Raw genomic sequence first — 522,766 nt, 5'->3', positions numbered from 1 at the left:
TAGGTCAGTGGAATAAATCAAATCAAAATCAACGTAAATGATTTGTCGCCAATCTGCTAAAATACTCTGAACGCAAATGCAGTACAGATATCCACTTTTCCCAAATATCTGATCCCGGGCTGTATCGTAGTGGTATTCAGGACAGACCTTCGTTCGCCCCAACAGTAGGACGCACTCTTTTTCATGTGGATCCATTTTACTACCAAGAGCTTGCAGCACGCTAAGGATTGGTATCAGAAAGCCCGTTTGCTGGTAAATTCGTTGAACCCATTGCAGCATTTCTTTAGGATTTGGCAAAGGATACTGCAGTTCACTGCAGATGTAATCGTATACCTTTACACCTTGCATTCGGACACCAAATGCCTTCTGCATTTCCTCATTGTTCCATGTGACAGCATCTGTACTGCAAAATACTCTGCGGATTTGATTCTCCGTATAGTGTCCTTGGAGTAATTCCTTCACTCGGATGTTCAGATTGCGATTTTCGATGTCCTTTAGCTCTTGCAGTGCAATTGTAATGTTGACCATTTCCGTTTTTGCCAGATTGATTTTTTCGTTTTTCTTCTCTATGAGTTGCTCCAACTCGTTGATTTTTAATTTTAAAGCCCTGTTCTCCATGTCGAGCGATTTAAGGCGCGAATCTTCCTTCAATGGGGACCGTACCGTGATAACGTTCTCAAACATCGTATTTGCATTTTGAGCCTCGTTCTTCGACTGACCTTTGCTGCTGGATCTAGTAATTGATTTCGAGCCTTTATCTGTGTGTGATTTTGCTCCTGCAGTCTTTTGACGAAATGGATTAGTAATTGGTTCCGGTAATTCTCCACTCAAGAGCTTGTCAACTTCCGCTTTTCGTTTCTTGCGCTGTTCCTCCTCCGATTCCTGTGAACTCTTCCGTTTTGGTTTCTTAGGTTTTTTGATAGTGGGGATAGCTGAAATGGAACAAAAATAGAAATTATATTATAGTTGTTTGCAAACAAGTACAAAATAAAAAAAAGATTGCTAAATAACTGTTATGTACTGTGGAGTAATATTTACATCCGTAGACTGTATACCTTGTTTTGTGAGAATCATTCTTTTAACTCCGTCCAATAATTCCGACTTCAAATCCCGCTCCAGACAGTGCTTCTCGAAATGATCACTGCAAACAAATTTGTTGTTTATGTTGTCGTTTTTAGACATGGAACAAAACGCGAGCCATTTCCTGTTTCTTTCACCGCTTATGGGGATCTTGTGGTAAGTAATCTTCTGTAGAGGATCCACTATCTCGCGATCAGTATCAGAAGCCCTATTGCCACAAACCACGCAAACTTTAGTCATTTTTAAAGTAAAATTTACAAATAAAATAAACGTAACTTTGTTATTGCTGTGCGGACGCTTCCTGCAGCTTGTAAAATTTTCTTCTGATGCGTCTGGCCTGCGAGAAAGTGAAACGCGTTGACATCGAAAAATGTCAGTCGAATGTCGACTTTACACACTAAAAAAGTTTAACATATTAATCCCCCATTGCAACACTCAAAGATAAATTAAATCAAAAAAGCTTAAAAAGTATGCAGATTCCCGCTTCACCTTATTGAGTCCGAGCCATGATTACTTCGGTAGTAGTCATGCATGATTAAATTCGAAATAATCTTTCCAGTATTGAATTTTATTCTTTTTCAATACTGATATATAATCAAAAAATATTAAAATTCAATAAAAAATTATTAAAATAGAATCGTCTAATGCACACACACTAGCGGGAGCAATGCCGTGTAAAATTGTTTATTATTTTCCTCTGACTAACCTAAAAATGAGTTTGACATCGATTTGTTATGTATTTTCCTCGGATATTCACTAACACGCTCCCACATATCGTACCAATACAACCGGACGTGAAAATCTCTATAGCTGTCGAATTTTCTTTTGGGAATAAAGCGCTGTGCAGACTGAGCAGTTATAACATGTTATAACGGTTATCAAATAATTGCAAGACAGCAACCACCATCAAGATAGCGCTATAACATGTTATAACTCTGTAGTCTGAATGTACTATAATCACCGACGAACCGACATGACACTGGAGCATTTCGTTTGTCCGCAATTCAATTTGTCAAATGAGAGATTTAATCTGTCCAAAGGGCGATCAGATCTGTCAAATGAGGTGAGATGCAAACCAAGTCAATATAAATTTAACGTGTATTCGTATCCTTGCTCATGATATGTCACGATCGGTTGAGTAGATGGCAGTAGTGTTTAACGTATTTTAAATATGGTGTCTTGGGCAAGATTTTGAAAGTAGCTTCTATGAGCTGTCACGTCCAGGGTTGTAATTGCCCATTACAGCTAAAATGCTATTTTTCGTAATTATGAAACTATGCGATACTATAATGATAATTTTAATTCGTAAGAATCAAGAAGAGGTGGAAAAGTTTGTGTATGACAAATAAAATTTGTCAATTTTGCTTTCAGAAGGTCACAACTAGCGATTTTATGATCGCTGATTAATCGCTCATCGCGTTGCTCATCGATACAGCTAATCGCTATTGTGACCATCTGAAAGCTAAATTGACAGGTTTTATGATTCATACACACACTTTACCTTCTTTTCTTGCATCTTGTAAATAACAATTATCATTAAAACATCTCATAACTTCATAAATCCGAAAAATAGCATTTTAGCTGTAATGAGCATTTGCAAGCTTCGTCACGGCGGTTCGTCGGTGATATAATCCTCACTTAAAGATAAATTTAATCAAAAAAGCTTAAAAAGTATGCAGATTCCCGCTTCACCTTATTGAGTCGCTCGCATGATTACTTCGGCAGTAGACATGCATGATTAAAATCGAAATAATCTTTCCAGTATTGAATTTTATTCTTTTTCAATGCTAATATATAATCAAAAAACATTGAAATTCAATCAAAAATTATTAAAATAGAATAAAAAATGATTAAAATTTATTAAAAAAAAAAGATAATCTACAATCTAATCAACCATGATTAAACTGGGATTAATATCAGATGCTTATTTTTTAGAAAGAGAGGATTAATTTTTAATCATTCGATATGATTAAACTGAGTTTAATGTCAAATTGATTAAATTTCAAGCAAAATGGGAATAGTTAAATTTATCAGTGCTCATAAATTACATATTTCACGCTGAAAATTACATTAGGTCCTAAGTAACATTGACAGATTCTCTTCGTCGACTTTCTCTTTGTATCCCCATGGCCATTTAAAAACATTCCCAGGTATTTTCAGCACACAGTTCGATAAAAGAATCTTTTACGAGATCTTTTATCTAGCATTCAATACGACAAACACAACAAGAAACGGTAATGTGCTCAAGTTATTAACGAAAGAGAAAGTCGACGAAGAGAATCGATCAATGTCACTAAGGACCTAATGCAATGTTCAGCTTGATTTCTGTTTTCTTTTCAGCTGCGTACACTGATAAAAATTCAATGATTATTTTTATGTGTCCCACATGAATTTTTGTATTGTGATAAACAAATGATATATCTAGATAAACATTTCAAAAGGTCCTATTTGCATTTAACGATTCTCTTATTCGACTTTCTCTTCCATTAATAACTCAACTTCAAAAGCATTCCCTGCTGTGTTCAACGTTCTAAGCACAAGATATGAACTGCTGCTATCAAACTGTGTGGCAAAATTAGCACCAAATGCATTAGCGTAGGCGTGGTTATCAAAAGAGAAAGTCGATGAAGAGAATCGATCAAAGCAGATAGGACCATTTGAAATGTTCATCGAGATATATGTGTCTTACACTATACATACTATCAGTGATTTCAGTTAAAGTTTAGCATGGATTATAAACAATTTTTAACCATTTTTGGTGAGGTCAAGCATTGTTTCTCATTTATGCGGGAACGTGTTGATGAACTTATTAACATATTTTTATCTAATAAAAGTGTATTTTGTGTAATAATGTATTATTTTGAACTTTTTGAATATATGTAATTTTCTGTGTATTAGAAAAAATAAAGGTGTATTTTTATGTATGAATCCATTGAAAATCATTTATGCGTATATTCTGCCATTTTAGTGTTTATGTTTACCAATAACGTTTTTAAAAGGTCCGGGCCAACAGGCAGCAAGACATTGCTGACATTGCTGAGCCTTCAAGTGACGACGTCACTCTACCATAACATTCCATACTGCGAACAGTGAGATTTACGTCACTGCGAACAGCTGTTTCGTGTAAAAAAGATAAACATTGCAATGAAATACGAACACCGCTAAACCACTAAACATTTGCACATTTCTCTAACACCAATAAGCCTGTTGTCCCGGACCTTATATAAAGGACATTGTATGTTTACCACTCGAACCCTAAGAGGAAGAGGAGACAACTGACTTCTTACTCTTTTATCTCTATCTATATCTCTATCTTACGCACTTCAAATCGGCCAATCACACGCTGGTTCACGTTTGACAGAAAAGTGGTTCGTTTTCGCCCCCGTATTGTCTCCACCGACAAACCGACATGAATGATCATAGCAAAAACAATAAAATTTCTGACCAAAGCACAATACTGACGTCTGGCTCCGTGTTCGCGGGAATTATTTAGCTAAGCCATGAACCGGCATGCAAAAGGAATGAATTGGTTTGTGTCTGATCTATTCTGGACAAATTATTTTTATCTAGATAAAAAAATCGTATGATTTTGGCAGTTCGGATCACTGCACATTTAAATCGGCCGTTTACGATTTTCGGGCATAAGTCAGAATTAAGTGTCATGTCGGTTTGTCGGTGCTGGAATTATTTTAAATCAGTACGATTATATTAGCAAAAATCACCATGTTAGCGCCCCTTGGTGGGACTTTGTATGGAAGCGAGCTGTCAACGAATAGATTTAGCAACCGGTGAACACTCGTGTTTATTTCAGTTACCGTGGGAACGTAATTTGTGATTAGTCCCGGTCCCTTTCAAATTTTATCATAATTTCAGTGCCAACATTTCAAAAGGGGCGTAATTGCATTTGTAAACAATGGCTTTAGCCGTCGATTTCTCGTGAATTAAAGCTCACTCATAAAAAATAATGACACCAACAGATAGATAAATGTTTCCTCTACCAGCTAGCATTGTTATTTTGGAGGGGTGAGATTTCATTCGCGAGGAATTGACGGCTAAAACCATTGTTTACAAAAGCAATTGCGCCCCTTTGAAATGTTGGCACTGATTTATGTACGTTCCTTATATTTGAAATAACGTTTCACATTCATCTAGTGACGGCCGATTTTCATTCGAATAATCGAATAATCGATTAACGAACTGAAAAGTAAAATATTTGTAATCGGTTATATCAACCGGTGAACACTCGTATTTATTTCAGTTACCGTGGAGACGTAATTTGTGATTAGCCCCGGTCCCTTTCAAGTTGTATCATTATTTATGTACGGTGCATATATTTTAAATGACGTTTCACATTAATCTAGTGATGGCCGATTTTCATTCGAATAATTGATTAATCGATTAACGAACCGAAAAGTAAAATATTTGTAATCGGTTATAGCATTAACATCTCCAGAGGATCATCACCGATCGTTTCAAACATGTGCTGCACTCTCATTGGTAAAAAAATAGCAGCACAGCGAACAAAAAAAACGATTTGTTGTTAATCGAGTAATTAAAAAATGGGACATCTCTGATTTTGGTGTGTTTGTTTTGATAAAAAAGAGCGCAAAATTTCATCTCTACCGAGGGGGCAGCAAAACCACAAAATTACCTTGTATACGGGGGGTATTCATTGGATGAAAGGGACCGTGAAAGAGGACACTAAAATAGAAAGTTTTTCTTCTCACGGTTTCATCTTAGTATTCATCTTTGGTTATATCATGCTGATATGAGCATTAACTTCTCCAGAGGATCATCACCCATCGTTTCAAACATATGCTGCACTCTCATTGGTGGAAAAATGACAGCCCAGTGAACAAAAAATAATCGATTAGTTGTTAATTGAATAATTTAAAAAATGGGACATCTCATGGGTGTGTGTGATTGATTCGATAAAAAAGAGCGCAAAATTTCGTCTCTACCGTGGGGGCAGCAAAACCACAAAATTACCTTGCATACAGGGGGTATTCATTGGATGAAAAGGACCGTGAAAGAGGATATCTTGATTTTTTTTTTTTTTTTTTTTTTATTATAGAGATTTTTAGCCATAGGCTAGTTCATCTCTTAACATCTTGATTTAAAAATTGAGACAATCTTGATTTAAAAATCGAGATGAATAGCTACGGAATCGATAAAAATATTGTTGTGCTCAGAAAACGAAGCTCTATCAGAAGATGTATAAAAATCGATATATTTTTTAAAGTTAAACAACCCAATTTTACCCATTTTGAAGAATAGAGGCTTAACTCATTAACTCATTACCTCGCTAAATTGATAATTGTGAGCTTTAATATATAGTTTTACGCTGGTTTTTGTAGCAAAATATTAGATTATTGTGACCAGTGCTAATTTCAGAACGATATTTCTGAAAGAAAATGTCAAGTTTCCAAAATTGTGTTCATGTTACATGATGCACCTAAGTTTTAAATTTATAAATATCACCAATGATTTGGTGCAGCATAAAGAAAAATAGAAATATAAGCGCTTTTTCAACAGCGTGTTTTGGCTGCCGTCGGGATTAAATATGCCTTCTGCAGGAATACAGCAAGATCCACTAACCTGGAGAAAACACTTATATTTAGCTTGCATTGCCTTAGTCTTCATCTCCGTCCTACCCGTGATTCATTATGATTTATTGAGTTTCTAAGATATAATTCACATAAACAAGTGACCATCATGAAGAAGAATATGAAATAGTGATGTTATAATAATTTTAATCGGTCTCTACTCCAATGCTACATGGACTAAAACTTTGGTCATTTCTTTTCATAAATAAATGGTTTAAAACACGAACGAACATAGTTTCTCCAACACACACATCTGGGACCTTTATTAAACTGTGATTTTGGATCATCCAACCTTCGATTATCGAATATTTTCCTCGATATTTTCATTCAACAGTCAAGCGAACAAAAGGGCATTTTTTCGAAACCAGTCTGCAATCATATTTTATTCGATAAAAGCTCAATGTGCCACATAACAAAAAAATCATTATGAACTGAAAATCTGATCAACCAAGCATTACACCTTTATCACAGAGAACAGACATGGAGGCTCAAACAAAATTTCTCTAAAAACTTGTGTAAAGATTTCTATTCGACTTAAGCGCCACTAACGGCGACTTCCCCACTTAAAAACCCTCTTTGACAACATGATGGCGCTGGCGTTGAACAAATTACACTAGACACTAAGTGCTAGTAGCGCTAAGTGGCAATTTTCAACAGAAAATTTATCGATACTAGCGCCAAATTGGTCGAAAGTGGAAAATTTATAGAGAAAATCAGGAGATGCTAACACCACGTAACGGCGACGTTCCCACTTATTTTACACAAGTTTCTGACCGAACTTGAACGTCTGTTCTCTGTGCCTTTATCTCGTAAAATTATATAGATTAGTTTCCAACAAAATACGCTCAAAAATGCTTTTCGAAAAGCTGAATTAAAATCATAATTTTTGTTTGCGTTTTTCTCATCTTCTTCGACCGTCAACTGATAGCGCACCTTCTCTATGGGCTGACATTGGCTGAATATTTATTTAACTTGTATAAAATAGCAACTATCATTTCGAATTTTCCACACCGTGTCGTTGTCATCGAGTGCGGTTGGTGACAGAAATGTCAAATCTGGTATACAAAATGGTGTTTGTTGGATGCTTATGCTGCATGGGTACATCTATTCGATATTTCCCGACAGGTTCTCTTTGTCTTAATTACGGAGTGGTTTTAAAATTTGGTTGCTCTACATAATTCTTAAATTTGGTGTTAAAAATATTCTCAAATTTGCCGAACGGTTGATCCAGACGACTACAGTGAGGTCATTGCGACATAATTAAAATGCCCAGTCTGAAAATGATAGAAAACAGCAAGACCAGCACCCCGGAGTCCTTCGGAAATGCTGTGGAAAGTGGTGGTAATGATGAATGCAATTCTTCGAAGGAAGCCAATCACTCGCAAATCGTTGCTAATTCCTCGGGCAGCAATAACGGGAATGCCAAAGAACAGCCGGCTAATCCGTTGCAACAAATTATACTGATTATCGAGCATAAAATTCGCAATTTGGAGAAACGTAAGGTATGTATGTATAACATGTAAATTAGGTAAATTCGTGTTATCGCCATCTTGCTAGTTTCTGGTTATGAGTATCAAACAAGCCCCTTGCTAGCCCCTGGTAATACGCATTAGGATATAATTTAATTTTTTGATAATATTTAATACTTTCAACGTACACAAGTGCGCTTGTTACTTAATTCAAGCTTTCTTACCCATATCAGCTGAGGAGTGGCATCAACAGTCTTAAAATCAATCGTAAAACCGACTTCCCGAGTGTTTGCCGGAAGCTTATGTTTCTCCGTGTTTTCTCTTCCGTCCGTTCCAGAATAAACTGGAATCCTACAAGTCAATCGAGAAATCCGGCAAGAAGCTGACGGGTGACCAGAAAATTGCTGTGTCAAAGTATGACGAATGCTTAACATCCCTGGAATTGACGAGAGAGCTGTGCAAGCAGTTCCAATCGATTGTAGCGGCAGCAAATAAGGAGGCGAAGAAGGAAGCAAAGCGAGTAAGTCATTTTTGTTTGTCTGGTCGTAATTGAAAAGCAAAAGGTTCGTCGCAATAAGTATTTATAAATAATAATCGACACTATCAATGTGACGTCAAATTTAATACCCAGCAGTGATGAGAAGGGACATCTTACCATTTATCGTTGGCAAAATATTTATAATTTTTAGAATTATTTCAGCAACAATTAAGCACAAAATTGTGTATTTCTCTGAGAAAATAGTGAATGCGTTGTAAATTTTCTCATAGTTCACAAAGGTTAGATTAGATAAGCCAGTAAGGTCAATTTCTAAGACTTTAGATTCCACCCAATTGGTTTTCAAGAATAAACTAATATTTCCAAAAAACTTTTCGCTTGGAATGAATAAAAATTGTAAAAAAATTTCTAGATCTGGAAATCTATCTAGGAATTTCTCCAGCAAGGTTTATAAGGTTTGATGTGACCCTCTAAACAATTTGTGTTAAAATTTCAAGACTTGATGGGATACATTGAAAAAATATTAACACAGTTCCTTCTTTACTGGCGGCTCAAATATTTCAGTAGGATTTCATGGAGTATTTCATCTTCAAAAAAGGAAATACCATTATGAATAAACATGATGAAAATTACCATTCAGCTGTGCAGGTTATCACGGAAAAATTTGTTATACCTTACTTGATTATGGTAGGTAGTAATGTGCCATTACAATAATTGAAAGCAGTGTTTCGTGGTTTCATTTAAGTTCAAAATAGTTTGATGCCATAGAACAACTTTGATTGTTAAGCTGAATGGCTCCATGTCCAATGATTTGTAATCATAGGAATTCCAAAAGTGCCTAAAACGGATACAAGTTCACAATGCTGTCATGTAATGGAAGAAACACTTTTCGGGGATGAACCAACCTGCGGCTGAAATTCTCTTAAATAAAGGAAATCAATCAAGAAACACTCAACTTAAATAATACTGCTCATACGACGAAAATGACACATTTTAAAACTTATGTTGGATACTCTTTGCAAATTCATGAAACGCCAAGGGTTAAACAATGTAGTCTGCACATCGAACAAAGATCTCCAAGACGATTTGGACAATCATAGATTTTTCGATAACATATCTATATATTGCACATGAGGCTCCATGAAGTGATAATGCAGTCTGTAGGTCGTACAAGGAATCATTGGCCATGTAGAACTTGGAAATTTCAACAGCTGGTTGAATTATAGAATCAGATTAACACAACAATTTGTACCACAGAATGATAATATTTAATGGACTTTAATGGAAATCTAAAGAAACAAAATTTAGACTGATCATTTGTAGAAAATTCTTTGGATTGATGTGAGTTCCTAATTCCATGAGGTTTTGCAAATCCAGGTCATTATCAAATTAGTTCGTGTTTCTCCACAAAACCTTGGAACTTGTTCCATATGTTTCCAAGCTCTCTTACTTCTACATAGATATCAAAGCATTTATGAACATTAACGTGAAGTTAAAAAAAAGAAATGCAAAGATTTTCACTATAGGTATTTAACAGAAATTCGCTGAATTTCTATATAGTTCTATAAAGCACTACAAATTTCACTGAACTTTTGCATAATTTGCCGAACTTCCACAAAATTCTCTGTACTTCTTTCTATGAAGTTCACTGAAGTACTTCGAAGTTCGCTGAGCTTCTAATAAGTTATACGGAGATAAACTAGCCAGTTGGCTAAAAAATTTAATAAGTTTGCTGAACTATTACACGATTTGTTACACTTCTAGACAGTTTCCTGAACTTCTTCGCAGTTTCCACGAAGTTCCCCAGACTACTAACTTTTGTCAACATCTGTAAAAATTTAATATTATATAGGGGAAGTGTACCAGTTACGGCACTAGTGGACCTCTAATTGCCTATTTATACGGCCTAAAACGTTAAATTTTTCATAAAAATCAAAATTTCTTCCACATGAAGCTGTTCTGCATGCCTACGTTGAATAATATGGATTATTGTGAACATGAGTTAGGCCAAATGGCTAATGAGGGGAGCACTAGTCCCATAACTGGCACAATTCCCATATTTGAACAAAACAAATGTATCGGCATGATATAGGATACCAAAGCTACAGCAGTTGTCCTACCGGCTAATGAGAGCAGGAAGCGTCCTCAAGGGGAATATACTACCACAGAACTCGGAAGCTTCTAAAGTTTAGTTATGGTCCAACAAATTATTTTCTTTTTATAGACCTTCCGCATATCATACTACTCCGTGTTTCAATAATTTAAGAACAACAGATTAATATTTAATTTCCATTCTCCTCTATTCCAGAGCGTGTTCGTTAGAGCGCAGCAGGAAAATGCGAAAATCCGTGAAGTGCTGATCATCCAGGACGTCTTGAAGCGTTTTACCGAGGCTAACGTTCGCGAAGATTTCCGCCAGGGGACTAACGGAGCCTGCAAGATTGCCGATAGTGACCTGATGCTGCTGGAGCAACTGTATGAGGAAACATTGGCCAAACGTCCGAAAACCTCTGCCGAACCTACGTTTGTTACTGCGGTCAAACAAGCGGCCGATCATTTGTCCGCCATAGTCGATGGTCGTAACAAACCCTTCGCCGATGTTACTTACGTACACATCAAGAATGTCCTTGCTGAGATTCAAAACTGCGGATACTTTGATAAGGACATTATTACCGTAGAGGAAGAGGAAACTGATAATGCTGAAGATAAGGACACCCCGACTGAAGCTGACGAAACTGGCCAGTCTGACGAACCCCAAGAAGAGGAAAGTTTGCTGCTAGCTGAGCAAAACAGCCAACCGAAGGTGAACATGGATCCATCAATTGCCCCCGTGTTGTCGGGTAATGAGGCACCCAGTATGAAAGTATTTGCCGAAGCTCCTGCTGCCACAGCAGTTCCGACTCCATCATTTCCTACTCAACCTAGCATGGTACGTCAAATTGCACCAAATCCACCTTCATCTTCGGTTCCGGATGTTGGAACTGCTCCCACTTTAGTAGCGCCACCGGTTCATATGCCAACCCAAATCATCAATGCAAATAATGGGCTTTCTCCAGCAAGCACGCCGAATGTCCATTCAGCTGCTGCTATCATTGTTCCTACTGGACCAGTAACTGTTCCTATGATGCAACCCACAGCCACACCAATGCCGCCTGTTCCCGGACAACAGCTCAATGCAACTACTGTTCAAGCTGTAGAGAATGCGTACTTTAAGCAACACTATATTCAACAGCAGCAAATGCGTCCCATCCATGAAGTGATCGGTACTGGGAACTTTTTCTTCTTGCAAGAATCAGAGATCGACAAGCCGGATGTAATTTCCACGTCGGTTCCATTTGGAAATCCGTTGACCTCTACCAATGTTACTGCTCAACAAACGCATCCGCAACAAGTCCTTATCGGACAGGCAACCAATTCTTCCAACCAACTACCTGTAGACCAGCAGGGTGTGCCGGCTCAACAAGCGACAATGATTGTCCCTCAGCAGCAGAATGTGATGATGGGCGCGCAGCATCCTCCTACCTTCAATAATCAACCCTTCCAGAACCTGACATCACCTGCTGCGAAATCATTCAATCACTCGATGCAGCCTCAAGCAATGGAAACGAGACAAATAAGTCAACCGATGAATGCCGTCCCACATTCGCGATCACCGGTTGTGTCAAAATCTACTGACCATGGTCATATTCCAGGCTTTACGACAAAACATACGACAGTTGTGGCCACTCAGTCCGTTGCACCTAAGGAACAAAGCCCCATTGTGGTGCAACCAGCAATTCCAGACGAATCACAAAACAACGCACAAAGGCAGTCCGTGCAGAAAGCTCAAATGCCACAGCAAAAACCGATGGTTGCCCAACAAGGCAGTGCCTTGAATCAACCATTCAATGCTAATCTACAACAGTACCCTTCGTTAGTTCAAAACATACATGAATCCCCAAATCAAGCAGTGTCTAGTAACTTAACGCAAAATCTTCCCGGCCTAATGGTAGACGGCGGCACGGACAAACTGAAGGCCTCTCTAAACCTGTCCGACAAGTTTCCGCTCAATCAACCGCATTTAAACCAACAGCATACCAAGCTGCGCCACGATGAATGGAATAGAGGATCTGATTTTCCACCCAACACGTCCAAGTCTGAAGACCAGTGGTCTAATAACGCGATGGCCAGGACCAGTGCAGCCGATAGTGGCTCGAATAACAAAGGACAGTACACCTTGTCCAACCAAGCAAAACCGCAACCAGTGTCTATCGCCAACGAAAACAGTGTTCCCAATGCCACCGGTCCCGTGGTAAATGAAACGAGCAAACGGCATGAACAAAATGATAATATGACATCCAACTATGTTCAGGAGTTGCAAGGCACCCATGGAGGCTCACACCAAGCACAGCCCACGTACGGACATCGTAACTCTCGTAGTGCCTCAAATTCGCAGTATCAACAGAATAACGGAACGAATGGTTAGTTGAACATTGATAGGATTAGTTTTGTCATTGTAGGTTACCTAACTAAACTATCGCTTCATCTGTTTCAGCACGTTTTGATAACGGAATAAACAATTCTTCGTCAACGTTCTTCAAAAACAACGAAAGATTTTACCAGCAAAATCAAACCAGTAACTACGGCACCAACAAGTCGGACTCGTCTTATCACCAGCGTAGCTCAATGTTCAAAAACCGGAACGACAACAACGGTAATCCTCCATCTCGTGGTGCGGGGTACAGTTCCTCAGTTCCATCCGGTGGCACAGCACCTCCGAGCAACAATGGCAACAACAGTGGAAACTTTGGTAGCGGTATAGATTACCGATCGAATGCTCGCCCAGTGAACAGTACAAGAAATACGGGCCCACCTTCATCGCGGCCACATCAACGTAACCATTCCGGAAACAGCTATGGAGGTCCTCGTGGAGGATCGAACACTAGAGCGCCACAGTCTTCTATCAATGCATGAACGCTCTGAAAATGCGGACTAGCAAACATGTTAAGATTGAAACGCATTGGAAACTAATGATCTACGCGTATGTATTTGCTGTATTTGTAGTGACAAGATATTTTCTAAGCAAATAGAAATACTTCATAATAATTTTAACACAAATATTCAAATTAAGTCGAATACATCTTATACATCATGCTAATTATTCAAATAAGTCTACCTTGCTTTCCATTGAACTCTGTATTATGTAAGCAACGTATAGCAGATAATAATAAACACTTTGAGTGTAATCAGCAATTTCACCTGCAATCGTTTATTCTGAGAACACTAAAAAACGCCCTGGGGGATAAACAGTTGTAATGCTATCAAGGGGTAGGTGAACTAGGACCAAGAAGGCTAATCCTATGGGCAATCGCACCAATATAACCAGTATACCAGTATGTCTATCATGGCGAATTTGATCAATTTAATTTATATTTATCAGCATCTGATGTCCAAATCTTTATAGCTCATTGTCTCTCATCCCAGCAGGCCTGGGTTCAATCCAATTCTGAGGCATAACATCTCTGATCACGCCTTCCTTCGGAAGGGAAGTAAAGCCGTTGGTCCCCGGTTCATGAGTTGATAGGTCGATAGGTAGGGTCCAGGTGTGGGAGCTGCCTTCCTGGCGTCGGTAGCATTGGTGCTCAGCACGGAAAACAAGATCGACGGAAAAAAAAGCAGGGATCTTTTGGCAATGTCACTGGTAACCATGTTTCTTCAAGTGGCTTCAAATGACTTTCATACAGTGCCGCAATGCTGTTGAGAAAATTTGAACGTACGACCGGAACTGAATAAAAATGGAGTGCGCGGCAACATTTTGAAAAATAAAGCGAAGACCAGAGACGGCAGTCACTCCATGACAATATAACTTTTGTCATATTCTACTGTTTTGCTTGCAGCGCAATCATTTTTATTACCATAATACTAAATGAATCGTTCCGATTCGAAATTGTTTTTTTATCACTAATAAATGTTGCATTTAATTGAATCAACAATAAATAAATAAATAACAGATATCAAATATTTCGTGAAAATAATTAAACACTTTTTTCATCATGGAGAACAATAGTCCTTTCTGGTGAATTGAGCGAAGAGTAAGGTTTATTTACTTTGCTCGTTTGGTTCAGCGTTTGACGGTTCGTTTGATTCTTCTTGCTTCAGTCTATGTGTGTCTCTATTCAACGTCTCTGCATCTGATATTATTATTTTCAAAACATTGATCTTTGTCTTCTTCGCATTTCAAGCTTATTGCATATCGAATATTTGCTCATTGCGTGCACTCAACTTATAGCGAATTCGTTTATTATCGGGGTTCCAGTTACCAGTTCCAACCCAGTGCGAAACCGAACTTTTTGTCAGTGTGAACCTCAACCTGAGCTAGGTTTTAAAAACAAACGATCAAACTGACGTTTGTCAGAAAACAAGCAGACCCAATCTTGATACCCGATCCAGGTTGGAACTGAATAATAAACGAATTCACTATTAGTGTTCTAGTTGCACTTCTAAAGTTATTAATTGAGAGCTTTCGATGCCTGTACCATTTTTGCATTAGTATAATTGTGTGGCAAATCCAATCATACTTCTATGCCCAGGGAAGTCGAGAAAATTTCCAACCCGAAAAACTCCGAGACCGGACCGGTCACACTTGCTACAGCTCTGTTATGCAACATATGCAATAAACTACCCAAGCCCACTAATTGTCCATTTTCAAATATAACGCGTATGTATGACTAATATAAAAGTAGAAAGTTCCGAAACCCTCAAACTTATATCGCGAAAATGGCGATTATCGAGCAGTTGGTGGTTACTTGGGTACGCGGTGTCCTTTCTTATAATATTATATTAATTGTATATCCAATGAGACACCTGCTTAAAAAGAAACAAATAAAAAATTCGAAGAAATACAGGTTTTAAAAATAAATATATTGTGTCTTCCGGTTGTCAATCAATAATCGTTCTGAATTGCGCCTTCCTAACATCTATGCACCACCCTAATAAATATGTTATGGTTCTGTTGCTTAAAGACGTGTTCCGGGTATCATCCAAATTATTTATGGAATAATTCTATTATTTGGGTTATCGTTCGTATATGATATTTTTTAAGGGCGCCCCTCGATCACCACCAGTTAATATTAAATAATACATCGAAATACCGATTTCGGTGAACGAATGATGCCCATATTTGAAAAATAGTTCTGGCAACTCTGAACACAAGCGTGACGCAGACGGCCCAATGACTTTGTATAAAGTCCACCCGAACAGGCAGCTTGCTTGTGTTGAAAGCAAAATTATTGCTTTGAACCATGAACGTGAAGTCGTCGCTAACAGCTGTTTCTGTGTAAAGGATAAACATTACGATGAAACATAACATTATGATGAAACATAAACATAAAACAGCACATTAAAAAATGCCTTTTCACTAATACCAATAAGCCAGTTGGGTTGCACCTTATGGAAATACATTGAGCCAGGCCAGCTATCAAAACTGAGTTACACCGCCCGTCAGCAGTAAAGTTTTACGAGGAACTGTTCAGTGCATTATTTTCTCGTTTTGCAGCGAATACGTTCAGCGAAAACCTTTTTAAAAACATGGAAACTCGTAAGCTGAAGAAGGTGAAGGAAGAGATTGTTCCAGGACCATCGTTCGAAGAAGTAACCGTGAAGGAAGAGCCGCAGGATGTGCTGCACCAGTCCGTCGAATTTCACGCTGAAGAAGGCACAGCTAGTACATCTCGCAAAAGGACCAAAGCAGTCAGCAGCACAAACACGTAAGTAATATTTTATAAGAGAACATGGGGTAAAACGCGCCCGTATACGTAGACGATCGTTTTTTATTACACATTAAATCAATACTTCTCATCGAATGTATCCATTAGATGAACCTACTTGAGTTTTCCGAAAAGCAGTGGCGTCGCCATAACTTCTATTCTATTCACTAACAGTTGCTAAACGTAAGCAAATTATGAAAAATTCTTTAAATGAATACAAATCAGTGAAACTAGGCCTGCGTTTTGGAACCGCGTAAATTTTGAATATGAATATGTTTTGGTGAACGGGAAAAAAGTCGAGTTGCGTGACGCCAATGCCGAAAACTTCATATGAATATACGCAAGTGCCTATCTACAAATGACTCGAAGAAAAAAAATATGTACCTATTCGAAATAGCTAATTTAGATGTTGTGTTTTGGGGTTTGTTCTGGTACATTTTAGATAATCGAAGATTCTTAAAACTACAAGTTAATCTACAACCAAAGATTACTCTTTTTCATTGCTGCTCGTTCTTTCGCATAGAATTATTATTTTTGTGACTTGTGAAAATATTTCCTTCGGATATTTAATGAAGCAGGGACCATTCCCTTTGTAAATTTCATGAAGAAAATAATGTTTCTTTGAATATTTAACAAATGAAATACACCATTTGAATATTTATGCATTGTACGTGAGCGATTTGAATATTTGTTTGATATGAGCTTTGGCTAATACCGTGGAGTTAAAAACGCTTCAAGTTTAAAGCAGTTTGAAAAAATAAAATTAATTTGCAATGGATTTTTGTTTCTTTAAGCGTCATGCTATTGTGTATTATTTATTTTGCATAACAAATCTTTACAATCTTACAATATTTTAAAAACTTAAATCATATTAAAACTGTAATGGTTTAATTGAACCTAATATGCCTACTACCGGCCTAATAAAAACAACCATAAGAAAGAGTCGACAAGTTTGGGAAATCATCAAAACCATATTTTGTGGAATAGTTTTACCAGTCGGGTTACCGTTTGTTTATGGAATCAGTTTATTAGGGACGCACTTGGAAAATTACACTTTGAACGCACCATGAATAGAACTTCTCTTTCTTCCACTTTGAACGCACCATGAATAGAACTTCTCTTTATTCTACCAATTTTTATTTTGAGCAACCAGTTGTAAAATTAGCAATGCCTTAGTAAAGATAACTCGGTCTAACATTTGCAGTAATAATTTAAAAAATAAATAAATTTACGTAGCAAAATATTCAAGTTAGCCGTCAAATCCACGGTATTAGGTGCTGCGCGGAATTAGAGCAGTCACGGTACCTTCCTAATAAGATTTGGGCATCAGATTCTGATCTTGACTGTGGCAACAACACAAAAACAAATCCAAAAACTACCCCTTTTCTGATGTTCCTAATAAAATACCATAAACGAACGATTACCCAAATGATTGAACTATTCCACAAATTGTTTGGATGATACCCCGAACACGTCGTTAAGCAAACTAAATATAATATTTTTTATTAGGGGTGGCCAGCAAACCGGAAATTCGAAAACTAGCCAGGCAAACTGGGATAAAGTCCTAAGTCTCATAAGTCTTTCTGTCCTGAGGTGGTTTACCACATATAATGGAGTCCGACTCGTGCCGTGCGAGTCTGGCTTTCCCTTTTGAAGGGAAACTTAGACCAGGATCTTATTTTTTTGTTAGCATAAAATCTCTCAAAATTAAAAAAAAACCAAAGTGAATATACCCCCTACATTTCAATGCCTGAATTACCCAGATAATTCGCAAAGTTTATATAATTCAATTCTTTATAGGATATATGGATTTTTTCAAGTATTTCCTTAGAATCACCCCAAGATGTCTTCAGAGTTGCTTTCAGGATTCCCCCGAATCATCTTATAATTCTTTCTGGCATTCCCTTGAAATACTCGTCCTTAGAATCCACAATACAATTATCATAGTATTCTTAATAATTCTCGTGATAATTCCTTTAAAATGCTCTCCATTATTATCTGTAAAAGTTACGATTTGGAAATTAATCTTTGTAATATTCCTAAGAATTTCCATGGAATTTATCTCAGAATTGTCTTGGAAATCTCAACAAAACTGATTTTTTTCAACAAATTTCTTTAGCTTAACATTATCTCATCCTCTCGGGATTCCATTTAAATTATCCCTATAATTAATTTCATTTGGATTGCTTGCAAAAATCACGTTGAGATTCTTCTCAAAATTTGTCAAGCATTCTTCTTGAAATTTTCTTGTAATCCTCTTCAGAAATTCTTTGAAAACTACGTATTTTGATCTTACAACTACAGACTGTACACCTATGGATCAAAAGTTTTCCGGAATTATAATCTAGGTCTGTCGAAAATAACAATTTTGGTTTTGTCATACTGTTGGTAGATTTGGATTTGGTCTTTAAAACTTCGATAAAGCTTGTAATATTACTTAAGTTATTTCATCATATTGAGCTATTTCCATTAAACCTGGAAACCTATTTTAAATAACCGGGAATTTTAATTCCTCATACCAATGGCCACACTGCACAATGTCAGCCTCTACAAAACATATGATAATGAAACTGGAACTTCACACTCTGCGAAATAAACGAAATGCGAAACAGAAATTCTAAATATTGCCTTATTCATTTTAGCTACAAGAAATTGGTGTGATTTGCCTTATTTACACACGTCTGTCAATGCTTGGATAAGTAGAGAAGCTAAAGGCATATGATATCTTGTACAGACATACAGAGTATAGTCAACAATCAATACGAAACTAACGATTTTAAATTGGCTCACCACTTTAGTAGCCTATTGGTCCCAAGCAAACGATTAACGTACCCTATTCTAGTCGAAATTCTAGTACTATGCAATGTTTGTTTTGATTCGCTATGAAAGTTTGACAGATAAAATGAGGGGTTATTGGTTTTACCTATGTTTCGAGGGGTGATTCGACAAGCTTGGGACCGAAGATAGTACCAGAGTTGAGCCAAAAAGTTGAGCACGTTTCTTCGGGACCTACTTGTCTTAGAGTTACCTCTATGGTATAGTCGCTATATTCGTAGTCTGGCAGATAGAATCTCGGGAACCAATTGAACTGTCAAATAGCAGAACTAATCGAGCAAATCACGACCAACAACAGAAAAGAGCACATCAGCTATTGCGAACAAATCTAAGGAAACCCTTTTCTTGTGACTCAAGACTCGTCTACGCAAACTAACACCATCTTTGGGTTGGGGAAAGTTTCCCTTATCCGATGATGCTGGTAATTTGCGTTCGATTGGCGAAGAAAGAATAATCAACGTTTTGTTTATAAAAGTTGATAGTACCTTTTCAATTGTTGGTCTACAATATATTGAATTGGTTCCACTTTTTGATAGATCGAAATTCTATCCGCCAGACTATGAATATAGCGACTATAATACAGAGTAGTACCACAGACCAACACTAAGACCAAGGAGTCTCGAAGAAACATGCTCAATCGAGAACGGGGTAAGCTTATGGATGTACTTGTGACCAACTGGCTAGTCAAGTAAATGAGTCAATTTTCGTGTTGATTGTTGGTAGTACAGCTTTAATTTAGTACCCCAATTGAGTTGTGCTACCCCGTTGGGCCACTTCCCTGACAGCGTCAGAACCTGGCCCAACTATTACTGTATTCAAACAGAAGAGGACAATGAGGAAAAATATTCACACGAAATCAAACTTTTTTGATTCTTCTATTGGACAATATTTTTGCTCGTGTGGTGGGCGTTTTAGACATACATTTACACGACAACCGCTTCGCATATAAAGATGCGTGTAGGGACCACTCAAAATAAATTATTCGTGTTTCAATATTTCCCCTCATTTTTACTTTCTGGTTGACTACAGCCAGATCTTGAGCATCTTTTGTCAGGAAAGTTATTATTTGTCTCGGTCGGAACCGATCCGATTTAACAAATATAGTGAGGAACATTTCCGGCGCCGGTGGTGTAGTGGTAAGCGCTCACCCCAATGGGTCTGGGTTCAATCCCAGCCAAGGTCGGTGGTATTTTTCTGAGGCATAAAAATCTCAGGTCACGTCTTCCTTCGGAAGGAAAGTAAAGCCGTTAGTCTATGCCCATGTGTGTTGAATGGGTGTGATATCCTACGCAGGTACAAGATGGCAAGCCAATGTGCAGGAAGGCAGTTTACAAAAACTGCCTTCCTGCACATTGGCTTGCCATCAATGGATGGCAATGTTCGTCGGTGATTGGCACTAGATTGCGGAACAAAGACCCACGTTAAATAGAGGAATGAAGAGTAGTGAGGAACAGGCCCAGTATTGATAATCCAGCTAAAAACATTCTGTATCTGTAAAATGATTTTCAAACGTATTGCTTAAATAGTTCTTTGGTCATTGGTTCACTTAAACATGATCTGCATTGCTCTTTGAAAACAATTTTCATTAACAAAATTACAAGAAAATATGCAAGAATTTAATAGGCGGACATTTTGAAACAAAAGAAGGAACGTACACAAATTGTTTAAAAAGAAGGGCATGTCCTCCTTAACAATGCCATCTGGTAACCTAAACCTTAATTGACTGAGCTAAACAGAGGTATTATGAAAGGATCAAATACGCTCTTGGGATAAGCCTGTGGCATAGTTCTGTAAATTAATGTTATGGACATCTCCAGCAGTGCATACCTACAAACACACTTTTGATTTTAAGCGATTAAAATTTTCTCGATTTTGGTTCTGAACACAGTTTTCCGATGATATTTTTGTTTCAACTATTTTCAAAGATTATTGCATTAAATTTAATCGAAACTGAACATAAAACGAGTAAAATACTATTATTTTTAGACCTAATTCACCTGATAGGCAATCAAGTCAGCAACCGAAAACGTCAGTACGTATGAAAAATCGTTACACGCAAGTAATTCCCGAGGACATAGATCTAGCCAATATAATGAGATTTAACCAACTCGAAAGGCTCGGTGGAGACAAACCGATTGATCCGACCGGCTTTGACGAAATCGTTCCACAGTGCCGCCTCTGTCTGCGTAGAGTTTCACGTGAGAATCTCGAGATTATCGTACGCAAACATAAGAAAAAAGCGAAAGTTGCTTTTCAAATTCGTATTTTTCCGCACGATGCTTACCCATTTATTTGTTTAAACTGCTTGAGTCTGATGGATATTTTCATTGAATTTAAAAATGCCGTGACTCATGCGAAGAGTTTGCTCGTCAACGAGAGAGCTTATTTAGAAAGCGACGGGTGGGACGATCCAGATTTTGTCGATGCTTTGAAAAAGTGCAAGCAGGTTGTCGAGCTTCATCGGAAGCAGATTGATTCAATGTATGAAGAAAATTCGAAGCCTCAAAAGAAAGAGAACGAAGATTGTGTAGGGGGCAAAGTTGAAAGTGACGATAATGTCGAAAATGACGCTATCAATGAACCAGTTGATGAATCTACCATACAGCCAGAATGTATTATAACTGAGGACTTCGCTCCGTCACACTCCTCGAATGCAGACAAATCATCAGAAAATATTAAACAGGATGTGGAAGAAGTTGCACAGTCGGCTACTGTTGACTCTATGGATGTGGATTCCAGTTCAGAGGATAAAGATTTCAATCCAGAGGATAAAGATTTCAATCCAGAGGATGAAGAGGAAGATGACGAAGACTATAATCCGAAAGTAAAGAAGCTAAAGATTAGAAAATTGGACACGCATGCGCGTAAACCACCGGCTCTTGGATATAAACAGGTCGTCTCAAAACAGTTGTGCGATTTCTGTGGCGCATCCGTTCGTCCAGAATCAGTGGAAAGTCATAAAAATCGTCATCTAGGTAAATAATTCATTGTTGTTTTCGGCTAAATTTTAATGATGGCTTTTGCTGTTTAGGTGTCAGACCATACGTATGCTCTGTCGCAGGTTGTGGATTAACATTCTTAAGTCGTTACTTGCTATCCAGACACAATAAACGTTTTCATAGTGAAAGCGGGGTGCTGATCAATACCTGCAATATATGTGGCAAGCAGATTCGAGGTTCAGTTGCAGATTTGAAACAACATCAAAAAAGGCATAATATTGATCAGAAAAATCATATATGTCTGGTGTGTGGTAAAGGTTTCACCATGAAATGGTATCTTACCCAGCATTCCATTATTCACTCCGGAGAATTTCCGCACAAGTGCAAGTATTGTGGAAAAAAGTGAGCGTACAATGGGTGTTTCAACTGATGTTTAAATAATTTGGTGTTATTTTTTCAGATTTAACAACAAATGGAGTATGAAAACACATGAAAAGAACATTCACGAGAAGAAAAATCAAGTTCCAATTGAAGAAAAGCAAACGTGGGATCCTGAAAGCGTCCCACAGGTCGAGCAACAGCCAAACACTTAATAATTTTAATGATTTCATCTGGATTGATCAATAAATAATATTTTGTTGTTGTAATAAGCAAGTCATCAGTCTTATCATTCTGATTATACATATTATTGGTTTAAAGCCATGTAAAGGAAATCTTGACATGAGAAATTTAAATGTTATTTAGCAATGGATTAACGTAAGCTTTAATCTCACAACTACTGACTGCATGGCACAACCTTCTTTCTATGGGCAAACAGTTATTAAAAAATATGTATGGAACATTTTGATTTTTTTTTTCTCAAAGATATCGATTTTAGAAGCGAACACAGAAAAAAATTGGTTGGCCACTTGTATTTTTTCGATAAAGGTTCTAATTTCGTAAAAATCAAATTAAGAAAAATTGTATGCGAAAATCTTTAAAAAGCTATCAGTAACGCTAGTGTGTAGTCGATTTGCTTTGTGTGTAACAAATATATCTGTTACCTATTTTTAGACCTAAATCACCTAATAAGCAATCAAATCAGCCACCGAAAACAGCAGTGCGTAAGAAAAACCGCTACACGCAGGTGATTCCAGAAGACATTGATCTTGACAATATGAGAAAATTTAACCGACTAGAAACGCACGGTGGAGATAAACCGATTGATCCAACCGGTTTGGGCGAAATAGTTCCTCAGTGCCGCCTCTGTCTGCGTAGAGTTTCACGTGAGAATCTCGAGATTTTCGAAGGCAAACATCAGAAAAAAGCACGAGTTGCTTTCCAGATTCGCATTTTTCCGCACGATGCTTACCCCTTTATTTGTTCAAACTGCTTGAATCTAATGGATATTTTCATTGATTTTAAAAATGCTGTAACTCAAGCTAAAAGTTTGCTCGTCAACGAGAAAGCTTATTTAGAAACCAATGGATGGGATGACCCAGATTATATCGATGCTTTCCAAAAGTGTAAGCAGGTTGTCGAGCTTCATCGGAAGCAGATTGATTCAATGTACGAAGAACTGGCGAATCCTCCAAAAAAGGAGTATGGAGATCAAGTGGATGATGATAAGACTGAAGAAAACATAGTTGAAAATAACGACATGGATGATCCAGAATATGAATCCAACATGGAAGATGTTTCGTCGCTTTCTAATGAAAATCCTCATGTCGAAGATAGTGAACAGAAAGCGGAAGAAGTTGAAAGTCCAAAAATGGAGGTGACCGAATTATTAGCCGATGACTCTATGGACGAGGATTTCATTTCGGAAAGTGAGGCGGAAGATGATGAAGATTACGATCCAGGAGCAAAGAAGCCAAAAATAGTTAAGATGAAAAAGTCTACTACGCCTGCAAATGCTTGTGAAGATAAGCCTGTTCATGCAAATAAGCCGGTAGTTTCAAGACAGTTGTGTGATTTCTGTGGAGCATCCGTTCGTCCAGAGTTAGTTGAAAGTCATAGAAATAGTCACTTAGGTAATTGGAATTCAATTCTTAATAAGTTTTATGTTAATAGTACATTTTTTTTGTCTAGGGCTCAGACCATACGCATGTTCTGTAGGAGATTGTGCAGTAAGATTCACAAGTCGGTACAATTTGGGCCAGCATATTATACGTATCCATAAAGAAAGTAAACTTCATACCTGCAATATATGCGGCAAGCAGATTCGAGGTACACTTGGAGTTCTGAAATATCATCAAAAAAGGCATAATGACGACAAGAAAAAACATATCTGTCAAGTTTGTGGTAAGGGTTTCACAATGAAATGGTATCTTACCCAGCATTCCATCATTCACACAGGAGAATATCCGCACAAGTGCAAATACTGCGGGAAAAAGTGAGCATACTATGGGTATTTTGAATGATTTTTAAATAACTGTGTGTTATTTTTTTCAGGTTTAACAACAAATGGAGTATGAAAACACATGAAAAGAACATTCACGAGAAGAAAACTCAAGTTCCAATGGCAGAAAATCAAACATGGGATTCTGAAAGCTTCCCACAGGTCGAGCATCCGACAAACCTTCCATAATGCTGATCAGGATTTTAACGATTTCTTGTGGATCAATAAATATGATGTATTGTTGTAATAAGCACTTTTTTTATCCTTATGATACCTATAATAAGTTTATAGAAATGTATAGGAAATTTTGACAAAAGGTATTGAACAACTGGGCAAATCTTTATGTTCTTTGTTTGTCAGAAATAGCCCCTAGATCGGTTTAGGTGGATCCGATTTTAAAAACACCTCTCATAAAATAAAAGGTACAAGCATTCCATAGTACCCCACACCACTTACGAACGCATACTGCATATCTCTGCAGTCAAACCTCTTGTTGCGGAGATCTATTTAAATAAAAATTTTAAAATAGGCATTCGAAGTTTTGTTTACGGAAGCTGATACGCCATTTTCAATTATTGGTCGAGATATAATATTTGCACTCAAAAAGTTTATCACATAAGCTATTGTTGAATCTAATGTTGACCTAATCTCAATGCGTCATCTGCATAATATAAATGGATATTTTTGGTTGCTAGTGAAACCAGTTTCCTACTACTTTGTCTATGACATCATTTCAATTAGATGAACCGTTTTCGTGTTATGATTTACTTAAACTTTGTTTATTGCCTCTAGCGAACAGTTATGCGAAGTTTCATGGAATTCTAAGAGGTAGAATCCAAAATTTGCTTGTTTTTTCGCTATTTGGCCTGGAACAGCTTAACTGCAAACATCACCACGAAATTACATGAAATTACACTATGTGGTCAATGAAATCAATATTAAAAATCAAGTCTACCCCGTTTTGTATACAGTTGTTTGGCATAATGCCGTGACACATAGCTTTATTTTTATTTTTATCAAAACAAACAGTGGTATCACATTTCCTGGAAAATAATTTGCCGTAATGCCATTTTTCGATATTGCTTTTCCCACAATGAGCTTTTCACCGGAGGTCTATTTATTATTTATTATTTTTATTAAAATATATTCAAAAAAGAAATATTCCCTTTATAAAAGTATTCCAAGAAATCCCATCTTTATTGAAATTTTCGAAAAAGAGAAATATTCCTTCTTTATCAAAAAATTGTTTTCCGGAAATAGACTTTCCGGGCAGTTGCATTCGAGGAAATGGACACCATTCAAATTAGTTTATTAATATAATTAGATTTAATTTTAGCGCTTAACAAGTATTATGCCAAACGGGATCGATCCTGAAAAGTCATGTGATCACGTATATGTAATGTGAAATTCAAATGTTTTTATTGAATTAAAATCATGGGCGAAGCTGCATTGGGAAATAAAAATATTAATCAACGAAAACAGAAAACTACTATAACTTTAGTGTGCAGTCGTTTGGCTTTATGTGTAACACATATATCTGTTACCTATTTTTAGACCTAAATCACCTAATAAGCAATCAAGTCAGCCACCGAAGACAACAGTGCGTAAGAAAAGCCGCTACACGCAGGTTATTCCAGAAGACATTGATCTGGACAATGTGAGAAAATGGAACCGACTGGAAACGCACGGTGAAGATAAACCAATTGATCCAACCGGTTTGGGCGAAATAGTTCCTCAGTGCCGCCTCTGTCTGCGTAGAGTTTCACGTGAGAATCTCGAGATAATCGTAGCCAAACATAAGAAAAAAGCACGAGTTGCTTTTCAGATTCGCATTTTTCCGCACGATGCTTACCCCTTTATTTGTTCAAACTGCTTGAATCTAATGGATATTTTCATTGATTTTAAAAATGCTGTAACTCAAGCTAAGAGTTTGCTCGTCAACGAGAAAGCTTATTTAGAAACCAATGGATGGGATGACCCAGATTATATCGATGCTTTCCAAAAGTGTAAGCAGGTTGTCGAGCTTCATCGGAAGCAGATTGATTCAATGTACGAAGAACTGGCGAATCCTCCAAAAAAGGAGTATGGAGATCAAGTGGATGATGATAAGACTGAAGAAAACATAGTTGAAAATAACGACATGGATGATCCAGAATATGAATCTAGTATTAAAGCGGAGTGTATTACTACTGAAGATGTCATTCCATCACTTCCTACTGAAAATCCTAACACAGAAATTATGGAACAGAATACGGAAGAAGTTGAAAAACTAAAAATAGAAGTGGCAGAATCAATTCCTGATGACTCTATGGACGAGGATTTCATTCCAGACGATGAAGAGGAAGATGAAGATTTTAATCCAAAAGTTAAGAAGCAAAAAACTGTCAAGATAAAGAAGGCTGCCACAGCTGCAAATGCTTGTAAAACATCTGGAAATAAGCAGTTAGTCTCAAGACAATTGTGTGATTTCTGTGGAGCATCCGTTCGTCCAGAATCAGTAGAAAGTCATAGAAATGCTCATTTAGGTAATTGATTTTAAAAATCTTAATATGTTGTCTATGTTAATGAATAATTTCGTTGCTAGGGATCAGACCATATGCATGTTCTATGCAAGATTGTGCATTAACGTTTACAAGCCGGTTCAATTTGGGCAAACACATCAAACGTATTCATAAAGAGAGCGAAGTTCATACATGCAATATATGTGGCAAGCAGATTCGAGGCACAATTGGAGTTCTGAAATATCACCAACAAAGGCACAACGTCGACCAGAAAAAACACATCTGTCAAGTGTGTGGTAAGGCTTTCACGATGAAATGGTATCTTACCCAGCATTCCATTATACACACAGGAGATTTCCCGCATAAGTGCAAATACTGTGGAAAAAAGTAAGCATTTGATATGTATACAACGACCTTCTAATAATTTGGTATTACTTTCGAGATTCAACAACAAATGGAGTATGAAAACGCACGAAAAGAACATCCACGAGAAGAAAACTCAAATTAAAAACGAAGAGAACCAGTCATGGAATCCTGAAAATTTTTCGCAAACCGAACCTCAGCCTCATATAAAATAATTTATTTCAAAATTTAAATATACCAATTTGAATGGCTCAATAAATAGTTTGCTTTTGTAAATGTATTCTACGGTGTGTAATTGGCACCGTTTTCAGTGTTCTTTGCGATCGACGAATAATTAAATCCGTGGTACATGTAGGTGGGTAACCAATAACTAAATGATAAAAAAAATAGTGTAATAATCCTTTGCTATTTTCAAAGCCACTTAGATTTTTGGTGAATTTTCAGAGTGCAACTTAGTTTTCATTTTTGTGAAGAGCTTTGAGTGGGTTGGTTTATTTCCTTTAAATTCCGTTATAATTGCTTATCTTTTGACAGATACGCGTATTTCGTCTACTACTTGCAGACTTCATCAGTGCCAAGTACTCAAGGAATTTAAAGGAAATAAACAAACCCACTCAAAGCTCTTCATAAAGGGATTCCGTTAAGAGGTTCGACAAATTTAAAGGATTCATTTTTGTGTTTACACAGCAAAGTTGTCCAAAATTACATCCATCATTGAATAGGGTTTCGATTCATTGATGAAAAATAAATTTCCTTATATTCCCTAATTTTCCAGTCGATTTGAAAAATTGTAGACAGGGTTGGAGTGATAGACATAAAGGCAATCAAAAAATAAATTAAGCTTACTGATTTAAATTTCATGCATGAATCTACAGTAAAAATAAAATGTTTTAGATTTTTAATGGGAAAATTTACGGGAAACCGAACAAAGCTATTCACAAGGTGGCCAAGAATTTGATGGAAATCATACAATTCTTTATTGTATCTATATTAATCGAATTCTGTTAAATTACACTCGAAGAGCGATAACACATCATAAACATCGAAATTGCTTACAAGCTTGTATACAGTATCTCAGATTTATGCGAAATTGCGCTTAAATTGACATAAAACTACGCCAAATCCAGCGTCAATAACGTGTGTGCCATATATCGCAGAAATTTATGAACATGATTTTTTTCATACGGCGCTGGATACCAAAAATAAGTCTGCAATCCAATTAATATTATAGCAATGTCCCCCATGTCTACGTAGTTTATGGATAGCCCCTTTCTGTTACACTTTTCTGAACTTTCTAACTCCATAATATTACACAGTTTTCAAAGACCAGAATCTTGAAATTTGTTCTCCATCAAAGTCTCAGAGCGATAAGTTTTTTTTTTTTTTTTTAATCCTGGATATTTAAGATCTATGTATGGAATCTTGAAAATGTTCCAATGTTTAATAAATTGTTCCTTAGGAACTCATCTATGGATTTGTTCAGAATCTTTATAATTATTTTTACTGTCATGATTATGATTATGACCGGTATTCCCTAGACATTTTTTTCCATAACAGTCTCGGAATTCTATGCAGAACACCAATGCATTTCACCAAGAAAACTCTTGAAATGTATGCTTAATTACCTTCACATTCTTAACAGTCAGAATACCAATGGTGCAAAATGCGTGTCGATGCTGCGAGCAAGCTCGCTTCTGGGCAACAGGACAGGCATGCAGAGTCGCAGTATCCACACACACGACTGGTTATAATTCTAGCGAAAATTTGTTTAATTTATCTCCATTATTTACCTTAGAATTCGCTTGGAATATTCCTCAGAAATCTCTTGGAATTAATGTATTCTCCCTTGGATTTCACCTCATAATTCTTCTCAAAATACCGTTCAAAGGATTTTTCCTTGCAGCACTCCTTAAATTTTCTCTTTGATTGATCAACATTGAAGAGATTTTCAGCCGTAGGTTAGGTGATCATTTCTGGATTGTAGGCATGTAGTCAAGTTTGCTGTAGAGTTAATTCACTTTAAAGGAAACAGGTTCCGAATTGCCTTAGAATGCTCCCTGAAAGAGTTCCGTGGAACTTTAGTCATGTTCCGTATAATGACTTCTTCACCTTTCCTTCTTTCTTTTATCATACTAAGTAAGTAAAGTCTTTATCCATATTTTATACACTGTATAATATGTTTAATAATATTATTATCAATCATATTCCAAAGCATGAGTTGATCGCAGGTATCATTTACGAACGTTTTCCATGTTTTATAATGTGTTTTTTTTTAGACTGACCATATTGCCCCATATACCCTATCATTGTCCCGTGCACCAAAGAATACTAGGTATAACGATGAATTAAGCCAGTGGTTAACAGTCGATTAGGATAGGTTGGTCGATTCTCTTCATCGACTTTCTTCATCTTCATAACAGTTACTGGTTCCAAACGTAAACAAGCCATAAGTAACAGACAGGGTTTGTTTACGTTCGGAACCAATTTCATACCTCGTTTCATACAAGAATATGAGTAGGCTGATTTGACAGCACGTCCCCCCTCCCCAGTTTTTAGTAGCTTGTACAAAACTGACAGCATTTGAAAATAATCAACAAAGTTTAACTGTGTTGGTGCGCGATTGACTTTGATAAACTTTCTGTGAAATAGTTGGTGATTGCATCTATTTTCGTTCTTCGAATAAACGAAAAAAAAAAATTGTAAATATGATAACCCGTCGTTGTAACAAGCCAAAAAGCCCAACAAATGTTGGACTTTCTTTTGTAGAAGTGAAGGAAGAACCGGAAGTTAAATTGTACGACCTCAGTGAACTGCTTCAACCTCAAAGGACACTGAAGCGTACACCAGAAACAATACACAAGTATGTATGGATCGTTAATATAGAATGCGTTGCAGGGAGCACTGTTAGATAAATTACGGATGGACGGAATAGTAAATAATACCTTTTATGAAATAAGAAGCAAAACTAATATCCTTACCACCTCGTACTAAGACGCGTCGGTGGATGTCCTTATCATGGACATTATGATAGTCGTCTGGTTTGAAGTGTTTGGAGCACACGAAAGCCAGAGGGACGTCATTGTTGTGGTTTGTGATGCCACAAAAATCCAACCACATTTGCCGACGGCTTCCATCCTTTGGAATTTGATGCAATTTAACTTGCAGTTTTTTCTGTTTGATTTGATAACTGTTCACTTCACAATTTTTCACGGAACACGACACCATTTTACAACTCAAAAGAAAACCGTAAGATCAACAACTTCGTAAACAAATTATAATAAAACCCGCACAGAAATTTATGGACAACAATCGACGTGACGTCGCCACTTTTACATTGTCCGTAAGAGCAAGCCGAGGAAGCAAAAAGCAACGCGATGACACTACTACTGCTTTAAAAGCTAGCGTTCGGAATCATACGGACCTAACTATGGTAATCGATTCATTCCATCGCTTTTCTCTTAGCATTACTAGATAAGTCGGTAAAGATGGGCACTTTGCTGCTATTTAAATCATACTAAAAGCAAGGTTACTTCCACTCACTTGCTATAAAAAAAATGTTTTTCAGAATTATGAAATCATTAGATGTTATAATGATAATTAATACTTTTAAGTTACAAGAAGAGGTCGTGAAGTATGTGCTTGGCACATAAAATCTGTGTGTCAATCAGCGATCAGCTCACTCTGAGTGAACGCGCACGAATAATAAGATCGCTGATTGTGACGCTCTGAAAGCAAAATTGACCAGTTTTATGAGTCAAACAGATACTTTACACCCTCTTCCTGTTACTTACAAGTATTACATATCATTACATTATCTAATGATTTCATAATTCCGAAAAACAATTTTTTATAGCAAGTGAGTGGAAGCAACCCTGTAAAAGTATGCAGTGCTAAATTTATTTCAAACAGATTTTTTAATTAAAGTAGCAAGTGTCCATCTTTATTATCATTGAGGCTGAAAGAGCTCAATAGGGACACCAATATAGACAAAATATGGTTAAAATAAAAATCCAGCATGCCACACAGTGTAATCTAAAATAAACTGCAATTACACTTACAAATAATGTTCTACTTTTACAGGCATAGTTCTACATTACAACCGAAAACGTCTGAGCAAAAATCATGCAAAACTAATTACAGTAGAAGTCGTGCCACACAGGTTAATTCAGAAGACATTGACGCAATAAGCGTAAGAAGTTTAGATCTGTCTAACGTTCAAGCTGAAAATAAACCAATTCTACCTATCGGAACCGAAGTGACTATCCCACAGTGTCGGTTTTGTCTGCGAAGAGTTTCACGTGCAAATTTGAAAATCATTCTCACTAAACATAAATCAAAAGCACAAGCCGCTTTCCAGATACGTGTATTCCCTAACGATGCCTATCCATTTGCTTGTTCTAACTGTTTGAACTTGATAGACATTTTCCTGGACTTCAAATCATCTGTCACGAAGGCACGGAATCTACTTCTGAATAAAAGAATGCATTTGGAAAATGACGGGTGGGATGATCCAACACATATAGAAGCTTTCAACCAGTGTAAAGCTGCCGTCGAGCAACATCGAATGCAGATAGAGGCTATCTATGATGAGCAAATGACTAGAGAGGAAAGACGAAATGAATCCGTATTTGAATCAAAAATGGAGCAGAATGTTGCAGAACAAGAAATACCTTATACTAACGATGATTTTGATGACGAACAAAGTTCAGAAACAACAGATAAAATGGCGATTGAACCAGCTGTTGAGTTAGAATTGGAATTTGATATTAACGAAGCGAAACATATGTTGATGTCCCATCGCAATATTAATGAGAATATTGATAACGATAGTGAACTAATCACCACTTTGAATGCTGATATAACTCATGAAGCACATGTTGAGAATGAGAACTACACTACTTCAGTTGATGAGGACTACGTACACCTATCGAAGAGAAGAAAGGCAAAGGTAATCAAATATTATACCGAATCTGAGCAAGATTATGAAGATGACGACTACACTCCAGCTGAAACGAATTCATCAGATGACAATGACTACATACCAGAAACATTAGAAGATACATCAAAGAAACCCAAAGCATCATCAGATTTCGAACAGAAAACAAACGATGATATTTCCATACCTGAAGAACTGGAAGCTAACAATAAAGGTAAATCTCCACGTTTGTCTAAAGCTAAAGCGAATCCTAGAAAAAAGGAGTCGACATTGAACAGACCACCGGATTGTAAACCGTCTTCCATCTTGCATGTATTATGCGACTTGTGTGGCGAAAAGATGCGCCCTGAAACGATTGAAGGCCACAAAAATCGTCATCTAGGTAAGAAGTTCAATGAGAGTTAATTGTAAAACAGGGTTATATTGTCTACTTTCCTCTTCTAGGAATTAAACCTTACATATGTCCTGTGGATGGTTGTGAGTGGACGTTCTACGGTCGAACTAACATGTCTTTGCACATGAGACGTAGGCACCCTGAGAATGGCGTCCCGTATCAGAAATGCGACGTATGCGGCAAATATATCCGAGGAAATCGTAGTATCTTCAATCAGCACAAAAAACGACATTTTCTAAAAGAGAAAAGCTATGTCTGTCCAGTGTGTGGCAAAGGCTTCACGCTAGACAGATACCTCAGACAGCATTCGATCATTCACACAGGACTGTTTCCGTATGAATGTAGCTACTGTGGTAAAAAGTAAGTATCTATTTGCATGCAGGAACTGCTATCAGTTAGGGGCCTCCCTTAAGTCAGTTGGTAAAGGTGCAACTATAACGTTTGGTTGCTGGAGGCGGCTGGAGTTCGATTCCCGGTCCGGTCGAGGAATTTTTCGTGCCGAAAATTTTCGCGACTTCCCTGGGCCTCGAGTATGATCGTACTTGTCACTCAATAATACTAATGCAAAAATAGTACAGGCTTGGAAAGCTCTCAATTAAAACAACTTTGAAGTAAAAAAAAGTGTCCAAAGCACACTAAGTTGAGAGGTGGCGTAAAGTTCCAGTACGGTCATAATAAATCAAAATAAGAAGAAGAAAAAGCTATCGGTTAAACTCTGACTAACAATCATTTTCAGGTTCAACAATAAATGGAGTATGAAGACCCATGAGAAGAATATGCACGAAAAGAAGAACCAAACATCAACTGGTTATGATCTAGACCCGATTATAGATGCGGCTGCATCTGGAACCAATTATGTACATTAAATAGTTTGTATAGCCTCGCAAATACTTTATACCACAGACAAACAGACGTAGCTTTCAGAATAAATTGCTCTAAATCATCCATCGCAACGGAGCTTGCCAACGACACCTCGTGAGCTCTCCGCGGAACATAAATCTGTTGATCTAAAGTCGCAAAGAATGTTGCTTATGCAAGGTAAATTGATTATATACAGAAACGTCTAGCGCTACGGCAGATGATCCATGCAACTAATAATAAGCTGTCAGTTTTGATTCAATAACTACTGACAGAATGGCGCCACCTTTATATGAGCAAAAAGCTAAAGAATAACGTATGCAGATTTAATTTTTTGTTGAGTTACGTCTATTTGTCTTTGGATTTTTGATAATTCATGAAAGAAAATTCAATTCAGGCGTTTTTTACTGATTCAGGGTATCATCTAAACCATGTTTGGAATAGTTCAATTTTGTGGGTTATTTTTCATTTATGGTATTTGTTGTTCATTTATGGTATTTGTTAATTAGGAGTAGCATTAACCAGATTTTATTAAAATAATTTATTCGCAAAAGTGGCTTCATTTATTTTTGTTAACACTAGCGCACCTAGCGGTAGGAGGCAAGCTTTACCTGCCGTTCACATGGTCAGCGTGCTTTGATGGTGTGCGTGCCCATAGAAAACCCGTGTGAAACGTATACACAAGCGTCGATTGGTGATCAAAAATTGTGTCCCACTTTTTGATACAAGGATTCGTTCACTCTTCGATTTATGTTCTGTGGCATTAGTTTAAGTTGGATTCATCAATGCAGTATAGCCAACGAGGGGCGATCAACTTCATAAATCAGCTGAATTGTAAATACACACTTCGGAAAAAACGCAAAAAAATACGTAAATGCGTACACGCTGAAATTAAAATATCCTAATAAAAATACTAAAAAATACCTCAAAATTACATTTTATAATGAATTTAATACACTTTAATACAAAAATACACAAAACTTAAAAATACATAAATACGAAAAAAAAAATACAAAATACACCTTTTCAAGTCGGGTAGATGAATCGAAAATACTCAAGTTGACAGCCCCTCGGTAGCCAAGTAGCCCTTAAGTTTTCTACTAACGTCTATAATAAAATTTAATTTTTGATTAAATGACGTTATTGCGCAGAATGAGTCAAAACCACTCTGTGATATTTTCAGCCGGAAGTTTGTATTTTTATTTGTTTTGATAAAAAATGGAAATTACCAGCTCCAGATTCATTTAACAGGAGCTGAAGACGACTGAAACCGTCTACCCCATACAATTCCTACTTACCTTACTTTCGGCCGGTGTTATACAATAATTTCGCCGTTTCTTAAAGCGTTTGCTCCGACACACCTGACATTTCAGTGCCAACATTTCAAAGGGGCGTAATTGCATTTGTAAACAATGGCTTTAGTCGTCGATTTCTCGCAAATGAAAACCCACCCCTCCAAGTTACAAATGCTAGCTGATACAGGAAACATTCATCTACGTGCTGGTGTCTTTCATTTTCATGAGTGTACGCACAGAGGACAAACGAAGGGAAATTAAACACTGGCGGAGACGGGAGATCGAAATCCGGACTGAAAATAATGGAATCGAATTTGTATAGCAAGCGGACTGTAATTTTATTCTTTACTGGTTGACGGTTACACGTGTATTGAATGGATTTTATGTTCTTCTTTTCTCTCGATGCTCGCTCGCACAGCGGAAAACCAATTTATGCACCGGCCGCTGGTATTCCATTTGTCCTCGACGAAGGGTCACGGTGCGTACGATTCCGTAGCGATCTGGATGTGTGTTCACAACACGAGCAAGATCCCAAGCTGCAGGAGGAGTATTCTCGTTCTTGATTAGAACTAGTTGTCCCGACGTAAGGTTCTGTTGTACTGCATGCCACTTGTTCCGAGGTTGAAGAGTGGCTACATATTCATCCCTCCAACGGTTCCATATAGCTGTTGTATACTGTTGAATACGTTGCCATCTATCCAAACGATTCTCTGGAATGTGGCTGACGTCGGGCTGGGGCAGCAGATTCAAAGGTTGACCAATGATGAAGTGCCCTGGAGTGAGGGCTTCACAGGAGTCGATAGATGATGACAGCTGGCATAGAGGCCGAGAATTCAAACATGCCTCGACTTGGCTTAATACCGTACCAAGATCCTCGAACGTCAAAGTTTTGTTTCCGACGACTGCCCTTAGGTGCTTTTTCATACTCTTAACCGCTGCCTCCCAAATTCCACCCATATGGGGGGCTGACGGTGTGATGAACGTCCATTTCACTTTCAAATCACCGAGATATTGACCTACTGCTTCGTTGAACTTTTCGGACTGTAAGTACCTTCTGATTTCTCTGTCGGCACCCACAAAATTAGTGCCGTTGTCGGACCAGATATGATGACATAATCCACGACGACTGGTAAAACGCTTGAGAGCAGCAATAAATGCATTTGTAGACAGGTCCGTGCCGCCTCCAAATGTACTGCCTTTGTGGATAGGCATACAAAAACGGCCACATAACCTTTGGATGTCTTCGCTGCGCGTAGATTGCTGGTGCGAATAAGTATTGGACCTGCGTAGTCGACGCCCGTGTGAACAAATGGTCGAGTTGGCATCGTGCGGACACTTGGTAGGCTTCCCATTAACTGCGTTGAAGTTTTTCCTTTCATCCGACAGCACTGCACACAACTATCGACGAAGGCACGAACGACGGCTTGACAACCGATGATCCAGTTCCGTTGATTTAATGTTGCGATCATCAAGATCGGTCCAGCATGTAGATTTCTCAAGTGGATTTCTGACAGCAGCAGCTGCGTATACCGATGTAACTTCGGTAGGATAACTGGATGACGAATGTCGTAAGGTTGAGCAGAATTCTGTAGTCGGCCACCTACCCTTAGAGTGCCACAGGAATCGATAAAGGGGTACAGTGTCTTGAGCTTACTGTTGTTCGGTAGAGTGGAATTTCGTTGTAGTGACTCTAACTCCGATCGAAAGGTATCCTGTTGAGCTGCTTGAGCCAGTTGCAGACAAGCGTCGTCAATCTCTTTGGGAGTCAATGGTCCACTGAAGCTTTGAGTACCGTACAATTTAGCTTTGAGGTTCGTGGCAACTCGGTTGACCCAGCACAAAATGCGTCGAATGCGATTCAAATCTGAGTAACGATTCAGCAGGAAGTTTTCTATGTCATAATTGCGGTTTGGAATGACATTAGTTGACAAACACGTTACTTTTGCCCGTCTTTCCAACATCTCTTCATCCTCAAATATCTCGTCTTCATGTGATGATACCCAGGTTGTAGTAGTTTCCTTGAGCCAGCTGGGGCCAGTCCACCAGAGAGCGTGGTTCACCAACTCGATCGGTGAAACACCTCGCGAAGCACAATCGGCGGGGTTTTCCATAGATGCAACGTGATACCACCGATTTCTTGGAAGAAAGTTGAGAATTGTCGAGGTACGATTAGCCACAAAGGTCTTCCACTTTCGAGGATGCGACGACAGCCATTGTAGAACGATGGACGAATCCGTCCACGCGAATAACTCAACTTTCAGATCCGAAAACGAATCCATGAGTCTTGTCATCAAGTCCACTAGCAAATCTGCTGCCAATAATTCTAGCCTTGGTAATGAAATTTGCTGAATTGGTGCCACCTTGGTCTTAGCAGCCACAATATTAACGCATACTTTTCCATCTTCATCCATAGAGCGAGCGTAAACCACGGCAGCGTAGGCCGCTTCAGAGGCATCTGCAAATCCATGGAGCTGTAGCCTCCCGTCTTGATGTGAGATCCACCGATTGATGCGGAGCGTTTCGATGTGGTGAAGCGTTTCTTTCATTTCGATCCACTCGTCGCAAATACAGGCAGGCAGCGGATCATCCCATTGCAGGTCATACAGCCAGAGGTGCTGGAAAAGTATTTTCGATCGCACAATCACTGGAGCGATTCACCCGAATGGATCAAATAACTTCGATGAATCAGATAATAACTGACGTTTCGTGTTTACACTGTTGATGTCGAATGAAACCTTGAAATAAAAAATGTCATCCTGTGGTATCCATCGTATCCCGAGAGCCTTCACAGTATCTTCTTCCTGCGGCAACTTGATCGAAAAGATTTCCTCACTGGCTACAGATCCCAGGAGCTGACGTTCGTTGCTGTTCCACTTGCGCAGGTTAAAGCCTGCAATCGCCAGAACATCCCTGATTTCGTTCCGAAGATGTATAGCTTCCTCGATCGTATTCGCCCCAGATAGCAGATCATCAACATAGAAATTTTTTGGTATTCGTTCTGCTGCTAGAGGAAACTCCTCCTTGTTATCTTCAGCGACTTTTCGAAGGGCAGCCATCGCTTGATACGCTGCACACGCTGTACCATATGTCACTGTTAGCAAGCGGTAATGCTCCAATGGCTCATCTGGATCACTGCGCCACACAATCCGTAGATAATCGGTGTCTACTGCACTAGTCCAAAGCTGCCGGTACATTTTTTCTGCGTCAGCCGTGAACGCATATCGATAGGTACGCCAACGACAATAAACATTGAAGAGAGGTTCGTTCACGTTGGGTCCAACCAGCAAACGGTCGTTCAGAGAAACTCCAGATGCGCTCCTACTTGACGCGTCGAAAACAACGCGTAATTTTGTTGTCGAGCTGTCTTCTTTCCACACGGCATGATGCGGAAGGTAAAAACATTTGTTCGCTGGCACGGGAACTTCCGCAGGGGAAATCTTCTCCATATGACCAAGCGCCAAGTAGTCAGTCATGAACTGCGTGTAGAGCTGCTTGAGTTGTGGATCGATGCTGAACTTCCGCTCCATTGCATAGAAGCGCCGGATGGCAGCGGTAGCAGATTCACCAAGCTCCGATTTCGTGTCGTCGAAAGGTAAACGAACAACGTATCGTCCATCCGCACTTCGTGAGACGGTTGAATTGAAATGGTCGATTGCACGGCATTCGTCTTCAGTCAGTATTTTGACATTTGGTATTTCCTCTACTTCCCAAAACTTCCGCAACGTTTGATCCAAGTTGACCTCGGTAACTAGGTTGATCACCGCGTTGCTACGAGCATTTTGCGATGAAGCTTCAAAACGGCCACCCACCAAGTAGCCGAAGACTGAATTCTGGGCCAGTGGAATGCCGCGATTGTCTACCAGCTTTCCTGGCTCTAGAACGGAGAAGAACACTTCTACTCCCAATAACAGATCGATTTTACCACGTTCGTTGTACTGTGGATCTGCTAAGGGTGCCTCAGCGAGGGCGCCGGTATCGACGGTGAACTTTTGGCACGGTTGATCTGAAACAAGTTGGTTGAGAATTAGTGCATCCACCACGACAACAATTGTTTCGTCGAATCGCGATGAGATCTGCAGCGTTACTGCTCCATCCGCTTTGCTGTGTTTTCCTGGAGTGATTCCGCTGACCAGAACGTTGGCATTTCGCTTCTTCAGGCCAAGACGTTGAAAGGCGTGCTTGGTAATCATCGAACTCATACAAGCAGAATCGATAATCGCCCGTACTTCGTGAAACACATTGTCCTTTCCCAGGACCTTAACGACTGCTGTTGGCAACATGCTTACGAAGTCAGTTGAACGACAGGTCTCCAAATTCGTGACATACGATGCCACAAAATCCTCAACTTCCGACTTTGGAACTAGGATTTCTTCGTTATCACTGGCCACAGGAGGTTCGATACGCTGGGCAGAATCCTGTACGTTGCTTGTATTTACCAGACACAGAAGAGTGTGGTGTCTCTGCTTGCAATGTTTGCACACTATTGCTGACGTGCAATCCTTTGAGATGTGTGATGGCTTGAGACAGTTGTAGCAAAGCTTGATCCTCTGGACAAGTTCCCGCCGGTCGCCTACTACAATTTCTTTGAAGCTGGCACACTGGTAGATTGTGTGAGCTTGAGAACACATGGGACAGGACAACTGAGTGCTTGCATGGAAGCTTTGAACCACTTTGTTTGATGGAACGGCCTTCGTACTCTGCTCTCCCCTTCGTTCAGAATCCTTCTTTACTGCTACTTCGTTCCCCTTCCTGGTGAAAGACGCATAAGTCTCCATCGCGTCGCATCTTCGCTCGAGGAATGTTAGAAATTCCCGAAAGGTTGGATTATCCAGATCGACTACCTTTTGAGCCCACATAGAGCGAGTTTCACGATCGAGCTTATCTACGAGGAGATGGATCAACCATGGATCACGAGATTCGTATTCTGGACCGAGCGCTTTGAGCTGCCTGACAACCTCGTCTGCGGTCGTGACAAGCTTGCGAAGACCCGTGAAATCGACGACTAAAGCCATTGTTTACAAATGCAATTACGCCCCTTTGAAATGTTGGCATTGATTTTTTGTTCTGTCCCGGATTTGGCTGACTGAGTGGCTTTTACTCAGTTTGACATTTCTCGTTTACCAAGATTTTGACAACCTAATGCATCAGACAAAATTGAATACGATCGACTCACCCGGTGAGTGAAACGCTGTCCAGACTGGAGAGTTATAACAACAATCAATACGAAACTAACGATTTTAAATTGGCTCACCACTTTAGTAGCCTATTGGTCCCAAGCAAACGATTAACGTACCCTATTCTAGTTGAAATTCTATTACTACACTATGTTTGTTTTGATTCGCTATGAAAGTTTGACAGATAACATCAGGGGTGTGTGGATTCATGCAGAACATGCAGGGGTGAGTGAAATAGCTTGGGACTGCTTGGGACCGTTGTTCTGGTACTGAGTGAGCCAAAAATAATAATGATTTTCTTCGGGACCCAGTGGTCTTAGAGTTACCTCTATGATGATACTCTATGTCCAGCAACATTGATTTACCAATAAAAAGTTCCAAGATTTAATTACATATTGTATATAGTGAACATACCGCGCTAGTCGCGAAATGAATCAAGTTAATCGAATGTATTATCGACAAATGGACATATCTCGTGTCACTTTTCAAATCGACCAATGTAACAAATGTAAACAAACCGAGTTAAGCGATACAAACTGTTGCTCTTCTATCATTGTATGTCATACAAAAACATCCATCCAAATTCACTTTCATTTATTTAAGATAATCATATGTAAAAAATTGTACAATGTACAGTTTGAAATTATGGGTACATGATTGTTACTTCGGTCATTCGGACTGCCTAACATGATTGGTGCTCATTTTTCAAAGGCGGGGCCAATCTAAAGTTAGGTACTATACTCTGAAATCTGTGAAAGGGAATCTAGTATCATGTAGACACAACGTCCAATGTAACACTCATTGATTATGTCATTGAGAAAAATCGTCCAATGTAACATGTCCGATGTACAACTCGACTTGTCAAAACGTCTTATGTGGTTTTTTCTATGTTGTAGCATGAAATTTAAAGTAAAATTGTGATTTTACTGTTTCTTCTGAATTTTCAACGTTATTTTACACTGACTACATTAAAAATAATATTGCAAAATGTATTGTTTTTAAACAGTTAAATTAATAATCTGTCGAACTTCAACTTCGATTTTCTCAACATGGTGGATATGTTACATTGGTCTATTTGAAAAGTGACGCGAGATATGACCTTATTCAAAAATTCAGTGCCAACATTTCAAAGGGGCGTAATTGCTTTTGTAAACAATGACTTTAGCCATCAATTTCTCGCGAATGAAATATTACCACTCCAAAATGACAATGCTAACTGGTAGAGGAAACATTTATCTACCTGCTGGTGTCATTATTTTCATGAGTGAGCTTTTATTCACGAGAAATCGACGGCTAAAGCCATTGTTTACAAATGCAATTACGCCCCTTTGAAATGTTGGCACTGAATTAATCACGCATAACAAAAACATCGATGCAGTGAGATGTGAGAGAGATCGAATTTAATACGTTTTCAGTAGCGGGAGCAAAATTGACAGCATTTAAACAATCAACAGTTTAGGCTGTGAACCATTTGCCGAGTTAAATTTAACTCGTGGTTAAAAGTGACATTTCGAAAGTTATTTTCTACACGGAAATGAAAAACTACCCAAAATTGGCTTCTTTTGACTCAACCTTGTACTATCGTTCAATAAGGTAAATTTGGGTAAAAGTAGATATACCTAATTTTGGGTAAATTGGCGAAACTTCCTGCTAGGTAAATTGATGCAGTCCCAAAAAAGCCACCGTTGCGTAAAATTAACTTACCGGTAGGTAAAAGAGATTCGGAGAAGATCCAGCCAAATAAAGCCAGCAAATATAGGTGGTAAAAAAGATCAATAGGTGACGTTTTCATTGAATTTACGATATATATAAATCTGTAATAATTTCTTCAGACAATGAAGAAGAACCTAGCGGAAAAAGAAGCTGTTTCAATCATCAAACAAATAAAAATACAGTTTATAAAAGTTTTAATTGACCACTAAAAATCAATTTTTATTGACCAAATCAATATACAAAATTTTTCACATTTCATTCGACTGTTGAATTATTCAAAAATTCCTTGTATCGCACAGTTAGCTCTGTGACGGATTTACATTTACTGTAATGTTTCGTTCCCCAGACATTTACCGATATCATGTCATTGAGTTTCCGGAGCAACATTGGTACTTTCAAGCCAAGCACAGCAAACGATTTGAACAAAATCTCGATAGCCCGTGTGCTTGAATCGCCACAAGGAATGACGTTTTGATTGAAGACAACGTACATATTGCCTTGTTTGTATCGATCAGCTACGCAGATGATAAGTGGTCCAACAACTGTTGCGGATGATTGTTTCACCGCAAGCTTCTCATCAAATCCAATGTCTGTTTGCGTGTATTTAGTCCATCTAATCAACGGTGCAGCGGTAATTTCCTCCATGCTAGCATTTTCCATAATTATGGTTCGCTTGATGCCTTTATTTGACAGCTTTTTCATCAGCCTCAAAGCTCCTCTGACAAAATCTGAATAAGGAAAAATAGAAATATATAATTTTAACGTGCGATATAATAATTAGCTTTCTTACCATCTTCTACCATATTCCAGCTAGTAGTGTCGAAGAGCAGTCCTACGCGAAGTAGTGTTTTCAAATCACCAGCTACATAAATATTTGCCTGGATTCGATCGAATGCCTGTATGATCTGTAAAAAAAACACTGTTAATAAAAATGTTATTTCATTTTAAATAATCCTTCAAATTGTAAAAGTAACAAATTATAGGCGAAGGGTCAATCCTGATTGAGGTAGAAACAAATTTAGGTTAAATTTAAGACAAATGAGAGTAAATAGTAAATAGATGGTTTACAAAGCCGGGAGATCACTGAAGCACAAATAGTGAAATTTGTTTTGAGCTGATGTATTTTAATACTCTCCCTAATAAAAACTACCATAAACGAATGATATGCCAAATGGTTGAACCATTCTACAAATGGTTGAGATGATACCCGAAACACGTAGTTAAGCAAAATAACCATAACAGTTTATTAGGGCTGTATGAGATCTTTTTTGAATCAAGGCCTTGAAAATACGTGAGTATGTAGTAAAACAAACATCTTAAAATAGTTGATTTTAAATAAAAACATATCACACTTACCAGTGAGCTTTTCATAGGAACCGCCGTCCAATTTTTTTTGCAGCCGTTCCATTCCGTGATATCATCAATTCGAAACCGTTTGACGTTTGATTGGACTGTACGCCAATCGGAAGCTCAGACAAACCGAAAAACCACCGCAAGTGAAATGCGCTTTGCGCAATCCTTCTACCAATGCTGCAGAGAGAAATTTAATATATAACCTAAAATCAATCAATGTTATTAAAATAACATCATACTTACAAGATACTGCCAACTAGAACGGTCGGAGGTTTAGCCAAATCAGCAAGGGGCTCAGCCAAATTCAGAAAATCCGCCGCAAGGGAAGAGGAAGCGTAAAAATTACCGGGTACTGTTGTCAACTGGCTGCTTCCACTGCAACGCCTGCCAGGAGCTCAGTCAAATCCGGAAAAATCACCGTAAGTAAAGTGAAAGCGAAATCCTTCTACAACTGCTACTGAGAGAAGTTGATTTTATAATTAAAAAACAATCGTTGTTGTTAAAATAACATCATACTTACAAAATACTGTCAACTGGAACGGTTGCAATGTTATCTGTCAGAGGTTAAGCCAAGTCCGGAAAATCCACCGTGAAGTGGAAGTGTAATCCAACTACAGTTGTCAACTGGAATGGCTATTGTTATGTTGCCAGCCGGATGCTTAACCAAATCTGCTGGAAGCTCTGCCAAATCCGGAAAATCTGCGACAAGCGAAATGAAAATGGAACTGCTGCTGCAGAGAGAAACCTAAAATTAACATAGAATTAAAAATTAACCAATGTTGTTAAAATAACATCATTCTTACAACACTAACCCGGAACGATTATTGTACTGTAGCCGAACGGAAGCTTAGCCAAAGCTACCGGAGGCTCAGTTAAATCCAGGAAATCCACCGCCAACGTTAACCAGGGAAGTGGTTAACAACTGGAACGGCTGTCGCACAACCACTCTACGCCTGCCGGAAGCTCAGCCAAAACCGAAAAAACCACCTCAAGCGAGGTGAAAGCGCAATCCGGCTACCACTGCTAGAGAGAAGTTTAATGTTAAATTAAAGATAAAGCAATGATGTTAAAATAACGTCATACTTACAAAATACTCTCAACGGCAAGGAACAATACCGGTATTGACCGGAACGGTCGTATTGTAGCTGGCAGGAAGCTTCACCAAATCTGCCGGACACTCGGCCAAATCAAGAAAATCTGGTGATCCAATTACAAAACAGCACTGATCCTGCTGTAAGCTCGAACGGCTATCACACAACCACTGCTAAGCCTGCCGGAAGCTCAGCCAAATCTAGAAAAAAAACACAGCAAACAAAATCGGAATCCACTGTTGCAGAGAGAAGTTTAATATAGAATTAAAAATCAACCAATGCTGTTATAATAATATTATACTTACAAAATCAATCAATCAAAAATATCAGGAGACGAGACAGGAGTTGTCCACGAATTTTGTGTTTAAAATAATCCTTAAAACTGAAAAATATACAGAAACCAACTTGCCTTGTCAAAGATCGAAACAATTATGGCGCCGTAGTTTGCAATAACACTGGAGGAAATTTTCATCCAATTTTAAGTATATTTTACGCAACGTTAACTATACTTGATAAACTTAGCGTTGGGTAGTTTTGGACTTGCTTATTTTGGGAAATATAAAATAAAGATCGATAAGACATATTATAATATGCAATTAATGCGAAGCACCTATATTCTCGAAAAGCGAGTGTTTTAGAGAATGTCGAAGAGAATCTAGACTTATGTATTTTTTTTTTTCAATATTTTGGTATCACCATGATTATGATAAGGGCATAATTACAAGTTTTTTTTTACTCAACGCTAGGTATTGTAATATTTACTCAACCTATGAGTAAAAAGTATTTACCTGTCAGTTCAACTTTTACCCAACGAAACACTTTAAGCAATATACTCAATTTTGAGTACTTTAAACCTATTTTTTGGGTATTTTTTTATTACCGTGTATGTTCGAAAATCCCCGTGCTGTTGATCGATCGGTTTTCGAGCCACAGTTGTCAAAATTTAACTTCTTGTCTGTCAGAAGTAACCACGCTCGGATAGCAGGGTTAATCGATAACTTTCCATCTGTCAAATTTTAACCAAAAGTTAAAATAATCCACCAAATGGTTCAGAGCCTTAGGCTGTGAACCATTTGCCGAGTTAAATTTAACCAATGAGCTGGATTACCGAGGTGAAGCAATCACTCACACAACCACTGTACGATACAGGCAAGTACACGCAAGTAGTGACGTCACTACTTGCGTTTACGTTGATTTTTTGGTTTACTAATACAACCCTATTTCACGATCTGCTCCACCTCTCTCTGTACCTCATTGAAATTTAACTCGTGGTTAAAAGTGACATTTCGAAAGTTATTTTCTATGTTCGAAAATCCCCGTGCTGTTGATCGATCGGTTTTCGAGCCACAGTTGTCAAAATTTAACTTCTTGTCTGTCAGAAGTAACCACGCTCGGATAGCAGGGTTAATCGATAACTTTCCATCTGTCAAATTTTAACCAAAAGTTAAAATAATCCACCAAATGGTTCAGAGCCTTAGTAGTGTTTGGGGTAGTGTGAGCGTAATACTGTATATGAATATTGATTTTGATGATCTGTCAGAGAAATAGGTGGTGTTTGCATCTATTTTCGTGTTTCAAAGAAATTAACAAAAATCAGTAAAAATGGAAACCCGTCGGTGTAAAAAGTCAAAAAGTCCAACAAATGTTCGACTCTCTTTTGTAGAAGTGAAACAAGAACCGGACGATGGATTGTACGACTGCACTGAACTGCTTCAACCCCAAGGGGCACAGAAGTTCACACCAGAAACTGTAAACAAGTATGTATGGGTCACTGATAAAAGCCGTTCTAGGAACAATGATGTATTTTCGCTGCTAAAATATAGCATAATATGTTTTATAAAACTTTTATTAATATATCAAATAGTTTTTTCCCTGACCTGTTAAAAGGTACAACTAGCAGGGTAAGTTAATAATACAAATAATTTTCCGCTTTTACAGACACAGTTCCGCATTACAACCGAAAGCATCTGAGCAAAAATCATGTAAAACTTATTACAGAAGAAGTCGTGCCACACAGGTCAATGCAGAAGACATTGACGTAATTAGTGTAAGAAGTTTAGATCTGTCTAACGTTCAAGCTGAAAATAAACCGATTCAACCTATCGGACCCGAAGCGATTATCCCACAGTGTCGATTTTGTCTGCGAAGAGTTTCACGAGCTAATATGAAAATCATTCTCATGAAGCATAAAACAAAAGCACTAGCCGCTTTCCAGATACGTGTATTCCCTAACGATGCCTATCCATTTGCTTGTTCGAACTGCTTGAACTTGATAGACATTTTCCTGGACTTCAAATCATCTGTCACGAAGGCACGGAATCTACTTCTGAATAAAAGAATGCATTTGGAAAGTAATGGGTGGGATGATGCGATATGCATAGAAGCTTTCAACCAGTGTAAAACTGCCGTAGAACAACACCGGATGCAGATAGATGCAATCTATGACGAGCAAATTGCTAGAGAGGAAAGACGAAATGCATCTATATTCGAACCGAAAATGGAGCTGAATGTCGACGAACAAGAAAAAGCTCATTCTAACGATCTGAATTTCGATCACGAGCAAAGTACAGAAACAACAGATAATATGATTGATGATCCTGCGGTTGAGTTTAGATTGGAATCTGATATTAACGAAGTGGAACAAATGTTAATATCCCACGCGGTTGATGGAAATGGTGATAATGAAAGTGAACTAATCACCACTTTGAATGTTGATGTAAATTCTGAAGGACCTGCTGAGAATGAAAAAAATGCAAAGATTGCTTCTTCAATTGATGAGGACTACTTACCCCTCTCGAAGAGAAGAAAGGTAAAGGTACTCAAATATTCTACCGAATCTGAACAAGGACTTGAAGATGAAGACTACACTGTGACGGATTTGAATTCGTCGGATGACGATGACTACAAACCAGAATCATTGACAGCAACGTCAAAGAAATCCAAAACCTCATCAGATTCCGAACAGGAGACAGACGATGAGATTTCCATACCTGAAGAACTGGATTATGGTAATAAAGGTAAACCTACACGTTCGTCAAAAGCTAAAGCGAAGGGGAAGAAACCTAGAAAACCTAGAAAAAAGCGGGAATCGACATTGAACAGACCACCGGATTATAAACCGCCATCCATCTTGCCAGTATTATGTGATTTATGTGGAGAAAAGGTGCGCCCTGAAACGATTGAAGGTCACAGAAATCGTCACCTAGGTAAGAAGTTCAACGAGAGTTAATTTTATAACACGGTTAGATTTTCTACTACTTCCTTATCTAGGAATTAAACCGTACACCTGTCCTGTTGATTGTTGTGGGTGGACGTTTTACGGCCGTGCTAACATGTCTACGCACATGCGACGTATGCACCCTGAAAATGGTGTTCCATCTCAGAAATGCGACGTTTGCGGCAAATATATCAGAGGTAAACCTGGAATCCTGAACGAGCACAAAAAACTGCATTTCCTGAAAGAGAAAAGCTATGTCTGTCCAGTGTGTGGAAAAGGCTTCACGCTGAACAGATACCTCAGACAGCATTCGATCATACACACCGGACTGTTTCCGTATGAATGTAGCTACTGTGGTAAAAAGTAAGTGGCTCTCCAAGTGATGTTGACACATTTTACCGTGACGTTTATTATAAATTTTTTGCTGTCATAAAAAAAAACATGCAAAGCAACCCCTTAATATTATTGTAGATTTAAAAGGTGCGTTAAATTTCCTACAACAATTATTGATCAAAAGTATCACGTATCATTTTAAATGAAAAGGGCCTATACATTTTAGTAAATAAAACTTGTAAGGTCTTTTTTACGTGAACCATGGATGAGAGAAAAGTTATAAAACGCTTATGTTTTTCGAACTAGTAATTTTAAATTAATTTGATTGTTTTTGTGGGCGATAAAAAGTCGAAATATACCTATTTGAACGACTTTCATCAAGTATTAAAAAAATCGAATATTTAATCTAATACGTCTATTGAGTAAAACCGAAGACAACATATTGTCTTCGGTAAAACTTAGCTGTTTTGAGAAATAGAACCATTTTAAAATGTTAATCCCATCAGGTAATTCTTTGATCAATAATGTAAATCGTTAAATCTGCGTCAAGCCTTTTTTCAATATGTCCGCAAGAGGCCAAGTTTTTAAGGCCTATACGTTTAGGTGAGCGGAGATGTAGCGTGATAAGCTACTCAAATTTCAAACTTTTGATCAAACCTTATATAAAATTTACCGTACTTTCCAAATCTGCTATTATATGTAGGGGCTAGTTACAGTAAAAAAAAAATGTTAACGGAACCAGTGGTAGAATGTGCCTGTTGCTGATTATCAGAGGAAATTCTAACTAGTGCATTTTCAGGTTCAACAACAAATGGAGTATGAAGACTCATGAGAAAAATATGCACGAAAAGAAAAATCAAGCATCAGCTAGTTACGATTCCGATCCGATTATAGATGCCGCAGCATCAGGACATAACTATGCAGAATAAATAGTTTCTATAGCCTCTGAAATACATTATGCTGTTTTTTATTGATCATGAAAGAAAATTATATTCATATGGTGAGTGCTGTTAAAAACTGTGCAAAGTACCTAGGCCGATTGGTCAGTGCACCACTTAACAGCATTCTTCTTCGACTTAACTACTGATGACAGTTGGTTTTTGGTGATTTTTGTCTACTGTTTACCCAGGTGATACCGTTGACTTAAGGTGCATAATTCGTCAAGAGAGCGCAGAGTAATTAACAAATGAGTGATTTGTGCGAGTCATACCCTGTCGTCCGTTTTGTTGAACGTTCTAGGTATTATCGGTAGAGTTGAAAAACGGAGAAAACTTCACACGCGACAATCTATTTTACTCGTGTTCTGTACGTTAAACATAGTGTTGGAAATAATGCACTGTATTCGCTACAATGCGCACTATGTTTAACGTGCATTATGCGCGTTATGTTTAACATACAGAACGAGAGTAAAATCGAATGTCCCTCCCGATGGACATGGAGGTTCACAGCAAAAAAATGTAATATCGATCAATGTAATTCAAGCTGATGTATGAAATAATGATGTAATAGCAAAAAGCAGATACAATATTACATCAATGGATGTAATTTTGTTCGCAAAATCGATGTACATCGTACAACGTTATATTACACAACCGATGGATTGACCTGGTTACAGCAGTTTGGATGTAATATTCAACAACTTTTTTTTTCTGTGTTGACGGTACTGAAGCAAAGGGCTATGTCTCTTTATTTTTGCAACTATGATGACTTCCCATAGTGAAAAATATCTCCTTCCTAATGCTTCAGAATGCCACAAACGATTAACTCTTGGTTGTCAATAGAACTTCCATGATGAAATCGTCTGCTTCATGCAGACTGAGCAATTCTTACTATAGTATCAGATTTGTTCTGTATAGACTAAGAGGGCTTCAGTGTTGAGAAAATATCAAAAAATCAAATCTCACCAACGCTCAAGATCACGCTTGATTTTCGTAGACAAAAATCAACAAGCAAACAACTGTGGATGAGTTTGCAAGCTGTGATATCGCAGCTCGGAATATCAAGCTATCAAAATTCACGAGCTGCAAATCTCAACAAACTGTGGTGAGATTGAGTTTCATGATTTTTGCTTTACACCCGAACGCAACCGAAACATCCATAACGGCTGGCAGCACTCACTTCGTGTCTGCCATCGGTGAAGAGTAAAAAGAGATAGCAAACTATACTTTCTCTTTCTAAGAAAATGATGTGCAACGGAATCATTTTTGTGTCGAGTCAACTCTCGCTTGTTTTTTGCACTTTGTGAATAGTCTCGCAATATCAAAGGAGCTTGTAAAATCAATATCAAGCATGATATTTTGTTCCAATATCACGCGTGATATTGCGAGCGCATGAGAGCGGAAAAATATTAATTGATTTCTGATTTTGCCAACACTGGAGGGCTTATTAGAAACTTCTCACCAATAAAGTAATGATCTTGTAAATTTAGCATAACATTTTATTTTATTTTAAGTTTCGAAGTTAACGCATGTCCATAGGCCTAATATAAAGATAGGTAGAAAGAAAAATTATCATGGAGAATGGCTGCGTAAAATACATTTGTGAGAATATATATTTTGGCTAACGTAAAGACAATGACAGCCGGCGTCGGTGGTGTAGTGGTAAGCGTGACTGCTTTCTCACCCTAATGGGTCCGGGTCCAATCCCAGACGAGGTCAGTGGGATTTTTCTGAGGCATAAAAATCTCTGATCACGTCTTCCTTCGGAAGGGAAGCAAAGTCGTTGGTCCCGGCCCATGTGTGTTTTGAATGGGTGCGATATCCTACGCAGGTGTGGAAGCTGCCTTCCTGCACATTCAATTGCCGTCAATGGATGACTTCTTCTTCTTTCCTTTATTTAACGTCAGTCTCTGTTCCGCAATCTAGTACCAATCAACGACGGACATCGATTGCCATTGACTGATGAATCAGATTGTCGAACAGAAACTGACGGTAAATCAAGGAAAGAAGAAGAAGAAATACAATGACACTGATTCTCGAAATTTCCAAGAAGATAATGTGAGCTGATTTCGAAAGCCCAGTGGTTTTTTGGAGGCGAACCAGCCTAAGGCTGAAAGCCTCCTAAATAAAGCTAAATAATAATAATAAGCCCAGTGGTTTATCAGCCACCCCACCATAAACTAATCCGTCCGACATAGTCGCTTGAAAATTTCCACACACGAGCCCCGATCATTGTGATCCTATGGGGATAATACCATAGAGGTAACTCTAAGACTAGAAGGTCCCGAAATAACGTGCTCAACTTTTTGGCTCAGCTCTGGTACTCTCTTCGGTCCCAAGCTAGTCGATTCACCCCTCGAAACATAGGAAAAACCAATAACCCCTCATTTTATCTGTCAAACTTTCATAGCGAATCAAAACAAACATTGCGTAGTACTAGAATTTCGACTAGAATAGGGTACGTTAATCGTTTGCTTGGGACCAATAGGCTACTAAAGTGGTGAGCCAATTTAAAATCGTTAGTTTCGTATTGATTGTTGATAATACCCCGTTCACATTACAGCGTATATCAAAGTGATATACGGTGTCTTGCAATGAGCACATACATCTAGTTTTCACTGGAATTCCTATGTATGAGCAAAGGTGAATACTAATACCTTGTACAGACATACAAAGTTCACTGTTGTACTACCGTTGTACTGCTTTAAGCTAGTACCACAAATTGTACGTTTTGAGGTACTTGATTAAAGGAGTACAACGGTACTAATTTGTATGTCTGTCTGTGGTATAAGATGAAACTGTCGGAAGAAAAACTTTCTATTTTATACCCCGTTCACATTACAGCGTATATCACGTGATATACGATGTCTTGCAATGAGCACTCATAAATCTAGTTTTCACTGGAAATCCTATGTATGAGTGCTCATTGCAAGACAGCCTATATTACGTGATATAGGCTGTAATGTGAACGGGGTATTAGTGTCCTCTTTCACGGTCCCTTTCATCCAATGAATACCCCCCGTATTCAAGGTAATTTTGTGGTTTTGCTGCCCCCTCGTCAGAGGTGAAATTTTTCGCTAATTTTTTATCGAAACAATCACACCAAAATCAGAGATGTCCAATTTTTCAATTACTCGATTAACAACTAATCGATAGTTTTTTGTTCGCTGTGCTGTCATTTTTCCACCAATGAGAGTGCAGCACATGTTTGAAAAAATGGGTGATGATCCTCTGGAGATGTTAATGCTTATATCGGCATAATATAAACGATTACAAATATTTTATTTTTCGGTTCGTTATACCCCGTACAGACTATGGCTTATATCATGTAATATAGGCTGTCTTGCAATGAGCACTCATACATAGGATTTCCAGTGAAAACTAGATGTATGAGTGTTCATTGCAAGACAGCCTATATTACATGATATAATCCATAGTCTGTACGAGGTATTAATCGATTAATCGATTATTCGAATGAAAATCGGCCATCACTAGATGAATGTGAAACGTCATTTCAAATATAAGGACATCATCAATGGATGTAATTTTGTTCGCAAAATCGATGTACATCGTACAACGTTATATTACACAACCGATGGATTGACCTGGTTGCAGCAGTTTGGATGTAATATTCAACAACTTTTTTTTTCTGTGTTCACGGGTTGGTGTTCCATCGTACACAGCAAAAAAAAATGTAATATTGATCAACGTAATTCAAGCTGATGTATGAAATAATGATGTAATAGCAAAAAGCAGATACAATATTACATCAATGCATGTAATTTTGTTCGCAAAATCGATGTACATCGTACAATGTGATATTACACAACCGATGGATTGACCTGGTTGCAGCAGTTTCGATGTAATATTCAACAACTTTTTTTGCTGTGTACAACTTGGAAACATTTAAAATTAAATGCCGCAGTTCATCACCACGTGTGGAATTTGAGTGTTGGATTTTTCTGAGTGTATGTGCATCTGTTTCGATGAAAAAATAAATATAAAACGACTTTGTTTTGCTGGTACTGCAATCGATTGTATTCTTGTAAAATCGCCTATTGCTGTTGTTGGCAACTTCATTTTCATTCCAAATTTTAGAAAATTGAGACGAATAAGTGCAAGTGAAGTGATTTTTTTTGCTAAAAATCAGCCCACCTTTACGTATTTTGAATCGTTCATCGTAGTAAAGAGAATTAAAATTAATTTCGTTTAGTGATAGTGAAAATGTATACGTTTCTATAGTGTTGAATAGAAGTGGAAGTTTCTAAAGAAAAAGCTCCTGAAGCGACAACTGCAGCCAGCAGGAGGAAGTCGATAGAATATCGGGAAAGAGGTAAGCATATTTTATTATTTATTGCTGAATATATCTAGCTGATTCTTCATCAATTTCAATAATAGTGAAATAATCGGATATTGTTGAATTCATGCGATCTGTTACCGCCGTTTAGACAACATTTTTGTTTACGTTCTTTTAAAAGATGACAGGGATGCCAGATTATTTGATGGAAATTGCGTTAAAATTTTAAATGTCTGGGAATAAAAACAAGGTGTAAAATCGTTTTTGACCTGATATTTAAATCAATTTAAATAAATCGACAGCAAGCATGCATAAGGGCGTATACGCGATGATCGATTCCCTTCATCGATTTTATCTTTGCATTGCTACAGCTAGGCGAATCAATTTTCAAGAATTTGTTCAGTGCATAGTTGTAACAGGTTGTATTGTCTATCAAAAGCAACAGCAAACGCACCGAGAAACGGCGTTTTATAGCGAGTTATTACCAAAAGAGAAAATAGACGAAGAGAATCGATCATCGCGTTTACGCCCTTATGCATCATTACTGTCGAAATCTCCTACTTATGCTCTAAAAATTATTACCGATCACCAGAATTCCTAATTATTTCCTATAAATTTTCTTAAAATGTCGTTGGATCTTTCACCACAATTAATTTGCCTTGTAATTTTCCTCAGAATTCCTTCGAAAGTATCCTTCCTAATTTCCGTTAAATTCTTTTCAAAATGCCCATTGGATTCTTCTTTACTTGCCTTTCACAACTACTAAGGAATAAATATAAAGAAAGCGAGAAGTTTAGTAATTTTCATTTTATTTCACTACCGTATTTGCTTATCTTTGACAAGGTAAGTAAATTAGGTAGTGAAATTAAATCGAACTTACTAATTCTTCTATCTTTATGGATGCAGAATTCCACTAAGACGCTCACATTAATGAGGATATACCAAGGAATGCTCCTTAGAATACACTGGCAATTGTCCTCACCGCCCTCACCAGATGTGGTAGATGAACATTTTTACTGCAGAGATATCATCAGTAAATTCTATGGGGGAAACTCATGTCACGGTATTTTTTTCAGTCTTATATTAAAAAGGGCCCTCAATACCCCGAAACGGGCTTGGTGGTTTCTTGGCTGGTCCTTAAAAATTCTTTATAAAGAATTATATTTTAAACTAATTATATTATATAATTTCAAACTAATTTTGAGGAAAGTTCTATAGAATTTTCCTGAACATTTGTTCGGAATTCTAGTCATAACTCTTCTGTGGATTTTTTTTTACTATCGTGCAAAATCAGAGGATGGATATGGCTGTCACATCGCTTAAGTTTGCTGCGTACCGAACATCTGCAACGTTGTCAGTGGTACCATGATATGTTTTGTTGTTTTGATGTTGAGCTATATGTCAATCCCCTGGGCAAAATAGGCCAAATCTAGATTAACATATGAAAAAGTGGAAAATCCAAAATGTACAAACCATATTTTGCCCTCGATTTGCCACATATAGAGAGAACAGTTTACAAACTACTCGATAAACACGAAAAAGTAGAAGAAAATATCATTTCAAATAATCAAAACCGTTTCCTATTACATGGCGTATTTCCAATGTTCAACTGTATAATGAATCTGGTTGTTACGCCTTGCACCAGAACTACGAATTATATTGTATAATGCCAACCAAATTGACCCTCCTCTTGGCTAGTTTTTGCACCTTGTTGCTGGTGGGTGGGCTTAATTTCATGCTTTATACTGCCGCTATTCGCATAACAGTCCTATGTAGATAGAAAATCCATAGGACATGGGACTGTTATGCGAATATCGGTAGTATAGTGGAGTGTTGGAGACGGTAGGTTTATGGCCGGCGTTGCTGGCTCATGCCGTGATAAAATGGCGCCATGGGCAGGCAATGGGGATTACTAAGCTTCCCCTCTCTGATGAACCACTGCATGAGAAAACCAAAGATCTAGACTAGCAGTGATAGTATCACACTTGTTACTCCTTTGTTTGAGAGCCGCGTTGTAGGACGCTTACGTATAGGCAATGACGTTGGGTGCGATACTGGCGGCTTTTTCGCAAATCACTCTTATTTATTTTTACGCAGATAGTTTTATTTGGATTTGCAAGGGAATTATACTATTGAAATATTTCAGAAAGTGCCCAACAGTGCTCCTTCTATTTGTGTGAAAAGCTTTCATTGTTGTTTTCAATGAGGTATTACTCAGGTCGAACTAAGATTTTTTTTTTTTTTTTTTTAGTTCTTTATTAAGGAGATTTTTAGCCTATGGCTAGTTCATCTCCGAGTCGAACTAAGATATAATAAATAGGTATAGGTCAAAAACAAAAGTTCTTGAAACACGTTTAATTTTATATTACAAGGATAAGTGCAGGTACTTAATAAAGTATGGGTTATTATTGACTAGGTGAATTGGAGATTTCAATAGTTTATTAAATTAGACTAATGAGATATCATAATCATCAAATGACCTTAAATAAGAAACTTCAGAAAGTCTAATAACATTAAGTTGATAAACAAACGAATTAGGGTGCAGCGGGTCCGCTTAGAGAGGCAACTAACATTTAAAGTTGCAGAATATATTTTCCTATTTAGTCTTGAACTTAAATAAGAAAACGCAAGCAGACCAATAGCATTAAGCAGATTAACAAGAAGAGGAATAGTTTAGGAAATAGGTGAAAGTGGAGGTACGTGACAATTAATTAACATCAACACTAACCGCATATCTGTATCAGCTATCGAGGTAAGAGAAAAGATTATCGAAAACAGCACATACACCCATACACAAACAGATACACAAACACATCATGACATTAGACAAGAAAACATCCAGACATTAAAACTGACGTACGAATGAGAAGAAGACATAGACAAAGACAGACCAGCGATTACCGAACCATAAAGATTTTCAAGAAGATTATGATTAAATCAAGATCGTGAGTCCATAGACTAATCCGTCCGGCATCGTAGTCACTTGAATTTTTTTCTCATCAACCCCGATCATTGCAATCCTATGGGGAAAAATGCCAAACGTTTTGATTGAATAGTATCTAGTCACGCCCGATTCATTTGAAATGCATCCGATTGATATTTCACGTGTAAACAAAGAACAAAAAGAAGACAAAAAAAAAATCTCCGGGCATAATTCTACCAATTCTACTCCCACAAAAATTGCGAACGAAGAACCAATAATGTAATGTAATAGCTAAACCACTATTTGTCACTATTTGCCGTGGCGTATAAATTTCTTATCCTCACACTCATAGGCTCATTCTCTCACTTTCCTTTTGCCATTCCATTCTAAGTCGATCGAAACGAAAAAAAAGAAGATGATTCGCGTTACGGACAAACTTTCGCGTATATATAATATATACGCGAAGAAGAAGAAGATAGAAATATTTGTTTTAGATATTAATCATTGTGAATGCAGATTTATTAATTAATTTTAGAATATCAGAATTTAGTCATATACAGTTAAATCATTCATTGAGAGTAGTCAATCGTTAACGTTCCCGGCTGTTTCAAATATGACTATCTTCATAACTTATAAATGTTTCCTTCAAATTCTGCATGGCCTTTCTTTCAATTTCTGCAAAATAAAACATCAATCCCCAGATTTAAAATCAATCATAAAACATGATACGAGTTTTAGTTAGTTTTATTTATATATATTTGAACATTTAGTACTGTACAAAACCGTTTAATTTGAATTCATCTCATGTTCAGATTTGGTACACAGCAGAAAATAGATTTTAATATTACATCCAAGAGGATGCACTTCAATCATGTCGAAAATCTCATGTAATTTTTATGGCCACAAAAATAAACATATGTAGTAAAAGTAGCGTAGCGTCAGTTCAATGATATTTTTTCTTTTTCGGCAAGTAATATTACACCATATTTTCGACACGACTGAAGTGCATCCACTTTGATATGATATTAAAATTAATTTTTTGCTGTGTATCAATACTTCAGAATCGATCGAATTTGTTTGGTTGCATGAATATTCGGGTTTCTCTTGTTACATTTTTTTTTCAATTTGTTAGTTTTCGCGATAGCTAGAAGTACTTGACCTCATTTCTAGGTTTTTTTACCGATTGTTAAAATAAAAATTCAACTATCTCAACTATATATAACTACACTACGTTATAACTGACTAGTACAATCTCCTCATCGTATCTTGGTTTGTTGTTTGTGTTTACAATGCAAAAAGCGTGTGGCCTGAAAAACGAAGAGAATTGTTTGTTCTCCTTCTTGGGATGAGGTTCCTCCTCGCTTTTCGGTAATATTTTCTCGCATGGAATTAGTTGAGTGTCGCGCCATATCCAACCCAATTTACCGAAGACGTGCCTGGCCTGATTTTAGTAGAGATGCTCTGCCGCTCGCCCATGATCTTCCAGCACAGTGTGTTGTGTTCTGCTTTTCGCAATTCGATTAACCGAGAAGCCTCGCTCAATTCATAGGAAGCTTATGTGCTTTTACTAATGGTCGAGTGGTTGCATGGCTTTCGTTGATGAATACTTGTTATACAAAATTACACTGTTACTGTAAATAAGAGACAGTTCTCAATGCAATGAGGAAATTTTGCTTTTTTAGAAATAAGGAAATCATTTTCTTGCTTCCAGTAGCTCGTTTGATTTTGGGTGAACCGTTCATCGTGTCTTTCTAAATTGCTTTATGCTCGTTTGCTAATGCTCTTTCATTTCGATACGGTTAGATATTATATCATTTGAATTAGAAAATTGGGCTCAGAATTTCTTATTCAAATGATTTCATTCCGATGGTTGCAGATGTTGGTTTGTTATTCAACTGTTTCGTGAACGTTTTCTTCGTTTGCAGTGCCATCGATCCTAACTCTGTAAGGGATCTGAAGGACGCTGAATGACGCTGAATGACGCATTATTATATTATCGTACACGTGATATTAATGATCCCATTCGTATGGGAGCGATTAAACCACTGAGCTTGTTATTTTTCCTTTCCACGAAGGTTGGTAACAGTTGTTCTGTTTTCTTTGTCACATTGAAATTGTTTTTCGTCTATCGAGTTTGTTTGTCCATGAGTTAGGCAACGGTCTGTGAGTCTGAAGCAGAAGCGGGCAATAACAATTTTTCAATTATCTCTTGAGTACTCTTTTTATAATCTCATATCTGTCTCATTTGCATTTTCAGAGTGATTTGAGATTAGGGTAAAACTCCCTTTGCAAACACATTGGCTATTATTCGTGAAAAATCGGCGATTGCATTCTTTGTTTTCAAAAGTGGTTTCGCCCTTATCTCAAATCACTTCGGAGCTCTTAAACTTCAACCAAGCTTGGTGTCCTTCTATGGGAAAGTGATTTTTGTATGTGGCTTATTATGGCATAAGTTATTATGGCAATTAAAATTCAATTGGAACTCAGTTTGTATTTTTTTTTAATTGAAACCTTCTGTAGCGAGTTTTTTTTAATTACGAAAATGGTTTGACCAATATTAAATCATAACAATAGAACCAGCTGAAATTGACCCTTTTCTAACACCTTCATATTTCCGGAGTGATTTGAGATTTGGGAGTAATTGCTTTTGTAAACAAACACGTCAATCGCCGATTTCTCGTAAATAAAAGCTCAATCTCGTAACAAGCTATGCCAATAATAGAATATAGAAGAATAATTCCTCTAGCTCGTAGAGTTATTAGATTTCAAAATTGAGCTTTCATTCTCGAATAATCGGCGATTGACGTGTTTGTTTACAAATGCAATTACGCCCAAATCTCAAATCACTCCTGATTTATTTTGTTTGTCTATCAGTATTTTATGATGCTTAAGAATTAATAAAAAAAAGTGTCAATAGTTCAACATTTCCTCCAGATTGCAAGTTAATGGGAACTTTCTGAGACACGGGTAATGTAACATTCGACATCGTTTACTTAATTCTTCGAGCACCACACCGATATCACACTTTTTCCAATTTTTGTAATATCTTCGGTAATTTTAAACGTATTTTTGATGTTGTTATCTTGTTGGAAATTTGATTTTTCTTTTTTGTTTTGATCTTATCACATTGTCAAATCGGTAGACAGCAAGTAAAAACGTATACATTTTTCCTTTCATATTGTTTCATGAAAGCTTATAAACATATATAATAGAATGCATCAGAATTAAATTTTTAATTGCACTGTCATAGTAGCGATCTTTCGAAAATTTTGTTAAAAAATAAATAGTATGCAATGCGGATTTGTATGTGGATAGTATGCAATGCGGTTCTACGACAACCAGGTACAACTACATGTTAATAAAAGGTTGAGAAAGGGACTTATCCAACGGAATAAAAAAACAAAATAACGGATAAATAGAATCCGATATACATTATTTTGACAAAATTGTCGAGTTTATTTTCAGTGTGGTGCTCGAAAATTTAACTGAACAGTAATTAGCATAATCTTAAAAAACAGGAACGGTATTACCATAGATTACTCGGTTTGTCTGTGATATTACTAAGCCGGAGGCGGTAGCTTCGATTCCCTGTCCGATGCTGAAAATCTTTTGGGTTGGATGTTTTCTCGATTTCGCACACGGTAACCGCAAAATACTCAATAATATGACTATAAAGTATGCATTTTTGAGGGAAAATGGGACTATCAATTAAATGAGTAAAATTTTACCCTTAAATGAGTAATTGTTACTACAGAAATGAGTAAAAAATACTCATAAATGGGTCAACATTTCTCTCATTGTATGGGTACCGTAAAATGGGGTAACATTGAATTTTCTGTTATGCCAAATATTTTTCACAGCAATGAATGTTTTTCAAACTTATTTTTTTTTAAACAAATACTGAGGATCCTGGAGTCAATTCGTTAAGGCCCAAACGCAATGTGGACGGAAGTGGAACGGAAACGGAATGTTTGACAGTTGTCACAAATAACATCAAGAAGCCTAACCGATGTCGATTTGGTTCTAACTAGTTTTCAATCGGAAAGTAGGCTTACTCAGATCGGGCTTTTCCGCTGCCGCTGCCGTTCCGCTTCCGCTGTCATTGCGCTTGGGCCTTTAATAATATGTTTAACGGTAATTATAGCATTTGCACTATGTTTTTAGTCTTGTGATAGAACATCAGTATTTTTATTTGGGGTTACTTTGATAATGCTCGATGAATGTAGAAAAACATGCGTCAAACTCAAACAATTTAGTTCAAGAAATATGAAACTTTGAATGAGTATGTAATCAGAAAACATGAATTTGTGATGGCTATATCCGAAATACATTTTATAAGTGTATGGAAAATATGTAAGACATACTATATAAAAACTCTATACGATATCAAGGGCAATTCCCTAAGGTACAATATGGAATCAATGTTTCCAATTAGGAAAAAGTGCAGAGTGTAAGTCTGGGGGCCTCATAGCCTAGTCAGTAAAGGCACGGTATTACCAAGCCGGAGGCGGCGGGTTCGATTCCCGGTCCGGTCGAGGGAGAATCCTTCGGGTTGGAAATTTTCTCGACTTCCCTGGACATAGAGTATCATTGTGCTTGCCACACAACATACAAATTCATGCATTGGTATTGGCATCGAAAGCTCTCAATTAATAACTGTGGAAGTGCATTTAGAACACTAAGTTGAGAGCACGCAATAAGCTAATATGCGCTAAGCAATAATCTTGAAATGCGAATAAGAAGAAGAAAAAGCAGAGTGTAAGTTTAATCATTATTTTCTACTATCAAATCTACCCGCATTTTCAATGATACACCGTTTTACGGTAGTCCCATTTTCCTTCGAAAATGCATACTTTATCAAAAAATCAAATGTCACCAAAGAGCAATATCACGCTTGATTTTCTTAAACAAAAAATCAACAACCAAACAACTGCGGTTGATGTAGCAAGCTGTGATATCGCAGCTTGGAATATCAAGGTAACAAAACTCATTAGCTGCAAATCTCACTAAAATGTGGCGAGATTGAGTTTCTTGATTTTTACTTCCATAACGGCTGGTAGCAGTCGCTGCGTGTCTGCCATCGGTGAAGAGATAGCATTACTATACCTTCTCTTTCTAATGAGATGAGGTGCCACGGAATCATTTGTGCGTCGAGTCAACCTCAGCTTCAACTCAACACGTTGTGAATTGATATTTTGTTGCCGTCTTTGAAGGCGAGCATTTAAACATTTGGACTACAAATAGTCATTCCAGGATAGTCGGAATAAATTTCCGGGGAATGTTTTAATTAGCTTCTGAAGCCAGCCGAAAAAATTTCCAGAGATAGAAGAAAGAAACTCTTCTGGAGAAAGTTTGATGAAAAGGTGGAAAACATCCAGAGAACTACCAAGAAAAATATTGAGAAAATTCCGCGGAAAATTTAAAGAATGTTTAGGATGCAATCATGACGTCTAAAGGAAGCCATGAAGGATTCACAAATTGATAGAAGTCGGAAAAAACCCCCGTAAGGAGCTCATGGAGAAACTTTCAGAGGAAGATAAAAGAAACTTCTGGGAGAATTCGATAGATACTTCCGATTGAGGTTTAAAGGAACTTCCTAGAGAAGACGGAAGAAGCTTCCCGGAGGCGCTGGAAAACCCGGTGGAAGCCAGAAGATTTTCGGGACAGTCGAAAGAAGTTAGGAAAAAAAATCCGGAAGAAAGAGATTTCTGGTGGAAGTCGAAAAATATTCCGTGGGAGGTTGAAAAAACTGGCGGGAGAAGACCGAAGCACCTTTCGAGCGAAGAAAGAAGAAACTTTTGAGGGAAGCCGAAATAATTTTCCGGGAGGAATCAGAAAATAACTAACGGTGGATGAAAATTCCAGAGGAAAGTTTTAAGAAATTTCCAAGGGCAGATTGAATAAACTTAAGAAAGTAAAAAAAATCTGTTGAACCTTTTTGGACACATAAAAAATATTTTTTTTTTACGATTCCCAGGAATTACCGGGATGGGTTCAGCGGTTTATCGATGCCTGATAAGCCAAAAACGGTAAGGAAATGCAACATTATACATAATTTTTTTTTATTTTAAATTTTTCCGTCATTTTCTCAATAAACGTTTTACAAATGTGACTGATATGTAATCATACATGGGTAGCACTTGTGCGAACAGAGTGAGTCCGAAGAATAAGCTAATTATTTGCCTTGCAACTTCCCTAAATTAACCTTCTTTGTTTACTTCGCGTAGTGCTGCGAATCATTAATTGTTCAAAATTAAAAGCACTCCTTAATCGTGTATTACCGTTGCATAAGTCATGAATCTGTATTATAACGTTTCGTTAGTTGTTGATAAAGTGTTAACGCCGCTACGTCTATTACAGCACCGTTTCGTTGGTGAACGTTCTTGGTCCGTTAACTAGCGAATAACGCGAAGAACCACAGTCTTTCTTTCCACCAGGTATCTGTTTGCTTGATTTAACAAAAATTTCCTTGAACGTCTCTCGGAACTGGCGCGACATCCCGCAGTAAATTGCAAAATTGATTGGATAGCTAACGATGAGGAAAAAGTTTGCAAACAAAATGAATAGATTGGCTATGTAGTAGTTAAGGAACTCGTAAATAAGCGAGGAGATGATGTGTAAGGCCGTAATCACAGCAAGTGGTATTTCCACGACAAGGAAAACCGTTACCACGACTATCAGCATCAGCGTGGTGCAGTTGGAGTCCCGGACCCGTTTGCATTCCCGCTTTTTGGCCGTATCTTTAAAGAGGCGCTCGCGTTTCTGTTGCGCTTGGCGCATTGCCTTGAAAAGGAGCACGTTGAGGGCAACTAAACTCCCACACGGTATAAGATGCACGAACAATATCCGGAACGAGAAGTAGAAGGTGTAGTACACATCCTCGCCCACGTAGTCGTGCACCCAGCTAGAGGTCTCTATGTGGCATACCTCCGTCGAATGGCCGTTCCACTCGATTGTCACCAGACTGTAGGACCTGAAAGAGGATGGAAGGGAAAGCAAAGTATTTTCATTAGTCTATATGTTTTACCGAGGTTTGCAACGTGTCGTGGCTCAGAATTTTCATGAAGACAGAACAACACGTGAACTGGTGGTGAACATTATTGGGGGATAGTCGTATGCAATGAGCGATTTTATATATATATATATACAGAAACAAATTCTGAATTTTACTTGTCATGTAAAAATGTATGCGTATAAACTTGTATTTCATTTGTATTTCACTTTACACGATATATAATGTAAACCTCAGGGCTGGTAGCAGGTAATTTTTTAGTGGCTAGATCACTATTTTCAAGACAGTCACAAAACAGTTTTTTTTTTCACCAAAATGTCACTAAAGTTACTATTTCTTAAAATTTAGTCACTAAATTCGCTTTTTACGACCAATGTAAAAAATGTGTATTAAAAACACATTAAATCTCAGCATGATTTGATAAAAATTGTGTGAATAATTAATAAAAAATCCGCCTGAAAAGTCTGACAAGAAGAGTTGCGAATAGACGGAACTATCCAATGAACCATTTTGTCAAGCAGTTTTGGCGTGACTTTCTACCAGAAAATGAACAAAATTAGACCAAAAAATTACTATCTAGAAGAAAAATTCTCTAGATATTATTTTATTTCAAAGTTCAAGTTGTAGTAAGCGTTAACTGCTCGAATGAAGTGATGAAAAAGCTGAAGTTTTGACAGAACTATGCTGTGGCTACCACATTTGATCGTCCATATACAGTAGCGCCAAAAACATGCCGTGGTGGGTTCCAAACTTGTCCATCTAAATTGATGTTCACGTAATCACTAATATTTTGAGTTTTTGTCCAGAAAATATTTTTTTCTCCATGTGATTGCATGTGATCTTAAAAGTTTTCCAAATATAAAATGTCAAGCTTTAGAATTTGTTTAGAGACCATAATTTTTTTAAATCTTACAGTAGCTTGAGTTTTTTTTCTAAGTTCATTAAGTTGTATTCTATTTTTCCGCACTTCTTATCTGGAACAAAGATTAAAAACAACAAATTCCATGTCCAAAATCTAAAAATGTTTTCTATATTTCAGAAGCATTTAAATGTGTCTTGGCCTGAACTTGCATTCTATATGTTCAAAATATCAAAACATATTCCAGGGTGATTTTTCTGAATAAATTTCTTTTAGAGATCACCTATTAAGTCTCAGCCAAGGTTCCAATGTTAAAAAAAATAGTTCATAATCTCGAAAATTTAACACGGAATCTTTACTTTTTCAAGATCGAATTTTCTTAGAGTCCTAGACGCATGCAAAATTTTCTTTGTCCGTGATCTTTAAATTTTAGAAAATTTTCCACGTTCCAGTAATGAGATTTTTCCTTAGTAGTCTAGGTCCCACAGTAATGTTTTTTCTTCTTCTATTTTTAAGGTGTTACAGAAGTTTCTATATCCTAAATCTTCAAAATGGATTGCCTTAAAATTGTCAAACAATTTCTAAGCCCGAATCTGAACCTAAAATCAACTTAAAAAAAAATCCAGGTTGAAAAATAAGTGCATAGTGAGGAAAACAGATTAGAAATTTGACCGTGCTTTGACGTTGATTGTTCAATTAATACTGAACCCCGAAGTCCCAACCAAATTTAATGTAAAACCGTAGTTTTGTAAGTGTTTAAATTGCATCAATGTGCAAGAAAAGACACGAAAGAACTAAAGCAGGCAATGTTTGAATGTATTAATTGCAATTATATTTAAATGATAAATGATGTCAACCTTGAGGTGACCGTCTTACCTTGTCTTGTCTACCCCAATGTTAAAATTTAAAGATAACTAACCAACTATGTTAAAATAGTAAAGTTAGTATCTTCGTTGGTCCACAATTGTTTGAATATTAACCTAATCTATTGGGATGCTGTTCAAACAGTTTTAGATAAGTAAAACATAACAGGAAAACTACTAATCAGGCTATAACCAGTGTAAACAATTCCCATTAATCGAACTACTTGTCACAAGCACGTGCTGCATTTTAATGTGGAAATAAATCCCATTTGTGATTGTTAATTTTCCGGTTGACTAGCTTAGCAATTAATTTTTAAACAGATATTAATTGTTTTACCATCCCAGCTGCTGCGTTGCCTGTGTCACTTGCATCACTCTCAAGCAAAGCAACTGTAATTTTTCATTTTATTACAGAAACTGTGCGTGCATCGTTGTAGCTACATTATTATAGCCTTTGCCCATATCACCGGTCTGAGCCAACTACCGAGCAAAGTTGAACACCATCTTGTGTTAATGGGTCAAACAGGAACAGTGTATAGCGTCCAAAGTCCTTGCTGTGCTCTATGGAAAAGGAAATAAATTTGACAATTCATGCGAACCACTGTTTTGTCAGCAGCGTCGTGTCGTGATGCTTTACCACCTAGTATACAAACGACGCTAGGTAAAGATATAGTACAAAGGACACGGTTGCCTGAACTCCATAGTCGCAAGACATTTTCCATCTCCTTGGCTTGACTTGCGTGGGTCAACAGTGAACACGGACAATTTTCTCCTTGGTGTTGAAACCTGATGGTAGGCATTATAAAATGTGGATTTATTACGTGCTGAAATGAGCTGTTAAGTTTGTTTTTCCAAATGACTGCCGCGTTTTGGTTTTGTCACTCGAGGTATCCAATTCATCAGTTGTAAACAAGTTAAATTACGTGGGAATTTATTTGAATTAAGCGCAAGGAACAATTATTCTGTCGAGTGGTATCTATCTATCAAACGGTCTCGAGCAAAGTTTTTTGACGAATTAAACACCTCTTTTCACAGTATCTCAATTGATGGTGCTTTTACAAAATCATCAGCCTTGAATTAATCAAGATTGTAATCGTCTCCTAGGGTTCATCTGTATTTATTCGTAGCAATTTAATTTTGCGTCTATTGAATTTCAGGAAAGCGTTTCCTGCTGAACAAAAGCGATTTGAGCCTGAGCTAATGGTAGAAGAATTTAAATATGCTTTCAATGGAAAACAATGGCCTGGAATTCTTCTGATATGATAATGCGTTCTCGTTTGAATCATTGATAGCATATTTGTTGTCAAGCCTGATTGGATGTGAATATCAATCATTGCTGTACAGTTGGTAAGTATTTTACGGTTTCGAAGAATTCCTGTAGATCAAAGCAAAAGCTAGTAGTACTCTGCAAGATGATTCTTATTCTTTGACTCTTAGTTGAGTTGAGCAATACAAATTTTTGTAATAAATTTTAATCAATTTTCAATATCCAAAATGCATATATAATATAATTGCATGTTTAGCTAATTTGTAACAGATTTCTTTATAACAAGTATTGCAAATAAAGAGGGACGATAGATGGTAATTTCCATTTCACCGGTTTATTATTGACAGATACACGTAGAGGAAATGTTTTACTTTTATCGTCAGGGGGGTAAACAAAGTCCTAGAGCACTCAAATTTGGCCAATAGATGCTCTGAAACACAATGTATTCACATGCCAAAATTGAGCTTTCAAGTACGATAATAGCAAATATTATAAATTAACAATATGGTTCACTTCCAGAATTCCCATATGTTTCTGAAAAGACGCATAAGTAATACCCTCTCCCGGTGAGAAAGGTGACTAAAAACATTCGTGGCCTTATTATTTAAGTGTGTAATCAATTCATACGTTTAGTCAAATAAAAGGTGTGGCAAACAGTATTAGCTTTCTCATGCATGTTACACGCCTACCCTGACGTCATGACATTGTACTACGTTCAGACTATAGTTGATATCAATAACGTAATAACGTTGTATAATATGATATCATATTATATTATATCATATCTAAATAACGTGATATCTGCTTTAGTTTGAATGTACAAAAGGCTTAGAGGTAATCCAAACAAATAAAAGAAAATGCAGATTATATCTGCCATCCCTCTTTACATACCACTTGGCAACTGACAGGAGGAAAACTTTCAACACGCTAATAATCGTTAACACAATTTTGGGTAATAGATTAACAAACACGGTAAGAAAAAAACACTAAAGAACACTTGAGTTTTAAAAAAGCTAAAAAAAAAAAAAAAATATAAATGAATTCGATTTTAAGTTAAAAGTACTCAACCGTCATGTTTTCACCATTGGGAAATTTTTAACTTATTTTTGGATGAAAATCATAGCAACTTGCGCTGCCTTTGATACTGTCATTTTTGTGTGCTTCATCGTCTTCGTTGGTGCTCCATTATTGGCGTTGACGGCACCGTCGAAAAATGGTCTCTTCTAGAAATGATTGACAGTTTCTAGTGGGATTTTTCGGTGAAGTAAAAGGATAGTACCATAGAGGTAACTCTAAGACCAGAAGGTCCCGAAAAAATGTGCTCAACTTTTTGGCTCAGTTCTGGTACTATCTTCGGTCCCAAGCTAATCGATGCACCCCTCGGAACATAGGAAAATCCACGAACCCCTCATTTTATCTGTCAAACTTTCATACAAAATCAAAACAAACATAGTGTAGTACTAGAATTTCGACCAGAATAGGGTACGTTAATCGATTTGCTTGGGACCAATAGGCTTTTCCAGTAGTGAATCAATTTAATATCGTTAGTTTCCACCGGTTGATAGTACGAAGTCCGCCATGTTTCACGCACAGTCTGAAGTTTACTTATGGAGTTTAACATAGGAGTAAAGAGCTACAGAGTCGCTGTCAACGCCAATTGCATTCAATTGATGGTTAGGTAATTTTCACTCAATGGATTATTGATGAGGATTTCTCAAAATTTAGTTTTCATAATTTATTTAATTTTACCTAGCCTCATGATGAGTGAAAGTGAACTCAATTTTTAACTAACTTTAAAGTACCCATTATTGGGTAAAAAATATAAATTTTAAAGATAAGTGACTTACCATTAAATTAGCAATTTTTACCCATTAATGAGCAAATGTTACCCATTAACGGATAACAGTTACTCATTAATGGGTAAAAAACTACTGATACTAGTTTAGTCACTTTTCTTCAAAATGGACCTTTTTTAACTTATAAATGGGTACTTTCAAGTATGCGTGTTGGATACCTCGTTCTACATGCAGCAACATGTACAAAGGCATAAAAGCCAAATGTATTCAATGCATTTAAACGTCGGTTGTTCCCGAATTGCAACATGCCCACTCAAACTAACTATATCATCTGATAGAGCAAATTATCTCACAGATGTTGGTGTCAGTTTGCCAGATTGAGTCAACAGTCACGAGAAATCGTTCAAAGTTATTGTTTACATTGGTAAATAGGCTTTTTTTTTACATGTTTCTCTACTTACTAGCTTTCTCTGTTAAAACCATCATAGTTCTAAACAAAAATTATAAAGTTGAGTGTTGTGGACTGGACTATGGAGTGTTTATGTGCAATCTTTGGCAATTTATAGTGGTTGTAAGAACTGAATACTAAAGAGCCTGAATTTATAAAGAGGTGACATCTTATCCATTTGACAGGTCTTCTGCTCGATTGGAATTACTTTTCCTAGAGTCGGTGTATAATGAGTCACGCCAAGAGAAAAATAGTTGAACTCGCATCACGGCTTTCGAAAGATTTCCTTTCTTTTCACTTGGCAACAGAGGACTTCTACATCAACTTCAAATGACTTCTAACGAGAAAAAAAAATAGCGGCTGTAGTAAATCATTATAAGTCATTATCAGTGATTTTGTCAAATTATCTTAACAAAAAATAGTAGAAATTCTCATTACTGATCATTACCAAACGTATCCCATGACAATAGAATGCTCACTGCGTGTTTATTATCATTTCTTCGATTATATTTTATATTTTATTGCAATACCTTTCGTGGACCTTTCATAGCATCGTAATGTTTGTTTACTTTACACGATAGATAGCTGGTTTGACAATTCGATAGGTAGACTTGGCTTCACTCTTGGCGTGACTCATTATACACCGACTCTAACTTTTCCTATGACTTTGACAGACAATCGATTGTTCCAATTTTGACATGTCGTCTCTTTATAAATTCAGCCTCTTTACTAAATACTATAGAGATTTAACAGAGATTTTTTTTTCTTGATTTGTTTTCCGTCTATCGTGTTTTCCGTGCTGAGTTTACTGCAGTTTTACTTAAATTTGAGTTGTTTATACTTTAGCTTTGGGTAAGTTTCATTTTCTCCGTACCCTGAGACTGGGTAGACGGTACCCATTCTTATGTACAGTAAGGAGTTGGCAGAATCTGAGTAAACCAGTTTTATTACGATGAGTAAAATGTACCCAAATTCTGGGGAAATGGTTATAATCGCATATTTAGAATGGTGCAGGTATAAAAGGGAGATTTCTGCGGTGTCCAAATATCCTACAATACGGTGGACCCCGCTTATCTGAATGACACTTCGTGCATATTAACGGGGTTTATTTTTATTTTGAACTTCTTGTAACCCTATGACCATAAGAAATTTGAGTTTCTGGTAGCATTATTTGTGGTTTTGTTTTGATTCTGCTTTCCATTTTGCATCGTTTCATTCCGCTTTATTATTTATTACGCAATTACAGTGGAAGCGGAACGGCAGCGCGAAAAGCGGAAAAGCCCAATCTGAGTAAGCCTACTTGTCAGATTGAAAACTATTCAGAACAAAATTGACTCTGGCTAGGCATCTTGATGTCATTTGTGACAACTGCCAAACTGCTCATAAAGACGACTCGAAAGACGATAATGAATAAAAACTGAAAATGTTCATGCATTTCCAAATGGTTTCCCACCATTCCCATATATTCGAAAGTGACTGGCCCTCTGGATGTGGATGATGTCAAAACAACAAAACATGATTAATTGAGTACATGGGACTTTACTTACTTTTGGCTTCCCACATAGTACCTAGTTGGGTGAAATAAACTTTTTTTCGTGGATTTGTTTTCCGTACTGAATACCAATGCTACCGACGCCCGAGAAGCAGCTTCCACACCCATCCTTCATAATCAGAGATTTTGTACCTCTAAAAATCCTGGTGGGGCTTGAGATATAAACTTAATTTTGACTATTTTTTTCTTACCGTGTGTTAAATTTTAATCAACAGTGAGTTGTTTTTGATAGCCTTGTTACGCTCAATTTACAGTGTAGTAGTCACCTTTCGCGTCACTAGAGCCGCTAGTGTCGGGAAAAATCGTGTCTTGGGGATAATAGAAGAGTGAACCATATTGTTAATTTATAATATTTGATAATAGGTTAAGGTATTGCCGAAGCCAACATTTCCCCTGTTTCATTTACAATCCGCAGACTTCTTCAGTTTATTGTACAACTACTCGACGTTATTATTACACTTGAGCATAACATGCGAAAGGCGGTGGTGCACCATAGTAACCATGAGCGGGAAAAAGTTAACATAGGTATTTGTTTTTCCTTGCAATAATGAAAAAACATCTACCTCACAGGAATCTATCTCGTACGTTCTATAATGCCGAAAATAATCAAAATACATCTGGTTTATGTAGCGCAACAATTTTCCGCTTACATTTCCCATCTCAAACCATTATGGTTGATAATGAAGGTTGTACCACGAAACAGTTGCTAAACTTCAAAATTAACAATTTAGTCGCTCCTCTTGTGTGTTTAGCTCACTCTCCAGTCGAGTGGAACTTTGTGTAAATTGTTTTTCTAATTTCCACTACTCATGTAGTGGGCAAGTGTAATGCTCACTCCGGGAATAATGGCACTTGATGCAACAGAAACTGGCTTCATCTCCTCCTCCTACTGAAAACATCATGCCTGAAGTGAGCATCTTCCGTTGATGACTGCCATCACGGACATTCCTGTACTTTGGTATCGCTAGCAACGTTGTTTGCATGAAAATATTCTCATTTCCATGTTAAATTTCATTCATGCAACCTTAACTGCAAACTAGATGCCGACTGAGTAATAAAAAAACATACTATTTTTATGACGTGAATATTAAAATATTTCGCATCGTTTGCTTTTTACTTTTTAATAAACAGTCGCATGTTTGCGCTCACGACCACGCGGCTCCATGAAAAGCAGTGAAACTTGCTATAGAGCATTTCTAGCTCAAATCGTTAAAAAAAATGTCAATTTTGTCTCGACCCCTTCTGATTTGAATGAAACATTGCTCACGTGTTCGCTGCTACTAATGGTTGCATTTTTCATTTAAATATGATTTTTTCCTCCAGAGTAACTTTTGAAAAGGGCGTATAAAAAAATTGATTATTTTTTTTTCAAAAAATCATAACTTGAAAACTGTTGATCTGATCAAAACGACATATGAGAAGAAGTTTTAGGTAGTTAAATTATCTTTGCGCAAAAAATACATTGAAAGAAAAAACTTCGTAAATTAGTATTTAAAAAACGTAAAACGATGATTATCTCAAAACACCCCCCCTTCGATCTTTATAATTTTTTTTTTCAAGAAAATTGATGGAATACTCTTAAATTTCGTGAAAAGTGTATGCTGGTAACTTCCTTAAAAAGAAATCTATAGTTTTTTAAATTTTTGTTGATTTTTACAAGTTGATGAAAATGCATGTTTTTTTGAAAAATAACAATTTATTTGGATTTTACGCATAATTTTCGATAACTTTGCATATAAAAACTTTTTTCCTAAGTCCAGCCGTTCTCAAGTTAATGCAAATTAAAAAAATATAATTATAACAATTTTCAACATTTTAGGCCATTTTCAAATGTTCGTCGAGATGTCCAGCAACGAGATTTTATTTCATGATTGTATATTAAAAAACAAACAGTTCATTCTCAGATATGGTAGCTGTCAGACTTACCCGTTTCTGTCTAGAGGCAGCGGAAGAGAAGCACGTTGATGTGATCAAATGAAAGATTTGTTGAGATAAGAAACAGTATATATTTATTATTTTATTTTACAACTCATATTATTTGAATACATTGAATACTTTGGGTGTATCGTTTGAATTAGAGAATATTTTTACTGCAATTTGGTTGTTTGAAACTGGAATATAGCAATGATATTTTCGAGTTCCAGGAATTGGTTTCACTTTCTTAAAAATTGGATCAAATTCCGTGTCAGCCTTTTTGTATTCTTCCGTAGAAACATAACAAAATGACATTTTTGTTTGAAGATCTTCTTTACGACTATTTGCCCAGTCGTACAGTTGTTTAGGGTTCGTTATAGGGTGCTCGTGTTGCTTAGCTAAACTTGCTCTGGTTGCCATTCTCTTAAGGGTACCGCCAATCGCATCACAAGGACCTTTGCCGTGTGAAGTTGCAAAAAAATGCCATTCAATTTCTACATTATGCTTATCTTTAAATCCACAAATGCTAGCAACATTTTTTATGTTTTTGTATTGTGATGCTGCTCCATCTGACATAAAAATACACTTTTGAACTGTTATTTGCAACTTTAAAAATTCTAATAATTTTGAGATAAGCAACTGAACTGCTACTGTGTCATGCTTTGAAATTGATTAAGGTAGAGGTTTTCAACACTTGAAATTGTTATCCATCGTAAAAAACTACTTGCTTTTTAACTTGAAACGCTAAGAGAGATGAACTGAATGGAACAGGTGAAGATCGTCCCAATATATATATATATATATATATATATATATATATATATATATATATGTAGCAGAATAATTACAATGTTGACATTATACCTATCTTCATTAGGTACAATTGATTATAGCAAACTTTTTTAAGTGTGAGTGTAAGAAGCCTCCACGGGGTGCCTTTTTATGTAGTTGTGATATCGCGGGATGAGCTCTTAAGGCACAATATGGTATACGTCAGAGAAGTACCTAGAGAATTTATCTCAATTACAGGTTTAATAACATATTTGTTTACCTGTTTATGTTTTGAGCCTCTGTTATGACATACCCAATTCTATCCAGGTATACAACTAATAGAGGACAGAAAAAAGGCACATGAGTGGGTTTGTTGATTATTTGGGTATATTTGAGAGTATTTACTTATAAACTTGTTTCTTTTCCGCTGCGTCTAAATAGAAACGGGTAAGTCTGACAGCTACCATATTTGAGAATGAATTGTCTGTTTTTAATATATATTCATGGAAAAACATCTCGTTGCTGGACATCACGACTAACATTTGAAAATGGCCCAAAATGTAGAAAATTATTATAATTATTTTTTTTAAATTGCATTAACTTGAGAACGGCTGGACTTAGGAAAAAAGTTTTTATATGCAATGTTTTTGAAAATTATGCGTAGAATCCAAATAAATTACTATTTCACTAAAAAATATGCAATTTCACCAACTTGTAAAAACCAACAAAAATTTCAAAAATTATAAAAAAATTTTTAAGAAAGTTACCAGCATACACTCTTTACCAAATATTAGGGCATTTTTTCAGTTTTCTTCAAAAAAAAAATTATAATGATCGAAGGGGGGGTGTTTTGAGATAATCATCGTTTTACGTTTTTTAAATATTAATTTACTAAGTTTTTCTTTCAGTGTATTTTTTTCCGCAAAGATAATTTAACTACCTAAAACTTCTTCTCATATGCTATTTTGATCAGATCAATAGTTTTCAAGTAATGATTTTTTGAAAAAAAAATAATCCATTTTTTATACGCCCTTTTCAAAAGTTACTCTGGAGGAAAAAATCATATTTAAATGAAAAATGCAACCATTAGTAGCAGCGAACACGTGAGAAATGTTTCATTCAAATCGGAAACACTCATGACCAACGGGTTTGCGTTTTGGGCTGGAAATGCTCTATATGATAACCCAGAAGACTGTAACAGCATATAGGCTGTAGGCGATTGCTGCGGTAGAGGATCGAGGTCGACGCAAAGCAAGCCAAAATTTAACGTGGCAATTTTAGTCGCTTTACTAGAGCACTTTTTCACTTCGTTTGAGTGTTTCTCGTTTTAATAAGTGTGAGAGTTTGTTGTTATGTATCACTTTGGGATTTTCCAGCCTGCTGCGATTGTTATTCAAATGAGATGAATCATTGGCAGTGGTACTAAGGCTTATTTCGCAACGTGTTTACTGCTCTTTCTTTCTTTTTTTGGGTGTCTTTTTTATGCAAAACAATATCAGCATTATTCTGGTCACGTTTTTGGCATAGACCTATTGTGTATAATGGATTAAAATTGATATTTTGTTTTTGTCGATTCAACGAAAGCGATATTCTTGTGGCGTGTGGACGAGGAGTAATGGTAGTTGGGCTGTGTCAACCATACTAGAAGCTACAGAGTTCTTGACTATCACTATCACGTGGTTGAGCATTTTGAAATTAGTTAAAAAAAAATTTCATACCTGAAAATTCTGCTTGATTCATAGGTTTTAAGAATGTTTAATGGTTGATGTGAAATATTTAAATAAAAATATCTTTAAAAATAATTTTTGGTTCCTACTAAATCCTAATAGGGGAAATGGCTCTAACGTTGGCCTATGGATCTAAGATTGGGCCCATCCCTAAAAATCTGCTATTTATCAATTTTATCAAGATGAACGCATCATTGAGACGGTAGGGTTTTTGATCTAATTTCCGTCCTACTAAGCACAACCCGCGCTTTACCTCTCTTTTCTGAACGAGTTTAAACAAAAACTAGAATATTTCTATCAAAGATGACTTTTAAATTTATTCACCTTTCCATACGTACCGTTGGATTTGATACAGAGTCACAAATTGTTGAGATATTGATTAAAAACTAAAACTGCTTTTTGATTCTAAATTTGTTCTACAAGTTTCAATTCCGTCCTAACGCATTGAAACGCCATTAGGAGCGCTTCTTCTGTTTTGGAAACAATGAGCGTAAATATTCATACAATGCGCTCAAATAGGATTTATGTTGATGATGAACTAACGCATCCGAACAAACCTATTATTGATTTGTGCACGGTGAAATCATTGATATTATTGATCTTTTATGATTGATAGAACGGAAATGGGCGATTACGACTAAGTACCCGAGCAAAGCTGAAGATCAAATTGAAATCAAAATTTGCTGTTAAGATGTAACTTATTCTGAATACTCCAGTTGATCTCATTTTGGTTGACTTAACGGTTAACACAGCAAAAATGAGAGCAAAATTTTACACTGTTGAAGCAAACGGAAAACTAATCCTGCTTTCAATGAAATCAATTTGTTTACTGATTTTGCATTCATAATGTTCAACTGAATACGAGCCATGTTTCTCAAGCTGAAAGACTTGGGCTCCAATCTCACCCCGGGCAAGTCACGAATGACCTAAAATGTGTTTAACAAATCAAATAAACAATAATCATTAGTTCAACGACAGATGAATTTAAATTAAATTTTAAACAAGACGTAAACAGCAGAACTTCAAGTTAAGTTGCTTTCATTTAAAAAGTCTTGACTGCATAATGAAAGCACAATATGATATCAGACTTATGTCGCAACATTTGAAATCAAAATGAGTTTTCATTATGATAGGAGCTGCACACTTTAATATCGATTTGCTTTCATTTTGTTAACCGACTTTGCTCGGGTAGCGCTCTACCATACTAATGGATATTTTTGGTTGCTATTGAAAATTTAGTCGATTGCTGAATTTATGTATTGGCCCAAATTAGGGGCGTTTAGGCCGACATTATATCTATTCGCCTAGTATATGTTTTAAAATGTTTGCAAGTATAATGTGCATCTAACAGTCGGTATGTTATGTAGCGATACTATGAACACAAATTTCAATGAATTCTCGTAACCGTAACTGGTCACAGTGAAAATAGTGATTCTATTGTCTGTTTTTTGCAGACAGACTCCGCACCCAGAAGTGGAATGGAAACTTTTCGCTTTTTCTGAACGGTTTTCAGGCGATACATTACAGATTGGAGATTGCTCAGCTAGACAACAAAAGGTTGGCATGGCATTTCATTTGGGGAAAACAAAAAGAATGTTTCTAAGGTAACTAGAGCGAAATTACCATCCTCTAGGCAATCTCAGCACACTCGTGAAAGGGCTTCCTCAGATACCTTGATGTGATGAGGAAGAGAAAACATCCCACATTCCGTTAAAATTGTTGTTACTGCACCCAGAAGTAAAAACGTTTTGCGGCAGTAGTTGTAGCAATTCCGGCTACACGTGCCGTGTTATGTGGGTTTTCTTCCTTTCATTGTTGCTAAACCAAGCCGGATTCACTAGTTCCTTGGTACCGAGATATATGTAGTTGAAAAGCACCATTTCGCATAGTTTAACCCACGCCGGGATATAAATTGCCATAAAAACCTTGAATTTATTTCAAACATCTTCGTCGTTTGGATCATTCGCTTCATGATTATCGTTCGTGTATGTTTTCTTTCTCCTTGGAAATGCAGCCATGTGTGTCTGTATATGTATGGTAACTTTACATATTGTTTAACCTTTACCTTTAAAGGAACAACTTGCGGATCAATGATTTTTTAGGAAATTCATTGGACCATTTTTGACATGAAATTTGAATGTTTCCTCTGGTGGTTCATTCGTTGATGATTTGTAGATTTGTCAGCTTCAAATTTTAATGCAGATTTTTCTGGGTATTCACAGCATAAGCTAAAGATAAACATGCAGCTAATGGAGAAAAAAAAAACGTTGTTTAAATATATATTTATTAGGTCATGAATTGTTAAAACAGTTGCTAAGGGGTCCATAATAGGCTAATTTACCCTATGTGAGCAAAGAATGAACCACACAGGCAGTGCCGGAATAGCATATGAGCCTTCCCGCCTGTCTGTAATATCACGACATCGTAGCAGACAGGAGATAGTGGGATGTTTTAACCACGTGAAGAATGATGGCCTTTTTGAAATGCTTGGATGCAGTAGGGATGACAGTTTTACAGCAACACATGAATAAACCTATTCATCATTCATTATCATCAGTGGCCGTTTAGTTTAAAAGGATGATAATCCCTGTTAGGAGGATTGTTTTTTGTGAATTAATGATTATTTTGAATTGAATACCCTTAGCGTGTTATTTTCTTATGACCTTAAGTAATTTTGTATTTTTCTTCAGTTGCTTAAAAATATGGCTGAAGTACACGATCCATCAAATTAGGATCTGTCCTAACGAACAAAATCTTCTGGGCAAAAGCTAGGGGATAACCGCTATAGCGGATAAGCGGATAGTCACGAATGACTATAATAAAGAGAAAATATAAAAATAAACTTTTTAATATTGATTATACACTTTTTTGAATTTAAATATTTCATATTTTAAAACTTATTTCAGTTTTTAAAACTTTTTTTTTTAATTTTTACTCAAAATAAAAATAAAAATTACCTTGTATAATTTTCGCAGATTGACTTTACTTTTCTAAACAACTTTGTCTCAGACGTTATTTCGATCAGAACTGACGTGTTAGTGCTACAATTTATTGAAAAATGTAAAAGACGCCATTTTGAATAAAATACAAGATCCAAATGGCCGTATTCTTGCACAAATTTGAATGATTGCCCAGCCTTAAATTTTTATTTTTGCATCCTATTTGGCTTGGAACTGGTCAAGGGTTAAATCTCATCTCATTGAATAGTTTTTCAGTTGACTTATTTTTTCACGCAGAAAATACTTTTAGGAAACAATTGCGACATATCAAACTTCATAGTTTTTCAAAACTCGGCGGATAATGGCTTTATTGAGATGCCACGGCCACATTGACCATCCCGGAAATGGTATAGTGCCCTAGGGGAAGTGGCCAATTCTCAACAAGAATTAAAACGCGTCGTCAAACTTCATGGTTATTAAAAAAAACTTGACCGGCAATGGCCTTATTGAGAGTGCAAGGTCACATTGGTCCTCCCGGATATGTTCCGTTCCGGTGTCCTCAGGGAAGTGGCCAATTCTCTACTAGAAATAAAACCCGTCGTGTGACACATCAAGTTCCATGATTTTGCAGAACTCGGCCAGTAATGGCCTTATTGAGAGTCCACGGTCATATTGGGTCTCCCGGGCATGTTCCAGTGCCCCCATAAATGTGTCGATGCCCCGGAGAAATTGCTAATTCTCAACAAGAACCGTATCTATATCGATGATGCTCTCACATTCAGAACTTGTGTCACATGATTAAATGACAACTGAATATATTTGGCACACAGGACTGAAACGTCGTCCATCTGCAAACAATTCGAATGAAATCAAATTTCCAATTTGTTTTGGTCTCCATTCGTTCATATCTCTTTCAATCTCATGGAGAAAGGAGACAAAAAGAAAAGTTAGCTTTTGCGTGCAGTGTTTTTTTGAAGCTCTGATGCTAATTTGACAGCTCCTACTGTTCGTTTACGATTATTCTGGCACAGACAAACAGACGTAACACTTCATTGTGTATCTTCGTTCACACATTTAACGATTGATTTGAATATTATCAGTTGCGCGAACTAGTCGCCGCAGCGCTGGCATCGGATCACTTTGACGTTTCTATACATGCTATAGAACTTGTATGCAATATTATTTGCGAGTTAGCGAGAAAGCTTGTTTTCCGCGAGCAGCCCGAGATATGTCGTTACTGAGGTCCTATGTTTTAAGATACTATGTTTTCAAGAAAAACTTTTTCCAAGAGTTACGTCTGTTTGTCTGTGCTTTTACCCTCAGAATGGCTATAACACTTTTTTTTCCGACGCAAGGACCAGTTAGCTTGTAACTGATGTTTAACTGGATATGTTGGCAAACATGCCGCTAATGGAATCCACAGACGCTTTTGTAAATCCTCCAAGCGTAGTTCATCGCATTTGCTGCAATGCATGCATGCCGAACATTGTTCAGTGAACAACCGTAAATAGCATGCTTCTCCCCAATCTGCCGGAATGTCTTTTTGAGTGCATCTGTCTGAATGGTTCTAATCTCACGCTATACTGCAATTATGTTTTTCCAAGTCATAAACTTTACCACCCACTGCATTAAGCGTAGGTTTTTGTGGAGTTGTACTTACTTATCGAAAAATCTGGTGCTCTGATGAATTAGGGCTGCTATACAGATGTAGGCGATACACTTTTTCACCCGGGGAATTGTACACCACGTTCTGGCGATGGGAGCATGGCAAACATACACGTACCTGCATGGAGTGTGAAAGGAAAGATAAAATTCAATAAACGTTACGAACAAAACAAAAACAAATAATGGTAACATCTTGGAAAGTTGATAACGAGATTTTCGAGTTATTGTTTTGGAGGATTCCGCTGACAATTTTCCATGCTAGAGGGATTGAATATTGAACGATAACAGCTTAAAAACTGTTGACGGTTGGTTACCTCAGGGAGGATTTTTCTATATTTTTGGACAAACTTGAAGCCAATTTTCGAGGATTTTCTATGACAAGCTGCTGGATAATTGAATTTGATGTTTCGTAACTTTAAGAGACTTTCCATCACTTATGTTTATGCGAATACTTGGTGTTTCGGCATGGCCATCAATAATAAGAATAAATGCGTTGATTTCATACTAAAGTGCGTGTAAGGACAATAGAGCCATCTTAAATCTTATTATAATTAAAAACATTGTATCTTTGTTGTTTGTTAACCAATCTTTATGAAATTTTTAGGACTTATGTATAAAATACCAAAACGTCATCGTTTCTCAGAATTACACTATGTTTCAATACAAAACTCCTGAGATATTGGGGAATATGTAATATTCGATGACCTTCACTGAAAAAGTTGTTTGTCTTAATGATGTTGATATACTTTTCCAAAAAGATGCCCACACATGATCAAAACACTGATGAATACCACATGAATTAATTCACAAAATTGTTATATTTGGCTCACTGAAAGTTTATAACAAATATTGTAATTTAAGCTTTTCAAGTGTTTCTTCATCAATCGAAGCAAATAAAATATTTTGTCATTCACACATTTATGTACGAGCGGCGCTGGTGGTGTAGTGGTAAGCGTGATTACCTCTCACCCCAGCAGGCCTGGGTTCAATCCCAGTCGGCGCCGCAGGGATGTTCTGAGGCATTACATCTCTGATCACGCTTTCCTTCGAAAGTGAAGTAAAGCCGTTATTCTCCGGTTCATGAGTTGATGGGTCGATAGGTAGGGTCCAGGTGTGGGAGCTGCCTCGCTGGCGTTGGTAGCACGGAAAACAAATCAAGGGAAACAAAACAAACATTTATGTTCGTCAAATATTATCATATAGCAAAATTTTTTATTTTATATATATCACCGTCTTCGACTAGTCGTACAGACTGAACTATTTTCTTATAAACTAAAGATTGCTTCTAATCCTATTTCTAAAAACATTTTTGGTCAAATTAAAATCAAATTCGTCACAAACAACATTGAACGAGCGAAGGCACGAATCGAACGGGTTGTTGTATCCGTAGTTTGTTCTGTGGTATGGAACTGCTAATAAAGGTGAGTTCCGAAACCGTCGGGGAGGAATGTTTAGTGGGATCTGTGCGAGAAGTTCAGGACAATCAATAAATCCTCCGATGACATCAAAAATAAATAATCGCTGCATCGTAACTCGTCTGGTAGATAGTGGCTCCAATCCTATGAGCTTACATCGGTCAGAATAGGGAGGAAGATTAGACGGATCGTTCCAGGGAAGCTGTCTCAATGCAAAACGTACGAACCTTTTCTGTACCCGTTCAATGGTAAGAACATGAACTACATAGTAAGGGGCCCAAACTGGAGCAGCGTACTCCAGAATGCTACGAACCAACGAACAGTAGAGAGTTTTTAACGCGTAAATGTCGGTGAACTCGGACGCATGGCGACGGATGAATCCCAGCACAGAAAAAGCTTTGGCAGTCATAATTCCCACGTGTTCGTTGAACCTTAGTTTCGTATCGATGGTAACACCGAGGTCGCAGATGGACGAAACTCGTTCTAATTCCGCCGTTTCCATCCTGTATTGATGCAGAATGGGGCTATTGCAGCGACTGAAGGAAATAATTTTGCATTTCTTGTTGTTAACTCGCATAGTGTTGATATCCTCTTGCAGAGCAAAGCAGTCCAAGAGAGAAGCTATGACACGATAGAATTTAAGGTCATCAGCGAATGAGAGCTTGAACGAGGAAAGCCGCAAACACAGATCATTGATGAAAATGTTGAATAATAGTGGTCCCAAAACGCTTCCTTGGGGTACACCAGACGTGATGTTGAAAGAGCGGGAACGAGCCGAGTTGATCACAACATTTGCGGTACGATCACATAAGTACGAAGAAATCCACTCCGTAATCCAATCTGGAAAACCTATGTGCCTCAGTTTCTCAATGAGCTGAATGTGCGGTACGGTATCAAAGGCTTTCGCGAAGTCAACATACACCGCGTCAACTTGCCGCCTCTCTTCTACTTCGCGGGACACTGTGGTGACGTAACACATGAGGTTCGTTGTTGTAGAGCGATGCTTCATGAAGCCATGCTGACCTTCGAAGATAATCGGAGACGCTACGTTGTATAAAACATTGTGCACCAGTTTTTCAAATATTTTACTGAGACAACAAAGAATAGATACTCCGCGATAGTTTGTCACCTGGTTACAGTTGCCTGACTTGTGTATAGGAACAACGTAAGCAGATTTCCAAGCCGCTGGAAAGGTCCTTTCACGAAGCGATTGATTGAATAAGTGAGCAATTGGATTCGCCAGTTCTTCGGAACAGTTTTTCAGCAGCAGAGGAAAAAAAAAAAGATTACAAACGTTTTGAAAATAGTATTTAATATTAAATAAATAAAACATTGATTAAGCGATTAAATGACCCCCGAAACATCACTTACTGCAGTTGCTGCTTCGTTTGTCAGAACAAGTTTTAAAAAGCGAGCATTTCGATTCGGTACACCATTAATCTCCGTGAGGCCGTGCATTTAGAAACCATCAGTTTGAGGTTAAACTTTCTAAGACCCATGTTATAATCCCGAAGAAACCCAACGTCTGAAACATAAGACAACAGCACTAGGATTTTGTCTTGCTTAATTCCCATCCTGGACCACTGTGCAATGGTTGGTATTCATTAGAAAGAGAGTGTGAAAGATTCATTGTGTTGTCATCATGAAATACAGGCAATACAGGTGCCATATTAAAGATGAAATTTTAATGACACTTGTGGCCCGCGGGTCACTTTGATAGTCACTGGATTCAATGGCTAAATTAATGAAACTCATAAAAATGATAGTCAACTCTGCACACCTCAATCTGTGCCAAATGTCTAAGCAGTGCCGAAAGCTGTTCCAAACTCTGTGCCGAAGCATACCAATCAAGTATCCCATGAGTTTGGCAACCCTGAAGTTTTAGTGACTTTTTTGATTGTTTGTGATTGTGCAAGGAAACGTAGGTTGCTGTATCTAACCTAAAATCATTGCGGCAGCACCGAAATTTCACCCGAATAATCAAACTGGGAATAATGATCCAAGATTCGAGCTGTTTAAGATCAACAAAACCTAAGCCGGTTCTGAAGCTCAACACCGTCGGATCCTGATAAATCCGGAAAAGCGCGTTAAACACGAGTGGTTCTACGTCCATGGAATTCATAATCAAACAGTACAACAGCGATAACAACTGCGAGGCATTGGTGGAACTGTTCAATCGGCTGTAAGCGGAGGACGGCTACCTCAAGATTCGTGGGGATTTTGAAAAAAAAAAGTTGATAAATTTACTCGAGGTGAACAAGTACGAGGTTCCAAATGTGGTTCTGTGTTGTATGCCAAGAGGATTGTTTGGGGGGTTATTCCGTGAGTCGAAATGATTTTTGTCACTAGTGAAGTCACATCAGTGACTCTCCATTTGATTTGCACAGAGAGTCACGTCACCACGACGTGACTTTTCTAACTTCACTAGTGACAAAGTTACTTCGACTCTCGGAATAACCCCCTTGAAGTGGTTAATCATCAGGTTCAAGTTGTTTAAACTTATATTGTTAGGTAAATAAAACGAAACTTTATTTTTTTTTTAAATAAAGCCTATCTAATAAATTGTCTAAAAATGTACAATAGGGTAACATTTTTTTTAAACTTTATTTTTGAGATTTTTAGCCAATAAATAACAATGATATGTTCAGATAGAATACGTTTTATGTCAAATTAGGTTTGTTGGAATAGAATTAATTCTAGAAAGAAAAAAAAAATACAACATTTAAAGAAAAAATAATAAGAAATATAAGTGATCAAATTGACCCCATTTTGCAGAAGCAATATTCTGAAAAACCGGCATTCGTTTACATTACCCGCAATTTTCTACAATATTATCAACTTTTATCTTCCACTCTATGATCTATCTACAGTAAGGTGTGCGTGACCTTTTTTTTGTTTGCCTTCATATAAATACAAAATGTTGACCGGTAGTGTAGATGCCGGCTTATCCTTTATCTGCGTTGTTCAATTTAAAATCAATATCTACTAGAGTCAATTTATCTCAACAGCATGGCACTTCACTCGGCATCTGTCGAACGATAATGGTAATTATACTGCGTGACTTGCTGCTATTGTACGTCAATCGCTTGTTTGCAGCGTTATAATTTTGCACAGCAGTGGCAGCCAATCCTGCTCGGAAGTGAGTAAATAATTTAGGAGGCTACTTACCTTTGTACGGCTAGTGCCAACGTTAACCAGACTGAAGCTGTATGGAACATTGCCGGTAGAAGCTGCAATATAGAGAAAATGAATAGATTAATTTTAGTGGTTGATTTTCAGCTTGGTACAATACACTTGCATAGATATCTTAAGTCAAAGTCCAACTACTCATCAGCTATTATTTAGTGCTGATTATGAGCTCGCAGATCGGAAAATTTGCTCATCGTCCATTCATGCAAGTATACTTCGCTCTACCCTTCTTGTATTATGCAGCAATCCAACAGAGCTCGTGAAAATGGCCCTGTAATCTATCGATATGTCATTTGATGTCTTCAGTTCTTCCCACCCAGTTGTGCGAAGTTGAGTTGCTGATGCAAAAGGGAAGCAAATCAATCAATAAGAGCGAACGTGTTATTGGTAGTGTCGAGCTAAATGAGTAGCAAATGAATCACGAAAAATGTATTACGGAAAAGTTTGCTTCATATGTCGCCCTATGGTAGAATTAGTTTATTACTGACATAAAAATGACATCAATAGTTAATACCAATCGATCAGTGTTTTGTATTGTGTTTGGTTTTGTCGTTTTCTTTGCGATTTTCATTTATAACTGAGAGTATGGCATTGATATCTTGCATTGGTGGTAAAATAAAATGTTTATTGGGTCCCAGGGGTTTGCTTCACATTCGATTAATCGTATGGTATAGATAGGTACGTTAAATTTTAAATAACTTCATGAGGAGAACTACATTGAATCATTCATTATTTCATATTCATAATCAGATTCGAGTAAAAGCAGCGTTGCTGTCATTTATTTCGCTTTACAAAATGTTTTTTGGAGGGACGGTCTCGCTGTAGTGGCTACCACCATACCCTTCTAGCCAAAGTCACATGTTCAAATCTCATCCTTGGTCAAGTCAGGAATGACCCAAGAGTGTTAAGCCATAATATATTTTTTTGAATTGATGATTTGGAATGATTTTATATTAGATGTTATGCTAATATTTCGTGCTTGTAAGTTACAAGAAAATGTTGTTTGGCAAATGAAACCTTGTTGTCAATTTCGTTTTCAGTGAATCAAAGTCACAACGATTGTATGTTCGGTGAGTATTCACTCTTCCTGAAACTGATTATAAAATTGTGACTCTATGAAAGTGAAATTGATAGATTTCATGTATGAAACACATACAATATTGAAAAATTCAAGTTATCATCATAACAGTTCAGTTATATCATCATAACATCTTCAAAATAGTTCAAGATATCATCATAAAATCGTATGATTTCATAATAACGAAAATATTTTTTATAGTCAAATGAATGACAACAAACTTGTGAAACAGTATCATCATTCTTCAATTAAGGCTCGCGAATGGAATCTTGTCATAATTATTCACAGAATTTGGACACATTGTGGGTATTATTACAGACTGATCGACATTCCATCGCACAGTGATCGAAAATGGCAAAATCATGAACTTAATTGAATTGTGTATTAAACTATGGACTTAATCAAAAAAGTGTGTTCAGAGGAATTGTTCAAATTAGTATTGCCCACAATTGAAGCATTTCAAAACTTTATCATGATCTTCTATGAATAAATTGATACACCTATTTTTTCCCCTAAAAAGATAGACAGATACTTTCTTCGGAAAAGTTGTTAAGCTACTCAAAATATGAAACTTTGTTGAAAATACCAGTCATATAACTAATAGTTTTAGATATATGGGCCGTTTACTTTTTACATAATAACTTTTCAAACAAATTATGTTCTAGGCAAATATAAACAAAGTAAAATTACATGTTTTTGCTTAAGACAGTATGTGGTTATGTGCAAAGTTATAGCACTTTAAATCTTATATTATTCTCTTTTTAACTGCTTATAGGAGAGAAGGTGGCAATCGGGACATAATATCAACTAAATACTCTTCTTAAAGCTTACACTTTGTAATACAAAGTAGTGAAGGTTTAGTAAGCGCCAATTCATAAATAAGTGAAACAAGTAGCTTGTGGAATTGAGTAGCAGTTAGTCCAGTTTGACTCGTTTTTGTATAGAAAATGAAAACACGCGAACATTCAACGTGACCCTATTAACTCAAATCTTACTTTTTAGTACAAAATCTAAGCTTTAAAAAGAGTAGTTGATATTGTGAGACACTGCCAGTTTGCCACCGTCTCCCGTATACGCAGCCAAAAATAGGATAAAATAAAGATAAGAAGTGCTATAACTTTGCAAGGAATACACAAATTGTTATTTTCAACAAAGTTTGATATTTTGAGTAGCTCTACAACTTTGCCGAAAAAAGGATCCTTCTACCTCTTTAGAGGAAATGGTAAGGTTTTGAATTTTTTTAATGGTACATTTTTGAAATTGTAGAATGGTGGACAATAATATGTAAGTGAATAATTCCTTTAAATACTCGTATACCTCAACGTGCAAAATTTAGAAATCATCATCATTTTCATAGTTCTTCTATTTTCCACGGGGCCAACTTTGATTTGATATTCGTTTATACACAATTCAATTAAGTTCGTGATTTTTCCATCCCCGACCACTGTGCATCGCGCTCGCTCAAATTTCTATTTCCGCTTCAACCTGAAACTGAGCTTCCAAAATACGTTAATTTACATTTTAATTAACCACCCACCTAGTTCTATCAACGTCAAAATCATCATCTGTGTCTTCCGATAATGAATGACCCTAATGACCTTCCATGATAGACTTCTTTTGGAGGGCGGTTTCTCGTTTGAAGTTACTCGCTAATCGCAATCGATTTTTTCCCAAGATTATTATCCTGACCAAATACTTTTAGCTTAATGTTTGCCTCAATAATTAATAATTGACGCCACGTTTTTCCCAACCCAGATGTTACTTTTCCGGTAAAAGTGCATGTTGAAAACGTAATGAATTTTGAAAGCAAAGTTAGCGCAATTTGAATGCGGCTTGCACTTCAAATTAAATTATGCCATAAATTTCCCCGAGAGACAAAATGAGTGCAAAATTGATGGCCCAACCTGAATCATTCGCGAATCCTGCACGTTCACTAGGAATCTCGAATGCGACCAAGTTTTCAATACAGTGCCTTCCCGTTTTTGGCAACACGTGTTTTTTGGTCACTATACATTCTGTAAAATGAATCTAATACTAATTTAAATTTATGACATTACTTGAGCGTTTTTGGATCAGAGAAGGCTGGTAATGTACTATTGTCATATTCCCTGAAAAATCCACGCCATTTTCCTCAGATGAAAAGCCGCAGCACTCATGACACCTTATATTATTTGATTTAAACGAAGTACAATCATCGTAGCCTTTTGAGAGGCATGGCCGTTTATTGTAGAAGGCAACCTCAGCGTGGAAATTGGGTTTCTGGAACGCCGCGCGACATACTAGATTCAATGAATCTACAAGTATAATAATAAATACAAAACTGCAAAACAATAAAAGTGATGAGGTCGTGTTGCCAAACGTGAGAAGGTACTGTATCCCTGTGCACGAATTGTGGCACAATGAAAAATTCCGGCTATTCTGCAGGAAACAAATCTCATTTGACTGCTGGCTTTCAGGTGTCCATGTGTACGCTGGTAAACCAACAAACCAACGCAACGTAGTCAGTCTACATATAGGTAGGAATAGCGTTACATTTCCATGTTATTGCCAACAGTCAAGCATTGAGGTCGGCAAAGCACACCTCAAATGATTATTAATAAGCCGTCGGTTTTCGGAAATGCAAACTGAACCTATATATCTACACCCGCTGTGCACTTCCATTAATATTGATTACTACTTGCTATTGCAGTTGTTGTGCTTCCGATACGTTGGAAACGGTGGGTAACAATTATCGGATATTCTACAGCCTCGGCGGTCAAATAAATCAGCTATCGATGGATGCTTCCATATTATTTATGCTTTAGTGGTGAGGGTTTCGCAGGTCATATTAAACTGGTCATTTAATGACGTTGTGTTATGAGCCGTAGCAGTCTTCTTTCATAAAATGCGTTGGAATAGTGAGGATTAAATGAAAATGGCATTTTTAATTTAGCGCACAGGCCTTTCAATCTATGCTTCTTTAACCCTTTTCAATCGTTTATATATAAAGAATCTTGAACATTTCACCGTTTAAAAAGTCGTTTATTATGTTAATTTTCCTCCACGTAAACTACCCATGTAACAATTTTGGATTTATGAGGGTTCCGTAGACCATGATTTAGACTTGTACACAGCAAAAAAATAATTTTGATATCACAGCAAAATGGATGCACTTCAATCGTGTCAAAAATATGGTGTAATATTACTTGCCAAAAAGGACATAATTATCAATAATACAGTGCATGAACTGACATTACGCTGCTTTTACTGCATTTGTTTATTTTTTTGGCCATAAAAATTACATGAGATTTTCGACATGATTAAAGTGCATCCTCTTGGGTGTAATATTAAAATTAATGTTTTGCTGTGTAGAATGCTTTAAAACCATGCTAAAACTTGCAATTTTGCTTGGGTAGTAACTTTTGCAAAAGGAAATTAAACTGTTCATGGTTATAAAGAGAGAGAGAAAGATTAGTAATTTCCATTTAATTCCACTACCTTATTTGCTTATCCTTGACAGATACGCGTATTTCGTCTACAATGTGCAAACTTCTTTAGTGTCTTGTACTAATACTCGACTGAAGAAAAACATCGCATTTTACCGAATATATATTAACACAGTTACAAGACTCTACTACCTATATTTAACACAGGATGTCAGCCCTTCAAGAAATATTCCCAATCGTGTAGTCTTCTCCGATTTCGGCAATTCAGTGAATTTTGATTTATCTATGACGCAGGAAATCCGCGGAATTCCAGAGCATCATCGTCCTATGATTGCTCCGTCATTATACGCTGCAAAGTTTGGCCATGTTGATTCTGCAAGAACGTTTTTCACAGATGGATCTCTAATAGAGGAGTCCGCTGGTTTTGGTGTATTTAATGAATTTCATAGCGCCTCTCGAAAACTTGAAGCTCCTTGTTCTGTGTATGTGGCTGAACTGGCAGCAATTCACTACACTTTGGAAACTATTGCTTCACTTCTTCCAGACCACTATTTTATTTTTACGGATAGTCTCAGTTCTGTCGAGGCTATCCGTTCCATTAGGCCGGTAAAGCACTTCTCGTATTTTCTCTTGAAAATACGAGAACTGCTTAGTGCTTTATCCGTGCGCTCTTTCATCATCACCTTCGCGTGGGTCCCTTCGCATTGCTCAATTTTGGGCAATGAGAAGGCGGATTCACTTCCGAAGGTGGGCGCTATGGAAGGCGACATTTATGATCGACAGATCGCCTATAGTGAATTTTTCTCTATTTATCGTCAGCAGTCGCTCGTTAGCTGGCAACATCAATGGAGTGAAGGGAGCTTGGGACGATGGCTACATTCAATTATCCCTAAGGTGTCGAAGTTTGCATGGTTCAAAGGGTTGGACTTGAGTCGAGACTTCATACGCGTGATGTCTCGTCTCATGTCCAATCACTATTGTCTAAACGCTCACTTGTTCCGTGTGGGGTTGGGAGACAGCAATCTCTGTGAATGTGGACAAGGTTACCAGGACGCTGATCACATCCTTTGGTCTTGTGCGGAGTATCGTGGAGTCAGATCACATTTTTATGATTCCCTTCGGGCTCGAGGTAGACAACCTAATGTTCCAGTTCGGGAAATTTTGGCTAGACGCGATCTGGAGTTTATGAAACTCATATATGTTTACTTTAAGGATATTAACCTTAGATTGTAAGTTTGATTAACCTTGTGTTTAGTTTGTGTTTTGTACGTCTGGGGTTTTTTTTTTCAATGTTTGTTTTCAAGATGAATAGAAATAATTTCATGCTTTAGGATTAATTAAATAGTTATATCGTAAACCACATTTAAAACCTCCTTCTTCCCTTTTCCCATCCAAAAAATTGTAAATCTCCACTAACCTCGAGACGACCGCGAGTACTCGGTCCAGTTCCTTTAACTTTAAATATAAGACAGTAACAATGTATAACGCAAAGGATAACTCGGCTCTGTAAAGTTTATTCGATTGAGCCTGTACAAATAAAGTAATTACAAAAAAAAAAGTTACAAGACTCTAAAGAAGTCTGCACATTGTAGACGAAATACGCGTATCTGTCAAGGATAAGCAAATGAGGTAATGGCATGAAATTGAAATTACCAATCATTCTCTCTCTCTCTCTCTTTATGCAGATATTCCACTAAGACGCTCACATTCATCAGGATTCTGTTCATGGTTCTTTTTAATAGTAATAAATGTAAATGAAGTGGACGTATTAGTTTTTTTTTTAAATCTTTATTTGAGAGATTTTTAGCCGAAGGCTACCCTAATAAAAAAAAAACCATAAACGAACGATAACCCAAATCATTGACCTATTCCACAAATGGTTTGGATGATACCCAGAACACGTCGTTAAGCAAATTAACCATACAATTTTTATTAGGGTAGTTCATCTCTACGGACGTATTGGGCCTATTCCGCATATTATTGCTACTATTCGGTACTTTATTGAAGAGCATGTAATGACAATATAAAAGCTCGATTTGTGACTGTCTTCCAACAGTTCACTAGCACATTAACCAAATAATTTATGTTTGGATAAGGCTTGAGAGAAAAAGAAACTTTCGGTGTTTTTATCGCCATAAGATATTTTTCTAGGTTTTTAAGCATTTAAGAATGTCGAAACTTCATAAAACATGCTAATTTTACACAATTATTTGAAAAGTTTTCCGACGGCAATACTACAGCATTTATATGTGTCGTTATTTCTTATAAATTCTGAACATCATTCTAAAAAATATTTGTAAGAGAATATTACATTCTCCGGTTGCGTGTATGGAAACTGTTTGTTTACATGAAATGTTCATCTACAACAATGCAGTACACTGAAGCCTTTTTTCCACGGTTTTTTTTACGCGGTTTTTTTACACTTTTTTTCGCCATTTACACGTTACGTTTTTAACGATTTTTCGACAACGATACAACCAATCGACGTGATTCCAATCACATTATCCGTTTTTTTTTTCACACGGTACATATCCCCCGTGTAAAAAAAGACCTGAGTGTACTATATTTCTGCTAGGTAGGTACACGTTGAATATTCAGCTGGTTTTGGTCACGGGCAACCTGTTTTCATATATTTCATCGATGAACGGAGTCACAGCGAATAAATCTTTGTCATTGTCCATTTCGCTCTGCCAGCAGGCTAATTCGAAAACATTCCTGTTTCAATGTGCCAGCGAATACGACCATACCGACAGGGTGCATATGAATATTTGATATTTCAGTATACCGGTGGGTATTCTATGGGTGATGCATAATAAAAATTCCTCACCTGCAGGACATTTTCAATGTTCCAGGTGAACGGTTTCTCGTGCAACCGACTATAGAGGAATAGAATATTTTTCAACAATGTCAGACACGTTTATATATAGCCACCGGAGCCATAAACTCAACCAGAACAATTTTCAGGGAATGGCTAGAATGTGCTACAGTAACCACATTTCACACATTTTTCGTAATATCCCACCAGTAAATCGTGATTAATGTTCATAAGGCTGATTCTGTACCTGTCTCTGACGGTTATTATTCCACATTTGATAAACGTCTCGGTGCACATAACTTCCATGTTTCATTCGAGTCCTGAAACGATAGAATCAATGAACCAGACCCAGAGTGACAAAAATAACCTATCGTGTTCTGAATCTGAGCAGCTCACAATCAGATTCGAGCACTGAAAAAGTATCATTCTTCAATTTCGGTGCGAAAATGGGATCTTATATTGCCTTCCGACCGGAAGACGCTTATTACAGGAAGCAGTAAAAATTTTCACAAGAGGAAATTGTACACCTTGTTTCCACTTGTCCATTTTGCTCGACAGAGATCGCAAATCAAATATAATACCATTTTCGCACACGATGAAAAGTGTCATTGAAGAATTCTACTTCAATAGAAAAAAAAATGTTCGGAATTTCCTAAGCGATTTTCTTATCACCATTCGTGCTCCGTTTTAGGTGAGCAAGCATTTTTTACTTCCTTCTATGCTTCGCAATTCACGTCGTACTGGCTTTTTGACCTCTATAGGAGGTAATTTCCTGCCCTGTCATTAATATGTCTCTTGGCTGCTATGCAGTGTGCTTCCTACTGTCAGGCCTAGCCGGCAAAATAATCCGGAAGAAAGGTAAAAGAGTGTTGCCAAATCAACTTAGGTGATGATATCGGTGCTCTGACTACCGTGATCATCATGACTTTGATTTACAATTGGTGGATAGTGAACTGTGAATAAAAGTTGAAGACGACAAAATCCGGACACACTAAAAATGCTGCCATTAAGGCATTTTTTGAGCATTTTTTTTTCAATATTCCTTTGAATGAAGTTAAGAGTGTATAGAATCACAGAAGGCATTGGTTGTCAGGATAAGTTCATTTGTTTACATCATGGCTTGACCGAAGCAAGCACGTCGTGATTTGTCGTGAAAATACCGGTCTATCCGCTGGCACTTAACTTTACAGCACTATTTAAATAAAACAACTGATTAATGTTATCTACACTTTACTCCAGGAGTTCATGAAACATATTCTAGTAACTATTTTTTGTATATTCAAGGTATTTGCATCAATTGTTGTTGTTGTTGTTTTTTTTTATTACCGGCACGTTACATCTGCTGATGCATTCGTGTCTTTAAGAAATGTTAGTGTACAGTGTGTTTTATGAGGTGGTTAGTGTTAATTGTTAAGTTCACACTTTGCTCCGGTCCAGATTTCATCGCTTCTGCTACTGCCACTGCTACTTCTCTATTTCATTAATTTCTTCACCATCATAGATTAGGGTAAGTGTGTCAGTTTTGGTACTCCAGTTTTTTACCCGGGGGCCTCATCCAAATTTAAAATGGCAATGCTCTAAACATATATTGAAATAAATTTTGTAATGAATGAAAAAAATGTGAAATTTAAGATAGGGCTAATCATGTAGGGATGATACCTATAAAAATGGTTGTAAAACTTAGGGGTGAACGAGCCTACGGCAAAAATTCTAAAAAAAAGTAAAAAAAAGAAGAAAAATTAAAGTTAAGCACCTATTATTTCTCAAAACAACAGCGGCGCCGGTGATGTAGTGGTAAGCGTGATTGCCTCTAACCCCAAAAAGCCTGGGTTCAATCCCAGTCGGCGCCGCCGAGATTTTCTGAGGCATAACATCTCTGATCACGTCTTCCTTCGGAAGGGAAGTAAAGCCGTTAGACCCCGGTCCATGATTTTGATGGGTCGACAGAAAAAATCTCAAAACAATTGAAATTTCTTTATTTCTAAACTGTTTTAGTTTATCCATGAGCATTTGAAAGTTTAAGATTGTTTTTTTTTTATTTTAATCGGGAAAAAGTTGGGTATTCTAACCTTAAAACTTAGTGGCCACCCTGGATGTATTGATTTTGGTAGTTTGTTGGATGAATGAGAGATTTTATCATCCATTAAAACACACTCCTCCATTGAATCATCGAAATTTGCACCAACTCAAGTCGTTCGTCTGAACGACCACTTCTTTCAATGACAGCTTGTCGCGGTTTGGGTAGTAATAAATAGAAAGTTGTAAGTAGAAGAAGCACACAGTATCATTAACAGCGAGCAATGAAGTGCCACTCGATCGAACCGTGTCACGTGTGTTTGTCTAATTGTGAAGTGGGCCACGTAGCGCACAATGGAGGAGAGTAAAGCAAGAGAAAGGAAAAAAAAAACGAGCTGCGATAGCGATCAACGCTAGCATTAATGGTAGTAAAGTTAATAGCGTTTGTGCATTACGAACAATAAATAGAATAATAAATTGCGTTATTCGCGCGCTACTGGGATCTAAGATAACGCGTATCGTCGCCAGCAGCAATAGTCGCACGTAGCTAAATGGTTTGTTGTTGGTGGACACCGGAGCCACACTCTTTCATCCTCAGCGTAAATCACTACAAATTTCCGATTTTATGATTTCCATATATTCAACAGTGCACATTCGCTTCAACAACCGGAGATAGGGGAAACGGCCTAATTTGGTCTCATACATAAATTCAATAATCGACTAAATTTTCAATTGCGACCAAAAATATCCATTAGTATTAGTTTAAATCCGTTGTTTACCTTTGGCTCATATGTCCTCTGCACATATTGCTCGAGACTAGGTAACAGAAGTGAGCATTATTGACAAATAAAGAGCCGACGACCAAGTTGAGTTGTGTCCGACCAACACAGAAGCTTCTTACATCAACTTCTACCTCGAAGCAAGGTGCTGGTATGATGCAATTTTCTGTCCGACCACGGACGACAACAACTCTTCAAGGGTGAAATCATCCACCTACCAACCAGCATTGAGGGTTTGTTGAGATTATCGTTTAAGTTGAACCGGAAGCTCGGTGCCGACAAGTTTGTCGTCGCCCGTATCCGTACGTGATGCCATGAGAAAAACAGGGAAAACACAACATAACACCTCGGTTGTCGTATGCGGTAGCCCCATGGCACGGGGGTTGTAGGTCTTCTATCAGCAACTTACAGCTTGGCACCCAAGCGAGCTGCTGCTACATATTATGCTTAGAGATGGAGAAACTTGACAATACAGTGTTAACTAAAAGTTTAATCCTTGCAGGTGTAATCCCTATTAAAGAAGTATGCTTTCATCGTTTTCCTTGTTGCATATTTTAGCGTAGTAAAGTAATATTACTTTTAAATTTAATGTTAATTTTTCATCAATTATGTAACTAAGTGCAACCTCAAAGTCGGATGCTTTATGCTTGGAATAATGTAATAAATATACCACAAGTTGGTGCTAGTTGCATTGCTCTCCTCCATCTTGTATAATCATTTCGTGTTCACCACGATGATGAGGTATTGTTCGATCAGGAATAAACCCGTACGGTATGAATACAACTACTAAGTTAGACTACACGTCGGAACACCAGAGACAAGTGCTCCCCATCTAACGAGCGTTAATTAATGCTATTATCCACTTCTTCTTGGCTTTTCACATCACCTCCGACACGTATTGTGGATATGTACGCAGCGAAAATTCGTTTAAGGATGAAATATTGCGTTTAATAAGTTATGCAAACTCGGTAATTTAATAATTGTCCTATCAGGTTCGTAACGTTGTCCAACAAGCTGTGGGAATGATAGTTGAGAAAAATTTCCATTAAAATCGCATATTGGCTGCATGGAAAAAAATCTGAGTTTTAACCATCATTTAAAATCTTCTCTCGTTCAATTTTGAGCTATAATTGGCAAAAAAAAACGAAATTGTTTACAAACTCGTATACAGCATTGCTGATTTATGCAATATTGCGCATAAATTTACGTCAAATCTAGCGTCAATTACGTGTGCACTATATTTCGCAGAAATTTACATGAATTTTGGAAGTGAAGGTGAAGTTGAATAAAACCATGTCAAAATTTGTTGGCTTTTTTGCGATACAATCACGCATAGTTCAGGCTTCAGAAAATTGCTTATTGCTGATTCAAATATGACGTCCACGCTTGAGGGAGTTGGGGGGGGGGGGGGGGGAGGGGGTGGTCTTAGAATTTGTGAAAGTACGTTTAATAAGAGTGCGAAAATGTGTGACACAGTTTGTCATGTATGTTTAAAAAAATACAATAAATTGAAGCTGTCCTATTTAAATTGCCCCTAGGTAAAGCCAGAGATGAACCAGCGTCTGGCTGAAAATCTCCTTAATAAAGACAACCAACCAACCAACCCTAAGTAAAGGAGGTACACAATAAAAATTGTGGATATCTTTACTATGCCACTGATTGACATTAGGAATTTGTGATGAAATTCAATCAATTTTTTTCATTGAGCAGTACAATACTAATAAAGTTCAATTTAGAAGTTTTTACCTTACACAGCAAAAAAATAATTTTGATATCACATCAAAGTGGATGCACTACAATCATGTCGAAAATTTCATGTAATTTTTATGACCACATAAATAAACAAATGCAGTAAAAGCAGCGTAATGTCAGTTCATGCATTGTATTAATGATAATTTTGTCCTTTTTAGCAAGTAATATTACACCATATTTTCGACATGATTGTAGTGCATCCACTTTGACGTGATATCATAATTATTTTTTTTGCTGTGTATATGTTCCTTTCAACCAGGCCAAAAAGCGACTGCCTCTCACTCCAGGACCTGGATTCATTCACAGTTCCCCAGGGAAGTGAAGTCGGTCCATAATGTTGAAGTTGATGGGTCGATAGGTAGGGTCCAGGTGTGGAAGCTGTCTCCCTGGCGTCGGTAGCATTGATACTCAGTACGGAAAACAAGATCGACGGAAAACAAAAAAAAACGAAGAAGACTGCACACTAGACTGTTGTAAAATTTGAAATTTCCGCTCCACATAGCTCAAACGGTTCCAAATTGGGTCCTGATTAGCCTCCCAAAATTGGAACTCATTTAGTGAGAAACTGACTTGGCACAAACCATTTGAAGTTTAAATGGGAATTACTATGAAGAAAGCATAATTTCGGTTCATATCTAATTCAAAATTCACCACTTAAATCTACTTTAAAAAATGATATCTAAGCTTGTTGAAAATTTTCCCAGCTACAACTTTGTTGAAGACCACTTTTCGATCAAATGTAAGGAACAAAAGTTATTAATGATTCAAGTCACTGATGTCTTATGATTATGCTCAATCAACTGTTCAGCAGGCAACATTGGTGTTTATAGCGCGTAGAATAGAGGACAAAAATCATGGCTACTATGTCACACTGCAGATTACAGTGTTGCCCACAATACAGTTGCTTAATCTTGCCATAAGATTATCAATCTCTTAAACAATTAATAACTATTTAATTTGACGTTTGGCTGAAAAACGATTTTCTGCAAAGTTGCAGCTGATAAAAATTCTCATAAGAATAGCAATAGACTTTGTTAACAATACAATATGTAAAAAGGCTAGAAGACAATGAACGAAAAAATTTGTTTTTCCATAGTAATTTCCATATCAACTTCAAATGGTTTGTGCCAAGTCAGTTTCTCACTAAATGAGTTTAAACTTTCGGAGGCTAATCAGGACCCGATTTGAAACCGTTTGAACACTGTGGAGCGAAAATTTCAAATTTTGCATCAGTCTACTGCACACTTAGAAATAACTACTTTTACACGAGACTTAATCCATATTGGACGTAAATCTTGGAACGTAAACAAACATTTCATGTAAAATTGAGTGTTCTCAAACCGAAACATAAGCAAGTCGACGAAGAGAACGTTTGATTGAATTGATTTTCTCGTTTCTTTAAACTGATTCTTTTGTCAAAAGGGCCGCTTACATGTGTCGCTCTCAGGGCACCGAAATTTACATGCCTTTTCGTAGTGTGCGCATAATTATTATGCAAAGGAAATAAGTTAAAAAAGCCGAATTACTGGACAAAGGCCTAGTGCAAAAACAAGTTGACAAAGTGAAGGAACACGGTCGCTCAGTTGAACATGAAGCTTATAAATACGATTGTTCCAAGCTGGCTATGTTTTACCAGCATGATTTAAACGTTTTATTCCACGAGCAATTTTAAGTGTGTGTATTCAACCTTAACCAAATCGATTTAAGCCATGAAGCTTATCCTACCAACAATTATTCGAATCTATAAAATGCAAGCTTCATACTTGGGAAAATTAATGTATTTATTTGATATGTGGGCATTGCGTTATTAGGAACTTTTCGAATTAATTAAAACTTGTTCAACTATGTTGGATCAATTTCAAGCGGTTTCGTGGGCTCGTTATGGAAAGTCAACACAAGCAGTAGGTTCCTATGATAATAACTTGCTCACCGAGCGAACCGCAACCACACGTGCACACGTGCGTCATTTGTTGTCCCGCACCTTGCTAGCGTTCATTTACCTAGCTGAACATTTCAACAGGAGAAGGTTCTAACTTAATCAACTGCCAATTTAGTCTGGCATAATTGACTGATGAATTTTCCGCTGGTTGGCTTTCAATGAACCATCCCTTTTTATCTATGTTGGAATCAGCAGGTGTACTGAAATCCCTGTGTTGCATTATACCATGCTATCGGAATGATGTATGTCCAAACGCTGGCTCTGCTCTACTCAACTTGGAAAGGGTAATGGGTTGCCAATTGACTCGAAATAGCAACGTTGCCTTCTGTGAAGCTCAATCGAAAAGCTAACCTAGTGAAGTGTTTAATTGGTAAGAGTAATTGATTTTTCACCTTTCATTGTATTCTTAAAATTAATCAAACCAGTCTTGTGGAAAAATGCTGGTACTGCTTTACTTCCATTCCACTGTACTGAAGCTGTATGAGGATGAGCATGATTGGCAATATACATTTTTCACAAATAAATTAGATCAGCGGTTCTCAATTATTCCATTCGTGACCCACTTCAAGCAATGTCATAATCTCGCGCTTATCATAAATAATAAAAAAAATGCTTATTCATCCATTTTAGCGTAATAGGTTAATGATTCAATTAATTTCTAACCTGAATTTCTACACCCTTCACCTTTTTTCCCAACATCACTGTTACGTGAACAAACCATTCCATCCATGAACATTCATAAGGAAAGTTACGATTAAAATCATGGATCGCAAATAGATCATAAAAACGAATTTCGGGATGTAACAGACTTAAAACAGAGATTGTTCAGAAAAGCATGTACAAATTGAGATGTCAATATTTAGACAAAAATTCATGGTAGGTATCTGAATTTGATTTTTTTTATTCTTCCAAAACTTCTGTAGACATAGAATAGTTTCTATAACTCTGGGACTTCGGAAAAAAAATCGGGATATGAAACATATTAATTTTATTAATTAAATCTGTTCAGCTAAGAAATCTCTTCACTTCATCATTTCATCTCATGGGTTAAATACAGATTATTTTTTATTTTGCTAAATGTTAATATAAGATCGTGGAACTTAAAATAATCGGCATTTCTCGAACCTTCACTATTCGCAAGAGAGAACTTTTCCCGTCTTGTTTTGACTACCATTATATTTTCATATGGGAATAATCAATAATTTTTCTCGATATTTTCCATATTGAGAAGCCTGAGAGAAAACTGACCCATAGAGACAGGTGCTCAAATTGACCCTTGTGTGTGTGTGTGTTCAATCTAACCCCCACTGGCCGGCAGTGGTATTATGGAAGAAATTTGCTTACAACAATCCTTGATGTAATAATTTAAAGCAAATTTAGTCCGGGAGTTAGAAAGCGATAGCTCTACTGCAGATTCAGTAACCCATTTCAGAATGCCTGGTAATTCACGTCCATTCCGAGGTTACTTTCACATACAATAAGCCCCGCATGTAAACACTACCGTTATCATATGAATAATAATACTGCAAACACACTTCCACACTTCGAAATGTGAAGTTCCGAAATCTGACGCGTATTTAGTATTATATGGCAATATGCATTTATGATTGATTTATAATCAGATGGATCTCACCAAACTCTGCCTCCGTAAAAGCACCTCTTCACTCGCGGTAATCTAAAAATTCTTCCGCGTAGTTTTTACTACCGAACACAACATTTTGAATCACATGCGAAGTTTTTCATTTGCACCGAACTTTTGCCTAACACCTCATTCGCGTGTATCATCCGGAAGGCAGAACAAGAGCACCAAGAAAAGAAAAAAAAATACTCGGTAGAACTCTTCTTGGGAGGGAGACAAAGCACAAAAAATAAGCGAAAAGAAAAACCGATCAACGTGACACCACAGCTACTCGAAACAAATTCTTGTCCCAGAGCTTTCACGTTAGTTACAATATCACTAAAAAGCTTCTTAAACCGTGATAGATCCTAATTTACGCTTATCCACACGTGAAAACTCATATTTCTTTTTTTATGGTGTACAATTAAAAAAATATGTGGAAAAAAGATTCAGGTGCTCAAATTGACCCTTGTATGAAAAAGCGGGGCCTCCCTTAGCTCAGTCGGTAAAGGCAGAGATTTTGCAGCTATTCATTTTTCCGGATACCGTGACGCTTGAGCTCCAAGAATAAGGATGCTGACCGCATATCGTATCCACATTACCGAAGCCCAAGTATAAGTGATCAAGGGATCCGTAAAAAGCAAAAGCAGTAAAAATCCTTGCGCAAATAGGAATTCCCCTCTAAATACGGGAATTGTGGCTTTCAATCAAAGCAACCATTGGTATCCATCATCAAAGAAAACTTTAAATCGTTACTTTGAAGTCCATAAGCAAGATCATGCTGGAGGTGGCTGGGTTCAATTCCCGGTCCGGTCTAGGACTTTTTCGGGTTGGAAAATTTCTCGACTTTCCTGGGCATAAAAGTATGATTGGACTTGCCACACAATTATACCAATGCAAAAATGGTACAGGCATCGAAAGCTCTCAATTAATAACTATGGAAGTGCATCTAGAACACTAAGTTGAGAACACGCCATAAACTAATATGCGATAAACAATAAGCTTGAAACGCAAAGAAGAAGAAGAAGAAGAAGAAGAAAAAGTGCCCCGTTGTTTTTTTCATTAGCAGTCTCTATATGACAAAAATGCTATTTCGAATAAAAATTAAGATATTTTTTTTTTATTTTGGAACATGGAAAAACGAGATTTCAGACTTTTTGTTGAAAAAATCTAGACAAATTATAATGATACCGGATTTGGACATATTTTCAAGATCAAGTTGGATAGTAATCACGATTATGGGATTGCATTTTATAACCGTTATGCATGCTTTAAATTATTTTTAATATTTTTAATTTCATTTTTTGCACCGAGAAAAAAATAAAAAAAAAACTTAATGTGCATGGATGTGCCCCTATTTGCTAGATAATCACGACTGGATTTATCTCTACAAAAGTTGATTGCAGTTTTTTAGTAAAGATGGTGAATAGTATTTTCAGGCCAAACAGCAAACATAAAATGGATTGCACACATGACGTTCTTTATCTTAATGACATTTTGCATAATTGTTCGTTATCTGTATCATTCAATTTTGTGTTGGAATCTGGCAGAGTGGCCACTCAACCTGGAAATTTGGAAATGAACCGGAAATAGAAACCAACGCACAAATTCAGATTACTTCACATTCCGTACAATATGCAACATTTTATTAAAATCGCGTCTCATCGATTCGTCAGTTTGCTCGGAAAAGTTCTATGTATAGCTTGAGTTCTTTCTAGTTACTGAACATAACATTATCGACTGTTTTTCGATAAAACTTGCAATTTAATATCCTAGAGATTGTAATCCAACCACAGGAAGGAACCCACAACGATCAAACTAGGCAAGTGGATTACATCGTTTCAAAAACTGTCCGTGGGGTATCCTGATTGTACCCTTTCTTCCCAACTGACAGCAGAAGACGGGCATACCCACTTCTCCATTATTGGCTTGAATAGGTCTGATACTGTGACTGTAATGCCCCTAGCTTCCCGTGGGTATTTCCGTTGTCTCTCCCAATGTCGTTACATGTATAGTCGAGGCATTCTATTGAAATGCAGTCTCTGCTGGTATGCCCATATTTTCCACTTCGCTAGAGATTGTACAAGTAATTGATAATGTGATTACTCTTTTTGTCCTCTACTGGCTCTTTACGCTTTTATCGTCAGCTTGTCCTACCCAACTCCTCACGTTGATAGATGGTCCGGAAATGTTTTATGGACGGTGTGTAACAGTAAAGTTGACGATGTTGAAGATTGGTGGTGTAGCAACAAGTTGTTCGTTAGGGTTAAACAAGTACTAAGCCATGTTAGCCATACAGCTTTTGAAAAGACAATTGACACCGTCTTCAACCAAAGGCTGTACATTGTAACAATTACGAAAGAATTTTCTTGAATAACCGCTGATTTCAAATTTGAGACTGTACAGCATTTTTTAGACATTCATGACTATTACTCGAGTCGAGATAAAGCACCTCTCAGACTTTCATAAACAATTATATGTGTACGTTGCATAAAAATCTTCATTAAAATTTAAAGTCATATGTTATAGAAGTTAAAAAGTTACAGCTGTTTATGTATGTGCCATTTTAATCAAATACACATATATCAAGTTCCCAGGACCACATTGGACACATGCTTGAACAATTCAGTCGAAATTTAAGAAGAATGGTGAGAATGGCCAGATCTCACGATGTTTGAATAAATAAGTTTTTTTTTATTGTTGATAATACGACTATTTAAAATAATGTTGTGATGACAGTTGATTAATATTTTAAGTGTAGCTCTAATTAATGGAGTAATTTTAAATTTATTTAAGTTAACCCGTACTATCGTGAAAGAATCATAATAATTTTTGCTGGAAACTGACTTTTTTTAACCGAAAAATAACAAGATTGAGCACTTCCAGACCAAATGACAAAACGAAAACAAATTTCAGACTGACGCTGATTTCCATAAACATTTTGCATAATAATTCGCTACGGGCGAACAACTCACGGCTCGTTTGCGTAAATTTGCGTATTTGACATTTTCAATTAATCATAGCACGGAAGCGTATCTTCCAATATAAATGACGTCTGAGGCAAAATTGTAGTTAAATAGATAACCTTTCCAAAAAAAAAAAAAAAAACACGGTTAACAGAATATGAAATTACGACGATAAAAAAAACATGTTTAAATGAGCAGTTCTAAGGCTTTGTGCAGTGAATCTGGACGCAAAATTTATTTTATATATTTTATTTTACTACAGGCACTGTACAGACTTTCCACGCTTGTGGTTGGATCTTTGGAGGCGAACCAGCCCAAGGCTGAAAGCCTCCCTAATAAAGTTAAATAATAATAATTGTGCTTGGATGCGGAGTGGATTTTGTTGAATAGGACATGAACCCACCCAATAGCCTAAAATTCCGCCCAATCAAATGTTTGGGAAATTATTATGCGGAAGTTGGCAAGGTGTCTCGAATGCTGTAGAATTTGCTTGCAGCAGTCGCTGCTGAGACATACTGAGGTTGACCAGAAGAGAGCGCATAAAAAATATTTTCAGTTTCAATAAAAGTTCATGATTTTGCATGAGCCTAATGGAATAATTTTCTGACATTTTTTTAAACTGATCAAAAAACATTTGTACATTTGCTTCAGTTGAATTACATAAATTTCAAACGATCAGAGAAGTATCGCCACAAAATGAGCTCAAATTTTGGGAGAATGGTCAGAATCTAAGGTGGTAATCAGGCTGGACCTGATTTTAAGCTGGGTGGAGAAAAATCGAAATTTTGAAACACTAATGCATATAAAATCAAGCATCAATCCAATTGCTTGCCCCGATATTTGATCATGCATTGAAACTCTCTGAAAATTGCAATCTCCATTTTATAATCGCAATTTACTCCTTTTTAATTGTTTATTTATAAATCAATTTAATGAACACACCGCCTATCTCCACGGCTGCAGAGTACATTTTTATTAACCATTTGGGTTATGTTGTGACATACGACATCGCGCGTAATCAATGAACGTATGTGCATTCGCTTTAATGAACTGCAAACATGCCCCTCCTCCGCATTCTGCTGATGACCATAGGAGTCGGAAAACTTACCTCGTTCAACGCGTTCCACACGTAGCAGGCGGCAATCGGCGATAATGGTTTGTAGTGATTGCCAAACGTGTACATGTACAGCAAGCCGGGCGCCGGGAAAAGCAGGGTAAACATGTCGCAAAGAGCCATCGCTGTGAAATGAAAACAATGCGGAAAAGGGAAAACCCGGAAAATAAATTAGTAACATTATTAATTAGTAGAAAGTTGGAAACAATTGTGCTGTTGCTTTCCATCCGTTGTCAGTCCTATACATCAACATTGAACACAAATAAAAACAGGTGTTCCGACCTTGAAACAACAACAGCAACAACAAAAAGTTGGTGTTCATGACAACCCTTTCAGTTTAATTTCACAGTCTACGGTTGCTACCTCTTGTCCGGGGTCTGAGATAAAAATGGGTTTCTCGAACAGCAGTGCGGTGGGTGTGCATCGCATCCGTTGCATCTGTTTTTTCTTTTTTTTTCTGGAAGAGTGAGCATCATCCTAGCTGGCAGTTATTTCCTTCATATCATTCGTTACGCTTGACCTATATCAGTGTGTGTTTTATTAGAGGATCAGTAACTTTACCCAGCACCTGCTAAAGCGATAGGAGCTCGGGGTAGAAATCATACACTTGGTTATTTCATGCCGATGAGTGTTTCTGATAATCTGCACTTCTTACTGGATACAACGTTCAGCGTATTTTTGCTGTAGTTCCAATGTATCGACGGGGGTAAAAATCATGCTCTGGAAAAAATCATTGTACACCTACAATCTCCACCCTAGAGGTAGTTGATGTGAGGTGGCAGATGCATTTCACCACTGCATACTACCAACTGACAATGCAATGGTACATCTGACAGCGCTCCTGTATACATTTTTTGGCTACTATACAGGGTGAAGAAAAATTTTCCCCTTTCAATGATTTAGTCTTAATTTATTAATTTTATTACTAGTATATTAAATTACAATATATTTTGGGAAAAGTGGACACACTAAATTATTTCGTAAAATTTGGCTTCATCCGTTTAGGTAGGTTGATCCACGATGAACGTTCGTTTTTCTACAGATAAAACATTCCAGGCCTTGGTCAGGCTTGTTTTTCACACGATCCAAGGATGGTTGTAACAAAATTTTGAAGTTCATCATACCGTTTTATTGTACCTCGAACAGTTTATATTGGCATTTTCAACATACTAGTGATACACACCGGACGAATTTCTTACTTGTAATGCTCGATTACTGCACTGCGTGTTGGTCTTGGCTTCATTGCGGTACTACTCGTCAACGGATTCTAACGAAACTTTGCACGTTTGCTTACAATGAACCAAGGCCCAGGTGTGGTGAATTTTTAGCCTCTGGCAAATATGAGGCGGATGATTTTTCCCCACCCTGCAGTGAATGCGCATCGAACCGCTCTGGAGCTTTGGATGCTGGCCAAGATTACCATGGGCTCACGTCACTACGACAACCCGATGCTTCCATGCAAATAAAGCGAATGACGTTGGCATCAAGTCCAGAAGCAATTTTGTAGCAATTTCGGGTCAATTAGGACTTGGTTGGTGAAAATGCAGTGAGCCTGAAAAAAATTGAACATGTATGGAAGGTTGCTATCGCAGACTTCCAGTTGAAATTGTTTCCTGGATTGCGGCTTCGTTGTGCGGTTGTTTTTGTTAAAGCTGTAAGAGCATTTTGCTGTAGGATCGATGCATTAGCAGATTATCGGTGATTGTTAATAGTTGATAATTTTCAAAATATTTCCGTTCACACTATTTCGGTTCATACTATTTCGGTGCATTTCTCCTCGTTTGCTATGAATAACCCGCTTTCGATCATGTATTTTCATGCGAATTGTGAACATCAAATTTGCAACTCAAGCATTGGTGTTGAAATTTCACATGCAAGCAATTAGGGAGCGCGGGCACGTTTCAGCTACGTGTGTCATAAAAACGGATTGCTCACGTTAACAAATTGTCCGATCGAATCAGGAGTGGGATGCTGGTGTTATAAAACCAGTGTCGTATCTTCAGTCACATGTATCCTCTGACGGAACGGCCAAAGCAAACGGTGATATGGTGTGAAAAACTGATTTCGACTGATGGGTGGCATGTGCTTGCTTAGCAACGTTCGCTCGTTAAGGTGAAAGTAGAAGATTCTATTCATTAGTTGGAATACCACCTCGTGTTGTGTTGGTTAGCAATAAACTCTCAGGTACACGGTGGAAATAATTAATTTCCAAGAAAAAGTGGGTCATTAGTGCTTAATTTTGTTTCTTATTTCTTAACGGAATGCATCCTAGTTTTTCTTTCCATTCTCAGTTTTTCTTTCCATTTTCAGTGGTTCATAGTGAAAATTTTAATGTGCTCATTAACTGGTTTTCTATTAGCCGGTGATTGCTTTTAGTTACATTTGCTTCGTTATCGTGGGCTATAGTTTTTTTTTTATCGTACACTCATGCTCTACCATCGCCTCTCTCACACAGCACGAGCGGTAGAACAACATTCGCATAAAAGGAAAACTGCCAAATAACTATCATATCATCAGCGTCATTTCGTTCTAATTCTTCTATTTTGTGTATATTTTAACTATTTCTGATCAGCAATGTTTCCTCTCGCTTATCTTTTCATTTTATATTGATAGTTATCACAAGCGCCGGTGGTGTAGTGGTAAGCGTGATTACCTCTCACCCCAGTAGACCTGGGTTCAATCTAAGTCGGCGCCGCCGGGATGTTCTGAGGCATAACATCTCTGATCACGGGAAGTAAAGCCGTTGGTCCCCGGTTCATGAGTTGATGGGTCGATAAGTAGGGTCCAGGTGTGGAAGCTGCCTCAGAACGGAAAACAAGACCGACGGAATACAAACCAAGGAAAAAAACAAGCACGGCATGAGCTGCTCTCATAATGAGAAATAAATTCAACACGAAAGCGTAACATTCTTCGGCGGCACGATCATATGAGAGCCATGTCATATGACATTTCAGTTTGGTACTGTTTTTTGATAGCTTGAGCTGCGAGTGTCAAAAAGAAAGGCAACGGATTATTTCAGAAAATACGTCGACTGCGGTGACCGATTACACCACTACTCGTGATATTTGAGAACTGATATTCTTACGCTGTCATGCAAATTTTGATATCACGATGTCGAATGAAATTTTCAGTTGCTATATTTTTTAAACGCGTGCAATTTTTATGATGGTCTGAGAGGTGTTTTATTCCAGTGAAAACTAGATGTATGAGTGCTCATTGCAAGACAGCATATATCACGTGATATACGCTGTAATGTGTCCGGGTATAAAAGAGAAAGAGGCTACCTAAAAAAATCGCTACATCAACTTTGCATCAACCAGGTACCAGCGTTTAAACGCCACGATAGAATGTTGCAATATTGCAATCTGAAAAATCCGTTGTTTATACCGAGTTTAGCTCAAAATTACACAGTTAAAGTTTACACAACTACTAGAATTAGTATCAGGTTTATTGCAAGTGCAGGGCTGGTAGCGAGTCACTTTTTAGCGACTTGGTCACTTTTTTTTAAGCCAGTCTCTAAAAAGTCTCTTTTTTAAGGACAAATCACTAAAGTAACTTTTTCTTGTAATAAACTTGTATTTCAAACTTTTTTAAACGTGAATTTATTTCAAGATTGATCATTCATCTGGATAGGCCTATATTTTGTTCTATTTTTGAACAATCCGAAGTTCATGACCTGATATAGAATTTGGTACGTTTAATCGTTCTTCTCTATCTACAGGGTGTCCATTCATTTGGCTAAATAAAATTCCCTGCGTTTCCAGGTTTTTATTCCATAACTTTGGCGGATGATTTCCAGGTAAGAATGCTATTTATGAAATGCGTGAAAAATATGTTTTTAACGCAAACGTTTTTAAGACATGACAATCAGTTTTAAAGAAACGAGTTTAGCTCAAATCCATTAAATTTTGAAGTTGAGCACTTACTTCATTTTACTAAGTCTAAGATTTCAACATTTTTAATGTCTTGACGTTTCGTACTATCAAAATTGTGGAAACTATAATGAAGTTCTATTGACCTCAGAAAAGCTAGATCTAGAGATCTTTGGGGGATTCCAGAGATCTTAAGGGGAAGTCTCCTAAACTTTAGCCCAGACTATTATTTATTAAGTTATTTGATAAGGCTCAACCGAATTAACTTTACAGAGCCGAGGATTCTTGTTCACTATGCAAAACATCCTTAAACTATAGTCAAAAGGTACAACACAATAAACACTTTATCTTCAACTATGCAATAAGCCTCCTGTATCAGAACGGGAGCCGCTTCCAGTGGTTTCATTGCATGGCAGTATCGCCAACGGGGGGCCGAGCGCTTCCATTGCATCAATGGACGCAAGACGTGGTCAGCACTCACACATTCATCACGAAACGTTTGCTTTCCAAAGTCGACGACGCATCGACCGAAAGAACTGCTGATGAAGAACAATCGGGAGGACCACACAATGGCTGCTGCGGAGTAAACAAACGATGGCGTGACACACATCGAGAGTGGCCTTCTTCTGTCGATAGTCGAATGAACACTCAACCCTGACTATTGAATTGGTTTAAAAATCTATAAGCGTGAGTTTAGACAAATGCAGAATAGTTCCATGAGGTGCTGAAATAAAATCGAGAACCCTTAAGATATTTCGAGTGATTCAGTATAGAGACCTTCAGAAAATTTATGAAAAATTCAGAAATTTTTCAGGAATTTCACAGAAATCCAGAGAACTCCAGGGAAGTTTAAAGATATTAGCGAGAATTCCATTTATTTTAAAAGCAGAACTAAGATCTTCATTCGAGTTGAGAGTTTTAGGAAAGCTCCGAGAACATGAAGACAGATCAGAGAATCGAAGGACCGTTCAGAAAATTTCAAGGAAATGGCAGAAACCGGAATTTCCGGAAACTTCGGTTTGCTCAGAGAAAATTTCTGGAACGCAATAAAAATTATATGAAAATCCGGAAAATGTGAGAGTATTTCAAGGGTGTTATATCCTGAAAATTTCAAGATCTATAAAAAATTCGAAAATGTAGCTTAGTTGATTAGAGAACATCAACGAAGTACTATTAATTAAAAAATGCGAGAACTTTTAGTAAAACCCGATATTTTTGAGAAATTCCAGAGAACGTTATGAAATTTAGATATTTTTGATTGTTTCATTATATTCAGTGAAGTTCCGAGTACTTCGAGGACGATTAGATAACATCAGAAAAATCTCATTAACTTAAGGACATTTGCAGCGACTTACAAGGAGTTCCTTGGAATTATGGGATATTCCAAGAATTCTCTGATTGATCCGAAAACTTTAGAAGCTTAATGGAATTATAAATATATATCAGAAAATTTACCGGAACATTTGATCAATTTAGAGAAATTAAGGTAAGCATTCTTCTTGCAGGGAAAATTAGTGATTTAAGGAAAAGTTCCGTGAGCGTTTATAAACTTTATAAAACTTAAGGAAAATTGTAGAACTTAAAGGCAATTTAATCAATTCCATTAAAATGGTGGATTCTTTAAAAAAAATACTAAGACATGGCAGTCTAGAGATTTTTAAGGAAATTGATAAATATTTTGGGCAGTTTTATAAACATCAGGAAACTCTAGACTATCGAAGAAGCTATGAATTAGTTTCGATGATTTAAACTTCAGACAGATCTTGAGACCTTCAGTGAAAATCATAGAACTATATTAATTATTTCGCTGCGGAGTGCTTATGGGAATCTAATTGAATAAGCCTAAAACATCAAACATTTACTTGGTATGCCATAAGAACGACTAATTTTCTTCCCTTACGTCACTTTTTAGTCACTTTTTTACAACTTTAAGTCACTATTTGGTCACTTATTTCTTCAACATGGTCACTAAAATCACTATTTTTGACAGCATTGATCGCTACCAGCCCTGCAAGTGAAAGTGACCCCGGATTGGTCGTACATTTCCAATAATTCTGAAAAGGATCGTAAAGAAGCTACTGCAACCAATGTAAAAAAGTTAAGGAAGTTTTCCTGACCCTTGTCAAATGGGCATAATTTATCTTTTTTTTTTTATCAATTCTAGTCCTTCTAGTGAACTTAGTCACTGTTTGATTTTTAATAATTGCGAATTTTAAAATTAAGCTAAAACTACTTATACACAGTTTATATTTTGAGGAGGGGTCCATCTGATAGTTTCATTCTTGTTAGTAAGTATTTTGGTCGTTTACTCGTGGTTCTCTCGAGGCTCGTAAGGTGAGATAGCCTCACTTAAAAGGGTGAATGCAAATGCCAATACAACATGTGCTTCAAATTTAATGCAACAACATCGAATGAACGATTCTGAGACATTGATAGAACAAAAGCAAAGCTTTCAAATTTGGCAGTTGTTTTCATTCCGCCGGCAAATGAGCTATTCCTCTCTGCTCTGGTTTAGAATTTGAATCCTTTTTGTAAGGCATAACCACAAAAACAGATTGTGTTACGTGCAGCTTTTAGGTTTTCCGAATAGTGTTCATTTATGCTAGTAGCTATAGTACCTCGTTGCGGTAGCTAAAGTTGTTGTATGTGTAATGTCGGATCATGTAACACGAAACACGTCGAAGGTTCGCTTTGTGCGTGACCTACTGAAGCTTCTAACGCACCTGCGGATACCCGAGAGTGGAAATCAAATTTGCCAACTCTCTTGATTAGTCGTCTCGCCGACCTCTTCATATTAATTCATTGTGTTAGTTTACAGTTTGTGGAAAACCGCTCGTGTAACATTACACAATGTTAAGCAGCGTAGGATGAGGAGATATACATAATTATCTTCGAAACGCTATCCCCCCGGTATCAAACTCATGCTGCAATAAACAGGTAATGACATTTATGTTTGATGTTGATTGATTTAGTGAACATTTGATTTCTAGTACAATATTATGACATCGACAGTGGGACAAATGCCCTGATGTTGTTGGTTGTATTGAATTACATGAATATTTGATTGGAAAATTAAGGCTTGTACAGATTGTAATAAATAGGAGGCTTACATCATGAGAAAAACAAACATCAATGGACATTTAGATTGAGGAAGGCCGGGTGATGTCACAATAATGAAGTTTTTGTCCGTCTCTGGTATTAACCTAGATAGGAAAAGAAAAAGACGGCAGCCATCCAAGACTCAAATGTCATTCGTTGGCACGTGATCTGGTTTCGTCACTGGTTATTTTCTCAATTGAATTGTGCTTGAATATTTACGAAGACGATTTCTCATGAAACATAAATACATTTATAAGCTTCAGTAGCCGTAACCAGAGCACGATGACTGTTTCAATTCCTAGTGTTCAATTTAAGTAATTTTTTTTATCTATTATGTTTTTTTTCTAGGGGGTTGGAATCCTGTTCCAACCAGTCTAAATTTTCGTAAAAAGGAAATTTCCCTGCCAGTCAACTGGATGTTGAGCGTTGTCCGTTTTCAAGGATAAGTATAATAAGGAACACAGGACACTGATGAAGACTGCACATTGTAGTCGAAATACGTATCTGTCATGGATACCAAAATTAATTAAGTGGAATTAAATGGAAGATAACCCTTTTTTGCTGTTTTATATTATCATTGTTTCGAAAAACGTGATCAATTTCTCTAGTGTACTAGATAAGACATTAAAGAACTAGTGGCGATCTTGCCTAGACCTGTGCCCCGTCATACTCATAGCACGGATCGGTTGAATGAACGTCAAAACGAGCTCGCAAGTTGTTATGATCTGTTTTGAGCTCTCATTAAACAAAGCTTCCAAATTAGATCAAATTACTGGTCGCAGTAAAATCAAATCCAAGTATTGTTTGGAGTAGCTGATTGGAAGTTGACATTAAGTAACAACTGCAGAAAGCTCCATGAATATCAGAAGAACTGTTTGCTCTTTCGATCAATTTGAACTCTTCAACAGTTTCCCCACTTTTCACGATGGGTGTTTTCCTTCGCATAACAAATCATAAAAATCAATGCGTGACCCGCAGTGACAGATACCGTAATGCACCGAATACCGGACGGTTCGTTAATCTGAACATTTATTTTAATATTAAATATTACGTCTACTTTCCAACATAATAAATATGTATGCTGATTATCAACTATGCTGAAAGTCTATAATAATACTCACGTGCTATTTTTCATAGAAGACAGTGGTATCAACCTTTAAAAGTGTCCGGATTTTGAGCATTTACGATATCTCAAATGAGCGCAATTTTTCCACTGATATCAGCAATCTGTCTCTACCGTTTCTAACGAACTCTCGCAAGATGTGCTAAGGATTATCTGGCACTACAATGCTTTGAGGTCACGTTTCACATGGCCTGCTTCTGGTTTGTTGACGGCCAGTTTCGTACTGATTCCACCTAATCATAAACATAGGTGTGAATAAAAAAAACATGGAATAACCTCGTGTGCACAGTCATTAATCATCAATTCCCCAAGCTCAGCCCTGCACGTTCTTCAATTTCATGTGCTTTGTGTAGATTTTCTGCAAAAGCCCATTTAAGCTGAACTACCGAAACAGGATAGAGGAAAAACTGTCGGTAGCATTTTGTATATATATGTTGTTGGATGAATCTATTCCGTTGCGCGGAGGTTGGTAACGATTTTTTTTTTGAATGTTCCATGGTGGTAATGTATCAAGTGGCAAACAACTGTCACAAGTTTATCGAAGTGTAACGAAGAAAAGCAAAATAGATTGTGCAGCTCAGACACCAAGAACAGTGTGTACGTGTGTCTCTTCTTAGCATCTGCGGGAAGATGGTTAAAATTCATCACAGAAACGAGGAGCTTCGCGATATTTCCCATACTCACCTTTGAGTGGTCGAGCCCGGGGCGATGGGAGGATGAAAATGGAAGCTCAAGCACGTCGTTTTATGCTTAAGGCAAGGTGTAAGTGAGTTTTTTGTTGTGCTTTCACGGAACAATATATATTGTATTCCATAATACATAAAAAACAGAATGGTTTACGATATGTCTACTAACCGAGTTAGTTCCTATAAAATCTGTTTGCCAAATATGTGTAAACTGGTAAACTGTCTGTTTACCAAATATGTGTAAACTCTAGTAGCGTACTTGTCACATGACGGTTGTTTCTGCTTTTGTAACTTAATTCAATCAGTAGATGACGGAAATGTGTTACTTAGAAAATGATATGCTTAAAAATATGTCAGTAAAACTTCCTAATTTCACGAAATTTAAACGAAAAATAGCTTATGTTTTAATTATAAAAATGTCATTCGGTTTGGTTAACGTACAGCTTATCGGCCTTTATATTTTTTTGCTAATAAACACTCGTTTGAGCATTGATGTCAGTAGCAGACGAGGAAATGTATTAATATACAATTAATTATTGGTTTTGACATCACTTCTATGAGCTTATCCAATTCTCTGGAATACATTCAAGCACCTGTTATTCGTCTTCCTGTTCCGGAGAAACGTGAAACATACATGCCACTGTCAGAATAGCAAAAAGAATTCAAGATTGCTACAGCAGCAACCTACCGGAACAGTTACGATATTTAGTAGCGTTGAGAGCATATTTTATGGGAATTTGATTCCTTCCTTCTATATAGAAAGATGAACATCAAGAGAAAAATGAAACATCTCCGCACCGGAACCGCCTGTATAACCAAAGAAGAACATTCAAGTCAGTTTGATTATTTGATTAAGACTGATTTATTACTTTTATAATTAGCTTCTAAGGCAAACCCGTCGGGACAGCAAAGCTGGAGTTAATTTTAGGATACCGAACACGAAACTTACCCATCAACACGAAGTTGGTTGGCGACGCCATGCTGCGTTTGCTGAGGACAATCACGATCAGCGAGTTGGCAGTCAGTGTAATTAGGATGAAGATGGGTGTACAGTAGCCGTACAGTGGTATGCTGTAGTTGAGGATCGTTTCGCACGACACGTTCAGATAGGAAACGTTACCGTCTATTCCCATACAGCCTTGATAGTAATCATCTGCGTACGGTAGTGTGCCATTGTGGCTTCCTGCATAGCCACCGTAAGCGCCTGGTCCATTGATGTAGTAAAAGTCAGTCTCATTTTCCGCCTCTACCGGATTGTAAATGCCAGGATCCAGTGAGGAGTACATTGTGGAGGTTGTGATATTTTCTCCAAACGAGAGTGCCCTCTGTTGGTGTTGGAGGCTGTAAAATTGTTGTTTAGTTGCCGTGGTGTCATCTTCGCTGCCGTCGAAGTAATGCAGCTTTCGCTCGCCTCCACCACCTCCATTTGTGGCAAGTGCTGAACCTGCTCCGGCTCCAGAAACGGAAGACGATAATCGACTGAAGACATTAGAGGCATCACCAGCACTAGCAGCTACAGCAGCATCAATTGACATATTGATTATTTCAGTCGTGGGACATGATGCTACCATAAATTTTCCTTTACAGTAAATCTAGCTGTGGAATAAAAGAATCGGAAAGAAGAGAAAAATCGTATGAGATACAAACTCAAACACTGGAATTATTCCGGAATCTAGGTTAGCAGCAATGGGAATAGCATACACACATGTCGTCTCTATGTGATGGATGGACTGAAAAGATGTGATTGCTTAGGAATCCTTTCGCCACTCACTGTGGAACGTGGTGGTTGGTCAGATCTTTTCCTCTGTGAGAATCTATTTCAATTTTATCGCGTTCATGTTTCCACATGTGTTATTTATTAGGTATCCTTATTTAGGAGCTAGTGCAGAACATGGACAATAATTGGCATGACACGCTGACGCTTCGGAACGATTTTCGAAATAAATTACCAATCGCTAACCGCTGCTGCAAATCCCGAATTATTAGAGTTTTTTTATGCTGATGTAGGCTTGCATGTACCATTTGACAGTGTCAGCCAATCCGAGTTAAAACAGAATTGAAAGATTTATGTACCAAACAATGCAGCGGGAATCGAAGCTGTTATTCCCATTTGGTTTAATTTCAGCTGCAGTGCGTCGTGGATAGGCAGCTTATCAGTAGAATACAATCGAAAAGCATCCAACGGTCAGTAGAAATTATTAGGATAACTAAACCATCTCAACCTGCTATTGCTGCTGATGAAACAATTCAGTAGTTGGGTCAAAGTTATGAATTTGTTGGAATTAGCATGGTAGATCAATGTGTGTATTTAATTTGAATATCATTTGCATTTAGGGACCTCAGTTGAGGCTGACTATTTTAACAAGCCGGAAGCGGCGGGTTCGATTCCGGTCTGGTATAGAAAATCTTTCAGGTTGGGAATTTTCTCGACTTTATTTTTTATTATAGTAATTTTCACACATTTAAGGTCATTAGTGACATGTCCGGGGATCAGATTTGAACTCGTGACCTTATGCGTGAGAAGTATGGATGCTAACCCCTATGCCGGGCCCGTCTTCAGGTGTCAACATTGTTATTAAGTGATGAAATTTTAGTATTTTTCTATCTGTATTTTTTTTTTTATTTATGAATAATTGTTCGATTTCCAAATGCAAAAATATACAAGAAACCAGTTTGACGTTTTATACTTATAGGACGAAAATAGGCGTTAAGTTGACATCACACGCATCAATATATTGATAGGAAGGGAAATTATTATCAATACCCCTCCCCATAGACATGGAGGTAGACGTCACTGAAGCAAAGGGGTATGTTTAGTCTCTGTATATTTGCAACTATGATAATCATACTATCAGATTTGTTCTGTAAACAGAGGAACTGGGAGGGCTTATTAGAAACTTCTCACCAATAAAATAATGATTTTTTTTAGTAAATTGAGCATAAAACTTTATTATTATTTTAATCTACACTTACCCTACAGTGCGCCAGTTTTTCCCCTGGTGGTTTGGCCCTATCTTAATTTTCAAATTTTATCATTCTTCACAAAACATGGTTAGAAGATATATTTTGCCGTATAGGGTTACGGTATGTAATGTGGGTCTAGTCCTTTCATTCGGCCTATCACGCAAATAAATAATTAATTAAGGAATATTACACAAAAAATAAGGAAAATATTGATCACTGATGGTTGATAAATGTGTACCACACACAAATCAATTTATATCACAACATTTCAATACATTTTCAGCTCTCGTAAGTAATAAAACTGGTTGAGAATATCACAATGTTCGGAGTTTTTAGCCGCCATGACTTATAAGGTTAAGATGGGAAGGTTGACTGACGATCATCAAATGGCCTGATTATGGCATTTATTGATTGGAATTACCTGATAATACACACTAGACGTAAAACTTACAGTTGCTGTTTGAATATTTTATGTTTATTTTAATTGTTTAACAACGTTTTCACAAGTAAAACATGGACCCAACTTTAGGGACACATTTCTTTTCTATGTTCCTAACTATGGCCCATGAAATTCATTTGACAGCATATAGCAATAAGAGTAACGTCAACAATGTTGTTTTGCATTTGGATGATAAGGAACGAACAGGAAGGGAGATTTTTTCTGCCAAACCTGTATAATGAACATCACAATGTTCTGATTTAGATATTCTGCGGTCAAAAGACGATAAGCGAAATTTTTAATTTTTAATTTTTAAATTGAGTGATTTAATGTAGTTTTCGTAAAATTTTCTCTAAGAAATGTTTTGAGGAATGAAGAGCATTAAGTTAACAGTGATAGTGATAAAAAAAATACATCAGAAAACGTTACCAAGAGCGTTTTTTTGAGGATCAAACAAGATAGGACGAAGTTGCATCCATAAATAGACCCAATTTGGGGACAATAGACCCATATTACATACATTTCCCTCGTGAGTTATTGTCTTAAAAAAAGTAAGTTTTTCAACTTTTCGTGGTTTCTGATAGCAAACGACATGATAAGCATATCTAAGCATACCATTTAGCAGTAGAATATCGTTTGCAGGTAAATTCATTGATGAGTTATGATTAAAAACGTAATCGATGGCTGCATATTAGACCGAGGTTAGGGACCTATATACGCAATCCTATACCTATACCCTATATACGCAATCAAATCCATGAAAATTAATTTCAAATTTGATTTAGGCCAAAAGCTGGATCACTAGTACCAGAACTAGCTCACTTACCCTATATTATTTGTGTTCCTGTCAATTAGCATACGATACAAGAGATTCAATATTACTTGCTCGTTTTCGCGTAAACGAATCAGTCATTTGTTGTTTTCATATATGTACCTACCTTTGGAACGTTTTAAGTTTTTGGTTTTGTTTTTTTTTGTGATCTGATAGATGTCCTAGATTGAATAGAAGCTTCGAAGCGAACGCATGTCCTTAGGCCTAATATAAAAATAGGCAGCAAAATGTGTATCATGAAGAATGGGTGTGTCAAATATATTTGTAAGAATATCTTGTTGAGATATGTGTAGTCATGTTTTGTCTGTAGCCAATATTTTATTTTATTGTTTTCTGTAATTATCGTAAATAATAATTATTCAATAATAGATAATTCAGCCATATACCCAATAATGAATTTACGAATAACTATACACCTCTGACACCTTAGAATTAGACAGAATCAGTAGCAAGAATAGGATGCGGAGGATGTGGTACAGGTACCGGTTTTACCGGTGATTTTCTGGTATCAAATTACCAGTACTGGCATGAGAAAATACCGGTTTTCTTCGGTACCGGTAATTTAAAAAAATATAAAGCGTGAAAATCTCTTTAATAAAGTTATAAAAAAAAATTATAAACCAAATTGATACCTTTTATATGTTAAAGCATTTTTAGAAGCACTGTCAACGAGTAATAATGTTTAAATATTTTATACAACCTCGTGAACAAAGAAGCTTTAAAACTAAAGAATTGTAATGAAAATATTTCACAATGCTTTTCAAACCATTAGGTACGGTTCGCCCAAAGGTCAAGGCAACTTAGATATATTCCCAAATATTTTTAAATATTTCATAAAATCATCGGAAAAAAATCAAAAATTAATACATGTAAAAGATCGAGCTTTTTGAGCTGATCAATGTTTGGTCTACAAAATTGTTCGTTTTTATGGTTACAATTGTTTATTATTTATAGGATAACAATAAAAATACTCAGGATAAAAGAATATTCAGCAAGTTTAATAAATAAATAAATAAATAATATCTTTTATATAATCGCTTTAACTTTTTTAAGTTATTCGTGATTTGTCTTGAAAAAAGATTTGAAGTACTGATCGTTGAATGGATGTGTAATTTATTAGGGGAAATGTTGGCTTCGGCAATACCTTAACCTATTATCGTCAGGGGGTAAACAAAGTCCTAGAGCACTCAAATTTGGCCAATGAATGCTCTCAAACACAATGTATCCACATACCAAAATTGAGCCCTCAAGGACGTTGTTTACCCCCCTGACGAAATAGGTTAAGGTATTGCAGAAGCAAATATTTTCCCTATTTAGTTTGTATTACTTCATGCATGAAGTTAACTATTGAAGATGCTAAGCGTCAAATAATAGACTTAAAGTGGTAATTTTATATCATCTGTCATATGAAAATATAGAGTTGATAGTTTCGTTAGAGGACGGCAGTGTGAAAATTGTTTATAGAGAGTAGAAAGCGAGTAAGGACAACTTTGAAGTAGGTAAGAATCTGGTTGATCATCTCTCTTTACCAAACTCCCCAGTTGGAGAGGGATGGTAAGGAGTGTTTTTGCTCTTTTGGGGTTTTGTCATTACTTTTAATTATAAAATGCTATCATAAAATGCAGTTCAATTTTCAGCCGGGTATAACCAATCGTCCCCAAATTTTGCACAGTTGTTTGTGACTCACAATGAAACCAAAAAAGATTTGTTCTCGCTTGATGTGGTCAAGTTTACGTTTTTCCATACAACAGTGGCCCACCCTAGTTGGCATAGAAAGCTTTCAATTTATAACCGTGGATGTGCATCTAGAATACTAAGTTGAGAGCCGGCAAAACGCTCGCAAAAGAAGCCTAGAAAAAGAGTTCAACAGAAAAACTGTAATCAATTTTATTTGTTTATGATGATGACAGCCTTAGAGACACCACGGCGAACAGGTTAAGTATTTGTAGGGTCATCTAATTACAGCAACTTTCATAACTCGCCTCAACGCAATTCTCCCCGTTGCTGTAAATTGAAGCCCATACTACAAAACAGTACTCTTATGTGGAGCGAACAGCGCACAATAGAGTGTTGTTAAACAGAACATGTCCCTAAAGTCTTAGGCGAAAAGTAACTAATACATTGCTTGTCAAAGTTCAGAACGAGACTCGTCATTATTGAGAATTCCGCTGTGGCACCCATTTTTTCACTTCTTGTTGTTACAGTTTTCTTAACCGCGGCTCTCCTCTTAGAGTGTAACATATTTAATGGATCAACAGCTGCTTATTTATTTAAGCTTTTTGCTGGCTTACTTCATGTAGTCAATTCTTGTGCACATTATTTTCCATCTGTCCGCTGTTGGTGCCTTTTTAAAACGACGGAAATGTTTGACATCGTATACACTCGCGATGCTCATCTAGCTTTATGTGGGGGTGGAATTCCAAGCAGAAATGTTATCCTAATGAAATCATCTAGGTTTGATTTGGGCAATTTAAAATAAATTGTTTATGCCATCTTTTTAGCCTCGAAAAGACGATAGATGACGCCATTTATCATTTTCCTTCCAGCTTGAGCATGGTAGCTTGAGCATGGTAGAGAAACAGACGAACGACTGGATGTTCATCTGCTGGACGTTACTAGTTGCCTGCAGGTGATGATTTGACCCTGGCACACAGCAGTTTCTAAATCTCATGTTTTCGAATTACTCCTTATTCCTTAGCTCCAGCTGCCGAGTCTCGAGCAATATTTGTTTCCAACAGACTGAACCATGATCACGGTCACTAGTGCTTCATTATAAATAGATCAAGATAATTTACGTGATTTTTATGGCGCAGCAAGCGAACAGCTTTTGTCCGGTTTGTACGCATTTTTTTCTATCTACATACCTACACCTCACGACACGCGTATGTCTGGTTTTTGCAACATAGTTATGTACGTCTCGGGATGTAATAAAAATGCTGGAAAACAACATCTCACCGAAATACATCCACATTCTACACCCAACAGCCTAACCAGGAAATAAATATTCTTCCTCTTCTTCTTATGGATTTTACGTCCCAATTGGAACTGCTGTTAAGTTTTTCTTTTTTCATTCTTGCAATCATTTGTCCACCCCTAAAGTTCCTCGAATCGAGCCCGCGGTGCATGGCCGTGCTTTATAACTGCACCTTTAAGCGACTGAGCTTAGAGAGGCCCCAAAGTGCCCATATTCATGGTATGTATATTATGAATGGATTAGACAAGCAACTCGTAACAAGCATAATAGAGAATGACGGTACTCGAGTCTGATATAAATTTCCAATAAAAGGATAACGATGATTTGGTATCTATTACTCCTCAGTACTGCGAAGCGGGAAGCGTGGCTAACGAGCCGTAGCAGATATGTACGGACGTGTATATGGTAGATAAAAATAATTGGCCCATTTCCATTTGGTATCCTTTCCGCATACAGGGCGTCAGAAAGCGAACAACACACGCCAGAAGCTGAAAACAAATTCATCTCGGTCGAGTAGATTTGCCATTCGCCAACAACGAAAGGTGTGTTGTGGGTGTATTACCACTTACCGCAGAGCAGACCAAAGCGAGCCAGCCAACACAACGGAAGGATACCGCACATCAACAGGGTATTGAAGTATTCAAAACATGTCGAGGTTTTGCTATATGACTATATCATGGTCCCCGTATTCTATGAAAAACTGGGGAGCATTCAACGTTGAATGATGTTTACTTGGGATACTATTTTGTAACATCAGCAGTGACGATTACAGATGTGCTGCTGGTAAACACAGTTTTATGGAGAACGAAGGGAATTGGAAAAGTTTTCGGGTTGTATTACGTTGCAGCAGACACACTATTAGCATAGTGCTTTGTTCAAGAAAGTGCGACAAGTTTTAGAGTTGTTGTTGACTGGTATGAACTGTCATTCTTTTACTCGAGCTACGATCTCACGAGAGCAAGTACGACAAGTTAGACGATAAACAACGCTGAGTAGTGGAATAAGTTTTAATACATTTTGCGAGTGTATGTAGTCCTGAAAGTGCTGAGCTGGGCCTTACTTGTGATAGGGTTTCGTGGGGGCGCATGGTTATTTGTAGGACAGTCATCCGAAACTGCATTAAAATTTCTAGCAATCTTATAAAGTTGTTGGTAGGGTTGCTTCCACTCACTTTACTGTCTTTCAGAATTAGGAAATTATTAGGTGTAAGATTTACTCCTATTGGTCGTTCTGCATATCAAATGTGTATTTAAATTAGTACTGAATCGAGCCTAAACTTCATATATCAATAGTTCATTTCTTTATGATTGTATTGTTTATATCTATTCCTTGTCACTATGAAAGTGTGTCTAGAATCATGTTACGATGCAAATACAAATCAAAAGTTTTTTAGTTAGCGAACGTTGTATTTTGTGCGGGATTTGGGTTATTTTAGTGTTTCAAGCTCGTTTTGATCGTACAATGTTTGCCAGCCTTCAATGTCGGCGGGTCACAAGTTTATGGGATTTCTTAACGGGAAGCATACAGCTAAAAAAAAAAAAAAATAAATTCCTAGCACATTTTTTTTTAAATATTGGTAAAAGATACCTATCCAAAATCTAAGAAAATTAGTTTTTACTCAGATTTTTTGAGAAAAATTACATGTAAGAACATTTTTTCTATCGCACTCAAAACAAATCCAACTTTTTGCCATAATGACATCGATAACATGTTTTACACGTAAATTCTCTTTAGAATTGGGAAAAAAAAAGATTATTTTCAGATTTGCTATATAGGGGAAATGAATGTAATGTCGACCTAAATGCCCCTAATTTGGGTCCATACATAAATTTAGCAATCGACAAAATTTTCAATTGCAACCAAAAATATTCATAAGTACCGTCTCAAAGACGCGTTCATCTAGATAAAATTGATAAATAGCAGATTTTTAGCGATGGGCCCAATCTTAGATCCATAGGCCAACATTAGAGCCATTTCCCATATTTCCCTAACATTTTTAGAAAAAAAAACAAAAGGTATTTTTTTGAGACGATGAGCTTCCCGTTAACGTGAGTATCAATCAATGGTTCGGAAGTATGACTTGCGACTTCCAAAGTTACCCATCATGACTTTGCATTGTTTTTATTATTGTTGACCTATGTGACAGTATAAATATAGAGAAGGATAAGTAATTTCCATTTCATTCCACTACTTATTTGCTTTTCCTTGACAGATACGCGTATTTCGTTACAATATGCAGGGTTCTTCAGTGTCTTGTACTAATATACTCGACTAGGTAGTGATATTAAATGGAAATTACTGATCCTTCTCTCTCTATACAGGTATAGCGTTAGCATTGTTATGATATACTCCGTAGATTGGATACTAGCGACACTCACGTCTCTTCTGAAATTCTCAGCTAGACTACTTTCAGGAATAATGCTGGGGAGTAAACATTGGTTCCAATCTAAATAAGAGTAACAGAAGCGTGACTGTCGCTATTCCCGGCCACGCCCATCTTTACCATAACTAGGGATATGGAAGGAAATGTTGATGTAGTACTTACTTAACGAGAGGCCACCGACTTAGCGACACCCTCATAAGTGCTACGGAGTTGGAGGGTTGGGTAGGGTATTTGGTTAGGATTCACCACAAGTTGGCGATGCAACCAAAAGTAAGTATTGTTTATTTGTTGTTTATTTAATCTCTCGATAGTCGGCTATCGAAAGAACATATTCATTTTGTTTAGTGATCATGAATTTTAAGAGTCATGACGGCGAGCTTGAGATTAAACCCATGATTTTCTGCTCAGTAAGCAAAATTGATCCCTCCAGGGTCATCGAGCATCTCATAATCCACAGCGCTTCGCGTCAAAGTACGAATATATGGATGAACTATCTATTATTTACGATAATTACATGAAATAAATAAAAAAATTATCTACAAACAAAACGTGATATTCTCACAATTATATTTCACGCAACCAGGAATCGCAAAACAATTAGACGCTATAATGATACTCTGCATATGTTAGACACAAGAAGAGGCCAAAAAGCAAGCGTCCGACACACAAAACCCGCGAGATCCACTTGCAGTCACAATCAACGATTCTACGAATCGCGAGCGCTCACGAATCATAAAACCGCCGACTGCGGCACTCTGAAAGCGAAATTGACAGGCTCTATGCGTCAAACACCCGCCACCCAATCTACTCCTGCATCCAACAACACAAATCTCCATTACAACATCTAACGAATTCAAAACTCCGAAAATCACTCATCTATAGCTAGTGAGTGGAAGCAACCCTGAATGCAACCATTCTTCATGATACACTTTTTCTGTTTATCTTTCTATTAGGCCTGTATAAATGCGTTCGCTTCGAAACTTCTAACCAAATTGAGAAAATTTTCGGATAACGAAAAAAAAATAAACAAAAAAAAAATAAAAAAAATAAAAATAGAAAAAAAAAACTTTCAAAGGTAATTAAGTAAAATAAATATTCTTGTATCGTATGCTAATGCTAATTGACTGTAATAAAAATAATATGCTTAAATAAAATAAAATATTAATAAAATTATATTCAAAATTTACTAGAAGATCATTACTTTATTGGTGAGAAGTTTCTAATAAGCCCTCCCAGTTCCTATGTATACAGAACAAATCTGATACTATAATCAGAATTGCTCAGTCTGCATGAAGCAGCCGATTTCATCAAGGAAGTTCTATTAACAACCAAGAATTAATCGTTTGAGGCATACTGAAGCATTTAGAAGGTGATATGTGTCACTATAGGAAATCATCATCGTTACAAATATAAAGAAATTAAACGTAACCCTTTGCTTCAGTACCGTCAACCTCCATGTCCATGGAGAGGGACAGGTATTCCACAAAAACTCCTACGTTCATCAGGATTCAAGTGTGACAGTTCTTTTGCAGCGCTACGAGTCGTGTCGGAAGTCAATTAACTAGCGACAGTTATTTTTGATTTAAATGCACAATATACTAGGTAGTATCCATATTTCATTCCGAGCTGTATATTTCAATGCAACTACTTTTTTTTTTCATAGAAAACCAATCGATAGTAGAATTCTTAAAAATAGTAACTCGTCTTTCTTTCATGTTCGTTTCAGGTGTTTCATAATACGTCCATCTTTATTAGACTTCTACTAGTGACGAATATTTGAACAAAGGTAATGTTCGTTTAAAGTCCTGGCAACAGCATCCATATGGAGTTCTTCTGCCCAGCAAACCCTGACTTCCCTGTTTTTCTATGTACATTGACTATTGATCAGAGATTTTTGTTTTTACTTGGTTGAGCATCAATCACCGTGCGCTTGAAATCTATGTAGGGTTATATTAATTAAGGTGCACGTATAAGGTTATACGGTGCATTGATAAACGGCAAAAAATAATGAAGTGCATTGGGATTCTAGTGATTGATGTATACGTCGGGCCATTCGTCGTGATTGCCATTTAATGGAAGTTTGATATTGAATACTGCACCCGGAGTCGCGTTGGAAGCTAATGGATCACTTTCCACTGTTCAAAGAGAACGAACTACAATTTTCGATTTATTAGTTTGATGTGTTGGTGGAAATGTTTTTACGCTCCTTCATTCCCTTTCGAGTACGGTAGTTGGGTAAGTGACCCAATAGTGGAGGAACTAACTTGTTTTATTTATATAAATTGAAAGCAATCCTCCTAGCATATCAGAAATCTAAGAGATGAACTAGCCTATGGCTAAAAATCTCTATAATAAAGTATAAAAAAAAAAAAAAAAAATTTCAGAAATCGGACTTGTTGATTTTCTTCTCTTTTTTGCGGGAAAAATGCTCGCGATCCTGACAAATTTACCTACATCTATACAAAGTTCTAAAAAGTAGTATACATTTTTATTCAATATGATGTATATAAATGGAGCGTCATTTATCATACAAGATTACATTATGGATCATATATATGTGAGATTTAATTAAATATTACTATATTGTATGCAACCGTCCACCTTTGTAAGCAATACTTCGTGCATGTTGTTAGTAATATTAAGATTTTTGTTCTGTGAAGGAACCGAGTACCCAAAGTTTCAGTTTTTAATTCTTTTTGTTGCGGTACCGACCAGTTAATGTAACATCACCACCTTTTTAGGCCAATGAGGCTACACATTTCAATAATAAACATTGCACATAAAAGATGGGGGCCTCCCTTAGCTCAGTCGGTAAATTTCGTTTTTATGGCTTTCTCAGTCTAGGGTAATTCAAACAGTTAGTTTTGCATTGCCCGACGTTTCGGCCGAAACGTCGGGCAATGCAAAACTAACTGTTTGAATTACCCTAGACTGAGAAAGCCATAAAAACGAAATCTCCATAAAACCAGTCGAACAACTAAATCAATCAGTCGGTAAAGGCGCAGCTACAAAGCAAGACCATGCTGGAGGTGGCTGGGTTCGATTCCCGGTCCGGTCTAGGAATTTTTCGGACTGGAAAATTTCTCGACTTCCCTGAGCATAGAAGTATGATTGGACTTGGACACAATTCTACCAATGATAAAATGGTACAGGCATCGAAAGCTCTCAATTAATAACTGTGGAAGTGCATCTAGAACACTAAGTTGAGAGCACGCAATAAGCTAATATGCGATATGCAATAAGCTTGAAATGCGAAGAAGAAGAAGACATAAAAGATGGTAGCACAAATATTAACTGCGCCAAATGCGCTCTAGACTTTGATCACAGGCACAATATTTATTGAACCCGCAACTATAGGTACACTACCAAAACTATAAGTGCAAAGGCTATTTTTTTTTTTTGGGAAATTTGTTTTAGTATTCTGCTTTTTACACTAACTTAAGTTAACGATTGAAACGTTTTAAATCTTGTTATAAGAGAATAAGTTATCGATCAAACATGCATTTTATCACACTTGTCTTCAAAATCAGCATAAATTCCAGTACCGCAACATAAGGAGAACTCACAACTATAGGAGCCTTTACCCTAGCACAGAACGATAAATAACTTGTAACTGAACAAAGTAGCACCAAGTTAGTGACGAAGTGATGCAGTACAAGTTGTGGTTGTATTATCACATCGAACTTCAAGAGAAATCTAGTTTTTTTTTCTCGGGAAATTCCACCACAGTCAGTTGCGTAACTAAAACCAACCTGTTGCAGCAAAACGGATTTTTATTTTATTGAGTTTTTCTTGGATTTTATTGGTTCGATTTTATTTCGCTTGACCTACCTCGTACGGCATTACATTACGAACTTTGTTTGATGTTAAAGCTCTTATTAGATTAGTTCCATGAAGCCGAGTTGTGTTCCATTAAGCAACTTTTTTTTCCTTGATTTGGTTTCCGTCGATCTTGTTTTCCGTACTGAGTAACAATGCTACCGAGCTCCCACATCTTGACCTTTCATATCGAATCATCAACTCATGGACCGGGGACCAACGGCTTTACTTCCCTCCCAAAGGAACGCGTGATCAGAGATTTTATGCCTCAGAAAATCGCGGCGGTGCCTCCTTGCATTGAACCCAGACCCTTGGGGTGAGAGGCAATCACCCTTACCACTACACCACCGGCGCCGCTTTATATTTAGTTCGAGCTATCCAAATAATGAAAGATTCACCAGGAATAAATTATTTCATTAGAATTTTGAATTTTTTATATTCAGGGATGATTGTAGTGTATGTATCGATTATCACTTCTGATCAAACATTAATTGCAAAAACCGCCGGTGAACAAAATAAAATCGCACCACTGATTCCGAGCGTGGAGAAATGAATTCCTACGTTTCCCAATGTTTGCTCTCACCATGGCAGTAAATCGTTGATTCCACTTCCAAAATTGCTTTTATCCATTACCGAGAAAGAATGAGTGTGAATATACGGCTGCTATGCATTAAGTAATGATTAATTTTTCCACCGCTGTTAGCATACAATTACTCTGCTTGATGACATGCTGAGCTGAGGCATGGGATGCAGGAAACCGTGAATGGATGTTGACATTACTGGGGTTCTATAAATGCCTAATCATACCGTGTCAAGCGGGTTCTTCCCCACATCGAGTGCTGCCTGTTAAACGTTTATGTTTATGGAATTTACATAGAAACCGGTAACATTCCCAACTGTACCGAGTTAGATCATGAATCAAATTCTGTTGGATCGCTCATTAATTTTAATCTTCTCGTCAAAGGTGACATCGTTTCCATCCTTAAACTGAAGTTGGAAGGAAATAACGGTGGCCGGGTGGCCAATACAATGTGGTTGAATACGTTTTGTGTTCCTTCAATTACAACCTGCTCAATCATTCACAGATGTCATTCTCGTCACTGGTTGTTGCAATGGTCAAACTTGTCATTGGTAATATATATCAGGCATAGTCTAGGCAAAGGTGCAGTGTACTGCTGGAGGTGCCGGGATCGATTCGGTTAAGGATTGTTCTTTTTTTCGATTTACCCGTGCTTGATACACAATATACGAACGCAAAAATGCAGGTTTAAAAAGCTCTGAATTGACAATTCAAGCACAACCTGTGAAAAGGACGACTTTACTTCCCTTCCGAAGGAAAACGTGATCAGATATGTTATGCCAGAACATCCCGGCGGCACCGACTGGCATTGAACCAGGCCTGCTGGGGTGAGAGTTAATTACGCTTTCCACTACACCACCGGAGCCGCTTAATGAATAGTTGATTTTCACTGTTTTTGTGAGTATAGTTTTTTTTTCATGAAAATTAACAAAATTTAAAGTATTTTTAGTTTAAAAACGTTTAAAAGCGTGAAAATGGCTAATCTAATCATAATCATCGGATATAATGTTGTAGGAAACTGCATTGTCTTTTCAGAAAAAACATGCACACTGTAAAAAATAATCGCAAATTTGGTAAAAAAAAAAATTAAAAAATACATACATTCTTAGGATGGCAGGAAATAAACAAAATCTATATATCGATATATAATATTTCAATTTATAAGAACAGTGTTACTTAGAAACTTGACGAGTTAAGACATACCTGCAGGTCTGGTGGTAGGTCACTTTTTAGTGTCTAGGTAACTAAAAAGTAACTTTTACACTTAAAAGTAATTAATTAAATCACCTTTTCACAAACAATATAGTGTCAAGGATTTGTAATTGATAAATATAATCAAAAGGCTTAAATTAACTTCTTGATACTAAGGAAGTTTTTGTGATACAACCGCTGGAAATTTTCATAAAATCGTAGAAAATAACTACATGGTTACACTACCTAAAATATCAGGATCCATGTAGTTAACGCAGGATAACGAGGATTTACACTTTTACGATGCGCTTTGTGAATACCTCTATTGAAAATCTGATACAATAGGCCTCAGAAAATTATGATATTTAGGTGTTGTACAAATGATTCCACGTTCTCAAGGCTCACACAACTGAAGGCGGTAAATAAGTTCAGCTGAGAGATATAGGGGAAATGACGGCTTCGGCATGACAGACTATTTTCGGCAACCCAAATTGAAACACTATTTTCACTGGATTTTCTTACGAAAACACAAAAGCATAAAGAATCGTTTGCATGCATTCAGCAAACGATTCTTTATGCTTTCAGCTTCAATTTGACTATATTTTTACCACTGAGAAAAAGCAATCTAGCACGGTTTTCTTGAAATAAAACACACGCTCTTCAAATTGTAGCTGATTTCGAGTTGCCGATAATAGAACAGCCGATTTACATGCAGTTCAAATGGAACGGTTGCCGAAGAAAAACTGGTTGCCGACAATACTCGCTCTCACTAGAGAAGATTGGAGCTTTGTAAAAGCGTTTCAAAGCAGTTTTTGACAATTATTTCGACTGAAATTGTTAGAGCAGCTGGCAGCAAAAGATTGTAAACAAACCAATACTGCATATGTGTGCGTTCCATAGAGAAAAAGGCTATAGAAAGAAGGTCGCTGCTTAGGTTGCCGAGAATACGTAAATTCCCCTATAAGCATAATCAAAAAGTACACATGCGTGTAAACACATGTGTGGATGTGCTTAAACGCCAAAATTAATGTAATGTGTTAAGGAACGGTCCTGGCGTAGAGTTTTACATCCATACCTCTCACGCCAAAGTCACGAGTTCAAATCCCATCCCCGGAAAAGTCACGAATGACAATAAAAACAAATAAAAAATTTGATGTATTTTGTGCTAATGCTGCGTGATTATTAAAACAAGTGTGTGCATTTTCATCTTTCAATTGAATATGCGATGGACTTAAAATTGTAAAAATAGGTACTAGTGAGTACCTATTTTTCTACAGACATGCGCGTAAGATGCATTCAATTTAATAATCCTTCTTGTGAGACACATCTGTTAAATTGCTATCAAAATTGTGTAAATTTTTTCTTTAGCTGTTCTTACCAAAAATCCATGATTGATATACAGCTATAGCAACAGTACACTTTTCAAATTGCATCAAACTATACAAGCAGATTAGTTCTTTAATACCTGGGATTATCGGCTTCCTTGTGCGGTCTTTCTCCATACTGCAGTGCGGTTGGAAAACTTTGCTTGAGGGAAAAGTTCTCCATCATTCCTATTCAGGCACCCGTACGATAGGAGATACGTACCCCAAAAATTCATCTCACTATTTATTATCTCTCAGCTTGATGTTCCTAGTAGAGTTTCTTCAGAAAGCGGTCTCTTTTTCAACTGCACAGATTATTCGTACCTTGTAAAAAAAAAACAGTCTGTAAGCAAATCGAAACGATACGTACTATCTGGATCCAAAAGACAAGGAGAAAGTTGATGGTGGTTGTCTAGAAAGAATCAAAGGGATGGGATGGAGCTTTGGACATTCATATCGAGAAATATGTTTGTGGTTTTTATATCAGTGGTACAATTCTGATTCCAATGTCAAAGGGATGGGATGGAGCTGAGATCAACTCGTTTCGATCATTGTTCTCGGGACTAGAAATGAAGGGGGTAAGTACATTTTAGCTGTGAATAGAGTTGTTTTTGTTTTCGGGATAGTTTTTTGTGTTTAATGGGGCTATCACACGTTGAACGAGTCCGCTTACAATTGATGGGTGCTTATAGTACAAGCAATGTAAGTTTGCAGAAGGGGAAAGTTTTGTCAAATGCAACATTTGTTTGAAACCTGGACATCCTTTACGTGTCACCGAACAAGGTTAGAATAAATAGTTTAGAATTTAGATTTTTTTATCACGGTTGTTTGAACGTCACTTAGTAGGGCTTCAGCTTGCGAAGGTGTTAATGGAAAGGCACAATAGATATCTCGCAATGCTTAGTATGAGTACAGTGAGTGGTTGCTCACAACGTTTTACGTGTTTTTTTTTTTTGTAGTTTTTGGTCAAAAATTGACACATTGGTCTTTTAACGTCGCATATTAGGCCTAGCCTATCGAGCAAGTGTATAATTCAGCCATACATCGCAACTTAAATTAGACAAATACATTCAGTGCTCACTTAAAATTGCGATCCGCAAATGATACATTATTTATGAGACGAATGTGCTTTCTATTCTTTTTTAAACAGAAACAAACAAACAAAAAACAACAGCAAATCGAAAGCGGCGCCGGTGGTGTAGTGGTAAGCGTGATTACCTCTCACCCCAGCAGGCCTGGGTTCAATCCCAGTCGGCGCCGCCGGGATGTTCTGAGGCATAACATCTCTGATCACGCCTTCCTTAGGAAGGGAAGTAAAGCCGTTGGTCCCCGGTTCATGAGTTGATGGGTCGATAGATAGGGTCCAGGTGTGGGAGCTGCCTTTCCTGGCGTCGGTAGCATTGGTGCTCAGCACGGAAAACAAGATCGACGGAAAACAAATCCAAGGAAAAAAAACAGCAAATCGAAATCAAATTTGATATTAACATCAAACAGAAATCATAACTTGATATCAGTTTTCGCTATTAACAAATTTGATATCAATTTTATTTTCAATTTGCTGTACATTTGCTTTTCAAAAATATTTTGTTGCAGTTCTGTTTTCATTGCCTTTGCAGAATATAAAATTACGTACTTGTTCTGCTTTCAACAGGATAAATGTACATCAAATTGAGTTTTCAGTTTGCTCTCACTGATAGCAGAATTAGTTTTCATTTGAATGCCACATGAAGATTTAGTTTATCTCAACTTTAATATTTTAAATGTAAACAACCCAACAGCAACCTGAATAATTATTATCAGCGACATCACAACATCAAATTAAGTTACCAATTTGATCTCAGACTTTGCTTGGGTTCCCTTTTTGAAATGTACTAAATTCGTCTCATAAATAATTTCTTAATTGCAGATCACAATTTTAAGTGAGCAGTAAATTTATTTGTATAATTTAAAGTGCACACTTAAATTAATTCTCGAGCTCAGCAATACATATAACCGAGGTAGCACGGCATAAATATAATTTACTGAGAATTCAGCAAAAACATTATTTAAACAGTGATTTAGCACTATGTACTGCAAACTGAAATTTCGGCTTATTTCATATTTTTTCCCGAAATTCGACAACACCGCCGATGTCGAGAACCAAAGCAAAAAACTATTTTTGCTGACCTCGGTAATGAGATATGGCGAGATTTCGTTTTACCATTGCTTGTTTACGGAGATTCGGAATTCTTGCTTTCATCCGCTATTATATTCCATTCATTAGAAAATCTTCGCTTGTTGCGTACAGTGGAAGTGCTTGTGACAATGGGCCGCATACTCGGAGCACTCCAGCAGGAAGATGTAAGATTGTTCAAAATCGTTCGTGGGTATAATTAAAATACGTGTTTATATTCAATTTCAGCCAATTGCATCTAGCTCAACTTACTTCTTCTGCCATGCAAAATTTGTGGGCCATGTCGACGAACTGCATCGGCATATGAATAATCATATCCAGAACATACAATTTACACTGTCTGGTTCCTAAATGTAGGTCCAGATGTGATCATTTTGAGTATTTAAAAAAAGCATATTGCGCAAATAAATAAATATTGACTGATTGAAATTTTACTATTCAATTTATTAGAATTTATTAACTTTAACTGAACTTCCGGTAAAGTTCATAAGAGATTGTTTACATTTGTTGCCGATATTTTAGTTTAATTGAGCCGAGATTTTAGTTTGCCCATACCGAGATTTGCAGCAAAACGCACCAGCTGTCATTTTCTAACTGAGATTATCAGCAAAACATTGTATGTCGAAATCATTGTCGAGGCTGTGCGAATCTCGTCAAAAAAAACCGAGCTATTCGGCTAAAAAATCTAAGTGTGTATTTTTGTGCATTGAAACAGCACCTTTTGATAACTGCAAGTATGATGAATTCGGACTCGTGTAAAATTAGTTGCATATTTCTAAATGTGTGTATACCCAGCTTTTAGTGCTGATATTATTCATCCAGTAGATTTTCACTCATCATTCTTTGGGGAAGGGGAAGATCTATGCACAAAAAAGAGCGATATTCAATGCTCCGGTATACATAATCTGTAATGGCTTACAATGAATGGTTATGGTTATCTTTATTATATAGATTTTCAGCCGTAGGCATTAATTTAGCTGTCGGAAGACTTATCAAACAATTTTATAAAATTAAGCATTGATAATTTTATATATTTTGGGGATTTTAAATTTTTTAAATTTAAAAAAAAAAGGTGCATTCAAACATCTTTATTTCCGCTCAACTTCTCGCCTATAGGAAAGTAGATTTAAGATCAAAACTGATAGTGGAAACCAACACATTTAACATAGCAAAAACTTCTTGTAAAGATTTTTTTTATCGATAATGTTTATTTTAGAAAAGTTGCTTGTTCACTATAGTCTGTTGTAATTACAACTATCATTGCATTTCCCGTAAGAAACAAATACAAGGGATATGAGAAACTTACACTTACATTCTCAGTATATGTTGTTTATTACTCAGGTTGCGCTCATTTTGATCGTTTCAACGGTCAAAATAACAAAATTGTGTGTAAAATGTTCCTCAGTAAATATCAAATGAAGACTTTTTTATACGTGAATGAGGGCAAAAATGGGGAGATGTTCCAGTTAGAAAATTACAGCAAAATGAAAACAATATTATTTAATAACTCTAGTTTACAGCATATTTGAACTGTGTACGCTAATGGTCATTTATCGTGTAAAATCATGCGCAGAATCCAAAAATGTAGTCCACAAAAATTTCAGTAGGATAGTTTTCGAGATAGCATAGCATAGCATAGCATAGCATAAACCAGGTTGCACAATGTCGTAGGTGGTACGAGCTCCAAACTGTTGTTAAGAAGGAGACCTACCTCCTCTTAGATAAAGGCTGTGTCTCCCTCCAACAGACCAGTGCTGTCCTGGCCACGTCCTTGCATCTGATGGGGAAAGGGGAGGAATGTTAGTCCGACACTTGCTTAAGAGAGATGCAGAGAACTCTACGACCCCTCATAAGTGTCACAGGAAGGGCGGATTTTTGTTAGCAGGGAGAGTGGTTATAGGATACGCCCAGCCGGCAATCGTTATATCAAGCATTTAATAAAAAGAAGCTGTAAATAGTTTGTCTGTTCGTTGTTGCTGCCCATTACCTAAACATATTATTCAAAACAGTCTTCAGATTTTGGAATTAAGAAACGTTATCAGCTCGATCCTGTTGCTCCTTTGCGCCTGAAAATGTTTGTTGAACCTAAACATATGCACAATTCATTCTGATGTGTAAAAGGTTATTAATAGTATGTGGAATCGTAGATTAGAATGAAGATTCGCCCTTTGCCTAACTCCAACTATCTGGCAGTGGCATTGTGGATAAAATCTGCCTGCAATCATTTCTTATGAATGCAAAGAAGCTTGAACCCGGGAGTTAGAAGGTGACAGCTCTACCGCAGCTCATTCCGAAGCTATTTTCACGCATGAAAAGCCGCTCCAATACATTATCGATGCAAATATACACCATTGATAATGTACTGAAACTTTCAATCAAGCAGTAGTGCAATACTTGATTGACACGTTTTTAGTAAGTTTTGAAATAATCGTCTTGAATTAGATGGATATTTCCTATCGAGGACAGAGGAACGAAAGGGTAAATAAACTTAGCTGAGCATAGATTAGAACAGTCGGCACCACAGGCAACGGATAGAATTTTCACTTAATGCACTTTTCAACATCACCTCTGTACTTTCAAATTAACACTTTTTTAAAATGAAAATTGTAAATTTATAACATTTTCACTAGAACGAAAACGACGCAGCAAAACAAAAACACGTCATTTTCGCAGCGCGGCCTACTTCGATCTTCAGTAGGATAGTTTTTGAGATATAGCTAAAAAATTAAATTTCACTTAAAAAAAATAATTAAAACATCTCCGATTGTAATGAAGTTATAATAATTATTTTAACTCCAAATTAAAGATGATAAAATTAGCTTTCAATTGTTTGAACACAATTTTTCAGTGAGATTAGTGGTACAATAACGGCGCCGGTGGTGTAGTGGTAAGCGTGATTACCTCTCACCCCAGCAGGCCTGGGTTCAAACCCAGTCGGCGCCGCCGGGATGTTCTGAGGCATAACATCTCTGATCACGCCTTCGGATGGGAAGTAAAGCCGTTGGTCCCCGGTTCATGCGTTGATGGGTCGATAGGTAAGGTCCAGGTGTGGGAGAGCTGCCTTCCTGGCACGTCGGTAGCATTGGTGCTCAGCACGGAAAACAAGATCGACGGAAAAAAACAAACCAAAGGGAAAAAAAAACTAGTGGTACAACCACTACAATCAATTTTATTTACACTGCCTAAAACTTAGCAGATATTGATTTTTTCTGGAAAAATGCAAAATATAAAATAAAAATAAACAAACTATTAATTAACAACAATACTACTAATCTCGCTGACAATTAATAATGGGTTGATTGAAAGAAAAATTTCGTACCTTTAATTTTTTGTTAAAATAACTGATATGGTTTCATTACAACCGGAGATATTTGTATTTTAAAGTAAATTTTAATGTTTTAGCTGTATCTCGAAAACTATCCTACTGAGATTTTTTTGCCTACATTTTTGGATTCAGCGCACAATTTTACATAAGAATCATTAGTCAAAGATTCAAGTTCATTTTTTACCTTTTATTTGTAAACTAGTGTAATCATTAACTGGAATCAGATTTTGATTTCATTTTGATGTTGAAAGCAAAACTTATTTTCATTTTGCGTTCATTTTAATACTCTAAAACCAGCCTCGAGTATGGTTATGCTATATATAGATGCACCTTTACCGACTAGGCTAACGGAGGCTCCCCAAACTTCAAATTACGCATAGGTTTTCTGTTATTAATTTTACGAGCATTTACACTGTGTTATACAAATACAAGTCTGCCAAACTGTGTGTATGAAATTCTCAGATTCCAAAGAAATATGGCTATTTATATAGATAGAGAGCGTTTTCGCTTTTTATATTTACTTTTCTCATAGTTGGAAGCTTCTGGCAGCTCACTCGTAGTCGTCTACGACTGGCAGCATTTTTTCTCGTCCTTGAATTTTCTGTGTGTTTATAAAATCCTTCTGTTATATGAAACACCTTAAGGTATCCTGTTCCTTCGTTCCGTCGACAATTGTTAACTTTTCATATTCACTTGGTACTATCACACTGTTTCCTTACTTGTGTGATCCCACAGCGGTATGTTTTCACCTACATTCCAGTGGTCGGCACTTCTTCAAGCAACAAGTAGAACACACATCCACACAGTTTCGTTCCTGTTGTGTCGGTTTTTGTATGATTCAGCGGAACATTCGTACCGAAATGAGGGATTAATTCTCACTCGTCTACCATCAGAAAGTAAGCAGTAGCACCATCCGTTGAAATGAGGGACAAACAAAAAGTCTAAATTACGGAACCGTCCCTAGTCGGTGACACCGCAGCCCGTCCTCCAAGAACCGCGTTAGAAGGAAGAATCAGCTTCCGAGTAATCCTTTCGTTGGTGGCTTTTTGTTGGTTGCAAAGGATTTCTCTCTATTTCTCATCAGTAGAGCTATGTTCCACCTCCTTTTGCTAGCACGTCGTCGCCGAGGAGAAGCGTTGAATGAACAGATAATTTACACTAATATGTTTTTATGCACCGCGTAGTGGGAGTGTAGCAAAAGAGCATAATTTCATGTATTGTGCTTCCATTCACTTTAGGTATCCCCTTGGTGATAAAGTGGAAAGTTTCAACTATTAACGAGGATCCATTCTATTGTATGCGCTTTTATTCAACAATCACTAAATTTATAATGCAGTTCCCTTTTGTTTACATAGGTCTTATATTTAGCACCACTTTAATCACATTTTCCTGCTTGTTTCAATATTGGCAGAGATTCGCTTCCGTATAATTCATATTAACTTTATTTACTCCAATAACCAGCTTGCAAATTATTCTCGGTTGGCGTCTTTTTTTTCAGTCAAGTCAGAAGTTCATTCTGCTCAACTTATCTTCTTTCCTTTCACTTGTCCTATTCCAGGGAATGACAAAATGATTGCATCTATCCAAGATCATACAACGCTAGCTAACGACGTTTCTGCGATGTTGATTTTCTTTTTTCTAGCGACAATCGTTTTAACGGTTTATCCAAGCCAACACTCAGAAATCTTTCTTTCGGAAGAAAGCGGGAGCAAAACTTCGAATGTGACTAGTTGCGGGCACAGTTCCGGACCAACTGATCCTCGCTGTGTTAAAGAGTCCACCCACTAACGTCTCAGATGCACTGCACAGCCACCGTGAATCGTCGTCGGAAGAAGGTCCGGCATAGTACTGTTCGGTGTGAAACAGCTACATTAGTTGATTTCGGATTGATTCGGGTGAAGGGAATAGAGACTTGCGCAGTGCTTCAGAACGCGCGTGTTATTTTAAAAAAGATGCCTTCGATACGTACCTCGTGGATTGTTTTGGCTCTGGACTGGTGCTTCCGGTTCAGATTTTAGATGGTTTTATTCTAGCTTTGGCGAAGACGTAATCATTTTCGAACTAATCAATCGAACCAGTTATTTATTGCTAGGAGATCAATGGGCAGTTTAACATTGGTCTGGGCTGACTTCGCCAGACCCAGGTTTTATGTAGCTGCAGTTTTTATACTTCTGTATTGAGTGCGCAGTAGGCTCTGGTTGGTTTAGTTTTAGCTGTCGCTGATTTTGTGGGTTTTCCGAGTATTTTTCAACTTGTACCTGCCAAGCGAAGATCGCGTTTTAAGTTCCATTTAATTAATATTGTATTCAATGTGAAAACTCTTGGATAATAATTTGGTTCGGGTCGCTGTATTACTGAGGCGACTCGTTAGTTGGTCGGTTGGTTTTTCTTTTCGCTTGTGTTGGTGTTAAGTATCTTTGGGTGGAAGTACCAACCGCGATAGAGCTTGCATAGGCAAAAGTGTGACAATCGATGTAGATGAGTTCGGATCGTTGGTGACGTGGGATAACAATTGTAGCAGAGAAATTCGGAGACGTATTATTGCCGGAAGTCGTGCTTACTAAGGACTCCGTAAGACCTTGAGGTCTGGTAAAGGACTGCCATACTAAGCGTACCATGTACAAGACGCTAATAAGACGGTTTGTCTGTCTGCAACCGTTCATTTCAAATGCCCTTGTCTTTACTATATTTTACTATACAACTACTAGAAAACCGTAAATAACTTAAATCTGATCATGGTGTGTCAAGTGTAACCGGCCATATAGGTCACAACTCCCTGCACCCAAATACTCTTCCGATGTGTATTGAAGTCTCCAACAACTGTGCCAAATTTAAATGAATCTGGATTTAAAGTTTGTATAGGAACATGTAAGGGAAGCATTAGTTCATTCTCATTTGCTTGACAAAATTTCACACATTACTCAATATTGCCCATACCTAAGACATAGATTTAGTAAACTATGAAGATCAATTTTGTCGAAGACCGCAAATCAATTCGACTTCTGTGCAAAAAGTTTTCGAAGTCTCAGGTATGGGCTATATTGAGCAATGATCAAGTAACCTGCGAATTTGAGTGAAAGTTGAACATTTTCTCTTCTCTTAAAGTCTTTTTTTATTTTTAGTTTTTGGAAGAGCGTACTAAGAAGCCCATAGAATGATGCACAATCATATGGAAGTGTGACTTGAGAAACATTCTGTGAAAATAATCTGGCAACCGGTGGGATTTGACACCACCCTATCCCAATCAGCACAGTTGAACATTTTTGAATTTGAAGTAAGTAGTGTAAGATCGCACCATAGGTTAATAAATTAAATTTTTTTACGATCGTTGATAGGTTTAACCATTTTCAGCCCTCCTCTTCCTCCCCGTAGCGTTTTTTGTTTTACCTTATCACAGCTTCCGCAGACTCCCCCTTCCCCTAAATGCCACGTCATTTATTAATGTTCCCTTATATCGTAACAGAATAATATTGATTATTTTTTAATTGTATTGATTTATAATCAGCAATGTGTGAGTTTTTCAATGTTCAATGTTCATCGTTCAAGATTTTTCAGATAAAGTAGGTACGTATTGATAGTGTGTGGTGTAGTTTAGTAGTATAATTAAACTTGCCTCAATCCATAATTGACACACAGCTGCATCAAGTGATGCACAGTGCCTGCATCTATTCTATGGCTTCTATCAGCATCAATCTCAACATCACCGTTAATATATTGGTTATATAGCGTTGCGATGCACTCGTGTATACATCTTCATATGTATACCACTCGACCAGGTTTGATTTATGATAATTTCGTGAACCAAGTTCAGCAGACTACGTCCGATAGAAATTTAATATATTGCGAGAAACACACATATGTTAAATCTATCCTTATCGTTGCCACTCGCTTCAAGATTATCTCATAATGAATTGATCAAAAGATTCAATACTTGAACTCACTTATAGATACAAGCAAAAGTAAAATTCGTTTCATTGGAGGATTACGATTAATGAATTTCGAAATCTATCACTGCAGGGGGGAGGTGTTATTTGGCGAGGGTAATTTTTGTTTGTATATATCTCCTATAAAACCTTATTGAATTTTATCCCGATCGTACATTTGCTTCCGGAAATATGAACAAAAACTCTGATAATCCTCCTACCGGTTTTTTTTTTTGTGTTGAAAAGCAACATTGGAAAAAAGTACTTAATAATTTACCTCCAAGTGCAAATAAATTTTCCTATTTAATCATTTCGTTTCACCCAGACCCCTGGGAAACCAGTACATATATAGTGTCTAGCATTGAGGTGCGCTTGCGATAGAAGTACAGCTATATAATGTTATACGAGAAAGACACTTGCAACCGGTAGGTTGATTAACCAGGATTTTTTTTCCTTAATTTCAAATATACTACATTAACAATATAGTCCAATACACACTTTTCCATTCAACACGCTATGGACAAAAATTTAACACTATCTAGCGTCAGGAAAGGTCGGCAACAAGCGTTTTATTACAGCCCAGGGGTGTGAATAGTTATAATTATTACACAAGAAAAAATCAATTTATTTATTACAAACTGAGAAATAAGTTTGGCATGTAGACAACAATTGGAACATGATAATAATTTTTAAAACAAGCTTGTGTTCCCTCCTTTGATGAAGATTTGAAGCATTCATCGCAATGCCTTCGGTCTCATTTTATGCTGTCTGCAACGAGTTTGCATCCGCCCCGCGGGTTGTTCTATTCTCGTTCATCGTTGTCAGACAAGCAGTTCTACGCCAAATGACGAATCTGAAAAATTTGAGCTTCTCTGATTTGCATGAAACTTTGCAGAATTGTTTGTTTTGGGCAATAATTCATATTTTAGCAAACAAAAAAAAACATCAAAATAGTGCTTTTTGATTTGTTTTTAAATGGCGCCTTCGAAATTTAAAAAAAAAATGTGGCATGGAAACGGCACTTCTGATCGGAATGACGTCTCAGACAAAGGTGTAGAGAAAAATAATGTTGTTCTGGTAAAAATAAACATATTTTTTTTTATTAATTTCAAGTAAATTTGTAAATGTAAATGTATCATCTCAAAATGTACAACCCAATTTTTTTTAAAGATTATCAAAAATGCAAACTTTTCGAATGTTCAAAATTATGGACACTTAAAAATTTACAAAAACATTTTTTTCATGTAATTTATACTTAGAAAACACTGTTTGAAACGTTTTAAATCATTTTCTGTGAACATATATATTTAACAAAAAAGCGTACTAACAAAAAGTTCAACATTAACGGCGCCGGTGGTGTAGTGGTAAGCGTGATTACCTCTCACCCCAGTAGGCCTGGGTTCAATCCCAGTCGGCGTTGCCGGGATGTTCTTGAGGCATAACATCTCTGATCACGCCTTCCTTCGGATGGGAAGTAAAGCCGTTGGTCCCCGGTTCATGAGTTGATGGGTCGATAGGTAGGGTCCAGGTGTGGGAGCTGCCTTCCTGGCACGTCGGTAGCATTGGTGCTCAGCACGGAAAACAAGATCGACGGAAAAAACAAACCAAAGGAAAAAAAAAAAAATCAATTTCCTGTTATGATTTTTAAAATTACGTGATGTTCGGGAAATTCCAAAAACTTAAATTAAAATTTTACGGGAATTGCCCCGAATTTTTTTTTCTTTATATCACCATAAACTCTACCTGGTAACATTTAATAAAATTGTGAGACCCTTTGGCTTATTTCGTCGCTAATAAAAAAATTCCATCAGCCAACAAACTAACTGAAAAATGATGTCCAGTTGATCGAAAGCAGATTGTCTCACCTTTAATTAATAAAAATATAAGTAATATTGCTTTATTACAGCCGGAGATATTTGTACTTAGAAAACAATTTTTTTTAAGTGAATTATCGTTTTTAAGCTGTATTTAGAAAACTATCCTACTGAGATTTTGTTTTGACTAGATTTTTAGATTCAGCGCACAATGTTACATAAGGATCATGAATTCATTTGTTTTTTAATTTTATTTGTAAACGAGTGTTATCTGGACTTGCAATTTAAATGCGGTCTTCAGCAAAGTTGTTAAGAGATGAACTAGCCTATGGCTAAAAATCTCTATAATAAAGGAAAAAAAAATAATTTTACCATACTAATTCCCATACAAACTTCAATGGACCAGTGCAGTATGAGTTCGCATCCAAATGGGCTCAAATATTGAGAGAATTATCAGGACCTGACTTGAAATCGTCTTGGTGAAAAAAAAACAATATTTTGAACCACCCTAATATATATGTTACCAGAAGGATGGAACCTGAATTTCATTTACTTCAAAACATCACTTGTTACTTTTCCTCATTATGTTCATTCCTTCACATGCTATTAAAAATAACATTTCTCTCGCTACTTTTCAAATAGACCACTCAACATCGGCTCTCTCTTCGTTAATATCTCGCTTAATAATACTTTGATTTTAACAGACTGTGTAGAAAAGTTAGCCCGAGTTATTAAAAATTATTTTTTTGGTCTTTTTTTTAAAGTGACACGAGATTTGTGTGTTTTATCTCCTAACCTTTTTCAATTGATTCGCCATGAGTAAGGAAAAAACAGGAATACTGAATCCCGTTTTCTGTCTTCCTTGTGGTGGGCCTCGATTCATTCGATCACAAAACCATTCTACCGTAAAACTTGTCTCGTTAAGCTAGAATCCGTTATTCGTCGCGAATGGTTCTTCCAATTTCCATGTTCAAGGAGTTTCGTCAAACATAACGGCAGGATTTTTGTTTATTTTGAATGTCGGTAATATACAACCATCATGCACACACCAAAGCAGTACACCGTACTTTCATGTTATTTCATGTTTACGTCCCAACTGGAGCATTGTGCTTGTGAATTTTTTTGAGCACGACCACAATTGTAATTTTTTTCTTTTACCAATTTACTCAGACATAGTTTTTAATTTTTGCACAAAAATGTCCAAGAATCGAGAAAATTTACAACCTATATTTTTTTCGGTTGGACTGGGAATCGAACCTGGCGACTCCAACATGATATTGCTTTTTATCTGCACATATATTGACTGAGCTAAGTGCGAGCCACCGCAACGTACAACTTGTTTTTCGCATGCTAGAATCCGGAAGAAAAATCAAGCTGTTGAATTGGATAACCGTGTGAAGCTGTGTAAGGAAGCAGGATAACTTTTTTTTACTTCCATCACAAAGAACAATATACGCAACGCACTCACACTCGCTTATTCTACGGACATCCGGGGCGACGGCACTGTTTGTTTCAATACACTGAACGAAAAGCTCCGACCAAATCTAATTAGATGGAGCCCTATAACAACTATAATAAACTATAATCTAATCCTAGCCCATCTTTATCATATGTATCCCACTTTAAAAACAAAAAAAAAAATTCAGTATGTAAACAGCAGCCATCACAAATCAAAAGAAAATTTCTTACATAAATTGAATGAGCCTGAAACCAAATTATTTTAGTTTTAACATTTCATTGCTTTTCTTAATATTTTTTAATCCTTTATTAAGGAGATTTTTAGTCTATGGCTAGTTCATCTCTGTTCTTCAAATTAGAAATGTAATTTGACATTTTATATGCATAACATAATAATCCACCAGCTCAATTAATGGTCAAAGACTCAGCTAAAAAAATATATTTTTGCTGAGATTTCAGCTAACAAATAAAGTAAATGCTGAGGTAATCAGCTACTGGAGATTTTACCGAACTAGATTGAATGTGTAGCTCCAGAATTTTGCTAAAATCGTATCCTATTATTCACACACACGTATGCTCATTCCATGAAACACCATATTGAAATTTCCGAATTGCCTGGACGTACAATCTGTGATTTAGTAAGAACTGCAGTGTAACGTGATGATATGGAATCTAAACAAAATTACTTTCAACTTTACTTCTAGTTTCACTTTAACTTACCGAAAATTTAAGATAAAAATTGGAAAATGTACTTATTTATTTATTTATTTGTCAATCAATCAAATCGTAGACTACATATTAACATTAGGACTTGACAATTGATCAGCTGAGTCAATGCGTTGCGCAATGATATTGTTTAATAAATAAATCTTTGCGTAATCCCGGCTACATGGAACATGTCTGCCAGTCAGCTTCTTCTCTATTTCTCATTTCCAACTTGTTTTTTTTTTATCTGCCAAAAAAGCCATTAGTAAAATGAATGATTCTCGTAATGGGGCTCCAATTAATAATTTAATTTTCAGATTTGATGTGATGATATTTTGTTGTGGTATAGTGCGGTAATCAAACGTTAAATGATGTAAGATTTAGGTTCGTTATCATCTTCTCAAAGGATGATTTTCATTTGATGCTAGGCATCTGTATCACTTTCATGAAAAAACAAGAATCTGGCATTTGATAACACTCCGTATGATGGATCATTAGATATTCGGCATGACTTTTCTTTCAGTGTAGGTTCTGCTGACGTCGAGTGTTGTCGTAAGATATTATTCAATATAGAAGGTGATCTCTCTTGCTCACTTTGTGGAAAAAATCAGGAGTAGGCTAAGCTGCGGTGTGAGAGGAAAATATACATATACTGAGTCAGAAAACGCAACTAATGTATTGTATAAATATTACGAGGGATGCTTCAAAGCTACAACAGAGACTTAAATCAAAACTTGTTCAAGCAATTATTTTCGTGTAGGCAGTGATGGATCGCTCTTTTGCCGCTCCTTTGCGGCTTTTTCATTAGTTTTTTTTTTTATTTTAGAATGTTAGAATTTTCAGTCAACCTGTATCTTTTGTTCCCCTCTTCTATTAACTTTAGTATTAAAAAACATTGCAACAAGTATAATGGATTTAGACTCCGCAAAGTTTCCACATTTAAGCCTTGATAAATAAATGCATTTTTAAAAACACTGTATTTTTCACAGGTTTTTGAGGTAGTGGATCTTAGAGTGTACCATCTCCAGCATAGAAGCGGTATTGTGATATAAGAGTAGATAATATACTATAAAACATTTTATTAGTTAATGTTAACAACTTGTCTTGAAATGATTTTGGCAGATGTTTATTTCAAACTTCTAACAACTTTCATTTTAGATAATTTCATTTTAGAAAAAAAAACATGACAACCACCCTTCCAGTACGATGCTTTACCCCAACAACATAGTAAAGATTTATGAATATCGTTCAAAAGGTTGAAAGTTTGTATAGTGATTAATATGGAATTTTAATTTCACTAATTTCGTTCTAACGTTAGTTGTAGTTGCCCAAATACTGTTAAAATTAACCTTTCAATACTCGCGCCAACTTTTGGACAACACTCAACACTCGCACATTGTACAAAATACAACAGTATTTTATATTCACCTTGAGGGCACTTCTTAAAACCGGACATTCTCCAATGTATTCTTCGAGTATAGGTCTATTGGACCCAGATATTAAATTTCATGAAACGTGTTTAGTTTCGCGTTGAGCAAGTTCCAAAGTTAGTAAGTTTTAATTTATCTATTTTTACTTTGTACAACGGCGCGATTAGTGAAAGATTTATTTTTTTTCTTTATTTAAGAGGTTTTCAGCCTAAAGGCTGGTTTGCCTCTGATAAGGTAAAAGATTTAAAAAATCTACATTTTCAATGACGCAATCATTTGATTTTTCAAAGTTCTCAATCTCTAATATTTTTCGAAAATGATGGACACTTCTAACAAAATTGTTAACGTCATTCAGACGTAGGAAACACTTTCTACTATATTTGAATTACCTTAACAATTTTGTGTCAAATCATTGCAGATTTTTTCCAAAGTTTTCCTGAAATTCTCTTCACATTTCCCGTGGAATTCTCCTAAAAAGTTTTGAATCAAAACTACCTTGGAAATCTATCTATTTATAGTACTATTACCACTATTCCTTAAGAATTCTGCTCAGTATGTCCTAATAAATTTGATAAGTTGTCCAAAAATTAATGGTCTCCTTAGGTTACCTTTGGGACTGTTTTCAGATTCAGATTTCCTTGGAATTATTATCGCAAATCTCTTGGAATTTATGTCAGTTTTATGAGCTCTTTTCAGATTTTTTTTGGAATGGTGGTAGAATATCCCATGGAATTGTCATTTCAATTGTCCTCAAAGTTTTTTTTTTAATTTTTTTTTGACAGAATTTCTTTGCAATCCCAAAGGAATTCTCCTTATAATTATCATGTAGGGTAGGTGTACTGGTTAGGACACTATTCCAGCTATTCCATATTCGTAGGCCATTACTGATACAGGTAACTTTTATTTATTTGTCGTCAATCAGTGTAGACCGTTTTACAATAGTGCTGTTGCCTTACATGCTATTTTAAAACATACGTTTTATTTGAAATTGTCAGCAAATGTAGACTGCATATACAAATATCTAAAAAAATAAAAATTGTTTTAAACTTAACGAGATGAAATCCTAGCAGTTAGTGTTCTCCTTACTGTATCTTTAGACACCGTTAGATCTATATGCTCACAATAATTATTATACACTCTCATCATTCTATTAATTGGTCCATTTTTACCATAATTCGTTCTGTGAGGTGACAGTTGAAATACATTTCGAGTTCTTAACATGCGTGATGGTACGTAAAAATTTAATCTTGCTAATATTTTTTCTGAATTTACGCGTTGTGAGATAATATCATTGACAAAGGAAATCATGGAAATTTCTCTTCGTTTCTTAAGTGTTTCAATGTTTATCAACATGCAACGGGACTCATAAGAAGGAAGGGGAAAAGAGGTCCAGCCTAGTTTCCTAAGAGCAAATAACAAAAACTGTTTTTGAACTGATTCCATACGATTTATATAAGTTTCATGGTATGGAGCCCAAACCACACTGCAGTATTCGAGAATTGATCTCACGTAAGCTATATAAAGTGTTTTGATGGTATATGGGTCTTTAAAATGATAACTAAATCTTTTTATGAATCCCAACATATTATTTGCTTTGTGAATTGTGGTATTCACATGATCTACAAATGTCAACTTCGAGTCAAGAATTACTCCTAAGTCCCTAATTTTATCGCACCTTACAACCAGCTGGTTTCCTAGAGTACATGTAAAATCTAGAGTAGTGTTTTTTCTGGAATATGATATAATATTGCATTTTTTAACATTAATATCCAGCAGACTTTTAACGCACCAGTTGTAGAAAACATCAATTTCATTTTTTAAATGTAGCAAATCAGAATTGTCAAAGATTTCCATGTACAGTTTCATATCGTCAGCATATATGAGCACATTTAAACGATTTAACACAAACTTCACGTCATCCACAAATAAAATAAATAATAAAGGACCTAAATGAGATCCCTGTGGAACTCCCGAGGTAACATTAACTGGCGAAGATATTTTTCCTTTAAAGCGGACCATCTGTGTTCTTTCTGTCAAGTATGATCCAATCCATTTTAAAAGTGTACTTGTCATACCTAAACGTTTTAATTTAAAAAGAAGTAAGGGAATGTCTACTCTGTCAAAGGCCTTACTAAAGTCAGTGTATAAGGTTTCAACGGTATTACCTCTATCCATTGCTTCAATAGAAAAGTTTACAAATTCCAACAGATTAGTAGACGTTGACCGACCTTTAAAAAAACCATGTTGATTATTTGAAATGCGATGCTTAACCTGGTTAAATATTTTCTGGTTAACAATTGCTTCAAACATTTTAGGAATGCATGACATAATTGCAATACCTCTATAGTTTTTAATATCTGACCGTTTGCCAGATTTAAATATTGGAACTAAAAATGATTTCTTCCAAATTTTTGGAAAATCACCTGTTTTGAGAGATAAATTGTAAAGCCAAAACAATGGTTTAACAAAACTTGTTGCTATTTTTTTCAATAAAAATGGAGGTATTTCATCAGGACCAGGTCCTTTGCCAGCATCGAGACTTTCAAAAGTCATAAAAATTTCTTTAACAGTGATATTTTTAACTGATACGTCATTTTCCCCTTCATGTAGGTAAGAAAAATAGTTCAAATCGAGAGCATTACTGGATTTCTTATATGTGTTTTGGAAAAAACGAGCAAATAGGTTACAAATATCCTCACTATCAGTGCTATCACACTCTTCAAACTGCATGCGTGATGGGAATGTACATGACTTCATTTTTTCGTTCGCGAAGTTAAAGAACGTTTTGGGATCTGATTTTATATTGTTCTCTACTCTTGAATTGTAATTCTCATATGCTGACGATATTTCTGCCTCAAGTGCTCCGCAAATTTCAACGTATTTTTCTAAATTTTGTGACGTTTTAAACTTTTTATACGCCTTGTGTGCTTTTTGCTTCCTGTTTTTAATATTTCTGATTTCTTGTGTATACCACACAGGATATTTGGTGCTGTTCACTATTCTCTTTTGTCTTTTAGGAACGAATTCTTCAATAATATTGTATAAGTTAGTATAAAATATGTCAACAGCCTTGTCCATGTTGTTTTCATCTTTTAAAAGGTTTTGCCAACTTATGTTATTCAGTCTGTTGTTAAATTTAGGAACATTTGCATTTTTAAAATCATAAACTAATTCAAAATCAACAACGTTTGGGCGTGACCGATGCGAGTCTGTGAACACTGAATATTCAATAGCCGTATGAAATTTTTCATTCTTCCATAATGGAACTGCTGCTTCTACAATACAAAAATCTTCTGTACAATTAGTAAACATAAGATCCAAATAGGAATTGAGCTGGTTACGAACATGGTTAATTTGATGAAGTCCCAAGTGGCTGCTTTTATCAAAGATGAATTGCAAAGTATCGTTTTCTCCTACAATTGGTAACAACAGAGAATCATTATCACTATCCTGTATAAAATTAACAGTATTCTGGTTAAAATCTCCATAAATATGAATTTTGGTTCTTGGATCTTCTCTTTGAATTTTCAGTTCTGCAGCAGTGAAAAACTTTTCGTAAGCTGGTTTTTTGGAAAAGTGTGGAGGAAAGTAGACAGAAGCGAAAAGATGTTCTTCGTCGTTTATTAAAATTTTAACCCACACATCTTCAAATTCTTTTTGGCTTTCACTAACAATTTGTTCAGCTTGAAATGTAGCATTCACAGCAATAAGTACACCACCACCTGATTTTTTACCTGATAATGATAAATCGCGGTCACATCGAAAAACACAATATTTACTACCAAAGACCTCTTCGCTATTAATGCTATCAGACCAACTAGTTTCTGTTCCAATTATTATATCATATGTGCATCCGCTTATTTTATTTTGAATTTCATTTATTTTATACGCACTACGCATACGGTTAAAATTTTGGCAATAGACTGTTGTTTCACTTAAAAAAGAGCTACTTGATAAACTAGCGACATGGTCACTTACGTCGTGCTGGTCAGGGGGTGAAGTGGCTGCATCCTGTCCGAAATCCCTCAAGTTATGTGAGATGCCATGATCCTCGGGCTCAGCTATGTTGTCATATTCTACCTCAGGTGAGTGCGTCAGTGGTGCCGCAAACACGCATGTCTACATGTGCACGGCTGACACGATGTAGAGGAAGAATTCCCCGGAGCCATACCATGTGAATTCTGAAGACCGCTTACTGGGTACGGGTTTATAGTTTCCCTTTTTTCAAACTGCATCGTAGGTTGATAATTAACCGGTGGTTTGTTGAAGACATTTTTTGCTGCTGAAAGCAGCTCTCGATCAGGTGGAAGAAAACGGGGGTTGCCATGATTTCTGATGTGGGCCTGGTAGGAACTGTTGTTTTTGTTATTGCTATTAATGTTATCCTGTTCGTTATGTCGAATGATGCTCCGGTGACCGAAAATATTGCTGTGATTGGTACTGTAACCGTTGTCGGAATTCATGTTTCGATGATTACGATGCTTTAAACTGTTGCTGTGTATGTTGTTCCTTACGTTAGAATAATTTCGTGCTGTATTTTGTTTCCTTTTCGTTCTAGCTTTTTCAGCATGTTTTTGTTGATTTAGCCGTCGTGATTTGCGCGCGTCGTAATCTGACCAGTCTGCCTTCCAGACCCTCCTCATGCCCAAAAGACGCCACCCTGAGTCATCAACGTTTTGCTCATTGTTTAACTCTTCCAGCAAACTGGGGAGAGGGTCAGGTGATGGTGATATCACTTCGTATGGGGAGTCTGGCATATTAAGTGTGACACAGTTAATTTGGGTTTCGATGTTGCCAATACCAGCCGATAACGATTTCAGCTCATCTAATACAATACCTAACCCTAGTATAGGGTTTTGTTGCATTGCAACAGTAGAGCACAGGTCAGAAGTTATATTGCTGATATTTTTCAGCTCGTCCTTGAGAAAGTTAAGGTCTTCGGAAATTCCTGCTGTCATTGTTGGCATTGAATTTGCAAAATTTTCTTGTGAAGCTTTCATCGCTATGTCAAAAAGCGAGGTAATGTGGTTTTTAATAGCACTAACGTTGTCAGTAGAACCACTGCTTCCAGTTGCCGTCAGCTGTTTTTTTATATCGACGAGTAAAGCATCGAGTCGGTCGATCGCTTCATGGACAATGTCAGCATTATTTTGGTGAACCGTGGAGCGATGAGTCACCTCCGTGTTTTTGTTGACTTGGTCGACCAGCCGCGCTTGTTGCTCCACAAGCGCGTTGAACTCAAAACTAGCCGTTATCATAGTTTGGCATGAGCTACAGCATGGTAATACATAAGACAAAATGTTTCTAAGTATATTTCATGTACATTTTTAGCATGTAGTGCTTCCCCTTCTTTTACTCATAATTCCAATGGAATTCTCTAATTAATTCATCTAAATGTCTACTCCCAAGCCCATTGAATTCTTTCTTTAAAATTTTCAGACTATTTTCCAGAATATGTGATGAACCTACGGTTGAAAATCACAAAAATAAAGCTAAACAAATCCTGAATTTCCAGGGAAATGCCATTGAGATTACGCCCATAGTCAGTGAAATGTATGTCCTAAAAAAAAATGCTTGACAGAAACTCTTTGAATTTGCTATATGAAATGAACCAGCAAAATGCTAAAAATCTCAGTAATAAAGTATATAAAAAAAATCTACCTAGGTCTTGTCGCCCTTGGCGGGTGCCATTTTTTACCATCCCCTCACTACGTCGCTGTTTCTACAATGCAAACATGAAAAGTAAACATACATCGATGTGCTCAATTCCATCTAATTTAAATACATTCGAATAAAATTGTATTCCTTTCGTGACAATATAATTTTCGATGTTGTTGAAGGGCATCCTCTTTGATTTGATATGATAGTAATTATAGTATATTTATGCTGTGTAGTTTGTAGTTAATGAACTAATACTCAATTGTCCAATGCCAACTTCATTCTGAGACAGCGCTTTTTAAATGTGATTGAAATCTATGTTTGTTTGTTTGAGATATTGTGATTCATTATTTTCAAAACTTTTACATGGCCCTACAATATTCCTGTATAGCTCTACAATGACTATGCTACGCTGCTCTTGTTTCCAGACATGACCCCAAAAGTGTAGCAAAGGAAAATCGTTATTTATGCTGGGCTAATCCATGCACGTTTTTGCCGCCCAATGTTTATGGATAATTGCACAAGTCAACCGTAAGACGTCCGCTTCAACGTTTTGAGTTTCAGTCAAGCATGAAAAAGTAACGAAAAAAATAAAAGCTTCGCTTCCATCCGGCGACTAAAAGAAACAAGAAGAAATTTTACCAGCGCCCGACGAATTCCAGAAAGAAATCCACTGGATTAACGGCGGTAATGGTTGACTTTCGGACTGCTGGCTTCCGCTTCCCGCGGAGTTCATTTGGCCACCACATCCATGGGATTCGTGCAGGCATCCACTTTAAATAAAGTTTTCTTTTACCCAACTCTGTTTGCTTCCACCGTTGATCCATCATGGTGCCGGAAGACGACGGTGGCCTACGATGCGCCGGAAAGTTTTTTTTATTTCTATTTTCTTCTTTCTATTGTCTGTTGTTATCGATTCAAAAATGTTCAAACTTTCTCCTCGGAAAAGTTTCAAGCATGGGCCCGTTGCAGAGTAAATGCTTACAACCTCTATAAGCTGAATGATGACGGTAACGGAGTTCCATTCGCGTCTATTTTAGGTTTTTTTATGACTAGCATTACCTCATCGAGAAATGCTGTACTTGCAGAAAGAATGAAAAAGTTCTTTGAAACTTTTCACGCTCTTCACTGGAATCGTTGGAGGATTATAAAAGTATTTTGAGGGAATGTAAAACAATGTCACATTTGGTTCCACCTCAGAATGTTGGTGAATCCTTTGTCACCATCAGAGTTGTCGATTAAGGATCATCGCTGTAAGAATATTACGTTTTTGTCTTCAATCGTGAATGAAAGTTGAAAATGTCATATTTTGGAGTTGTTTCACCCGAGGAGATACATATTTCAAATGAAATTATCTATTATCTAACGGTTACGAAGAACTGAGATGGAAACGAAATCCTTATTTAACCCTTTGATTTTTTTAACTAAGATGAAACTTGCTAAGAATTGTTTGCATAATTTTCAAGTTAAGCTTTTGAACTTTCGAATTGATCAAAGAAAGCTGCCGTGATTTAACTCTTCTTGGAAAAGTGTCGGGGAAAGTAATTAGTAAGATTTTGCCTCAATGAGAACACTGTTGACTCAACTCATTGATGGTATTAAAAAAATATTTCTCCTCACTCAACTTTGGTCTACAGCAAAAAAGTAATAGCTGCAAATCAACGGCTTTTTTGCTTGTTTCAACAATCAATATCTTCTGCGTTGCCATGATGATGGGTTGATGGTGGGTATCTACTATCTGCTAGATTTTCTAGATACCCGGCACATAGTAACCAAACGTGTCAAAACGAAAATTGCACAGATTGATATTAGGTGGTTCCTTAGCAAACACGGTTGGTAGTTGAATCGTAAAATTTTCTCGGAAGGCTCACAGAAGCCAAATCAGTCACTTCTGCGCTGGCATAATCAACTTCTTGTGTGTTCACTTTATTCCAGGAAATTCTATCATTATGCTCTTTGAAAGTGGCTCTGTATCAGATCAAAAAGATTATCTTCGTTTCGATCTATAGTTGTCCAGAGACTTACTTGCAGTATGTTTTCCGAAGGGTTTATGTGTGCACAGTGGTCCAGAGAAAAAAAAAATACAATTCCACCAAGGTTCCAAACAGGTCCCCTAAAATTAGAAACTCTAAATAATAATTAAAATTTTCTCATCAACTTGACATTCAAACCATCAACAGATACAAGAATTACAAATAATTTCTAGATAATGCAACAAAGTAGCCATCTCTTTTTGTTGGGAAACTATAAACGATTTGCTTAAAAAAAAAACTATGTTTATGGGCATACACAAATATAAATGTAAGTATTTTTCAGGAATACGGTTTCCTTTCACTTACAAAATGAGCATTGAAACAACAACTTTTTAATTGCTGCAAGAAGTGCATCTCCCTTCTTCACTCAACTGATGATATCAAAAATGTGCTATTAAATGAGTGGCAAAAAGTTGTAGACAACAACTTTCACGTATAATTTGAAATAAAAGAGTTATGCTATAAAACTATTTTTTTAAAGGGACACCCTATTTTAAATCATAAAAATTGATATATAAACATAACCATAAGTTATAAATTTTATTGATTTAATTACGTTATCTACAGCTTTGCAGTAGGTTTCATCATGATATAATCAGAAATAAAATATAAAAAAAATGATTGTAGTCATTTTAAGGACCACCCTATTTACAACTTTCAACAAAATAAATGCCACTTCTGGGTAAAAATGTTTGTATCCTCTTAATTTTCATTTTTGGACCACTGTGCACTGTTTGAACGTTCGATACACGGAAAAGGCGTTGTTTTGATATTCTTGCATCCTATATTAAGCTCATGGTTCATACTGCATAGGTGACCTATGATGCATGCATACGTGCGGCAACCAGAGGAAGTAGTTCTGTTTCCTTTCCACAGCAGTGCGAGGACTGCATTTGGGTATCTGAGTTACATTGATTGTTGTCTATACAAACTTGTGCATACGGAGATGGTGCCACTTTCTTCGAAAGTACCAACAGATGGGAAAATGGAACCCCGTGCTTACATGCTCAATTGTGCAGCGTAATTGTATAAGCTGTACTAGCAAACAAATTATGATTATTTTTAAACTACAAGAAGTTCATAACTTTGCGGGATAGTCCATGAGTAAATTAGTATAAGTAAGGTAACATCGATATTTCAATATTTCAGAGGGGTAAATGAAGTTCTTGAGCGCCCGTTTTGTGCACGAGGATACATCATGTTTCAGAGCTTCGTTTTACACCAAAAATTGAGCACTTCACTTACCCTTTTATGCCGGCACCGGTGGTGTAGTGGTAAGCGTGACTGCTTTCTCACCCCAATGGGTCTAGGTTCGATCCCAGTCGAGGTCGGTGGGATTTTTCTGAGGCATAAAAATCTCTGGTCACGTTTTCCTTCGAAAGGGAAGTAAAGCCGTTGGTCCCGGCCCATGTAAGTTGAATGAATGGGTGCGATATCCTACGCAGGTGTGGATGCTGCCTTCCTGCACATTCGATTGCCGTCAATGGATGGCAATCGATGTCCGTCGGTGATTGGCACTAGATTGCGGAACAGAGACCGACATTAAATAAAGGAAAGAAGAAGAAAAGAAGACTTACCCTCTTAATAATAATAATAATAATAATAATAATAATAATAGTTGCCGAAGCCGTCATTTACCCAAACACAGATTTCTCCAGAATGTAGAGGAAACCCATCATTCCGTTCAGTTTTACCCGTTTGAAACGTTCACCTCATCGCCGCAACTATACGCTACTCTTCCGCCTCACCACACACCACACACACAATCTTGTGCATGTAGTACCGGTCATAAGTATGGAATCGCATTGCAAAGTATTGCAACACTCACACTAAATATTACATCAATTAACTTCAAGTGTCATAGGACTTTCCTTCAAATGTTTTTTGCAGCTTTTATTATTATTATTATTATTATTAATATTATTTTATTAGCATCTTTTCTGGTGTAATTTATCCTCCGATAGTTTGCCATGTATTTTTTTTTTTAAGATGTAGGTCATTTTAGTGTTTTAAAGCCATTGTTAGGCCACTTTTTTTTACGTATTAAAGATTATTTTAACGTTTTTTTTCCGTCGATCTTGTTTTCCGTGCTGAGCACCAATGCTACCGACGCCAGGGAGGCAGCTCCCACACCTGGACCCTACCTATCGACCCATCAAACTCATGAACCGGGGACCAACGGCTTTACTTCCCTTCCGAAGGAAGGCGTGATCAGAGATGTTATGCCTCAGAACATCCCGGCGGCGCCGACTGGGATTGAACCCAGGCCTGCTGGGATGAGAAGTAATCACGCTTACCCCTACTCCACCGGCGCCGCTTATTTTAACGTTTAAAAAAGCCATTTCAGTGTTTTGAGGCATTTTTCAATGTTTTGTACCATTTTTTACCATTTCATCATTTTAAGATTACTTTCTAGTTATTTTTAATACATACTACACTGAAAATATATTTTCGTTAATTCTCTTACGCTCGATTCGTAAAAATGGGTTTCTTAGATAAAACACAATTTTCTTAAATTGTACGAAACACTCACGTTGCCTGTCATCATCTGGCAAAATGCTAACATTATGCCTTATTCGAACTGAATTTCGTTCGGTCCAAAAAATTGCTGCTCTTCTTGTCTTTGAAGATGCCTGTTCATATTTGTGTTGCTCCTGTTGCTGGTGGCGGTAATGTACTGAAAAGCTGTTAATGCTGTTGTCATCCTGCTCATATTTGTTGTTGCCGCGAGTGATGCGGATGTGCATGCTGGTGTTGCTGGAGATGGGATTAAGAGACGAACTTTTAAGATAAAAATCGTCCAGCTAAAACTTTTGTAGGGTGTAGCGGTAAGCGGGACCAAAAAAAAAAGACCCATTGGCATTTTAGCATCTTTTTTTTCACCAATAATCCGGAGCAACTTCCGCCGGCTTCTCGGGAAAGATGTTTCTAATTTCCGTTGAAGGGTCTTTTGCCATTCTCCGAATGCTTCATCCGACTTCTTCTCCTTCTTCTTCTGCTTATATTTTAGGTTTTTTACGTTTCTTTTGCGAGCTCTCAACTTAGTGTTCTAGATGCATTTCCACGATTATTAATTATGAGCTTTCTAATTGAAAATTAATTTGAATATTGTGTAGCAAGCAAAATGATATTCTATGTCTAGGGAAGTCGAGAAATTTAACCCGAATGATTTCCGCGACCAAATCGGGAATCGAACCCATCGCCTTCGGCTTGGATACCATTCCTTTACTGAGGCCTCTATAACTGCTTGGCTGCTGAATATAAAAGATTTACCTAAACGTTTTGATATGGATTTCGTAGAAATATGAAATGTAGAATTAAAGTTCTCAGTTTTGAAACTCAAAATTTGAGTAAAAAGACCCGAAAGTTGTGTTCAGGATAGTTCAACATTGAGAAAATATGTAAATGGGTTTCCGGATGGTATGATTCATTTTCTTTTCTTTGAAAATTTTCTTTAGCATAGGAATTAGCTCGTTCCCGTGAAATTGAACCAGTTTTCCGGGAATTGGGAAACATTATTTTTGATATTTTTCCGAGATGTCCCGACTAGAAAACACTGTTAGTATCATGTATAGGTAGAAGAGTATGTTTCCACAACGGATCTTCTTGTTTAGAAGACATACCCCCTTATTCTGCGAGTCACGTGACTCTCTCTGCAAATCAAATGGAGAGTCACCTCACACGAGGTGACTATTGTCACCTCACCGGTGAGAGAGAGTCACGTGACTCGCAGAATAGGGGGGATAGTAATTTTTCCGTGTTTATTGCACCGTACTCGAGCGTGTGTCAAACCAAACATGCATACATTTCCCATGACACCTTAACATACATTACATTACAATCGATAGCAGTTCTCCTTTCCTTATTCATGCCTGTCGAAATTCAAGTTCAAGAGAGGAAACTGACAAATTGAGACAAACTAGCCTTGATTGTAAATATGATCTGTTCACCAGCACTGCTGATGACGTGCACATTCCGTCGCTTTCATGCATAGTGCAGTCCTGAAAGAGGAAATCAGTCATCACACAGTTGACTCCGTTTCAATAAAGACATCTTAATTAACGCCTGTCAGCGTCAACGTACATAAAAGAGCCCACACACAATGGGTGTACCAGAATGGAAACATGAACAGTGTATGTAGGTAGGTCCCATACATGTGCACACGAAATGCTAGAGGCTGTATTATTATCCATATTTCTCCATCATCGCCATCGTCACCGATTTCGTTATTCGGACGGCATCCTTCCAACTTGATTGCCCTGTTGCAGTCCTGTAGGTTGACATCCTGATTCGGGCTGTTATGTTTGTGTGGATGTGCTCTCACTAGAACCGACAGTAAATATTACATTTGATGAGAAGCAACACAAAGCGTTGAAAAAATGACGGCGAAGTGTTTGCTGTTTACTTTGTGCCTTTTTTGTGGCCTCAATATAAAAAGCGTCCGAGCATACGTCTCGCTTTAGCGCCCAAGAATAAGGGGAAGTTTTCTCGCCCTTTGCTGGTGCTGGTGTTGTTTTCCGCTCTTCGTTCGCTGGGCATCCCAGGAAAACGCCCAACAGATAAACTTTCCCATTAAGTCTACTTAGAGCTAATTAGATTAAGTTTTGTGCTGATGATTGTTGGGGAATCGTTCAGCTAGGGTTGAAAAAGGGTTTTAAAGAAGACCCAACGGAAGAATTAATGAAGTTTTTTTTAATAGCTGTTTTTACGAGTGTTTCTCATTGGGAATCATGTAAAAAATCATAATACCAGATTGTTTAACGCGCAGCACACCAGTTTCACGTACTACATAATACTTTTAAGTAATCCATTCCATGTATAAGAAGCATTCAAACTTATTTGACTTTTAATACTTGGGTAGCAAAAAGCATCTTATCATTAAGTTGCTTTATTGTACAGTCAACTTTCCCTATCTCAATTTTCCATGCCACTTTTTTCTATAAGGGTTCTCAATGGATTTCTCAGTTCCTCGTAACGATATGGTATGCTAACTCAAATGGATATCTCTCAATTTTGATGGTCCCTTCTATAGCATTGCAGTAAAGAAAGTTACTTGTTGAAATGATGAAATATGTGTTGTTTGAATATTAGTTTGTTTTGAGTAAACCCCTAGTAAAAGACTTCTCATAAGCGACGGTTTTCAAAACTTTACGGTGGTTTTAATGTTTGTTATGAACATTTGAATCATTCGATTGCTATAACAGATAATTTTTACTGTTTCTTTTTTACATTATTGCATAGAGTCAGCAAGCATTAATAGCTGAATTTTACAAATAAAACGTAATTTAATGTCTATAGAAGTATGACTTAATATCATCGTAAAAAAACACGCTTTCTAAAATCATCGTTAGACAAAATTACTCATACCGTTAAAAAAAAACTTAGCAAAAAAACGTTCTAAATCAACTTTAGTGTATTTAGTTTATTCTTCATATTTATTTAATAAAGAAAGATTAAGAATAAACTAAATATGTATTAAAAAAGCGATGCCTCATTATTACACTCAGAATCAGCCATGGTATGCTCAGCTGTGATTTTTAATAGGTTTTGCGTTGGACAAGTAAAAATGAACGAAAATAAGGCGGAGTATGCGTGTAAGCGAGTGGTAAATGCAAACTAAATCGATTGTTTGCTGTCTGGTGGTCAGTAGTAAGAAGATACAAACTGACAGTAATCTGTAATTTATTCAGTCATACTATGATGTGCTTGTGTTCATTGCATACAAATGTATGTTTAAAAATATATTGTTCATAAAATACTAAATTAATTTAGAGTGGCCTAACTTCAACTTCATTTTTTCTTGTGCACCAACTTTAAAAACCTGATATTTAACAATATTTATATCCAAATCGATTGCAAAATACACATAGCCTTTAAATTTTCCTGATATTTATCCATTGCATTTAATATTTTGGCATTAAGTTACGTTTTGAAACGTACGTGGTGTTACACAGGTAGATTGAGGTTGGGGCGACGGCACTGTTAATTTTATTTTTTTTTTTCTTTCTTGGAGCACTGTATGCTATCAGTTTTATCTCACCACTACTGACAGTATGGCACCACCTTCCGTTGGGAAAACCGGAAAAAAATAATGCATGAGGATTTGAACATTTAACCAAAAATATCGATATTGGAAGTAAAAACAGAAAAGAAAACCCGAATGTATCCCCCTATGGTGTGATCAGACCCTTCTTACTTATTCAAGTTTATTTATTTTATTGTCATTATCAGTGACCAAGCCCCCCACCCCCGTGTCATCCAGTGACGCTACGCCACTGCCTGGGGGTACCCGGAATATATCTGGGTGTAGTCTATTTGGTGAGGCTACCAATCACCTTATCATCGTATTTTAATGTGATTTAACGGGTTTTAATTCAATTCATATTCAAGCAACTTCCCCGGGGTACCCGGAACATGTCCAAGTGTGTCCAATGTGGTCTGGAACACTTAACACGACTTGCATTGATCTTATTTTTGAATTCTGTAGTAATTTGATGTGGCGCAGGATGGTTTTGATACGTTTTCCGTTAAATCCAGCGTGAAGGCCCATATTTACCGGATCTTATTCCGGTCATATCTCCGGAACCGGTTCACCGATTCCAAAACCGTTCAATAGCGTTCAATGGGACCCCAAGACCTATCATTTGGCGCCGAGTTTGTCCAAATCGGTTGAGCGGTTGCTTAGAAACGTGAGCGCATTCATTTCGTTACATACACACACACATACACACATACACACATAAACACACACACACACACACACACACACACACACACACACAGACATGTTCCGATCTCGTCGAGCTGAGTCGAATGGTATATGACACTCGGCCCTCCGGGCCTCGGATCGATAGTCGGTTTTTCAAGTGATATCTATACCCTTCTTTGTGGATGGTTTTGATACGTTTTCCGTTAAATCCAGCGTGAAGGCCCATATTCACCGGATCTTATTCCGGTCATATCTCCGGAACCGGTTCACCGATTCCAAAACCGTTCAATAGCGTTCAATGGGACCCCAAGACCTATCATTTGGCGCCGAGTTTGTCCAAATCGGTTGAGCGGTTGCTTAGAAACGTGAGCGCATTCATTTCGTTACATACACACACACATACACACATACACACATAAACACACACACACACACACACACACACACACACACACACACACACACACACACACACACACAGACATGTTCCGATCTCGTCGAGCTGAGTCGAATGGTATATGACACTCGGCCCTCCGGGCCTCGGATCGATAGTCGGTTTTTCAAGTGATATCTATACCCTTCTTTGTAAGAAGGGTAAAAACGGTAGGGGTATTGTTTAAACAATTTAACCAGCACCTATACCGTTTTTTTAAAAGGTCCACATTTCGCTAAAATCAACATTTTCTGCATACAAAAGTAATCTCTGAAACTTTTTTTTTGCTAGCGACATCCGTTGCAAAAATCAACCAAGCTTTTATCAGTCCGCATCGTGCTCTCTTGCCGTGCGGATCTATTTGCTTTTTGCTGAAGGAAGTGTTACTACTACCTAAAGCTACAACAAATTTAAACAGCACTTTTCAGTGCTCAACCTGTAAAAATTTTCTACCTTGTTCAACTCTTATTCCTCTTCGATCCTTGTTTGGACCCTACCCGAGGTAATCCTTCTTGGATATCGATTTGGAAAATTCCTCTTCGATCCTTCAGATTCTTATAGTAATCTGCTTGGAAGTCGATTTGGATAAAAATTTACTGCCGCCATGGCGCCTAAACGCAAAAGAAAGGGGCAAACTCTTGACCCCCCTTCTGATGAAATTAATTTGAGTAATCAATTTGATTTGCTCACGGATGATGAGAATGATTCATCATCCAAGAAAAATTCTAGTAAACTTTCCCGGCTTAATGCCAAGAAGGAAAAGATTCCCCCTATTGTGATAACCACTACCGATTTCCATGCTCTTCGCATGGAACTTTTGAATTTCGTGAAAGTTAAGTTTTCACTACAAATTGGACGTCGGGGTGAATGCCGTGTATTGGCTGAAACCTTGGACGGATTTAAATGTCTTCTCAAGTATCTTACTGAGAAGAAGCACAAATTTTTTACTTACGACACCAAAACTGAACGTGTGTTCAAGGTTGTCATGAAAGGACTGCCCAGTGGTGAATCCCTGGATCAGATCAAAGATGAACTGGCAAAATTACTTGGAGTTGTGCCACTCCAAGTAATCAAAATGAAAATGAAATCCCGTCCTGGCGATTCGCGCAACGGGATTTCTAATGATTTTTATTTAGTTCACTTCAAGTCTAGTGAACTAAACAACCTTAAGGCCTTAGAAAAAGCTAGCCTTATGCTCCATGTCCGAGTGAAGTGGGAACACTTCAGGAAGACTGGAGGAAATTTCCAAAACCTCACCCAGTGCCGTAAGTGCCAGGGATGGGGTCACGGAACTAAAAATTGCTACATGCCAGCTAAATGCATGAATTGTGGTGATTCCTCTCACGCAAAGGACGACTGTCCTGTGAAGGAAGATCCTAAGAAATTTAAATGTTCAAATTGTGGTGAAAACCACAAATCCAATTTTTGGGAATGTAAGACTCGCAAAGCGATCCTACAATCTCGTTCTAACCGACAGGTAAGAAACGCTCCACGTTTCCGACCAGGTACAAATTCCTCTGCTGTTAACAACGGTCAGCGAGGAACAAATTCTACATTCGTACCCGTAGGTACAAATATCACCCCTGCTTCAAATTTTTCATCTGTACCTACTCCCCTCGCTGCTAACAATGTTCAGCGAGTTAATGGAGCTACCTATGCTGCTATTGCAGCGGGTAGAAATCAAAATACTAACCAACGTTCTAACGGAAATTTTGACAATTTTGACTTAGGAAGCATTACTGCCCCCAAAATGGAATTTTTACAGAAATCATTAATTGACATGATTTCTGATATGCTTAAATCTAACTCCATGTTTGATGCTATTCAAACTGGAGTAAAATTTGCAAATAATATTGTCATGACTTTAAAATTCAGTAATGGATTTTAAAGCATTAAATATTGTAAATTGGAATGCTCGATCTCTTAAAGATAATGAAGACGAGCTATTTAACTTTTTGCGAGTTCATAACGTGCATATTGCCGTTATAACTGAAACGTTCCTTAAACCTGACCATAAGGTTAAGAAGGACGCAAATTACTTGATTTATAGAAATGATCGTCTTGATGGACCCTGTGGTGGCGTTGCCATCATTATTCATAGGCGAATCAAACATAAAATTCTTTCTTCATTTGAAACCAAAGTTTTTGAAACTTTGGGAGTTTCTGTTGAAACAAAATTTGGACAACTTACGTTTATAGCTGCCTATTTGCCATTCCAATGCGTAGGCCAGCAAAAGAATTTTCTCAAGGGTGACCTCCAGAAACTTACCCGTCATAGGTCTAAATTCTTCATTATTGGTGATTTTAATGCAAAACACCGCTCATGGAATAATGCTCAAAGCAATTCCAATGGTAATATTCTGTTTGATGATTGTTCTGCAGGTTATTACACTATTCAATATCCAAACAGCCCAACATGCTTTTCTTCTGCAAGAAATCCCTCCACTATTGATTTGGTCTTAACTGATTCATGTCAACTTTGTAGCCAATTGGTTACCCATGCTGACTTCGGTTCTGATCACCTTCCAGTAACTTTTGAAATATCCCAAGAAATAATTTGTAATCCCAACAGCTCTACTTTCAATTACCATAGAGCTGATTGGGAGCAGTATCGAACATTTATGGAATATAACTTCGATCCAAACATTCCTTTGCAAACCAAAGATGAAATTAATTATGCTCTTGAATCTCTGACTACTTCTATAGTTGAAGCAAGAGCTGCCTCAGTACCAAAATGCGAGGTTAAATTCGATTCAATTATAATAGACGATGATCTTCAGCTCTTGATCCGTCTTAAAAATGTCCGTAGGAGACAATATCAAAGAACACGCGATCCTGCCATGAAGGTTATCTGGCGGGATTTGCAAAAACAAATTAAAAAGCGATTCTCTGCCCTGAGGAACAAAACTTTTGAAAATAATATTTCTAAATTAGACCCGAGTTCCAAACCCTTTTGGAAACTCACAAAAATTTTGAAAAAACCTCAAAAGCCTATTCCAGCGCTTAAAGAAGGTGGTAAAATTTTGATCACAAATTTGGAAAAAGCTCAGAAACTTGCTAAGCAATTCGAGAGTTCCCATAATTTCAGTTTGGGTCTTACTAGTCCTATTGAGAATCAGGTTGCTCGGGATTATCTGAATATTTTCTCTCGGGATAATATTTTTGATGATTCCTGGGGGACTGATTTGGACGAAGTAAGGTCTATAACTAAAAAGTTTCAAAATATGAAAGCTCCAGGTGATGATGGAATTTTCTATATCCTCATCAAAAAACTCCCAGAGAGTACCTTGTCTTTCTTGGTAAAATTATTTAACAGATGTTTCCATTTGGCATACTTTCCTGATAAATGGAAAAATGCAAAAGTTGTTCCAATTTTGAAGCCGGATAAAAATCCAGCTGAAGCTTCTAGCTACCGTCCAATAAGTTTGCTTTCTTCAATAAGTAAACTTTTTGAAAAAATAATTTTGAATAGAATGATGCTTCACATCAATACGAACTCAATTTTTGCAGATGAGCAGTTTGGATTTCGCCATGGGCATTCAACTACTCATCAACTCTTAAGAGTTAACAATTTAATTCGTTCAAACAAATCTGAAGGCCACTCAACTGGAGTTGCACTTCTTGACATAGAAAAAGCATTCGACAGTGTTTGGCATGAAGGTTTGATTGCTAAATTGAAAAAGTTTAATTTTCCACTTTATATTATGAAATTAGTTCAAAATTATTTAACTGACAGAACTCTGCAGGTAAATTATCAAAATTCCAAATCTGATCGACTACCTGTTAGAGCAGGAGTTCCTCAGGGTAGCATTCTTGGGCCTATATTGTATAACATTTTCACTTCGGACCTCCCTGATTTGCCTCAGGGTTGCCACAAATCTTTGTTCGCTGATGACACAGGCATTTCCGCTAAAGGAAGAAGTCTTCGTGTTATTTGCAGCAGACTGCAGAAAAGTATAGATATTTTCTCTTCTTATTTACAAAAATGGAAGATTTCTCCCAACGCTTCCAAAACTCAACTTATAATATTTCCACATAAGCCTAGAGCTTCGTTTTTGAAACCTAGTAGTAGTCACATAGTCACTATGAACGGAGTTCCAATTTCCTGGTCAAACCAAGTGAAATATCTTGGATTAATACTTGACCAAAAATTAACTTTTAAAGATCACATTGAGGGCATTCAAGCCAAATGTAACAAATATATAAAATGTTTGTATCCTCTTATAAACAGGAAATCCAAACTTTGCCTGACGAATAAACTTCTAATATTTAAACAAGTTTTTAGACCGGCCATGCTTTACGCTGTGCCAATATGGTCTAGTTGCTGCACTACCAGGAAAAAAGCACTTCAAAGGATTCAGAACAAAATTCTGAAAATGATTTTGAAGTTGCCTCCCTGGTACAGTACAACCGAAGTACATAGAATTTCGAATGTTGAGACTTTAGCACAAATGTCCAACAAAATAATTAATAATTTCAGGCAAAAATCGTTGCAATCCTCAATTGCAACGATTAATTCCCTTTATACTTAGATAAGATTTAGTTTTAGTTTTTAGTTTTAAGATATCAATTGTTATACTGACATGCAGGTTAAAAAACCTGTTTAAAATACTGAATTGCCAAGACATGAACAATGTAAAAACACTTAGATATATATCATAACAATTAAGGCTGGTACGTTACTGCAGTAACTGGAGCACCTAGGTTAAAATGAAATGTAATTTATTTTGAATTTGGAACAAATAAAGAGTTAAAAAAAAAAAAAAAAAAAAAAAAAAAAAAAAAAAAAAAAAAAAAAAACCAAGCTTTTAATCCATTACACCTTGGCGAAATTGGCACAATGGACGGAGCACAACGGAGAAGCAAACTAGAGGCATACTTAAATACCTTTTGAGTAGACGATAATCCAAACACTATAAATCCCATATTTCCTGTTTTGTTTTAACGTACTGAAAACACCATGTGTGTCTACAAACTGTGGTCCATTCGTTTTAAAATGATTTATTTTCTCCCACAATAGACGTCACTAAGCGACTGTAAACATACATTTCGCTCGCAACAATTTCAGTTACTTCAAAGTATATATACATCGACAACGTTCCGCACTGGGTGGCTGAGCTATTTCGTATTATTATCCAAATATAATGGCCATAGACAAAATATAAAAGCCGACCTATATCAAGCAAACGGCTGCTATGTCATGGAAGAGGTTAGATTATATTCAAGTTTATAGACCGCATTCTCGTGCCGTCATATCCTCTTCTCACACATTTTTAAAACCAAATTCAATTAGGCTGCAGGATCGTAATGCTCATTTCATCCTAATTGAAATCGGAGATTCGCTTTTCTCGTTGGCCATTAATAGGATTTATACATGAAGCCATTAAGACAATACCAAAATACTCTACTCTCCACAATTGGTATAATCGCTACTCCTGGGGAGAGACTTTAACCTTCGTCAGAGGCACCTTAGGGAAGGGTCCAAACAACAAGTAACAAAATAGCAACAAAGAGCTCTGTATGTCAGAACAAGCATCATAGCACAGTGCTGCACTGGTGAACTATATCCAACCCATAACAGTGCCAGTGGTCTCTCGTATGTCGTCTGGTTTTGCTGGTTTCGTTCTGTGCGTGTCACTGTACAAAACTCTTTCGGGAATTTATATTTATGGCCGGTGGGCGTTTTGAAATTATTGTTGCAGATACTCGAAGATAAATTTATCATTTTTCGGACTATTGAGTCAGTGAATTGGCCTTGGAACATTTATGTACACAGATGATTTGCTGCTGAAATGCAATAGGCCAAGGCGTCTATGTGAATTTATGTTAGAAGGCTTATAGCTCAGGCTTTATGATTGATTTTATGGTTGAAAATCAATAAAACTAGCGTTAGCCGACGCGGATGCTATATATTTTCATGGCAATGCGTATCGTAAACCACATTATTTAACAGTAACTGCTTCATAATTTTATCAAGGGAACTGTGATTGGATAGCACTAAATCGACATGTATCTATGCATGGAATAACTTATTTAGTAGTAGGCTCAGGCTAGAAATATGTGAAACTCGGATTTATCATTTTTTATGTGCTATGATGTACGGTTCCTTCTAATAGCGATATCAATATGTGATCAAATGTTTTATCTCAAATTACTGCTGTAAGAAAACTGAGGGGTGCAACCGTAAGTAGAGGCATAACGCGAAATCTGCGGTAAAAGATAATCTCCTTCGAACAGTAACATCTTATATCATGACATAGCAAATTACAGTGCATACTAGGATTTCCGTCTGATGGTTTGTTTTAGAAGGGTGCGTCAAACTCATTGTAAATTGTCAGCAGCCATATTCTTCTCAATTGAGCAGTGGAAAAACCCGGGAATTCAACGCGAGACTCGGAAAAAAATAATAAACTTTAATAGGTATATGTTAACTTAAATTGTATTTTTTTTTTTGTTTATGAATGCACAAGTTTATTCTAACGGGACAATCCATAAATAACAAAGCAGGAATTTTTATCCCCCCCCCCTCTCTTGCCCCTAGCAGCGTATTTGTATATACATAATACATGGCCGGTAACAATTTCTGAAACTCCCTCCTCCCTTGCTATTATAAAATTTATTAAAAATAATTTTTTGAATTGCCATAATCTATTAGTCATGCAGATTTCAACTCGATCTACTAATATTCCACATTTCCGAATGGTTTAATATTAACAATCAATAAAAAAAAATGTTTTGTTTATTACCTTGGAATTCTAATCAGAATAATCATGGGATTATCCTTAAACTCACAAGAAAATATCATTGGAACTCTTCTCGAAATTCCCTTGAAACTCTCCTAAGAATTTCCCCGGAATCCTCCATAGAATTCCTTTCACCTTCCTAATGCATTGCGGTCATTTTTGACTTGGAAACACTGTGTAAATTTTTCCTAATACATTAGAATTGTTAATATTATGCGGAGAATTCAATTCCTATGAAAATATTTTTAAAATTTAAAATCAAAACTCTCCTAGGGAATCCTAGTATTGTAGAATAGACTGGACTAGATCAGAAATCAAATTATCTTCAAAACACCATGCCGAAATTCTCTTAGGCTTAAAATTTACGCCATTCTCCTCACGATCACCATTAAAGTCTATTCAGAATCACTTAGAGATTCTCCTTGATGTTATTTTCGCAACTTCCATTGATTTTTTGTTGTTGTTATTATTATTATTGTCATTTTAACACTTTTGGGTCATTCGTGACTTGTCCGGCGGTGAGACTTTAGCGTGAGAAGTATGGATGCTAACCACTACGCCGGGGTCGCCCTCCATAGAATTAATCTAAAAATTACCTAGGAATTGAATTCAGAACTTTCTTTCTTCCCATAAACTAATTGGAACTCATCACAGAATTCTTTGGGACATTAGCTCAGAATTATCTTGGAATCCTTTTGATTTTTTACTGGAATTTTGCAGTTAATCTTCTCAGCATTTCTTACCAATTAACACTTAAATGCCTTTTGAATTCTCCTAAAAAATCCATAGGTGTTTTCCTCAGAATTATATAGGTTTCTTTAAATTGCTTAAGCCCTGAATATGTTCCAAGTTGCAGAGCCTTGAAAATTTCCCCGGGCCAACATAATGATTTTTTTTTTAAATCTGTGATCTTGTAAGTTTTCTATTATTCCACATTTTGAGTATTTGTCCCAATTCCCAATTTAAAAGGTTTTTGTTTTATATCTAAGGTCCAAGTTTTTGAAAATATTTAACAAATTTTAAAAAAATATCATAGTCTAATGCTCATCAAACATACTAATCTCAAAGCTCAATCTTGAACATTGTCTTACTCCCATTTTTAAAGATTTATTTTAGTACAGACTACAGAGTGTTCAAACATTTTCTTACTCCTAGATCTCCAACAATTTTCCCTAGATCTTTTTTGGATCAAGTTAAAGATTTCTTATACAATTTCTTGAATGAAATATTTATGGTAGTTGATGATTCAGTCGACACATTCTTGATAACTTATCCAATAGAAATCACGTCTATTTTGCCGCTGGACTTCCACACTCAACTCAACTTCATCATTGTCATAGATATGTAAAAACGGAAATTTATGTTTCAGAGGCGAACGCCCAAGAAGGATAATATCTTATAAGTCAATACAAATATTTATTACAAAGCGACAAAAGGATTGGATGAGGGTTGACCCGAGAGCCGACAGCCGTTGATCGATTTACACATCACTTTTAATGTTTAAATGTTGGTCAAAGGCATGTACCTATTTTGATTCTAATCGCAGAGAGACGATGCAACTGGTTCGGTCACTTGAGATTAACAACACGTGATTTTTGTGTTCTTTGCTTTCTATAAAATGCATTAAACGCTTAATTCAATTTGTGATTTTACTGGACATAAGGATTATAGTAGAATGCCTGCATTTTATGACAAAGAGTCCAGAAAAACTACCATAAATGTGAGAAAAGCAATAGATGATTTGGTCGTGTTGCCAAAATGGTAAGGAATTTAATAATAAAGTCGTGTTTGTGAACTGCTCCAATTATTTCGGTTTTTATTATGATACGATGATAATAAAATGACAGTGGCATAAAGAATATTTTAGTCTGATATTATGTACATATATGATGATTTGTCAAAATTTAAGCATTTTATATAGTTAAATTGGCTAAGGGTGCCCTTAGCTTAGCCGGTAAAGCCGTAGCTCTAAGCGAGATCATGCTGAAGGCAGCTGCGTTCGATACTCGGTCGGGTCTAGGAATTTTTCGGGTTTAAAAATTTCTCGGCTTCCCTGGGCATAGAGAATGATTATACTTGCCACACAATTATACTAATGCAAAAAAAGGTACAGACTTAGAAAGCTCTCAATTAACAACTGTGGATGTGCATCTAGAACACTATGTCGGCGTAAAGTCCAATATAGTTAAATTCATAAAATAAGGTTGTGGTAAATGCTTATTCAACAGTTGCACTTGAAGGAATATAGTGCAACTATGTCGGGATAAAATTTATAATAAGTAGGGTTAATGCCCCTAATATTATGGGCTTAATATTACGAAGGATAGCATTTTTTTGACAATGTGTCACTAGCAACTAAAAGGAAGGAACATTTGACAGTTGTTGTTATTCACATCGTCGTGATTGTGCGCTGCTATATTTGTCGATTTTTTATCACACGGGCTATCGTTATTCGTTTTTTTTTTTCCGTTCGGTATACCTGTAATATTGTACTGGTTGTTAGTGGAAAGTGCAGTTCGTTGCGATAATCGTCTAATTAGAGCATATTTTGTGTTGTGAAAACAGTGAAAAAGTTATCCAATCAGACATATTGTAGTGTATACTGTCTAGCATTGGGCGATCTTGAGAATTCAATTCCTCTTTGCGTATTAGAGAGCATCTCCACCGCTGTTTCTAAATCAGTTTTGGAAACTGAGTCAGCATGACTTCCGCCTGTGACCAATGCGCTAAACCAGTTAAAGGCGATGAAGAATCCGTCTCATGCATGGCTTTTTTGCGACAGGATGATTCACCTAAAGTGCGGGTGCAGTTTCGAACGCCTTTGGATACGGTTGTGTTTTAAGTTTGTTCTCTGTTTTGTGCGTGCGTTCGCTCTCATAGTTTTCGGCTGCAATTGCCGGATTATCGCTGGCGCTTTGCCTCCCGGACGTTTATACGTGTGTGATTGGTAGTTTTATCGCTTTCCGGGAAGTTGTAGAATAGAGAAAGAAAACGTGATTCAACATGTTTGCAAGCATCAGAAGAGATGTCGCGATCTGCGTTGTTTGATTTTCTCCCGGACCAGAAATTAGTGGCATCGCGAGTGATAATTTTTAATTTCAGTTTATTTACGCGCTGCAAGGTGCGTGAAAGAGCTCGGCACAACCGGTGTTGATGTTGGCTCGCTTGTAACTTTTTTTTGTTGTGTTTTCGAAAGAAATTGATCGAAATTGTACCAAAAGTGCTTCTTAACGTGTTTCGCAGTTGGGTGTGGTGAAATTCGTGAATTCGCGGTTTATGTTCAGTGAAAATTCCGTGTCACAAAATTGCTCACCGAATTTCCTTGTTTTGCCGTTCGACGACGACGGGTTTGCGAGAGAAAAAAAAACATCGGGAATTTGCTCCAGGATGTATTGATTTGGTGAGTACGTTCCAGTTGAAGATTGTTCTTATACATATCTCGATTGCATTTTCGAGGGGACGTTCGGAGAGCTTTGAGATTTAGGCGTTGTTGCATTTGCGGGCAGATGAGTTGGTCGCCGGTAAGGGCCAGTAAGTGCTGCCAGCAGATGAATCAAGAGCTATTCTAAACAAAAATGATAAGAAATGTCCTAGGAAATGTCCATCCAAATCGATTTAATACAGCTGAACAAATTTCAAAACTATATAGGTACGTGCCAGATTTGGAAATAATATTTTTTGAATCTGGAAGTGTGTTTATGATACCATTATCCATTTGATAAAGGTAGAGTGAACATGCGGGGCTTATTGTAAGTAAAAGTGACCTCGGAGTGGTCGTGAATTACCAGGCATTCTGAAATGGGCCACTGGAGCTGCAATAGAGCTAACACCTTCTAACTCCCGGACTAAACCTGCTTTAATTTAGGGGTACTAAAAAGTAGTTTTCTTCCATAATGGCACTGCCGGACAGTGGGGGTTAGATTGTACACACACACACACACACACACACACACACACACACACACACACACACACACACACACACACACACACACACACACACACACACACACACACACACACACACACACACACACACACACACACACACACACACACACACACACACACACACACACACACACACACACACACACACACACACACACACACACACACACAAACACACACACACACACACACACACACACACACACACACAAACAAACACACACACACACACACACACACACACACACACACACACACACATGTGTCACTAACAACTAAAAATATCCATTCGTAATGTCCATGATATTTTTATTGGTAGGCTCAATCTTAAGATCCATAGGCCAACATTAGAGCCATTTCCCAGTTGTAAGGAAAAATTGTCGTGTTAAAAAATCAAATCCAGGATGAAAATACGTACCCAGGAGCTTTACAAGTAAGCAAATTTTACGACGTGGTTTTTGCTACGATCAACCTGATTGTGTGGTCTCGCCTGGCCCTACCATGTACGTTTGAATTTCAGATACTGCTTCCAATCGATAAACCAACAATTTATGCTTTTTCAATAATTTATCGCTTTGGCTGCCTCAATTAGCTTGACGAGGGCACAACAACTTTAGCGGCAGTTTTTACTATATTTATGCAAATTGCGGCATCCGAACTGACAACGAAAAAACTTGTTTATGTCGAATTACTATTTTGAATCCACTAGCAATAAAAATAAAATGCTTCCGCTCGCAAATTTTTTTGGAATGAATGGGAAAAGTTTCATCTTCCAGCTACGTATAACAGTTCATAACGTATTTCATCAGGAAAAGTAGGTAGGTACTCATTTTACTATAGCTGTTGGATGCAGCGACGGTTGTTCGGGTGCGTGTCCTATCAATACTTTGCCAATCAACGAAATTGAAACTTGAGACAGATCGACGGTTTCCTTCAGGCATACTCGGATGCATCACCACAGCTTTCGGTGGTTTGTAGAGCAGCTAGCATGGCTTCCGCCACCCTTTGCTTTGAATTACAACCTATCCGCCACACATGTGTACTCCTATAGAGCAGTTCCAGGCAAAATGCGAAAAATAAATTTAATTTTTGAATCGACCTTCTTCGATTTGTATGAAACTTTGGGCAATGATACACATTTTAGGAAGCGGAATTTCTGATCGAAATAACGTCTGAGACAAAAGTTGTAGCGAAAAATAATTTCTTTCTGGAAAAAATAAAAAAAATGTTTTTTTTAAACTTATTTTAAATAAAAAAATAAAAAATAAATGGTAAAAATCTAAATAGGGTACATGTTGGGTTCGGCACCCATTGACTGTTTTCGGTAACCAAAATTTAAACGTTAATTTCACTGTGTTTTCCAATCAAAACACGTCTTTAAATATATTCAAACGATTATTTAGTCGTTCAGCTTCAATCTGAGCAATTATTTCTTTAAATGAAAAATACGCACTACAAAATGCGGCTGATTTCGAGTTGCCGATAATAGAACAACTGGTTAACACGCAGTTCAAATGGAAAAGTTGCCATAGTAGTCACACTCACCTGAAAAGTTTGAGGCTTTGTAAAACCGCTTACAAACAGTTTTGGACAATTCTGTGGATATGAATGTATAGAAAAACAAACAGCAAATAAACGTAAACAAAAAAAACACGTCAGCTGCTTAGACTGACGAGAATACGTAGATAAATACGAAAAATAAGTTTATGAAAAATGCAATGTTCAATACACAAACAACAAAGTACAAAGTAACATTTTTGTACTTTTTAGTAGATCGTTTTATTGTGTATTCACAGAAAATGATTTCAAATGTCTCACACATTGTTTTCGGAGTATAACTTGCATGAAAACGTTAATTATGGACACAAAAGGTTCAAAACTTCGACCAAAAGTTCTTGTTCTACGATTTTTGTCAAGTGTTAATAATTTTAAACATTCCAAAGTTTGTTTTTACATGCGATTTTTTTAAATAAAAATTTCAAAAATCAGACAAAGACATTTTGAGATGTTTTTTTTTTACTTGAAATCACTATTAAAAATATTTTTATATTTTTCCCGGAAAAACAAAATTTTTTTCTTCAACTTTGTCTCAGGCGTCATTTTGATCATAAATGCCGTTTTCGTGCTACAGATTTTTGAAAAAATAAATAAATAAATAACGCTGTTTTTAAAATTTTACAAGATCTAAAATGCTCGAATTTTAGCAAAAATATGAATCATGACCCATAACAAACAATTATGCAAAACTTCATGTAAATCGAAGAAGGTCGAGTTTTTCCGATTCGTCCTTTTGCGTGGAATTGCTCTATCTGTTCATATGCTTTGGGTCATGTGAACTTGTCGCAAAAGATTCGACGAGTGAGAATTTTATGGAGGAAAACTTTGCCATTCTCCATAGCAACTGTGATGAAGGTCCTCGGCATCGTTGTCGTTGGCAAAGGCGAATGGTTCAATTTGGAGAAAGTTTCAATATCGCTTTGTGTGGAAGAAAATTTGATCACATAAAGTTGCCATCCTGGCACACACATAACCGTACTAGCTTGAACGCGTGATTGAGGAAAATGAAAATCTAATTTCGCTCGTCAGTCGAGATGAATTGTTTCAGAGCAAACCGTAATCTAGAGTGTCTTTGGATGAAACTATGTCGTGAAGAAGAACCGCGATGATCTTGCTGATCTCTATAAAAATATTATCCTAATAAATTTCATAAGAATCGCAATAGTCTCGTCAGTAAAGGTGCAGCATACCCAGGTTCTATTGCGATTGTGTAATTTTGTTGTTTTCATAGTTCCGTCTATTTGTCAAGGCACAAATGGGCTTCTTAGGACAGGATCAGACTATGAATTTTGTATGAAACTTGTATCAATCTTGGTCGTTGTATACTTCTCATTACACACCATAAAGGTACCCCTATTGCATGTACACCACATCCTTTTATTAACTAACTTTTTTGATTTTATACGAACATGTTCAATTTCGCTAAAGACAGAATTGACCACTTTGTCAAGCAGTTTTGGCGTGACTTTCTACCAGCGATTTCACAAAACTGGACCAAAAAATATATTTTTTTTTATGAAACGCACAAATGTTGGCTACTTTTCTCGAGGTTCTAGAAGAAAAAATCTCAAAATAATGTTTTATTTCAAAGTTCGAGTGGTAGTAAACGTCATTTTAAGTGCTCGAATAAAATTGTTTTTTTTTTTTTTATTTTTTTTTTATTTTTTTTTAACTCTTTTTAACTTTTAACATTTCATTTTTAACCTAGGTGCTCCAGTTACTGCAGTAACGTGCCAGCCTTAATTGTTATGATATATATCTAAGTGTTTTTACATTGTTCATGTCTTGGCAATTCAGTATTTTAAACAGGTTTTTTAACCTGCATGTCAGTATAACAATTGATATCTTAAAACTAAAAACTAAAACTAAATCTTATCTAAGTATAAAGGGAATTAATCGTTGCAATTGAGGATTGCAACGATTTTTGCCTGAAATTATTCATTATTTTGTTGGACATTTGTTCTAAAGTCTCAACATTCGAAATTCTATGTACCTCGGTAGTACTGTACCAGGGAGGCAACTTCAAAATCATTTTCAGAACTTTGTTCTGAATCCTTTGAAGTGCTTTTTTCCTGGTAGTGCAACAACAAGACCATATTGGCACAACGTAAAGCATGGCCGGTCTAAAAACTTGTTTAAATATTAGAAGTTTATTCGTCAGGCAAAGTTTGGATTTCCTGTTTATAAGAGGATACAAACATTTAATATAGGGTATACGTCCCTAACCTCGGTCTAATATGCAGCCATCGATTACGTTTTTAATCATAACTCATCAATGAATTTACCTGCAAACGATATTCTACTGCTAAATGGTATGCTTAGATATGCTTATCATGTCGTTTGCTATCAGAAACCACGAAAAGTTGAAAAACTTACTTTTTTTAAGACAATAACTCACGAGGGAAATGTATGTAATATGGGTCTATTGTCCCCAAATTGGGTCTATTTATGGATGCAACTTCGTCCTATCTTGTTTGATCCTCAAAAAAACGCTCTTGGTAACGTTTTCTGATGTATTTTTTTTTATCACTATCACTGTTAACTTAATGCTCTTCATTCCTCAAAACATTTCTTAGAGAAAATTTTACGAAAACTACATTAAATCACTCAATTTAAAAATTAAAAATTAAAAATTTCGCTTATCGTCTTTTGACCGCAGAATATCTAAATCAGAACATTGTGATGTTCATTATACAGGTTTGGCAGAAAAAATCTCCCTTCCTGTTCGTTCCTTATCATCCAAATGCAAAACAACATTGTTGACGTTACTCTTATTGCTATATGCTGTCAAATGAATTTCATGGGCCATAGTTAGGAACATAGAAAAGAAATGTGTCCCTAAAGTTGGGTCCATGTTTTACTTGTGAAAACGTTGTTAAACAATTAAAATAAACATAAAATATTCAAACAGCAACTGTAAGTTTTACGTCTAGTGTGTATTATCAGGTAATTCCAATCAATAAATGCCATAATCAGGCCATTTGATGATCGTCAGTCAACCTTCCCATCTTAACCTTATAAGTCATGGCGGCTAAAAACTCCGAACATTGTGATATTCTCAACCAGTTTTATTACTTACGAGAGCTGAAAATGTATTGAAATGTTGTGATATAAATTGATTTGTGTGTGGTACACATTTATCAACCATCAGTGATCAATATTTTCCTTATTTTTTGTGTAATATTCCTTAATTAATTATTTATTTGCGTGATAGGCCGAATGAAAGGACTAGACCCACATTACATACCGTAACCATATTTGTTACATTTAGCTTGAATGCCCTCAATGTGATCTTTAAAAGTTAATTTTTGGTCAAGTATTAATTCAAGATATTTCACTTGGTTTGACCAGGAAATTGGAACTCCGTTCATAGTGACTATGTGACTACTACTAGGTTTCAAAAACGAAGCTCTAGGCTTGTGTGGAAATATTATAAGTTGAGTTTTGGAAGCGTTGGGAGAAATCTTCCATTTTTGTAAATAAGAAGAGAAAATATCTAAACTTTTCTGCAGTCTGCTGCAAATAACACGAAGACTTCTTCCTTTAGCGGAAATGCCTGTGTCATCAGCGAACAAAGATTTGTGGCAACCCTGAGGCAAATCAGGGAGGTCCGAAGTGAAAATGTTATACAATATAGGCCCAAGAATGCTACCCTGAGGAACTCCTGCTCTAACAGGGAGTCGATTAGATTTGGAATTTTGATAATTTACCTGCAGAGTTCTGTCAGTTAAATAATTTTGAACTAATTTCATAATATAAAGTGGAAAATTAAACTTTTTCAATTTAGCAATCAAACCTTCATGCCAAACACTGTCGAATGCTTTTTCTATGTCTAGAAGAGCAACTCCAGTTGAGTGGCCTTCAGATTTGTTTGAACGAATTAAATTGGTAACTCTTAAGAGTTGATGAGTAGTTGAATGCCCATGGCGAAATCCAAACTGCTCATCTGCAAAAATTGAGTTCGTATTGATGTGAAGCATCATTCTATTCAAAATTATCTTTTCAAAAACTTTACTTATTGAAGAAAGCAAACTTATTGGACGGTAGCTAGAAGCTTCAGCTGGATTTTTATCCGGCTTCAAAATTGGAACAACTTTTGCATTTTTCTATTTATCAGGAAAGTATGCCAAATGAAAACATCTGTTAAATAATTTTACCAAGAAAGACAAGGTACTCTCTGGGAGTTTTTTGATGAGGATATAGAAAATTCCATCATCACCTGGAGCTTTCATATTTTGAAACTTTTTAGTTATAGACCTTACTTCGTCCAAATCAGTCCCCCAGGAATCATCAAAAATATTTTCCCGAGAGAAAATATTCAGAAAATCCCGAGCAACCTGATTCTCAATAGGACTAGTAAGACCCAAACTGAAATTATGGGAACTCTCGAATTGCTTAGCAAGTTTCTGAGCTTTTTCCAAATTTGTGATCAAAATTTTACCACCTTCTTTAAGCGCTGGAAAAGGCTTTTGAGGTTTTTTCAAAATTTTTGTGAGTTTCCAGAAGGGTTTGGAACTCGGGTCTAATTTAGAAATATTATTTTCAAAAGTTTTGTTCCTCAGGGCAGAGAATCGCTTTTTAATTTGTTTTTGCAAATCCCGCCAGATAACCTTCATGGCAGGATCGCGTGTTCTTTGATATTGTCTCCTACGGACATTTTTAAGACGGATCAAGAGCTGAAGATCGTCGTCTATTATAATTGAATCGAATTTAACCTCGCATTTTGGTACTGAGGCAGCTCTTGCTGCAACTATAGAAGTAGTCAGAGATTCAAGAGCATAAATAATTTCATCTTTGGTTTGCAAAGGAATGTTTGGATCGAATTTATATTCCATAAATGTTCGATATTGCTCCCAATCAGCTCTATGGTAATTGAAAGTAGAACTGTTGGGATTAGAAATTATTTCTTGGGATATTTCAAAAGTTACTGGAAGGTGATCAGAACCGAAGTCAGCATGGGTAACCAGTTGGCTACAAAGTTGACATGAATCAGTTAAGACCAAATCAATAGTGGAGGGATTTCTTGCAGAAGAAAAGCATGTTGGGCTGTTTGGATATTGAATAGTGTAATAACCTGCAGAACAATCATCAAACAGAATATTACCATTGGAATTGCTTTGAGCATTATTCCATGAGCGGTGTTTTGAATTAAAATCACCAATAATGAAGAATTTAGACCTATGACGGGTAAGTTTCTGGAGGTCACCCTTGAGAAAATTCTTTTTCTGGCCTACGCATTGGAATGGCAAATAGGCAGCTATAAACGTAGGTTGTCCAAATTTTGTTTCAACAGAAACTCCCAAAGTTTCAAAAACTTTGGTTTCAAATGAAGAAAGAATTTTATGTTTGATTCGCCTATGAATAATGATGGCAACGCCACCACAGGGTCCATCAAGACGATCATTTCTATAAATCAAGTAATTTGCGTCCTTCTTAACCTTATGGTCAGGTTTAAGGAACGTTTCAGTTATAACGGCAATATGCACGTTATGAACTCGCAAAAAGTTAAATAGCTCGTCTTCATTATCTTTAAGAGATCGAGCATTCCAATTTACAATATTTAATGCTTTAAAATCCATTACTGAATTTTAAAGTCATGACAATATTATTTGCAAATTTTACTCCAGTTTGAATAGCATCAAACATGGAGTTAGATTTAAGCATATCAGAAATCATGTCAATTAATGATTTCTGTAAAAATTCCATTTTAGGGGCAGTAATGCTTCCTAAGTCAAAATTGTCAAAATTTCCGTTAGAACGTTGGTTAGTATTTTGATTTCTACCCGTTGCAATAGCAGCATAGGTAGCTCCATTAACTCGCTGAACATTGTTAGCAGCGAGGGGAGTAGGTACAGATGATAAATTTGAAGCAGGGGTGATATTTGTACCTACGGGTACGAATGTAGAATTTGTTCCTCGCTGACCGTTGTTAACAGCAGAGGAATTTGTACCTGGTCGGAAACATGGAGCGTTTCTTACCTGTCGGTTAGAACGAGATTGTAGTCTTGCGAGTCTTACATTCCCAAAAATTGGATTTGTGGTTTTCACCACAATTTGAACATTTAAATTTCTTAGGATCTTCCTTCACAGGACAGTCGTCCTTTGCGTGAGAGGAATCACCACAATTCATGCATTTAGCTGGCATGTAGCAATTTTTAGTTCCGTGACCCCATCCCTGGCACTTCCGGCACTGAGTGAGGTTTTGGAAATTTCCTCCAGTCTTCCTGAAGTGTTCCCACTTCACTCGGACATGGGGCATTAGGCTAGCTTTTTCTAAGGCCTTAAGGTTGTTTAGTTCACTAGACTTGAAGTGAACTAAATAAAAATCATTAGAAATCCCGTTGCGCGAATCGCCAGGACGGGATTTCATTTTCATGTTGATTACTTGGAGTGGCACAACTCCAAGTAATTTTGCCAGTTCATCTTTGATCTGATCCAGGGATTCACCACTGGGCAGTCCTTTCATGACAACCTTGAACACACGTTCAGTTTTGGTGTCGTAAGTAAAAAATTTGTGCTTCTTCTCAGTAAGATACTTGAGAAGACATTTAAATCCGTCCAAGGTTTCAGCCAATACACGGCATTCACCACGACGTCCAATTTGTAGTGAAAACTTAACTTTCACGAAATTCAAAAGTTCCATGCGAAGAGCATGGAAATCGGAAGTGGTTATCACAATAGGGGGAATCTTTTCCTTCTTGGCATTAAGCCGGGAAAGTTTACTAGAATTTTTCTTGGATGATGGATCATTCTCATCATCCGTGAGCAAATCAAATTGATTACTCAAATTAATTTCTTCAGAAGGGGGGTCAAGAGTTTGCCCCTTTCTTTTGCGTTTAGGCGCCATGGCGGCAGTAAATTTTTATCCAAATCGACTTCCAAGCAGATTACTATAAGAATCTGAAGGATCGAAGAGGAATTTTCCAAATCGATATCCAAGAAGGATTACCTCGGGTAGGGTCCAAACAAGGATCGAAGAGGAATAAAGTTGAACAAGGTAGAAATTTTACAGGTTTGAAATTTTACAGGTTGAGCACTGAAAAGTGCTGTTTAAATTTGTTGTAGCTTTAGGTAGTAGTAACACTTCCTTCAGCAAAAAGCAAATAGATCCGCACGGCAAGAGAGCACGATGCGGACTGAGAATAAAATGGTTAATTGGACACAGAAGCCCGCCATGACGGTAGATTTGCGGAGCCGTAGTTCTATGTTAATAAAAAAAAATCAATATAAAATTAGTAAAACAGATTGAGGTTACGGACTACTATCATTATACAACAGGATGGAAGGGGACTGAGGAAGAAGTTTAACGTTTTAATCTTCATCGCCGTTGTATTGCTGCATTTGTAGAATGACTCTGGGAGATGCTCTGGCGGGTACTTAATAAAATCACCGGTATGTTCGGTAGGGTAAGTGCACCAGTATTGGCCATAGTTTCCTATTTTAGCCATACCTCAGAAAAACGATTGAATCACAATCTTCGTGCATTTTGTGGACGATATGTATGTGCACTCCGATAAATATTGATAAACAAAAGCAGATGGCGAGTTGAAGAAGAAATAGAGACGGTGGCTTGCTCTTTTATTCGGCTGCTATTTAATTTTTGTTTTACCACGATCGCGCGTGGCCTATTGTTCAGTTGGTGCGGCAGGCACGGTTGAATACGTGCGTTAAGGAAGGCTTTTTTCACGCGAGTGTGGTGCCTTAAGGAAAAGAGTAGGTATCATTATCGCGTTCGAACACACAGGATTGACTAATTGGATTTTGTTATGTTATGAAGGTTAATATTCATAGAATAGTGAGGATGATCATTAATTAGTAAGCTTCGATAACATGGACAGGTTCGCTTGGTACGGATAATTCGGGTGAGACCTTTTCTTTTTATTTATTCAGTAATATTTCTATGTAAACTTTACCATGTTACCCACTTTAACAAATTTCCCCCTCTCGTGACATCTATGAATGTTGTATGGGATCCATGCAACTTCTTAAGTGGATGTTGTTTTGAAAATTTGGTTGTGTGGGGAAAATTACTAATCCCCACTAATGCTTTTTCGCGATACACACAATTTCTGCAAAAAGTATTAGTTGACCATTATAATACCACCTACGATTTGTACAATCGCATATGCTATGCTAACAATACAATCATTCAGCACACAGAGAGCATTAGAGTAAGGTGAGACAAAAGTTCGGCCTTAGTTGAAAAAAAAAAACTCCAAGCATTTGGAATCAAACAAAGGATCCCTCTTTCAAGGATTACAACTTTCTCTTACAGGACTTTAATGAGTTTTCGGTCCATGCGTAGCTAGAATGATTTTTTTTGGAAGAGTGCTCAAAACGAAATTTTGCCCCACTAAATGGAGCAAAAGTTCACACGGTAGATTTTGAAAAGTTTTGCCACTGCAAATTTTTAAATACCTCATGATAGTGTGAATGACGTACAGAAATCACATGTTTGTGCCCAGATATTGTTAGAACTTGGCGAACAACGTAATCCAGTAAAAAATATTGTTTTTCTGCAATACAGTGATGACCCAATTTTGTCAGTTCGATTTTTTTTTAATCTTTCCAACTGTTCTAAGAAACCCATGCGCTTTTTCAGTGGTTTTATTGCTCCAAAGTATACCTTAAATATCCACCTTGAAGATGAATGAGAAAGATTTGGAAATACGGTTAAAAAATTATTCAATCTCTCATTTTGCTCCATTTATCCAATGTTTAAAATCCGTAGGCCGAGTTTGGCGTCAAGAAGCAGTGTTGGACTTTTGACAATATCTCAACGATTGGTTTCTCGTTTTCAAATCTTATGGTACGTACGGAAAGGTAAATAAATTTGGAAGCCATCAGTGATAATAACAGTCTGTTTGGTGCTAAACTGATCTAGATTAAGAAAGACTAAGTATGGGTTGTGCTTAATAGGCCGGAAATGGGGTATTTAACCCTACGCTCCCAAAGTTAGAAAAAATGTTAGAATTTATCATTTATCACACTTTTGCCTATAATTCTTCGAAAACACCACCAATTTTTGTGGTTTTTTGTGGGAAAGTCTGGCTGTAAAAGGTCTTCCAGACATGTGCCAAAACAATGAATTTTATTTTGCACAGGTGTCGAAAACCTTAAAACGAACAGTTGCCACACCTCACTCTATGCGTTTTAACATTCCGCTGAGAACGAATTATGTGTCCTAATACCGAAAATGATATCTCCGAATCAATGGATGTTGGTTTGATTGCTCCCATCTTATCAAATAGCAAGCTGAGATATTTTGCTTTATCTCCTTAGGTTTAATAGTAAGCGAACTCTGATCTAATAACCTTCATCAGTGGACCACTTGTCGACAAATATGATCTTGAAAAGGCCCTTGACGGAAAGTTGTTGCATGCACTAAAGCAGGTAGTTCCTTGATTATTGATTACTGCTAGTTTTCCATCATAGGCTTGGATGTTGAGATTTTTTCCAAAAGAAGTTGTCGAACTCGCTTATTGATCAAATAAGTGTACATATCAGCAAGATAGTGTCCCTTTTCCATGAAATATCATCTTCATCCTCGCACCCGTCTTTGGAATGACTAACTTTGGCTGGTCCGGCGTACTTCAGGATTTGACCTGCTGTCGTCGGAATTAATCCTTTCATTTAAAGGATTCTAAAGTTTAACAACCTTTTTCCAGGGTAATATAAAATTGATTTACACATTCACATACCAACATATTATAGGTAGTCAAACTACCTGCATCAACATGGGATTGGTTCATCTTATACACAACCGAAACAGTGACGAGATTAATTAAAAGAACAAGGTATAATTGATGCTGCAGCGTAGAAACCCTTTCCACTTTTCTCATGACTTTTGCAAAGTCCGTTGTAACAGGGACCACTTTGTTAGTGAGAGAAATGCCGAAATCTGATAGCTTGGCAAACAATTCCGACAGAGTGAATGAGTTTTTAAATTTTTCAATTTTTTATAATCATATTTTATACCAAAAAATACCACACATACACCGGAATTCCGGTATTTCATATTTGGACGGTTTTACGGTATCAGTAAAACCGGTACCCCAAACTTCCCAACCATACATAAAATTATAAAATGTGTATTTAAATTGAAATATTGAAATCCAAATCCGGGAACGACGAATCGTCGGAACAAGATAATTGATGTTCGTTTAATACGTTTATAAAACTGCTGATCCAGAATCCGAGAAATCTACTTGAAATTCATCTAATAATGCATACTATGTCATGCGTCTTGACGCTCTTCTCCAATTGATGAAATCTAGATAGAGCTGGAATTAGGGCGAACAACCTACGTATACAATGATTTCTAGGAATTCAAGACATGGCTACAACCCAACATATCCATCGGGTAGAGGAAATCTTCCCCTACTCGATAATGATGTAGAAATAGCTTATAAACCTAAACTTGCGTCAATGTTTCGTTGAGCAATAATTTGCTCTGAAGGTACCTAAGTGCATCCAGGTGCGCTTACTTCCTAATTACATTCTCACTAGTGATAAGTTTGATCATAAACATATGGTCGCTCCTTCGAACAGTTTTCCAGCAATCTTGTAAAGCAAACAAGTTGGCACAAGTTTACGCCCACTATAGGTCGAGGGGCGGTTCATATTTGCTTGCACACATCGCTAATGCATATACCTCCCACATTTCTGCCGGGAGTGCTGGTGCACGAGCCGGAAAACTTTATCCTCAATTCTTCCACGTTGGAGGCAAGCTCCAAGTTCGAGGGCAAGTCACTCGCCACACATATATTCTCATTTGCAGTTGCAACAGCAACCACATGTGTTGTTGTTGTTTTTGGGTCTTATGCATATTGTTCTATATTTAAAATACACACAACAGCTGGGAACTCTCGTAACAACACTATGGACGCTTTTAAAGGAAGTGCATGGATCCAGTGCTATTACAAGGATCCGAAGAAGCAACAGCATTGCTGCAGTCGGTAACCCGATATTCAATTAGTGAATGCAACTATCAAGGATGAACACTTCTATGTATAAGTAGGTCCTCCAATTTCATGTTCATGTTCAGTGGAACTCACGCTAGACTTAACGTGGTCAAACAAAATTATATGAGATGGTAGAGAATCAGCGCAGTTAATGATTACCACCAGTTTGCCTTCCATCCCCTACGTTGAGGGCAATGAAACGTATTAGATGGGTTTAATTTGCCTTGATTGACGTGTGCGTTTGTTTACTCGGCTTTTGTGATTTACCATTACGCTGAATACGAATTAGGAATCTTACCTGTCGCTTCAAGCATAATTTTGCTCTATGTCTGCATGGCGCCTTTACTAACTTTGTAGGCTAAGGGAGGCCCCGGGTCGTGTCTCCAGTCTCCCGATACATCTCTCTGCTATAAATACCAACCTACAATTGAGAAAATCGAGGATGATAAGCCCTGTTGGTGGCAGGCTACGTATCCTTACATCATTGCCATCATCATCATCATCATTATCATCAGGTAGTTCATGAAAGACAGATATTACATTAATTACCCGCAGCAGGAAGGTGTGATAGCAGAGCTCAAGAGGGTAATCGTCCTTTGCTAATTTTTTTCTCATTCACCTGGCTGATGTAGTTTGGGGACGTTCATACTATGGGCAAAATCGGCCTTTTTCCGTGAAAACACAGTTTTTTTTTATGTAACGCCTAATTAAAATCCAAAAATGAGTTTTTGAGAAGATTTTTTGTATAGATGTAGGGGTTTATCACGAGTATTTATTTGGGCCCAGGTGCTAGAAAAATGTCTTAATGCAGGATCATTTAACGTAACTCTGCTAAACTTATTGACATCAATGTTCTCACATATTCAACAGTGCGAATCTATTGTGTACGTAGTGGCCGATTACGTCTTCTTGGGAATTATTTGATCCAGCACACCGTGAGGTGCACTGCTCATAAACGAAGATGTGGCTTAAATGTTAAAACCATAATTCAGAGAAAAATTGATCTTTTTTTTGTAATAATTAAGGGACTATCGTATGCTGTCAGTTTTGATCCCACAACTATTGACAGAATGGCACTACGTTCATAGAGGCCAAAAGGGTAAATATAATTAATTATAAAAAAACACGTAACGTTGAAAATTAAATTTATGAAAATATTTCTGTGGATATAATTCTTTTTTTTCTGGAAGGGTATTTTGATTTTTGTCTTAAAATTCTTTTTTTTTTATCTTTCATTATAAGGCTATGAATACAAATCATACTAAAACTAACACCGTTATGGTGTTTTTAACAATTTGACATGGGCGGCATATTAGCCGTATCTTCGTTCATGCAGCACCGTAGGAGCTCTCGACAATGGCTGCAGGCACTGACTAAGGACAGCACTGCCATAGAGAAGTGCATAAGGGAAACTAACTTGTTGACCTATTTTCCATCAGTCAGTAGAGCGTAGAAGTGTGTGTTTCTGTGTGGTAGACGAAAGCTGATAGAAGCAGAAAAGAGCAGCTGTCGGGTAAGAAGATACTTAATTGCCAAGGAGATGCAGCGTTGCTGTAGTTGTGTCTTCATAAAATGAAGACATTAGCAAAAGTTACTCTTGTCCCTATCGCAACTTAGGGACAGAGGTTTGCGCGAAAGGATGGGCACATGTTGCACCCTTTTTCGCTAACTACCAAACGAGCTGCACTTTATCTCTGAATATTTATCGTGTCATCCAGCATCCCTGGTGGGGATGCAAGAATGTCATTAAGATAAAGCAGTTATGCACAACATTTTACGCCGAATGAGTTGCTCTTTTCATCTGTCGCGAGTGGAGTCTTGCAATACATCAAGCCTAGGTATTTTTTTGGATTACACAGAATCGTACAAACAAGTGTTAATTAAATTTGACTGTAAACGAGTTAAACTTTTACCGCTTGATTTTTTCTCTGCCTCGCCACTCTAAGCACCAAAGTATACATAGTTGAAATGTGATGAGCTTCGCTTCGCTGCAAAACTTTACCATGAGTTCGAGGAAGAAGAAACAAGATAGATTACGTTTTAAAACCACGATATTTTTTTCCTTTTAGAAGCGATTTTCTTAAGTCGTTTGATTCTGGATTGAAAAAGTTATCCTCAAGTGCACTTTCCATGCAAATTATATGCACTTGAGATGTAAATGCGATTGAATCTAAAGTATCGAACTTTAATAGAATTGGATTTTTTTTAAAGATCGTTTCCGACTATCATGTCACTTGTGCAGGGATGAAGTTTAAACTCCTGTCTTACAGGATGCGAAACATGGACTCGTATGGTACTGATACAGTACCAGAACCAGTGAAATTGCACAGAGAATATTGCCTACACCTGAAATTAATATGGAGAATATTGCCTACATCTGAGACATTGTAGGACATTACCCGAACAATGTTGGAGATCTAATTGAAATTAAAATTTGCTGTTTTAATGTTACACATTTTGGTTATGTACTTATTTTCATCTCATTTTGGTTGAGTTGACGGTTAACACAGTAAATAAGAGAGCAAAATTTTACACTGTTGAATAAAACGGATAACTAATCCTGCTTTCAATTAAATCGATTTGATTACTGATTTTGCATTCATAATATTTAACTGAATATGAACCTGGCGTAAATGTCACTAAAAAGTCATTTTTTTTTTCACCAAAAAGTCACTGAAAATGTAGCCATTAAAGTCACTTTTTACGACCAATGTTAAGAGTGAAGGATTTGAATTTTAAAAATCAAATCAAATCTCAACTTGATTTGAAAACAAATGTGTGAAATATTCTTTAAAAATCAGTCTGACAAGAAGAGTTGCGAATAGACAGTAATGTTTACTATCCAATGGACAATTTTGTCAAGCAGTTTTTGCGTGACTTTTTACCAGCGATTTAACAAAACCGGAAGATCATATTTCTATTTTTTATGGCATAAATTTTGGCTACTTTTCTCGTGGAATAAAAATATCGAAATATTGTTTTGTGTTGAAGTTCAAGTGCTAGTAATCGTCTGCTCGATTGAAGTAGTTAATTGGTGTACATGGAATTACTAATATTTTGATATTTATTATATACGTGATCTAAATAGTCAAGTTTATTAGCTTCCAAATTTGTCCAGATTATATTTGTTTTCCTGTGATCAAGATATTGTCAGACTATCATCGATTTTCTGAGGTTAGGACAAAAATCTCTGGTCCCTGCTTTTTTACTTCGGGATCAAAGAAATTTTCCAAACCTATAATATCGAAAAATGGCCTTGAAAGATATTCAAGCTATAGAAACCAGTCATTTGAAAAATATTTGAAACCCTTTGGTATTTGATCAAACATTGAGAACAAAAATCATGTCACAGAGACTTGAGTTCTTTTCTAAGTCCATTAAGTTGTATTGTATAGACAAAATAAAAATACTCCATGCCCAAAATCATGCTTTATAACCATTTAATTTAGTCATTATTTCAGGGTAATTTTCTAAATATATTTGTTTAAGAAATCTCGAAGTCCCAGCCAAGGTCACAGCCAGTCTTGTAAGTGGTCACGGTAGTCGACACATTTTCTGTGCCTTTGAAGTTTCACGCTAAGGCTTCCTTAGAGGATCACCTTAACTGCCTTTGCCTCCGACACTTGCAAAACAAGCTATCATTGTACAGTACCAAACTAAAATTTCATATGACAGGCTCTGTCATACGACACTGTCGCTGAAGACCGTCACGAATGTATATATTTTAGTTTTTCTCATAATAAGAGCTGCTGATGGTGTGCTTGTGTGAATTCTGAAAATAGCAAGCAATGATGTCCTAGTAATAATATTTCTGATCAGAAATGGTTTGATTTACACCAAATTGAGGAATTAGATCCCACTGCGACCTAGCAAGAAGTACAGTCGACTTGTTTCGCGCTCCGGTATTTCGGAAGTTTTCTCGATATTCGGTTGGTTTAAATTATCAGTTTTTTCTCGCTTAGTGATTACTGGCATAGTACCCGGCTAAACAATTATCTGAAAGTGAGTTTTTCTGAGAAGAAAGTGGTTTTCGGCGTCATCGGAAAGAAAATTGTTCACTTGCAATTGGATATTCGCAAACCAATTTGCGCTTCATCGGTGCGTGATCACGCATACCTGCACACAGATCATCGTCATCGAGTGTCAGCATCTACCTCCGCATTTATACCGGTCATCCATCATCGTGTGTCCAGCTGAGTGCCGAACCTCATACAAGCACACCACTACAAAGATCGCCCGCACACGCGCATCGAAGGTCACCCACGCTGCGCGTCGCTCCGCTGCTGCTGTGTAATCACTCGGTGGTAGTAGTATAGCAGATAAGTTTTTTTTCCTGTTTCTTTCTCTCGCCCATCAGTTAAATTTAATTTTGTGTTTCTGTGTTTGTAGTTTTTTTCTGTTTATTGTGTCTGTGTGCTTTTAAGCATCGTTTCAGTGGTAGAGCGTTTACCGCTCCCACTAGTACGGCAAAATGGACGTCTCGTCAGAAGACGATATGGACATTTTGTCGGAAGATGACACCAGTTTGCCACTCGATGGCAAGAAAAGACGAAAACGTCCTGTCATTCATGGTTCGTCTCAGAAAAGCCCCCGATCGCGAGCCTATCCAGATGACTCGACTGGGCCATGGGTTGTCTACTTTCAGCCCAAAAACAAACCTTTGAACTTCATGCAAATTTCCACTGATCTGACGAAGCGATACTCGGCCGTGACCGAAATCACGAAGGTTAGGCATAATAAACTTCGTGTTGTCGTTTCTAACCTGAAGCAAGCTAACGAGATTGCTGCCTCCCAGCTCTTTACGATTGAGTACAGGGTTTACATACCAGCTCGTGATGTGGAGATCTTGGAGAAGCAGGCGGTTGGCCGTTTCAAGAACCCCTTGCTCCCCCCGGTGAAGATACTGGATGTCCAAAAACTGGGCTCAGTATCTGTCAGCGAGGGTAAAAAGAGTTTTACCCCCACAGACTCGCTTCGCGTGACCTTTTCTGGTTCAGCCCTTCCTCAGTACATCGAGTTGGGAAAACTTCGGGTACCTGTGCGCTTGTTTGTTCCTCGGGTCATGATCTGCCAAAACTGCAAACAGTTGGGACATACGGCCTCTCACTGTGGCAGCAAGGCACGCTGTTCCAAATGCGGGGAGAAGCACGAGGATGGCGCCTGCACAGTCACGGCACCAAAATGCGTGTACTGCAAAGGATCTCCTCCTCATGGTCTCTCGTCGTGTCCGGTGTACAAACAACGCGGGGAAAAACTAGAGCGCTCTCTTAAAGAACGTTCCAGGCGGTCTTTTGCAGAAATGCTTAAGACAGCCAAGCCATCGACCAACGAAACAAGTCCCTTCGCTCTTTTGTCAGATGACGAGTCTGGCTCTGACTTGGCTGAGGAGGGAATTTCTTTCAGTTTTCCGGAAGGTTCTGCCCGGAAACGAAAACGCATCCGTTCGCGGAAAGTTGCAGATCAAGAACCCCAAATCAGCTTGCCCAAATCAAGGAGTGGTGGAAAAAAGGAGACTTCTACTCCTCCTGGATTCCGCAGAACTGATTATACCCAGGATTTCCCACCTCTCCCGGGGACATCCAAAACCCCCGATGCCCCAATTTTCAGAACACAAGCCCCTTCTTCATCTGGGTTGTTCTCATTTGATAACATTGTGGACAGTATCCTCAATTACCTCGATATTTCTGATCCTCTGAAAAGCATTGTTCTGGCAATGCTTCCTACTGTGAAAACCCTCTTGAAGCAGTTGACATTGAAGTGGCCCCTCCTTGCAGCAATCATCTCCTTCGATGGATAATTTTCCAAACGAGGTCGGGGATTTGATCACTGTTCTACAGTGGAATTGTCGAAGTCTTATTCCTAAGATAGAATCGTTTAAGTTTTTGGTTCACAATAATGATTGTGATGCATTTGCTCTATGTGAAACTTGGCTCTCTCCAGATATCGATCTTCCTTTTCATGATTTTAACATTATTCGACTGGATCGTGAGGATTCGCGTGGAGGAGGAGTACTTTTGGGGATCAAAAAGTGCCATTCCTTCTATAGAGTGAATCTTCCACAATTTCCAGGTATTGAAGTTGTCGCATGTCAGGCTTTTGTCAAGAGCCTTTGTATTGCTTCTGTGTATATTCCTCCCCGAGCTTCGATTAGTCAAAAACAACTTTCAGATATCTGTTCAGTTCTTCCTACTCCACGGTTGATTATGGGAGATTTTAATTCCCACGGTACAGGCTGGGGGGAACTGTATGATGACAACCGTTCTACTTTGATATATGACCTCTGTGATAACTTCAATATGACAATTCTTAACAATGGAGAAGTAACACGTCTGGCTGGTCCATCCTCAAATGGAAGTAGATTAGACCTCACACTTTGCTCTAATTCATTATCGTTGGATTGCACGTGGAATGTGATCCAGGATCCCCACGGTAGTGATCACTTGCCGATCGGCATTTCGATTGCTAGTGGGTTCAATTCGTCGGAATCCGTTAACGTCGCGTACGACCTCACCCGTAATATCGATTGGACAACGTTCAAGACCGCGATAGATGAAGCCGTGTCGTCGGTAGAAGAGCTTCCACCGTTGGAGGAATATAACTTCCTCTCCAATCTGATCTTGGACAGCGGTTCCAGGAACGTCTTTTCGTAGGAAACCTCCTACCCCTTGGTGGGACCAGCAATGCACTGAGGTTTATCGTAAAAAGTCCGACGCGTTTAAGCTTTTCCGGAAACGCGGAACACCCGAGTATTTCGAAGCGTACTCGACTCTTGAACACGAACTCAAGAGCCTCATCAAAGCCAAGAAACGCGGATACTGGCGGCAATTCGTGGACGGTTTATCGCGCGAAACGTCGATGAACACGGCGCGAAGGATGCGTAACCGGTCTTCAAACAACGAGAGCGAGGAGTACTCGGATCGGTGGATTCTCAAGTTCGCGCGAAAAGTATGTCCTGATTCCGTGCCGGCACAGATGATTCCTCGCGAAACGACGAATTCGGTAGACGAGATCAGCCAGCCTTTTTCAATGCTAGAGCTCTCACTCGCGCTCCTTTCGTGTCGCAATTCGGCTCCGGGGGCTGATAGGATCAAGTTCGACTTGTTGAAGAACCTCCCAGACGTCGCTAAGAGGCGCATGTTGAACTTGTTTTGTCAGTTCCTGGAGTTCAATATTGTTCCAGATGATTGGAGGCGAGTGAGAGTTATAGCCATTGAAAAGCCTGGAAAACCCGCGTCAGATCATAACTCGTATCGTCCCATCGCGATGTTATCGTGCATTCGAAAATTGTTGAAGAAAATGATCCTTTTTCGCCTCGACAAATGGGTTGAGACGAACCACCTACTCTCAGATACTCAATTTGGTTTCCGTAGGGGTAAGGGAACGAACGACTGTCTCGCGTTGCTTTCCACAGAAATCCAGTTGGCTTTTGCTAAAAAAGAGCAAATGGCTTCTGTGTTCTTGGATATTAAGGGGGCTTTTGATTCAGTATCGGTTGAAGTCCTTTCAGACAAACTCCACGCTTGTGGCCTTTCCCCATTAATTAATAACTTTTTGTACAATTTGCTGTCAGAGAAACATATGAGCTTTTCTCATGGAAACTCTACAGCTTCTCGATTTAGTTACATGGGTCTCCCCCAGGGCTCATGTTTAAGCCCCCTTTTGTACAATTTCTATGTCAGAGAAATTGACAATTGTCTAAGTGACAACTGCACGTTGAGACAACTTGCAGATGATGGCGTAGTGTCTACGACAGGGCCCAAAGGGGTCAACCTGCAAGGACCCTTACAGGATACCTTAGACAATTTGTCTACTTGGGCTATCCAGCTAGGTATCGAATTCTCCACGGAGAAAACTGAGTTGGTCGTTTTTTCTAGGAAGCATAGCCCAGCACAACCAAAGCTTCAACTTTTGGGTAAACCGATCACTCATTCCATGTCTTTCAAATATCTTGGGGTCTGGTTCGATTCCAAATGCACCTGGAGATCCCACATTGAGTATCTGAGACGAAAATGCCAACAAAGGATCAATTTTCTCCGAACAATTACCGGAACGTGGTGGGGAGCTCATCCGCAAGATCTTCTAACGTTGTACCGGACAACGATTTTATCGGTTTTAGAGTACGGTAGTTTTTGCTTCCAGTCGGCGGCTAAAACTCACATCATCAAACTGGAACGTATCCAGTATCGATGTCTTCGTATCGCGTTAGGATGCATGCACTCGACTCATACGATGAGTCTCGAAGTGTTGGCGGGCATGTTGCCACTATCGGATCGGTTTTCGGAATTGTCCCTCAGGCTCCTCACCCGTTGTGAAGTTATGAACCCACTGGTAATCGAAAACTTTGAGAAGCTTCTTGAGCTAAACCCTCAAACTCGTTTTATGTCATTGTACTACGTGTACATAACTCAGGATGTCAGCCCTTCACAGCATAATCCTCATCGTGTATGCTTCTCCGACTTCGGCAATTCTGTTCATTTTGATTTATCCATGACGCGGGAGATTCGTGGGATCCCAGAACATCATCGTTCCATGATTGTTCCGTCAATTTACGCTGCAAAGTTTGGCCAAGTTGATTCCGCAAGATCGTTCTTCACAGATGGATCATTAATAGAGGCGTCCGCTGGTTTTGGTATTTATAACGAATTTCATAGCGCCTCTCGAATGCTTCAAGCTCCTAGTTCCGTATATGTTGCTGAGCTGGCGGCAATACATTGTACGCTAGAAACGATCGCCTCACTTGCACCAGATCATTATTTTATTTTTACGGATAGTCTCAGTTCTGTCGAGGCTATTCGCTCCATGAGGCCGGTAAAGCACTCCTCGTTTTTTCTCATGAAAATACGAGAGCTTCTAAGTGCTTTAAGATCTTTTGTCATCACCTTTGCATGGGTCCCATCTCATTGCTCGATTCCGGGCAATGAGAAGGCGGACTCACTTGCAAAGGTGGGCGCTATGCAAGCGATATTTACGATCGACAAATCGCCTACAATGAATTTTTCTTCATTTATCGTCAACAGTCGCTCGCCAGCTGGCAAAATAAATGGAGTGAAGGAAGTTTGGGACGATGGCTATTCTCGATCATCCCTAAGGTGTCGAAGAGTCCTTGGTTCAAGGGGTTGGATGTGGGTCGAGACTTCATTCGTCTGATGTCTCGCCTCATGTCCAATCACTATTCGTTAAACGCTCACTTGTTTCGTGTTGGGCTGGGAGACAGCAATCTCTGTGAATGTGGACAAGGTTACCAAGACGCCGATCACATCCTTTGGTCTTGTGCTGAGCATCGTGGAGTCAGATCTGAGCTATGCGATTCCCTTCGGGCTCGAGGTAGACAACCTAATGTTCCAGTTCGGGATATTTTGGCTAGACGTGATCTGGAGTTTATGAAACTCATATATGTTTACTTTAAGAATACTAACCTTAGATTGTAAGTTTGATTAACCTTGTGTTTAGTTTGTGTATTGTGCGTGTAGTTTTTTTTTTTAATGTTTGTCTTCAAGATGAATAGAAATAAGTTCATGTTTTAGGATTAATTAAATATTTGTATAATAAATCATATTTCAAACCTCCTTCTCCCTTTCCCCATCCAAAAAATTGTAAATCTCCACTAACCTCGAGACGACCGCGAGTAATCGGTTCAATTCCTTTAACTCTAGATTTAAGACATGAATCATGTATAATGCAAATGATAACTCGGCTCTGTAAAGTTTATTCGATTAAGCCTGTACAAATAAATTAATATAAAAAAAAAAAAAAAAAAAAATTGAGGAATTACAACAAATAATTTTCTTTTAGCTCGAATGTTATTCTACCGCTCGTGTTGTGTGAGAGAGACTACGGTAGAGCATGAGTGTTCGAATACAAACAGGCTGTCGCGCACGACAACGAAGCGAGTGTAGTAAAAAACGTCAACTGTTTCAACCCCTGGTCACAGCATTAAAAAAAGGTTCATAATTTCTCAAATTTATCCCGAACCAACATTTGCTATGTCCGTGATCTTTTCACTTGGAAAATTTGCAACATCATATATAATGCGATTTTTCCGTAGTAGTCTAGGTCTCAGAGTTATGATTTTTTCTTTGATTTTTGAGGCGTCACAGAAGTTTATATAACCTTGATCTTTAAAATTAATTGTCTTAAAATTGTCTTAAAATTATCAAAATTATGAAAAATTTTCTCTCATTCAACAACATTTTTCAATACTCATCAACATTTTTCACCAATCTAAAAATCAACTTGTTTGTTTTTAAAAAAATCGAGTTTGAAAAATGTGTGCAAAGTAAGAAAATACAAGTTAGAATTGATCCGCGTTCTTGCTTGTTCAATTAGTACTGATTTTTCGAGAACAAATTTATGGAATCCTTAAACCATTTGCGCTCTTTGTGCCGGTACTCTAAGAGATGAACTAGCCAATGGCTAAAAATCTCTATAATAAAGGGTGTGTCTTTCTTCTCTTCACCGCTGTTACGCACTTACTCAATGAGAAAGGCTAGCAATCGTCGTGTTTGACTGTTTTTAACATTGTTAATGCCAGAAAATCGGCGCACTGCTCGCATTGAGTTATGCCATGGTGTGAGCTTATAAAATTTCTCGAAGTGGGTTGTATTCAATGGAACCATATCTTTCCGATTAATAAATGTCACTATTGTTCACTTTTTTTTTTTTAAGTCACTATTTAGTCACTATTTTTGTTATTTTAGTCAATAAAGTAACTACTATCATATAACATACATACTCTTCACCAAAGTTCTTGAAGAGTTCTATTTCGTCTTATAAGTTCAGATATTTCCGAACTGGAAACGATATGTAGTTTTTTTTTTTTTTTTTAATCTTTATTTAAGAGATTTTTAGCTATAGGCTAGTTTATCTCTTAACGATATGTAGAGGTGGTAACTTATTTTCTTACGATAAAAATAAGACACCTTTAAAATATGGATATGTCCGGATCGGAATGAAGTTTAGAGGCATTATCTCTGCCACCGTTTTGAAATCCAATAAGGCTACTAGCAGCGGACAAAACCATTTAATTGTAAATATTTTATTTATAGAAATCGATATGCGATCTAGTTTTGAGATCCAAGATGGCAACTCCCATTTTGTAAATAAGCTACAGATAACTGCAAGATAGGTATTTTAAACACGGAAAAAAGGCTTAACTACGTACTACCAAATTAAAGATCTAACTGTAACTCAAAAACTCGAGAAAATATCCAACCCAAAAGCTTTCCTCGACTGGATCGGGAATCGAACCCGCCGCCTCCGGCTTGGTTATACCGTGACTATGTTGACTATGTTATCTGAGGCCCTTGAGCGTCCCACACATCCTAGATCTTGATCCACTTGGTCTAATTTCGTACAGGATTCTGAAATCAAGGTTAACTTTCTTTCACAGATCTATGAAGAATTTACAGTCAAATGAAATACCATCGATAGACATGATTGTACTAACGTTTTACTTCTTTAACCTAGTACGTTGATTGTGGTACTAGATTATATAAGTACAATGATACTACAATCACGTCTGTCACAGGTATAAGATAGAAATAATGATATATTGCAAACGTATTCAATCATGAGAATCAATATTCAGTACAAACAGAGTACACTGGAGTCGCTTTTTACGCGGGTGATACGTCCCGCGTAAAAAAAAACCGCGTAAATTCCGGAATCCGCGTAAAAAAAACCGCGTAAATTCCGAAATCCGCGTAAAAAAAAAAACCGAGTAAAAAAAGACCGTGTAAGAAAAATCCGCGTAAAAAGCGATATACCGCGTAAATTCTGAAATCCGCGTAAAAAAAAAACCAAAATCCACGTAAAAAAAACCGCGTAAATTCCGGAATCCGCGTAAAAAAAAACCGCGTAAATTCCGAAATCCGCGTAAAAAAAACCGCGTAAAAAAAAACCGTGTAAAAAAAAACGCGTAAAAAGCGACTCCAGTGTATGTATAAAGCATATCCGTCATCCGCACCATATCTCTCCTAAAACAGCACCATTTCTCATCTGCTATACCATTCGATTAAATCGCTCTGTAAATTCTGCAGCTTGGCAGCGAATAAGTAATCCTTCTCCTCGAAATGTCCCGAGGGAAGCAAAATATAACCAACAACACGAGACCTTTCAAGTGTATCCTTTTCATGAAAAGTGCCAAATGCTTGTTGGGTATTAGAAAATCGTGATCTGCAATTAACAATAAGGAAAATGATAGATTTCGGGTCTACCAGAGGCATCGTTGTATTTGTGCAAAAATGTTAGAATTCAGAAACCAGTCATAATCAGATTACTCGTCACAGTTCGTTTTAATTTCGACTCAAATTAAATACCTTTCAAACCGCAGTCCCAGATGTGGGGACGCAAGATGAAAACGAAACCGGAAAATTCCATCATCTGCAGATGAGTGGTGAATCGAAAAAGAAGTGATGCAATTTGTGGTATTGTGGATAAAAGTAGAGCTGCTCACCTCAGTTTCACTTCGATCTATATTGCCATATTTAGCTATGAGTATGTATGTACCTACACGTACATAGACACAGAGATCCTTCTTTAACCTCAGGCGGAACTCTTTTCATTATAGGCGTCTCTTGAATGGGAATTGACGATTGAATTGAAAGCAATCAAGAAGCTTCTATACAAAATCCCATTCGATGAGATGTGATAATTAAATTGATGGCGTCAAGATTTAACTTATTATAGTTCAGTTGCTTCCTTTGCTTTTATGTTGAAATTGAAAGCATACGTACGATTAAACGAAAAATAGTACTAAAAGCTGTCACGCTTTTCCTCATAGCTTCAATATCCACGCTATAAATTCGAACCAACAAAGCGCCGTAGCTTGGTTTCAAGAAAAACGGAAATTCCGTCGGTTGTCTGTCTGATTCTGAGTTTTATAGCTGGTTTATTCATCGGGAAAAATAAAACCTTTTATCATTTTACTGTCTATTACCACCGTGGGAGCACGAGGGTTCTCTTGTGTCTATTGAAGCAATTTGGAAAAAGGACTATATTGGGAAAAAAAAATGAGAAAGTGGGTGGAGCATGGTGTGGAGTTTATGGTGGATTTTCAAAGACTGTTGAATTTTCCTATGTTCGCGTCTAATGGTGGGTTAGTTCAAAGGATCTTAAATTCTCGGAATAAAATAATTAACATTTGTTTGAGTTCATCGTAAGGCTCATTCTCTTCTGGACCCAATAAATAAGTGGATTATTTAATGCTTTGTATTTGAATTGCAATTGCTTTCATATTGTTTAAACTCGTTGCATTATACATACAACTTTTCAAACGATAAGCCGTCATACTGTCGTATACTGTTGAATCTCAACATTTGATTAAGGAAGTGGTATTCAAACATTCGTTAAATGCGACCCACTTTTAAAAAATTTAGTTACAATATTAGAGACCATATCATATGTCTAAAGACGCCAAAACGGCGTAAAAACTCCATGTTCACACATGTTCTAAAAGTTTATAAAACCTTTGTATGACTTGTTTTGCTTGTATAGCAGTTTACTCAACATAATTCAATGAATTTGTGTTACTTGGGTAGGTCCTTGTTATGCGGATAAAAAATCCCAAACAAGTTTTAAAATCGAAGCGGCGCCGGTGGTGTAGTGGTAAGCGTGATTGCCTCTCACCCCAAAAGGCCTGGGTTCAATCCCAATCGGCGCAGCCGGGATTTTCTGGGGCATAAAATCTCTGAGCACGCCTTTCTTCGGAAGGGAAATAAAGCCGTTGATCCCGGGTTCATGAGTTGATGAGTCGATAGGAAGGGTCCAGGTGTGTGAGCTGCCTCCCTGGCTTTGATTTTTTTTAGTTATAAGTTTTAAAATCCTTTTTATCTTAAAACTCTTAGTCATAATATGCCGAAATGACGTAATAAAACCTTTCGTGCGTGACGTATTCTTTTTTTTTTCAACCGTGTAATTCAAATAGGGATGAGCTAAGGCCTGGATACCCTTTGCTGTACACATAAACCGCAACAGACGCAACGGTTCAAAACGCTGTCAACATGGTCAATGGTCAACATAATTTTAAATCACCAAAACGCCTTGAAACTCCCAATAAATGCTGCAACACTTTTGATTTTAATTATTTCCATGATTTGCAAAACTGGAACTTATATTCCTAAATGGTTTTGAAACTTCATAATATTAAAAGCTATTCTATTGAATTCAATCCTTATTTCTTATCTCACTCCAGAAGCTCTTAAAGAAGGATTTCATTCAGAACTTCATGCTGTAAACTTTAATTTGAATGTTCAGAAATTGCATATTAATTATAAATTTAAACTGTAAGAGCAATACAAAACAATTAAGTTATTTTAGCTCAAAATTGATTATCTCAACATGATTCTTGATTAAGATAATTTAAAAAAGCTTTTGTCACAGTTTTTTTTTTGTATTATACTCACTTATAAACTCATTTTAGGTCTTTGTCCGGGGATGAGATTTGAACTCGTGAACTGTAACGTGAAAGGCATGAATGCGCTAGGTCCGTCGTCATTTTTGACCAATCGGTGGGTCGTGATCAGTAGATTGAGAACCGCTGGTGTCGGTAATGCATATGGAAGCTGTTGTATAGCCTGGTGAATGGAGAAAACAAAGTCAAGCACTCCCAACAACGAAACGTGTACATTAGACTGATGCAAAATTTGACTTTTTCGCTCCACAGTGCTTAAATGGTGTCAAATCGGGTCCTGATTAGCCTCCCAAAGTTACAACTCATTTGGTTAGAAACAGACTTCGCACAAGCCATTTGAAGTTTACATGTAAATTACTATGGGATATCTCAACTTTTTGTTCATTGCCTTCCAGTCTTTTTCCATATTAGGCTGCGAAACAGTTCGATAGCTATTATTATAGAAAATTTTCTCAGCTACAACTTTGCTGAAGATCGTTTCTATGTAAAACAAGACAGGAAAAAGTTATTAATTATTTAATAGATTGGTAAACTTATGACAAGATCAAGCAGCTGCTCTGTAGGCAACACTGTATTTTGCAGTGTGACATAGTAGCCATGATTTTTGTGTCCTATTCAACACCCCAGAAACACCACTGTTGCCTGCTGAGCAGTTGATTGAGCATGATCATAAGACATCAACGCATTGAACCATTGATAACTTTCGATATTTGCATTTAATCAAAAAGTGGTCTTCAGCATAGTTGTAGCTGGGAAAATTTCCTACAAGTACAAATGAAAGTTTTTGAAGCAGACTGATATGGTGAATTATCAGATAGACATAAACAAAAATCTTGGTTTTACCATAGTAATTCCCATACAAACTTCAAATGGTTTGTGCCATCTCAGTTTCTTACCAAATGGGTTCAAATTTTGAGAGGTTAGTCAGGATCCGATTTGGAATCGTTTAAGTATTGTGGAGCGAAAATTTCAAATTTTGCATCACTCTAGTGTACATTCAAGCAAGAGATGAACTAGCCTCAGGCTAAAAATCTCTAAAATAAAGATTAAAAAAAAAAAAAAAAAGTGTACATTCAATCCTGTTTTATCGCGATTTTTGTTTTCGTCCGTATGTTATACCGTGTGATCTAAAGTTACAACCAAATTCAATAATTAGATTTTTTAAATGTAATGCTATGCTACATAATGCTATGCAATCCTATTTAATGATGAAATACATAGTTCATTGAATCGAGATTGCACATGTCAAGTCTGCGGCTGAAAATCTCCTAAATAAAGGAAATCAAATCTATAATTAAATTAACCGCAATAGACCGACCGGGACGATATGATCTATTTGGGTTAACCAATCACAAAGAACTGTGACGCATCTAATTATCTAAATTAAATCAATTCAGATATGAAAATAAGGTAGTGAAGGATGTGAGCGATTTATTAGTTGATAGCTCCATCATTAATTATAGACAACAAACTGTCGAATGAGTGGACAGTTTCCGTAATCTTCCCTTTGCCGTGACTTACTATACTGGTTTCTGATGTGGATATTCAAATCATTTCAACAAAAACAAGGGATAATCCATTCCAGGCACTAAAAAAGAAAGACAAAGCACCCCGTTCAGACGCTTGGCAGTAAAACAATATATCTCGCCTGACTTTGGGACCGCCCGAGCTGTCCGTATCATCCTTCCGTTCTAATTTTCTCATAACTTCTTACTTTTCGGTTATGGGTTTGTCCAAAAATGAAACACCCGCGGCCAGTGACGGCAGCAATATTAGTATAATTATTAGCTCGACCCGGGTTGGGCTCTCAACATCATCAGCCGTTTACATTTGCATAGCTCCTCCCTGGTGCATGCAAAAGCGGATATACGCTCCATAACCCAAACGCATTAGAGAAACCGCTCAGGGTCAACCCCCTGCCGCCGGTGAGCCAAAAAATGTCCCCTTATATGGCGGCAGAAGAGAAAAACGACTTTTCGTTGTTCGGTGATAAAAGCTTTTTTCCACAATTGTCTTTGTTTTCGCTGAGCCTTTAAAAGCAACAGAGAGTCGTTTGACCAACATAAACATGCACACTTTGCTGGTTTACGCTGGAGTGAACTGCACGAGGCTATACCTTTATAGTCTACGCGGATCATTTATTTGCACAAATAGTTCGCCTAATGTCGTTTGGAATTCAGTCATCGTTGAGCAAAGCATTCTTTTTTTCACTCTTATTAATTTCTGTCGCTTTGTTTACTTTCTTTCACTTCAGTCGGAAGCTCGTCCTTTTTTATGAGTCTTTATTGTATATCCTTACACGTGGAGCATAAGAGGGGAACTAAAAGAAAAATGGTTTTTAGCTCAAGAAAGACTGTGCCACATGTGCTATTCTTCTAGGCGCACACCAACTGGGAAAACGATAAAAGAATGAGTTTGAGATGAAATGATTTACTCGTCTGACTGTCTGTGATGCGAATAAGCTTTGTTTACAATTAGCAATTTTACACAATAAACTTTATTTGTTCAATTTCTACAAAAAGTCTAAATTTCTCTGATTAGAAGAAAAACATTAATTTGTCTCAGAATGTATCGGATACGGATACCAGTAGAAAAGTGGCGTTAATAGTATCGCTACTGGAAGGAGATTCAAATTTAATGATTTTCGCCCACCGGTGCAGCGCTTTGTCATCTATCTTCCACCCAATTAAGTAAATTAAATTGAAATTGAATGTTGGCTGTTACGAGGCTGGGTGAGAACGAATATTTACTCGAGGGTTAGAGACTTTGAAAAAAACATCAATTAGGATTCAATATAGGTCATTTGGTTCATTCATACGCATTTATTTTGCTCTTTGTAATTGTGAATAAAAAATATATGTCTTATGCATGTCTTATACGGGAAATGGTTCTAAAGTTGGCCTATGGATCTAAGATTGGGCCCATCGCTAAAAATGTACTATTTATCAAATTTATCTAGATAAACGCGTCATTGGGACGGTACTAATAGATATTTTTGGTCGCTATTGAAAATTTAGTCGATTGCGGAATTTATGTATTGGGGCATTTAGGCCGACATTACATCAATTTCTTTTTTTTTAATACTTTTATTTCGTCATTTTAAGCCTGATTTTTTTTTTTCTTTTTTGCAGAAATGTTTTCTTAACTAACAAACTCTTTATCACATATAGCAAAAGGTTAGACTCAAACCTCATAGTTTTCATTTAATTTATGACTAAATATTATTATATCCAACAAGTCAAAAAGTAAAGTGATTATCTAAATCTGAATTTGAAAAAAAAAACTATACAATTAGTTTGCGCTATTTCTTTTGCAACGCTAATTTATATTGTATGTAGGTATATAAAAAAAGCAAATGAATCATTTATTTGCGAAATCGGTTAAGTCCATTTGATACAAATGCTAGAAATCAGCAAAAAACTGAACCTATGTTGCACTACAAATTAATATTTTGAACTGTTTTTAAATTTCTCTCATTCGACTTTTCTGATATTTATAGGAAAGGTGTATTAATATAAGCGGATCCAAAATCTGATAATAGGTCACATTCAATAAAAATGTGATTTATGCGGTTCCTCAAATAAATAATCCAATTATTTAAATTGTTTTGTTTTGTTTTCAAAGAAATCCATCTACAGTCAACTCTCCACAACTCGATATTCTTTAACTCGATGGATCTGTGGACTCTTCATTTTCCCATGCATCGTACTCTCCATAAGTCGATTTTTTCTACAAGTCGATGCCTTCTTTGAACGATGATCTACGTAGTGTTATTTTGATTATATTACTCGATATGTCAAAGATATCTTCTGAATTCTGTGATGTTCATGTTAAAATCAAAGGAACTTTAACATAATAACTGGTGAATACCCCGAACCCATCAAACACATCAGAACATGTTCCTACTGTTTTGGGGAAATGGTCCGTACTTTTAATTTATAGTAGGACCTATCATGAGATATATAAAACAGGTTACATTAAATGCTGAGGGTGGATGCTGGAATATTAGGTTAGACCGAAGTCAGTAGGTAAAATGGTCTTTCGGCCAAATCCCGAAAAATATTTTTTTTTTACTTGCAAAGAAAATTTGCTTTTTTCCTTGATTTGTTTTCCGTGCTGAGCACCAATGCTACCGAAGCCAGCGAGGCAGCTCCCACACCTGGACCCTACCTATCGACCCATCAACTCATGAACCGGGGACCAACGGCTTTACTTTCCTTCCGAAGGAAGGCGTGATCAGAGATGTCCCGGTTGCGCCTACTGGGATTGTACCCAGGCCTGATGGGGTGAGAGGCAATCACGCTTACCACTACACCACCGGCACCGCTTAGAAAACAAAAGAAAATTTGCCGGCTTTTTTTTTTAATTCTACTACTTTTGTATCACTTTCACTAATTCACTTTCACTCTTTACTTTTACTGTCACTTTGAACTATAACAGATACGTATTTCGTTTACTGCTTGCAAACTTCTTCAGTGTATAGTCATAGAGCTATCAGTTGCCACAAATCGTCGATTGAAGTGATCGTTTATAAAATCAGATACGTCGATTTTAATAATTACGCTTGATATGGTTGTATTTTGTATGGAGCTTATATAAACTAGCACACCATATTCAGAAAAGTTGTAGAAAATATTACATTGGTGAAGACGCTATCTATTTATTTGCCAAGAAATAGTCAGCTTTCTACACTCCGAAAATAGCAAATTTTTTGAACCATAGGATTTTGCTTCTAACTCTTCGATCTTACAAGGAGCAACATTGGTGAGGATACTATCTATTTATTTGCAAATACATTGTCAGGTTTCTACACCAGAAGAGAGCAAATTTTTTGGACCAGAGGATTTCGCTTCCAACTCTTCGATGTATCTATCGAGAATCATCACAAAAACTCATATATTAGAATGAATTCTAGAGTCAACACCAAGGTATTTCAGAGAAAATGTCCTAGGGTGTTTTGGGATGAACTTTAAGAATGTTCTGACTAGCACTCCAAGTCAATGGTGTAAGTTCGGAGTATTTTTTTTAAGTGGCTCTAAAGGGTGTCCACGATGAAATTGCCACACACAAAATTGATTCGCAAAATTCGAGTTTTCATCCGATTGCCATTAAATTTTCAGGGATTGAGAAATAACTATTAAACTTCATTTTACCATTTTACTCGTATTTTATTTACAGTCCATACGCAAATGCCCGCACCTTGGCCTTAACCCCGGCATAAGATTCTGCACAACCTGTGAATCAACGGTTTTTTGCATGTAAACCCATACTTTCTTCAGTTCCTCGACTGTCTTCACTACCTTAGGTCGTTTAAGAAGGTGCTGCTTCATAATCGCCCAGTACTTCTCGATGGGGCGGAGCTCCGGAGTGTTGGGAGGGTTGAACATTTTCGGCACGAAATTGACCTTATTGTCCGCATACCACTTCAACACGTCCTTGGAGTAGTGGCATGAGGCCAAATCCGGCCAGAAGATTGTTGGGACGTTGTGGGCCTTCAGGAGAGGAAGCAGCCGCTTCTGGAGGCACTCTTTTATGTACACCTGTCCGTTCATCGTGTCCTGGGTCACGAAAGGTGCACTCCGCTTCCCGCACGTGCAGATGGCTTGTCAAACCAGGAATTTCTTCGCAAATTTGTACATCTTCTGAGTGCGGACATGCTCCGGAACGCTGAACATATCCTTGGCCGTGAAAAACAGGTTGCCGGGGATCTGTTTGAAGTCGGCCTTCACATATGTTTCGTCGTCTATGATGCAGCATTCAACTTTCGTCAGCATGTTGAGGTACAACTTCCTGGCACGGGTTTTGGCGGACTTGTTCTGCTTCTCGTTGCGATTAGGGGCCTTTTGTACCTTGAACGTTCGAAGCCCAGCCTTAGTTTTGGCCTTCTGGACAAAACTTCGGCTTAGGTGCAGCTTCTTAGCCACATCCCTAACGGAGGCGTTCGGATTTCGGTTGAAGGTCCCAACTACGCGGTTGTGATTTTTGGTGTTGTACGGAATACTTTTTCCTTCACTTCTGGGCTTCCGATCGGTGGTCAACCGTTCCTCGAACCGCTTAATCACTCGCGACACCGTGGAATTCGCGATTCCCAACGTTTTAGCGATGGAACGATGCGAGAGATCCTTGTTCTCGTGATGAATGCGCAAGATTTTATCACGCACGAGCTGTTCTTTCGACTCCATTTCCGCGAGTTTTGATCACAGGACTTTAAAACTTGCAGGATGTAAATAATGCACTATGAACTAAATCCACCCAAATTTTCATTAAATTCTACCCAACGGTTAAAAAGTTAGAGCAATTTCATAGTGTGGCAATTTCATCGTGGACACCCTTTATGGGAAATTCCATGGCAATTTAAAGAGGATTCCAGGACCCGTGTAAGGGAAGGGAATGGAATTTTGATGTTACAATTCCAAAGGAAACATCTCTGATCAGTAAAGCCGTTGGTCCCCGGTTGATGGGTCGATAGGTAGGGTCCTGGTGTTTTGAGCTGCCTCCCTGGCGTCGGTAGCATTGGTGCTCAGCACGGAAAACAAGATCGACGGAAAACAAATCAAGAAAAAAAAATTCCAAAGGAATTGTGTGAGGAGTTTCAAGGAATAATTCCAAGGGCATATCGAAAATGATTCCTATATCAATTTAAGAAATATATATATAACCCAAGGCGCAATACCGTTGCTATTCTTGTTTGGTAAAAAAAATCATGAAGTGTTTCTGGAGCATTATTCCTCGAATCAGACACATTCGGCCGCAATCGACCCTCTAAAAATGAATTACTATCCACGTCGACTGATGCAAAATGATAGCGGAGAGTAAGGTTCGCAAACAAGCATTCATCATGTTCTTTGCGTCTGTCTCAATAGCACTGACGGCTCTCGATTTGTTGATCTTCCGTTTCGTCCGGAACTGAGTGAATGTATGTAATCTTGCAACCAGCGAATTCCAACGCAAACTGTTGCTATCGGCAGGCGGTACAGGCCACTGGGAAAAGTCAATAATGCTGCTCAATAAAGATTCACCAAGACTCGTATAGAGCTTATCCATCTTTCGCGGAAGTGAAAAGTGGACCGGCCGTCTGGTTTGGTTATTCATTTTTCTCCTATATGGACCGGGGAGAATTATTTTCTTTATACAGAGAAATCGAATCCTGAATTTGTATAGGGCTGCATTTGTAGTAGGGGACAACGGTCCATAATGCACCCTTGGAGTAAAATGACCCCGCGCGTTGTTTTATTACTTTCAGATTACTAATTCTGGGATTTTATGTTCCAGAATGCTAGTTCAGGTGCTCGTTAAATCCGCGGATTGATAATCCGAAAGCTATGATAAACAACCCCAGGTCCCAGGTGTGCGTTTTAGACCATCCTACCCTACTTACTGTGGCTGTACAGGATCAAGACGTTGTTCTCTTACCTTGTTGCATATTTGGGCTTACAATTGTGGGATGCTATTGGGGAGGTGTGCTTGCCTTGCCTCCACCCACCATGCTATGCTACTGTATAGTGGGATCTGTGATGCCCATGCAACCGATAGAAGCGAACAAATGTCGCTTGTGGCAAAAGTAGAGGAGAATGCAATCTTTGCGAGTTATATGGAAGCAAAAATGTCAACTTGAATGTTTGATCTCGTTTTATGCACACAGAAGGTAACAGTGGTTTCCTCTAAGGATTATGGCACCATTCACCTCTTGCCGAGGCCATTCGAATTGTTGTATGTGACGGTTTTGCTGGAGCCGAACAGTTTGTCTTTCTCTTGTTCGGTTGGGATTATCACAATTTTTATATTGATAAAAATATAAATTTACATTTTTTTTTTGCATTGATTTGAAGTATGGAATTTATTTAAAATTATACGAGATAGACTTTACGCGAAGAAGATCTCGGGATAAATTCTCTTGATGCCAGATTCTGAAACAGGTCAAGGATTTTTTTTTCAGAATCTAGGTCATAACAATAAAAGTTCTTGGATACTTTGACTTATAGTATTTTTCATAGTCCTGATAATAAAATAGATTTGAGCTTAACTATTAATTCTACTATGCCCAACTAAGAACTAAGAATCGTTATTAATGGTTTATAGTCTTTAAAAAAGCGTTGGTTACTGTTTCAATCATCGTCAACCTTTCATCCCAGAGTATGGTATCTTCATCAGGAATCGATCTCGATGTTAATCAGCCTGTATATTTTGTACAAATACAGATAAGGGTATACACATATTCCATAAATCCGAACTCTTTTAAACGTTGATTATCAAGATCAATTATGATCCGAATGCCACGTAAATGTTATGATGATCCTTTGGTGTCATCCATGTTCATCTAGAACATAATTATTATGTTGCCAAGTGGATGTAATATTGAATTCAAAATTTAAATTTCCGGAATAAAAGACTCTCCGGTATTCGGTGAATTACGGTACATATTGCTTGAAACCCCGGCTTTTCATCCGAGGCCGAGAACGAATGGTGAGCGTCATTTACCAATCGACTCAGCTCAACGAGATCCTTGTAACTTTATAAACACTTGCAAGCGTCCATTTTCTTCCTGGCTTTGACGCGGCACGAGCTTTCGCCAACTTAGTGTTCTTTGAAGCACTTCCACAGTTATTAATTCATAGTTTTCTATACCAACCACGGAGGCGGACCAGCTTCAGGCTGAAAGCCTCCCTAATGAAGAAAACTTAACTTAACTTCTATACCAACCTATGCATAAATTAGTATATTGTGTGGCAAGTACAATAATGTTCTATGTGCAGGAAAGTCATGGAAATTTCCAACCCGAAAGATTTCCTCGACCGGATGGAGAATCGACTAGATTGATTGACTAGACTTTTGGGGGCATCCAACGAAATGCATGAGTTCTCAAAAACATGTTGATCCCGAATAATGCATTTTGAAAAACTGAGAGAGCTTGATCGCATGGCTTCCTTTTTAAAGATTTAGATACATAGTTACACACGCACATTCCGGGATCAAGCGTGAGCCAACCATTGGGGATCAAGTCTTCCCAATCTGAGTTATACACTTCATCTCAACCTGAACAAAAGATCAAAAGAAACAGTATCAATCCAATGATAACATTTGATTTTACTTTGTGTGAAGTTTTGTGTTGAACATTTTCATACTGGCATAAAACAATATTATATGTGTTGATCAAACTAACGTAAATGTCTAGATAAAAAATGTTTCTCCAAAAGCCAAACCAAAATTTGCGATTCAATCTTTTTTTTAAGCTTTTTGTGGAGATTTTTGTGTGTGTGTATTTTTTCTTAATTAAATTTCATAGTCCTGGAATTATGAAAACTTTTAAGAACCGGTGTATTTCTTTCACGATCTATGAAGAAATTTGTTCTGGACAAGTTGGATAAGTAATTTTCAATCCGGTTAGCGGGGCTTATTATATATGAAAGTGACTTCAGAACGCATGTGTATGAGCAGTCATTCTTGAAATGGGTCCTTTGATTTAAAGGGTGTCCACGATGAAATTGCCACACTATGAAATTACTCTAACTTTTTAACCGTTGGGTAGAATTTAATGAAAATTTGGGTGGATTTAGTTCATGGTGCATTATTTACATCCTGCAAGTTTTAAATTCCTGTGATCAAAACTCGCGGAAATGGAGTCGAAAGAACAGCTCGTGCGTGATAAAATCTTGCGCATTCATCACGAGAACAAGGATCTCTCGCATCGTTCCATCGCTAAAACGTTGGGAATCGCGAATTCCACGGTGTCACGAGTGATTAAGCGGTTCGAGGAACGGTTGACCACCGATCGGAAGCCCAGAAGTGAAGGAAAAAGTATTCCGTACAACACCAAAAATCACAACCGCGTAGTTGGGGCCTTCAACCGAAATCCGAACGCCTCCGTTAGGGATGTGGCTAAGAAGCTGCACCTAAGCCGAAGTTTTGTCCAGAAGGCCAAAACTAAGGCTGGGCTTCGAACGTTCAAGGTACAAAAGGCCCCTAATCGCGACGAGAAGCAGAACAAGTCCGCCAAAACCCGTGCCAGGAAGTTGTACCTCAACATGCTGACGAAAGTTGAATGCTGCATCATGGACGACGAAACATATGTGAAGGCCGACTTCAAACAGATCCCCGGCAACCTGTTTTTCACGGCCAAGGATAAGTTCAGCGTTCCGGAGCATGTCCGCACTCAGAAGATGTCCAAATTTGCGAAGAAATTCCTGGTTTGGCAAGCCATCTGCACGTGCGGGAAGCGGAGTGCACCTTTCGTGACCCAGGACACGATGAACGGACAGGTGTACATTAAAGAGTGCCTCCAGAAGCGGCTGCTTCCTCTCCTGAAGGCCCACAACGTCCCAACAATCTTCTGGCCGGATTTGGCCTCATTCCACTACTCCAAGGACGTGCTGAAGTGGTATGCGGACAATAAGGTCAATTTCGTGCCGAAAATGTTCAACCCTCCCAACACTCCGGAGCTCCGCCCCATCGAGAAGTACTGGGCGATTATGAAGCAGCACCTTCTTAAACGACCTAAGGTAGTGAAGACAGTCGAGGAACTGAAGAAAGTATGGGTTTACATGCAAAAAACGGTTGATTCACAGGTTGTGCAGAATCTTATGGCCGGGGTTAAGGCCAAGGTGCGGGCATTTGCGTATGGACTGTAAATAAAATACGAATAAAATGGTAAAATGAAGTTTAATAGTTATTTCTCAATCCCTGAAAATTTGATGGCAATCGGATGAAAACTCGAATTTTGCGAATCAATTTTGTGTGTGGCAATTTCATCGTGGACACCCTTTACAACAGATCTTCAGGGCAAAAAATGTAACTCATCATTAACCGAACAGATTTTTTTAAAGTATTACTCTTAAACTTGCGACTGAAATATAAACACACTTATAGGGTTTAATAGTTTGAGTAATTGTCAATCTGTAAGGCAGTAAACCCAAACGAGTTAGGAATTCGCCCAAAGTAACTTTTAGTGAAGAAAAACCCGACGACATGGAAGTTGACTAATTCTCCATTTCGAAAAAAGCGTGCGACGATCGCTGCACATAGGCACGGATACACTGCAAGGCAAAGATTTGTTTTCACATGAGCATCCCTACCGTTACAATGAATGCAAGTAACCTGTTGCCTGTACTTTTGCAAACTAACAGAGGTGAAAAAGAAAAACAAATCGTACTTCTTCCTCAGTCGATGGAAGGAAATACCAAAGTTACTGTGGAAATGGCATCAATCGTCTGGCTGAAAATGTATTTCCGATATTTAGATTGGAATTGTTTCTAATCTAGAAGAGCTTTCCGTTTCAGGCTATTGAAGTATATCTTGTGAAAGTTTCCATCTATATTGCTCCGTAGCCAACATTGCCGATTCAAAGTGTAAATCTAATGAGGTTTCATGCATTTTTAAATCAATTCAAATGTCTTTGTTTCAAGATATGGGATTTCTGCTACGGATGGTCATCCATTTTTAATGACTTAATCTGCTTTCTGTGTACATCCGGCAGAGTGGTTTCGCTTGCAAGTATATAGTTCCGTGGTTTTACCGTTTCACAGAATGAGTTGTATGCTAACCACTGCTCACTGCTGTTAATAGTCCTTGTGCTGAAAAGGGGGTAAAATAAACACGCGACTGTAAACATTGGAGAAACTTGAAATTGAAAACGACTAGCAGTTTGTGCGAGATTAACAGTGTTTTAGCAGGAAATTACAGTTTTAATTAGCAATAAAAGTAAGGCACGTGAAAAAAGGAAATTCTGTTCACGCAATATTTGGTTGTTGTGCACCCCCTGCAGAGTTTTTCTGGCGAGTATGAAAATGGAGTGTGAGTTGAGTTCTACTTTAGACTGAAAAAAATGCAAAACTACTTTTTAGGTTTGGATTTTCCTTAAAGGTTTTTTTTTGCAATGTTCATGAAAATACTCCATGGAGTGTTAAAAATAGGTTTTGATCAACCACTTTCAGGAGCCTTCGTATCTTTACAAATACATTCGAGTTATATTTACTTATCAAAAACATTCAAAATAGAGTATTTTCTTTTTGAGATATAGATTTTATATAATTAATTTAATATTTCCAAACTTGATAGGTTAATCTATCTTGGGTTGCTAGGCATCGTCGAAAATATCCATCTGGTTTATTTGATATGGACATCCCAAGGATTAAGTATACATTCATTTGGGATTTCGTTTGCTATGTTCGACTGATGAATGCCGAAGCCATAATCGTAATTGGAAAACATAACTGCATGCCAGCTGGGTATCAATCACAAAACTAATAATCGGTCAAACCAAAACCAATCCACCGCAAATTATCCGCTGTAAAATGCAGAGGATAATGGTGTGTAGTGCACACAAAGTGAGAGGATGTAAATTCCATATTTATGGAATTGTAAAACAGCGTCCCATAATAACCCGACTCTGATGATTTTTGCTGAAATTTGATTTCGAATTCGACGCGTAATCATTGAATGATGGATCACTTGTCTGGGTTTGCTGCAGGAAAAAGCTGAACGACGAATTTATGACCTTAATCTTTCGTTTATTTTTGTCTCCCTTGCATGCAAGTGCGTCGTGGGGCATCAAATTTTTATTGAACCAAGATATTAAACCCTTTAATCCGCATCCTATACGCAACAAAGAACTCTTGACTTGAGTGGCAGAATAGCACACTAACAAAAGGGGTCTTGACCGATAAAAAAAAGTAGATTGAGACGACGAGAAGCTGCATGCTTCTTTCTATAGCTACTTGTCATTTTAGTGTCGCATGATTATGACCAAAAATATTCATGCATGACGATGCTCGAACTGAGCGACAAGAAAAAGTATTCATCGTCGAATAATCCTGATATACCAACGCCAGTGGCCGGTTCAGTGAGCGTGCTTAGTGGAATTTTATGTCGTCTCATGTGAAAATTTAATTCTTTCCATGCTTTCTCTCGCGTGCTGTTGATAGTTACAGCGCCAATTTTATCTAATAGAACTTGACATCCCGCGCAAAAATGTATTTTTTTTTTTAATTTAGTGTGGACCCTGTTAGCAACATCAACCATACTAAATTGTGAGTGAGATTTGTTCAGGAGCTGTTAATTTTTATTATTATTTTGTATCGGGTGCGCCAGACAGCAGACCATTTTCTCGGCTCGCTAATTCCCATCTTATGGTGCAGTATCCATACATCCGGCGCTGCAATTCCAGATCATCATTGTGGCAGTGAACTGCATCCTTTTCGTTTTGTTTCCTTCTTTCGAAGGAACATACACTAGAATCCAGCTGGGTTTCGTTTTAACTCACCTACTCTGCCCTTGGTACACATAAAAAGGGTATAAACACTGCTTACAAACATGACGTTCAGAAGAACATTAAGAAGAGTATTGAACTAATTGATAAAAGGTGACGAGGTGTGTTAATGAAAGAAAATGAAAGTAAACTAAAGTATTTTTTACACGATTTTTTTACGTGATTTATTTTAACACGGTAGGTACCGCTAAGCCGCAATTTACACGGTACGTTTTTATCAATTTATCTATAACAATACAACCAATCGATTTGATTCGTAACACATTATTAAATGGCATACTTAAAAATAAAATCACGATTTTTTGCGTAAATACATTTTTTTTTAATATCAGGCGTAACATTTGATAACGGCACAAAAGCTTTTGTAAACAAACTTGTTTAGGCCCTTTACACGCGAACCGAAGTACGCTCTGGCAAACCAACAACATCATCGGATAGGGGCAACTCTCACATTTCCGAAAGTGGTATTGGTTTGCGTGAATTTTAACTATCGCGTAAAATCTCCCTTCGTTTAATTTTGAGCTATACTTGGCATAAACAGTGAAATCGCTTAGAAGTTTAAATTTATGCCAAATCTAGCGTTAATTTTATGTGCGCTATATCTCGCAGAAATTTACATGAATTTTTCAACCGGTGTGGCGATGAAGATTAAACAATAATTATTTTAATGTATTCAATGTAAGTATATTTTTCATTTTCAGAAAAGCTTGCCCCTTGACAAAACTGTTAAAATGAATTATATCCACTTACTTCGTATTGTACCTTATTTTCATGAAGTTTTTCTATTCAAATATATCGATAAATGGGCAGAATGAGGATACTGACCTTTTTTTTACCCGACCAGACCCAGAAACTCAGTGGAACAAGTCGACAACAGGGACAAAACAACCAGTCAGAAATTTTGCCATAGCTAGACATGTTTTCCTATCTTCACTGAGAGTATCACATAAAATTAGGATATGGCAGTTTTTTAAACGTGTCAGATCGAAATGGGTTAAGATCACATTTTACTGGGCAAAATGTATATTATTTAATATAACTAGGTACTTGAAAACAGCTTTTTAATACACATTCATCACATAGTGAACAAGAAAAGTTGTTAAGTGCTGTTGTGTTGATTGCTTTCGATTTTTTTTTTTCTAATATGTGTTATTGTTGAGTCTGTATCTGGGAGTTTGGTTGTTTTTCTTACGTTTCACCGTACAATCCAGCCAAAGCCAGTGCTTTTGCTACGACGTTTGGCTGTTATTACACAAAATCGATATCTCCGAGACTCTTCACGCTCAGCAATCCACTCCATTCGCATGCTTGCTGAGCCAGTGAATACGGATCCTTTCCCCCTGATGATGCTGTTGATGCTTCTGTTATGCGCTGGGAGGGGTTTTATCAATCTTCGTTTTGCTTTGCCTCCCGTCTGAATCGCGGTCCATGCCGTCTGCCTAACGCTATAAAAACGGCTAATAGTGCTAGATAGAGCAGTAGAAAAATCCGATTTCAATAACCGTATCTAGTGATATCGGTCCGTTAGTGCTCCTGGAAAAGAATTGGAATTCGTCTTTTCATTTGTTGTTGTTGTTCTTTAGCTTCAGTTCTAGCCTCGTGCTGTATAGGTTGCTGTTTTTTTGAACGCTTTCAAGCGTAGTGTACATAAGCGGTTTTGGGGACCCATTCCCAGAGGACAGCATCATCGATGTCTGTCAGCCTTGCAAAGCTGCGGGGTGTTTGTTTTTCTAGTGTAAACGGATGATGAGACCGACTCAACATTGTGTTGAATTCGACTCAATTTTGTCATAAGTGAATTTGCTAGAAAAATGATTGAAATTTTCCTAGCTTTTCCAGGAAATTTTGTACGAATATAAGGAAAGTCGGTGATAATTTTTCGAGAAGTTTTTCCTGAAAAAGCTCGGAAAATTTGACTCACTTTATGAGCAGATCCATTTTTTGTAAATTTGAGTTGAATTCAATTCAATTTTGAGTCAGTCTTATCGTCCGTATACGTTATTCCAGTAGGTAACCTTTTTCTGTGGGATTTCTTTTCGTAGGATGAAGGCTAGGGTGGGTCAACTTTTTATCGTGGAACACTACTCCCTGCTCCTCACTGCCATTTCGATTTTTATTGAGGTCCTCAACAACTGTGCCAAATTTAGTGTGCTCTAGTGCTTTAAAGTTTGTAAATGAAAAAGGGAAATGGAAACGAAATTGTTTTTATTATAATTATGTTTGACACTTTACCATAGGCGTGTATATGAGCTTGTAGGATTTCCTAATAACATTTGTATGGTTATTTTGCTTAACGATGTATCATCCAAACCATTTGTGGAATAGTTTTGTCATTTGAGTTATCGTTCGGGAATCGTATTTTTTTATGAGGGATGCACGAAGCACTTGTCCTAAAGTAAAAAGTTAATTACTTTTCGCACAGAAGTGTCAAATCAATTTGCGATCTTCGACAAAGTTGTTCTGCATAGTTTTCCCAATCTAAGTCTCACGTTTGGTCAAAATTAAGCAGCTCTCCCGCAAATCCATATCATAACCAAACTCGTTGAATCTGGGCATACACAGTTTTGGCCACGAACTGCTCATTTGCTAATAACTTTGCACACAGTTGACGAAACATAGTTCTTTTTGGAAGCAGTAGATAGAATAGACTTTAAGCTTGTTATAGATACGTTAAAGAAAGTAGATTTTAACTCTAGTAATAAACTATATTTGTTTTTTTGCGCTGTAAAAATTAAGTGAGAAATACTCGCTTCACACCTCGGACTTGAAGTGTAAAAATTCATTGGAGTTGATTCAAATGTTAAGATTTACCTACTCTTTGCATATCTGCAGTAAAATATGATCCTAATCTATCAAATACTTTGAAGAAAAACAAATTTCAACAACTGAGAAAAAAGTTATTAATAAATGAGCAGTTGGTGCCAAGCACGCCCACTTCTCTTTAGATCTGAATTGAATTTCCCCAAAATTGTACCAGCATGAAAGTGGGGACCGAGGGGTTGAAAGTTGACCCACTCTAATGAAGGCACTTACCTTTAAATCTTTTGAGGTAAATATTTTCTTGTCGCAAAGATGGCATTTTCACAATGTTATATAGAATCGAATTTTTGCTTTAATTGCAATATGATATCTTTGTGCTTAATTCTACTTCGTAAAATCGCAAGCAACCACGGCTGATTCAGGAATCATTCTCGTAAGATTATTCAAGGTGATATCATAATCGTCGCTGTCGTTGGAATTTATTTCACCACGAGTTTCACCCCAAAAACCACCATGGTTCCACATTCCACTTCTTCTCAACCAGATCACTTGGAATCTTTTAAAATCAGGGTCGTGTTTAGAATTTTTTGAGGAGCATTCGGCTTTAATGAAAGTATGTATATAAGGAAAATTTATGTCGCCTGTATACATGGTACTGCGTGTTTTCATAGGAGTGGTGATTATGCTTAAGCACGGCACTCACAGCCTAAGGATTTACGAAGGATCTTTCGTGATGGTTTGAAGATGGTCTGACGGGGGCGTATCATCGCAAATTGATTCACATTATTTGAGTGCGAAAAGATGATTCGCCTAAGTGGAGAAATGTTTTGATGTTGAGGGGTTTAGCTACGAAGAAAGCATCTGTTCTTCATTTGATGATTTGCCTGAGTTCTCTTACGAACCTGTGAATTTAAATGAATAAGAGAAGTTCATCAGTAATAAAATACTCTAAAAATAATAGCACAATCAACCACCTACGGATATTTCCGCAGAATCCAATTAAACTTGCAGCATCAAAATATCTTGGCGGAATTAATTTACTTTCGACTGAAATCAGACAACCTAGCAAATATCAAATAGCTACCGCCACATCAGCACTGATTCGAACACCAGTTGTACATCTTTGAAGCCTGTTTTCACATGGCTGATGCTGATGCCAATTTTTAAACCATTATTCCGGGAAGGTGGTGACGGGTAAAATGGTTTTATTTTGTCAGAAAAGGAACAGAACACCCGAAAAAGTACTATCACAGGAAAGGTGATTTATGCAAAGAATTGATAAAACTGGTTGTTTCTGTTGGGAGCCATGGTGTGCAAATTAGGTATTCGGGTGGTTTAATATATCTATTTTTTCCACCGCACTCGACCGATTCTAAATCAGGTCCTGATAATTCTTCCAAAATTTGGGTTATAGCTCATACTGCACTGGCCGTTTGAAGTTTATACAGGAATCATTTGTGCTCATCGTTGTAGCCTTGTTTCATAATGACGGGTAAACTTGCCATCTGTTCTTATGTAAAATTAAATCAGCTACAACTTTGCTCAATACCACCTTTTGATTGAACTCCAAGATAATAAGCTATTAATTGATTTCGAAACCGATTACACCAATGTTGCCAACAGCCAGTCAGAATAATACCACCTTCTTAATTAATTATTAACTAATTATCCATACGTTAAATTAAAATGTGGGCTTCAGCTAATGTGAGAAAATTTCTTATAAATGCAGATAGCAAATTCGTACATAAATCATTATGGTGAAAGGCTAGGACGCGATGAACAAAAAGTTCACTTTTTCCATAGTAATTCGTAACCAAATAAGCTCAAATTTTGAGAGAATTATCAGGACTGGTTTAGAGATGATTGAGCTGAGTGGAACAAAATCGATATTTTGAACCACCCTATTAGTCTAGCTTTTTGGATACAATATTGCTTAGAAATAAGACATAAAATGTAGCGGCGCCGGTAGTGTAGTGGTAAGCGTGATTACCTCTCACCCCAGCAGGCCTGGGTTCAATCTCAGTCGGCGCCGCCGGGATGTTCTGAGGCATAACATCTCTGATCACGTCTTCCTTCGGAAGGGAAGTAAAGCCGTTGGTCCCCGGTTCATGAGTTGATGGGTCGATAGGTAGTAGGGTCCAGGTGTGGGAGCTGCCTCTCTGGCGTCGGTAGCATTGGTGCTCAGCACGGAAAACAAATCAAGAAAAAAAAAAAAAACATAAAATGCAATTATCATTGTATCAAAACGGTCTACTCTTGATTGACGACAAATAAATAAATAAATATTAGCTAACCATATATATTAAAGCACATTTATACTTCGCAATTTTATGTGGATCTGAGTTTAACTGGTTAATCATCATTCAATGTTGATTAAAATGGAGTTATTGTTGAACGCTGGAGCAAAACTGATTGGCCGATCTAAAAATTCTCTCGAATGGCCGAGAAACGCCATAAGTTCTGCTACACTAATGGTGGCTAGGCTAAAATGTATAGCTAGAGATTAAATTAAATTAGGTTCATATTAAGTAATGCAGCAATGCTTGAATTGGTAATTTATAACCGCGCCTTAACTTTGTTCGTATTCTTTATTATGCTGAAGCTTTAAAATGAAGACGCATAGTACATTGTGAATCAAAGGCTTTGTCAGTAGTTACCACAGTCAGGCATGGAAAATCATTTACATTCCTTTTTCGTTGATTTTTCCATTTAATTCTACTACTTTTGTATCACTTTCACTTTCACTAATTCACTTTCACTAATTCACTTTCACTAACTCACTTTCACTAATTCACTTTCACTAATTCACTTTCAATATCACTTTGTATATATATAACAACTATAAGAGATACGTATTTCGTTTACTACTTGCAAACTTCTTCAGTGTCTAGTCATAGACTGACTGGAAAAATCGATGGAAAAGGTATACAATTATTCTACTAAAACGCTCATCAATCAATTTACATTTACAGTCATTTCGTGCATTCATTTACATTCATTTACCTCTAACATTATTCATGCCACGTAACGTGGGTAGATCGCCTTTTCGTGGTACGTTACGGGATGTAAGATCTACCACCGATTCCTAGTCCTGACTACTTCAAACTAGGGGAACAGGACTGTTTTTGTAATCAAAGGAACACATCGTAGTCCTTGTTACTTTTTATGCCTTGTTGATAGTGACAAGAGTCGGCTTTGTCCACCGAGGATGATCTTAATACAAATAAAAAATGACTTAGTTAGTCTTCATCTAGGGTTAACTACCCCATTTCCGGCCTATTAAGCACAACCCGCACTTCATCTTTCTTAATCTAGCGCAGTTTAGCACCAAACGGAATGTTATTATTACTGATGGCTTCCAAATTTGTTTACCTTTCCGTACGTACCGTAAGATTTGAAAAGGAGAAACCAATCGTTGATATATTGTCAAAAGTCTAACACTGCTTCTTGACGCCAAACTCGGCCTACGGATTCTAAACTCGGCCTAATGCATTGAAACGCAATTGAAACGCCAATGAATTCACTTCGGCCTATCGGATGAAGATAAAAATTGATTCGGTCGGAGCGCTTCTTTTGTTTTTGCTAATAATGGGTGTAAACCTTCATATCACGCGTTCTCATTGACTTCTTTCGGAAGCTTATTAACTAAAGTATCGTACCAAACGCATAATTGACTTGTTAACTCTGAAATCATGGATTTATTTGAAGTTTTCTGCTCGATAGGCCCGAAACGGGCGATTAGGCCGAAGTAGTTCTCTTATGTGATTCCTAATCTTCTATTCGTTGTTCCCTAGTTTGAAGTGGTCATTATCGGTGCTATTCCTTAAGTTTGTTGCTAAGGAATCCAATTTTGACTGACAAAGGGGCGTGCCTTTGGAGGGTGTTCCAACACTCCGAAGGGTATAAATAGCGGGTCCTTTCATTTAGAGTCGGATCCTTGCGATAAATGCAAGAATGAAAACTGTAAAAAAATCGAATACTTCATCATTTATCAATAGTGATGGAGTAATACGACATGCACTAAACTAAGGACACGGGATGTACTACAATAGATTAAATTACTAGCCGCAGTGGTGAAGGTCCCGAACAGAGGGAAAAAACCTTATTCATAAACAGAGTTCCGTAAAATGATGTATGAAGCTTTTGTATTTTTTTTTATTATTTATTATTGACATTTTTAGCCTTCATCTCCGTAGAATATTTTGAAGGTTTTATATTAATTACAACTTTTGTGAATAATCCAAACCTTTATCTCTTATGCATGATGAAATAGAGCAAACAGAACCCACCATTTTTTTTTCAGTGAATGTAAATTACATTCACTCAAAAACAATAATAAGTTAGCGTCATCGGTGATGTAGTGTGTAAGCGTGATTGTTGGGATTTTCTGAGACTTAAAATTTCTGATCAGAAGGGAAGTAAAGCCGTTGTTCCCCGGTCGATGAGTTGATGGGTCGATAGGTGGGACCAGGTGTGGGGAACTGCCTTCGTGGCGTCGGTATCATTGGGACTCAGTACGAAAAACGAGATCGACGGAAAGGCTGGTAAGTTACTGTAGAAACTGGAGCACCTAGGTTAAAATGAAATGTTCTTTTTTTTTTTTTTTTTTTTGTTATAGTCACTTTAACGCTCTTGGGTTATTCGTGACTTGTCTGGGGATGAGATTTGAACTCGTGACTTTGGCGTGAGAGGTATGGATTCGAACCACTACGCCGGGGTTTCCCCTTAATGAAATGTTATTTATTTTGAATTTGAAACAAATAAAGAGCTAAAAAAAACACTAACGCAATCTGATAGGGGAAATGACGGCTTCGGCATGACAGACTATTTTCGGCAACACAAATTGAAACACTATTTTCACTGGATTTTCTTACGAAAACACTTCGCTGAATGCATGCAAACGATTCTTTAGGCTTTCAGCTTCAATTTGATTATATTTTTACCACTCAGAAAAAGCAATCTAGCAAGGTTTTCTTGAAATGCAACACACGCACTACAAATTGTAGCTGATTTCGAGTTGCCGATAATAGAACAGCAGATTTACATGCAGTTCAAATGGAACGGTTGCCGAAGAAAAACTGGTTGCCGACAATACTCGCTCTTACTAGAGAAGATTGGAGCTTTGTAAAAGCGTTTCGAAACAGGTCGGCTATAGAAAGAAGGTCGCTGCTTAGGTTGCCGAGAATACGTAAATTCCCCTACTATCATAATTTTTATGTCGACGGAAACAAATCAAGGAAAAAAACAATAATAAGTTTTGTCCACTGTAGGTCGTCATACATACAATAGATACAGATTTGAATTATTCACAAATGTTGTAGTTAATATGAAGCTTTTGATATCCATTATTTTACGGAATTCAGTTGATGAAAAAGTTGAACGCAAATGTATGTCAATAATTGTCCATAATTGTCCATCCAAACCATAGTAAGCTTGTAAGTTTTTAGCTACAATAGAACATAAGATGAGGTCATATCCATGAAATAAGAAAATTAGCGCACCAGAAACAAGGTTTCTGAAAGAAAAGTGCCAATTGTTGGCTTATGTTTTACCGCTACTTAAACAAGTTAGTAAAAGACAACGCTAAAAAAGCTCATTCCTAAGTATTCGAGCACAAACCGTGCATTGTTCCATTTTCCCCAGAAGGGAATTCATTTTCATTTTATTGTTTGAAATTCCCTTGCCCAGCTGCTTCGATATCATTCCGTCCAACCGCATTTTTTTTATTTTTTCCTTCCCCTTCATTTTAATTGCATTTTCCACCGGGATCGGAAGGTCGTTTAGTTTGTTAACGCAAGCGAAATGTGTTTGAACCAAGTTGAATTTTAGTGGACGGTTTCTGTCTGAGCTTGCATACAAAAAATAGATCGGATGAGATGACTGGGCAAATTTTCCACCACATCAGCCAAGCTTAAGGTATAACATCAACTCGTCTGCACTACTTACCCCTTACGATGGAAGAAACCCAATAAAGTTGTTTTTGCGACTTGGAGCAAGCGTAATTTTGGCAAAATGTGTAGGGTACATCCCTCCAATGATTTCTATCTGTCTGTCTCGAATTCTTTGCCTGGTGTGAATGAAACTTACCAAAACGTAAACCAAAAATCGTGTTCTGCTACCTAAGCTTCTCAGAATGAAAACTTTTTGATTTATGTTTGTTATTCGACGGTGAAATTTGCTTCCCTTTAAAATATCCATGTTTGTGGTGGAGGATTTACTTAGACCGGTAAAGCTCCCCGTCGCCCACCAGCAATCGGAGACAATCACCTTGGCAGCACCGGTTTCATCCTCCGGGCATGGCAAGTTACTTGGCAGTGATAATCATTGGTGTAGATTGGGGTAAAATTTTGCTCACGTCTGACCGACAATATCCGTTCCTTTTTGGTGGTATAATTTATTGATGTTTGCTCAACGATTGAATCGAACGCAAGTGGAAACAGTAATGATGTCGACGGGTCCTTAGAGATACGAAAGAAAGCGAAAAGTTGCTAACCAATAAGCGGAAAAGGGAACTTTTGCTACAGTTGCTCTCAATGGTCAAGCGATGAAAATCAATAATGTTTAGAAATCGAATTCACTTTCGAGTGTTTGTGGTTGTTTCCTTCATCGAAAAATTGTCTATCTGCTATAAGAACGTTTTCTCTGGCATTCTGTGTTGGCTTCTAGGTGCAAAATTTATGAATTTAATTTTGGCAATATTTATTGGAACTTACTTAATTTGTTATTTATTAAGTTTAGAATATAATAATAGCAAAGGTAATGGGTAATGGGTTGTTATATTCTATCCAACGGAGGCGAAAGGTAATCTTAAAAATTTCCTGTTGTGACAGCGATAGCTATGAAATATTCAATTTAAATTTCGCATGAATTTCAATAACATTAATCATGCAAGCGTACAACAAGCTTCGGTGCTCACATTAATGAATTATTGCAACTTGGTGCGTAATTCCCTTGAGATAACGTTCCCGGAATCATTATGCCTTGCGTCGCGAGCAACTGACAGAACAAAACAAAGTGGATGGATGTTTTGCATAAAATTTCAATTCGGATGCATTCCCGGAATGCCAGAAACATGCAGGCAGAAAAAAGTGTTACCATGAGACAGCGACTTTATCGCATGAAACTATTTAGTTTTATTTACTCGATGCTTTTCCTTGAGCGAAGCTGTAGTGATACAATTCATGACAGCGGAAAACTTTGCACGGTTTAGAGTTTATCTGGCTCGAACACAATATACTGATGGCTTTCGGAATATACCCTAGCATAAATATTTAAAATATCAAGCAGAGCGTCATTCGCATGGAACAAAGGCGACACATAGCTCGAAGAAGAAAGACGCTCTCCGTTGCATCAGATATCTTGGAGCCATCGTTATTTACAACTGATTCGTCTTGGCAGCTCCGGTATGTGTTGCTTTTCAGACATGGACTGATGAAGCTAGGTTGGGACCGCGTTATAGCTGTCATATTTTCATGACATTGAAACTTGGCAACGGAAAAATACTGGTGTAACATTCTGTTTCCTAATTATTATTTTTTTCGTAGAATCAAATAGAAGGCAAAGCGTACGTTACAATGCCTGCAGGATTATTTGGTTTTTGATCTTACTCCCCTTCTGCGTAATGCTTTTTCTCATATATATTACACGCACTGCCACTAATTCCAGGACCCCCTCCCCTCCTTAAGAGTGAACGTCATATTTGTATCGCCCCTTACCATGTTTGTAAAAGCACATATTACAACATGTAATCGAGTTGCTCTTTTATCTATGTGTGGCATATATTGTGTGTTTGGAAAAGTCCCAGAACTCTTCGAATGATGTGGAATATCACGATTCAATGTTGTTTCTTGTGAGACGGGCATGTATGTATGATAAATATATCGAAACTGCATAAGGCATTACTTTTCCATAGTAATGAGGTACTATAACATGCACTGAATAAAGAACACGGACCTATCAGAAAAGATAAATGTGTTGGTCGCAGTGATTATGACCCGAACAAAGGAGGGGAAAAACCGGAATCATACCGAAGAAGCTCTGGTAGCTTTGAAGATAGAGAAGGAATTACCAGCTATCCAGAAATTTCACTCAGCACCTGATCAATCATCCGAAACTTCCTAGTTCATGACTACTTCAACCCGGTCCCAGATAAGTGACCAGAGTAGTGTATTTACAATACAATAACCTGTTGTGTGTTGAATTACATCTTGTCTTTGTACCGTTTCAAACCAAATAAATGTTAGTGAAACAAAACAAAAAATCTAAAAATGTTTTTTTTTTCAAAATACTACACACTAAGAAATTATTTTTTTTACACGAGACGTAATTCAGCTTTGACGTAAATCATGGAACGTAAACAAACATGGCATGTAAAATTAAGTGTTCTGAAACTGAAAAATATGCAACTCGACGAAAATTCCGTGTGATTGAATTGATTTTCTCGTCCTTTGCAACTGATTCTTATGTCAAAAGGGCCGCTTGCATGTGTCGGTCTCACGACACTGAAATTTACATGTCTTTTTCGTAGTGTGTAAGGCGTGAGGATTTATTTAAGATTCTGGGAAAATGTTTCAATGTCTACAACATGGAATAATTGTCAATATCATGCAATAATTAAAACTCAATAATTTGGGACTAGACTATCGATTAAGGATACAATCAAACTACTAGGAGCGATTCAAATATGACGTCCACTCTTGAGGGAGGAGGAGTCCTTCAATTTTTGATAGTACTTGTAATAGGTATGGAATAAAGCGTGGGGGGGGGGGCGGATTGGCATATATATAGAAAATTGATTCCTTTAACAATAGTAATTCAAGGAGAAAGCAATGAACATGTTTACCTAGTGGATGAGTACTTAAGAGGGTTAGATTTTGATAATGGAATGACACTGATGAAGACTGCACATTGTAGTCGAAATATGTATCTGTCATGGATACTAAAATTAATTAAGCGGAATTAAATGGAAGATAACCTTTTTTTTTTGCCGATTTGAATTTGAATTCCGATTTGGTTTTTATAAACTCTCGAACTTTTCTTCGAATATCACACATCATATTTTGGACACTCTGTTGGCTAACCTGAGCGACCGTTTTATTCCACCATCTCTTCATCTCTGTCGCATCCAGAGACACCTTTCCACTCTTCTTCAACTTCTGTTTGACAATTGCCCAATACCAATCATTTTGCGCACCATCGGTGCGTGGTCACGCATACCTGTGCACACGGATCATCGTCATCGAGTGTCAGCATCTGTCTCCACATTCAAACCGCTCATCCATCATCGTGTGTTCAGCTGAGTGCCGAGCTTCATACAAGCACACACCAACGAAGACCGCCCGCACACGCGGATCGAAGATCATCAAAGCTGCGCGTCGCTCCGCTGCTGCTGTGTAAACGCTCGGTGATAGTAGTATAGGATTATCAGATAAGTTTTTGTTCTTGTTTCTTTCTTTCTCCCATCTGTTAAATTTTAAGTTTGTGTTTCTGTGTTAGTATTTTTTTTTTCTTCGTGTATTGTGTCCGAGTAATTTTGATTATCGTTGCAGTGGTAGAGCGTTTTTCGCTCCCACTAGTACGGCAAAATGGACATTTTGTCGGAAGACGAAATGGACGTTTTGTCGGAAGACGACACCACTTTGCCACGCGATAACAAGAAGGGTCGAAAACGTCTGTCATCCCAGAAATCAGATGATGCCATCCCTGCTTCGTCATCTCAGTCTGGTAATGGACAGGGACAGATAAGCCCCCGATCGCGAGCCTACCCAGAAGACTCGACTGGCCCATGGGTTGTTTACTTTCAGCCCAAAAAGAAACCTTTGAATGTAATGCAAATTACTAATGATCTGACGAAGCGGTTCTCGGCCGTGACCGAAATCTCGAAGGTGAGGTACAATAAACTTCGCGTTGTCGTCTCTAACCTGAAACAAGCTAACAAGATTGCTGCCTCCCAGCTCTTTACACTCGAGTATAGAGTGTACATCCCAGCTCGTAATGTGGAGATCGAAGGTGTGGTCACCGAAGCGAGTCTGACCCCCGAGATCTTGGCGAAGCAAGCGGTTGGCCGTTTCAAGAACCCCTTGCTTCCCACGGTTGAGATACTGGAAGTCCAGAAGTTGAACGCAGTATCTTTCAGCGAGGGTAAAAAGAGCTTTACCCCCACAGACTCGTTTCGGGTGACCTTTTCTGGTTCAGCCCTTCCTCACTACATCGAGTTGGGAAAACTTCGGCTACCTGTGCGTTTGTTTGTTCCTCGGGTCATGAACTGCCAAAACTGCAAACAGTTGGGACATACGGCCTCTCACTGTGGCAGCAAGGCACGCTGTTCCAAATGCGGGGAGAAGCACGAGGATGGCGCCTGCACAGTCACTGCACCAAAATGCGTGTACTGTAAGGGAACTCCTCATGGTCTCTCATCGTGCCCGGCGTACAAACAACGCGGGGAGAAACTAGAACGCTCTCTTAAGGAGCGTTCCAGGCAGTCTTTTGCAGCAATGCTAAAAACAGCCACACCATCAACCAACGACAAAAATCCCTTTGCTGTTTTGTCTGATGACGAGTCTGACTCTGACTTGGCTGAGGAGGGAGTTTCTTTCAGTTTTCCGGAAGGTTCTGCACGGAAACGAAAACGCATTAATTAATTTAGCTTTATTTAGGAGGCTTTCAGCCTTAGGCTGGTTCGCCTCCGACTAAACGAAAACGCATCCGTTCGCGGAAAGTTACAGATAAGGAACCCCAAATCAGCTTGCCCAAATCAAGGAGTGATGGAAAAAAGGAAGTTTCAACTCCTCCTGGTTTCCGCAGAACTGATTATAACCAGAATTTTCCATCTCTCCCGGGGACATCAAAAACCCCTGATGGCCCATTTTTAAGAACAGAAGCCCCTTCTTCATCCGGGTTGTTCTCATTTGATAAAATTGTGGACGATATTCTCAAGTACCTCAATATTTCTGATCCTCTCAAAAGCATTGTTCTGGCAATGCTTCCTTCTGTGAAGACCCTCTTGAAGCAATTGACATTGAAGTGGCCCCTCATTGCAGCAATCATTTCCTTCGATGGATAATTTTCCAAACGAGGTCGGGGATTTGATCACTGTTCTACAGTGGAATTGTCGAAGTCTCATTCCTAAATTAGATTCTTTTAAGTTTTTAGTTCACAATAATGATTGTGATGCATTTGCTGTTTGTGAAACTTGGCTCTCTTCAGATATCGATCTTCCTTTTTATGATTTTAACATTATTCGACTGGATCGTGAGGATTCGCGTGAAGGAGGGGGATCAAAAAGTGCCATTCCTTCTATAGAGTGAATCTTCCACAATTTCCAGGTATTGAAGTTGTTGCATGTCAGGCTATTATTAAAGGTAAGAGCCTTTGTATTGCTTCTGTTTATATTCCTCCTAGAGCCGTTGTTAATCGCAAACAACTTTCAGATATCTGTTCGGTACTTCCTGCTCCACGGTTGATTATGGGAGATTTTAATTCCCACGGTACAGGCTGGGGGGAACTGTATGATGACAACCGTTCTACTTTGATATATGACCTCTGCGACAACTTTAATATGACAATTCTTAACAATGGAGAAGTAACACGTTTGGCTGGCCCATCCTCGAATGGAAGTAGATTAGACCTCACACTTTGCTCTAACTCATTATCGTTGGATTGCACGTGGAATGTGATCCAAGATCCCCACGGTAGTGATCACTTGCCGATCAAAGTTTCAGTTGCCAGTGGGTTCAATCCGTCGGAACCCGTTAACGTCGCGTACGATCTTACCCGTAATATCGATTGGACAAAGTTCAAGAATGTGATAGAAGATGCCCTAACGTCGGTAGAAGGGCTTCCACCGTTGGAGGAATATAACTTCCTCTCCAATCTGATCTTGGACAGCGCGCTTCAAGCTCAAACTCGGCCGGTTCCAGGAACGTCTTTCCGTAGGAAACCTGAGGTTTATCGTAAAAAGTCCGACGCGTTTAAGCTTTTCCGGAAACGTGGAACACCCGTACATTTCGAAGCGTACTCGGTTCTTGAACGCGAACTCAAGAGCCTCATCAAAGCCAAGAAACGCGGATACTGGCGGCAATTCGTGGACGGATTATCGCGCGAAACGTCGATGAATACGCTTTGGAATGCGGCGCGAAGGATGCGTAACCGGTCTTCAAACAACGAGAGCGAGGAGTACTCCGATAGTTGGATTCTCAAGTTCGCGCGAAAAGTATGTCCTGATTCTGTGCCGGCACAGATGATTCCTCGCGAAACGACGAATTCGGTAGACGAGATCAGCCAGCCTTTTTCAATGCTGGAGCTCTCACTCGCGCTCCTTTCGTGTGGCAATTCGGCTCCGGGGGCTGATAGAATCAAGTTCAACTTGTTGAAGAACCTCCCAGACGTCGCTAAGAGGCGCATGTTGAACTTGTTTGGTCAGTTCCTGGAGCTTAATATTGTTCCGGATGATTGGAGGCGGGTGAGAGTTATAGCCATTAAAAAGCCTGGAAAACACACGTCAGATCACAATTCGTATCGTCCCATTGCGATGTTATCGTGTATTCGAAAATTGTTGGAGAAAATGATCCTTTTTCGCCTGGACAAATGGGTTGAGTTGAACCACCTACTCTCAGATACTCAATTTGGTTTCCGTAGGGGCAAGGGAACGAACGACTGTCTCGCGTTGCTTTCCACTGAAATTCAGTTGGCTTTTGCTAATAAAGAGCAAATGGCTTCTGTCTTCTTGGATATTAAGGGGGCTTTTGATTCAGTATCGGTTGAAGTCCTTTCAGACAAACTCCACGCTTGTGGCCTTTCTCCTTTAATTAATAACTTTTTGTACAATTTGCTGTCAGAGAAACATATGAGCTTTTCTCATGGAAACTCTACAGCTTCACGATTTAGCTACATGGGTCTCCCCCAGGGCTCATGTTTAAGCCCCCTTCTGTATAATTTCTACGTCAGAGAAATTGACAATTGTCTAAGGGACAACTGCACGTTGAGACAACTTGCAGATGACGGAGTAGTGTCTATGACAGGACCCAGAGAGGCCGACCTGCAAGGACCCTTACAGGATACCTTAGACAATTTGTCTACTTGGGCTATCCAGCTAGGTATCGAATTCTCCACGGAGAAAACTGAGTTGGTCGTTTTTTCTAGGAAGCATAGCCCAGCACAACCAAAGCTTCAACTTTTGGGTAAACCGATCACTCATTCTATGTCCTTCAAATATCTTGGGGTCTGGTTAAATTCAAAATGCACCTGGAGATCCCACATTGAGTATCTGAAGCGGAAATGCCAACAAAGGATCAATTTTCTCCGAACAATTACCGGAACGTGGTGGGGAGCCCATCCGCAAGATCTTCTAACGTTGTACCGGACAACGATTTTATCGGTTTTAGAGTACGGTAGTTTTTGTTTCCAGTCGGCGGCTAAAACGCACATCATCAAACTGGAACGGATCCAGTATCGCTGTCTTCGTATCGCGTTAGGATGCATGCACTCGACTCATACGATGAGTCTCGAAGTGTTAGCGGGCATGTTGCCACTCTCTGATCGATTTTCGGAATTATCCCTCAGGCTCCTCACCCGTTGTGAAATTATGAACCCACTGGTGATTGCAAACTTTGAGAAGCTTCTTGAGCTAAACCCTCAAACTCGTTTTATGTCATTGTACTACGTGTACATAACACAGGATGTCAGCCCTTCGCAGCATAATCCCTATCGTGTTTGCTTCTCCGACTTCGACAGTTCTGTTCATTTTGATTTATCAATGACGCAAGAGATTCGCGGAATCCCAGAGCATCATCGTTCCATGATTGCTCCGTCAATTTTCGCTGCAAAGTTTGGCCAAGTTGATTCCGCAAGATCGTTCTTCACAGATGGATCACTAATAGAGGCGTCCGCTGGTTTTGGTATTTATAACGAATTTCATAGCGCCTCTCGAATGCTTCATGCTCCTTGTTCCGTATATGTTGCGGAGCTGGCGGCAATACATTATACGCTAGAAACGATCGCCTCACTTGCACCAGAGCATTATTTTATTTTTACGGATAGTCTCAGTTCTATCGAGGCTATTCGCTCCATGAGGCCGGTAAAGCACTCCTCGTATTTTCTCATGAAAATACGAGAGATTCTAAGTGCTTTATCTTTAAGATCTTTTGTCATCACCTTTGCATGGGTCCCATCTCATTGCTCGATTCCGGGCAATGAGAAGGCGGACTCGCTTGCAAAGGTGGGCGCTATGGAAGGCGATATTTACGATCGACAAATCGCCTACGACGAATTTTTCTTCATTTATCGTCAACAGTCACTCGCCAGCTGGCAAAATAAATGGAGTGAAGGGAGTTTGGGACGATGGTTATATTCAATCATCCCTAAGGTGTCGAAGTGTCCTTGGTTCAAGGGGTTGGATGTGGGTCGAGACTTCATTCGTATGATGTCTCGCCTCATGTCCAATCACTACTCGTTAAACGCTCACTTGTTCCGTGTTGGGCTGGGAGACAGCAATCTCTGTGAATGTAGACAAGGTTACCAGGACGCAGATCACATTATTTGGTCATGTGCTGAGCACCGTGGAGTCAGATCCGAGTTGTACGATTCCCTTCGGGCTCGAGGTAGACAACCTAATGTTCCAGTTCGGGATATTTTGGCTAGACGCGATCTGGAGTTTATGCAACTCATATATGTTTTCTTGAAGAATATTAACCATAGATTGTAAGTTTGATTAACCTTGTGTTTAGTTTGTGTTGTATGTGTGTGTTTTTTTTTGTAGATTTGTTTCTGTAATAATTGTATAATTACAGAGTTGATATAACGTCGATAGGATTAAGTATATGTTTTAGAAATAGTGAAATTTTTGAATCATAAATCATATTCCAAATCTCCTTTTCCCTCTCCCGATCCAAACAATTGTCATCCACTAACCTCGAGAAGACCGCGAGCAATCGGTTCCAATCCTTTAATTTTAGATTTAAGACATTTATAATGTATAAACAAAATGATAACTTGGCTCTGTAAAGTTTATTCGATTGAGCCTGTACAAATAAAGTAATTAACAAAAAAAAAAAAAATTGCCCAATATTTCTCAATTGGGCGGAATTTAAGGCAGTTGGGTGGATTGATGCATACGGTCGATTTAGCCTACTTCAATGACTTCGCGACCGCTAGGAGCACTGCAGTAAAATAAATAGTGCGTCCAGATATTAAATTACTCAAGCTTTAATGCGATTGAGCCTTCTAAATAAACGAACTAAATAAAACAAAATTTTATTCTACATTATTATGTTTAAGCATTATTATTACATAATTTCAAAGTATATTAAAAAATTTAACCAATTTATCATTAAAAAATCATTCGTAAAAACTTTCCAATCCAAGCACATGTTGTGAAGAACACGATTGAGGGAATCCTTTTTTCATACAATTTGCTTCGCATTTTCCCGGGCCCACATCTGGCGACCTACTAAATGTACAAAGTTAAAAATGATTTTAAATGCTTGCTGTTGATAAGATCTGTTTGACTTCTGGATGACGAGATTAGTGCTATTTAAAACGCGAAGTGGAAGATTCCGTGAACCTTGTCCTTAATATTCAGTTCCCGAAAAAAACATTCTAATTTCTCAAAACTAAACGACCCCTACCTTTGTTGTAATTCATAGATTGAGAAACGCGGGTGTAAATCTATTTCTGGAACTTGGAATCCAGTATGGCATCAGAGTCTGATCTCACCCTTTCCGCATATATATGATACAATTTCCCAAACAGAAGTTCACATGCAGTCTTGCGTCGTGAAGTGAGATAGTTCTGATCTATAACATCCATCATTCCAAACACGCATGTCTTCTGAATAATTTTGCTGAAGACAGAAACCTTTTCTTCTGATTATTTAATTGCATGCGCAATGTACACATTGTGGAGTTGAGTTTCATGTTCACTTGCAAACTAATTTTCATATTTCGTGCCAAAGATTTTCCTACGACCGCAACCTTCTACATGATCAGATCTCGAGGCATAACATGTTAATACCAATTATCCTAAATGTTATACTCTACGTGGACTCCAGTAAATGTACTACTGTCAAAACTCGAGATTAACACTATTGGAATCCGCTTCCATCATAATGGCATTAATCGGGAGATAACTGTAGTTGACCAACCAAACCAAAGTTCAACTAAGGCTGTACTCCGCTAATAATTTTGAGCATAAAGAAACGGACACCAATTTCACTTCCTGTTTGCTGGCCCACTAAACATGTGTTGGTTTTAAACAGGACATTTCGAGCGGTTCCGGTACGGTACGAAAGCAATTTGGACCAACACTTGTTGCAACATTTTTGTAAACCTCGCTTCGATTGCCGTCCCGTGATCTATTTCGCCCAATTTGGCGCCCATTCCCTTACTCATTTATATTCCGCTTGAGTAAATTTATAGTCGTCATTCGACAGAAGCATTTTTCACTCTTCGTTCATTCGTTCAGCTGTTCTAGTTTCAATCTCTTTCCATTCATTCGCTTTTCCACCGAATTAACTACTAATCCAATTGTGCTTCGCTCCCGGTAGAATGGTTCAGAAATTTCCTCAATTTTTTTCTTCTTGTGCCAGTGACACTCGAACAAAAAAGTCAATTTAAAAAATTTCTTCATTTTTCATCCCTTGTCTAACGGGAAAAGCTTCGGTTTTCTGTTCTTCGCTTTTATTCGGATTCTATAATGAAGGAACTGCGAAACGAAAGCTCCTCGAATGAACGGTGAATAAACAATGCAATCCACTTTCTGTCGGTAAAATGGCGAGGATTTATGAGCGGAATTGCGGAACAACGGACGATCTGAGCACCAATATTCAATTTAATAAATTTCATCGTTTCGCTGTGAATTACTTCGGAATGCAGTTGTTCCGTGAGTATATTAACGAGTTTTGTTGGTATACTTTGAAGAACGGGAATGTCCCAATCACACGATTGGGGAATTGTATCATAGAAACAATAGTTTTCAGATCAGAGTTATGAATCATTTAAAGGTGAAACAGTACATTGAGAATGCATTAGATTTATGATATATAGGAAATATATTCCATATTCAAGTCGGGCTACATTCTTCTATGTTGTTCCCATAGCTACAATACGGAATGGAAATAGCTGTTGCTTGAGCATTTCATAGTTTGACTTTAATCACTTTTTGTCTAAAATATTAGTATTAAACCACGGTAATAAATAATTTTGCTGAGGATACAAAAATGTGTACGTGTTCAATCAACGAACTTATCAAATCATAATTTATTCATTCCTTTCTAACTTCCGATGAGTGCTTGCTATTTTCCTTCATTTTCAGGCAGTCGTAAAAAGCTACACAAGTGGTCGATAAGAAGTTCCGTCCCCTAATCTCGACTAAATTGAGTTTAGATGACTTGATAACGCCAAATAAATAGACTTCGCAATGGGATACCTTCTCTTCAAAGACACTCTCAAGTCTGTGCAGTTATGTCTCTCAGTATTTGTTGGGATTCCCACAGTTGCTCACCCACTAGATCGCATAGTGAGGGCAAGCATGAATTCATGTAAATGAATTCTTCCTGTCTCCGCCATTGCAAACTTCCGTAACATTCTCTTTGCGTGAAGCGGTGCCTTGCTCATTGGCCTAGTGCTGGTGGTGATGTTTTCCTGAAATTTCTATCTATTCAGAGCAAAACGATTGCAAAATTAGCATAAAATCTGTGGCCAAACACTGAGCCGAGTGGTTTTGCTCTTGAAATACCCTGACAAGTAGAGATTCCCGTTATATATTCTATTCCGTCGGCTTCAATTTCAGACCGTTCGCTGGACAGCGACTCGGTGCTCTAGTGAAAGATAACCCGCGTGTAATGAAATGCGAATTTACGTAATTTGCATACATTTTCTTATAAATCGTGGAAAAAGGAGTGCGAGAGTAGGGTTTTCTCGTTATTTCTTTACTTTCACCTAGCTAGCCAGTTGTCAGTGTGAGTTATGGGGCGTCTCGAACCGAGGAACGGCTTAACGATTCCAGCTAAGAACGTGCAAATGAGATTGCTGCAGGCGATTCGCTTTCTCAACCATCACGATCAGCAGCTTTAAATTGCACTCTTTAAATTTTATGTTAGCGCTCTATAGAGCACTCTATGGAGCAGATTGCGATCGTTTTGTATATCGTTAAAATTCGAAAATCCGCTTTCATGACCACACGACCGTATTGTTTCTCTTTCAGTGATAATCCGAACGCGAATTTTCGCCTTTCCATGAGAATAAGTATTTCGCGTAATACCTACGATATGACAAAGGCTTACCTCCCGCGGTGGCAGTTAAATTCCCATCGATTGACATTCGTCACCGCAAATTTCTCTTTATCACGAGTGAGTCTACAACGGTAAGCCTCCATGAAGCGTTGTACTCGTGAAGCAAACCACTAAAGGGAAGCATAAAATATGAAAAACGGAAACGGGATACGTGCGTCCTCCATGGCGTGCAGCTAAAGGGGAACGAACGTAAACGTACATTATCCACATACATGGTATCCATCGACACCACCACCACCATCATTGCCCCATCGAGGATCGAAGATGAAATTTTACTATGTACATTGTGCGATTTTAGAGCCCGATAACCGCGGTAACCACTTGTGAACTCTGCCTGCCACAGCGGTAGTAGGTCAGGCGAAATTGGACACTGGGCAAGAATTGAAGGCAAAATTGTTGATTGGTTATACAAATAAGTAATGAAGTTAAAATTTAAAAACATAAAATATTATCAGACGTTTCGATGCTGGTAAAGACCATCCTCAAAGGAATACGAAAAACGTTTTTGCTATTATTTATATTGTTCTACTGCAAAAAAAATGCCTCTTAAAATTTAACATATTTTAGGTTTATTTGCTCTAGTGTTTAAACACAAAACTTCGTGATAATTTGTAGATATGAATATTTGCAAACCAATTATAGGAAACATTCAATCCTAGGTCCGGAGGGCCGTGTTCCGAGTGTCATATACCGATCGACAAGATCAAACCATGTGAGTATGTTAATTTATGTGTATATATTGATTTGGCAAGTCTTGTTTCTCGGAAATTATGGCACCAAATTGGAAGCAACAAGCGCCAAATGGAAGGTATCGTGGCTCCAGACAATACAATTGAATATTTTTGAATTGGTCAACTGGTTCCGGACATATTGTCGGAACATGTTCCTTTCAGTATTATTTTGGAAAAAAAAGTGTCGATTTCGGTTTCAGTTTCAGACTCGAAGAGTTAATCATTATACTTTGAATGAACCCTACCTACTAGTTTTACTGTTACAAGCAAGTCCTTTTTCGTGAAGTAGTTACCCCAGTTAGTGCAGGCGCAAGATCCCATTCCAGAGGCGGCGGGTTCCATTTCTGGTTCGGTGATAGATTTTTTCGGATTTTCACATTTCTCGAACTTCAGTTAAATATTGTTGGTACCTGGCGACAGATTTGTTTATTTCTCGAGTAACACGATAAAAGTGTCTATCATTGTTGATCGATTCTCTTTCGCGAATAACGCGACTGCAAATTCATTTTCCATCGAGTGTGTTGTTTCATCTTCTGTCGTGCAGCGAGCATAGCGAGAAATTCGTTTATATTGCCGTAGTAAGCCAAAGAGAAAGTCGATGAAGCGAATGTTACGCGAGATTTATTTTGTTTAAGATGTCCAACGTCGAAATCAGTGGCGTCCCGTAACCTCACTTTTTACCTGTGCACCAACTTTCAAAACCAGATTCAATGCCATATTCATACTCGAATCGGTTGAAAAATACACTTAATCTTCTAGTTTACTCGATATCTATCCATTGCATGTAATATTTTGATAATTGTTTATGTTTTGAGAGTTGGTGCACAGGTAGATTGAGGTTAAGGAAGTGCCACTGGTCGAAATTAATCATGCTGCACCGGGACTTGTCCTCGAACTCCATACGAATGCATTGGAAAACCTCGACATTACTAGCTTCGCTACACCAAAAACTGTGAACTGAAAAAATGCTTGTTCTTCTACAACGCAATTGCTGAATAGAGCCTTAATAAGAGTTTACATTAGACTGGCCCACAGATTTGTGCCATTAGGTGAGAAAACCACTCTCTAAAAATTTCAGCTCATTCGGATGTAACACGAGCTGGCGCTTTTGGCTTAAAGTTAATATGGGGATTTTTTCGAAATGTATGGAGAACTAACATCTCTTCACTCTTTCGTGCATAAAACTGGTTCAGCAAACTATTTTAAGCTCAGTATTTCAGCACTTGCTTGCTTAATCTATGAGAAACAACTTTGTTCAATACAGCATCATGATTAAAGTTAGTATTATGGAGATATTCATTCTTGAATTTATATGTACAGCACAATACAGGCAGCTTCTGCAACGTATCAACTAGATTACCACTAAAATAATAAAAGTTCAAATTTTCCACAGTACAACATCCAGTCTCGTGTCAGTAAATGAGATAACCATTCTCTGAATGTTTCAGCTCTTTTTGACGTTACTCGGAATGGCGATTTTGGCTTAATGTTCATATAGGAGATTTGGTTTAAATTTTCATATACAAAATGCTCATATATATTCAAAACCGAATATCTCAATAAAACTAACCGGATTAAGAATGCAGTATTCAGCAAAGTTGTTACTTATTGTTTCAACTACAAGTTGTGAAAATCTGAATCAAATCGAAAATAAGGAAACTTTTTATGATCGATAGAGTGTAGGAGTGGCGTTTATTCATGTATTTTATCCAAAATCCCCATACAAAATTCAAACTAAAAGCACCAAAGATCCAACTTCAGCAATCGAATTAGGAAGGTAGATAACTTCAATAATGCGTTTAATAAGCATATTATAAATCAGATCTAAATGTGAATCAAAGGCACATCCATATTGATGGAAATAAGCTTTTCTCAGCAGATAATTCATCACCCTATTTTGTTCAGCAATGTGCACTGCTATTCTACATTCATTCATTGCACAGATATGATTATTAATATGCAGATATTGATAAATTATTAATAAAAATCCGCCAAAAAATATATAAAGAGACCATCTAAAAAAAAATTTGTAGGGTCACGGGATATAAACTGAACCTAGCCCCTCAATTTGGCCTATCTAGCAAATACAGGAATCCTCAGAAGTGGTGGTGGTGCTTCTTCTTCTTCTTTTTCCCTATGAAGCTTAAAGAATTTAACTTTTTCATTACATAACAACACATTTACGCCCCCCCACCCTCCACCTGACGATAATTGGTAAAGGTGACTGATGCCGTCATTGACCCTGCCTAGAGACTGTATTTGGATAACATTGTTCAATAATCGTAGATCAGAGTAGTACAGCAATTAATATAATAATTGTCATGTAACTTATATTAGGTTAAACCAGACTCCATCAGCATGGCCAAATGTACAAATTTCTGTTCATAGCCTCTATATTTCCGGCACAGTGCCACGTTAAGAGATTTCCATCGCGAATTCAATTTATTTTTACACACGCAACCGTTTTGGCTGTATGTAGAATGGTTTTCAATCAAGCTGGCTGACAGAAATTTATGCTGTCGTTGATCTTCGCCATCAAAGGGAACTAGAGGGCTGCTAGTGACTGTGCTGGTACGTAGGTAGATAGGGAGCGAGAACGATCTTGTTCTGTTTCATCGAAACAGCCATCGTTTAAAAGGAATATGTATGCATTATAGCAAAATAAAAGTCCCCTGGGATGCCATGCTACGAAATAGCCATCATGGCCCATAGCATGAAAAGATTTGCAGCATAGGAAAGCTAAAGCAAAAGCTTCAAGCTATGGTCCTGGGTGGCACCGTGTTGTACGTTCTACCTCTGTTTGCTTCGGGCAGCGTTTTTCGGTCGAAGTTTAAACAACGCTTCTCTGCAATGGCAACAACAACAACGCTATCACAACCCTCTGGGAGAGCAAATCGGTTATTTGTCCGCTTCCTTGATGGGGATAAAAAGTGCACACGTGTTGCATGGCCGGGCACTATTCATAAGCGAACAAACCGAGGCCAACAGTATTGAGGGCAGCTGATAAGTTCGAGTTGTATGTGTACGTGCGTTGTTGAACAAAGTGTGCTAAATTCAGATTTTTATGATTGTCATAATTTAGCTTTTACGTAGCACTTCCATGTTCTATCATTCCTGGTCCGATAAAATTGGTTTGTGGTTGATCGGCTGACGCCATTCAAGCGAGCGGCGGCGGAAAGTGCGTTGATTACCGGATGCCAAACATTTTAATCCGTTTGTCGGTCGACCGGATGACCCTTGCTTGCTTGATGAATCTGCTATTCATAAATGGTAATTTGGGATGCACGCAAAAAATCCATTTGAAAAGCTTTGTTGCCACAGCAGCAAGATGAATCGGCAACATGAGCATCTCTATTCCATTGTGTTGTGAATCATGTTGTGCCCGTCGCACTAAACATTTGCCACCATCATTTCCGTTCACGCTGGCCCCAATTCCGTTACCGACGGGTCGCCGGACATAGTTACGCTTGCTTACATATTTATTTCACACAAGAGTTTCCGAGCCCGGATGGGATCGAGTTTATACCATTCAACATGCATATTGGTACACATCGATGGAACGATATCATGTCCCGTCTCGAGTCATCCATAAGTCATGTCGATGAGGGCCAGGTTTCAAATTGAACATCGTAAAATGCGGTGACGGAAGGGGTTTCCATGACCTTTTACATCCATCATCAAATGTTTTCAGCTTGTTGATAAAATCTGTTGTTTACACGTGTTTACTCAAGTGAAACGCTATCTTCTTTAGTATGCTTTAGTGTCGCCTTTTTGACGTTCAATGTTGTTTTGTATTGATGAGTAATTGGGCCTTCTGTTCTGATTTATGAATGATGCATGATTCAATGCACAGTTTGTTATGTTCAGAGAAAAGCATAACAATAAATAGTCCTGATAAATGTGGTTGTTGCGTCTTTAGTGGAATACCTGTATAAAGAAAGACAGAACGATTAGTAATTTCCATTTAATTCCACTATCTAACTGCTTATCTTTGACAGATACGCGTATTTCGTCTACAATGTGCCGATTTTATCAGTGTAAAGGGTGTCCACGATGAAATTGCCACACACAAAATTGATTCGCAAAATTCGAGTTTTCATCCGATTACCATCAAATTTTCAGGGATTGAGAAATAACTATTAAACTTCATTTTACCATTTTACTCGTATTTTATTTACAGTCCATACGCAAATGCCCGCACCTTGGCCTTAACCCCGGCCATAAGATTCTGCACAACCTGTGAATCAACCGTTTTTTGCATGTAAACCCATACTTTCTTCAGTTCCTCGACTGTCTTCACTACCTTAGGTCGTTTAAGAAGGTGCTGCTTCATAATCGCCCAGTACTTCTCGATGGGGCGGAGCTCCGGAGTGTTGGGAGGGTTGAACATTTTCGGCACGAAATTGACCTTATTGTCCGCATACCACTTCAGCACATCCTTGGAGTAGTGGCATGAGGCCAAATCCGGCCAGAAGATTGTTGGGACGTTGTGGGCCTTCAGGAGAGGAAGCAGCCGCTTCTGGAGGCACTCTTTTATGTACACCTGTCCGTTCATCGTGTCCTGGGTCACGAAAGGTGCACTCCGCTTCCCGCACGTGCAGATGGCTTGCCAAACCAGGAATTTCTTCGCAAATTTGGACATCTTCTGAGTGCGGACATGCTCTGGAACGCTGAACTTATCCTTGGCCGTGAAAAACAGGTTGCCGGGGATCTGTTTGAAGTCGGCATTCACATATGTTTCGTCGTCCATGATGCAGCATTCAACTTTCGTCAGCATGTTGAGGTACAACTTCCTGGCACGGGTTTTGGCGGACTTGTTCTGCTTCTCGTCGCGATTAGGGGCCTTTTGTACCTTGAACGTTCGAAGCCCAGCCTTAGTTGTGGCCTTCTGGACAAAACTGCGGCTTAGGTGCAGCTTCTTAGCCACATCCCTAACGGAGGCGTTCGGATTTCGGTTGAAGGCCCCAACTACGCGGTTGTGATTTTTGGTGTTGTACGGAATACTTTTTCCTTCACTTCTGGGCTTCCGATCGGTGGTCAACCGTTCCTCGAACCGCTTAATCACTCGCGACACCGTGGAATTCGCGATTCCCAACGTTTTAGCGATGGAACGATGCGAGAGATCCTTGTTCTCGTGATGAATGCGCAAGATTTTATCACGCACAAGCTGTTCATTCGACTCCATTTCCGCGAGTTTTGATCACAGGACTTTAAAACTTGCAGGATGTAAATAATGCACTATGAACTAAATCCACCCAAAATTTTCATTAAATTCTACCCAACGGTTAAAAAGTTAGAGCAATTTCATAGTGTGGCAATTTCATCGTGGACACCCTTTATTGTACTAAGTCGAGTATTTCAAATACCAATTGGCAAACTATGAAATCATTTAAAATAGATTAAACAGTGTCGCTTGGCAAAAAATTGTAAGGAAAATGGAAATGTTGAAACTGCGTAGATGACTTCTAAATTTGATTATCAGAAATAATATTGAAACAAGTATCTTGGAAGCAAAAACGTCACAATAGTTCAAATTTAGCAATCTATTTTGATACTAAATTCAGTCACCAGTTATGCATTTTATGGATAAGATTAAAGAAACTAAACACGCAATACAGTCCTGCTGAAGAACTTCTTTAATTACGTAAAACCCAAATTAAAATCTGGAATTTTCCCTCAAAATGCATCTGGACGAAAATTACTGCGGGTTTTTAGTTATGCAATCTTTTTGTGAATTTTTATCAAGAAATATCTATTTGTCCTTTTCTGAAGAAAATCGCTATCGCGTTCGGAATTTTCATGGGATATTGGCGTCAATCAACTCAAAGTGCAGAATATTTTTCAGGCTTTTAAGAATTTAGTGCTGGACCTGACTGAAAAGACTAGCAATGGAACTCTATGTTGTCCCATTGTGTCACTGGATTCCGGAAACTTCTAAAAAATATGGAAAAGATCTTTCCCTGAGCCTAAATTCGGCCTAATGCATTGAAACGCCATTCAATTTCACTTCGGCCTATCGGATGAAAATAAAAATTGATTCAGTCGGTAAAAATTGGTGTAAACATTCATATAACGTGTTCTTATTGACTTCGATCGGTAGCTTTTGAACTAAAGTATTGTACCAAACACATAATTGACTTGTTAACTCTGAAACAATGGATTTATTTGAAGTTTTCTGCTCGATAGGCCCAAAATGGGCCATTAGGCCGAAGAAGTGCTCTACCCTACTCAAGGAAGGTTCTGAAACATCTTGAGATTTACAAAAAAAAAATGATGGATTCTGAACCTAGTCAGTAACTGGCCATTTCTCCGGGGATACCCGGAACATGTTCGGATGTAGCCAGTGGGGGTGTGGGCAGTTGGGCACTCCAAATGACTATCATTGAATTGGTTCTCATGTGATTTGAGATTTCGCATGATGGCCACTTCCCCGAGGGCACCTGGAACATGACTGGAAGCTACGAGCGAGGTCCTGGGCACTCAAAATGTCTATCATTGAACTGATTTTTTAATTACCATGCCATTTGATGTGTCACATGATGGGTTTTATCCGTTTCTGGTCGGTATCATGGCCTATACAAACAGGAAAATGTTCCGGCCATATCTCCGGAACTAGCTGACCGATTCAAAAAAAAAAAAAATATGGGACCATAGTACCTTTCATTTGGTGGTTTTTGCGTCCAATTCAGATCAGCGGTTGCCAAGAAACACACCGTTCTTTATTTTGTTACACACGCACACAGACATTTTCCGATCTCGTCGAGCTGATTCGAATGATACATATATGACACCAAGCCCTCGAGGCCTGCAATTTATGTCGCAATGATGTAATTTTTCGGAGTTGGTTGAATTTCTTTATACGAATCGCGTGTTTTTAATCCCGATAATTTAATGTTGTCAAAATCAAACCGTGCCAAAATCGAACGGTTTTATCTTAAACTTCAATTTATGATTTCGTTGATTTTGGAGTCATTTTTATATGACATAGACGTTATTAATAATTAATGTTAAATTAAAAATTGTAATCACAAGGAGCAAAATACATTATTATTAAAATCCTTCCGATTTTGGCACGCTGCAATGTTCTCCCTAGTCAGTCTCAACATCAATTTTATAAATTGAATGGTCTTACCGCTTGGAAAACCGACCTTCAACCGATTCAATGTTCAAAATCTGTTGCTATTACTGTTTATAATAGATGTGTATCAAAAGCATAATACAAGAAACGTGTAAAATAATTAATTTTTTTGCCGAGCTTTGTACAACCGAGTGCTTGGCAATAAATTTTACTGAGATCATCGTCATGTTTGCTGAGCTTCAGCCAAGCATTTTCCGAGACAGTAACCAAATGTCAACTTTTGCTTATAACTCGGAAGAGCAGATTGCCGAGCACTCAGCTGTGTAAATCTCGGCAAAAAGTGCAGGGATTCGGCTAAAAAAATGTGTAGGAAGGAAGCTGGTACATCCGATCTGAAAAAAAATTGTAAACCTCACGAATCAACTGCGCCCCAGGAGATCTAATCGTAAATTGTTTGAGCGCTTATTTTCCATTTTTTGTCCGAACTTCGCTAGTCCTATCTTTGTAAATGCAAAGATGGGAAAAAGCAGGGCCGTCTTCCAGAGGTCGAAGATGCCGAGGAAAAAGTTGTGAATTAATGCCGTTCCGAGAAGTAACATTAACTTTTTCGCGCGACGGCAATAAGTTAAGCTACACGCCTAGGTATCGGCAGTAAGGGTGTGCACTGACTGTTTCTGTTTTCGTCGAGCAGATAAATAAGATGTTATCATGCAAGATGTTGGTATTAGGAGAAGGCAGTGATTGCCATTGGTTTAATTTTTGAAGAGCGGAAAATGTTCACCCAAATTAAGGGAAGCACAATTTTTAACATCGGGATTTTCTCTGCAGAGCTGAACTGACTTTCCTTTGTTGAAGGAATATAGGATTGCGACCTAAATTTTCAATTATGTACGCTTCGATGGGCTTCTTGATTTTTGACCAATGAGATAGAAAAGGTAAGGTTTCCACCAAGTCCAGGTTGGACAAGGTATGATTTGTAGCTTTCATCCCTTTTTCATCACGCCTTATCTAATCCGAGACGTGACGAAATAGGAAAACTAAGATGATGTGCCTTTTTATAGTAGGTATTCTATTTTTCTTCTTCTATCTGGATCAAAAATCGCAGATACGTGTCTGTTAGTCGCCGCACCGATAATCGTCTTCCAGATTTTTTTTTTCGGTCTGGTGTTAGTTTTTTCTGCTATGAACAGATGGCAAAATGGAACACAGTTGCGGGTGAGAATGAAAAACAAAGTGCGATATGTGTTTGCAGAGGCATTAACCCGTCGACATCTTGAACAGAGACGACAAAGGTTGAACTTGATTTGAACTCGATGGTTCTGAACATTTTGACCTTTCCCGTAGAATACTGGAATGTTTCGTTGCACTGACTAATGTTGTGGTATGAAGAGTATAAATAGAATGCTAACATTCAAACTACTATGGATAAAGCCGAGGTCTTCTTTCTAGCTAATAAATATAAGAAAAATCAAAATTCTGGCTTTTGGCTAACAGCGGCGTGGAGCTCAGCATTCAAGATTCAGTTGTAAGGCCGCAAAAGCGTTTTTTTATTGATCCACAATTACGTGTGATTACCTAGTCAATAGAAACGCGGCATAGCTTGCCGTTGATCCCTGGGCCAGACAAGAAATGTTATGGTTGTGCAATTTCTCGAATTCCTTGGGTATCACAATTTTGCTTTTCATACAATATCCTACTAATGTCAAAATGGAACAAGTCAAGAAAGCTCTCAATCATTAACTGAGAAAATGTGCGACAAGCAGTAAAGTGAGATTGAATTTAGGGCATAACACACAAAAAAAATTTTTTTTTGTATATTGATAACTTGTGATACGCTCCCATCCATAGAACTTGTTCCAATCTGAGTACGATGTTTTAAATTCAATTTCTCATCACATTTATTTTAAATCATATTCAGCACTGCTAGCTGACGTGAGGGAAATTCACCCGTTCTGTGTTTCTTTGCATGACATGATTTAATTCATCTCATCAGAATGTCGCAATTATCTCGGAGCAATTACGAAACGTTTATTGGTTATAGCAGACTTCATCTTCTTCTAGGCTTTTCATGCTTCTGTAGCGAGCGTTTTATCGGCTCTCAACCTAGTGTTCTACAGTTATTAATTGAGAGCTTTCTATGCCTACCAATACATGAATTTGTATATTGTGTGGTAAGCACAAAAATGCTCTTTGTCCAGGGAAGTCGAGAAAATTTCGGATTCGCCGGTATCGCCTTGGTAATACCGTGTATTTGCCGAACAGGCTATTTGAGGCCCCCAGGTTATAGAAGACCCAGCTTTTATTAATAAATATAAAAGTATTTACAGTTGCAAACGAATGATAGCTTCCAGATTTTATGAAAAACATGTGACCCGTATTTACAACTATTAAGTTTATATTTTAACATTCCTCAGATGCTATATAAAAATAATCTCGTAAAATGAGTAACCCGTCTCTGTATGTGTATGAATCGACCACGAAAGCTTCGGTAGTATAAATTGGACGGAAACGGATAAAAGCTTACATAAAATAGAATAAGGTACTCATTCAACACCTTGGCGACCAAGGCAGCGCTCGTGCTACAATAAGTATATGCTCATCCACAAATTATGTACGGGATTATGGGATGGGAGGGGGGATCTGAATATGTCTTACAGTTTCTTACAATCTGGGAGGAACGGGGGAGGAGGAGGGGGAGCTGACATTTTCTTACATAAGGTTCAATAGTTAGAAGAAAATAATGTGATTACCGATTTTATGCTGCATAACCAGAACATACATTAAATGAGCATATGATAAAATAATTTATTAATATAAAAATGTTCCCAAATTAATTTTTTACGATTTTCTGATAATTTTGAAATCTTACTAAGATTTGAGGGTGGAACGGGTTAGCAAAAAATCTTACAGTGTCTTACAAGGGGGATAATAATCACACACAAAATCTTACATACTTTGTGGATGACCCCTAAGCACCGATGGTAATGGCCGATTCGCGAAAGAATATTATCCCATTTTCTGACCCCTGCACTCTGCGAAAGGCTCATTCGGTCCCAGTAATAAGATTAAATCACACCCGTTACCATATCCTTTAGCCACAGATACAGCGGATGGCGCACTTATGTTCGGTATCATCGGGCACGAAAACGTGTTTATGGAAACACACTTGTGTGCTTTAATTTGTGAAAAATTTTTGCAGCGTTTGAATTAAAGCAAACAATGCTCGGCAAACAATGTGTGCTGCAAGTAAGACGTCTGTTTAGTCTGTGCGTTAGCCATCAGCGTGTTTTCCGTCAACTGACTTTGAAAGAGGATAGAGGATGACCGTAGAAGATAATCCGTAATTGAAATAAATACCAAATTGCACCCTTGAGGGCTACCGGCAATGAGCACTGAGACCATAAAAAGCCAAGAACCGGAGAAACATAGGCAACTATCAGAGTACACTCCCGCAGAACTTGAAGCTTGTTCTACTTCTCTGGGGAGTCACTGGGGTGAGAATTCTTTCTACTTGGGGGCAACCGGTGTTAACCGAACAAACAAGTACAATAAAAAGCGGAGGAAAATACCACGCGAGAAAAAAAAAACTTTTGATTGAAACAAATTTCATCGGGACGATCCGTCGTAACTCGGGCCAGGAAAGCAATAAAATAGATACTATGGTTGAGTAAGAAGACATCTTCTTTTTTTCTGCGGAAACGATTGAAGTGGATCCCAATTTAGCTTACGATTACAGTTCCATGAACTACTCTAAATTGAAAGGGTAGCATGTGGTCAATTCACATCTGCTTTAGAGCATATGTTGAGTGGTGAATCAAAAGAAGAAAAAAAAACTTCCTCGTAAGAATTCCAGCATTGTTATGTATAGAACCAGAGGAAGACTGAATGTGAGTGTTCTACCGCTACTGGTGAAAACGACAGTAGGTAGCTGCACCTCCCAACAGTGGCTTCCATTATCACTTTTATTGCCAAAGTTGTTTCCTTGTGCTGTAAAAAGGCAGCTTTACAGTTTGTAATGGTTCAGTGTAATAAATTTTCCATTTCGTGAATGTAGCTTCTGTAGCGTGTTCAAAAATATCTTTGTAACCTAGGTACAGGTTTCAGCATCCAAGAAAATAAAGTCCCACTGAGTTTTATCGTGAGCATTGTTGTTCTCGCGATTCTGGCAGTTTATGATACTGCTTGATACAAATTTTGACTTTTTACCTTTTATAAAGCAGCAGTTGTGGTCTGAGCCATTTAGGGCGGAAACGTACATGCCCCATATGGAATGGAAACAAGTGTCACACCCCCATTCGCATATAATTTGTATTTCAATATTTGTAAGGCATGTTTTTATCTTTGTGTATTGGATAGAATGATGCACCAGGAAGTTCTCATACCTTATTCGCAAAGTGAATTTTCGCGTAACATGTGGTGAAATGTATGGGGAAGGAATACACAATCGTAAAGTTTTCCCAGCTATATCAACAGGGTAAAAAATGCTACAACAGCGTACAGAATAATAAAGCCATAAAAGTTGGTTTCACTTACTTTAAATAAAGCGGCGCATTTTGCATGAAGGAAAATAACAACTTTTAAACATTGAAAGTTTAAAAGTTTGTTTAGCGGTAAATTAATGGATGTACTCTACAGTTTGCGAGAAACTTAAAGCGATTACTTTTAACTTATTTCATGCATTTTGTTTCGTTTCATGACTGGCGTTGAGTTTGGAAGCATAAATGCAATGCACTTAATGTAGCTCAGATTTTCAGAAAAGGCAGCACGATGTTTTGTTTGCAAAAGCTGATGAGGCCTTTTCAATTGTTGATCTTGAGTTATGGACCACATGCCATAATTGAAACACAACATAATAATAAATCTTTAAGTACGTGCAAGGAGAATTCATTTTATATTTCACGAAAAATTTTGATAAAATTAACACCAAACACTCTTCCCTTTCGTTACGTTTGTCCTATAGTATACGTTATACAGTGCATGTCCCAAAATTTTTAACCCCATCCCCCCTACCGCACATAGAGCGTAACGTACGTAGTTGATCACCAGCATGTGTCTATCAATTTTTTATCCAAGGTCCATTCGGTCAAACGTCTTTATGCCAAACGTTTGGCCCCACTATTTTCAATATACGGGGATTATTTGTCTGTAAAATCAATTCAAACGCTTAAATTGCTTTCCACTTCGTCGTTTGCAAATTGTTATAATATATACGCGGCCAAACAAGCTTTTACAAATTAGTTTCAAATTTTACCTCTCAGAATTCCATGAAACATTGCGTAATTGTTCACCATGGGTAACATATAACAAATTTGGCTATTTTGGCATGCACCTAATTTTTCAAAATAGCGTGTCCGAGATTTTTTTTAAATGCGAGTTTCAAAAATTTGTAGGTGGTTCAAGTCTTAGACTTTTGTATTAGAGTGTTGCCATCTCCGTCCGTTACCATATTGATCGAGAACTATATTCAACAATCGAGAACCGTCCTGGTCACGTCCTTGCAACTGCTGGGGATAAGAATGATTTTTTTAGTTGGACACTTATTTAAGAGAGTTGCAGAGAACTCTACGACCTCTTATAAGTGTCACAGGAGTTTGGGGAGTTTTTAAACCGTAGGATATGTTCGGTACACGTTGTTTGCAATGAAGATAAATAAGGCATAGTGAAACATTGCAAGGAAAGGGATGGGCCTGGAATTGAACTCCCGACCTTCTGCTCAGTAAGCAGAAACGGTAACCACTAAGCTACCTACCGAGCTCGTCTATCTAAATTTAATTAAATTCAAAATTATTTTTAAATTAGTTATTCGATATTTTCTAATCAATCATAGCACGGAAACGACTCAAAAATACATCTGAGAGACGTCATCAGGAAACTGGATTGCCTCTTCAGAGAAAATTACACATTATTAAAAAAATGGTCAAAAACAAATACATCTAGAGACGTTATTAAGAAACTGGATTACCTCTTCAGAGAAAAATACGCATTATTAAAAACAAATTGGTTAAAAAAAAAATAACTGTAAAGAAAGACAGAAGGATTAGAAATTGCCATTTAATTTCACTACCTTATCCTTGACAGATACGCGTATTTCATCTACAATGTCTTCATTCGGAGTCAAGTATAAAGTTAATTTTCTCTATTTTTCATTGATATGTTGGTCACGCTACCTGCTTTTATCATTGCATCGTAAAAACCGGATCCTTATCTTTCAACAAAATTTTCCAGAGCCCAGTTTCGATTAATTCGACTATGTAGCATTCTACATATGCTTTTAGGGAAAAATGTTTTAAACTTAATTAAACAGTTTTAACTTGCTAAATCCAAAACTTGAATTAACAGTCGTGCCAACTATAGGAATTAAGCGTTGGTTAAAATAATAATAAAATGTATGATTAATAGTCATATTACAACTCACGCACTCTTTGGTTAAAAAAGATAGTTCATATCTGCAAGAGAGAATATTTCTGCTCCCGTACTTGCTTTTCTGCAGGGTTCTATAAAGCAAAAAGCAAAAACATGTTCCCGCACTTGCTGTACCGTATTATTTCCTTACAGCAACTTACAAAAGGCTGCAGTAACCTACAGCAAAAGCAAAAAAGCAAATACGGGAGCAGACCTAATTGGCGTTGACGAGAGCTCTGCAACTCTTTACTCCTATGGAGAAATCCCATATGTCAGTCTATGTGTGAAACATGGCGGACTTTTTCTTATTCTCTCACTCCAACGCAAAACCCCATAAGGAACTGTCAAAATGCAGGGCTGTTACAACAGGCGCGGATTTCGCGAATTTCGCGGATTTCGCGATTTTCGCGGATTTGTCGCGGATTTGAACTTTCAGTCGCGAAAATCGCGGAAACATTAAATGATGTCGCGAAAATCGCGAAGGGACTGATGTGCTGTCACAAAAATTGTGGAACCGAACCCGCCGCCTCCGGCTTAGTAATACCGTGCCTTTACTGACTAGGCTATGAGGCCCAGAACGATTTAGAGTACTCAAAACATCTGGTAAACTCGACAATAGTTCATGCATGATCCACATAGACATTATTTCGATACTAAAGACATTGTCCCAATCTCAGTTGATCTAGTAGATCAAATTATCTGAACACCAGGACGATTTGAAGAACCTTGAACATCTGGATTACTCGGAAATTGATCATGCATGATCCACATAGACACTTTGAATCTGATTGGACATTTTTCGATACTACAGACATTATTGCAGTCTTGGTTGATCTAATAGAACAAATCAACTGATGTCCTGGACGATTTGGAAAACCTATAATTTCCGGTATACACAGTAATGAGTCACATGTATACGATTCGAAAAGTGCTACACGCAAACCAAAAATCTATTACAATGAATGTTAGTTCCATTTCCTATCATCTTCTGTTCATGAACATCGCAGCGAATGTTAGAAGTTGACCTTACAGGCGATGTAATGGTTTTTTACCTTTTTTATTTCGTGCTCTGTCTGTGCTTTCACCTACACAAGCAAGCATTTGCCTTGATTTTTATTTATAACATGGTAGAACGACGCACACCCTTGCCGCGAATCTCTCCAGCAGAAAAAGCATACGAAGTCGAGTGTGAGAGGAAAGGAACGCTTCTTGTTTGCTTTTAGGCTATCCTTATTCAGAAGTAAGGAGAGAGCAGTGGAGAAAGCACAGGTCTGATAATCGCAACGTTCGTGGTTCGAGTCCAGTCGGCAACCAATTTTTTTTTCGACATAATAAATTTACCTCACTAATACACTCTACATTTTTCGGTCTCCAGTTCCTTGCATTGGACCGCAGCTAGGTATATCGCATCCTCGGTTCATGTGGTCTCCACTTACATCCTCTGATGATGAATCCCACATAATTGTAAGCGAATCTTACATCCACCGGTTGGGTGTAGGTTAGAAACAAAAAAAAAATTCATGAAAATGTCTCACCATTGGACAGACCCTAAGGAACATCCGTGTAAATACACAACCGCGACGTGACCAACAAGAGTGACTTACGAAACTTTGGGGGTGTTTGGTTTGAATCGGTAAAAAATTGAGAAAGCTAGAGCCAAATTAACTACAACATTTAGGACAGCAAAATACGTCAGAGACGCAAAGGTTTATTTTCAAGAAAATTTACATTTCAAATGATAACGCATTAATTTTTTTTTAAATAATGTTTCATCAAATCTAGGCCTGTATTATTCAATAGAATCTCATAATGTAAGAGTGTTTTATTATGTTCACTAATCACTCAGAATTTATACTATACATAAATAACTGAAGATGATACATTTTTATTTTTTTTTTCAAAGGTTACAAACGATACTCCTTTAGCTCAGTCGGTAAAGGCGCAGCTACAAGGCAAGTCCATGCTGGAGACGACTAAGTTCGGTTCCCGTCCGGTCTATTAATTGTTCGGGTTGAAAAATTTCTCTACTTCCTTGGGCATAGGATGGTACAGGCATAGAAAGCTTTTAATTGAAAATGTGAAAGTACTTCAAAGAACACTAAAGCAAAAATCTAATGTGCTATAAGCCATAACCTTGAAATGCCATGTAGTAGTATACAAATGCTATTTTTAGGCAATGAAAACAGTTTTTTTTGTCGCGGATTCGTATTTGAAGTCGCGGATTTCTTTTCAGAAATCGCGGATTTCGCGGATCAAATTTAGAAAATCTTGTAACAGCCCTGAAAATGTGTGTGAAGAAACGTCACTTCGGGACTGGTGTCAAGGCGAATGAGTATTTGGGTTTGGAAATGGCTTTTAGTGTTCGGATTTATCTGTTCGGGTTTTCTATTACGCGCATCGTAAAGCTCGATCTAGTGAAAGCAGAGAGAAAGAAAAGCACGACAAACGGTCTTTCTGTTCGGGTTTTCAATTGAGCGGATTGTGCTACTCACGAGCAGCGTTACGAGGCGTTACAAGGTGATTTTTTAGCCCATCCTGATGAAATGATAAACCCATAATTTATATTGATTTTCTAAAAACATCCTGATTTATCCTGATGTTTTCATACCTATCTCATCCTCATCCATTGTCACAAAATCTTACAAGTGCTCTCAAGTCTACCTTCAGTGAAAGCACAGACTGTGCCTCTACGGTGCGGATATTTTGAATTTTTGATGGAAATATTGACAAAACTTCTGTCGTGTAGAGCGCACTTAAGGGGGTAGTCCACTCTGGCGGCATGAAAAATAGGTCATTTTCACGAAATTTTTTTGAGGGTAAATAACGATCAATTCAAAAAAAGGAATGCATGGTTTTGTCAATTGAAATGTCTTCTTTAATTGAGATTTTTTTGGCGCGATTGGATGTCCCCTGTAGCCGCTGCACCAGGTTCCCCAGGAGACCTCCCGACGTCTGGCGGTCACACCACTGGAGCTGGAACAACGAATTTTTTGTGGTTATTCTCTGATAGATGACCCAGTCTTGTACGTAGCCGTTTTTGATTTGGTTAAAAAATAAAAATTTGACGACGTTTTGAAAAAAAAACAGTCTATTTTTGTACCCTAAAATTGGAGATAAAAGCTTGCACCAAAAATCCATTTTTGATTCTTTTGAAAATCGGCTACGTACAAGACTAGAAAAAAAGGGACTTAACTCGTAAATTCAATCGCCGTTTAAATCGAATGAGCCGTTTCTAAAATACAGCGCCCGCCAATTTTGAAAACATCGTTTAGAGATAATCGCGGCAGCAGCTGGAACTACTAAGACACGCCGTTTCGCCGGTAACGGGCGGGTACTCCGAGCGCTCACCTGTCCACTAATCGGCCTATAACTTTGGAACGATGTCACTTGTGGACTTGCGGTCAAGTCTATGTCAAAGTAGACATTCCAACGTATTTTTTAAGCAAAAAAAAAAGATTTTTTGAAATTTCCAGATTGGGCTACCCCCTTAAGTAGCGCCCGTGCTTCTATTAGCATTTTCTCAGCGTCACGCACACATTTGACGTGTTTATTTGTTTATTTTTACTGCTTGCTACTCTATCCATTCCAATCGATACGGTTGTCCAAAACTGTGAAAACTTTGTCACAACGCTTCAAACTTCTCAGGTGAGTATGACTCTTGTCGGCAAACTCTTATTCTTCGACAACCTTTCCATTTAAATTGCGTTTTGTTTTGTTATTGGCAACTTGAACAATTCAAAACCAACAATTGAAATGGCCTTAACTCCATTTTGTAAACAAACCTTGCAAGGCAATTTCACCGAAACCTTCATTCGCAAACCTAAACCACAATCGGGTAGAGGAGAATTTCCCCTACCTGTTCATTATGTTGGTTTGCCTTTGCGGACTTCGATAAAAAAGGGAGTTAAGGCCATTTCAATTGTTGGTCTTGAGTTGTTTTAGTATTGGCAACTTGACATCAGCTGAATTTTGTAGTGCATATGTTTAATTTCTTGAAAAACCTGGTAAAATGCGTTTGCTCAGTCGTTTAATCAGATTGAAGCTGAATGACTGAAGTATCGTTTGAACATATTAAGCGAAGTGTTTTGGTAAGAAAATGCAGTTAAATTACCGTTTAAATTTTGGTTGCGGAAAACAGTCAATGTGTGCCGCAGCCGTTATTTACCCTACTTATTTCAACATCCGTCATTTACCCTACTTTTTTTCTAGAAAAGAATCAGGTATAGGATCCTAAACAATGTTGTAAGCATTTTGCTTTTTGGTTCATTAAGAATTGTACATCGAAAGCTACCAGCTGTCAAACCCCCTATATTCACTTTGAACCCAACATGTCTTCAATTTAGTACCTATGCGATTCAACGTTTTGGTTCAGAGACATATTCTTTATTCATTTATTTAGTTATTATTATTATTATTATTATTTAGCTTTATTAAGGAGGCTTTCAGCCTTAAGCTGGTTCGCCTCCATTTATTTAGTTAGAGCATTTTTTGTTATACTATATGTCATATGACATTTGACATCTCCCGTACCAAGTCAACTCAACTTTCCGTCTTACCCCCAAATGTTCGTGGATAAGTCCACAGCTCCCCTAATTCACAAATCGATACAGGTTGCAATCGAAAAAAATATAGAGAAGTGATAGTGATACGATCTTGTAACGTATCATTCAAATTAAGCCAAACCAAGACTACCTAGTATTGAGGCATTATCATTTCGAATCCCAGTGTGAAGCAGTGAGGTAAAAATGTTCATGCTTTCAAAGAATAGTAGGCCACTAAATAAATCATCATTTGTTTTTTTTTTGTATTGCTGTCACTGTATCACATTTTAGGTCATTTGTGTCTTGTCCGGGGATGAGATTTGAACTCGTGACCTTTAGTGTGAGAGGCATGCATGCTAAACACTACGCCGGGCCCGTCTCAATTGTTCATTTATTATTTGTTGTTCCAGCGTTACGAAGCAAGGAATATTCTGAACCTTAATTGTTTATTAGTTAACCGTAAAGGCTCCAAATCCGGACACTTTAAAAGCTAATTATCAATGCCTATCAGTATCGAAATTGTACGATAATTTATTGGTAATTTTGCAAAGTAAACGTAATATTTAATGAAAAAAAAATAAATGTTCGGATTAACGAAACGTCCGGTATTTGGTCCATCACGGTAATATAAAACAGTTGTTTAGATTTTGTATTTACGCTTCAACAGTTATTTTTTTTAGATAATCAATAAAAAAAAACTAAACATTTCACAAGCTCAAATTTCTTTAGCACATTTAAATTATTTTTATGTAAGGGTTATATGTTAAATAACCTAATTTAGACCATTCAATAACCTGTCCATTATTATTGGCACCACTGTCAAGCATACTGCCTGTACCACGTGCGCAGGCGCACATAGGCGCAAATTTTACCTATACAGCACCCTCATGCGATTCATAAATCCCAGATGCTACCTATTTAATATCCCCACGAATTCAAACAGAAAATTTCAAACGTCATCATCGGTTTTGTTTATCTATCCCTTGTTCCAATTGTACTACCGTGCGGTTGTCTAGAAAGAATCCATAAGATGACAGAGGGAGCGGTCAGAGTGAGCTGATTGCAAGTGCTCTGTTCCATCCAGTCAGCATTTTTGAAGCATTATTTCAAACACTGCACCAACGTTTGTTATCAACGAAATTGAATAACAATACTCACGTTTGTTTCGGTGGCAAACACTGCTTCCTACAAGGGTGCGAGTGGCGATCGTCATCGCTTGTTTTTTGTGTTTGAGTTGTTTGTGATAAGATAGGCAGTATTTTTTGCCCTACTGGAGCAACGAAAGAACCGCAGCGTGCAATGAGTCAAGTGCTAATACGTGTCGTCTGATTATTCATCATTGGAAGTTCTGATCGTGCAGATCGTGCTCCATTCTGGTGGTATATTTGATAATCTAGGTACATAGTTAATTTCATTGCTAATAACGATAATCTATTTTTAGGGCGTGAGCGTAACAATGTCTCTGAATATCCTAGTAACCGGTGGAGCGGGATTTGTTGGCTCGCATACAATTCTAGAGCTACTCAAAGCGGGACATCGAGTTATCTGTGTGGATAATTTGTGCAACGCCTATGGCGAGGCAAACTCCAAGCTGCCAGAATCTCTGAAACGGGTACAGGAACTGACAGGAAAGCCAATAACATTCTATGATGTAGACATACGTAACAAGGACGGGTTGAACGAGGTTTTCAAAAAGGTAATTTTTTCTCTGAAAATCTCCACAAAACGTGATAACAATTCACATGTTCGTTAGTTCTTAACTGATAACAAGGGTTCCGACCTTGGTGCAGTTTGTTTTGCTTTTAGTAAATTATTAGTATAACTTGAATATAATCACCGAACGAAAGTCTGTGCTTCGTTATCACCACTAAAGCATTATTGTCTGGTAATGGTATGAATGATTATATGATTACAAAGTACACCTCTGATAGGGCAATGATGAATATAATCTATCATTTTCAGCATCAAATCGACTGTGTGGCACATTTTGCAGCACTGAAAGCGGTTGGAGAATCATGTCGCATACCGCTGCAATATTACCAAAATAACATTACCGGTACAAGCGTCTTGCTCGAAGTAATGGCCGAGGTATGGTATTATAGTTCTTATTGCTTAGATGCGGAAGTACCTAGTACATTTTTGAATGCGTAGTCCGAGTTTTCGTGTTGATTCAAAACATTCACGTATGTTACCTAATCACTTGTTCAAGCGTTTACTGGTGACAAAGACGAATTTCCAATTCATGTATATCGATTTTTAACGTTGTACCAATTTCCAGAACAATGTATTTAAGTTCGTCTACAGTTCGAGTGCCACTGTTTACGGAGAACCGCAAAAGCTTCCCTTAGACGAAAAACATCCGACAGGCAACTGTACTAATCCTTACGGTAAGAGCAAATATTTCACCGAGGAAATATTGAAAGATCTCTGCGAATCGGATTCCCATTGGTCGGTGATATCGCTGCGCTACTTTAACCCAGTTGGAGCGCACAAATCGGGACGCATCGGCGAGGATCCCAATGGAGAGCCGAACAACCTAATGCCGTACATCTCGCAGGTGGCCGTTGGACGTAGATCCTGTCTGAAGGTGTTTGGGAATAACTATGATACTCCCGATGGAACTGGCGTGCGTGACTATATCCATATTGTGGATCTAGCTGAAGGGCATGTCTGTGCTATCGATAAGCTAGTTCGTGGACAATTAAATGGGTTTGTAGTGTATAATCTTGGTACAGGTTGCGGCTACTCGGTGTTGGACGTGGTAGAAGCATTTTCCAAGGCTTCTGGAAAGGAAGTAAAATACGAAATCGTCGATAGGTAAATGAGATGAAATTTTGGAGCACTCAGTCACTGATTATATTTTAAATAGGCGTCCTGGTGATGTAGCCACAAGCTACGCGGACGTTACGCTAGCTGCCAAGGAACTGGGCTGGAAGGCTAAACGAGGTCTGAAAGAGATGTGTGAAGATACTTGGAATTGGCAGAGGCTAAACCCGAATGGATTTGCCGGGTAAAATTAAATGACGGGTATAGAATTAATGTTTGTAAAACATGCTTTTAGTGAGGATAGTACCGCATTTCCAGAAGAAAAATATTGCCATAGATAATGTATTTTGTAGGTAGTAAAAATTAGATCCCTGACCAAATATTGAATTTCTGTTAGTATAAATATAATACAATATTGCAGATAATAAAAAAAATAGCACAAATGAGAAAATCATTAATCTGAAAGCATTTTAGTGTTTTCCAGTCGAATGAAAATATGGAAAGTAAATCATTGTATTAACCATAAAAATAACTAAATATTATAGCCCAAGTAACATTATAAGTTTTATTGAGGCTTTAAAGCACTCTTCAAGTGCATGATTATGTATGTGTGTATGTGTATGTCTACAATCCATTTCCCACTGGCCGGCAGTGTTTGCACCTATTTTTATACTTAGATGCAAACAGTTTAAGCCCTGGCGATGGAAGGTGATAGCTCTAATGTACTTCCAACGACCCATTTCAAGAATGCCTGTCATTCTGAGGTCGCTTTCATATACAATAAGCCCCGCATGAACACATCGATAAATCAATTGGATACATGTAATGGCATTCACACTTCCAGAATAAAAAAAATACATTTTTTTTTTTATTCTGGCGCGTATTTAGTATAAGCAAAGTTTGTATAAATATGAGTAATAATTTAAAATGATCTCACTAACTTTCGCTGTTTCTTCACTCTTCTGTCCATTTGTCGTGTCTATTTGTGAGCACTTTGTCCTTCTCTACATCGCTGCTAGTTCCTAAAAGTCTTCCATGTAATTTCTGATGTGATCCACGATATATTGATGTCCACATTTTTAGTGTGATGATCTTGAGTTCCTAGTTGCGTCTTATAAAACGGTAACACGAGCATCATTCCATTTTCGTATCGCATGTACTTAATTTTGCGGCGCTCCTTATAATGTTTATCCATTTATTCTTTTGAATTATCCTCATCCTTTTATTTCTGATCTTTCCTCGGTGTCGCTTTGAAATTATCCTCAGAACACCCTTTTAATCCTGCTTATAATTCTTGTTGTAGTCTCAACTGAATTCTCCTTATAATTCTGCTATTCTTTTCATAATTCATATTAAATTCTCCTCAGAATCATCTAGGAATGAAATTCAGTATTTCGTTTCTTCTCCACAAAAATCCCTTGGAATTCATCTCATTCATTTATTAGTATTTTATCTCAAAACTATCTTATAGACTACGGAATGTTAACATATTTACTTCTTAGCGGTCTCCAAGAATTTTTCATAGATTTAATTTGTGATTATCTGTTTACAATTTGGTTTAATGACCCATTAAGTACGATTGCATTCGTCCTGGTGCCCTTAAAACATGTCTCTGTTTCTCAGTAAGTTATGAGGCTTTAATCAGAGGCTTTAAAAAATGATTCAAATTTAATTATAAAATTATCTAAAAAATAACATTTACTTGTTGTTTCTTTTATATGATCACTTGCCAGCAATGGGTAGCTTCCATTGGGTGTTAACTGAGCTGACTGATCAATAATAATTATTAATGACTTTACAACGATGATCAAAACACTATCGTGAAGATTATTATAGTTTATATTTGAATATAGCAAGTGACCCATTTAGAAAGTTGACAATTGATTTTAAGAAAATTAAGCAATAAACAAAATCTCCTTAATAAAGACAACCATCCAACCAACCAAGCAATAAATTCCAGCATAAATAAAACTCTATTTTCTCGAGGTTCTAGAAAAAAAAAATGTAGAAATATTGTTCCACGGCATAGTTCGAAATGCAACGTCATTTAAAACTGTTCGAATGATGTGATCCATTGAATATTTTAAACCGGCAATATTAAAATGAAAGTTCACCTGGTATATAGCCTTGTAACATGTTAAAACTCCTTAGTCACATTTATTAAAACAAGGTAGTTCGAAATCGACCAGGCCTGGCAGTGATTCATCATAAAGTCTTAGTTTATTTCTCGCGAATAAAAGCTCAATCTCTTAAATAAACTATACCAAATGATAAAGGAATCAACCCTCTACCTGACTGTGTTATTAGTTTCCGAGATTGAGCTAATGTCGAAGTTCTCCGGAGATATATGCAGAAGTAAAACAGCCGATTATTTGGAGGTTTTACCGAGCTGCCGAATTGCCGTGCAAATTGAATGGAGTTAGATCAGTTAACTCTTGTCATTTCCATGGTGAATAAGAATGAGTATGAGTAAGTAGAAGTACATATGTTTCCTGGTAAGGATCATCTTTATATTTGCTTTTAAAGGCGACTGGGGGATGTAAGATTCTGTGATAAGCAACGCATTAGGTAGGGTAGAGAACTGCTTTGCCATAAGCGCGTCTTTCCGTCATATCGAACAGAAACTTCCAATTTATCAATGATTTTGACGAGAACGAATCAGTCATAAAACAAAAAAACAGAAAACAAAATCTATAAGAAACGCATAATAAGAATATTTACATCAACTGTTTTCAAAAACAAAAAAGCGCTCCTATTGGCGTTGACGGCACCGTCGTTTCTTATTGGATTTAATGATGATAACCCGAATTCTAGATAGAGCTGACACTATCGATGATTTATATGAAATCAAGGCACGCTCACGCAAACAAACATAACCGTCGGGTAGGGGAAGTCTTCTCCTACCCGATGGTGTTGTTGATTGGCGTTGGCAAGCCTTAACTTTCTAGAAATCATCAAAAGAAATCATTGTTTACAAAAGCTGTTATGCCCCAATTCCAGCTCTATCTAGAATTGGTGGTTAGGCACTTCATATGATTATTTTTTATGCGGGAACGCATAAAAAGAATATTTACATCCACTGTTTTCAAAAACAAAAAAGCGCTCCTATAGAGATTAGTGACGTTTAACGCACGCACGTCGCACACTAGTGGGTGGACCGCTGTGTAAAGTTGTTTATTATTTTCCTCTGGCTAACCTAAAAAATGTATGAAATTGGATCTGTCAAAATGAGTTTGACAGCGATTTGTTATGTATTTTCCTCGAAAATTCACTAACACGCTCTCATATATCGTACCAACACAACTGGTCGTGAAAATCTCTATTGGCGTTGACGGCACCGTCGTTTCTTATGGGATTTTTTCGGTGAAGTGAAAGGATAGTACGAAGTCCGCCATGTTTCACGTACAGTCTGACGTTTGCTTATGGATTTTACCATAGGAGTAAAGAGCTGCAGAGTCGCCACAACGCCAATTCCATTTTTTCATTGGCGTTGACGGCACCGTCGAAAAATTTTCTCTTCCAGCAAATATAGACAGTTTCTTATGGGAATTTTCGGTGGAGTGAAAGGATAGTACAAAGTCCGCCATGTTTCACGCACAGTCTGACGTTTGCTTATAGATTTTCTCATAGGAGTAAAGAGTTACAGAGTCGCCGTCAACGCCAATACGTATGTCGAAGTGAATCCAACAGCCCTTTGACAGGATGTCATTATCGCGTAAGCAGCATGGCATACGTGACAGCGGGTACAACGATACGTATGGAAAGGTAAATAAATTTAAAAGTCATATTTTGATAGAAGCATTAATTTGTTTTGTCCAAATCCGTTCGAAAAGAGAGGTAACCTGTGGGTTGCGCATAGTTATTTCTCCAGGAAAAACGTGACGAAGGGTCTCTCAATTTCGCATGAAATAATTAAGGCATGCCCTTATCAAGAAATCCGTCATTCATGCTCATTTTCTCATTGTAATTCTTAACGTGCTGATCAATAACATTATATCCTTCCCAATTTGATGACCTTTGTAGTATCACATTTTCCCGATCAGGTTCCTTTCCTTATGCGCATTGAAACTCAATTAATGGAATTATTTATCGTTGTTGAAGTAAGTAGCGTAAGCCCCCTGGAACGAATCTGACAGCTGCCCGTGTGAGTGCGTGAGAGCATGAGAGTGAGATCTGATTAATCATAAATGGACTACCAGCATGATTGATATTGGCAACAGATGTCGCTAGTAAAAAATACGGTGATTTGTGAGGTATGCAGAAAATCGAAACATGTTTTTTCTTCTTTGATTTGTTTTCCGTGCTTCCGTAGTTGCGAGATCAAAACTAGTAGCTTAATCCATTACTAATGTGTGACTGTATATTGTTTATTTTTTGTTTACTAGTCTTGTTGTTAATAAAAGTCGCGCGTTAAACGTAGTCGTTTTTTTTTGTCTGTGTTTTTCTTCGGTATCACGCGACTTCCGGGATGGGTATTTTGTCCGGTAGCTCGGTTATTGGTAAAATCCCACCTGCGCTGGGATTTTTATTTTTATAATGCATTTATTTTTTTAGGTTGATTTGCTTTAGGTTTGCGAAGCCGATATTCTTTGTTTAGATCACAAAATTACTTAAAACTATCCAAGGCGAACCAGCCAATAGCTGAAAGCCTTGTAAATAAAGGAAAAAAAAAAAAAAAAAAAAAAAAAAACTTAAAACTATCGTTAGTAAAGTGGAGGCCGATTACTCGCGGCAATCTCGAGGTTAGGGGTAACAAATTGTAACAAATGGATGGCAGGGTAGGGATTGAGAACACAAGGTTTGGAGAGCAATGTGTTCTTGACCTAGAACTAAACGACATACTGATGAAAAAGACAAACATGGGAGTACACCGATGGACAGCTAACAACTTGGGAGAACACAAGATGACACTAACTACTTAATCCTCAGATCTATCCGTTTTAAAAACACATAAATTAAATTCAAATACTCGGCTAGCCCAGACATCTCTAACGGGTATCGCGGGTTGTTTTCCTCGGGCCCTGAGGGATGTGGATAACTCAGATCTGGCAACACGGTGTAGGGTACATGACCAAACAACATGCTCGATATCGTGATAACCACTGCCACACGTACATAAATTGCTGCCTGAGAGCCCAATTCGATAGAAGTACGAGTCTAACGAACAGTGATTGGACATTAGCCTTGACACAAAGTCGCGGCTTATGTCCAACCCTTTGAACCATGGTGGGAGAATAAAATGTCTTCGCAATCACCATCATTTCATTTTTGTTGCCAACAGGACTTGCTGACGAGCAATGGAGAAAAATTCGTTGAAGGCAATTTGTCGCTCAAAAATATCGCCTTCCACCTTAGCCAGCGAGTCCGCTTTCTCATTACCCGGAATTGAGCAATGAGATGGGACCCAAGTTAAGGTGATAGTATAGGAGCAGTTGGATAAAGCACTCAGTTTAGATCTTATTTCAGGCAGGAAATACGAGGAGTGCTTTATCGGCCTCGTTGAACGAAGAGTCTCCAATGAGCTAAGCCTAACCGTAAAAATGAAATAATAGTCAGAAGGAGTGAGGCAATTCGCTCTACTGCGTAAAATATGGCTGCGAGTACCGCAATATATACGGTGTATGGTTTTTGCAGTTTATAGGAGGCGCTATGAAATTGATTAAATACACCAAATCCAATGGAAGCATTTATGATTGACCCATCTGTAAAAAAAAACTTTTATCGTTACTTACATCGTGGTGCTTGATTGCAAAAATTGAGGGAACAACCATCGACCGATGGTGATCTGTCGCTGATTTCTTGCATCATGGTCAGATCAAAATTTACAGAGGAACTATTGAAGATTAATGAAGAAGGACCAACCTCCAGCGTCATGTACTCATAGTACAAACTCATGAATCTTGTTTGAGGATTTCGGTCGAGCAGCTTCTCAAAGTTTTCTATTACCAAAGGATTAATTGCTTCACAACGGATGAGAACGAAATGCGAGAAATATTCAAAGGTTTTTGTTTGGGCCGGAGAAAAACAACCTACGGACCTTTTGAGCCGTCTGGGTAGGCTTTATGGCAGGGGGACCCAGACATTTTTAAGGAAATGATTGGAGTAGGGGGAACAGGTGGATGAGGGGGCGATTGTGAGGAAGGGGGGCAGGGACTGAAGGAGGCTGTTGTTTAGACATCACCTTTGGGTAAGCTCCAGTGCTCGTTTTGGGAACCGAAGTAGTATTCCCATTTTCTCTTCAGTGAGAAGCAGATTTTCGAATAATGGAGATTTAATAGACTCATCATCGGAGATATCTGCTAGCGAAATACACCCGCCATCATTTATTACATCCATTGGGGGTCTTAAGTACCTCCGCAACAGATTTTGGCATAAAAAAAGAAAAAAAAGGGGGAAGAAAAAATATAATAATAATTAAAAAAAAATTAATAAAAAAATTATCCAAAAAATATAACGTTAAAAATAATACTTAATCCAGCAAAGCAAAAAAAATTAAAATGGAAAACAAATGTGCCAGGAAGGCTAATCACCACTATGGGGGGATTAATCAGATTGCAAAAAAAAATAAAACAGTAAAGGAACAAAAAAAGAAGAAAAAATTGAACACTTTTTCAGGAAAATACAAAAAGCTGTCAGAAAAGTCAATCAACACTGTAAGGAGAACAATCAGGTTGCGAAGAACGGAAGATAGCAGTACTTGCTCGCTTATTGGGCTAAAAGCACAGTCGCGTTAGCGAATTCCACTCGCCAACTGGGCTGGCTTGTCAAACGTCAAAAACAATGAGGGAAACATAAATTGAATTGAAACAGTATAAAGTTTGTGTTTGCTATTTTCACAGCATTCATACTCGTGAATTTAAAAAAAAAGGTTTAATACTTTCGCTAAAAACGCTTTCAAGTCTAGATTTCAGTGTGAAATGATAATAGTTTCAAATTTATTTATATTAAAACTTAAATTTCCATTCGAATGCCCCTCACCAACTATGGCAACGAAATGTCAAACAATATGTGACGTCTATTGTTAACGTATAACTGCTTTTTAACTGGGCTACAGTTAAAAAGCAGCCGAGTTAAAGAACGCCCAGTTAGCGAACATGTACTGTACCCGTTTGTTACTTATTAACTGATGTGTGGGTAGTGTGGCTAGTGTGGCTGATGACGATGATCTATCGTGATATGAGAATGATGGTGATGATCGTTCTATTGTTGCCCTCGAGTGTTTGCAACAAAGCACCGGCTGACCGCCGGCAGGTGAACTCGATGACCTTGATTTTGCAGTGGCGTGATGCGATGAAATTTGTTGGTTAGAGGTGTATAGCTCATCTGCCAGACTCGGCCGGAAATGACTACGATGCTCATTACACTGTTGTATACTACAACACCACTCAGTATGAAAGCGGATTGAAAAAAAAAACCTCAATAGGGGAAAAAAAACTAGTACCCCTATAACGGAGTGGAAGCAATACTAGATCGAAACAGTCGTACGTTTGATGCGGAATGTGCGCTGGGATTCACACAATGTATCTGGTGCAATTGTGATCACATTGCTTTTGTTGTTGTTTACGTCAATAAATATGACCAGACTGTCGCTTGAACCAGCCGTCACTTTGAACTTTATTTGTCATATTCTCACCGACCGTCAGGTGGCACCAGCGTATGCGAAACCCTCCATTGAAAGTACAAGAAATTCTACACAAGTGATTCATATTTCAAGCAGGCAATCGTTCAAACGCCGAATGTGTGAATGTGACCAGCGAGAAAGAGACACAAGGAGGAATGGAAAAATCGCGGCGGACATTTTGAAGGCAAAAGTAAATTTGAAGGAAATTTAAATGCGCTCGAAGTCAAGTTAATATTCGCCAAAACAGGATTAGCTAATGGTAAATCGATGCCGGAAAGTGCGAAGATCTTGTGGTGCATGTTAATTTGTGCGGAAGTGAAGTATTTAGGATGAAAACTTGAACGTAAAAATCTCCAGAGCTTGCTCGTCGCGGATTTCAGTCGACGACGCAGAGGATTTTTTCTCATCTCTTCTCCACTCGCGCCCTGCTCTACTGTATGTGTATTGTGTGTTACAAGGCACTCGTCGACCAACTCAATCAATCAAACCGTGAAAAAGAAAAGACTTTTTGAGAACGGGATAGCGTGAAAAAGTCGACCGTGTGACTCAATCGTGCAGAGAAAAAAACAGTGGGACAAAGTTGGAACATACCGGACCGGGCGGAACTTCGGAAAAGCAAGTTTTCTGTACTCTGCATCTGGAAGTACCTGCTAAAAGGTGATTATTTTCAAACGTGAGGCAATTAATCAAATTACACATAAAAAGTATGCTCACGTCCAAACTGAGCTGCCAAAATGCGAAGGATGATGCATATACAATCACAAAACACTCGTAGCTCTTTCTCGTTCTTTCCGATGGGGGGTTTCCGCTCCGAGTTTTCAAGTGGCTCCTTTGATGGAAATATTGCACTCTTTGTGGTTGTGCGATGTACGTGTGAGAACGAGTGTGAGTGAGAAGCATTTCGCGTGATAGTAGAGCGAGCGACCCCATCTCGCGGCTCGCTTTTTTGCGCTTTGATGTGAACGCGAACCAAGCTGGAAAGAGTAGAGGAACACCAGCAGCGCGAGAAAAGAGAAACAACAACAACAACAACAACGACAAGAAAAACAGGCATTATTATTGGGGATGGGGACGCTTTGTGGAAAAGAATAAAGGATGACAAAAAATGTATGCTCTTATGTGGAGTTGTTTTATGCGAATGCGAATATGTATGACAACGTGTACGTGCTCGTTTCATGTGGTTGTATGGTCTACAGTAGTGGCAATGCGACTGATGGCGGCTGTGTGAGTGTCTGGGACTGCGTAAGGTATTGTTTGGGCTGAGAATGCAATCCAACCGCTCCACAGATCAATAGCGACAGAAAGGTACCGAAGAAACATATCGTGGAAGATAACAAGTGTGTTTCGAGATGGGACCTGTGCCCATGGCAGTCATTGCGCTGTGCATATGGCTGACTGTGGTTAGCTGGCACAGTCTGATGCAGTGGTCTGCCCGCAGAGGCTGAATTTATATTTTATTTCACTTGAATCTAGTTGTACGTTGTCTAATAATAAGCATGTCTTGGAATATGGTTTTGCGATTAATTTGTAATAAAAATGATCGAGATTCAAGTACCGGTATCGCTATGATTTAGCACTAATATTTCAACAGGGTCGACTTTTCTGATTATGTTATTCACCAACGATATATTAGTCAGAGATTGTACTAAAATATTGTTTCCGTACAGAACATAATTTTGACTATGTGACTTTTACGGTCCCTACATCCCTGAGGAATTCAAATTATGACAAATATCAGATGCTTTCCTCCTTCTATTGAAGCGTTCCTATTATCAATAAACTAGTAGGGGAAATGCCGGCTTCGGCCATACCTTTACCTACAGCCAACCGGGAAAGGTAAGATTATATTACAGATTTACATGAAAAGTATGTAGAATTTGCCATGTTTCGCTACATGAACAGATTCTGTAATGTGGTCGCCGGAAGGTATTTAAAATGTATACACAAATATGCATAATCTGGAAAAACTTGCTTGTTCGCTACAGTCCATTGCAAAAACTGCCATTACATTTGATGTATGAAACATATGCAGAGGATGTATTAAATCCAACCTTGTATTGGATGTAAAAGAAATTTGTTTTGCGGTTATTACTATCGGAGTGTAAACAAAGTGTAAATTAAGTAAACGTATTGCCGAAGAAAACATTTACCTTATGACCGCTCTTCCTTTGGCGTACAGAGCAAATTTCCTGTACAAGCCCCATGGCTAGGTTGAAGCATAATAGAGGATCTCTCAAATTCGCGTTTATTGGTATATTGTTTATTGATAATCATAATATCACAGATAAACTAGTTGAGTACACTGTCATGGGCAGTACGCTCAACAGATAGCGGTAGTGTGTAGACGTCAAACGTAAGGAAACTGACTATGCGCGCCACAGGCAGTGGTACCAACAATCAATACGAAACTAACAATTTTAAATTGGCTCACCACTTTAGTAGCCTATTGGTCCCAAGCAAACAATTAACGTACCCTATTCTAGTTGAAATTCTATTACTACACTATGTTTATTTTGATTCGCTATGAAAGTTTGACAGATAACATCAGGGGTGTGTGGATTCATGCAGAACATGCAGGGGTGAGTGAAATAGCTTGGGACTGCTTGGGACCGTTGTCCTGGTACTGAGTGAGCCAAAAATAATAATGATTTTCTTCGGGACCCAGTGGTCTTAGAGTTACCTCTATGGTGGTACCGTAGAGGTAACTCTAAGATTAGTAGGTCCCAAAGAAACGTGCTCAACTTTTTGGCTCAGCTCTGGTACTGTCTTCGGTCCCAAGCAATTCGATGCACCCCTCGAAACATAGGAAAATCCACGAATCCCTCATTTTATCTGTCAAACTTTCATAGCAAATCAAAACAAACTTTGTGTAGTACTAGAATTTCGACTAGAATGGGATACGTTAATCGATTTGCTTGGGACCAATAGGCTAGTCAAGTAGTGAGCCAATTTAAAATCAATAGTTTCGTATTGATTGTTGTTGGTACTACCAACTAAGAACAATTCAAATTGACCGTTAAATGCATGTGCGATGAACTACACGCCAGAATTATGTATGTTTGTCTGTGATAATAGTGCACCGAAAAACTACCAAAGATTCCAACATAACATGATTTCAAGGACAACACTACTGAAAAAGTAACATATAGTTTCTGACTTACTTCGGTGGTTGATGTTTTTCTCTGCGTTGGATAGATTTGCCTACAATAAATCTAATAATGAAACACACGTTGTCTAAACTAATCGAATGTGATTCTTTCACAAAAGATAGTTGCTTTTGTAATGAATAATTTTTAATAAGGTCCAACTGAAACACACGGAAGAAATTACGGCAATCAAGAAGAAAAACTTAATAATAAATCATGTTAAATAACCATTGCTCCATTTGCTGGTGAAAAAGCTTTTAACTTTGTTCATGATCATCGTGGATAAAATTCAAATTTTCAATGCAAACAAATAAATTCATTATTATTCTATTTTTTCTACATTTTCAGATAACAATTCCGATGGCCATCTGTTTTCCTTCATGAATGTTCCAATCTTTAACAACTCAAATCAGCAAAGATATTGGATGGATGAAATACCGACGAAGACAGCGTGTCACCTAAGCAGATCAGCTAGCGACAAAATCATTGTGAGTTTGTTTCAATTTTAAACACATATTTGCCTAAGATGGATCCAGTAGGTCCATGGTCGTACACGTATAATCGACAACCGGGCACAGCCAGTGGAGAGTTCCACCACCACCTAGCGACGGCAGCCGCAGCCGGTGGTATCGGACTTGCTACCCACAATACAACCGTTGGAGTGCCATCAACTACATCTCAGCTGCTCCTGCAGGCAGCACATACAACGTCCCTAGGGACCTCATCGGGTCCGTTCAATCCACCTGGTTTTCTGTCACCTCCGGGAGTCGGCTACGATGGAGTGTTTACACCATTGTTCCATCCTGCCGCCAATCCAAAGCCTGCACATTATAGCTCGACCATTAACCAGCATAGGGTGCTGGCTCAAGCCCAGGCTCAGGCAGCAGTGAAACAGGTCAGTGATTCCGAAACTCTTCGAGACAACTACACCACACAACAAACCTTGGTCGCTGCTGCCCAAGCGGCCAACTTTTTCGAACAGCAACAACAACAGCAACAACAACAGCAGCAGCAGCAACAACAACAACAACAACAAGCATCCAATACCAGTGCAACAAGTAGTGGATCCACATCGGCTAGTGGTTCCTGGCAAGGGAATCCAAGTCCCTTTGGCATTATGCCGCACGAAAATGTAGTCCAGTCGAACCCTGCCACTTCAGCGTCATCGAAGACCACTACTTCAACGTACGAGAACTTCAACGCACATTTCACGAACTTGAACCAACTCAACTCACAGTTGGTTAGCAAAGCGTCAGCGCGATCAGCATCACCTGCGGTCAACAGTGGAAGTAGTAGTACCGGTACAGCCAAAGCGAGTACTAACTACTTTGCTTCATCGAACACAAGCAGCAATCAGCAGCAGTATGGTGGAGTAAACGAATCTCTATCAAATTATTCCACTCAACAGCAACAAGCCAGCAAGCAGCAACTGGATTACGGTAGTACTAGTAAGTCATTGTCGTCCAACTCCGGTACAGGCAGTAGTTCGTCTTCGCTTCAGCAGACCTCTTCATCTTCTTGCATTGTTATTACCCCGGTGTCCAGTTCTATCAACTCCTCACCTTCCCTATCATCTCCTCCTGCCACAGCAAAGGATTACAAATATCAGTCTCGTATCATACCATCCCAAACGCCCCTTGTAAATTCCTCTATCGTCTATGCGTCGCGTAATCACAACGCCCATCATGCAACAGCCGCAGTCAGCAGTTTGACTGATCCAAAAACTCGATTGTTGTCGGCAGGTATGCAAGCACAGCAGCAACAGCAACAGCAACATCAGATCCACCATCAACAGCTACAGCACAATGCACACCATTTGCTGCAGATGAACAGCTTCATAATACCACCATCGGCTGCGTCGCCACCAACGGTACTCAATAGTAGTAAAATTGTACAAAATAAAACCTCTATCCAATCGAAAGCGATCGGTGGTGGAGGAGGCGGAGGAGGAGGAGGGGGAGGCCAATCAGCCACGATAAAATCCGATGGCCAACATACTGTAATTAGTCACCAACCCCAGTCATCACCAATCAGCTACTCGATTACTGATAGCAATGGACGAGCGAGTAGTTCCTCTTCCTCCACATCCTCATCTGCTACGAGTGCTAAATTAAATAGTCCCATTAATCGTGTCAATAACAGTAACAGTAGTAATATTTCTAGGAATAATAGTAACAGTAGTAGTAATCAGCAGCAGCAATATCAACAAAACAGTGCCTCTAATAGCTATAGAACTAATTATAGTCAGTTGAACCTATCTGGTAGCAGTGCTGAGTCAGTTGACTACGGCCGTAGCAACAAACATGAGTCCCATCAGCAGCAGCAGCAGCAACAACCACAGCAACAGTATTCGAATGGTCCCATTGCTTCACTATCTCGCCATAATATGCCCCCATCGCCAGCGGCTTCCGATTACAGCAGCTCTTCGGGGACGATATCGAGGCGTGCTTCGTCACCTGGCCATTCTCATTCTCAAGCTTCCCCTTTAGGCCACGTGTCTAGTCCGGCTTATCCCATGTACAATAGTCCCATGGGTAATACGCTCTCGTCCCCGCAGCATCATCCACAGCATCAGTCCAACCTCCAATCAACGGCAGCACGATCGCCATCAACCAACTTATCTCGGCAGTCCCAATCTCAGCAACAACAACAACAACCTTCCCAACAAGTAGGATATTCGTCTGTTATAACACGTGCACAACAACCGCAGCAACAGCAGCAACAACAACAACAACAACCACAACCACAACAGCAGCAACAATCATCACATATATCCCCGATTCAAGTTCCTACGTTAAGTCATTGGAATAATCGGTTACAGCCGGAACGAAATGATCCGATGACAATAGTGAAAAATCTTCAGCAACCAAGTATCATTTCTCCGCCAAATGAACGGCAAGTTGCTCCACCAGCAACTCCAGAAAAGACTGAATCAAAATCGAGACGGAAAAAGTCCGATACACCAACTAGAATCATCCCAGTGGCTAGTGTGGCTAATGGAGAATTTAATGTAAATAACAACATGACGTCTACGAACGCTAGTAGTGCGGTGGGCGCAACAAACAGTCAGGCAAGTACAAGCGGGACGAGTAGCGAAACAAGTATGAAAGACAACAGTAATACGCTTGATTTTGACCGGTGGAATTTGGCACCTCCACCGGCTGGGACTACGAAAATGTTCTCCAATAGTAACTTTATACCTCAACCACCCTCCACCTCCTTCATTCCTCCTCCCCATCCGATTTACTACCCTGCTTTCCATGGTCCGATTCCTCTGATACCAAACGAGATTATTAACAACACCCTCGCGGCAGCGGTCAGCAGTAATCTCGATACTCCAACTTATACCACTTTGCTCAGTGCGTCCGATAGCACTAATCTGACTACACCTGGTCGCGGAGGCGAAGACGAACGGCCTTCTACTAATGCTGCAAACAGTAATAAGGTTGTAGTCCCGAATATAGAGGAAGAACTTGGATTTCTTGCAGAAAACTCGAGACAAAATTCCCAACAGCAGCAAGGTACTTCCAATGATGGTGCCACGTCAGCAGCCTCTGGTAACAATGGTCTTGCAGCTACACCAGCCAAGAAGTTTAACGTACCACCTAAGGATTCCAAAGGCTTCATGGGAAGCTATCTGAAATTTTTGCAGGGCGAACGAGATACGTCTCCACCGCCGGCTAGCAGAAGCAATCGGAAGACCACCTGGTCTCGACCGACGGGAAATTCTGCTAATGCAAACAAGAATAATGCTGCTAATAATGCTGCCAATAAGCAATCGGCTACTACTCAACAACCACAACAACCGCAGCAGCAGCAGCAACAACAACAACAGCAGACGCCTCAGGCTCAACAGAGTCAACAATTGGCTCTTAATGTTAGTAATGGTATGCTACACGCTGAACAATACATGTCTAATTTCCATATTCCAAATCTGCAGCAGAAGCAGCCGGCAAATCTTCAGCAACCTCAACAACAGCAGCAGCAGCAGCAACAACAACAACAACAACAGCAACATCAACTTCAGCAACAACCTGACCCCCGATACGCTTCCTATACGGCTCAGAAGGACAACCGGAAGCGCAAATACGATACGGCAGAAGGTAATAATTTAACGTACGACAGTACTTCTAGTGAAGGTGGTAGCTACAACTCGCTTCGAAATGACAATACAGCAGTAGCAATGGCGGCCGCGGCAGCAGCAGCAGCTGCCGCAACAGCCGAACTACAGCTTCAAATAGAACGCAATCAAAAGAAGATGCAAACTGCTCAGCAACTACAACTTCAACAGCACCACCAGCACCAACATGTGCAGCAACAGATACAACAACAATCTATTGCGAGATCACGTTCACCTTCCGCCGGTCAACACCAATCACCATCATCGGCAAGTGCATCCTCCTCATCTTCATCCGCAGTGTCCTCTGCTTCTTCTCAACAACAACAACAACAGCAACAGTCTCAGTTGACGCAGCATCAAAGTCAACAGCAAAATATTATCATGACCCCCACGGCTCAACATCTACTTACTTCCGCTGCTGCCGCAGCCGCTCTTAATCCGAGTAGTCTCCCAATGACACATCCCTCCCACCCACATCATCAGCAGTTGCAGCAGCAAATGATACAGCAATCTTATTATCACCATGCCGCAGCTGCCCAGCAGCAAGACGAAGGTGCATTCAGTTTGTTTGATCTACATCTTCGGCGACAGAGGTGGTAACGCTTCTAAGTCCACCCCTACCAATCCACAATCCTTCTATTTTTTTTGACTCTGTTTCTATGTCCATTCCACCCTTTGTCACCAAAATCGAGTGGATCGTGCCATCAGATTACTATCGTTTCCAATCCTCGAGTAACTTGTACAAAAACCGGAAAAGCAAACCAATACGCTGAAGAGGAAAATTTGCTCGTTTGTTTTTAGTTGTGCTGTAGTATCCTTTAAAAGGAAGATGAAGATTTTTTATATCCATAAGAACGTTTATTTCAAACACTGGCCAGGGTGCTACCAGATCGTGTATTTTCTCTCAGTTCATCCTACAAACTATAGAAAAGTATGTGAATCATTTTATGCGAGAAGAAATGGAGCGATGGATACCATAAGAGAGATTTTACCATCTCACATACACACTTCATAATGCTAGGTTTGGGGGCAGAATCCAAAATCTCACGGACACATGTTTGCCACGTTTTGCCGCGTCCCTATTTTGAAACGCTTATTATTGAAAAAAAAAAAATACGCTAGTTTTCCAGCTGAAAAATCAATTTCATCAGGTACACAAAGGGAGCTGCAATTTTTCACCTACAAGCTGACTGAGTAGGATGCCATTGGCAAAGTGATTCACTTTTTTAATATTTTCTTTTCTTACCCTCTAATCGGGAATCTCATGCAAAGATTTGAAATGCTTGTAAAAAAAAAACAGAAGCAAAACTCATTTAAATAAAAGTTAAAACTCGTGGTTTTAGCGGGTGGTCTCTGTGATATGGAACTCTAGGTTTGATCTTAGATTCGAAATCAACATAATTGATTACGCAGTCCATGCGGCAGGCAGGAAGGAAGGAAAACCTTAACAATTCACATACTTATAGATACACAGCAAAGGCACAAAAGTGAAACGGAGGATCTAGCTGTTGCAATGCTACTGTTACTGTTAATCAATAGAAATGCAAATGCGCTAATTATGAAATAGTGATGGACGGTAATGCGTTGCTGAAAGCGAGATGGATTAATATTGTAAATACTTGTACCATATAAAAATATACATATATGAACAATTTACTCTCATTCATAAAACAGAATGATGTTAATAGCAGTAGAAGAGCGTTATTTTTATAATTAATTTAATTTTCATTTCTGTTGTTCAGTTGGTAAAAGAAAAAGTGAATATAGTGCGTAAAACTCTTTGTATGATATAAAGGGAAGCATACTGAAGGTATCATTTCACGATGAATTAAATTTGTTATTTGTACAAATAAACTGGACATGAAACGCAGACAGGCAGAATTAACAGTATATTGTAATAAGTTAATTTAGGTATCACAGTATCCAGAACTTGTGCTGAAATGTAAACTGTTTGCAAAGATATTCATGAGAAGGGTAGTGCATTTTTCTCACGTCATGGTACGTACATCTACCGACCAGGTGAAATGCAACTCAATGCAGCTTTAAAATATCTCATTTTTACTCATCGGGCAGCCGGATTACATAGGAAGACACAGCACTAAGGAAAACAAACTACAATTAGGATTTGCGTTTGAACAGTCCAAGTCAAGTGAAAAAATGGAAAGAAAAAATGCAGAATATAAGATTCTTTATTACTGAAGCTGAGTCTTTGTTTTAATTTAATTTCAAATGCACTTCCATGTATTCTTTTTCAGGTATGTTGAATGCGTTTTTGTTGTTATAGTTTTAAGGAAAAAGAGAGTAGCACAGAGGTAGCACCCATGCCAAAGCACGAAAATTTTAAAAACAATCTAGAAAAAAAAATCATTGTCAATGAAATTGAAATAACTACTTGTAAGCACAATATTGTATGTAGCATTCGTTAAACGGACACTGTATTTATCCAGAAGTACATTTTCCCCCGACCGATTGGATTGCTCTAAACGGACAATCTTATAGTATCGGCCAGATCGGAAAATAGCCACATTTTAATGTAGCATATTTCAATTTCATTCAATGTTTTCAAAATTGTGGCACAAAATCGCGATTAAAAAAAAAACAAAAGAAATCTGATCAAACAATCTGAAATGCCTCTGTCTGCACCTTTTTCTGGCGTGGTTTTAATATTTGTAGTATCCGAAATAGAAGTAAGTATGACCTGTTAAAGAGACCCGCTGTTGTTGGTTGAAAGGAGAAGGCGATGCGGTACGTTCGGTGACAGTTGACGAGGAGTGATGGGAATGCTGTGTTGGCCAATTGCATTAGCGACGTTGTATCTGTACTGGTGGTGTTATATGACCAGGCCCTCCCGTCTGGCCAAACCGCCCCGCTTTATATTTTTTATGAAGCCTCTGGCGTTTATTTCAGATTTCTTAACTGCATAGCTAACTTATTTGTGTGAGGGATTTGTTTTTATTGCCATACATTGGTTTTTATACATTTTCCAAACTATGGAATGTTTATAAAAAATAACATGCCAAAAGGTTTACTTCTGAAATTTAGAACACTCGCCATAAATTTTTCATCGAAATCAACCGAGACGTATGAAACCAAGTTATGTTTATGAGAGCTTGCTGCATTTAGTTAGATTTAAAAAAAGGATACTCAGATGTGACTAACATTTTGTAAATTACAGGTATCTTTAACTTACATCTTGTATTGAAAAGATTTTTTTTCTCGATTTGTTTTCCGTCGATCTTATTTCTTGTACTGAGTACCAATTCTACCGACGCCAGGAAGGCAGCCCCGATACCTGAACCTTCTACCTATCGACCTATCAACTCATAGACTATTCCACCGGCGCCGCTAGAAAAGAGTAAACATGTGATCCTTTGGAAAACAAAAATTATACTAATACAAGCGCATTGTATGGAAGTTTTCCCACTATGAGTTCTCCACACGCTATGTCCGAAAGTGCGGATTAATCAACTTTCATGTACATCGGGTTTTTCTGAAATGAAAGTTGATTAATCCGTCATTTCGGATGCAGCGTGCCCCAATAAGATCTCAAAAAAATCCTACGTAGTTTTTAGACCTTATATATCTTTTCTCAAATAAGTGTTTTTTGAATATAATTATGATGCCTTTATAAACCTAGCCGTAGCTTTAGATCAAGTCTGCCCAACCTTGCAAAACTTGTTTTGTTTTTCAGTGGTTGTATTTATGTTCGATACATAGGTATGTTTCAAGCTCCTTTTTTATCATTTCTGGCCTGAAAATTGAGCTAACATTGTTTCATTGTATAAATCTAGAGACCACGTCCGCCTCTCGGGCCGCATGTTGGGCAGACCTACTTTTTATGATTCAAGCTTATGCTGTTACATACTTACGGTTTTAGACAACATTGTATTCGAAATTTACATGAATGCCGAAAGTTTATCAATCATAAACTATTGGCATCAGGTTCGTAACTTATCTGTAGTTTAAGTCACCATAGTCAGCGCTTCGTCGGCTTGGTGAAATGAATTTACAGCTTCCCTGCATTAGCGGTAGAGTTCATTGCGATGTCATCAGGGAGAAACTGCTTTTATAAACAACGACTTCAACCACCGATTTCTTGCAAACAAAAGCTATATCCTGCATTATAACCATACCAGCTAATAGAGGAAACATTCCCCTACTTGATGGTGTTGTATTATTAGGCATGTGTAACCTTTCATTTGCGAGAAATAAACTGCTAAAAAAAAGCAGTTTCGCCCTTTTGAAATGTTGAAGAAGATTTCTTGATAGAGCTGGAGTTAGGGCGTAACAGTTTTTGTAAACAATGACTTCTCTCGATGATTTCTCGAAACTCAAGGCACGCCCCCGCAAACCAACATAACCAACGGGTAGGAGAAGTCTTCCCCTACCCGATGGTGACGTTGATTTGAGTGGGCGAGCCCTGGCTTTCTATAAATCATCGAGAGAAATCATTTTTTTTTCAAAAGTTGTTACGCCCCTTAATTCCAGCTCTATCTAGAAATTTGTCGTACGTTCTTCTTATGTAGCTTGGTTGGTAATAAATATTTGTCAATCAATCAATCTAAATATTATTTTTGAAACATTTCATAGATGATATCAGCTTTAATTATCTTTTAATTCTATAAATAGATAGGTATTATACTGATATACTGTTTTAAAGCCTGGTCTAATAAGCTCAAACTTTTAAGCTTTTCCACATGTAATAATTATTGGAAACCGATTTTAATGACGGCAAGATGTTAGCTGGGTGTTGTTGTTATGACCAAGGCTTCACAATATCTTCAATCGACAAAATCGATGCGACGAAGAGACTGCTAGCTTTCTTATTTCTGTTTATTCGTCAATCGAGGTGTCATAACGTATAAGACGAAAATTGAAAATAGATATTTAATGCATTTTGCACATGTAAACATTTGAAGATAACATGTAATATGTTTGCTTTAGCTTCCATCCACATAATTATCTAAAGAAAAGTAATGAAAACGGGGCATAATGCATATTAAATAAATTGACAGAGCAGGTGACAGAGTGTCGGTGAAAGGAAATAAAAGCCAAATTGAACCTCGCTTTTAGCTCAAAAATCGACGTTCCTCCCATTGATAGGAAGTGAGCAAAGCAATACTGGAAAATCCAAAGTTAACCTTTCCGAACGTGCTTTTTTTCATTTTCATTTGGCGTTGCTAGCCGTTCTGAAAATGATGCATTGACTCGGAAAGAAGATAAAAATCAAGCTCATTTTAGTACTTCGAAAATGTAGCGCCCTGGTTATGACACACTCTATTGGAATAGTTCCCGATCCAATTAGTCCACAAGAACTAATATCGATAACCAGCATTTTTCCTTGGTCAGTGAGTATTCATTTTTGCGCCCCTGTTTACAAAAGAGAGGCTAGAGTAGATCAATGGGTAGTCAATAAAAGTTTTTTTTTCAATTTGTTTTCAAATAAATTCAAAACTAAGGTCAATTGGGTCATATCTTCACCAAGATCCAATCAACCTTAGAAATAATTTCGATACTGTTCCGAAAATATACGATGGTGTTTTCGGTAACACATTTTAAATAACTTCTATAACGTGTAACATGTGTAACATCAACACAATATTTGTGCTTCATTTATGTTACACTAGCTGAGTGTGCCCGGCATTGCTCGGGATTCAATATAAGCTTGAGTTTATGCGTCGATTCAAAAAAGCATGCTATATTTTTCTGTTTAATTTGTATTGAAGTTCCTCCTCCTAATAGAGGGGGCCTCGAACCATCATAAAAACCTTTCACGGCCCCAAAAACCCCTGCATACAAATTTTCACGCCGTTCGTTTTAGTAGTTTCCGAGTCTATAAGGGTCAGACAGACAGACAGACAGACAGAAATTCATTTTTATATATAGGTATAAATTTGCAATATTTTTACAATCATCAAAGGGATTACGTCCGTAGCTGCAACTTTTCCGGATGTACATGAATACGGAATGAAAAATCAAAATAAAACATATTCCGCAAGGAACAAGAAATTCCGGTGGAAATGGTCCATTCTTGAATTTGGTCCGTTCTGAGTATAATATTCTTGGGAATGGATTTTTGGCAAATTAAATCTGGCGTAGGGTAGAGAACTACTTCGGCCTAATCGCCCATTTTGGGCCTATCGAGCAGAAAACTTCAAATAAATCCATGATTTCAGAGTTAACAAGTCAATTATGCGTTTGGTACTTTAGTTAATAAGCTTCGAAAGAGGTCAATGAGAATGCGTTTGGTACGATACTTTAGTTAATAAGCTTCGAAAGAAGTCAATGAGAATGCGTTTGGTACGATACTTTAGTTAATAAGCTTCGAAAGAAGTTAATGAGAATGCGTGATATGAAGGTTTGCACCCATTATTCCCAAAAACAAAAGAAGCGCTCCTACCGTATCAATTTTTATCTTCATTCAATAGGCCGAAGTGAATACATTGGCGTTTCAATGCGTTAGACCGAGTTTAGAATCCGTAGGCCGAGTTTGGCGTCAAGAAGTAGTGTTAGACTTTTGACAATATCTCAACGATTGGTTTCTCTTTATCAAATCTTACAATACGTACGGAAAGGTAAATCAATTTGGAAGCCATCAGTAGTAATAACATTCCGTTTGGTGCTAAACTGCGCTAGATTAAGAAAGACTAAGTGCGGGTTGTGCTTAATAGGCCGAAAATGGGGTAGTTAACCCTATGTTTTTCGGGAAAATTTGATTCAATCATGAAAAGGGCATGTGTCAAATGTAAACAATGACTTTAAACGACGATCTATCACGACCACACCCGCGTAATCTGTAATACCGGACAAAAATTGTATCATCTCGAAAGTTTGTTTTTCTCCAAAAAAGTTCAAAGAGCTGTAAGTCTTCTGGATGTGAATGAAATGCTGGTTGCTGGTTAGTCAAGTATTCAAGATTTGTTGGTATAATTTTGAGCTTGATTAAGTAGACAATTTCAGTAAAACGTCTCTTTTTGGTATATCCTTTTTGAAACTGCAATTTCTTGAAGTATATGCAATAAACCATTGAAGTATAATAAACCATATGGATGGATCGTTTTGCACGAAAGTTTGAAATAAGGTGATATACTTAATAGAACTAAATAACATGGATGTAACTTTTTTAGATTTTAATAAAACCAAATAAAAGATCCTCATTTTGACTATAATTGAGCAAAGTTGTAGATCATTTGGTTTATTGTACTTCAAGAAATTGCATTTCCAAAATTTAAATTTCGCTTCTATCTTTCGACAATAGCACGTACCCCACTTCGGCCTATCGGATGAAGATAAAAATTGATTCGGTTGGAGCGCTTCTTTTGTTTTTGAGAAAAATCGGTTTAAACATTCATATCACTATGATTATACTATATGCCCAGGCAAGTCGAGAAAATGTCCAACCGGAAAAATTAACTCGATCGGACCGGAAATCAAAACCGCTGTCTCAGGCTTGGTAATACCATACCTTTGCATACTGTGAGGCCTACATCTATGTATTGCATAAATATTTTAACTATTAATTTTGGCATTAAGAGAGGTTTCTTAATAATTGTAAAACAAACCAAACAACCAGTCAACCAACAGTACTTTTAAAACTAATAATTTCAACGTCACTTTACCTTTTCATCCATTTTCTTGCTCTATAACCATCACCCGTCCTTTTCTGTCCTTATACTATTCCTACCCCTACTATTGCCCACCTGTCTCGGCCATCCATTGATCGACGTAGTTGCCGATCCCTTGAATGTTCCCCAGCGTCGCCAGACCTCGAATCGAAAGGCTAAGGCCAAGGCAAGCAACATACAGCAAATGATTGAGCGTGGCCAAGGCACCGGTGGACTAGACCAAATGGAGGACCCGGCGGATTTTGCAGGAGACTCTGACGAAGATCCTGCCTGGACGCCTCAGGAAAAAGTATGTTCCAGTTGAAAAAAAAAAACTGCTTCTATCTTCTTATCATACGTTACTTGTATCGTGCCATGTCCTTAAAACCTCAATCGTTTGTTGTTTTTTTTATTATTATTGCGTTGTTACCAACCCCTTTTCCAGGATGATGACGACGAAGAACAAGATATGATGGGCCGCAAGAAGGTCAAAAAACCCAAATCTAATCTTGGAAAACAACGGCCCCGCTCGAACATCCTGTCAGGTGTGTACATACAATCAAAAACTAACTCACCCTCATCCATTAATTAGCTAAATGAAAGTGTCCATTTGTTCAGTTGCTATTGTCCATTGTATAATACATATTGCTCGCCATCTAAACCGCTTTTAACTGTATAAAACTGTGGTTTGCCCTTTTGCATATTTTTGTGTATTTTTCTCTCAAATTCTTTTTATGCGCCAAATCAAACACTTCGTTCGCACCGCAATTCAAACGAATTTCTCATCTATATATTTCTCATTCCATCGTTCCATGCTACCTCAAACTTTGAACAATATCGCCAATCAATATCAAATCTTGGATCACTAACCAACTCGCAAATGTTGTCGTATTGAAACCTCTAAAATCGCCAAAATGAATGGTAATTGCCCTTACAATTTATATGCTGTACATTTATGTTATCTATGACTGGTTTTATACACTATTTTAATTTCGACTTTTTTTTAAATATTGTGCAACAACCTTGTTCTGACAATACATTAATGACATTGTAGTGGCTGCGGCTGGTGCTGGTATAGCTGATTATGACTATGGAAGCGATAGTGACAATGCGCTCGCTGGTAGAGCCGGAACAGCAGTCGTTGGTCAGCCTGCAATGACCAATCCTCAACAGCAGCAACAAACAGTACATCAGCAGTCAATTCTCCAGCAACAAATACAGCAACAGCAACAACAACAACAGCTACTGCAGCAACAGCAAATGTACCAACCGCATGCGGCCATTGCTACCAATCAAATCATCCAGAATCAGTACATTCAACAACAACAACAACAACAACAACAACAACAACAACAGCAGCAACAACAACAACCGCAGATTCAGCAATACAGTACAGGGACAATGGTGAATCAACAACAGCAACAACAACAACAACAACCACAGCAACCACAGTCTACCAGCTCTAATGATGATTTTCAGGTTAGTTTAGTGCGATCCCGCGAATCATAGCCAAGAGACTGATGTTTTATTTGCATAATATGCAATTGTAGACTGGTGATTTCGTGGTTATTCGGTCGGAGCTCGTTCAGGACTACCCATCAGTTTGGCGGGTAGATGGTAAGACGTTGCTGCAAAAGTATGAACCATTCGACCAGAATGGTAAAACGCTTCATCGGAATGTATCAACGGTAAGTTCTATAGTTAATATCGTCAGAACTGATAAAATTTTGCATAACGCGGCAGATTTTATGAAATCCGCAGTATTAACCGCAATAGTGCACTGAGTACACGCGCTTTAAAATAACATTCGAAAAAATAATACAAGTTCCATTAAAATTGATCCATCCGGGGGAGAAGGGTGGTGAAAAAAATTCGCAAGAAATCGGAAAAACCTTTCTGCGGAAGTCTGAATACACTTCTGGTGCAAGTTGAAAGAAAGTTTCAAAAAAGGCTGTGGAAAATTCAGGGCAAGGCAGGTAGTCGGAAGACACTTCCAGAGGATGCTATAAAGGCTTAAAAGAAACATCTTGAGAATGGCGAATTCGGTAGATACTTCCGGGGAAAGACGAAATTGATGTGCTCATCCTGTCGGGTTCGCTTACTTTCCGATTTCGATCCCGCCCCTTGGTAGTGTGTGGTTGACCCACCTCGACTTACGTTGTCGAATTTCAGCTGATATTCTGATCACATCGACAATAGAGCTGTTCTCTACTGATACGCACCACGCGCGACGGTGGCGTACAACAGTACAGATTTCACGTTTGAGTTGAAAATTCTGATTTTGGTACGTTGGACTCATCTGATTTGATCTTCAAATATGTCGGAAACTCGCAAAGGCAGCCTTGATCTTCTTAAGTTTCTGCTAGGAGTTCACCGCTGCAACTAGATTATACCTTGTTCCGTAGCTGCTGGGAGATCCTTGTTACATCTAACGGGTACACTAGTATATTTACCGTAGCTGCTTCGAGATCCTCTTCAGGTCATGTTCTTAGCTTGGGTTTCGAATTAAGAAAGTTATCGAATCACAGGAGTTGAACTTCGATTTCGGGAACATTTTCGAAAAAATCCAAATGATACGTTTACATAGCTGCCTCTGTTCAAAATGAGTTAAATCTGTATGTGCGTTCATTCTAAGGAAATTAACATTCTGTTTAATTTTCCCTTGAAAAATCATGAAAAATTAATAAATTACAATCGAAACTAAAGTTTGATGAATTTTCAAAAAACTTTTGTTACTTTTCAGAACGCTCCTTATATCGAACATAAGTATGTTCGGAATAACTATTTTTACACGAGATGTAATTCATCTTTTGACGTAAATTATTGTTTAATTATGTTTGATTGAGTATTTGGAAGTCAAAACATACGCAACTCGGCGAGTGCGTTTGATTGAATTGATTTTTTTCATTTCCCCTATTTTTGACTTTAAGCCACTCAAACATATATTTTATAAATATTGGTATTATTAACGGTCCCAAACAGTACGCTGCGTGGAATGCCGAAAGCAAGAAACTATACGTAAAAATTCCCGTTCGATTCCGAGTGCACAACCATATGGAATCCGTGGTTGAATTCATGCGCAACGAAATGTCCATCGACGATACGGAACAGTTTCTGGAGAAATCGATGACCGAAACCAAGATCTACCAGGACGTTTTTGAGGTGTACATTCAGACTTTGATCTCACAGGCATTGGATTCCAATTTCTTGAAGGAAATCTTCCAGGAGCAAGGTAACTTTCTAGTTGTGCAGGTAATAGCGTTTGGAGTGAATAATGTTTGTTTGTGTTCGTAGATGACTACTTCCTATCGCGAGTGCAGACCATCGATAGTCTCACCGAAGATCGGAAGCGACGACTGATTCAGATTACACCGTGGTCGCGAAATATGATCACGTCGATATCAACGTTCCCCGCATATGATATCATGACCGAGCTTGGTCACACGAATATGAACCATCCGGTATGCGTGGCATGCCATCAACCAGGAATTTCGGTGCGTATCGTTCTTCAGGGTCAAACGTACAACTCGGCAACGCTGGCTCCGTGCCCCATTCAAGACAACCGGATTCAGTATGAGAAGAACTTTCTACTCTGTCGTATTTGTTCCTCCCGTTTTGAACTATTACACAAGATTTGCCACCAAAAGTATATGATGTTCGTGGAATGTGCAAAACGAGTCAACCAGCAGATTTCCAACGATTCGTCAAAGGCAGCCACAATTATCCTAAACGAACTGCTGGCGGACGAACATTGGCTAACGATGGTAAGTTGCTGGTCGCTGTTATAGGCATTTTCACAACGATATTTTCAAATTTACAGCTTTTCAAAGAAGTCCGTAGCATTTGGGCGGAGATCGAAAATATGGAACGCCAATATCGATTCCAGGTGGCGTCCCAATGAGATAAGGGGAAGACTGCAATAAAAACTACATAACGTCATCAACGGATTAATTATTCCCCGTAAGTCAAGATGGGTACATAAATACATAAACGTTACATACACAACAAGTAAGACATAACACACAAATATAACAATGGACTACAGAATTCGCGCTATAAAATAGAAACTGAACGCATTAATTTAACAATGATACACTCATACGCATACACAAACAAAGCAGTAGAAAACTACACTTAATACCAACAGAAGTTTTAGAAAGTGACATACAACAGTAAGTATTTCCTATTAGAAACCCTTGGTGTATTTAACCGGTAATAACATCAACATCAAAAGCCTTATATTTAAGCAACCATTTCAATCATTAGTAGATGTTGTTTGAATTGCTATGGATTTTTACCTTTTTTATAAGCCACTATGTAATTCCTATCTTACCACTTTTGGACAACGGACTTGGTTAGAGAATGTTTTCTATTTTTTGTTGAAGTTAAATACGAAACGTGAGGCAAAACTTAACTAAAACTACAGAAATACTGAATTCGCATATTGTTAGATATTTTTTCTAAATGAAACGAAACGGATTAGTACACTACATTGTCTATTGTCTATGTACTGTAAAAATATGAAACGTGAGATGAATAGAATAAAACAAAACAATACATAATTTCGAGAACCGATCGAATAGGTTCAGTGAACCGGAAAAGGAGATATCACTGCCTGGATTTATTTTGACATGGGTCACGCACTAATAAGCTCAGTGGGAGTATTACACTAGGGTGGGGCTTATTTTTCAAAATCTCTCGGGGACATGTTTTCCCATGTAGGTTGTGTGACGACTAATTAGGTAACATTTAAAAAATTATGCTTTTCTCGTCTCGCATGGAGTCTAAGTCCAAAATCTTAGCAAAGTACTAATAGGTCTTGCCATACGCAATCGTTTTTTACTACGCTCTAAGCTTCCCAGGTGAGTGTGATCTGTTTCTATTCGACAGCGTTTCCACCGATAAACCGATGTGAATGACTATTGATGTTACCATGAAATTTCTGCTTAAAGCACTCAAACTGATTTTTTTAAACTCTGTAATGTAATTTTCTAAAATGTTTAGAAAAATCAAAACGAGTATTTTTCAATTTTTGCACCGTAAACTTCGTGTTAATTAAATTATTTAAAAAATCTCTCAATTTGTAAAATCCAAGTGTTTTATGGAATCTGCCGAGGTTCCTATAATTTTCAGACCAACACCAATTATGAAGTATGTACTCGTCCGATGCCCGTTGAAAACCTCCGAAGCTCTCTGAGGTATGCAGTTTGATAATACTATCTTAAACATATTTAAGATCTTAGAGGTTCAAAAGAAAGAAAAAAAAACCTTCCCAACAAGATAAACAACATCAAAAATATGTTAAAAATTACCGAAGATGTTACGAAATAGTGAACAGTGTGATTTGGTGGGATGCTCGAAGATGTAAATACGATTTTGGAATTTTCAAAACTAGTTATACATTTGTATGCGTTTGGGAATTTTTGTATTATGATACTATATTTAATTTTTCTATTATGAATATCCTCTAGGGATCGTGAAACTATCAGAGCTGGATTTTTTTTAAGCTTTATTAAAGAGATTTTTAGCCTTAGGCTAGTTCATATCTATATCAGAGCTGGAGAGATTTTGATATCTGAACGTGTCATGGAAAATGCGTCTACGTAGATAGATGTTTTTTTTTATTTGAACAGCTAGGGTAGAGCACTACTTCGTCGTAATCGCCTATTTCCGATCAGAAAAGATCAATAATATCAATGATTTAACCGTGCACAAATCAATAATAGTTAGTGTATTAGCTACAACATAAATCCTGTTAGAGCGCATTATATGACCATTAACGCTCATTGTTCTCAAAACAAAAGAAGCGCTCCTAGAGAATCCCCCTTTTCTACGTTTAACCGTAGGACGAAGAAAATCTAATGGCGTTTCAATGCGTTAGGACGAAATTGAAACTCATAAAACGAATTTAGAATCAAGAAGCAATATTAGATTTTAAACAATACCTCAACAATTTGTGACTCTTTATCAAACGTGGAAACGTGAATGAAGATGACGTCTAAAATCTTTGTCAGAAATATTCCATTTATTGTTTGAACTCGTTCAGAAAAGAGAGGTAAAGCGCGGGTTGTGCTTAGTAGGACGGAAATTAGATCAAAAACCCTATATAGATTACGAAAACTCATTGTTTTTTTTACGGCAACATCCTTCAGTTGTCAGTCAGTCAGTTGAAATTAAGTTCCCTTTAGTTTTCATTCACCATTACCATTATATTATATATGTCGAAAATAAAGAGCAAATCTTCTGATCGGTACAAATAAATTTTATTTCTTACATTAGATGGCTTGATTCAAATACAAATTAAAGTTTCACTGCCCAATCACACATCAGTCCCGTAACGGTTTTTGTAATTTTAATTTTATTTTATTCATTACCAATCGTTAATATTCACTACTATTATCTATTCCATTAAAAGCTTACTAAGTTTCTGGACATTTACTTGAGAAATGCGCTTTCTAACTTTGACTATCACATTTTAAATGCTACATATGGAACTGACATGCTATTATTGGCGTTGAAACGTGAAAAGTCTAAAAAACTTATCGCACTATTATACACTTCCTCCAATATAACGTCGAATCGCTTTCCCACGCAAATTTATAATTTGAAACACTGATCGCGTGTCCCAACGCGTCGACCGCATCTTCTCAGTCTTAATCGTATATTCGCAAATATCGAGCATGCTTCGTATCTACTTGTTAACGACCTTAAATTGCCCTCCACCTTCGATGATGTCGATCTTAATGTCTCGTAGGTTCGTATTGTCAAAGAATAGATCCTGTTTCACAACCCCGATAGTCGTGTGTTTCGTTACTACTTCCGGATAATTGTTGGGCGCATTGGCCAGTTCCTTGGAGAAACTCACATACGAAGTCAGAATCGGTTCCTCTCCCGGGTCGTCCGCTTTGGGAGGCTGTTTTTTGGCTTGTTGCTTGAGTGGTACCTTCTGTTCTTGCGCTGCTTCCATGCTTTCTGCCTGTTCCAGGTTTGACAGGATTCGGAATACTGGTTTAGGCTCTTTCTGGCCATTCTCTTTGGGATTGTTGCAGAAAGCATTTCGCTTCAAAGTAAAGCTGGCCTTTGGATGGGTCATCATGAGCTTTTTCTGCGGAACATTCCGATCGACTATTGGTGAAGCTGGAGGTGTTCTACTGATACCGTTGCTAAATTTAGTATCTAGAATAGTGGTGCGGGTAGGAGTTCGGGGGGATGACAGGCCACTGCTAGCGGGACTGATAGTCTTGGGAGTGGGCGACGAGTACACATAGGTTGGAGATTCCCCCATCGAAATGGGATTTTTGCTGATTGGTTTGGGATTCTCCAGAATGTCGGTATGCGAAACGTGACTGCCTTGCTGAGTCAGTGATTTTATCTGCGATGGTCGTATCGCAGCGTTTCCACATTTTACCTCCGGAGATAAGATAGTGTTCTTAAGTCGGTCATCCTGACTAACGTTGACATCAATTGTCAGGGCTTTCTGAGGGCTGACTTTCCTCAATGTTCCATTCAACGGCGCTCTTGAGCTTTCGAATGGTTTAATTTCGACTTTCACTGGACTGTGCGCTTTCGTTGAATCCTTGACATTGCTAGCGGTGCTTGGAACAACTGGTTTAGTGTTTTCTAAAGGTTTGCTTTGCATGGCCCTTTCAGGTTTTGCTGAAGATCTCTGGAGAGCAGGGGTTTGAAATGCTTCAGTGATTTTCTTGACATTTGGAGTACTTTCTACTGCCTCCGGTTTCACCGGTCCATTCTGTTGTGTTTCTAATTTAACAGAAGCCGTTTGTTTTGCGGTAATTGGAACGATTGGTTTAGAATCATCTACAATCTGAGTTTGTATGGCTCTTTGAGGTTTGGCTGGTGCCCTCTGAAAAACAGGACTTTGGAAGCCTTCAAACGTCAATTTAACGTTAGCAGTACCCCCATTAACAACTTTTGGTTCATTTTGGAGTTTTTCTACAGGACCAGGAACCGGCTGAAGAGTATCCACGACATCCTTTTCCATTACAGTGGGTGGTAACTGGGCATTTGTGTTAACTTTGAGCTGAACTTCAGTACGGTTGATTTCCATGGATTTTTCGATTTCTTCTTTCTTGGTACAGTCGCCTTGTTCGACGTCGTGTGTCTTAACCTTTCGTTTGAGAGTGTTTCGCAGTTCCTGCTGTAAGGCATCCTTCATTTCCACAATCGAAACGTCTCCGTTGCTTCCGTTTAGTTGTGGTGGTGGTGGAGAAAGAGATTTGTTGGCTCCCTGAAAACAAGATAAGAAAAAAAAATGATCACTTGTTTTGCGCAAAAAGCTATTAACAGATATCAGTCAGTGGTAACCTTCGATTAACGAGGATTCTTATCATGGTGTAATAGGGTAACGGGATCTTTTATCAGGCTATGCTTCATTTTAATCCTTTTGCTGAAACTTAGACCTGTAGCAGGTTGTTTCTAAATTTGCTACTTAATTTAATACACAAAAATGAAAAAAAAGAAGAAGAGGATTTTTGGTGAAATTATTTTTTTTTTTTGAGAAATCTTGTACAACCAGTAAATTAATTACCGGGGCTCAATTTCAGCGTTGTATGAAATTGTTGTCATTGTAAATTTTGCGTGGTTCCACGCTGTTGTCATCCTCTGGCAATAAATCCTACCCAATTTTCCCAGGAAACTGCTAATCGAACTCAATCTGTGTCCGATATAGTAATGCCAAGCGAAGCAACAGCTTACTGTGTAAGGTAAATGGAGCGAAATGTAACTCCCATGGAATAAACACTGAGGTCTTTGCTTGGAGTGCTGTGTAACGAAGAATTGTTAGTTTGTTTGCTTTAGCAGCACAAAACATCTGAAAATGATAATTCTGCACTTTCTTCGCCTGTACTGAATTGACATAAACGGCAAAAAGTGTCACTCAATGTTGAGTTTGCTATAAACAGGGAACTCTTTGAAAATTTCAACAAATATAATCTAAGAAAATACCAACAGCCGTTCACAATTGCACTCCACTGTTGCATACTTGGTATTCCCGCTAACAATAATCCAGCTAATAATGATCAGCTGTTAGCTACCAGTTTGAAATAAAGAGAGCAAAATCCGCGCTGCGATAAGAGTGATACAATCTGTCGATTGTATATACCGACCTATCAATAAATTCCACTCGAAAAAGTGAAAATGTATAGTCACTGCTTTAAGTGTTGAAGGGGTTTTGTTTTCACCTTACTGCCGATATTGCGATCGATTGTATTGCATTTCAGGCAGTCTCCTCTCGTAGTACCGTAGCGGGGGTGAATTTCATTGAACCGTACTGTATAAGTACGGAGGATGACGTCATACTAAAGTGTACGGGGAAGCGCACGTAACAATCCTAGCTACGAAGCACACCCAGGCGGCACAAATTAGTGGATCTGCAAAGGCGATAAAGATAGATAACGAGACTCGACGCAAGTATACTATGGTGTTTTGTTGTATCTCTCTGAGCGATATGTTTCTGGTGTAGACTTGAGGAATGTTGATCTACATTGTTTTGTAAAAAATAACAACGAAGCTTTGTTCTCGCGTTGAAATGGAATTTACGTTTCTATGTCAGTACTTTCATTGATCGATGTTTCTAATTTGTTAACATCGGCCAGACACGTGTTTTGTCGGTGTTACTTTCATTAAATCAGCATTTTGATCAGTTTTGTACGCAGCGTGAAACTGGAGCTACTTGCATTTGCGAGTAAATTTAGCATGATTTTACAGTTTTGTGAATTTTATCATAACCGTATAAAACGGACACGTACTTTCAATCACAAGTTTTTCGTATGTCTACTTAGCTGGATGCTTTCTTCGGCAAGTAATTCCAAGTAACATAGCAAAATTTACCAACAATACATTTGAAGTAGCTCGTGTTTTTTTTACAATATGTTATGTTACGTTTGCTCTAAAGTGCTATTAACAGCATGTTTCAAACTCATATTGATTCAGCTGGAAGACCTGAGTAATTCTCAATTATGATAAACTTTGGAAAAAAAATATTTCAATGTTTGTAGAACAAAATATACATACGATTTTTCAACATGTTTTATATTATACTTTAACTAGTTGTTTGTATTACTTCTGCGTGAAGTTAACAATAGAGTTAACAATAGTTGTAATTTCCAAAACTACGACTTGTTTTTTTTATTATTTTTTTTTTTATTGATTAGATTTATTTTCGATGATGCCATATTCAAACTAGTTGTAACGTGTTATGTTACAAGTTGTTTTAAAATACCAGAACAATTGTGATAAAATATTCTTGTATTTTTCTAGTCTAAACATGGCATAAATGCAATCCAATTTTCATCATAAATTTGATGGATTATGTTTTTAGTGTTCTTTTCTACAATACATATTGGGGAGAGGAACTGCTCTTTTGACATGGCATGTCAAACAATATTCACCTCACAATTTTTTATGACTAAACTGCCTATAGTTGCATATCAGTCCCATATTGAAAAAGTAATCCTTGAGAAAATGGCAGTCGAAGTGACAAAGTGAAATTCCCATGTGAATATTTGGAAAATCATAGTAATTGATAATATTTTCAATTGTAATGAAGCTTGCATGTTATATCAGCGAAAAATATGTCAATTCTAAAAGTAGAACTGTAACTAGACCTCTTGACGATGGAATTTCAGGATGGGACTTATATGCGATTAGTTTGCACATAATACGAAAGTAGTTGATGTAATGAAATTCGTTGTTAGCGGAATGCTAAAATAAAACAGAAAAAAAGGTTGTTCCATTAAATTCCACCTAATTTGTTTTGGTATCCATTACAGACACGTATTTCGACTACAGTGAGCAGTCTTCATCGGTGGAAGTAACAATCTACATAGGAAATCGGGATTGAATCTTATTACGAATTCTAATGAAACTTCCAAGGCTGAAAATGTAGTTGTATGTACTGAGTAGTTTATGGAGCATGTCACAAGAAGATCATCTTCTTGATTAATTAATTATGAATTAATAAGTTAGACATGTCATGGTATATACTGTACTACGGTTTTTTAAAGCTATATATTGTTGTACGCAGTTTAAAAGAGGAAATGAGGAAGAAATATAAACATTTAGTGAACACATACACACAGTGAAAAATACTGACGTTAACAAGCACATACACATTGAGAAAACACTCATAACAATGACACTGACGAACATAAAACCAAACCCGATCAATGCAATCCTATGGAGAGAAAAAAAAATGGGGGGAATGATCAGGAGCTGATTTGGAATGGATTGTGCTCATTCGTAGTTCAAATCACTTTTATCCTCCTTCAAACAACGGCACACACATTTTTCGTATTTTACCAGCGCAATTAAAAGATAAGTTATCAATAAGCCGTTATCACTATTAATCACGCGATTTGATTGAACGCGTCGATGAAAACTTGTACCTTGAAACCTATCGAAATACAGCTTGATTTAATTCGAATGATCCGCTGTTTGAAAAACTAGACCATGTTATTACATTGTTTCGCGAAACTTAATTTGCACTGTTCAAAATTCATCCAACCCGTCTATTAGCAAATTCATTCCACTTGCGTTATTCTCCCATTCAAAACCTAGCGATCATCGTCATCGGGAGCACGAACGGAGGCACCTGAGCGGTGTTCATCGTCTCTAGAGAAAACTGCAGAAGAGGAATAGGAAATAACGTGAGGTGGAAAAAAGTTCCCACCGCAGCAGCAGTTTCGCGTATCTAATGATGACATTGGGCTTATGATAATGAAAATAAAAACCAGACGCGGCGATTACTCTCTTGTTTTTGTTTGCGTTCACCACCCTGTGGTTTGCTAATAAGCTTCTCGCTGCTGCTATATAGAAGGGAGGAGATGATCCAACCAACAACAATAACAATAACAACAACAGCATCAACTCAATTAGGCAAGACGCTTTGCTTGCAATACCTGTTTCTGAGAACTGCTACTTGGGTACTTACACCGGATTTCTTGATGAATGCCGGAGTACTTTTATCTTTAGTTTTAGTCGGCTTCAGCGATACCCCATTGCGAATGTCTGCTAGCAGAAGGTTGCCATCCGCAGTTCCTTTCTTGGTGTGGCGAGGTGACGATGATGCTGATAATGTTGCTGAACTTATCGGAGGTGGTGGGGGTGGTGGCGATGGTCCACCACATTCACCAGAACTTGGAACCGTCATTACGGATCGATTCACTTGCAAATGTAACGTTGAGAAGCCACAAATCAAACAAGACTGCCCGAGCGCAAACGAGATCGCAAACTGATTCTAAAGGCTTTGTGGCACGTTCTTGGTTCACGCTAATTGGAACTTTTCTTATCTTATCGTAACTCGCGAATTCCTTCGAGATTGTTTATCAATTTTATTTGTAGTTATCCAAAGCGCTTTCGCTAGACTAACACGATAGCGACAGTGGAAAATATCTTGCATTAACAGTTAGGCACGATCGAGCATTTCAAACAACCAATTCACCGAAAACACGTGCCCGCTCTGGTTCACACAACGAGATAAACTGCCCGATGTTCGAATTCCATGAGCTAATAAACTGACCATCACAGGGACAGGACCCGTCTGTTGGTGGTGACTCAGCTTATCGTTTATTTTCGGCTATCTTTCCGTTTTTTATCACTACAGAGCGCGACGAGGCTTGATGTGTATAGCAGTGACTCACTATTGCAACTAAGCGATGAACCTGCTGTGAGCTAAGCTTAACCGCTACGATGCCCTGCCTGCCTGCCTGATGCGACCGCAGAAAAACGCGAGCTGCCTATTGAACGAGAGCCTTGAGTTTGGGAGAGCCACGGTGTCTAGATCGCGTTGAATTTGGTTGAATATCGTTTCATAAGGAGCAGCATAATCTGTTACATATATTTTGGCACACAAGATGTTATTAGCAACGCGAATCAACAAATGAGAGCAGTTTAATTCGATCAGGGAATCACGTGTGTCACTCATAAAAATGCGCGATGAGATAAGCTCGCTGCAATGAACTAAGTACCTATAACTGAGCAAACAAAAGTGGATTCTTGCAAAATGTGCACTATCGCCGGTCGGATCAGGAAGCTATTTAGTATTACTTTGGTGTGACTTGTGTATTGTTCACTGCCTGTGTTGTGACGAATTGTATTCACTAGTTTGACATTGAAGCTTCTGACCGCAGAATGTTGTTTGATTCACTTTATTCTGTGTTCCCCTATTCCTTCAAAGATTGATGATTCAACTCTGTTCATTAAACACGATCGGAAGGGCAGGCGTTCCGCGAGGGAGCGTTTTGAATGCTTTCGAGTTATGGTTTGTTATTTGAGAAACCGAGAATATGGATATGACGTAATCCTGTAGGACTGAAATGTGTACATTAGGGTGGGTTTAGTTTGTACGGCGGATCACAAACTCCCGCTTCCTGTCGCTTTTTCGATCGCTATTGAGTTCCCCAACAATTATGCAAAATGTAAACGAAATTGGTTATGCTCTGGATTTGCGGAGAATTTTAAATTTTGTATGTATAAACCTATTCAAATGCTAGTCAAAACATTAAAAAAATTGCTCAATTTTGACCAAATCTCGAGCAGAATAACTTGATTGATTCGATTTCTGTGCAAAAAGATATTAAGATTTTACTTTAGGCCTTGTGGACCGCGCATACCTACAAACTTAAGGTGACATTACATGGAGTCCTTTGGCTTCGTGTTTTCACTGGCACTGATCTCGTCATCCAGAAGTCATACAGATCTGAAAATAAATTGAGATGCTTACTTCTTTGCAGCAGACATGTAAATTCATTTTGCACTTTGTTCATTGCGCCGCCGGGATGTTCTGAAGCATAACATCTCTGATCACACCTTCGTTCAGAAGGGAAGTAAAGCCGTTGGTCCGCGATTCGATAGGTAGGGTCCAGGTGTGGGAGCTGCCTCCCTGGCGTCGGTAGAATTGGTGCAAATAAGATCGACAGAAAACAAATCAAGGAAAAAAAAACTTTGTTCATTTAGTAGATCGCAAGATGTGTGTCCGAAAGTGGTAAAACAAATTGTATGGAAAATGGATTTCGTCAATCAATTGATTTTCGAAATTTTCCGCAAATCCAGAACATAACCAAATTCTTTCAATTTTGCATAGTTGTTGGAGAATACCGATCAGAAGAGCAGCTGGGAGCAGGGGATTGTGAAGTTGACCCACCCTAGTGTAAGTTTTCCGACGAACGGCTTGTAGCAATAAATAAACTAATTTAACAATTCAACATTTAAAAAAGCATGTCGTATAATTGAATGAATCATGAAATGGATTACCATCCTAACTGAACAATGTAGGTATGTATATATATATATATAGAGAAAGAGTTCAAAATATAAAACTAACTCTTGGAGCAATTTCTTTGTGAACGGTTGTCAGGTTGCCGGTTTCTCATGTAATTATTAATATTGACTGATCTGCGTATAATCTTATAGCAGTCCTATATGGATTTTCACCAATGATAAGTTAATTACCCTATCCATATTCATATTGATGGAAATTTACCAAATTTGTATTTTTCATATATAATCCTAAAAAGGACCTTGATTATTTAATAGTCTAGTAACCTCACGTCCGCGCTCGGTAACAATTGTGATTAATCAACACTCAATGAATTTGAAACAAATGCCACTTGGAGTGTAGAGTGCACTGCTCGCCGGTTAATGTTTTTTTTTGCTTTATTAAGGAGATTTTTAGCCTTTGACTAGTTCATCTCCAAACGATTGATGCTGAAGTCTTATCAAGTAAGTGGGTTAGGGTCTAATGATAATGCACAATACAGTGCAGGTGGATATTTTATTTTATACTCTCTAAATTATACTCTTTTAATCAGTTCTAGGTTTTTGGGTTAACAGAGGCAGAACGCGGAGGGACCGCTTAGGGAAAGCATACTGTTCACACTTGAACGGTTCAGAGCGACTGAGCTGTTCAGTGGTAGTTTGACCCGAGGGGGACGACACATCTAAATCTCAATTCTAGGTGCTCAACAAATCTCACACTAGCTAATCAATCTTCGAAAAATCTTCATATTCGTCATAAATCTTCTTACTATCTACTTAGCGTGCGCGCAGCTAACCACAGCAAAAAACAATTTTTCCTTCATCGTAGATAGAATCGCCCCCTCGGTTTGACCTTCCTTTCAAAACCAATATGGCTCTAAAACCATTTGTTCTGCAAGAGCTCCATATAAAGTAAAACAATTAAATAGAAATGCCAAATTTTTACCGAGTAGTTCAGCTGATTTGATTTCGGTAGAGTTTGTTGAGATCGGGTATATTTTCTGAGTATGCACAGATTAATAGTTTTATTGCTAGAGAACGTTCTTTCGGGATCGGGATCTACAATTCTCATTATTTATACTTTATCAATCATGGTCAGTCTTAGAAAATGTTATGTTTGAGCCCAGTTCTAGATTAGTTTGTTATTAATACATTAATGCATTGCAGCTCGCGAGAAGTTGCCAATATTTTTCATCCACAATATTTAAGCGAATCAAACGTTGCGATTTGAGAGCAAAATAGCGACACATAAAATAGGGAACACAACACCAATTTTGCTTTCTGAATTGACATATTTTTCGCATATAAGAACTGTATCGAAAAATATAGCTGTAAGCTTTCTTTAGCTTATAAATATATTAAAAATATTTTTTAATTGCAAAAAAAGTTCTTATATGTGTTGCAATATAAAACATAGAAACGTATTTTTCAAGCTACTGGTAACATCTTGAATTTAATTACTCTTAGCACTGTGTACTTTTATATATTTTGAAGGCATCGTTCCAGTTAGCTTTTAACTAGTTCAAGGTTTTATAAGTTTTGATATCATTCTGTAAAAACTATTTGCAATTGCCGCTCATTTTCAGCAATCTGAATTCAATACGTCGTAGTTGCGAACACGTTAAATTAGGTAATTTTCAACAAAAATCGATTTTTTTTTTTTTGTCTTTTGACTAAAAATTTCTAAAATAAAGTTAAAAAATAATTGTTTTTTTAGTCAAAATTCCGTGTGGCATGTGGAATGTGATCGAAACAATTGAAGAAAAAAAAATGTTTCCTTCACAACCTAATGAGAAGGTTATGAAACATATTTTATGATGGGCAGCACCATACTCGACAGGTGGTGAAAAAGGAACTTGCCACCAAAAAATGTCTAAAGGGGCGGAAAATTACTCCAATGTTCCTTGAGGTTATTTTTCATGTTTTGTGCTAACGTAAGAACTACACGACACTCACAAGACGCGACGCGAGACAAGACATAAAACTTCTTCACATTTCAAGCTTATTGCATATCGCATATTAGCTTATAGCGTGCTCTCAACTTAGTGTTCTAGGTGCACTTCCACAGTTATTAATTGAGAGCTTTCGATGCCTGTACCATTTTTGCATTAGTATAATTGTGAGGCAAGCAAGTACAATCATTCTCTATTCCCAGTGAAGTCGAGAAATATTCCAATCCGAAAAATTTCTGGGCCAGGGAATCGAACCCAGCTACCTCCAGCATGGTCTTGCTTTGTAGCTGCGACTTTACCGACTGAGCTAAGGGATGCCCCAGTAGACTGATGCAAAATTTGAAATTTTCGCTCCACGGTGTTCAAACGGTTTCAAATTGGGTCCTGATTAGCCTACGAAAGTTTAAACTCATTCGATAAGAAACTGACTTGGCACAAACCATTTGAAGTTTATATGGAAATTGCTATGGGAAAACAAAACTTTTTGTTCATTGTCTTTTAGTCTTTTTACATATTGTACTGTTAACAAATTCTATTGCTATTCTTATGGGAATTTTTATCAGCTACAACTTTGCAGAAAATCATTTTTTAGCCAAACATTAAATTAAATAGTTATTAATTGTTTAAGAAACTGATAATCTTATGGCAAGATTAAGCAACTGTATTGTGGGCAACACTGTATTCTGCAGTGTGACATAGTAGCCATGATCTAGTCCTCCATTCTACGCGCCATAAACAGCATTGTTGCCTGCTGAACAGTTGATTGAGCATAATAATAAGACATCAGTTACTTGAATCATTAATAATTTTTGTTCCTTACATTTGATCGAAAAGTGGTCTTCAACAAAGTTGTAGCTGAGAAAAGTTTTAATAAGCTCAGCTATCATTTTCTAAGGTAGAGTGAACTGGTGAATTTTGCGATCGTTATGAACCGAAATTATGGTTTCTTAATAGTAATTCGCATAGAAACTTCAAATGGTTTGTGCCAAGTCAGTTTCTCACTCAATGAGTTCATATTTTGGGAGGCTAATCAGGGCCCAATTTGGAACCATTTGAGCACTGTGGAGCGAAAATTTCAAATTTTGCATCAGTCTAATGCCCCAGGGAGCATATACAAAGCTCTCTTAATTTTACTTCTAGAACGATTTTTACGAAGTTCCATCAACCATGTTTAAATTTTGTTTCTCTAAATTTGACCACGTTCTCAAAATATCTAGAAACTTCAGGGAAGACGCGCACAGTTTTTTACGAATTTTCTCTAACATCTGGGCGCAACAACGTTCCCAAAACATCATGTAAGGTCCCAAATCAAACCCTAATGTTTTTAAATGTATGCTGAGCTTTTACTTCTTCAGTTTCTACGAAATTTCCGCAGCCGAATTGTTTCAACAAAGTGCTGGAATCGTCAAACACCTGAAAAGTGCTAGCCTAGCTACGATCCTTCAAGACGAGTCTCAGGGACCAACTAGGGACTTTACTCCCGAATTTGTAAACGCCTTGTCCAATCTCATGTTAGTACAAGCCCAAGGAATATTTGTGTTCAAGGCAATCAAGATTTGATTGTAGCCAAATTGGAGGAAATGTATTCCGAAGCTCTAAGGCTGTTGCAGAAGGATTCCGTGTGTACTCTGTTGGACAAAGACTGGATTCCAACCATAGCTGGTAAACAGGCAGGGTTTCATTCACTCATCATGTTCTAGTACAGCTTAGTCTAAAGCAACAAAATTGTTGAGGAAGAGATATCAAGGCTCCAAAAAGCTGTGGAACAATCTTACCGAAGCGAAAAAGAATAAAACATTTAACGCATTGATTCCTGGCATTAATTGGGTTAAAATAAATATTGCGAGTTACTTTGGTTGATGTGAAAATATTTGATAGTTGAAAACATATGTTCACACATCAAAGTACAAAGGGAATAGCAGGTAAACAAACTGATTATTCGATACGCCACCCTAGAATGCGCCCTCACTACATGAAACTGTAGCATCGAAATGAACAAATCAGTGCCAACATTTCAAAGGGGCGTAATTGCTTTTGTAAACAATGACTTTAGCCGTCAATTTCTCGCGAATGAAATCTTACCTCTCCAAAATTACAATGCTAGCTGGTAGAGGAAAAATTCCTCTACCTGCTGGTGTCATTATATTTCATGAGTGAGCTTTTATTCGCAAGAAATCGATGGCTAAAGCCATTGTTTACAAATGCAATTACGCCCCTTTGAAATGTTGGCACTGAAATGTATGCTGAACATTCTGTGGTAAAACAAAATTATTCTGTTGGGAATCTAATTGGGGGCAAAATATGCAATACAGATTCGTTATCGTTATCTGCATTAAAAATGGAACCAAAATCCTAAACTTCATCAATTTTGGCAAACTGGAACTCTTTTCAATAAGTACGATTACATTAGTTAAAATCACCATCTTAGCGCCCCTTGGTGGGACTTTGTATGAGAGCGAGCTGTCAACGAATAGGTTTAGTGTCAAGGCACACGCACATTAGATCCGGATCGGACGCGTTGTGGCAAAGTGACAGCTAAATCTATTGTCTAATTGTCAAATTTACGTCAATGCAACGCAAACGGATCTAATGTGGGTGGCCCTTCAACGATCAAAAATTTAAATCTTGATTTAAAAATCGAGAAGAATTTCTACGAGATCGACAAAAAAATCGTTGTACTCAGAAAATGAAGCTCTATCAGATGATGCATAAAAATCTGTATATTTTTCGAAGTAAGAAAAAACTAAATTAACGGAAACTCTTCCTATTGGTTGCATGATGAGACAGAGTTTTAATGATCTGTTACTAGTGGCTCTACATAAGGCTTGTGACAATAGGGTTCTAGATGAGGTAAGTTGAACAATAATAGAGCATTCATCAGCACGTTTCTGATTCAACTCATGAATGTACTTTGACAAGAAGCAGTTACCTAACGGCTGTGAGAAGCATCATCGATATCATAATTCTGTCAGGCAAACCAGCTCCTATCGTTTCGCAAGGACTATTACACTTGCCTCGCACCCATCATGTTAGAAAGACATTGGTGTAATAAATACCGTAGCAATATTTTTGCATTGCATGGAGGCAATATTGCGATATTTTTCCAGATTATCTAAAATAAACTTTGCAGTGGCTTTGAATTTCTTAATTAATTCCTTATTCACGGCTGATGATTGGCCTTCACCTTTTTTGCTACACGAAAACGTGTCATATAAAGGTTGAATCTCTTCACAAGGGGCACGCAATAACCTTTAACTGCAACGCAGGCAACGGCTGTAATTAAATTAATTCCATTAACTACTGCTTTCATTACATTAATTACACAATATAGAACATTAACTACTTTTTAACTCCATTAATTACAGTTGAAATTTCGTAATTAAAGTACATTAATTACATTTTCAATACTTTTAATTACATTAATTACGGATAGATAATTTTAATTATCGTCAAAACTACTTCAAAACGCATTAATTACATTTTAACTTCACCGGTTCTTTGTATTGCGTGCCCCTCGTCTCTTCATTCGTTTTGAAGATATGTTCTAATTTTGATAACATTTGGAATTCTGTGAAGAAGTGTTTCTGATCTTCAGAATAATTCTGAATAAACCTTTCAATTTTTCAAGACATCAACATCCAGAGAACTGTAGTGAAATCATATTTAAAATCCATGAATATCAACTAAGTTCTATTAAACTTATACGAAGGTTCCTGTACTTTTACAAAGTATCGTTTTAATCAATTCCATGAGCTCAAATAAAGCTCCCCGAACTTCTTCCCAATCCATTTAACTTATCCCTGCCTCTATGAAGTTCCCTAAATTTGTGGCAAGTTATGCGAATTGCTTGAAAGTTGCGCCCACCTCTACGATTTTTTTTTATAGCTTACTCAAACTACTACTAAATTGATATCAAGATTGCTGAATTTGTAAATATTTCCTAATAACGAGTTTATTATCCCGGTTGGAACCGTTTGAACCTCAGCATTTTCATTGATCCATTCGAAATTGCACCACTAAATCACATGAACGTTACGTGACCAATGAAATCTATGTAAAACAGCAAAAAAGGTTATCTTCCATTTAATTCCACTTAATTAATTTTGGTATCCATGACAGATACGTATTTCGACTACAATGTGCAGTCTTCATCAGTGTCATTCCCACTAAAGAACTTATCAAAATCTAACCCCCCTTAAGTACTCATCCCCTAGGTAAAAAAGTCAAGATCATAGGTATAAAAATGAAACTACAATGTGTTGAATCGGAACCTACCTAACTAATAAAACCAAAGATTTAAGTAAGCTAAAGGAGAAAAATCTATACAACTCTCTAATAAGGAAAATCCCCAAAGGCTTGGTAGCCATCATAATGAAGTAATGAAATTGGGTTGTTAGCGGAATGCTAAATAAAACAGCAAAAAAGGTTATCTTCCATTTAATTCCACTTAATTAATTTTGGTATCCATGACAGATACGTATTTCGACTACAATGTGCAGTCTTCATCAGTGTCATTCCCACTAAAGAACTTATCAAAATCTAACCCCCTTAAGTACTCATCCCCATGTAGTTTCATTTTTAACCTATGATCTTGCCTTTTTTACCTAGGGGATGAGTACTTAAGGGGGTTAGATTTTGATAAGTTCTTTAGTGGGAATGACACTGATGAAGACTGCACATTGTAGTCGAAATACGTATCTGTCATGGATACCAAAATTAATTAAGTGGAATTAAATGGAAGATAACCTTTTTTGCTGTTTTATTTAGCATTCCGCTAACAACCCAATTTCATTACTTCATTATGATGGCTACCAAGCCTTTGGGGATTTTCCTTATTAGAGAGTTGTATAGATTTTTCTCCTTTAGCTTACTTAAATCTTTGGTTTTTATTAGTTAGGTAGGTTCCGATTCAACACATTGTAGTTTCATTTTTATACCTATGATCTTGACTTTTTTACCTAGGGGATGAGTACTTAAGGGGGTTAGATTTTGATAAGTTCTTTAGTGGGAATGACACTGATGAAGACTGCACATTGTAGTCGAAATACGTATCTGTCATGGATACCAAAATTAATTAAGTGGAATTAAATGGAAGATAACCTTTTTTGCTGTTTTATTTAGCATTCCGCTAACAACCCAATTTCATTACTTCATTATGATGGCTACCAAGCCTTTGGGGATTTTCCTTATTAGAGAGTTGTATAGATTTTTCTCCTTTAGCTTACTTAAATCTTTGGTTTTTATTAGTTAGGTAGGTTCCGATTCAACACATTGTAGTTTCATTTTTATACCTATGATCTTGACTTTTTTACCTAGGGGATGAGTACTTAAGGGGGTTAGATTTTGATAAGTTCTTTAGTGGGAATGACACTGATGAAGACTGCACATTGTAGTCGAAATACGTATCTGTCATGGATACCAAAATTAATTAAGTGGAATTAAATGGAAGATAACCTTTTTTGCTGTTTTATTTAGCATTCCGCTAACAACCCAATTTCATTACTTCATTATGATGGCTACCAAGCCTTTGGGGATTTTCCTTATTAGAGAGTTGTATAGATTTTTCTCCTTTAGCTTACTTAAATCTTTGGTTTTTATTAGTTAGGTAGGTTCCGATTCAACACATTGTAGTTTCATTTTTATACCTATGATCTTGACTTTTTTACCTAGGGGATGAGTACTTAAGGGGGTTAGATTTTGATAAGTTCTTTAGTGGGAATGACACTGATGAAGACTGCACATTGTAGTCGAAATACGTATCTGTCATGGATACCAAAATTAATTAAGTGGAATTAAATGGAAGATAACCTTTTTTGCTGTTTTATTTAGCATTCCGCTAACAACCCAATTTCATTACTTCATTATGATGGCTACCAAGCCTTTGGGGATTTTCCTTATTAGAGAGTTGTATAGATTTTTCTCCTTTAGCTTACTTAAATCTTTGGTTTTTATTAGTTAGGTAGGTTCCGATTCAACACATTGTAGTTTCATTTTTATACCTATGATCTTGACTTTTTTACCTAGGGGATGAGTACTTAAGGGGGTTAGATTTTGATAAGTTCTTTAGTGGGAATGACACTGATGAAGACTGCACATTGTAGTCGAAATACGTATCTGTCATGGATACCAAAATTAATTAAGTGGAATTAAATGGAAGATAACCTTTTTTGCTGTTTTATTTAGCATTCCGCTAACAACCCAATTTCATTACTTCATGAAATCTATGTGATTTCTCATATAGAATTTCTTATGCTATGTGATATTCAGATAAAAATCATTATTTGATTATTGGAAAAATATTATGTGCGTTCCTAATAGAAACTCAATGAAAACTTTTTTCAGTGTATGAATCAAGGCGGCTTGCCCTGGTGGTGAGTGCTAGCAGAAGCTAGAAGCAGTACAAAGCACTTTATTTAACAAAGCTAATCACTCATATTCTCGTTTTTGCTCGAACCGTTTTTCCATACAAAAAAAAATGTTTTGTATGGAAAATACGGTTCGATCGAAAACAAGAATAATATTAAAGCATATTACACAGCAAAAAAATGTAATATCGATCAATGTAATTCAAGCTGATGTATGAAATAATGATGTAATAGCAAAAAGCAGATACAATATTACATCAATGGATGTAATTTTGTTCGCAAAATCGATGTACATCGTACAACGTTATATTACACAACCGATGGATTGATCTCCCGCATAAACGCGAACCATAAATTGACCTTACCTAAAATGGTTAAAAATTGTTTATAATCCCTGCTAAACTTTAACTGAAATGGTTATGGAACTTTACATGAACGTTTAATGATAAAGTTTCAACCTTATGTATTATGGTTTTTTGGAACTGGACCTTACAAATAATGGGTTGTTAAGAACCATTACCATTCCAAATTCTTGTTTTCTCCATACATTTTCAGAAAGAGAACTATATAAGAACGTTTTTACTTATGATTTGAGAACATTAATGGTAATAGTTATGGTAGTCAGTAAGGTCCATTAATGGTTTTGTATTATCGCTCAACTTTACGTGGAATATATCGTGAATTGGTAATCAGTAAATTACAGGCAACCAATTCGCGATATATTCCACATAAAGTTGATCGATGTTACAAAACCATTCGTGGACCTTACTGACTACCATAACCATTACCATTAAAGTTCTCAAACCATAAGTTAAAAGGTTCTAATATAGTTCTCTTTCCGAAAATGTATGGAGAAAACAAGAATTTGGAACGGTAATGGTTCTTAACAACCCTTTATTTGTAAGGTCCAGTTCCAAAAAACCATAATACATAAGGTTGAAACTTTATCATTAAACGTTCATGTAAAGTTCCATAACCATTTCAGTTAAAGTTTAGCAGGGATTATAAACAATTTTTAACCATTTTAGGTAAGGTCAATTTATGGTTCGCGTTTATGCGGGCTGGTTGCAGCAGTTTGGATGTAATATTCAACAACTTTTTTCTGTGTATGCTTGATTACCACCACTGTTGGGATCCCCCCGGAGCACCTCTTTCAAGCCCCAAGATCAGTACAAAAGCTAGGAATAATGGTATGTTCGTTTTATTCATCGCCCCAGCCCTGCAGCAGGAATTGTCAAAGTCACGCGCTGATGGGTGGTGGAGTGCAGAAAAACAACGAAACAAAGTGTAAAAGAAGAAGCACCGTGTGTTACGCGAGTGAGAGTTGGTTGGTTATAGTTCGGTTGTGAAGGAAAGCAGGAAAAATCCTTCGCTTTTTGGCCCTCCCCATCGGCACCACACAGGGAACTCCGGAAAGACGATGGAGATCAGCAAAACAACAATCGGAATTGCGGCCGGAGTTGCCGGGACGTTGTTCCTTGGTTACTGCATTTACTTCGATCACAAGCGCCGCAAAGATCCGGACTTCAAGAAGAAGCTGCGGGAGAGTGAGTATAGCAGAAGAACGATCGCGTGTGTGTGCGATAGAGATGGTAAACGGAGGAAAATGTCGCTTTCTAATGTGGAAATTTCTGTTTTTCATGGTTATCCTTCATTCCGGATGGTGTACAACATGGTTCCGTACGGTTATCGACGACAGGGAGGAAAGCAAAAAAGTCTGCTTCCTCGGCTGGAGGGCCAAGGACAACCATGCCCAACATGGCAGACCACGAAGAAGTGCAAAGGTGAGGAGGATTTTGTTCTATGTCGCTTACATGGTGTAGTTAGATCACAGGCTCGGGGGGGCTCCTATCGATTTTCCATTTGCCGCACACTTCTTGCATATACTTTCTTATAAGGTTGTGATGTTTTGGAGGTTTATGTAATCGTGCATTGCAAAAAAAAAAATGCTTGCTGGAAGTAATGAGATGTTAGAATGAAGTGAATCAGTCTCGTAGCCTTCCATGTTTTTTGTTTGTTTATTACGGGGTAGTATTTTCGATAAGCGATTGAAGACATTCTTAGCAAAAATGATGAAACTTGCTTGCTAATACAATATTTTGTGCTTCAGATTTTTCCTGCAGGAAATTCAGATGGGTGAAGCTCTCATCTCTTCCGGTGACATCGAGAACGGCGTCGAGCATCTGGCCAACGCAGTGATCGTTTGCGGCCAACCAGCACAACTTCTACAAGTCCTCCAGCAGACCTTGCCAGCCCAAGTGTTCACATTACTGATCAATCGTATGCGACAGTATGGTGGCCAGAGCGGAGGCGAAAGTGAACGGGCCAAACTGCAGGACCTGAACGACGATCTGGAATAGTTTGGATGTTTGAGTATATTGTAGCAGACGGAGACTGGAGTACCAAAAACAAACAGAAAATCGTAGAGTGTCCGCGGTTAATCGCACACGCAGTTTGATGTAACGAATTACACTATTGTAGAGAAAAGAGAGAACTTCAAGCAACCCTAAGAAGTAGAAGTGCATTAGTATAAAACAAAAACCTATCCATCATGTTATGAAGAGCTTTTTTGGAGGAAACATGCGTTAAATTGGTTGTCGTTCGAATTGATGTTCAGTTTTTCTCCAGCATATTCAAGTTTTCTGGCTCGAAAACCGCCACAAAACAAATTCGGTGTTTCATGTTAGACTATCGAAAACGCTCCGATTCTGGGCTTTGAGTTCGTGCATTTGATTTTAACATCCAACTGCCCTCTTCACCTACGTCGTGTTGATTTCGGATTTGCGGCTGCAAATACCGGTAAATTGATAGCTAGTTAAACGTGAACACACACACTGAGCAAAACTAACGGACATTGATGTTGAATCGCATGTATTTTCTCACACTTTCGAAGTTCAAATCAAACAAGCATTACAATAAGCAGTTAATATTCGCCGTGTCGTACCGAGAAATTCGAAGAACTTACTGTTAAATTTGATTGAAAACTTAAGATGGTGAATAAAAAGCTTTTAAGTAAATGGCGTGGTAACCAATTTCATGTGAAAATACCTTTTCTGAACAGATATCCTGTACACACTAAATTTCTTAAATATTTTTCGATGTATGAAAAATGACTCTTTTCTAATTGCTTTCAGCTAACCATGCATTAAGCCGTCTAATGTCCTCTTAAAATGCTACAGCTGAATAACATCGCGCGGGTTCTACTGATGTATTTGATATTTTCATGATCTGGCGATGTAAAATAATTAAATTTAAAGAACAAACAGAAAAAATAATAATAAGGGAACAATGTGTAGATATTTCGGTAAAACCTTTACCGAACGCTATTGTAAACTTTACCAATTGTTCAGTAAAATTTACAGTCCAGACCAGTAAATGTTGACAGCTCAAAAGCTAACGAATTGTAAATTTAAAATAAATTATCGAAACAATTATTCGGTAGAAAATTACTCTAAAATAAATCCAGGAAGTTAAGGATATATGCAAACAATTTTGTCATGAACACCAATGTTGTTGTTTTCGTTCAAACGGTATTTTCCATAAAAAGGTCTTTGGAAAATACGGTTCGAATGAAAGCAAGAATATAGGTGAAAATCAGCATACAATTCTGCATATGACTTAAGAATTAAGTACCACTTCGTCATACTCGCTTAAAATTGGCTATTTCATAGACAGATGTAAATGTTTTACACTAAAACGCTTAACTCTTAAGAAGTGGACGAGGAGAGATTAGTTATTGAAGCGTTTGTCATTGTTTTTCACTTTCCAGCTGTCCTGCGCTTGTACACTAGGTGCACGCGCAAAAAACACACTATTGAAATATGACTTTTATCAACAATTTTCTTGAATATTTTTAAAATGTTTATACATCACTAGAAAGAGAAAAAGTTGACCTTGAAACACAATTTAAACCAGAATGAACTGGCAATGAATTTTTTTATTCGCTTGCAAACATACCGTCCATTTTTCGGTGATTTGACGCGACTGTTCTTGGGATAACGAATATGACAAAAATGGGTTCCAGACGACGTTGGAATTTTTTTTCCAAATACAAATTATTGTAAACAGCATGTCGCAACAGCTTCACGGCAGATGACTAACTTAGAGAGAGCCTCACTTCTACTCAGACAAAAATAAATAGTTTAAAATTAGTTCTAAAACGCAACAGGTTACCCAGTACGTTTTTAAAATTTATAATTCTCCCTGAATTAATCTCATCGGCCGTGCGTTGTGTGAAAATTGCTTATTTGCATATGCGTAGGCGTTGGGTTAATGCGAATTCGCTTAACCGTCTTCCTCCTAAATGTATGCTACAATTAATTCGAGCAACATAAAATTTCGAGATTTTTTGAAAAGGTAAAAATTCACCAAATGGAACACAGACTAAGGCCTTTCGCAATGCTGTTGTATTTTATAAGGACTGTTTCAATTTGAAACTAGAACAGAAACGCACCTCTCGCAATGCTGGGTTGCAGTTTCATTTTTCGAGCACTATTTTGCACCAGATTTGCAACTGCTCGACTATTCTGTTTTAATTCTGAGCGAGTTTGAAACACGAATGGCACTCTGTTTTAAATTTCTTTGGATGTGTTAGAGATGTTTCGAAGAGGTTCACAAACAAAAAACGGAGAACTTCATAGAGAACAGTAAAGTTTATGGAACTTGATGATGACAAACATCTTTTAGAACTGTGCGTTGAGCTGATCGTGTTGCAGTTTTATTTTTGACAGTTTCAAATTATAGAATTGACGAGTAGTTTAAAACAATTTTGAAACTCAGCATTGCGAACGGCCTAAGGCTGTGTTGACAGACTCAAGTTGACAAATGAACAAAATCGACATAAATCCGCAATCTATCTATTTTGCTGGATCTCAGTTAAAAAATTTGCCGAGATTCAGTTAACGAACGGGAATTTTGCCGAGGTCTCGGCTAACAAACGTAAATTTTGCTGAGATTTCAGTAAAAATAAATGCCGAGCCTGCTCGGTGGTGCCAATCTCGGCAAAAAATCTAAGTGCAGCAGCTTTGGCGTGACTTTCTACCAGCGATTTCACAAAACTGGACCAACTAATTTCTATTTTTTTATGAAACGCACAAATGTTGGCTACTGTTCACGTGGTTCTAGAAGGAAAAATCTCAAAATAATGTTTTATTTTAAAGTTCGAGTGGTAGAAAATGTCATTTCAACTGCTCGAATGAAGTGATTAATACAGAATCTCATTTTTGAGTAGCTTAAGTTTTGGCCGATATGAGTACATCGTACTCAAATTTGGGTAGTTTTGAAATAGCGTGTTCATTCTATTCAGTGAAAAGTTGTGTCAACCTTGCTATCGATAGGTTGCTTGTCTGTTCGCGTGTTTACTTTTATTATGATTTTGTCGATTGTTTTCCGGTTTGATTAACTTCATTTTCGGTCGTGAAGTTCAAAGTTTGCTGCCGATAGTGGTAATTAAAAAAACGCCTTAAAAGTGAGGGTCCAGTGCGTAAAAATTAAAATCAAAAATATTGTTCCGAAATTTCTTCCGTATCTCCGTTGCCTTCGGTCACAACCAACAGAGAGAGGTGAAGCAGATCGTGAAATACACAGAAATTCAAAACAACCCAAAATTAAGTTCTTTTCACTCATCTCCCATGTTCCGTACGATAAGCCAAATTTGGGTAAACCGGCTCAAAGTAGTTTGCATTTAAGCACGGCAAAAAAAATTACCCATCGCTAAGTTATTTTCAATTTTTTCTACCCAAAATTAAGTTCAATTAACTCAAATTTGGGTATATCGCATATTACTCAATTTTGGCTTCTTGTACGGAACTAGACGGTTGAGTCGAATCTTTCGTTCTATTTTTGACAACAATAGCGAGAGGAAATGAAACGGACAGAGGTCAAATAACTCAAATTTGAGTTTAAAAAACCCAAGCGGTGGGTAGTTTTGTTTTTCTGTGTATGGTTGATTAGTAATCCAAAATTCAACGTAAACGCAATTAGTGACGTCACTAAATGCATGTATCGTACAGGGGTTTTACTCACACAACTTAACCGACTGCTTCACCTCGGTAATTCACTCATTGCATTTTTTTTTGCCATTTAAATGATCTTTATTTCTTGTGATTGTGTGGTTTACATGTATGAATTTTTTAAGTGACACAGATGCGTCTTTTCAACTTTAGTACACTGAAGTCTTTTTTTACACGGTTTTTTTTTACGCGGTTTTTTTTTACACGGTTTTTTTTACGACGATTTTCGAAATAACGCGGTTTTTTTTTACGCGGTTTTTTGAAATAACGCGGTTTTTTTTTACACGGTTTTTTGAAATAACGCGGTTAAAGAGCCAAAACATTCTAAGTGTTTTCTGAGGAATGGACTTAGCCAAAAAAAAACAAACTTGGAAGTGTACTTCGAGGGGATTCACCGGACAACATGAGTACATACATATTTTCGGAACGGGAACGACGTGTAGAGGCCGGAAATCGATGATTCATGCCATTTTGGAATCCAAGATGGCGGCTTCCGGTTTTGTGAAAAACTGTCAAATAGCCAACAATATGGATATTTTTGGAACGGGAACGACGCGTAGAGGCCGGAAATCGATGATTCATGCCATTTTGGAATCCAAGATGGCGGCTTCCGGTTTTGTGAAAAACTGTCAAATAGCCAACAATAAGGATATTTTTGGAACGGGAACGACGCGTAGAGGCCGGAAATCGATGATTCATGCCATTTTGGAATCCAAGATGGCGGCTTCCGGTTTTGTGAAAAACTGTCAAATAGCCAACAATATGGATATTTTCGGAACGGGAACGACGCGTAGAGGCCGGAAATCGATGATTCATGCCATTTTGGAATCCAAGATGGCGGCTTCCGGTTTTGTGAAAAACTGTCAAATAGCCAACAATATGGATATTTTTGGAACGGGAACGACGCGTAGAGGCCGGAAATCGATGATTCATGCCATTTTGGAATCCAAGATGGCGGCTTCCGGTTTTGTGAAAATCTGTCAAATAGCCAACAATAAGGATATTTTTGGAACGGGAACGACGCGTAGAGGCCGGAAATCGATGATTCATGCCATTTTGGAATCCAAGATGGCGGCTTCCGGTTTTGTGAAAAACTGTCAAATAGCCAACAATAAGGATATTTTTGGAACGGGAACGACGCGTAGAGGCCGGAAATCGATGATTCATGCCATTTTGGAATCCAAGATGGCGGCTTCCGGTTTTGTGAAAAACTGTCAAATAGCCAACAATATGGATATTTTCGGAACGGGAACGACGCATAGAGGCCGGAAATCGATGATTCATGCCATTTTGGAATTCAAGATGGTGGCTTCCGGTTTTGTGAAAAACTGTCAAATAGCCAACAATATGGATATTTTTGGAACGGGAACGACGCGTAGAGGCCGGAAATCGATGATTCATGCCATTTTGGAATCCAAGATGGCGGCTTCCGGTTTTGTGAAAAACTGTCAAATAGCCAACAATATGGATATTTTCGGAACGGGAACGACGCGTAGAGGCCGGAAATCGATGATTCATGCCATTTTGGAATTCAAGATGGTGGCTTCCGGTTTTGTGAAAAACTGTCAAATAGCCAACAAAATGGATATTTTCGGAACCAAGACGACATCCAGAGGCCGGAAATCGATGATTCATGCCATTTTGGAATTGAAGATGGCGGCTTCCGGTTTTGTGAAAAACTGTCAAATAGCCAACGATATGGATATTTTAGGAACCGAGACGACATCCAGAGGCTGGAAATCGATGATTCATGCCATTTTGGAATCCAAGATGGCGGCTTCCGGTTTTGTGAAAAACTGTCAAATAGCCAACAATATGGATATTTTCGGAACGGGAACGACGCGTAGAGGCCGGAAATCGATGATTCATGCCATTTTGGAATTCAAGATGGTGGCTTCCGGTTTTGTGAAAAACTGTCAAATAGCCAACAATATGGATATTTTCGGAACCAAGACGACATCCAGAGGCCGGAAATCGATGATTCATGCCATTTTGGAATTGAAGATGGCGGCTTCCGGTTTTGTGAAAAACTGTCAAATAGCCAACAATATGGATATTTTAGGAACCGAGACGACATCCAGAGGCTGGAAATCGATGATTCATGCCATTTTGGAATTGAAGATGGCGGCTTCCGGTTTTGTGAAAAACTGTCAAATAGCCAACGATATGGATATTTTAGGAACCGAGACGACATCCAGAGGCTGGAAATCGATGATTCATGCCATTTTGGAATCCAAGATGGCGGCTTCCGGTTTTGTGAAAAACTGTCAAATAGCCAACAATATGGATATTTTCGGAACGGGAACGACGCGTAGAGGCCGGAAATCGATGATTCATGCCATTTTGGAATTCAAGATGGTGGCTTCCGGTTTTGTGAAAAACTGTCAAATAGCCAACAATATGGATATTTTCGGAACCAAGACGACATCCAGAGGCCGGAAATCGATGATTCATGCCATTTTGGAATTGAAGATGGCGGCTTCCGGTTTTGTGAAAAACTGTCAAATAGCCAACGATATGGATATTTTAGGAACCGAGACGACATCCAGAGGCTGGAAATCGATGATTCATGCCATTTTGGAATCCAAAATGGCGGTTTCCGGTTTTGTGAAAAACTGTCAAATAGCCAACAATAAGGATATTTTTGGAACCGAGATGACATGCAGAGGCCGGAAATCGATGATTCATGCCATTTTGGAATTCAAGATGGCGGCTTCCGGTTTTGTGAAAATCTGTCAAATAGCCAACGATATGGATATTTTCGGAACGGGAACGACGCGTAGAGGCCGGAAATCGATGATTCATGCCATTTGGAATCCAAGATGGCGGCTTCCGGTTTTGTGAAAAACTGTCAAATAGCCAACAATATGGATATTTTCGGAACGGGAACGACGCGTAGAGGCCGGAAATCGATGATTCATGCCATTTTGGAATCAAAGATGGCGGCTTCCGGTATTGTGAAAAACTGTCAAATAGCCAACGATATGGATATTTTCCGAACCTAGACGACATGCAGAGGCCGGAAATCGATAATTCATGCCATTTTGGAATCCAAGATGGCGGCTTCCGGTTTTGTGAAAAACTGTCAAATAGCCAACAATATGGATATTTTCGGAACGGGAACGACGTGTAGAGGCCAGAAATCGATGATTCACGTAATTTTGGAATCCAAAATGGTGGCTTCCGGTTTGTGAATGTTTCAAAAAAATGTTATGCAACCAATTTTAATTAACTTTTTTTTCGATAATCTGTAATTAATCTTCTTACATTTACAAGAACTTCATAAATTCAATGTTGAACAACATGTGATACCAGTGACTTGGTTGTGGAATGCATGTAGCACTAGAGGTTATACAGGTACAAGTGGTAATGGCCTGCCGAGATTTGCTCAGCCGAGCTCGGTAGAAAAAAAAAACTTAGTGTGTAGATAGTACTTAACATAACAGGAACTGGGGTTGAAGTTGTCGCTGACCGAATAGTCAAAGTCATGAAACACAGTGAACGAAGAATCCTTGTCACTGAAATCGATGTTTAGCCAATAAGACATCATGGATACTGCCACTGCCAAAGTAACTCTAGTCGGAAACCTGACAGACTTAAATCTTATTTACATAACTAAGACTTATCGATACTTAATACAAGCAAATGATGAAATTAAAGCATACCCCGTCAGTCAATGCTAACCAGTATATTATTGCGGTAATGCTCTTCGACAGAGGAACCATGCCATTAGTGCGAAGCATTTTTAGTCCACTGCACAGTGGTCCAGAATGCAGATTTAGGTGTAATGATATGTTTTGAGCCTGAAATTGGAACTTTAGACTAAAAGTCTCTTCTACAAAGTTGTTTCTTAAAGTTAGGCCCTTATTTTTATGACAATGAATTCTAGGGTGGTTCTTATTATCATTAAAATCAAAAATATAACTTTTTTGTTTGAATAAATTAAGGTATACATTCTTCGGCAAAGTTATAGCTGAGCTAATTTCAAGCAACTTTGTATAAAATAACTTTTTTGTATCTCTTAAATTGGCCGATTTAAAGCTATTTTCTTGAATTGAGTTAGGGTGGCTCTTAAAAATACAGTTTTTTTGCTCTATTTATCTTATTTCGAATTTCTCAGCAAAGATGCCTTAAGATAACTTTGAGATCTTAAAAAGGCGCAAATTTTTAATGCAAAAAGCTTGTCAATATCTTTCGCCGATCAAGAGTTATTGACGTTTTTATACTAAAAGTATGCACTTTTCAAATGTTAATATCTCTGTTGGGCGCAAACAAAAAAAAAAGTTTTTTTGCAGCATTTGAAAGAGCGTATGTTATTCTCAATAATATGAAAAAATTGGAGGTATGTTATTTTTTAAACTCGTATAAAATCAATTTGAATTTATTCATATTTTTACTATATTTGAGTATATCTTTTTTATTAGAAGAGATACAGGCAACAAATTCAGCTATAAAACATTCGTCTTAAAGAGTTTCAAAAGTCTCTAGAAGATGACTTTCATGATAAATTTCAAATAAAAAAGATGGATTTCATAGGACCACTCTAATGACAAATTTATATAAAATGTGCTAATACATTTATTTCAATATTTGAACATTTAGTGTCTTGGAAGAAGTTTTTGTTCTTAAAAATTCCCTTCTTTTGGTGTTTGCAAACGTGAGGGTGGTCCTCAAATTAGGGAATTTTTAAAACCAACTTTTTTGTTTTACAAAATATAAACATGTGTTGTTCAAAAAAGTTGTAGTTAAGTTACTTGCAAGCAACTTTGTCGAAAATTTTTTTTTCTATCTCTTAACGTTCTCATTTTAGAGTGATTTTTCGGAGTTGACTTAGGGTGTTCCTGGAAAAAATAGATTTTTAGCAAAAACTTTTTTATTTGAAAATTCTCATGAAAATTATATTCTAGAGACTTTTAAAACTCTTTAAGACGAATGTTTTATAGCTTGATTTGTTGCCTGTATCTCTTCTAATAAAAAAGATATACTCAAACATAGTAAAAAATATGTATAAATTCAAATTGATTTTATACGAGTTTAAAAAATAACATACCTTTATTTTTTTTCATATTATTGAGAATAACATACGCCCTTTCAATTGCTGCAAAAAAACTTTTTTTTTGTTTGCCCCAACCAGAGATATGAACATTTGAAAAGTGCATATTTTTAGTATACAAACGTCAATAACTCTTGATCGGTGAAAGATATTGACAAGTTTTGTGCATTAAAAATTTGCGCCTTTTTAAGATCTAAAAGTTATCTCAAGACTCCTTTGCTGAGAAATTCGAAATAAGATAAATAGAGCAAAAAAACTGTTTTTTTAAGAGCCACCCTAACTCAATTCAAGAAAATAGCTTTAAATCGGCCAATTTAAGAGATACAAAAAAGTTATTTCCAACAAAGTTGCTTAAAATTAGCTCAGCTATAACTTTGCCGAAGAATGTATACCTTAATTTATTCAAACAAAAAAGTTAGATTTTTGATTTGATTGATAATAAGAACCACCCTAGAATTCATTGCCATAAAAATGAGGGCCTAACTATAAGGAACAACTTTGTACAAGAGACTTTTAGTCTAAAGTTTCAATTTCAGGCTCAAAACATATCATTACACCTAAATCTGCACTCTGTACCACTGTGCACTGATACCAGCGCTCATTTCTGAAAAAAAAACTTATAATTTATTCATTGCTTGCAAAAAGAATAGATGAATCAGGGCACATGTATCAGTATAAATCAAATTATAAAACTCTATAGTGTGAAAAAAATCAACAAATTGAAAAATTTACTCGGAGTCGTATGTTTGCGAAAAGAATTATTTCGCGAAGTTCTCTTTGGCGCAATTCCGATTTGCAGAATCCTATTTTGCGGTATAACGATAAAATTTCTGCAAGATAGGACATTACGCGAAATGGGATATTCTGCCAAATAATATTCCGCTTGATGAAATAGGTTACCCCGTAAATCGCTATTGAAATGCCACTGCCGTCAAACTATAGGGCGCCTTGATTATGTTGAGCCGACTCTTTCAATTAGTAATGGATGAAATGGTTTTGCAGAACATACATGTATACCACATTTTTTTTGACCATGTCAAACAGTGGAATTTAAATTGAAGTTTAATTTAAAGGGTTTACTTCAGTACATATCGTGCACTGGTAGTGGCAGTGTCCATGATGTCTTATTGGCTAAACATCGATTTCAGTGACAAGGATTCTTCGTTCACTGTGTTTCATAACTTTGACTATTCGGTCAGCGACAACTTCAACCCCAGTTCCTGTTATGTTAAGTACTATCCACACAATTAGTTTTTTTCTACCGAACTCGGCTGAGCAAATCTCGGCAGGCCATTACCACTTGTACCTGTACAACCTCTAGTGCTACATGCATTCCACAACCAAGTCACTGGTATCACATGTTGTTCAACATTGAATTTATGAAGTTCTTGTAAATGTAAGAAGATTAATTACAGATCATCGAAAAAAAAATTAATTAAAATTTGTTGCATAACATTTTTTTGAAACATTCACAAACCGGACGCCACCATTTTGGATTCCAAAATTGCGTGAATCATCGATTTCCGGTTTTCTACACGTCGTTCCCGTTCCGAAAATATCCATATCGTTGGCTATTTGACAGTTTTTCACAAAACCGGAAGCCGCCATCTTGGATTCCAAAATGGCATGAATCATCGATTTCCGGCCTCTGCATGTCGTCTCGGTTCCGAAAATATCCATATCGTTGGCTATTTGACAGATTTTCACAAAACCGGAAGCCGCCATCTTGGATTCCAAAATGGCATGAATCATCGATTTCCGGCCTCTGCATGTCGTCTCGGTTCCGAAAATATCCATATCGTTGGCTTTTTGACAGATTTTCACAAAACCGGAAGCCGCCATCTTGGATTTCAAAATGGCATGAATGATCGATTTCCGGCCTCTGCATGTCGTCTCGGTTCCGAAAATATCCATATCGTTGGCTATTTGACAGTTTTTCACAAAACCGGAAGCCGCCATCTTGGATTCCAAAATGGCATGAATCATCGATTTCCGGCCTCTGCATGTCGTCTCGGTTCCGAAAATATCCATATCGTTGGCTATTTGACAGATTTTCACAAAACCGGAAGCCGCCATCTTGGATTTCAAAATGGCATGAATGATCGATTTCCGGCCTCTGCATGTCGTCTCGGTTCCGAAAATATCCATATCGTTGGCTATTTGACAGTTTTTCACAAAACCGGAAGCCGCCATCTTGGATTCCAAAATGGCATGAATCATCGATTTCCGGCCTCTGCATGTCGTCTCGGTTCCGAAAATATCCATATCGTTGGCTATTTGACAGTTTTTCACAAAACCGGAAGCCGCCATCTTGGATTTCAAAATGGCATGAATGATCGATTTCCGGCCTCTGCATGTCGTCTCGGTTCCGAAAATATCCATATCGTTGGCTATTTGACAGTTTTTCACAAAACCGGAAGCCGCCATCTTGGATTCCAAAATGGCATGAATCATCGATTTCCGGCCTCTGCATGTCGTCTCGGTTCCGAAAATATCCATATCGTTGGCTATTTGACAGATTTTCACAAAACCGGAAGCCGCCATCTTGGATTTCAAAATGGCATGAATGATCGATTTCCGGCCTCTGCATGTCGTCTCGGTTCCGAAAATATCCATATCGTTGGCTATTTGACAGTTTTTCACAAAACCGGAAGCCGCCATCTTGGATTCCAAAATGGCATGAATCATCGATTTCCGGCCTCTGCATGTCGTCTCGGTTCCGAAAATATCCATATCGTTGGCTTTTTGACAGATTTTCACAAAACCGGAAGCCGCCATCTTGGATTTCAAAATGGCATGAATGATCGATTTCCGGCCTCTGCATGTCGTCTCGGTTCCGAAAATATCCATATCGTTGGCTATTTGACAGTTTTTCACAAAACCGGAAGCCGCCATCTTGGATTCCAAAATGGCATGAATCATCGATTTCTGGCCTCTGCATGTCGTATCGGTTCCGAAAATATCCATATCGTTGGCTATTTGACAGTTTTTCACAAAACCGGAAGCCGCCATCTTGGATTCCAAAATGGCATGAATCATCGATTTCTGGCCTCTGCATGTCGTATCGGTTCCGAAAATATCCATATCGTTGGCACATGGTCTTTTTTACACGGTTTTTTGAAACAACGCGGTTTTTTTTACACGGTTTTTTGAAACAACGCGGTTTTTTTTTACACGGTTTTTTGAAACAACGCGGTTTTTTTTTACACGGTTTTTTGAAACAACGCGGTTTTTTTTTACACGGTTTTTTGAAACAACGCGGTTTTTTTTTACACGGTTTTTTTTTACGCGGTACGTATCCCCCGTGTAAAAAAAGACTTGAGTGTACATTTCAGATTTTAATTATTATTTACAGTTCCTAGTCCTATCAGGTCTATTTTAAAGTATGACCACCTTGGTGGGATTGGTTTGATTTGAATTGGAAAAAGGAGACTACTTATAACTACTATTTACAACTACAACTAACCTACAACTACTATGTACACCTAACCTACTATATACAAATTGCTTATCAAAGCATGTTCTGATAAATTACATTTTTGTACAAATTTAGTCTTAATTTCGATAATTTTGGAATCTATTTTGGCAATGCCTGCCTCTTCATGTAAATTTGTTATTCTAGTGTCGAAAGGACGATCAAGAACCATCCTCAGCACTCTATTCTGAGCTACCTGAATTTTGTTCCTGTGAGTCTGTGCACATGATTCCCACACCGGAGCTGCGTAGAGGATCGCAGGTGCTATGATTTGTTTGTAGACGGCCAGTTTGTTCACCCTTGAGAGGCGGGATCTGCGGCAAATCAGCGGATACAGACTCCTAACCAAGGCGGAACACTTGACTACGGTTTTCTCCACATGCGAGCGGAATAGGAGCTTTTCGTCAAACAACATCCCGAGATAGGTTACTTCGGCGGACCTCTCAACCCTTGTGCCATCCATGATTACAGTACAAGAGGGAGCGGGTTTTAGTTTGGGAGATTGCCGATGGAGGAACATTATTGTTTGGGTTTTGGAAGCATTGATTTTGATTTTCCACGTGGTGGCATAATCAGCAAAGGCGTCAAGGCATCGTTGAAGCTTGTTTGTTATTTCACGAGGCATCCTTCCCTTGACGGTTATAGCAGTATCATCTGCGAACAGAAATAACACGCAACCGTTACCCAAGGGAGGAATGTCGGAAGTGTAGATGCTGTATAGCAAAGGGCCCAACAGACTTCCTTGCGGAACACCTGCTGGGATGGAAAATGTGCTTGAATTGCAACCATTCAACGATACCCTGAACGACCTTTGCTGAAGGTAGTTACGGGTGATTTTAACAAGATGCAAAGGAAAGTTAAAGTTACAAAGCTTGTATACAAGCCCATTGTGCCAGACATTATCAAACGCTTTCTCAACGTCTAACAATGCCATGGCTGTAGACTTGGATACAGCCTTGTTACTTCGGATGTTATTCATCACCCGTACTAGCTGATGATTTGTGGAGTGCCCCTTCCTGAACCCGAACTGTTCCGGTAGGAGAATGTTGTGTTCCGGTAGGAGAATGTTGTGTTCCGGTAGGAGAATGTTGTGTTCCTCGACAAACTTGAGCAAACGATTGAGAATGAGTTTCTCGAACAATTTGCTCAGCGCTGAAAGGAGGCTGATTGGTCTGTAGCTTGAAGCTAGCGTTGGGTCCTTCCCGGGTTTGCGGATAGGTATGATTTTCGCTGTCTTCCAGATACTTGGAAAGTAGTGCAGTTCCAAGCATCTGTTGAAGACAGCAGCCAGCAGAGAGTGAACCTTCATGCTGAGATTTTTCAATACTAGGTTGAATATTCCGTCAAACCCGGGGGCCTTCATGTTTTTGGTGCATTTCAGCGTTGAGCAAATCTGTTCCACTGTGATTCTATCCTCCGGGGGGATGGCACAAGGGGAGGAATCAAGGTTGAGTACGCATTGCTCAACCTGAACTTCGAGCGGACTTTGGATGTCGAAGCCAAGCAAGTGCGATTTGGCAATATGCTCACCAATCGCATTTGCTTTCTCCTGAGGGGTGATTATGAGCCGATCGTCATCATTTTCATCTTTGAGTGGAGGAATGGGTTTGGGGTGCGTCTTTAGGACCTTAGCTACCTTCCAGAATGGTCTGGAGCGGTCGTCCAGATTCTGGACAAGCCGCCCGAAACTTTCGTTCTGGAGTGAGACCATTCTGGAAGCAATCTCCTTGTTCAGATCGGCCATTTCACGTCTCCTCGCTAGATCTCCGGTTCTCTGGAACTGGCGTCTACGCACATTTCTCAAGCGAATCAGTAATTGGGTGTGGGAATCAATGGCAATAAACTTACCCCTCACAGGAACTCGTCGGACGCACGCCTCGTCAGCCACGGTTATGGCTTGGTGGAGTCCCTCCAACGCTCGGTCGATGTCCTCCACGGTGTCAAGCGACGGGTTGTCGATGATGTGCCTGTCTACCACTGTCTACCACTGTCACTCATTGCACAACAGGAGCAGAAATGCGAAGAAAAGCTGCCGTAGTAGTTTAGTGATATATATTAATATAATAATCGTCACTCGTGCCAAGGTTTATGAGAAGGTATCAGGTTACCTCATTCGCAACGTGAGTGATAGCCGGTGCTGTAGGCTTAAGTGTGTTAATATGTGCACGGTCGTTTTAATCAATAATAGCATTCAAACTTGTGAGAGTGCGCGGGTCGAAGAATAATGACTGAATCCAGAGTGGCCAGCAAACCGGGAAATATCCGGCAATTTGAAAAGTAGCCGGGAAAACCCAGGAATTCGGTGAGAGAACCGGGAAAATTAGATTAACCATACCATAGGAACAAATTTTTACACCAGAATTTCAGAATAAACCATTACAGATTGATTCTTTACCAAATGAATGTCTTGCTCTATTTGCTGCATAATTTTCTTCAGATTCCTGTCTTATTATTTTTAGAATTTAATCACTCAGCAATATTGCAAATTGATTTTTGGCATCTCAATTTCAGTTGTAAAGTGCACGGTCCTCAAAAGAAAATATTGAAGATGCTGGACTTTGGAAACAAAAAACCGAAACTGAATTATTCTTTTCCGGGGTTTGATTTTTCTTTGTTCAAAATTCTCATAATATTAATTCCAGAATTAACTTGGAATTCTGCTCTGAATTATCTTGAAATTGTTCCCCCCCGCGTATTAATTACCGTTGAATTCTTTTTGGAAATTTCTTGCAACCCCTTCTAAGAGATTAATTGGAATCCTTCTTAGAATTCCCTTGAGCCTACCTTTGAAAATCTTTTCAAAAATTTCTTTTAACTCTAGAGATGAACTAGCCTATGGCTAAAAATATCTTAAATAAAGATTTAAAAAAAATCTTTTAACTATATTCAAAACAGCAGAAATCTTTCGAAATTTTATATAGAAACCCGTTGGAGTATTTTAACGAATTTCTTTCTAATTATCAGCAAATTTTTTGCAATCAATTTTGTTGCAGTTCTGTGATGAATCTTTCGCAACTGGTTTGAAATTTTTGCCAGAACATTTCAAGAACTCTGTTTCTTGTTGAATTCTTATCATAATTCTCTTGGAATTCTTGTTAAAATTCATCTGTCATTTTCCTCGCGATACCCATATAAGTCTCCTCAGAATCACGTAAGAATTTTCCGCAAAGTTCTGTTTTTCACAACTTCTTTTTAAATATTTTAAAATCACATAATAATTTAATTTAGAACTTGCATTCTTCTCCACAGAAATCCTTCCAAATTCGTCTAACAACTTCTAGGGTTTTCATGTCAGAATAATTCTGGAAATCTGCTCAGAACTTTTCCTTCGAAAACTGTGTGGGAATCCTTCTCAATATTTGTTTAAAATCAACATTTTGAATTCTTTTAAATTTTACTAAAAATTCCAGGGTTTGTTCGCTAGATTCAATAGATTGTTACGTAATTTGTTATTTGAATATTAACAACCGGGATTTTTTTTAAAGATTTGAACTGGGAAAACCGGGAATTTCAAAATGAAAATTCACTGGCCACCCTGTGAATCGAATAAAAAGGTGGAATTATCAACAAGAATTGGTGACATCCATTCAAATTATTATGAATATTCTTATGTAGATATAACCAAATTATTATTATATGGAGATAACCAACCGCAGGGTTTCCATTAAAGTCTGAGTCAACAGGTAGCTTGCTGGTGTTAGAAGCAAACACATTGTAAAAAATGCTGAATGACGACGTCACTACCCTAATACAATTTGTATGGTTATTTTGCACGATGTGTTTGGGGTATCTTCCAAACCGTTTGGGGAATATTTCTATCATTTGGGTTATCGTTCGTTTATTGTATTTTTTTTTATTAGGGTACCTCAATGTCCTTTATATAAGGTCTGGGCCAACGGCTTATTGGTGTTAGTAAAATGTGCAAATTTTTGACGAGGCTTGGTAGCTCAGTGGTTACCGTTTCTGCTTACTGAGTAGAAGGTCGAGAGCTCAATCCCAGGTCTGTCGCCTGCCTTGCAATTTTTCACTTAGCCTTATTATATTCCCACTAGATTTAAATGAAAAACACAGTTGATGCTCTTTTGATTGGTGGATGAATATTGGCATGTTTTTTGTGTGTATTTCGTTAACAATACATATGTTAAATATAGTGAAAAACATTCAGTATGGAAACGAATGAAATATCTTTTGAGACTGTCGGACTATCTTCGTCGCTGATGAAGGATGTATAGAAAAGTTGATTTTTGTACCGTGACTAATTATTTTTGGTTTTCGTCAAACGTCACTGACCAAACTGACCGTTACCAACTCAGTACGGAACAACCAAAAGTAAACAATGACAGGAAACTCTCTGATTATTTGCGAATTCATAATTTCATGAGAATTTTGAGATCTAGGTCATGAACATGTTAATAAAAATGCCATATCATTTTTTTTTCTGCAAATAGACGTATTGCAGAGCAATTCTGCCGAATAAATTATATGTTTATCTCTGAAAGGTGATTTTTACAGCTTTTTGTCTAGCGCAGGGGTCATATATTGAATCACAGACACAGCGATTTCTCTTGTAATACTACTCCTTTCGAAGAAACCAATTTTTAATATTGTTTGTTGTAGTAAGGGCTCTAATGTTGGCCTATGGATCTATGATTGGGCCCATCGCTAAAAATCTGCTATTTATCAATTTTATCTAGATGAACGCGTCATTGAAACGGCACTATTGAAAATTTAGTCGATTTGAAATTTAGTCGATTGCTAAATTTATGTATGGGCCCAAATTAGGGGCATTTAGGCCGACATTACATCCATTTCCCCTAGTATTGATATTATGTAGAAATAATGTATCGGACGAAGTTCACCATTATCGATATAAAGTTTATTTCTCCATGCATTCTACAGTCGATTTTCCACTAGCCCGTACGATCGAAGTTGACTGAGTTCTGTCAGAAGCAGTGCGAAACACTGATTTGAAAAATGTTATTTGAATTGACACTCTGCAAACGTATTTATTACAAAACCTAGGTGGTTGACTTTGAGATCCTGCAGTCACCTAGAACGGTAAACTGAGATAGATATTTGAAATATTTTTATGAAATCTCAGGCAAATTGAAATCTCAGAACTAATTTGAAGATTCAAAACCAACATTTCAAAATTCTGTCCCGTTCTACAAAAACATTTAAACATCTATTTGGATGTGGGAATTCTCTTGATTCTGGGTGGACGTTCAAATTTTTGTGAAGTCTTTAAGGTACGTATATAAAATCTCTTTGACTTGAGATTTTGAAAAACTGGCCGGAATTAATTTCACAGTTTAAGCATAGTGTCACAAAGAAACATGCTTAATATTTTGGCTGAGGAAGTTGCAGACCTTCGGTCCGAAGCTAATTGAAGCACCTTTCACTCTAAACATAGGAAAATCCACGAACCCCATCCAACGGTCGGTGCGACAGGGAGACCCGTTATCAATGCTACTTTTCGTCATCTACCTCCACCCAATGTTCCAATGGAAAAAATGGCGCGCGACAGAGTTTCTGGCGGATTGAAATTGCAGCTACCAGCTTTGAAGTGCAAATCGCTGCTTCAAGCTGATTTCGCAACAAATTCCCCTTCTTCCTCCACTTGTACGAGAACACCTCTCCAGTGACCAAATACATCTTCTTTTTTTGGAACGGACGGAAACACCACGGGTTGAAAGGAAAAATCCTGGCATAAACTGGAAATGGTTTGGCTAAAAATCTCTTAAATAAAGATCAAAAAAAAATGAGAACCATCCAACGGAGAGAATTGTTTGCATTGCAATGCTGCGATTAAAACGCTGCAACACAAGTTTGGTAACTGCCCTCGCGACTTTTTGACTTTAAATGATCTTTATTTCTTGTGTTTGTGTGGTTTACATGTATGAATTTTCAAGTGACACAGATGCGTCTTTTCAACTTTAGTACATTTGACATTTTAATTATAAATTACAGTTCCTACTCCTATCAGGCCTGTTTGTGGGATTGGTGGGATTGGTTTGTTTTACAATTGAAAAAGGAAACTACTTATAACTACTATTTACAACTACAACTAACCTACAACTACTATATACACCTAACCTACAATATACAAATTGCTTATCAAAGCATGTTCTGATATATTACATTTTTGTGCAAATTGAGTCTTAATTTCGTTAATTTTGGAATCTATTTTGGCAATGCCTGCCTCTTCATGTAAATTTGTTATTCTAGTGTCGAAAGGACGATCAAGAACCATCCTTAGCACTCTATTCTGAGCGACCTGAATTTTGTTCCTGTGAGTCTGTGCACATGATTCCCACACCGTAGCTGCGTAGAGGATCGCAGGTGCTATGATTTGTTTGTAGACAGCCAGTTTGTTTACCCTTGAGAGGCGGGATCTGCGGCAATTCAGCGGATACAGACATCCAACCAAGGCAGAACACTTGATTACAGTTTTCTCTACATGCGAACGAAAGATAGGTAGCTTCGGAAGACCACTCAACCCTTGTGCCATCCATGATTACAGTACAAGAGGGAGCCGGTTTTAGTTTGGGTGATTGTCGATGGAGGAACATGATTGTTTGTGTTTTGGAAGCATTGATTTTGATTTTCCACGTGGTGGCATAATCAGCAAAGGCGTTAAGGCATCGTTGAAGTTTGTTCGTTATTTCGCGAGGCATCCTTCCTTTGATGGCTATTGCGGTATCATCTGCAAACAGGAAAAAAACGCAACCGTCTCCGAGGGGAGGAATGTCGGAAGTGTAAATGCTGTAAAGCAAGGGCCCAACAGACTGCCTTGCGGGACTCCTGCTGGGATGGAAAACGTGTCGGAAAGACAACCATTCAACGATACCTTAAACGACCTTTGCTGCAGGTAGTAACGGGTGATTTTAACCAGATGTGAAGAAAAGTTGAAGTTACAAAGCTTGTACACAAGTCCGTCATGCCAAACATTGTCAAACGCCTTTTCAACGTCTAACAAGGCCATGGCGATTCCGTCTCGCACGCTGAGCCGGTCAAGTCGCATCGGTCTCGTTGTACGACACTAGTTTTTGAGTTTTTGAGTTTTTCCCCACGCGAGGGTTTTTTCTCGCCAAAGTTAGTTGGCATAGTGTTAAGACAACTAGTGCGCGAGTGAGGAAGCCGTTAATCATACGCCGAGCGCTTTGATTACGGTCCAGCTTTAACATCAACATCTGTAAAATCATCACCACTATCGGCCCATTGATAGCAACAACGAAAGCACGTTAAATTGCCTACCGAGGCGAAAGAGGCATACCAGCTGCAAGGCTATCGACCCAACAGCCGTTGGGAATACAATAGCATCGCACCAGTCATCTGCCGCCTCAGTGCAATAGGTATACCGTGTCGCTTTGTTTTCACCAGTATCGCATCTTCCCGCATGGTCCAGTATTAGATTAGGCTGGGTCATAATTAGGGTGATCCAAAATCTTGTAAATAGTATATATCTATAATTTTTTTTTCTTGATTTTTTTTTCTCGTACTATTTTTAAGTAGAGTATAGTTAGGGTGATCCAAATTTTTTTTTTTTCAGTATATATATATATTTTTTTTTTTCTATTTTTTTTTTTCTTGGTTTTTTTTTTTTTTTTTTTTTTTTTTTGTTTCTTTCATATTACTCTTTAGTAGAGTAAAACTATATAATTTTTTTTTTGTTTATTTTTGCATTTTTGTTTTTCTATTTTTGATATTATTTGAAATTACTGTAATTATTTGTAAAATATTTACCAAAAACACCATTGCGGCGATATTTAACCGCAATGGATGAAAATGATAAAGGCGGGGGATGGTCGCTTGCCATCTCAGACGACGAAACTCTTAATTCCACCTCACACGAAAGTCTCGAGGAAGTTGTGGAAATGGAAACCCTTGACGTTCCAGTTGACTCGCTCTCCAGCAAAAATACTGGAGCATATCCCAAGAAAAGATTTCGCCCACAACCCTCTCCCCCACCATCTCCTCCTCGTCCACCTGCACCCCCCACACCATTGCCCCCGAAAACCTCTGCGCTCCCCCGCCTAAAGGCTTACCCAGAAGCCTCGAAAGGCCCATGGGTTGTTTTTTTCCGGCCCAAACAAAAACCTTTGAACATTCCGAGGATCTCTAAGGATCTAACAACACATTTTTCGGCCGTTACCGATATTTTCAAGGTAACACCAATAAAACTGCGCGTTACCGTTGATGACCGGAAGCAGGCTAACCAAATTGTTGCGTGCGAGCTTTTTTCATTGGAATACCGAGTCTACATACCCAGTAGTGAGGTAGAAATTGAAGGAGTGGTCACCGAAGCGAGTTTGACTAGTGATGATTTCTTGGGTCCCGATTCCTTCGGAATCTTTAAAAACCGTGCCCTGCCGAAGGTGAAGATATTGGACTGCCTTCAAATGCAGTCAGTATCCGTAGTAGGCTCCAAAAAAACGTATTCCTTGTCAAACTCGTTTCGTGTGACCTTTTCGGGTTCAGCGTTACCTCACTACGTCGCTATTGGCAAGGTTCGGCTGCCTGTACGTCTGTTTGTACCTCGGGTAATGAACTGCTCGAAATGCAAACAACTTGGTCATACATCGGACTACTGCTCGAACAAACCACGCTGCGATCAGTGTGGCGAGCAACATCAAGAGGGCCCTTGCGGTGCTCCTCCAAAATGCGTGTACTGCAAGGAAAGCCTACATACCCTGACTGACTGCCCGAGGTATAAACAGCAGGGAGAAAAACTTAAGCGGTCTCTGCAAGCTCGCTCCAAGAGAACTCTAGCAGAACTCTTGAAGAATACCGCTTCATCTTCTCAGACCACACCAAAAAGCAGTAACACGTTCTCCATTTTGCCAGTTGATGATCTAGACTCTGACTCAGAGGTCGGTGAGGATAGTCCGTTTGTCTTTAAAGGCAATACGAGAAAACGAGCAAAAAAACACACCACCGAAAAGCCTCGTAAGGCCACTCGTACGGACCACCCTTCCACCTTGGAAAAATCAAGAAGTAACGGAAATTCACCGATACCCATTCCACCGGGTTATAAACCTTGTAATTATGACAAGAACTTTCCGTCACTTCCAGGATCATCTAAAACCCCAGATGTTCCAGTTTTTCGGCCAGAAAATCAGCTGAATAATCAGCAAGAACATGCTCCCATGTTCACGTTTTCTGGTATTGTGGATAGCTTCTTCAGTATATTCAATGTCTCTGACTCAACGAGGAGCATTATTAATTTAGTGCTGCCAATGGTGAAAACTCTTTTGAAGCAACTAGCTTCTAGGTGGTCCTTCCTTGCATCGATCATATCCTTTGATGGATAATTCTCCGAATGAGGTCGGGGATATGATCTCTGTTCTTCAGTGGAACTGTAGAAGTCTTATGCCAAAACTTGACACATTTAAATTTTTAGTTAACAACTCACTTTCTGATGCATTTGCCCTTTGTGAAACATGGCTCTCTTCAGACAACGATCTTGCTTTCCACGATTTCAACATTATTCGCCTTGACCGCGCAGATTCGTATGGAGGGGTGCTTCTGGGGATCAACAAGCTCCATTCCTTCTATAGAATCGATCTGCCTTCAGTGACAGGCATTGAAGTAGTTGCATGTCAGGTTAATATTCGAGGTAAATGCCTCAGTATTGCCTCAGTATATCTTCCACCGAAAACCGCGATCTCTCGTCAAAGTTTCGCGGATATCTGCACGGCTATGCCGGAGCCACGGTTGATCTTGGGAGATTTTAACTCTCACGGTACAGGCTGGGGGGAACTGTACGACGACAACCGCTCAACCTTGATATACGACATGTGCGACTTCTTCAAAATGACAATTCTGAACACCGGGGAAGCAACACGAGTAGCCAAACCTCCAGCAAAAATAAGCAGATTAGACCTCTCACTTTGTTCGAGTTCACTATCGTTGGATTGCTCGTGGAAAGTAATTCAAGATCCCTACGGTAGTGACCATTTGCCAATCAAAATTTCTATTACCAATGGTTCATCTTCTACTCGCTCGGTCGACATCGCGTACGATCTTACGAAAAACATTGACTGGCGAAAATTCGCGTCCGCGGTTCTTGATGCCAGTCAATCGGTTGACGTACTTCCTCCGCTGGACGAGTACTCCTTTCTCGCGCGTGTCATCATCGATTCTGCGCTGCGAGCACAGACGAAACGTGTTCCGGGTGTTTCCGTCCGCAAGCGACCTCCCACCCCGTGGTGGGATAAGGATTGCACCGACGCGAACAGCGAGAAGTCCGCCGCGTTTAAACGCTTCCGCAAACACGGTAAGGTCGGGGATTTCGAGCGGTACACCGACCTCGAGAAAACCTTTAAAGACTTAATTAAAGCAAAAAAACGCGGATACTGGCGTCGGTTCGTCGATGGTTTGTCGCGAGAGACTTCCATGAGAACACTCTGGAATGTCGGCAGGAGAATGCGAAACGCGTCATCACCGATTAATGAAGACAAGGAGTACTCGGACAGATGGATTTTCAGCTTCGCGCGGAAAGTTTGCCCGGATTCGGTACCGGTTCAAACCAACGTTCGTGATCGTCCGTCGGGTAATAACGAAATAGATTCCCCGTTTTCGATGGTGGAATTCTCACTTGCTCTCCTTTCATGTAACAACTCAGCTCCAGGAATGGATAGAATCAAGTTCAACTTGCTCAAAAATCTCCCAGACGTCACGAAGAGACGCTTGTTGAACTTATTCAATCAATTTCTGGAGCACAACATTGTTCCGGATGATTGGAGGCAAGTAAGAGTTATCGCCATTCGAAAACCCGGTAAACCCGCGTCGGATTATAACTCGTACCGTCCCATCGCGATGCTGTCCTGTATACGGAAATTGTTGGAGAAAATGATTCTTTTTCGTCTAGACAAATGGGTCGAGTCGAATGGTTTACTTTCAGATACGCAATTTGGATTTCGGAGAGGCAAAGGAACGAGCGACTGTCTTGCGTTGCTTTCAACTGAAATTCAACTGGCCTATGCGCAAAAACAGCAAATGGGTTCAGTTTTCTTGGATATTAAGGGGGCTTTTGATTCTGTTTGTATCGATGTCCTTTCGGATAAACTCCACGATTGTGGGCTTTCACCAATTATGAACAACTATTTGAGCAACTTGTTGTCTGAGAAATATATGAGCTTTTCTCATGGAAACTCGACAACTTCACGAATTAGTTACATGGGTCTCCCCCAGGGCTCATGTTTAAGCCCCCTTCTTTATAATTTTTACGTTAAAGACATTGATGGTTGTCTTGATGAAAATTGCTCGCTAAGGCAGCTTGCAGATGACGGCGTTGTGTCCGTTATAGGGCCAAGTGCACCGGACCTGCAAGGACCATTGCAAGATACCTTAGACAATTTGTCTACTTGGGCTATGAAGCTGGGTATCGAATTCTCTCCGGAGAAAACTGAGTTGGTTGTTTTTTCTAGGAAGCATCATCCTGCACAGTTACAGCTTCAACTAAAGGGTAGAACAATCACTCAAAGTATATCTTTCAAGTATTTAGGTGTCTGGTTCGATTCCAAAAGCACGTGGGGAAAACATATTGCGTATGTGAAACAAAAATGCCAACAAAGAATCAATTTTCTTCGTACAATTACCGGAACTTGGTGGGGAGCACACCCGGAAGATCTGATCAGGTTGTATCGAACAACCATCTTGTCGGTTCTAGAGTACGGTAGCTTCTGCTTTCAATCCGCGGCGAAAACACATATCTTGAAGCTGCAACGAGTTCAATACCGTTGCCTCCGAATCGCGCTTGGCTGTATGCACTCGACGCATACGATGAGCCTCGAAGTACTCGCGGGTGTTCTTCCACTGACAGATCGTTTCGCGGAGCTGTCCTTTCGGTTTCTTATCCGTTGTGAAGTAATGAACCCATTGGTAATAGAAAACTTTGAGAAGCTGCTCGACAGAAATCCTCAAACAAGATTCATGAGTCTCTATTACGATTACATGACGCTGGAGATTGGCCCTTCTTCATTCAATTCCTCTCGTGTTTGCCTCCAAGACTTTTATAGTTCCTCTGTAAATTTTGATCTGACCATGTTGCAAGAAATCCGTGGAATACCAGATCACCATCGGTCGATGGTTGTTCCCTTAATTTTTGCAAACAAGTACCACCATGTTAGTAACAATAAGAGTTTTTTCACAGATGGGTCAACTATAAACGCTTCCACTGGATTTGGAGTATTCAACGAATTTCATAGCGCCTCATATCAACTGCAAAAACCCTGTTCCGTATACGTTGCGGAACTAGCAGCCATATTTTACGCAGTAGAGCAAATTGCCTCACTACCATCTGATCACTATTTTATTTTTACTGATAGCCTTAGCTCGTTGGAGGCTATTCGATCAATGAGGCCGATGAAGCACTCCTCGTATTTCCTGACGAAAATCCGAGCTAAATTGAGTACTTTATCTAACTGCTCCTATACTATCACCTTAGTTTGGGTCCCATCTCATTGCTCAATTCCGGGCAATGAGAAAGCGGACTCGCTAGCTAAGGTGGGCGCTATGGAAGGCGATATTTTTGATCGACAAATCGCCTTTGCGGAATTTTTCTCAATTACCCGTCAGCACGTCCTCACCAACTGGCAACAAAAATGGAATGAGAGTGATCTGGGAAGATGGTTACATTCTATTCTCCCACAGGTATCGAACAAGCCATGGTTCAAAGGATTGGACATGAGCCGTGACTTTATACGTGTCATATCAAGGCTCATGTCCAATCACTACTCGTTAGACTCGCATTTCTTCCGAATCGGGCTCGCAGGCAGCAATTTGTGCGCTTGTGGTAGTGGCTATCACGATATCGACCACGTGCTTTGGTCATGCACCCTACATTGTGTTGCTAGATCCGAGTTATCCGCATCCCTCAGGGCCCGAGGAAAACAACCTATGCGGCCCGTTAGAGACATCTTGGCGAGCCGAGATCTCGATTATTTTAATTTAATTTATGTGTTTTTAAAACGGATCGATCTGAGGATTTAGTAGTTAGTGTCATCTTGTGTTCTCTCAAGTTGCTAGGTCTCCATCGGTGTACCCCCATGTTTGTCTTTTTCTCCAGTATGTCGCTTAGTTCTAGATCAAGAGCACATTGCTCTAAAAAACCTTGTGTTCTCAATCCCTACCCTGCCACCCGTTTGTTACAATTTGTTACCCCTAACCTCGAGAAAGCCGCGAGTAATCGGCCCCCGCTTTACTAACGTTAGTTTTAAGTAATTTTGTACCCAAACGATGAATATCGGCTCCGCAAAGCTACGGCAAATGAGCCTGGAAAAATAAACGCATTATAAAAAAAAAAAAAAAGGCCATGGCTGTGGACTTGGATACATCTTTGTTGCTTCAGATGTTATTCATCATCCATACTAGCTGGTGATTGGTGGAGTGCCCCTTTCTGAACCCAAACTGTTCCGGAAGGAGAATGTTATTTTCCTCGACAAACTTGAGCAAACGATTGAGAATGCTGCCCTCGCGTAGCACACGCATGGGCTTTTATAGAGCAGAAGATGACGATGATACTCGGCGGATGGCAAAGAATGTCTTTCGAAGATTTGCTGCGACCAGCACTACTAAACATAGGACCAACAAAACGAAATGAAATCTTGAAAATCTTTATATTATACATTACCTATGTTAATGAAGCTAACGATAGAATCGATGTTAGTGCACTTGCATTTTGTTTGAGATGCGAATTGTAACCATTTGTAAATAATCTTTTAATAATACAGAAATAAACGATAACTTTTACAACAAAAAAAAATCCTCATTAAACTCTGTCAAATGTATAAAGCGAATCAAAACAAACATAAACTTTGACAGAAGTTGGTTGAGTGATTTTCTTTTAATTCCATTATAATTGTTTTCTGTGGAACTTGAGGGATATTTTGCAGAACTTCAGAGAAATTAGCACTTACCCCAATCCATATACCCAATTTCGTGAACACAGCAAAGGCCGCCATAGATTTATTGATTTGGCTTGCAAGATATTGGAAAGCTCTGACTTGATAGCAAAATTCATCCATCAGAATCATTGTATCACAGTTGATCTCTTATGATTGTTTTGATAAACGTTAGTAGCAAGGAAATTCTTTCAAATTCTTCTAACAACAAACACTTCGCACCATATTTTTTTCTTAATTTATCAATGGAAAACTGCTAACCTGCTCATTTTTATTTCTAGTTGTTTTTTTTTTCTCTTGTTGGTTTCATTTTCAATGGTTTTTTTTTCGCATCCTCCATTTTTTAAAACTAGTCTCTAAAATTTTTCAAACACAAAATTAAAAGTAAAATATGGCCAAAAACCCTCTAGCTTTTCTGTGAGTGTGTGTGTGACTGTTATTTTTTCTTCCACGATTTTTTTTTGTCTTAATTTTTTCTTTCATTCCTTTCCGCTACTTATCTAATGTTTGCCTTCTTCTTGTCTTCATCAACTTGTTATGAGACTCGTTATGAGATTACTAAGTTCTTTTTGTCGTTTTTTTTTGTGTTTGTTTATCCTTCTTGTTAATAGAGATAGCGTTTTAAAGCGAAAAAATGCGAATAATATGGCTTCGAGATTACATACGCGCGTGAGTATTGTTTTGGTTTTGTCCTCTCGTCCATTCTTGTTTCCGAAATTTCGTTCATCTAACACTGTCGACAAAAACCTAGATGATAACTTTTGTTTTCCTCGCTTACAAACTAATTTAGATGTGTTCCGTTTTTTTTTTGTGAGTGTTGATTTGTAACAATGTATGCAGAAATGAAAATTCTAAAAAAAATGAAATTGGCTTGTGATTGATGGTGACGATTTTTTTTTGCTTCCTTCCCACTATCTTTGGTGAATACGAAATGAGTGATTATTTCCTAGTAAATAGTTGAGATATTCCGCGCAGAGTAAAATCAATCGTGAAATGGCAACTTGAGCGGAATTTATTGTTTAGTTTGAGTAATATTTGGTTCCGATTCGTCGATATTCGTCGCTAAATGGCACTCTAGAACGCGCTACGCTTGGATCTGGGTGAGTAGAGATAATAAGAGAAAAGTGTCGATGATGTGAGAGTTGATGATTCGAGTTTACTATAGGAAATGCGATGCTTGACTTTGTCGTTTTGCTACTGCGGGATTATACAGTTTTATTTTCGGTTGTTTACCTCTCTTGTTTGGATAATAGAATTGAATGGTTGTTTCCTTTAGGTTAGGTTTGTATTGTTTTGTTTTCTTGTTTGTTGTTTATCGTCTAAGAATCTAATATCGCTAATGATATCCGCTAGTAATAATGTAAAATAAGTCTTCTCATGTTTTTTTTTCTTCCTCTCTATACTTCGCTTATACGTTATTTTGTTGTATGCTATAATTAATAAGTTGATTATGCTTGGATTATTGCGTTTTCTTTAATACATATAATTTTGCTGCTTTTGTATTCTGTCTTCCCGTCTCTTGTCTTCTCCTTGTTAATGTATCGTAATAGCTACTGTTAAGGCAATAAATTAATGTAATTATAATGCATTGTTCTGCCATTCAATCCGCTTTTATATATATAATAATTTACCTTTTCTTTGTCGGTTTTGTTTTGCTTTAATAATATCCCTCAATAATGTGCAATAAAAATCTTTGTGAAGTCAGATCAGAGCCATGGCTGGTATTTAACTCTGATTCTTTGATCATTTTTCTGCTGCAGGTGACTCTGCATGTGTGGGTGTGAGTGTGTAATGTACTAGTGTGTCTTGTAGTGTGTATGGATGTGTGTCATGTACGTGCTTTATTCACCTTTCTTCTTTTTATTCTTTTTCTCCTGCTTCTCTTAGTTTTGCCTCCCTTCGTCCGTTATTTTAGTTTACATATAATTACTCAATTATTTGTGTTTTCTTTATTTTAGTTTTGTTTTATCACAGTTGATATTTTCGCGTCATTTGTGTCATATGTTTTGATTTTCCTTTGTTTTCTTGTGTCAAAATTTCGAATGCTTATTATGCACCCTCGCATGTTTGCTGTGTGTATTTGTTTGTGTTTGTTACTCCTTTGTATTACATCAAACTCGAAACTAAAACTTTTCCATAGATTTTTTTTACAGAAACACGAAAATAAGAACACAATCTGCCTGCTGTCTCACCTTGTCCTAACTTCGATTAGCATGTATCAACTTAGCGCAATAAAAAATAAATATGCATCGTTTTGTTTAGTTTAGCGGACAGCTCAATTTATACTACCAACAACGATATTTTCACATCTTCCCGTTTGTTTTTGCTCCACTGCGTTCCGTCGTGTTTGTCGCCTTTATCTCCATTCATGTTTTGTGTTGCGTGTTTCTTCTTAGTTTCACTTTACCGTATTGTTATCTTTCAGTGTATCTGTCTGTGGGTGGATGTTTGTTATGGTTTGACAATCCAGCTCACGTGATTTTCATGGCACAATTTAACCGCTTGCTCTGTTGCTAGGGCTGTTTACTTGCATTTGGTATTGTTAGTATCAAATTAGTGTTGGTATTCTTTATATTCATAGTTTTTTTTGCGTTTACCTTATTGTTATAAATTGTTAATTAATAGTTCTACTACGTCTTGGCTACTTTTGTGGATGGGGTGGTTCTAGCGTGGAAAACAGGTGCGATTGAAGTTGCTGGCTATATTTACGCAAGTCGATAGGGTTCTTTGGAATTATAGAAAACAGTGTGCATTTTGTAACAGCCCTCACCCTTAAAGCTCGCCTACACAACATATCCGGACGTTAAAAGTTGTGGAAAATGACAGCAAAATGTGTAGTTCTACTGACGAATTTCTCGCTACGTATCAAATCCGGATGCATTGTGCGAGGTCCTAGGTCTGCATGGCCACTGTAAATGTAACATACTCATAAAAAAATCCGGATTAATAAATTATGGCTGTGATTAATTTTGTTTGCATAATGTTGCGTAAGGACCTCGAAAGCCTAGCCAGATAAGGCTGGGTAATACCAATCTGGAGGATTTTGGTCTGATTCTCGGTTCAGACTTCCTTGGGCACACGCACCGAAATTTAATTATGTAATTCATGTGCTTTATTTTGGTCATTTTTGATATCAGTATATTATAGATATACGACATATATAACCTTCAACTTAGCATACTTCAATTCAAATCTCTCTATCTTTACCTTAATTACCAGCCACATTTGTCTGGAAAATTTACCCACAGCTTGCACGCACGCTACAGTTCCAGCACTTTTAGAGTCCGGGCGATGCGTCTAAGCTCTGATATTGACCGGAATTTCCAAGCAAGGTTCCTTTTTACCTCTATAATGATGCGAAAAAGAAATATTTCATTCTTTCGAAGAGATTTCAGTTTCTAAAAAAATAAAACACAATTTTGAACAAATTTATGACATGCTCAATTATCACGTCCTTGGCTGCTTGAAATCGCAAACGAATGAAATTTGAAATCCTACTAAAATACAAAAATACTTGAACATATACCCATTTCACCCATTGAGAATTGCATATTTGTGAAATCGATGACAGTTCAAGCTGAACATTGCATTAGGTCCTAAGTAACATTGACAGATTCTATTCGTCGACTTTCTCTTTGCATCCCCACGGTCATGTAAAGACATTCCCAGGTATTTTCAGGACATAAATCGATAAAAGAAGCTTTTATCTAGCATCCAATACGACAAACACATCAAGAAACGGTTCTGTGAATAAGTTATTAACGAAAGAGAAAGTCGACGAAGAGAATCGATCAATGTTACTTAGGACCTAATGCAAAGTTCTGCTTGAGTTATTCTGAATCACCCTGTAATGCAGTTTATTTGACCCATGATCTTCCATCAAATTCTTGCATGACTTCTGCTTATTAGTTGGTTTGTGAATATTGGACAGACATTTCCCAAAAAGTTTAAGGGGATTTTTATTTGTGCATAGAATATCCTTATTAGGTTGGTTTAAAATATCCATTTTGTACCACCCCACTCAATTAATTTTAAATCAGGTCCTGATCATTCTCCCAAAATTTGAGCTCATTTGGACGCTAACGCGTACTGTATTGGCCCTTTGAAGTTTATATGGGAAAAGTTAACTTTTAATACTCAATCATATTTGGACAAAGTTCGCTATCTGTACTAATGTGAAACTTTCCCAGCTACAACTTTGCTCAAGATCGCCTTTTGAAAGAACTTCAAGAAAATTATTTAGTCGAGTATTAGTATAAGACACTGCCGAAGTAGTGGAATTAAATGGAAATTACTAATCCTTCTCTTTTTTCTTTATACAGGTACTATAGACGCCCACCTTCATTAGGAACCCAAAGTTCGAAAACCTGTCAACTGTGTGTGTTAATGCATCATATTAATGCTTCAAAACAGCAATGTGAACCGATGTCATGTATGTATTTATAATTGACATCGAATGTGAACAAGCATCTACGTATTCAACTGTGTAATGTAATAATGTGAAACAGAATGCCCGAAAATGTACGAAAATTTTGGTTACCATAAGTCCACGCTATTTCTTAACAGTCAAAAATAGTGCTACCCAGATTTGAATAAACAAAGTTGGAACTGACAAGATGGCAAATGAACAACATCATTCGGATTCAGGACGATGTTGTCCATTCGTCCAACTTTGTTTACCCAAGTTTGTCTAGCCCTACTTTTGAATATCGTAACGGTCTTAGTCACTGAGGTAACGGGTCGGGAATGTAAAAACGGTCGCTCACTGCTGCGCGTTTATATTCGGTGTTTGATGGTCAACTCGTCGGTTTCAGTTTGCTCCGACTACGCAAGTGCTATATTTTTGGTTAGCTTTTTATTTTTATTTTGGGAGTAAAAAAAGTTAAGATAGTGAAAAATTAGAATGAAGCATTGATAGAAGAATACAAGTGTTCAGTTTTTAGTTCAGCGGCGCTCATGTACCGCTTTCCGGGAACCCGGTTCACCGTGATTTTTTTTTCGGTGCAGCACTTCCATCAAAAGTCTAGTGAAAAGTTCGTTCTAGCTGGCTCCAAAAATATCCTCATCCGTCGTGGTATCCGGTGACGAGCCGTTTATTCATAGCTTCCTACCCGGAAAGTAACGAGTGAAAGCTAGAGCAAGATCAGTGAATCGAAAAAAGGAGAAGAAGAGAAAGAAAAAAGCTCCAGTAACCGCAACGGCAAGTGAACGTTCGATCACAGTAGGTGTGGGTTTTTGTTTTTTAATCACCAGAGAGAAGCGTAGAAAAAATCAACATGGTGCAGCAACGGCGCGGCGAGTGCTCGTTGCTCCAGCTTCAGCAGTCAGGAGATAGGTTACAAGAGTGGCCACCCTGCTGCAAGTAGAAGCGGTCGCTCAATCGTTCGGCAAAGATGCAGATATGTGGTAAGTTCTTTCCTTTTATTTTCAAGATTTTTAAAGCTGATTAATTCAACTGGCAAGGAGGGTTCAGCTTACGGGTTTGCTTTTTAGCCTTTGATACATGTTTAGCATGAACTTCATGTCGGAGATGAAGAGGCTAAAAATCTCCTTAATGTTGATTTAAAAGACAAAAATAACTTGTTAAATTGAATGTTTTTGTTTTGTTTTAAAGCCAATCATTATTTGTAGTAGTTAAAACTCAGCCAAGCGGCGCCGGTGGTGTAGTGGTAAGCGTGATTGCCTCTCACCCCAGCAGGCCTAGGTTCAATCCCAGTCGGCGCCGCCGGGATGTTCTGAGGCATAACATCTCTGATCACGCCTTCCTTCGGAAGGGAAGTAAAGCCGTTGGTCCCCGGTTCATGAGTTGATGGGTCGATAGGTAGGGTCCAGGTGTGGGAGCTGCCTTCCTGGCGTCGGTAGCATTGGTGCTCAGCACGGAAAACAAGATCGACGGAAAACAAATCCAAGGAAAAAAAAAAAAAAAAAAAAAAAAAAAAACTCAGCCAACAAACATTGTTGTTTAGGAGTATTGAGGTAAATAGAATAGAACCGAAATCCAAAATTTCTTAAATTTTGGTGCACTGGAACTATTTTAAATTAGTGCATTATATTAGCAAAAATAACCATCTCAGCGTCCCTCAACTAATAGATGTAATGCCAAAAATTTAATTTTTAATATTGATTTAAAAATGGCGATGAATGTCTATGGGATCGGTAAAAATATCAATATGCTTCTTCTCTTCTTCTTGTTCGCATTTCAAGCTTATTGCGTGCTCTCAACTTAGCGTTCTAAATGCACTTCCACAGTTATTAATTGAGAGCTTTCGATGCCAATACCAATGCATGAATTTGTATAGTGTGTGGCAAGCACAATGATACTCTATGCCCAGAAAACGAATCTCTTTCAGATGATGTAGGAAAATCGGTATCTTTTTACTAAATTTGGCTGTTGATCGTTTCTCCTGGAATACCCTTATTCACGGTGGCCACAGAACTGGTAATTAATCGGAAAAACCGGGAATTTGATTGGAACATTAACATATATCGAATTATGTCAATTTTTGCTAAACCTGGATGTTACATTGCTTTTTTATTTATTTATTTCTTTGAAACTTATCTCAGAATATGTTTGCGCATTTCTCAAGGATTTCCTTAGGATCATTTCAAAATGTCGTCAGAATTACTTTTACTTTCAGGATTCCCCTTATACCCCCCCCCCTCTCGGTTACCCGCCTTAATAAACTTTGTATGGTTATTTTGCTTAAAGGCATGTTCATGGTATCATCCAAACCGTTTGTGGAATAGTTCAATAATTTGGGTTATCGTTTGGGTATGGTATTTTTTATTAGGGTGGATGGTAGAACTATCCTACAAATGGTTTTGATGATACCCCAAACACGTCGTTAAGCTCTATCTTATGGTAATTTTTAATAAGGTAATCTTATGGATTTGTCCGGTAATCCATAGAAAAAGTAGAAGGGTATATGCCTAGGGGCACGAACGGAAGCTTGACGTAGGACTGATAACTAATGTGAAGAGCATTTAGTTATTTTAATTGATCATTATCATTATGTATATTATCCTAACTCTTTCCGTTTTTTGAATTATAGGCGTACCAAATTTGTAGTGTTTTTTTTTTCAAAGAGTGAAAGAGTGAAGTGAATCGATCAAAATCACTTGCACCCCTGCTTCCAAGTTTGGTTAATAAAATTCCACACATTTTTATTGAGCAACTTCCATGTGAAATTCCACCCAGAAGCACACATGACATTTATGAGTCAAATGAATGTGTATGTGTGGTTGCACATGGCTTTTATGTGTACATATATTAAGTATGTGACCGACACATTAATATCATTTGTTGATCACATTGCAAAATTTTATATGTAGAAAGTGGACTACCTAACCTGAAACCACCTTCCTACTGCTGCTATTGCTGCTACTGCTGCCTGCTCCCCACGCCGTCCGAAGCGAAAATGAGTTGAGGCTAGACAGCAGCGCTCTTTTATATCTTTTCAGGATAAAGCAGAATGATGTGCAATCAAGCGGTACTCGATTATGACGGCTGGGTTTGGGAAGAACGATTATTTCATGAAAACAGTGGTAAAATTATCACTTTTTTTTCGTACATCGGACAATACTTGACATTACCACTTTTCAATAGTTTCTTGTTAAAAATCATCAGTCTTAAATATTGATATTGATGCCTAGAAATATTTCTGATCAATTGGTGAGAAAATTATTCAAACTGGTCCAGGGGCAGCTGAGTTATTAATGTTCAAAATCTTTCATAATTTTGTTACATGTTCCATTTCACAAAGTGTACCTCCATATAGAAATCACAGACGTAGTCCTACGTCAAAAAAATCGTTGTCGGAATTTTGTGCAGAACACAGAACACCTCCAGAAAATTCTTGAAATTAACTCCACATTTTTCTTTGTATTCTTAAAAGCTCTCGCGATAAATTGCTTTAATTTCTCTCCATTATATTCTTTACAGTTCGCACGGAATATTCCTCGAAATCGTGGTATGCCATGTAGAATTTAGAAAAGTGTTATCCCAAAATTTTCTTGGATTTCACCTCAGAATTCCCTTGAAAGGCTTCTCAAAATGTTCTTGTAGAGGATTTCTTAGAATTCTCTTGAAACTCTCCTTAGAATTCCCTTGGAAATTTCTGCAGAATTTCCTGGAACACTACTAGTGTTCCTTTGGAAATATGCTCAACATTTCCAGTCAAAGTAGTTTCTCCCAAACTTTTTGATGTTGCTTTAAAATTCTCCTAAATTCCTTTGGAAATTCACTTGAAACTATCTTCAAACTAGCTTTAACATCTGCAAATAATTGTTTAATTATATTAAGATTTAGATTCCCCACACACTTAGAAATAATCAATTTTGTACGTGGACGGAATCCGCTTTTGACATAACTTTCGCGTTTTTATGACCTAATTAAAAAAAAAAATACGCTCGTATATGTCAGTCTCAGAGTACCTAAACGTACATGAATTTTACTAAAAGTGCATATTTGCAGCTCTCTTCAAAATTTATCTTTGATTATTCGATTGATTTACATGTAAGAGATTTTCAGCCGTAGGTGATCGTTAGGTGTAGTTTCAGGATTGTAGTCATAACATCATTAAGTTTGCCATTAGGATTCCCTTTCCGAATTTCCTTGAAATGGTACTTCCAATTCCGTCCGATTTGCTCTACAATTCTCCTCAAAACTAATTTGGCATTCTCATCATAATTGATCCAATGCTTCGGAGTGTCAGAATCTTAAAATGTTGTCCAAGTCTGAGATCTTTAAAATAAATCAATGATATCTCGAAAAGATCAAGAATGTGAAAAATTGGCCTCGCCTCAAATTATTGAAAATTTTCCGGCATTCCTTTTTTACCATATTTAGCTGTTTATATGAAACCGGCTAAACATTCTGAGCAACTGGGAATTAATTTTCTTAAATTCAATGGCCTTATAAAATCACTCGTGATTTCTGATTACAATCAATTCACACGCGTGAAATTATTAGAAAATGTCACCAGCCGCCGAACGTGACAGCGACATTGAAAATCAACCGCTCCAGAGTAGAGCCTACTGCGTTCTCAACCGACAGAGACGGTTTAGCATGCTATGAAAACCTTTCTAAAACAAATCAATGATCAGCTTCTGGATAAAGTTTGACATAATAAGCACCAAATACAAGTCTCCCGTAGAGCAATATAGAAAATAATAAATATAGCTTAGGGGTATTGTCAACCTACCCTTAAATATATCGTGAAACTTAATGTAACTTAAACTAACAGTCGACGGCTTTTACTTGTGCAAATAGCAATTAAATTGAAACTAATATAATCAATTACTTAACCTATTACTTTGAGCCTCTTGACGCTTATGGCACAACCTGCGTAACCGCCATACGATAGAACTCAACCCGCAACCTTCTTTCCATCGCTAAACACCTTCGTTTAGAAGCTCCGCGGTCGCAGCCCCCCATCCATTTGACTCTTCGCTTGTTAGGAAATAAATTACTTGCGGTTAAACGGCGGTCCCCTTCTACCATGCCTTCTGTCCCTCCATATACGCACTTGAGAGAGAGAGAGTGATAAGAGTGCTAGAGTGCGAGAGAGACAGTGATTGAGAGATAGAGACTGATTACAGAGCTACCTTAATGTTTTGTTGCTTCCATACGTTTGTTTAAAGGTTTTAAAGTTAATGAGCCTACTAAGAAAGATAGGGGTTTCCTTGCATTTGCATGCCTACTTGTTTGGTTTACTTAGAGAAAGGTGAAATTTTTGTTGTCTTACTTATTGTGTATAATAGAGCTTAAGATTAGCTTTTTTTTGTTTAGCGTGGTATGGCTAGAGTCGCTCACGACTTTATCGAATAAGAGTCCGATTGTATTTTCTATCACTACTTTTCGATCTACTTCTACTGCGTTTCGTTCGGGCAGGAGCCCACCGGTTATCGCTGTCGCTTTCGGAGCTCTGGCCAGTGCTATGCTGGCTATTGTAATTGTTGCTATTGTTGGACGCACTGTTGGGCATGTGTCCCCTGGTGGTCGTGTTGACACCTACCTTGCGGGATATGATGGGACTGTCGGCAGCGCCGGGTCCGGTCAAATATTTACTATTGAACGGTGTCTCAGGACATGGAGCTGGCGGGCTGTTCGGTTCGAAACCGATGTCCTGGGCGAATTCCATGTTCATGTGACGATAGAATTCTTCCGTAGGTTCGCCAGCATGACTGAAGAAATGATTTCCGTTGGGTGGAGGAACTGGTGGCATCTGATCCGGCCGATAGCACTGTTCGTACAGTACAGATCCACTTTCGTAGTCATTCTCCGAGTACATCTCGGCGTTGTTCATCGTCAAGGCTGGATTCATGTGATGCGGGCGGATCCAGTTCTGTGGGAAGCTCGGAATAGGTGGCGGCATGGTGTCCCATCGGTTCGGCATTGGCGGAGGAACGTGATTTTTCCGCATCATTTGCGGTGACAGGGCAGCCGGATTGGTTCGGATCGTCATGCTGGTCGGTGGGCGATATGTACCGTACGGATGGTCTGGTGGTGGTGGCAGTACATCTGATATGTTGATTGGTTCCCTAAGCGGTGCATTGTATTCGCTAGATACTGGACTGTTTGCACATTTCATGCAAGGTTCTTCGGAAATGGTTCCACCCCGCTGGAGTGTAACCGTTGCATATGGTTCCGGTGGAAGAACACAATTGTTCGGTTTGAGACTCTGAGTGTTGTTGGTGAGTTCAGCGTATTCGGATGTGCTAGGGGGGTCTAACGAGTGGGATGGTTTTACCAGAGTGTTCCCATGTAACCAAAGAGTATGTTGCTTGTCTGGGATGATTGTGGTAACAGAGGGGCCAGGGTAGGACGCTTTTACCGATTGTTTTTTGCGAACAGTCCAAAAGATGGCAAAGATCGCTCCACCGATCAGGCAGACGCACAGAATCACGAGAGCCGTTCCGGACATCCACGACGACATCCAATAGCTAGGGGTTGGATCAGTTCTGAAATGGGGTATAGGTGTTCGATTAACATCATGATCTTCTCGAAAATTCCCATAGCTGGGAACGTACTTTGGGTACCTGACTATGTTCTGCGGATCCATGTGTAGCGGTGTTGGTTGACTGTAAGGTCCTGAAACATTTAAAACACGTTTAACAAACAACCTATGCAAAGTTTATTCACTAGAAACTAACCTATCCCTCCGGCGGTCAAGCTAGCCACCTTAGCGATATACATAGCTCCCGGCGTCAAGCTGTTGATGACGACCGATTGAGTAGTAGAATTGAGAATCATCTGTCCGAGCACTTTGTTCGTGGCATTAGATTTGATTTGAATCTGTAATCCAATCTTTTAAATTGCGGAAATAGTCAATTGAATAATTTCAAAATTAATACCTTATAGCCAGTGAGTTCTCCATTGAGCATATGAACTGGTGGCGGTGACCACCGTACAAATGCTGCCGTCGTATTGATAACTCCAACCCTCACGTCAGTCGGTGGTGCCGATGGAGGTCCATCCAGTGTCTTCCCTCTTCGAATGTTGGAAACCGATCCGGACAGTCCCTCCGGGATGCTGGCAAAGATTTCATACTCCGTGAATGGGCGTAGATCATTCAACGTCAGTTCCTTCAAATTACTCGTCGTTACTTGGCTTTCAAACGAAGAGTTGTAGATGAAATTATCCATCGGATCAATAGCAACCCGATAGTACATCCGCAAAGGCATCTTTGTAGCACTATCCGTTACATCCCACGAGATTCCGATGGATCCGGCTGAGATGGTAAACACATTGTTCAGAACGATGAACTGTTCGCTAACCCATCGACTCTGATCATAGGTATGGATTTGCTCCTTACGCGCCTCTAGCGATTCATCCTTGTCCAACACTTTGATGAAGATCTTTTTCACAATGCTGCCCGCTTCGTTGATGGCAGCACAGGCATACCAACCTTCGTCTGCTTTGCTGACCGCCCTCAGTGTCAGTCCACCATTGTCTTCAAAATGGACTACGCTGCTGCTGACCAGGGAAGCAATTGTACTGGAAACTGCTTCCTGTTCATTGGCTGATTCAGTCGTTTCGCGCTTCTTCCGAACGGGATGCGTTCGGGAAGCATGTGGCAACTGGAAAAGCTGCTTTTCAGAAACCGGTTCTATCTTAATTGACCAATTTCCCACCGACTCCGGTGCAAAGGAACGAACGTGATTTTCAGTTGACTTGAGTGAAATGCTACGTTTGGACTTTTCAGACGGCTTGTGGCCAATCTGTGCTTGGGTTTCTGGTTTGCTCACGCTATTATTTACATGTGGCTTGTCGATTCGATCCCAGAATATTCGCACCCCAGGTCGGCCTTTGGCCCGACATGGCAAAGTAATTCCTTCTCCTTCTCTGATGACAACATCTACTGGGGCTTCCATGAAGGTAGGTGCTTCATAAACGTACAAATAGACGGAGATTGTTACATTTCCACCCTCGTTGTGACCCTCGCAGATGTACTTTCCCTCGTCATCCTGACGAGCATCTTCTATTCTTAGCGTATTGTCCAACAGTTTCCTTGACCTTCCCTCCGGAAGACGTCCATTCTCTTTCCGCCAGGTGACCAACGGTTTGGGATCTCCAGCCAGTTCGCATGGAAGATCGAAGCCTTCTCCTTCCAAAACTTCGGTATCATGGGGACTCTTCATTATCGTAGGTGGTGCCAATACTTTCAAATACGCTGGAGGCGTAGTTTTCGTCCCAGCCATACTTTGCGCCGAGCATTCGTACTTGCCCGTATCGTTCGGTTGAATCTCCGATATCATCAAGCTTCCGGAATCTACCATACTCAAACGTTTCCCACTTATGTCCAGCAGTTTTCCATCCTTGATCCACAGTACCGATGGCTCTGGAATACCTCGCGGAGGTGTACAATTTAGAATCACCGGGCCACCAACCAATGCTACCGTATCCTTCGGCATTGCGCGGAACTCATCCTTCAGCATGGCTATTTGCAGTGTCGCATTTCGGCTAACTGCAACACCTGCCGAATTGTGCGCTTCACAGTGATAAACCCCGGCATCTTGTTCACGTTTGTTCTGCATCACCCTAGAAATGGAAAATAAATTTTATTAATCAATTCCCTGCTCGTAAACCCGTATCCAATTACTTCAAAAAGAACAACGACCCCTCGGGCAGTATCACCCGTCGATCGGAGGGCCCGAGCGGGACTCCATTGTGATACCAGTTGATCTCCGGTGGTGGCCGACCGACTGCTTTGCAGTTGAGTGTCAGCGGTTCCTCCTTGGCGGCGACCGCATCTGCCGGATGTTCCTGTATCCGAGGTCGCAGTTGTGCTGCGAATGAATAAAGAAGTGTTTATTAGTAGGGCAACGGCAAATAACTTTTGTAGTTTTTGATAAACAAAAAATTCAAACAAGTTTTTGGTTGGGAAAAACTAGCATAGAATCCGCTCTGGAGATTTTCATTCCTCTTGCGTCATGTCGCGTTGCTATATGCTCTGCTCTATGCATCTTCACACACCGCCTGCGGATGACGAAGCGACAGACGGTGCATTTAGAAAGAGAGAGAGAGAGAGAGAGAGAGTGATATGTACAAGTGGCTACGAAGACTTTCATAATGAAGCTAGTTCAAATATTAGTCTTTTATAATTTGACAATCAAACAATTTCGAGCACTGCATTTTGATAGATGAGGCTTGTACTTCCCATCTTAAGCAAATTGGAAACTGTAAGGCAGATCGACGTATTTTAAGAAAGCTTGAATCCAGTAGGGTGACATTAGCAGGCCATTCACTTCTAATCTTTTATGTTAAAACTGTGAAAAGCAACTGCTTTTGATTCATTTTTCATGATGCGTCGACGATAATAATAAAATAACAACAGAATGTGGAATATCAAGCTTAACTGAACTTGACGATTGCATGTTGAAGATCATATCAAAATAAGCAGTTAGTTTAAAACATTTACATCCGATCGCGACACCAGATCCATCCGCTTTCATATCAAGGAGCTCGCAATGAGCTCAATTTTGCACGATGTGATTATGATGTTATTAACACCAGAATCGGTGCGTTGGATTGAGTACAACTACTTGACCTACCCGATGTATTTTATGAAAACATTTATCAAATAATCCAGCGTACTGTTCCGACGAAGATTCGAGGGTCTTCTGTGAACCTCCACCAACCAACCTTGGTGGAATGGAATTGGGTAATATGCGTAACCGTTTGTGTAAGGCTTTTGGTAACCCTCGCAGGGTGTCCATCCAACCGGGAAATCCGGGAAAAACCGAGACTTTGGAGTTGCCGGGAAAAATCCGGAAAAACGCAAATCTCATCGGGAAAGATCATATAAGTATCAAGTTTGATTTTATCATAGTCTTGTAGGTCATAATTTGTTATTGAAGAATCATTCAAACCTTTATAAAACTTGCAGTGTCACTTGGAATTAATCAATTTATATCATATACATACACTATGTTAAAGTATCAAAAATCCCAAAAATTACAAAAACTCTATTCTTTTCTTTCACTCACAATCTTTTCGCGCACGGGGCAAACGGTGATTTTGCCGTTTTTCCTACTACCATAGCTTACAGAGTTATTTTTTAGAATTTCTGTTTGGTGTCATTTGAAGAAAAATGTTTGAATTCTTTTGCTGCAATTTCCGAGTGAAGAAGTTCTAGTATAAAGCCTGAGCGAGACATATTATGTTACGAAGGTACTTGAATATAAGAAGCAGATTCATGCCAATAAATAAATGTCCTATCTCAAACTCCTTACATGCTCCATCATGCTTGGCATGCAAATGTTTGACACCGGACACAATCAACGAACTAAGATAGTTCGTCCAGAGATCAATTAAAAATAACTTCTGCTCTTTGTGCTATCCAGCTACACCAGATTAGTTAGAACATCGTAGAATACCTCGGTTAGTCTGTAAAACATAAAGATCTGACTCCATACCTCTCACGCCAAAGACAAAGTACTTAATTATCTTCATCCAGCTCAAACATTTCTAGGGGTAATCATCATTATCATGAGTTCAAATTTAAGTCGCAAATGTTTTAAGAGTGTTAAAGTGACTTCATTAAAAAAGAATAACGATCTGAACTCTAGGCATTTTGGAAAACCAAATAATCCAAATCAATGATATTATGGGGCTTCCTGTTAGAATGGTAAATTAAGAATTAAGTCGAATAATCGTATGCCCTGTTGACTCTGCAGAACTTCAAGAACAGATATCCAGGATGATTTTGATAATCGAACAATGTTATTTTTAAACACAATTGATAATTTTAAATTATGTTATGAACGGAGACTCAAAATGCTCAAAAGTGAAAACCAGATTTCGATTAACCTGTAAAATATCTTCAAGAAAATGAGAATGATAAATATGTTTGTAACACATATTTGTATGCCACAAAATGTTGTTTGACTTATAGATCTTTAAGATCTTAACTCCAGGAAGATTAAAAGAAAATAATACTGCGTTTCTCCTGTTCAGGTACTATTAATACATGATTTTTTCGACTTAGAAAAACAACATTTAGGCTTATTTTTGCGTGACTCTTTGATTTTATACAAAGAGTCACGCAAAAATAAGCCTAAATGTTGTTTTTCTAAGTCGAAAAAATCATGTATTAATAGTACCTCTTTGATTTTATACGAATTGAAAAAACGCAGTAGGCTCTGCCCGCGAACGGTTGGTTTTGTTTTCGCTGGCGCTGATTTCATCTGTTTTTCGCATATTTTTTAATTGTACCAAATCAAACCAATATTAGTTTTCGCGTGTGGATAAGTGTAAATTAAGATCTATCACGTCTTAAGCAGTTTTTTTAAGTGATATTGTAATTAACGTGAAAAATCTGGGACAAGAATTTGTTCGAGTAGCTGTGTTGCTGTGATGTCGCGTCGGTCGGTTTTTCATTTCGCTTGTTTTTGGTGCTTTGCCTCCCTTCCAAGAAGAGTTTTACCGGGTATTTTTTTTTCTCTTTTCTTTGTGCTGGCGTTCTGCCTTCCAAGCAAAAATTCGGTGCAAATGAAAAACTTCGAATGTGATTCAAAATGTCGTGTTGCGTTGTAAAAACAACGCGGAAATTTTTTTCGATTACCGCGAGTGAAGAAACCGGTCCTTTTTCGGCGCCAGAATTTGGTGAGATCCATCTGATTTATAATCAATCATAAATGCACATTTCCATATATTACTAAATACGCGCCAGATTTCGAAACATCACATTTCGAAATCTGGAAGTGTGTTTGCAGTACCATTATTCATTTGATAACGGTAGTGTTTACATGCGGGGCTTATTGTATGTGAAAGTAACCTCGGAATGGACGTGAATTACCAGGCATTCTGAAATGGGTTGCTGAATCTGCAGTAGAGCTATCGCTTTCTAACTCCCGGACTAAACTTGCTTTAAATTATTACATCAAGGATTGTTGTAAGCAAATTTCTTCCATAATACCACTGCCGGCCAGTGGGGGTTAGATTGAATACACACACACACACACACTCTTTGATTTTATACGAATTCCATGAAGTTTTTAAGATCTAGATCATCACGTATTGTAGAGCAATTCTGCTGGCAAAAATATATGATTATCTATAAACGGTCAATTTTGAACGTCTTTTTTGTATAAAGCAGAGGTGATTTTTGGGATGGGGTTTTTTTTTTAAATAACCGGGAAAAAACCGGGAATTGAAAAATTGGATTTGAATGGAGACCCTGCCCTCGTTTTTTTAATTCTTTACTATAGAGATTCTTAGTCGTAGGCTCTTAAACTCTCGGAAAGGTTCAGCTTGTAATCCATTGGACGTCACGAGGGTTGTTACAGCTGGTGCGTATTTTGCGAAAAGCTTATCACGAAAATCAATCAATTGTAATATTCAACTATCAATTCCTATCAACTATTAATAATTGTTGTTCAGCAAGTATCTGATCTATATTGTGAAGAATAATAATTAGAAGTAAATGTTACCAAATGATATCACTGTTAACACTTGAAAAATCTAACTTTTTTCACAGACGATTTTCGATATAAATATGTTTTACAAAATATACAACTCATCATTCCCATAAACTTTGCTAAAAAACCCAAATTTGCTAGCATGTCATTTTCATTGAGATTTTAAGTATTATTTATGGAATTCCCCTAAAAATCGATTTTGTGGCTTTGACCTATGTGTTTGATTTTTCCAAGGCAGGAAAGTTTTATTTTTATTTCTTCAAAACATGATGTTTTACATCAATCAAATCTCAAAATGGGTCAAATATTTTCAAAAACTAATACCGTGATGAGATTCTATATATTTTGATGTACATTTCGAGTGGAGGAACACAGTTCTAGAAAGTTGTGGATTTTTTTTTTAAATAAAAAAAAAACTTTCCTGAACATAGTATGCTTTGAAAAATTGATTTTAAGGGGAAATTTGTGTTTTCAGCAAAGTTTATGAAAATGATAAGTTCTACAATTCTGAAGAACATTTCTGACCGTGGACGACGCAATGAAAAAGCCAACAAAACATTTAGTCACTCATGAACAGGTGACTCACATCGCTTGTCTTCGCTCACACCAGCGGCGTTTCTTTAACCTCAATCTACCTGTGCACCAACTATCAAAACATAAACAATTATCAAAATATTGCTTGCAATGGATAAATATTGAGTAAACTAGAAGATTCAATGTATTTTTCAACCGATTCGAGTATGAATATGGCATTAAATCTGGTATTGAAAGTTGGTTCACAGGTAAAAAGTGAGGTTACGCGACACCACTGGCTCACACAACATGTAATTGAGGCATTTTTCCATAGAAAATGCACACAAATCCAGAACAAGGGTAGGGTACTATCGCATAAGAATAATCGTGCTCACTGATCTAATGACTGAGTGCTCGGCTGTCAGTTTCTCGTTTACTTCCCAATCATTCAAACTCTCACGGGGCAGTGAATGATGAGGTGGATAAAATCTCACATTCCTTGCAGAATCTTAATTGAAAACTGAAGGCTGCTTTTGGAGTGGGTTAAGTAATCTCCTTTTAATACGCATTTTTAATAGAAACTAAGCGATCGATTCGACCTCTGGTGGTGAATACGACAACGTCAAAAAGAATGATGTGAACTGACATGTTTGCCAACAAAAGATCATAAACTCGCACATATTGAACATAATCTCCCGCAAGTTACATGCGTACATCCACTGCCTTCCATAGAACAAAAAATGAATATTACTGGTAATGTAAACATTCATGCGTGTAGAATTGTATTTATATTCACGCAAACTAGCAACTTGCAACAAATATTGCATACAATAATTGCCGTTCTAATACATAATTTGAAATATTCCATGAAATTGCTCTTAACTTTACAGGATCTTTAATGTAAATTTATATGATATATGACGCTCTATTTATGTGCATCATATTGAACAGAAATTTGCACTACTTATCCGAACTGTTTTTCCATTCGCATATATGTGCATTGTAACTTAAAAAAATAAATTTTACAACTCTTCTCCCTATCGTAAGCGGCACGCAATGAACTTAAACCATTACCTAACATCGTAGTCATCAATTGCAATCATCCCCATCACTTGAACCACCACGCACGCTCATAAGTGTCATACCATTTAGCTGAACGCAATAACCTATAAGGCCGTACTCCTCCTGGTAGGCCACTTGCATCTACATATACGTCAGAATCAAGCACTTCTCATAATATTGAAATTTCCTCATCATATCATAAACACACAACGCAGCACATCAAGAGCAATTCATTCTACGCAAGCATGGCCTGCTGCTGATGCTTCTGCCGCCCGCCACCCAAAAACAAGAGACCATCATACACGACACACGGTATCCGGACGCAGCAGGCCAGCGAACGTCAAGACCATCGAAATCAACATGATTGCACAGTCCATAGCGGAACAGTAGGCCACGGTGTGAAGGAGTGCGATCGGGTGAAAGTGATGTCTGTGTGGTGTGTCGTTTGCGGGCCAGAGCAAAAGAGGTGCAATCAAGCAAGGGTGCGATGCATTCTCGAAAATGGAGCCGAAATTTATGATGTAGACTATATATTTTTTCCTCTTCAAGTGCGTTCCGCTTGACGTCTCGTTTTTTGTATCTTATGTAGGAATCCCAGCCGCCAGATATTATGGCCTTTTTCGGGAAAAACTCACTTCGTCCTACCTCCAAGACCAAGCCTACTGGATGGCTGGTTTGTCGTTCGAAAACTTTGCGATGATGAAAAGAGGGGTTGCTTATGCTGTGTTCTTCTCTGTTGTGGTCTCTGGCTCATTTTAGGTGCTATGTGAGATGAATATGTTGTTCCCACAGACGTCAAACACCATAAGAAGGTAAAAGTTTATGTGGGAGTCCTGGTTGTCGGCAACGGATAAGCACATATATCACTAAGCGGTATGATTGCGATGTGTGTATGTATGGTGCTGGTCTGAAATAAGAGCTTAATTTTCAAAGAACCTTCCTTCACTGAAGAGTCCGTTTACCCGGGGTTTGGTTAGGTAGATACAATTAATGTTAATAGATATTTAAAAATATCAAACTAAATATTTAGTTAAATTTAGTTTATCACAGTAGTGTGAATTATTAGTACCATACGAAGGATCCACGACGTGTGTGCAGTAATAATAATATTAAAACAAACAGAAAAATTTCATTCCAGAAACTTTCACCATTTGAAAGCGGAGATTTTTATTGACTTAAATTGTAAATTTAAAATAGGGTGATCCCTACACGCAGGAAAATGGATTTTTGTTTCAGGGCCTAATGTATTTTGTTATTGATTCAAACATATTGTATCACTATTTCAACAAAACATGTTTTTGAATCAACAAAATGGTTTTTAGAATCAACAAACACATCTAAAATATATTAGGCCCTGAGACAAAAATATATCCATTTGAACTTAAAAACCATTTCTCTACGTGTATAGTTACTGAGTTCAAAATATAAACTTTTCAGTTATTAAAGGGTGGATAGTGAACCGGGAAAACCGTGAATTTAAAAAGTACCCGGGAAAAACTCTGGAATTCTATGGGAAAACCGGGAAATCTATCAACCTTAATTTATGGTCACTTAAATTAGAGAATTTATTTTAATTTTTTATGACTGTACAAGCTAATTATAACCGATGATGTGTACTACTTTTAGAAATGGTTTAATATTATCCTATTTAAAATCAAAACCATTTTGCCATAATAACCTTGGAATTCTGCTCAGAATTATGATGGGATTCTCCATAAGGTGAATGTGCAGGTGAGTCTTAGCGTGAAACTTCGAAAGCACAAATGTTAGTTTCCACAAAGCAAACAATAATTAAATTGCAGGGCTGATAGCGGCTCACTTTTTAGTTTGAAGGTAGTCACAAAAAGTCCCTATTTTCGACAAAAGTACTAAAGTCACTCTTTTTCACCATTCCTTTTTTGTAACTAGGGTAAACGCTCCTATAGTTGGCGTAAAGGGTGATACGGTCAAAATTTGGTCAATATCAACTTGACGTATTTCTTTCAATTTTGCATTTAAAAAACCTGAACACCCCTCATTTTGAAGGTGTGTGTGTGTAGAATGTTGCTCCTATTTTGATTTTGGAATTCACTCTTCAGTTGTCAAAATGCCGTCCAAGCAAGAAGAGCAGCGTATCAAAATTTTGCTCGCGCATCGCGAAAATCCGAGCTACTCGCACGCAAAGTTGGCAAAATCGCTAAAAGTTGCCAAATCAACCGTTACAAATGTAATTAAAGTGTTTGGGGAACGTTTGTCGACAGCCAGGAAGTCTGGATCGGGGGGAAATCGAAAACCGGAAGCCGCTGAGACGACAAAGAGAGTTGCCGGTAGTTTCAAGCGAAACCCTAACCTCTCTCTCCTAGATGCCGCAAATAAGCTGGGTGTATCGTCTACAACCGTGCATCGAGCCAAAAAACGAGCCGGACTATCGACTTACAAGAAGGTAGTGACTCCAAATCGCGATGATAAACAAAATACGACGGCCAAAGCGCGATCCCGGAGGCTGTACACGACGATGCTGACGAAGTTTGACTGCGTGGTAATGGACGACGAAACCTACGTCAAAGCCGACTACAAGCAGCTTCCGGGACAGGAGTTTTATACGGCAAAAGGAAAGGGAAAGGTAGCAGATGTTTTCAAGCACATGAAACTGTCAAAGTTCGCAAAGAAATATCTGGTTTGGCAAGCCATCTGTACCTGTGGCTTGAAAAGCAGCATTTTCATAGCTTCCGGGACTGTCAACCAAGAAATTTACGTGAAAGAGTGTTTGAATAAACGTCTGCTGCCTTTCCTGAAGAAACACGGTTGTTCCGTACTGTTTTGACCGGATTTGGCATCTTGCCATTACGGTAAAAAGGCCATGGAGTGGTACGCCGCCAACAACGTGCAGGTGGTTCCCAAGGACAAGAACCCTCCCAACACGCCAGAGCTCCGCCCAATTGAGAAATACTGGGCTATTGTCAAGCGGAACCTAAAGAAGACCAAAAAACTGCTAAGGGCGAGCAGCAGTTCAAGGCAAACTGGCTTTCTGCGGCGAAGAAGGTGGACAAGGTGGCTGTACAAAATCTGATGGCAGGGGTCAAGCGTAAGGCCCGGCAATTCGGATTTGGAAAAGCGGAAGCCTAACTGAATATTTTTCCTGAATTTTATACTAATTGAACTTGAAAAAGAAATTTAATTTGATTTATTAAATAAACGATTTCACCGATTTACACGCGTTTTCCCTTGACCAAATTTTGACCGTATCACCCTTTACTTTAGATGCTTTAGGTTCCTATAGTTGTGTATTGAGTCTCCTTGCACTACTATAGGAACCTAACGCTTCTAACGTATCGCAACTATAGGAGCGTTTCCCCTAACAAAAGTTGTTACAATGCTTAGTTCCTAGGTGGATGTTTCTTTAAACTAACGAACGGAAAAGTACGCAGAAGAAACCAAGACGATACATCATCAAAGCACACTTTTATTTGCGATTCCGCACATTTGAGGAGTCAAATTTCAACTGCAAAATACAATAATCATGGTGACCAGTTTACCGGGGAATCGGGAAAACCGGAAAAAAGCCAGAAATTCGATGTCATTGGAATTGGAATTGAAAACCGTTGGACTCGACTTTATTTTCAGGATACAGTCCTTTAGAAGAACTATTAAGATATTTTTTTGATTTTTTTCCAAAGCGATTTCGAACAGATTTTAGAATGGATTCTCCTGATCCAAAATTTTGGTAAAATTTCAACGAAAGTGTGCGAAGAGTTTTAAGGAAATTCCAAGGATAATTACAAGGGCTACTCGGAAAGCATTTCTAGATAATTTTAATGAGAATTCCATGTGAATTTAGAGGAGAACTCCAAGACAATTCTGATCATAAATTCATGCGATCTCTGAAATGGGAGTTTTTAAGGATTAAGAATTGACTTAAATAAGTTTATAATTGAAGAGAAGCTAATAACGAATTCCATGATTTATTTTTGAGTGTTCTGAAGAGAGTTTCTGCACTGTTATAAAGAAATTTTCAAGGTACTCCCAGAGATAAAGTCACATTTATTTCAAACAAAATCTGTTCATAACTCTGTAAAGAAAATTGAATTTAAACAACAAAACACGGCAAATGTGTGCTTTACGTAGATAATAATCTCATAGAAGCGTAGACGCTGCTTAGATTTCTGGGAGTACGTGAATTCCCCTACTTGAACTTGAAAGCAATCGTATACAATCATGTCATGCTCTGTAAAGCTTCTCTGATACTTAAGGGGGTATTCCCGATCTTTTTTTTTCAAAAAATCAAATTTTTTTTCACGTTTTTTTTTTGTACTTTAGACTATATACTTTCATCCCCTCAAGCCGTTTTCCGATCAGCGAATTCGGTATCCAGGCATAGCTGACTAATGGTAAGAACCCCCAAATGGTTTTAACTAAAGTCAAAACTTTAAACGCGTTTTTCTCGAAACCACATTTTTTTATCGGGCGAAGATTTTTCTCAGAAACTATAAGAGATATTGGCTTGAATCTTTGCGCATTTTGTTCCTTATTAAATTCTTTGGAGCTTCTCCCACTTTCAGCCAAAAATATTAACATTTAACATTGTTTGAAGCACCTTAAAGCTGCAAAAAAGCGGGCTAAAAATCGCCTGTTTTTTCATATGGCCGCCATTTTGTTAATTTGCAAGATTTTTTGCTGCCAACGGGAGAAGCTCCAGAGAATCTTATGCAGATTATTAATTTCATCACGAAATCTGTTTCAGATGAAGCCGTTCCAGAGAAAAGTCTTCGCCCGTCCAGGCGTTTGCAGCGAACAGGGGTCTGTTTGCCGCCATTTTGTGACGTCAATAATGTCTTTTTTTATGTCGAAAAAAATTTATTTGTAAACTTTAATGTTCAATAAACAAGAATCCCAAAGAGTTAGGCGCATTACTATTCATTTTCCTTGAAAAAAAAATTAATTGAAAAACAGGCCGAAAAAAGGCAAAAGATTGGGAATACCCCCTTAAATACGGAAAACTGGAATTTAGATTGTTATTAACAACTGAATAGTCTCAAATGTCCATGTTTTTTTTTCTTGATAATAAAGAACCTTATTGTTACTAAAATCAAAAACTTTATTAAGAAGTAACTTTTGGTTTTGTATAGTTAATCTTAAGATTGATACATCTCTAAAATTTCACCAAGTTCGCAGTGGCGTCGCCTTAACCTCAATCTACCTGTGCACCAACTCTCAAAACATACACAACTATCAAAATATTGCTTCCAATGGATAAATTTCGAGTAAACTAGAAGATTAAGAGATTGGTTTTTAAAGTTGGTGCACAGGTAAAAGTGAGGTTTCGCGATGCCACTGCAAGCTCGTGTACCTGATGAGTTTAAAATGTCGATGCTTTTCAATATCCACAAAACTTAAATCTTTGATCATTATCGTCAATGTCCTAGAACTCTAGTTTTGTTTTGAGTACCTAATTACATCGTAAACATTCTCTCAGTTCCGGGAGGTGGGATTTTTTGTTAAAGGTCTCGATTTATTTGTCCCCTCCCCTTGGCTAGTTTTTGCACCTTGCTGTTGGTGGGCGGGCTTAATTTCATGCTTTATAGTGGAGTGTTGGAGACGGTAGGTTTAAGGTGTATTCAGATCTGAGCGATGTTTCATGCGCGGAGAGAGGTTTTGCGAGGGTACGAGAGGGAGAAAAGTACTAGTTGTTTCTCTCATTCCAACGCAAATTTTGCTCCGCTCCGCTAATGTACGCTCAGATCTGAATACACCTTTATGGTCGGCGTTGCTGGCTCATGCCGCGATAGAATGGCGTCATGGGCAGGCAATGGGGATTACTAAGCTTCCCCTCTCTGATAAACCACTGCATGAGAGAACCAAAGATCTAGTCTAGCAGTGATAGTATCACACTTGTTACTCCTTTAATTGAGAGCCGCGTCGTTGTACGCTTACGTATAGGCACTGACGTTGGGTGTGATACTGGCGGGTTTTGCCACAAATCACTCTTATTTTATTTATTTTTTACGATAGATTTATTTGGGTTTGCAAGGGAATTATACTATTGAAATATTTCAGAAAGTGCCCAACGGTGCTCCTTCTATTTGCGTGACAAGCTTTCATTGTTGTTTTCATTGAAGTATTACTCAGGAAACAATGTTAAACATCATTTTTGTACATGGTATTGTAACTAATCTTATATGTGCTTCAATTTAATTTGGGATAGGGTCGAACTAAGATATAATAAATAGGTATAGGTCCAAATCAAAAGTACTTGAAACACGTTTAATTTTAGATTACAAGCACAAGTGCAGATAATAATTAATAAAGCATGGGTTATTATTGATTAGGTGAATTAGAGATTTAAGTAATTTATTAAATTAGACTAATGAGATATCATAATCATCAAATGAACTTAAATAATAAACTTCAGAAAGTCTAATGACATTAAGTAGATTAACAAAAGAATTAGGATGCGGGGGTCCGCTTAGGGAGGCAACTTACCTTTAAAGTTGTAGAATAAATCTTCTTATTTAGTCTTGAACTTTAAAATTAACAAGGAGACGACTAAACAGATTAACAAGGAGAGGAATAGTTTAGGAAATAAGTAAAAGTAGAAGTATGTGACAATTAATAGCTTTCAAACTTTTGGAGGTATTGTATTCCCCTGAGTTTGTTGTACTCGATTACTATATTATTCTCTCAATACGCGAAATCTCTTATATATGCGATTAAAGCATTTGAGTTAACTTATTTCTTAGTGTTCAAGTACTTACATTTGTAAACAGCAGTCAATGTTAATCTATGAACTAAACCCTACGTGACTGTAAAATCGATCTTTCCTTATGTGGTATTGACGCATCGATGCACGTTTAACTTTTCGCGGCTGTCGGAATCAACGCGCCTACGTCTACGGATCTTACGCAGAAGTGATTCGCATTTCGGTAGAGCTTGTCAAAAGTGTTTTGAGCTTATGTAGTCTAGAATTTGTTCGGTACGGTCGCGAAATTTTGAAATGATTGGTAAAATAACTAAATTGAAACAAAGCTCAATAGTAAAATAAGTAGAATATCTAGGGAGGAAACCAAAATTAATCAACTTGCCAACATAGGCTATCACATTTATTTTGGTGGCACTCTTTAAATGATAATAAGCCTTTTTCTCGCTTCGGTTGTCTCGCACGGCTTTCGGAATTCGCGCGGTTTTCGTAACTTACATAATTTAGATATTTCGTTCGAAACGGATTTACTTATTCAATCGGTTTACTACGCGGATGTATCTACGCGCACATGTCACAGCATTTTTTCTATAACTATCCTGAAACAATACATACGGAATCCAGTGTTCAAGCGGCCAACATAGGCTAGTCCTTCTGCTGTATTGTCAAAGATAGAAGCAAAATTTATTCAAATGGGTCAAGTCTTGAAAACTAAGCTGTCACGCAGCTCCAGCTTGATACCCAATAAAAAAAAGGTCTCGATTTATTTGTCATAAAATATGGATATATTTTTCAGGTTGCCCTATATCCCAGGATCCACAATATCGTCTACTAATTGAATTAAAATTTAATGTAAATTCAGAACACTTTTGACGGTATATCTTAAGGAATTGTGAGAGAATGTGGACTAGAAGAAGGATGATAGGGGAACAGAACCTATCCTCGGCTTATGCTCCTATTTTGGGTCTAACGCTGAAACTCAGGATTGAAGCAACATGTCACTAGTTTTCATTTTCTAATGATATGATGCGGTTCATTATACTCCATTCCAGCAGAAAAATCAGGTCGGAGAAGTTTTAGCATTAAGCTCAAAATAGGACCATAGGTCGAGAATAGGATCACTAACCTTACCATGATCATTCTGAGCAAAACTCCAAGGTAATACAACAGAGAAATCTAAGAGCATGCTGAGGATTATTTCAAGAAGATTCAGGGAGACATAGGAGTTTTCGGAGAATTCATAGAGTGTATGTTACGCAGGATTACAATTAAATCTAAGCATAATTCCTATAGAACCTCAAATAAATTCGGTCAACAATTCCAAGAGGGTTCTGATAAATTTGAGGAGCAATCTAAGGATTTTTTTAGGAGAACTGCAAGTAATCTTAGGTGAGAATGTCATAGCTGTGAGTTGAATTCCAAAGGAAGGAGCATGATTCAAATGGTAATTCAGAAATACAATCAATGAAAATTCTGAGATTAATTCCAAAGGAATTTGAGGAAAATTTCAGGCTGATTTCGAGGAGTATAATTTTCAAAGGAAATTTCCATAGGAACAGTATTTCAAAGAATTTTAAGGATGTCCTAGCAGAACTAAAAAAATATTCGTAATATAATTCCATGGGAATTTCAAGGGAGTATTAAGTGAATACGGAGTTGAACGCCTAGTGAATTTTCAGGACCATCCTTCGGGGAATCCCTACGAATAACAACAAGAAGTATGAATAATTTAATGTTCATTGCAAGGTGGATTCAAATAGTGTTCTAAAGAAGATTTGCATGAATATTATAGAGAAAATGTTAAAGGAATACCAGAGAGGCATCTGAGATGAGGATATTCTGGGATGATTTTTTTTTTCTTTTCAGAATACAGAAATTCTTACAAAATTACAGAATTTGAATTCTATTACTCATGTTTTATTCTTTCGAAATTAATCAATATTCGGTCAAATGACCCGGAACCATTATTTTTGTGATTTGCAAAGGCATTTTTTGTACCTAACAATTTCTTTCGAATGTTCATTAAAAATTGTGAGTTACAGGTACAACGTAAAATGAAAAGGTAACGGCCTTTCTCGGTGTGTTTTTCATAAGATAAACAATCCTTATGTTTATGCTTAGTACGTGTCCACGCACTGGGATCCTCTTCGATGAGCTCCAACGCCTGGCAACGGCTGAGCGAACTATCCGGAAATGGTCACTGGTTCAGGGGTTTAGCCACAGTAAGTTCAAACTCTTTAGTCTTTAAAAAGACTGATTGGTTGGCTGTGTGGTTGGTTTCGGTCAGGAGAAAAGAAATGAACTCGCGGCGTTAGATTGATTGTATATTGATTGGTGTGATTCTTATAATGGTTCGATTTTTACTGATGTAGGGGAAAATTGGTGCCGGTACTTTTATACCTACCGACTCGATCGAGAGTGATCGAGCCGGAAGGATATTCCTATTTGATGTAGTTGCTTGTGTATTCCTACTGTGTGGAGTATAGAGCGAAATACAATTGTGTGCGGCGTGTGGGTACAATACATTTGGATTTCTGCTTGTTCTTTGTCGCTTGTGCAGTGGTATCTCGGACCATCGCGTTGTTCGCGACAGTACGTTTAAACAGTATATTTAACGATTAACAATATAGGATGTTCCAATTATTTAACTATTAACCCTTTGTAAGTCAGTAACAACTATATTGCCACCAACAATTCATATTTGTTGGAGTTAGTTGGAAATGGAGTACGGCAGTGTGAAAATTGATTAAAAGTTGAAAATGAGCGAAGGGCCACAGTATTAGTCAAACACGCACTTCTTTACCTAACTCATACATCAATCGATGAAGAGACTTGAAGTATTTCTTCAAATCTACAGGCAAAAGAGTGCGCATTTGACTTGCTCATATACTGTCTGCGACTGTGGAATAGTTCTAGCGACGTTTAATCACTACCTAAAGCCCCACGTTTCCGAAAGCATGTTCACTCGATGGTGTGTAATTCTTCTTTACTCAACTATTGTGTTGCTCCTCTCGTCATGACCACGTAGTCATCTCAGAGAGAAATATTTGTTTCTGTTCACTCTTGTTTGTATCTTTGTTTTTAAGTGCTGGATACTTCTGCCATTAGTCAACGTTCTTTATTTTTCTGAGCCATAACAAATGTACAATGACAAATTTACAGCAATATTTGTGTCAACAGTCGGCCATTAATGAATAAAAAAGATTAAACTGTTATATTTTTTTGTGTATTCATCGTATTTTAATAGAATTGATGCCAAATTAACGATCGCAAAATCTCAACTTTGTTGATTTATTATTCATAAAAATATTCTTCTTCTTCTTCTTCTTCTTATTCGCATATTAAGCTTATTGCTTAGCGCATATTAGCTTATTGCGTGCTCTCAACTTAGTGTTCTAAATGCACTTCCACAGTTATTAATTGAGAGCTTTCGATGCCAATTACCAATGCATGAATTTGTATATTGTGTGGCAAGCACAATGATACTCTATGCCCAGGGAAGTCGAGAAAATTTCCAACCCGAAAGATTCCCTCGACCGGACCGGGAATCGAACCCGCCGCCTCCGTCTTGGTAATACCGTGCCTTTACTGACTAGGCTATGAGGCCCCATAAAAATATAGTAGTTAGAATAAAGCTGCTCAAAATAGAAGAGATTTTCTATAATTGCTCTAACTTCCGACAGCTTGAATAGTCTATAAATCAGTTGTCAAGAACCCATGAATTTAGATGCGCGCGCAGAAAAAATATCTCTTTCAACTTTTTTTTTGGAGAAAAACCAAAATTTGGACCAATTTTTTTTCATACAAAATGTTTGGCTTATTTCCTCAAAAAAAAAATTGTATTTGTTCATAACACCTTGTGAACATTATCTTTTATTGTAGTACGAGTTATTTTGATGCATGGTTTGTTCTGCCTTATAAAGGGTTAACAAGAGGGGATATTTTGGGCCTCCCTTAGTTCGGCTGGGTTCGATTTCCGGTCCGATCTAGGAATTTGTTGGGTAGAAAAAGGTCTAGACTTCCCTGGGCATACAGTATGATTGTACTTGCCACACAATTATGCTAATGCACAAATGATACGGGCTTAGAAAGCTCTCAATTAACAACTGTGAAAATTCCCAAAGGACACCAAGTTGAAGACCGGTTTAAAGTTCCAGCAGCAACGCAATAAAGCCAAAGAAAAAGAAGAAAGATATCCCACAAGCTACTTTCATAATGCCCATATTACGGGCAGTATAGCAGTCAGGATATTTTGTCACTTTCATTATTAAGTTTTCTACATTCAACCCTCCCTAACTCGATAATGAAGGGATTATTGAGTCACGAAGATGCTGTTTTCAATATTTTTATAGGTGAGGTGGTCGAAGTACATCGAGTAGGAAAAACATCGAGTAAGAGAGATTGTACTGTATTACTAAAGGCATTCTCAAAAGATAAATTCCTTAATGCTTCAGGCAACCAGTGAAAATTAATCGCTTCGTGATTCATTAAACAAACCATCAGATATTGCGGAGAAAACGTCCACGTCTCTTCATTGAACCTCGCCTCATCCCCTTCATCAGTTCGAAATGGTCTCACTCAAAAACAAATCTCCTGCTGCTGTTTTCCGCCTTAATTCACATCTCTTTCATTTTTTTTGTTTTGTCATACATTTTCAAAGCACACCGATAAAATATCGATTTTCGGCACTCTTGCTGAGGCTGTATACCCACTACTTATGTGAACGACAACAGTGCCAGTAGCGGTGCTGCTGCTGTCGTGGTTCATCTCACTCGCATTCGCTCGTCCCCTTTTTTCCAGTGGAGACAATCGGCGGAAAATTTGGCGAAGCGGAAATGAGCCTCGCAAAATCATCCCCACACACAAAGTCAGAAATGGTAGTTGGGCTTTAAATTTGAATGAAAAATACTCTATGATTTCGTTACCTTCAACTGGATTATATAAACCACCGAGGATAATCGTACTGAACAGGGCAGACACCAGCAGGCTTGAACATTGATCCATATTTTCCTGCAGTTGTTGTTGTTGTACTATTTTCTATTGTACTGCTCCGGCGTTTCCTTGAATGTGTTATTTTTTTTTTTTTTGCAATCGCGAGGTGTAGATTGCTGTGAAACTGCACTATTTTTTGCCTATTTTTTTTTCTTTTCACTACGATTTGTTTGCACTTGAGATATGTAGGATACACTATTTTTTGTAAACTTCTCCTTCGCTTTTTTTTTCTCAAACGCGTGGGCGTGAAAGGGACTTTGCTTTTCTTCTTTGTGGTTGAATTTTTGTTTCCACTTCTTTTCACATCGCAATTCACATTCGTTTCCAATTCAGAGAGAACCACTTTTCATCATTTTTTGTCGATTAAACACTATCCATCATCAGCCAAAAATGTGAAGAATCTGATCGATTGAAACACCCGGAAAATAGTCACACACTGGGAAAAGGGGTTCGAGGAAGGATTCACAGCAGAGACACATCGGAAAATCCAACATCGGACGGGCTGCCAAAAAGTGGGCTCTCATCAATGGAGAGGGGTCGATTGGATCCTCCTCGTCGTGCATGGGCTGGAAATTAGAAAATTGTCCCGTGCTGCTTTTCAAACTTTTTCCCACTTTTCTCACTCTCTCTGACCGTACGGAAACTGAATTTAGAAATTATACACATCGATGGAAAAAACTATCATGTGAAAAGACACACCAACAATATGCTTCTGCTGCTGCTGAACAACATTTGCCCTTTTTCCATCACACTTGCCCCTACCGCGCATTTCCTCACACCGCTCTTTTATTCACTGTGTCCGAACAAGAGAAAAAAAAAAAAAATGAAGGAAACTTTTCCTATGCGACTATGTATTGTGGCCAAAAAGTTCTCCAGACCGTACAATTTTTCTCACTCGGAAGGCATTCTTGCGCGTAGTTTTCCGAACGAATTTTACTCAAACTTTAACTCGCAACATTTGTTTTACACTTGGGGACATTTTTGGGACCCTATCAATGGTGGAAAAGTGAAAAATCATCCTTCGAAGAAAACACTCCCAAAACACAACATGTACACTCTTTTTCGCAGTCAAAATTATTCTACGAAACATGAACATGTAGAATAAGGAGGGTTCCATTCGTCGGTGTTTGGTGGTGTTTGTGTTTCATCCCAAGGCTGTTAAAACATTAGGCTGCTAGACTCAAACATGGCAGTCGCAGCATAAAGTGGGGTCTTTGCTCGTGTGTGTGCGCGAGATTATTTTGGTAAACATTATGCTTGACAGCACCACATGCATAAAATGACCATGGTGTATCTTCTGCATGTCGTTTCGGTTTCAATATTGATGTGGATTGGTATTGTTATTTTCCCCTGTGACTGTCCTAATAGAAAAGTGCAATAAAAAGTGCCTAACGGCGTTATTGGCGTATCAGCCAGATGATACCATTCGGGGTATCGTTCGTTTATGGTTTCAGTTTATTAGGGTGTGAGCCGAGTTATCTGTAGAATTGGGTGAAAAGTGTTTCTCTATTTATTTCACGAATTATTCAACCATACAGGCTTTATTGGTAAGCGTGATTATTTCTCACCCCAGCAGGCCTGGGTTCAATCCCAGTCGGCGCTGCCGGGATGTTCTGAGGCATAACATCTCTGATCACGCCTTCCTTCGGATGGGAAGTAAAGCCGTTGGTCCCCGGTTCATGAGTTGATGGGTCGATAGGTAGGGTCCAGGTGTGAGAGCTGCCTTCCTGGCGTCGGTAGCATTGGTATTTGGTATTGAAAAAAAAAACAAGATTTTAAATATTGTGTTCCTGTTCTATTTTGCTATCTGCTTGGGTTTGAAGAGAATAGTGGCAGGTTATTAAATGCAAAGGCATCGCTCTCTATGTCTTAATTTTCATAGTGATTTTTTATTTAGTAGTTTTCTTGGGGATTATTACTTTGCCTTGCGGACCGTGAAGTCGTGATGTGTAGCTATTGTGTCATGAGGGATATTTTTCAGTTTTTTCGCCGCATAGTGATGACGGATAGAAAACAGATTCGCAAAAGAGTGTTAAAATGTTTAATCGAAAGAAGAAAAAAAAAATTAACAGAAAGCATCAGCAATCAGTAAAGTTTCACCAAGAAGACAACTGAATTGGTGACTTCGTTCCATTTTATTCATTTTTGCCATGTACTAGGGAAAATGGATGTAATGTCGGCCTAAATGCCCCTAATTTTGGCCAAGGTTTCATAACCAGATGATGTAATGTGGTCTTAGGAATAATATTCAAATGATTAGCAATGCTAAAAATTACAATACATTCCCGCCAATACATCAAACTAAAAAAAAAATCTTATGAAGGTTTTGTACAAAAAATAAGGTTGCTGGTTATTCGGCTGGATGGGTCATTTAACCGAATGCCGTTTGGCCGGATGCCATTTGGCCGAGTACTGATTGGTTGCAAATTTATAAACGAAATTGAAATTGAATCTGTACTGTGCTCCGAAAGAATCTCCTAAGTTTATCCCAAATATAACTTGAATATTAAAACTCTAAAGAACTGCTCATGTTTACAAGGGTATCTAACTAAAAATGATTATTCAATAACTAAAAAAAGAACAGCTCGTGGTTGCAAGAGTAATTAATATTTTGAAAATTAAAATTCCTGTTTTATACATATTGAAAAATTCTCCATTTTCCTAATCTCAAAAAATCAGAATTGTGGAAAGCCAAAACAAATAAAAATACCCGAATCGTATAAATCTACTAAGCTTTGGATCTGGAAACTTAAAATTAATCCAAAACAAATTTGAAATACTCAGGAATCTAGTAGTGTTCGATAAATTAAAATCTCTTTTCATGTATTCGACCAAACGACATTCGGCCAAATGGTATATCTATATCATATCTATAGAAGACTCAATAGGTTTAACCGTTACAGTAAGAGAATTTTGTTTATATTTTCTATTCTGTGTTGATCGTATTCGTAATTAGGCTGAATTGTGAAAATTAAGACATTTATCTCAGAAATTATTTTATAAATCTTTTTTAAATCATTCTCGAATACTTTTCAAAGTGACATATCTACTTTTGTAAATAATGCATTTGATCGTCGGTTTGGCACGCTCACGCACAGGGCTGGTAGCAGGTCACTTTTTAGTGACTTGGTCACTATTTTCAAGTCAGTCACTAAAAAGTCACTTTTTTCACCTAAAAGTCACTAAAGTCACACACTTAGAAAAAATCATGTAAATTTAGGTGCTCTGAGACTGACATATACGAGCGTCAATTTTGACATAAATTTGAGTCATAATAGACGCGAAATACAACTCAATCAAATGTTATTTTCGTCGAACAACGAACTTATCAGTCTCGCAGCACTTAATTTTACATGACATGTTTGTTTACGTCTCATCTTTTATGTCAAAGACGGATTCCGTCACGTGTAAAATTAGTTATTTTGTAGTGTGCACTATTTCTTAAAATTTAGTCACTAAAGTCACTTTTTTATGACTAATAATGTCAAGAGTAAATAATTTGCCTTTAAAAAATCACATCAAGTAAGTAACAGCGTAACAGAGTAACAAATTTGTGTTAAAAAGATTTATTAAAAATCAGCGTGTAAAGTCCGATAAAGAAGAGTTGCGAGCTGTTCAATTGATGCTGATGGAATCACTAATATTTTTATTTTTTTCATCTTCGTGATCTAGACATTCAGGTCCGTGATCTTCGATTTTTTTCCAGACCAGATTATTAAATTTCTATGTTTTTCCTTTGCCTTGTGATCTAGAAATAGTCAAAGAAAATTTTATCGCGAATTTCAGGGGTTTCGATAAAAAACCTGAATCCAACATCCTGGCTTCTTTACTTCGTGATCTTGGAAGTTGTCCAAGTCTTAGATATTTCGAATAATGGTCTAGGAAAATTTACTTGCGCTAGACATTTTTTCAAAGACTATAATTTTGAAAAATCTTTGAAGCTCGGTATCTTTAATATTCGTAAAACATTTCCAAGACTAGGTTTTAGAATAAAAAATCTATGTTCAAGATCATAAAATGTTATCTACGTTTCAAAAGTATTTGAATTATTCAAGGACAGTGATCTTACATTCCATGTATTCAAAATGTGATAATTATTCCGGGCCGTTTCTTAACTTGTTTGTCGTAGAGTTTTCGAATGCTTAAGCCCCAGAATTGAAAAATGTTGGTCCAAAATCTCTAAAATTTATCCCGGAATCTTTCAATTTTTTTTTCGATTTCCAGAGGTTTAGTCCGAGACGCATAGAAAATATTCTACACGGCAAGTAAATCTGGCTCAAATGTGAGTCCCGTTCACTAATAGTCGCATTTGAGTAAATTTTTACTCAAATATGAGCAAATACACTCATATTTGAATGACATTTATTCATATATGAGTAACATTTACACATCTTTGAGTAAAAATTTACTCATTCTTGTGATACGTTTTTGAAAATTTAAGTGAACTTGTCTCAAATATGAGTAAGATTAACTAACCGTGTGCATTCACGATCTTTTCATCTTGGAAAATTTTCCTCGTTTCAGAATAATGAGATTTCTTCTTGGACCGCTATCTAGAAAAATTGTGCTATGAAAATTTTAAGTGTTTCAATAGTTTCTATAACCGAGGTCTTTAAAATTGATTGTCTAAAAATTGTCAACATTTGTCTTGTTATTAATATTTGATTTTATTAGGTAATTATAAGGCAAAAGGATGATGCAAATAATATATTCATAATTCATAAATTAATAATAAAAAAATATTTTCTGTACTTTAAGGATAAAGCGTAGAGTAGAAAACGATTTTAAAAAGAGTTATTTTTCAAATTTTGGGTGGCATAAAACAAAAATCAAATTAGCATTAGCCATAATCATGAACAGCAAATCCTCTAATTTTGGTGAATTTCCCGGTTGTTTTGAGATCAAAGAATTCATCCCAAGATTCGTTTCGAAAAAACTTACTGAAACTTCCTTGCATTCTATTTAGAATTAATCTGAATATTCCTTATAATTTTCATGCAATTCTCATCAGAATTGTCATACAGTTCTGCTCATAATTATCTTGGAGCTCTCCACTAAATTATTCTGAAAATTCGCTTGAAATTCTCCTCAGAATACCCTTGAAATTCTTATCGAGATGCTATTGAAGTTAAACTTGGAGTTCTCATTAAACTCATCTCAGAATTACTTTGGAATTGTTCCCTCAAAATTCTATTTCCTTGGTATTTATCGTGAGATCGTTGAAACTCTCTTGATATTATCTTTAATTTTCTAAGCATTTCCTTCGAATTGTCATCACAATTCTTCTAAGAATTTATTTTGAATATTCATTTGAAATGGACCTGGAATCCGCTTCTCAATCATCATGAATTTTCCAACAGAACTACCTGAAGATTCTACTCTGAACGTCTGAAGTCCCACAAATGACTGGAAGTTCTAGTGAAATCTCTCTTAGAGCTCTTAAAAAAAAGATCTATTGGTATTTTTCTCTAAAAAACATTGTTTTTATCTGCAGAATTCATCCTAAAATCTTTTCAAAATCCTCATAATATTTAGTTCTTTAAAGTGATTGTATCCTGAAAACATTTTCCAGTCCAGGAGCAATTGTTTAAATGTCCAGAATCTTATTTTTCCCGGTTTGTCATCGAAATTAACGGGCTTTTCTAGTTTTTTTCCACGGCGATTTTGAATTTGCGCCTTTTTCCCGGTTTTCCTGAATTCCTGGTTCACTGTAAAATAAATAAATATTAATTTTTCGGGACAAATTATGGGATCGGTTTACCATTATTTGTTTTATTTTAAAGAAGCATGAAAAATGCTCAGGATGGGTTGTGATTGTGAGTTTATAAAATGTCTCGAAGTGGGTTGCAGTGTCTGATACAGACAAATGCATACACTGCACTGAGTGTCTGCTCATCGAGGTTCAATCCCAAGCCCGTTCACTTGAAACATTTGTAAGTATGCTTAATTGCCACGGTTCAATTTTTCAGTAACGTTTACCACTTCTGTATAGGATAATGGTATGGTATGTGATGACTGTGGTTATTATCTTTAAAGTTCCAATGATGTCAAATTATATTTTGTCAAAATTGATCAAGACAGCAGTTTTAAATTTTTGCTATTTGTTTTCACTAGAATAGGATGGTGCTAAACGCATCGCAGGAGGATCAATGCCCGAGCAAAGTCGGTTAACAAAATGAAAGCAAATCGATATTAAAGATTGCAGTTCCTATCATAATGAATACTCATTTTGATTACAATTGTCACGACATTAGTCTGATATCATATTGTGCTTTCATTATGCAGTCAAGACATTTTAAATGAAAGCAACTTAACTTGAAGTTCTGCTGTTAACGTCTTGTTTAAAATTTAAGTTAAGCTTATCTGTCGTTGAACTAACGATTATTGTTTAATTGTTTTGTTTAACACATTTTAGGTCATTCGTAACCAACCTGAGGTGACATTTGAGCTCAAGTCTTTCAGCGTGAGAAGCTTGGATGCTAACCATTTACACCAGGCCCGTATTTAGTCAAACATTATGAATGCAAAATCGGTAATCAAATTGATTTCATTGAAAGCAGGATTAGTTTTCCGTTTGATTCAACAGTGTAAAATTTTGCTCTCATTTTTGATGTGTTAACCGTTAAGTCAACCAAAATGAGATCAAATGGAGTATTCAAAATAAGTTACATCATAACAGCAAATTCTGATTTCAATTTGATCTCTAACTTTGCTCGGGTGTCGGTAATTATACATGGTCATACAATTCACTATCCAGCTTTTTACACTGGCTATAATTTATATCATTCCCTTAGTTTGGAATTAGGCGTTTCCCTTTTTTATGGCACTGTTGTAGGATGGCATGCTTTTTAAAATCAAATCCAAAATTATGACAGATGTGTTTGTTGTGGAATATTCTTAACAAAGTATTTACATAGATTTTATCGATTCCTAATCAAAAACTTTAAATTCGTATGAATTTCGTTTAATTTATCCTTTTTAGGCATTTCCATGAACATTTCGGATCTAGTTTCAAGACAAGTGTGTTTAAATACAGTAATTTCATATGGTCTATTCTTTTTCTATAGCTGATCAAAAGTTATACCAAAAATAAATCAATTCTAAAAAAACTTAAATAAAACAAAAATATCCACAGATCAAAAGCTTTAATTTTTTTTTTCTACATATATCCAATATTGAATGCTGTCAGCCTTGAAAATTCTGAGGTGCGATTACGTAGATATGGTTTTTGAAACTTATGTCAAATTGAATGGTCTTTGTTCAACATCTTTAAAATGAAGCGTTAAAACAGGGTGGTACTTTGGGCAAAGTTTCTTGTTTTGTTGAAATACGTTAGTAGAAATATAAAGACTACTATTTTTGATGATAAAACCATGGTTAAGTGTAAAGCTGTTCTTCATTGTCTTTAAAAAAAATATGAATATCTTGAAAACCAAGGCCACAACCATTTTGACGTCTTCGTGAGAGTTTCATATTTTGACTAACTTTTCAAAGACACCAAATCTCCAGAATTACTAACTTAAAAAAATACATTTTGAATCGCAGTTCAGTATGTACTAGTTTAGTAAAAAATCGTTTTTGATCATAAAATGTTTTTATAAAAAAAAAACATTGCCGAAAACAAAAAGTCACTCAAATTTCTCGTTTCGGAGTTATTAATTTTGTTCCGCTAGATTGCATTCCTGGAACACTGTGCAATGACCGTATTCGTATCGGTGACATTTTCAAATAAACTAATAAAGACATAACGATATGTCGATGAAGCTATCCAGCATGTAATATTTATATATATTAATTGATCATCGGATGATTTTCTATAATAACCACTGAACTGCTTCTCCAGACTCAAGCTTTGGTGGCTCGACGAATAACTTACTTTATCCCAATTTCGAGATGTTCTTCCATGTGAACAGAAAAGAAATCAATTCACTGAACAGATACAGAGAATGATAACATTTCTACCTATAGTAGGTAGTAATTTTCAATGACGTTTCGTTAGGTAAAATAACTTGTGTTGCTTCGGAATAGGTAGATTTGGCATAGTCTGTCAAGTATACCTATTAGAAAGCAAATCCAACCGTTTTGTGTTAATAATAATCACTTGTGGAAGACCATTACCTCAGTACAAATATCGAATTTCCACCAAGAAATGGGCAAACTGACCCGCAATCTTCCCCGCATTTCACCCATTCCGGAGAACACGGTGTGCTGCGAGTATCACTTGGAAAAGGCGCAATTTTTTTGTAGTCATTGTCACACATCGGTTTGCGATTACTGTGCCATGGATCAGCACTTTGAGCACACGTTCCAATCTTTGGAGAAAATTCAGTACAGGAGCAAGAAGGTGAAAACAACATGCGATAAATCGGTGGAGGTTCGCGTAAGGGACATTCAGAAAGCTTTGGCCGATTTGGAACTGGAGATCATGTGCAAGAAAATAAAGAAAGTGAAGTGATTTTTTTCATATTAATTTAAATTTTCAATAAAGTCTTGAAAACTCTTGTTCGATAATTTGTAGTTACCTCTTAGTATCACAGTCATAATCTGCCGCTTTCACCCTATTTCCCATGGTCAGTGGCACTATGTTCTCACTATACAAGGATAAATAATGCAATGTGCCCCTAACAACCGTTTCGCCGAAATAGGCAAACAAATCACACCTCAGTCAGTGTGTTGTTAGTGCGGAGTTGGCAAAACTTTTCCACTTTGATTATCATCAAAATTTATTAGACTTTCTTTGGTTAGTGTATAAAATAATATGAACATTCTAATCTGGGTAAGCATACTTTGTTTAATTCGCGATGGAGAGGCCAAATTAGTCGAAGGACACTTGAAAACCACTACGGTAAGCAATCAGGTTACCTTCGCAATGAAGGAAAAAGCTTCCCCTTGGTAACGGCCGAAAGAGCAATGGTCTACTTCTTTTCCTCCGTAGGATTGGGCATTTCTGGCCAGATTCTGTTTTCTATCGAACCATGGACGGTACCAGTATGAGATTGAGTACGAAAAACGGTACGGGGAGTTAAAATTGTTGCTCTACTACGATGACAAAATGCAATGGCCCGCTGTGTACAAAACTGAGAAGGTATCGACAAAATTTGCTGAATTAATATACGTAAATTCTTAAACATTTTTTTTCAATTATAGACTTGTTCCGAAAAGTTATCCGTTTTGAGCGCGATCGACAATCAAATCGTGCATTTAACACCGAGAAATCACCTCTACTCTGGATGCAGCCTGCTAACGCAAAATTCCCGAGAAAATGGTGGAATACCGAGAAAATCTAGCCCGGATCCAACAGTGGGACGTACTCCCTCGAATGACGATGACACTTTTACGTATGATCAGTTTTTGAAAACAAGCACACCGGAAGTGAGTGTGGGTACGAGTGAGGGATTCGACTGGAACGTGACGGATATCGATTTATCTACCGTGGAGAACAGCACATTTGAACCGATGATGTTAGACCCGGTTCAGAGTGTCGAATTCAATAGTTTGGAAAATAGTACCGACTACAAGGTGTACGTGGAACAACTTTTCGACAGCTCAGCAGAGGGTGAGGGAAATGTGACTCGAATAAGACGAGCTGCAAAGTATGACTCAAAGCTGATCATAAGTTGCAGCAATCATGGAACGTTCACCAGCTCCAGACAGAGGTAGCAAGATTTGTGATTATTTTTCTGGAATACGAACTGACTTTGCTGGTCCTTTGTTTTAGGTGGTGGTATATTGCTATTTCGAACTGTGGAAGCAACCGAGGATTGGATGTGTTTTACAGGTTCAAGATGACAAATGGAGTTCCGGGAGATTTTTGGCATGAGCATTATTCTGCCGATGAAATGTGTAAGTATCATGTTTAAGACACAGTTTAGGGTTTTATCTTTTTATCACTGGGAATTCAATATGTTTCTTGATGCCTTAAATTATGACACGTTACAAGGCTATTTTGATGACTTTTTTTCGTGTCGAAAATATTGTATTCTGAACAAGACATTAAACAGTAGTAAATATCTATGATGGAGCTTGAAATTAATTTCCAGTCAATTTTAGTTGACTCTTACTACTCATTTTCAGGGATACGCGCATAGGGCTACATTTTACAATAGAATATCATATCAACATAATAGAAGTGATAGAATTTCGATTTTTTAAATTTTGTTTTGATCTGAGCGATAAACGTTTTGAGGGTTTATTTTTAGAGCAAGAGTCTACTTTGGTGCAAAATGCGCATTGACTTTTGACGTAGCAACATTTTTCCATCAGGGAGCGCAGAACATTGCAAGAATTATGATTTTATAGAATTTTGGAAGTTCCACGAAACTAACCTGATAAATTCAATTTCAGCAGTTCTTGGATTTTTTGGGGTATCTAAAGTACTTCTAGCTGAAGGGTGCTTTGATACTCCTTTTAATACTTCCGAATTTACGAGAGCGTTTGGAAATCTGGATTATTTTTATTGAGATTTTTAAGAGAAATCTGAAGATTTGCGCAACTCTTCGTATTCTACATTAAAAATTTCGAGAGTATATTAACAGAACTTTGAGAGCTTTTGAAGCTTCTGGAGCTTCAAAAAATGCCTCGGGTTACTAAAAGGACTAGGTGTTTCGAGAATTCTTAATGTTTATTGAGTTATATATTATCGAAGCATGTTTTACGTTATAAAGTTTTGGATTCTCATGCAATTCTGAAATTTTCTTAAACTTATTGCTTGTAGGTCTTAATATCTTTGAAATATCTAACGTTCTTAGAGCCTCAAGTGGTCTTAAATTTTCCGATGAACTCGATAATCCCAGAACTGCGAGAGCTTTCAAAACTCCAATTGCAAGAATTTCAGCAACTCTAAAAATTATTCCCTTTACTAGTGATTCCTAGCTTCATAGCTCTTCGAGAGCTTTTCAATCATACAGTATGTTTGGAAAATTATGGTACTTCGAAAAAATTAAACTCCCGGGAACTGTGGATAGTTCTAGAATAACTAAACTTTTAGGAATTCATAGAACATAAATCTTTTATAATGCAAAGATGTGACTGTTATGCTTTTATGGGCAGTCCAGTAGTCCTAACAAACTATTAGGAACTCAAAACATTCAAATTCGGCTCATTGAATTGCAAAAACTTTCAGATCTGAGAATAACATGTAGAACTAAAAATTGAAGTCCGGGAATTCAAGCTCCAGCATCTCTTAGAACTCTTGTAAAATCTATAAAAGAACTGTAGAACTCCCTGAATATTCAGAATTGCAAGAAATTCAGTAATTCGAATTTTAAACGTTAAATACCTTCCACAGAAACTTCAGAACTCCAAGAACGCCTCGATCCCCAACAACATGTAGAAGAAATCTCTAACAGTCAATCTACATGTTCAACAACTTTCTAAAGGTGAAAATAAAAATAATAGTACTTTAAATTGATACAAATCAGTGAACCATACATTTTGGGACCGATTTGAATATAGATAGGGTAGAGAACTACTTCAGCCTAATCGCCCATTTTGGGCCTATCGAGCAGAAAACTTCAAATAAATCCATGATTTCAGAGTTAACAAGTCAATTATGCGTTTGGTACGATACTTTAGTTAATAAGCTACCGAACGAAGTCAATGAGAACGCGTGGTATGAAAGTTTGCACCCATTATTCCCAAAAACAAAAGAAGCACTCCGACCGAATCAATTTTTATCTTCATCCGATAGGCCGAAGTGATTTCATGGGCTTTTCAATTGCGTTTCAATGCGTTAGGTCGAGTTTAAAAGCCGTAGGCCGAGTTTGGCGTCAAGAAGCAGTGTTGGACTTTTGACAATATCTTTACGATTGGTTTCTCGTTTTCAAATCTTATGGTACGTACGGAAAGGTAATAAATTTGGAAGCCATCAGTAATAATAACATTCCGTTTGGTGCTAAACTGATCCAGATTAAGAAAGACTAAGTGCGGGTTATGCTTAATAGGCCGGAAATGGGGTATTTAACCCTATGGCTTTAAATTACGTTTTCAAAGTTGTTGAACAGGTAAAAAGTGAGCTTACGCAACGCCAGTGATATCTAAGTATGGTGCTATGGAAGCTTACACTGCCCATTAATGCATAACAGCCTCAGTGATCTTCTGGAATCTACTATTTACTACCTGAATTTAATATGTACACAAAAAGTGAACTACTTTGTTCTCAAAATATCGTAAGAAGTACCAAAACTCGGTTGTCCCAGTCATAAGGTGCCATGGTGCTGGCGTTTTTCTCGGCTTGCTGTTTTTCCACATGGGAATGTAATGCGTTTATGGACCTTTTTACCCAAGAACTTCTCGATCTCCTGCTAGATTTTAGCAATTCCAAGAAATTCTGATGCTCTACGACTGCAAGAAGTCCTGGAACCTCTAGCAAACGTTTGAACTCTTATAAATTAAAAAAAAATGATGCTCCATATTTGCTAAAACTCAAATAAAATGTATTTGAAATAAAGGCTACGCATAACCTTGTTTTCCCCTTTATTTAGGAGATTTTAATTATGCATAGCTATTCCACCTATTTCAATCAAGATCTCCTGATCTGATCAAAAACCAACTGGAATGGTACAACACAAATGCTTTCATTTCAGACATCCCCCCAATACTTCTGGTCGAATCTATTGCATACACACTGCTGCTGTTGGCGGTATTCCTGTGTGCCATCGAACTGAAGTCCCGCCATCTGTACCATTGCACCTACCGATTGTTTGCGCTGAGCGTGCTCCTACAATGGTTTGGGGTGCTTCTGCTGAGCACCACCTGGGCCAAGTATGCCGTTTCCGGAATTGGACCGTTCACCAGCTTCGGTGGGTTCTTCACCAGTGCCAGCGAAATCACGTTTCTACTGTTACTACTTCTGATGGCCAAAGGATACACGATCACCCGAGCCCGACTGAAGACCTGCTCTACGGTTAAGATTACGGTGTTTACAAATCTCTACGTTATTGTGTATATTACACTGTTTATATATCAGTCCGAGGTATCTATTATAATTGACTTAACGTAAGAAAACTTATTTCAATGCATTTTGTCACTGCTTGCCAGGCATTTGACCCCGGAGAAGTACTGAACCTGTACGAATCACCTGCCGGATTTGGTCTGGCAGGACTTCGTTGCGTGAGTTGGGGTTTCTTTATTTATTCCAGCGCTGCCACGATTCGCAAGTTCAGCGAAAAAGGACCGTTCTATTACCCATTCACTCTGCTAGGATCGATGTGGATCATGAGTGGACCGATCCTGACGGTTGTCGGTGTGAACGTGCTCGATCCATGGGTTCGGGAGAGTGTCATGTTCGGAGCACTTGCAGTGGTAGCATTTTCGGGCCATTTGGCATTCCTTTGGCTGACGTGGCCTTCGAGGGCTAACAAGAGCTTTCCATACCACGTTCGAACTAATCATGTAGGAATTTCAACTGTTGACGATGAGGTGAACTATCCAAGGCATGCATATGAACCGGCACCACCGGAAACTGGAATCATTATTCCGCTGTCAAGGTAGGAATGAGGTTTTCTTAAATTTATGCTATACAAAAGGGTAACGCGTTTGATTCTACAGTAACACGGCAACCCTGAATGGGATCTACGACCAGTACCTGCGCGAACGAGACATCTACCACAGCACTTCGACGCCAATCAGCTACGCGTCATTCCCGGTGGCGGCGAAAAATGTAAACAACAATCATCATGTCCGTCATCAAAATCACAATCTCACCCTTGCCAGGCCTCAACCATCAATCAGCGAATCCCTGGCAGAGGACAATCAACACAACATCTACAGCCCACCTGCTAGTGCTCCGCAAAGTTTGGTCATAAGTAACGGAAGGCATGGTGGCGATAACAACAATAACAACAACGATGACGATGGAAATAACAACAACTATGGCAACGACATACTAGTCGATTCCGGGCATCCTTCGTTGGACATTTCGATTTCGACAAGCCCTCCGAAGCACGATGGCACCGGTTCGATCAATAACAATCATATCGATGAGAATGGCGTCCAGAGACCTCTTTCGGATATGGGCAGTATCACACCGTCGGCACCCCCAGCTCTGGATGCGACGGATATCAACAGCCCCAGAATGGAACCGAAGCCTTTCAATCCCTTCATTGTGGGTGCTGCTGCGGCGGCAGCTGTGGCTGAGGAAAGGCGACGCAATAAGATCATTCTGCCCAGTTTGGAAGGACATCATGCCGACGGTACGGTTCCGAAGCATCTATTTGCTGCAAAGCGCGAGGAGAGAACGAGTTAATCTGGGTTATAAGAGCATTATGTAGTATACGTTTTGGTTGGTTGTGACACGTGTATAACAGTTTTGATTCAGTTGATGTGCACATATAAATGAATAAATCTTTAGATCTACTATGACGATAATAGCGCAGTTTTTTTTTCTTCTGATTCATAACTTCTAGAGTTAGCGAGCATGGAGTTTTAAATTATCTCGAAAGTGGGAGATGCGAAAATATGATTAGAAGCCAATTATAAACAAACTCTGATAAACATCGACTACATAAGTTAATGTGACTTGCCTCAACATCAGGTCTATTTTATCCCTTTCGTGACAGGGAAGAAGTTCATATGAGTATTTTGATCGTAATTTAAATTGATTATGATTATATATTAATTTTCAAATTCTAGCACACATGAAATAAAAATAAGTAGGCACAAGATCGCGTCCCGGGGCAAGATGAGCACACTTTATGTTCACCTTATAAATCTATTGTTTTTTTAAACTGTACATACGTGTTTTTAAACAATGATCCTATGATGCAACGCTCCAAAAATGGTTTAGAAATATTCAATAATTACTGAGAATTGAAAATATGCCGACCGAAAAAAAATAATCTTCTCTTGTGATAAGAATTTGTAATAATCAATAGTTCTTTTTTTTATCGTTTATAATAAGAATATATGGTTTATTCAATAAATTATTAAAAAAGCGAAAATTTATTGGAGGTATTTCTTGCTAGAATCTTCTAATCGTGAATATTCGCGATCAATCATATAAATTCGAGATTTTTTTGCTTTTTTCTAGCGTCCTGCAGAAAACCTTACCTTAATTCGAAGTGTTTCTGGTTAATTGACAAGGTCATGTGGTATTCGGTCATTTTGAGAATGTTTATGTACCACTTCAATACTGTTACGCATTTGACCACACATGTCTTGTTGCTGGGTACATTATCAAAGAGGTTTGGGGGTGATGTGACTGGCAGCAAGGCGTTCAATGAAAATTAACTTTTAAACAACAATAATGTATGGTGGTCCTGAGGTTTGGGTTGATTAGTGTTCTGTTACATAACAATTCGAAGATAAATCTGCTCTTTTGACAAAAATATTAATATGTTGTTATATTCAGAATTATTATGGAATTCACCTTTAACTTATAAGGACATTCGCTAGGGATTCTCCTCGTAATTACCATTAAATTGTCGTTGGAAATCCCTTTTTTTTAACTAGTTCGTTTATTTACTAGGCTCAGTCGTGTGTGACACTTTGCGGAGCCAAAATCAGTAATGTTTGATTTACATTTTAAATAGCAGAATTTCTAGGTTAGTATTGGGTACCAATTACTCGTGGCGGGCTCGAGGTTAATGGGTAACAATTTCAATTGGAAGGATCTAGGTAGGAAACTGGTTTCTGAAGCCTCCTTCAGATACTACTCTCGGACGGTTGACCAAATCCTGACTGGGCAGGGGCAAGTAGCACAGGAACAGGAGGATAATAAGACTGGGACACAATGGCGGGAAATTGTTTGGAAAGGAGGGGATAGTCACATCAAACTCTAACATCAGACAAACAAAGGAATTCGTAGATCGCTTGCATGTAGGGAAGATCACGTGTTCCCAATACATCTCTTACTTCACGGAAGGGTTGTCTACCTCGGGCCACTAGGGTATCCAATAGTCGTGCTCTGGAGGCGTCATTACCCGGGCAATACCAAACTGCGTGATCGATGTCATCATAACCGGTTCTGCACCTACATATATTGCTGTCAACGAGGTTTATTCTATAGAGATGTGCATCTAGCGAGTAGTGGTTGGACATAAGTCTTGACATCACTCGAATGAATCCCCGACTTACATCCAGACCTTTGAACCACGCTCTCGAAGAAACATTTGGAATAATGGAATGTAACCACCGCCCAAGATAATTATTTGTCCAATCATTTTGCCAACTTAAAAGAGAACTCTGACGTACTAATGGGAAAAATTCATCATGTGAAATTCTTCTATCATAAATCTCGCCTTGTTGTGCGCCCACCTTTGCGAGAGAGTCTGCCTTCTCATTGCCTGGGATTGAGCAATGTGAGGGGACCCATACAAAGGTAATCATATATGATCTTTCGACCAGCAAACTCATCTGCTCCCTTACCTTTGAAAGGAAATAAGATGAGTGCCTACCTTGTTTCATCGACCGAATAGCCTCAATCGAACTGAGACTATCCGAGAAGATGAAGTAATGGTCTATGGGCATATCGGAAATCATCCCCAATGCGAAGTTAATTGCTGCTAGCTCAGCAACATAAACGGAACAAGGTTCCTGCAGTTTCCGAAAGGCGGTTGAGTATTCATTGAAGACGCCGAAGCCAGTGGATCCATCAATGCATGATCCATCAGTGAAAAATCTTCTATTGCAATTGACTTGTTGGTACTTTTCAGCAAAAATGTGGGGAATTGAGATAGGTCGAAGTTGATCTGGAACTCCTTGAATAGCCTGTTTCATGGAGAGATCGTAGTCAATGGGGGAACTGTAGTTAGTAAAGCATACACGAGAGGGGGTATAGCAAGGAAGGCTAATATCCGATGACATATAATTAAGATAGATTCGCACGAATCTAGACTGGATGCTCAATTCGAGCATTTCTTCGAAGTTTTCAATCACAAGGTTGTTACTGACACTACATTTAATCAATATTCTTAATGAGAGCTCCCAGAATCGGTTCTGCAGGGGTTTTACGCCCGCTAGGACCTCTAGGCTCATATTGTGTGTTGAATGCATACAGCCAAGGGCAATACGTAAACAACGATATTGAATACGTTCCAATTTGATTAGGTGGCTTTTTCTTGCCGAGTGGAAGCAAAAAGAGCCATACTCAAGAACTGAAAGAATAGTCGTTTTATATAGTTTAATGAGGTCTTCCGGGTGAGCACCCCACCATGTCCCGGAAATTGATCGTAGAAAGTTGATCCTTTGTTGACACTTTTGTTTCAAATACGTAATGTGGGTACCCCAAGTGCATTTTGAATCAAACCAGACTCCAAGGTATTTGAAGGTTAAAGATTGCGTAATGTCTCTGCCCAAAATATTTAGACGCAGTTGGGCTGGAAACCGCTTCCTTGTAAACACTACCAATTCAGTTTTTTGCGGTGAAAACTCGATCCCTAAATTTCTTGCCCAGAGAGACAGATTATTTAGGGAATTTTGCAATGGTCTTTGCAAGATTTCTGCACGTGGACCTCTCATGGAAACCACGGCATCATCTGCAAGCTGTCTAAGCGTACATTGATTATCTAAGCAGTTATCAATATCTTTGACATAGAAATTATAAAGTAAGGGACTTAAACATGAACCTTGGGGTAAGCCCATGTAGCTTATTCTAGAAGTTGTCAGTTGACCTAGATTGAAGGTCATTTGTTTTTCTGACAGCAAATTATACAAAAAATTATTTAAAATACCGGGTAATCCACTACTGTGCAAATTGTCTGACAGTATGTCTATGGAAACCGAATCAAATGCGCCCTTAATATCCAAAAAGACTGAAGCCAATTGCTCCTTGTGCGCAAAGGCCAGTTGAATATCAGATGAAAGCATCGCTAGACAATCGTTTGTTCCTTTACTCTTCCGGAAACCAAATTGCGTATTTGAAAGTAGATTGTTTGATTCAACCCAATGGTCAAGTCTTAATAGGATCATTTTTTCTAATAATTTCCTCAGGCATGATAACATAGAGATCGGACGGTAAGAATTGTGATCAGACGCTGGTTTCCCAGGCTTTTGAATAGCTATTACTTTAACCTGTCTCCATGCTGGTGGAACTATATTGAATTCCATAAATGAATTATATAGGTTAAGTAATCGTCTTTTAGCGATATCGGGGAGGTTTTTTAGAAGGTCAAATTTGATCATATCGCTTCCCGGAGCAGAGTTATTTGATGAAAGAAGTGCCATTGAAAATTCCAGCATTGTGAATGGTTCATCCAGAGAACCGTTACTTCGGGCTGTATCCCGTAAAGTTGGTTGTGCTGGAACAGAATCTGGACAAACCTTTTTAGCGAAGTCGAATATCCATTGGGAGGAGTATTCTTCACTCTCATTGGAAGATGCGCGGTTTCGCATATAGCGAGCCTTTTTCCAAAGCGTTGACATCGAGGTTTCTCTAGAAAGTCCCTCGATAAAAGTACGCCAGTAATTTCGTTTCTTTGCTTTTAGTAAGTTTTTAAGCTTTTTTTCAAGCTTTAGATACTTATCAAAAAGCTCAGATCTTTCATGTCTACGATAATCTTTAAAGGCATTGGATTTCTCAAGATACAACTTTGTGCATTCGTCATCCCAGCCAGGGGTGGCGGGTCTTCTTTTGAGCGATGCACTTGGAACACGTCGTTTCTGAGCTTCTAATGCGCTCTTGTAGATTAGCTCGGTAAAGAAACGATACTCTTCCAGTGGTGGTAGAGGATCGGTAGAATCAATACCAAGAGTTACCGCCGATACAAATTTTTGCCAATCAATGTTCCTCGTGAGGTCAAAAGGAACTTGAATTGACTGATCTGTTTTTAGACGACCACTTTTGATTGAAATAATAATTGGCAAGTGATCACTACCATGGGGATCATTGATAACCTTCCACAGACAATCTAATGATAGTGAGTTAGAGCACAAAGAAATGTCAAGACGGCTCTCTCGAGCAGGAGGGTTTGCTATACGTGTTGCTTCACCAGTGTTCAAGATAGTCAAGTTGAAATCGTCGCACAAATCATAGAAAATACCCGCTCTATTGTCATCGTATGATTCGCCCCAACCAGTACCGTGTGAGTTCATATCGCCCAGTATTAGAACTGGAGATGGAAGGATATTAACTGAACTCCAAAGCTGACGGCGGTTTATGGAAGTCCTTGGAGGGACATATACAGAAGCTATGCAAAGATCTTTGTTCTTCACATTTATTTGGCAAGCGACAATTTCAATGCCTGAAATTATTGGGATTGAGATTTTATAGAAGGGGTAGCACTTTTTGATCCCCAAAAGTACGCCACCATATGAATCATCTCGGTCCAGGCGGATAATGTTAAAATCGTGGAAGTTTAGTTCATCTTCAGAAGAAAGCCAAGTTTCACAGAGTGCAAATATATCACAATCAGAATTGTGAATCAAATACTTGAACGAGTCTAATTTAGGTATTAAACTACGACAGTTCCATTGCAATAAAGTGATCATATCTTGATCCTCACTCGACGAATTATCCATCGAAAGATATGAATTCACCAATGAGGGGCCATGATGCAGTCAATTGCTTGAAGTAGTTTCCGACTATAGGAACAAGCAGGTCAATAAGCCCTCGAAGTGGCGATTCGTCGGGAAAGCCGAGGGCATTCAAAATATTATCCACAATGTCCTTAAATTTAATCTTTCCTCGCTTGGACGGGAGAGTTTTCTTTGAATTGCGAGTAGACGTGGTGTTTATTTTTGGTAACCTCTTACGATTACCTTTATTAGGTAGCGGCGGGGTGGAAAAGCTGCAGCAAGGATCAGATGGAGCAGCAATTACCGATTTGTTCGGGTTTTTCAATGAATCCCCGCTACCTTCAGATTTTTGCATGCTTTTGAGAGTGGTTTTATTTTTTTTCCGGCGCACTCCCGGGGAGCTAGTCGGCTTCCTTTTACCGGGGGCGTGTACCTCCGGAGACTCACTCTCATCTGCTATGTCAGAGTCCAGTTCATCGGAAGACAAAATCTCAAAAGTGTTTTCATTTTGAGCGGCTGATGCCAACGAAGCAGAGGATCCATTTTGCAACTTAACCATTTCTGCAAACGTCAGCTTGGAGCGTTCTTTTATTGAACGCTTCACATTGTTGGTACGCTTCTTGTACGCGGGGCAGTCCTGCAAAGCATGAAGAGGTTCTTTGCCGCAGTAAGCACATTTAGTTGCTTCCTGTTGGCAAGCACCCTCCATGTGGTCTTGGCTACATTTGCCACAACGGGGCTTGTTGTCACAAAAAGCAGCTGTGTGTCCCAACTTTTTGCAGTTGGCACAATTATATACCCTTGGTACAAAAAGTCGCACCGGGAAAAAAACATTTTCAATTTCTAAGAACTTTGGGAGAACCGATCCAGCGAAAGACACCTGTAGTGAGCCTGAAGGGGAATAAGTCTTTTGACCATCTACCGTGGTCGCTGAATACAATATCCTGCAACCCAGAACGTCCACGGTAGATGTAGCAGCATTTTGAAGGCGCCCCATACCTTCCATGACGTCATCACACGTCAGGCTCACTGCAGAGACCACGCCGTCTATCTCCACATCTCGAGATGGGATGTAGACGTAATACTCTTTGTTATAAGCCTCGTCGTCAGCAATATCATTTGCGATATTATATGTAGGCGCAGTTATACGCAGTTTGTTCCGATTGACCTGATGAAATTCGGTCCCCGGGAAACGACGCGTCAATATTCTTTTAATCCCTAAGAAGTTAAGGGCTTTCTCTTTCTGCCGAAAATAGACAACCCAAGGCGAGGCAGAGGACGCCTGATAATGGCGCTTTCTAAGTTTATCATTGGGAGGCTTACTGCCCCCCTTTGAACCATCCATTAGAAATTAAAAATTGTCGTCAAAAAGTAATTATTATTTTACTTTTTTTTATTAACGAACCACCCTATGTGGAACGATTCTACTGGGGGAGAGACAGACGATCCACAAGCAAACAGTCAGAGGAATGGGAATACAAAAACAGATACGTGCTACTATTTGCCCTTACCGTTTCTACTGCTATACTGTTGCTGCTCTGCCACAATAGATGCCGGTCGTACACACCGTCCGTGCGGCGGCTCACTGCTTTCTGCTGGTTATTGTTTCCAGTCGTACACACCGTCCGTGTGGTTGTCGTTTGCCGATGTGTATTACACGGCTCTTGCTGCTGACTATGGCTCCGATAAAATCAGTTTGATATCTTCGAGCGGGTTAAAGATGGACAGTCCGATCGTAGGCTTCGCCAGGATCGGCTGCTTCCTTATGTAATGCGCGAGTCACCTGAGGCACAAAAACTGCTTTCAGAAAAAAAAAACTTTTCGCGGTGAAAACACTTTTAAAGCTATGCCATGTGACGAGACAACAGGCCTTGATGTTGCTCATTCGCAAGCAGAACGAGGAATGGGAAATCCCTTGACACTCTCTTATGAATTTCTTTTGAATCCGTTTATAAATTCCTTTGAAATTAAATTCCATTGAAATTCTTCTCAAACCGGTGGGATTTGAATTCACAAATCCCATTAAATCTCTTATCATAAATAAGTATAATTGGAAATTTTGGAATTTTAGAAATATTCAAATGTCAATTTGTCGAAACTCTTAGCTCGCCCACGCATACTAACACCACTATCATGTTGGGGAATATAACCCAACGTCAGCAATTCCATGGAATTCTTTTGTACTCCTCTCTTCTTCCATGGAATTCTTGTATTGAAAGTTTCGAAAATCTTTTCTAATGCTATACGAAACCCATGCGCTTTTCCAGTGATGTTATTACACCACAGTATACCTTAAACCATCTTTAGGATAAATGAAAATGATTTGGAATTACGGTTGTTTGAAATTATTAAAATATAAAAGTGTGATACGCCAAAATCGGATCATTCCTGTATTTTAATCATAATCTAATTGATCACACTACAAACAAAAATAATGAATCATACCATTCGATCAGTTTTAAATTACGTTTCCCACCACTTGAACTTTTTCATGGAACGTTGGGGAAATGTCGGCTTCGACAATACCTTTACCAATTATCGTAACCGGAGTTAATAGAGCCGCTAAACCTATTTAAAATGCTTTTTTAAATGGATGTATCTATGGTTGATGGACATGCTGCATTTTGTTTATTTCTTGCAACCCTCTTATAAAATAACCATAAGAAGAGCCTAACTACTTATTCCAGGGCTGGTAGCAGGTCACTTTTTAGTGACTTGGTCACTATTTTCAAGTCAGTCATTAAAAAGTAACTTTTTTCATCAAAAAGTCACTAAAAATTTAGTCACTAAAGTCACTTTTTACGACCAATGTTGAGAGTCAAGAATTTGACTTTAAAAACCCAAAGTAAAATCTGACAAGAAGAGTTGCGAACATATCAAGCTGAACATTGCATTAGGTCCTAAGTAACATTGATCGATTCTCTTCGTCGACTTTCTCTTTCGTTAATAGCTTGAGCACATAGCCGTTTTTTGCTGTGTTTGTTTTATCAGATGCTAGCTAAAAGCTTCTTTTACCAATCTGTGTGCTGAAAATACCTGGGAATGATTTTTGTTCAGAGATTTCGAAAAATGTTCTAAATTTAATATTCTGGCTATTTTACATTGAGATCTTGAAAGTTATCCAAACCTACACTGCAAAAAAAAAAGTTACTTAAAATGCACCTGAAAAGGCACGTAGATATTTTCACATAGAAATCAATTGATTTACACAAAAATTTGTTCGGACTTTCCGATGATCGTCAAATTGGCATCACTTAAAAGTTACGGTACGGGAATTGGCAAGTAAATGTTACTAGATTTTGTTGTAATGATAAAGTAAACTGGTGATATACTATAGATATATATTTCGATTTATTTGAGTCATTAAATGATTGCATTCTAGGAAAAAAAAAAAACACTAATTTACATTATTTAATAATTGGCACTGATGATCTCGAAGTACATTAATCGTATAGCAACATCCTTAAGGTCGTCAATTGTTGATTCTTAGCACCTCGAATAATCAATTCCCGTATTCTGCAATTTCATTTTTAATTTATAAATGAGTGTTAATTTATAAAAAATATAAAACTTATACTTGAAAACATGAAGAATCCTGGTAATTCCAACTCGTCCAACAACGACGAAAGCGCACTTTCTTCGTTGCCCATTTTTGAATTACGAATACGACAAAAAATTCAAGATAGAGCTGGGAATTAGGGCGTAACAGCTTTTGTATACAATGACTTCTTTCGATGATGATGATGATGACGTGCGGCACGTGAACCCTCTTGAATTTCTATTTAAAAGAGGTTACCTGAATTTTCAGGTAAAAATTACCTTTCCCGTTGGTTCCATGTAAAAAAATGGTCTAGGAAAATTTTCAAGCTCTCAACATTTGTTCAAAAGCCAGAAATTTGAATAATCTGTAACCCCTCGGTAGCTTTAGTATTTGTCCAAACATCGAGAAAAATAAACCATGTCACAGGTTCTTGAGTTCCTTTTTAAGTCCATTAAATTGTATTGTATTTTTCCATGCTTATATTCCGGTAATACAAAAAAAAATCAGGTCCAGGTCTTAGAAAAAAAAATTAAAGAACTCTCAAATGTATTCCTAAATCTCTATTTTTCACTATCGAGATTTTAAGTCCTAGACGCATTCAATTTTGTCCGTGATCATTCCATCTCGGTCATAATAATGAGATTTTTTCTTAAACTGCGATCTAGAAGAGCTGTCTAGATCCCAGAGTTTTGATTATTTTTCTATGTTTGAGGTGTTACAGAAGATTCTATTCTTGGGAGGAATACAGCAAAGTAAAAAGACGACCAGTTAGTAATATAGCGACTACATAGAAGAGAGGGATCTTTTATTAAGATACTAATGGCTAAATTAGATCTATATACATTTAATTCTGGACTGCAGTTCTTCATGTTGTTAAATGCATCGCTTCATACATATCCTAGATCCTCAAAAATTGCTATCCTAAAATTGTCTAAAATCGGTACTTTGAACATTTTTCTCTGTGCCTCAATTTCGCGATCTAATAACAATTTCTTGTGAGGAAATGGAGGTTAGAATTGGACCGTGCTTTTGCTTATTCAATTCATACTTTTTTTTTTACAACAAATTGATGTGATCTTTAAATCATTTGTTTTATTTTTAAAAAGCACGAAAAATATTGGAATAGCGGAACAATATCTTTCCGATCAATAAATGTCACTATTGGCCACTTTTTAATTGTTTGAAGGTCACTATTTGGTCAATATTTTCATAATTTTAGTCACTAAAGTCACTACTATTACATCGCATACCCACTACTAGCCCTGTTATTCAAGATATCATCTCAAGTATATGCGTTATAGTCGCATGATCTGTGATTCCATTTGTGTATGGTTCCCGCTTATAAGGGTTGTAACACATAGTAAATTACGATTGTTATGTTGTTTGAATCTACTTCACTTCTTGTAACTATGGGTTGTTGTACGATTTTTTGTTGTGGTTATTAAATAAAACCCTAAAGCTTCATGAAAATCCAAAAAATTCCGTTTTATACCGCAAATAATCTGTCGTTACGCATTTGACTGGAATCAACAGTCTAGCTAATAAATAATACTGCAATCTAGGTTGCAACCTAGGCCAGGGCCCAAGAATGCGGTAAATAGGGTAAACACTCAGAAATCGAGAAATTTGACAAAGTTTTCAGCTCTCCAAGATTGTTTTAACAATGGGATGTGTTCCGAATCAATCACAACGTCCGATTCCTATTTTGACGACATTTTCTTTAAACTCAAATAAATTTCAATCGAGCAGTTTAAAATTTGAATATGCCTACCAAATCATCGGCTAAAATGACGATTCTATTGAAAAAATACTACAATTTTACAATAAGCTATTGGGAGAGAACTCTAAGCTAACGTGACGAAATGCAGGCTTAGCGTTAAACCAGGTTTACCGAGTTAAGCGGGGCTTGCGAAGAAATTAGCCCTAAGCCTTTCACGAACCGCAAAGCTGGACAATTCTCGAAAACGGACTCAGCAGCAACCAAACCAGAGATGCTTTCGCAAAAGGACATTTTCTTTCTAAGTACAAATCATAACCAGCGAACTTTTTTTTTTCATATTAATTGCAACAATGAAGCAATATTTAATACTTTATTTCATTCAATCATTCCTCAATTCAACTGTTTTTTTTTTTGTGTTTGTTTCCTGTTCTCGCAAATTGTGTTTGTTTTGTTTTTTAACTCTTGGTTCTCTCATTTTATCTCAATCTATTATGTACCATTTTGTGTCTGTGTGTGTGTGTATTTTGCTCCAGTTTTCGTCTCAGTGACTTACTCTTATTATCCTTTTTGTGTTTTGTTTGTTTTACGTTTCATCCATATATTTATAGGTTTTTTGTTCTCAATACAATAATATGAATTTAGGGTTTTTTTGCTCTTTTTTTTTTTGTTTGGATTTTTTCTCATTCGCTTTCTGGCTCATGCACTGTTTTTTTTTTCAATTTCAATTGATTTTTGTTTTTTTCATTCTCTTTATTCTCTGTTTTAATGTTATACAGCTATACTCCTAAACCTAGAAACTTCCTCCTTACACTTGTAGGGTTGTTTTCTTCTGTTTTCTTTTACTGTTGCACATTTTGACGATTTGTTTCTGTTTTCGTGTATGTAGTTATTATCCATTTGTATTTCGCACTCACGCAGCTCATTCATTCGATTGCATGTCTTTGCCCGACACACAAGCATACACGCACTCGCCGTCAGTAGAAGTATAAATTGATAGAACCACTTCACTGTGTGTACCATGCGCTTGCTTTCGTTCAAGTTTTTCAAACTTAATTCATTCTCTTGTTTACTTGTGTTTTAAAACATTGATTCTTATGTCTTACTGTTTGATAAAGGTTTTTGTTGCTTCATTAAAAAAAAATCATAATTATAGGTGATACGAAAAGAAACTAACGTTCAATTAAAATGGTTTTGTTTTAAATTAAAACTTGGTCTCGTGTGTGTATGTGTGTTTCTAACCTTAACATTTTGATTAGCTATTTACAAAAGATTAGGAAAACGTAAAGGACACTTAATAAAGAATAATAAGGAAGATAATAAGCAAATGTTTCAATAAATAAAAATCTGCACGTTTAATTAAAAAAAAATAGTAATAATCTAATTACACTATGTACAATTTTCAGCTTGATTTTTGTTCCCAAGACAAGCGGGTCGTCGCCGTTGTTTGGATTTTTATTTTCTTTTTTATACTTTATTTTAAAAGTAGTTTTAAATTATCTGCTTCTTTTTTTCTGCTGTGAAATAAGGGTTTTTAGAACGGATTGATAATTTCACTTTTTCTTTGTGTTTTTAAAGTACGGTTATGTTTCTTGCTCCTAACCTCATTCATCTCTGCGCTTAAAAACAATGTCTGATCTCACTTTCGTTTGCCATCATAATCCAGCTTTCGTTTTGTTTTTGTCTTCTTTTATGTCTCATGCATGCACTGTCGAAAAAGACGGTGTTTGGTAAAATTTGGAATTGCCTCATCACCTATCAAACTTTGTAAATTCCGTTTTGTCTCAATTTCAACTATTTACAAAAAGAAAAGAAAAGAAAAAAAAAGATTGCAAACCCCTCCAACCATCCCGTATCAAATTGAATGCCATGCAGTTTTCAAATCTATCTTGTTTTCCTAGTTTCCCCTGGTAGGTTTTCCTTGATAAATTCTTCGATTTGTTTGTCTCATTATTACTTTTCCGTTTCTGAGTACTACACTCTGATTGAATTCAATCATGCTAATAATTGGAACATTACAATGTTTTGCTTCTTCTTATCTCTCTTTTTTTTTTGGGTGTGTCAGTGTCTCCTATCCACTAAAAACGCAATGTCTTCCTGTTTGGCTTGTTTAGATTATTGTTTGTCTCCCAACTACACGTGCATCATCCTTTCCATCCAAAACAATACAACGGGAGGGAATCTGATTGTTGCTTCTGGCCAGCCAGCCAGCCAGCTCGCTCCTAACCGTCCTCCGATGCGCGCCCGTAGGAGGAGGAAAAATAGAGATCCTCGTTTGTTTTTTTAGGTTTTGCTTAGTAAAATATCAATGCTCTTCATAGTAATTTGCACACGGTGCCTCCTCCCCGTGGCGCGCAACCGATTTTTATAAAACTCTATCCGTACCTAGAAATAGTTACTACTCTTACGGGTTTAAACTTTGTACAGTTGTGTAAACTGATCTGCCTCTTTTACTGCTTGTGTTTTAGTAGTTTTCGTGTCTCTCACTTAGTATGTAGTAGTACTAGTAGTAGTAGTTGTTGTTGTTGTTGTAGCTTACGCTTCCAGTAGCACCTTGTGGATGGTGGTGGTTGAGGAGGAGGAGGTGCTTGCAGAAGGATGCATTCCGTGGCGGGCAGGTGAAGGCGAGGGAGATTTTTTCGACAGGTTTAGTGGGGCATCGGTGGTACCGGAAGTGGAGGAACCACCGGCAATGTCCACTTGAAGCTCGATCAAACGAGGGGAGGGAGAGGGTGCCGTCACCACGGACTGTGGAGATCCAATGGAGCCGGTGGTGGTGCTGCAGGCTTGCTGTGCCATGGCGGTCATCGGCGGGGAGATCGATGTTGAATGTGGTGACTGGAAGTAGCGGATGCTAGTACTGCTGGTGGCGGTACTGGAAGAGGAGGAAGTGTCAGCACTTCCGGTGGAATTGAGCGATGGGGAAGGAGTTTGCTGGCGGGTTGTGGTGATGACACTCGTTGGACCACTCTGCCACCTACTGTTGCTGCCGTTGGATGAGAATGGGCATCCACTTCCGGAGGAAGATGAGCTACTGCTACTACTACTGCTCGAGGTTAACGGTGAGACGGATGAGGATCGTGGACTACATACTAGGAGGCCACTCCGGTACGGACCCTGCGCTTCGGAGTGGTGCTGATTTTGATGAGCGTGTTGCGATTCTCGCATGATGTAGTTGTGGATGATGTCGGAACGTTTCATCTGTTCCGGTGTCATAGTGGGTTGTTCCATGAGGGATTTTGCCAGCACCGAGTGCGTGCTGGATAGGGAAGACGACTGATGGCTGGCGGGAGGTGTCGCCGAGTGATGTTGTTGATGATGATGGTGGTGAAGGCTTTGGTGTGGTGATTGATTCAGCGGCCTCGTTAAATGCATATGCAACTGGGATTGGGGCTGCTGAGGAGAGGGAGATTGCGCTGCTCCCATACTGCTACAATGCGACGAGACCACCGATTGTGACGAGCTGGACGATGGTTTAGGTGAATGTGATGAAAGAGTGATTGTAGACGAAGAGGATGAGCTTGGAGCAGGTTCGGCTTCACTTTCCCGTTGGCGCATCGCACGGAACTTCTTGTGTGGTTTGTACGCTTCGTCCATTAGACTGTTGGTATCGTACAGTGGTGGTGCCTGTAGGACACGCTTCAGAACGGGCATATTCTCCACAATGTGGCGTTTATCGTCCGATTGATCCTCCAATGAAGATCGTGGACTCGAACAAGACGACGATCCACTGCTGACTGGTTTGTGGTCGTGCTTCTCGTTTCCGGACTCAATGCCGGAATCGGTGGGAGAGTCCAACTTTCGGTATCGGACGTGATGGGTTCCAACCGATCGGATAACTGGAGTAATGGTCAAACCGTTCTGCGCCAGATGCGCCGTTCCACCAATGATATCATCCTCAGCCGACGAACCGGAACTTGCCCGATGGCGAATAGGACACTGACCGGACAGAGTAGCAGCCAACAGGGGTGCCGAAGCGCTGAGTGATGAAGGTGTATGAGAGTAGTCTGAGGTGGTTTCTGCCGACTCCGTACTGGATACCGAACCCATCGGACTCTTAGCCATGTCTTCCACATTATTGCCATCGCAGCTCCACGTGTTCGAGCTGGGACTCTTTGCGAGCTCTTCTTCAGCGTTCCACATGTGTTGCCGCAGTAGCTCTTTGTGTTCTGTTCGGAACACAACCAACTTCTCCGTATGCAAGGTGCTCAGCGTCCTTAGGTCCGGAAGTGTTCGCAGCAGTTCCTGCATGAATTCCGGCTTATCGGGCCGGTTTTGCGATACGATCGACTGCAGACAAGCCTTCAGCTTGGAGTACATCCTCTCAATCAATTCCACATTCCGCAGTCCTGGTCGGTCGGGCGTTATTAACACGATGGCACAGAATAGACCGATTTCCGCGTCCGTCAGATTCATCGAGTTCATCCGTTCGGCAAAGTTGAACGTCGAATCGACCAGGAAACGTGCGTTGGCACCATTCTGAATCGTATCACGGCGCATCACCTGCCCATTCAGACAGATGATCGAATTGATCTGTGAGTCGAACATGCAAATCAGACGCACAAAAAGCGCATCGAACAAGCCGGCCTTCAACAGGGTGAACTTATCGTCCTGGGTCAGTATTTGGAAGCCGGGAATCATGCCGGCAAAGTCGATCACGCCACGAATAACATGGGCAAAGCGTTGACTAAACTCCTGTTCCGATTGAAGTTCTGGCGCCGGGTTGAGTGGGCAAGCCTGTAAGCGAAAACAAAGTAGAAACAGAAAATCGTTAATATAGTACAAAGCAAACACGGAAATAGGGCCGATAAATCACCACGCGTTTCCATCTCATTGATAACGAACGAACACGCGCGCGCGCGCTCGGTCGCCTACGCAACCACGCGGAAACGTTATTTCGCTTCCTCAATCCCGACCCGACGATCTAGTACTCCGTGTATTAAGGTATCTTTGTGCGCAGATTACATCACAGTAGCCTACCTATCAACGGACGATTCCCTCTGTGTCGTCGTCGTCAGCGACTACTTGGATGACGTCCATTCTATGCTCGCGATAAGGAACTCATACTCACACTCTCGCGGGTGCTCGACTTGTTCAAATAAATCAAGCAGGGGAAAATGAGTGTTTTTGTTCGGTCATTCGCTGTTGTTGTTAGGGTTGGAAAAAATGCTTCCTCATCCTGACCTTGAAAACTTATTGATATATTATGGCTGTATGTGACCTGAGAGTTTCTGTATGTGGTAAGGGGTTGGGGTATTCTATTCGCAAAACTATTTTCGGTCATGCCAAGGCCATCGACGTCAACGTCGTCGTCGTCGTCGTCGACGTGTTTATGAAAAATTAAGGAACCCCTCCCCACACAATCCGGTTGGTCCTGTTAGTCGTCGGTGTCGTTCTGGCGCACTGATGGTGTTCTCGAGATTGGAGCTGAGATTGACCTTTACCAGGGTACGGAACCGTTTTGTTGTTGCTGCTGCTACTGTTATTATTGTGGCTACCAATAGTCGTCGTGGGGAAGCAAACATTTTCAAGGCATTCATTGTTGTTGTTGTTGTTGTTTTTCTGTAGGAGCAGCAACGCAGTAGCAACAGCCGCCGTGATTAATTATCAACACGCGGTGCCTTGTGTATGCGGTGCGATATTGTGTAGCACACGCAATACATTTTCATTTTTGTGGTTTAAGAATGCTTCCTCAGTTATAGCTGCTACACGACCGCTGGTGGTAGTAGCATAGTGAGTGACCCACCATATTCCTCGGCGAGTAGTGTAGTGGTGTTGGTGGATCGATATGACGTCGTCCTCGCACGTAGGCAGCGCGCTTGGCATCAGCAAACGAAACGAGCAAACGTTCTTTTCCTCTTATTGTACATACATACGTTCGCATAGAGGCAGAGAGCGCGCGCTAACATACCAAGCCAAGGTCGACGAACTGGGTTCAAGGTTTCAGCAGCAGTTTTTTTGGCGTATCGGCTTTTCGGACGCGCGCTCGGGTGCTTGCAAGAGAGCGCGATGAGTGTGTTAGATTTCTTTCATTTTTTTTTGTGGCTCATCAAATTTTTATTGGAGCTTCTTCTTGCGCTTAAGACGGTTGCTTGATACGTATATAATTTATTTGGCCTCAAACCAGTCTGGAGAGGAGCGATGAAGCGCCAAGGAAGCCCGCAAACTAGAATAGCGCGAAACGATTACCATGTGGAAGAGTTTCATGCATGCCTCGTTCTCGGAAGGACAATGAACTTGGCGGATGGTACTCAGAAATGCTAAAAACGGAAGTGTTGAACAACTTCAAATTTACTTAACTTTAATTCAAATACTCATTGAGGGGGGTTGACAGGGGGTCATGGCATCTGAGACAAAGTTGCAGAGAAAAATAAAGTCTTTCTAGGTGAAATATACACGCATGTCAAATACACCATATTGAGAAAAAAAAATACAAAATATTAAATGACCGAATTTTAGCACACATATGAAACAAAAAAGTACTATGCAAATTGGAGAATGTCGAGTCTGATCGATTCGTTAAATTCGGTTTTTCGGTAATGGGAAATGCAATACCGGTAAAAACCGGTAATGAGCAATTTTTTTCGTAAATTTAAAATGCTACTTATAATCGGGAAATATGAAATATTTCATCTATAAGCTGTGTGTCCGAATTAATTGAGTGTTCATAGCACATCCCAAGCCATTAACACATGTTAGACCCTTACCAAGTGAAATAGTTATTTGTAAACCAAGAATTAAAAGGTACGTGAATGCTACACACTATTATTAGATTTACAAATTTAAAGCTAAATATGCCACTTTTGCTGATTAAGCAACTAATCCTACCAAATATTGTTTTTAAACAGTCCAAACGGTGCTCAGTTGCTAGCCCAAGCTATATTATTAAACAAAAATGATTTCTAACTGGAGTTTGCAAAAGTGCAGAATCAATAATAATAAATGCGCACTTTTATGTTGTATCGGCTTGGTGTCTTTTGCGATTTTTTTCGTTATGAACCTGTTGTCAAAAAATCTGACGCAAGTGCTATTTTTCTCAGAGTCTAATTTTATCAATTGACGTTAAAAGTATCATACAAACAAAAGAAAAATCAGCATTCCAAAAACCTTCACCATTCGAAAACTAGGGCTGGCTTGTCGGTGGTTGAGTAGTAAACGTGTCTGATTTCTCACCCCAGTGTGGCTATGTTCAATCCCAGCCGAGGTCGTCGCGATTTTTCTGAGGCGAATTTCTGATCACCTCTTCCTAAACACGGAAGTAAATTCGTTGGTCCCGGATCATGTGTTATTGGGCTAGATAGATTCCAGGTGTGGAAGTCGCATCCTTGGCACTCGATTTTCGTCGGTGATTAATCACCAATGAACCATTGACGCTCGTCGGTGATTGGCACTCGATTGTGGAACAGAGATGGACTTTAAATAAAGGGGAACAAATAAAGCGGTGGCTTTTCCGGTCATTTTGATACAGCTGCAGAAATATTTTATTGGAGGATCGTTGGTTTTTTTTCTTGATATTTTACATACAAATAGACGAGAGAAAAAAAGTAGAAACAAACGCACTAAATAACACATGTTTTATATGAAAAAGTATCGCCATTGAAACCAAGGTAGAATTTTCAAAAGGACGTATCTTCTATTGTAAACAAAGATTTTAGCATCAATTCGTTGAATCTAATAGCTCGCCCAAGAATGTTTATACCACTATAATGTTGGGGATATTTCATTCTATCTTATGGTAGTGTTAGTTATCGTGGAGGAACTAGAAGTTTTGACAAGTTGACGTTTGATTCTTTGATTACAAAAGCAGACACATCTTTAAGAAAAATCATCCTTGAAACATTAAAATAGCCCTAAAATGACTGGAAAGATTTACAAATGATGAAGCTCTGGCATTGACGGTTCGTTTGATGTTTTGTGGTTTATTATATTAAGGAGACTTTCAGCCCGAGGCTGGTTCATATCCGAAAACGGTTCATTTGACTCAAAATCAATCATTCCGCTTCTCCCTTATCCTAGACCCACACAGTAGTGTAAAAGTCCTACATGGAATGAGAGTAACTCAAAATTGCAAAAAGTGACGTTGCTCTGTGATTTTTTAGGAAAATCGAGAAAAAAAAATTACTCAGTCACTCACTAAGTAACGCCACATTTTGCAAAATTTGCAACACACGGGTAAAAATATTGTCAATACTCAAAAGTATTAAGGACCATATTGATGCAAATATTGACGACGAAAAGATTAATGAACATGAAAACGAACAAACAGTTTGATTTCGGGTTTTAATATTTCCAATCATTTTATTATAACCATATTAGCATTAGTATATTAGCATATTCCAATTATTTTATTATCAGCATATTAGGCCTGATCCTGGGCATCTTTTGTCAGTAAAGTTGTCAAAATTTGTAATACCCGTTGGATTATTCCGGTACAAATACCAACGGGTATAGCAAATTTAATGAGGAGCAGCCTTGTATTGTTAACCCACCAAAATTATTGTTGAAAATATTGTTATTCACAATACTTCTGCCGTGTGGGGTACACCTCCAGATTCAGCAAATTGAAATTTAAATATTTTCGAAATAAATAAAATTTGATTTATTTGGTTATTTGAAATATATAGTATTCGAAATAACATGCAAAATCTCCAAGCGCTCAACTTTGAAAGTTGACTTGATTTGTAAATTTCAATAATCTTAGCTGTTCATCACTGCACCGGATATCAACCTTAACGGAATCTTCCATTTAAAACCATTCAAGAACTACCTGATCGGCCCCGACAGAAACGATGAAGGTGACAATTTAGAGGTCCGCTCTCCGCTCACGGGAAGTATCAATATCCCCCCGAAAACCGAAGCCGCTTTAATGCGACATTCAATCGATCGACCGATCATGAACCTGCCCGGCTCGAACTTCAAGTTGACATTCAAAGCCGCGACGTCACTCGATCTCTCCACTCGATATAGCACTATAATATAGAAAGAGAGTCAGGCCAGTCTCTAGTCTGCTACTGTTGTGGCATTTATACACCTCGCAATATGGCATGTGGTAGGTTCTGTTTGCATTCCTCCTCGCTAGAGGCAGAGAGGAGAGAGAGAGAGAGGCGACGTGTTTTTATTAGCAGCAGCAGCACCCCCAGTCATTCAACATGCAGCAGCTCAAGGTCTTATAACCGTATATTCTAGCTCGCTAAATTTATTTCCGCATTATCTGTCTGGCTGTGTGAGTGTGTATTTTTGCCGACGACGTCGCTATCCGTTGCTTGCCACAGCCGCTCGATTATGGCAATAAAAAACAAAACGCTTACAATCGACGCAAATCGCAGCAAGCGGTGCACGTGGGGGCATTCTATCGCAAAACGTGTCCTCCCCTAGGCACGCACCGCAAGGTAGGCTGATGAGCGTTCATCGCCATGGTAATCAGCCTCCATCATCGGATCCCTTCGATTGCTAGTTTCGACGATGCAGCGTGCTTGATATCGGTCACTCAGCGCCGACTGCCTACTTCCGTACAGCATTATAGTTTGCCCGGTCAGTGGATTTTGTGTGTGTCTCTGTTGCTATACTCTACTCGTCTTCAAGGTCAGTAACGAACGACTACTACTGGATCGGTGTTATTACTACTACCGCTGTGGCGTTGGCTGCTGTTACTGAGAGTAAGCTAAGCCGCTCAGCATGACACACAGTGGGGGATACATATCTCTGCTCTCTAGAGTGGTGTGTGCGGACGCGTTCTGACACAAGGAAACGACGACGATATTGAACTTGTTCGCGCGAAGGATGACCTTGAAAATAATTTTCGCAAATGGCTGTCGACGGCAGAGACGGTGCCCTTGGCAACTGGATAAAATCCCACCGGAACAAAAAAAAATACATTTAAATTTTAGAACGACTTGGAGGTGCAATGGTGATTTACGGCAGTTATAACCAAATGCGTCGTAGAATTGTAATTGCTATGGTTATGGAATGGTTTGGAACACTTACCAGAGTAGGCATGGAGTACGAAGGACAATCGCGAGCACGTTGCCGCATTGAAGTAACCTTTTCGCGGGTAAACTCACACGTATCCATGTGCGCTCGCAGAACGGCAGCCAAGAGACGGGGCTGGTCGTCTAGTTCGGTGGCCAGTGCCCGCTGGTTCCCTCGGTTTTGCGTACTTTGCTGCATGGCCGCCAGGATGCGGGCCTTCTCGCGTTTCGGCACTCGACCAAATCTGACCGCTGTAATGATAAGAAAATCGTAAACAAAATATTAGTACAGTTTTAAGCTATGAAAACTTGTTCCTAATAAAAGATCTCTCAACGAACACAGGAAGTCTCATCCCTGGTGGTGACGACCTATTTCCCTCACGAAAAAAAGTATCAAATATCGAGCATTCATAAAAACACGTTGACCTCCTATGACCAAATGTTTGCTCGTAGCAGCACCTGATGGCAGTAGACCATGAATCCTTCAGTTCCAGCCCTGACCGTCAACCACATGACTCATTCAAAAATCATAAAACCGTCGCTTTTAAGCAGCGGTAGACACGGAGCCACAAAAATATCAACAAGGAAGCCTCCAACAGCTAGAGCTACAGCGCACACGGACATGGATTGGTGAAAGGGTTAACCCTGCTCATTTTTTTTTTGCCGAGACTGTTCTTGAGTTTCAGGTCGGAAGCGTCCTCCAGAACGAGCCACTTTTCAATGGCAGTGGTGTTTTGGAGAGTACTCGCTCGTTGTTCAATTTGAATGCACCACAAAGCAGGCTGTGGTGCGAACAAGGATGTTGGCTTGGCCTTTCATTGAACTCGAAGCGAGCAAAAGTCGTCGCCGTTCGCGCACACCTTTTGCGAGATGGACGCTGTGCCATGCGATTTTACGAGGAGCAGTAGCAAAAAAACGAACCATGAGGTCGCTTTCATGGTGCTTTATAACCTAGTTAAGTCAGTCAGTTCCGTGTCAATCGCGTAAAGCGAAAGCCTACTATGATGACCTACTAAACGAGCAGACACGGCGTGGTCGTGTGCGCGCTCGCTCACTCATCTTTCAATCTCCGGTGCGAGGTATGTATCGGCGTGTGTAGGTTGAACGACCCCCATTGAATGGGTATAATAGCATGAGGAGTCCCCAAAAAACCGAAAGCGCACTCTGGTTTAATGACCTTCTCTGAGCTGCTTTAGCTTTTCACTTTTTTTGCGTGCAGACGGCTGGTCGGTGGAATTTTCGGCCACCTCTTTGGCATCAATTTCAATGGAGCTGCTGCACCTGGGACCAGTTGCGGATCAAGCAGAAGGGGGGAGGGGGTCTCGAATTCACTTTCTTTTATCAGACGGCTCAAGCCCCTCTTTAATGCTGATCGAGCGAAAGAGGGTGCAAGTGAAAAGTGAAAAGATACTAGCCCAAAATAAGCCAGTTGTAAAGCGTGTGTTCACACACAGCACAGCACAGCACCGTGCAGAGAAAGAGAGACCAAGATAAATAAAGTAAAAGTGTGTTACTTTCACACGCCGTTCGCTCAGCTGATGCGCTAGTCTGTGCGCTCTCTGCGAGAAAACCGCCGAACGAAAAACGAGATAGGTCCCCCAATGAAAGAGTTCAAATTCGGAACTTGAATCGAACGTCGCCGCGCGCCGCACCGGAAGAGAAGGGGTCGGTCGAATTGATGCAAACGAGTGAAATGGGGGTATGTGTTTAATAGAGAAATTACAAACAGCGCCCATGTAGAAGAAGAGAAAGGAGGAAAAAGCGAAAACACAAACAGATTTGGCCTTTATTTTGACTGCAATATCGTGTGTACGAGGTAGAAGGTCTCGATTCCGATACTGCCGGTGGCGGGGTCTGATAGATTGAAATCAAGGTGTGTGCAGCGTGTAAATTGAAGCGAAGGTGAGAGTGGCATGCTGCGTTTCCGTGTTTCACTTTCGTCAGCCTACCTACACGTTAACTTGAAAGTACCCATTAATGAGTAAAATTTTACCCATTTCAAAGAAAAATTGCTTAACTCAGGTTGTATTCCTATCTATTTAATTAATGAGTAACTTTTTCCCATTAAATATCAATAATGGGTAGCAGATACTCATTAAATGGGTCAATTGTTTATCCATTAATGAGTTTAAACCGCTCTACTTTAAAATGGGTGAAATTTTACTCATTAATGGTTACTTTCAAGTTAGCGTGTACACCCTAGGCCGCCAGTAGCTGCTGTAGAATAGTAGGCTATGCACGAGACGCGTGTGGAACGCAAAACAGGGAAATGCGCAAATCGAGTAGTGGGAAAAGTAGGCAGTGCAAAATGCGTCACACGTGACTGGACGAATTTAGCAAAAAGTGGATTGCTTTCATGACGTCGTGTATGAAAAATGATTTCCAATAAATTATACTCCAGAAAAGGTCGCAATCAATGTCTGTATATCAATCACGCAGATTTGAACGCAATATGTCCTAACCACACTGCACTCTCATAAATTCGCTCACAGTAGGTAGGTTGGCAAAAATGCCAAAGTGAAAAGCATTTTTTATCGGTCGCTTTCTCTGCGTTCCTATCAGTGGCTCTCAGTTGCTCTCTTTTGCTCACCCGGCAAAAATAGCCTGCTTGGATCCAGCGGGTTGGATGGGATGGAAGCGAGATGGCAGAATCAAGGTCAAAGATCACAATTATTCGCACACTTTGGCGTGCTCTGTATTCTCCTCCTAACGAGAGGTCAAGTGCTGGGTCGATGGAATGTGGGTGGTAAAGGCTAACCGCCACTCACGCGTACATCCTATACCCATAACCGGGATCAGCATTATGAGGAAGAGGGAAAGGAAACTTTGCTCTCCAACCTGGATGATGTTAATAGTGAACTGCTCTGCTAGGATGACGGTGGTAGAGTTAGATAAAAAATAAGAAACTTATGTTTCCTTCAACCTACGTGCATTATGATAAGAGACAACTCCCTTCAGGATTCCCTTCAATATTGGTAATTCTTCGCTCATGTTTTGTTTGTTTGCTTTGATTTGTAGACTTCTTTTGCGTCTAAAATTGGAACTTATTCTTTGGTACTATTTTCACTGTTGCTATTTCTTTGCTTTTTTGTATATAGGTATATCCAACTGTACACTTTTACTGCGTTTTCTTCCTTCGCAAACTAGTGCACACTTAACAGGATTATGTCGTCAATTTTTGCAATCTTGTGCTTCTCATATTGTTTCACTTGGAAATTGATTTTCACCGTCATACACGTTGAATTGCGTTTCCAATTCCGATCCATCCAGCAGCGCGCGGCAACAGTAGAAGCAATGAGGAGGAGTGAGATTTATGCGGCACACTCTCTAGTCACAGTAACCCATGCCAGCCAGCCAGCCAGCCAACCAACCAAGGCAACCAGCCAGCACACTTTCACTAGCCGCCGTGTGCGCTGCAAAAGCCTACTTGTTTTCACTGCTCTGCTTTTTCCTCGTGCACATACAGAGACTCTCTCTTCGAGCTCTGGTTGTATCTTTCTTTTTCACTACGCGAGTCGGCTTTTACCAGCTTGTTTTCATTTGCAACTTCACTAATCACAGTAAGCCTGGAGACACGTTTTTGCTTCCATGCAACTATATATATACATATCGATATATATCTTTCGCACACACAGGTTGCTTCTCGATTCAATAGCCTTATCTATTAAAGCAAATACGCAACCGATAGAGATCACATTAACGCTTCCTATAACGCCTAACAAAAAAAAAACTCCCGACGTGCACTTTTTTGGCTCCGAAATTTGTACCCTTGAAAATGTGTTTCCTGTTGTCCTCGAAGGCGAGAGGCAAGACAGAGAGATCGATCGATCGAGATCGCGACGCGATCACGTTTCCACAGCTTTGATCAACTTGCAAGAGCGCACTACTATCCACCGGAGGAGTGACTGCTAAAATGCGACCACCGACATCAACGGACTAACTGTAAAGCTTTGCCTTGTCTTACTGAACACCCAAAGAGCCCTCGCTGCCGATACTCGGTGGTGTACTCAGCACTCCTCGAACTCCCCGCTCACTGCTACACAGAAACAGAGAAACATGGGCTACCACCGCGCTCTCGAGTTCGATATACACAGTATGCGGAAAAAGCCCCAAGCAACAGCCACACATAGGAAAGCTCGCGCTCTCAATGATGGGGAACTCAGTTTATCCAAGGAAGGCATCAACCAGTGTCAAGTCAAGCATTCCACTGACCCTGGAAGCAAAGTCGAACGTCTACTCACTTACCGTGAAGTAGATCAGGAAGATTGTCGATAAGTAGTGAACTTTCTGCTGTGATCTTTTCAGTGGCGATGGCATTCATAGAGAATACTTGTCACTCACTGTGCTGTGCTGTGCTCTCAATTACCAAAATGCACACACACACACACATACTCGATCGCAGCAACCGTCGACGGAGATGGTGACGACGGTGACGCGCACACATTTCTGCGCATCTGGAGTCTCCGCGCTCCGCTGTGGCGAGAGTGTCGTTATAGTTGGCCTTGAACTTATCCGAATTGAATGTTACCATCAGCAACCCATAGATATATGTATACATGTACATCGCACCGAGTGGTTTATTTTTATACCCACATGGATGGCGTACATGCCGGGGGTTCCTGGCTCCTACCTAGTTGTTCTTGATTGCTTTTTTTCGGTGCTAATGTTCTCTTTATTCCTCTGAAGAACTATCCATAAGCATCCACTCCATGCGTCATTAGAAGGAAATTGATTATTCCAGTATTGGGTTATTGCGTTTGACATTGTTTAACCTCAAACCGGAAATTACGTTTCGATTAATGATAATACGAGTCATCTTTCCGCCTACGCTCTTATGTGCAGGCTGGAATTTGAGCGGAATCAAATTACATTCTCGCAAATAACCTCGCCTCCAGGTTAAGTTGGGTTGGGTCGGGTCGGTGCAGCGACATCAGCAGCACAACCAGTGATGACGAGACGAAGTCAGCGGGAAGGACGAGAAAGTGTAGGAGGTGAATAGAAAAAAAAAAACGCTGTCCTTGACTCGTGATAACCTTGATTCACCCCCTATATTTATTTCATGTTTACGCTCGCCTGCTCTTCTTTATATGTAAACGCGAAGCTCAGTTGCTTTGGTAGGAAAACTCGCTCTCGCTCACCACTCGCTCGTGAGTGTCTCCTGTGTTCATGTTCACAGCACACAGCATGCTACGCTGATTGCAGAAATTATGGGAGACTTGCTGGCAGCATAATCAAAGCTCATTCCCAATCGACGTAAGCTTCATGCCGAGGAGAGCTTTCGGCTTCGACGAAGCTTTTGTTGGTTCGAGCAGTGAGCTGTCTGTTGTTGTCCGTGAGAGGAGAGTGTATGAGTGGCTAGATAACATAAGGTCGCCCGTTCGTGCTCGAATGCTTGAACTTTTGTGTGCCGACTGCCGAGCCGTGTCGGTCGGTCAACCGCTTCACGGTTCGACGGAAGTAGAACGTTCTACTCGGTTGAACTCTGGTGCCCACTGATGTGGTGGCTGGGTGAGCGAAGCAGCAAAGTTCGATGACTTGCCAAGCTGTTGAAATGGGGTTGCCATTGGGCACTCGCCTGCTTTGTCGGTTGGTTGGGCAAAATGAGCCCGGAAGCATAGCTAATGGGAGTTATAAACGATTTCCACTTCCACGTGGTCGGTTGAAGGAAAGTTTGTTGACTTTTGCTCTTGCTTTTTACTTGGTATCGTCATATTGCGATTCTTCATCGAAAGTTCTCCTGTGAAATAGTAACCTAAGCTCTGCAGTCATTATTTCGTTATCAACCTCGATGACTTACGTTTTTTCCCCTCGAACGGATAAACATGTGTTACATGAGACCCGCGATATTTCGGTACGTACGTACATAAATATGTGACTCGGTCCGGTTGTAGATCAGCGAGCCGCGTTGGTCGAAACGATTACGACACACCACGTCGTCGACTCATGTAGTTTACTTTATTGCTCGATCGCGCCCCGCATGCATATCCAATCACTGCGAGCGAGAGTGAGAGTGAAGCGAGGTTCCGGTTCGAACCCCATCGGGTGGGAAAAGTGGGCCAATAATTTCGCCTTCCATCTTAACAAACAAAAAATCACGCACTTATGCCAGTGGCGACGAGCGGTTTTTAGTTTTTGGAAAGTATCCAAGCTCGAAACTTCACACCGCTTCTCTTCGGAGCAAGATTTGGTGGGGGGTGCAAAGTGAAATTGTGTCTATGACCTCAGTAAGCCAGGTAGCTCACTCACTCGCTCACTCGCCTGGTTGCTCGTTCGTTACCACTTTCCATTTCACTATAAAATTCGAATATCTCTTCACTCGTCTCTGCTCATTTTGCACGTTGTTTGTGCGGCAGTGGGGATTTTTACATAAAAGCCATCCAAAGAGTTCAGTCACCCCGGTCGGTCCATCGTCGTGTCTGGTCTGAGGCTGAAAGGCATTGTGCAGCAGCGTTTCGAAACGAAATCGAAATTGAATACTTTCACCATCGCGCCCGGTGCGACGCGACGACGTGATGGTTCGGTTTGGCGTTTTCTCCCAGGCTTTGAGGCCCGCCCGGAATCGCCGAAACTAGAGCAATAAAAGCTGTGTAACGAGCGCAAGAAAAAAAAAGTGGAAGAAACCAACACTAAAAGAAAAAAGTGGAAAAAACCAACACTATTGGATCTCTAACGTGTGCGCCTAGTGAGATGATCACGAAAGTAGTTTCACTTTTCATATAAACTGTGTGTCAAAAATTGTCCGTAAGGGCTCAGGGTTGATCAAATATTCAAGATTTACCGTTATTATTATGGACATGAATGGCTGATTGTGTATGAAGTTTGAGCAGTTTCAGTAAAATGCCTACTCTTTCTTGTAAGTTCAATTCACCAAATTCTCTGAAATATTGCTCATTAGGTGTCAACATCAAGATCTTTCATATGCAAATAATTTCACCAAAATTAGTTCACTACGATAAAAATTACAACACGGTAGCTTTTTACTGAAACTTCAAACAGATTCAGCCAACCAAGCCCACACTAATGCCGATAACTCAATAAATACTTAATCAAAAACATATTTGGGCAATAATTTTGAAGAAATTCAATGATCAAAAACGGCAACACTTTGTTGCAGGCCTGAGTTTTTCGAAAAAAAATATGGCCATCCTGCTGCTATGCGGGCAATTTTTCCATACACTGTAACTGAGTTATGTTTGAGCATTTTTCCTTAACTGATAGACTGAAGGGTTGAAGATTTCGAGGAGACCCATAAGGCATGGATACAACCGTTAATTTAAACACATTATTAACAAAAAGAGACTATTTCACAATCGATATCCGTCTCCATTAAAAATGTATAATCCATGGAGACGGACGTACTTTGTGCTTGTTTACAACGACATTTTTATCGTTTTTTTTTTCTAAAGAAGAGCCTAACGTACTATTTGTGCCTGCCCCAAAATATGAAGATTTTGATTCAAGTTAGTGTACAACATCGTCGACTTCCTTTTTATTGATTTGCAGTTTTGAGAGACATTATGCAAGAAATTCCAGTAAGTTATGTGGTTGTGCATTTCCAAATATACATTTTCTCAAGAATATGATCTTATATCGTTCGAAACCATCAAGAAGGAAGTGCAGTTCATTTCATTTGGTGCGATGTCCATAAATTCAAATCCAGTTTTTTCGACACATCATTTCAGATTGCAAAAAGCGCTAGTCATTATAATAGTTTTGCTATTTTACACAAAATGATGCGAACTCTTTGCAGTCTAAAAAGGAAGGTCGAAAAAAATTGGGTTTGACTTTTCCGAAAATGCATCAAAGCTCACTTCAAATTATGCCAAAAGGTCACTGAAACATTTAAACCCGGATAAGAAATTAAGCCACTCCAATGTGCTCCAATTAGCTCACCGCCTTATGCCCCTTAAGTTCCCCCGTAACCATCATCATCATCATCATCATTAATTTCCTTCCCTTTTCCTTCTGCCGCTTTGATTCAACGGTTGCGAGTGTGTGTGGTAAGAGCAATTGTCATGAACCCATTTGAATTTTCCTTCTTCGAGATAACATAGAGCGCACATGTCCCTACCGCCGTGTGTGGTACAATAGAGCACACGCGCGCATACACATACTGCCTCGTTGACCTACAATTGCCAAGCTAGGTGAATAACCTTTGCAGTCAGCAGCAGCGGTAGAAACGACGGCAGCAGCCACAAGCAAAGTAGGCGCAGCACCAGTAGCGAGTGGCTCTCTCTCTTTCTCTCTCTCTCCCCCAAGTGTCTAGCATCAGCTCGCCGAGCATAGCAGGCAGCGAAATGAAAAGTGAAAACGACCGTCATCAACATTGCGCTGAACCGAGTCTGGGGCCGAACGAGAGATCTGGGGAACCTACGTCAGAGAGCCGAGGTGGGAAACTCGAGCGGAGTACCCTGGTGGAGTTCGTTCACCTCGTTCGGCTAGGGCCCAGGGTTCTCTCTCTTTCTTCTCTCTTTTTTATGCTTCTACATTCATGGTGAACGACCTGACAATGATTCCCACTGTCGTTGTGATGAAGCCTAATATCTGTCAAAAAGCCCACAAAATGATTTCCACCTTCGAAAATTTGTGGTCGGAATAAAAGTCCCACAATCGTGAAGAGAAAGTTTTTTTTAAAGCGAAATTCCCACAGCAAATTGATCTAGTCAACCATGCGCCAAAAGGGCTGCCAAGAAGCCCGGACACGTCATCAGAGTCATTAAATGCATTTTTTGTCGGTTGCAAAAGAGCGATGAGGCATTTACGTGCAACAAAGAAATGAAATGATACTTGAAACTGTCGCCCTCGATTTTCGGTACTATACACACCCCGATATGTGAGTGTGCATGAATGTCTGGCGATGGCGTCTTCTTGTTGTTGATTTTTTATGGCTACTCGGTTTCTTAACCTATAAAAAAATGGTACAAAGAAACACAAACAGCACCCTCATTGCAATGAGGAACGATGGGGAGCAGAAATGAGAACACCACACCAACCGAACGAGAAGGCAACGTACCAAACACAGCGTCGAGCAACACATGTGTGTGCTGGTTTTAAGTTTTGAGGTCATTTTCTGCCCAAAAAAATTACCAATCGAATATGACAAAGGCGAAAAGAAAAACTTTATTTGGGTTTAGCCCTAATTTCATAAGAGCGCGCGAATGTGAACGCATGGTGGTCTAGTTTAGAGTTGTGGAGATTTCGCGCATAGTCCTACTACCAACTAGACCGTCGTCGCTCATGATGAATAGCAGGAGCATCTTCTCAGTATCGATATGCTGAGAAGAGGCGCCTGAGTTGATGGTAAAGGTACGGTCACACTGGCATCCGATATCGGACAAGACAATATTTTTTGCGGCGGTATAAGAGAGACAACTAGTACTAGTGTCTCTCTCATACCGCAGCAAAAAATATCGTCTCGTCCGATATCGGATGCCAGTGTGGCCGTACCTTATGCTAACCCAAGCAGCAGGCGGCGAATGGAAGAAGCAAATGGTATAATCTTTTTTCATGAATTGTAAAACAAGTGAACGACCGTGCATGACCGAATTAAGAGTCAACGACATCGCAGCTTGCCTTCGTTTTTCCATACGCTCATTCAACATACTCACCAACACACCCCAGCAGATGGGGCCAACTGGGGAGCATGACGTCTCGTTCTCACATTTGCAATTCGGCCTGCTCGGGTTGCTCGCTGTCTCGCTCGGTCTACGACCCGGAGAGCTTTATGTAAGCGCAGCGCCTGCTATGGGTGTATGAGTGTGGTAGTCCTCTGAATGTTACTTTCGAAAGTAGAAGGCTAGGCGTTCGCTCTATAACATAGGTGCAAGTGAGATAGTAAGACCTACTAGATCGCAGGACTGTCCTATGTGTGCATCGGGTTACTGACCGCGGTTGTTGCTTAGGACAGTTAGACGATCAGTCCCTCTTACCAACCCACCACCCCCGAGGCAGATTTGTTGGAATTTAAATACTGAACTGTGTCGCGTTCGCACTAACCGACAATGACGGTGGTTTGCGTTTTCGTCATTGCTACTATTGTCTGCTGAACAATGACACAAAAATGAGATCTCCATCGTTTGAATGGGTCCTACTTAAAATGCGAACGGTAACTGTGAATTGGGCGTGAATTTAGAAAACGAAAGTTTTCGTGACTATTCAGCTAGAGTAATTGATATGATACAATCATTGCAAATAGAAATTGAACGATAGATTCCAAGAATACCAATGCAGCAAGTTGAATACAAACCATAAATGCTCGATTACAACGTTAAAATGTTATGCATACGAATATCGGGCTGCCCATTTCCGCTTAGCTATGGTGCCAAAAAAAGCATCACATTTGCATGAACCCCTTCCGGCGCTCGTTAGTTGTTGTGTGCCAGTTTTCCACTCCATATTCATTAGATGGTTGGCAATCAAAAGGTGATTGACATTTCTCTCTCCCGCTTTGTTGCGCACCTTTTTTTCTTCGTCAAGAGGTGATTACGAAACAAGAGAAAGTGAAATTTTAGATTTCACACGCACCGCTTTTGAGCGCTCTTCTTCGTCTCCTTACCTTTCGCACCAACACAGACGTACGTGAACGTGCTTTACACGCTTATTTCATAATAGCGCCCGCCGCATTGACAGTCATGTTTGTGTGAAAGCGCCGACGCGCATTGGAAGTAGCGCGCTTCGCTCAACTCAGCAAGCTTTGCCTTAAGGTACGGCCGCACTGGCATCCGATATCGGACGAGACGATATTTTTTTGCGGCGGTATGAAAGAGTAAAAAATATCTTCTCGTCCGATATCCAATGCCAGTGCGGCCATACCTTTATCCTCATTTTTGCACTGTGCACAATGCCTACTTTGATGGAGCGTATTTATTGCACTGCACACACCGCCTCCGAGACGCAAAAATCGAGCTCGAGGACACGGTGGAGGCCTTAAGAAAACCTCCACCGAAAAATATATATACTGAAGAAGTAGTAATCGCGTGGCGCGAGATAAAAAAATAACATGGCACAAATTTAGGAGACAATCGAAATTTGTGTGTGTTTGAAACTTTTGAGCTACTTGCCTAACGATTGAGAGCGTACACACGTTTGCCAGCGACGACGACGACGGCACGGTGGTGCGAAATTACCTTGAAACAGAATGAAACCAGCAAATACCTGCCACGTTCCAAGGTAGATTTGGTGGAGTAGGCATATAAAAATGGAATGCAAACAACATACGATTGGGTCCAGCGCCAACAAGTGTGTCCTCAAACGAAGGTAAAATGCAGCAATAGTTGCATTTGATGGTTTTAGAAATATGATTGAGCAACTTAACGGCTACTTAAGCTTGGAATTTTCAACTATTAAACATTTTCTTTGTTTAACTTGGTTTTTTTTCCTATAAATATATGATAGATAAAATGTTACAAAGTTCCAAAACATACAAAATGTTTCGATATTTTTGTATTGATTTTTAAACAGATCGATAAAGTTTTAAACTATCTTATTGATTTAATAGACATACAATTAGGATAAATATCCTTTAGCGATTGAACATACTTACTTTTTGTTTTGAAATTCCTTCGTATTTAAGGATTCTAAATTCTATACTTTTAGTTTGCAAATTGAGCATAAGAACATATCGCATAAAAACCCTAAATTTATTTCAGGGATAGGCATCTTCAAAATTAGACAAACAAACAGTATAATTTTCCGAGCGAACGGAAATGGTCGTATACATGTGCTGTGCATCGAAATTGAACGACTTTGTCAGGGTGACAATGGACACGAGCGCTATCAAACCTTCGATAAAGATGCAATAAATAAATAAAAAAAAATCAAGAAGAACTCCAACTCGCACCCCATCAAGGCAGTGTGTCAGGGCCTCCAAATTGTGTTCACACAAAAAACGTACGCTCTCGTCATCCCACTTGGATCGGTGGTACGTTTCTTCCATAACCCCCGAAAACACAAAAAAAAAATACACACACATCACCATCGAAGCAGGCCGCAGCTAGCGAACCAGCGAGCGAACGAGCGCGCCACAAAAGCAAGCGAATATTTTTCTGACCTAAATAGAGTTCAAAATGATTATGGCCTAGTTAGACGGTCAATGAACTTCGCTTTAGCCTCGACGTCGCTTGGCACTGTGCTGCTACCGCTGATGCTGTTGGTTGTTTTGTTCGTGGTGGTGGTTGGGGTGGTCTGTGTCGCTATATCACTTTCTATTGCGCACACTCGCAATGGGTGGGACAGAGAAGCCTGATTGGTTGGCAATGAGTTGAAGCGAGACAGAATTGCTCAACATACAGCGATACAGCGTACAATGTCGATAGGACAGGGTAGGCTGTGTGTGAGTGCGCGCGCGATGTCGCGATTGAGCCATGGCATACTCTGACGACGGACAAGAGGCGCAGGGCTGCTGGCAACTTGCTCAAGGGGGAGACCCTGGGAGCGACAAATAGCGGAATTTGCGTTCGATGCACAGCGCAGAGAGGAGGGGACCGTGAAATTGTTGCAACAATACGCGAGATTTTCGGGCTACTTCGATCAATATCTCTGATATGGATGTGTGTTGAGATTTGCTTCTCAGAGGCTTATTAGAAATTCAAGGACTTGTTTACCCTGACAACACGGTCACGTAGCGCTTTTTTCGTGCCACAAGAGCATGGAAATGTATTAAAATCGAAGGACTCGATTACTTAAATGTAGCTTACAACTATTACTCACCGTCGCGGCTCATTCCAACAGCGATGCATTTTTTCAGCCTACAATACTGACAGCGATTACGGTTTATTCGTAGTATACTACACTGCTGGTTTTTAGTACAAGGGCGATACTGAATTTTCTGCTGAATCGAGCGCCTGAAGAAGCCCTGTGAATGAGCGAGAAAGAGAACGTATTAATTCGAAGGTTGACCACCAGCCAACTACTAGTTGGTAACTATGGTAAAGAGTGTGAACTGAAGAAACAAAATAAAAAGGAGGTTGCTGAATGGGAAGGCGTCGTAGGTAATGGGTATTATAAGGAGTGAGGTGAACGTACATGATCTTCGCATAGGTTCTCCTCGAACTGCTTGCAGAGATCATTGATCAGATTGTCAGAGCAGCAGTCGCTACTGCTGCCATTGGAGCTGCAACTATTGCTGCAACTGCTGTCGTCACTGGCGGGCTCCGGAGACGCAGACAGCGACGAATGATCAGAACTCTGGGAGGACTCTCGACTCCGACAGCCACCGGAGTGCTGTTTGTGTGGCTGTTCATTGAGTATGGCACATTGACTGACGCCTTCTTCCTGCTGCTGAGGTTGAATCTGGTCTAATGATGGGGAAGAGTTCTGCTCACGGTCCCGCCCGCAATCACTAATCCACTCTTTGGCGATCGTGGTCTTCTTCCACGGACAAAAATCAATTTTCGGTGTCGTTTTCATCTTCACCGTTGGAGGATCTTCTCTCGATTGACTATCGGTACTGGGACCACTTCCAGCACCGGAACTACTTTCTAACACACATTTTTTCGATTCCTCCTTAGGAACCACTACAACTTGATTACATTGATTAGGACTACTACTGCTAGTACCACTGTCACCAGCACTTCCGCCGTTGAAGGGGTTAATCTTATTCAAATTTGAACTATTTAGAGGAGCGGATTCGAGAATTTTAACTAGTGCACTATGTGCCCTCTTGAGGCTCTGGCTGTTACTGCTACTCCCGCTGGTGCTGCTACTGCTGCTGTTGTTGTGGCTGCTCTTGTTATTGGTGACGACAACGATGTTGGAACTATTGCTATCATTCTTTAAACTACACTGACTGCTTGGAACTTTCAGACTTTTCTCAGTCTTGAGCGCCGCCGACGATTTTTCGTTACTGGCGGGCTCCTGCTGCACTGCACATCCCATTTTTTCCGTTTTCAAATTCAGACTTATCTCTGTTGAACTGACTTCAAGTCTTTCGTGGAGCGCGCGAATTTTCTTCCACCAAACTTATTGCACTTCGATATTCCTTGGATTTTTATTCCTGGGCCATGATTTCCCGCCTAACACTTTCTGCACTCTTTGACCTTTTGACAGGGTGAAAATTTGAGGTATATCTCTGAGACGCACAGACGACGCACTAGCAACGACGACGGCGACGACAACGACTACGACGACGGCTTGCGACGACTTGTGGCAGACGCTCTCTCACTTCGAGACGGACGATGCTCACATTCCAGAGTTTAATTTGCGAATGAAACTCGATGAAAACAACTCACACTTAGCGCTGTGAGCTCGCTGGCTCTGTGTGTGCGCGCTGGTCCCCGAGTAGTTTGTTTTCGATCGGGCATCGCTGTGTGTGTAGTTTGGCATTGGCAGGTCTCTTTCCTTCGTGCGCAATGCTCCACCGAGACGAGCCTCTTGCTCTAGCTCGGGGTAAAATGATGCCCTACCACCGTTATTTCTGCTGCTGTAATGCTATTTCCACCGTACACATTGAAAGCCGCATAGCGCCGCTGTGTGGCCCCTGTCGCCCGGATCTGGCTCACCAGCTGTGTGCAACACCAGCCCCAGCTATCCTAGGTCGATCACACGTCGTCGATTGGGGGATTCGTTCGATGATGGTCGAATACTAGTGATGGGGTTTTGCAGTTACTTTGGTGAAAATTGGTACATACTTGAAAAGTACGGTGCGTCTCCATTGGAGGACGATACATGGTGGTACCAAGGGACTCCATGGCTTTTTTGAAGAACCGTATTTTTCTACAACTTCTGCAACTGCAACCCATGTGTCGTAAGATGTCAAAGTGACCTAAACGCCACCATGGTAAATTTTCTTTTTTCACCATTATTCGAGTTCTGCATCCTTAATGACACCCACCAAACATGAAGATTATTATTTTTAGCTTCGTTTAGATCATATTTAACAGATCCAGTAATAATCTTGTAAATTTTCGTAATCATACCGGTGTTAAACAAAAATCTCTGTTTTTTTTAACAAATTCGCAAATTTATTAAATGGATTTATATCACATTGTCATCTCACGCAGTCCAGCCGGACCGCAATTGATCTTTTCAAAAACCGCCAGTTTGGGCTAGGAGGGAAATCATTTACAATAGAATCGTATATCAAATTATCGTTTAAATAACAGTCAGGATTTCTTATGCATTTACACGTACCCTTACCCTTATAAATGTTCTACACCACTTGCTCATACTTGAATGAAGAATCATGTTTTCTTTAGACTGCAGAATTATAATATATTGAATACCACACAAAATTCCCACCACAGATAAAAATTATGAATTTTAATTGTGATGTAAACATTCATTCACGTAAACTTGTATTTCATTTCACGCAACCGAGCAACTTGAAAACAATGTTGTTTACAAAGATGGGCTTTTGTATACAATATTTGCAACATTGCATGAAATGTGTCAGAACTTTATATGATATATAATGTAAACGTATATGACATGTGACGCTCCATTTATGTACATCATATTGAATTTACACTACTTTTTCGAACTGTGTAGGTATTAGCTTTCTAGTATGAAGCGATTTTAAAAGCTGTAATTTCCATACTAGCCTGGAAAATACTTACTGACTGTAAAAAAAGTAAACATGAAAATGGCTGAAAAAAGGTCCAAAAAGCCTTGAATGTCTATAGCGTGTCAAAAGGATAAGATTGCCTTAAATACACCAATATCACCCTTAAAAATCACAAAGGCACCGGTGTTAAAATGCCACAATATTCTGAAAAAAATCACATTAAACGCAATAATTGCAAAGAAAAGCACATAAAAATGCAATATAGGGGAAATTGATGTAATGTCGGTCTAAATGCCCTTAATTTTGGACCCATACATAAATTCAGCAATCGACTAAATTTTTCAATAGCGATTAAAAATATGCATTAGTACCGTCCCAATGACGTGTTCATCTAGATAAAATTGATAATAGAAGATTTTTAGCGATGGGCCCAATCTTAGATCCATAGGCCAACATTAGAGCTATTTCCCCTATTACCTTAAAATGCTTGCACGGGTTCAAAGAGACCCAACCATTAATTGTCCTAATTACCATTAAAACGCCTAACAAACAAAGAAACCAAAATAAAACCACTAAGACGCTAGACAAGAAGACTTCTAACAATTTTAGTTCTATCGTGGCTCTATAGAGGTTCATAAAGCTTAGAGATAGCCTTGTAATGTTATAATGGTCCTGTAAATTTAAAAAGTACCTTACAGCTCCAATGTGTGACAAATGTCCCAAAAATGCCAAAAAAAAACCGCTTTGAAATGCAGAAAAACGTTGAAAATTTTCAATATAGCCCACCCAAGTAACAATCTCAGTGCCTTTCAGGTTGATTGGAGTTTCATTAATGTTTTATGAGGGCAAAAATTATTCCATTTAGTTTTATTAAGTAATGAACAAAAGTTGTTTACTTATATGACACTGTAAAGGGTGATACGGTCAAAATTTGGTCAATATCAACTTGACGTATTTCTTTCAATTTTGCATTTAAAAAACCTGAACACCCCTCATTTTGAAGGTGTGTGTGTGTAGAATGTTGCTCCTATTTTGATTTTGGAATTCACTCTTCAGTTGTCAAAATGCCGTCCAAGCAAGAAGAGCAGCGTATCAAAATTTTGCTCGCGCATCGCGAAAATCCGAGCTACTCGCACGCAAAGTTGGCAAAATCGCTAAAAGTTGCCAAATCAACCATAACAAATGTAATTAAAGTGTTTGGGGAACGTTTGTCGACAGCCAGGAAGTCTGGATCGGGGGGAAATCGAAAACCGGAAGCCGCTGAGACGACAAAGAGAGTTGCCGGTAGTTTCAAGCGAAACCCTAACCTCTCTCTCCGAGATGCCGCAAATAAGCTGGGTGTATCGTCTACAACCGTGCATCGAGCCAAAAAACGAGCCGGACTATCGACTTACAAGAAGGTATTGACTCCAAATCACGATGATAAACAAAATACGACGGCCAAAGCGCGATCCCGGAGGCTGTACACGACGATGCTGACGAAGTTTGACTGCGTGGTAATGGACGACGAAACCTACGTCAAAGCCGACTACAAGCAGCTTCCGTGACAGGAGTTTTATACGGCAAAAGGAAGGGGAAAGGTAGCAGATGTTTTCAAGCACATGAAACTGTCAAAGTTCACAAAGAAATATCTGGTTTGGCAAGCCATCTGTACCTGTGGCTTGAAAAGCAGCATTTTCATAGCTTCCGGGACTGTCAACCAAGAAATTTACGTGAAAGAGTGTTTGAATAAACGTCTGCTGCCTTTCCTGAAGAAACACGGTTGTTCCGTACTGTTTTGGCCGGATTTGGCATCTTGCCATTACGGTAAAAAGGCCATGGAGTGGTACGCCGCCAACAACGTGCAGGTGGTTCCCAAGGACAAGAACCCTCCCAACACGCCAGAGCTCCGCCCAATTGAGAAATACTGGGCTATTGTCAAGCGGAACCTAAAGAAGACCAAAAAACTGCTAAGGGCGAGCAGCAGTTCAAGGCAAACTGGCTTTCTGCGGCGAAGAAGGTGGACAAGGTGGCTGTACAAAATCTGATGGCAGGGGTCAAGCGTAAGGCCCGGCAATTCGGATTTGGAAAAGCGGAAGTCTAACTGAATATTTTTCCTAAATTTTATACTAATTGAACTCGAAAAAGAAATTTAATTTGATTTTTTAAATAAACGATTTCACCGATTTACACGCGTTTTCCCTTGACCAAATTTTGACCGTATCACCCTTTATATCGAATCAAGTGGGACATGTCCTACACACAAAAATACCTGAGTGGGACCGTCAAAGCTTTGTCCCATCCACGATTTTATAACGAACATAGTTAAAAACCTGAATTAATCCTCCAATAATAAAATCTGACCCTTCTTATTAATAAAAATTTCGACTAAAGTGTTCAGACGATGAGAAAAGATTGATGAATTCTCATGTGATTTAAGGTTACGCTTGATGGCAATGTTGGCCCTAAGTAGCTAAAAACTGGGGTCGGGAGTTCCCATAACATGGTCGGCTGTGGCCAGTATAGTCCTGTGCAGGCATGGAAAATCATTTGCATTCATTTCATACATTCATTTACATTCATTTGCCTCTAACTTTTTTCATCAACAGCATTCCGCAAAATGATGTATAGAGCTTTTGTAGGTTTTGTTATTAGCTACAAGTTTTACTTATAATGCAGATCTGTATCTCTTATGCATCGCGAACTAGAGCGGGCAGAACTTGTTACTGTTTTTCAGTGAATGTAAAATACATTCACTGAAAAACAGTTGTGGCCTCTGTTCGCTCTGCTTCGTCTTGCATATGGGATACGGATTTGACTTGTTAACAAAAGTTGTAGCTAATAACAAAACTTATAAAAGCACCATACATCATTTTGCGGAATGCTGTTAAAGAAAAAAGTTAGAGGCAAATGAATGTAAATGAATGCACGAAATGAATGCAAATGATTTTCCATGCCTGGTCCTGTGCTCTGCGTATTACTATCATTGTACTGTATTAAGACGCCCACATTCATCAGGATTTAAGACGCCCACATTTATCAGGATTCAAGATCAAAATTCAATTTTTGAAACATATTTTAGCATGTGATAAATTAAAATTTTGGTAGGTTTTTTACCCGGTTCATATCTCCCGTGTAAAAAAGACCTGAATATATTGCTCAAATTTTACGAAATCTCGGAATTAGATTGAGAATGCTATACAAAACAACTTTGTCCAAGACTGCAAATCGTTTTGATCTTTGTACAAAAAGTTAATAATATTTCACACGTACCTACAAGCTCATATAGCTATAGGTGTAGGTATGCGCAGAGCAATAGGTCTAAGTTAATATAATAATAACTTTTTTCTAAGAAGTCTAATCGATTTTCAGTCTTCGACAAAGTTGTTTTGCATAGTATTTCCAATCTATTGGAAATTTAGTAAATTTAGTAAATTGAGTGAAATTTGAGCAATATTTGAATTTTTGGCAATCAAATGAATAGGTTCATTCCGTTTCCCATGCTTTTTCTCATACAAAATTTAAAAATCTACTGCAAATCCAGATCATAACCAAATTTGTTCAAATTCGGCACCACTATTGGAGACCTCAACAATCATTGGAAGAGCAGTGAGGAACAAAGAGTTGCGATCCACCATACAAACTTGAAACACCATACTATGCGTGTTCCGGGAGCTCCCAAGGTCACTTTCTAACTTGGACATGAATTATCGTTGGTACCTATTTATAGCGCCCAAAGTTAAATTTCCGTTTCAGGAGAACAATCAAAATGTGACATTGATCGATATTCTTCTAGAGACTTGTGGTATTACATTTAAAAAGTTAATTGAATGCAGACAGAATTCAATTCAGTTAGAAAACAATTACAGTCAATTCTCCAAAACTCGTTATTTTCTGTAACAATGGATTCAGTTCAGATTTGCAGTCTCTTACGTTTTTTAAAATATGTTATGTCACATTTTTTTTTAAATTTAAAAGATTAAAAATTGTTATCAAATATGTTTTGGCACTTCATTTTTGAAGCCCCCTTATTAAATCTAAAATCGTTATTTTTTACAACATAAGAGAAATATTCAATAATCAACGTAAAACGTCATCAAGGCCTTCCATGCCTACAAAATATGCCCAAGGCGAACCAGCCAATGGCTGAAAGCCTTGTAAATAAAGGAAAAAAAAAAAAAAAAAAAAAAAGCCTACAAAATAGTTTAAAACAGTTTTGAACAGGTTTTAAGCGCATTGTAGAGAGCAAATTATGAAATGCAAATGCGAAGAGCTAAACAAATAAGAAATGCAAATGCTATAAATCTTAAATCGGGGTTTTCGCAGCTTCCTACAATATGGGCCCGCTGGTCTCTATGCAGTTTGATTATGGTTTTGTGCAGAAGCACTGATAGTACAACCACAGACAAACAGACACTCGTAAGATGTTCTTCAAACCCGCATTTAATGACATACAAAACGACAAAAAAAGTAATTTGGAGATGAACTAGCTAGTGGCTAAAAATCTACTTAATAAATACTAAATATACGGATTGAAATGAAACTCTCAAAACAAAACCACCAAAACTGAAAGGGGTTTTATTTGGAACCAAGCACCTATCTTGACGAATTTTATTTATTTTAGTTTCGAAGTGATTTTCCTTGTGAATTTATCAATTTCCCTACTTTGTCCCGGTGTTTCCTGATGAAAATGATATCACTTTTTTTTCTGGTAGACTTGCCACCCTGCGATATGACGTGAACAGAAATAATTATGTAGGTTTTAGGATATCCTTTACAGCTTCACAGTTGTAGCATGTAAGTTTTGGCTTATAATGTAAATGTATTTAAAAGTTTAAAAAATATGTATGACTTCATTGAACAAGACATGATTGCATTTTGGGTTCGTCGCTTGATATTTGTTCTCCATGATTTTAATAGTTTTCAATAATTAATTGCATCTATGTAACTTATAATAAAAGGTAAATGTTTTTTTAGACCTATATGATAATATTTAATTAGGAATTGAAGAAATTGTGGAACATGAAATGTCTAACAAATTGTTGTTAATTTTGTTGACATTCAACTTCACATCTCTACATTTCTCAAAAGCATACCCACACACTTAGTAAAACATAATTTTGCACGGGGCGAAATTTATTTTTTACGCAAAGAATGAAGCAAACATGGCATTTACAATAAAGAGCTTTGAGACAAAAATACGCTTGAATTAAAGTGAATTTCATGTCTTGTATTCTTGTTAAAACTAAAGTCATAAGTGTCGCTCGTGTATAATTCAGTCCCAGTGTATCGAATGAAGCATGTTTTTTTTCGTAGTATGCAGTTATAGAACGATAGTAAAAGATGATTTTCTGGACTATTGCGATGATCCCTTCAAGTTGAATCCCATTTATTTGATATTATATAACTCGATCCACAGTGTTAGTGAGATATTTCGGTAAATGACACTTCCATTTCGTAATCAAGCGCAAATATGAACGAAGTTGGTATTTCATCCATTATTTCAAGCATGAGTGCCATTCACTGAACAAAATTTTGTGATTTGATGTGTCTGCTACGTATTTACACTATCTAATTAGAAATTCGAACTTGATGTTTACAGCCGAGAGTATATTGCATGCCGTGAACTCGATCTTTCTATGACTCGATGGTTCTTTGAAAGTCGACATTATTTGCAGAATCGAAAACAAAGCTTGCCTCTACAGGCACGTGTCTCGACTAAAGACACACCCTTTTTTTGTGAGATCCCAATATCGACATATTTTAAGGTCATTCGCTTCATGCGAAACTCTTATGCCATTTCAAGTGACCATCTCAAGCCACTTTCGACCAGTGCAACCCAACCCCGCTGTCGTTTGTGGGTTTCTAGTAGCCGCGAACGAGACACACGATCGCTTTGCTGTTTGCTGCCGCTGGCCGGTCCGGATAGTAGTTTGCTTTTTAACAAAGCAACTACCCAGCAGCGAAGCAAAGGCAAGGCGCGCAGTTCAACGACCTGTCATTGCCGTCGCTGCAAACGAGCCTTTCCACTCCAAACACCACCCACCACCCACTAGCTCTCAACTCACCCTCCACAACTCTGGTCGCCCAGGGCCCGCCATCAGATCGGCAGTAACCTCACATAAGCATGCAAACACTCGCTGGTTGCTCGCTCACACAAGCAAAGGCAGGCAAGGTTTTTATTTTTTGGTTACTCTCTACCCCGATCACCACCCACCCATCACCCAAACTACCCTGTTGCTGCAGCTGCTCGAGCTACTACGATCATGGCTCACTCGTACGAACACACGAATACGAAGACAACCGCCAAATGTAGCAGCAGCAGCAATAGCAACAGCAACAACAGCGGCGGCCATCGCTTGAAAACGGAACGGGGTTGCACGTTTCGAAAAAGCAACACACAGAGCACAAACAGAAAGACCTCGTGCCGCGCGCGCTCTTTCGCTCCTTGGCTTTGGTAGCTGTTGGCTCGCTCGCTTCAGTCAGCCAGTCAGTCAGTGTATGGGTTGCCCTCGGAATGTGGCGCTGTGTTGGTAGGTTTTTTCGTGACCCAGTTTCTGGTCATCTACCCCGGCTGCTCGACGGCGAACCAGACCTGCTCTGGCTCTGTGGGGTGAGGAATGAACGTTTCACGAAGGGGTTGGCCGGGGCCGGGTCGACTCCGACTGGCTGCTGCTTTTCAGTGTGATTCAGCCGTGGTTATTGCTTTATTAGCGAACGTCGTCGTCGTCGTCGTAGTAAGAGCGAGTGAGGGTGCTACCTACTAGCAATACCTAGTATCGCTCTATCTAGCTCTAGCCGTGACTGCTTAGTGCGGCGACTTGGCTTAAGCCAAGCTAGTGGAAAGTGAGAGGAATTCACAATACGAGCACTGCGCGCACAACGACGACCACGGACAAATCTCGAAGGAGATCAAGCGGTGTAGAAATATGGAGCCTAAGTCACTCTGCAAGAAGAATGACGAAAATCGCACTCGCACACGGTCGTCATCGATCGATGAGGTGCGATGATGATGACGGTCCCTCCAACCAGATGAGGGCGAGGAGGCAGAAAAAAACAAGACCTAATCATACCCCGTTATGCATCATGGCTACTACGACGGACGACGGTGCGAAGAGATGATGGAACACAAGTCAATTGTGTTGTGCATAGGAAAGCAAGGCACTCTATGTTACTAAATTGGACTGTGACGAATTGTCAACGAATTTATGAAAATGACTAGGAGATTCATTGCTCGGGTTGCGTATTGATGCGTGCGGTTGAGAGCAGGGTGTGGGCGAAGAGGGTTTTTGAGTGATGATGGGTGTTTTTCTCGCTAGCCTTTAATGGCCATCACTTTGGGAATTAGTTCAATTTAGGGTTCGTTCATTGTCCTCTTGCTGGTGCTGTAGAGACTGAAGAGCTATTTTCTTAGATGCAGATCATTGATTAGATAACCGTTGTTTTCTAATCGAGAAGAAACTTGAGGATCATGTTGAATTATTTAAACTTAAACTCACATCACATTCAATGTGCAGGGCTGGTAGCAGGTCACTTTTTAGTGACTAGGTCACTATTTTGAAGTCAGTCACTAAAAAGTCACTTTTTACACCAAAAAGTCACTTAACTCACTATTTCCCTAAAAATAGTCACTAAAGTCACTTTTCCCATGTGAAAAATATCATAAAAATGTTTAAATTTAGTACTTGTGCCTGAGGAAGTCTACAGTAGAAATATACATATCTGTCTAAAAATAAACAATTATAACCAGGTTGCCCCGGAAAAATTCAAGGAATTTCAAAGCACTTGAAAATGCAAAAAACCTCGAATATAACTTCCTTTTTCCAAAAATATATTCTGAACCTTGGAAAATTTTCAAGGATACTGTTCTGTGCTAGATTTCTACGAAAGTCTCATGTAAATCTAGGTGCTCTGAGGGCCGATTAGTTCACCTTCGTTTAAATATTAAACCAGGTTTAACCATATAGTTAAAACTGGTTAAGGCATAAGTGGAGGTGAAAAAACCGACTCAGAGACAGACACATACGAGTTTCACTGTTGATATTAAATTATTAAAACACAAAATTCAGCTCCAATACAATGTTTAAATGAATTCCAAAATAATTGAGAGACGAACTCCAGGTGCATTTGAAAAAGAGTTCTGAGAAAATTCCATGACGATTGGATGAGGATTGTTGGTCCAAATTCTAATAAGTATTTAAAATAAGTTCTTATAATTTTTTTTAAAGAGAGCTCTGTTGAGAATTCCAAGGCAATCCCGTGAACTCTAAAGGTCTTCAAACTCTGGGGCGATTTCTGAGATAGATTTTTGTTTTCAGAAATCCAAGGAAATGCCATGGGAACTCTAAAGAGAATAAGAAATTCATGATCCAAGACCATTCAGAGAAGAAATTTAAGGCATTTTTGAGGTTCTGAGTTCTAAGAAGAATTCAAGTAAATTTGAAATTGATTTATGGAATTAATCTTCAGGGAATCTCTGCAAGAGACATTAAAACTTCCAATTTTGTAAATTGTTCTGCAGGGAATTTCAAGATTGAAATATTATTTTATCAAGCTTATTTCAAGAGGCAAGAGAAATAGCGAATTATCAAGGTTAACTTACCTAGATATATACATTTTTTTTAGCAGAATCAGATTCAAAATCTACTAAAAATATTACTGTTGTAGTAATGACCTATTTAACCTAATGGCTTCATTGGTTTTCACATTAGTTTAAATGTATATTGCATAACTATTAAAATTTACAAAACTCCAGGAAAACCCGAAAAATAAAAAATAAATCTATTTTCTGGTCATCATGTATAACGTAATCAAAAGAAAATTATTCAAATCACTTCAAATGCTCCTCACAGGAGATTCTGTCGAGACATTCGATATAATTAGAGGAATTTATGAAATGTAATTTTTGGTTCTATGATAAAAAATAGAGTTTATTTTAATATAAACCGTATTTGAATTTCTGAGTCACCATTTATTGTTTACTTATTTATTATTTAAAAGTCACTATTTGGCCACTATTTTCGTAACTTTAGTCACTAAAGTCACTACTATTATATCGCATCAGCACTACCAGCCCTGAATGTGTGCCAAAACATAAGGGACACCTTAACTTAGCATATGGTAAGCTCAAATTATTCATATTCCTACTTGTTCAACGCCCTCGGGCTTCGGGTCCACAGACGCACGTACACTTTTTGTAGAGTTCTATGCGTCTACGAAATTACCTGAACCTCTACAATGTTTGCCGAACTTCTACGAAGTTCTTTGTACTTTTGAAAAATTCGTTGCACTTCCACTATGACATCTTACAAAGTTCCTACGTATCACTAAACATCTACAATGTTTGTTGATTTTTAAGAATTGCATAGAGTTTTTGCGAAGTCTTCAAAGTTTTCTGAACTTCTACGGATTTCCCTGAACTATTGCAAGTCCATTAAAGTTTAACGATGTGCCCTGAAGTTAAAAGAAGGTCCCGCAACTTTACTGACGTTTCTTGAGATTAAACAAAGTTACCTTAACTTCTACGAAGTTCCCCAACCTTCTATGCCTCTAGGAAGTTTTTCCGAATATTTACAAAGCTTCCCTGTGTTGTCCCTTCTACGAAGGTCTCTAAAGCTCTACCAAGCCTCCCAATTTTTTAATAAATTCCTTGAATTTCTACGATATCCCCTGAACATCTACAAAGTTCCTGAAGTTATTTGAAGATCAATTTATTTAAAGAAAAATCCCTGTACTTCTAAGCTTTCTAAATTTCTACAAAGTTTGATAAAGTTCTAGCAAGTTTTCTGCTCCTCTGCGAAAATCATTGAAGTTCACTGAGCTTGTACAAAGTATGTTGAGCTTTTACAAACTTAGTTTCTAGAACTACTATGTAGCCCTGAACTTCTGCTAATGTTGTTAAAATACTATGAAGTTTCCTGAAAACCTATTAAGTTCCTTGAAGCTCTACAATGATCCCTGAACTATTAAATACGAAGATCTCCAAACTTCTACGAAATTTTCTGATATCAAATGATATTCACTTAACTGCTACGAATTGCTCTTGACTTCAAAGAAGTTCCCTGAACTTCTGTAAATACTCAGTTTTATAAATCTGAAATCTCGACCAACAATAGGAAAGGGTGTTTCAGCATTAAAAAAAAAACAGGAAATGTCCTCGCATTCCGATCAGAACGAAATAGCATAATTATTTCAAACTGTGCTACAGATATCAAAAACATCTTCGTGGTCTGTTATAAAGTATGTATCGTTGGTAGTTAAAATAACAAAAAAAAAAACATCTACGTTTTATCAAGAATATAACAACTATTTTTGGAGAAATATCATGTTTCTAACTCACCTTGTTACAAAATAACCCATAAGGGTAAAAAATAAACTGGATAATAAAGGGTATTAACTGAACTTCTTAACACCATTTTTGGGTGAAATATTTGTTGAGTATTTTCTATTTTTAGATTATCACTAAATTATTTAAACGTTTTTTTAAAAATTACCTGTGAATTCTTATTTTTGGAACCCTTCCGGAAATTCCTTGATATTCTTTCAAAATATTTATAAATTTTCTTAGCAATTCCCTTGACTTGCATGAAATTATGAAGATTTTTTGAATTTTTATCGAATTCCATGAAGAGAGGTCTCCTCAGAATTCTCTATGTTTGACATATACGAGATTTTCGGCTTTTTTTTTATTTTCTGATTCAAAATTTTCAAAGAATCTATTTTTTTTGTTATTGCATTTTTTGAAAGGTATTAGTGTCTACTATATTGTGTTTATAAATGGTTTTTCGATCCGCACACAAGAAAAGTTTCTACATTTTTGCACTAATATTCGATCGAAACTGTTGCCAATCCGTTAAACGCGTTTATCTCGAAACATGATTTTTCAAAACTGCGTACAATCTCATTTGAAAACGGTTCAATTTAACGACTTCTACCTTTGACTATTCAAAGAAAACCTTTTTGCTTGAAGGAAGGACCTATAAAATCTACAAATTCTTTGTAAAAAACCAACCAGAGTTTGAGATCGCACCATTTTGTCAAATTTGATATCTTTAACCCGTTCTTAGGTCATCCCTCCAATAAATTTAGTTCACTTTAAAGCCTCATTAATCGTGTTGTTTTCCAGATCGCTCCTGAGGTACCAGGCTGTACGCAGTTTGACAATTCCAGGCGTACACTACCTTACTCAAAACGTGACCACGGGCGCCATTTTGTTTTTTTCGCCTTGTAAAAATTTGGAAATAAAGACGAAGTTCTAAGCTTTTGGAATTTCGAACCCGCGTCCTTCTATGTTTTTTCATTGGCCCATAAAAAATGCCAAACTTTGCTTACTTTTGGCCATTTAAATGAGAACCTCCCCTTAAGAGATCATTAAGGGAAGTTTCAGGATTGTAGCCATATTATCATTAAGTTTGTCGTAGTGTTAATAAATTTGAAGTATTATTTCCTTAGAAAGCTTCTTTAAATTCCTCCAGAGTTGCTTTCGAAAAATCTTGGAAGTCCGAGATCTCAAATATTATTCCGTAGCCCTCATCATTTTTTAAAAAAATAATCTAAGCACTCTCTATCGCTCTATAACATTTGGTTCAATGACCCACTCGGCCCAGAAGTGTTTGGCCAAGCGTCCTTTTACCTGTATCTGTAACTGTTAAATTAACCTTTATGACAAATTAAAAAAATTCTGAGGCTTTTAAAAATATTTTAAACTTTGAGAATCAGAAAATTATCTCAAATATTTTGATTTCGGAGCCAAACCAATTTCAATAATTCGAAAGATTTATTCAGTAGCTCAATGGCGAGGGACAATGTCGGTGATCTGCGTTTAAAATAAAATGGTATAACATTTTTAGTGACATCTATTAGGGAATATCCATAAATGACGTAGCATCTTTTTGATCAATTTTCAAAGTTTCATGCAAATCGGGGAAGATCGAGTTAAAAATTCATGCTACTTGTCCTGGAAATACTCCATAGGGGAATAAGAGGTATAAAGAGCATCATGTACTTAAGTATTAAATTTGTAATTGTTCAAAAAAATGTAATTTATTAAATAATATTACGCGAGAATTATTTAATGAGACGGTCACCTCAATTATAGGTGATAATTCTGTAAACATCGATTTGGAGGTTATATTTATTAGTGTTTTCACATTTGCCATGACTTTTAAAAAAATGTCTATATTAAATATTAAGAAGTTTCAGATCCTTCCAAACACAGATCTTAAAACATCTAAAATGGCTATTGAAGCGCTAACATGTTTAAGGCCTTATGAAGGAACCAGTAATTCGTGACACGTAGATTGAGAAACAGTTAGTTAATACTTTTGTCACAGATTCGGAAACATGTAATTTTGAAATATTTTAATGATTCATGTTAACCATTATTTACATGTTTATAACATACTGAACGTAAAATCAGACGTCATCAAATCATCACAGCATTTTTTTAAATATTACTTCCAAAAGGATGCAGTTGAATCATTTTGAAAATCTCATGTAATTTTTATGGCCACAAAAATAAACAAATGAAGGAAAAGCAGCGTAATGTCAGTTCATGATAATTTTGTACTTTTTGGCAAGTATATTTTATCGATGATATTATTATTTTTTGCTGTGATGAAGTGCCATCCAATTTGGACGAATTGCTGAGTCACCACGCGACCCTATATTCCAAGGATTATTCATACATCATCGGTATGAATCAGCCATTCCGATCATCGCCCCCCGTCCAACCGGTTCAGAATGACTGAAACCTGAGGCCCTGGATCTCCTTTCCTAACATCTGACCAAACCCGTACCAATTCGCAGCATCTCATCTGAAACTCCCTCTCACCCACATTGCCGGATTCAAATATGTTCAAGCCACCCTGGGCTTGGAGGGGCCGCAGTCCGGTGATTCGGCCATTTTTGCGTTTCACGTCCGGGGGTGCGCACGATTTCAACTTAGTCAATCACATCACACGTCGCACATAGAGCCTCCAACTCACGGAGTCGTCCATCGTCGTCGTCATCCGATTCCAACTTTTCAAACCATCCAACTGGCTTAGGCCAGTCAGCCAGCCAGCCAGCCAACGCTTATTATTTCATAGAGCATTATGCAACACCTTCACTCGAGTGTCCCACCTCCTCTGGCTTTCTTCAATTTCCTCCTCGCTGCACGACTTCTTCCAAACGAAGTTTCTGGTAGCCTCGGCTTGAGAATGTGTGAAAGACAGAGACGGCGAGACACAGAGGCTTTCTGTTTGTGTTTTATACGAGTTCATTAACCCGAGCATCGCGGTGTTGCTGTTTTACGATGTTGTCCGCTGATGGCTGGGGATTTCTTCTTTCGTTCAACTTGCTCCAACCACCCGAGAGCGCCGATGACGATGATGACGGTCATCCGACATCGTAACCGTTTTCGGTTGAAATGTTCGGTATTTCCTGGGGATTCCTTTTTGCCATTCTTCCAGGATTTTTGGGACGAGAATAGGGAATTCTTGCCTGGATGGCAGGCAGGTGAAGCATTCTTCTCAATGAGCAGAACTAGTGCGCAACCTTTTCTCCAGAGCGAACCTGAATTTGACCCAATTTGACGGAACAGCGAAGCACAAACCAAAAATAGACGAGGCCTCGATTCGGTGGATTTTTGCGGGAAGTGATTAAGCATATAGTTTTATAACTCTTTCAAAACAAACAACGAAACGAGAAGCGTGAGGAAAGAGTGCACACCGAGAGAAAGGTGAAAAACCAGCTTAGAAAAGAGCAGTGGTTTGGGTGGGAAATTGGGGGGGTTGGGGGACGAGAAGCCACCGACTGGGTTAGGTTGTTGTTCAACAGCCTCTTTCTCTCTTGTGTTTCATGTCTTTGCTTCTTCTGCTGTGTGATGGCATGGCTTGCTGCTGTTGGCCGGTTGGATGGCAGTTCATCGACCCCGGGCACGGAGAGTGTGTGAGCAATCGCATCACAGCAAACCGCGCGCAAACCAGGAAATCACCATGACGTCATGGGTTGGTGTTTGCCTTTGCTTTTGCTTTGCTTTCCATACATTGCGCTGCATACTGCTGCATGCATTTGTATGGGAATGGCTCTTTCTCCTAGGTAGGTGGTGGGTTTTGATTCGATGTCGTCGTAGCCGTAGTCGTCAAAGTCATAAAATCTGTGGTCAGGACACACGACGAAGCAATCGGCCATGGGGCAACGACCTGCGGCAAACATACGGTGCAATATAAACGGGGCAAATGTTGCTCTTGTCTCGAGAAGAGGAACAAATGTACATACGGATAGGTAGTATGCAAAGGGTAGAAGGGAATACCCCAATTGAACGGAGCTGAACTTTGAAACGGTTGTTCTCGGTATGACCGAGTATAGGAAGTCAGGTGAAAATGGGCAGATATATACAGTAAGCTTTTTAAAATTAAGTCTGGAATGTTCTATATTGATTCATAGTTTGTTTTTGCGTCCAACCGGGAGTGTAAGGTTTTTTAAATAATTGTGTAATGTTTGTATTAGCTACTTTTTCGATCAAAGTTTGCTTCCCCAAATGCACTGCGGTTAGAAAACCATCTCGTTAAGATTTTATACGAAAATATTCATTCTGGAAAACATTGCTTGTACGCTACAGTCCATTGTAAGAACTGACATTTCATATGTTGTAAGAAATCCTCACTTACATTTGATGTTCATGCCATTTGTTTTGCGTGTGGAGTTCGAACTTTCAACAAATTTTCGGCTTCGGGTTTATTATCATTAGGAGCTGCTAAAATAAATTGGTGCATTTTTTTTTGCTAAGGATTAAATTTGCTTCGTCTGTGACAGCATTTCCTGGGTGTCTCATTTTACCAAATAAAATTACCTGCGTTTTCCAGCTTTTTGCAAGACTTCAACGGAAAGTTTCCAGGTTTTTGAAGAAACTTGTTATCTTTCTTGTCTGATAGAAATAAGAACGGTGGAACAGCAGGGTTATTTGAAAATTATCCATCTGTCAAATTTAAGTGAAAATTAGAGGCCTTAGAAGCTGAACAACTCCTACTCCATGTCAGAGGAAGAAGTATCATAGTGAGAATTAGTCTTGATATATACTTTTTGTAACGCTATTTTCATATGGCATCGTAAAAATTAAATAAAGGGGAGTGGGCGCAAAAATTAGGGTACGCATTATAATAAAAAAAAATCCTTAGTACGACTCTAATGATTTCATTATTCCGAAAAATATGTTTTATCGCAAATGAATGGCAGAAATTATCCAAAAAGACAATTTCAGAACGTACTTTGTTACTGAAGGAAAATCGACTAGAGAATTATTATGTATATGAGTAAAAGTGAATAACGAGGAAGATAAAGGTGGTTGTATTATAAATTGGGTTTAAATTCTTGAGAATCTTTTTTAGTATATTCCCTTACTGGATCACTCTAAAACCTGATATACTTTCTAATTCGATGAAAATCCTTTTTTACCATATATGTTTCTAAAATTTACCTCCATAACTCGATGTTTTTTTTTGCTGGAAATGTTCTAGTCATCAAAATGTTCCTTAACCCATGAAAGCCCAGTGATTTATTTATAGATCAGATTTATTTTTCTTTTATCATGTCTTAACAGAAATTGGGAACATAAATTATATTTTCAATATCACTAGAATGATCCTTGAAATATCTTAAATATTTTGTTTTCAAATCGCGTGGGAATAATCCTTGGATTACTCCTGGAAAACTCACGCATTGTCCGGAGGTCAAAAAGGGACTTGGGCGTTAACAAATTTTCAAAGTTTCTTGAATTCATCATTCCGAAATGTTCCAGGTTAACGATCTTCAATTGTGTCTTGATAAAATAATTGATTTTTTTCAGGCTTTAGGCCAGGAATCCTAAGAATATAATGTTTTTAAAAGTTTATAGAATCTTGATATTTCTTCGAAATATTTTACAAAATGTAAATATCGGAACTTTGGTCCCAGAAAATCGATAATTTTCAAGTCCTTTAGATTTCCAAAACAATAACTATTGTCATTCATTAATTTCCCCATTAGGGCTAATGACCCATCAGCCGACAAATATTTTCATGCCGTTATTATCGAGATTTTCAGCCATTAGGCTAGTTCATGTTCCGTTGTATGGTTCAGGTCTAATGAAGTTCGGCTGATTCGCTAATATCGATAGTGTTCCAAATACAATGCCTATTACTAAATTTTGAGATCCGTGAAGGAGCTTGAAGCTTGAAAATTCTTTTTGTAATAATCATGTCATGCACCTGGTAAGGGGCTGTTCATAATCCACGTAGGCTCTATAGGTGCGTCAAAACCAGTGACGTCCCGTAACCGCACTTTTTACCTGTGCACCAACTTTCAAAGCCAGATTTAATGCCATATTCATAATCGAATCGGTTGAAAAATACACTAAATCTTCTAGTTTACTCGATATCTATCCATTGTAAGAAATATTTTGATAATTGCTTATGTTTTGAGAATTGGTGCACAGGTAGATTGAGGTTAAGGAAACGCCACTGGGCAAAACCACTAAAAACGGTCTACGTAGTTTATTAACAGCCGCTCGCTTGTCTAACCCTGTTACTAGACCAGAATATCTGATGAATAATCAACCTTTTATATAACAAAATTTAATATGAACCAACAGAAGATTTAACTTCAAAAAGTAATTAATTTAAGGTGATAGTTCATAGAATCCATCCACTTCGTGTTTTCACTGGCACTGATCTTACAATCCAAAAGAAATACATACAGATCTGAAAATTAAATGAGATACTTGCTTCTCTGCAGCAGACATGTAGGTTCATCTTGATCTTTGTTCGTGTCCGTGAAAATGCAAAATGGTAAACTAAATTGCATATAAAATGGATTCCGTCACTAGTGCCCTTAAGGAATTAAGTTAAATTTCAACAAATGGAATGAAATTTCAGAAAAAAATGAATGATTTGACGATTCATGGAAAATCACATCTAACCTATCTTTAATATGCGAAAACCTAATTCGAAATGCTCAGAAAATATTTCCCAAAATTTAGAAAATTGAACGCCTCAATCAATAAAAGTCCCATGACTTGTCGAAATGAAGATTAATGAAAAATTAGAGTTCGCTCAACTCCGCTTACATTGTTATATTCTCATTCGCTATCTTATAATGAAAGCCATAAACAACCTTCCTGCACGCATAATTTTCCCCAAAATCCACCCCCATAAATTACAACATCAATGCACACTATCTCGCGTATTTGCGTCACCCCCTTTCATCCTGTTTATCATCAACCGCACGTCAACCGTGCTCAAAGCTGAAAAGCACACATTCTGATGAATGAGCACTTCTTAGAACGTGCCGCAAAAAAAAAATATAAGAATCTAGGTCAACTCCATCTCCCTGCTACCCAGCAATCTCCCAGGTGCTCGCCCTGATTTTGCGCTTCCTCTCCCTGCTAACCAAAACAACAGACACAAAGTTCAAAGACCCGGAACATTGGAATACCGTCATCGTCATCATCATCGTTTGGCCCAAAGTGTGTGGAAATGTACAGAGAACACACATCGTAGCAGTCGTCGTCGTCGTCGTCGTTACCGTCGTTTACATCGCCTTCTTCGTTACTCGTTGTGTGTTGTAAGTGTGTGACGACGACAATCATGATAATGATGATGATGATTGTGATTCCTGACGATGGTTGTTTGGGGAGTCCCCCTCACCATATTGTATGTGAAAGCGCGAGCGAGATGGCATCCGAGTTCAGTGACACATGCGCACAGTGTGTAGTAATAATAATAAAATACAAATGGCTTACTACGATCGGTGTTTACTTCGCTTGTTCGTTGGCACGCTGCTCACACTCGCATTTGGTTTTCGGTGAGAGGTGAAAGTCGATGGGGCAGAGAGTGTGGTTACCACAGATGGTGCAGTGGGGAGTGCGACTACAGGAATCCCTCGAATAGCGTGGTGGGTGGTGCAGTCCACCCACAGCTATTTCTCGGCTGTCCTGATGTGATTGATACTAATTTTCTAACAAAAAATCAGCTCAAGTGGTTATAGAACAGCTGAGAAATAGCGATGGGTGGATTGTACCACCCACAGCGATATCGGGAAAATTCCTATACGATCAACGACCAACCAACGACGTCGACGGTGGAGAGGGAAGAGAGAGCAAAAGAGTGTGTATGATCTTCGTCGTCACTGACTTTAGGGGGTGGTGAACGGGTGCCTGGTAGGGGTGTAAAAAGGTTGTTTTTTTTTGCGCTCGTGTTCTACCTTTTGCTATCACATCGCAGCAGATCTTTGTACGCGAGCAGCACGTTTACGAAAATGAGGAGCTAATGCCAGAATCGAGAAAAGTCATTGCTCTCTCTTGACTTTCATGTGAAAAGCGGGGCAAATGCGATGCGACGGGGAAAGGAGCCGGGTAGAATGTGCGTAGTAAGCGCAATGAGGAAAAAACGAGGGAACGAGATCTCGTTCGTCTTTCCCAATCATCTTCTTCTGGGGCATCACAAAGAGCACAAGAAAGAAGTGATGAAAGAGATTTAACCTATAATTGTTTGTTTCACCTATTTTCAAGTGGTTTATTTTTGGCCAAAACATTCCAACACAGAAAACCATTTTGTTTGATGATGAATTTGAGTGAAGCAAAGAGGAACGAGTGATCTACATATACCTACCAGTGATAAATCTTTGCCTGTCTGGATTTCTGAGATAACTCGCTTCAAACGACTCTTTTTTGTGATTGACTCATATCATCTTTTCAAATTAGGTTTACTGCGATGGATGGTTGTTGAACTTTTGGTTCCACTGAAATTCCGCACGGTCCGTTGTCGATTCTTTGTGTTGATGAACACACGTACCCGATATGGAAGTGAGTCATAAAGCGAGCTGGGCGCCTAATGGATAGGTGATTGAACTCCCGGTATTCTACGTTTCACTGTTTCTGTTTTGTTTTGTTTGTTTACAATTTACCCAATCGTGATGCGCTTGTGGATTCTTCGAAATTCAACCCGTGTACTGATTGAATGGTTGTTTTTGTTTACGTTAGTCATTTCTAGAAAAAAATACTGCTAATTTCATACGGCATGTTTTCCGTCCGTACACATGAATAGTAAAACACGGCACAAACAAAATTCATATGAATCACCACAATTCCATTAAATTTTACTTCTCTATCAGTTAGCCTGGAGAGATAAAAGTTGACACATTTTTCGTGTCGCTAATAGCAACCAGCAGTCATAGTAGGCGAATATTTCAAAATCGCCTGCTCGAGCAAAGATCAGTTTGAACTCAATGCTCAGGGCAAAGGCCCCATTATGAAGTTCTAAAGTAACAGTCCACTTACGTGTATGCGTACGTGTGTCTGTCAGTATGTTTGTGGTAAGCACGTCGCCTATTTTTAATACCGGACCGCACCGGGGCGGGCATTATGAAACTGTGCATGCTTTATGTGTCAGTTTCACCCATTTCGGTTTATTTATGTGCCTTTGATATGAATTCATTGCTAACCGAGTGACACAACAGTTACAAGTCAATAGCCTTTGAGTGGCTGGCTGCTTGTCCTCCTCTGTCCCTGTCACACACGCATATTCTTGCTCGTTACCATGAGCACATTTCTCGCTTGTTCCCCAGCCCACTGGGTTAGCCTTCCAATCTAACCAGCTGACAACAAACTCCTCGAAGGCGATCTAACCAACAACATAATCCACGTGACCCACACGGCAGAGATTTCAAAATGACCCACCCACCACCGTTAGCGACACCCTCGAAGCAGCTTCACAGTTCTAGAAAAGTCATATCTATCTGTACTATAACCTAGTATAACTACCTCCCCCCTCGCTTACTAGCCTCATCCTCCAAAACAAAGTGCAGCAACTTCTCAACGTTCCACTCAGCCATGGCTTGCTTTGCTTGCGAAACCTCATTGAAGGTTCATTGCACCTTCGAACTAGTTATACACTCATAGTAGACAATGAACGAGTGTGCGAGCAAGACAGCGAATGTATCCCCCCCCCCTTTCCCCATATCTCCCCGCTCACTGCACTGGTGTTGGTGATATTGGGGATTGTGGTTTGTATTGGTAGGGAGTGAAACTATGCTCGTCTCTCTTCTACTCACAGTGCCCTGGCCGTGTGACGCACAAAAGAAGGTCCATACGACAGAATATTTATATCTGTTTATATATACAACTGTAGCATTGACACATTAACAGCTCATAGACCTTTCGGTTAACCCCCGCAGTCGTGGGTATCGATTCATGTGATTTTCAATAATAAATTAATGTCTGTCGATAAACCAAAAATATCTGTCCGGAATCAAACCACTGCTATATGTTCTGAATATTCAGGTCACAAGTCGGATAAAAATAAAAAATAATGTCAACAAGGGTATAACTAATTTCTCTATCACCTTCAAATGAATTAGTAATAATCCCTTCAAGTATCAACGGGCTGCACTCAGTCACCCCTAGGAAACAAAGAACGACGGTGTTTCTGTAAACACGGCCAATGAGAATAACTTAAAATTGCGTCGAGTTCGACTCAAAATTGCAAAACGTGGGTTTACTCTAAAAATGAGTAAAAATTTCCCGATTTACAAGAAAACTCAGATATATTTCACTTAGTCCACTCCTAGACTTAGTAAAATTTTGCATAATTTTTATCATATTCAAGCAGTTTTTCCCGGAAAAATGAGGAAAGTACCCCATTTATTTTTTGCAATTTTGGGTTGAATTTGACTCAGTTACTGAGCTACTCTCAATATAAATATGCTAGTCGAAGCACTTCAAGAAGCTCGCGACTCAGTTTATTCACATCAGTAACCTATATGTAAGGTTGATGACCTAAATTGCTCGTTGGTGTTTCTCGCTTTGTGTGCCTCCACCCTCTCCTCACACAGCCTAATCGACCACGAGGCGGAAACCAGAATTGTAGAACATTCAGAGCCGCTGAACTCTCAGCGCCTACTACCACCAACACCACCGCCATCTATCAATCGTGTAGTGATTTGTTGAAATATGACCTCCTGAGATCGAGCGAGGAGCGAAGTCTGTCTCACTCGCTCCCACTCGCTCACGCGCGCCGTCGAAACGCGTACAAGGCTAGCTGCGATTTTAAAAGTATGTCTCGCGCGTAAAGTGAATGGCTGCCAGCACCAATACTGTGTAGCAACTGGGGGGAACCGCATGCTGTCTCACTCTTCCACGAACGAAACAGACTCAATTCAAGCAATGTATTTCAATTCTTGCGCTTTTGCTGTGCAGTACGTTCGTATGCACGTTCTTGATTGCATGCCGCACCGTGACCGCGATCTCCCTCGCGATACCCCTCGATACTTTATTTTTACATGCGTGTGAAACACACTTGATCGTCACACGACCGACCGACTGACTGAGTCGAGCGAATGCAGTGTGAAGAGGAGCGATGGCGCTGCTATTTTTAAGCAGAATTACTGCTCTAAGCAGGCGACGCAAATATGAGTAAAAAGAAAGAGAATGAAATACAAGTTGACGAGAAGCAACATAGGGCATTGTACCCATCGTTCATACTGGTGGAAGGATGTTACATATGTGTCGTCTGGAGTCGGTGGAGTTTTATTCTATTTTCAAGATATGAATTACTTTCGGTTAAAGATTGAACAAAATCGTAAATAAAGTCTCCCAATGGGAAAAATGTGACCTGGATTAGTGTTCAAGTCGATTGTTGAACATTAAATTATTTTTTGCAAGATGCAATTAAAAATATCAACATTATAAGATTGTACAAAAAATTAGCTTCTCATTATTTAAGAATATTTGGTTTTCACCAATAACAGTTTGCTTTTTATATTTGAAACTTACATTTTTCGTTTATTTGATATTTGAAATGTACTTTCAACACTTTCAACACAGTTACATAAATACACAAAATGCAAATTAATATTTTAAGAGAGAGATTTGCACATACTTTTATCGTATGTATCAAATTTTAAGTATGTATCGTTAAAATGCATAATCATTCACCACATGCTCGAATATTTTAAATTAAGTAAAGGTATGCTCGTTCGTAGTCGCTTCTGAGATGTATCGGGCAGCAGGGGCAGAAAAGAGCGAAAAACTTTTTAAATTGGGAACACTTTCAAGGACACTCGAGCAGTGCATAAACTTTTTCAACACGCACACAACAGACTCCTGTTGACGACGGTTCGAACACTGTCAAGTTTCTGCTTGGCACATTCAAGAGCCGTGCAAAGTGTTGCCCCGCGTGGTCGACGGCATACCTGTTTTCTGGTAGGTTCTACTTTTTATTTGATGTTTCTATCTAGCATAGATACCCACTGCTTAGTACAGAAGAGAGAAAGAGCATTGGCAGTTCTTGACTTCAAGTTGGGGTTCGACCACCTACGTCCTTCTGCATCTCCACCTCGGCCGTCATTGCCATCACCGAGCTCGAACTGGCACCAGGTCAGTGTACTATCCAATGCCATCGGTCGTCGAGAAACTCGAGCTCACTGACTGATCTAGCCTAGCCGAAGCGAAATGGCGAGCGAGCGTGAGCCGAGGTTAATCTAATGACGAAGAACTTGTTTCCTTGTGCTTGCTAGAATTGAAGTTGAACAAACCGTGGTTGGTTGCCAATGTGCAGCAGTGCCGAGTTAAAAATGATGAAAATTTACGCACACGTGCAGCATTCACGCGCTCCATGTCCTCATTCTGCAAGAGGGATACCAATGGACTGCAAAGCAGGCTTCTCTGTTGCTATGCAACAGCTGGCATCGTATGTACGCTTGCTTGCAGTTAATTATGCAAGTATGCATGTATTTGACTGAGCACGACTTGATTTGGTTGACGCAAAGCTTTTTTAATTGATGCTCGGCATCTCACATTTTGTTTTAAATTTGAAGGATGTTTAAATACAAGATTCAACATAGGCAGTATTAACTTAAAGCCATAACAATGTGAGGATATTGAGCCATTGAATTTGCAATAAAGAATTTAAATCCAATGCTCATCATTTAACCGTAAATAAATTAATAATCTAAGCAACCCCCGTTTGTCTGTGCACACATGACAACACAGTTGGCCTCACTGTCTCATATGTTCAACGCACCAAACGGATGATAAAACAAGGAGCAGTATGCAAATGCATCTCTTCCACTCTGCGTGCACATGCAGAAAAACAGCGACAATCTTCGGCGAAGGCATTTGCAAATCCAAAAAGAAAAACCTCACAACATACCGTACCGTGCCGTGTCAGTTATGTTGCTGCGACCAACGAACAAACGACCATCGCGACATACCTAGTTGCACTCGTTACGCTCGGTATAGGAACCGTCAGCGACCGCCGTTTGCGGATGGATGGCAAGGGGCAAGGAAGAACTAAGTTGCGCACCATGGAAACTTGTTTTTCAGCGCCAACTGCGAGCGCGAGAGCGTTGATGGCGGCGCGGCTAGGTTGCTCGTTCGCTTACCGCGCGCGCAAACGACTCCAGTCAATGACCGATCAATGAAGTTTATCGGCCTTTGAGTTTCTCCACTTTTGGCTTTGTGCTTGCTCGGTTGCCTGGTTGCGGAGTCTCGCACACAGAAGACGTTCAAGTAGAGTCGTGTGCACGGTACTCGTATAAACGACTCTGAGACTCGCTGAACTTTGCAAAACGGTGAAACTACGGTGATCAATTTTAAATTTATTAATTTACACCATCGATTCTAGATTGATTTTAAACATTGTTTTTATGTAGGATTTAACAGAAAGGATTTTTTTTTTAATTTGGGATATTATTCTAGTTACACCCTTTTTGAAAAACCAGACTGGAACAGTCTATGTCAAGTCCGGTCCGAGTTGATGTGAATGGCGCGATATGCTGTAATGCCATACCGGAGTCGAACTTGCTATGTGGTGAATAACCTATGGGTCCATGAGGCATTGAACTATAAAAAAATATACTGTTTATTAGAATGAGATACTTTATTGAACGCTGGGCAATGAGCGATTCGTAGCATTGATGGTCACTATCGGCTCGGTTGTATGTTGTGCAATTTATACCGTATTTTTGCACTTAGAAAGGCTTAACCAACTGGTTAGTTTAATCACTAAGCGTGCAGCTGAAGGTTAGCACAATTAGCGATAACTATGATGCAAACCGCTAAGAATTCAGGTTACTAAGGCTTCGATTTAGAATTATGTTTTTCATTATTCTCAGCAAAAGTAAAGTTTTATGTCTAAAAATAATACAATGTATCATTTTAGTTATACCTACTATCGGATTGAGATAGTTTCTTCTATTTATTCTTCTTCTTCTTGGCTTTTTACGCTTCTGTAGCGAGCGTTTTTCCGGCTTTCAACTAAGTTTTATAGATGTACTTCCACAGTTATTAATTGAGAACTTTCTATGCCAACCAACGCATGAATTTGTATATAGTGTGGCATGCCCAGGGAAGACAAGAAAATTTACAGTTGGCTAGTTAACGTTTCATATTTTAGATCAAATTTAGTAGATTTTTGTTTCAAAAATTCTCATCATATCTAAATATGCATACATGTAATTGTTTGTTTGCTTCAGATTTTAAATAATACAATCTTAAAAGAATAAATAAAATCATAACCAGTTACACACGCACGTTTTAAACAACTTCCAAGAATTCACCAAAATTCTGTATCAAAGCGTTTTGGACTAATGAAACATTTTAAAAAACCTTTAATTTTTTATTCTCTCCCAAATGAAAAATGTTGCTTTTTTCTCGTTTAGTAGGGTTAAAGACGACTTCTGAAATACATTAACATATTGTCATCAGGGGATAAACAAAGTCTCTCAGTTGGCCAAACGATTCTCTGAAACTGGTGATGATAGAAAAGTATTTTTTGGTGCGAAATGCGCAAAACTAACATTTTTGATTACCTAGAAACAATAAAGCGCCAAGTTGAACTCTACTTTTGTTGCTTTGAAATAATTTTAGCAGTATCCGTGTTCTCCATTGAAAACAAGCACTTTTTTTTTATTCCAGTATGTTCAATCACTCTAATTTGATCTTGAAGAATAGATTCAAATCCATCAGCAATTGTTCTTCTAGTTTTAACCTGTACAAAAGTTCTCGCCCAGAAAGGAATATCTAAATTATAACATAATTATATCAACGTCTGTTATTAATAATGAATTTTATTATAATTTTATCTCAGGGTCCCGGTGTGAAAAAATTAAAAATACAGTTGAAACAAAACTTTAGCACATTTTGTTAACATTAAATCGTATTACATTTTTTTTATAAAGTTGGTTAGAATAAGAAAAGAAGGAAAAGTTGAACTCAAAGGTATGGGTCATTAGGCCGAATATCACTAGGCTGAATGTCATTGGATCGAATGCCATTAGCTTGTTGCGGTGCTCCAATTTTAGGAAATACTTGATGAAGTCTAAATATAGTCGACATAAACAAATGCAGTAAAAGCAGCGTAATGTCAGTTCATGCACTGTATTAATGCTGATTTTGTCCTTTTTGGCAAGTAATATTACACCAAATTTTCGACACAATTGAAGTGCATCCACTTTGATGTGACATTAAAACTAATTTTTTGCTGTGTACATACTACGCTTTTCAATTTACAATATCTATTTTCATTTTGTTATTGTTGGAGCTAATATTTGTGCTTTTTATTTTTCTAAGTGAAGATGGGATTCACCAAAAATAAGACCTTCACCTTAAAACAAATAATCAGCTGCAAAAAAAATAAAGCCCCATTATGCATTGTTCATCCAAGATGTCAAAAATCCCCTAAAGAACTACTCAGGTTTCAAAGAAGAAAAAATCTGCTACGAAAAATCTAAAGCTAGAAATATCATCAGGTAAAAAATTTGAAAATCAAACGCTAAAAAATCCTCTTCGAAAAATGTTCCTATTTGCGAGATCTCTCAAATATTTTCAAAACCCATTTTCTACGCCTATGATCTTCAAATTGTTCAAAGTTTCACAAGCTTGTATTCCAATTTGACTATCTTCAAATAAGGAAAAAGTTTGTTTACGTTAGAATGAGATTGATAAAATGGGAGTGACCCCGTCGTAGTGGTTAGCATCCTAACCACTCACGCCAAAGTCACGACTTCAAATCTCACCCCCGGACAAGTCACGAATGACCCAAGAGCGTTAAATTGATTATAACTTTAAAAAATTGATTTTTTTTTTAAATTATCCAAAGACACAGAATTTTGTAAATTGATTTTACAAGGCAAATCAGACCATTTGTGGATGTTATCAACCTTGTCCTTATGGAAAGCATGTCCCTTCTCAGACAGAGATTCTGGAGCATTTTCAAGCGTTGAAAATTTATTCCAAAGAATACACTAAGTTCTGTCTTTCATTTTTAAAAATTCGGTCTAATGACCCATTCGTTCGAATAGCTTACGCTCTTATGAACTATTCGGCCTAATGGCCCTACACCGAACTTTAAATTTTGTTTTTCATTATGTTTTTGTTATGAAAGTTTTTTTCATATCAATGGCTCCCTAATTGGGCAATCCACATTTCGCTTAAGGAAAGGAGGTGGTTCGGCATAGATCTAAAAGTCAAATCTTGTTTTATTACTTTTACCGTACAGAATTCGGGTTGGAAATTTTCTCGACTTCCCTGGGCATAGAGTATCATTGTGCTTGCCACACAATATACAAATTCATGCATTGGTATTGGCATCGAAAGCTCTCAATTAATAACTGTGGAAGTGCATTTAGAACACTAAGTTGAGAGCACGCAGTAAGCTAATATGCGCTAAGCAATAAGCTTGAAATGCGAACAAGAAGAAGAAGAAGTACAGAATAAATAAATACAGAATAAACCATAGCTTAAAATATTTCTTTGATTTTTCATCATGTTTCAATTATTTGAGTTTAATATAGACTAGCCTTAGTTACCCATTTATTTGTTTGATGTTTGTTCTCTTGTTTTCTCGCTAAGTGTTAAACAATAATTTCTTAGTAGTAAATAATAAATTTTGTCTGAGATTCGGCCTGTTGACCGTTTGGCTTAGTGACCATTCGGCCTTATGCCCATTCGGTCTTATAACCTTCAGCCTAATGACCCAGCATCGCATTTAATAATGGATCATATCATTCGAACAGTTTAAATTACATTTCTGACGATTCGATCACTATCACGAGCAATATTATGAGATATTTTGTTCTAAATAGAACGTCCACAAAAAAGGGTTTCATTTATGATAGGCCTAGTAAATCTGAAATGTATTGCTTCATTATCTTAAAAACCCTGGTACTCCAAATCTGTTCGACTATGTGATTGATTAAAACCCACACTAAACTGACACTTCCTGTTCTACATGCTCCATTGAATTTATGTCAACAATTCTCACTAATTCCGGTATTTTTTTCAAATAAATCTCATCAAATGAACTTTCGCTAAAAAAAATTCTTTCGTATAAAAACCTATTTTTCTCTTGCATCATCTCAAAACACACTCAGACTCATTAAATCATTTAATCTCCTCATTATGATCGATTTATCATAGTTTCTTAGTTTTACGACTAAGAAAGTTCCAAATTGGCGATACAATATACTCAATATGCTCATATACCATTATATTTTAGAATTACAACAAATTATGTTATAAACTAATACCCTCTGTTCACGTCTATGTAGCGATGATGATTCAGACGAGTGAAGAAAGCGAGTGTGAGTGGGATCAGTTTTATTTTTTAAATCAGTTGAATTGTACACTTCAACAAAAAGCGTTACTTTATTATCTTGCATCTACCAAGTTTCTCAGACGTCTGGGTTTGAATGCAGGCTGCAGCCCTTCTGGTCAGATCTGGTAAATATCAAAACCGTCATGTGACAATGAGAAAACAGGTCCTCTCACTATCATGAGACGAAACTCTACCTATCATGAGCTTACTTGTCGTTTCTCAATGATGAAGCACTCATGAGAATAATTCTCATACGCTTTTAACATCAAAGTTTCTAACTGATTTAGATGAATTTAGGCAAACAACAGTATGTAATCAGCAGAATGAACATATTTTTAAGATATAATTTAAATGAGCTAGTAATTGCGATGTTCACAACACTGTCACGTTCTGTCATGACAGAAAATATCGATGAGGTTGTGGATAAAATCTCTATAAAAATCGCGTGAGATCTTTCATGGTAAATTTACCACATCTACCAGCCCTGCTTCTGTTTTAATCTTGAAGAAGGAACCCGAATGAGAACGCTGGCGATATAAAAATAGAAACAAACACATTTTACTCAAAATTGTATTAAAAAGCTCATTTATTACCCTATTTTGTAACAAACTCTTTAGAAATATCGTATTGCCCTAACAATAGTCGTTATAATGTTCATACTAGGCAGCAGAGTTTTTGTTATTTTAACTAAATCCGGAAGCTAAAAAATCTGTGGAACAAAATAACGTAAGATACAGATGCAATAATTACGGAGATGAACTAGATTCTTGGTCGGGTTATGCTTATTTCGTTTTCAAAATTTTGTTGGCGTCGAAACGTTTTTTTTTTTCCAAAGAAATGTTAAAGACCCTTAACCTACGTTCTAAACTTATAGAAATTCCTGATCGATTGGTTGCTGTTTAACCAAAGATGGTCAAGAACTGACGAAATGAGAGCAATATTTTTTTCTCCCCGAGACACTTGGGTACGTATGGGTTAACGAGCTTAATTTCTAAATATTAATTCGAACGAATTTAAAGTTTGCACCAACATTATTCCTTTCCATGGTTCCTATCGCAAGGAAAGTGAAGAACATTATTGAAACATACCTAAAATTAAGTTAATCTTTAGTAGTCATGTGCTTTCAAATCATTTTAAAGGTTTCCAAAAGTTGTATAAGGATGTCAATATGTTTAAATACAATAAATAAAATAACATATAATTGAAGAGTCGACTCAGAGAGATATAATTCAAAACTTCATCAAATACTAAACAGATTATTACTTCCACTTTATTGTGTAATATGTGTCATAAATTGATCCAAGCTAAGATTGCATCATCCAATCTTCTCTGATCTTTGGGAATTTCCTCATTCTTCTTCGGCCAAACACCGTTGCCCTCCTCTTTGTACCCAATTTGTTTGTAATCTGTTCATAGTCCAAGTTGACTAAGGCTGCGAAAAAAAAAATTAAAAAGTTGAATATTTACTGCATGCTAAGTTTTATAAAAACTTATTGATATCCATTTTTTGAAGATTGTAAAAAATAGTATGTCATAGTCATGGGAAATAAGCTCGTGTGCTGAAACAATACAGCCAATAAGTTTGTTCCAGAGTCTTTAATTACAAATTGAAATATGAATTATGTGCAAGTTACAACCGCTTCGATATGTTAAATCACAAAATTGCATAGATAATTAAATGGAAAACCATTACACAGAATGATTTTAAATAATAACCTTGTTGAAGATAATCGATCACAAAACAGCTTAGAACTTCAACTATATTATGCAATATGTGTCAAATATTAAACCATACACGGATTGCATCACCCAATACTCTCATATCCCATCACAGTAGGCCAACCACAGCTCCAAAACATTTCCCTGAGCTCTGGAAATTTCCTAATTTCCCTTCGGCCAAGCACCTTTGCTTTCCTCTTTGCCTACTTCGTTCGTAGTTTGATGTAACAAACATCAACCCAAAAACCCAAGAAGGCATAGACCGCGGTAAAATAGAAAAGGCACCGCAGCAGCAGCAGCAGCAAGTTCACCGCTGGCCATGGCTCTACACAGCGCGCAGTCGGTCACTAACCTACGTGCAGAAGTCAATAAACTGTGATTAAACAAAGTAGGAGAAACTACTACTCGTTCACACTTACGCTGAGCTCCCCTCCGGGCAGACCCCGTCGTAGCTCAACGCACGCTTCAAAACGCGTAACCTCGATTCTTTCTAGCACGACGAACGCCATCAGAACTTTAACAGTAAACAAAATAGTGTGTTGAAAAAAGCTCCGCTCGCTTATGAGGCCAGTTTCAAAACAACAACACGCCAACCAGCAATGTGATTCATTCAAGGGTATTTCCATCCGTTCACCCCGTCGTCGTTTCAGTAAGTTGGTAACATCGAAGCATTGGTAGCAAAAGCGTAGCCGTCTGTGTTAACAGCACAAAACACACTCCAACTCAGTAAGCGTCGGCGCATCTGTGACTGCCTCATTCTCGTTGTGTGTACATACTTGCGTTCTTTGCCCTCGCGGTACTACTCAACATAGTCATCATCGACATATTTTCTACTCCGCGCTTGCCTAGCGACGTGTCATCAAGCAACGCAAGTCATCCATCCATCCATCCATCCAAGCAAGCGGACCATCAGTCGGTCAATGTGCTCATTCTTTTCTTTTCCGTTGTTTCCCCCCATCCATTCTAGCCGACTGACTCGATGATATGCATTCGTCACCCCACACTATTGTACGATTCCCTTCAACAATCTCCTTGTTCTCCTCAGTGAGTACGTTTACAACTCAGAGGTCAAAACACTCGAGACCCGACGAGGGGTCATTCGATTGATTATCGTTTTGAGTATACTTACCTTGCAGCCTTCGCAGGAATGTACACCGTAGTGGAAGCCGGAAGCTTTGTCACCACACACTCGGCACAATACGGTGGTTCCGTCAAACTCTGAAAACGGAAAGAAGAGAAGAAAAATACGAAAAAGGTTAACATTTTATTGCAATTTACGCGAGTTCAAAGACCTGGTGTTAACGAGAGAGATATACTGTCGAAGGAGAGCAGAATGGAGGTACACCGAAAAACAACATCAATGGAAGTGAGTCGAAATTTAATGAGCGAGTATTTGACAGACCAGAGGCTTTCTGTTCCAAGGGGTCGTTAAACTGTGCCGTTTCTGTCCCTGCGTTTCTACTCGCTTTCCAAATACTATACTTTAAGCTGAACAAAAAAAGACTTATCCACGGTGTATTTTAATAGAAATATTTATCGAATGTTTCGAAACATATATTAAATATTAAAAAAAAAAACCTAACAAATTACGACCGATTACTAAACAATAATCAAGCATTGAAAAACTCGATAAAGCGGCAAACCAGCCGTGATAACGAAAGCAAAATTGAATCATTGATAAGCGATTGCACTTCCCTCGAATTACTGTGGCCAGCGGTCATTACCACTACATTTACTAGCAGTCCATGTCCCTTCCACTGACCACCCGTGCGAGGAGGCTTCTGATGCAATGCAAACTTTGTTTTACTTATCAGCTTCGCTTCGTGGAGGGAATCCTGAAAGTAAAACTCGTCGCTGCCATAGTGATTGAACCGCTTACTACGATCGAGGATGATCCACCGACAGCAGCGCGGTCATTCACTCGCCTATTCGACACAGAGAGCGAGAGAGCCTAGGTAGCAGCCGATTAAAACGGTGAAAGTTAAAAAAAAAATCGAAAAGAAAGTGGAGAAATTTTCTTTCAACCCCCGGTGCATCCGTGGCTCGCTCCTTCAACAAATTCCCCAGTGGGCCCGGTTTTGTTTTTGTACGATTCTTCTCTCTCCTAGCTTCATCGAATTTTCCTTTGGACTATTCCACATCTACGGACTGAAGCTAAGGCAACCCGCGTCAAAGAATCATAGTTTTCCGATGCTGTCTTTGCTTTCAACTTTCTTCTCTCAATCTACCTCGCTCCCCCTTCAATCCATCGCATCGGTTACTATTTTTGTATATTTTATATAATCATCATCCCATTCTGCTTTGGATGCTTTCTTAAGGTTATACAACATTATATAACTGAGAGCCATCAATAAACAACTTTCTCCTGTTTCGGAAATTCTTCTTTCCTGTGCTCTTCTTTCTAGTTTGCTTTTCTCTCGCTCTCACCGCGAGACGATTGCTCGCCGGGGCGCTAATTGAGTGATAAATCATGGCCAACTTGTTCGGTTCGGTTTGGGTTTTCCTCTTGCTCTCTTTCGCTCATCATCACTCGCAGATGCCAACAGACAGACAGACAGACAGACAGACAGATCATTCCTAGTTGAGCACTCAGTCGGTTAACAACGTCCCGGTCTCAGTCGCGCGGCATCTAGTTTTTTCGGTGTTTTTTTCCGCCCGAGCGGTTTTTTTCACCCCCCATTGGGTGCCCCAAGTGACCAGTGTGCAACAGAGGAAGTGGAATTCCATGGGCCGAGCCCCTTGGAGTTGCCATCCATCTTTAACTCATCCCGGTAATCCATAACCGGAGGTAACGGCGAGCCCATCATTTCATCGTATCATCATCGTGCCGACCCACCAACACCAACCATCACCACCAGCAGCAGCAAACGGACGATCTAGCTGCACCGGCTGATAGGTTGTTTACAACCGGCATAAGTATTAGACAATACATTTTGCAAGTCCATTGCCTCCCTATTGTAGTTTAATTTTGCCTCGTGGCGCGTGACTCTGTCTCTCACCCCTGGTAGGGGAGTATGGGTCATAGTGAGACAACTTTTTGCAAGTAGATATAAGTTTTTTTTTTTTTTTTTTTTTCGATTTTTTTTTCTTTTTGATTTGTTCGTACGTCGGGCAAAAAATTTAACTACTAGTAATTAAAATTAATTAATTAGTGAAGGTTTTAAATTTTTTTTTCCTTCTTAAGTGGTTGCGCACCGCTTTTGCGCAACACTTATGGCATCTTCCGATGCCTACGTTACGCGAACCAGATACTATGAACCGTCTTCGAAAGGACCATGGGTTGTCTTTTTTCGGCCCAAAAATAAACCTTTGAAAACTCTCGACATTACGAGAGATTTGCTGCGTAAGTATCCGGGAATCTCGGTACACAAAGAAAGATTCAACAAACTGCGTGTAGAAGCACCGACTTATGATGTGGCAAATAAAATTGCTGAACACGAGCTTTTTAGTGTTGAGTATAACATCTACATCCCTTCTCGAGATGTGGAGATAGAAGGCGTGGTCTCCGACGCGAGTCTGACTGTCGAGGACTTGAAACATGCCTCGGGAACTTTTAAAAACTCGACATTCGCTACCGCGCTAGTGAAGATACTGGATGTAAGGCAACTGCATTCAGCATCTTTGCTAGACGGTAAAAAAGTTTATAAACATTCAGACTCGTTCCGGGTGACTTTCGCAGGTTCAGTTCTCCCAAACTTTGTTAAAATTGATGGTGCTTTTTTTCCGGTGCGGCTGTTTGTACAGAGGGTATATAATTGTACCAACTGCAAAAGGCTGGGACACTCGGCCAGCCATTGCGGCAACAAAACTCGTTGTGGCAAATGTGGTGAAAACCACAAAGAGGATTCTTGCCACAAAGAATCAGTAAAATGCGCTTACTGTGGCGAGAATCCTCACCCCTTGCAGGAGTGCCCGATGTACAAACAGCACTCCGATAAAGTGCAGCGTTCAATCTCTGGACGCTCCAAGCAGACTTATGCTCAAATGGTGAAGGCTGCATCAGCCGTCCAAGATGCAAACCAATTTTCGATTTTGTCCGCTGAAGAATCGGACTCTGACTCATCCGATGAAGGTGATTCTACGGTGGTACACGCACCTTCAAAAATGGACGGATCCTCAAAAAGAAAATGCCCCTCCCCGAAAGTGCGCCGTAAGAAAACTAAAATCACCTCCAGAAGATTGCCAAATTCCCAGGGTAATGGGGATGAAAAAACAAAACCGAAGGCTCCTGCTGATCCAATCCCTGGATGCAGCAAGAATTTTCCGCCATTGCCCAACAAAGATAAAAGAAATAAAAAAGCTGCTCCTCAAACTTCTCAAAAGAAATCCAAGTCCGAACGAGGTTTGCTAGCTTTTTCGGACATTGTGGAATTCATATTAAACATGTTCAACATACAAGACCCTCTAAGAAGCTTAGTTTCTGCCTTGCTTCCAACGTTAGAATCATATCTTAAGCAATTGACTGTTTCATGGCCCCTCCTTGCATCAATCATATCTTTCGATGGATAATTTGTCGAACGAGGTTGAAGATATGATCACTGTGCTACAGTGGAACTGCCGTAGTCTAGTGCCTAAACTAGACTCGTTCAAATTTTTACTTCACAATTCTGATTGTGATATATTTGCTCTCTGTGAAACATGGCTTTCTTCCGATAAAGAACTCAACTTCCAAGATTTTAACATTATTCGCCTGGATAGAGACGATTCTTATGGAGGAGTACTTTTAGGGATCAAAAAGTGCTACCCTTTCTACAAAATTTCCCTTCCTGCTCTATCAGGCGTCGAAATCGTCGCTTGCCAAATAAATGTGAAGAACAAAGATCTTTGCATAGCTTCAGTATACGTTCCACCAAGAACCTCCATTAGCCGTAGTCAACTCTGGAATCTAGTTTCGATTCTTCCATCCCCAGTATTAATTCTGGGTGATATGAACTCCCATGGTACTGGGTGGGGCGATCTATATGACGACAATAGAGCGGCTATTTTTTACGATTTATGTGACGATTTCAATTTGACTATTTTGAACACTGGTGAAGCGACACGTATAGCAAATCCTCCGGCTCGAGAAAGCCGACTCGACCTATCTTTGTGTTCAAGATCGCTATCATTGGATTGTCAGTGGAAGGTTATCAATGATCCCCATGGTAGCGATCATTTGCCAATCATCATTTCAATTAAGTGTGGCCCTCACTCTGCAGAACCATCTCGGGTTCCATTTGATCTTACAAGGAACATCGACTGGCATAAATATGCAACGGCGGTGACAATCGGTGTCGAATCAATAGATGCGCTTCCACCATTGGAAGAATATCGATTCCTAGCCGAATTGATTTACAAAAGCTCACTGGAAGCACAAAAAAGAAAAGTTCCAAGTGCACCCTTTAAAAGGAGACCAGCCACACCTGGTTGGGACGAAGAATGCACAAAATTGTATGTAGAAAAATCTGATGCTTTCAAAGCTTTTCGTAGACACAAAACCTCCACTTACTTCGAGGAATATTCAAAGCTTGAGACAAAGCTGAAACAATTAATCAAAGCAAAAAAACGCGGTTATTGGCGCAATTTCGTCGAGGGACTCTCACGAGAAACCTCAATGAACACCTTGTGGAGGGTGGCTCGCAACATGCGTAACCGCTCATCTTTCAATGAGAGTGAAGAATACTCCAACCGATGGATATTCGATTTCGCTAAAAAGGTCTGTCCGGACTCAGTTCCAGCACAAAATATTCTTCGAGAAGCGTCTCCTAGCGGCGGCTCTCTGGATAGACCATTCACAATGCTGGATTTCTCTATGGCTCTTCTTTCATCGAACAACTCCTCACCGGGAAGCGATATGATTAAATTCAATCTTCTGAAAAATCTCCCAGATATCGCTAAAAGACGCTTACTAGATTTATTCAATTCCTTGCTAGAAAACAACATTGTACCGCCTGAATGGAGACAGGTCAAAGTAATAGCCATTAAAAAACCTGGCAAATCAGCGTCTGACCATAACTCATACCGTCCGATTGCTATGCTTTCGTGCATTAGGAAATTGTTGGAGAAAATGATCCTTCGGAGACTCGATCACTGGGTCGAATCAAATAACTTGCTATCAAATACACAGTTTGGGTTCCGCAAGAGCAAAGGAACAAACGATTGTCTAGCGCTGCTTTCCACAGATATTCAACTGGCCTTTGCACACAAGGAGCAATTGGCTTCAGTATTCTTGGACATTAAGGGGGCTTTTGATTCAGTTTCCATTGAAATTCTGTCAGACAATCTGCACAGATGTGGACTTCCTGGAATTTTAAATAATTTCTTGTACAATTTGTTGTCAGAAAAGCAAATGTACTTTTCCCTTGGACAACTGACAACTTCCAGAATTAGTTACATGGGCCTGCCCCAAGGCTCATGTCTCAGCCCTCTTCTTTATAACTTTTATGTCAAAGATATCGACAACTGTTTGGCAGAACAATGCACGCTAAGACAATTTGCAGATGACGGTGTGGTTTCCGTAAGAGGTCCACATGCCGTGGACTTGCAAGGACCATTGCAAAATTCCTTAGATAACTTGTCTTCTTGGGCTATGAATCTAGGGATCGAATTCTCGCCGCAGAAAACTGAACTGGTAGTGTTTACTCGAAAGCGGTACCCAGCCCAAATGCAGCTTAATCTTTTGGGCAGAAACATTACCCAATCATTGTCCTTCAAGTACCTTGGGGTCTGGTTTGATTCAAAGTGCACTTGGAATACCCATATTACGTATTTGAAGCAAAAATGTCAGCAGAGGATCAACTTTCTCCGTTCAATTTGCGGCACATGGTGGGGTGCTCATCCGGGAGACCTCATAACGCTTTATAAAACAACTATTCTCTCTGTTCTAGAGTACGGCTCTTTCTGCTTTCTCTCGGCAAGAAAAAGTCACCTAATAAAATTGGAACGTATTCAATATCGTTGTCTGCGTATTGCCCTTGGCTGTATGCACTCAACGCATAACATGAGTCTCGAGGTTCTGGCAGGAGTAACACCCCTCCAGAACCGTTTCTGGGAGCTCTCTCTCAGAATACTAATCAAATGCGGAGTGACGAACACACTTATAATTGCAAATTTTGAAGAAATTCTTGGGCTGAACACACAATCTCGATTTATGAGAATCTACCACCACTACATATCGTCGGATATGTGTCTTCCTTGTTATACTCCAGACCGTGTTCACTTCACCAATCGCAGTTCCTCAATTGAATATGATCTGACCATGAAACAAGCAACTCATGGGATTCCCGATCAACTTCGACCTATTATTATCCCACGTATTTTTACTGAAAAGTACCAACAAGTCAATTGCATGAAAAGATATTTTACAGACGGGTCCCGTCTCAATGGATCCACTGGCTTCGGTGTCTTCAATGAAAACTCTAGCGTCTTCCGCAAACTTCAGGAACCTTGTTCCGTTTTTGTTGCTGAGCTGGCAGCAATCAACTTCGCATTGGGGATGATTTCCAATATGCCCACAGACCATTACTTCATCTTCACGGATAGTCTCAGTTCGATTGAGGCTATTCGGTCGATGAAACAAGGTAGGCACTCATCTTATTTCCTTTCAAAGGTAAGGGAGCAGATGTGTGTGCTGGTCGAAAGATCATATATGATTACCTTTGTATGGGTCCCCTCACATTGCTCAATCCCAGGCAATGAGAAGGCGGACTCTCTCGCAAAGGTGGGCGCGCAGGAAGGCGAATTATATGACAGGCAAATTTCACACGATGAATTTTACCATTTAGTGCGTCAGAGTACCCTTTCGAGTTGGCAAACCGATTGGGACACTGGAAATCTTGGACGGTGGTTACATTCAATTATTCCTAATGTTTCTTCGAGAGCGTGGTTTAAAGGCTTGGGCTTAAGTCGTGACTTCATTCGGGTGATGAGTAGACTTATGTCCAACCACTACTCGCTAGATGCTCATCTCAATAGAATAAACCTCGCGGACAGCAACATCTGTCAGTGTGGAAACGGTTACGATGACATCGAACACGCAGTTTGGCAATGTACGGATAATGACGCCGCCAGAGAGCGACTTTTGAATACCCTCGAGGCCCAAGGAAGACAACCCTATGTTCCTATCAGAGACTTGTTGGCAACTCGCGATGTCTGCTATATGCAGTCCGTTTATGTGTTTCTTCAAATGTCTAGTATAAGAATTTAATTCCTTTGTCTTTTGTCTCTCTTTATTAGTTTTTGTTTGTCTTGTCCCCCCGTCTCGATGAGTCTCATCGTCGCCCACTGGTCACCCACCATAGCCGGTCGAACTCCAGACGAAGCTAGAACAGCACTACTATTCATACTGGCGACAACGCTCTGATGAGACAACGAAACCCTACCCCAAGCTCCTCCCCTGATCCTATCCTTCAACAATGTACCCCTCTAACCTCGAGTAAGCCGCGAGTAATCGGCCCAACTCCTACTAGACATAGAATTAAGTGAATTTTGTTACAAACAGTGAACAATGAATTATCGGCTCCGTAAAGCTAACGCGATTGAGCCTTCCAAATAAACGAAATGGATAAAAAAAAAAAAGACAGACAGACGGTTAGGCTTTCCACGCTTGACCAATTTCCTGCTCTTCAATGAAGTGGTTCTTTTTTTTCTGTTATCATTATTGTTTTCGGTGGGTAAAAGTCTGTAGGTAGGTATATAGTGATCGTAGTTCACAATTGCGAATCGAAAAAAAAAAACAATCCGAAAGAAAGTAATTCGATTTCTCAGAGCTAATTAGGCTAGTAGTGTGCGGACGGTATACGACTCAGATTCCAGCGCGCTTTTTCACGAACGAGCTTTTCTTCATTATCACCATCTGGCACGGACGGAGGGTCTATTGAATAGTTTTACGCGCACATTGGCTTGGCATTAGTTGGTTTAATTGGCTGTTTTTTTTTGTGGGCTATCAATTTTTGCGCCTTTGTCTTAATGGGTGGTGGTTACTTTTGGTTTGGTGTGATTAAATCGATCGCGGCTAGTTGGGAGTAGATTTGATTTTCAAATATACATCTAAATCTTAAAAACAATGGAAAAAGCATTGAAAAGTGAAATTTCATGGGAGATGAGAGAAAAGTACGACTCTCACTGTCAATCAAATGATTCGTTAATTAATACACAAAGAAGCTAATGATCTTCTGACTTGGTAATTGAAAAGCTCTCTATATTTTTTTTAGCTTCTCAGGAAAGTTATTTACCATCTGAGTGTCTTTGGTAGATCAAGTGGCCATATCAAATGCCTAGGACCACATGGGTCACCTCCGGAGATGTTCCGGGCGCTCCGGGGAAGAAGTTAGTTTGTGATTCGGATAATACCGATCATGCGATGCCGCAAATCACATGCGAATTAAATATTAGCAGTTTTTGTGCAATCTCGTAAATTTCACTCTCCTGGGTTACATCTTCCTTATTGGGAGCTGAGGAGACATAGAGCTGCATCATATTGTATGTAAAATAATTATTATTTTCATTGCGGAATACCAGTTTTTTTATCCATATAAATGTATTTTCATTATTACGTATTTTAATGTTCTGATATATTTCATTTCTCCATTACATATGTTTAATATATATATAAATAAATACTGGGTTGAGAGGGAGCATCCCTGACCTGAAACTGGACGATTGGAGTGGTATGACAACCGGAGTCTAGGAGGGAATAAACACTATCATTTTCTTTATCCTACCGATTCGATTGTGATGGTGTGAATTCTACTCCAACAGTTTCAGTGAGATTGACGCGCCCTTCTTAACAAACCATCCTGTAGGAAGCTTAATAAGTATTGCGAATTGCGTTATTCGATTTGTTGGATCGTATCGTTGGAAGGAGATTCTTAAATTCCCGTGGATTTCGCGTAAGTGCCTCTGCTTACGGGTCCACCCCACCGTTTTTGGCCCTTCATACAGCGATATTGTGAATTCAGATCGGTAGCTCAAATTGATCTTGCTATTAAGTGGAGCTGCATACAAGACAAGATCTTCGAAGGGATGGTGGCTACCTTACATACATACATACATACATCTCGTAAATTTCACTCTCCTGTTATATTCTTCCGAAGAGATCAAATTTAATTAGACAATGACCTAATCAATAAATACTGGAAACTCTACAAAAGTAGGAAATTTTAAAAAGGTAGCTGAATAATTTCAGCTCTGACAATCCGCTAATACTAAATACCATCTAAATTCAAATAATACAAAACAATTAATCTAATTGTTCAACAGCATAAAACCACAAGACAAGTCGAGAAAACTAGGATATGGATTCGGATCCAGTCGCTGATTGGTTGACTTTGCGGTTAACGATTGGTTAAATGTTGAGCAGTGTGATTGATTCAGCATGGATAATTTCCAACATGTATTGCAGGAGAGGATAAAGAAACTGAGAAGAACAACATCGGATATTATCTTATCATAAAACCTATTGTTTTTTTCAAATAAAAATACAATACAAATTTATTTGTATCATTCAATTGATTTCAACTCAATTTGTTGTTCAGTGTCTTTAATATTTTTTCAAATGTACAATTCAGTGACAATATTATTTAAGGCATGGTTTATGCATGATGTGATTTCGCAATCTTTAGAATGTTTCATAAAATATTATATCTTTTTTGTGTCACTTATGTATATGTTAAAATCACCAATTATAAGTTGTAAGACAAAAGGTTCAAGGACAAATGGTCAATGGACATAATTTCGAAGGAAAAACAAAAGCTCGAATGGACAAAAGGTCGTATGGACAAAAGTTCAAATGTAATTTATGTGGACAACAAGTCTAAATGGACAACAAGTCGAATGGACAAAACGTCGAATGAACAAAAAGTCGAATGAATTTAAAAGATACAAAGGCCGAACGCTCAAAAGGTTCAATGGACAAATGGTCGAATTTTTATGGGACAAAAGGTCGAACGAACAACAAATCAAAATGGACAAAAGTTCGAATGAACCTAAAAGTCGAATGAAATTATAAAGGACAAAAGATTGAAATGAACAAAAGGTCAAATAAATTTTCGTTGATCATCATAATCATCATCATCATACAATGTCAGAAAGGAAAAATGCTATGCAAAGCAAGTAAACCAAGCTTTGGCTTTGAGTAACCTAACTGAAATGCTTGAAGATGACTCCTCCTTTAAAACATGAGCAGTTCTATGGTCGATAAATGTTATTGAACCATTATGCTGAAAATGCTCGAAAGTTATTGAAGTTAAGACCTTCTTTGTAACATGAGCAGTTGTTTGACAGATAAAAGCTGTTGAACACTCCAGGTGGAAATGCTTTAAAGTAATTACTTGAAAAAAAAAATTGAAAATTTTTTAAGTACTTGAAATTAACTATTTTTTGTAACATGAGCAGACCATTTGTCCATTCGACCTTTTGGAAATAAAGTTATGTACTTTGACTATATGTTTTAGTGTTACTTCTGCGTGAAGTCAACGATTTACATAGTTGAAGATGCTAATTTCAAATAACAGACTGTAGTGGTAATTTTCATACGATAGATGGAGTAGATGAAAACATAGAGTTGATAGTTCCGTTAAGGCCCACGCACCTTAGATCTGGATCTGACGCGTTGCGGCAAAGTGTCAGCAAAATCTATTGTCTAACTGTCAAATTTACGTCAACGCAGCGCAAACGGATCTAATGTGTGTGGGCCTTTAGAGTACGGCAGTGTGAAAATTGCATATAGATATTAGAATAGCGAGCTAGGACAACTTTTAAGGAAGGTACAAATCGGTTTTTTCATCTCTCTTTACCAAACTCCCCCTTTGGAGAGGGATGGTGAGGGGTGTCCCCCCCGTAACCACTGGCAAAAAGAGATAAAAACCGACCGCTCAAATACCAACGGTGTGTTTGAAACAGTTCTACCGATTTTTTACCTCACTTCAGTTGTTATTTGAAGGAAGGCATCCAGTCGTAGGTTTGGAAATTGCAACTATTGTTTACCCCTACCACGATATGTGCTCCTGTCATCGTCGACTTGACGATCTCGAGGGGACACGGGTGGGGTAGGTGCTGCTACTTTTCCTACCTTTCGACCATTGACAGTAATTGATGGTATGCTCCCATCCAGAGTTATGTACTGTTGAAAACAATGGCGATGGGCACCGATCTTTCAGCAGAGCAAATAAAACGCACAATTGCAATATTTGCCACATGAAAGATCGGTGCCCATCGCCATTGTTTTCAACACTACAAAGAACTTCGGTGTTTTCTCGCATTGGAATAGCCAAAGAGCGATTTGCTCTTCCAATGCGCCCGTGCCGTCGCTTGCTTTCACTGATCTATTGTGACTGTGATCATTGACAGCACGGGCGTGTCCGAGAAAACCCCGAAGAACGACAAACAAACACACAAAATATCACACATTTCTTCAAGGGGCTCGTCGAGCGTTTGCAAACGCAACATGTACTTTGACTATATGTTTTAGTATTACTTCTGCGTGTTATGTTATGTGTTTTTAAAAATGAAGTTGATATACTTTAAACAAAACACATGGGGTCATATGTTTAGCTTATCTCAAGAAAAAATAGCAGATTCAGTGATCTAGAAGACAGTTAATGTTAGTGCCTTCAGTAAAATAAAACTGCATATCAGTGTGTTGGTAGAATTTAGACGAATCCGAACACTGCATAGTGGTTCCAAAGTCTTCTATAGTAGTAAACAATTGTTTGCGCCTCAACCATTAGTTTTAGGTAAATAGTGTATTAAGGAAAGTGTCTCCATTCGTTTTGACCAGTGGCGTTTCCTTAACCTCGATCTACCTGTGGACCAAGTCTCAAAACATAAACAATTATCAAAATAATGCTTGCAATGGATAGATATTGAGTAATCTAGATGGCTAACTCGTGTTCAACTGCTGTTGACACGAAACCCTCCTCCACTTCAGTCAGTCAAGATCTCATTCGAATATTTGCTACTATGAGAAGATTAAGTGTATTTTTCAACCGATTATGGCATTAATTCTCGTTTTGAAAGTTGGTACACAAAAAAAAGTGAGGTTTCGGGACGCCACTGGTTTTAACCAATCATTATTAGGCTTTTTTTTCCTTGATTTGTTTTCCGTCTATCTTGTTTTCGGTACTACCGACGCCAGGCACCCATCAACTCATGGACCGGGGACCAACGGCTTTACTTCCCAAAGGAAGGCGTGATCAGAGATTTTATGCCTCAGAAAATCCCGACGGCGCCTACTGAAATTGAATTCAGGCCCTTTGGGGTGAGAGGCAGCTTACCACTACATCACTGGCGCCGCTATTATTGGAAATGATCACCGACTTCGGCAATTTATTACCGAACTCTCAACAGCTGAACTGTTCGGTAAAATTCAGACGTTTCAATTCATTAATTTTAAAAAGCTTAACCACAAGATAAGATTCGATTACTTAAATTAGGTTGGAAGAGTCTTGAAACTGCTTTTTAGCTTCATAAGGGTCAAAGTTTTACCGAACATTCAGCTGTTGAAAGTGCCGAAGTGGGTAATAATTTCTAACTGTGTTAAAAAGCAAAGCAATTGTTTTGTTTTAATTCTCATTTAAAAATCAAGTGAGATGGAAGGCAACGAAGAAAATATAATTGTACACAGATAAAGCAGCTCTTTCAAATGATATATAAATAACGACGTATTTTTTTTTATTAAATTAAAGATATGCACGAAAAATAAACTCCTCCTTATAGTGTGACGTACTTACTAATCGCACCTAATCTCTCTTTTTCAAATATAACTTGAAGTTTAAATCTCAGACACTGCACTATGGTCCCAAAACCGTATTTAGCAAGATACAAATGTTTGCACTTAAACTATTAGTTTAAGGTTAATGGTGTCTTCTGTGAAGTATATTTCTTGGCACAATATTGTTCGGAAAAGCTATAGCACAATTTTTTTGAAGCAACTTCTTGTTTTATACTGGTTTTAAAAGCAGAGCTTAGGGTGACCCTTAAAATATAAGTTCTTCTACATTAACTTTTTATTTATTGATTTCTCGCAAATTATTTTTTTTCCCTTGATTTGTTTTCCGTCGATCTTGTTTTCCGTGCTGAGCACCAATGCTACCGACGCCAGGGAGGCAGCTCCCACACCTAGACCCTACCTATCGACCCATCAACTCATGAACTGGGGACCAACGGCTTTACTTCCCTTCCGAAGGAAGGCGTGATCAGAGATGTTATGCCTCAGAACATCCCGGCGGCGCCGACTGGGATTGAACCCAGGCCTGCTGGGGTGCGAGGTAATCACGCTTACCACTACACCACCGGCGCCGCTAATCGCAAATTATTTGTTCAAGAGACATTTATAACTTTTGATGGTGCATGTTTTTGTTCTCTTTCTGTTGGAAATGTTGCTATTTTAATATGTTAATATATCATTTTTTTCCTCTGTTCGGGACCTAACACTACTGCGACCAGTAAATTGAACTATTGTAGTATATCCCGTGTCCTTAGTTTAGTGCATGTCGTATTACTCCATCACTATTGAGAAATGATGAAGTATTCGATTTTTTTTATAGTTGCCACTCTTGCATTTATCGCAAGGATCCGACTCTAATTGAAAGGTCCCGCTATTTATACCCTTCGGAGTGTTGAAACATCCTCCAAAGGCGCGTTCTTTTTCCAGTCAAAATTTGGATCCCTTAGCAACAAAATTAAGGTACACACTTAGAAAAAATTATGTAAATTTAGGTGCTCTGAGACTGACATATACGAGCGTCAATTTTGACTTAAAATTGAGTCATAATAGACACAAAATTCAGCTCAATCAAACGAATTTTCGAACTTTTCAGTCTCGGAGCACTTAATTTTACATGACATGTTTGTTTACGTCTCATCCTTTATGTCAAAGTTGGATTCCGTCACATGTAAGATTAGGTATTTCTAAGTGTGTATGGCACCGATAATGACCATGCATCAGAACCCTAGTCTTAACCACTTCAAACTAGGGAACAACGAATAGAATCACATCTATGAAGACAACTAACTCATTTTTTCCTTGTTTCAAGATCATCCTCGGTAGACAAAGCCGAGTCTTGTCACTATCAACAAGGCATAAAAAGTAACAAGGACTAAGATTTCTGAAAAATCCTGTTCACCTAGTTAGAAGTAGTCAGGACTAGGAATCGGTGGTAGATCTTACAACTAGTAATTTACAACTTTTTTTGGTTTAACTACTTTAACTAACGTTAAAAAAGGACGTGTTTTTTTTCGCGAAAGTCGTCAATAACTTTTCTACTAAAAGAGGTAGCAAATTGACTGCTTCAGCAAAAATGTGCGCCTTCCAAAGTTTTAAAAGGGTCTAGAATAAATCATTTGCGAGGGGTCAATGTATAAGCAAAATAATTTTAAAAAATCTGATCATTCAGCCATTACTCTAAGTAAGCGGTTCTCAAAATATGTTGTTGATTACAACCCTCTTTAATAAATTGCATAAGTTCGCGATCCATCATCACTGAATACAAATATTGTTAGGCAAAAATAAGGTCAAACTGCATAATTCCCTGAAACACACAAAACAGAATAGAATAGAAACAGCTTATAAACTAAAATAATAAAAAAAATAGTTGAAATTGTTAAAAACGACAAAATTACCAAATTAGATTGAAAATACGATCAATAAATATTAAACTGAAATGGCTTGGAAATACTAAAATGGCTTAGAATAAATTTAAATCTACCAAAATGACCATTGTATCACTAAAATGGCCTGACAAATTTTATAATAAACTTGAAAATGACAAGTCTCATAATAATCTTGAATTGCCAAAAAAGACACAAAAAAAGTCAAAATGGCTTAGATGTTCCAAACTGGCATTGAAACGCCAAAATGGGCTTGAAATCGCCAAAATATCCTAAAAACAACAACACAACAACAATTTATTTTAACGTAACAGATAAATTTCGCAAGAGATTTTATCAACATATGCTCAAGTTGTCAACTTATTTAGTTTAGATTACAATGATAAAAAGTTAAATAATATTAATCGATATTAATAAACAATAGGAAATCGTTATTTTGAACCACCCTAATACATATCCAGCATTTTTGAGTGACCTTGGGGCAAACGGCCAAAACTAACTATCATGCTTCTGAACCTTTCATGCGACAAACTAAATTTCAAGAATTTACAGTCTTATCGCGTGTTTTTGTTCTTATTGGATGGATTCAAGGATCATTTTTCGGATTCATATGGATAAATAGGGAAAAAATTATAGTAAATGTAATAATTCGTAATTATTTTTAAAATCATGGATTCATGGATATTCTATAAGTTGAAAATTCTATAATTCAGTTGTCCCTTCAAAAACAACTGTAATTTATAAAATAATCAAAAACTCAGGTGGTTTTGACGTCTCCAGCAATTTTATTCAGTGCATCTCAAGGTCAACTTTGTCAAGAAATCAAGTCTCTATTACGCTTCGTTCAAAAGATATTAAATATAACTTCTTAAACATGGATGAACTGAACTGAAATTTTTCATTCACTAAGTAGGACTTGTATAGCTGAGTATTTCTGCCGAAGAAATCAAATTGCTAAGACGTCACACCCCGAGGAGTTAATAATTCTGTCCAGCTAAACTGTATATACGGCACACTGTGTCCCACCTCATTTCAAGAGCCACATGTGAAAAGGGCATACAAGCTTTTTATAAACAAACCTTTGTAGGCCCTTTCTCGCCAACCGACGGTCGCCCACGCAAACCAACAACATCATCGGGAAGGGGAAAGCTTCCCCTACCCGCTAATGTTAAGGGTTTGCGTTGGTGTCATATGAGTGCCGAGAAAAGGGCATAAGAAGGTTTGTTTGCAAAAAGATTGTATGCCCTTTTCACATGTTGTTCTTGATTTGAGGATTATTTGCGCCACTACTTGGCATTTCAGTACGACTGTTTATATTTTATTCGAATTTTAAAATAAATTGGATTTCAAATCGATGTCAAGTAAACTGAATTGAAGGTTTATCTATTAAGAATCTGGTTTCGGGCCAAACCAATCTAGTATTCAAAACCATACCCTCTAATGTTACTCTAAAACGATCTCATTGTAATTGAATAAGCAAAAGTATGTTTTGCCTGAATTCGATGAAATCTCGATTTAAATTTCTATGATCAACTTTACAGCTCACATGCAGCAGCAGCTTAGTTCTCAAACAAACAAAAAACGCCACATCCCAAACGTAATTACCCCGAATGATACGAGTTTTCCATTTTGTTATCAAAAATCGTGCATCTTTCTAGGTGTGCACTCGATCTCTGTCTGGCCTCGTTCATTTCTCCTCCTTCTCATCTCCACTATCATAGCAAGCGCCGAGGTAATTTCAGCACCGCGAAAATTTTACTTTCATCGAGCCATTTCTTTTTCGCCCTCTTCGATAGCTCTGCCCGGCTGCTGTGTGCAGGCGAGGGGTGTCGGAGAAAATTGCCGGCTAGTGAAAAGCGAAACGCACCACGAAAAGTGAAACCCATTTCGTGTTGATTTTCGGTATCACTAGGTTAGAGACTTTTTCTTCGGTGGTCGGTGGTATGATTAGTAGATTCGATGATCGCTTTTCCACGCTTTGATGTTTGAAAGAAAAGGAGGGCTCCGGAGGTCGTTGACCCATCGCCCGTTGGCGTTCATTTTTCTCCCACCCTATGGTTCGTTGAGAGGAATGAACTTCCTTTGGGTAAGAGTTGAACTAGCCTTCGGCTAAAAATCTCTGAAATAAAGATTTAAAAAAATTCCTTTGGGTTTCAACAAGCCTTAACTGACACCGATCAAAGCAGTTTATTGGTAATCTAGAGAAAAATTAGCATTTGGCGTCAGATTATTTGACAACCGCAAATTTAATAGCATGCTGATTTTTTTCCCCTTGAAATGGTAACATCATAAAAAAAAAGATCATGAAACATCAGCTGCATTAAAAATTCATAACTTAACAAAAAACTTCATCTTCTGATGATGATAAAACATGGCGAAAATTTCCCTTTCAATGGGGGGGCACCACTAGCCCAAATAGCGAGCATTGCTCTGTCTTACCCAGTCCCAGCTCAGGTGTCATTACCCTCTCTCTCTCTCTCTCTCTCTCTTCTACTATCTATCTCTCTTTCTATGCTTTACTGTTCGCACTTTTCCCAGCAAGCAGACGCCAACTGTGATCGTATCCAATTTCCAATAGAGCATACCTAGTGCTGCGAAAAATAATAATAGAAGCACTGCACACCCCACAGACGCCCAAACGAAAGTGAAAAGTAAAAGTTTTTTTTTTTCAGCATGTCGTTCCGACTTTCCGAAATGTTTTGTATATATTGCACACCACCGGTCGGCAGGCTCTCTGGCTCTGCTCGCTGCTAGGCCAGCGAGCGCGCAATGTGGCAGTTTATGTTGGCTTTCTTTTCTGTGTTTTTACATTCATTAATTCATTCCTCGAGCGAGTGAGGTCTTTGACATTACAATGGTCCAAAGCAGGCCGGTCCGGTACCCACCGGTACGGGTAGCGGGAGATATCGAAAATTGATCAATCGAACCGCGTGTCAAACCGGATGAACTGGCCGGGTTGCTACGATCATGGTGTGGCTTTTCTTTTTTACTGTCAATTTATTTCGATCGAATACATTGTCTGAAACCGAAAGTGGCTCTCGTGCAAAACCGGCATTTGCTACTACCCGTGCAGTAATCCTTCGTACACCCTAAGTTGATTGCTCGAAAAACGTGAATTGGGAAAAAAGGAATTCACAATTGCTCGGGCGGCATTGAAATCTTTCTTCCGATAGAAAAAAAAAAAAAACAGACGTGATTTATTGCCATCTTTCCAGCTATCCCTCGTGAAGTCGAATCTATTTCTGATTCATCATGACCTTTTCCCTTCAATTTTTCCCCCTACACACCAACACATCCCGCACATAGTTCGTTGCCCTCGCTAGGTCAGATAGTTTCTTCTAAGCATTCGGATTTTCGTCTTCTCCCTTGTGCACCATCTTTCCAACGGCATCGGATTTTTCCATACCCACTTTCAGGCCATTCACCCTCCCCGATGGGACAAATCCATTTATTTTCTTTCCATCGAGACCAGGGTTGCTTTTACTCACTTCCCTATAAACAAAGTTTTTCGGAACTATGAAATCATTTGATGTTTATAATGATATTCTGTACTTGTAAGAAAGGGGTGGTAATGTACGTGTTTGACACATTAAACCTGTCGTTTTCGCTTTAAAGGGTCACAATCTGTGATTTAATTATTCGTGAGCGCTCACTCTGGGTGAACGCTCAGGAATCATAAACAGCAAAAATTATATAAATTTACAGCAAACATACAGCATTAAAACCTAAATTTAACATAAAAGTATTTCATTCAATTGGATTGACTTTTATATGCATCTGTGTTTTTAAACTGCAGTGAAAGTTTAAATTGAAATTTATTTAGTTTTCAACAAAAAGCGATATAAATTTACATGAACGTGTAAATTTAAGCTTTAAATCATTTAAGTTTTACTCGATAAACGTGTAATTTTATATTTAAAAATTTCCTCCAGTGGGTTGTTGAAAATTACAAAATAATCTGTGTACAATCGCTGATTGTGACTACCTGAAAGCGAAATTGACAGATTTTATGTTTTAAACACATACTTTTTTTGGGGGCGACCCCGGCGTAGTGGTTAGCATTCATACCTCTCACGCCAAAGTCACGAGTTCAAATCTCACCCCGGACAAGTCACGAATGACCCAAGAGCGTTAAAATGACTATAATTAAAAAAAAAAAAGCTTCTTATTGTAACTTACAACTACATAGTATCATTATTATAACATTTCCGGACTGACTTGAGATTGGGGCGTAAAACTGTGTTTTGTAAACAATAATAATTCCTCTAGCAACCTCTAAGCCCATTTTGCTCACACATCATTTCAAAACACGTTAAAATTTATTCAAATGACAAAATCTTTGGCTTTAAAATAAATAAATTGAACTGCTTAAAGTTTACCGAATAGTTCATAATACCGAAAAACCTTTTCTTATAGCGAAGTGTCTGGAAGCAACCATCAATCGAGATAAACAACGCCATGTCGGTTTTCCTAACCTCCATCTCCAGTTTCCTCACAGCCGTGCGCACGTGATCCGAGGCAGTCACCACCACCGTCGTCGTAGGAGGCTGAGCAATGGGATATGGTAACAGCTTAGCAGTCACCATTAAGACATGACGACGACGGTAGTCAAGGGTGATGAGGAAAGTCTAAGCATGCTGCTTGCTTTGCTTGGCCGAGGAAAACGAGAGTGAGAGTGTAATTCCCTCGAACAATGGCATCATAGAGGAAAGAGGAAAAAAAAAGTTCGTTGACTTGCAACATTTTCACTGCTAGAGCCTGCACTAAAAACGGAGAGTCAAACAACGAAGGTGGGAGGTGGAAGGAGCATAAAATAGAAGCATACAGCTAAGCGGTCATTGCGAGAAAAGTGACGGGGGAGCGATACTAGATGCACCACACGGAGTCTATTGAACTGTGGTAGGGTGATGTAAAACAGAAGCAAAAGACTGAGAGTCAGATCGTGGCTTAGAAATCTACTCAAAAAGGTGAAGGATCGGAACCGTTTCGGGGGGTGTTTGGCATGTGAAAGTTTGCCATTGGAGTTTATTGGCTTCGTTGCATTGCATCTCACGCGGTGCGTGTGAAATGGGTTCACTTTCACCTAGTTCCAAAGAGTAGCAGTAGCGCAAAAGGTTGTCGAACTTTAGGCGAATTTAGCTGCCAAACAGGTTTCAAATGCGAAACGGACTGAGTTTCGATCAATTACGATCCTGTTCGCATATGAATGTCGTTTGGATCAGCTCACTCAGCAAACTCGTCACCAAAATTAGCCCCCAAGGATTTCTCAGTTCTTTGACTCACTACCGCTAATCAGCTTCCTCTCACCTTGATTCTTATCTATGAATGTTTCCCAGATGACTGCGGTGGCGACGCAATCGTTCGTCCCTGAATGCGAATTGCGAGACCTTCCGGGAGTTCAGCGCCCCTTCGGGTAAAATTTTCGCGAACCTAGCTTAACAGACGAGGTCGAGCGTCAATCATCTAAATTGATTCGTACTCGGAGGTTCGTTATCTCCTGTATCGCATCGTTACAGTGCAGTGCATTACAGGTTTGGCGACCGAAACTGATAATTAGAGCGCTAAGCTTTTGGCGCGCGCTTCAGGAAGAACATTGCACACATATGGGGTGAACGTCTCGTGAATGCCAAGGTGGGACTTTTGCGGGGAACAATAAACTCGGGCTCGCTTACACACACATGATCATCATTACCGCTTAGCAGAGCTTGAACCCCTCGCGTCAACGGCCCATTTCAAGTTCAGCCTGTGCACTTGAAATCGGCTGTTTACAATATGTGACAAACAACAGTTTTACTCGCTCTCGGTCGCAGTCGCTCCCACATCGTTCGCGACATTCTCGCGCTCCCGCTCTTATTTGCGTTCTCTTCTCGCTCGCAGAACTCGGAGCGATTGACTCTTCCGGCTATCCCTGAACCCATCTTCTGATGGCTGATAGGTGCAAGAAACCATGGCCAACAAACTGTGATCGGTTCTTGCTACGCGAGTTTTACCACGCATTCCTCATAAACACGCGGGGAATGACCTCACTCTCACTCGCATGGTCACCTCGCAGCACATCTCAGCAAGCGACGAGCGACTATGAGCGCGAGCGAGGTCAACAGTTGCCTCAGCGTGTACGGGAAAATGCAGACATTTAGGCGTTTTTTTTCTTCTATGCGCTCCCCCTCGCAAAGCAGTTTATATTGTTTGTAGCGAGTCGGATCGTGGCATAGAATTGCACTCTGCCGAACGAATAAAATAAGGAAGGGAAAATCAAGGGCATTCGCCGACCCGCTCGTATGTTTCCTTGCTTCCCGAGCATAAAAATGCGAATCCAACAAGGGGGAGATAATGCGCTCTTATGCTGTGTATGCGTGCGTGCATTCTGAGTGCGCTCGGTAGTTCTTGGAAGAAACATCGAGAAGGGTCGCCAGAGAAGCATGAAAATATGAGATAGATTTATATCACACGGCCATCATTGTGGGCCGCCACGAATTGAACTCGGAAGGTTCAAGTTCAGCGATCAACGGCCGAGATGCGCTTGTACCAGCAAATAGGGAATTTAATTATGTTGCAATAGACATTTATTGTAGGCGAAAAATGCGAATTTTTCATGAAAATTCTAGAATAAGAATAAATTCTGAACGTTCAATAATAGAAACACCACAATGACCATTTCAGTACAAAACAGTAGTAGGCCCTGCAAGTCAAAGTAGGCGAAGCACAATAAAGCAAACAACATACAGCAGCAGGCTGTGAAGTGAGTCGCTGGCTCGTTTGCTTGTTCACTGTAAGCGAGCAAACGAGCGAGCGAGCACAGCACAGAGCGTAGATGGATGGATGGAATTGGAAGAGAAAGGTCAACGACTCACGGCTACGAGGGCATTGGCTTAGCTCGCTCACTCGTTGCTCGCGAATGAATGGAAGGGCAATGCACTGGTGACCGTGTACCGACTTGGTGCTGCTGCTGCTTCTGCAGAGCAGTTTTTGAGAGTTGATGAGGTGAAATTTTTCAGTGGCTTTTCTCTTGATCTCCCCTCACCGCGTTTCATGTACCCGGGGTACGGTGCGATCCTGAGGTTATGATCATGTTTAAAGTTGTGCCTTATTAGATCGTGTTTTAGTGACTTCTTCTGATTGATTGACAAAGAAAAGGGAAAGTAGGCACTTTCTAATAGATTTAAAGGTCTTCTGGCAAGTGGAAAGGATCTTGATCTATACCTATGTTGAGGTCCGGCTCGCCCTTGGAACTGCTGGCAACACTGTTATCCATTATGACCGGTGGTTTCAGACTGACATTAGCAGCCTGATGGTGAACCGGAACTGGGGAAGCAGCTGAAAGCATATGATGAGCTGCCTGTTGGCCACTTGGGGAAGACGGAGCCGGATGTGAGTACCGGACGCAATCTTCGGTCTTTTGGACCAACAAAACGGGTCCTTTTGAGAACTGAAGATGATGGGCCAGTTGAGGCTGCTGCTGCTGAAGATGATGCGCCTGCAGATATTCCCCAGCCAGGATTTGATTATGCGAAGGAGAACTCTCCAACACTATATTTTTCATACTATTGATAATTTTAGGATGATTGGTATAAGTTGATTGCACTACAGTGAATTCCTTCGGAGGCCGAACTTCCTCGATCCGACCGACCGTGGTACTGTTCGGGATACATGGCTCTCCCGTGGCCGCACGGTAGCTTATGACCGGCGTTTGCGATTGAGAACACTTTTGCACCTGCACCACATTCATCGTATTTTCCTTAATAACCGAGTTTTGGTACGAGATGTCTGATAACATTTTTCCTTTCTTCCCGATTCACAATCTCATATCACAAGTATATTTTCCACTACTTTCCTTTTGAAACACTTAAATATTTTCTTCTCACAATTGACTTTTCTTGTTTTCCAAATCCTCACAAATTTGCAGAATTTTTCCTCTTCCTGGTAACCATTAATCCACAGCTGGTTGATTTCCGCAAAACAAAACACCTTATTTTCCGAATCGCATTGATCCTACAACACCTTGCACTCGCGCGCCATCGAAACCCAAAAACATCGACCGCCAATATTCGAGCGATATCGTCGAATAAAACCACACACCAAAACGTGGACCCACCGCGGTTCGAATCGCGCAAACCAACCGAACCAGTCACTAGCAGACAGGCAACAAAACCCGGAGAGCGGCGAGAGATACGAACGACGACGACGACGTCGACGAGGCACACTGCTTGTTCAGCCCAAGACCAACGAAAGGAAAATTGGTACTGGTCGAGCCTACGTCTAAACCATAACGTAAAACATCAACATCACACCGCGCGCACATCAGAAATTGAAGGTCATGTGGAGGGGGATACTCTGAATGGACGAAAAGAGTGTAAATAAACACCCGAAAAGGTGAGCACGAGAGACGGAGAGAGCGAGAGCGCAACCCACTCTCACTTCCGCCGCTCTCGCGCGCAAGGAACAACCATCGCTGAAAGGAAAAACTATGGCAACTCGATACACACATTTTCCTCGCGAGAGCATCCCGACACAGCAGGCGCTGTTTCGGTGAGAGCAAGAATTCGTTTTCATTTTTCAAACAAAAGTGCTAAATGTTTTTCTCTCACAACAGTGCTGTGTCTTCTGCTTGCTATCCGGCTTGGCGATATTGCTGCGACGGGATTCCCTCGATAACGTTCTGAACTAGGAGTCGTAATGGTAGGGAAAAGGGGTGGGGGTGGGGGGTGGTCGTAGGATCAAAACGATCGTTCTCACTCTCCGGTTGCTCCGTTGGTTCTCTTCCTTCTCCCAGAATGACGACCAAGCATAAAATGGATAAACGATCGGGTTCCTCTTCTGAAGCACACCACCAACATAAACCGAGTTTCATGACATGTTTGCATAAAAATTATACACTAAACTTGTTATGAAATTATGGAATGACGGGCGGTAGAATGAGCACGAACGTCCCGAGAATGATCGCGGTGGAACGCCGTGGGAAGAAGAACTCGTTTCGCAGAAGTGGCCTACAGGTTCAAAGACACTCGAATAGGTGTATAGACGTCGCTGGAATGGGTCGGTTCGGAAATGGGCTAGAACGAACAATCCAAGTAGGCCGCGGTGGATGATGTTCAGTTGCTAAGGATTAAACAAAAACGGAACTAATGTGTGTTATAATTTGATCGCCCTGAGTGGCAACCAATTGTTAGCTATTGTTAAGTAGATTATTGATATAATGTATACAACTGAGTGATTCTAATCACTAAAAGTCCCTTACATTATTTTTAGATGACCCCTTTGTTTAGCAGCAATAGATTTGTGTCATCATTAATGTTGTACATAAGTAGCGTGAGTCAGAAAATGTTGAATTTGTAGTGTAATAAAAATCAACTGTAGTAGGAAAACTTTTCTCCACTACATCGCCATGATCGATTACAAAATCGGCATTCGCCTGAGACACAATTGAGTGCGGTATTTGGAATAGTTGTGAAAAGTTGAGTTAAACTGTGAACCATTTGTTTGAGACATATACCAGTTCTATCAGGTTCAGCGGCGCCGATGGTGTAGTGGTAAGCGTGACTGTCTCTCACCCCAAAGGGCCTGGGTTCAATCCCAGTCGGTGCCGTCGGGATTTTCTGAAGGAGGGGAAATAAAGCCGTTGGACCCCGGTCCATGAGTTGATGGGTCGATAGTTAGGGTCCAGGTGTGGAAGCTGCCTCCCTGGCGTCAGTAGCATTGGTACTCAGTACAGAAAAGAATCGGATCGGATCGACGGAAAATAAATCTAGGAAATAAAGTTCGTTCTTGTAAAACGAGGCTAGAACTAGGTGCAATCGCACTTACATCTCTGATTGATATTCAACATGATCTTTATGTGTTGTGTAAAAAATATTATGGGTAGGCTTCATTTCTAATCTAATCTAATCTAACACCAACACAGCCAGTTCTTGAAAGCATCCTGGAAAATGATATATATACCTACATCATTTTTCTTGTCTATTTGATATATGTTTCACATCGAAGATGCGTCACACATACCAAAACGGCCAGGCCTACTGTGCAGCATTTAAGGGGCAAGATGATTCAGAAAACATCGGTCCTGTTTTAATAGAAGATTTAAACACGATGCTTGGATGAAACGTGGACATCTCGTACCGTACGTTCCGATTTTGGTAATTATATGATTGGTTGGTCGTTGGAAGCAACAAAGCTATAAAGTTTAAGTGATGCTCCATTTTCTTCTGACGGTTTGGACATGAGCATTAACTCTTGTCCTAGCCTTTTATGGCTTATGGCTATAGCACCATTACTCGCTTTTTGAAAATTAGAAGAGGGAAAGGAAAAGGAGAAGGACAAGGGGAAAAGGATTATGTGAAATCTTTGAACATAAACAATATTTTTGATTTGAAATATACAATATAGAAATGCATAACAGCGGTGGTCACTACCCGATTCTTGTCACTATTATCAAGTCATAAAAAGTAACAAGGAATAAAATGTTACCCTTTGATAATTGGAAAATCCTGATTCCCTAGTTTGAATTTGTCACGACTAGGGTTCGGTGGTAGAACTTATACCAGTAACGCACCACAAAAAGGTGATTTCCCAACGTTACTGGTTTGAAAAGATAAAAATTTACCAAATGGAACGAACTCACCAAGTTTAGCTGCTTGACATGTGTTGATGTAGAAGTCCAAATTGTAGACGAAGCTTGACGAAGATCAACATGAATTTATTAAATTTCATATATAAAAATGAACTTTATACATTGATATTGAAGGGATCATAGAGTTATAGAGAGTTGACTGTAACAGAGCAACCGAAAGAAGTTTAATATCATTATCATCAATGGAGTTTGACGTCAAAGTCCATCTTCCATCCAAACAACGAGGGAACGGCGCATTGCGAAGAGCCCTTCTACCACTACCGCGAATCATCATTTCGGTGCTCACACTCTAATTCAATTGGCGTTGACGGCACCTTCGAAAAACCGTGTCTTCTAACAATTTTAAATAGAGCGATTACATTCGCAAAAATCACCCTCTTAGTGCCCCTCGGTGGGACTTTGTATGGGAGCGAGCTGTCAATTTGATAGTTGAGTGTCAAACAGTGAACTTATTATTTTGCATTAAATCTTGATTTAAAACTCGAGATAAAAGTCTGAGGGATCGAAAAAAATATCGTTGTGCTCAGAAAATAAAGCCCTTCCAGATGATGATGTATAAAAACAGATAATTTTTTCTTCTAATTTGGCATTGTCTAAAGAAATCTTTATCAGCTTTTCAAAAAACACACCCCTATGTTTCGGAAACTTTCGAAAATTAGTGCAAAATTATGTTTTTTGATATCAAGTCTAATAAAAAAAATGATTCGACGCAAATACAAGCGTGGCATCGAAGTAGGCTATGACCATCGGTTATTAAATTGTAATCAAATATCACTCAATTATGTTTTTACGCTATTTTATTTTTTATGTTGCCCTTATGCAGGATGGGTACACATTTTTTAATTCCATCATATTATTCTTGGTTTTTTTATGTTTTGAAACATCTTGCATTACACTTGGTAGCAATTTGTGATTACACGATTAAAAATAGAGACGAAAAAAAAATCGCGTTACAGAATTGAGCGTAATACAATGAAAATGTCTCATGCTGTATTTTATTTCAAAACACAATTTGATCATTTCCTTGAGAGTAACCGTTCTCCAAGTAACCAAATGGCCAAGTTGTTTGAAAATGGTTCTTAGCCTACACAGTTGAAAAAAGTAATGTGAATTTCTATCACTATGATGCATATAAAAGGAGCCATCGGAGATGAACTAGCCATAGGCTAAAAATCTCCTTAATAAAAAACTAAAAAAAAAATATATAAAAGGAGCGTCATATTGTTTGCAACATTTCTTGCAAGTGGTATTATGGAAGAAATATACTTGAAATTATCATATTAGAGATAACTGAAAGCAGCTTTAGTCCGGGAATTAGAAGGTGCTAGCTCTACTGTTGATCCAGAAACCCATTTTAAAATGTTTGATAAATCATACCAATTCCGAAGTCACTTTCAGTAGCCATAAGCTCCACATGTCTACAGTTCCGATATCACATGGCTAAGGGAGCATCCATAAATGACGTAGCATATTTTTGATCAATTTTAGACCCCTCCCCCCCTCGTAGCGTATTTGGCTATATCCAATACATGGCCGGTCACAAATTCTGAAACCCCCACCTCCCCCCTCAAATGCTACGTCATTTATGCATGTTCCCTAATGGAACTGCAAGCACACCTTCAGATTCAGATCAATGCTTTGAATCCAGCGCGTATTTAATGAAGCATGATGTAAAACACGATTGGGAATATTCATTGTCTGTAAAAATAATACGAAAAGATCTCAACAAATTATGTGTCTATAGATCCTGTCTTGAGACATTATTGTCGCAATCTTCCTCCTTCTCTTGCTTGTAGAATATTATGGGTAGGCTTCATTTTTTGAAAAACTCTATGTTTTCATATAAAATTACTACAACCGGTTTGCATAGAAACGGTTTATAATAATTCAAAATATAAAAGTGAAGACGAATATTCATATTGACAACAACACAGGCGATAGTGAACATCCAGCCACGAATGAACAAAAACAAATGTTGACTTCCATACCCAAAGGTTGTCTTGATCAAGAGAATGTTTTCATGTCAAAATTCAAATTCATACAGGTAGCGTCTATCTGTTAAGGTTGTTCTCATTTTCAGCTAAGTTGAGTGTAGAAGAAATGATTTTTATCAACACTGGTCCGGTAGCGTTTCTCGTCCATGCATGCATGACATCATTTAGATGAGATTCAATTTCAATTTTATTGTTAGTTCTGTTAGTTATTCATCACTCTTTTTTAATTACTGTAAGAAGAGAATATTAAGTATCATTCAAGCTAACCATATTTATTTGCTATTATAAGTATAACCTTGACATTTCAGTGTTACATCCACCTACCATTGTAAGCAGAAGAGACATAGAGGTGCATCTTATTATGTGTACAATATTTATAATTTTTATTGCATCCATTTAATTGTATTTCCTTCATTTCATATTTTAATGTTCCGATATACTTCATTTCTCCATTACATATATTTACTTTATATAAATAAATACTGGGTTGGGTGGGATCATCAGGGTATGATTTGACCTGAAACTGGACTATGGAGTGGTATGACAACCGGAGTCTAGGAGGGAATAAACACTATCATTTTCTTTATCCTACCGATTCGATTGTGGTGGTGTGAATTCTACTCCAACAGTTTCAGTGAGATTGACGCACCCTTCTTAACAAACCATACTGTAGGAAGCTTAATAAGTATTGCGAATTGCGTTATTAGATTTGTCGGATCGTATCGTTGGAAGGAGATTCTTAAATTCCCGTGGATTTCGCGTAAGTGTCTCTGCTTACGGGTCCACCCCTCCGTTTTTAGCCCTTCATACAGCGAATTGTGAATTCAGATCGGTAGCTCAAATTGATCTTGCTATTAAGTGGAGCTGCATACAAGACAAGATCTTTGAAGGGATGGTGGCTACCTTACATACATACATACATACTGGTCTGGTAGCGTGGACTATTTTAAGCCAATAATGCTGATAATTTGTTACTGCAAGTATTTAAGATTTATGTGTGTATTATTTTGCAATCAAAGATTTTAAAATATACTTATCAGCAGGTAACTGATCGCAGATGCTAATATTCATCACCAATTAAAAGTCCTCTTGGGACAACCGGCAAACCGGGAAAACCGGGAATTAGATGAGAGAACCTGGAAAATCAATAAACCTCAGCATCTTATTCTTCTAAGCTGTTTATGCTTCTGTAGCGAGTGTTTTGTCGCCTCTCAACTTAGTGTGCACTTCCACAATTTTTAATTGAGAGCTTTACCCGACAAAATTTCTAAACGGAAAGATTTCCTCGACCAGATAAGTTGTTTATAAGATACCATAACAATTCTGATACATAATTCTCGTATTTCGTAAACCGAACTTATAAAACGTTTCAGCTCTCTACACACTTAGAAACTATTACCGACTTCGGTAATTTTTACCCTAACTTTCAACAGTTGAACGTTCGGTAAAACTTTGATCCTCATTTCAAAAGCTGTTTCACTAAATTTTAATTTCAAAACACTGTCAGCCTTGTTTAAATATTCGAGTCTTGCCATTGTGGTGAAGTTTTCCTGGTTGTGAAACCTTCAAACTAATGAATTAAATTGCCAGATTTTTACCGAACAGTTCTGCTGTTGAAAGTTGGGTGGAAAATACCGAAGTCGGTAATAATTTCTAAGTGTGTAGTCTAAACATGGTGTCTTCAGAATCACCTAGGGATTCATTAAAGAATTTCAATTATTCTCCCTTGAAATCCATCTCAAAATTTCATAGGATGACTGTTTAGTCAAAGTATATCTCAAAATTGTCTTTGAATTCTAGGTAGAGCTTCTTTGGATTTTTCTCGATGGTTTTTAGGAATCCTCCTAAACAATTCCTTTGAATCAACACTTTAATCCTTTTTTAATTCACCACATATTTCTGGGTAGAATTCTACAGAAAATCTTTAAATTGTTAGATCCCTGAAAGTTCGTTTGAGTTCCAAAGCCTTGAAAATGTTTCAGGGTGAAATCTGGGATCTTGATTTTTATCTAAATCCCACATTTTGAATATTTTCTTAGTCCCAGTTTGATAAAAAAAAAATCTAATTTACTAAATACCGGGAAGTTTTTAAGATTTGCACAGGAAAAAGCGAAATTTTCAAAATAAAAATTCTCTGGCCACCCTGATTCCAGGGATTATAAATTTATTCCAAACCTGACCTAGGCCCAACGCTAGCTCCGGATAATAGTATGGTATAGTGCAAAAGAATATTAAAATATTCAGCATCATTATTGCCCAAAAAACGGGACATTCAAACTACTATGGCCAGGAATTTGCAGTGAATTCGAATAATTTGAAATCCCTACCAACGATTGTGACGATTTCAAAACGTCACCAGTCCCTTTCATAATAATACACCATCAAGCCTACCGTGATCACCGCCTCGAGCGAGTTGGTCTTGAGCACATCGTACGCTGTTGTATACCTCCAAGTGTCAGCAACCCCTTATCCGGGCTCACAATTTCTCGAAATGTGAACGTACGCAGATCGGCCGGTTGGTTGGTTGGTTTGTTGGTCGGTCGCAGGAGACATTGACTTTTCTCCGACTTTGTGCCATCCATCCATGCATGGAGGCAACCTAGCGCAGAGCGATCATTCTTTCACTCACTCGCTCACTTGATCAATGCTTTCCACCACTTACGGCTGGCTCGACATTCGTCACCTTCATCATCATCATCATCGTCGTATATTTTGGTATCGCATTCCCATGCAAAGCTGTAAGCTAATTTTCCAAAAAAAAAGAGCTAAGAAAATCACCTGCGAAATTCGTGCAAGAGATTCAACACACGATGGAAAAAAATCTACCGACATATAGTTTCCTCACACTATCACCCATCATCGCATCGCAGCAACCAAAGTGCATTCGCCGCAGTAAATATGTTGGCAGGGAAATGGTTCATGAACAAAAAGCCGACTTTGCGATGTATGTACGTAAATACGACGCCGATCGACAGGGTTGCGGTGGAATGGGTGCGCGCAAGGTGGAAAGCAGTGAAAAGAAAACAAGGAGAAGCGCAGCAAAAGTAAATAAACTGTGGTACATTAACCCATCGACCGACCAGAGCGCGCAGAGAGCTAATAGTAATCGCATTTCTACTTACCAATACAACCCAACCCAACTGCAGGTTAATAACAGCCAACAATAAACAACAACAATGCAATGGTTGTAATGATACCAGAGACGGACGAAGGAAATTCCACTCTCTCATACAAAAGTACGCATACAAATGTAGATGATTATTTTCAGTGCTACCCGTAGACGTCGACGCGGATTGTATTACATATTTTCCACCGACATCGGAGGAGGCGCAGCGTAAACGAGATAAGGAAAAGTGAAGTACATTTAGGTGCTCTCCACTGCAGAAAGATAGCAGTGTTGCCGGTGGGTAAAACTGAGATCTATTCGTTGGTTACGATTTGAACAATCTGTCAAAAATCCCATGCCGTTGGACATAATCAGCGTTGCTGTCAGTAATTCAAACTATGCAATTAACCGATGGCTGTAGGTCGAATATGGTCAAAATCCAGTTGACATCAATATGCAAGACGGTCCCTAAGTGAGATGAATTGCTTAGTTTATATGAAATTCGTCATTCGTGTCCAGTCGTGTACTAAGACAATTTTAATGATCTATGCAAAATTTATGTTGTTGTATCTGATGGACTAGTAAAACAACTGTATAAACCAAATGTTGGACTAAATATTTGTGAATTTTCACAAAGCTATTTGCCTTCATTTTATTTTTTGTAAGTCTGAAGTTAGTTTTCGATGTATTTCTTACAGATCATCAGCAGCTTAGATGAAACATATTAAAATAAATGAAAAAAAAAATACTCAAAAATACGAATTTTAAAGCATTATTTTCATGTACTTCCACCTCCATGTATTTTGAAAAAGTTTTAATTGAAAGTTTTCTAAGCCTACACCATTTATTTGCAATGATGCCAATCCGCTAAATTCCTTAACCAGTTATCTTTTCTCTTTTTAGGAGAGGCGTAAGTTCCAACACAGTCAGTTCTTGAAAGCATCCTGGATAATGATGGATGTACCTCCATAATTTTTCTTGTCTATTTGATATATGTTTCACATCGAAGATGTGTCACACATACCAAAACGGCCAGGCCTACTGTGGGGCATTTAAGGGGTAAGATGATTCAGTATACATCATGTGGATGAAACGTGGAGATCTCGAACAGTAAGTTCTGTTTTTGGTAATTATATGATTGGTTGGTCGTTGGAAGCATCTAGGCTAGAAAAGTGAAGTGAGAAAAATAAACAATAGAAGGAGGAAGGAAAAGAAGAAGGACAAAGGGAAAAGGATTATTTATAATCTACTAGCTGACCCGTCTAACTTCGTCCCGCCCAAAATTTGATTTTTGTTTTAAACAATTTCGAGCATTCACGATTCCACCCTAAATTAATCTCTTTGAATGGAATGTTCGCGATTGATTTAGATGATACTACTTCAAGTATGAATTGAATGGAACACTTTTCAAATTGGATTGAATTCAACAACGTTTATTTACACGGAATGTTAAAAGGCTTATGGAATCATTTATCAGGTCAATTCAATGCTTTATGGTAGACTACATTCTTCGTTTTGTTATCCGGCGCATAAATAAACAAAGATGAAGGCTTTCCAACACGTGAACATGCCACATATAATTGGCCATGTGAAAAGCAAAGGTATTCGAGGTTGATTCCACACACTTCCAAAAATTGGCCTTGTATTGGCTGAAATCACCTTTAAAATCACAAAACATGGACTGCCGACTCAATCTAAAGAAGTCTCACTAAACAAAATATCAATTTGAACTGACGAAGCAAAAAGCATTCCTGTCAAAGGCGCAATCTACGCGGTAAGAAAAAAGTACCCAAAATTAAGTTTAAATAAACTCAACGTAGGGGACTGTTAAGTAAGGTTCTCAGTTTTGCAGATAGATTATTTGTTCTTGGTTTAAAATAAAAGTCAGAATAATGATAGAAAACTCATTTGTGTGAAAGTAACGCAATATACTTATAAGAAATGTACTTTAAAATGTTCATTTCGGCCATTTTTTTTTCAATGTAAAAATGTTCCTTGGGTGGAGACGAACACAACAAAAAAAAATATTGCTCATGCAACTTTGTTTTACATATATATAGATGAGCATGAACAATATTTTTGATTTGAAATATATAATATAGATTACTACCAAATTAGAGAGGAAACATAATGTTGTTTTTTGAAACCGTCTGGAAAATAAGCCAAGCTTAATTTACCAACGAAAAAATACTAGAAGAAAGCATCCCAAAATTTATAAGGAGTTTATTTCAGCATTCCCTGGGTTTAAATTGGGATTCTCCCAGGAACTCCTTACAAAAAATCAAAGCACTGGGATTTCTCTGCAGAAAGCTGTTCATATTCTCTTCAGAATACTCTGCTATCATATGTTCTTCCTTTTGGAATTCTCCTCAGAGCATGTTCAACAGAGTTTTTTTTACTCCCATAAAAATCTTCTCGTAATTTTCTTGGACCTCTTCACATGATTAATTTGACAATCTCAATGGTCTTGTTAAATTCATCCTACAGTTTCCTACAGTTTTCGAATTGTCAAAAAACTTGTTGGTTTTTCTCTGGTGGGTATATCTAAAAAAATTTTGTCCTATCAACATCAGAACAATTTTTGACCCTTCTAATTTATTTTTCAAGCGTTATTTTAAGTGAAAAATCACGAATGGGAACATCATTAATTAATTGCAGGATGCCACCCACTGGTTGGCAACACTGTCCAATTGGTGAACGTGAAAAGCGAAAAGCATATACTTTTCCTCCAGCTCTCTGCAATAAGTGAGGCGGGGTGGTCAGAGGCATACCGGTAGGCACCATTCGAATGTCGTTGCCACCGTGAAAGCATTCGCAAAGAGCAGCACCAATACCTCTTCAAAACGGAAAACCAAAAACAAATCCAAATGAATCAGCGATCCATTTATACCTTGGCGGACGGCTTGGCTTTGGGATGTGTTTGTGTTAGACGGCAGAAGCAAGCTACCCTTAGTCAGGGAGGGAACCCAGTCGTGATAGGGCTATGACCTTGGTTTATTTTTTACCTTGCTCATTTACGTTCGGTTTTCGCCCAACAAGAGTCAAGGTTTCACCGCACTCCGCAGTGCAAAGCCCCCTTTTTTGATCGTGTTTGTTGCTGTTCTTTACGCTGCGCCTACTTCGCTGCCTAGTTTTCCCGTATATGGCTCCAATCTGGATTGCTACGTTCTGAATCGGCAATTCTATGTACAATTAGTAAAAAAATCATCTCTTGTTGTGGTAATTTTACGCTTTGTTGTTATTTCCTCTTAGCCTTCCACATTCTACAATTTTCCGCGTTCATCTTATGACGACAGACTTATTGTGGGTCGTTCTACCTACCTTAAATTGCTATTTATTGTATTACTTGCTTACTTATTCCATTTTTTTATTCGTTTCATAACGAGTGAATCTGAACTACATGGCTGGTTCAAGTTAGCCTACATACACAGTGGAACGAAACGCCCGTTCTGATCGAGTGATTTTTTACCATTTTTTTAGCATTCTGACGTGTTCTCCTTTTTTGGGTTTGGCTCTCTTTGGGGCAAATCGTGCGGCGTAATAACACTTCCCCGAAATTTGATAGTTCTGTGCAGAGCACATAAACGATATAAAACAAACAGGTGATTTCAACGGAATGTCACTCGTTTTGATTCAAGAGTTCATCTTTAGACACATTGGACGTGACGTTACCATCTTTTTGTCAGTTTTTGTAGAATAACTGAAAAATAGCCCTTTTTTGAAAATCTTTTCTAATTTTATACGGAAATCTATGCGCTTTTCAGTGGTCTTATTGCATCAAAGTATACCTTTATGTATTCATGTTATTGATGAATGAGAAATATTTCGAAATACGGTAATGTGAAATTATTGAATGATAAAAATCGGGTCATCGCTGAATTATAGATTGTGTGATGAAATTCCTATTACAAATTGCTCAAGAGATTCTACTTTAGATAGCTCAAAATTTTTTGATGAGTAGTCATTGAGTAGTGCAAGACGTTGGAACGTCACACAACATAACCGCTCACCAAATTGCATTGAACTAATCAAATCAGAAATCTATGATCAATTCTTATAACATATTTGGAGGTTACTTCTTCTTGTTTCAGCTACAGTACACAATCTGTCGAAAAAAAACAGGCAAAAACGTCGATACATCCCAGTAGAATATGTCTTTAGTGTATGTTATGACCAGATGATCTCAACAATAAATAAATAAATAAATGAAAGGTATTCTCAGCGTTTAGCTTGTCGCAGCTGACAACGCTATGAATCTAAATTTCGTGTCCAACCCGAAAATATAACGTCATTGGCCAACCTTCCCAAAAAGGTTGAAACCGGGTTCACTGACGAAGTCATATTATTCTTCCCGCCCGATATCACATGCTTCGCACCACAAAGTCCTTGAATTCAAATTTGCGTTCGCAACCGAAAAAGTTTGCTCATCGAGCTCTGCGAGAGCTACCGACGATGCCATGGCGACAAATCATCCTGACCCGAACGCCTGCTGGTCTATCATATGAACGACCGTGAACGTGGGTTTCGCTCAAATGCGCGAATTTTCGATCTTCTCTTCCACCCGTATTCTCATTCCAACAACGATACGATTTGTGTATTTGCAAATAGCGCGTCCATCATCATCATCATCCTTATAACGATCACCATCTACTCTGGGATGACGAGTTCAAATACCGAAAGCCAACGGACACAACAACGGCAAGTTTGTCCCTGAAATCGGACAAACCGTCGTCATCATTCATTGCCGGACACGGTACGCAAGAATCGCGGAAGTAAATCTATGGACTATATGCATACATGTGTGTAGGTATGCTCGTGTGTCGTCATCAGAGCGAACGAGAAAGAGAGCCGTTAATGAGTAACAAACATTGACGACCGACGACGCACGTCGCCAACAACCACGTGGGTGAGCCTTTTGCAGAATGCCTTAACTAGTTCGACGGTGATGCTCTTTTGGAATCACTCAGCGACCTTTAAGCGTATATTGATCTCATTTCCTACCGTCAATAACCGCGCTCGCATCGCACTCTGCCTACTATGTATCGAATAAGGACCGATATTGAACGGTTCGAGGTGTGTGCTCTTTTGATGGTGGTTGCTATGATCCCAGAGGGAATATCTCTGGCATTTGATTGATGCGATGTATTGGACTTTTCTTAGCTCCAGAGGACCATGTACGAGAATTCCAAAGGCCCCGACTTGTGTGATACAAAAGAGTAGCTGTGTGTGTTTCAGGGGGAAATATCTTATCTAAGTATAATTCTTTCTTTTGTTATACATTTCATTCAGGTATAATTTTACGAGCAAGCGTCGACATGATCACAGATATCTAACAGAGGCAGGTAATGACACCAGCGAAGGTCGATGTCGCAATCAACAAGGCAAGATAGAGAGAGAAAAGTGTGGGGGTGTAGCCTTGAGATAAATTCTAATCTATTGCAAAATTTGACGAACGGCGGTGGAGTTGGCTGGCAGGTTCAAGGAGAACATTTTGTTTTGCAATGTTATCAAAATTAGCCTTCGAGAAGTGTAGAATACAAATGTGGACTGCGTTTCAATGGTTTATTTTTAGGTATATTGTCTTGTGGATTCACGGTAAGGATTTTTTTCCTATGCAATCGATATCCCAAGTTTCATACAGTGTATTAAAAATTGGCAATTTTTCGAAACACTGTCGAATGATAGATTTCTAAAATTTTGACTGCTGGTTGATTAAGTATATACTGATGTATAATTATGGTTTGAGGCTTTGATGGGCTTTTGATTTGTCGTTATGAGGTTTGATCTGTTTTAGTAAAACGCTCTTGATGAAACTTTTTTCGATGAGAACGTATTTTAGCAATCGATTCTAGTTCAGGTCCTGACTATTTCTCAAAAATAGGAGCTCATTTGGATACAATCTCATACTACTGCAAATTGCACAATGGCACTCTTGTTGTGGCATTTGGGAATACCATTTACCATGACATGGTGCGTTGGAATAGAGTCAAGTGGCCTTTAGCTCAGTCGGTAATGGCGCAGCTACAAAATAATACTATGCTGGAGGTGGCTGGGTTCGAATCCCAAATCGGTCTAGGAATTTTTCGGGTTGGAATATTTCTCGACTTCCCTGAGCAATATAGTATGATTGTACTTGTCACACTAATGCAAAAATGGTACAGGCATCGAAAGCTCTCAATTAATAACTGTGAAAGTACATCAAGAACACTAAGTTGAGAGCACGCAATATGTTAATATGCGATAAACAATAAGCTTGACATGCATAGAAGAAGAAAGAAGATTGGAAACGAATCTCGTAATGAAGCATTTTATCACAAACGAGTGTTACTTGAGACGAACGAAGACAAGATTAATTTTGCAGGTTAATATAGAAAGGTAGCAGGATAATATGGTGATAGAGAGAAATTTCACTATTAGACTAATCTCGTGAAGCATAGGATGTGGTCGTCCGCGTTGGAAGGCAACTAGGCCGTAGATATGTAGAATGAATCTTCCCATTTACATTCATATACTTGTTTGTATTAATTGTTTTATAGTTTGAATTAATGCTGTGTATTTTTTTATGAATTACTGGAGTAGCTTTTTACGCAGGTAATTTTTTACGCAGATCTGGGTATTTACATGGTTTTTTACGCTGATTTCTAGTGAGCACCGTAGCTCGAGTTGTCTTTCAGTATTTTGTAATGCTGGCCTATGGATCTAAGATTGGGCCCATGGCTAAAAATCTTCTATTTATCAATTGTATCTAGATGCACGCGTCATTGGGACGTTACTAATGGATATTTTTGGTTGCTATTGACAATTTAGTCGATTGCTGAATTTATGTATAGGCCCAAATTAGGGACACTTAGGCCGACATTACATACATTTTCCCCTATATAGAGAGAGCCCAACTGAGATAATAGCCTTTTAACAGTGCAGCATGTAAACCCTCAAATTTTTTTCGATGTCCTCAATATTTCTCTTACAATTTTGAATATAGCCTCAATCAAGCTTGGAAGTTTTTCTAATACCATCTTAAAATATGGTAACTGAAGTCTCCGATTGTTTTTTTTTTTTAATTTTTGTTATTCCTGGTTTCTGTGTATGGAACCTAAAACTTAACATTTCAAAATGTCTTCAGAATTACTTTAAACTTGCAGGATTCTCCTCAATAATCGTATGGTTCTTTCCGGTAATGCCTAGAAAGTTTCTCCATATAAGTCCATTTTTGTACAGAACACTTCAGGAATTTCCCCCAGAAAACTCTTGAAATTTACTGTACAATTATCTTTGTACTCTTAACAATCATCGTGAGATATTGCTTTAATTTCTCTCCATTATATTATTTACAATCCGCTTCGAATATTCCTAGAAATCTCGTGATATACCATTTAGAATTTAGAAAAGTGTTATTCCACTTTTTGTATAGATTTCACGACATAATTCCATAGAAATTTTCCTAATAATTTCATTGAAATGTTTCTCAAAATGCTATTCAGGTGAATCTCTTGGAATTCTCTTGAAGCTCCTATTAGAAATCCCTCGGAAATATTTTCAGAATCTGTTTGAAAATAAGCTTAATGTTTCCTGCCAAATCCTTAAACACTTTTCAAAGTTTGCAAAGATTGCTTAGAACTAGATTCCATTGGAATTATTATGGAACAGAACTACTACTTATCGCCAATGTTGGGCCATATATATCTATGATTTTAGTAATAACGAGTCAATTAAATCTTTGGTACGATACTTTAGTTCAAAATCTTTAAGGTAGAATAATTGCATCCTTTTTTTCCCAAAAACAACAGAAGTGCTCCGATCAAAGCAATTTTTTTTACTCCGTTGACCAAATTGAATCCAGATATTTTTCAATGCATTAGGACGGACTTGGAATTCGTAGGCCAAGTTTGGAATCAAAAAGCGGTGCGCATGGAAAGTTAATAAAATATAGAAGTCATCTGTAGTAGAAACTTTCCATTTTGTGTAACAATCCGTTCAAAAAGAGAGGTAAGGTGTGGGTTGTGCCCTAAATTAGATCTAAACTCTATCCATACTTCGTTGCAGATCTCCTCAGATTTTTTCTTTTGATTAATCGGTCAATCGCCCAGGCCCGCCCCTTTCCTTGTATTTGTCACTATGCTTAATTATCGATCCCCATTAGATTTAAATAAACAAATATGCTTTACCCGATCGCATCACTTACCCTTACCACAGTGGATCCAACCTGACCCACACTAACACAACTTTCCTTCCAATGGCAATCGTAGAGACGCAGAGGTAAACACGGTTTAAAAAAAGTATATTTTCAATATTTATAATTTATTTTTAAAATTTTGCTCATGAAAAATGCAAACTTTTGGAGAAAGTTCATTGCAGTCCATTTGGATGCAATAAATCCAACCTTAATTAGGGCCTGTTCATAAACTACGTAGACAGTTTTTTTGGGATTACTGATCCCCCCCCCTCCCCCTGCGTAGACAATTGTCCATACAAAAAAATTAAAATAATTTGTATGGGCCGTGGATAATTTTCAACCCCCCCATGAACTGTCTTCGTAGTTTATGGACAGCCCCTTAGATGTAAGAGTAATTTGATTTGCTTGTATACAATATGATACATTTTTTGTATTATTATTATTTAACTTTATTAAGGAGGCTTTCAGCCTTGGGCTGGTTCGCCTCCACAAACATTTTTTGTACTCAAGCTCAACCTAAACATAATTTCAATAGCATTTGGATTAAAAACCCATTGCCATAAGCCCTGATTTAATGTTATCGATGAAACCATGACAATTTCTATAAAATAAAACCTATATTTCATGGTACATTTAAGAATGAATTGTCTGCGCTCAAACAGCTGCATAGCGAGTGGTTGTAAAAATTGTCCATACCGTCATACGCAAGTCGGAGTTCCAGATACCTACAGAAAGAGTGAATCAAAACGTCGCTTACTCGAACACGAAGGTAATTTTTTGCGAGTCATTTACCTCTTGTTTACTCACACCCACCTTCGAACATCGACCACCTTCCTTGACTTCCTGCTTTGCCCGAAAATATCACGAGTGGAACGAATATTTGTTACGCAAAAACACATCCACAGGAGAAAAAAAAATCGCGTAATACGTCTTCCACGCTCGTGCACATACACATTAGCAAAATACTCAAAAATTTGCGTGCTTTGAAAAAAATAACAAACCACACATTCAATCTCAAAAGAAGTAGAGTAGAACAAGGCGTTTCTGAACTTGTGTGTGCAAAACATCATGGCCCACCTCCTCTCTGCCAGAACCACCCATAGCCACCCCTCAGGTCACATTTCCACCCTATCACTGTATCAAAGTGAGCGGTGAAACTCAGCAGCCCGGCGACTAAGACGACGACGTTTGCTTCGATCAGAACACTCTTCGTACGTAGGTAAAAGTAGAAGTTGTGAGTGTGAGTTTGTTCGTTTGAGAGCTGCTTACTCGTGCCATGCTTACTTGGATCGGAGGAACAGGAGAGGCGGCCTGGTGGAGTCAATGACCGACTAACCTTGAATTTATATAAAGGCAGCCCCAACGCTTGCTGTTGCTACTGTGTGTGTGGAGCGTGGTTCCAATCATCCTCATCGGGGCATCAGAGGGAGCAGTGTTGAATGCGCAAAAAGGAAAAAAACAACCAGAATACGTACATAAACACGAATTAGTGGGGTGGGAAGGTTTTTTGGGGATGATGACTCTTTCTCGAGGGGCCTTTATATGGCAAGACATCAATGTCGCCCACGGTTGATAGTTGCCATGTGTATGTATTCGCAATTAGATTATGGTCATTAAATAATAAAAGATGCAACCTGACAGCCCGAAATATGGCTTTATATTTTCGGTTCTCCCGGCCGGGAGGGAAATAGGTCACTAGAGAAGAACGCCGAATTCATGTGTTGAAAGTTTTGGCAGCTCACATTTTGGAACCGATGCCGGGAAGCCAGGAGAAAGCGCGTGGTGGGGCCAGAACAAAATGCGTGTGCTCCCATGACATACTGAGCGAGAAATGTGTGCGTTTGAATGGAAAATCGATAATGGGTCTTTTTTCAAGGAATAGAGTTGGCTTGGCCGTTTGGCATATGGCCTACTACGTAATCGGGAGAGTGAGTGCTAGTACTACACGTGACAAATTTTGGGTTGGTGTGGAATGCTCGTAAACGGGCAGTGGGAAGGATTATATAGAGCACTGATAAGTGGCGCGTGTGGGTAGACCTTGATAATGAATCGTTCGTGAACTATAAGTTTACTTCGGAAGGTTGTGTCTAATGAGGTATTATATACCTGAAAGGTCGGTCAGAGTTGGCTAGAAAATATGTTGCTTTTTATTATTTCATCTAAACAAGCTTGTCATCGACCTGAACGAGTTTATTAAAGTTTGTAAAGGCTGTTCGACTAGCATAATTACAGTAACAACATACATAGTTCTTCAAACTACACTAGAGGTTTTTAGGACATAAGACTAAGAGGTATATTTCTAACTCATGCTCCTATTTTGAGTCTATCATTAAAGCCCAGGGCTGCTAATATCTATACGATCCATTTTTTTTTGAAAATTAATTAACTAACATTGTGACCAGCAAATATCGATTACCAATTTCCCGCTTGATATCGATTTATTCCCGGTTGAAATCGAAAAACTAGGTTAAATGGGTTATGACTACGATTTGTCTGGGAACGTACCCGGCATAGTGAATAGCAACCATGTCACTCACACTAAACGTCACAAGTTCAAATCTTATCCTGGATAACTCACAAATTACCTAAAATGTATGAAAGTTAATATAGTTTTTTTCTGGAGTGTCTTTTGTCTATGTTATAATTATATTGATCATTTTCTCAGGACTCTTTACTAGATTTCTTTGTAGTGTTTTCAAGAATGTCTTTAGAACCATTCCTCTGTATATCTTTTCAAAATTCCGCTAAGATAAACAAGAGATTCTTTCTGATATTTTTTTATATTTTTATGGCAGTTTCGAAATTCTCTGCTAAACTATTCAAGAACTTCTTTGGATTCACCCTAGGATTCTCTTTGAATTTTAAATGATTCTCTCTAGAATTCGCTGAAGCTTTCTTTCATTATTCCCATTAGCATGTCCATGCAATTCAACTCTGAAATATCTTGATTTTCTAAACCATAATTATCTTGGAGCTCTCTTATGAATTCTTCTAAAATTCCACTTGGAATTCTTATCAGAATTCTTAAGAAATGCCTTTTTTTTAATTCCTTGGAAATTGTAACCTCCAAATTCAGTTCCCTTGATATTTTTCTCGGAATTCTCTTGGAAGTCTCTTCAAAATCCAATTGGAATTTTCATCACAATCTCCTTGGAATTTGTCCCAGATTTTTTTAAGAACCATCTATTTATAAGATATGAATTCAATAGCCTTAAGCTCTTCTCGGCATTTCCTTCGAATCTTTGTCATAGCTTTCTTGAAAGTCTTCTCAGCTCTATTCACACATTCTTGCCATAATTTCCTTGGAGGTCTTAAGAGATGAACTAGCCTATGGCTAAAAATCTCTATAATAAAGTATTAAAAAAAAAAAACCTTGGAGGTCTAGTGAAAACTCCCTTGACGCTAATCCTGCAATACCTTGGTGCTATCCCTAGAGTTCCTTTAGTTTTCCCGATTCATCATAAAAATTCAGGGGCTTTTCCCGGTGACATCAAATTCGGGAGTTTTTCAGGTTTTCCCAATTTTCCACTTTTCTGGTCACCCTGCAACTACTTAGCAACTAAATCACAACAAAATTTAGTTCTGGATCAAATTCACTTACACCCCTTTCCTTCTAACCCCCTCATTTAAAATAATCATCTTCAGACACACAGATTGTCCGAATTACTAGTCGAAGAGAAACAATTTGATGATTTCCAATATACTCATGGCGAATTTCACAGCAATTGGTTGGCACATACTCACGGCACGAATTGGGTGTAAAAACATTGAATTATTAAGCATCTATTCATTTTTTTATCGCAAAATTTTTAACCTGGATTATTTTTAGGGCGGCAAAACCAGGAAAACCGGGAAAAGTCGGGATTTTATTTTCACCAGGAAAAAAAACGGGAAAAAGTCGGGAACTTGATCAAATCTACCAGGATCTACCAGGAAAATAATCTTGTTTCTATGGTTTAGTTAGAACACATCGCTGATAATGGTAAAAGTTTGAAGAAATCGTATGTCTTCGTTTATTGTTAAAATCTGGTCAAAACTAATCATTTCGTCCAAGCAAATCGTGGGAATCTAATCCAAAAACAATTTCTCTCTGATTTTATATCGAAATCGTTCAGTCTTTAATCTATCATTTTCGAGTTTCCACTCAGTGAGAACGTGTAGTCAATTCTGAGTATATGTGCAGCCTTCTTCTTGGTAGAATCAACATTTGTTCAACTATCTTTTAGCTTCTAACTGGCTATTTTGCTTCTCACTTGAGTTAATGAGTTTACCATTAATTGATTAATTCATAATCGGTTAAAATGTTCTTTTTTTTCAAAACACAATGTTTTGCAATCGTTTTCAAAACTTTTATAGAAACAGTTCAAAAATAATACTTTGAGGTAAGAGTTAACATCGTAATACTTTCTGATTCTACTTAACTGCCCCTTAGTGGTCCTTAAATGCCCTAATTATTTTTATGTATTTTAAAACTTAAAAATTGACTTCACGTCGAGATTTTAGAGAACTTTAAAAAAAAATTGTACATAGATCTGTTAAATTCATTAGGCAGCCTTTTTTTTGATAAAATCTTCAAAATTTATCTGATTTTAAAATCATGTTGTGATCAAAATTGCGTTTTCCGTGCTGAGCACCATTGCCACCGACGCCAGGGAGGCAGCTCCCACACCTGGCCCTACCTATCGACCCATCAAACGCATGAACCGGGGACCAACGGCTTTACTTCCCTTAACAATGCCTCAGAACATCCCGGCGGCGCCGACTGGGATTGAACCCAGGCCTGCTGGGGTAAGAGATAATCACGCTTACCACTACACCACCAGCGCTATTTTTTTTCAACTAATTTATCTATGCTTCTTTCTATTGTTAGGATCAAGTACAACAAATACTAATCTACCTTTAACCCGTAAAGTACCAGGACGAACGAATTTTTTTCAACAAACTCGTTCTCAGCAATGCCTCATCCGATTTTAATAAACTTGGATTTATATTCAAGGGGAATAGTTGAACTAACTTTTGTACCATCCTCTTAGAACCCTCCTCGTTCTTGGGAGATGTAAATATGTCTGTGTTTTTTGTACTTTAAAAAGTACCAGTTTAACCAAAGGTTTTAAATTTTCACGCGAATCAGATACTTATAAATGTTTGTTATGTGCGAAAAAAGTAAATGTAGGGTTTGATCGGTGCTCGATAGTTCCCGCGATTAATGTGTTGAGATGCTTCAAATGTGGAGAATTTGGGCACAAGAGCATGGATTGCAAAAATTGTGATAGATGCTCTAGGTGCAGCCAACAACACAAAACGTCGGAGTGTACGTCAACTGTATTGAAATGTATTAATTGTTTGAAAATGAATAAAGAACGAAAAATGAACTTGGACGTCAACCATGCCGCATTTAGCTCGGAATGTTTGCTCTATAAAAGACTTTTTGATCAGACGAAAAGCAGCTTGCTTTTCAATAAATAGCAGCCAAGTTCCAGGAATGTGAATCAATTCGATTTTTTATACTTGAATATTGCGGAGTTTAGGCATGGAAAATCATTTGCATTCATTTCATGCATTCATTTACATTCATTTGCCTCTAACTTTTTTCTTTGACAGCATTTCGCAAAATGATGTATAGAACTTTTGTAGGTTTTGTTATTAACTACAACTTTTGTTAACAAGTCAAATTCGTATCTCTTATGCATGACGAACCAGAGCGAACAGAAGCCACTACTGATTTTCAGTGAATGTATTTTACATTCACTGAAAAACAGTAACAAGTTCTGCCCGCTCTAGTTCATGATGCATAAGAGATACAGATTTGAGATATGAGCAAAAGTTGTAGCTAATAACAAAACCTACAAAAGTTCTATACATTATTTTGCGGAATGCTGTTGGTGAAAAACGTTAGAGGCAAATGAATGTAAATGAATGTATGAAATGAATGCAAATGATTGTCCATGCCTGCGGGGTTGTCAACAAACTACGTAGCATTACGTCAGATTGTTGAGGAAAAACGTCCTCTTTTAGTTTTATTATCTGAAACTCATATTGTAGAAACTGAAGCTTTTGATCAGTATAGTATTCCGGGATATATTGTTGCTGCTTGTTTATCACATTCTAGACACACTGGCGGTGTTGCTATTTATGTCAAAGAATCAGTTCAATTCAACCTTCGTACCAACGAAGTTATTGATGGCAACTGGTTCTTGGGCATTACAGTTGTACGTGGCATGAAGATGGGTAATTATGGTGTTTTGTATCATTCTCCCAGTTCTAGTGACCAGCGTTTTGTTGAAGTTTTAGATAACTGGCTTGAGACATTCCTTGATTCTAGTAAATTAAATATATTGGCTGGTGATTTTAATATTAATTGGCGTGATAACCATAATTCGAATCATTTGAAGCGTTTAACTGAGTTTTTTTTTAATTTAATGCAAACGGTAAATGAATATACGCGTATTTCCAGGCACAGTAGAACTTTAATTGACCACGTTTATTCCAATTATGATTCCATTTGTTCAGTTACGGATACTGATTTGAAAATAATCGAGACTTTAGTGATTAATGTCTTAGACCATGTTAACGATAACGATAATTTTGTAAAATTGAAGTGCTGGAGGATATATTCGAAGCAAGCTGTTTCGAATCTTGTTGAGAGAAGCCTTTTTTCCATTCGCGGCCGGTAACTTAGATGAATCTACAGCTGTTCTGAATAACGCTTTGAAAACGTGTACCAATCAACTAGTTGAGCAAAAGTTTGTTTCTTTGAAAAACTCGAACAGCTGGTACAATTTGGATCTTTTGCGTCTTAAACGGAAAAGGGACAAATTGTACAAAAAGTTTTGTAGATCAAATAATGACAATCATTGGACTAGGTACACAATCGCGCGTAATAAGTATTCACAATCGATAAAGAAAACTCGTTATGAATATGTTCAAAGGAAGATTGATCAGCATCAAAACAACAGCAAAGAGTTATGGAAAATTTTGAAATCTTTATTAAAACCTAGTAATTGCAAACCGCGGTCCATAACTTTTAATGGCACATTAGAACAGTCAGAACAAGTTGCAGCTAAGTTTAATGATTATTTCGTAGACAGTGTTTCATTGATTAATAAATCTATTGAATTGGTCGATGAACCTGACGAAATAAATCACAAATAAATTACATTAGAAGAACTTAGAGTTATTTGTTTTTCATTAGGAAAATCGGCTGGAGTAGATAATGTTAATGCTAAAGTTATTCAAGATTGCTTTCATGTCATTGGCCACATCTTTCTGGACCTTATTAATAAATCATTGCAGAATGGACATGTGCCACAAATTTGGAAGGAATCCTTAGTAGTTCCTATTCAAAAAGTTGCTGGAACGATTAAAGCCGAAGAGTTTCGTCCCAGCAACATGTTGCACATATTAGAGAACTTGTTGTTAAAGGCCAGCTGTTGGAGTATTTGAATAGCAACTCTTTGTTGATACCAGAACAATCGGGATATCGGGAAGGTCATTCTTGTGAAACTGCATTGAATTTGGTGTTAGCAAAGTGGAAAGACAACTTGGAGCGTAAAGATACGATTGTTGCTGTTTTTTGGATCTGAAACGCGCTTTTGAAACAATTTCTAGGCCCTTACTGTTAAGTACAATCAAGCGCTTTGGAATTACGAGTGCTGCATATAAATGGTTTGAAAGCTATTTGTCTGACAGAACTCAACGGACTGTTTTTAATGATTATGTTTCCAGTTCCGTGGGGAACAACCTTGGAGTGCCCCAGGGAAGTGTATTAGGGCCCCTGTTATTTATTATGTATATTAATGACTTGCGACGTGTTTTACGGTTTTGCGACATTAATCTTTTTGCAGATGATACTGTGTTATTCATTGCAGCTAAGGATTTAGAAGTTGCCGTCTCACACTTGAATGAAGATTTGCAGTATCTAAGTAGATGGTTGAAGTGTAAGCAGTTAAAATTGAATACAAGTAAAACTAAATTTATGGTAATTTCACGGAATCGATTAAATGAGAACGTCTCTGTTGTTATTGATGATAAGACTATTGATCGCATTCTGGAGATTAAATATCTTGGCGTGATTATTGATGACAAACTTAAGTTCAACTCTCACATTGACAATGTCATCAAGAAAATTGCCAAGAAGTATGGAATTCTATGTCGATTGAAAAACGATTTAACTCATCTAGACTTTTGTCCTTCCATTTTATTTCTCGTCAATGCAACACAAATATCGAGATTACAGCGCTTGCAGGATAAAATAATGCATTTGATTTTGAGATGTAATAGATTCACTTCCTCAACTTTGAAGCTAGACGCCTTACAATGGTTGTCGGTGAAGCAAAGAATTATATATTTGAATATGGTGTTCATTTTTAAAGTAGTTAACTGTTTGCTGCCTCGATATTTGTGTGATCGAATTGAAAGAGGAAGTGACTATCATAGATATAATACTAGAAACGCGGATGAAATAAGAACACCACATTTCTTGACTTGTGCTTCACAGAATTCATTACTTTTTAAAGGAATAAATGTTTTCAATTCGATGCCTAGACACATTAAACGTGCAACAAGATTAGAAGAATTTAAGAGACATTGCATTTCACACGTTTAAACTGTCTTTTGAACGGTTATCCAGTGATTTTTTTTATGAATTGACAAATTATGTATCTTGACGAAGTTATTTTTAACGGATTATTTTGTATGGATAGCTGTTATAACGACTTTTTAATAATTATTGTAGCACTGCAAAAACTATTTTGTTCGCCACGATGGTGATGATGGATTTTTGATATTTGATTTAATAGTAGTAGTAAAAAAAATAGTAGTCTACAAAGGTTTGAGCATCGCGCGCGTATTACGGATATAGAGGACTGAATTTAACATTTGATAAAAAAATGGAATTTTGAAGCTTATTTGGAAGATACCTTGAGTTAGTAGTAAGTTTTCTGGCAAATGTTGGGGGTTCGTAAGCATTCCTGACATTGCCGAAAATTATGATAGCATCAGATTGCGGGTTACTAGTGTAATAGGATGCTTTGTTGATTGTTCATTAACTCTTGATTACTTGTAATACTTATGAATATTTTAGGTGGACAAAAAGGCGAACTAAGAGGTGGACGCCTGAGCTTTTCAACATTTATATCGCTGTGAAGCAACTGTAAACTCTAGAGGGAATTTATATCTGTAACTGAAACCAGTTCGATTTTGTTTGCCAACCTGGTTAAAATGTCATATTTAATTATCTTAAAGATAAATCGTCCAGCTCAAACCTTTGTAGGGGTACACACTAAGATTTTTTTACAGGAGTCAGTATTTTTTTACTGGGTTTTTGAATTGCTGAAAAAGTCGGTTAAAATTCAAATGACCGTTATCCGTAAGGAATCAATGAAATCGACCAAGTTTATTTTCTATCATTAAATGGGGTTAACAGAACTAAGTATGTACAAGTTCAGAACAAATTTTCTCATTAATAAATTTTTCACAGATTTTTAAACTTTTACCGAACAGTTCCGCAATTCAAAAACTCGGTAAAACCGTACTGACTCGATTAGTGTGTAAGAGGTGGGACCATCATCATCATCATCGGTTGTCTGGTGCAGCAAATGATATCAGATAGATGAAATATGATTAGTAAGACTGAATTTAGATATTTCCATAACGTATGGCTACGATATTATCGGTTCTGGGAGTCCCGGAAATCGGTTCTGTAGGACATAGTAATATCTCAGGCAAAAGTATCTTGTGGCTTGTCAAATTATGTCAAATAGGTAGAATCAAGTGAATGAAGATGATTTGAGATGATTTTGGCCAGTTTGGCATCGGTTCCGGAACGTGGATCTGAGAATTCCGGCGAACGGTTTGTTGGAATATAATTACATTGAGGTTATGATATCATATTATGCCAAAATGACAAGATATTATCACTGAAATCAAGTTATAATGTATTTGATGACATATGGGCACATTGGCATTGGCGCCGGGAAATCCGTGGAATCCGGTTTTATACCCCACAGTAACATTCGTGGTATAATAATCATATTGCATATCAAATCATGTTAGCATGATAAGATAAGGTCAATAAAGATTATTTTAAATGATTCCTTTGGCATATGGTAACATTGGCATCGGTTCCGGGATTCCAGAATTCCATTTCATAGATTCCGCCATACAATACGGTAAGGGGGGATCTTGTAATCCGGTTCTCAAATGAATCATACTGCATATCAAATCATAGGATATGGCCATTACCTACACTGTACAAAGTTTTCACATAGAAATCCATTAGGAATGCATGTCATATTTTTTCCAATAACAAAACTAATGATTTTTACCTGAATATCAATAATATAATAAATTATGTGTGTGTAATCGTATCGATTTCATTGGACACATAAGGTTCATGTGATTAAGTGGTGCAATTTCCAAATATGGGATGACATGACAGTTTTTTGAAATTCACATATATATATTTTCCACTGGTTGTGATTTACTTTATGAGTTGTACTACACTGAACAACAATCTATATCAAACTTTAGCCGATTTTACATTTTAATCAACCCAAATATAGATGCCTCCCACCGACAATGGCCATTGTTCTACTCACATCCATCAGTCAAATTAGTTTCGCACTTCCAACAGACCAACTGCGCTAATTCATCCGCCTACTGCTTTAAACAAGAATCCAGAATCACTCTTTCCCCTGGGTGTATTATTCATCCATCAGAGTAGCCATCGTCGTTTGATTCCCCTTTCAAAACAACAGGGCAACTTATTTCGCATCCAGCTCCTGAAGGGGCTGTGTTCCATCTCTTCCACGAAGCAACCAGGTTAGTGCGCACAATTCCTCAATTTTGTTTTGTTCTGATGTTCCTTCTTTCATACATGTATAATTCTAGATCATAAAATAACTCAGAACACAACATCCAGTGCAAAACAACCCGACCTGGTGGTGAGGATGGCCCGGAAAAATTGCTATCGAAAGCCGTTTTTTCGGTTCTTCAGTTTCTCTTTCCATTACTCGTTTCATTATTGTTTCCTCCTGAACTTGGTACCGCGACTGCTGAAATTGTGGGGCTCTTTCTTTTATTTCTGTTTCTGTTCGTTCCATGCTTCTCAGGTCATAAACCTCTGTTGATCACCAACTCTCTACCCAATATTTATACAGAGCCTCTCGTTCTGTTTTTCTGCGCAGTGCTCGAAAGTGGCAAAAGAACGTTGACTTTTGTGAGTTCCTTCTTGCTTTTTTTTCGAAGGAGAACGTAACAAAGTAAGCCATGATGGGGGGACGATCACGACACGATCAGGTACCCGTGGTCGAAGTGGGCGGGCGGATGGTGGAAAATCAAGTAGGCAGCTGCTTTTCTGTGCCGTGGGTAGAAATCGGGAGAGCGGTAGAGAGTTCTAAAACAATAATACCCTCCTGAGTAAAATAAACAAGAGTGGAAAACAAACTCTCAAATGGCTGATACCGAAAGCCACGATCAAGCCGAGGATCGTGTTATTCTGATGTTGTTTTTAGTTCTGAAGAAAAATGTGGCACTGTGGCATAAGCCTGGCTAAATAGTCAGAATCGTAACGAGATAATTCTAGCCATGAATAAATTCAGCTTGCAATCGAAAACTTTTTCCTCAGTATCGATTTTGCGTTTTCCGGATAATTGCATTATCATAAAATCAGAGCAATAAAATCGAAATGAAAAGCATTTTTAACGCTCCATCAAAAAAAAAAAGTGAAACTTCCCGGCAACTTTCTCCCACTGTGCTTCCACATCGAAGCAGCCAGTGTATGACGACGGATGGTTGCGCTGGCTTGCTATGAGCGCGCAGAAATGTAAACGAACTCCACCGAGTCAAACGAGCTAGTTCAGGGTCATCGCGATGCCGTTGGGAAAAATACCGTGCAGCAAACTCACAGTCAGTCAGTCATTCCCTCTTGATTCTTGGTGTTTAGTATGCATTTGTCGTTTTCCAACCAACGACAATATAATGGGGGAAAGAGGACCTGTGGGAATTACACATCGGTATATGCAGCGATTTCATCAGCATTCCCGGTGTTTTCAGAACCGGTGGAGCCATCTGAAAGAAAGTAGCATAAAACCACGCCAGCAGCAAGTGTTCAACGGACCTGCGCAAGATGGCGACAGTGTTGCCATTCCACGCCAAGGACTGCCAATTCGAGTGAGAAAAGGCAAGCCACCCATCGTGTCGCCTAACATCACAGTAGGCAGGGTCCATTCAACCTTAGCTCTACTGGGAGGACACCAAACAACGACGATAGGAATGAACTTTCAATGGTGCACGCTCTCTTATTTCCCACATTGAGCTTTTTATGTACAACGCCCGAGAGGGCGATGGTTTTCCATGGCAATGACTGAGAGTGAATTTGCCGCACGAAAATTCCTACCAGCCTACTGCTTGTGCTTGGTAACCGATAAATATGCTATTTGGACGGCGTACGAACTGTGTGCGATGAAATCAGAGAAAAACGAAAGCAGAGCTATAAGTAAGTGCACGCGGTTTCCATGTTTCGTTATTTCGTTTTTACCTTCATTTTCATTATATTATTGATGCATTTTTATATTTATTTATACACGATTTGGGAAGAAAGTTCGACTGTCGGGTGAGCGTGTTCGATACTGTTTTAATTTGTACACTTTCGTGCAAAGGAAAATGAAGCTTATATACTTTTGTTTCATTTACATCCAAAGGTTGAAATGTGATGAAGCTACGTACCTTACGTTACTAGAACAAAGTAGCAGTACTCACCATTTGATGACATGCTGACTGAATACATTTCAGAGGAGCGAACTTGAAACCTTATGAAAACAAAATATTGACACTTTGGACACGATCTCTAAGTCCCCGTTAAAAGACTAAAAATCAGCAAATTTGCGAGATATGTGGCATCTCCGCATTCCCAACATGTATATAATTTCAGAAAATTCAAAACACCTTTCTCACCGCTCACAGGTTGATCAATTGATTCCTGAAGCATGCTCTGACCGAACGGCACAATACGTTCACTCACGCTCTTTCTCCCCGGTGTCTGTGTCACAAGGTCAAACTTATATTTGAAGCACAAAACACTGCAACAAAACTACAAGCAACAACAACAAAAATACATAAATAACCAGTCCTGGTTTATCACAGTCAACCAAGTAGGCAAATCAAATGTCGGCAACGAATGCGCTGACGACAGACGGCGAAAACATTTCCGCATGGCATACTGCGCCGACTGCGGCAGCCAATCAAGTCAGTCAGCCACCAGCGCCCGACTAGTTGTTCTGGTTCTTTAATACACATACCTATGAAAATAAAACGTTCTAAATGATGACTACCTGGGGCCCGCAGCAGCAGCCAATGGAAATACAAAGGTGACAACAAACAGACAAACAACCAGCAGCAACAACAAAACCAACAAGAACAACCGTCAGTTTTGCTAATAAACCGCTGCTTGCTGACATCAGAAACCGACAACGACGCCCGACGCAAAAAAATAACCGGTATATAGGAGTATGTGCTTTTTTTGTCAATTGACCGCGTTGAAGGTCGCAAACGGGAACTCTGTTTTGGTCACTTGTCACGGGCTGTTGCCCAAATTGGGTTTGGTTTTACTTTACGGTTGACTGTTGCACACTCACGAAGCATATTTAGGATACAAGGTTGAAGTGTGACATTCTGCAAAAAAAGCATGAGTAGCCCGGAAATTTCGTACCACATCTCATTTTTAAATAATTCAAAACAGGTGCCACATTGTAAAAGTCAATTAGCCGCTTCGAATGACTTATTTAATGAGGTTCTTGGATAAATCAACACCGACTCATTTTGAACTCGCACAATTTATTTTTATAATCAAAGCTCAATTGCGTTAGGTTTGCGGAGTCGTAATTCAGTGTATATTAACTATATTTCTTATGACTAAAGTTAGTGAAACGGGGGCCGAATACTCAGGCTTTTTTTTCCTCTGTTCTGGACATCTCCACCAGTAATTTGTATATCCCGTGTCCTTAGTTTAGTGCATGTCGTATTACTCCATCACTATTGAGAAATAATGAAGTATTCGGTTTTGATACAGTTGTCATTCTTGCCTTCATCGTAAGGAATCGATTCTAATTGAAAGGTCCCGCTCTTTATACCCTTCGAAGAGTGAGAGCACCCTCCAAAGGCGTGACCCTTTGTTAGTCAAAATTGGATTCTTTAGCAACAAAATTAAGCAATGACATCAATAATTACCATGCATCAGAACCCTAGTTTTAACCACTTTAAACTAGAGAACAACGAATAGAAGATTAGGAATCACATAGGTGAAGATTAACTAACTCATTTTTTCCTTGTTTCAAGATCATCCTCGGTGGACAAAGCCGAGCCTTGTCACTATCAACAAGGCATAAAAAGTAAAAAGGACTAAGATGTGTTCCTTTGATTACAAAAACAGTCCTGTTCCCCTAGTTTGAAGTAGTCAGAACTAGGAATCGGTGGTAGATCTTACATCCCGTTACCAGTGATGGAAAAGTTCGCAAAAAATCACTATGACTCACGAACTTTTCCCTTGGAGAACTTCGTGAAATACCGCGAACTTTTCCAACACTGCCCGTAACATACCACGAGAAGGTGATCTACCCACTTTACGGGGCTACCCGCGGCTTATTCGAGGGTAAGAACTACAATTTTTAAACAGGTTGAACGTGAACGATCACACATCTTGTCTTAAAACATCGAGCCATGGGCATAATTAAAAAAAAAAACTTATTATCAACTCTTTCCCTGATGTTCATACTTAATCAGCAATTTTGACCCATTTATCTCAAAACTTACCATGGTGGATCATAGATCATAGAGCAAAGCGGGGCAAGAGTATGAACTTAGTTTTAGAATTCATTAATATTTTTCACCGTTACTTTATATTTCCATAATGATTAATTTCGGCGTATATAGTGGAATACTCCTGTATAAAGAAGGGCAGAAGGATAAGTAATGTACATGTAATTGCACTAACTTAGTTGCTTATCCTTGACGCGTATTTCATCTACAATGTGCAGACTTCTTCAGTGCCTTGTACTAAGATTCGACTAAAGACACTGATTCTGTTGAATGTTCTCTGCAGTCCGCAAATCGCACCGTACGCTCCATAATTTGTGCGACGTAGAGGCAGTCTTAGCATAAGGTTATTACGAAGCGGTCGAGGTTGAACATTCAGGTCGATTTGCCTCAGGATAGCCTCACAATCTGTCCTTCCTTGTAGGATATCGGCCACGGTTAGGGCTCTGCTTGTGTCTCTTCTAGTCCAGAGAAGTTCTAGGTCGATAAGTTGACAACGGCTTTCGTAACTGGGTAATCGAAACGGATCATTCCAAGGCAATCTACGCAACGCAAAACGAAGAAAGCGACGTTGAACAGATTCAATTCTCTCGGCACTGTTGTTGTAGTTTGGGTTCCAAACAGCTGAACAATACTCAAGCGTCGATCGAACAAGCGAACAATAGAGCGATTTTAGACAGTAGATATCAGTGAAGTTTTTAGCTATCCTAAAAATGAACCCTAAAGTTCTTGAAGCCTTATCAACAACATATGCGATGTGTTGCTTGAATGAAAGCTGCTAATCCAAGATCACACCCAAGTCTTTCACCTGATTCACGCGTTCGATTGTCGAGCCAAGCAGGTCATAGCTAAATATTATCGGTTGTTGTTTAAGTGAGAACGTAATAGCGGAGCATTTGGCTGGGTTCACTACCATTCTGTTTAACCTGCACCAACTAGCGAATACATTCAGTTGACGTTGAAGAAAGTGACGATCAGCAGATGGAGCAGATTCGTAGGAAGATTTTGAGGTCATCTGCATATGATAACCGAGGAGCTTCGATGACCAGATGCACGTCGTTGAAGTACAGTATAAAAATTAACGGTTCCATGTGGCTTCCCTGAGGTATACCTGATGTGGCGAAGAAGCTAGCTGATCTGCAATCTCCTATGGCAACCTTTAGTTGCCGACCGGTAAGATATGATCGAAACCAACTCAGAAGATTACCGCATACACCGAGCCTGCCGAGTTTAGCAATCGCAATAGCATGGTTCAACGTCCGTTTGAACCCGATCCGACATGCTTTCGGTTATATACGATGTGAGACACAGCAGATTGGTGGTTGTAGAGCGGCCGACAGTAAACCCATGTTGATCAGCACTCAAATACTACTTGCAATGGGACAGCAACGGTTCCATAATCACTAGCTCGAATAGCTTCGAAACGGCACTTAACGATGTAATTCCTCGATAGTTATCCACAGCTCGTTTCCTTCCTTATTTGTGGACGGGAAATATGTGCGCAAATTTCCAGCAAGATGGAAATATGCCACCTGAGAGAGACATTCGGAACAGGCGAAGAAACGGAATTAACAAGCTAGCAATATGTCTCTTCAAAAATACAGATGGAACTCCATCAGGTCCAGGATTTAAGGATGACTTGAGCAGAGTCGTGGCCTTAGAAATCATTTCTGCATTAACATCAATTGCACCCAGCGTTTGATCGTTTACTGGAACGTTCCTGGCAGCCAGGTTAATATGGTCGTCAGTTAGTGTCTCATTAGTGAATACACTGGCAAACTTTTCGGAAAAAAAGGTGGCATATATCCTGAACAGTGGCAGCAACTTCTCCGTTGAATTCCATAGACGATGGAAGGCCGGATTCCCTGCGTTGCTTGTTTACGTAGTTCCAAAAGGATTTCGGGTGCAGCTTAAGTTTGCGCTGGATGCCTCGGTGGAAACTTGAAAAGCATTCACGACTGACTCGCTGGTACATGTGATTCAGCCTCACATAATGTAGTTTGAGAGAAAGCGTGCGATACTTCGTAAATCTTCTCAATGCTGCTCTCTTGATTGACTTCAACCTACGTAGCTCTCCCGTCTGCCAGGGAGGGTGAGACATTTTGTGTTGAGTTCTTTTCGGGACGTGTCTGTCTATGACATATGCCAAGACATGTGAAAAGGTTTGCGCTGCAGCCTCAATGTCATCTGAATCAACGATGTACTCCCATACCATGCTAGACAATACATCTATGATGCTACGGTGGTCAGCTTTACGGAAGTCATACGAAACCGTAGCAGTATAGTCGTCGAAATCACGCACGAGTTTATCCTCAACAGTGACAATTAGAGGAGGGTGATGTGGAACTAGCTTAGTTAGTGCACAAGGAGCCGAGGAAATTGATGGAGCCCTGTCCTGTGTGCTCACGAAGCAGAGGTCCAAACTACGACCATTTTCGTTAACTACATGGTTAATTTGAGAAAGCGTCGCTGCGCTGTAGTTGTCGAGAAGGCTAATAGCTCCTGCGTGAAATGTAGAGCTATCAGGATCTGGGTACAGGAATCCGCTATGAGATGGACTCCACGAAACGCCTGGCAGATTGAAGTCACCAAAAATGAATATCTCATCAACTGGAGTGGCACTTTCGACAACTGTGAAAACTGAACGACAGTGAGTATCGATGAGTTCATTGTCGCGGACTCGATCAGGTGGAATGTACAGAGCGCATAGAAATAGTGTGCGATCACCCAGATTGATGGCTGTCCAAACCTGCTCCACACAGTTCCATGAATCGTTCTCGATGGCCTTTGCCTCCAACCCGCTACGGACAGCTACAAGGACACCTCCAACAGTAGATTTACGACTGTTGTTAGGATTCCAATCGCAACGAAAGACCTCGTAGTCAGGACCGAAGACTTGACTGGAAAGTGTTCGATAATCGAGCCACGTTTCGCACAGCTAGGTGGTACTCTTCAACATCAGAATTCATTCCACCGGCGTTTTGGTAGAAGATCACGACGTCCTGCTTGCGGCAAGGAATCGAACGACTGCTCTCCCTGGAAATCACAGATACATCAGGCAATAACTGACCATCATCAAGTCTCATTGGATACTCGCCATAGTGAGTGGGGGGTCTTCCACCCTCTCCACATCCGACAGCAGGTCCGGAACGACTATGATGAACGAAGGCTGCTGATGGCAGGACTGAGACGAAGGGATTGGGGGCTTCCATGGGGCTTTCTATGGCGCGTTCCGGGTTTCCAGGATGGGGAGTTACAGAGAATTACAGAGTCATCACAATGACTAACATAGTCAAAATTGCTGAAAATTTGATCGGCATCAGGCAGTGAATTGTCAATATATTGATTGTACTTGCTTGTAGATGCAAGGTGGAAGACTCCTGATTCATATCCAGCCACAGGTCCAGGACGACTATGCTGAACGCTGGCGGTTAGGGTTAACTGGTTACCCCGTCACGCACGTTAGCTCAAGAGTGCCTCTTGACATGTCAATATTCTGCAGTTCTGTAGGGACAATGAAGTCTTGAACAATGTCTTCATGAGTCGGAAAATCTCAATGTCCCGACATTTTTCTCCCATACGCTTTCATAGTGACATTTCTTTTGGAAATAAAGTCTCGTTACCACCTTTGCGCTGGTCTCCCTAAAATGCTACGTCATTTCTGGATCTTCCCAAAGTATTTAAGAAAATACTGAAAATAGTTCAATAGGTTCGAGGAGGACTTCAGGACTTCAAGACTTCCTTGGAGGATGCATGAGTTCATGATAATTTTGAGGAAAATTACATTGGGAATGTAAGAAGAAATCCAATTCAACGGGAATTCTGAAAAAAATTTCAAAGAAACTCTGAGGACAATTATTCCAAGAAAATTCAGGCAAGTGCTCAAAGAGAACTGCGAAAATAATTCGAAGGAAATCATAATCTGAAAACAGTTCCAAAGGAACTCTAAGAAGAACATAAACTTTTTGACGACATACCAAAGGGAGACTAATCAGGAAATGCAGAGGAGAATTTCCAAGCAATAGTAGTATTTAATACTAGTTATTGATAGAATTTTATGGTAGTATTGGCTCAGTATTTCTGAGAATATTTTCACGGAAAATGTGTGTAGTGACTTCCAGGAAAATCGAGGGGCACGCAATACCCAGGACCAGCCAGAGTTAAAATTCAAGCAAAAGTACTTAATGGATTTTAAAGTAGTAATGAAAGATTTTTTGAAAATAATTTTGTCCTACTTAATGCTATTAAAAGTACTTTCAAGTAGCAGTCACCGTGGGTGCTCCAATCACCGTGTCCCCTCGAAGTAAGTTCTTTAGAAATAGGTCAAATTTCTGCATATATACCGGGCATTAAATGAAGTATTTCACACTATTTTGCAAAAGTTATAGGATTTACTTTAAAAACACGATTAATGACTTCTTGACGGTTCTCAACATTTAATTAATGGTTCTGAAAATGTATTTAAAAGCAATTAATGGAATTTTAAAATGTAGTTCATAGTCGGCAGGGTGTAATTAAAGTAGTTAAAGCTGTAATTGATGGAGTTAATTTTATTACAGCTCTTGTCTGCGTTTGAGTTAAAGGTTATATCGTGCCTCGAAGAAAACTCCGAAAAAAAAAACTTGTGAAAATTTGCAACGAACTTGTAAAGGAAGTCTGATATGGCTGAATGTTTTTCAAAATTCTCAATTATCTTAACAATTTATTTGCTAAGAGTATTGACTGTTCAAGATTTTAAAAATATAAGAAGGAGAAATTCATTCTCCAATGTAGCCAAAGTGAGCATTATGTTAAATCAGTCAACTAGGAACTCAAAGACAGCCAAATTTGTTCTGGATCTTCAATTTTTATCTGCGTTCGGTCTTCAAAATTTATCTATGTTTTAACTACCTTTAAAATTTATTCCCCTTCACAGAGTTCAGAATTTCTCTAAAAAAAAATAAGATTCTCTTATTTATAACAGGCCAGATATCCTATTCATCGAATTCATACAGATTATCTTCGAACTTTAAATAATTATTTCAAGGGATCACTGAAGTTTAATTCAATAATTCTATAAAAAATTCGCTTAAATTTTCCTATGATTTTACATCTAATCCACATCAGAATTGTCTTGAATTTTTTTTATCAGAATTACCTTGGAGTTCTCCTCTAAATTCTTCAACAAGTTCACTTGGTAAATCCCTTACGATTCTCTAAAAATTCTTATCATGATGACCTTGAAATTCTCTTAAATCTCTTCTCAGAACTTCTCAAAATTCGATTTCCTTGTTATTTTTTACGGATACTGGAATCATTTTCACCTCTTCATGGAATTTCCACAGAACTTCTTGAATTAATATACTCTTAATTCACAAACTCAAATTCAAAATTCTCTTAGTTTTCCCCAAAACTCCAAAGAAAATTTTCTCTCACCTACCTTGGTGTTAACCATTGGAGTCATTCAAAATTCTCCGTATAGTTCTTCAACGTGATTATCCTGAATTCACGGACTTTTCCCGGTGATATCGAATTTCCGGCTTTTTACCGGTTTTCTCGATTTTCCGGTTTACTGGTCACTCTGCACCTGATCTTTACAAATAGAACCCATTATCACATGGCCGAGACCAACGGCTTTACTTTTTCTCTAGAAAAAAGACGTGAAGAGAGATTTTTCGCCTCAGAAAGACCCAACGATCTCGGGGTGAGAAAGCAGTCACGCTTACCGCTCATCCTAGGGAGCCATTAATAATTAGGAAAGGGGCGTCACTTTTAAAGATCAAGGGCGCAGTGAAAACTTACTACGCGGCTATCCCCAACAAATGTGCTAAATTCTGGCTGGCCACTGGATTTTGGAAATTAAATTCCCGGTAAATAGAAAAATATGATAAACAAGTATTACCAGCATCGTTAAGATTAAGAATTTCCAGCAATAGCTGTCGCTGGAAAAAAAAGTTACTGCAGATTGTCAGATTATATTCCATACCTTACTCTCCAAGTAAATATCGATAATAATTCCAAGACAATCTATTGCTGAATATAAATAAAAATAATCTTTGCTGCATTTTAAGCTGAAAATAGTTTTAAGAGAATTCATTTTGAATTTTGAACATTATTTCAAAAAAAAAAAAAAACTAAGTAGCATCGGAAAAAAAATAGTTGGATGAAACTCATGTGTCCAAGGCTTAGAAATAACTTATGATTCTTACGTTAATGAATTAAGGAAAATAATGACCATCTTGGGCTTGACAAATTTTCAAAACTCTGGGACAAAGCCGTGTGTTATTTATCCTGTACTAAGAATTCCGAGTTTGATTAAATAACCAATATTCTAAGGGACATATTCGAGGTTTCGGACTCAGCATAGTCTATATATTCAGCCTTAGTACTCTAAAAATAAAAGTATTTTTCTGAAAACGATTGACTGATCCAAAACCGATCGACGAAAAATGATAAAATTCATCTGAACGAATTTATTAAACTAAATACTAAAAATGCTAATTTCATACAAATTTTGCAAACGTCGTATATCTCTGTTGTTTGAAGATGTGCAGCTTTTATATCTTCAGTAACTTTTCATAAAATTCTATGTTCTACATATTTTTCCAGTGTTCACTCGGCTGTCGACAAAAGCAGGCCACTCTCAATGTGTGCTACGCGATCGTCTGTTTTCTCGGCAGCAACCATTGTGTGGTCCTCCTCATTGTTCTTCATCAGCAGTTCTTTCGGTCGATGCGTCGTCGACTTTGGAAAGCAACCGTTTCGTGATGAGTGTGTGAGTGCTGACCACGTTTTGCGTCCATTGCTGCAATGGACGCGCTCTGACCCTCGTTGGCGTACAACAATTTGCCATACAATGAAACTACTGGAAGCGGCTCCAGTTCTGATGGAGGAGGCTTTTTGGAATGCGGAAGATAAAGTGTTTATTGTGTTGTACCTTTTGACTATAGCTTTAAGATGTATTGTATAGTGACCATGAATCCTCGGCTCTGTTAAGTTAATTCGGTTGAGCCTTATCAAATAAATTAATATACAAAAAAAAAAAAAAAATACATATTTTTCGAAGACAGTTTTTTATAGCTTTATTAGGGTGATTTTTAGCCATTTGTGGGCTAGATTCCGAAGACAGCAAACTTCTAGCGTGCGAAATAAAAAGTTGGTATCACGGCACCATCTTTGCGCAAAAACATGAACTATTTTTATCCACCAAATTATAGTCTTAACTAAATCAAGAAAGTTTGCTCAAGACGTCAACTCAATTGGAAGCAGCGTTATTTAAGTTCTGCTAGATTTAATTCCTGGTCAACTGTGCAGTGTGGAGCATGGGGTAGTTACTGAGAACTATCTGATTTCGGCTTAGCAGTCAATTACTCTGATTTAGAACATTTGCTATTCGTTCCAACGTTTCAGCACTGGTTGGTGCCTTCCTCAGGGGAAAATATATGTGTTCGTACTGCGTCAAGATGCTTTATCCCTAAACCTGTGGTCACTTTTTGCATTGTGGTAGACATACCAAACGACTTCATACACTTGGTGGCTAGTATTTCAATACTACACCAATATTAGGAACTGTTCACTTTATAAAAGACACACTTTAGGTCACAACTTTTTTGTTTGTCTACTTAGCTGGATGCTTTCTTCGCTCTATTTGTTAGCAACATAGCAAAATTTATGAACAAGGCATTTGAAGTAGCATGACATTTTTACAATATGTTATGTTACGTTTGCTCTAAAATTCCATTAGCAACATTTTTCGTACTCATATCGATTCAGCTGGAACACGTGCATCAAGCCAAATATTTTTTTTATATTATTAATGATTTATTCTTCTTCTTTACTTAAGAGATTTTTAGGCAAAGGCTAGTTCATCTCTTATTATTAATGATGATGCACAACAACTAAAAAATATATTAATTTTGTAGAACAAATTATACATACGATTTTCAACATTTCAGACAATGAACAATTAAGGTTTAATTGTGATTCTTCCTTATACGTTACACGTCAAGCTATTTTCTAGCAGTTTTAATTCCATTTGAATAAAATAAATTTGTAGCACGTAAGACAAAGTTCGATATGACTGGTCGTTTTTCGACACACAACTTAACACATTTTGTTCTAATTAAGTTATCTGGCAAGTTCAGAGGATAAGGGCTTTAGCCTCACATAAGGGTCCCAACAGCGTAAGGATTTATTAGGAATGATTATTAGAAAGTTATGAGCTTGACAATCAATATTTTAAGTGTTGCGACAGATTTTCTCGGAGTTCTTCCAGCAAAAAACAACTCAGAGTTGAGTGTATATTAGCTTAAAGCTAGAATGCATTTATTATTATTAAGAAAGCTTTAGAAACAATTTGTGTAATCTTACTCACAATTCAGTCTCCGTTTTATGTGTTTAATATATGTCACAACAGTTCGTGAAATTCTTATTATTATTCTGTAATTAGTTTTATGTTTAGTAATTTAATGTAGGTATAAATTCAAATAAATCACCTTATTATTTTAACTAATTCTTCCGCTTTGCTCAAATATTAACTTTCCTATCACTGTATCATATATGTACGATAAGATTTGTTTACATTCTTTTATCTCATATCCCTTATCAGTCCTTATTGTTCTCCCTCTCTCTAATCTGTCCATCATCACGTTTGACGGCTTGGGTTCACAGATCAACCGTTTGGTATAATGTGGCGCGTTAGCTACCACTACTGGTAACCGATACAAGGGGCTGTTGCGGCGAACATCCTCCCCCGCGTGTCGCCATAGCTTCGGGTTTGGCGTCACCAGAATTCTCCACGTCCAGCACAGCCAGTTTCGCTGCAGGTCTCTTCAGAATCCCTCTTGACGTCAGTACTTCTGCCCGGCGAACCACTCCATCCTTGCCTGGGATCACCTGAACTACTCGTCCTCTCATCCAACGGTTCCTTACGTTCTCGTCTGCCACGAATACTAGTTCGCCTTCCTTGATTGGTCTTACATCCCGAAACCACTTTGTTCGCCGAGTGATGGTTGGCAGGTACTCCACTATCCAGCGACGCCAAAAGTTATCTAGCGTATGTTGCACCATATTCCAGCTATTTCGCAAGGCCATTCCATCGTCCGTCGGGGTTTTCTCAGGCTCACGAACTCCGTTGGAGCTTAACATCAAAAAATGATTTGGGGTCAAGGATTCGTGATCAGCCGTTTCCAAGGGAATGTAGGTGAGCGGTCGCGAGTTAACCATACTCTCCGCTTCTGCTAACACGGTTGCTAGTGATTCCTCATCCAACTTCCGGACTGCCGGAATCGATCCTAGAGCAGATTTTACGGCCCGAACCATCCTTTCCCAGCAACCACCCATGTGAGGGGCAGAAGGTGGGTTAAAACGCCACTGAGTTTCCGCATTTGTGAACGTGCTGCTCAGTTCGATGTTGATCTTTTTGACTTCGTCCACCAGATCCCGATTCGCTCCGACGAAGTTAGTTCCGTTGTCGGAGTAGATTTCTTGGGGAGAGCCACGCCGCGCAATGAACCTTCTTATCGCCTTTTTACAGGAATCTGTGGATAGACTGGCGACAACCTCGAGATGAATAGCCCGAACGGTGAGACATGTAAACAGGCAAACCCATCGCTTCACTGCACTTCGTCCAATCCTGATTAAATATGGGCCGAAAATGTCCACTCCCACGTAGGTGAAAGGGCGTACGAATGGTTCTAATAGTACCGAAGGTAGCGGTCCCATTTTTGGCATGACAGGCGTCGCTTTGTACACGTGGCACCACATGCAACGTTTCTTGATTAGTCGCAGCTGAACCCTCAATTTCGGAACATGGAACTTTTGGCGCACCTCGTTGACTACCGTTTCACCATTTGCGTGTCCATATTTGCGATGGTAATAGTCCAACAACAAATCCGTTATGCGATGGTTTCTGGGTAGAATTATAGGAAACTTCGCATCGTAAGACAATATCTGCGCTGCTGCAGCACGACTTCCCACTCGCAGAACCCCGTATTCATCGACGAATGGTGTCAGTTTCATAATAGCACTTGATGGATCCAATTGCTTTCCCAACGCACGTTGGTCACCTCGTTTTTGCTTCAAAATAGTAATTTCCTCAGCAAACGCTTCGGATTGTGCTGTCTGCCACAAGATTCCTTCCGCCATCTGCAGTTCTTCACTAGTCATTCCAACCGTGTCAGCTAACTCAGTACTCGGGGTACGCAGGTTGTTGATGAAATGGTACACGTACGCCATACAATGCAGCAATCGTTCAAACTTCGAAAACCTCTCTGCGTCCACCACCGGTTGTACGACGAGATGACTGCAAACGACCGCCGCTCGAAGTTCTTTGTCGCTTTCATCCATATTTTCTTCTTCGTTGGGATCCATCGACCATCCTGCCTCCTGTGCATACAGAAATTCTGGTCCCTGGAACCATCGGCTGTCTACGTTGCAAGAAGGGCCTTTCCCCCACTTGGTTGCTTCGTCTGCTACGTTGACCTTGGTTGAAATCCATCTCCACTCATCGACGCTCGATAAACTGAGTATTTCGTCGACTCTGAAGGCCACGAATTGGCGATACCTACGCACATCGGATTTTATCCATGAACAAACTGTCGAAGAGTCGCTCCAAAAGAAAGTTTTATGGATCTTCAGCGTGTGATTACGTTCTATTGTTCTCCGCAAGCGAGCTCCCAGCAAAGCTGCCATCAATTCTAATCGCGGTATCGAAAGTCCTCTAAGGGGTGCAACTTTGGTTTTCGATGAAACTAGTGCGACCCTGATATGCCCTTTGTCAACTATGCGGAAGTATCCTACAGCCGCGAAAGCTTGAGCGCTGGCATCGACGAATACGTGTAGCTCCAGGGATTTGTAGCTATCAGCATCGTATTCAGGAAAATAGCAACGTGGAATGCGTAATCCATCCATCTCCTTGAGTACCACAAGCCATTCCATCCAGCGCTTCGCGATCACCTCCGGAACCTTGCCATCCCATTCAGTGTCTGTCCGCCAAACGTCCTGAATCAGGATCTTTCCGTGTACTACGAACGAAGCCACTAAACCCAACGGATCATACATACTCATGACGACTCGTAGCATTTCTCTCTTCGTGGGAATTGCAGGAGCTTCCACCAGGGTTCGAATTCTTTCGCAAAACTGTAGTGAGAATGCGAAAACATCTTCCTCTTGCAACCAGACCATTCCTAGCACTCGCTCGTATCCAACCTCCTTATCCGGTAGCATGATTTTTGATGGTTCCCTGTTAGGTTCTCCTAACTTCTCCAACACGCTTTTGTCACTCGACATCCAATTGCGGATATGAAATCCCGCGCGCCTGTGCACCTCGATTACTTCCTTGGCTACCTCGTACGCTTCTTCCGCTGTATTGAAACTGTCTACGTAGTCGTCCACATAGTGCCGCTTTGTAACGGCTGCTGCTCCTCTCGGTAGTTCCCATTCTTGGTCCGATGCGTTCAGGTTCTTTATGTACTGGGAGTGCGCAGGAGAGCAGGCCGCTCCGAATATTGCCACGTCCGAAACCATGATGCTCATTGGTAGCTCGGGTGAATCTCTGTAAGGAAACAACAAAGCGCTGCGGTCCTGTTCACGAATCAGCATTTGCAGGAACATCTCTTTGACGTCGGCTGACACTGTAACTTGGCGTTCCCGGTACGGGAACATTACGGACAATAACGGGGTTAGGAGATCCGGACCTTTCAAAAGCATTGAGTTTAGCGATATGACTTCAACCTTCGATGCAGCATCCCAGATAACTCTGACTTTCCCAGGCTTCTTCTCATTCAAAACTACTCCGATAGGAAGGAACCAGGTTCGACGTAGATCAAACCCTTCCAGTTCCTGCATGGTCGCTTCATGTATGTAACTTTTGGATTTGAAATCTGCTATTTGACGACGGACGCTGTCGTATAGATCCGGATTCCGAGCTAAGCGCTTTTCAAGGCACTTAAAACGACGCTCCGCCATTGGTCTGCTGTCCGGAAACTCAATGTAGTCGTACTTCCAAAGCAAACCAGTCTCGTACTTCCCAGTACTGGTACGGCGCGTGGTTTCTTCCAGGATCTTATATGCCCTCTGCTCTTCTACCCCTTTCACAGCAGGAACAACTGCTACCCCTAGGCTCTCGACATCAAAAAAATGCCGGACGTAATCGTGGAGATCTACATCCGATGGTCCTGCACATATGTGTAGTTGTCTATGTAGCATACCTGTTTTTGGCTTCCCCAAGCTTCCACATACTGCCCAGCCAATTCTAGTTTTGGTCCCGATCGGCTCATTCAGCTTTCCCTCTCGGAGTTTCAGAGTGGCTAGCAGATGGGAATTACTAAGCCCTATCAGTATTCCTGGTACAGCGGATTCGAAGTTCTTCACCGGAAGTTTCCTTAGGTGAGCGAACCTTGATGAGAGTTCCTCGAAGTCCAACGTTTGTTGAGGAAGTCCTAAGTTGTCCACCGTATACACATCCGATACCTTGAACCGTTTGTTTCCGCCAGCTTCTGATATCTCCATGTTCACAACCTCCGATCCAGAAATCTTCTTGTTAACGCCTCCTGTCCATTGAAGATACAACGATTCCACTCTGCCTTCGGCACCCAATTCCTCTGCGATCGACCGTTCCACGAGCGTCACTGAGGATCCGTCATCTAGAAAAGCATATGTGTTGACCTGACCTCTTTGACCGAATAAGGTAACAGGAAGGATCCGAAAAAGGGTTGATGAGGTAATCTGACGATGTACTGTAACCACCGCACTCGTAGATGCTTCGTCCGATTTCGATTCAACCGGTGGCTCGAAGTGCAGTAAACGGTGGTGCCGCTTCGGGCATTCGTTGATCCCGCAAACTTCACCCTTACACGGCCAACGTGCATGCGATGTGAGACAACGTGCGCAAAGTTTGTTTGCCTTTACCGACTTCCAACGACCGTCCAAATCGAGTCTTTTGAAAGCTGCACAATTTCCAATCTGATGGCCGTCAACCTTGCACACCGGACAGAATTTGCTGCGTGTACTTGAATACTTCGGCTGTTGCGTTTCTCCTGCCGCTTTCTCCCAATTTCTCGTTCTGGTTGGCTCTTCGCGATGCTTCGATTGCTCCGTTTCCGTTGCCATGTGCGCGTTTATGAACGACTTCTCCTTGGGTTTGCTTCGCTCTTCCCTTCCAGCTTTCGGCGGAATGCTGACAAGCTGGGTTACGCCACTAGCTGCCGATGACACTTTCGCCATGTAACCGCTGAACACATTCAAGTCAACTACCGGAACCTGCTCCTGATAGAGCGCCCAACTGAATTTCGCTGTTGCTGGTAGTTTGTCGACCAGTTCTTGTAGTAGGATGGGGTTTGACAAATGCCTTTCCAATCCGACTGCTTTCAAGTGGCCGCATAGATTTTGCACCACTAGTCCGAAACTCACCAGTGTCTCCAATCGATCCGCCCGTGGAGCTGGAGTTGCCCTCACCTTAGCGATCATATTGTTGACGATCTGTTCCGGACGACCATACAGTTGCTGAAGTGTCGACAAAATTTGAGGCACCGTTGACGGGTGGAGCAAAAAGCTGCTGACTGCATCTTTGGCGGAACTTCTAAGGCTACGCTGCAGCCGCAGAAGGTTTTCTGCGTTGGAGTAGCCGCAAATCTTCGTCGAATGCTGGTAGCTGCTTATAAAAAGCGGCCAATCTACAGGATCACCAGAGAAGATTGGCAACTCCTTAGTGACCACTTGCCTGGCTGCCAATTGTTGAGACGATGGTCCAACTGTCAGATTCGGTACAAAACGTTGATTCGGAATCCACTGTGGATGAACTTGCGGAAACCCAGGGTCCCCAAAGCTTTCCTGTCGACTACTTGGAAAACCTTCGTTAACAAAGGGCGAAGGAGGTGGTGGAAAAGGAGGAGTATGATGCCGACTGTTCCCTGAATTATCTACCCTAGGCCTTCCAGAACTTATGTTTGGGTAAGCTAATTCTGGACTATTGTTGCCACTTACCGACGATTGACCTTCGTTACGTGTTTGAACGACATCTTCCAACTGCTGAACTTCGTCACGTAACGCCCAGTAGTCCTTTTCCGCTTTACTTCGCAGACGAATCGCTTCTTGCTCCCGTTGACAAGTGACTACTAGTTGGGACTGCAACTGCTGTTCCGTAGCCCGCAGACGCTGGATCTCACTCTCTAGCTCTGCATTCTGCCTCTGAATTGTTGCCTGTTCCCGATTCCGATGTTCGAGTTGAATCCGCAAATCCGCTTCCGATTGACGAATCCGTTGCAGTTCTTCGACGTGTTGGTTTTCCAGGTATTTGATGGTGTTCTGAAGCGCTGATAGCTGACGACCGCGACTTTCGAGCTGAGTACGCAGACCTTCTTCCGATCCCTGCATCCGCTTCGTTTCCTCGTCGTACTGTGCTTGCAAAACCTTCAACCGGTTAACCAGCTCCAACTCTCGCTTACGTCTTGTTTCCATCTCCAACTCGTACTTCGTCTTCAGTTCTTGGATATACTCCACACTTCGTAGCAACTCGACAGCATGCTGGTTTCGAAGTTTCCCGGTTTCGGAGCTCCATTTTTCGTATGATGGTATGTCAATACGTTTCGCTTTCGGGACAGCGCCGGTCTTCGAAGTAGTCGCTATACTGTCCTTTTCTTCGAGAAGATCGATGAAGGGCTTCAGATCGACGAATGGCATATCGGTTCGATCTTTTCTATCAAGCTTCACCACGGCCAATCCAAGAGCGCCTTCGATAGAATCCTCCGAATCCTCGCCAATCGTGACACTTCCTTCAGTTCTTGGGATTGATTCCACCTCTAATCCCTCGCCAAACGTTTTAGGAACAGCAGATTCCGAAACCTTATTTGGTGTCGATGAGCAGTGCACTCCCTGCGCTACGCCGGATGCCTTTTGACGTTGATTGTCATCTACAGATGTTGGCACAGGCGTCTGACTAACGACGACCTTACCGGAACTCTCGGCTGCCTTGTTCTGCTTCACCCAATCTTCCGTCCTTCGCGCACTCCTCTGGCTACTTCGCAAGCTGCGTACACTTTTTGCATCTTCTTCGTCTTGCCGGTTTAGCAATTCGTGTTTCTGAGCAATAAACTGCTTGCCACGCTCGAGCTTTTCTCGAAGTTCCTTCTCGTTCAACGCTCTCTCCATGTTGATCTTCTCCTGGCTCAGCTCATCGATTAACCTGCGCTCTTCTTCCAGACGATTCAACTCACGACTTGTTCTAGCCCTGCGAGCGCTAGAAGTGCTCGAAATTCCACTGGCAATACTCAGTGCTGGGTCAGGAATACGAGGAACGCAGGTCGTGCAAGAGAAACTAGCCGTACGTACCGTAGCAGTGTTGACGTTGGCACACGAAAAATGGTACCACCTGTTACAGTTCTGGCACTCAACCATAAACCGCTCAGCGTCATTTGACCGCTCACATCCACCGCATTCACGGTTCTCACCTCCACCGTTGTCCACAATCGATGCCAAGAACGAATCTTCCGAAGAACGATTCGACACCTTATCGTCTTCTTCGGTCTGGAGGTTAGCATTTACCTGCTCAATGGCCCTCCTCGTTCGCAACCGTGTTTGCCGAACATTCGACGGGAAATCCATCTCACTTCGGATGAATTCTTTAAGAATCTGTTGCGACAGATTTTCTCGGAGTTCTTCCAGCAAAAAACAACTCAGAGTTGAGTGTATATTAGCTTAAAGCTAGAATGCATTTATTATTATTAAGAAAGCTTTAGAAACAATTTGTGTAATCTTACTCACAATTCAGTCTCCGTTTTATGTGTTTAATATATGTCACAACAGTTCGTGAAATTCTTATTATTATTCTGTAATTAGTTTTATGTTTAGTAATTTAATGTAGGTATAAATTCAAATAAATCACCTTATTATTTTAACTAATTCTTCCGCTTTGCTCAAATATTAACTTTCCTATCACTGTATCATAAGATTTGTTTACATTCTTTTATCTCATATCCCTTATCAGTCCTTATTGTTCTCCCTCTCTCTAATCTGTCCATCATCACGTTTGACGGCTTGGGTTCACAGATCAACCGTTTGGTATAATGTGGCGCGTTAGCTACCACTACTGGTAACCGATACAAGGGGCTGTTGCGGCGAACATTAAGTATTACATAATTTTGTTTAGATCATAATCTTTACATATCTAGAATAAACAATACGGATGCAACGTAAAATGAAGGCATACAATCTCTGATCACGTCTTCCTTCGGAACGGCTTGTTAGTCCCCGGTCCATGAGATGATGGGTCGATAAGTAGGGAGGTGTGGGAGTCCTCCCTGGCGTCGGTAGCATTAATACTCAGAAGGTAGAACAAGATCGACGGAAAGCAAATCAAGGAAAAACAGCGTTAAATGAAAAAGTTACGGGCTTTTTTCGGTGTCCGTTTATAAAGTGAACAGTCCTTACTGTGAAAAATTAATCTGTGCTTAAGTAGGTCACTATTCCCAAATTAGCTCCATGTTTAAGTTTAAGCGATGAAGAACAATGAGGTGGACCACACAATGGTTGCTACCGGATTGGGCGATCTTCAGAGAAATATCGATCTTGACGGATCGATCTTATATTTGGCTCTAGAATCGATCCACTGACTAAATCGGTACCAAAGAATCGACCTTTAGGAGATCGATTTTTTTATTTTTATTTTAATACGCTTGTTTACGTTGGTACCCCAAGAATTTATTTCTTGTATAATATTCAATTAAATTTTGCCGTGCCGGTTAGGAGCAATGAGCCTAGGAGAGAGGTAGTGCAAACTATCATATGTTGCTGTATTCGTAAATATCGGAAACGTAAATAGTGATGTCATTGTAGGGAGCTATGCTGATGTTGACGTTATGTTCGTTAAATTTACCACGCAGTCTGGGGTGAGAGTAAATCGTTTTTTCGATGTAAATACACTTAAAAATTTACCACCTATTTTTTAAGATCGAAAAAATCGAAAGAAGAGATCGATTTTTTCGATCTTTTCGTGAACAAAGAATCGATCCGAAAAATCGGAAATCAGGATGAAAAAGATCGATCTTCCCAGATCCAAGATCGCCCAATTCTAAAATAGATGATCGCATGACACATATCGAGAATGGCCTGCTTCTGTCGACAGCCAAGTAAACACTCCTTGAAGAATCTTTCCTGATTGTTATGTGAAGAGATTCATCGGATCTCAATGTAAAATTCCAATGAGTTCTGAGGAACATTTCATGTTATTTACGAGCAGTGGTCCATGACAATTAACTATTTCTTTTGCTGCTAGTTCTAGATTTTTTTCGACACACAACTTAACACATTTTGTTCTAATTAAGTTATCTGGCAAGTTCAGAGAATAAGGGCTTTAGCCTCACATATGTGTATGTTAAGGGTCCCAACAGCGTAAGGATTTATTAGGAATGTTTATTAGAAAGTTATGAGCTTGACAATCAATATTTTAAGCATTACACAATTTTGTTTAGATCATAATCTTTACATATCTAGAATAAAAAATACGGATGCAACGTAAAATGAAGGCATACAATATCTGATCACGTCTTCCTTCGGAAGGGAAGTAAAGCCGTTACCCCGGTCCATGAGATGATGGGTCGATAAGTAGGGAGGTGTGGGAGTCCTCCCTGTCGTCCCTGTCCTCCCTGTCGTCGGTAGCATTATAGGTCATACTCAGAAGGGAGAACAAGATCGACGGAAAGCAAATCAAGGAAAAACAGCGTTAAATGAAAAAGTTACGGGCTTTTTTCGGCGTCCGTTTATAAAGTGAACAGTCTTTACTGTGAAAAATTAATATGTGCTTAAGTAGGTCACTATTCCCAAATTAGCTCCATAAGTTTAATTTTGTATTTCAATTTGCGCTTATCCACAGCTCATTAATGGTAGGTGCTATCGACCACGCGCCTCCATTCGATGAATCATTATCCGTAGGTTTTGACTCTAGCTGGGGGTGCGCATTTTCACTTCTCCCTTTCACCTCTCCCAGGAGGACAGAGGAAAATTAAAAAAAAAACACGCGACCGCTAGTTAGTATCGTAAACTACTGTGAAGGATGCATTTCAACGAACATGGAAACCTGAAAACGACCTCTCTTCCCAAGAAATTACCTGGTATCGAAAAATTGGGGAAACACTCACCTAAATCAGGCATCGAACTAGAAGGCTCCTCGTGAGCGCTCTTCATCTTGGGCATCATGCCGCCACCACCATTCCCACCCATGCTGCCACTACCGGCACCCTGTGGGGGTGGTGGGGGTGGAGGCTGCATCGATGTCACGTGGTGCTGTTGCTGTTGATGCTGATGTTGCGACTGATGGTGATGGTGATGATGATGTTGCTGCTGTTGTTGCTGAGCCACCATAAGCGTTGCCGGAGGTGGGGGCAAATGCTGTTTACTACTAGACACCGCGGAATGCGGAGGAGCATCGATTATGATGGTGTTGGTGGCAGTAGAGTGATGTAGTGGGGGTGGAGGCCTACAAGGATTGCTATCACCTCCGCTACTGCCGGCGTTGGTTATGATTAGACCATTCGAATTCGGAGAAGGCGACATTACAGGACGATGCGGTGAATCCTGATGCGGGTGGTGAGATGGAGACGCATGGTTATGATGAAGGTCATAGAAACGACCATCCCGTATGACGTGTACTTCCTGTGCCTGAATAGGTGCCACATTTTCACATGGCTTATTCGAAGACTTTGCGATTATTTGAATCCTGGCCCGATCCTGCTGTTGGTGATGACCATTGGAGGTCACCATCGAGGATGACGCAGATGCCGATTGGGGAACGCCAATTGCTAGTTTGACAGATTTCTTCGGCTCCGCACTACGTGGTGAATACATTATTCGCTGGTTGTCACCTATCACGAATGTCTTTATTTCCAGTGAATCCTTCTCGTCCTGAGCGAGTTTGTTTAAGCACTGCATTTTACTAGATAATTTTCTTCTGTAATTACGACACTGGCACTGGCTCTGACCGAGCGACACACTATTCTACATTCTCCTTTTCTCTCTTTTGCATCCACGAACTTAAAAAGAATTATTGATAAATTAGAGGCCTTTCGTGAAAATAAGGAGCTGAACTTGGCCTCTGTCTCGGTTCGGAAAAAATAATTCAACATTCAAACACACACGAGTTTTTTTCTCACCTCACTCACCACCACATAGCAGTAGGCACGGATAAATCGAATATTTTCACCATACTTTGTGTGCTCTCGTTGTTTTTTGCTCCCCTTCCTGCTCGCTTACTCTGATGTGCGAACCGAGCGCGCGAGTTCAAGGTCAATATTTTCGGAAACTCAAAATAAGATCTGCTGCCGCCTGTGTGTACACCAAAACATACACACCGATGTCAGAGTGCTGTTGACTTGTAAATCACGCATTAAACACAAAAATAAAACCAGCACATAAACACACTGAACCAGCCAGCCAGCCTACTCGGTTGAGAGGGAGCACGTACATATAGAACGAAACCCAAAGCGTATATATGTCACTGACACCGAGAGAGGGCCAACACTCACGAAACAAAAACAACAACAACGCCCGTCGTATGCACCGAGCACTCACTCATACACCTTCAAGTGGGGTGGTATCACATTTCAGTCGAGCACCCTTCCGACTTACAGCAACGATAAACTGTGGCAATAGAACTCGCTATCCCTTTACTTACAACTCAGGACCAGTTCACTCGGTTACTGGCATTAATGTGGTCGAACGAACTCAGCATGCCATGAACCAGCAAAGGGTTCTCACGTCATGCTCGCGTGCTGGTTGCTATGACGGTAGTCCTTGGACGTATCCTTCACAGTCTAATTCAAGGCCTTCTGCGCGCTCACTTCGAACACATTTCTTTTCCTTCCTTCGTTTCAATCCATGCCCTTTCCCAACCTGCGTCCATGAGCTAGTTCACGTTCAATGTCAATTTCGAGACTTTTTCTTCGATCTAATCGCTTTTCCGCTCCAAACCACAGCCCACCATAATTTTCACCGGGCGTTCACGGTTCCGTCACACTCGTGCCACCCATTTTCGTTCATACTATCATGATTTATTAATATTCACCGCCTGAAAACCATCGAAACGACTCATCTGCGATGTGACCATTTGACGTTTGCGAGCTGAACACACGAACCAATAGCGTCAATACTACATGTGCACTTTTGTTTCTGTTATTATTTTCCTACACTGGGGAATCCACGCCGTTCTGTTTTGCCGTTTCGAGTGCGAGCCAAAAATCGCGAAATCGCGCTCCTCTGCCCTGCTGCTGCTGTCGCTGCTGCTCGCTGCACGCTGAGTACGAAATTCTAAAAAAAGACACGGGAAATAATTTTCATGGTCAACATTTCACCTTGAATAAGTTTATTACTTTTATGATTGAATTCGCGAGCTGCGAGAGTTTTGCACATGTAGAGGAGTGTCTCAGATACGAACGATTTTACACAAGCAAACCATGATCGGTGGTCGCGTCCGTCGCATGGCCTGCTGGCTGGTTGGTTGATACCATCAGCAGTTCCGTGCTACACTATGCGAACGGCCCTCAGTGACTGTATAGAATTTGCTGTGTACGGCGGCGGTGAGCAGATGAGTGTATACTAAATCGACGGCCATCAGGGATGTAGCAGCCCTGGTTAGTGGTTGCAGGTGTTATTCAATATAGCAAGACTGCTACCAAAGAACAATCAATTGCGACAGAATTAATAGTTTATTTTCAACCCACTTCAAAAGTTGTTCGCTAAGAGGTTCAATTACATTATAGAAATTTTAACAAAAAAGTAACTGAAATTATTTTGAGAAATTTCTCAGAACTATAAAATACAAAGCTTTGCCGAAGAAACTATCCTTGTAAGCCGCTCCGTTCAAAATATAGATTTGAATGCCACCTATGCGGCAGAAATACGAACTAATCAGAAACAACCAAAAACTGGCTCTTTGTTAATTAAACGACTTTGTCGAAAACTGCAAATCTGTAGGATGCATACCCAAGGCGCTAGAGGTTTTGGCCACGCTACCGGGATCGCTGCCCCACTGTGCGTCGTGATCGGGCTACTCTGTCCACTTTCAAACTTTGTTGAATCAAATGAAGTAGATTATAGAATCGATTGAATGTATATTCTTGTTACTGGGACTGCTTTGACAGAATTTGGACAAATTCAGCTGTCGAACCCTTACATTTAGGTTGAATCCTTCATTTTCTCAATTTTGACGTTCTTGTTCTATGGGATTTGACGTGCTATGCTGAATCAATAGGAAAACTAACAGATTGCTTGGATATTCGATTTTCATGTTGGTATTTGCGTATGTTCAGTAATACCTTTCTGGACGACCAGTTTTTTTTTCCTTTATAAGGTCATTGGTTGGTTTGCCTTTCTGGACAACTAGGACCACAGTTGGAGCGGTGTATTTAAGCGAAATAAAAAAAAACTCCCACAGTAATTCAACATCCCCATTACAAACTTCATTATCCATTATCGCGATCCCTATACCTTTATTAACTATGAATCTACCAATCGGTAAAAAATCCAAAATGAAACACCCTCAAGGACATGGGTCATCAGATCCAAATGACACTTTTGCTTGCAGTTGAGATTGCTCGTATTCTCTGCTGAGCAGCAAAGTTTTTCACTGTTCACTGGCTCCCTCGCATTTCTTTTTCCATGCCGTGGAGGGAATTTTATTGGAAATCAAATTAGATAAATTTGTCCGTGCGCACATATTTTCAAAAATAAACTTAGAAGGTTTGTTCAATCTTCTGATTAGATTCCAATGTGCTTTGAAAACCTGAATTAATTTTTTTTCTTGAATGTGAAAATTTGAAACATGGCCGTTATTAGATTAATTGTCCACAATAACAGTGAATTTTAAATCACTGAATTGATTGTTAATTATTATTTTTTCTTTATTTAGGAGTAATCTCATACTAAAAATCAAGTTCTCCGTTTATCGGTTGTACCAGAATAATGTTTTTGATTATGTGTTTGCTTGATATGCTTTTATAGTACGCGCTAAAAATTCTTTAAAAATCCTTAAAGCACACACTTAGTTTAGTTTGTTGGCAGTTTTTGCCTAAATTAGCACAATCGAGCTGCCACAATAGTTGCTTAGGTTTCAGCAAAAGTGACGTTTGATTGTTCAATCTAGGAAAATATGTCGCTTCATCTCAGCAAGCAAAACGTAATTTATGCTGAGATGTCATTAAAACTTGTTGCTGAGCACTACTCGCTATTCCAAAACTATCAAAATTTGAGTAGAATCCACTCAGATCGGTCAAAACTAAACCTACCTAAAAATGGGTTAACTAAGTTGAGAGAGACGTTTTGACAAATGGAAAACATCGATCGAATTCAGGTCGATGTTCACCATTTGTCAGTTTGCCAGTTCTGACTAAGTTTACCCATTTTAGAGTAGGTTCAGTTAATAATAAATAATAATAATAATAATAATAATAAGATGCTTATGTTACGTTCCAAGATTGCAAATCCTTATTTCAACTAAAACAATGACACCCTAATGAATAATGACACCCTAAGATATAATGATCACATGTTTTACGTTTAAATTACACGAAGAGGTTGCAAAGTATATGTAAAGTATATGGTCATATTTTCTAATAATTCCATTAATCCGAAAATCATTAGAAATTAGTATTTTCAACCTTACTGCGATCACACTATAGCCTATATCACGTATTATAGAGTACAGTGGGTTCTCGATTCTGGCAACAAAACTTCTCCATCTATGTTGCCATGAGAACTGAAATGGCGTAATATCATTAACAAACAGTCCCCTCAGACTATAGCTGGTATTCTGTAATATAAGCTAACGTAATAAATCAAAATACCGTATGCGTGATAATGTTTGCACCATCTTACAAATAAGGTTCCCGTTTCACCTGTGCATATAATGCCTTGGTTTTCTTTGCATGCACGTAACCTATAGCTCATACCGTAGTAGGCTGTGTATAAAAGAAAATGATTTACTTAGTTTGACAGTTGCACCATGACGAAGTGGCAGCGTATTCGTGATTTGTCCCACGCGCAAATGTCGCAAAAAGACATTTCAATCGCCGTGGAAGCGTCCCGGTGGACCGTCAAAAGGGGTTTAGACCGAGAAAAGAAAAGACAACTATCCGCGAAGGTGGCCACAGGTCGTCCGAGGTCAGCTCGGGTTCCGAGGTTTATCGCTGCTATCAAAAGGAAGATTCGGGTGAATCCAGTACGTTCAATAAGGAAAATGGCTAAGGAACACGGGATCAGTGACTTTATGGAAGATCGTAAAGGAAGATTGCGGAGCGAAGTCGAGGGCACGGAAAAAAAACTCACATGATTACCAACCGCATCCGGGAGCTACCAGTCGAACGATGCAAGAAATTCTTGAACTTCCTTAAGCGAAAAAATACGGTAATCCTGTTCACCGATGTTTAGTCCATTGCAGAATTTATGTATGGGCCCAAATTAGGGGCATTTAGGCCGACATTACATCCATTTCCCCTATATTAGTTCTCTTCCGGTAAAAGACGTGGCCGACGAGCACAAGAACGTGTATCTGACCAAGCATCCTGCTAGCGTTATGGTGTTTGGATTGGTTACTTCCGATGGCAAAAAAATGGACCCTGTGTTCATTCCAGAAGGCGACAAGGTCAACACGGAGGTCTGCATCGGGATTTTAAGTAAGTATGTTCTTCCGTGGATCAAAAAACAGTACGGTCCGAAGCCTTCTTCTTCTTCTTATTCGCATTTCAAGCTTATTGCATACGCATTAAAGCTTATTGCGTGCTCTCAACTAGATGCACTTCCACAGTTATTAATTGAGAGCTTTCGATGCCTGTACCATTTTTGCATTGGTATAATTGTGTGGCAAGTCCAATCATACTTCTATGCCCAGGGAAGTCGAGAAATTTTCCAACCCGAAAAATTCCTAGACCGGACCGGGAATTGAACCCAGCCACCTCCAGCATGGTCTTGCTTTGTAGCTGCGCCTTTACCGACTGAGCTAAGGGAGGCCCCAAGCCACATGTTGTATTTCAACAAGATGGGGCTCCGTGCCACACCTCGAACCGCACTCAGAAGTGGTTGCAGGAACATCTTCCGTTCTGGGCGAAGGATATGTGGCTGCCATCCAGCCCCGATCTTAATCCGCTGGATTACTCAATATGGCGCGTCATGAAGGCCAAGGTCTGTTCTAAACGCCACCCGAGTACAGTAAGCCTCAGACAAACATTGACCCGTACCTGGAGAGAAATGGATCTAAACTACATTATTAGAACCTGCCGTGCATTCCGAAAGCGTGTGGAGGCCGTTATTGCAGCAAGTGGAAACTCGATCGATGATTATCATAGTTTAAGACTCTGAGAAACATCCCCCCTTTGAATAAATAAAAAAAAAAATCGAAAACGAAATTTTTGAGAATTTTTTTAAATTTTGACATTGCTCAATGGTGCAAACATTATCACGCATACGGTATATATAGAACAAACAATATTCAGTACAAAAAGCTCTATCTTTTACATGTCCATTAAGAACCCGATTTTGTCAACCCCTTTGTAGAAAATCTTTTCTCATGTTCTACGAAGCCCATGCGATTGTTCATTGGTTTTATTGTACCACAGTATACCTTAAACATCCAGCATGAAGATGAATGAAAAAGATTTGGAAATACGGTTATGTGAAATTATTGCTGCACTGACAAAATCGGGTCATTAGTTTTTGCAAATACTTTAATTTTTTCGTTGATATTTTGAAACATTTGCAATTATACCTATGTTGACTTGTTCCTTGGTTTTAACTTGTTTTGCGTTCCACAGAGTTTATTATATGAAAATATTTAACCCAGTTTCCTGCAAACCCTTCCTTTGACATTAAAAATGCTTACATAAATTAGAAACATTGATTTTGATTCGCCAGCGTTGTGTATGTTTACATTAAGACCTGATTGTTTCCAAAATCGAGATATCACTGTAAAATATTAAATGAGCATTTACAAGATAGGCTATATTACGTAATAGCAGTTATAGTCTGAACGTAGTATAAGAGAGTAATTTCATCAAATGTAGTATAACTTTTCAAAAAATACAATTTCAGAATTACAATTGATGTGTTGCCATACACAAATATGACTCAAGACATGCCAAAATCGAGAGCCATCTGTTATTATCGAAAGCCATACCAGAGAAAACTTTATGACGATGCTAACATCAATCCTAATATAGGTTGTATTGTGACCGCGGTATTTCTCTTTTATACATTACCCAACAAAAATCCTCTTATCTTAACTTCCACTGCTAAGGACTTCAAGTAAACACTTCAAAACAAAAGCTTTGCGTCGTCTACGCCCCCACCAACAAACTACAACCCTGTCTTTGAGTTCTCCGTCTCACAAAAACAAAAAGCATAGTTTTGTCGTTTGACTTTATCACTCCTTCTGCTCCTCTCTGTGCAAACATCTCGCACTCACTTATCCCACTTTCAGCCACTAAATGCAAAAACTAGAATTCTGCTCACCTCACTGCTCTCGTCAACAAGTTCACACGTAAAGAACGCCGATCAAAGCTCAATCCGCTCCTCTTTCGCCACTCCGTTCGCAGGCAGCAGCAGCTTATCCTATTGGCGCTCTGTTTACACTAATTGACGTAGGCATACGCGAGGATTAGTCTTCGTAGAGTCGCACTTGTCTCATTAGCATTTCTATCAGTTGCTTTCACACACCGTCTACACATTCCAGGGGGAGTCTTGGACTTCTCCAGATCGATTTTAGTCCACCAACGCACACAGGTTCTCTACAGCAACACACAGTCCATAAAAGTCCAAGGACACAAGCTGCCAACCAGCAACCCGCAGCAGCACACACTGTATCGCCAAATATCCAGGAAGCGATTTCACTCACAGGGAAGCACTGCCGCTCACTCTTCAAAGGATCAAAGTAGTCCACGGGAATATCCTAGTAGTCCTTGCGGGCAGGGAAACCTTTGATTTTCTATTCGTTAATGAGTATTGTCAGTTTCCATTAATAAAAAAAAACATTCGCAAATCTCAAAGAAAACCGAAACCGAACAACACACGTAGAACAAGGAGTTTCGAAAGTACACGAACAGAAGTTGTTTGAGTTACAAGTGGATTCTTAACAGGGAAGAACGCGAGCGGTGTTCGCGAGACCAACCAAAGTACCAACCAATTCACCCAAAAGATTTCCCTTTACTGTCGCTTTCATTGAAAATGAATAGGTGATGTACCACCACACAGTCTGACCGACCTAACAAACATTCCGGTCTCCCGGCACTTGCAGAGACGACGGCCACTGCGACGACGACAAAACATGCAGAGAGAACCCAATCGACCCGCTCGAGTTCTCTCGCACTCGTTCTCTTCTCCGCACCGACCGTTTTGTACATAAGAACACTTCCCACTTCCCCCTGGTTCGGAGCACAATGAGGAATGAAGGGGCTTTTCGGGAGCACCAACACTGCTCCAGAGTTATAGTGTCTGCACCCTCCCAACTATAACCTCCAGAACCCACCGACCGGCGACCGACGACCGGCACATGAGAGTGTACTGGCTGATTGTGGAGTGAGAACTCACCGTCGTCGTTCGTCGGGAGTCAGAGTTGCTGTGTGTGGATGGATTTTTACTTTTCTTTCAGCGAGAAAACGAAAGGGAGAAAAACTGCACTCGCTTGCTTTGTTTTGATTGCATCACTGAGCCCGTCTGCACGACGACTAGCCTACTATACTGACCTATAGTTGGAGATACCAACAGTGACAGACGCTGTTCTAATGTCTGAGCGCTAATGCTATTAGGAGGACCTCATAAGGCGGAAGTTGTTTACAAATATGTTTGGCTGATTGGATTGTTTTCACTTTCGTACTCTGTTTGTCATTCGGTTCCAACAGGCAAAAAAGTGACGATGTTTTTGGTAGGTGTGTTGTAAATTGCGCAGTTCTCCCGGTACTCGACTTAGAAAGCTTACCAGATGTAAAATTAGTATGCTATGTTACTGCCAAAAACCAACTCAACAATTTGCGTACTTAAAATAGATTGAATTGAATGTATATATAAATGAAACATTTTACCACATTACTGTCAATAGATGCTTGAATATGTGTGGAACGTAAATATGATTGAACAGTTCATTTTAATCTAAAGATTCAAACTGACATAACAACAACGGAGATAATCAGTTTGCAGCATCGATAGTTGCGCTGTTTCGAAGAAATAAAACAAACTACCCATTTATATGACTTTGTTTGTGTAATTTGTACAGTCCATGTGGGATAATCTTGCTAGGAAATTTCGTAAAATTGTTAGTTATGGGCAATGATTCACATTTTTGATAAAATTCGGCAATTTTGAATTTCGTAAAATAATAAAAAAATGTTGCTCTGAAACGGCATTTCTAATCGAAATAACGTCTGACACAATGGTAGAGAAAAATAAAGTCTTTCTTGGACAAATGAACAAAACAGGTTTTTTTTTAAAGTAAAAAATCTATCTCCTATCTACACAGCAAAAAAATAATTTTGATATCACATCAAAGTGGATGCACTACAATCATGTCGAAAATTTCATGTAATTTGTATGACCACATAAATAAACAAATGCAGTAAAAGCAGCGTAATGTCAGTTCATGCATTGTATTAATGATAATTTTGTCCTTTTTAGCATATTTTCGACATGATTGTAGTGCATCCACTTTGACGTGATATCAAAATTATTTTTTTGCTGTGTATCTATCCTATCTTCTATATATATAAAAATGAATTTCTGTCTGTCTGTCTGTCTGTCTGTCTGTCTGTCTGTCTGTCTGTCTGACCCTTATAGACTCGGAAACTACTGAACCGATTGGCGTGAACATTTGTATACAGGGGTTTTTGGGGCCGTGGAAGGTTCTTATGATGGTTTGAGACCCCTCCCCCTTTTGTAAAGGGGGGCTCCCCAACTCGGGGGCAACTTGACAGCTCCAGTATATTGCCAGTGTACCCCGACAATTTGGTTCTGGTGGTTCTGTCAAACTCACAAATTTCAGGAGTGTTATCTGAAAAGGGCGAATGCGGAAAAGATGTACAGTAAACAAAATTAAAGTTTAAAATTCATCTTATTGTCGCGCGCTCACCAAACCACACACGTGACGTTAGCAACAGTGATGCCTGCTAAACATTTCGCTTTGATTCTCAGTAGTATGCATAATACATAATCAGTTTATGAAACTTTTTTTTTTTTATTTTGTGTACCGTATGTATTTGAGCAGTACAGAACCAAAAACTTAAACATATGATCTGTAAACTGTAAACGTATTATGTAATATATGATTGCCATCGAATTAATTGGAACAAATGAGAATTGTGTTAAATGAATTTTCAGTTTAGTTTCAGAAGTCTTGCATATCAGAAGAATACATAAGATTAAAAGAATAGAGAAACACAGCAAAGTAAATTTCTGTTTATTTATACGCCCTATGGTAAAACTTTATCGCAACACTATGATCAAGAGCAAAATAAAATTGAAGGCAGCAAAGTATTTTATTGTCATTTGATTATATGAGAAAATGAACTTCCATCAATCGGTTTCAATTTGTTTGGATTATTAATAATAAATTCGCTCTTATCATATAGCATTCTTGCCTGTTGTTTGACATCCACACATGGAGAAACAAAAAGTTGGATTCCCATAGAGAAATGCCATAGCGGCGGTGAAGGACAATCCCTTTGTTTATGTTGAGTGGCGACATCTACTATTTGCAAGTGGGTACGTGAAATTAAGGTTATCTGTCACCTTGCCGGGGGCTTGGGGCTCCCATACAAATGAAACAGAAATTTCTGCATAACTCGAGAACTAATCAAGCAAATGGAACCAAATTAGGCATGTGGGGGCGAGTGTGGGGGTATAAGGAGATAATCATAGGGGGAACCCCCTTAGATAATAGGGGGGGGGGGGCTACGTACAATATAGCATGCTTTTTTTTTAAATCGGCGCATAAACTCAAGCTAATATTGAATCCCGAGCAAGACCGGGCACACTCAGCTAGTATATAATAAAACCCATGTCCATGTCCGATGCTTATGAAAAATGCAAACTTTATAAATTATTAGTAAAGAATATATTTTTGAGAGCAGTTCCTATATTTTCACTTTCTTCGATTTTTTTTTTTTGAGCCAGCATGAAAATTCTTAATAACATTTTGGATTTTCAACCAAAACGTATAAAATTTTCCAAAACGTATAATATTTATTAACAGTTATAATACTATATGTACCTGCACAATTTGTGGCGAAAGTGCGAACAAGCTCGTTTTTCGGCACCGAGTCAGGCATGCTGTGTCACATCATCGATATGCATTTTCAGGTTTGGTATTATAACAGTTATCATAATTTTATGTCAAAGTTAACCCAACTGAGTACTTACATGAACGTTTTAGAACAATGGAACCATCGAAAATCTTGCCATCAATATTAATGATGTTTTTCTACCAACATAATTTGAAATTATCGGAGCTTCTTATGATTTCGTCATCTTTTCTCTTGAATTTATTTAATGAAATGGAAGTAAGATTTTAGCTGGTTCTTATGCATCGACTAATTTAGCTAAATACAATTTCCTGAGACTTTTTTCCAGGAAAATTTATATGAAACCTGTATATTTTTGAGAAAATTACAACTTTATTTCTACAAATGTATTTAAAACATGACAATCAGTTTTAAAAGAACAATCAAAACCATCAGAAGTTTAAGTTCAACATTTACTAAAGTTTACTAAGTCTAAGATCTCATCAAAAAAAGAAGCCTTAAAGTTTCGATCTCCAAGTCCAAGATCTTGAGAAATTTCAAAGTGCCAGAATTCCAGAATTAAAAGAATTAAGTCTCAGGCATTTGATTAATTTCAAATTTGAAATTTAAAAACCATTTCACAGTTCGGCATTTTAAATATTGTTATTGGTTTTGGAACTCGAAAATTTCTAATATGCGAAATTTGTTCATGTTCTGAATATTTAAGTTTGAATCAAATTCTAAGCATAAAATCAAAGCCTAAGAATTTCATTTTTTTCCAAATCAGAATGATGAATCATGATTTTTGTTTTGGCGTCCAGGATCTCTAAATGTTTATGAAAAAATGCTTTATAATACTCTCTTGAAGGAGTACAGAAGAAGAGAACACTCTCTGAATTCACTCTACAATGTTCTTCATAATATTAATAGTTCTTGCAGTGTATTACCTAGCAGTTCCAAGAAAAAAACTCCTGAAAAAGTTCATTAGTAGTTCTCAGCATTCAATTATTCTCCTGAAATTCCAATGGAATTCCTTTTTATAAAATCCTTGGAACTCTCTTTTGAGTTTTCTAAAACTTATCACCGGATTATCCTTGGAATACTTCTCGGAATTTCTTTGCAATTTTCTTATCCGGAGCTATCCTCGGAATTCGGAATTCAATTCCCTTTGAATTTTCCTTAGAATTCTTTCGGAATATTTCTATGAAATCCATAAGAAATATTTTCAGAATTTGCGTTGAATTCACTTCAGAATTGCCTTTGAATATCTCCTATGAATTCACTTGCAGTTCTCCTCAAAATTTGTTCGGCATTCAATTCTTAAGAAATTCATTGCTATTATTTTCAGAACTTTCGTTGATTTCATGTGGAGTTCCAAACCCTCCTGGAGTTATTCTCAGATTTAATTGTAATTTATGTATTATTTTTGTTTTTTCCTAGAAACTTTTCCTTAGAATTCACATTGATTTTTTTTCTTTTAATTGGCTTGAAGTTCTCTTCCGAATTATCGTGTAATAATCCTCAGAATTTTCTTCCAAATTTTCTCAAAACTCCTTAGGAATTAACCTCGGTAATTCACATGAATTTCTATAAAATTTTCTTTGAAAACTATTCATAATTTCCGTGGAGCTCTATTCAAAACTACCTTGATATTCTCTTTAGGAATCTGGAGTTACTCAGCACTACAAGTAAACATGGAAAGCAGATTCCATTTGATGTTTTTCTCATGCTCTTCCCAAAACTGCCTTGGAATGAGTTTCTTAGAAATTCGAAACAAATTCTATGAGCCTTGAAGAGTAAAGAGAGATAGCAAACTATTCTATTTCTTTCTAAAAAAAACTATGTGTTTATAAACATACAAAAGACATTTCCTTGGGAACCTGTGCAAAAACCGCATCAAGTTTCGATTTTTTTCGCTGAGATATATCCAAAATCAAAACACGGGATCAAGTGTGTTCCCTATAATTCGTACTACGTTAAATTCGAACTTAAAATCTACATCATTGCCAAACGCTCTCAAAAATCTAGAAAGCCAAATGCAAGGACTGTTAGGTAGTTCCATCCCAAAACGCCTTTACATCAGTCAATAGTCGAGAAAAGTGCCAACCCCCATCCGCACGACATATCCTCGTCCTACTCGCTATGCTCACCATCGCTCTCCCCTTTCATCCCTTCACTCACCAGCCCGACGTCACCATCGATTCGATCCGATCCCGGTATCCTATACCCCGACCTTCCGCACCACCTTGAATTCGGTGCGCGCCGCAAAATTTCAATATCACGGCTGCAGCTTTGGTGGCAATGATTATATGCGCTGTGGGTCGTTACCGGCGTCGCGCCGCCGCCGGTTGCAACCATCGTCATTGTCGTCGTCGTCGCCGTCGCCGCCGCATATCCTGGCCGGTATATCGCAAAAGAGCGAACCGAACCCGAATGCAGCACATAGCTCCCTTTCGGGAGTGAACTTCTCTCCCGATTTCTCCCGCTCCCATTGTGTATGTCAAGGATACAATTCCGGCTTGCTTGTTCGCTCTGCAGTTTCCATCTGCGAAGGACCTGTTTGCAGTTGAAGGTCCTTGGGGAAACTCGCTCTCGCTCTCTCCCTTTCTCGCACTATTTTTCGATTCTGGATAGATCAGAAATAATAACTCTCCGCGCGCGTACTTCAACTCTTCAATGCCGAGGACTTTTTGATTATTTTTTGCAAGTCCTTTGCTCTTCCTTTCCTATGTACTTTTAACCCCCTCGTGCCGGCAGTCATCGAACCGGGTGATATTTTAGGCCGAAATGTGTACACTTCCTTGAATATTACTCACCCACAGGAGATTTTTTTTATTCTGGACTCGACCACCACCCAACCCGCTTTCTGGATGGGTCGTATAATTACGAAAAAGCGAACCACCTCATTCCAAGGAGCATTCACCCAGACATCGCACCGAGTCGGGAGTCGCCGGTATGATGACTTTGCCGTCGCGATTTTCGACGTTGCTGTTTATACATAGGTACGTACAATACGTGCTTCGACGACGGGACCACGTTGGTCTATTTAGGTCTGGATATTAGTGGGGAGTTTAACGATCGCCTGAATAATTTAGACTTATTATTCCTGGTTCCTGGTTCCTGGTATGTAATGGCAGACATCGTCGGATCCTTTCATTTCGGATGGGAGGTTCTCTTGTGTATAAACGATTAATGCTGCCCAGACAGGGTTTGCGCTGTTATGAAATGCGTTTGACGAAATTGCGATGATTCACAATGATATAAATCAGTAAAACTTTCCGCAATGAAAATGCTCAAATGCAGGGTGCCCACTGGATTTAAGGATTTAAAATCCGTATTTTTCCCGGTCGTCTAACATAGTTTTCCTGGTGTTAAAGGGTGATACGGTCAAAATTTGGTCAATATCAACTTGACGTATTTCTTTCAATTTTGCATTTAAAAAACCTGAACACCCCTCATTTTGAAGGTGTGTGTGTGTAGAATGTTGCTCCTATTTTGATTTTGGAATTCACTCTTCAGTTGTCAAAATGCCGTCCAAGCAAGAAGAGCAGCGTATCAAAATTTTGCTCGCGCATCGCGAAAATCCGAGCTACTCGCACGCAAAGTTGGCAAAATCGCTAAAAGTTGCCAAATCAACCGTTACAAATGTAATTAAAGTGTTTGGGGAACGTTTGTCGACAGCCAGGAAGTCTGGATCGGGGGGAAATCGAAAACCGGAAGCCGCTGAGACGACAAAGAGAGTTGCCGGTAGTTTCAAGCGAAACCCTAGCCTCTCTCTCCGAGATGCCGCAAATAAGCTGGGTGTATCGTCTACAACCGTGCATCGAGCCAAAAAACGAGCCGGACTATCGACTTACAAGAAGGTAGTGACTCCAAATCGCGATGATAAACAAAATACGACGGCCAAAGCGCGATCCCGGAGGCTGTACACGACGATGCTGACGAAGTTTGACTGCGTGGTAATGGACGACGAAACCTACGTCAAAGCCGACTACAAGCAGCTTCCGGGACAGGAGTTTTATACGGCAAAAGGAAGGGGAAAGGTAGCAGATGTTTTCAAGCACATGAAACTGTCAAAGTTCGCAAAGAAATATCTGGTTTGGCAAGCCATCTGTACCTATGGCTTGAAAAGCAGCATTTTCATAGCTTCCGGGACTGTCAACCAAGAAATTTACGTGAAAGAGTGTTTGAATAAACGTCTGCTGCCTTTCCTGAAGAAACACGGTTGTTCCGTACTGTTTTGGCCGGATTTGGCATCTTGCCATTACGGTAAAAAGGCCATGGAGTGGTACGCCGCCAACAACGTGCAGGTGGTTCCCAAGGACAAGAACCCTCCCAACACGCCAGAGCTCCGCCCAATTGAGAAATACTGGGCTATTGTCAAGCGGAACCTAAAGAAGACCAAAAAACTGCTAAGGGCGAGCAGTAGTTCAAGGCAAACTGGCTTTCTGCGGCGAAGAAGGTGGACAAGGTGGCTGTACAAAATCTGATGGCAGGGGTCAAGCGAAAGGCCCGGCAATTCGGATTTGGAAAAGCGGAAGCCTAACTGAATATTTTTCCTGAATTTTATACTAATTGAACTTGAAAAAGAAATTTAATTTGATTTTTTAAATAAACGATTTCACCGATTTACACGCGTTTTCCCTTGACCAAATTTTGACCGTATCACCCTTTATAGCTAAATATGATAAAAATATCCCAAATACCATCACAAGTTTTATCGACATTTCACAAAACCAAGGTCTACAAGAGCATAATAAACCCTAAACTTGAGAC

General features: G+C 38.5%; 13 protein-coding genes and 2 long non-coding RNA genes across 27 annotated transcripts; 9 read left to right on the top strand and 6 right to left on the bottom strand.

Moving 5' to 3' along the window:
• Positions 1 to 7,798: 7,798 nt before the first annotated feature.
• Capr (Caprin) lies at positions 7,799 to 13,888 on the top strand. Its single transcript, XM_065226990.1, has 4 exons — positions 7,799 to 8,188; positions 8,493 to 8,675; positions 10,960 to 13,111; positions 13,186 to 13,888. The coding sequence occupies exons 1-4, from the start codon at positions 7,952 to 7,954 to the stop codon at positions 13,602 to 13,604; spliced, it is 2,991 nt and encodes a 996-aa protein (XP_065083062.1). The 5' UTR covers positions 7,799 to 7,951; the 3' UTR covers positions 13,605 to 13,888.
• A 2,249-nt stretch (positions 13,889 to 16,137) lies between these two features.
• LOC135705368 (zinc finger and BTB domain-containing protein 49-like) lies at positions 16,138 to 27,996 on the top strand. 3 transcript variants are annotated; one of them, XM_065227061.1, is made up of 4 exons: positions 16,138 to 16,396; positions 26,105 to 27,075; positions 27,135 to 27,438; positions 27,494 to 27,996. In XM_065227061.1, exons 1-4 carry the CDS (start codon positions 16,218 to 16,220, stop codon positions 27,627 to 27,629), a joined length of 1,590 nt encoding a protein of 529 aa, XP_065083133.1. In that variant the 5' UTR covers positions 16,138 to 16,217; the 3' UTR covers positions 27,630 to 27,996. The 3 variants fall into 3 exon arrangements, with proteins under 3 accessions (XP_065083133.1, XP_065083131.1, XP_065083134.1); XM_065227059.1 differs by lacking the exons at positions 26,105 to 27,075; positions 27,135 to 27,438; positions 27,494 to 27,996 and adding exons at positions 21,218 to 22,206; positions 22,263 to 22,572; positions 22,631 to 22,955; XM_065227062.1 differs by lacking the exons at positions 26,105 to 27,075; positions 27,135 to 27,438; positions 27,494 to 27,996 and adding exons at positions 23,224 to 24,182; positions 24,241 to 24,579.
• A 2,048-nt stretch (positions 27,997 to 30,044) lies between these two features.
• LOC135705322 (zinc finger protein weckle-like) lies at positions 30,045 to 33,840 on the top strand. The gene is made up of 4 exons (XM_065226993.1): positions 30,045 to 30,274; positions 31,495 to 32,732; positions 32,795 to 33,104; positions 33,481 to 33,840. Exons 1-4 carry the CDS (start codon positions 30,120 to 30,122, stop codon positions 33,608 to 33,610), a joined length of 1,833 nt encoding a protein of 610 aa, XP_065083065.1. The 5' UTR covers positions 30,045 to 30,119; the 3' UTR covers positions 33,611 to 33,840.
• A 1,438-nt stretch (positions 33,841 to 35,278) lies between these two features.
• On the bottom strand, positions 35,279 to 39,909 carry LOC135705275 (uncharacterized). Its single transcript, XM_065226898.1, has 3 exons — positions 37,612 to 39,909; positions 36,112 to 37,512; positions 35,279 to 36,034 (listed from the first exon to the last, which is right to left on the bottom strand). The coding sequence occupies exons 1-3, from the start codon at positions 39,907 to 39,909 to the stop codon at positions 35,279 to 35,281; spliced, it is 4,455 nt and encodes a 1,484-aa protein (XP_065082970.1).
• A 2,099-nt stretch (positions 39,910 to 42,008) lies between these two features.
• On the bottom strand, positions 42,009 to 43,876 carry LOC135705367 (uncharacterized). The gene is made up of 3 exons (XR_010517838.1): positions 43,753 to 43,876; positions 42,575 to 42,689; positions 42,009 to 42,512 (listed from the first exon to the last, which is right to left on the bottom strand). It is a non-coding gene; the product is annotated as an uncharacterized LOC135705367 (long non-coding RNA).
• Positions 43,877 to 45,759: 1,883 nt separating this feature from the next.
• On the top strand, positions 45,760 to 48,733 carry LOC135705321 (zinc finger protein ZIPIC-like). Its single transcript, XM_065226991.1, has 4 exons — positions 45,760 to 45,985; positions 46,167 to 47,434; positions 47,499 to 47,808; positions 48,578 to 48,733. Exons 1-4 carry the CDS (start codon positions 45,831 to 45,833, stop codon positions 48,705 to 48,707), a joined length of 1,863 nt encoding a protein of 620 aa, XP_065083063.1. The 5' UTR covers positions 45,760 to 45,830; the 3' UTR covers positions 48,708 to 48,733.
• Positions 48,734 to 52,827: 4,094 nt separating this feature from the next.
• LOC135705327 (putative uncharacterized protein DDB_G0271606) lies at positions 52,828 to 278,340 on the top strand. Of its 5 annotated transcripts, none has more exons than XM_065227001.1 (10): positions 52,828 to 53,049; positions 122,954 to 123,013; positions 262,408 to 266,162; positions 273,909 to 274,093; positions 274,229 to 274,328; positions 274,838 to 275,262; positions 275,334 to 275,471; positions 276,766 to 277,015; positions 277,078 to 277,547; positions 277,604 to 278,340. In XM_065227001.1, the coding sequence occupies exons 3-10, from the start codon at positions 262,586 to 262,588 to the stop codon at positions 277,682 to 277,684; spliced, it is 5,226 nt and encodes a 1,741-aa protein (XP_065083073.1). In that variant the 5' UTR covers positions 52,828 to 53,049; positions 122,954 to 123,013; positions 262,408 to 262,585; the 3' UTR covers positions 277,685 to 278,340. The 5 variants fall into 5 exon arrangements, with proteins under 5 accessions (XP_065083073.1, XP_065083074.1, XP_065083076.1 ...); XM_065227004.1 differs by lacking the exons at positions 52,828 to 53,049; positions 122,954 to 123,013 and adding an exon at positions 259,072 to 259,570 and having other exon boundaries at positions 262,408 to 265,936; positions 266,000 to 266,162; positions 277,604 to 278,339; XM_065227002.1 differs by lacking the exon at positions 122,954 to 123,013.
• Positions 61,482 to 135,432, bottom strand: SPR (Sex peptide receptor). The gene is made up of 6 exons (XM_065227023.1): positions 134,201 to 135,432; positions 112,585 to 113,231; positions 102,850 to 102,980; positions 83,333 to 83,394; positions 78,745 to 78,867; positions 61,482 to 62,909 (listed from the first exon to the last, which is right to left on the bottom strand). Exons 2-6 carry the CDS (start codon positions 113,204 to 113,206, stop codon positions 62,291 to 62,293), a joined length of 1,557 nt encoding a protein of 518 aa, XP_065083095.1. The 5' UTR covers positions 113,207 to 113,231; positions 134,201 to 135,432; the 3' UTR covers positions 61,482 to 62,290.
• On the top strand, positions 216,642 to 329,807 carry LOC135705350 (uncharacterized). Its single transcript, XR_010517835.1, has 2 exons — positions 216,642 to 216,676; positions 328,944 to 329,807. It is a non-coding gene; the product is annotated as an uncharacterized LOC135705350 (long non-coding RNA).
• Gale (UDP-galactose 4'-epimerase) lies at positions 249,628 to 251,672 on the top strand. Of its 2 annotated transcripts, none has more exons than XM_065227027.1 (5): positions 249,628 to 249,902; positions 249,968 to 250,222; positions 250,489 to 250,614; positions 250,805 to 251,343; positions 251,396 to 251,672. In XM_065227027.1, the coding sequence occupies exons 2-5, from the start codon at positions 249,983 to 249,985 to the stop codon at positions 251,538 to 251,540; spliced, it is 1,050 nt and encodes a 349-aa protein (XP_065083099.1). In that variant the 5' UTR covers positions 249,628 to 249,902; positions 249,968 to 249,982; the 3' UTR covers positions 251,541 to 251,672. The 2 variants fall into 2 exon arrangements, with proteins under 2 accessions (XP_065083099.1, XP_065083100.1); XM_065227028.1 differs by having other exon boundaries at positions 249,628 to 249,905.
• Positions 280,027 to 286,484, bottom strand: LOC135705336 (uncharacterized). Its single transcript, XM_065227022.1, has 2 exons — positions 285,734 to 286,484; positions 280,027 to 282,031 (listed from the first exon to the last, which is right to left on the bottom strand). Exons 1-2 carry the CDS (start codon positions 285,950 to 285,952, stop codon positions 280,475 to 280,477), a joined length of 1,776 nt encoding a protein of 591 aa, XP_065083094.1. The 5' UTR covers positions 285,953 to 286,484; the 3' UTR covers positions 280,027 to 280,474.
• On the top strand, positions 297,651 to 298,984 carry LOC135705348 (mitochondrial import receptor subunit TOM20 homolog). The gene is made up of 3 exons (XM_065227040.1): positions 297,651 to 297,921; positions 298,074 to 298,158; positions 298,485 to 298,984. The coding sequence occupies exons 1-3, from the start codon at positions 297,795 to 297,797 to the stop codon at positions 298,732 to 298,734; spliced, it is 462 nt and encodes a 153-aa protein (XP_065083112.1). The 5' UTR covers positions 297,651 to 297,794; the 3' UTR covers positions 298,735 to 298,984.
• Positions 329,808 to 334,569: 4,762 nt separating the features above from the next.
• On the bottom strand, positions 334,570 to 356,097 carry LOC135705333 (roundabout homolog 2-like). Of its 3 annotated transcripts, XM_065227016.1 has the most exons (7): positions 355,746 to 356,097; positions 354,917 to 355,384; positions 337,924 to 338,110; positions 336,176 to 337,862; positions 335,975 to 336,128; positions 335,861 to 335,912; positions 334,570 to 335,782 (listed from the first exon to the last, which is right to left on the bottom strand). In XM_065227016.1, exons 2-7 carry the CDS (start codon positions 354,993 to 354,995, stop codon positions 334,639 to 334,641), a joined length of 3,303 nt encoding a protein of 1,100 aa, XP_065083088.1. In that variant the 5' UTR covers positions 354,996 to 355,384; positions 355,746 to 356,097; the 3' UTR covers positions 334,570 to 334,638. The 3 variants fall into 3 exon arrangements, with proteins under 3 accessions (XP_065083088.1, XP_065083087.1, XP_065083089.1); XM_065227015.1 differs by having other exon boundaries at positions 354,917 to 356,097; XM_065227017.1 differs by having other exon boundaries at positions 335,975 to 336,116; positions 354,917 to 356,097.
• Positions 356,098 to 363,741: 7,644 nt separating this feature from the next.
• LOC135705334 (transmembrane protein 145-like) lies at positions 363,742 to 369,321 on the top strand. The gene is made up of 7 exons (XM_065227020.1): positions 363,742 to 363,828; positions 363,919 to 364,068; positions 364,131 to 364,639; positions 364,702 to 364,826; positions 367,568 to 367,956; positions 368,022 to 368,470; positions 368,532 to 369,321. Exons 1-7 carry the CDS (start codon positions 363,742 to 363,744, stop codon positions 369,226 to 369,228), a joined length of 2,406 nt encoding a protein of 801 aa, XP_065083092.1. The 3' UTR covers positions 369,229 to 369,321.
• A 10,976-nt stretch (positions 369,322 to 380,297) lies between these two features.
• Positions 380,298 to 514,370, bottom strand: Eip75B (Ecdysone-induced protein 75B). Of its 4 annotated transcripts, none has more exons than XM_065227011.1 (6): positions 514,236 to 514,370; positions 506,879 to 509,042; positions 435,602 to 435,690; positions 402,370 to 402,514; positions 389,678 to 389,913; positions 380,298 to 384,430 (listed from the first exon to the last, which is right to left on the bottom strand). In XM_065227011.1, exons 2-6 carry the CDS (start codon positions 507,666 to 507,668, stop codon positions 382,229 to 382,231), a joined length of 3,462 nt encoding a protein of 1,153 aa, XP_065083083.1. In that variant the 5' UTR covers positions 507,669 to 509,042; positions 514,236 to 514,370; the 3' UTR covers positions 380,298 to 382,228. The 4 variants fall into 4 exon arrangements, with proteins under 4 accessions (XP_065083083.1, XP_065083084.1, XP_065083086.1 ...); XM_065227012.1 differs by lacking the exon at positions 514,236 to 514,370 and adding an exon at positions 509,105 to 509,123; XM_065227014.1 differs by lacking the exons at positions 506,879 to 509,042; positions 514,236 to 514,370 and adding an exon at positions 457,261 to 458,234.
• Between the last annotated feature and the right edge of the window lie 8,396 nt (positions 514,371 to 522,766).

This window comes from Ochlerotatus camptorhynchus, unplaced genomic scaffold (assembly GCF_037179485.1).
Source record: "Ochlerotatus camptorhynchus isolate MF236.1 unplaced genomic scaffold, CSIRO-AGI_Acam_v1.1 ptg000265l, whole genome shotgun sequence".
Lineage (NCBI taxonomy): Eukaryota > Metazoa > Arthropoda > Insecta > Diptera > Culicidae > Ochlerotatus > Ochlerotatus camptorhynchus.
The sequence above is the reverse complement of the archived record's forward strand: the minus strand, read 5'-3'. Positions and strand labels throughout refer to the sequence as shown.

Excerpts from the sequence above, each read along its gene's own strand:
- Capr (XM_065226990.1), top strand. The coding sequence starts at position 7,952 with ATGCCCAGTCTGAAAATGATAGAAAACAGCAAGACCAGCACCCCGGAG. Across the intron at positions 8,676-10,959 it reads CGAAGAAGGAAGCAAAGCGA|AGCGTGTTCGTTAGAGCGCA; the intron begins GTAAGTCATTTT and ends CCTCTATTCCAG. Across the intron at positions 13,112-13,185 it reads ACAGAATAACGGAACGAATG|CACGTTTTGATAACGGAATA; the intron begins GTTAGTTGAACA and ends CATCTGTTTCAG.
- LOC135705368 (XM_065227059.1), top strand. The coding sequence starts at position 16,218 with ATGGAAACTCGTAAGCTGAAGAAGGTGAAGGAAGAGATTGTTCCAGGA. Across the intron at positions 16,397-21,217 it reads GCAGTCAGCAGCACAAACAC|ACCTAATTCACCTGATAGGC; the intron begins GTAAGTAATATT and ends TATTATTTTTAG. Across the intron at positions 22,573-22,630 it reads TGCAAGTATTGTGGAAAAAA|ATTTAACAACAAATGGAGTA; the intron begins GTGAGCGTACAA and ends TTATTTTTTCAG.
- LOC135705322 (XM_065226993.1), top strand. The coding sequence starts at position 30,120 with ATGATAACCCGTCGTTGTAACAAGCCAAAAAGCCCAACAAATGTTGGA. Across the intron at positions 32,733-32,794 it reads CCACAAAAATCGTCATCTAG|GAATTAAACCTTACATATGT; the intron begins GTAAGAAGTTCA and ends TTCCTCTTCTAG. Across the intron at positions 33,105-33,480 it reads TGTAGCTACTGTGGTAAAAA|GTTCAACAATAAATGGAGTA; the intron begins GTAAGTATCTAT and ends AATCATTTTCAG.
- LOC135705275 (XM_065226898.1), bottom strand. The coding sequence starts at position 39,909 with ATGGCTTTAGTCGTCGATTTCACGGGTCTTCGCAAGCTTGTCACGACC. Across the intron at positions 37,513-37,611 it reads TTTCATTCGACATCAACAGT|CACCTCTGGCTGTATGACCT; the intron begins GTAAACACGAAA and ends ATACTTTTCCAG. Across the intron at positions 36,035-36,111 it reads AAGGTTATGTGGCCGTTTTT|CGTTTTACCAGTCGTCGTGG; the intron begins GTATGCCTATCC and ends GCTGCTCTCAAG.
- LOC135705321 (XM_065226991.1), top strand. The coding sequence starts at position 45,831 with ATGGAAACCCGTCGGTGTAAAAAGTCAAAAAGTCCAACAAATGTTCGA. Across the intron at positions 47,435-47,498 it reads TCACAGAAATCGTCACCTAG|GAATTAAACCGTACACCTGT; the intron begins GTAAGAAGTTCA and ends TTCCTTATCTAG. Across the intron at positions 47,809-48,577 it reads TGTAGCTACTGTGGTAAAAA|GTTCAACAACAAATGGAGTA; the intron begins GTAAGTGGCTCT and ends GTGCATTTTCAG.
- SPR (XM_065227023.1), bottom strand. The coding sequence starts at position 113,206 with ATGGTAGCATCATGTCCCACGACTGAAATAATCAATATGTCAATTGAT. Across the intron at positions 83,395-102,849 it reads TGTGGAACGCGTTGAACGAG|CTTCTACCGGCAATGTTCCA; the intron begins GTAAGTTTTCCG and ends TCTATATTGCAG. Across the intron at positions 78,868-83,332 it reads TTGGCACTAGCCGTACAAAG|GTACGTGTATGTTTGCCATG; the intron begins GTAAGTAGCCTC and ends CACTCCATGCAG.
- Gale (XM_065227027.1), top strand. The coding sequence starts at position 249,983 with ATGTCTCTGAATATCCTAGTAACCGGTGGAGCGGGATTTGTTGGCTCG. Across the intron at positions 250,223-250,488 it reads TGAACGAGGTTTTCAAAAAG|CATCAAATCGACTGTGTGGC; the intron begins GTAATTTTTTCT and ends TATCATTTTCAG. Across the intron at positions 250,615-250,804 it reads TGCTCGAAGTAATGGCCGAG|AACAATGTATTTAAGTTCGT; the intron begins GTATGGTATTAT and ends ACCAATTTCCAG.
- LOC135705327 (XM_065227002.1), top strand. The coding sequence starts at position 262,586 with ATGGATCCAGTAGGTCCATGGTCGTACACGTATAATCGACAACCGGGC. Across the intron at positions 274,094-274,228 it reads CCTGGACGCCTCAGGAAAAA|GATGATGACGACGAAGAACA; the intron begins GTATGTTCCAGT and ends CCCCTTTTCCAG. Across the intron at positions 277,548-277,603 it reads ACGAACATTGGCTAACGATG|CTTTTCAAAGAAGTCCGTAG; the intron begins GTAAGTTGCTGG and ends TCAAATTTACAG.
- LOC135705336 (XM_065227022.1), bottom strand. The coding sequence starts at position 285,952 with ATGACGGTTCCAAGTTCTGGTGAATGTGGTGGACCATCGCCACCACCC. Across the intron at positions 282,032-285,733 it reads CATTCATCAAGAAATCCGGT|GGAGCCAACAAATCTCTTTC; the intron begins GTAAGTACCCAA and ends TCTTGTTTTCAG.
- LOC135705348 (XM_065227040.1), top strand. The coding sequence starts at position 297,795 with ATGGAGATCAGCAAAACAACAATCGGAATTGCGGCCGGAGTTGCCGGG. Across the intron at positions 297,922-298,073 it reads CAAGAAGAAGCTGCGGGAGA|GGAGGAAAGCAAAAAAGTCT; the intron begins GTGAGTATAGCA and ends TATCGACGACAG. Across the intron at positions 298,159-298,484 it reads GACCACGAAGAAGTGCAAAG|ATTTTTCCTGCAGGAAATTC; the intron begins GTGAGGAGGATT and ends TTTGTGCTTCAG.
- LOC135705333 (XM_065227015.1), bottom strand. The coding sequence starts at position 354,995 with ATGGATCAATGTTCAAGCCTGCTGGTGTCTGCCCTGTTCAGTACGATT. Across the intron at positions 338,111-354,916 it reads TTTATATAATCCAGTTGAAG|CACAACTGCGACCTCGGATA; the intron begins GTAACGAAATCA and ends ATTCATTCGCAG. Across the intron at positions 335,783-335,860 it reads GATCCGCAGAACATAGTCAG|AACTGATCCAACCCCTAGCT; the intron begins GTACCCAAAGTA and ends ACCCCATTTCAG.
- LOC135705334 (XM_065227020.1), top strand. The coding sequence starts at position 363,742 with ATGAACATTCTAATCTGGGTAAGCATACTTTGTTTAATTCGCGATGGA. Across the intron at positions 363,829-363,918 it reads GACACTTGAAAACCACTACG|GATTGGGCATTTCTGGCCAG; the intron begins GTAAGCAATCAG and ends TTTCCTCCGTAG. Across the intron at positions 368,471-368,531 it reads ATCATTATTCCGCTGTCAAG|TAACACGGCAACCCTGAATG; the intron begins GTAGGAATGAGG and ends TTGATTCTACAG.
- Eip75B (XM_065227011.1), bottom strand. The coding sequence starts at position 507,668 with ATGCAGTGCTTAAACAAACTCGCTCAGGACGAGAAGGATTCACTGGAA. Across the intron at positions 435,691-506,878 it reads TAGTTCGATGCCTGATTTAG|AGTTTGACGGAACCACCGTA; the intron begins GTGAGTGTTTCC and ends TTCCGTTTTCAG. Across the intron at positions 384,431-389,677 it reads CGTACTCCATGCCTACTCTG|GCTTGCCCACTCAACCCGGC; the intron begins GTAAGTGTTCCA and ends TTTCGCTTACAG.